This window comes from Lemur catta, chromosome 18 (assembly GCF_020740605.2).
Source record: "Lemur catta isolate mLemCat1 chromosome 18, mLemCat1.pri, whole genome shotgun sequence".
In the NCBI taxonomy this organism is placed as follows: Eukaryota; Metazoa; Chordata; class Mammalia; order Primates; family Lemuridae; genus Lemur; species Lemur catta.
Genome location: NC_059145.1, coordinates 10599947 through 11145888, shown reverse-complemented (window position 1 = coordinate 11145888; position 545942 = coordinate 10599947). Strand labels below are relative to the sequence as shown.

The following is a 545942-nucleotide window of genomic DNA, read 5'->3' as shown; positions in this document are numbered from 1 at the left end:
GTGTTTAATATACCTAAGCCACTGAACATTGTAGTTTAGCCTGGCCTGCCTTAAACATGCTCAGAACACTAGCATTAGCCTACAGTTGGGCAAAATTATCTAACACAAAGCCTACTTTATTATAATAAAGTGTTGAATATCTCATGTAATACTGTACTGTGGGTGAAAACCAGAATGGTCGTATGGGTACCCAAAGCATAGTTTTTACTGAATGTGTGTCACTTTCACGCCATCATAAATTTAACAAATCCTAAGTTGAACCATCATAAGTCAGGGACCATCTGTATTATTTAGTGCTATATTCCCAAAGATGACTAATGCCTAGAAAATACTAGGAAGTTAAGAAATATTTGAATGAATAAGTGAATCAAGTGAAGGATCTAAGTTGGATAGATAAAGAAGTAAGAACATGAGAGGTGGAGACCCACGGAGAGAAAATACAGGGGTTAAACTTCCAAAGACAGTGTGCTCTGAGCAGTGGAGGTGGTTGCCAGAAGATTGGGAGCTTGATTAAAAGCTTTAAAAAATGGTGCAATTCTGAAAACATCAAGAGCCAGGCAGAGACAGCACTGCAGCAGGTATAGATAATGTGGAATATATAGGAAAAATGCATGGAACTAAGAAGCTGTCTGTTGATGAGGTAACTCAAAGGCATGTGGAAGTCAGGCTGGAGTGAGGGCTTAAAATGGAGTATGAACCAGTTGCAAGGCGTTTGATGAATGCAGAGCTGACCAGGAGGTTAGCCAAGAGCCAAAGGAGGGAGTGAGAGGTGAGATGGGTAGAAGTAGAGAAAGATATAGCTGGTTGCAAGAGCCTTGAAGGATAATTTTGATTTTCTTTTTTTACATAAGGATCAAGGAACAATGGTTTGAGTTTGGCAGGACAGATGCACAACTCACCACTCAGGTACAAGGGGAGAGGTGAATAAAGACACAGAATGAAAGGACCCAGACAGTAAAACTTTTAAACAAGATGGTCTGGCAGCATGTATTAACTCATTACCATTATGCAGAGAGGATATTTTAGGCAAGATAATGAAATGTTTCTGTTCAGTTTATCTAGGAGACTCATCTGCATCGGCTGCTCACAGTTCAATCCCATAAAATATCTCTTTGCATTAAACTACTGCCACATTCTTCAAGGGGATAGGTAATGGCTTGAGTGCTGAGTTAAGGAATCTTAGCTAAGGAATTTGAAAGACAGCATTTGCTGCACAGAGCTGAGAGAAGTATCATCAGCTTAAACAAATGGAGGGTTTACTCCATTCCTATCCATTAGCTACCATGGCTCCACAGCCATTAGCATGGTACCCAAGAAGCTTTCCTAGCATCTTTGTCCAAAACCTTAGCGTTCCATTTGGCATACATTTGGTGTGGTGTGTCTTTGGAAGATTTGTTATCCTGAAAGTACAGCCTTAATATTACTTCAAAGAAGGAAGGAAGAAAAAAGGAAGGAAGAAAAGAGAGAGAAAGGAAAGAAAGAAAAGCAAGAAAGCAAGAAAAGAAGGAAGGAGGAAGGGAGGGAGGAATGAAAGAGAGAGAAAGAGAAAGAAAAGAAAGAAAGAAAGAAAGAAAAAGAAAAAGAAAGAAAGAAAGAAGGAAGGAAGGAAGGAAGGAAGGAAAGAAACAGAAAGAAAGAAAGAAAGAAAGAAAGAAAGAAAGAAAGAAAGAAAGAAAGAAAGAAAGAAAGAAAGAAAGAAAGAAAGAAAAAGAAGAAAGAAGGAAGGAAGGAAGGAAGGAAGGAAGGAAGGAAGGAAGGAAGGAAGGAAGGAAGGAAGGAAAGAAAGAAAGAAGGAAAAAACGCACCTGATAAACTCTAGGGAGAGCGGGGATGTGGAAGCACAGGACCAGGTGTTGCAGAAGGAATGTGTTTTTAAAAACCAAGTCAAGAACAGAAATTCCAGAAGCACCACAGATGGGATTAGAATGGAAGTTTCCTTCTAATTTAAGAGCTTGCACTCTTCAAAACTAAAGGAAATATTCAAGAAATGTAGTATAAAAGGAATATCTGAATATCTCAGCACTGAAGCTGAAACTGAGGACAAGGCTCCCACGAAAGCCTTCTGTGACGGCCCCGTTCTCTCCTGCATGCTCTGGGCATGTGATGTGAAAGAAAATGATACAGCAATAGGAACAATTACGCACATAGTGTGTGTTGGCTTTTTGAGGAATTATAGTGCTCTGTTTTGTGCCTTGTAAGTTTTAAACTGATGTTACTCTGGTGGAAGGCCAGCAGGATGAATAATTCATAAAATGGGGACTACCCAATATTAGAAATGGAAATCACTTATTACATGAAGAAGTCGCTAGCTATGATGGTGCTAAATCATGGAAAGTAATATTATCCACCAGTTCTATCCCCAGGTGAAACTGCAACTCCATAAATAAATAAATAACCAACCATCTAGATATTTATCATTGTGTTTATTACTGAAGTGTTCAGACCTCTTCGCTGGATGATATTTAGCATACATTTTAAAAGTAGATTTTTCTTCTTCATCTTTGACTAAAATACCTTGCCTTTGATTAAAATATATATGTGGTTAAACCAAGTCTTCTAAATGTCAAATGCAAAAAGCTGAATTCTGTCTACACTCCAGTAGAGTTTTGCCAACTAAAGCATGCATCCAGAACGCCAGACTGCTTGCTAAGTTTGTAGAAACAACTCTTGTACATCCTAATCAGCTTCCTGGTAGATAATACCCCCGAATGTGTGCTCTTAATAGCACCCTCTGGGATTCCGATGCAGGTGGGAAGAGAACCAGACAATGAGAAAAACTGGATCACTTAATGGCCCGTCTGGAGTTCCTGAGTGGGACTGTTATAGCCTGAAACCCTAAGTGGCAAATCCGTGATCTGGTTCTTACCAGGTGGAATAAAGTAAATCCACTACCTGTTGAGCATGAGCAGATAAGATCTATTTTGGGGATTGAATTTTATATAAACCTATTAAAAAGCACCAGCAAGTTTTCCGCATTCAAAATTAGCTTTCCGTATTCCTGGCCAAAAAAAAAAAAAAAATGTCACCCTGAAGGGAAAAAATTCTTCATTGTGGATGTCAATAAGGAACAGCTATAAAAGGAAAGAACAAGCAGAAATTCATTTTTCACTTCACATTGGATTTAATAGCACAAATTATTAATGAGGAGAGTAAAGGAGCCAGCATGTTCTCCTGACCCCGCGTGGCATTTGACAGGGCCAATCCCAGCCACCTTCATTAAAACTTTTCTACGCTTGACTTCCCTGACTCGGTGTTCCTCAGTCCCCCTCACTCCATGACTGTTTTTGGCTGGCACCACTTCTCTGCCAATTAACCGATGCAGTTCCCTCAGGCTCGGTGGCTCTTTCTTTCAACAGCGTGTTCTAATACAGAACTACACACTTCCACCAAACCACCTCCCTAGTCGTGACTTCACCAAGACCCAAATTCTACACAATTTCCTGTTGAAGTATCAGGTCGTATGTCAAGATGGAATTAATCCCCCTTCTAAATGAGGCATGGCTTTTCAAACTTCTTTTTAGTTTGTGTCATTCCCTTGAGTTTTATCCTCTCCTCTCCCCACCCCTACCCCCCGCCTTTTTCTTTTTCATTTGTCACTGAGATTTAGATCCAATCCTAGTTTTTTATTTCCACTAAATGGTAGGGAAACCGAAATATCTGCCTGGTTTCTTTGATTATTTCTCTCTCTCTCTGTCTCTCTGTCTCTGTCTCTGTCTCTGTCTCTCTCTCTCTCTCTCCTGTCTTTCTCTTTCTGTCTTGATTAATTCATTCAATACCCATCCATCCATTCATCTATCCAATAAATATTTATTAAGTGCCAGCTATGTGTCAGGCATTGTACTAATTTCCAGCAATAATGAAAAACAAACACACACAAAAAATAGAAAGAGTCCAGCCTGTATGGAACTTTGAAGATAGACATTAGGGGAATAATCACAAAAATATATGATGGCAAACTGCATTGAGCACTGAGAAAGAAATGTCCAGAGTACTGCAGGATTCATAACTAAAAAATCTGATCTCAGACAGTATATGTCTGAGAAAGGTGGTTTCCGGCAAAAAGAGAAGGAAGGCTTGCCTGGCTAAAGCTGACTGGGAACAAGAAAAAGAACAATATAAAATTTAATTTATGTTTTTATTCATTCACCCACTCATCCACTAACCAATCACCATTTATTTGTTTATTTTCTGTCTGATGCTGTACTAAAAACAATAGATTCAGTGATAAGCAATATTTTACAAAATTCAACAAACATTTATAACATGCTTATTATGTGCCCGGCACTGACAAGATACTGCATGCTGAGTTTCCATTCCTCAAGAGCGTGTGCGCACCCCTGTAAAGCCCAGGGAACAGTGATTGGGGGTAGGGGGATGTTAGGAGCATTGTAGTAGCTACAACTGTTGCTGCATGTTGCTTTGGTCTCATAAAACTTGGTTCAAAACTCATAAGTATTTGGAGACCCTTTCAGACTTTTACCACCCAGATTCTGTTCCATTTTTATATGTTTCCTTCCCCATGCTCCCATTGCACTCCAAGTAAAATACTTACTAGCTAGTTCTTTCAATCCCTTCTCAAGGAGGTGAAGACTCTACTTTATAGATACCAGCTCAATCCATCAGAAACAAAATTCTTAGACAATTCTCTTCTAGAAGACAAAGAAAAAAGGTATTGTTGTATCATCTTGATATGAAAATTGGATTTGAACAGTATTATCCTCCTCAAGGTGGATAATGATCACAGTTTTCTTTCTTTCAGACATCTAAGGAATTACGGCTCATTTATCTTATAATAAGATTATTAAGTAGTGGAATCACACAACCTCAGAGGTAGTAAGGCCTTGGAGATCACCCGCTTCAATCTCTTAATGTCACAGATAGTGTAAAAATGCAGCCCAGGGATGTTAATTGACTTGATCCTAGTTATGCAAATGCAGTACAGACCTTAATAAACGGTGTCTAAAGTTGAGTTCTCTGGGAAACAGGCTATGAGCACAGGCATACGTGCAGCAGGTTACTGGGGAGAACCTGGAGTGCACCTGTGAGGGAACGGAGGGGACAGGAAGGCAGAGGAAGGGGATGAACTTCTCTGCAGTCACTCACATGGCCCCACAGAGGATTCTGGGTCGGCTCAGCCCTTCAGTGTTGCTCTGCCTTGGGGCACATGGACAAGACCCTGGATGTGGGCTGCCCCTGGAGAGGGATCATGACCTTGGACAAGGATGATTCTAGAAGCATCACCAGCTACCAGCACTCCCAGCGGCGGGGGCATCAGGGCCTGGGTGCTGGCAACATCTGTGAAGCTCACTGTAGTGTCTGCCACATCAGAGGACAATTCCATGAAAAGTATTTCCCAGGAAAGAGGGGCAAAGCGCCTTATATTTGATTTCTTGCTGAGTCTCGCATTACTGGATGTTGTCTTAATTCCCTTATTAAAAAAAAAAAGTATTATTGGAAGAAGATCCATTCACCTGAAAAATTTCATTCAATGTTAATTTTGGATGTTCACAAAGCTCATCTATCCCAGGTAATGTTCTAAGTATTCTAGATTCAGAGAGAAACAAAACAAAAGTCCCTTTCTTTAAAGCCTGACCTCTTAGAGTTCGTTCTGTTGGTTTTCTTAACATCTTTCCCACTATATTGTGGAATTCTGGAGGAGGGAGCTATGTTTTGTTTTTCTTTATATCTCTAATATCTTGCTTCATGCCTGGTGTATAAATGTTTGTTGAATGAAAAAAGTAACAAATTCTTCTACACATACAGACGAGTACTTGAGCTTCAACCATCACACCTCTAAATATTTAATTGCTGAACAAATGTTTGTTTCATCTCTAGCCAGATTTCAGAGATCTTATAAATCTTCCTGAGGCAGACTATAAGGGAGAGGAAATTCTGGCAGGTTTGAAAAATACATACAGAGGAAAAGAATATGCTTTGCTCATCACTGGAAAAAATAATCTTGGCTTTGATTTTTTGTTCTTGTTTACTTCCCATAGTTATTCAGACACCTGCAGATATTTCCTAAGAAAGTTGCAGAGTTTGTAACATTGGATTCTTTATACACTCCAGGATTTTTCTGAGATTAGTGTTCAGAAAGTCCTAAGAACCTCATTTGCTAATAATGGCATGCCCTTTTTAAACCTCTTTTGAAGGTAGAAATTATACTTTCTTTCTATATTTCATGAAATTATATATTTGTTATGTATTTTACAAAGCGACCCCAGCAAAAATGGGTGAATGGTATAAGAAGGTGGTAGCATACTTAGTTGCATACAAACATTACATAGGGAATTTGCTAAAAATATATACTTCCTTAAAAATTATCCCCTGAGACTCTGATTTAGAAAAACCAGGGCAAGACCCTAGCATTTCTGATCATTTCAAATTGCTTAATATGTTGGAAAGAATAGAGATTGTGGAGTTAAAAGTTAAGTTTCTGTTCTAATTCTGGCACTTACTTTGTGACTCTGGGCAAATCCCATAGCTTATCTCTGCCTCCGTTTCCTCATATGAACAAAGTGATATTAAAAGTAAATTTCCTTTCTACCCTGAGAGAGTTGTTAATGGATATTAAAAAAAGTGAGTATGCATAATAATACCTTAGAAGTCTTAAAGGGTAGACAAATGTTCTTATGAATTAAATTTCTTTTTCTTTCTTCATTTTTTTTTTTTTGAGACAAGAGTCTCACTCTGTCACCTGGGCTAGAGTGCTGTGGCATCAGCCTAGCTCACTGCAACCTCAAACTCCTGGGCTCAAGCAATCCTCCTGCCTCAGCCTCCCCAAGAAGCTGGGACTACAGGCGAGCACCACCACACCCAGCTAATTTTTTCTATTTTTAGTAGAGACAGGGTTCTCACTCTTGCTAAGGCTGGTCTCGAACTCCTGACCTCAAGCGATCCTCCCACCTCAGCCTCCCAGAGTGCTAGCATTACAGGCATGAGCCACTGCGCCCAGGCTATGAATGTAATTTTTAAGAACTAAATATTATATTCCTTTCTTAGTCCCTATCTCCCACACAACCTTTTGGAAAACTGGACAAAATTCAACTTTCTCATCAAGTGAATATTGGTGTCTTCTGAGGGATTCCCATCTAGCTGTTTCTCTTTGGAAAACCTTCCTGGCAAAGATATTTCATGTCAGAGGACAGGGATAAGAATACTCAAATATTTACCACTTGAAAAACAATGTATAGGCCTATCTCTATGTAAGGGTTTTTAAATGTTCTGTTCTTTTTAAAATAATAAAGTGAATTTTATTTCCTGGCTCTGATTCTATTTTTATTTCCAAGTGGTTTTGAAAATGCCATTGAAAGTTATCTCCTTTTGCTATTTCTATCACTTCAGTAGGAATATGGCTGATTGAACATGTGGTTTATGCCTGTATTTTTGAAGTTTAGAAGCTGGGGAAAGCAAAAGAGAAGACTGTCCCATGCCTTTGTGTCATCATCATCACATGTTAGTATAATTGTGATGCCTGCACAGGTAGGTGAGGGCAGAGAGGGTTCTTGTCCTCTGCGCAGGAAGGAATTCAAGTGCTGGGACATGATTCAGGGAAAAGAATTCAGATATGAGCAAGAGCAGAGAGGTTTATTGAAAGCAAAGTACACTCTTAAGAAAAGGCAAAAGAGCAGACTGATCCAAGGAGGAATGGTGCCGCTTGTCCTTTTATGCTAATCCCTAATGATATGCTAAGCTAGGGTAAAATATTCATAGATGGATTTTCTGGCAAAGGGGTGGAGAGTTCCTAGAACCCCCAGGAATGCTCCCCTTTCTTGACCTTATAGGATAACTACTGTGAGCTGCCATGGCATTCGTGAACTGTCATGGCACTGGTGGGTGTGATTTTTACTGTTAATCAGGGTAGTTCTTTAAGGGACACTGTTGCCTTAACTGTGGACATGCCCAGATTAAAGGAATTTCCCGTTTTACCTCAGATAAAGATATTATGGTCAAAGTAAAATAATGAAATGGTCCCTATTGGTTACAGTTGTCTTAGTTAAGCATATTCACATTCTTGGGACATGCTTATCCTGTTGGCCTTCTTCTGACCCCATCCTAACGGCCTGTAGGATATCTGACTCCTGTCTCCATTACATGAGCAATGAAGAGTACTCTGCTGGTAATTGATAAAAGGCAAGTGTATATACCTCTAAGTAAATGTCTGTGTATATTTCTATATGTGTTTGTGTGTCTGTGATAGGCTTTGAGTAGAGATTTTTTAACATATTTTATAATTCTCATTTCCTCAAAATAAGTAAAGTAGTACATCTCCAAACTGATGACAGAATATTTTAATGATGATTTTCCATCGGGTGAGGAGATGACATTGTCTCAGTTCTATATAACCCATAGAATTTGAGATTGCTTTAAAGAATTATTCAAAATTTGAAAATAACACATCTTTTGTGGCCACATAGTTAAATATGTAGGTTAATAATACCACTCCCCTCACTCTCTCTAAAACTTCCCCAAATAAGCTGTTCTATATTATAATATACGTTTATTAGCAAATGTTTCTGTTGCTCGGGTTGACAGTGTTTCCTGAACACCTAAAGCCTGTTTAGGGTTTGTTTTTGTGTGTACGTTTTTGTCCTCTCTGTTGGTGTTGCTTTCATTAGGAACACAGGTGACCCAAATGATTTCTTTATGGATTGTGTTGGATACACCTACGTTAAATTCTGCCACATCAGCATGTTTTAGGGTGTCCGTGTAAGCGCAGGCATCCGTCTTTGGTATGATGTGACTCAGGCATTCCCGTAACAAGCTCAATGGAAAGTTTTCTAGTAGTTTATGCAATCACATCATTTATATTTTTCATCCTGAGGAAATAGTTTTCTTTCTTTAGGTGAGTGGCATACCTTAAAGATTATATGCCTCCTTAACTCCTTACTATTGCTGAAATTGAAAGAAGGGGAAAATAAACAAAAAGCAAAGTGCCTTTCCCAACCGAAGGGAGCTAATTTGAAAAAGGAATGAAGGGGTAGGATGTCCAGATTGAGAGAGGAGGTGACAAGACATCACAGAATTACAAATGGGCCACCGGTGATTCTGTTGGTGCTGCTCAGACGCGTTCCAACGTCGCTCCAAGCGGTGCGCGGACTGCGGTGTGCGCTGCCTGACCCGGTTCCGCTCCACCGGCGGCACACGGCGTTGTGAGAGCTTCCCTGCGACGTGCTAACGTCCTCTTCAGCTTTACTGCCCGCAATGGGTTTTCCATTCTGGCTCAGATCCTTCCTATAGATTTTTACAATGAAAATGATTATGCAAACCCAAAATCTCAAGGAAAAATAAATAAATAACCAAGGCCATTATACCTTCTATTTCCCTTAAAATACATTTCAATAATAATAAAGAAAATTGTGAAAACTGATTAACTATAATCCTTTGTTCATGTGCTGTTGTGTTTTCCTTGTTTATACACACACGTCTATAGTAATTCCAAAAGTAATGTGAACTCACTATAAAATCTTTCAAATGTCTATAAAAAGGTATCTATAAAATAAAATATAAATATTTTATGATATAAAGTATTGTATTTAATACTTATTATAATATAAAATATAATGTAAGGCATTTTAAAATCCCTAGACTCAGAGACGACCATTGTTCATATTTACGTAGGGATGTATAGATATATTTTATATATGCATGTGTGTATGTATATCTATATAACCTTTTTTAAAAATAAAATAAATCCTACATTTTATAATTTTGTGATTTTCTTTTATCACTTATAACACTGTGATTATCCTCTCATATCCTTATAATTCAAGATTTTGATTTCCTTTAAGATTGTGATTTTAGTCCGTTATAGTGTTAATTAATTATATGGCTTTGTCAAAATATATTCAGCAAATGCTTGTTAGATAACTAGGTTATATCTTATTGTGAACTTGGGATATCACTAACAATGTCATAATCAATCTTATAGCTAAGCCCCCCCCAAATCCCAGATTATTTCATTAGCTTAAATTCTTAGTTCAATTGTTCATTAAAAAGTATGAATATATTAAATATTTGACATATATTTTTAAATTAATACAACAAGCTTTTACTGACTTATAGCCTAAACTGTATAGGTCACATCTATTTATTGAATCTTATCAGTAATTTTTTAGCACTGAAAATTTCTTAGGTGATAAAGGATATTGCCTTAATTTACATTACCTTTATTTCTAGTGAAATTAAAAATGTTTTATATGTTTATTTTCAAATTGTGGGTTTTTTTGTAATTACATGTGCTTATATTTTTATTTCTAAATTTTTAATAAAAACTGCTTATGTGATTTTGTAACTAATACATATTCATCGTAGGGTGGGATCAAATGATACATAACAGTTTAAGACAAAAGATAAAATTTATCCTAATTCCCCTGCAATAGGATAATTGTATCAATATCTAGTTTCAATCCATTCACTGATATAAAGTGATATATCATTTTTAATTCCTTTTCCAGATAAATTAGGAATGTTGAGCATCTTTTCAGATGTTTATTGGCCATTTGAGTTTGCTCTTCTATTAATTGCCTATGCGTACTCTCTATATTTTTATTGTATTCTCTCTTCAGATCAATTTAGTTGTTTTATTTTAATATTGCAGATATTGATTTGTCATTTCCATTACAAATGTAATTTTTTTCCAAACTACCCTTTGTCTATTGATATCATATTGGCTATTTTTGGCTCTAAATGGAATTAATGGTGTTTATGCTACTGAATCCTCATTTTGCCATTAGTGGTATGAATTATGTTTTATTTTTATCATTAAATGTATGTATAGGGTCACACAGGTTTTTTTCCCATTTAAAGTGTTTAATCTTTCTGACATTAATTATTGCATACGATGTGAGAAGAAACTTCATTTTCTTCTTCTAGCTACTAAATTTACTGAATTTCCTATCTTAGTTAAAAAGTCTTTCCAAATCTAGATTTTTATCTCATGTTCAGTGATGTTTTCTTGGATTTTTTTTTTTTTTTTTTTTTGAGACAAAGTCTCGCTCTGTTGCCCAGGCTAGAGTGTCATGGCATCAGCCTAGCTCATAGCAACCTCAAATTCCTGGGCTCAAACAATCCTCCTGCCTCAGCCTCCTGAGTAGCTGGGATTACAGGCATGCACCACTGCACCCAGCTAATTTTTTCTATGTATAGTAGAGATAGGGTCTCGCTCTTGTTCAGGCTAGTCTTGAACTCTCCTAACCTCAAGTGATCCTCCCACCTCGGCCTCCCAGAGTGCTAGGATTACAGTTGTGAGCCACGACGCCTGGCCTTCTTTGATTTCTTTTATTCACCTATTGTTCACACATCCATATTTTCATTCAGTTATTGAACACTATAACTTGGAGATCTTTTCCAGCCAGAATTCATAAAGCTGATATAATGGCTGCATCAGGAATAGATTTATTAGTTAGTCATCTATTGATTGTTAAGTTGTTTTTGTATCTTGACTTTATAAACATTGTTACAATGAATACATTTGTACATGTGACATTTCGTACATGTCCAAGTTGGTCTGTATAAGTGAAATTTTTGAATGTGTGTTTTTATTTAAAAGACATTGCTTGCACTGTTGGAGTGGGAGGTTACAGATAAGCAAAGGGAGGAAGGTACAGGATCTATGTAATAATGGGTTGGAGTCAGAGACATTAGTATGCACTCATGTTTAGTTTAATATAGCTACATAGGTTACACATAGAAATATTTATAGACATTTATATGTAATTGGGTTAGTGTATGCAGATTTTCTTGCTGTTAGTATCAGCTGAGAGGGCCTAGACGCACATCTGACACCTAAGTCATGGTTTTTAATACCATTATCCAATAAATAGAACCAGGGCTCCTTGAAAAATGGCTGATTTTATGATTGGGGCAGGAAATATATAAGATGAGCCTGGAGCATCTTACAGTGCTGGAAAGTAAAGAAGTGCTTAAAAAAAAAAAAAAACTCCACAATGACAAGAGTATTTCAAATGGACACAGGGGCCAGCTAAAAGAGTTCTCAATGTCTGTCCAAAGCTGGAATAATTTGAGCAAGAAAATGAATGACCTAGTATTAGATTATAACCTAAAGTATAAAATAGATATCCATAAGTCCATGCTGATATAAATAAATGACTTAATAAAGAAGGAGATAATAGACAAATCTGCCATACAGATGAATTCCAAATACTTTATATACATACTCTACTCTCAAGGAGGTAGCACATCACTCCCCATTCTTTAAGTGTGAGCTATACAAAGACTTTCTTTCAAAGAGTCCAGTTCGGAAAAAGAGGGAAAAATTACTTTACAGTGCCTGACAAACACTATCTCAGTTAGGTAAAGAAAGTTAACACCAACAGTCAAAATCATGTTGATACTACATATTCTTGACATGTTGTGATGAGAGTGACACTTTACTTCTGTGGTCTTTCTTCCAAAAACACATATCTAGACTAATCATGAGAAATACCTCAGACAAATCCCAATGGAGGGACATTCTACAAAATACCTAACCAGTACTCCTCAAAACTGCCAAAGTCACCAAAAACAAAAAAATTTTGTGAAACTGTCATAGTGAAAAAGAGCCTAAGGAAACATAACTGCTAACTACAAAGGGTATTAGGTTAAAAACAAAGGGGAAATCTCAATAACGTGGACTTGACATAATAATGTATGAATATTGGTTCATTAATTGTTGACAAATGCACCATATTCATGTTAGATATTAATAACAGAGGATACTGGGTGTAAGGTCTCTGCAATTGTCTCTGAGATTTTTCTACAAACCGAAAACTACTCTAAAATAATGAAAAAACATCCCATGTTCATGGATTGGCAGGATCGATATTATAAAAATGACTATACTGTCCAAAGCAATCTACAGATTCAATGCAATTTCTATCAAAATACCAATGTCATTTTTTGCAGAATTAGGAAAACAATCCTAAAATTCATATGGAACTAAAAAAGAGCTCAAAAAACCAAAGCAAAAAGAACAAAGCTGGAAGAATCACATTACCTGACTTCAAATTATAACACAAGGTTACAGTAACCAAAACAGCGTGATGCTGGTATAAAAATAGATACACAGATCAAAGGAACTAAACAGAGAACCCAGAAATAAAGCCATATACCTATAACCAACTAATCTTTGACAAAGTAGATAAAAACATGCAGTAGGGAAAGGATATTTTATTCAATAAATGTGCTGGGAAAATTGGACAGTCAGATGCAAAAGAATGGAACTGGATCCCTATCTCTCACCATGTATACAAATTAACTCAAGGTGAACGAAAGTGTTAAATGTAGAGCCTAAAACTATAAAAATTCTAGAAGAAAGCCTAGAAAATTTTTTTTCTGGACATTAGCCTAGGGAAAGAATTTATGGCTAAGACCGCCAAAGCAAATGCAACAAAAATAAACCTAGAGAGATGAGGCTTAATTAAACTAAAAAGCTTCTGCACATCAAAAGAAATAATCAATAAATAGACAACTTACAGAATGGGAGGAAATATTCGTAAACTATTCATCTGACAAACGACTAATATCTAGACTCTATAAGGAACTCAAACAACTCAACAAGAAAAAAAATAACTTCATTAAAAGACAGACAAAGGACAAGAACATTTTTCAAAAGAACACATGCAAATAACCAACAAACATATGAGAAAATGCTCAACATTACTCATCATCAGATAAATGTAAATTAAAAGCACAATAAGATACCATCTTACTCCAGTCAGGTTGACAATTACTAAAAAGTGAAAAATTATTGGTATTGTCAAGGATGCAGAGAAAAAGGAACACTTGTATATGTATAGTGGAACATAAATTAGTACAATGCCAATGAAAACAGCATAGAGATTTCCCAAAGAACTAACAATAGATCTACCATTCCATTCAATCCAGCAATTCCACTACTGGGTACCTACCCAAAGGAAAAGAAATGATTATATTAAAAAATACCTGCATTTATATGTTTATTGCAGCACTATTCACAGTAGCAAAGATATGAAATCAACCTAAGTGTTCATCACCTAATGACTGGATTAAAAATAGTGAGATATATGTGTGTGTGTGTGTGTGTGTGTGTGTATACACCATGGAATACTACTCAGCCATAAAAAATGAAATTATGTATTTTGCAGCAACATGGATGGAACTGGACGTCATTACCTTAAGTGAAATAACTGAGAAACAGAAAGTCAAATACCACATTTCTCACGTAGAAGTGGGAGCACACATGGATATAAAGAGTGGAATAATAGACACTGGACACTCAGAATGGTGGGAGTGGAGTGTAAGATGAGAAATTACCTAATGGGTACTACGTGCACTGATTTGGTTAGTGTAACACAAAAAACCCAGACTTTACCACTATGCAACCTATCCATGTAACAAATATGTACACATACAAAGCTATAAAAATAATAATAAAAAAGGAGACTTTTCCAAATCTCCCTCCATTGAGGTTGTATGTGTCTTTACTCCCATCAGCAGTGGGAGAGGTGTTTTCTTTATCAAATATTTATCAAACATTTTGGTTTTTGCTACTCTGATGGGTTAAAGATCAAATATCAGTATCATTATTTTTCCCGTTATGAGTAAAGTTGAGTAGCTGTTCAGAGATATATATTTCTTAAATTATGTGTTTTTCTGCCAACTCTCAGTCCAGATCCTTTCCTTATTTTTCCATTGAGTCGATGTTTGTTTTCTTTTCTCTTTTGAGTAACTTGGAGAAGACGCATTCTATTTTTAAATTTCTCTTAGCCAGGTGTGGTGACATGCACCTATAGTCCCAGCTACTCGGGAGGCTGAGCCAGGAGGATCGCTTGAGCCCAGGAGTTTGAGGTTGCCGTGAGCTATGCTGATGCCATGGCACTCACTCTAGCCCGGGCAACAGAGCGAGACTCTGTCTCAAAAAATAAATTAATTAATAAATTAAATAAATAAATAAATTTATTAATAATTACTTTTAAGCCTTAAAAAAATCTTCTTTGGTGGTATATTTATGAATCACCGTCAACAGCATGGCTCTATATCTGAATGCCTCCTATGCCAGATATGGTAGACCAAATTCTCAAGATGTCACCCCGAGATTTCCTCCCCTGGTTATTCAGTCAAACAATAATCTAGGCAGTGCTGTGAAGATATTTTGCAGGCCTTATGGGATGATATTAAAATAATGTCTAGATTATCTGGGTAGGCCCCATGTAATCACAGGAGCCATTAAAAGTGGAAAAGGAAGGCGGAGGAGTTCATCAAAGAGATAGCGTTGGAGGAAGGCAAAGGAGAGATGAGACGGAAAGGAAGTCAGGGAGATTTGAAGGGTGAGCAGGACTCTGCCTGCCCTCACTGGCTTTGAAGATGGATGGAGGGTACGTGAGCCACGGAACACTGGTTCCTCCAGAAGGTGAGAATGTTCCCTGGCTGACACCAGCAAGGAAATGGAAGCCACAGTCCTACAACTACACAGAATTGAATTCTGCCAACAGCCTGATGAATTTAGAAGTGGATTCATCCCCTGTGCTGACACCTTGATCTTGGCCTTGTGAGCCTCCTCTGCAGAGAAACTATCTGAGCCCAACAACCTTCTGACCTACAGACCTGTGGGATAATAAATGGGTGTTGTTTCAAGCTGCTAAATCTCTGGTAGTTTATTGCAGCAGGAAACTATTTCAATAGGCAATAAAATTAGCTCAATCTCAGTTTCCCTCACATAGCATCCTAGATTATGGTCTTCAGATTTGCATTACATATCAAGTGTTAGTTTGGAATAATTTTATCTTTAAATCATTTCTTTTTTCAATGCCAGTCTATTCAGTTTGTTTTCCTAGCACTTGAACCTGTGAGAATGTTTGTCTCTTGCCATCAACAAAAATGGTAGCATGTCTGGATAGTTAGTTTTAAAGTCACATATTTTCTTTCTCATAATTTGATTCACATTACTAAACTAATGTAGGGAAAAAAACATATATTTTGACAATTCTACTTTTATATTTAGATTATGACTTCTTGAAATTTATATGTTGATTACCTTATATACGGGTAAGTCTTTTCTTTTGCTATTAATCTTGGCAATTGATTGGAAAAATCTTTGCATTAGTACTCAGAAAATTTTCTCATATTACATTTCAAGCATTGTTTGATTTCCTTCCATTCTTGTCTTTGAGGATCATGAATTATCTCAGTTTTGGTATTGTCTTATTATCTATACCACAATTTCATAAATCTTATTTTAGTGATCTTGGTCTTTTTTTCCCCCCTGAACACTGAAGCAGTTCTTAAGCTTCCATCCAATACTACTCCAATATAGTTTTGTTCTTCACTGTTTCTGGGGCTACTTTTAGTTTTGCAATGGCATCAGTAGATTTCACCTTCTAGTTCATCTTTCATTTAATACTTATACTTAATTTTATTGAAATCACCAGGCATTATCTCTTTAATATTGTCTTTTCCCCTAAAGAATTATTTTTCAAGGAAAACAACCTCCTCTTCTCTCTTCATTCTCCTTCCTTCCTTCCTTCCTTCCTTCCTTCCTTCCTTCCTTCCTTCCTTCCTTCCTTCCTTCCTTTCTTTATTGATAGGGTCTTGGTCTGTTGCCCAGGCTGAAGTGCAGTGGTGCCATCATAGCTCACTGTAACTGAAAATGCCTGGGCTTCTGCCTCAGCCTCTCAAGTAGCTGGGACTACAGGCATGTGGCACCATGCATGGGTAATTTCTTCTCTTTTTAGTAGAGACAGAGTCTCACTCTTGCTGGTCTCAAACTCCTGAGCTCAAGTGATCCTTCCACCTTGCCCTCCCAGAGTGCTCAGATTGCAGGTGTGGGCCACCACACCTAGTTTCCTTTCTCCTTTTGTATAGAAAGTTTTCCTTTTTTACTTTGAGTATTTTTTGTTTACTCATCAGTACATGGAGAAGTCTACTCTTGGCCTGATCTTGTCTAAACACCAGCTAATAAGAACCTCCTATGTCTATATCATTGTCACAGAGATACTCTTGGAAGATCAAATCAAAGCTGGATGACAGAAATATGTATGGCCAGCCCAGGGATTTTCCAGGTGGAAGTTGGTGAGGAGGAACCTATAGCCAGGCTGCTATGCAAAGGAAACTGTTCTGTTCACGGTTTCTTCTTTATATTGGTGAAGCTGCTCTATCATATGATTTTCTCTTCTCCTTGGCCTCTGTTTCTAATATGCAGAATGGCAATTGATGGACTATTTCCTGTTGTTTTTATCTGTTGATTGAGGGAGTATCTCAAATATCAGTTGGCACTCTCCTGGTGCCTTTCTCACCCTTGAGCATCCTAGAGAAACTACATCCAAAAACTGCTTCTTTAGAACAGGACACAGTTCCACAGTGGTGGTCCATACAGATCCCACTGCTCACCTTGGCATCCCATGTCTTATTTTCTATTTAAGAGGTAGGAGAGAAAGGAGGAGTACCATGGAGGGTGTTCACAGAGCAAACTACATTCCTTCAAATTTGTTCTCCAAACCACTGCTCCTGGCAAAATATCTTAACTTTTGGGAATAATCATGGCACACACTTCCATTGCAAACAATTATGGAGGACCTTTTCTTTCATTATATTCCTTAGATGATGTTTGTGAAGTTTTGACAGAATGGCAGATATGTGTTAGACAAGACATGTGTAGTGGAAGAGGAGTAAGGTCATACGAAGAGCTGGACACATGCACCTAAGCCACAGTTCATTCCCAAATATGAAACGTTACCATGCACAGTAGTTTTGCTTATTCTTTGTGCACCCTTGTGCCGTGCCTTGCATATTTCATATTTTATATTAAAAATTCTTGATGCTTTTCTTTAGTTTTGACAATTGTAATTTTATAGCTATTTAATATAATACAGTTTGTGCACTATAATACACTAAACTATATCCTTACTGACTCATATTTTAGTTGTTTACTGTCTTTTCTGTTACAGAAAATATTAAAATGAATGTTTTAATGTTTCCAATTTTTTATTCACATGTATTCCTAGAAGGAATAGGGTTAATGCATTAGAGAATATGAAGTTAACTTCATAATGCCTCACTCATACTTTTCAAATTACTCTTCTAAAGGGTTATACAAACTTACAATATTTTCATCAATATGTGACTATATAATTTTTACCTCAAACTTAGCAGCATTGTATGTAATTTCTTTAATACTCTAAATTAACTAGCTCAAAATGAGCATCTCTAAGTTGCCTAGGTGATTATTTTTATAGGATATTATGGTTTTCCTTGTACATTAAACAGAGTAGAATTGTTTATTTTAAAAAAATGCGTATTTTTGTCTGTCATTTACAGGTTAGTGATATCTAATAAACTATTTCAGGAAATATTCTGAGTCTTTGAAACAGAGATGCTAGTGTGCATATAGTACCTGGCATATCAACCTCATTTAATAATCCACTTGTAATGACTTTTTATCTGGGTCACTACAAGAATAACAAATCAGTTGTGAACAGTTTAAAAATTTGATATCATGCCCTCAAATATTCATAGCCTTTTTAGATATAAAGAGTATCAGTCCTTTCTGTTGGTTAGGTGGTAATAGTCTCAACTGTTGTTTAAAAAAAAATGACTTTCACTTATTTAGTCAATTAATATTTACCATATACCTACTATGTAAGAGATCCTGAGTCTCATCAAGTACTTAGCAGAATGTGAATTTCAGAGCAGAAGGTGTATAAGTTTTCTGTTTCTGCATAACAAATCACCACACAGTAACTTGAAATGAAATACATTTATTATCTCACAGTTATTATAGGTCAGAATTCAGGCAAAGCTGCGGGTCTGTAATCATGGTATCAGCCTGGGCTTGGGTCTCATCTGAGGCTTGACTGGGGAAGAATTCACATCCAGGCTCATTCAGGCTGCTGGCAGAATTTATTTCTCTGGTGTGGTGTGAGTAAGAGCCCTGGTTTCTTACTAGATGTTGGCTGCAGGTCCCCGAGACCCTAGAGGCCCCGAAGTTCCCTGCCGTGTTGCTCTTTCCGTGGTTGCTGCTTCTCAAGGCCAGCAGAAGCGTCTCCCCACCTCCAATCCGCTATGGTAGAGTGCTGTGTGATATAACGTAGTCATGAGAGACATCCGTTAACTTTGCCATATTCTATTAGTTAGAAGCAAGTTACATGTTCTATCCGCACTCCCAGGGAAGGGATTATACTGTGGTAGGTAGGACTCATTAGTTACCTTAGGTGTGTCCACCATAGAAAGTAATCAGAAAAGTCTGAATTTCCTTTGTGCAACTGTGTAAAACAAGCTTCCTTCCCTATTCCTCATTATGTGCAGTTGCTTTCCCCATTTATCTCCTTAGTTATTATGAAAGTTCTCATGCTGTGTTACACTCTATAGTCTGCTCCTGGGGAATTTGCATGATAATAAAACTCTATTTTAAGGATTTTTATTATTTCATCACAAACATTTGTTTCAGGATCAAACCATACAAAGCCTAAGAGTGGCATTGCTCTAATTTGTTCCCATAAATAAACCTCACTTAACATTAAACATATTCAAAGGGCATTCTCAAGGTCATTCTGATTTAGCTAAGACTTGCTGGAAGTTAAAGAATTATCTAGAGATTAGAAGAAAATAGATTTCAGCTGGAACATCTGCTTAGAATTTTTATTTAAATTATTTCAATATTAGTTAAGGTGTCTCTCTTGCAATATTCAGCCCGTTAAACCATAGAAGTTGTACTTTAATGCCATATAGTAATCATTTTCTACATTAGATGTAATTTCTTTTTGGATTACCTTTGGCCATTTGTAATTTCATCATTTATATGAATCAATGGGAAAATTATAAAAGGTTCATAATTCAGGCATTTAGAAAATAAGGGGCTATCCATTTATTCTAGAATAATTTGGCATCTCTACATGACATGGTTTTATTAGTGTTCTAGCAGATAGTAACTGTTCCTCTAGAGTGCATACCCTATTATGCTTGACATCTTTTATTTCCAGTTCATTCACCATGTTGTCCCATAGAAGGCAGAAACATTGAGTTCACAGAGAACTAGCATTGTACCCTGTTCCCACTTTTCTCAGTATATCTTTGGACAAATACTTAACAATTTTCTTCTTGGACTTTTTCATCTATAAAATAGAAATAATAATGCTTCCTACTTCACATGGTATTGTTGTTATTGTTGAAAGGATAAACATAACATACTTATCACTGTAAAAAAACACACAGTCAGAACTAAGTAAATGGAAGCTATCTTTTTAAAGTTACAGTTATTCTTAAAAAGAATAAAGGGGCAGCATTACCCTCATGTGTTGGTTAGCACCAGAACCAAATTGTGATAGGAGTTTTCACTGGCTATTATAATATATTGAATAAGACTTTTGGTTGCAAGTGTCAGAAATATAACCCATAAAAACGAGGGAAGAAGGCAACATATTGATGATTAGATGATTGAAATGTCCAGGAGTGGTTCCTGAATTAGGGATAGTTGGATTCTTGGGCTCAAACACTTTGTCAGAATAAAGTCTCTTCCACTGTCTTGTATCTACCTTAGTATTAATAGTCTTCACTCAGCTATTCTCCTCTCTCAAATTGACCAGAAAGCTATTCCTTTCCAATTTGTTTCAATAAAATACCTACGATTAGCTGTAATGTTATCAACTTATGTCCCATGCCGTTTGTTTAGCCTATAACTTATAGTGAGGGGAGTTTATTGCTAGGATCGCCCAACTCCCAACCGTGGCTGAAGCTAATCCAAACTGAGGCGCATGAACAGAGAATGCACAAGGGAACTGCTGACATCATAAGGGGTGGATGATGCTAAGTTTTACATCAATAAATAAAAGAGCACATTTTATGTATAGCTATGTTTAAGGTAAATTCCCATTTATTTTTTCAGTTATAGTTTATTAGTAGTAAGAAACAGATATTGATTCTGGACAGCATTAGTACAAATCAAATTTACTGGAAAGATAGAGGACTGCAAAGAAAATCTGTGAAAACAAGTAAGAGAAACAGGATTCAGGAATTTCAGAACACATCTTTAGAAATCCAAGAAGCAGAGATTCTTGGGTCCTTGCTTAAGGAACCTCTGAGAATTTGCTCTAGATCTTGTAGTGTTTGAATGAAAAACTTTATTGTAATGAAACAGTGAATGATTCGCCTGGCTTGGGTCATGCCCATATCCTTTGTATAAAGGTAGAGAGAATCTTGGGGTTATCTTGCATGGCAATCCTACTAAGAATACATCCAGTGGGATAGGAGTAGCTTCCCAGACCAAATCTGAGGAGCTGTTACCAAAGGAAGTGGAAATGGATGTTTGACAGGCAAAAATTAGGAGGGATCTACACTCATGTTGTTCATTTTTATGGTAGAGTTTCTTCCACAAGAGATTTGGGAGATTCGGAATCAAGCATTCTGGGTTTTAATTATGGCTTTGCTATTACATGTGTGATATTAGATACACTACTTAATATTTCCATTTATTTGTTTTTTCAAGGTGAATAGTATTGGTCCCTCCTTTTTAGGTGTCTAAAATGGGAAAGGATAGTAGTTTTGATGATGATGTGATGAAGATATGATCAACCACCAGTTGACTGAGTGAAGCAGTAATAGTTTTATTAAATAAATTGAGAAATATCAACATAGTAGTGAATGTATATATTTACACAAAAGGGAAAAAAATCAGGGTTTTTCTTTCAAGAACTCATAACATCATAAAGTGAAAAGAATCATGAAATAAAATAAGTAGACTTCAGTGCTTTTTCCTGATGTCCATTATAATTGTCTACACCACCACATAGAAGAGGTCACTTAATCTTCTTGACTTCAGTTATTAAGTTGAGGAGTGGGATGGGGGTAATTAATGGATTAACCTTCCAGTGTTAACCTCCATGACAATAAAACAAACAAAAGAGAGAGAACATAGTTAATTTACAGAAATATTTTTATCATAACTTTTTGAGCATTTACTGTATAATAGACACCCATTTAAACACTTCCATGAATTAATTATTTAATCTTCACAACAATCCTATGAGATAGGCTTTTTTATTATTTGCTCATGATAGCAGAGGAAATTGAGGCACAGGGGGTTAAGTAACTGGTCTCATGCCTTGTCTAGAAGTGGCAGCACCTTCAGAGATTCAAGCCCAAGCATTGTATGAGTACTGTGTTGTGTTAAACTGCCTCTTATCTACATGTGAAGACACTAGTCATTTAGCCATTCTTCCCTTTCGTAGTCTCAATAGGAGTTTGGAAAATGTTGAGACAGTTTGGATATTCTGCAAGAATAATTGAAGACTTGAGGGATTTTAGTGGGAAATACTCTCTGGAGAAGAAAAACACTAGTGGAAGAAACACAGCACACAAATGAGCTTCTTTCCTTCTCCAACTCTGCTCACTCTAGACATACTTACTTTCTGGTTGGCAGGTGTTTACTGCGTCCTTGTGCTTCTAGACTTTATGGGTCAGCAATCTCTCATCTTCTACTTTGAACTCTTATGTAGGAAAGAAATTACCTAACACGCTGATTAAATTCATAGTGAAATAAATAAATTCATGTTTCCAAACATTTTGGAATAGAAACAAACAAAATTTTATACCCAACACTTGGAAGGAGTTAAAAACTAAAATAAAATAGGCATCACGGAAATGCTTATCATTTTGTAGGAATATATATCTCAAGCACAAGCAAGGTCAGCTAGTGCTGGGTTTCATACCATCTGTCAAGGATCAACAGATTGTTATGAGGTAGAAAGTTACTTGAATTCTCGTTATCTAATTAAGAACGTGCCAGCCACTGTTCCTTAGTGTTCACCTCTGAGTGAACGCTCATTTTTTAATAAGAGAGAAATTTGGTGTAACTTTGATTCTTCTCTTGCAAATGTCCACTCGTCCTCCAAAGTCAATGAGAATAGGGTGAAAGATAAGACACTTGGGCATAGATTAGAAATTGGATATGGGCCAGTGGCTTCAAGAAGCTTTCAAAGAGATTTTGTTTATATAGAATTGGATTTTTTTTTCTGAACGGCATTTCTGAATTGACAATGATCTGGAAAGACTTAAAATCTGATGTGTTAAGACATTTTTGCAAACAGCATTAAGCATGCCTCAGGGAAGAAATAATGGAGCGAACCCGGGTTGTGAATGTAGGAGCAATTCCAGGAAGCAGCTATTGCATAAAACCCTTTCAGTGTATTTATGAATCTTGAGGGGTGGAGGCAGGACAGTAATATGGGCCATTAGCGTCTCAATCGGATCACAAAAAACAGCATTCACACCCACCCATCCATTCACTGCTTCACAGGAGCACTGGAAAACCGTCCACCCAATAGGCTTGAACTTGAAGCTAGAAGTGTGTGTGTGTGTGTGTGTGTGTGTGTGTGGTGTGTGTGTTATGGGGGGGGAGAAGTAGGGGGTAAGGAGGTAACTAGAGAAAGAGAGGAGGGCTCTGTTTGGCAGCACTGAAGGAAGAAAACTGTAGGTGACACCACTCTCTTGGCAGCTTCTATTAATAAAAATAAACCCTGCACACTGAATTAGGCATTTGCCATGTCAGGTGGCAATTCCTGGACTCGAGGAATCTTTGCACATATAATCCAGCTGAAGAACATGATTCTACAATGACTCAGTGGCCAAGTAAATGCTTTTGAATTCATGGCTTATTGCGAGGCATGCAAACATATTCAACACATACGGCAGTAATGAGAGCGAGGGGGGACTAACCACAGAGAGTAGCTTGGGAGACCAGCACTCACGGACGGATCTGGGCTAACGGAACCAGGCAGGCCGGAGCGCCTTAGAGAGGCCACCTGCAGGAGTGGGCGGGATGCTACCCTTTTCCCAGCAGAGCTTCTGGGGACTGCTGCCCATCCAGGGGAGGCCTCAGAGTTCTCCAGGTTAGAGCTTCTGCAGGCACCTCGCCCTTGGTCGGTTCCTTGCGGTTCTTGCGGCCCTCAGCAGGAGTGTTCACGGCCGTTATCTCAGCTGCCTTTTGGCTTCACTTCCCTGTCAGGTGTCAGGGGTGCCGGCCCGTCAGATGTCATCCTATCACCTCCATCCACCGTGCATGTGTTTATCACTCCGAGGGGCAGCAGTTTCACTGTGGGCTGAGTCACTTATCTCAAATGACTCCATTTTGAGACATTTAGGATCACAAAACGTTATTATATATCACATATGCCCAACAAAGATGATTTGAATAAACTCAACACCCTATGAAAAAGTGTCTTCGATAATGAGATGTCAGCATTTAAATATGTTCCTTTGAAATTTCATCAAATCGGCCATCTCCAATGTATAAACAGATGGCATTCTAAAATATTTTTATCTGAAAACTTTATTTTTAAAATTTAGAGTGTGTATATATATGTTTTTTCTCTCCAGAAACACTGTCTATATTGGTCACATTCCAAGCTAACCAATGAAAGCATCTCTGCTGGGTGTTCCTGGGCTATGACTGACAGTCGTACAGAGGCAAACCGTGTTGATCGTGGCAACAATCGGAGCATCAGCTGGTGTGCACTGACTCACTGTGTGGCAGGCACTGGTCCAAGGACCTTACATGCACTCATTTTGTCAACCCTCACAATGTTCTCTATGAGATAGGTCAGATTGCCCCTTCATTTACAGATCAGGAAAGTAAGGCATTTAGTGTTTAAGTAATCGCCTGCAGTTCCCAAAGTGGGAAGAGGCAGAGCTGGATTTAAAACCCAGTCAGTCTAGCTCTAACTCTGTTCCCTATTGCACTCCAGCTGGTCAGTGTTTCAGTTGGGCATTTATAAAGACCCAGTTAATGTTGGGCACTGCGCTAGGTGCTGGTGACACAAAGGAATCCCATTCCAGCCCACGGGGAGCTGCTGGGGGAGCCCAATGTGAACAGATAAGCACGGCAGTGCACTGAACAGAAGTGCAGAGAAGATCGATCGTCACGTGGGACATTGATGTAAGTGGTGAACTCTTGGAGAGGAAGCAGAAAATGAAAGATTTCATGGATGTGGTAACATCTGAGAAGCTTTGGATGCACGAGTAGGAGTTTCAACAATGATAGGAATATTATAGGCAGGAGAATTAGCACACATGGGGGCTAGGGGCATGAAACAGTTCCCTCCTATGTACCTGGGTGGACTCTCTTCCAACACTTTTTTTCACTCAGATCTTGTAAATAAGTTGAATTCACTATGTTGGCTCTGGATTGAATCACAATACAGATCAACTTTAGACAATACATAGGTCAATTTTTCAAAGTTGGACTGATATTTTCACCATGGAAGTTGAGATGTGACAAAAAGCAAGAGGAGAGACAAAGCATTTATCTTCCCTTTTGCCCACCAAAGACTCCTCCCCCACCCCCCCTGGACCAGGCCAGGTGAGAAAATTCCAGATGGAAGTGGGAGCCAATGGGCTGAAGTATCACACGATAGGAGGACGGATGTGAAAAGGAGGAAAAACGTTTCTTAAGGTCAGTGTGTATGACAGGGATGTAAGTTAATCAACATCCTTTTGAACTTCCTGTAATTCCTGGGCAATAGAGCAGGACTCTTGCAGTATGAGATGAAAGACTATTTCATGTTTGGGGGCATTACCATGTACCAACCACTGTGTCTAGTACTTTGCAAACTTTTTAACTTATTCATTTAGCAATCTGATTGCAACAGCTACTGCGTGTGTGTGTGTGTGTGTGTGTGTGTGTGTGTGTGTGTGTTGAACACTCAGTCAATGAGCAATGGCTACTTTTATTTGCAACATTTGGCAGATAAAGGTTACACAACTAAGTAGCAGACCCAAGATTCTAATTCAGACCGGATGGGCACAAGTTCGGGTTGCTTGAGATGAGCTTTCAGGACTGCTAACCGCCTTATCATGATCTCTTCCACACGACTTCCTTCTGTGAACCTTCCAACGCCAGTAAAGGATGGATTACAGATACTTATGGGTACCCTGAAGGAAATGCTTAGTTGGTAGAGAGCCTGTCTAAATACAGATACTTTTTTGATTTGCATGACTATATGAGGAGTGATATTAAAATAGTTCTTTGTGTTGAATAAATTTAAGGCTATTATCAAGTTTTGGTTTGGACCATTATATCAAAGGATTTTTTTTTTAACTTCAAAAACTGATTATATATTCTTGAAATAGAGAATAGAATATATATGTCCTAGTTTAGAGTTCTGGGAAACTTTGTAACTGAAGTTACAGAATTACATTTTGAATAGAGAAAGCCCAATTTATGTAATCTGCTTATTGCAGCTTTCCAAGATAAGATTTGTCAGAGGCTAAAAAGCCTTTTTGATCACTGGTGAGTTCTGCTAAATGGGCATTTTGATTAATTATGATCCTTTCACTGATTAAATATTGGTGACTAATCCTCTAATACAGTGGAAAGTGACCACTGTTATAATTGTTGGAAAGCGGAGGGATAAGAATGCAGAGACAGTTTTGAGTCATATAAAGTTGTGATTATGGTATCAGATTGTACCAGCTATTGTAACTTTGAGGTTTCTTAAAGCCTCACAGCTTATTTTATCTGAGCAGGGATAATAAAATGCTGTGACAGCTATTTTGAGAGACTACATGGTCTTTTTGTAATTGTACCAGCTATGAGTAACATAGCAATAGGCATTTATTGAATACCCATTCTGTGCAAGACACTGTGTTTAAGAGAAGAAAAGTGTCAGATGACTAGAACTGCTCTATCTCGTTCACACAATGTGACTTTTGAACAGGTAAAAATCTTTCTTTTACTAAATGACTCCAAACTGCAGTGAATAACCCCAATTTTTGGATTCTCATGGAATTTCCAGGCTGGAAAAAAGGCCATCAAATCCATTCGCTCCCCAACTGCTGCTTTAATACCTTCTAATCTGAAGTGTTCCTTCTGAGTGGCTAATTAGTCTTTTCACAAATACATCCCATAATGAGTAGTTCATTATGCCTTAAAGCAGTCCATAGCATTTTTAAATGGTATAGAACATTACAGGTTTCCTTCCTGCAACTTCTACGCATTGGTCCTAGTTGTATTGCCCTACGCTTCCATGGTTTTAATACAGCTTTAGATATCTAAAATATAAACCTTCAAAATAGCCAAAGAAGAGGAATGCTTAAGAATCTGTAATAGGATTTAAGACAACAAAATTACGTTCCATATTTACCCAGAAACAATGTTTCAATAAAATAAGTTAACTTTCAGTAATAAAAACAAAATTTGACCTTTTAACCTAGATTCTGAGGTTTACTAGAAAATGTGTACCTGTCTCTTTAGTGTGAATTATTTCCTTTATTAGGCAAAGGAGGATAGTGGTTAATCCACAGATGTGGATTCTAACTGCATGGTTTGAATTCCATTTATTTCTACCAATCATTAACATTAGCACTGCAACTTTAGAATTACTTGCCTGTTTGGGCCTCTGCTTCCTAACCAGTAATCATAGTATCTGCTTCACAGCATTGTTCTGTGGTTGTAACAAGATAATGTTCATAAAGTACTTAGTGATGAGTCCGGTCCATAAACAGCCCCCAGTAAAATCTTCATTCAACAAATAATACCTATTGATGACACATATAGCAGGTATCTTATCTAGAGATCACACTGCGTGATTAAATTTTCTCAGAAAATAAAAAAGTCATATTTTTCTACAAATTTTTCTGGTAACACCTGAAGAAAATGGTTTCTTTATGTTTTGAGAGAGTGGTCATTAGTTTACAAAACACTATTATGGAGAGATAATTTGTTAAAATTACAGTTAAGATAAGGAAAAGAGCCATGGTATTTTTCCAGAATACACTCTCCATTAGAGATGATGTTTTGCTTTACTACTTAATATTCTTGAAAGGTGCCACATCAAAGAGACCTTCATAAACTCATTAAAGTTTTTTCTTTGACCCATTTTACAGCAGGCCTCTGCAATATGATGTTCATCTCTCTTTTTGTTGCCTATAATGAGACTCACCTCTTTATATTTATGTATGTCACGCCTCTGGAGATCCATTTTGATATCTAATTATTATCTAAGTGCATCCCTCATCAGAATAAAAGGTAGTTTCCAGTCCGAAGTTAGAAAACCATGCTTTAGAGCTTTTCACAGGAAACCTACATTGCCTTATTCATTATTACTAATCAACAAGACAATGAACCGCAGGATCAACCAGTGCTTCCCTTCCTTTGTGTTTCCATGTGGATGTCCTGAGCATTTGCACTTAGCCCTTCATGCATCGTGCCTCTGCAATTTCCTACTCCTGTAAACAGCATTTTTCAGAGCTTGGTACTTATGCCAAGTAATTAACTGTACTTGGTACAGCATCTTTCCATACATGCGTAGGTACAGAGTTCTTGTTTCTTAAGTGTTTCCTAAAAGATCTGCTTATTCTAGTAACTTAGGCCACACCAATATAGAATATTCTATGGTACTGATAAGCACTCCTAGTTTCCCCCCAATGCTCAAATATTGACTGGGTTTTGTCTTCAGCCTTCAAGGAGCTACTCCAATACCTCCTGACAATTTGGCCTGAGCCACCAAGCAGATCCTTTGAAGACAGAGGTAGCACATCCCTCGTCATGCATTTCTATCTTGCTTCCCTATTTAACATGCTGCAGGAAAGACGCAAATGCATTCACAACAGAAACACATCCTATATAGACAATATTCATCATTTCTAAACTAGATGTGAAGAATATATAACATACATATAATGTGTTCTTCACCCAGAATTAAGTCTATCTGGTTTTCACTGTTTCTGTGAAAGAAAAAATCCAAATCCATGAGGAAAATGTTTGATTAAATAATAGAACAGAAATTAGATCCATACAGCAAAGGTACTGTTTTAGTTTGTTCCCGCCACTCGCTATAACAAAAGTCCTTGGGCTGGGTAATTCCTAAATAGCAGACATTTATTTCTCACAGTTCTGGAGGCTGGAGGCTGGGAAGTCCAAGCCCCCAGAACTGTAGCAGGCACAAATATGTACTGGGTGCCTGGTTCTTTTAAATATTTTGTCTTATTTTATCTCTACTACAAACCTGAAAAAAAAAGTATGGTTTTTCTCCTTTTCTGAAAAAGAAAGGTGGCAGATTGATTGTGGTGCTAATTTTTCATGCCTTCCCATATCCATGCCCTGTGTAGTGTGACTTGACAACACCTGTCATCAAAAGACGGAGTTTCCCCACTGTGTGACTGTGGGCTGCCCACGTGACTTGCCAGGCCCATAGATGTGGTGGAAGTAAACAATGTGCCAGTTTCTAATCTAGCTCTCAAGAGACCTTGCCTCATTTTACTTTCTGTCTTAGAACCCTGCTCAGAAGCCACAGCAACAAGTGTAGGCCAGCATGGTATGTGACAGCGACCCAGGACCCAGACACCACCCAGGCCACAGCCAGGAGCCAGCCAACCACAACACATGAGAGTGATCTTTCCCTAGGGTACCAGGACCCAGTCTCTGTACCAGCTAACTAGACACACGCGATCAAGCCCTAAAAGATCAACCAAACCTGATCCAAATCTGCAGAACTGCCTGTAGATTCCTGAGCGAGAGTAAGGGCTTACTGTTTCCAACCACTGAGTTTGGGGTAGTTCGTCATACAGCAATAGTTCTCAGGTACAGGAGGCTGCCTTCCTTTTGTTTACAACTCCTTCCTCAGTCACCCAGGACACTGATGCTGTTTATGGAAAGAGGAAATGAATTATTAAATACTTCAGTTCGTACAGCCCTATGATCAGTACTCGTATATGTGTAAACACATTGTGTCCCCAGTGAATTTTAGAGGAAACTATCTAATCTCCATTCACAGATGAGAAACTGAGTCTCAGAAGCAGTGCCTTCCACACGGCTCTCGCACAGGGAGCGGCAGTTCCAGAACCTGAGTGCAAGCCCGAGGACCGTGTTCTTTCTCTTTCGCCATTTCTCTTTCCTCCACCCTTTCTGATGTTACATTTTAGCCATCGCCATGAGCAACCTCTCACATTTAAGCAATCCTTATGATTAGTTGTTCTGGGAAATCCCACAGACTGTCTAGTTCATAATTATAAACTATCTAGTTTATAATTATTTCATATCCCTTGAATTCGGGCCCATCCCAGGTGGTAGAAAGAGCACCAAAGTCTATGTTTTCCCTTAAAAATCAAAGCCCAGAGCATTAAGGGATACATTTCATGCGCCACAGGATTGGATCAAAATGAGATCAGCAACGGTACTTTTCAAATTATGTGACCACCTTTCCAAATAGCACTTCTCATTGCAGCCGAAATCTTATCCACACTTCCTTGACACCCTCCCAACGTCAACCCCCACTCTGCATCCCCTGTCCGCCAAGCCCAGGCCACACTGACTTCCTTCTTGTTCCTCAGTTCTTTCTGCTTTAGGTTCATCACCCTTGCTATGCCCTCGCATGGAAATTTCTTCTCCTATGTCCTTGCAGGGGTGATGAGGTCTTGTTACTCAGGGCAAAGTCTAATCCACCTTCACAGGGAAGGTTTTTCTGTTTAAAGTGACACTCCACAGCTACTCCCCACCACTTGACACTATTTTGTTTTCTTCAAACCAATTATCGCCATCCAACATTTTCTAATGAACTTATTTAGTTATTATTTTTTTTTTTTTGTCTTCTGTCTGTAAACTCCTTTAGGGCAGGGACCTTTTCTCTTTTGTTCAAGACTTCATCCTCAGCCTTTGCATACAGAAGAAGCTAAAGGGATTGCCTAAAGCGTTTTAATGTATTCAATGGCGTGGTGGGACTTTGTTCAGCTTTGCTCACATTCCTCTTCTCCCTCACCCTCCACAACAGGCGTCCACATTTCTAAAGCACAGTCACAATGCGATGTAGCAAAAGCACCTTGGGCTTTGGGGAAAGGCACACCTGGCCCTGGCGGTCACTGTCTAGGGGGCTCTGGGAAGTTGCTCTCTTTGATGCCATAGGTTGCTCATCTATCCACTATGACTAATCCTACCTACTTTAAGGGATGATTGTGAGTGGAACAGGTATGTAGTACTGTGCTCAGCTGTGATGGTTAGTTTTGTGTGTCAACTTGACTGACCACCCAGTGCTCAGATGAAACATTATTTCTGGGTGTGTCTGGGAGGGTGTTTCCAGCTGAGAGTAGCATTTGAATCAGGTCAGGGGGATTGCTCTCCCCCACGTGGGTGGGCATCTTCCTGTTTGTTGACGGTCTGAATAAATCAAAAGGCAGAGGAAGGAAGGAATTCACCTCTTTTGCTTGTGCCTGCCTGTTTCTCCTCTCATGTTTCTTGGCCCTTGGACTGGGATTCACACGTGTGGCTCCTGATTCTCAGGCCTTCAGACTCAGACTGGATCACTCCACGGGCTTTCCTGGCCTCCAGCCTGCAGACAGGAAATCGTGGAACTTCTCAGCCTTCATGGTCACGAGAGCCAATTCCTCCTAATAAATCTTGTATATATATTATATACACACATACATCCTACTGGCTCTGTTTCTCTGGAGAACCCTGGCTAACATACCAGTGTAAAATAAGATATTAATAAAGTTAAGTTCTCTCCTATCTGCTCTCTCTCCTCCCTGTCCAAATTTCAAGCTAAAAAATTATCTAGAACAAGAGCCAGTATGGGTAAACTTTTTTTAAAGGACCATGTGACCTGTGTCACAACTCCCCAGCTCTGTTGTGACAAAAAACAGCCGTGGACTATACCTAAAAGAATGAGCATGACTATTCCAATGCAACTTTATTTACATAAAATAGCAAATCTTTGCTGAGTCTTTGAATTAGAGTCCAGCTATGTTACTTTTTTTTATATTTTATGTTATTTATTTATTTTTATCTCATTCGATTTAGGGATACAAGTGGTTTTTGGTTACATGGATGAATTGTATAGTGGGAAGTCTAGAATTTTAATGTACCAAATAGTGTACTTTGTACCCAATAGGTAATTTTTCTTCCCTCCCCCTCCTCAAGCCCTCCCCACTTCTGACTCTCCAGTGCCTACTATTCAACCGTGTGCCCCTGCGAACCCACGGCTTAGCTCCCGCTTATAAGTGAGAACATGGGGTATTTGGATTTCTTGGTCTTTTTTCAGTTTGGCTTTATTCTCTCTTCTTTTGGCTTGGGCCTGGTTTCAAAATTTTATTGGGCCCAAACAAAGCCTAGGCCTCCCTTCTCTTTCAGGTCCGGTTGTCTCTCCCTTCCTGCCCCAGGCAGTTTCTGCAGATACTCTTGTAACTGTTCCTAACTCACTTCCACTGTCTCTCCAGATCATAATTTCAGGAGCCAGACTCTGTGAGTAGAAGAAGACACTTTTGATGTGGGAAAATCTTCTAAAGATTCGTCAAAAGAAATTGCTTGTTTAGGCACCAAGATACTGTTTGTTTTGTTAAAGCAGAGACCTGGAAGTGAGAAACATAGGGGTGAAGGCTTTGTGCTCCTTCTTTCAGCATCAGAGTTTTTCTCTCCAGGCTTTAATGCACAAGTTAGTTCTGCCTATCTCCTGAAATCAGAGCATCACACACTGTACCAAGTGGTCTGGCTATAACTTTTGATCATATTTTTAATTACTTTTGGCTGCAAGCATTTCCCTGCATTTTAACAAGCCTCCTCAGAGTAAAAGCACTGTATCATTGTATCAATTAATTCTTCATACCCTACTAGAGACAATGTCCACCAATAGCAGATACCTATTCTCCTCTGTGGAATCCCCTTGTAGGAAGTGGCAGCAATCTTTTTTAGCATGTGTTCCTCCCACCCCCACCCAGTGGTTTAATTTCACTCTGGTTTGCTATCTGTTGGAGAAAGCAGAGGCTTATCTAGGTGGTGTTATTGAAAGCACAAGAGGGTTTCGGCACAGGCTCAGTTGCTCACTACACAAAGATCCAATTATTGAGAAAATGAGAATTTCCAAGGAAGAAAGGAATTTTTTTAAGATGAAAACAAGCTGCCTCAAAATCCCTCTCTGACTAATGGACTAAAGGAATCACGGGCTTTTTAAGGAAGGGCCACGTGCCTTGGGGCAGGTGGAGTGGCACGGTATTCTTGGCCTCTGGAAATCTGCCCTGGGGCCCTCAGCGTCAGAACCCTTTTGTCTTGCAGAAAATTCATCACTTCTGGGAAACAACTGAAAATTCAAGTAGTTAGTTAAGGGGGAGTATTATAAAACTCATATAGGGGTCATTGTAATTTGTTCATTGAGCCTGTTGCCCTGGGGTGGGACTTAAATAGTGTATTGGTGAGAGGCCTCTTGGAAAAGAACATACAATGTAAAATTAGGTGCAGGGCTTTGCAAGGAGTCGTGTTAGTGAGGGGACCTGAGCATAAGCTCTGTCATCTCTGCAGAGCATCCTAACCAAGTCAGGATATATTAAAAGAAGTCTATGGGTTTAGGGCTGAAGTCATGCGCTCCAGTGCCTGGAGGGACTAAGCATGTAACATGAGGAAGTGAAATGAGCTGAGTGCACGTACGTTCATGGGGTGAGTGGAGGGACCCTGAAAGCCTGGAGAGGACAGACTTTTTCTAGAGAAGGCAGCTGCTGTTCCTCCCAGGGAATGTGCTCGTGCAGGACTGAGGGCCCTGCCATGCACATCCTGCAACTTTTTAAAGCATCCAGGCATAGGGAGTTGTTTTTTATTTTTTCTTTTCATTTTTCCTCTTTTGTTCTTTTTCTTTTTTTTTTCCTGAGAATTTTTAGGAGTTTTTTTCTTTTTTTTAATGCACCAAATGAGCCTATCCATCAGGAGTAAACTCAGCCCAATGACTTACAGTTTGTGACCTCCAAAGTAGTTTTTGTCATTGGAAGATATTTAAAGTAGCTTGAAATATGGATGAGAGAATTATAAGACTACTAAGATATGGTTAGATATTGGCATGTATTGAAGACCTAGCTTGTTAGAAGAGCCATATGTCTCAATCAGCCTTCAAATCTGAAATACTCATCTCCCACTTTAACATTGATAGAGGATTAAAAAGTCTGTTTTTTTTTTCTTTCCATTGCTTTTCAGGAAGACTTGTCTTTCTCCTGACCACTTATTCCTTCACTCGCTCTCTGTCTCACGTGAAGGTAGCACAGGCCCTTAGCACATGGCCCAGCACATAAATAGGCAACCAGTCTAGTCACATGCTGCATAACTGACACGTGGGTCAACAAAGACCCATGAGATTATCACACTTCATTTTTACTGTGCATTTGCTATGTTTAGATACAGAAATACTTACCACTGTGTTACAGTTGCCTACAGTACTCAGCACAGTAACGTGCTGTACAGGTTTGCAGCCCGGGAGCCAAAGGCTATACTGCACAGCCTAGGTATATGGTGGGTTATACCGTCTAGGTCTGTGTGGGGACTCTGTGATTGCACAGTAACAGAATTGCCTAACGGCGCATTTCTCAGAACACATCCTCATTGTTAAGTGATGCATGACTGTATATGGTTTTTGACTTAATTATGTGAAGTATGACTTAGCCTAAGTTTACTTTAAAGGTGACTTTTTGCTTTACCTGAAATTTGATAGGGCCTTATTCAACATGCACAGCATAGCACATAGCTACATTTGATCAAAAGTGCCCGATTCTGATTTCTGTATGGATTGTGAATAAAGGTGTCTGTATGGATAAGTATCTGAATTGCAGTCGTAGTGGTAGTAGTCATCGTCTGCATCATCACCGTGAGATTTCATGCTTACATATGTGCCATGCACCGCTTTGAGTATTTTACACATATTAATTAATTTAATATTAATTAGCATTACTTGTTATCTGTATAGGAAATGAACTTTGTAAAATTTAAACTAGTAATTTTTTAAAAAATTATTAAATACTTGAATAAGACCATCTCATCAACCTGAGGTCAAACCAGGGAAAGTCCAACTTGAACATAAGACTATTTACTTTTGTATTAAGTATATTCAATCAAGATATATAAGTCACCACTATGTGCTAAATACCCTACTCAGTGTCAGGCTACTCACTTGGGTGAGCTAATGAGTAAAGAAGTGAACAGAAGAGAGGCTGACCGTGAATTTCCAAAACCATTACAATCTTCTAGTGGCAGGAAAAATAAGAGACTTAGGAAGCTGGCGGGGACTTCGGGTTTGCCAACCAAGTTGTGTGTTCCGCTAACCAGTTTCCTGGGGCACATCTCCAGGTTTCTATTTATGCACAGATGTGTGTGCTGGTTGGTCGAACATTTCAGAGATCTGCCAGCTTTCCAGAGTTCCAGCTTGCCCCAGGAGCAAGTTTCTCAGCAAAACTGGCATACAAAGACCATGACTACACCTGTTTTTTCCTGTATTCCCTGCTGAAATTCTTGATTTTTTACCTATGGAACTTTTTAATAGCTTCAATGAAATGGAATGGAAATGATGTCTTTATCTCTGAGGGAACTGAACAGTCACTGGTACCACCAACTGAGGTGTTAACTTATAACACCTTTTTTGTGCCAGATCTTTTTATCTGATTCCCTGCAGGATATATCTTGAGCATCAGGACAAGATTAAACAAAGATGTCAATGTAAATAATGATTCTCTGACGGGCTAGAGCTAAATGGTCCAGAGAAATAGCACATGCTGTTTACTACCCAGGGAGCCGTTAGGTTCATAATATGGGATCTTTACAGGGTGCGTACCTTAAATTAGATGGCTGTGGTTGAGGGTAATGTGGCAGAAGAACCTATTTGGTTTGTCAGAAAATGATCATATTTGGAATGGTCTTTCTCATCTTTAAAATGACGAAGTTGGACAAGAGGTTGTGTAAGATCTTTTCTAGCACAATGCACCTTGCTTTGTGATATTGGCCTGCCCACATTCAAACTGTGCTTTGTCTTATGTCTTGCTCGACAGACTGAATGTCACTGCCTTTTTTAAAACTTAGGACACTTCTGCTGCATATGTGAATGTCATTATTGAAAGTGATAGCTGTCAGTCAAGTGATGAAGACATCAATGTTACAAGAACCTCTAGGCTCACTCTTTATGCCTCTTTTCGTATATTTGGAGTGTCAAATTTAGGATTTTCTTAAAATTGGGTGATACCACAAATCATCCAGGTTTCAGATGAAGAGACCTGGTCCATTTTAGGATTAGTTTTACGCAAACTCAACGGTACTGCCTCTGTTGCGTTACAGGGCTGTGCGTTAAGTGTCCTTTCCATTTGTTTTTCAGTGTTAATGTAACCCGTTCCCTCTTATGGTTGTACAATATGGTTTTGGAATTTATTATTGTAATTCTGCAGCCAAAATTCACAATGTGGATTCATAAAATGGCATAGATTAAAAATCCCTTAAAGGTAACCTATTATAACTTTCTTATTATTCAAATGATAGAAATGAACCTCAAAACTATCAGATGGTTTGCTTAAGGCAATGCTTTCCACACACTTTCAAATTGTGGCACAGATGGAAGATGATCATATTTGTTTGACACACTAGGCTAACATTTTGAGGTTGTTAGTGGCTACAGCTGACCAGCCCAAGGGCTGCAGTGGATGTAGACCTTTTCCGGCCTTTCTGAAGGCTGAACAGTTAAGACTTAAGCGCACTTTTAACTCATGGTACATTCCATAATACACCATTTGCAAAGCTATAGCCTAAATTCAACTGATGGCAGAGCTACCAGTAGCCCGGCCATTATTAGTTTAACATAAATATGTGTTGCCTCGTACGATATAAAATTGAGGCTTGAGTAGATGGATCAGAACTTCACCTGGAACTTCATTCCTTGGCTCAGGTTGGCTCTTGTCTCCTACGGATGTTGACTCCATTCTCAGGAAGAAAATAATCTCATGATGGCAAAATGGTTTCTGCAATTCCAGACTGTTCAAACCTCTGGCTTAAAATCCTACAGCAATGAATGGGTCTTTCCCAGGGTTTCTGTAGAAATTTTTCTGACATCTCAGTGTTTCTGAATGGGACAGGAACCCATCTCTAAACCAATTACTGTGCTAAGAAGAATGTAGTTCGCTGATTGCCTTAGGCCAAGGCCACGTGCTTTACCTTTGAGTCACTCTGAGCCTAAATATACCATATCGCTTAACAACAGGGAAGCTTTCTAAGAGCTGCGTCCTTAGATGCTTTTGTCCTTGTGTGCACATCATAGAGTGCACTTACACAAACCTAGTGGTGTAGCCTAGGACACACCTAGGCTATATGGGATGGCCTATTGCTCCTAGGCTACACACCTGTACAGCATGTTACTGTACTGAATACCGTAGGCAATTATAAAAAAAAGGTGTTTATGTACCTAGACATATATAAACATCCAAAAGATACAGTAAAAACACAGTATAAAAGATGAAAAACAGTGCACCTGTATAAAGCACTTACCACAAATAGAGTTGCAGGACTGAAAGTTTCTCTGGGTGAGTCAGAGAGTGAGTGGCGAGTGAATAAGAAGGCCGAGGACAGTACGGTGCACTACTATAGACTTTACAATCACTGTACACTTAGGCTGTGCTACATTTATAAAAGAGTTTTCTTTCTTCACTAATAAATTAATTTTAGCTTACTGTAACATTTTCACTTTATGAACACCTACATTTTTAAACTTTTTGACTTTGTATATAACACTTAGTTTAAAATATAAACACATTGTACCGCTGTACAATAATATTTTCTTTCTTTATATCCTTATCTTAGCTTTTTTCTTTTTCTTTTTTTTTTTTTTTGAGACAGAGTCTCATTCTGTTGCCTGGGCTAGAGTGAGTGCCATGGCGTCAGCCTTACTCATAGCAACCTCAAACTCCTGGGCTCAAGCAATCCTCCTGCCTCAGCCTCCCAAGTAGCTGGGACTACAGGCATGAGCCACCATGCCCGGCTAATTTTTTCTATATATATTTTTAGCTGTCCAAATCATTTCTTTATATTTTTAATAGAGATGGGGTCTTGCTCTTGCTCAGGCTGGTCTTGAACTCCTGAGCTCAAACGATCCGCCTGCCTCGGCCTCCCATAGTGCTGGGATTACAGGCGTGAGCCACCGTGCCCGGCTTTTTTCTATTTTTAAATTTAAAAAAATATTTCCTACTTTTTAAACACTGTTGTTAGAAACTAAGACACACACACTAGCCTAGGCCTGCACAGCATCCGGATAATCCTTTTCACTGTCTTCCACCTCCATGGCTTGTCCCACTGGGAAGTCTTCAGGGGCAATAACAGGCATGGAGCTGTCATCTCTGATGGTAACAAAGTCTTCTTCTGGAATACCTCCTGAAGGGTTTGCCTGAGGCTGTTTTATAGTTACCTTTTTTTTTTTCTATAAGTAGCACACTCTTAAATAATGCTAAAAAGTATAGTAAAGAAAATACATAAACCAGTAACATGGTTGTTTATTATCATTCTCAAGTATTATATACTGGACATAATTATATGTGCTAGATTTTGTACAGCTGGCAGCACAGTAATTTTGTTCCCACCAGCATCACCACAAACACATGAGTAATGCATTGCAATAAGATGTGAGATGGCTGTGATGTCACTAGATGATAGGCATTGTTCAGCTCCATTACAATCTGATGGGACCACCTTTGGACAGGTGGTATGCTGTTGACCAAAATGGCCTTATGCAGTGAATGACTGTACAATGGGCAAAAGGCAGCTTCCCAAAGAAAACTACAAGTAATTACCAAAAGAAGAGAACAGATGGCAGCCAGTAAGACTGTTGTCTGCATTCTGAAACCATGGTTTCCTGATTCTTATATCATTTTGAATTTTATATTATATTAGTTATGCTATGCTATTATTTTTTTCTGTACATGTGTATTTCAAGATCTGTTATTTTTGGAGTATCATGGTTGACTTTACTAGAGCAATCAGTCTTCTTCGTTGTAACAATAATTGCTGACATTCATTGAGATCTTTATGTGTGCCAGAAATAGTTTTATGTACTTTATGTGATGAACACAATCCAAACATCAAACAAGGGGGAATTATTATCACAAGCACAGTAAGATAATAACAATCTTGGAAATATGCTCGCCAAAGATGTTTGTGCCATTTTTAAACTTTGACATTTTTTGAATTTTATTAAAAGTTCAAATATTTATTTTTTATGATTCTACATTTTAACTAATAAATCCTGTGTAGGCATTTCATAAGTGTTTGATAATGTCCAACATAGCATCCTATGATGGATGTTGTATATTTTGTTTTCCTAGGTAGATAAAATGGCCTTTGTGTAAAATTGATTGGATTAGAATTCTAGTTTCTGGTAATGATGAAAAACTTGTATGAGACTAATTAACCCACCAACAGCAAATATAAATTATGAAAAAACATTTCCAAAAAACTGGAAGGCACTGAATTCTCACCAAAGCAGAAAAAACCTGGATAGGACTCAACTGCTGAGAGAAGGAAAACAGACTGAGTGAGATCCACATCTAACTGCCTTTTCCCCTGAGAGTGCTTCTAAGTCTGTATGGTGCAAATGGAATAAAACCTAGCCAGAAAGCAATAATCTTGTGTAGATGTCTTAGCTATGAGAAGTTGGAATTTGGAGATTCTAGAGTGGCTGGAAATTAAGGGAAGGTGAAATCCTAGAAAGGAAAGAATTACAGAACATGGGGCAACAAAAATCTTTATAAATCATTAGCTGACTGCTGAAATGTATAAGTATGGGACAGGATTCTAAAGAGTGCAATAGAAAGCATCAGCTGAAAGACTGCAAAACCTTAGCAGATATTACAGCAACTGTCCTTTTTTTGGGAGACAGTGTTTAGAGTTCAAATCCTCTCAAGTTAGAAGGGTTTGGCACGCACTTTATCTTACTGTTGAAATATCAGAAGGAGTAAGCTCCACATTTTAAAATTCATATGCCCAGGGGCAAAATGAACCCCACCTAAAACCAAGCCCCTATATGATCAAGGTGATCTATTAATTACTTCACTGCTGTTAGAGTAAAACAATATTCTTCATAGAGAAATGACAGATTCGATAGCTTCTATAACATATCAACCACAATTTCCATAATCAAAAAATATTCATCATGTGCAGAAGTGAGAAAAATGTGACCCATAAACTAATCAAGAAACAGTCATTAGAAGCAAATCAAGATACATGTCAAGTATTACAATTAATACTATATGACTTAAAAATAGCCATGATAAGTATGTTTAAGAACCTATAAGAAAAAAGTATATAATGGATGAAGGGATGAAAAATTTCAGGTGATATATATTTAAAAAAACAACTTAAAAATGACTAAACAGAAATCTAGAACTGAAAAATGCAGTAATTGATGTCATGAATTTATTAGAGGCAATTAATGGCATATTGGACATAACAGATCTTTTGATCAGTGAACTCAAGGAAAAGAAAATAGAAATCCTTTTACTGAAATCCAGATTGAAAGAACTGAAAAAGCCCTCAGTACCTGTGGGATAATATCAAGTAGCATAATACATGTCTATTTGGAGTCCCAAAAGGGGAGGAGAGATAAAAAGGGACAGAAAACATTAAAACATGTAATGGCCAAATGTCTTAAAATTATGAAAAACAACCACTAGATCAGAGAAGCTTAATGAATTTCAGGCAGGATATAAAACCCATATCTAGGCACATCATAGTCAAACTACCGAAAACCTATGAAACTGACACATAGAACAAAGTCAAGTGAAGAGAGGCATTGAAAAAACAAAAAAAGGTAACAATAATATGTGATGCTTGATGCTTCACTTCTTGTCAGAAACAATGAAAGCCATAAAAGAAAGAGCATCCTTAAAATGCTGAACTGGGGGAAGAAAGAGAAATGAAAAAATAAAATAAGCCCATAGATCTAGAGTTTTCCATAGCCAGGGAAAATATCCTTCAAAACACTATCAAATATGAAAGTTGGGAGAATTAATCTAAACAAACCCGCACTAGAGGCAATGACAAAGGAAATGTGATAAGCATAAAGGGAATGATATCTAGTGGAAACTGAATCTTTGAAAAGGAATATAAGTATGTGAGCAAATAGAACTCACTAATTTTTTCTATTTTTAAATTCTTTAAATTATAATTGGATATTAAAAACAAAAACAATAGCAATGTATTTTGGGGGGTTATAACATATGAAGAAATAAAAATCATAGGGGTTGTGAGTGGAATTATTCACTTGTAAGTTTTCTTTTAAGTGCCATTTGAAATAGCATCAAAAATAATAAAATATTAATAAATTGAACAAAATAAGTACAGGATTAATATCCTAAAAATTTCAAAACACTGACAGAAATTAAATAAAGTGTAAATAACCGGAGAAATAGAACTTATTCATAGTCTGAAAAGCTTAATATAACTAATCTTTCTTTAAGCACATCTTTAACAAAATCTTTTCTCCTTCTGCATGAGAAATTGAACTTGGTCTGAAAACAGAGTGTGCTATCTGACTACAATGGAACTTCATTACAAGTGAAAAATTATTAGATTTCTACAATTCTTTTCTAGTTCTGATCCCCTGGAAATGTAAAACAAAAAGATGAAATATCAGCTATAGGGTAAATGTGACTCCACATTGGTATAGTGCATCTACCTGAGAAATATCATAATTTCCTAGTGAGTAGCCTTAACTTTTTTCTATACATTGACATGTCTCTTGCAGGAGCCGTGGAAATTATGTCTGTGAACTTTTTACAAGAGATGTTGGCTCCTGTGTGCATAGGGAGTCTAAAGAAGGTGGACTTCACATTCACAGTAGGGATCTTGTCCCCTTTCACTTTGGCTATCATCTCTTGGTAGATCAAAGATGAAAATTCCTGGATGGCTGTTAAACAGATACAAATACTACTTTGAGCAGGAACACCTGACTCTACCCTGCTGCCAAGTTCTTTCCTGATTTAAGTCCTTCTAAGTAGACTGGTCCTGAGTATATTCTATTTGGGCCTTGTATTTCTGAATTAGATGTATATAGACCTAAGTCTCCCTAGTAGACGTTACTATAGCAATTCTCCCCAAATTGACCTGTAAATTTAATTCGATCCCCAGTCAAGCTCCCAATAGGATTTTCTTGTATAGAGATTACAAAGCTGTTCCTAAAATTTATATGGAAATGCAAGTGGCCTAGAACAGCCACCAGCTGAAACAATATTAAAAAAGAATATTGTTGTAGGATTTAGAATACCAGATTTCAAAACTTATTGTTAAATTATAGTAATCAAGAGAGTATCACATTGGCATAAGGATTAAAAAATAGATTGATGCAACAGAGTCGATTCCAGAAATAGACCCACACATATCAACCGATTTTCTATGAAGGCACCAAAATTATTCAATAGGGTTAGAAAAGTCTTTCCGATCTATATTACTTTAACAATGATATATCTACATTTCTTTAAAAAATGAACCTTAACCCTTACCTCTCAACTTACGTAAACATTAATCAGAACCATAAATCTAAATTTAAAAGCTCAAACTACCAAGCTTTTAGGAAAAAAATACATAAGAGTATATATTCAATGACTTTGGGTAAGGAAAAATTTCTCAAGACACAAATAGAAGAATACATAAAAGAAAAAACTGGTGAATACTGGACTTTGCCAAAATTAATAGTTCTGGCTATCAGAAGGGCAAGTCACAAACTAGGAGGAAAAGTATATATACACACACACACACACACACACACACACACATATACCTATCCATGATCTTTTATATATAAAGTACCTACAAATCCATAATAAAAAGACAAATAATCCAGTAAGAAAATGCCAAAGACTTAACGAACACTTCACAAAAGAAAACATATAAAAAGTAAATAAGAATTTCAAAGAGTACTCAAGGAAATGACAAATAAAGTGTTAATAATATGCTACATTATACTCACTAGAATGGCTAAAAATAAAATTAAAACCAATCACAGCAGCAACTACAATAATAGCAAACTAATAATAATCAATGCTGTCCACAAATCAGAACTGTCACACGTTACTGGTGAGAGTGTAAATGGTATGGGCATTTTAGAAAAATGTTTGATAGTTTCTCATAAAATTAAACATATACCTGGCTTATAAACCAGAAATCTCCCTCCTAGTATTTATTTTTAAATAATGAAAGCATCCATTCACTTATAGACCTATGCATAGATGCTCATAACAGTTTCATTCATTATAGACAAAACTAAAAGTGATGCAAACATTTATTAAGAGAGAAAAGGATAACTAAGAATCATACTGCATTTAAATAAGGGAATACTATACAACAGTAGAAAGGAATCAACTACTAATATATGCAACAATATAGATGAATTTTAAAAATGTGTCAGATAAAGGAAGGCAGACACAGAACACAGTGAATAATTTCATTCCTGTGACATTCTTGAGCAGTCAAAGCTAGTATGTAATGATGAAAATCAGAACTATGCTTGTCTTGGGAAGGCATGGGTTAACTAAGAAAGGAGCTTTTTTGGGTGACAGAAATGCTGCTTGTCTTGATTATGTTGGTGGTTACGTATTTGACAAAGGTTATTGAAACTTATACTTAACATGTGTGTATTTTATGACATGTAAATTATTGCTCATTTTTTAAAGAAAATATTATTGGGAATAAAATTAACCCGTATGAGTTATTTTTTCCAGCATAATAAACTGGTGGGAGGTCTGGCTCTATATTAAAAAATACTAGCTTCAAATCATGGCTCTGTCACTTTCTATGAGGGTCTTTGTTGAGTGATACAAGCTCACTACCCTTCAGATGTGCCGTCTGTAAATCACCCATGTAAGTGATTTAGCTCAAAGATTACATGAGACAAAAAGTGCTCAATACCTGGGGCATAGTAGGTAATCAATATAGGTAACTGCTGCTGTGATTGCTTTTATTATCACTTTTATCATCATTCGTAAGTGAGATCAAGTAGAGAATAGAATAATTTATTAAACAGTAAACATATTAAAAATTCAGGAGAAAATATATATAGATAGATAGATAGCCATAGATATGGACATAGATGTAGATATTTATATCAATATCAGGTCTAGGTTTTTAGTCTGGAATTCACATATAGTCTTCTAGAAGTCCCTGTGAAGTGACTTCATTGAATTACATGTATATTTATATGTACATTGGAATAAAACTTGCATAGCTTTCTAGAGGATCTCTGGAGAAGAGATATACTTTTCCAGAAATTATCTGTCAAGATGGAATTTTATTCCAAGGAGTTACTCAGCTTTTGAAAACAAAAGCAAAATGACTGTATAAAGGAGTATATATGTAAATGCTAGCGTTCCATCTGTAAATGTTGTTGCATTTTTTTCTTGTATTTCCTTTATCTTTTATAGTATCTTCATTATTTCTCAGAGTGAAGGTAAATAAGGAGAAAAAGTTGAAGATCTCTTATTATTATTTTGGACAGAATAATTCTATGGGTTATCACCCACGTACCTAGAGACAATTAGGAAATGTGGATAGGAAGCATTTTGAATGCTTATCTTCAAAACAAGAGTGTTGTGTGATTTTAAAAAATTAATATGGGTTAATAACATAAACTGACTCTGACAAGGGAAATGAAATTGGATGTAGAGCTAAAAAGAGCATGACTAAACAAATCACTTAATCACTGAAATGAAAAGTATTGACATAGACAAATCATCACATTAGAATAGGGTTGCTTCCTGAATTTACCACATGAAAAAAAAAAAAATCTGTGGAAATTAACAAGGAATTAGCCATCTGTATTTGTTACAATATAGATGTAGCTGTGAGTGAGAGAGAACAAAAATAGCACAATAAATCCAAGGGAGAGGTTTATCTCTGTCTCACAAATGTTTGAATGGCTCTGTGTGCAAGGCATCAGCCCACGCCAATTCTATCTTTGCTGCCACCTCAAGGGCATCACCTTCACCTGCAAAACTCAAGATGGCACTGTACCAGGTCAGCCTCCAAACAGGAAGGAGAAAATGGGCGGGGAGAAGAATGCTCTTTTCTTTTAAAAACGTGATCAGAGGTCATGGGCATCCTTGTGCTCAGATCTCTTGGCCAGAGGTTAGTCACGCAGCCCCCCACCACGTGAGGCTAGGAAACACAGGCTTTATTCATTTTGGCCAAGTGCTTATCTAAATATTCTGCAGAGGAAGAACAGAGTGGATATTGGCAGAACAACAGATTTGAAACCAGATATCCCTAAATAATCGAAGCTGCAAACAAATAAACAAAAAAATCCCAATACCTCAGAAAATTCCTTGTCCTATGCGCAATTTCTTTCAAAGGATTGCATCATTCTTTGCAATTTATAGTGATCATTGTCAGGAGCCAGGGGTTGTAATTTTTCTTTTCTATTGTGGCAGGAAGCATTTAGATGTAGTTAAAAAAATGAGCATATTTTAAATATTATTTAACTGTAGAAATAATCTGTGATAATAAATAAGCATTCATGTAAAAACTAAACATTTACTGATACATACTTTTTAAATTTCAGACTGGTAAGAATTTTTAAAGCCATTGCACGGTAGGCACGGGGGGAAGTTGAAAGCAGGTGTAATTCATTTTTGAGTGTATTGGATAAGGTATTTGATTATAACCGAGAGAAACCAATTAGGGAAGCTTAAGGCAAGGAAGGATGGAGAGAAGGTCAATATAACTAGAATGGAAGTACAGAGTACAAGCTGCAAGATTAGAACAGTGGAGATGCTGACTTACACTGTGAAGTATCTTCTAAGGCTTGGTAAGGAGTTTGGCTGTTATTCTGTAGGCAACTGGGAGACACACGGCGAATATTACATCATTAGGCCTTCACTAATGACATACTGACAGGGATGCATCCAGCGTTGATGCAATTCAACAAGGGGCTCTTAAAAATGTGAATACCCAGGAAGAATTTTAATGCCTTCAATGTAGGGAAAAGGGGAGTGGTTTATATACTGAGAAAAGTGTACTGAGCTAGCAATGAAGATAATTAAGTTATTCTCCCAAATGCCTCACCTTCAATTGTTTACTTTCCAGGTCCTTTTCGGAAAGACAGTATGAGCATATCATGAAAATGTGTGTAAAAATACTTGAGATATACTAAATGCCATTCAAACTCCATATACATGAATCGTTGAATCAGTGCTGTGATATCGCTATAATAGAGTAGATATAGTAGACTGTGTTGAGCTGTTATTATGATCCTTGCATTTTTACTGTGATACTTGTGAGACAGATGGTGGCAGTACAAAAATATCCAAAGCACATTGATCAACATTCGGTTCAGTTCCAAGGCATGCAATCCCCTCAGTGAACTCAATCTGTTTGCCCAACCCTGTGACAGATCCTGCAAGTATAGTGACGTCCCCAAAATATTCTCTGGCAACTGGGATTTAAGGCCTTTTAGTCTTGTATGCATTAAAAATCATATGGATAACCTGACGTCAAGAGCAAATTTTTATCAAAGACAGTTATTACTATCCCATTTTTGTTGCTGGAGTGAGGCCAAAAATGGATGAATAAACTCCATTAGCCAAGGAACAGAGCCATTTTTTCAATTATCAGAAGTAATATTGAAACTGGGGATTGAGACACAGAGAATCCACTCCCTGCCTCGCTAATCTACCTTCCCCCTCCCAAAAAAAGTATCTCTGGGAGAGGGAAGATATCTGACTTACATTCACAGTAAATGATAACTTTTTCCTGGTGTGGCTTTTGATAGTGAAAAAGGTACAAGAACATCCCAAAAAGAAAGCAGACAGAGAGAACATAATCTGTTATAAAGAGGAAAGTGCTTTAACTCTAATCCCCCCTGTGTTATAAGGTGGTTTGAGACAGTTTTGGTATTAGTGATTGCAATAGTTGCCCTGAGGAGGACAAATTTTATTTCCCTATCTGTCCGTTCCCTGAATTGCCCTTGGGTGCTTCCCAATGCGGAGGCCCCCGACTGCGCAGCGACCTTCCAGAATGGATCGGTCTGCACACAGCCTGGCTCATGCTGATGATCTACTCATACTCCACACTGGGAATTCTCACCCTGTTCTGAGGCTCACACTCCTTTGAGAGTCTGATGGATGCTACAGAGCCAAGCTTATAAAATGTTTGGCCAGACGATGAAGTTAGGTATTGTTTGCCCAGCTCGCTGTATTTAAAGGAAGTTGAATTAGTTGTCAAATTTGAAAACTTGGGAGATTTCCTACAGAAATCCAGATTTCTGGCCTTTTGTGAAAAAACTGAGCGTTGACTCTGTTGGAATAGTGCTGGACATGGCAGCAACCGGCTAAAGTTGAAGGTTAAGGTCGCTCTTTGGATAAGCCATGAATGCCCCGGGTGGCACACTCTCCATCACTCGATTTTAAGATGCCCATTTCATTCATTCATATTAACCCTTTTCAGTGGACATTTACAACCTTTTCCTTATATCCCCTCCGTAGGGAATAATAAAAATAATAACTGATGAGATTCAAACCTACATAGCATTTAGCATTTGACAGATATTGTTCTAAGCCTTCTGTACATTTAAACTCACTGAATTCTTACAGCATCCCTATGACATGGGTACTATTCTTATTTCTACTTTACGGCTGAGGAAACTAAGGCACAGAGAAGTTTAGTAACTTGTCCAAACTCACAGAGCTAAGATGCGGTGGAGTAAGCATTCTGGTGCAGGCATTAGGCTGCAGAGGTGGGGCTTTTAAACTATCCTGAATGACCTCTCATGAATATATCCATGGATTTTGCCCACCATTTCAGAGTAAATTGATGGGACTCCCCTCTTCTTGGGACAGAACAAAGATTTCTTGGATCTTAGGGTAAAGGCCTCTCTGAGAATGCTTTAGAATGTTCACTTTAAGTTCGTCCTAAAATAGACATTCATGGAAACTGAAAATTGAGTGATTTCATTATGCTTTTGTATGATGATTGATTAAACCAGAATGTGAAAACTGAAATTATTCAGCATTTATATAATCCAACACATGACAGCCCATAAGAATTGCTTAAAAATGATGATGACAGGTGAGTTAGTGCAACCAAGTGTAAGGAGTACAGTCCTGCGTATTGTGAGCCCCTGTGGGATGAATCCACATGGATGTCCTCACAGCCTTCTCCCAGCAACCCAGGAGGTCACCCAGGACTGGAAGTGCAAGGAAGGGTAGTGTTCCTTTCCTGTACAGCAAGGTTACCGGGTCAGGCTCTCGTGGGCACTGTTGTTTCACAGCCTCTGTCACCATGGCCATATCAGGAGCAGGGTCAGCTTCATGGGTGTGTGACCTGTACAGTCCCACAGGGCCTCATAATTAAAAAAAGGCCCTGAACTTGGTTTAATGTTCTGCTCTTGCCATCTTGAAAGTATTCATATTTCTTTAACTAAAGGCCCCCGTTTTCACTTTGCACTGGGCCCCACAAATTTTGTACCCAGTCCAGATCAGGAGATAGCACCTCTCTGAGTCCTGCTCCAGAAAGGCAGGGAGCTTCACCTTTCTGTGTACTGAACACTCAGGGCAGTGCTTGCCACACGGTAGGCACTCAGGAAACATTTATGAAGGAAGGTTCAGGGTGCAAGGTCTAGGTCAGCAAAGTTTTCTGTAAAGGGTCAGACAGCAAATATTTTCTGCTCTGCTAGTGGGTCCCTGTTGTAATGACTCGACTCTGTCGGGTTTGTAGTAATTACCCAGCTCTGCCATTGCAGCTCAGAAGCAGCCATCGTGACAGAGAAAGGACTGAGGGTAGCTGTGTTCCAATCTCCATAGGTAATGAGCTGGATTTGGCTGGCAGGCTGTAGTTTGCTGACCTCTGCTGTAGATGCTGACGCTTCCATTCACTCTGTGAGTTTAGGCAAGTTGCTTAACCTCTCTGAGCTTCAGTGTATTTTTCTGGAAAACTGGGATAATAGGATTGCTTTCCTCACAGGGAAGTTGCGAGAATTAAATGAGGTAATGCATAAAAGACACTTAGCACTGCTCAACACATGGTAACCCCTAGAAATACTGTAGCTATAACTTCTAGAATCATTACTAAGAACTACTTGACTCTCAGAGCTCTATGCCTTCTGCAAATGATAGACATATATAAGACAATTTCATCAAATCTTTTGCTAGATCGGTCTTGAGGTATGAGCAAAGGTTTTGTTAAGTAGCCCAAGTAAATGACCTTTCCCCACCTTTCTTTGCAAATATTTCATGGTAAATAAGTAATGGTTTTCATCTTCATAGAGGATCTGTGCTCACTAGAATTAGTCCAATAGGAGGCAAAAGACCCCGTAGATTCTCTTCAAGGCATCTAACTGTCTTTGATCCTCAGCTTCTCATCTGTAAAATAGGAGGTTACTCTAGAATAATGGTCAAAATTCTTTTTAAGTTGGCGGCGCTGCAAAGCGTAAATGTTGAACTCTTGGCCTCTGGAATTAAGTTTTGTTTGTAGTTTGTCGTAAATCTCATCTGCACTAGTCCGTAGCTTTGTGATGCTCAGTGGAGACACGGGCACCTCTGCCTTTCCAGCTTCCAAGAGCAAACGGCCTACCCCACTTTCTTTTCAGTTGTTGGCTCCTTCATGCATGAAATAAGGAATGAACACATTGCCTCCACAATCCAAACATGACTTTGGGTTAAAGCTGACATGTTACGAAAGACTGCTCAGAAATGTTCCCATTTTAATTATATACTTTGGCAAGACTGTTTATTTGCTTTCGAATTTTCAGATAAGAACAAAAACCAAAATGGCCTAAAAATCATTCTGCTCCTTCAAGGTGTTTAAACCATATACCCTCTTATAAAAGGGATGAAAGAGAGAAGTTATTTGGGTGAGATTGCTAGCAATAATAGCTTGCTCTCTGCCTTGAAGACAATGCTGATGAGAACTGTGTAATTTCTTTATAATTGACGTGGGCTCTAGCTGGATTCTTCAAAGTGCACCAACCTGCAATACCATGCCATGCCCAGCTGGATTACTGTAACAGCCTCCTAAGGGGCGTCTGTGTATCTGCTCTTAGGTATCCCCTACTGTCTATTTCTCTTCAAAGCTGCACAAGCCAGCTTACAAAACCACACATCAAACCATGCCACTCTCCTGCTTAGATTGCTCCATTAGGACTTAGATAAAACACACGCCTCTCACTAGCCCACAGTCCTGATGCAGATGTCCCTGCCTGACCCCTGACAGAATCTCTGACTCCTCTGCCCCCGTTCACAATGGTGGCCTTTTCTCTGTTTCTCCCACACACCACGCTCACCCCCGTCCAGAGGCCTTGCTGGCTATTTTCTCTGATTGCAGCAAACATTCCCCAGAGCTTTGCATGCTTGTTTCCTTCTTATTCTAAAGGGCTCAGCTCAACTATCACAGAACTCGGAAATTCTCTATTTTATTCATTAGTTTATAGTTTCCCCTGCTTGAAGGAAATCACTATGAAATAGAGGAGTTTCTTTTTCTGTCCAGCACCTAGAACATTGCTTAATGCATGTTAGGTGGTCAATAAGTAAATATTTATTGAATGAATACATGAGGGAATGAAAAATACAAATGGTTTTTGTATGTAGTTTGAAGCAACATATTGAAACAAGTGACATAGCTTACCTGCTCATAATTTCATTACTTAAGTGTCTGAGAAAAAGCTGGATTCTGACTGTAGCATTTGTGTGGCTTTCTGTTATACTCCAGTAAGAAGCCAGGGAGGAGGGAACCACTAAGGGTTCTAGGGAGGGAACCACTCTGAGGCAGTAGGATGGCTATTTTATATGTGAAACTATAGACTTCCCAGAGGCCACACACACACACACACACACACAATGACACAATGACAGCAACTCCCTAAAGAAAGATGCTCAAGGCACTATTTACTGAGTACCTACTATACCCTAGACCCAGGAAATGCAAGGTGAATAACTATGGCGCTTATCCTAGAGGAATTTATCATCTTGTAGAGGGATAGAGATTGTTCAATAAATAACCTGCAACTTGATCAATTCTCTAAAAATTGTTTAAAGAATCAAGGATAGAGTGATTTAAGTTTCTCAGGGGTATTTGAAAAGGCTTGGCTAGGTAGCTAGGTCTCAAAAAATGACTAGAGGCTTGGAGTGATGGCTCACACCTGTAATCCTAGCACTCTGGGAGGCCGAGGAGGGAGGATTGCTTGAGCTCAGGAGTTCAAGACCAGCCTCAGCAAGAGTGAGACCCTGTCTCTACCAAAAATAGAAAAATTAGCTAGGTGTGGTGGTGCGTGCCTGTAGTTCCAGCTACTTGGAAGACTGAGGCAGAAGGATCGCTTGAGCCTAGGAATTTCAGGCTGCAGTGATCTATGATGATGTCACTGCACTCTAGCCAGGGTGACATAACAAGACTGTCTCAAAAAAAAAAAAAAAAAAGACTAGAATTTGCCAGGCAGAAAAGAAGAGAATGCCCTTTCCAACAAAGGGATATGCTTAAGTAAAGGCTCAGAAGTGTGTAAGTGAGTTATTAATATAGATGGATTTTTCTCTCCCATTTTCTTTCTTGAGTTCAGGCTACTGAGTAAGACAGGTCAACCTTTATTTAATACTCAAATTCTCCCTTTGTTGGGAGCCCTAACCCAGGGGGTGCTTTTCAGGTAAAAACAAGTTAAGTGAGGGACTTTATGGGAATGATGTTTTCTATGGAGAACCTCTCTGCTAGCAGGTGTGTGCTCCTAGAAGGCAGTATCCTTTTCCTTACATCATTATCTTGCCTGTTGTCTGTTACATTCTTCAACATCACCCATAAAGAAATCCTCTGGGGACACCTTGATCAGTCATGCTTTTTCAATAAAAAGCAACCTAGCGTTTCAGGCCTCATCTCTCTCAACAGCCATTCAAATTTGCTCCCCCCATACCAAATACCTTAGGAAGCTCAGTACCTCACTAGGAAGGCAGTATTCAGACACAGAAGCTGTTTTTGCTCTAATTTAGCTTCTAATCCTTTCCCTTTCTTCCTACAAGTGTACTGTAAGGACTGAGCCATAAGTGCAAATTTCTCACATCTATCACAGGAAGGAGTTTATTCACATCTACCTGGCACTGGCAGTAGCAAGCAATATTTCATTACTAACTCATAATTAATAAAAGTTATCACTGCTTTTGCTAAACCATTCCTGTGAGTCCAGATCAGAACTTCACATCTCCCTTGTCCACCTGTAGCCCCTTGCACTGTCTCCATTACAATCCTGTGAGTCTTATTTAAGTTTCATTCATTGGCCCTTGTGAGAAACTCCCAACCTGAACAGTTAATGTTTGTAAAATTTTCATTCCCTGTTTTTTCTTCTTTCCTAATTGGATGATTAGCCTTAAGAAATTGCAGAGGGTATTTTCCAGTCACTTTCATCTCACTCTTTCACCCGTAGGAGTTTTCAGGGATTGAGCCATCCATATATGGGGCACTGTGATACGCACTTTATTTAAACCTTACGTCCAAACTCTAAAAGTGGTTTGTATCGTACATATTTTTTTACAGTACAGTAGTTTGTAAATCACACCCAATGAATGACAAAGTCCGATTCCAGAGTCTATGATTGAATCACTGTACAATAGTGTTTTCTTTCTGACTTTCTTCTCTAAGTTTAAACCTTACTGTCTTTCAATCTTTCTCTGTCCTATCAAGACTGTATTTCTTAGCTAGCTCCCTTTCTTCTTATTTCATTTGTATCATGTCTTCTAGAGTGATTGGTGATTAGACAGAAGCACTCTTAAACCTAGAGTGCAGGGGACCATGGAATGGGTGATCAGGTAGAGAAAGTAAGCTTGATGCTGAGATCCCAAACCCCAAAGGCCTGGGATGTAAGGAGGTAACATGACTGCAGAAAGCAGACAGGGTATAAGAGAAGTAGGGAGTGGTAGAATTGGGGGCAACTGGAGAGGACACATCCTTGTTAAAGAGGTGGCCCTGGACAGATGGGTCCATTGTGTTTAAATCCTCTGATTCTCCAAGGGAAGCCATAACTCTTGAATCTTAGGAGAAATTTCTAATTTTTAAATGGTGGCCATGAGTTCAAATCTTTTTAAACAAAATTTAAACACAAAATTCCTGAAGGCTGAGTTTGGACCATGGGCCACTAGTTTACCCCTTTGGTTTAAAGAGTAGGCCTGGGGATGTTTTTCACAATCTTTCATCTCCTGATTTGTATCAAGGAAATCTGGGTTGTACACTCCAAGGACAGCAGTGCTACCCTAATAGATGGTGAAGGATCAGGAGAGGACGATGGCAAAAGGGTGATTGGGGGAAGATGGTGGTCTTGATCATGCAGACAGGTGCTGAGAGGTGCAGAGAGGTGCAGAGAGGACATGTAACTCTGGCAGTCCAAGGTGAGTTTGGAAAACCCCAAGGGTTCTGTAAAAATATTACAAGACTAACTTAAGGTACGTGTGACAAACAATGAGTGTTCCCTGCAGTATGTTCCAAATGAATGCACAGGAGTTGGCCTACTGCCAGGTTGGAGCCAGATGGAGTAGTTAGAGCTCGGTGTAAATGATCCGCTTGTGGTCGCAGACCTTCCTACACTCATTTGGAACTGCTTTTCTAGCTCCTTTTGCTGGAGCATTTGGCCAGCAAGCCAAACAGAAGTGAATGGCCCTCCAAAGCTCGCATTTCTTGCTTGATAAATTCTGCAATTTTTAAAGAATGTTGTTGAGATTGTGAGCTAGAGGCCTCGAAAACGCTCCATCCACACAGAATAACTGCATGCCTCATGTGATGGTGAAAAACTAAGCGGATGGAAGTTGCTGGAGGTGCTCAGCAGCGCTGTTCCCTCACGGCTGTACTTGGGAAGGCATCGGTCAGCGATTTTGATTTCTAAGCGTCATAGAAGGTCAGCTCCACAAACACAAAGGCCCCTTGAGATGCCTTCACCTCATTTTGCTAAGGAGGACTTGGGACTCAGAAACGCTGAGTTGCTATGTACAGTATGTGGGAACAAAGGCTTGATCTGGTTTTCTACCTTCCTATGTTCTCTATGCTCTGGGTAAAAGTACCGTGAGCATTCCTGTCTCAGGAACTAAAATCCAGACTGTACCAGGTACCAGGTGTTAGAGTGCTCTGCTCCTCGAGCCAAGCACTGCTGTAAGGACTGTGTGAGTGAACGAACAGCGCTTGACACCAGGTGTGTGGCAAAACATAGTAAGTTCACTCCTTTGGGTTTAGTTTCCTCATCTGTAAAGTGCAGGTGATCAAATGAGCAAATGTATTTAAAGCAGCTTGCATTAAACCTGCCTGTCGTAAGTCGAGAGTCAATGAATGCTGTATTGTTTGTATTGATTATTGCATTGATTGTTGTATTGATTATTATTAGTGAGATTTTAATAAGTTTGTTTATTTTCATTGGATTGGTATGGACTTTCTCAATGAAGATTGTTTACTGGTTGGTGGAGGGGCAAATATTCAAATTTAAATTTCAAATCACTGGTATGCACCTTAGTAGGCGCATTTTCTGGGCAAGATGGCAGCTAGATACCTGTGAATTCTCCCCGAAGGACTAGGAACACACTCAGGTGCGTGCTGTGCTCAGCAGGGTTTCAGCAACGATACAGCCCAGCGGCCTCCTTGCTTGTATCCAACGTTCCAGCTACCTCTGGACATACTGCAAATGGAAACCTTTTCAGTTCTGACTCTTAATCTGCCTTGACTTTAAATTAAGGTTAGAAATCTGGAACAAGTGTCTATTTATATAATTTACTTATTGAAAAACACATATATAATGGTTACCATATACCAGGCTCTTTTCTAAGAGCTTTATTAATCATAACTTAGAACAATCCTATGAGTTGGATATCATTATTATCCACATCTTACCCATGAGCAGTAGTGACAAAGAAATGTTAAATAACTCAGTCTTCCTGTCGTAGAGGAAAGCAAGTCAATCCCTCGTCCTCAAGAGAGGGCTATGCATGAGGCCACGATTCTCCCACCTAGAGGTATTTGGTCCCAAGAGAAAGGGTCAATGCTTAACTTAAAAGTACATGCACATGAATGCAAATAAAGGTGCCGGAGAGAATATTTTGAGCTGCAGATTCTACCACATCTGAGGCTGTGCAGAACGCTCTCTAGACGTGGGGAGTGTGGGCAGAGCTTAAGTAGTATGAGGGAGCCTGTCCTCTCATTTCCTGTCCTGTTAGAGCTGCACTTTGCTCTTCTATCACAGAACAAAAGATGCCAGCCTACCTCTCTTTCTTCCTTTCTAAGCAGCCTCAACTCTCTTCTTTTTCAATTTCCAAAGATGGCCCTGTTGAGAAGGTGCAAGTCTTTTGATGGCATTATCTCCTTAATCCTCTTAAATGCCCTGGAAGGCCAGGCAGGGTTGCAGGGAAGGGTATCTGGCCATCTGATGCATCTTTATGAATGCTCTCCGCAAGGCAGTGGTCAGGGCTGGGCAGGGCAGTGTCTTAATCCTGACTCCAGGGGAGCCGTGTGAGCCTGTGATTCTCTACCACAATGAAGTGGAAGAGTGGCTTAAAAACAAAAAACAGAAAGGAGAGAAAAGCTCTGATATTCCTCACCATGATGAGATGAACAAATGAAGGTATAATAGATATAATAACACAGTAGAAAAAAAATACCAGTCCATTGTTCAAGGGAAGAAAAAAAACAAAAAAAAACCAAAATACAGGTTCAAGCCAGTGCTGTTAACATTCACTTTTTCTGGCTAGAAATTGAAGGATTTCATATAGTAAAGTGTTACTTTTCAAAAGAAAGCATTAAGTTTGAATACACCATGCTTGACAATCACCTAAATTACTGCATGAAATTATAAGAGCTGGTCTTGAAAAATAAAACCATGTTATGGAACGCAGAGTTTCTCAGTGTAGGTAGAGGTTGCTGGAAATTGCTTTTTGCAAGGCCGCCCAAGTGACACGAGAAAGGATTGTTTGTGTGTGACCAGAGTTGTACCCAGAAATTACATGCAACAAACAAATCTCCGTGAATTAGCAGTGCTTGAACACTGTTATTACTCACCCTTGAGAACCTTATATAGGGAAAACAAAGTGCCTACTCTTTTATTTTTTTAACGAAACAAAATGTGTTTCTATTTTATTTTATTTCTCAACTCAGCAAAAGCATTTCAGCTCAGGATTTTTGATATAAATTTAATATAACCCAGAAAAACACTTATTTTGTGACAATCCAAACAGAAACTGGGCAAGGTATCAAATTTTGAGTTGCTGAATGTACTTGAACCTAAACTCAAAATCACATTCACTTTTTAAATTTGGATAATTCATATTTTCTAAGAGGTTTTTGGACATCTTCCAAGTATTCTAAAATAAGTTTTATTCTATACTGAAATGTAACTGTAACTTATTTTACACCCACTGAACTGGCCCTTTGACTGTGGGGTTGAGAGCAGACCCCTTCAGTGTTTCAATGGGCCATTTATTTTAATCTGGAACAGCAGTTGGCAGTTTTCCATCCAGAGTGGAGATATGTGCTGATACTGCTCTCTGGTGCTTTTGTATGTTGTTTCTAAGAAACTCACCATAACTATTACCATTTAGAATTTGTAGCTGTCTTTTTTTTTTTTTTTGAGTCCAAGAAAAACAAAAGAAAGTGAAAGTTGCTTCTTTGAGCAAAATTGAAATGTACTGATTGATATTGATTACAGGAACTCGAAAGCTCCAAGCTGAAAGTGTTATATATTTTGGCAACTACTGATTAGGCCCAATTCACCATGTTTGGTTGGCAAGGAGAATATAAAGCTGAAGACATGTGAATTAGGATCTCTAATAGCAAAAAAGCTAATAAGAGAAACAGAATTCTCTCTTCCCTAATGAAACCACACTGTTGTTACAAGACCCTCTTGAAACTGATTGTCATTTTACTGGACTGGGTTAAGAAGAAGGTTATACTCATTGGTATTCTGACAAGGAGTTGGGAGGCAGGGGGCTGGAATTGCGCTTTTGTGATAGCTCAGTCTGCAGACCCAGGGTAAGAATGGAGGGTGGAGTAGAAGCCAGTTTAGTGCTGTTGGAGACGTCCCTTGCTGCTCTTCCTCAGCCACAGTAGAGAGACCCTATCGAGCCTCCACATCTCAAATGCCCTCAGCACTGGTTTAGATCAAAGTTGTGTTAAAATGTAATTTTTTTCAAGAAAAATAAACCCATGACTCCCATACAGATATAAAATTAGCACATGAAAACATTCATTCAACTAATTATTGATGAAGGAACCAGAGAGATGTTACAGCCAGCTCAGAGGACAGTCCAAAGAGCAGACACATTTACAGATCGGGAATATTGAAACGAACTCGCAGTGGATATGTCAAAAGACAAAGTTACAACAAACGTACAGATCTGATTGGCTTTTATTTGCTATTCTGGAATGGGGCACACGTCATTCTGTTGTATTCCCATGAGCTGAGCAGAGGAGGTGGGCTTTGCACACAGAAAAGGGCTGAGGAAAGCAGAAACAGAGGACGAAGAGTGGATTGGTCCTTTCAAAGTGACTTTTCTACAGGACTTCTTATCATGCTGGGTAAAACTGGCTTGTTTGGGGATTTGGTTATCTGTCTCTCTTCTGATTTCTTAGAAAGTCAGATAAGCAACTTAGTTTTGTCTTAGTGACTCGAACTTCAGCCTGAGTAGCTCCATTTTAGCTTGGTCGGTTGGGCCTAGTGCAGCTCAGTCCAACCCACTGATTTCCCATAAATTTTGCATAACAGATGTACAGTTGGCTTGGGGGTGGGGTATTCAATCGACCTTCCACCAGACAGAATTTATTTGCATGTCTTTAGACAACAATTATTTTCCTTTGCTGTCAATCAATACCTTACAGAGCTGTAAAATAGCTCAAAGGCAATGAAAAGACAGAGCCCTCCAAGAATCCAAATCAGATAACCTGGAAGGGTGTGCTCTAAGCAAGGCATGGTTATCCGTCAAATCAAAGTTTTCACTATCATGGTGTGTTGGAATCCCTAGTTCATTCTGCTCATGAAGATGAATATATAATTTAACACATACCCTTTCCCTTGTGAACAGAAGGGATTTGAGCAAGAAAGCCAAGATGGACACTCTTGTGTTCATTCCCACCTTAAACATCACCAGAGAAATTCTACCAGAACGATGACTTGGCTGTCTCTTGTTTTTTCAAACTTGCATGGTGCTCAAGCAACCCTTGCTGAATATCAGAGTCTCCTAAGGAGGTTTCAAAAAATCTGATGCCTGGACCCCACCCCTGAGAGCTTGTTTAATTGCTCTGGGTTGGCCTCTTGCGTCTTATGTTTTCAGAGCTCCCTAGGTGGTTGTAATATGCAGCCGTGGTTGTGAACTATCGCTCTACAGGGCTGTGCACTACTTCCCAACCACTTCTCCTCCAATAATTTAGCAAAGATTGCAAAACCAAAGGCCTCTGGGGGCCGGGCTGGTGATGTAAATGCATGAAGATCCTGCTCCTTCTAGACTTTTAAATTAAAGTTGATTTTTCTGCTGACAAAGAAGACAGGTCTATGAGCAAACTCGGTCTCTGAGCTGCCATTTGGCTACCCTTAGTTTTGAAGTCTATGGACTATCATTTTCTTCTCCTGTATTTATCTCACTCTCTCCGACTCCCAGGCCTTCTGCATGTCTCCCTTTCCATGCTGGGGTTTTTGCTCTTGCTGTTTCTTTCCTTACCTAGAAACACTTTTCTCATTCTAACCCTCCCTCTTTTCCAATCTTTTGCATATTAACTCCTACTCTTCCTTTAGATTAATATTTCTCAAACTTTAGCATGCATCAGAATCACATGGACATGACAAGAATCACTTCTCAATACACTGATTCCTGGGTTCTACCCCCAGAGTTTCTCACTCAGTAGATGTGGGATAAGGGCAGATAATTTACATTTCTAAAAAGTTTCCATGTAGGTGGATGCTGCTGATTTGAGGAACCACACTTTGAGAACCACTGCTTTAAATCTTAGCTTATTGTCATTTCTTCTTTGAAAGACATCCGTGGCCTCCTTAGAGGTTTTTATAGCACCAGGGATCTCTGATCTATGCAATTGTCATTATCATAATGTTATAATTTATGTGCTTGATAGTTTTGTTAGGTCCAGAGCCAAGAGGGAGGCACACAAAGCCTCATGTGTAGCAAATGCTGTTTATTTTGAACATCTGGGTGGAGGTGGGTGGAGGCCGAAAAAGGTATCCATGAGAGAAAAGGGGAGAGCCTTGGGTTCTATGGAGGGTTTTCCCTCTACGGAGGGAGTGAGCAACTGGGCCAGAATAGCTGCTGTGATAAATTCTTTTCAAACAACCAGGAGGGATAAGGAAAGAAAGTTCCCCTCTTGCATTCCATTCCTTTATCTCCCTAGGGAACAACTGGGAGGGATAAGTATCTGTCCTTATCAGGAGGGATAAGGAAAGTAAGTTCTCCTCTTGCATTTCATTCCTTTATCTCCCTTGGGGTCTGCCAAAGGCTAGTACACCCTATTACACCCCTAGGAAGGGGAGAGCAGTGGGTTTTATAGGAGGTTTGGGTGGAAGTTTGGGGAGGGTAAATTCTTTAAGCCTAACAGTTTTGGTAACTGACTAGCTCTCCATTGGAGTCTAGCTAGACTGTAACCTCATTGAGAACAGAGATCAATTTTTTTTTAAATACCATAGTATCTTTAATATACGGTATTGATAATGGGCAAATAAGTATTGAATGATAGATAAACTTTTTATTATTAAGCATTCGTCTTAAAATGTAATATTTTTTCAGTGCCTCTTTTTTTTTTTTTTTTTGAGGTTTTTTTTTTTTTGTTCCCCTCAATATTCAATGTACGATGTTGCTTCCTAACCATCCAGGGGCCTTTTCTGTGATGTCTCAGACCGGCTTAAGAATGGCTCCCTCTCCCGGTCACATATTCTTTATCCTGGAAGTGTGGTTTGAGAACCAGTAGCTTCAGCATCACCTGAAGCTTATCAGAAATGCAGACCCTCAGGTCCTGCTCCAGATGCACTGCGCCAGAATCTGGGCCATAACAAGGTCCCTAGCTGATTCCTATGCACTTTAAAGTTCCGTAAACACTCTTCCCTCCATCAGCCTAAAGCGTCCTCAGTCTAGCTTAGCATGAAAAAGAAAAGAAAAAAAAAAACCAAAAACCACTTGAGATAGCTGCTTCCTGTTTTCTCAGGGCCTTCTCAGCTGAGTGACTTTTGAGTCTTATCAACACCTGTGTTGCACTCCTGACAGCTGATAACTGCTGGTGTGCACTTCCTGTGCCCTCAGTTTTTCTGTTTTAACAGGGTCTTTCTAAGCCCCATCTAAAAGAATTAAGGAAGCAGAAATCTTAAATATTGTGACAGATTCATAGAGGGGAAAGACCGATCAGGGAGCTTTAAATCATACACATATTTTATTGGAAAAAATCTATTTCTACACAGTTGAGATAGAATCATATATTCTTACACTCCATCTTCATCTCATTTCTCAGTTGCTATCTCTTTGATCCTTCTTCTCCTTCCCTTTCCTCCCTCCCCTCCATTCCTGTTCTCCTTTCTCTCATATTCTTTGACATTTTTATGGTATTATTTCATAATATATAGTATCTCATTTGGACTCTCCCCTGCCATAAAATACAGGCTAAAGAACACACATGCTCGTTTTCCACGTGAGTAACTGTTAGCCCAGGCTTCCAACACCAAATCCAGGGGTCCTCGCTGTACAAATAGTTTGATCTCTCCCCACAAATCAGAGTTGAGCATGTGTCATGAGTTAGGACTGTACAAGATTACATGTTTTAGGTTATTGTTTGCAGATTACACACCCCTCTACCATGTGAAAAATACTTCTCACTTTAACTATTAATTTTTTAATAGACTTATTTTTAAGAGCAGTTTTAGGTTCACAGCAATATTGAGCAGAAGGTAGAGAGATTTCCCATTTACCCTCTAATCTCACACATGACTAGCCTCCCCCATTATCAGTATCCCCCAGTAGTGTGGCTCATTTGTTACAATCGATGAACCTCAATTGACACCCAACTATCACCCAATGTCCATAGTTTACATTAGGGTTCATAAAATTTTTGTGCATTCTATGAAATTGAACAAATGTATAATGACATGTATCTACTGTTATAGTATCATACAAAATAGTTTCACTGCCCTAAAAACCCTCTGTGCTCTGCCTAGTTATCCCTAGCAACCCCTAGCAACCACTTATCTTTTTACTGTCCCCATAGTTATGCCTTTTCCAGAATGTCATATCATTGGAATCATATGGTATATAATCTCTTCAGATTGGCTTCTTTCACTTAGTAATATGCATTTAAGTTTCCTCCGTGTCTCGTTATGTCTTGACAGATCTTTCTTTTTAGCAATGAAAAATATTCCATTGTTGGGATGTAGCACAATTTATTTTTCCGTTCACCTACTGAAAGATATCTTGATTGCTTCTACGTTTTGGCAATCATTAATAAAACTACCATAAATATCCTTGTATATGTTTTTGTGTGAGCATAACATTTTCAATTTGTTTGGGTAAATACCAAGGAACACAATTACTGGATCTTATGGTAAAAGTATGTATTTTGTAAAAGAAACCACCAAAACGTTTGCCAAAGTGGGTCTATCATTTTGCATTTGCACCAGCAGTGAGAGAGAGTTCTTGATGCTCCACATCCTTGCCAGAATTTGGTATTGTCAGTGTTCTGAATTTTGGTCATTCTAATAGGTACTTACTGGTATTGCACTGTTATTTAAATTTGCATTTCCCTAGTGAAAATGATATGAAACATCTGTTCTTATATTTTTGCCATCTGTATATGTACTTTGGTAAGGTGTCTGTTAAGGTCTCTGGCCCACTTTTAAATTGGGTTGTTTTCTTATTGTTGAGTTTTAAGAGTTCTTTGTATAGTTTGGAATAAAGGTTCTTTATCAGATATGTCTTTTGCAAAAATTTCCTCTCAGACTATGCTTGTAATTTTATTCTCTTGACAGTGTCCTTTGCAGAGCAGAAAATTTCAATGTTAATGAAGTCCAGCTAATCAATTCTTTCTTCCATTGATCATACCTTTGGTGTTGTATCTGAAAAGTCATCATCAAACCCAAGGTCATCTAGATTTTCTCCTATGTTATAGGAGTTTTATAGTTTTGCCTTTTATACTTAGGTCTGTTATCTGTTTTGAGTTAATTCATGTGAAGGATTTAAAGTAGATCCCTAAATTCAATTTTTATACATGGATATCTAGTTGTTACAGCATTATTTGTTGAAAAGATTATCTTTGATTCATTATATTACCTTTGCTTCTTTGTCAAAATCAGTTGACTATATTTATGTGAGTCTATCTCTGCATTCTCTATTCTGTTCCATTGATCTATTAGTTTATTCTTTTGCTAATACCATACTGTCTTGATTGCTATAGCTTTATAGTAAGTCTTGAAGACAGGTGGTAACAGTCCCACTTTATTCTTGGCCTTCAATATTGTGTTGGCTGTTCTGGATCTTTTCCATCTACCTATAAACTTCAGAATTAGATTTTCAATATACTCAAAATAACTTGCTGGACTTTTGATTGAGATTGCATTGACTCTATAGATCAAGTGGAAAGAACTGGCATCTTGACACTATTGAGTTTTCCTATCTATGAATATGAGATATCTCTCCATTGATTTAATTCTTTTTTTCTTTATTTGTTTCAGCCTTATAATTTTCCTCATATACATCTTGCATATTTTTTGTTAGATTTATACCTAAGTGTTTCATTTTTGGGGTGCCAATGTAAATGATATTATGTTTTTAATTTCCAATTCCATTTGTTCATTGCTGGTATATAGGAGAGTGATTGGCTTTTGTATATTTACTAGGTTGGGGATATATTTATTATATATTTATATATATTTACAAGGTTGTGTAGTACAACCTTGTTATAATCACTTATTAGTTCTAGGGTTTTTTTGTTGTTGTTGATTCTTTTGGATTTTCTACATAGATGATTATGGCATCTGCAAACAAAGACAATTTTATTTCTTCCTTTCTGATCTTTATACCTTCCATTTTCTTTTCTTGTCTTGTTGCACAAACTAGGACTTTCAGTACAATGTTGAAACCTAGGGCTGAAGGGGATACCCTTGCCTTGTTCCTGATCTTATTGTGAGAGCTTTGAGTTTCTCACCATTAAGTATGCTGTTAGCTGTAGATTTTCTGTAGATATTTTTTTATCAAGTGAGGAAGTTTCCCTGTATTCCTAGTTTACTGAGAGTTTTTGTCATGAGTAGATGTTGGATTTTGTTAAAACCTTTTTCTGTCTATTGTATGATCACAGCCTGTTGTTGTGATGGATTACTTTAAATTGATGAATTACGTTAAATTGATTTTCAAATGTTGAGACCTCCTTGCATACCTAGGATAAATCCCACTATGTCATGGTGTATATTTCTTTCTATGCATTGCTGGATTTGATTTGCTAATATTTCAGTAAGGATTTTTATATCTATGTTCATGAGAGATACTGGTCTTCAGTTTACACTTCTTGTAATCTCTTTGTCTGCTTTTGGTATTTGGATAACGCTATTCCCATAGAATGAATTAGGGAGCATTCTTTCTACTTGTATCTTCTGAAAGAAATTATAGAGAATTGATATAATTTCTTCCTTGAATGTGTGGTAGAATTCACCAGTGAACCCACCTAGGCCTGGTGCTTTCTGTTTTGTGATATTTGTGATGGAGTTTTTGATTTCTAACATTTAAAAATTTTTTTTCTGAAAATTCTCATCTCTCTACTTACATTACCCATCTGTTCTTGCATGCTGCCTACTTTATTCATTAGAACTCTTAGCATGTTAATTATAGTTGCTCTAAATTCCCAGTCCAATCCCCACATCCATGACATCTCTGATTCTGGCTCTGATGCCTGCTCTGTGTCTTCAAACTGTGCTTTTTTTGTCTTTTAGTATGTCTTATAATTTTTTTCTGATAATAGTCAGAAATGATGTACCTAACAAAAGAAACTTGTAAATTGGCCTTTAGTAATACAGTGGTAAGTTGTTGGGGAGGGAAAGCATTCCATAACCCTGTGATTAGGTCTCAGTCTTTTAGTTAACCTGTGCCTCTGGACCATGAACTTTACAAGTGCTTCTCAACCACCCTGTACCCTTCCTTGTTAGGTAGGAGAAGGTGTCTACAGTGGGCTGCAGTTGGGTATTTCCCTCACAGAATTCTAGAGCTAGCTATTATCAGGGTTTTTCCTTTTCCCAGGTTAATTAGGTTCTAATAAAACTTTAGCAAGGTAGGCTCTGGTTAACTAGTTTCTGCTGAGAAGAGGAACATAATGCTCTCAGGTATTTCCAAATGGTTCTTTTTCCTCCCCTGAATGAAATCACAAGGGGATTTTTCTTGCAGATATTCACTGTGGGAACCTTAGAGCTCTAGGAGGTAAACTTCATAAAAGTGTTGGGGGAGCTGGAAAAAGGGTGCCTTGAGATTTTTTTCTCTCAGATTTGTCCACACTGACCCTCCAAAAATTCCTTACTTACAGTTTAGGTTTTCGGACCCCAAGGCTGGTTCCCTTGGAGGTTTCAGCTCATGGGTTCCTGCTCTGGTCAGCTGCGATTCTCTGTACTTACTTGTCAGTCTCCCCACGTTTGCAGGCAGTGGTTTGCCCTGTGACATTTCTTCTCTCATAGATCCCAGAAGAGTTGTTGATATTTCAGGATTTTCAGCTTTTTACTTGCTATTAGGACAGACTGAATGCCGGATCAGAAACCAGAGGTCTCAATCACTACTTTTTAAATGAAATATGTGTACTGAACTGTCTGTACATTGTACAGCCATTGCCTTGGTCTAAGAGAAAATAAATAACCTTTCAATTTTAGTATATCTCTTCCAAAATCATGACTTTCCTCTGAAACCTTCTTAATTTCAAAAGGCTAATTTGTTTTATTTTATCCCTTGATACCCTGCCAGGATGCACCGTGGGTGCTCAAAGAAGCACTACATGGCAGTCTCCCCTAGACTGAGGACTCTGTAAGGTACACACTGGGAGTTATTCTGCTAGCTTGTTTCCTATTCCTGGTATAGCCTAGTATTTAGTACCAGGGCATGCTCCACAGTTATCGTACATGAAAACTATTGTGGGATCAATCAATAATATAAAGGATGGTAATATAGAATATGCTCTTAGCATCCTAATTTTGACGTTCTTTGTGGGCTATTTCTCAGACCGTCCCAAACCAAGAGTGATGCCAGATGATCACTAACTCATATTTTTACCCAAGTGAAATAGAGCCTTAGCCCTTAGGCATCGGTAACTCCTTTTTTTTTTTTTTTCTTTACTGGTTATACAGTAAGAACCACATGCCAATATAACATATTAATCAGTATTGCCACTATCATTATGCTGAACAGCAATTGGTTGGTTGTGAAAGTCCAAATATTCTCCAACTTACAGGCAGGTACTGTTTCAAGGGTTGGTTGCTTTGAAATCGAACCAATTAAAGGCAATGTTATAACTAGTAGTCGAGTCAAAGAAAGCATTCTGTATTAGTCTGTTTTGTGCTGCTATAAAGGAATGCCTGAGGCTGGGTAACTTATAAAGAAAAGAGGTTTATTTGGCTCACAGTTCTGCAGGTTCTTCAAGAAGTGTGGCCCCAGCATCTGCTTCTGGTGAAGGGCTTCAGGGAGCTTCCAATCAAGGCGGAAGGCGAGGCGCGAGCAGGTGTGTCACATGGTGACAGCAGGAGAAAGAGAGGGAGGAGGAGGTGCCAGCTTTCGTTCGAATTATTAAAGCAAGAACTCACTCATTTTCCCCAGGGAGGGCACCCAGCCATTCACACAGGCTCCACCACCATGACCGAAACACCTCCCACGGGCCCCACCTCCAACACTGGGGATCAATTTCAACATGCCATTTCGAGGGGCCAAATATCCAAACCATATCACATTCTTTATGTCTTACGACCAAACTATTGCACATAACCACTGTTTAAATAGTTATTTCATGAAAGAATTTGAAGATACTCAGAAACTCATCACGGATGCTTTATTATCCGCTTTACCCTGGAGTCTAGTTTTAACCTCAGATTTCTCTCTCACAGTCTTTAATCCTTCCACTCTAAACTGGGTGATTTCTAGACTGTTGGATTTCATGAACTAGAAAATTTTCTAAGAAAACAAAAATGTATGTACTAACATAAGACTGACAATGCTTTTTTTTGCCAATTAAGATAAGTTTTTAAACAATTCATTCTACTATCCTCATTATTTCATACAAAAGGGCATCTCATATTGGCCAAACTTGATCAAAATGGCCATTTTTAACCAATCTGTAGTGACCTGGGGTACAGGTTCAGATGATACAACTCTGGTTGTCTGGAGCAACCTCAATACATTGAAAAGAAACAGTTGTTTCTGCACATTTTGAATATTTTTATTGTACTGTCTGTGCTCTTACAGGTTGTTTTTGGACTAAGATATATTAAAATGGAAGAGAAAGGTAGAGAAAAAGATGAAGATGAAAACTGGACAAGAAGGTGTATTATGGATGTGATTTACTTTTTCCATAGCTATTAGCTAAGAAAGATGGTTATGGTACCTATTTATTGTATTTTGAATCTATTTCTTTTTTAGGCCACTATGAGGTTAATAATAAATGATGATTTTTCAAGATGTTAAGAATTCTAAAGCCATATATTATTGCTGAGGACAAATATGTCCTGCTTTGATATGTTGTCTTTTCAATATTTGCTTTTGAATTGCTACGGAAGATCATATTAATTCTTACTGTAAGTCTACAGTAGCATTTCTATATTATGGGGAGTTTGATTTAATTAGCATAATGAAAGATACTCCTAGCAGTGATAAAATGTATGAAGACTATATTTAAGATATACTCAAATCTGTACGGATATGTTTAATAGAAAATGGCTTAAAGCAATTTCTGAACTGAAAATCTTAGTTTATTAAGCATTAGTATTAGACCCTCTGTTTTATTTTGTTCCCTGAGTCTAATTTTATCATGGTTAAACTGAATCTAAAATAAAAATAAAAAATCTGACAAAACCCAAACACTATAATTTGTCTTATTTTAGTAAATTCCTGCTCAGATAAAAACATATATTTTAATTAATAATTGCATAGTATACCCATATTTTAAAAAAAATAAGGTCACCATTTTATTAATTCACCTTTGTAAGCTTCTTAAGAGTAAAGATCATTTTGTTTTGTTTCTTTCTACCCTTCCTTCTTTTTTAATTTATTCATTGATCATTTAATTTGTTGATCTGACAAACATTTATTGAGTGCCTGTTTATACTCAGTATTTACTTTCTGTAAGGGAAATAATGATACATAAGATGTGATTCTTGTCACCAGGTGCTCACTATCCAGATGGTAAAACAAGTATATGAGCATGTTCAGAAATCAAGATAAGAACCTTGATAAAATATAGGGTTGAATCTGCAATGACATTAATAGGCCTGAGGACCAACGCAGTGCTTGGAATACAGGGAATTCTCAGGTCTTCACTGAGTGGGTTAGATGCAAACTGAGTAATCTGAAAGCAAAGAAACATCAAACACAATCATTATTTAGCTTTTTGGTAGGCCAGAGATTATACATTTCAATGTTATTGAAAACTCATTGCTTTGGTCTTAGGGGGAAACAGTGTCAAGTCTAATATAGTTTCTTTTCAATCCTGAGAATTTATGATTCTACTATCCACTTTAGTGCAAATATTAAATAAAACATAGGATAATGCTTTAGTTTTTCAGCAAAGATAAGAAAACACTATCTTACAGATCTACTCGCAGTTGATACAAGGGATGTGTTGAGGTTCACCAAATAAGTAGTAGAGTGATTTGTCAAGTAAAGGTGTAAAATCTTATTCTCTCAAAACCTTCAACTCTGAGCAAATCTCCATTTATTTTAAATAATAAAGGTGTGGATGTACCAGGATCAGTTTCAACATGGTGGGAGTAGGGTCATTTCTGCATGACCACACTGCTGCATTGCCCACATCTCCTCTCGCTTCATCCATAGTGCCAGCTACAGAGAGCCTGGATGGCAATGTCTGCAGCAAAGGATGTGCCTCTTTTTCCTCTTTGTGTAACTGATTGCATGAGGAGTGAGAGCACAGCAGACGTGCACAAGTAAGCAGAGGCAGGGGACCAGGCAGCCCCACAGTGCCAGTGCCAGTGAGGAGCTGCTTAAGGCCTTCATGCTTCCTCAGCTCTGCTTCTGTAAGACCCGGCTGAACTGTTTCCATGCTGTGCATGCTTTTAAAGGACCCCATACCTATCTGCTGTGTGTGTGTGTGTGTGTGTGTGTGTGTGTGTGAGAGAGAGAGAGATATTTATAGTCACCATAACCAAAAGAACTGCTATTCTGAAATGCTTGTCCAGTTGTGGTTAATATTTTTCCTGCTGGAAGCCAGCTTGAGCAAGCACGTGGTCCTATTTGGATATCTACTGGTTCTAAAAATAGCCTATTCCCTTCCCTGCAAACCCTTGCCCTGTGTACTGGGGGTCAGGAAGGGAGACTAGTGACCTCAGGGGAACTTTTCCAGCTGGTGTTACTTCCGAGACCTGGACACATTCCTCTCAGAAGCAGGCATATTTGCTTTGTGTAAATAAAAGCTAAATTATTTCTTCATTGGAAAGGTAGAAATATTTAGTATTTAACATCCTTGTTTATTTAAAAACAGCTGAACCCTCCTTTATTGTTTCAGGTAAATTTTAATCTATCTGCATTAGCAAAGTCAGTAAAAGATGACAGGCTGAGCCAGAATACCAGGACCACTTGGGAAATCCTTGGTCTCTGAAAACAGTACTGCTGAATTAAAATATGACTTCATGTCATACTTTCTGTGAAATTTGGTATATTGTGCTCCCTAGATATCAGTTTTCTCATTTGGTAAGTGCAGTTTTCTGCTTCTTGTAATTGTCATGGATAACATGTTAGATAATTGTTATGGTGAGTTCAGGAACCAGGGTCCTAGATTCAAATCCCAGCTCCCCTACTTTTTAGCTGTGTGACCACAGGCATTATATGCGGTGTATGTGACGGCTTTGTGCCTCAGCTTCCACATTTGCAAAACTGAAATAACAACAGTACCTATTTGATAGGCTGCCGTGAGAAGCAAATACCACTGAACGTTTAAAGCACTTGATACAAAGCCCGGTAGCCCCCCGCACATAGGACAAGCTCAGAAAAGTGTATTTACAGTAAGTGTTTACTGTTATAAAGTGCTTTGTAAATTCCACAGCACTGTACACATGTGATCATGTTTAAACAAAGGTTTCTTGAGACACAAAATGATATATTCCAAGTTAATTCTCAAAGTGCCTACAGTTGATAACTTGCTAATGGCTTACTCCGTAATTTCTATCTTCTTACATAAAGACCAGATAGGTAGAAATGGTCGAGAAACACGCTCTCCTGTGGGATCGAGCAGGCACATGAAAAAGCTTTTATCACCATTGCCAGACTTGCAGGTCAAGAGAATGCATGCGTTTCTAAGGATTTTAACTTGGCACCTTTCATGGACACTAACTTTACTCTGAAAAGAAAAAAAACATTAAAAGTATCTGTTCGTTTTGTGCTAGCGGAGGTAGTAGAGAATGGTTCTTTTTGGCACTCTTGAATTTTCTTAAGCCCTTTTTCCTCCTCTAGGCAGGTAAGAGGCAAGATAATTGATGAGGCTTTCTGCTTCCATGCACTCGGGTATTTCCAAAGTAAGTATGAAACATTGGAAATACAATTCATCTTAAAATATCATTGGAAAAAGAGAACAAGGCAGAAACCTCCAGATTCTTTTTTTTTTACTCAGCATATTATTTTATGTAAATCTAATTCTTTTTGCAGTGCTAAAACAGGTATTTTATATGACTTTGTGATCAAATGGAGAATATTTCATAAAACTTCCTTTTGTGCTTCACATGTCTTCTGTCTTATTAGTGAGGCAGATTTTGTCTAAATTGTTAGAGATGGGAGACCTCAATAAATTGTGGCTTTTTCATCTATCCCCTTTTCCTTAGGAATTTTTCTATGTCATCAGTACTGACGGATAGGACAATACTTACTAATCTATTTCCATTTTCATTTACCTGCAGCCAACCATTTCCTTTTTGTATCTTCATGGGATTCCTTTTACCAAAGTTTTCCTAAGAAGGCAGGGAGGTTTTCTTCTGCTATTCATTAAACTTTGCCATGCTAAATGTCAACACCAGCCCAGCAGCATCAGCATCACTTGACAGCTTGTTAGAAATGCAGAATTCTATGCCCCACCCCAGACCTCCTGAATCTGAGTCTGCACTTTTAAAATGTAGCTACACAACTGTTGTGCACATTAAAATCTTGAAAGTGCTATTTTAAAAATATTAGAATTCCATCTTCTCCAAACTTTCACAATGTGTCTCCTTAAGCCAGGATGATGGAGTAGATTAGTATGTTCCAAAATTAAATTTGACAATAGGTGTTACAAGATGAATGGTGTATTAGTTTCTTATTTGCTGCTGTAACAAATTATCTTAAACTTAGTAGCTTAAAACAATACAGGTGCATTATCTTACAGTACTAGGAGTCAAAGTCCAAAATATGTCTCAGTGATCTAAAATCAAGGTGTTGGTGGGGCTGTATTCCTTTGGCAGACTCTCAAGCACAATTTATTCCCTGCATTTTCCACGTTCTAGAGGCTTCCACCATGCCTGCACTCATGGCCCCCTTGCATTTTCAAAGCTGGCAGTGTAGCACCTTCAAATCTCTCTCTCTCTCTCTCTCCCTGACTCTTACCCACCAATTTCCCTCTTCCATTTAAAATGACCTCTGTCATTACTATTAATCCACTAGATCATGCAGAATAATCTTCCCATGACAAGGGCAGCTGATTAACAATCTTAATTCCATCTGCATTCTTAATTCTCCTTTTGCACCTAAGGTAATGTATTTGTAGAATCTGGGGAGTAAGGCTTGGGCATCACTGGGGTGTCATTATTTTGCCTACTACAAATAGGATCTGTGACTTCATAAATTTAGGTGAGGTTGATTAGACATAATTAAGAATGCACCTTTTCTGGAGAACTTCTTAAAATCTTTACTATATTAAAGTTGCATTATGAAACATCAACAGTGAGATATTCTGTGACATGTTCTCCCAATGTATTTGGCCACAGTATTCTTTTATTAACATCTTCCAGAAGAGGGGTACTCATTTGGGAAATGTGGACCAGAGAAATTTACATTCACCCTTTCCATTCTGTCAGAGGATTAACCAACATGCAATGGAGCTCTGGGGTTTGAGATTTAAAACTAAGTTTTTATCAGCAAACCTAATCTCACGTAACTTTCATTATAGGCAGATTACTCTTTATTTAAGTTCTGCTTGGTTTACTGGAAAACCTTGATTCACAGCTTGAGCCTACCACTTACTAGTTACATGGGCTTGATTTTAGTCTCTCTAACATCAGTTTCCAAGTTCTGAGTTGTGGGGCTTCATAAAGACTCTGAGTCCTAGAGTCAGACGGTCTAGGTTAGAATTCTAGCACTGGCTATTTCCTAGCTGTGTGACCGAGAGAAAGGTATTTAACCTCTTTGTGCTTTGGTTTTCACATCCATAAAATGAAGGCAAGAGTAGTTTCAACCTCATAAAATTTTTGTGAATTTAAATTAGATAATACATATAAAAACTTGATGTAAAGTGTGGCACACACTAAATGCTCAATAAAAGCTTTGATGAGTGCTTTTTTGTCTCTGTTGTTAAAAATAACTATAAACAACACAGTTCAATGCAAACAATAAATAGTATACAAGGACAAGCCCAGTTTTCTCATGGGGATGTTGATTTCATAGCTATAAAAGAGTGCTATTGAAATAGGCACTAAAAAATCATAAGTTAAGATTTACTATTATATGCAAACCAAGGAAAAGGATTTGGAAAAGCATTTGGTTGAATAAAGAAGAGTTGAGTGTAAAGACTTTGAGAACATCCTACAGCAGAAATGCTTTCATCAAGAATATCATTTTCAGATGAATCACTACACAAATATAACCTATGTGAGCCCAATTCACTAAAAGGTTCTTTAAAGTTCTACAGATGAATTTTTCTGGCAGTTAAAAAGTTCACAAAGAAGAATTATTGACACACATAAAACACTTTAGCAGGTTTTTTTAAAGAAAATAAATGGGGTTCCTGACCCGATATTTTATTTTGAAATTCTAATAAATCCAGTTTTATATGAAAGCTGATTCAAACAACATATTAATCAAACTAATTGAGAAGATTAGGTCTTTTCATTAAAAGTGCCGTCTATACCTTTGTAAAGTGATAGTTCAAATATAACTGCAACAGCAGTGTCAATATCTTTCCTGAGAGGGAAAAACATCATCAGGAATCTTAATTTGTCTCTATTGCAGCCTAATAACTCAATTAAGTTGTGATAGAAAAATGAGCTTTGAAGGAAATTGAGAGAAACACACTAATTTCCCCAGGTTTAATTAGCTAAGTAGAAATCACAATACTCATAATCACAGATACATGTAGTTACAAAATACTGATTATCCAAGTTAGGATTGTGTAATGTGTGTGTGTGTGTGTGTGTGTGTGTGTGTGTACGTATGTGAGCTGTTTCTCGGATCCGCACAGTAGCGCAGAGGACCAATGCTAACAGCTAAAATGGACAGATCAATTTAAAAATCTCAGTACGACATCACATAATTAATAGAAGGATTATGTCATCGGCTTTGAATAGGGAGATCTAGTTTGGGAAATGTTAGACCAGATGAATTTCCAAATTGTGACCCCTTCTGACTATTTATTACAATTTAGAGTTAATCAACTCTCAGTAGAGCACTGGCCAAGAAACCTAAAACTGACTTTTCATTTTTCTGACTCAGGTTTATTCCAAGGCATGGATGTTGTTATGTTTTCTTTATCATGATGGAGTGAATTATTTGTGTTAAATAATTCAACCTAGTTTTGAAATCAAGCTTAATTTACCTACTGCTTAGTCTTAGGCAAATCACTTTTCACCTTCGTATGCCCATTTATAAAGCAAAACAATTATTTACTTTAGAGGCATACTTTGAATTCAAAGTTAATCATTTTATAATTCTCTCCTCTATATCAGAAAATAATTTTCAATAATAATCATAAAATGAAAAAGTAAAAATAATGATGATCAGAAAACAGTTGTAAGCAGTGAAAATCTTATTTCATTTCATATGTATACTCAAGCTTGTAATAAATTGTAAAAAAATAGATACACAAATTAAGTATTACAGTGTAGAATAGGAAAAAAGTAAGAGATGAATTTTAAAGAAATTATCTTTTTTAAAAGGGGAGAAAATGTATGACCATACGTAGGTGCAGGTTGGCTTGTTACAGTAATAGGTAGTTTCTGTCTCGAGGCTTCCACTTCTGTCAATTTGTCAATTATTTTGTAAAAATTGATCTTCTTTGTATAAACATGTTCGATTGACAGCTTAGCCTGATTTGCTCATTTATATTCGTTCAAAGTTGATCAAAGAGTGCTTTTAATTAATTTTATTTTGAAAAGATTTTTATTCTGTAAGGAGCAACAACTATACAAACAGGAGAAGTTTTAAGGATAAGGGTAATTTTGGACAAAATTCATGAAATCCTTATTTCACAATAAATTCCAGAAATTGCCATCCCATTATGTTTTATTTTTCTGGGATTGATTTTTCAAATGTTCCCACATCTGGAAAATGCCCTTTAAAATATCTTTGTCCAAAAATTTATTATAGATTTCTATTATATTTTTAATACATTCTGAAGTGTTCTGTTTTTGCAAAATTAGAGAAGATGATGAATGACATCAAACAATGACATTGATCCATTACTTTAGAATGATTGACCAAACTGAAGTATTTCATGTTATGTGGCATCATCTTCACGATTACTGTGCTCTCATTATCTCAAATATAATATTTAAACATAAAAATATGTAATATGAGAGTTGCAGGTATTCACTAAACCCAACATGAGACTGAATGATTTCTCTTATGAACTTACTCTTTTTTTGGTAGGAAGGAAATTGGGTCTTGCTCTGTTGCCCAGGCTGGAGTGCAGTGGTGCAATCATAGCTCACCATAGCCTCAATGTCCTGGGCTCAAGCAATCCCATCTGAGCCTCCTGAGTAGCTGGTGTGCAGCCACACCGACTAATTTATTTATTTATTTTTATAAAGATGGGGTCTTGCTATGTTTCTCAGGCTGGTCTTAAACACCTGGCCTCAAGTAATCATCTGGCCGCTGAACTTAACTTTTGAAATGAACTTGAGTAACTGAATCTGCATGAGTTGGAGGCCAATTGCTTATGTGGAGTTCTCCGAGTTCAATTCTGTGTGGAATATCATGTTTCTTGAGAGATAAGCAATAAAAGTGGTGTTAATATAAAGCTTACGTATATGTTACTAAAACTCAGCAGTAACTGCAGCACTTGCTTAGAACTTAGACTAAGTGTCAGCAAACTTTGACCTGCAGCATTAACTTTGTCCAGTCACCTATTTTTAAAAATTTTTATTTATTTTTTTTTTAGTGATGGGGCTCACTCTGTTGCCCAAGCTAGAGTGTAGTGGTATGATCACAGCTCACTAAAACCTCAAACTCCTGGGCTCAAGTCATCCTCTTGCCTCAGCCTCCTAAGCAACGGGGACCACAAACACGAGCCACTACACTGAACCCAGATTTTATTTTTTTCTTTTGTGATGACCATTTGCTTTCGTGTTGTCAAGGGCAGTTGGCTGTTTTGGGCTATGACAGAGGTGATTAACAATAACAGAGACCATGTGGCCTACAAAGTCTAAAATATTTACTATCTAGCCCTTTATAAAAAAAAAAAAAAAGTTCACTGACCAAGAAAAAATTTTTAGAAGAATAGTTTTTTTTTTTCTCTGATGTTGTAGAGAATTGCTATCATAGGGTTAAGATAAAAGGCTTTCATAGTTGTTTTTTTTTAATTCCCTGCAGACAGTTCACCTCTTATTGCCTGACCATTCCCACCACCCCCTCTCAGGATGCTTCTATTATTGTGTGATTTTCCTGAGGGAAGATCATACATGAATATCAGATAGGGCCTAGTGCATAGTAAACCTTCCCTGATTATTATTAGTGTGATTTCCCTTTGAAGGGAACAAAAGCTGTACATTAAAAGGGGAGGTGGTCCAAAACGTGCAGGTCACAGAGGAATTCCAGGCTGAGGGTAAGACGTATGGTACAGTGTGCATACTCACAACAGCCATACAAACTTCTATACTCCAGAGGGCTAGGCTGGATGGTGTGCATTCTAGGGCCTGCTGAAATTTCAGATTCCTCTACTTTCCAAGTAGTACTTTGCCTTTTTGGTTGCAGTGTGATGCCAATTCCCTATTGAAAAGTCAGCTCTAACCTTGATCTGATAGAAAGAGGGGAGTCTTGATTCTTTATACCTTCCCACCCATCTATTTACCATAGTTATTTATGAAATACTCTCCTTCCCATTTATCTCTTAGAGTAATTTTTGTAGCACAAGGTGATTTCAGTGTGGGTAGATACAGCTTTTGGAATGTAAATCCACGGGGCATCTTTAGCAGGTAATGTGGCTATGCCATGTGTATATAGAAAATCACTTTAAATGTGGATTATCATATGCATTCCTTTGATTTATTTAACTCACAACATTACCAAATAAGTAGCAACCTAGCTATGATCCTACTCTGTAATAAAGATATTTTAATGAGAAGAAACATGTACTTTCCCCTCTTGGGAAGAAAATTTGCCAGAACTAGCTTAATGCTCAGAATTTACATAATCATAAAAGTGATTACTTAGTGTAACCTAAATCAAAACCCATACTCATTGTTACCAGATTATGCGTTATTTTCTTAATATTTTGTATTAAACATTTAACATCCGGTTGATTAGGCAGTATTTTGTGTAATCATATTTGAAGATGTAATTTGGCATTTGTGGGGCCAATTGAAGGTCACATGATTTCTGACTCTTATTATACTCTGGGAAGAAACTGTGTGATTCTAGAAGTATTCATCTCTCACATTCTTTCCTTGTGGGCATTGCTCTGACACTAACCTGGAACTCTTTATCAGAAGCAATTGATTTGTAGACCCAGCTGTTTCAGAAGCATTGGTTTTATTTTTATGCATGGAACATAGCCTTCTCATTAATTTTTATGTAATTTACTAAATTTCAATAACCCTTTGAATACGTAATAACAAAGGTGAAAATAATATCTTCTCTCATTCTTTTTTTTTTCTCAATTTTTTTTTGTGATCTGAAACATAAAGTCTTAAAAACTGGTCCTGTTTTATCCAATCACTCATGTCTCTCTCTAAGAGTTGAGGATATCTTCATGCACATCTCTCTCTCTTCTCTTTCAAGACTGTTGCAAATGGTTGATCAAATTTATATCGAGGACATTAAAAGTATGATTTTATTTATTTGTCTTTTGAATACAGTGTGTTTAAAAATAAAAAAAATCATTTCTATGATCAAAACAGAATAAAAATAAATATGTCACAAAAGACAAGTATATTTGCAAATACTGTAAGAAAATAAATGTTACCTTAGTCTAATACTAAGAGTTAGCACCTTCTTAGGACTGGACTTTGGCTTGATCAGGTGCAGCCTTGACTAAATCCGTTGGGAGATGGCTGCAGCTGAATCAGTCCTGATTCCTGCGTAGAGGGGACTGTTCCTCTCATCCCCAAGACCAGTATGGTTGATCCAGTGGATGGAGGTGAATAAAGCTGATTTTCAGAATAATCCTGTCAGTAAGCCCACATCTATTTTGCAACTGAGTACACTAAACTCATCTGGAGAGATTTACTGCAGGAAATTCTTCAAACTGTCAAGTGTGACCTAAGAAAGAACCTAAGTATTGAATTTCCTAGCTTGATACCCCCTTTTGTGGCTTGACTTCTTGTGGGAATTCTCTAAAGAAAACAGAAAGAGGATGAATAACACTTCTCCAAGAGCAGACCAGTAAACTGGAAGAAGGAGAAATCCGCTTCAGATGTCTTGTTCTATCCAATGCATTTGGAAAGCTCAGTGAACTCTTTGCCCTCTGCTGTTATCAGTATAATTCATCCTCTGGGACTTGGGAAGCACTCATAAAAAGCCATCTGCTTGGATCACAGAGATGACGATTGTGATGTTAACTAGCAACCTTCGTTTACCTTTTGTGCTTGAAGCATAAGCTGGGAGAAAGCTTTAAATATTGGACTCTTCAATGAGGAAGGGAAATAATTTTCTCTGAGTTTTCTGAAAAATGGTGAGGATGACACTTCTAAAGCCATTAAATGCTGGATTCATTTGTTTCTTCTTTGGTTTGGGACATGCACACTGATAAATACTAAGGTTTCTTTAACAATAATAAATGCCCAAATTTTTACAAGATGGCACTTATTGACATGTGTACTCCTGCAAGTGTTAAGAGAGGTACTAGTTTGCTGTAGGGCTGATATATCTTAGCAGAGACACTAAGCGGAAGAGAGCAGAGAGCTGCAGAAAAAGGTGCTGAAAAACAGCAGAATTCTTGATGCTCTATTTACCTTTTAGCATGCAGAGGTCACTAACTCAATGACAGCTAATCATATTACATAACTCTAATGTTGATATCCAACCTGGCAAACTGTTACCCAGATTGATAGCATAATCGTATGAAAGTAATGCTTTCTTTATATTTCCTTGCAAAGTTAAATAAATTCTCTGTATTTAAACATTTCATTTAGCATACAGAACAAGCCTGGAGATCTGAGTATAAATTATCCCCATTCCTATTGACAGGATAAAGACAATCTTTCTTCTCTGAGGATATACAAAGGGATATGCTTTTGTTTGGATGGGTTGATTTAAAATATCTGGCACTGATTCGCTAAATGAAAAGACACCAGTACAAAAGAATTAACAAAAATGTTCACCGTTAAGAAGAACTTGATAGCCTAGAAGACCACCAAGGAGTTACAAGCATCCAATTCATTCTGTTTTATTGACTCAGTGGGAGAAATGTGACGCAGGAAAGAGTGAGCGGTGGGAGGTGAAGGAAATCTCATCAGAATTCAAAAGAGCTAATAGGAAAATAGCGCTGGACTGAGGGTCAGGTGTTTTCAATTTTTGTCCTGGTACTGCCTTTAGCTATGTAGCATTGAACAAATCAACTTAATTCCCAGGCTCCAATCACCTCATCTATAAAATAGACCAATACCCCCTCTTCTGCCCATCTCTTGTATTACTTGGTGGTATTCAAATAAGAACAGAGGCCTTACAAATGCTTTGGAACCAATAACAGCTGTTATTGTGGGGGAAAGGCACAGCTTTAGTAAGACAAAAAAAACAATGAAGAATGACATGAGCCACTTAGAAATTGATTCATGGAAAATTGTAGTACATAGACGATTTTTTAAATTACTGTAGCTTAGTACTTCAAGAAATGTACATGCAAATTACTAAAAAATTTGAAAAAGTAAGAGCATCCTCAGACCCACTGCTCTAAAAGTGCAATGAAATAGTTTTTATTTATTATATGCCTGCCTTAAACTCCCACTGAATTTGAAGTTCTCCAGATGGATCTCCCACAGACATGCTATCCTCTCACCTCTTAATTGTCAAGATTTAAAATGAATGATAAAATATACCTGCTGTATTTCCCCCACACATGTATCTAGGTGAGAGTTGAATAAATGAAAACAGTAGCTCGGAAATACTATTCATGGGGTAGCCTCATGAAGTGACCTTTTTACTGTCCAGGGATGCATGGTGGGACATTCTCACGGAGGAGCTTGGAGACAAGTGACAATTGATTCTGAGTGCCAAGGCTGCTCAAGCCACAGGCAAAACCAGAGACTATAAAAAAATCAACCAATTTCTTAGTTCTTGTTCAGGGAAAGGAACAGCTTGCCTTCCAAAGGCTTCCTGAATCACAGCACATTCTTGATTAACCCACTCATGACCTGCCAAGATACCAGCTGTTGAAAAGAACCTGGTGTTTCATACTGGAATTTGGGTTGTAAGCTAAACTCAGAGCATTTGCAGAGGTCATTGCAGTCTTGAAGGAGAATTATAAAGAAAAATTGTTAGTATATATCTCCGTGTGAGTGAGATGTTTGATTTTATGTTGATTTCTATGTCCCCAGCAACTAAGAGCACCTGAAACATAGCAGTTACTTAGTAAATATTTTTTAAATGAATGCATGAATATAAAAATGGTAAAGAAAGTAACTCACAGAGCAATATCACAGACTAAAGGTGTATCAAATCAGGAATCAAACAAGCTTAATTTCAGCTTTAGCCCCGATGCTGAGTTGGTCAATCACTTCTCCTTTGTGGACCAGTTTCACCATCTGTAAAATGGGAGGGTCGTACTAAGTGTTCTTTTAGTTCTCAGGTTCTAAAGTCGAGTCAGCTAGAATATACACAGCTCTGCCCAAGATTGCTTTAATCCTCAATGTGTCCCAAAGTATGCAAATTTGTCTCCGGCAAAACAATACCAGCGAAATTCCTGACCACATTTTGCTGAGATTTGCTGTCCAACATTTCTTGGCTGAAAGATACGACAGACTAACTTCTTATTAGCATGTGCAGATAGTGCATGCATTCTGCGCAGAAGAGCAGTGTGGTCCTCACCAGCAGGGCTTAAGTAGAGAGTTCCTTGTCCAAGCATACAGTTTCTTGGGGTGTGTATTACAAAGTGTCACGTCATTTAGCCCCCACACCACCTGCCTCACCTCTGCTCTGTATTATACTTTGCTGCAGCCAAGCTCATCTCCACGCTCCCGCAGATGCTGTCTACGTTCTGGCTGCTGAGCATTTTCCTGGGGTGTTCATCTGTCCTTCCTTCCCACCTTCCTTCTTTCTTCTCTCTCCCCTTGCAATCTAGAGAGGGATGCGGTTATGTCAAAGATTATGCAGAGTTAGCGGCTAAGAAAGATCAAGAACTCTGAACTCACAACTCTCAGGCCTCCAACAAATGTGCCTCTATTGCCAAAATCTTTGCCCACTCCTCTGCCAACCCCAGGTGCTGTTTCCAATTTCCGCGTGACTTGCCCAGTCACTCCCTCTTCCTCACCTTCCCCACCGCCACAGTGCTCCCTGGGGTCTCTGCAGATTTGTAATTTTCTTGACTTTTTTTTTTTTTCACATTCAGGAATTTTGTCTGCTTTCTACACTGATCTGGAAATTCTTTGAAGGCTAAGATCATTTTGGATGACATTTAATTGCAAATAACAGAAAATGGACTGCTACTAGCCCACACAGAGGTGTTTTATTTTTCTCCCCTATCAGGAAGCACGTAGTTGCTGGCCCAGTTTGTTCCGCTCAGTTATGTGTGACATCAGAGACTGATTCCTCTGTTTTTCTAATGTTAGCGTTAGGTTTTCATCCCTTTGCTTGTGCCTAGTGGTGCCAAGAGAACAGTAATAGATAGCTACAGCCATCACAATATACACCAGGCTGAGGAAGAGCCCTATCAGTTTCTCTCTAGTTCTCTCGCTCTCTTATTTTTCCCAAGACAGCAAAAGTTTTCCCAGAACTGTCTCTCTCCAGCAAATTTCCGTCTGTTTCATGGGCTACATGGTCATTTGTACTTGAAAAGAGGCTGGGAGAGTGGGAAACAGCATTGACCCCTTTGGCTGTGAACAGCTCAAGACTGTTCACCTCACCACCCTACGCAAAACTAGCAATCTATTAGCAAAGGTGGGAGGGGGAATGGAGCATTGAACCTGCTTATTCACAGTGACCTTGACCTTTCAAATTTGACCCCTCTCTTCCCTCAAGTATCCTTCCTTCCACAAATGTGAAACATACCATCTGAGATTGAACTTCTTCCATAAAACCTTTGCTGCTTCCTCTAACAAGATGTATTATATCCATTTTATCCCCTTGTATAACATGTATCCTCCTCTCCTCTTAATTTATAAAGTATCTGAGCATAGCATGAAGTATTAAAAGAGGAAAATCTTGGTATTCTCTGCCATCACATTTGTGATTTGGGGTGAGTTCCTTCCCAATGGCTGTTTCCTCCTGCCCATAGGGTGGTGTAATCATTAAATGTATTAATAGATAAAAAGTACTTGGAATGGTATCTGACATGTAGACAGAATTCAGGGAGACCCAATCCTTCAACTGTGATTAATTTTATCTCTGTTAAACTCTTTGGGCTTCAGTTTCTCCATTTGTAATGGAGAATTGGCTGAGGTTACTCTAAGGCTCCTTCTATAGCTCATATAAATATTACTTCTTTTAAAAAACTCCTACAGAGCCTCTCTCAAAATACAGTCTCAATAAATATTTGCTAAATTAAAATTGGCATATCTAAATAATAGAGCAATCATCAGTAGAACTGTATTGTATATAAGCTCTTACAGGTTTCAAATTGCAAATTTTAAGTTGTTTTCTATTGCTTCTGCTTATTAGATGGAAAAGCATCTATAAGGATTTGGGAGAGAAAAGTATTTTATTGGAAACCATCTGTGGTCTGAGTCCTGAGGTTCCTCTTGCTGTTACAGATTGCTAGCTACCATAGGCAGACAGGAACTGACCAGTTTTCAGCTCCAAATCAAGAGGCAGATTGATAGCTGGGACTCAAATTCTTCCCAGTGTCTCAGTAGCTTGTATCTCCTCCAGCCACTGACCGTGGGTATTCTTCGTCAGAGCTGAGGTGCCACGAAGGGGGTTGTCTAGCTGTGCTCTGGCTCTTCCATTGCAACATTTATGATGAGACTGCCCCTACTATCTATATGTTTGCTCTTCACATAAGTAAAAATTAATTTGGCAATTGCAACACCAACTATCAGTTTTCTCCTGTCAGAGGAGACTGCATTGTGCTGAGTTATCAACCTCATTGAAAATTAAGCTAACTGACATGGAATCATCAGGCGTGTGTGCCTGGGGGAGTCTGTGTTTACCCTTCCATTTCTTGCTTAATAGACACAAGGGACCAGCATTATTTTCTCACAGTGACACCCTAGGTCTGAATTGAATGCTTGAGTTGAAGTCATCTACATACAGTACAAGTGAACTTTTAAACCTGCCATATTCTCTCAGGGATCCCAGACAAAGGAACTGATTATCTTTCCAGCAGGTACAACTCAAGCCTTCCAAGAGCAGAAGATCAAAACAGCATACTTATTTCTCTTTCTCTGTTTTCCAATCTTCTTTCTTTTGCACATTTTTAGTTTTATGAACAGGTTTATTTGCATTACCGCGTTAACAGCCAATCTTTTCTGCGGAGTTGTTTGATTTTGCTCACCTGCGGGCAGTATTCTGCAAGCGAAGGTGAGCATCTCAGTTGTGCAATCACGAAACCTCACACGTGGGGTCCCCCATGCTCCGGGGAGCCCTCGGTCCGCTAGTGCAGAGCGCCCCGACACTCGTCACGGTGCCTGATGGAGTTGGCTCTAGTTTGCTGAAGCACCCGGCTGTAATGGAAGCCTGATGGGAAGCTGGGTTTCCTTGCAGAATTATTCCCCTGCTCCCGTGGAGAAGGCGGTAACGTATGCATCGCTTCTTCCCGGCAGCCCGGGACAGGTCGCACACGGTTTCATCCCTCGTCCCCCACGGTGCTCTGCAGACTTGGGGGAATCTGGCGCTGAGGCCGTGGTCGCCGTCACCCAGGCACACTCCTGTTGCTCCCTCTGCGTCGTCGTGAGCTTTAGAACAAGGCGTGACGACCACTGCTTCTTTCCTTTCCCCTGTGTCACCTTCCTAAGAGCTCCCTAAGAAAGCTTGGCTAGAACATCAATGTACAAACCTACTTCTACCTGAGCGGGCTACGCCCCATCTGGACACACTCAAGGGACTGTTCTCTTACTCAAACCACCTGCAGCGACTTCACCTGGAGCAGTGCGGGCCCGAACCTGCAGCATGGGCAGCACCTGGGACTTGTCAGAATGACAGATTCACAGGCCGTACCCACGCCTGAGTCAGGAGCTCTGGAAGCGGGGAACAGAACTATGTGTTTAATAAGCTCTCTCTGTGAGTGTGAATTGTTTTCTTTTTTGCTTGCTTTTTTTATTGCTGAGTTTAAGAATTATTTACAAACTTGGGATATGGTCTTTTATCAAATATGTGATTTTATCTGAGATTCTGGCTTGTGTTTTCATTTTCTTAATGTTGTCTTTAACAGAACAAGAGTTTTACATTTTCAAAATACACAATTTATCAATTTTTTTATCTGTATGAATTGTACTTTGATGCCGTATCCAATAACTCATTGCCAAACCAAAGGTCATGCAGATTTCCCATTGGTTCTAAAAGTTCTCTAGTATTATATTTTACACTTAGGTCTTCATCCGTTTACAGTTAATTTTTGTGTAAGGTATAAGTCAGATTTATTATTTCTGCATATGGATATCCAATTGTTTCAGCATCATTTATTGAAAAGACTATCCTTTCTCCTTTGGTTGTGTCAGCACCTTTGCCAACGATCAGTTAATTGTATTTGTGTTGGTCTATTTCTGGGCTTTTATTTTGTTTCCTTGATCTAAGTGTCTATACTTTTTACTATATTATCTTGATTCCTCTAGCTAGAACTTGTGTAGTGTGAGTCTCCAATTTAGTGATTTTTTCAGAATTGTTTTGATATTTCCTTTACCTTTCTGTATAAATGTTAGAATTAGCTATTGAAATCTACCAAAAAAAAAAAAAAGCTTGTTGAGATTTTGATTTAGCTTGCATTGATAAAATTGGGGAAAATTTATTTCGATTTTTAAAAATTTCTTTTATCCATGTTTCATAGTTTTTAGCACATATTTTGTTACATAAACACTACTTTTCTGGTGGTCTCTTTAATGGCATTGTTTTTAATTTAAAAAATTTAATTAAAAAATTTAATTTAAGTTTCTTGCTGCTATATGATTGAATTTGTATATTGAATTCATATCCTGCAACCTTGCTTAAGTCACTTATTCTAGGAGATTTTTAGTAGTTTTTGTTTGGGTTGGGGGATCAATCATGTCATCTGCAAATAGAGCTGGTTTTATTTTTTCCTTTGCAACCCGTATGCCTTTTGTTTCTTTTTCTTTCCTCATTTTGACGAGGACTTCCAGTCCAATGCTCAATAGGAGGGCAACCTTGCCTTGGAGTGCTCTCTTACTATTAAGTATAGTAATAGCTGTAGGCTTTTTGTAGAGGCCTATTAGGCTAAATACTCTTCTAATTTTAGTTTGCTGAGTTTATCATTTTTATCATAAATATATATTGAATTTCACTAAGTGCTTTTTCTGCATATATTGAGGTTATCATATTTTTTCTTATTTATTCTGACAATATGGCAATTACAATGATTGATTTTCAAATTATGAGTCAGCCTTGTATTCCTTGGATGAAACACACTTGATCATGTATTATTATTTTTTTATATTGCTGGATTTGTTTTGTTAATATATTTGTAAGAACTTTTGCAAGTATATTCATAAGTAATGTTGGTCTGTATTTTCTTTTATTTTTTCTTTCTATTTTTTTTTTTCACCCTTTACCCATTTACAAAACTGTAATACAATATGGCAACCAGGATATTGACATTGATAAAGTGAAAATACAAAACGTTTCCACCACCACAAGGATTTCTCACATTGCCCCTTTAATAGCTATAAACACTTCCCTTTTCCCTTTACCTTAACCCTTGGCAACCACTAATGTTTTCCAGTTGTGTAATTTTGTCATCTCAAGACAGTCACGAGAATAAACAGACAACCTACAGAATGGGAAAAAATTTTCACATACTACACATCAGATAAAGGACTGATAACAAGAATCTATTTAGAACTCAGGAAAATCAGTAAGAAAAAATCAAACAACCCTATCAAAAAGTGGGCAAAGGACATGAATAGAAATTTTTCAAAAGAAGATATAAGAATGGCTAACAAACATATGAAAAAATGCTCAACATCTCTACTCATCAGGGAAATGCAAATCAAAACCACAATGAGATATCACTTAACTCCAGTGAGAATGGCCTTTATCAAAAAGTCCCAAAACAATACATGTTGGCGTGGATGCGGAGAGACAGGAACACTTATACATTTATACACTGCTGGTGGGACTGCAAACTAGTGCAACCCCTGTGGAAAGCAATATGGAGATACTTTAAACAGATTCAAGTAGACCTACCATTCGATCCAGCAATCCCATTATTGGGCATCTACCCAGAAGAACAAAAGATATTCTATGACAAAGACACCTGCACCCAAATGTTTATAGCAGCACAATTCACAATTGCAAAGATGTGGAAACAACCCAAGTGCCCATCAATACATGAGTGGATTAGTAAAATGTGGTATATGTATACCATAGAGTATTACTCAGCTATAAGAAATAATGGTGATATAGAATCTCTTTTGTTCTCCTGGAGAGAGTTGGAACCCATTCTATTAAGTGAAGTATCCCAAAAGAATGGAAAAACAAGCACCACATGTACTCACCACCAAATTGGTTTCCCTGATCATCACCTAAGTGCACATTTGGGAATAACATCAATTGGGCATTGGGCAGATGTGGGGGATGGTGGGAGGGGATGGGTGTATACCTACATAATGAGTGCGATGCCCACTGTCTGGGGAATAGACACTCTTGAAGCTCTGACTTGGGGGGATGGGAGGGGGATGGGCAATATACATAACCTGAACTTTTGTACCCCCATAATAAGCTGAAATAAAAAAAGAAAAAAAGAAAATGGCCCAATGACAGAACAGTGTCTTGCACTTCTTTGTGGCTGACCCACACTCCTACTATCAATTGCCTTCCCTACCCCAAGACTAGCAATGCCTAGAAATAAAAATATATTGAAGTTCAAAAAAAAAAGAATGTTATATAAATAGAGTCCTATAGTATACCACATTTTGGGAATGGCTGCTTTAACTCAGCATTATTCTCTAGAGATTAATCCAAGTGTTGTGTGTGTCAATAGTTCATTCTTTTTTATGGCAGAGTAATTTTCATGATATGGATGTGCTAGTTTGTTTAACCATTCATTCACTCTAGGATGTCTGGGTTGTTTTCAGTTTGGGGCTATTATGAATAATGCTGCTGTGAACATTCATGTACAAGTTTTTGTATGAACATAAACCTTTATTTCTCTGAGATAAATATCCGGGAGAAGTAGACATGGTGACACATGCCAGTCCCAGTTATTTAAAAGGCTGAGCCCAGCAATTTGAGGCCAACCTGGGCAACATGGTGAGACCCCCTCTCAAAAAAAAAAAAAATCCAGGAGTTGAGTTCATTCCTGGGCTTCATGGTAGTTGCATGTTTAATTTTTAAAGAACTGTCAAACTGTTTCTTAGAGTAGCTGTACCATTTTACATTTCCACCAGCAATGTATGAGTGATCCGGCTTCTCTACATCTTTGCCAGCATTTGGTATTGTCATTACTTTTTATTTCTACTATTCTGATAGGTACTTAGTGATATTTCATTGTGGTTTTAATTTGCATTTCTTAATGGCTAATGCTTTTGAGCATCTTTTTATTGATTATTTGTCATCCATATATCCTTTTCAGTGCAATTTCCTCTTTATGTCTTTTGTTCATTTTCTGATTGAATTTTTTATTGAGTTTTTGTTACTGAGAACTCTTTATATAATCTAGATAATATTACTTCATTGTGTATGAGGTTTACATGTATTTTCTCCCAATCTTTAGCTTGTATTTCCTTCCTCCTAACAAGGTCTTTTGCTAAGCAAAAGTTTTTAAACTTTAATGAAATCTAACATATCAATTTTTCTTTTTTTGATCATGCTTTTGGTATTAAGTCTAAGAACTTTTTATCTAACTCTAAACCCCAAAGATTGACTTCCAATTTTCTATAAGTTTTATAGTTTTATATTTGTCTATAATTCTTTTTGAGTTAATTTTTGTATAAAGTGTGAGACTTAAGTTGATATTTATTTTTTTGCTTATAGATGTCCAGTTACTCCAGCCTCATTTTTTGGAAAGGATATTTTTCTCCCTTGAATTCCTTTTGCTCCTTGGTCAAAAATCATATGGGCATCTTTGTGTGGGTTTATTTCTGGCTTCTCTACTCTGTTCCATTCATCTATGTGTCTATCTTTCCACTAATACCACACAATCTTGATTATTGTGGCTATTTGATAAATCTCAGAATCATATAGGCTAATACCTCCCCATTTCTTCTTCCTTTTTATTATTTTTTATAGTTTTGAGTGCCAATTGCAGATTTTTTAAATAATTTTTTATTTCAAAATATTAGGGGGGTACAAGTGTTTCTGTTTCACGGATGAATTGTGTAATGCTGAAGTCAGGGCATTTAGTGTGCCCATCACCAGGAGAGTGCACACTGCACCTGAGAAGTACGTATTTATCCCTCAGCCTCCTCCCAACCTCCCTCCTTCTTAGTCTCCAATGGACTTTGCACCACTTTATGCCCATGTGTAACCATCATTTAGCTCCAACTTATTAGTGGGAACATGTGGTGTTTGTTTTTCCATTCCTGAGATACTTCACTTTTAATGTTCTCTAGTTCTATCCAAGTTGCTGCAAATGACATTATTTTATTCCTTCTTATGACTAAGTAGTAGTACTCCATGACATCTATCTATCTATCTCACATTTTCTTTATCCACTTACCAACTGATGGGCACTTAGATTGATTCCATATATTTGCAATTGTGACTTGTGCTGCAATAATCATTTGGGTGCAGGCGTCATTTTGATATTTGGTAATATCTTTGTCTTGTTTGAGTATTAGGTAATATTCATCTCATGAGCTAAGTTCTCCTTTCTATTTTCTGAAAGATTATGTAGATTATGTTTCATTTCTTCCATCATTGCTTGGTAGAATTCATCACTGAAAACTTGTGAGCCTGTATCTTTTTTTTTTTTTTTGGAAGTTTTTAAAATGTGAATTTGGTATTTTTAATTTATATAAGACTATTCAGATCATCTAGTCTTCATTCCATTTGGTACTTTGTGTCTTTTAAGGAATTTTTCCATTTTATTTATTTGGCTGAATTTATTTGCATGAAATTGTTCATAATATCCTTACTACCTTTTAATGTCCATGAGATCATCAGTGTTAGCCTTCTTTCATTCCCGAATAGGATCATTTACTATTTCTTCCTTTTTGTCACAGTCTGCTTTGCAGATTTATCAATTTTATCTTTTATCTGCGTTTTTCTTTTCAAAACAGCATTTTTAAGAGGTGGGGTCTCGCTGCTTTGCCCAGGCTGGTCTCAAACTCTATGGCTCAAGTGATCCACTTATCTTTGCCTCCTGCATAGCTAGGACTACAGGGGTGCACTGCCATGTCCAGCTTAAAAAAGCAGCTTTTGATCTCATTGTTTTTCTCCATTATTTTTGTTTTCAAATTCATTGATTTTTTTGCTTTAACTTTTATTGTGTTCTTTCTGCTTTTGGGGGTATTCAGCACTTTTCTCTCACTTTTTAAAGTGAAAGTTTAGGTTTCTTTTTAGATGTTTCTTCTTTTCTAATATAAGCATATACCACTGTGACTTTCATCTAAATACTCTTTAGCTGTAACCTATAAATTTTGATATGTTGTAGTTTCATTTAAAATAGTTCAAAATATTTTTAAATTTACCTTGGCACTTTCTCTTTGTCCCATGGGTTATTCAGTAGAGTGTTGTTTAATTTCCAAGTGCTTGGAGATTTTCCTGTTATTTTTCTGTTATTGATTTCTACTTTCATTCTGTTATGGTCTGAGAACATACTTTGTATAATTTCTATGCTTTTAAATTTGTTATTCTTTTCTTTTATGACCCCAAATATATTCTAACTTAACAAATGTTCCATTTGCACTTGAAAAGAGTACGTGCTCTTCTGTTGTTGTGTAGATTGTTCTAGAATTGTCAGTTAGGTCAAGTTGGTGGATAGAGTTGTTAGACATCTGTATTTTGAAGAAGCACAGGTGATTTCATGCACACTGAAAGTTGAGAGCCACTTATAGACAGCTGACACTAATTGGAATTAAAGTGTAATGAAGGATCAATTTTGGATTAGAGTTTATATTTTTTTGTTTGTGGATGCTTAGTAGCATCCACGCAGTTCTCTATGTTCTAGTGTGAGCTTATTGATTACAGGTGTCTCCCAAACACATTACAAATAGAGCAAGGTTTTCCACTTGTCTCCGCCCTAGGTCTTCCACCCTCGGATAACCTTTAGGGTCTTTCCTGCAAGTATCCTCGCTACCCCTTCATCCGTACTGGCCTTTCTCTAAGTGTGTTTTGTAAAACACTAGATCCAGGAGCAACTACTGAGCAGTAAGTGGGGAAGTCGGAACCCACTGGACTCATTTCTTAGTAAACTGCATATTTCCCTGTCTTGAAATTCATAAAGTTAATTAATATAATGGTTTTGACAAGTCTGGAGTAAACAAATCTATTTTTCTATTCAATCCTTCTTTTCCCTAATCTAAAATAGGTAATATTAAGTAGTTCATAAATTTTTAATGAGGATGAGATGAGTTAACACCCATAAAACACTTAACAATGTCTTGAGCACATAGTATGTGGTCAGTTAATTTGTTACTGTGATGTGTAACAGTTATTTTTTTCTTTATTTATTATTTCACTCCACTGGAGCAGAGCTTTAAAAGTCAAGATGGGTATGAAAGGAGACAACATAAAAAAATCTGGGAAGGCAAACACCAGAAATGTCACAGAGATAAACATGAGCTTTACTTGTTCCAGTTTCTTTATTGTAGTTTACTTATTGCAGTGTTAGTGTAGCGTATTGCATTCGTTTTAAAGACTCCCTTCAACACACCCACTTTGTCTGCCAACCTAAACCTACTGCCTCAGAGTTAATGTCTTTGGTATTCCTGAGCATCACTAGACATCTATAAGTGCATTATAAAGAGAAGGAAGTTGTGCCATCCTGGGTGACACGTGCTAGGTCTGAGCATCAACGCAGGGCTCAGCGTGAGGGGTCACGCCTTCCCCACCCTGCAGCAGCTTCAAGGAAGTGCGGTGCACTCAGCGATCAAAATTCCCTCCTCCCCAACTCCCTGCCCTGCCCCCTTGGACATCTCTGTGGGAACTTTATTGACACTCTGCTTTCTTTTCTCAAACAGGTGGGCTCTGCATTGCCCAGTCCGTGAGAATCCCCCAGGAGCGCAAAGACAGGACCATTGACTTTGATAGAATTATCAAACAGCTCCTGGACACCCCCAACTCCAGGGCCGTCGTGACTTTTGCCAACGATGAGGATATAAAGTAAGGATGACTGGTGAAATTTGTTAATGTGCGCGTTGCAACTTTAGGAGCCGGAAAGACCAGGCTGCTGGCAGAGAAAGGGGGAGCCATAGCGTAGGATCACAGCTGTAATTACATAGTGGTGACGTCTGTACTTGCCTTCTGCCCCAGCACACCCAGTTATAGCGAACCATGACAGTAGCAGCATGTTGTTGTCCTGTATTTTCCCTCTTAGCAAATACATGTATTAAATTATTTGGAAAAAGAGAAAAAACAAACTACACTTTTTGAAGGTGTTTTATTAAAACATATCCAAATATAACAGACATTTATTCAAAGAATTGTTCTCTTAATGTAAAATACCTCATAATTCTGGCTTTATTGCTAGTGCCTTAAACTTAGTATATTCAAAAGAAAACTTGTCATACTTCTATATTCTCCAATACATTTTGTCTTTTCTTTTTCCTTCCTTACCTTGATCCTCCTTGGACTCAAAGCTCTGCTTGTAATCATGACTTTCCTTTTTTCCTAGTTCCTTGCATCCTTGGCCAAGCTATAGAGAGCCAACCTTTGACATGTTTTTAGAACGTAAATGCCCCCTGCTTTCTTTTCTGATTACTACCAACCTGGTCCAGAATCTTCATTTGTATCTTTTTAGAACAAACAGTAATTATATCTGATTAAAAAGTAAAAATAAATAAATAAACCTCTAAAAGGATCTAGGGTTAAAAAAAATGCTCCGTCCTGTCCCTTAGCTAACAAGTTCTCCTCCAGGTGCAAGGGGTAATCACTGGAGATGGCTGTGTATGTGCTAGAGGGATGTGCTCCCTGTTTTTATACCAATGGTAGCATCCTATGTGTACAACCTGTTCTGTACCTTGCTTATCTTACCATTTTGTCATAAAGGTCACTCAATATCAGGACCTATAGACATCTAGTCAGTCTCTTTAGTAGCCATGTGGAATTTTATTTTATACATGTACTATAAATTATCTATTATTAATTGACATTTAAGTTTGATTACAGACTATCACAGCTATAAGTAATGCTGCAATAAACTTCCTTTTCCACAAGTTTGTGTACAAATACAAATATAAATATACAAATATATAATGTTAATCTACAATGTATTATGCAATGTGTAAATACATCACATTACTGTAATACAGGTATAGAATAATATGCAAGTATCAGGTTTTATATATTTAAATCATAAGTCCTCACAAATTCCGAGAAAGCAAATTCCTAAGACAAAGATATATCCCTTCTTAAAAAATATAAATATCATCGCCTAGAGTAGTTGTGCCAATTTACACTTCTAACGTGAAAGAGCTATTTGTGGGGTGTTTTAAATCTTTTTCTATCATATGGTTCAAAATAATAATACATCATTGATCTTGAAGATGAGTATATTTTATTAATAGTAAAGTTTAAGGGCTCAGGCCATTATCACTTCTTGCTTGGATTTTTGCGCTGTCCTTGTCACCAGCCTCCCAAACCTGTGTCTCTCTTCCTCCTTTGTGTATCCTCCACACTGCTCCTGAATCTATTCATCATCCTAGTACAAAGCTTGAACTTGAACTTGTAACTGAGGTTTTTTTTTTTTTTTGCTATTTATATGATAAACACTGTCTAACGTTGGGCAAGTTCCTCCCACTGCCTCCCAGCTTCTTTAAGCCTCAATTCTCCCAGCAATACAATGAAAATCATTTGGAATTCTTTTTAGGGTGGTCTGGCCTTGTCTTGCCTTTCTAGTTTTATTTGCTTCTAAGTGCCCTCCTGTTTTATCTATTGAGGCACAGGGGCTGTTTGTATTTCCTCACTCCCAGGTCTTCGTGTGTTCTCCTCCCTCCACCTGGAATGCTTTTGCTGCTCTGCTTCATCATTTCCAATGCCATGTCTAGTGCCACTTTCTCAGGGAAGATTTCTCTGAGCAACGTGACCTTGGAAAACTCTTCATAGTCACTGAAGTTCTTAGTTTATGTCAATGGTATCCTTTTACATTGTTGGATGGTTTAGTTAGCGTGTGGATCCTTCACTAGACTGTAAGCATCATTAGGGCAGAGATGATACCTCCTTTGACTTGCTTTGTATCCTCCATAAATGATCCCAATGCTCAGGACATAGTAGATGCTCAGTACATGGCACTGAATGAATGAATGACATGAGCAGTCTAATGCCCCATATTTAACGATTTAAAAACAAGCTTCTCTTTCTGAACTTCACGTTAATTCAAAATGCCTCACTTTAACATTTTAGACCTCACCTACATGCACCCAGTTCTCCACCTAAAATTCATGACTCTCCTCTTCCAACATGTTCTACTTGCTCCTCCACTGTGGCTTTGCTCTTGGTGGTTTTTCTCTCTTTCTCTTCCTGTTCAGCTTGTGTCTATTATTCAAGGTCTTTTTCAAACATGCCCTTCTCAGGGGAACTGATTCTGATCATCCTTTACATGTATTATTTCTCTCCTTACAAAATTATCTTAGGGAATTTTCTTTCCTACTTTGTGTTTTAGTTATTTATGGAATTTTGTTTTCTTAATATTACTATTATCTTTCTGCTCCAGTGGTTTTTGTTTTTTTAAAAAAACTCTACTAATACCCTTCTTAATCATCTCATAAATCCTTTTTATACCTATTTTACACATTTGCTAAATGTGTAATGCATTGATAAGATATGGTTTCATGTTTATTTTAAAATAGGTTGTACAAGGCTCATAAAAGATTAACTGCAAGCAGCTTTGGTGACAAATCGGTTATAATACTCTTGACTTGCAGGTAGTGTGAATTTTTAATTTTGGGTGTAAAATATAACTAATCCACCCAATAATTAAAGCTCATTCTTTTTGCATTGGGTTTATTTATGTGTTGAATATTATTGTATATTTCCATTCATGGTAGTGATGGCAATAATATTTCTTAAGCACAGTAATAAAAGTCAAATGTATATGTTTCTTCCAAAACATGATCTTAAACACACTGATGTCTGAAGTATACTGATAACTCACACTGTTATTTCTCTCTTCAGAAGATTTATACTGTAGATGGGAAATTTTGTGGTTTCTTGAAACATTAACTTCAAATACTCTGTCAGAGAATTGCAGTGGGAAGACATTATCATCTAGATTTGGAGGCTAAGATCAGTGCTAAGTCAGTCATGGGTATCAATAATTTAAATTTTAGACAAGAACAGATTCTTTTCCTGAAATACTTTATTCTGATTATAAAAGGAATACATACCCGTTGTAAATCCATTGGGAAATACAGAAAATGCTTTTTATTGTTGTTCTTTAATAAAAAGAATCCTTAAATTTTACTTTGCCCCCAATTTTCTAGAAAAATTAAAGGTTAAAGAGAATAATCACAAACAATAATTTTAAAAAATCTCCTATAAAACCTGCGATTCCAACACTCAGAGATAACCACTACTAAAATTCTGGTTTAATGTTCGCAATAATTTAACTTTTACAAGTTTCCTCCAGCAGAATCAAGATCACGTAGAATATTATATGTCCTTTCTTTCTTACAAGTCACATTATAGATTAATCCTTGTCATACCATAAATAATTTTAAATGGTTTAATCATATTGGTCTTAATAAATAAACCAATACATAAATACATTAAATTGACCATACTTTTTTTGTATTTCTATCAGTTTTGTCTTCTCTTCCTGTTTCACTCGGTTTCTCCCTACCTTTTTCATCCTCTTCAAACTTTATCAGCACCTCCCCACACTTGATAATAATAAATTGTATGTTCTCCCATATTTTCTGTGCTCTATTATCATCCTATACATTTAACTATGCATATATACACATATACAGGCAATTTTTGGCCAGTTTTTATCATAGCATAATTGAATAATCTCTTTTTAAAATTTGACTTTACATTTTTAAAAATGCCTTGTGGAAATCTAAGTATATTTTTAATTGCTAAATATATTTTCATCCTTTGGGTGTACTGTCATTTTAAAAACCAATTTCCTATTGCTCTGTATTTATGTTCTTTCCAGTAGTGAATAAACATTTTTATAGCATTTTTTGATCATTTCCTTTGGTTAGATTAATAGATGTGATCTATACTCTATAGGCAAAGAGTATGGGTATTTGATTGTGTTATTTTTATGAAAATAATAAGTATATGTATTTTTTTAAAAAGCAAAACAAGACTGAAACACTTTAGATGCAGAATATTAGTCTCCTGACCCATCCCTCCATACTCTCTGGTTCTGTTCTCTTTGGGCAGCTATTTTAATTCATTAAGCTATTTCTTCTAGTCTTATCTGCATTATGTGCATACATTATTATTTTGGAATTATTAATTTTAAACATTGTCATCTACTAATACTTATGTTAGGTATAATTTAGGTCACTGATGTCTTCCTTATCACATTAACATTGTTCTATCATGTTTTCATTTAACAATAATTGTTGTTTACATTGTTATGATTATGTAAATATCTTATACTACAGCATCAAATATTTTTTCCGTAACATGATTTATTTTTTTGAAAACATTTTGGGTTTCTTTGAGTTAATATCACAGTGTTTTTACTTGCATAGTTATCTTTAATATTTTTTGTATTGATGTTACAGGTCCATCATTTTTTCCCATATGTTCATGTGCAAAATAATCTGAGTTCTGTTATTGTTCGTGAACACTTTTTTCCTGAAATCTCCATCATTATGTTTTAATGTGGATCAGTCACTACCATATTAGAAGTTTTTACCTCCCTCCCTCCCTTTCTCTCTAATTCCTTTTTGTTGGATCCTACGTGATTTTTATTCTTGGTTTATTTCCTTATTTTGCTGGAGCATATCTTCCAATAACTTTTTTAAAAAGAGTAAATTGTGCAGGGTGCAGTGGCTCACCACTGTAATCCTGACACTTTGGGAGGCTGGGGCAGGAGGATCGTTTGAGTCCAGGAGTTTGAGGTTACAGTGAGCTATGAGGATGCTACTACTCTCCAGCCTGGGCAATAGAGCGAGAACCTGTCTTAAAAACAAACAAAAAATACAAAAATAAAAAAGAGTAAATTAAACAAAACTTTTGTGTTTTATGCCTGTGATTTTTTTTTTTTTTTTTTTTTAACAGACAGGATTCCACTCTATTGCCCAGGGTGGAGTGCAGTGGCACAGTCATAGCTCACTGCAGCCTCAGTGATCCTGGGCTCAAGTGATCCTGCCATCTCAGCCTCCCAAGTAGCAGGGACTACAGGCACATTCCACCACACCCAGCTGATTTTTTAAAATATGTAGAAACAGGGTCTCACTATGTTGCCCAGGCTGGCCTGGAACTCCTGGTCTCAAGTGATCCTCTCGCCTTGGCCTCCCAAAGTGCTAGAATTACAGGTGTGAGCCACTGCACCTAGACCCTAAAAATATCCTTATTCTACCTCTGCACTTAATTAGTAGTTGGGAGTATAAGATGTGGCCTCATATTTATGTTTAAATACATATTCCCGACACATAAATTTACAGCCAATAGCTGTGGTGACTAATGAGTTATAGGATTCTTAACTTGTAGGGAGTTTGATGTTCTAATATGGGTTGGAAAAATCTATAAGATCTACTGGACAAATATGCAAATTCTGTTTCCATTGGGATTCTTTGTGTGTCAAATATTAAAATTCTACTTTAAAAAAATCATTTTTTCCTCAAAATTTTGAAGTCATTGCCTCATCATCCATCGTCTTTATTTATCTATTTATTTTTGCTCTTGGGAGGTTGATGATATTCTGCTTTTTATTTTCCTGCGTGCTTTCTGTTTTTCTCTCAAAGAGCTTTTAGAATATTCTCATTATTTCCAGAGATCTTACACCTTGTGACATGTTTAATATCTTCCCCGCTCCATTATTATGTTGGTTGAGCTTTTTAAATTTGGAAACTTATACTTTCATTTTTTCAAATTTTTCTTTATTAGAAAATATTTAAGAAAATTTATTTCACTTTCTCTTTACATTTGTTCTGCAAATGTTAGTTGGACATAGGTCTTCCCAGATTGGTTCTTAATAAGAGAAAAAATGACTCAGCATTTTTTATTTTCTAACTTTTTGCTGTTGTTTTGCTTTCTGGAGAATTTTCTTCACTTTTTTCTATACCTGCACTAAAGTAAATTTAATTTCATGTTTTTAATAATGAAGCGCTATTCCTTGTTGGTTATGTTTTCTTATTATCTTGTTCTTGATTACATATATGATAATTCTCATTTAAATGTTGTTCATATTTTGTTCTTTTCCCGACGCCACACCAGTTTTCTTTCTCTAGTTGAGTTTTCTATTTTGCATTGGAGATTTTCCTCAGTAGTGGGTGACTTCTGACAGTTCCCTTTTGCGTAAGACACTAAGAAGCCCTATGACCAGGGGCAGGGCATGTCGACTGACAGGGCTCCCAGGCGCCTGGGTGGGAATCAGGTTGGCCCTTCTGTTAGAGGATCTCTGTAGGTCAAAACCCAGGGTCTGTTTTCTGGGATGGTTCATGTTCTTCCAGAAAAGCTGTTTTCGGCCTGGGGCATTATACTCCTGGTTACCAGTATTCTGTGAGCAGAAGTTTAAGTTTCCTGAAGTGTCTTTCCATTTCAATACCTAATCCACTGACTTTTAGTTATTTTCTTATCGTGCCACTGCCAGGTTTGGAGCCATCTTTTATCTGTCTTTTACCACTTGGGTGTTCATAGTATCAGAACCTTTTATTAGCAAATTACCATTTCATTTCCTTCCTGGAAGAAAGAGGAGAGCTGGAGTTTTGCTATTTTATGTACAGTCTCTCAACCAATCCTCCTGTATTTAGCCCTACACCTCTGTGGTGCCTGGTACCGCCAAGTGCTGAGAGGCGGGCAAACCACTTCTCCTGTGGTGTTACCCACCAAAGGGGCTTCGGTTGCAGCTTTTCCTGATCTGTAAATGCAGTTACCTCTCATCCATTCCCTCTTCTTCCAAAAATACTATTGCCATAACTTTTCCATGAATAATAAATGGAGATATTAATAATTATTTTATTCCATTGATAATAAAAAATATTCTTTTTTCTTTTATTTGTCCTTGTTATCCTTGTTATGTATATAGTATTTTCATTCATAAACATGGGTTGTAAATTTTTTCATGTTTAGCGTGGAATTCTGTTTATTTTAATAAATAATTTAAGACCTTTAATTTGTAAATATATTGGCTTCCAGAAATGATATGTACCACCAGCAGTGAATGAGAATGCTCATTTCTCCAGCCTCAAGCCAAAACTCACAAAACAAAACAAATAGTTTGGCCAATGTGATAAGTGAATTTGATATCTTGTTCTAATTTGCATTCCCCTTCTTTTTAATGGAGGTAAATGTGTCTCTCCAGCTCATTAAACATTTATATTTCTCCTTTTATCTTCTAACTTGGAATGCTTTTTGCCTATTTTCCTCAAGATGCTTTGACTGTTTTCCTTATTTACAAAAATCTCTTTATATATTAGGGATATAAATCATTTAATAGATATATATTTGCAATTGATTATTTACCTTTGGAGAAGGAATAGCTTGCTTTCCTTTTGATTGACTCCCAATGTGCACACGTTCAGCTGCTGTTCTTTATCATTAATACACTTTTTATATTCCTTTTCACAGGCAGATCCTTGCGGCAGCCAAAAGGGCTGACCAAGTGGGCCATTTTCTCTGGGTGGGATCCGACAGCTGGGGATCCAAAATAAACCCACTGCACCAAAACGAAGATATCGCAGAAGGAGCCATCACCATTCAGCCCAAGAGAGCAACCGTGGAAGGTATGGGTTGTGTCAGCCGTATGATATGCTAAGAGAGTGACTGGTGCTGCCTTGAGTGGCCAAAGCACATGTCTCTCGGAGGGTTTGGCATTTTCACAAAATTTATTTAGGTTCGTTTCGAACTTGTAGCCATGAAATGCCAGTGAAACCACATACCTGGTCTGTTCTTTTGGTTGATATTCCTCTTTGGAAGAGGTTATATTATTTTCATAGTATCACAATTAGCATGTATTTTTTTTTTCTCATTCATGCCACAGGAGCATTCTGAGAGGAGAGTATTACTGTTAATAAGAAGTGAAATATATAGAAAGCACATGCAAGTTTGTGTAAGTGGGAAGCATCTTCTGAGAGAATACTTTCCATTTGTAATGTATCCACTACTTCCTTAGCAAGGTAACTACAAAGATGTTTTTCCCCCAGAACCTCTGGAGGTCCCTCCAGCCCAGGGAGGCTGTGATGACAAACACACCACCTCTCCTAACCACCATCACTCACCTTCCTAGGTAGCTTTTGTTCTCATTTTCTCTTGTCTTCCTAAATTTATTCACTTTTAGGAGAGGGTGTCTATTGGCACCCCTCTGATCTAACGAAGCTTACTTATTATATGTTCCCCTTTAATTTGAAAAGAAAAGTTATTTCTAAACAAAGACACTGTGTAAAGAAAAAGGCACTCCTCTGCCAATATCCAGCTTTGTGTTCCTTTTTCTGATGGGCCAGGTCTCCAAAGATTTCCTAAAGTCTGCTTTGCACATTAAAAAGAACTCTGTCCTCTCATTCCAAAAAGGATCAAATATTTGCATTTCTTTCCATTCTCCCTCTACCCCAATCTAATTAATTATTCTTCCCAGAAGGCTATATGGTCTATGCAGGCCTTTTTAAACAAATAAGGTTGTGGTTCTGTCACTGTTCCCTTTCTGTTATCTGGAGAAGATAAAGATCCCATGAGTCACTCATGTTTTCATTGGGAGGCTTTGAATTAATTTCATTCCTCAATACATGTCCGGAGAAGATCGCCTATCTTACAGCCCAGACCCATGCATCTGCAGATGGGTGGCAAGAATAAAAGACAACATTTTCACTATCTCCACTCCTTTCACTCAAAAGTCAGTATATCTCCTGTGTCCCTTGCTCTGTGCTAGGAGTCAGGAAAACAAAAGATGAGGACTCTAAATCCTCACTGTCAAAGCACACAGAGCTGAAGGCGGGTGTCATGACTATTTAACATGAGAAACACCGTTTAAGTGTAGAACGGAACAGGGCACAGAGGAGGTATGGTGGAAGTTTCCCTAAGGTAATGTGATTGGGGAAGACATCCTTAGATGCATGAAGTGATGACTTAGAGATCATCACTGATAATGAGGAGAACCCCCTACCCCCTGGGAGACGGGGACAGAGGAATGAAGGAGCAGGACACGTTGGGAGAAAGACAAATAATTCATTCTGCAGTACAGCCTTACACTCCAGCCATCTTGAAATTCTTCCAGTTCTTTAAGAATTTTCCTATTTATAAGACATTGGGAAGACCCTTTGCTCTTCTAGAGTTCTAGTCACTATTATACTGTACACTGGCTGATTGACTTCTATTCAGCCTTTGGTTCTCTGCTTAGATGTCAATATTTCTCAGAAGGCTTCTGTGGCCATCCCACCCAGCCAAGCCTGTGTTAGAAGCATCCCACGTATCCCCTGTCATTGTAACTACCTCTTTACTTGTCTCTATCCAGAAACGTGTCTATTATGCACCATTGTATCCCCGGCACTGGGTTCTTTGCCTGAAAGTTGCTGATGCTCAGACACATTTTTTAAGTGGTTGCCTGGATGGATGGATGGAGGAATCACAGACTACATAAGGATCTGGCACAAAATAGGCTTGAAAGTGGGCCCGGGTTGCCTTGTGAAGGGTCTTGAGAACTACACTAAGGAGTTTGTACTAAGTCTAAGGAGTATCTGAGCATGTGAAATATGATGAACGTGGTTAGAAACTCTAAGGAGAGATGAAGGGCAAGAGTTGGCTGACAATCAAGTCAAGGCAATAAATTTCAAGGCAACAAACTGAGGTCCTGTCTTTCTAAGCTTTAGATGCCACATGGACACGATGCTCTTACTACTCCATGGTTACTAACCAATGGTGCATGATATTTTAAGAAATTACGAATTATTTCAAAGGTTTTATACATTATTGAAAGGAAAGATTATTTTCATGTATATATAGGGATGTGCAAATTTGCAAAATCAGACATAAAATAGCATCATGAACTAGCAAAAATATATATATGACCCCAAATAATGAAATGGAGGAGAAATATTCATATTAATAAAAACAATATTGGAATGTGATAGAACAGCAAAATTTCATGCAAAAATTTCCATTCCCGTCCAGAGAAAGGTGAAGATTTTCTTGTGGCTGTGTAAAAAATGCTGTAGCTTCTATCTAGCTATATTGCCTAGGAGCAAAGAGCAGCCAACTTCGTTCACTTTCATAGCAAATGGAACATTAAGATTGTGTCTATGCATTGACAGTGTTACTCCTCAGAAAGTGAAAAAAGAAATGCATACATTTGTGCCAGGGATTCTGAACAAAGCTATGAAATACCTAAAATAAAACTGTAAATGGAATGTGTTCCATATGCGTGAGAAAATTTTCCTGTCCTGCCTAGAGTTGCTTGCTTGTTTTTTCCTGGTTTATTTCTTTTGATTATTTTTTTTTCTTTTTGGTGGATATTCCATACTGGATTGTGCTGAGCCCAGAACATCCTCCAAATATTCCTAATCCTGCTATATATCCCTGTATCTTTGACTGTGTTATATAATGCTCAGATGTAAATAGGAAAAAAACTGGTAATAATACGCCTTCTTCTCCTTCAGATCCATACTGTGAATGTGTTCAGTAAACATCTGGACTTTTGGCTGGCATTTTCTGTATGTGCATAAACATAATGATAAATTATTTTAAGGCCAAGATGCTAGTAAGTTTATTGTGAAAGCAGTTTTTATCTTCTATCTGTATTTATTCCTCATTTATAGAAAAAGGAGCCTCAGTGTTTCTTAGCCAAGGATGTTGTTTCTTCCCCCTTTCAATTTAATCATGATCGGAGCCAAATCCTAGAAAGGTGGGCTGTGGTCCCACCGGCTGCCCGATGTTCCTGGGAGATCTGGGGAATGTCTCCAGAACTTGGCAGGGCTCCCCCAGCTCCTGAGCCAAAGCGCTTCTGTAATTTTTAGCTTCTCTGTATTATCTGATGAGCCAAGGAATCCCTGGCATTTTCCTCACTTGTTTTTGCCCCATTAACGAGGCCTCTCAGTAATCCTCTTTGGCTCCCAACCAATCCTCAGAGCACAAAATGCCCAAGTCACCTTCAACTCTTCACCCTCCAAAACGCTCTGCTTCTCCGAGAGTAGGCTGTCCTCGGCATCCTCTAATTATAGCCAGCAAGGGTCATGGACCAGCATCTTTTCATCTCTGCCATAACCATTAACATTAGGAAGCCAGTATAATGAAGGGTAGATTTTCAAAGCTAACTGTAATGACTTTCACAATTGGTGATGATTTTCAAATGAGTCTATAGAACAGCTTGGTTCATGAATTAAATTTGCAATATATGTAGAAAGAGTCTGGACCCAGCATAAAAAAGCCGGCTCTGTTTTTTTTTTTTTTTTTTTTTTTTTTTTTTTTTTTAAGGATTTCATGATTTTTACTCGCGATTGAAGCAATTCTTTGTTTTTCCTAAAACCAGAAAGATCAAAGCTTTGAAGATCTGAATGAAAATATTTCTGGCTCTAATTTAGATGTGCCCTATTTTGACTTTCCTTGATTACCTGGAATGTTCCACCCATGTCACAGGATTTTGCTGGGTGAATGGGAGAAAATGCCAAGTAAGAAAATACTGCCTTGAACCATGGTGCTGTTTGTAAACAATGCATGCATTGCCTTTTGGACCTGTCACCCTGTTTAATAAGAGAGCAATGAGATACTGCATGTTCATTGTCACAATGTATTTCATTAAGTGTTTCTCTAAATGTTTACATTATAAGCTCCAGCAGAGTATCAGACACTGATCTTCACACGGAAACTTAGCAGATGTTAATCTAGACAAAGTCTCGCATCTAACGTGGAGGTGACAGATTATAAAGAAGCATATAAATGTCATATTAGGATAATTACTGTAAAGTACCCTTTCTTAAGGACCAGCATGTAGGCTACTAAGATGCAAAGGAAGAAGAAAGTCCAGGAAGCCAAGACACAATGCAGGTCAAAATAAAGGTTTGAAAGATGTGGGTCCGGGTCAGCAGCTTAAGCCCCTCCAGATTGTTCTAGATTCCTGGCAGATATTTATATCCCATCCTTTCACTGCCTAAAATCTCCCAGTGTTTCCCTATTTCTTATTGCTCGGGAAAATACTCTTTCCTTCAAGATCCAGATCAAATCATTAATCTTTTTTTTTCTTAAGACTTCCTTGCTTTACTCAGAATGAGTTAGCTATGCTGTCCCCCACAAAAAGCAAACTCATTGCACCCCCAGTCCAAAATGCCACATGCCCCTTTACGGCAAACCCTCATCATCCTCATCTGCTCACATGCAGCACTCACAACTAGACTCTGAACTGCCTTGAATCCAGTGCCCTCCGATTCCCTTTGTTTCTGAACCTCTGGCATCAACCAGAGGACCTAAAACATAATAAAAATATTTTTTAAAAAAAATTCTCTTTCCTATTTACTATATATGAAGGTATTCTCTGAATATACAAGGGACTACTTATTTGTATAAATTTAAAGAAAGAAAACTCTGGACAGGGAAAATGTTTATCCAAAATTGTCTTTCTCTTTGATTTTTTGTTCCTAAAGATGTTCAATAAAAAAAATGCACTTAATATTCTAATTGAACAATTCACCATGTGGTGAGTTGCACTTTTTTGTTTGTTTGTTTGTTTATTTGTTTTGCATCCCTTAGGAGTGGCTCTTGTATGCTTGGTTCATTTTGCTTTTCCTTTTAATTTTGGAGAGCCTGTCTGTGCAGGGTTGACATGATGGCTTGACTGGGTGGTTTGTTGAGATGTTGCAAACATGCATGGAAAGCCTCAGATCTGCCTCCCCAGAAAGTAGAAAGTACAAAGGAGGCAGGCTTTGCCTTGGACATTCCACTGGGAACTTCCTTTCTAGACTGCACTGTGTCTGCAGATAGACTGGCCTGAGGGCAGGAGAGTGAGCAGGGCATGAGGGTGAGACAGACATCTCTGTGCAGAATAATACCATCTTACTTTTAAGTTTGTGACATTTAAACTAGAGATTTTGGCCTTGAGTGGGTGGTAAGAAATGTAAACAGGGAAATCTGCAACCTAGATAACTAAGGAGCTCTGAGAACAATTAACTGTAAGTTGCTTTGTATGAATAGAGTCCCAGTTTTTGAGCCACTCTGTCTCTTGTCAAGTATGATAGACATTCTCCTTACTGACTTCACTTAACTGGCCACTAATCACTTCCAAACAGGCAGATATGCAAACCTACAAGAAAATACCCATCTTTTTTTTGAGACATAGTGTATGATGCCCCAGCGTACTGAACACTCACAGCTAATAGAGTGGTCTCTAGTGTGTCCCACAAGTTGGATTTTGGCTATAAAGAATTAGTTGTTTTTGTTTCTATATCAATTTATTCCCACAAAATGTGTTTCTACAATTATACGATGTAGTTAAAAATCATATTAAACCAATGAAGTTAGTGGAGGGAGGAAAAAAAGAAAAAGATGCTATTTCAAAGAAAATAAATTTTAATGCTTTGAAAACATTTGGTATGTTTATCACTATTAGTTGCAGGCAGGAAAATAGTTAAATGTTGGTAAGAAATCATAAACGCTAGAAAAAATACTGTAGTTAGGTTGCTGTGTAACTACTTTTAAGTTTTCATTTCATCTTAAATACCATAAAACTGGATTTTAGTATATTTTATTTTTTTTCCCAGATGATGACAGACAGGAGAGTCAGGTGATACATGGTCACTGTTTACAGAAAGTACCTTGATCCCACACCCAAAGATTAAATGACCCTCTGTATCTCTCTCTCTCTCTCTCTCTCTTTCTCTCTCGGCAGGGGTGTGTTTGTGTATGTTTCAAATTATAATATTTAATGTATTATGTATTTTTTATGATTAATTGCTAAGATAGACACTTTGATTAACTGAACAACTGTGAGTCTTAATTATATTTGATTATTAGGCTTCCAACATACTAAATTACTTTCATTTGGGCTTTCTCTTTCTAGCACTTAATTTTCTCACCTCTAGAACAAAGGATTTAAGCTAACCTACCCCCAAGGTCCCTTTTAGGAGGAACATTCTAAGAGTCAGGCTCAGGCAGGGATCATTTATTGTTTCTGCTTACCCGGCATCCATTCCCATTCCTGTTACAGCACTCAGGTCTTCTCCTGGGGAAGCCGGCATTCCACCGTCAGCCCACGTTGTTCAGGTGGGCTGGAGTCACACCTTTAGCTCTGGGAGGAGGCACAGAGCTTATATTACTACTGGCCACAATCGAGATTATTTCAAAGTTAGCCCAAAACTGAAGGCAGAGCAAGGTTATGTTATCTAAACCCTAAATGTTTACTGCGCTCTCAGGAAAGAAGCACTCTCTCTCTTTTCCTTAAAGTTACCAAGTTAAAAGGTTATAAACATAGAGCCGCTGGGCCTACTTACATAAAGGGAGCCTGCCCAAAATCATGGAAGAGCTGAATGCTGCAGAAGACGATACCAAATTTCAAAGGCATCCTCACGGTACCTGAGCCCTCCTGTGCCTGAGTTTGGATCTGAATTTTTACTTTTATAAACTTACAGACTCCTGCTATTGCTTCAGAGTAGGTTTCTGTCCTTGCAACCCAAACAACGTGACAAATATGGTTAAACATTATGGTGACTTTCTTCTGGGCCTTTTGTGCCACTTTTTCTCATGTCTCAATTACATCCTTTTCAAGTGCCATTTACCCCACATTGACGTCTTTCTCTTCCATTTTCTCCCTTCTTTATCCTTCTCCCATGAAATCTGTGCCTTCTTCAAGCCCCAACCTAAGTCTCAATGCTTTTCTTCCCTCATCACCTCAGCCTTGTTCCTGATCTCATCCTCTCAGGCACACTGTGTCTATATCCTGCTTACAAAACATTTGTCACAGGGAATCGGTTATTCTTCGTATATATCAAAGGTGTTAAATAGGATCTAAATGATAGATTCAGATGAACTCTCAGATCACTCTCCAGAAATCTAATTGAGAATAAAATAGACCTTGAGGGAGAACTTCCTCTAAAGGAAGAATGATGAGATGAGCCGGGCCCAGTAAGGAATGCTCGTTGTGAGAAGGAAGGGGCAAACTTCCCTCTCTCAAGGCCAGCACTCGTTGGGCACAGTCTGCACAGGCTAAGCTCCACTGTGGTGACAGATAACCGCTGGTTGGACTAACCAAACAAATATTTCTCAGCCGTGTAAGTCTGCTGTGGTTCCAGAATTCCCAGGACGGTTGTGCTCCATGTCTTTGCTCAGCATTCGAAGCTATTTCACGCTCATGGCACCTCTGTTTCAACACACTCCTCTTTCCCCACTGTGCAACCTTGGAAGAGTGGCAGGTTCACACGCTACTCATCAATGCTTCTACCTGAAAGGGATGTGCATTATTTCTCCCATTTCATTGACCCCAAAGCAAGTCACAGCAAGTTTTTTTCTTCAAGCGGACTTGTTTAGGGAAATAAAAGGGAGCTGACTGTTGATGACCCTAAGGCATGTCTGTCTCAAGCTCCACTTCACTGAAAACTTTGGTAGCTGTTAAGACGCTAATAGCAACATGTTGTAACTTTCTAAGAGAGTGAACTATATGAAGAGAAATGCATTCTCCCCCACTTTGTCACAGATCTCTGAATAGCTTTGACACCATGACCATGTCTTGGCAGCAGTGCAAAGCAGGGCATTCCAGTGTCAGTGGACAACATGGTGCTGAGCAGTGTCCTGACAGCACCACTGTGCCCAGAAAATGCCCCAAGGAAAATAGCAGTTGCTAGAAAGTGGGGAGATGTGCAGTGGGCTTGCTCAGGAGAACATGTGTGACACCCTTGGGTGGACATTCTGCAGGAGCCACATGGGGAAGTGTCACTGGGGCTTGGTAGGGCATAGATGATATTATTCCATTTATTCCTGCATACTGTGGGGCTTGGTGAAGTTCCAAATCTCTATGAGACTGTGGACTTGTCATTTGTGAATGATGCTCTTAACTGTTCACTCAACACCCTTCTTTTTGGCCAGCAGAAAGCTTCTTCCACTATGGAGGTTAAAATGCCAAATGCTTACTTACACCCCTCCCCGCACCCTCCCAGTTAGAGGATAAGCAGTTCACTTAATCCTGACCATTGGGACTCACTAAGACATTTTCTGAAGGAACTTCTTTTGGACATATTTTCTTCCCCTAGGAAAAAAAAAAGAGGCATGTTAGTAGGGCAACTATATGACTTATTATCCAAACCAGAATACCTTAGAAGTAAAAGGTTCATATTGTGATGATTCCAGACAAACCAGGGTATATAGTCCCCCTGTTCATAAACAGGGAAACCTCCACCTCCTCTTCTGTTTTTGCTATGTTGTCATGTGAGGACAGGATACTTGGAGCTACTGCAGGCATCTTAACAAAGGGAGAGAATGTCAAAGTCAGAGGAAAGTGGAGAAGACAGATAGAAAAATCACGGGCCCATGATGGCTTGCTTAAGATGGTGAACCAATCCTGGAAGCATCTATGTTAGGATTTGTTATATTAAAAACACTGCTGCTATCTTTAAACTACTTTTAAGCTAGATATTTTGTTACATGTGACCTGAAGTATCCTTAATAATATATATGTCTTACTCACTTCTGTATACCCAGCACTTCAATAATACCTGTAACTTAATAGGCTCTCACACCATGTTTGTTGAATGAATGGATTTTTCAAAATAATGCTGATTTTTTTTTTAAAAAGAGAGATGGATTATAAAGAAAGTCATATTACTGTGGAGTGAAAGTTAAGATAGCTGCAAGATAGATTGTTACCTTCACTCTATATACCTATATTTATCACCACAGGTGATATTATTTTCATAAATTTTCATTATAAAGTTACTTCACAAGCCTTTTTTATGGAAATTATGAACTACATGAAAATATCCATACAAGGATTGTCCTTAAGGGAAGGTATAAGCTGGAGAATGCTCTTACAATTGTGAAATCAGTACAGCTAATGGTTCTTGATTGGTAACAAAATTGTAAAAAAGGAAAAGAAAAAAAAGAGGGAGAAATTTAATATTTTAAACAAACACCCTTTGTGGTAAAATTAGAAATATATAAATATTGATAACCTAATTTTAATTTTGAATGAAAAAGCAGCATGCAAGTGTCTTGACAAAATGTTTTCCATGTCTAGGAAATTTGACACCAATTATATTATTTGGGGTTTTCATTGAATTAACACATTTAACACTGGGAAGATTCTCTCCTTAAAATCAATGGTGAATTTTATGTGATCCTCACCCAGCTGAGAACTGATTGTCTGTATAATGTGCACTCAGGGTTACAAGACTGTCTGTCCAACTACGTCACCAGCAACTTCCCCCCAAGTCATCATATCTACTTTATAACATACCATCCCTCTGTCTTTGTCCCTCCATCCCCCCCAAAATTGTCACTGTCATATCATAATTAATATTTCTATATATCACAGAGCTATAAATAATGGGCTGTTGGACGTGGAGGACACCTTTTATTCAGTTAACAAATATTGAGTGTTTGCTATTTGTCAGACACTAACTACAGTCAGGTGCTGGTAACCAGAAAACAAAGATCTTTGCCTTCTTAGAGATATATTCTAGAAGAGGATGAGAGATGATAAATCAATAGGCATAATAAATAAGTAAATCATATATAATAATAAGAAATGCTAAGTCCTATAATTTCTACTCTTTATTGATATTCTTATCTTGTTCATATATTGTTTTCCTGTTTGTCGCGCCCGCCTCGCCAGCAAGGAAGACGCGGCAACAGGAGTTCTTCTACAGTGCTTTATTGGGGATCCCTCTAAGCTTCAAGATGCGGAAGACCCTGAGCACAAGCTTTCACACAGTAATATACCCTCAGGGAAACAGGAAGTAACAGAGATAGGTCAAAGTCAATCACAAGCGGTCACCAATAGGCCGAGTCAGAAAACCTCATATGCATACTTATGTAACAGACCTACAGATGTACTACGCATGCGCCACACTTGTTTACCTCAGCCAAGCCACCGGAAATCGGCGCCATCTTGTAATGGCGTCCGCGCTCCCCACACCTGTTTTCATTCAATTCCTTGTGGTTTCCTTTAACTCTTTGAGATATTTAAGATAGTTGATTTAAACTGTTTGTCTAGTAAGTCCAATGTCTCGGCTTCTTACTGGACAGTTTCTGTCAATTTATTTTTTTTTCCTTTGAATAGGACATACCATCCTATTTCTTTGTATGTTTTATGAATTGGTGGTGGTTGTCAAAAACTTGGCATTTGAATGTTATAATGTGTTAGCTCTGGAAATAAGATTCCCCCTGCCCCATAGTTGAGTGTTCTTGATTGTTGGAGGCTACACTCATCTGTGTGTTGAGTGACTTTTCCCAACTATTTCTGTAAAGATTGTATTCCTTGTCATGTGTGATCATTGGAATCTGTTTCTTTGCCTTGTACTCATCTAGTGTTTTGACAGAGATTTCATTAAATGTCAGTACCTTAAAAAAGCAAACAAAACAACAGCAACAATAAAACAAACAAACAAAAAAACCCACTGCTCCCAGTCTCTGTGCATTGGCTCCATGCTGGAAAACTCCTTCAACCCCTCAGTCAGGCCCTTTATGACTCTGCCTTATGACTCACTTCCTGCTTGCACTGAGTCTAGAGGTCAGCCAACAGTGAACGCGAAAGGTCTTCTGAGGTCTTTTCTGAGCATGCACCCTGCTCTGGACATGTATGTGGATTTCTAAGTTCTCTAACATACATAGGTAACTTTGAATGTCCTCATTTCCCAAAGAAACTCTGTCTAGCTTTTTCTCCCAGGCTTTCTGCCATGTATTGCATGCCTTGAATCCAGTCTTTTACCGCAGGTGGCTGTGGATTTTTCATTCACTCACAACACTTTCTAGCCTCTTTTCCACTCTGAGCAAGTTCCAAGTTATGCAAAACAGAAACAAATGCCCCCTGTGTCAGCCCTTCAGGTAGCTCCTGGACAGGTTGAAGCAGATAAATACAATAATTTGTGAATAAGTTCTGCCTTGTTCCTTCCAGAACCCTGTGTTAGGGTCCCATGATGGGAATATTGACCTACATTCTCAAGACCACTGTTGAGCCATTGAAATATAGAAGGTGTTTAAAGAAGTGTTATAGGAAATGGAGGGGACCAAAGGCTACTTGCTGGAACATTTGATTATTAAAAGGCTGAGAAAGTAGATTGGCCAGTGAGGTTAGCATAAAAATGAGTATGATTTCTTGGGGACCAGGCAAAGTAAATGTTTTAGAGCAGAGGGGATTTGTCAGCTTCATCAACATACTGCTGTTAACCTGGGTAGAAGCACTGAGAATTGACCATTTGATTGGGCAATGTCTCCACTTCAGTGGTGGTTTTGAAAGAGAGTTGTTACATTTGAGTGATGTTGGCAAAAGCCTGGTTAAGGTAGGTATAATAGCATGGGGAGGAGTGTGTCTACAGTTAATAAACACCATACCACCAGCCTTTCCCTGATTTTATATGAGCGTATCACAGACATTGAGGAAAGAGGACTATGGTCACCTAAATCTGAGTATCTTCAAAGAATAGGTCATTGTCAATGTCAAAAGGGCATAAATATACAGGACAAATAATAACCCTGCCCTCTAGAATATCAAGTTAATTTTGCATGTGAGGTCATGTTAAGACATGTAGATAAAGCAAAGGCTTAAGAGGTACTTAATGAAGCAGGTATTTTGCTATCTTAACAACATGATGCAATTTACTTTGAGGCATGTACTCATTTATATTTTGGAATATATATGTATATATATATATATATATAGAGAGAGAGAGAGAGAGAGAGAGAGTGTGTGTAAGAGAGAGAGAATCACCACCAGTCACTGTGTATTGCTAGCGTGGCATGGCGTTAACCAGTATCAGCTCCAATGATGGTTGTGCCACCAACTAGCTGGGATGCTAAGTAGTTACAGGAAAATAGTTTTTCTGCTACTTTATTCCAGTTTTCTTTTATAGAAAATGATTGGATAGGATTAAATGATTACTGAAAACTTTTATTAGCCTTAGTGTTCTCTAATTATGTTACCAAAAAAAAAAATATGTTGTATGTGTACACAACGTAAACCAAAAAATCTTGAAAGACTACTGTCAAGAAGAACAGCGAGGGAATAAAGAGAGGGAATTATAAGTTTAGGGACGTTCTAGAGGCAAGAACAAAATTGATTAAACAACAATGAAAATAAGATTTTAAGATACTGACCTCAGTTTTATTCATGTGGAAGATAAACTACTATGACATTATTAGAGGAGAGGCTGAGGAAGAAGAAACAAGAAAGGGATCCAAGGAGAAGTGAAGTCTAAAATCTGAAGCCAGAAAAAGGAAGAAATGTACAAATTGAGTAAAGAAGAGGGAGCAAAAATTACAAACATCTTAACACTTTGAAATGTCCTATCCTTGGAATCAACTGATACCAAAACAAATTGTTCTGAAACATGTCCAAAATCTACTTTTCTTCCCTTTTCAGGACATAAGCAATTTATTTCCTTATCACAAGGACAAGGAAACAGTTTTTTTCTGTTTTTATTACTTAGAAGCATTGACTTGGTCCATTGCCTGGAGGAAGGCAGTTAAATAAAGACTGAGACTGAGACTTCCCTTTTTTGCAAGCAATGAAGGAGCCCACAAACTCACCTATAGGCTGAGAAGAAGCACACCTAGTGCAATTAAAAACAGAGTACAATTAGTTTGGATTAAGTGTGAATCATAAGACAGAAGTGTTTGGAACTATTAAATCCAGGGTGAATATGAAAGCAAAGCAGTAGTGGGAATTGAAAGGGCCATTAAGTTAGCCAAATGGATGGCCGGAAGAAAAGTCATTTATAAAAACAGGAGGTTGAAGGGGCTTCTTTAATGTTCTTTAACAAAAATTAGATGCTGGTTAATCTCTCTTCATTTGGAAAAGGGAGGAGAAAAACCTCTAAATACGAGATTTTTTTTTTCAGGCTCAGTATGTTCCTGATATTAGGTTAATTGAAATTTTAAAGTTAAAATGACCTCCTTCTAACCTTAAGTAGAAACTTTTTTTCCTTAGTCAATTGTAAAAGGGGATGTTTTGCATACCATTTCCGAAGACTAAATTTACTGTACTATTTGTAATTTGACTGAGAAAATTACTTCCCTAACCTCTTAGTACTTCATCCTCTTTAATATTGCTGCAAGGGCTGATTGCTTTTCTCTTAGAATTCACATTTCAGACAGAATATCGGTTTGTCTTCTTGGATTTTGGGAGATTTTGGCAAAAGCCATAGGGTGTTCCCAACCTGTCAAGAGTTTGTGAAGTCCGTTTATTTAATACATCTTCAACAAACCTTAGTGGACTGCAGCCTGGAAATCCTGGTAGATCCTAGGGATAAAGAAATAAGGCACCACCCCTGTTGGAAAGGATTTCTGTCCTCACCTGTTGCTAGGCTCCCGGTGGATGCATCAATAACAAAAGACAGATTAACAAGGGAAAAGCATATACATTGGTTTAACCTAAGTTTTAGGTGACACAGGAGCCTTCAGAAATGAAGACTCAAAGAAAAAGGGAAACCTGTGTGTTTTTATGCTGAATTTGATGGAGAAGTGTCTAGTAGTGTAGAAGTGTGATTGGGCAAAGGAGATATGATCTAATGGTAATAAACTGCGGGAATTTCGCAAGGCCTGTTTGTTCAGATTCTTCCCTGTGTCTTCAGAGATAATGACATTCCTGCCCTCTGGGTATAGGGAGGATCCTTGAATGAGAGTCTTAGGACCTGCTTCAGAGGAGAAGGATTGGAAAAGATCAGAGAGGAACCTTCCTGTTTCTCCTGTTGCCTCAAATGCCAAGGTGCCATATTTTGGGGTAGCATGTCCTGAACCCCATAAGTGTGTTATCAATGTGTGTGTGTGTGTGTGTGTGTGTGTGTGTGTGATTTTTCACTCAACATAATGTTTTGGAAATGGATCCACACTGTTGCATATAACTGTAATTTCTTCTTTTTTATTGCTGTATAATATTCCATCACATTATACAAATATACCACAATGTGATTATCTGTTGATATTACATAACCATTTGTCTTACCAGTGCTCTGCAGATGTAATTTCTGATACTTCTCCTATTTTAAGCTGAAAGACTATATTAAGACACTAATATCCCTGTTATCTTTTATTACTTTTTAAAGAACATGTCTTACTGGGTAAATTCATATTCTCGCACTTTTTTTCAGTGCATGTACCATTTTGATGAAGTATCCTAGTGCTTTTTCCCTCTTCTCTATGTTTCACTGTCATTGAGTCCCCCGCCCCCCGTGAGATTTTGCTGCAGTCGTAAAGGAGGGACAACAGAGGAGCAATGCATGTGGGTTGACGGCAGCAGGAAAGTCAGATGATGCAGAAAGATGGAGCTATATGATGCAGGCAGTATTGGAAAAGAATTATTTATATTCTGAGTTGTCACACAAATGTTATAGAGTTCATGAGGTTCTGATACTAATGATGATGCTAACAGGTTTTAAATTTAGATGGGATATCTACTTGTAATTCTGCCTATAAACCGAGTTGCCTCATGGCCTGTATGTATGTGGGACTGGCACTATATGTTAAATAGAGAGTTCAGTGATTTGATGAATTTGATTAATATAGGAAAAAAACCTCTGGCCAGTCCCAAAAAAGTGGAATAATTAATCACATAATTTCCCTCCTTAGGAAATAGATAATTTGTTAGCTACATAGTATCTCATCTATGTATGCTTTTCTGTCCTTATACCAAAAAAAAATCACAGTGGAACAAAATTTCTCTTTTTCTATTTTACTGCATAGTTTAACAGTCTTTGGTTTGTGGCAGTTGTTTTTTTTTTTTTTTTTTCTAGTCAAATAACAGTTTTCCAAAAGCCAATCACTCTAACATTGACATTTGGAGCACTAATTTATTCTAACCTCAGGGAATTTGCTTTTTAGGAATAAATTGAGCATTGAAAATTTCTGTCTGATGTTTTTAAAAAAGTTTTGTGGAATTTCTTACATATAAGTCAAGCAAAGCACAGCATATTGGCACTTCCTTTTGGGTAGCATGGGATTCTAAAAACTGTTTTTCCTTTAAACTGATTATTTCAACTACCAACATCATCCATGCAGGTGCTGGTGACTTATGCTCTGGCTAGGTTATGTTTGGCCTCTATATGCCTGTGTCAATGTGAGTGGCCTCTAGCAAATTGTGTGTGATTCTAAGAAAAACCCAAGAATTTTACAAACATAGTTAATAGTGAAATAGAAACAGGATGCCCTTGAAATTAGCTGTATAAGTAATAAAATGGGGAGTATATGGAGTTTTAAATTTTGTTTACTTCATGAGTAGAGTGATTAGATAATTGCATGCTATTTCCATACAATCATAATGGTGATAACAGCGATGACATTACTACTGAACTTCTGTTAGGTCCTTGTAACATGCCAGGTATTATGACATATAATCTTGGAAGTAAGAACTATCTTTATTCATATTAAAAAGATGGAAAAAAATGGATGCTTGGGTTAGGTAACTTGCCCAAAGTTACGTAAGATAATATCTGCTGAAACTGGGATTTCATCACAAAAGCTATCCGATCCCTACCACTGTTTTCTTAACTACTGCTTTCTACGTTATCTAGGGAGGGGGAGATTTACAAGTTGGTGTACAAAATGTGTCATTAGGTTTTGAAAGTGGGAGCTTCGGGAAGGACTGAAAGTGGTGCTGATTGTTAGAAATGTACCTATTTTGATGGCATCGGTGTCTCAGATTGACTTCCTTAGAGGCAGAGTCTAAGTGAAAAAAACTAAGTTTTTGTTTTTTGTTTTTTTTTTTAAAAACACAGTAGATACCAGTGCCACATCACAGCACCACCCAGAGTGCTCACCTTCCCCCCCACAACCTGGCCCCAAGGGTACACCCAAAACTGGAAAAAACAAAAGTACACCCAGATCCCTGCTCCTCCCCTGGAAGAGAGGGCCTTGGCCAGGAAGCCCCTGCCACAGTTCCCAGCAGGCAGGAGAGTGGAACCCTAGGGAGAGATTGTGGTGCATGTGTTTTATTGAGGGATTGCTCCGGGAACAAAGGAAGGAAGGGAAGGAGGACAGGGCACGGAAGGTACTAAGGAAGAACGTGGCCTCTCCTGGAGTCTAGCTTCAGCCTGAGCACAGAGATCTCTGGAGCATGAATTGCGCCAGAGAATTGGTCCCACTAAAAGGCAAGAGGGATGAATATTTGTATTCCAGGGTCAGTCATTCATTGGCCACAAGTCGCCTCTAAGGATGGGGTATAAATGACTCACAGAGTCAGTTTCTGCTCAGCCAAAGGAGAAGCGGGTAGCTGTGCATCCTTAGCAGCCTGGCGTGCATTATGCAGCTTTTTTAGGAGTAAGAGGGGCAAGACACAATAACGTTCCTTTTACTTTGAGAAATTAGTCTTGGCATGTTCCTGGCAGCCAACTGCCTGTCCCTCCCCAACAAAGAAAACAAAACTTCACTGACATAGCAGGATCCTAAATCTTTGTGATACGTGTTTCTCACCATCTGGTACACGTCTGTCTTCCTAGGGCATCCGGAGAACTTGCCGCTTGTTGCTCAACATGCCTGAGCAATATGATATCATCACTACAGTGACTCCAGTTTAGTTTTGTAGAATGTCCACAGTGTTGAACTATGCCGTGGCAGAGAGTAGGAAGATTATCATAACCCTGGGGCAAGGCTAATGCATAGTGTCTTTAATGTATACTGTTGTCCCTTCCATGTGAACGCAAACTGCTTTGCATACTCTCTCCTCTTAGGTATTAGAAAAGAAAAGACAACAAAGCCAACTTGCCAGGGCAGTGGCCACAGGGCACCCACAGGCTTTGTTAATCTGCTCTATGTGAGATATCACAGCAGAGTCAGCAGCTGCAATTTGAGCTACGACTCAGTTTAGCTTGCAGCAGTCCGCTATCATCGGCCAGAATTAATCTGGTTTTTGCAAGAATCAAGCTAGTAAAACAAACAGGGATATGACAGGTATCACTGCCCTTGCATCCTTTAAATCTGTAAGGGTGACACTAATCTCTCAGGCCCCTCCTCAGTGGTGTAATAGTTGACTCCAATCGTATATTAGGAACCAGGGAAACCACTACTGCATGGATCCATGGCCACCTGTGGGACAAATCTGGGACAGGACTCCACGTATTTCCTGGTCTGTGGCTTCCATTTCCACGTGGGTGTAGGGGGTGGTGCTTTCCATCCCTGGGTGTGAGCTTCAACTCAGACCTGTATAAAAGAGTCTTTGAAAAATCTACTCTCCTTTACCTAGGGTATAGTTTTCAAAGTAAATGGCATAGATTCCTTCGAGGAAGAAGTGAGAGGACCCACTTCTCTATTCACTGGTTACACTGCAAGGTCCTACTTCATGGGAACTTCAGTCCCTGACTTCTGAATTGAGAAACTGGGCAAACAATTGTGGCTTTTGATTGGGGCAGCTGATGTCAGCCCAGTTCTATGACAGTCACATCTATCAAAAGACAGCCTCTAGTGACCTTTTAGTGAGCACAGATTCCCCTTAGCAGCGTATTCCTGCCACCGGGGTAAAAGGTGTGCCCTCTTGGCCCCCTAGAGGGACATCGTCTATCAGTGGGTTTTCCTTTCGTATACAATAGACACATTCTAGCAATTTTTTTTTTCCTCTGAGCATTTTTGTTTCTTCTTCAACTCTCTGCTGTGGAATTTTGGCATCTCTACTTCATTTAAAGCCATTGCTTTTTTCACATTTCCAAGAGCCGTCCTAACACTGTGTAAGGATGAGCCCCCGAATCCTTGTTAGTGTGTTGAAGACAGAGTCACAGGCGAGTGTCCCCTGTCAGGAAATCTCTTGTCTCCAGCTTTGTATTCTGGCTCCCAGCACCATTAGGCTGCACTTCCAAGCATACTCTCCTGATTCCCTGCAGTACATATCAGCCAGGTCCGGTAGCTTTTCCAACATATAATTCCTCTCCTCGCCTAGCGGGACAGCCCTTCCTCAGGTGGACCATGCTGAGACTTAAACCTGGTGATTTTTCCAGTCTTCAGGATGGGAGAGGATGCAGATCCTGAGGACGCTAAGCATGGCCTTTTGGGCCACCTGCCTCATTCTGAGCTTTCTCAGAATCTTCCAGCAAGAGCCCCCCCCATCCTCAAACAATGGGATTGGTCCAGGGGATTCATGGGAACCTGGGTGTTGAAGTTTCTCACATATACCTACAAAATACCACTATGCTACGTTCTATTAGTGAGTATTAGTGAGGGGAGGGAGGTGATTACTTCCTTTGTTAGGTCCTGTTTTATCTAAAGGAAATTTTCCTTGTGCCCAAAAACAAACTGCTTGTACCAAAGGGAATTCACTGGAGCAGTGCTTTTCAGACTGTGGCATTTATCAGAATTACCTGGTGGGCTTATTAAAACACAGATTGCTGGACCTCAATCCAGAGTTTCTGATTTGGTAGGTCTGGGGTAGGGTACAAGTTTTGTATTTCAAGTTCCCAGGTGTTACTGAGATAGCTTGTTCAGTGACTACACTTTGAGAACCCTGCTCTGGAGAAGGTGGCAGGTCTGGGCCATTGGCAGCCAACACACTGGACAGCTGAGGGGTCAGTACACCAGCCTAGGGAAGGAAGCCTGGTGTGGGGCGGAGGGGACACCAACTCATCGAGTACAATTAGTGCTGCATTAATCTAAACACTGTTGAAATAATCCTGTCATCAAATGTGACTGACTTCAGAACAGCATTTCTGTAAGAGCCTCTTCATATTGAGTCTTTTAAGTATTTTTAGCAAGATGAATATGGATACTTTTATTTTTCCCCATAATGTGGCAATGAAAACTTTGGGGGGTTATGGCCTCCCCTCCCACGTCATTAGTTTACAATTTGTTTGTTTTGTTTTGTTTTCTCTCTCTTGGCAATGAGGAAATACCTGGCTACGTCAAGTCATGGCTGAGAAACTGCACTAAAGCCATAGCTGAGCATGTGTTTCATCCCAGTGAGTCATTGCTTAGGGGAATATCCCTAGTAAAAATAAACCCAACTTGTCTAGAAAAATAAAGTCCCCTCTCTGTCCTTCCCAAAGCATGAGCATTACCTGATTCTTGGCAAGGTAAAAAGAGCTTTGAAATTAGAGTTACGTGATATCCACAGTAATTAAAGGTGCCAACATCTGTTGAACAACAGTAGGCAAAAAAGAATCACTTATTTTAAGAGGAAAACATCTTAATCATGTGGTTTCATACCTGGAGGCCTACTTAAAAGTTCAAATGATAATTATTGGATAGGAGTCTCGTTTCTGTCAGTATTGGGCTAATTTTGTCTTGAGAACTCATCGGATGTAACTGTAGGTGAGTTACTGTTATGTTCTTCTTAACTGCAAATGGTGACACATCATAGTATGTGATTATAGCATTTCTTTTCTTTAAAGAGCTCAAAGTTAAAAGTGTTCCCTGGTGATATTTTTGTTAGTTCATGGCCATATCATTAGTTAATGAGGTTTAATTAAGCACTGTGTGTATGCAGAGGAAGGAACAAAGGAAACGACATTGAGGGGAAGTAAAGGCCATTTAGCGGGAGAGGTTGGAACCGGGGTCTGGGAGACGGGGAGGTTAAGGAGGGTCGAGAGAGGGAGCTGAGAGGTAGGAAGGGGGGTGGGGCCATCGGGGCAGATCGTGAGGGGGAGCTGGGGAGAGAGAGACAGACGGATGGAGACAGTAAAGACAAGCTGCAACACTGTGATCACGGGGTGGGAGGTGGGGGAGGGGAGCAGGGTGCGGGGTGTGCCCACGGATGCTTTGAAAGGAGGTGAAAGCTTTTCTACGTGAATATCCATTACACACCCAGTCACAGAGCGACGTAGTTAACGAGGACAACCTGCTCCAGTGGAGAAGGGGCAGTATTTATTTTTATCTTTAAATGTTGAATCCAGTCTCTTCTGATTAACATGAGACTTGCTTAGGGAAACTGAGCTCCTGAGAATCTCCCCTCTTACGTGATCATCTTGCCATATGGAACACTCAGTCTCGCTGTGCCTTGCTGCTTCCTGGTGATCTTGAGGAGTGACAAAGTTGCGGTCCTCCAGCCAAGAGGAGGGTCATCCCCAAATGTGAAGAGAGATTGGTTCCTCCAGGAAGCATTGCAGAAACAGCGCTGTGATCAGCTCTGCTTGAGAGAGAGGAGGGACTTGGCAAGTATTAGGTTAGCAATTTTTCTTACCTGCCTATAGTAACAACTCTCTTCATGTATCTTTTTAATTTACTGCCAGTAATCATGTGCATGTAGTTCATATATGTAAAGTGCTTAGGACAATGCCTAACATATAGTAAACACTCAGATTTTGTTTATATTGCTGTAGTCACCACCACTAGCACCAGTATTGCTACACCAATTTACCTCTGCTACCACTCAGCTACCCACCCATGCGTCCATCCCTCCCTCTAACCATCCTCTGCCTCTGTGTGTGTGCACATTTCTCTGCACATTTTCCCTTTGTCTCTCTTCTCTCTCTCTCTGGCTGGCTTCTATCATGTCCATATGCACACGTGTAACCTACAGTATTTGAAATATGCTTTATACATTCAATATTGTGAAATCTTTGCCATTTCTTTTACTTTCTCCAATGGGGAAATGTTCTTCTTCTTTTTTTTTTTTTTTTTTTTTTTTTTGAGACAGAGTCTCACTCTGTCACCCTGGGTAGAGGACAGTGGCATCATCATAGCTCACTGCAGCCTCAAACTCCTGGGCTCAAGTGATCCTCCTGCCTCAGCCTCCCGAGTAGCTGGGACTACAGGAGTGTGCTATGATACCCTACTAATTTTTCTATTTTTAGTAGAGACAGGGTGTTGCTCTTACTAAGGCTGTCCTTAAACTCCTCACCTCAAGCAATCCTCCTGTCTAAGCCTCCCAGAGTGCTAGGATTATAAGTGTGAGCCACCATGCCCGACCTATTCTTTCCTTTCTATAATTTGTATGACATTTGATCCTAGGCATGATGTCGCTGAGACAGGGGTGTCGGATTCTGCCTCCTCTCACTCTGGATTACTGAACTCCAGGTGTGCTTGCCTTCCCTGGAGGTTTCAAATTTCTTCCTGCTTCTATGACAGTACATCTTCATCAATTTATACATTTACGTTTCAGCATTTACATATGATGTCCCCTTTGCCTTAAATACTTCTCCCAGTTCCTTTTTTATCCACAATGACCCCTACCATTATAGTTCCTCAAAAACATGTATATATTTTCTTCACCACCATTATTACAGTTACGTTTACATACCTACTTACGTAAATATTTGCCTGATATCTGCCTGTGTTCCTAGAAGGTAGCTTCGTGAGAGCACAGATTCCATCTCTCTTGTTTATCACTAGCGTGGTGCCGGGCACATAATACGTACTTGAAGAAACTATTGAAGATATTAGTTAGATGTTTAATTAAAGTGCTTCTCTGTAACAGCCAGTATCTCTGGAGCTAAAACTAATCCTGAGCGTGCCTGTGAAGTCACTGTTTATTGCTCAAATTACATTTTATCCAATAAGGATAAACTCATTAAGGAAAAAATATTCTTATATTGAGTATTTTAAAGATGGGCTCAGAGTTAATATTCATGAATTTCTTCCTTCCTTGCTAGATCTCAGGGTTTGCCTGAGATCTATTATTTTACCAATCTAAAGTCCTGGTGACTTCCCTTTGCCTCCCGTGAGAAGAACGGAAGGAAGGGAAGGAGTGAGGGAGGGGGAAGAAAAGAAGTATTGTGGTCTTTTCCTCAATTTGAATTCAATGGTGTAAAATTCAATTTGTTTCTACAAGGAAAAATTAATTGTAAACTGCAAAATGACATATTGTATTTATATATTTATATTTATTTATCTATTTAACATTTTGACCTTTAGTGTTATTTAAGTGCAAAATTATCTTTCTGCATTTACTTTCAAAAATCATATTGCTATTCCTGTGTAGAAAATATTCCTACAATGCAAAGGCAGTAGGCCTTTTGATTTTTCACACCAAGCTTTGCATTTTAATTTCCAATGAAGCTTATGAAAAAATAAAGATTCCTGAGCCCTATTACTTGAAGTCTCACTGACCAGGTTCTAAGGGGTGTCATAATATTTGCAATTTTAACAAATCCCTCAGGTTACCCTGCTGTGTAATCAAAGCTGACATTAAACTCATCTAGTTTTCAAAAGCAACCATTTATTGAACATCTGCTTTGAACTGGACACTATTCTAAATAATATATAAGAACATTATAATTCCTCTAAGAAACCTACAGAAATATAAATGATATTTACTTAATTATGTAGATGAGGAAAACAAGGCTTAGAGAGGTGGTGATTTTGGACAGGGCTACTAGCTACCAATTTCCAAAGACAGGACTTGAACCTACGGCTCTCTATGCTGAAATCTCTGCTTTTTCTATCCCACCACAGAACCAAAATTGAGAAAGTGTTAACACTAAAATTCAATGACTGTGGTTTATTGCAACTCTAGAGTTAACAATTGTACATGGCTGATATATCAAGCATAACGGATTAGGAAAAGTTTTCTAATTCATTGTCAGGCTTTTGTGTCCTATACCATTTGAGTAAAAAGTTTTTGACACTGTGCATATCCTGATAACATGGCTTAGTTCCGAGTCTTTGAAGAAAGGTCTGATGTAAGAGAAACTATTGGTTTGTGTGTCCCCAAACCATTCCCAACCCTTCACTGCTAGGTCACCTCCCAGTCAGTATTTTAGCCTTTCTGCTGCTTACAGGTGGCAAGGTGACTCTGTTTTGGCCCGTGAGGTGTGAGCAACAGCACAGCCCTTTGCACCCTGACCCCTTTCCTCGCCTTTCGGTAGGTGTGATGTGAGCAGAAATTCCGGGCGCATCTGGGGCTCTAACAATTGTTGAGCCTCAGGAACAGCCTAAGATGTTTTGCTTTCAGAATACTTGGTAGGAAAGAAAAATGTAACCCTATCTGTTTACGGTCCCGTGAATCATTAATTCTATTCCTTTTAGCTAAACAAATTCCTCTCTGATATGAATTTTCCTAGATATATCAAGCTGCATTATTAACCCCTCTCAGGTCAGGTTTATTATTTACTTGCACAGTACCCAGAACTGAGTTTTGCAGATGGTAGAAATCCTGGGAAGTTTCTGTGGGGATGAGTGCACGTGACGTGGGTTCCGTGTTTCAGCACGTCTGCCTTCTTTTTTTATGGGGCCTGTTCATCTCTTTACGGGTGCTCTTCTTTCTGAACATGAATTAAAGTTCTCTGAGAATATGATTTGATAAAGAACCTTAAGTAAAAGCAGGTCCCAGGCCCCCTTATATTTACAACCTGGCCCGTGTTAAGGATGTTACCTCCATGACATTAGTATTATTCATAACCTGCTTTCTGCCACAGAAGACATCATCAAAGTATCTGAACCAAGGCCACAAAGTCACTAGGGGAACATTCGGATGACAAATTCTCTCCTAAGCTCTGTTACTTTGCTACCACTTCCACCAGGAGAGAAAGAGGTTCCCAAGGTGCTCATTCTAATGAGGACAGCTAGACTGGAAACTGCTCCATTTGTCATTTAGCAAGCAGGGTCCTTTCAACCGTGCCTCACCAGACGTTGCTTTGTCCTGCCACCCACTCGCATGGGACCTTGGAGAAGCTGCTTGATCCACTGTGGGCAAGACGGCATCGCCAGGAATTGAGAAGTTGCCTCCTGACTTATCCTTTCTGACCGGGTGTGTACAGCCACCGCTGACGAGCAGTTGTTCTATTTGCCCTGCTTTGAGGAGTTGAGACTCAGGCTTTTCAGAACAAGCTAGGTGAAGGTATTACACCGTAATTTCTGAAAGGGTGATATGTATACCAGCAATGGGGTAATTTTTAGGTGAACATAAATAAACTTTGAAAAAGTTTTTATAATCATATATTTTTAAATGTAACTTAAAAATACATCTGGCATGTCATATCCATGATTTCATGGATATTCAGTAGTGTTGTGTGTGCATACGTGTGTGTGTTTCCCTTTAACATATGTTCATATGTCTGTGAGTAGATGTATGTATACACATATATAAACATATATGCATCTATTTCCTCTTAAGATATACTTTTGAGTAAACAATGTTGTTTTAGGAGAAATATATTAATTATCCAATCATATAGATAGTATACAGATTTAGCAAACATTTTCAAGGTGGTATGCGAATGACACTTGATAGTACCATTTGCTAAACTCTTAAGAATGCCAGTGGGGGGAAGAAATGTAATTAAACAACACAGAATGTACCGTAAACGTTACCTAATCACGGAGACTGAGACATAGAGTATCCACTTCAGATAGTGGATAAATAGGAAGGGATCTTTCCTAAATGAACTCAAAAGTTCTCATAAAAAAACACTTCGCAGATAGTTTGTCAAATATGTATTGAATGCCTGCTGTTTGTAAGGCATCATCTTGATCCTATTAGAGGCCCAGACGTGTTCAAGATGCACTTGCTGTTTTCAATGATTCTGTAATGATATAAGGAGGATCTCATGAAACCCTTCAGTGACTTCCTGTCCCATCTGGAAGAAAACCCATTTCTGTGCTGGTTTACGAGGGCTGCAAGCTGACCTCCAGCCCCACCTCCCAGCTCTCTGCTGTCTGCCCTTGGCAACAGCTACGCTAGCTTCCTCCTCTTCCCTTCCCCTCCCCGTTCCTTTCCTTCAGTGCTCCATGTTTGTTCCCGCCTTCAGCCCTGGGGACTAGATGGTGTCTCTACCTGGAATCGTCTTTCCCTTTATTTCCACAGGGTTGACTTCTTCCCATGATTCTTTTTTGGCCTGAATCGTCACCCTTCAGAGAGGCCTCTATTGAATGAACATCCCATCTGAAGAGTCTCCTACCACTCTGAGCCCCCTGTAAACGCTTACTCTCTGCCTTATTTTGTTGATTCTTTACAACACTTACGGATACCTGAAAATCAAGTATATTCACTTGATAATTGCTGGTCTCTCCCAGCAGAACAAAAACTTCACAAGATCAGGGACCATGGATCTTTTAGTTAACACTGTATTCCCTCTGTACTAACATTTTTAAAATAAGGCATGGCACACAGTAGGTACTCAATAAATATTTTTTCAATGAATGAATCCAGAACAGGCATGATATTTCACAGCCAAACTATGCTACTAAACCCTCATGGAGCGGAGCGAGCATGTCTGATGGGGCAAACAGGAGAGCTCCATGATGGAGCAGGAACTTGGCAGAACCTTGACAAGCAGAGTGGGAAGAAGGGGAAATTTTCTTGAAGAGGAGAATTGAATACTAAAAAGCTCAGATGAAAGAATCAGAAAAAAATAGGGGAATATTTTAAAAATGCAGCAGACACGGGGACTCCCAAGTGGATGCACCGCTAGTTAAGTTACTGTGTGAAAAGACAAAATATTCCACTCTGCAAGCATAATCCATTTTTTCTCCTGCAGTCATCTAATCAATCTCTGTGAGACAGCAGCATGGGCTCTATAGCTCAAGCACCTACCGCCTGAGTTGTGGCTACACTGGCTTCATTGCACCTCTTTCCAGGGCTTTGGGGAGAAACTGTATCACAGAACAAGGACTCTATTATCAAGGCCCTGTCCATAATTGTCGTATGGCATAAGAGGTACCTCTTGTCTCACTGAGACTGTGTTTCCCCATACATAAAAAGTAGCTCTCTAAGGGCTCCACCAGCTATGGCATTGAAGAATTAGGGAAGAATCAAGGAATTAAATGTCAAGAATATTTTTTAAAGGTCTCCATGCAGTCCAACACTGACAAGTGGACCCACCTGAAGCACTCCCAGCGGGTGTGCCCCTAAGGATGTTGGACCTTAAAGGAGGTGAGAGATGGTGGCCATGCAGACGAAAGTGGTAGCAGAGGTAAGGATAAAATGTGGTCAGCTTGTAGATATATTTTAAGGGTGTATACAATAGGAATTCCCCTTTTGTCTTGAGTAGACATCACATCCCTGCAGCACTATGTAAAATGAAAGTGATACCACATGTGAGCAGAATGGGCAAAGATGAACATGAAGGCCAACCCAGTGTCCCATGAATTCCTGCCTCTCTGAGTTTGTACAAATGTGTGGAGCTTCCAGAACTCCTTTCCACTCATTATCTACCATGGTTCCCCAACAACTTTGTGTGGAGACAAGAGGAGAAAAGACAACTCATCTAACTTGTAGAGAAAGAAATAGAACTAAGACCGTATACCTGGTTAATTTGGTTGGACTTGAACTGCAGCCTCCTGTTTCCCAATCTCTTGAGACAGAAGGTGCTAAGCTGTGGTCAAGGACAATCCATCTTGAGACAGACAATAAACTATCTTCACTCCATCAAGCAGCCTTTCTAAGTAGCACAAGTAAACTTTGAAATCACGGAATGATGTCTTTGCTTAATTCCCCTCTGGGTAATATGTGAATCTATAATAGAATCAATAGCAACCAGGTCTTGAAAGATTTTTTTTTTCCTTCAATTAAAGATAATTTTCTTCTCAGGTGAATCTTCAAATATGGTAAGCAGTTACAGCTGAATCTCAGGGACCCAAACAGCGTTTCACAGAGCACGTTTGCCCTTTGGATTTCGCCATCATGGGTGTCCTGTGGAAATGTCTGTATGACTTGGGATCACTGGTCCACTGGTATCGAAATCGGGAAACTCTCTTCATTTGATACCATGATTTTAAAAATAAACACAACTCATTGTCTTCTGAACAAGCCTATAAAGTTGGGGTTTACTGGTGTTGAAACCAGCAAATTCTCTGCATTTGATTTCAAGTAATAGAAATAAATTTAGGCCTATAAACGGCTTTCTGCCAGTTGAACACTACATGTGCCATAATTTCATAAAGAGAGATTCCTTTCCAGGCCAGAAAAACTTTTACCTGGCCTCAGCTCCCCACAGTATCATCTTTTCACATCTGTGTTTTTCAGAAAAACATCAGACTTTAAAAACCAGAAATCCTCAAGCCACAGAGAATTGCATTTAGCAATAATTTGATAGTACAAATTGGATTATAAGGGTCATATCGCAAATCTGTGCCAGGCAGGGATGTGATTACATATTTGGAATCTCTCTGAAGGAAAGCTCTAGAGAAACCCATTTTATCCTTTATGAATTGCCAAAGTAACAGTGGCTGTTCAAAGCCTGCTTGGGTGGCATGTAGACCCGTAAGAGATTGGAAAGCAATCAAAAAGCCAAAAATCAAGGCAATTAGTTAGTAGACGCCAACTCTTTGCTCGATTTCTGGCTTCTACCCTTTCTCTTTTTCAAGTAAGCCAGTCATGGGAAATACATAATTAGTAAATACAGTAATTGGCCACAGGGTTCAAACTTTCAGCTGAAATGGGTATTCCATGTAAATTTAGTGTCTTAACTACTATAGATTTACTGGTATCTGATGGAATCTATAGTACCCAGCTGAGGAGTGAGGAGAATGCTTCTTTCCACAGGGCACTGTCACAATTTCCTGGTGGCCTGGGGGGGGGATGGGCAATAGTTAAGCAGAAGGTGACAGGAAGATCAGCAAGTCTGGTAAGCAGCTTCCCTGTTTGAAAGGAATTGCCCCAAGGGAAAAGGGGTTTCTTTATGCCAAGGAACAGAGTCAGTCATATCTCAGTGAGGATGGAAGCTTTGCTGAATGCTCTCCTGGTGTTTGAATAAATGAGCTATGGGCTTAGTTTTCCTAAATAACTGGGTGGTCAGATTTGTTCAGCGACCTCAAAGAACACATGCTACCAAGTCTGAAATGACTCCAGTGACTGCTGACTGTTTGTGTCCATTTGGATAGCAGAAGAGGAAAAATATGTACAAGCCAGGGAGCCATAAATTCTGGCTCTAAAGGCTGGAAACTTAAGGCTGGAAATAAAAGACCATACCGACAGATGCTTGTCTTTGTTCTTCAGCATTGTTAATTTTGAAACAACCCTGGCTCTGGAAAGAGAGCTCTGGAGAAGAGTGGCTTACCAAAAAGATACAAAATACTTCTGAGTGAAATTTGAAGGCCATAGTCAACTGATGATATGGAAAAGAATAATTACTCAAATATAGAGCCTCCTAGAGATTATATTGGGGTGAACATTCAACAGATACAATGTTAAGTAACAACAGGAGACTATCACCTAAAGGAGAGAAAGTGCGTGTGTGTGCATGTGCACAGGGGTTGCGTTAGACAATATTGCAAACAATGGTAAAATTCAAGTCTCTTTGTTTATTTAACTAACATTTATTAACACATACTATGAGTCAGGCTGTGTGTGCTGGGATTGCAAAGGCTCATAAAATATTGTCTCTGTCTTACAAGAGTTTGCAATCTAGTAGATAGAGGTAAACTTTTATAAGCAGTATACTCTGCATGTTGGTGAGATAAGCAAAAACAACTGTAGTCAAAAGTCTTTTTGGTATGTTTAAACCATTCCATTGAAGAGCACATGGCAGGGTACTGAAGATATGTACGATTTATCTGTTCCAGTAATGGACTCATTGTCTACTTTAGAGGACTAATATTATTAAATGCTTGCTTTTTATTTTACCTGTGTTTAATTTGTGCCCAAACCTTTTAGAGTGGACCTCTTATTGAAGAAATTAAAAATTAGAATAATTATAATAATTTGTTTAAGTTTGCATAGTAAGTTCAAAGAGGAGCTAAGGTTTGAACTCAGTCTGTCTAAGTCCAGAGCCAGTTGTCTGAACCATTAATCTATTGCCTCTGTCATTAGGAAGTCAAGGCTATACTTACAGAATAAAAATTTAACATTATAGATCATATGGACAGGAGGACCATTTAGGAAACGTAGATGATACCAGATATCAAGCTCTCCTAGAAATGAATACTCATGAGTATAAAATAGAATAACACAGCATTCCTTTAATGTATACCATTCTCTTGAATTCATAATTCCCAAGTAAATTCCCTGCTGAGTCTGTGCCCTACCTCCTGGAGGGGCATTGGAATCAACTTTTTGCTATACGTTTAGTGTAAGTTTCCAGGAAGTGATCTTTTCCCTAACTCTGTTGCATGGTGATTTTCAAAACAAACTATGAGTTTTATTCAGTCTGGCTTCAATTACCTTCCTTACATTTGCCCTCACCTCAGTTGAGACCTCAAACCCTGCCAGAAAACATCAAACGTGCCTAGGTTTTAGATTCTCTGATGTCTCTGCAGGTCTATGTACTGCCCGTCCATCCTTCCAAGCCCACATCACCAGTGGATCACAGCACTGTTTCCTGCTGGATCCAGATTTGGCCTCCGAGTTGCTCTCGGTACAATTTGTACCATTGGCATGGGAGGGGAATCTTATTTTTTATCTCCAGAGCTTGTTGAGGTCAGAACCTAGCCTACTCATGTCTATCGATGTTATACTAATGATTGTCAACAATTTGTCTGCCTTAAAATGACCCGCAGAATATTAAGTTAAAATAGGTTCCTGGGTCCACTCCAGAGTACCTAACTTAGTATTTCTGGGCTGCGGCCAAGGAATTTCTGTTTCTAACAAGTTCCCAGGTGATGCTGATGCTGCTAGGCTAGGTACCATACTTTGAGAACCACTGTTGTTTAAGGAGTGCTCTTGTGGTCGAGGTCATAGGCTCAAGGTCCAGATAGCCTGCTTAAAAGCCAACTCCACCACCTAGGAGGTCTGTGGCTTTGGACAAGTCATTCAACTTCTGGGTGCCTGCAATCACCCATCAGTAAAATGTGTAATCGTAAACCTCTCTCAGGGAGTCCTCGGGAGGGTCATATATGTTAATTACTTAAACGGGACCTGGAACTTGGAAGGTTCACCAGAAAATGTTAGCAAATATTATCTATTCATTGTGGTTATGGACTCAGTTCAGAGCTCTGTGCACAGCAGACGCTCAGCTCGGTGTGTTGGAATTCAGCATCCAGACGTGCAGTAACGCATCTGACAGACGCCCCGGAAAGCAGCAGAAGGTGTTAAGAGGTCTTACAGGAGGTGATAGAAGTTTTCAGCCCTTTTAAGAGGATTTTTTTTTTTTTTTGGTTAAAATGTTTATTTTCATACAGTGGTTTGAGTGTTTTGCTTATCAAATTGATGTGCAAACAGAGGCAGACTGCGGCACGGTCGGCTGATGCTCAGAAAAATCCCAACACTTGTCATAGGGAAGAAAGACAAACCTGCTGCCACTGCTTCAGCATAGAGCAAAATGCTTCTTTTCAAAAATACTGAAAAAACTTTGAAATAATTGTGTTGTCACCAGGCTGTGGCTCTGTTTTATAACTGGCGTTTCTCCTGGTGGTGACTGAAGTCTGTCATCTGAATTACTTCGCTCTTTTCGTCATTCCTCCGTGTGGCCGTGGCCGTGCAGTTGGCACGCTGTTCCCTCCAAGTCCCTCAGCCGGCAGCCGCGGCAGCAGGCGGGAAGGGGACACGCGGGAGCTGGGCACCCTGAGGCAGAGGCTGCAGCTAAAGGGTTGACTGAGCCCAAAATCAAATCTCTCAAATCAGCAAGAACTTTTTTTCTCTGACCTGTGAGGTTGTTTGTATAAAAAGATGTAAATATCTTTAGATCATGTTTATTGAAAATAATAAAAATGCCTGAAAAAAATAATACCTTCTTTTAAGAAATGTCTATTCAGATAATTTTCCCACTTAGCAATTAAAAAAAGAATAAAATATTATTTGTGGAAACATAGATGAGCCTGGAGGACACTATGTTAAGTGAAATAAGCCAGACACAGAGAGATAAATACCATATGTGTATTTCACTCATAGGTGAAAGGCAAAAATGTTGATCTCCTAGAAGCAGAGAGTAGAATGGTAGTGACGGGAGGCTGGGAGGTGTAGCGGGAGTCAAGGACAGGGAGAGGTTGGTTCACATGTACAAAATTACAGCTAGATCAGAGGAGTACGTTTTAGTTTACTATAGTCCTGTAGGGTGACTATAGTTAACAACAATTCATTGTATATTTTCAAAAAACTAGGAGAGAGGATTTTCAATGTTCCCAACACAAAGAAATGGTAAATGTTTGAGGTAATGCATACACTAATTACCCTGACTTGATCATTACACATTGTACACGTGTTGAGATATCACACTGTAGCCCATAAATATGTGTAATTATTATGTGTCAATTAAAAATAGTTTTTAAAATGGTCAAAAAAAAGGGAGTAATGAAAAATCCAGAATGCGTGATTGTCGTGGAAAGAAGTTGACCTAATGTAGACATGGCACTCGAATTTTCCATTATAAATATCTGAGCCTGAACTTGACCTGAACTCACGTTATATAAGGTTGCCTATAAAATAATGATAATGATTTCCACTTGTGACTTGTGGACTGTATCTCAGGTGTTAATTATTCTGACTTTCTGATGACTTGTAGGACTTTTCTGCAGCCTATTTTAGGCACAGTATCTAACACATGATAAGTACTTAAATGTCAACTGATTACAGTGTATGTCCAGTCACCATGATGGGTGAAGATCAACCTTGGTTTCAGATGCTCTCTGTGTTTCACTCCTGTAGCCCCTGGGTGAAGTTGAGAATACAGGAGGCTGAAGAAAGATGTGTTCATGCACAGAGATCCTCAAAAAATAAACCAGGATCAATTTGGAAGAAGGTGTTTTTAAACTTTAAAACTGTTGCTGTATTAATGTAAGGTAAGGTTACAGCTTTCAGAGTATCAAGACCTTATGATGAGCAATGTTCTTGCAGAGAAATAATTATAAACTATGAATCAAACTATATCTTTCTCCTCTAAATATGTCGACCACAAATTGCCAAAGCTACAAATTAATGGTTAGTCACTAATCTAGTCATTTATGTACCTAGTAGACATGTAGCAAATGTTCTCATTGTGTTTTATTTGAATCAGTTGATAGTGACCATAGTTGAAGGAGAAAATGCTTATAATATGGTTTCATCATCCCTGGGCACACATTATCTGTGTGCCTAGGTGATTTCAAGACTGTGGAAGCACTGATCCCAGATTTTAACAACATTTTTATCTGCAAGTGGTCTACACCACACCCATTCTGATGTGTTCCAGCAGCACTTCTAATAAATCACCTCAGTCTTCTGAATACTGGATTTTATGAATTGCAGGAGGTATCAGAAGGTCTCCATGTTTCCAGTCTGCATAAAAAGTAGGTGACGTGACTTTCTTCTTTAGAGCTAAGCTGATAACTGAAACCGAGGAAAACCTGATGAATCTCATGGGGATTGCTTGTTTGGTTTCTCCAGTGAATCACTTCATTGTGAGAAGAATCATAGTCCATGGGGCTGCTAAAAGGGCAATTACTCACACAGTGTCTGGATAGAACTGCAAAGGGGTGGGAGAAAAGAGAGAACTAAGTTTTCATTCATTTCTCCTCTGGAATATGGGTAACTATAAGATTCATATTTTCCTTAGACTCCCTATTCTTATGCTATTATTAAGTGAGCATAAAAGCACCCGCATGAAAATGTATTCCCAGTGAGCACAGGTCACAGAATATATTTCCTTTTAAAAAATATTTTCCCCAATTCTTTGTGATTTCATCGGTTAAATTGTATCCATTATGTCTACTATGATGCTTTCTAGTAAGATGGGAATTCTAGGTGAGCTCTGGCACCAACAAAGAACATAGGTCTAGAACACGAAATCTTCAATCTGTAACACAGCCCTTAACACCTCCTTTGGGGCTTTTGACTTAAGTTCAGATCAAGTGAGATCTCGTGCTATACCTAAACTTTCTATAAGAAACCAGACAGATAAAATGGTAAGGGAGCTCAGTCTTGGTGTGAAAACCCTGTATTTAAAATAAAGAGAACATCCACTGGGGAAAAATGCCCTTGAGGAACTTCTAGTGTTTGAAGCCTGCCCAAGTTTTCAATCAATCCAGGTCACTTAGTGAAATCAATAAAGTGTCATCTCAGTTCCAAAGAGGACTTCAAGCATGTTTAGAGAGAAGGATGGCTCTGAAATTTAAATGAACTGCTGTTGATATAGTGCCATCACAACATGCTTAAAAAATATTTCAAGTCTACCTCTTACCATGCCTTAGAATTTAAGACAACTTGCCTAGGCCTCTGTTATACTTTCCATTTTCTTGAGTAAATAGATATTTGGAGCCTGCTGTACAACCATAGATGAATCCCACAGGATCCACTTTCTGAACCCTTCTTGGGTCACCTGTGACATTTGCAGGTACACCCGTAAGATTTGTTTAGGAGTGAGTCATTGTTACTTGAAATTTAAATTCGGAGTAAACGTGATTCTTTGTCCTTCCTTGCATCTGCCTTTGACCAAATGTAAACTAAACATAAAGGAATTAAAAACAGAAACTTTATGGTCTTGCTTCGTTCTTCCCATCTTCTCCATTTTTATCTCGTATCCACTGTTTTCAGGCATGCTAGGTTAGAAATATTAATTTGAGTTCTATTTGTTCCTTCTTCACCACTTATAATTGGTCCTTAATGTGCTTTATGACATTGTCCTTTGGACTTAGTCTCTCCTCTCTATTGCCTCTGCCTCAGTTGTGATCTTTCAGCTCATAGCTATTGTGGGTTTACAGCAAAGCATTGGGATGAATGCTTTCCATACACACTTGCATGTAATTGTTCTAATAACCCTGCAAGGCCATCATTTCTGTTTTACAGAAGAGGAAACTTAGGCTCTGATTGATCAAGTTACTTGTCTCAAGTCAGCTGGTAGTAAACTCTGTACGATTCTGAGTGATGCTAATAGGCTCCTCAGTGGCCCCCTGGGCTCCTTGTCCTAAGCCTTCTTACATAAGCAATGACTTTTTATCAGCCTGGGCATCTCTTGCTTAGGAACTTCCTTTTGAGCTCAATTTTCTACTCAATCTTGTATTCCATGCCATATAACCACAGACTCCATTCTGTATCTTGAGACTCAGACCCCCATTATGTGTTAGTGCAAATCCTTTTCTCCAGCTGAGTCTGTCTCCTTATTGGCATGTCCTAAATGCACCAGGGTCCCCATTTCCATTCTCATGTCTAATTCACTCTTTCTCCTGCTTCCACTGTTCCCTACTTGTATATGGTCCTCCACACCACCAGGAACATCTCTTCTGTCTTTCCCTCAAGTACCAGTTAAATACTCATACTATCCCAGAACATTCCTTATTCATTTTGTCTCTCTGTTAATGATAGGGGCTCTAGCAAATAGACACCCAAATGTATAAAGTTCCAAATATGGTAGAAACATACATCTGTGATCACCATGCAGCATTTATCCACACAGTGATTCAAGGACCCAAACTTCCCTGACCATGTGGCTCCCCTGTCCCTCCAAGAGTGGTCTGTCCTCAGACCTGCAACATCAGCATCAGCTAGGAACTTAGTGGATAGAGATGCAAATTATAAGGCTGCATCCCAGGTCTACTAAATTAGAACCTATGGCAATAGGGCCCAGCAATCTGTTTATATAAGGCCTCCAAATGATTCCGCTGCACACTAAAGTTTGAGAGTCTATAGCCTCAGAGCCATCTATTAATACATTCAGCTTGTGGAAATGCAAAGGGAATGTGGATGACACACACAATCTTCTTTAAATCATTGTCCCAGAGAGATGCATATCACCTCCACTCATATTTTATTGGTAAGTTCTAATTAAATGCCCATCTTAATATAAGAGGGATAGGAAATGTGGTCCCTGTGGTCCTCCTTTCAATAATATATAGATAGACATATGTGAGCATTGTCCTCTTAAACTGTCTTTCATTCCCAATTTTCATAAAGTATTCTTTAGAATGCAGTCTGGCAGAAACATCTATTTCTTTGCTTCTGTCAGCTTAGTTCCTCACAATGAACATTTTTATTCCTTTTCCTCCTCGTTGTCATTTGATTTTCTTCATCATTTTACTTGGTTACAGCTTGACATAAATTTCTTTCTCTATTCATTAAGAGCCTGGCCACTGCAAACTTTTCGTTTCAGGTTGCTGGAACATGTCAGCTTATTTTCTATTAGCATAAAGTGGCCCAGCTGATGGGCTTGTCATGCAGAACTCAGGACATAATGACTAGCTGTTCCTCAAGCACAGTATGAACATTTCTAATTTGGAATTTGTCTTCTCTACATGTATTCTGCACTGATATTCTTTGGTGCTCAATGATTTCCATAGGGAGGAGGGAATATATTTTAACTCATAGCGTTGAAGTAGATGAAATGCAATGTGTCTGTGTTTCCTAGTCCTGTGCAATTTAGTAAGTCAAGTTCATTACTATGATCGGGCCCATCCCCTGGGGAACATTAGGTAGTACAGGGCATGGCCAAATCATTCTGGAACCAGGTGTATTATTTATCCCCCAGTATAAAGCAATCTTCCCTTTTCCCTATAACAAGACTCAAAAAAGTTTGTTTGGGCAATTGTATATATAACTGGTAAGGGTGTAGGTGAAATGATCAAATATCTATTCATGAAATTTAAACTATTATTTGTTCTATGTATATATTTAACTCATACATGGGATAATACACTAGGTTAAAATGCCTCCCCTTTGTCTTTTCATAAAACAATTATACTCACATGCTTCATAAGCACCTTTGAGCCTGAATCCCTTGTCATGTCTAGCACCATTTTGGAATCCTGATGTAGTTTTCCAGAGCATGTTATCTCAACCTCCACCTCCACCGTTGGCAATACAGGCCTGATTCAATCTGTTTGTGAGGTCACCACTGGAATTGTTACCCCTTGTATAAGCAGCCAATCACAAAACATAAGGAAAAGGTTGTTTTTGCATGTTTAAAGTTTTAATCATTCTTTAAGTGTTCAGAGTGCTTTCCCACAATGTAATGATGTATTAAATTGCTTTCTAAAATGACTGAGAAAAGGTTATGTTTGAGCTTGCTAATACTTAAAACATTTAGATCACACCACTAAAGTAATCTATAACTATGTGTTACCTTTTTTAGGTTCTTTTTTTTCCCTTTTAATGGAACTTGATAATACCCCAAACTAGCATTGATTGAGATTGTTTTGGGTCAAAATGTTCCCCAGTGGTGCCCTGATATTCCAAACTAAGTAAACCAGAGAGAATGCCCCAAAATATGAATAATTTTATATGGATTAAATCATAAACAAACTCCCTCTATTATGAGGCATAAGAGTACAAGACATGACCCATGATTAACTCTGAGGAGTAATCTCTGAGGTCTGTAGGAGGTCAGAATAAATTTTCCTCATTGAAGATACATAAACTTATTTATTTGCATATCAACCCCATAATAAGGACATTTATCTTCCTGTTTGTCATGAGGCTACTAAAACTCTGAAAGTTAAGTGAGATTTACAGAGTTACTAGCTAGGAAAGGTTCAAGCCAGGTCTCAGACCCAGGTTGGTCTCACTCTAAAGCCCATGATACTTCACTCTCCTCATGGAAAGGAGATCTCAGTGCAACCAGGCTCCTTGTTCCATCAGGGAAAGATGATGTTTCCTCCAGCTGCCATTGGATAGCAGAGTGGATAGAAGACATTCACCTTGTGTCCTGGAAAACACAAAACATACTGGGCACCACATGCTGGCCTCTCCCCACTCTCAGGCTCTTTTCTCCCAACATTCACCTGGCTGTGCTATTCCTGCAGGCAAAGAAATGACTTATAAACTGACCTAACCCCCTCCATATTTGGAAAAATAACATCATAATCTTGCAGCCCTTTTAAAGCTATGAACACTGTCTGTGAAGGTTAATTTTAGGTGTCAACTTGACTGGATTGAAGGATGCCTAATGTTTCCAGGAGTGTTTTTTGTGGGGGTATTTCCAGAGAAGATTGAGTCCTGAGTCAGTGGACTGAAAGGGGAAGACCTTTCTTAAATACAGGCAGGCATCACCCAGCGGGTTGGAGGCCTGCTACGATAGAGCAGCTGGAAGAAGGGGACAGCCAGCTTGCTTGGATTTCTTTTTTGAGTTCTCTTTCTCTCTCTGTTATGAAGAAGGACACCTTTTTCTCCTCCTACTCTTGGATATTATATTCCAGGTTCTTTGGCCTTTGGACTCTGGGATTTGCTCAGCAGCCTCTGCGGGTTCCCAGGCCTTCAGCCTCAGACTGGGGGCTACCCTCTCTGCTACCCTGGCTTTGAGGCTTGGAATGAGCCATGCTACCAGCCATGCTATTGCCCTCATTCTCCAGCTGGCAGATGGCCCATTGTAGGAATTTGCCTTTGTAGTCATGTGAGCCAATTCTCCCTAATAAATTTCCTCTCATTCATGTGTGTGCATATTTTGTATATGTATATATATATATATATATATATATATATATATATTTTCTTCTATCCCTTTAGAGAACGCTGACTAATGCAGATCTTATTACCAGGAATGGTTCTAGGGCAACAGAATTTTAAGAATAAGTTTCCTTAATTGGTTTTAAGGTTTTGGGAATTGTCTCTGTAATCTAATTAGACCTAAAAATGCTGAGGATTCTACTTCTAATAGTATAGAAAGTACTGATAATCCTTGGTATGAGCTGTTTATAGAGGTACACAAAATAAATGCATTCAATACTCTTCATTCACCACTTACAAGAGGCAAAGAGTTTAGTGATTCCATTCATGATACTTGTGAACATTTGTGGTTAAACCAAGGAATAGAATGAAGGTGGTTGATTGGTTCTAACATCGCTGGACAAAGTGTGGAAAGAAAAGGATGAGCTCAGGGATTCAAACTCCCAGCTCCAGAAGTACATGCATAGCCTACAAGCTTCTGAGAATGTCCTGAAGAAGAATCATCTCTGTTGTAGCCATAGGGTTGAAATTATTGAGAATCAAAACACAAGCCCTCATCACACAATTGACTGGTTTATGAGGAAGGGTGAACTGAGCCTTGCAGGGCATCTATTATTCCAGTGAGGGCATCGATGGGGAAAGAATGGCAAAGAATGAGATCCTGTAAGCTGGGATACGGGTATGTGGGAAGACCCTGATGAAGCTGGAGATCTTGAGCTCCTAAATTCTGATGAGCCCTGTTTGCCAGGGGAAGTGGCCCCCACCCATAGTGGTGTTAACCTCTCCACCCCTGTGTAAGGGCCTCACTGCATTGGCTGAGGAGACAGTAATGGTCTCCCCAGAGGCAGTGGCCGGACGGTGATGCTGATTCTCCTCTGGAACCTCCCCCACCGTCCCTTTTTTCTTTTAGATCTATAACTGACTCATGTCACAGAAGACTCCTAAAAGTGAAGTACAAATTAAGACCCATGAGGAGGTGCACCATCCTCCAAAAGAACAACTTGAGTTTTCTAATTTATATGAGCAGAACTCTGGAGAACATGTGTTGGAATGAATATTAAGGATATTAAGGATGTGGGACAATGGCGGGAGGAACATAAAGTTGAATCAGGCCAAGTTTGTTTATTTATTTATTTTTGCTTTTTTTATTTCAATAGATTTAGGGGGTACAAGTGGTTGTTTGCTATATGAATTAATTGTATAATGGTGAAGTCAGGGCTTTTAATGTACCTGTCACCTGGATAGTGTACAACGTACCTGATAGGTAAATTTTTGATCCCTCACCTCCCACCCACTTTTGAGTCTCCAAAGTCCATTACACCACTCTGTATGACCATGTATACCTATCATTTAGCTCCCACTTATAACTGAATACACCCAGTATTTGTTTTTCACTCCTGAGATATTTCACTTAGAACTATAGCTTCCAGTTCCACCCAAGATGTTGTGAGGGACATTATTTCATTTTTCTTTGTAGCTGAGTAGTATTTCATGGTATATGTATACCACATTTTCTTTATCCACTCATCTGTTGATGGTCACTTAGGTTGATTCCTATCTTTACATTTGTTAATCATGCTGCAATAAACATACACGTACAGGTATCTTTTTGATAAAATGACTTCTTTTCCGTTTGGCTACAAACCCAGTAGCAGGATTTCTGGATGCAATGGTAGCTCTACCTTTAGTTCTTGAGGAATCTCCATACTGTTTTTCATAGAGGTTGTACTAATTTACCTTCCCATCAATAGTGTATAAGCATTCCTTTTTCACCACATCTGTGCCAACATCTATTGTATTTTGACATTTTAATGGTAATTCTGACAAAGTTAAGATAGTATCTCATTTTGGTTTTAATTTGCATTTCCATGATGATTAGTAATGTTGAGAATTTTTTCATATGCTTCTTAGCCAGTTGTATATCTTCTTTTGAAAAATGTCTATTCATGCCTTTTGCCCAATTTTAATGGGGCTGTTTTTTTTTCTTGTTGAGTTTCTTGTAGATTCTGGATATTAGTCTTTTGTCAGATATATAGCTTGTGAATATTTTCTCCCTTTCTGTAGGTTGTCTATTTAATAGTTATTTCTTTTGCTGTGCAGAAGATTTTTAGTTTAATTAAGTTCCATTTATTTATTTATTGTATTTGCTTTTGGGGTCTTATAAATTTTTTGCCTAGGTCAACATCTAGAAGAGTTTTTCCTAAGTTTTTTCTAGAATTTTTATAGTGTCGGGTCTTACATTTAAGTCTTTAATCCATCTTGAGGTAATTTTTACATATGGTGAGAGATAGGGCTCCTCCTTCATTCTTCAACATTTGACTATCCAATTTTAATAGCATCATTTATTAAATAAGGTGTTCCCCAGTCTATGTTTTTGTCTGCTTTGTCAAATATCAGTTATTTGTAGCTATATGGTTTTATTTCTGGATTCTTTATTCTGTTCCATTGATCTAGGTGACCATTTTTATGCCAGTATCATGCTGCTTTGCTGACTATAGCCTTGTAGCATAATTTCAAAGCAGATAATGTGATGCCTCCAGATTTGTTGTCTTTGCTTAGGATTGCTCTGGCTATTTGGGCTCTTTTTTTTATTCCATATGAAACTTAGGATTGTTTTCTCTAATTTTATGAAAAGTGACATTGGTATTTTGATGGGAATTACACTGAATTTGCAAATTACTTTAGGCAGTATAGACATTTTAACAATATTGAATCTTCCAATCCATGAGCATCAGATGTTTTTCCATTTGTTTGTGTCGTAAATGATTTTTTTCAAACAGTGTTTTATGGTTCTCCTTGTAAGATCTTTTACCTCCTTGGTTAAGTACATTCCAGGGTATTTTATGTTATTTTCCAGCTATTGTAAATGGTACTGAGTTCTTGATTTGATTCTCAGCTGGGCTGTTATTAGTGTATGGAAATACTACTGATTTGTGTACATTAATTGTGTAGTCTGAGATGTTACTAAATTTATCAATTCTGGGAGTCTTTTTCAGGAGTCTTTAGGGTTTTCTAAATATAAGATCATATCATCAACAAAAAGGGATAGTTTGACATTTTCTTTTCCAATTTAGATGTCCTTTCTTTCTTTCTCTTACCAGATTGCTCTGCCTAGGGCTTCCAGTACTATGTTGAATAGAAATTATGAAGGTGGGCACCCTTGTCTTGTTCCAGTTCTTAGGGGGAATGCTTTCAAACTTTACCTCATTCAGTATGATGTTGACTGTGGGTTTCTCATATATGGCCTTTATTATTTTCAGATATGTTCCATCTATGTCTAGTTTGTTAAGGGTTTTTATCATGAAAGAGTGCTAGATTTTATTGGATGCTTTTTGTACATCTATTGAGATCATCATATGGTTTTTGTTTTTAATTCTGTTTATGTGGTGAATTACATTTATTGTTTTGCATATGTGGAACAATCTTATAGCCCTGCTATGAAATCCACTTGATTGTGGTGAATTATTTTTTTATATACTGTTGAATTTGGTTTGCTAGCATTTTATTGAGGCTTTTTACATCCATATTCATGACAAATATTGGTCTGTAGTTTTTTTTTTTTTTTTTTTTTTTTGTTCTTTTCTGGCTTTGGTATCAGGGTGATACTGGCTTTGTAGAGTGAGTAAAGAAGGATTCTCTCCTTCTCAATGTTATGGAATAGTTTCAGTAGGATAGCTACCAGTTCTTCTTGGTAGGTCTTGTAGAATTTGGCTGTTAATCCATCTGGTCCTGGGATTTTTTTATTCAGAAGTTTCTTATAAACTTAATCTCAGTGGTCATTATTGGTCTCTTCATGATTTCTGTTTCTTCCTAATTCAGACTTGGGAGGTTATGTGTTTCCAAAAATTTATCCATTTCCTCTAGATATTCTAGTTTGTGTGCATGGAGTTGTTTGTAATAGTCTTCTATTATCTTTTGTATATGTATGGTATCAGTTGTAATGTCTCCTTTTTCATTTCTGATTGAGCTTATTTGAATCCTTCCAATTCTTTTCTTGGTTAATCTAGCTAGTGGTATATCGATTTTGTTTATCTTTTCTAAGAAACAACTTTTTATTTCATTGATCCTTTGTATTGTTTTTTTATCATTTCAATTTCATTTAGTTTTTCTCTGATCTTTATTATTTCTTGTCTTCTGCTAGCTTTGGGTTTCCTTAGTTCTTGTTTTTCTAGTTCCCTGGGTTGTTACATTGGGTTCTTAATTTGTGATCTTTTTGTCTTTCTAATATATGCATCTAGTGCTATGAACTTCCCTCTTAGCACTGCTTTTTCTGTATCCCAGAGATTTTAGTAGCCATGTCGCCATTGTCATTATATTAATTTTTTAAATTTCTAACTTGATTTTGTCATTGATCCAAAGATCATTCAGCAGCAGGTTGTTTAATTTCCACATATTTGTATAGTTTTGGAAGTTCCTCATGAAATTGATTTCTACTTTTAATCCACTGTGTTCTTAGAAGATACAAGGTATAATTTTGAATTTTTTAAATTTGCTGAGACTTTTTTTGTTGTCTCACATATGGTCTATCTTGGAAAATGTTCTATATGTTGAGGAGAAAAATGTATATTCTGCAGTTTGTGGGTAGAGTGTCCTGTGAATGTCTGTTAAGTTCATTTACTCTGGAGTCTCACTTAAATCCAGTGTTTCTTGGTTTATTTTCTGCCCTGATGCTCTGTCTGGTTCTGTCAATGAAGTGTTGAAGTCTCCCATTATTATTATGTTGTGTTTATTTCATTTCTTAGGTCTTGTAGTATTTTTTTTTTTTAACTGGGAGCTCTGGTGTTAGGCACATGTATATTTAGGATTGTTTTATCTTCTTGTTAAATTCATCACTTTATTATTATATAATGACCATCTTTGTCTTTTTTTACTTTTAATATAAAGTCTGTTTGATCTGATATAAAAATAGCTATTCCTGCTCACTTTTGTTTCCATATGTGTGCAGTATTTTTTTTCCACCTTTTACCTTGAGTCTCTGTGACTCTTTATGAGTTAAATGGGTTTCCTGAAGACATATCATATATTAGGACTGTGTTTTTTAAATCCATTCTTTCAACCTGTATCTTTTGAGTGGGGCATTTAGGCTATTTACATTCAATGTTAATGTTGATAAGTGAGATATTGTCCTAGTCATCCTATTGATTGTTACTTAGTTGCTCTTTATTCTCCCTTGTTTTACTGTTTTTTAAGAGCTGTGAGATTTTATTTTCTAGTGTTTTTACACTAGTAAGTATTGCCTATTCATTTTGGTGTTTAGAGCACTTCTGAGCAGTTCTTGTAGGGCAGATCCAATGGTAACAAAATTCCCTTAGTATTTGCTTGCCTGGGAAAGATTTTATCTCTCCTTCATTTATGACATTTACTTTTGCAGTATACAAAATTCCTGGCTAATTGTTATTTTGTTTAAGAAGACTAATGATGGGACCCTAATCACTTCTGGCTTGTAAGGTTTCTGCTGAGAAGTCTGCTGTTAGTCTGGTGGGTTTTCCTTTGCAAGTTACTTGATGCTTTCGTCTCACAGTTTGTAGGATTTTCTTCTTCACTTTGACTTTGGCCAGACTGAGGACTGTGTGCCTTGGTGATGTTCTATTTGCAATGAATCTTCCAGAAGTTTGTTGACCTTCTTGTATCTAAATGTCTAAATCTCTAGCAATATCAGAGAAGTTTTCCTCTATTAATCCCTCAAATAGTTTGTTCATGCTTTCTGCTTTTTTGTCTTCTTTCTCAGGGATACATATTGAGCCATTTTACATAATCTCATGTTTCTGGGAGACTTTTTCATTTCTCTTGATTCTTTTTTCTTTATTTTTGATGACTTGGTTAATTCAAAAGCCTTATTTTCAGGCTCTGAAATTCTTTCTTCTGCTTAGTGTAGTCTATTCTTAAAACTTTCTACCCACTATAATTTGAAATTCCCTTAGTCACTCTTTCATTTCCAGAAGTTCTGTTATGTTTATTTTTAATATCTGTCCATTTAGTGGATTTTTCTTTCATCTTTGAAATACTTTTTTTGGTTTCTTTGTGTTGGTTTACAACTTTCTCATCAATCCCATTGTGCTTATCTGTTATCCATATTTTGAATTCCATATCTGACATTTCAAAAATTTTCTTTCGGTTAGGATCTATTTTGTTGGAAGAGGTAGTGTAACCCTTTGTGGACATTGAATGAGTCTGTTTATTCATATTGTCAGAGTTCTCATGCTGGTTCCTTCTCATTGGGAACCCCTTCCCTCAGCTCAAAACAGATAGTTTTACAGTTCAGCTGTTTTCCTTAGCCAGTAACTCTGCTGCTTACTGTAGAGAGGAGGATACACTGCCTTTCAGCTCATGCAGATAGGTACCCACTGTGGTGTTGCTGGAAATTTGGGTGGGTTGGACCTCAGATCCCTGACACAGAGTTCAGGTGCCAGCAATGGTAGACTAGGTTGGGTAATCCCCAGTTCCCAGGCCCCTGAGTTGAGTGCTAGAGTCTTGAGTGCTAGAGTCTTTTGTCCTTACTGGAAGAGACACTCTGGATATGAATTTACCTTCCCCAAATATCATGCTTTTTCCAAAGCTACCATCTGTGGACTAACAGAATGCCTTATCTACAGCATGGTATTGAATGTAGCATTCTTCTTGCCAAAGAACTCACTTCACAGGCAAAGATGTGTGGCAATGGGTCTGTGCTCATGGAGTTCACTGGTGTTACCACGTTTCTCATCATCCTGAAGTAGCTGGTTTCATAAAGCAGCCAAACTGACTGCCTTCTGAAGTCAGTTTCAATGCCAGCTAAGTGACAACACTTTGCAGGGCTAAGACAGAGTTCTTCAGAAGGTTGTATATGCTCTGAATCAGTGTCCAATATACAGTACCATTTCTACCATAGCCGGGATTCACAGGGCCAGGAACCGGGGGTGGGGGGGGTGGGGGGTGGAGATGAGAGTGGTACCACTCACCATCACCCCTAGTGACCACTAGCAAAATTGTTTCCCCCTATTCCCACAAAATTATACTCTGCTGGCCTAGAGGTCTTAGTTCTGAGGGGAGGAATGCTTCTACCAGGAGACAGAAAAATGATTTCATTGAACTGGAAAATAAGATTGCCCCTGGTCACTTTGGGCTCCTCAGGCCTCTGAGTCAACAGGCTAAGAAGGGAGTTGCAGTGCTGACTGGGGTGATTGATCTACCCAGCGGAAACTGGACCAGTGCTCCACAATGGAGGTAAGGAAGAGTATGTCTAAGATACGGGACATTTCTTAGAGTGTCTCTCAGTAATATCCTGCCCTGTGATTAAAATCAATGGGAAACTATCATACAACAACTTAATCCAGGCCAGAGCTACTAATGGCATGGACTTTTCAGGAATGAAGGTTTGGGTCATCCCACTAGGTAAAGAATTGAGGTGCTTACTGAGGGCAAAGGGAAAATAGAATGCATAGCAGAAGTAGGTAGTTATCAATACTGGCTACGACCATGTGATGAGTTTAAGAAACAAGACTGTAATTGCCATGAGACTTTCCTCCCTGTTTTGCTAAGAATACTTCAGTGTTTATGATTACACATGTATTAAGCAAATATCTTTGTTTTCTTTCCTCTCTTATTCCTTTATTATACAACATAAGATTTATTGACTTTATGTCAGCATTTAATTATTGTTAATTTTACATGATAATACTTAAGTTATGGGATATCAGAAGAAGAGTAAACATCACTCCAGGACTTGACTTCCTCTTCTGAGGAAGGGATTAGTGCATTTTTTTTGTACATGGGATAGTTGTATTATGTTAGGTGCAATTCTGACCTTGTTATGGTCTTTATTGGGAGACTAAGTGTGGTTTAAGGAGATGCACATGGATGCCAAGTCAACAAGGGGTGGACTTGTGCTGGTTAATTTTAGGTGTCAACTTGAGTAGATTGAGGGATGCCTAGATGGCTGGGGAGTCTGGGGGTGTCTGTGAGGGTGTTTCCAGAGGAGAAAGACTCCTGAGCCAGTGGACCGAGAGAGGAAGGCCTGCTCTCACTGTGGGCAGCACCATCCAGTGGGCTGTTGGGGGCTGCGGGACAAACGGGCAGGAGAAGGGGGACATTCAGCTTGCTGGGCTTTCTTTTTCTAGTGCTTTCTCTCTCTCTCTTATGGAACAGAAGGACTTTTTTCTCCTCCTGCCCTTGGAAGTCAGACTCCAGGTTCTTTGGCCTCTGGACTCTAGGACTTGTACCAGAGACCTCCCGGGGGTTCTCAGGCCTTCAGCCTCAGATTAGGGGCTGCACCCTCTGCTTCCCTGGTTTTGAGGCTTTTGAACTTGAACTGAGCCATGCTACTGGTGTCCCTGGAACCATGCTACTGGCTTCTCCCATTCTCCTGCTTGCAGACAGCCTATCAGCATATCATGGGGCTTTGCCTTTGTGATTCTGTGAGCCAATTCTCCCTAATAAATTCCCTTTCTTGCGTGTGTCTGTGTGTGTGTGTGTGTGTGTGTGTGTGTGTGTGTGTATTCTATTGGTCTGTCTCTCTGAAGAACCCTCCTCATTCACTGTCCAAACAAGCAAAAATAAGCAACAAGGAATTTTATATATTATTTTGTACCTGTCTTTAAAGAACATGCTTTAAAGGAGAAGCACTTTGGGAAGCTCTGTGACACTACTCTCCCTAAATTCTTTCCAGTTTTCTTTCACCCTAAATAATTCAGCACCTTTTAATTACAATAACATTTCTAAGAGTGTAAGAATGTCCTGTCTATGCACCATAAGACTTTCTTTTCTCCTCTTACCCCCTTCAGTGGGTGCACCTGAAGCCTCAAACTCGCAGCTCCTACAGAAATGTTTTCTTTCTGAGGTTGTTACAAAAATATTGAGACAGTATTTAAAAACAAGAAATTCCCCATAAAATATGAATAGCTGGACTATCTTAAAGTAAAATCAGAATGTCTTGCCACACTGCCTGTCTTCCTAGCTGGTGACAGTCCGAGCCGAATAGCCTCCTGAAGCAGAGAGTCCCATGTGGGCCAGAGCATAAGCTACCAGCTCATCACAGGCCAAGTCCTTTATGGTCTCTCTGATAACAGATGTGTTATAGCTGTTACATTCTCTTTTTTCCCTATAATAAGAAAACCTTTCTCTGTGTTCGTGTCTTTAACAAAAGTGAGAAATGGAAAAACTGACTAAGAGATTTGCAGGCAATAAGGAGTACTTATTTGTGGCTATGAAAAAAATATCACTTCCAATCTAATAAACCAATCCTCAGACACACGCGCTTTACTCGTGTGAGTTACCTGCCCCAGTGACTGTGAGTTCACATGCCCCAGTAGGCGCGTGAAATTATGACCTTGAACGTAGATCAACATAATGTTTTGCTACCTCCCTCCCAGCCTTCTTTTCCTCCTGGGCTCCATTCCTCCTCCTAACCCCTTCTAAGATTATGCATCACAAACAGCTCTCCTCGGGCTAGAAGTTGAAAATCAGATTAGCAATTTAGGAATTCTATATGGAAAGCTGCAGGGAGGAGGCCAGTCTCTGAAGAATCCCTGAAGAAAGAAGGAAAGATCTTGAATAATAAGAGAGATTATGATTATAGAGGCCAAGCTGTGGTAAGGCAAGAAAGAGTGGACTTCAGGTTATTACCAAAAATCTAGTTAATTAGGTCCAGCAAAAGACAATGCATAGATTGAGTTCCAGGAGCTCAACACCTGTAGTCATTTGATTAATAACAAAGATTTATAAAAGTTGAAGGAATTCAATAATCATGTGGACTACAGTTTCCTATATATGTTTCATGGAGCACTAATGTTGAAATGTTCTGAATTAGAAAGATCCCATAGCCAAATAAATTTGGAAAATGTATTTTATCATTTTTTTCCTGGAAAATTCACAATATGTTTTAATATCATAAAGGCTCTATGAAGTCCTGCAATAAAGAAACCAATTTATCTTTAACCCAGTGCTTCCAAAACGTATTTCACCATGGAACTCTTCTCTGCAAATACCAATTTTTAACTTCCTATGGAATTAATATTCCACCTAATGCCTTTTGTGATAAGCTTCTCTGTTGAAGACAGGCTATTTTCATAGGTGACTGCCCTTTTTTGTAATTTATTTTTATTTATGAGCCTATCCCTCACTCTATTGTGCAAATACTTTATAAACTTGAACTTAGAGAATTTCCTTAGGTCTATTTATTTTAAAACAATTTTGCCTTTACCATTTTATAGGGGGTGTGCATGTGTGTTTTCCCTTCTATTAGATACCCTACAAAATCAATTGAATCTTATTTCCTTAGAATGTTTCTACCTGGGGAACACAACTCTCTGACTTTCCTTTTTGCAACCCAATTTTGTAAGTTGACTTTATATTGTTGTAAATGAGCATAGCACTTGGCACACTACAGGTGTGCAGGAAATGTTTGTGGAATTACAGTGAGCAAAGTATAAACTTCACGACAATTCTATGTTTCTTGTTTTCCCATCATTGGCCATTTCATTTTCAGAATTGGGTCTCAAACAGATTCTCCTTGAGGTTTCTTCCAGTCACTGAGATATAAATTAGTCAGCAAAGCAAGTAAAGACTTTATCAGTTGCTAAGTTTTATAGCAGATGTAAATTATCAGCAAAAATCTGGCTGTTGAGAGAAAACTGTTTTACCGTGATTACTATTTCACTCTGATGTTAGGAAAACTCGTTTTTATCCTGAAATCTCAAATTTGTAGTGTTGGCAAGCATGAGGATGCCTCTGGATTTGTGTGTTTGTGTATGTATGTGTGTGTGTATGAAAATGTAGGGAGAGAGAATAGATTAATGATTAAATATAGGTCTTTGGATAAACCTAAATGTGTTTATTTTAAACAATTTTTATCAGGGAAGAGAGTGATATCAACAAATATTCAGAAAATGAAGCTGGAAATCTACACCTAAAACATCTTCATTTATTTAGACTTTTGGGGGGGAAAAAGGCAATTAAAATTAGTAAAAAGTCATAAAAATATACACTCTGGGAAATGAAACATGACAAAGAGTGGATCTTTTGAACTATAATGCATCACATAAAAATATTTGAGATTACCATGATAATTCAAATCCTGTAAGTTGTTTCCAAAGATCTACAAAGCAGTATTTTTTGGTAATAGATTCAAAATATTTTTATAGTGTGCTCCCATCAATATTTTTGTTATTCAGTTCCTTACTTTAGGAACTCTGGTCTACCTGTGACCAATAATATTCTAGCCAAATGGAGTTTGCTTAACCACTTTTCCACGTAAATGAGTAAGGTTGTCACTATATTTCAGGCTGCTTTTATCAATTTGTGAAGTTTCCTGTTGGGACACATGCCATATTCACTTTCTTGGATAGAAGGATGTAGCCTGATTATGGGCAAATAATTATCAAAACATGATAAAGAAAAATTTAAGCATAGCACACTGGTTGACTAAATCACTCATCCCCCAAAGTTTGTTCAGTCCTTTCTTTCTCTTCCCTTCTCTTCTCTCTTTCCTCTCCCCTCCTCTCCCTCCCTCCTTTTCCTCCTTTCCTTCTCCCTTCCCCCCTCCCTTCCCTCCTTTCCTTCCCTTCCCTTTCCTCCTTCTTTTCTTTTCTTCTCTTCCATTCTCTTTTCTTTTCTTTTCCTCTTCTCTTCTCTTTTCATTTCATTTTCTTTTCTCTTTTCTTTTCTTCTTTTCTTTCTTGCCCTTCCTTTCCCCCCCCTCTCTCTCTCTCTCCTTCTCTTTGTCTCTCTCTCTCTTTCCTTCCCCCATAGGATCCTATGTTTTGAAAGATCAGTCTCTTTCTCTGTATTCATATTTAAAGTGAGTCCATTCTTGGGCATGCTTTTCCAGGGATTCTGAAATTCTCTGCCTAATCTGTGTTTTTTATTTTGGTGCCTAACTCCAAAATCCCATCCTGAAAAAAATCTCTTTTCATGATTTCATTGATTGATTAGAACTTTTAAAGCCCAGAATCAAACCATGGTTACTGGTTATTTGTTTACTTACTCATTTATTAATATTTTATTTTATTTATTATCTATCTTATGACCCAAGAAGACATTTGACATTCCAAATAGCCAGTTTAGACTTACAAAGAATAAGTATATTTTTATTAGAATTGTTTTTTTTTTTTTAATTTTGAAACTAGCTTTCAGAATTTCATCAGTGAAATTTTGCCTTTCACTGGTTATCCTGAATTCTGAACACCAACCAACTGAATAACAAGAAAAGTCCAGACTCAGGTCACTCCGGGACTTCTTTTGCTCCAGTTCCTGAATATATTCTGTTGCAGACTAGTTTGCTCTTGACTCCTACTACTTACTTCCTGTGCTTAGGTTTCATTCCTGTTCTTTGTATTTGGCATCACTGTTTGGTTTTCCAGTTTCCTGAATGGTTCTGGCTAAGACTTACATCTCTGTTTTACTTGTCATTTGTTTCTTTGTTTTCCTGTAGTTTAAACGACCCCCTGTAGGCTACCTTGTCCTATTTCTGAAAGTTGGAGAACCATTCCTGCACTGATACATGATTCAGGATTCTCTGGTTGCAAGCAACACAGACCAGTGTGTGCTAATTTAAGAAAAAAAAAATATATATAGAAAATATATGGCTCACAGAATTGGGAGGAAAAAACTTCAAAAGGTCAGAAACTGGAGCATCTTTTGAATCTAGGAACTAATGGATATTTTCTTCTGGTTCCTGATACATACCTGGCTCCAAGTGGATTCTTAAAAACATCTGTTCAAGAAAGGAGAAAAGATTTAGATAGATATTACTTATACAGTGTCCTATGGGTACAGAAGTAATTCAAGATTGGGAACCATAGAATTAGGAGATCTCTGTGGAGGATTTCTGCTGATTCTAAGGGTTAAGAGGGCTCTGATCAATGTTTACTCATCAGGCACGTCTCAAACTGGGTTATTCAAGTTTTAAGTCTTAGCCTTGTTGTAGTGTCGTGCTGCAACATTTTTGTACCTCATTATGACCTGGGAGATGAATGGTTAAAACTAGAAATGGAGCGTTATATCCTACCATTGCATCTGAAATGCCTTTTAAAGTAATAATCTTTTAGCATCATTTGTAACAGAGTGATTAATGTATATGGGAAATGGAGGAGTGAGAGTTGAAACTGTGTATTATCAACACTCCAGTAGGAGGGGAGAAACAAAGTAATGACAGTTATTTTGAACATTTTTATTTTTATTTATTTTTTTGAGATTAAAAAATTTTTTGAGGTAAAAATATATATAATTTATTATCTTTACGATTTTTAAGTGTATAGATTAGTGGCAATAAATACATTTATATTCTTTTTTTTTTTTTTCCCTTTCTCTCCCCCTTCCCTCTCCCCTTCCTGGCCTCTGTTAACCACCAATCTAGTCTCCATTTTCATGAGATCCACTTTTTTTTTAGTTAATAGCTTCCACGTGAATGACAACAGGCGATGTTTGTCTTTCTGTTTTGGCTTATTTCATTTAACATAATGGCCTCCAGTTCCACCCATGTTGCTACATTTGACAAGATTTCATTCTTTTATGTAGCTTAACAATATTCCATTGTGCACATGTACCACGTTCTCTTAATGCATTCATCCATTGATGGGCACTTGGGTTGATTCCATATCTTGGCTATTGTGAATAGTGCTGCAATATACATGGGAGTGCAAGTATCTCTTTGATACACTAATTTCCTTTATTTTGGGTATATATCTAGTGGTGGAATTGCTGGGTTATACGGAAGTTCTAGTTTTCATTTTCTGAGGAACCTCCATACTGTCCTCCATAGTGGCTGTACTAATTTACATTTGCACCAACTGTGTATAAGGAATCCCCGGTCTTGCCAGCAACTGTTATTGTCATTTTGATACACGCCATTCCAACTAGAGTGAGGTAATGTCATGTTGTGGTTTCGATTTACAGTTCCCTGACGATTAGTGATGTTGAGCATTTTTTTCATATACTATTGGCCATTTGTATGTCTTCTTTTGAGAAACGTCTGTTCAGATCTTTTGTCCATTTTTTAATTGTATTATTTAATTTTGCTATTAAGTTGTTTGAGCTCTTATATATTGTGGTTATCAATCCCTTGTCAGATGAATAGTTTGCAAATATTTTCTCCTATTCTGTGGGTTGTCTATTCACTTTGCTAATTGTTTCATTTGCTGTGCAGGAGGTTTTCAGCTTTAGGGAGATTTTTTAAAAGATGTAGTGGTAGGATAAACTTCTGGAGATTTTGATTTAGCCTGGGGCCAGGGTCTGGGAATCTGTATTCCTGGAAATTTCCCAGGAGTTCCTGATGCACAGTAAGGTTTAGTAACTACTGGTGGGATGAGGGAAGGCATGGTATGTGGGTCAAGACCCCTGTGTCTGGTCTTGGCTTCACCACCAACTCCTTGGACCTCACTTTTAAAAAAAAATTTCAAAGTATTTTTTGAGTACAAATGCTTTGGTTACATGGATTGTTTTTGTACTGGACAAACTTATAAGTGTGCCCATCATGCAGATAGTGTACACTGTACCCGTTAGGTATGATTTCACCAGTCCCCTCCCCACCCCCCACCTGCACAATTTCCATTGAGTTTTACTTCCATCTATACACAGGGTCCTGATTGGTTAGGTCCAATTTTAATAGTGAGTATGTGTGGTGGGTTTTTTTTTCCCATTCTTTAGATAGTTCACTCAGGAGAATGGTCTCCAGTTCCATCCAGATTGTTGCAAAATGTATTAATTCTTTTTTGTGGCTGAGTAGTACTCCCTAGTATACATATACCACTTTTATTAATCCACGCATGAATTGATGGTCACTTGGGTTGATTCCACATCTTTGAGATCATTAATTGTGCTGCAATAAATATTCTAGTGCAGGTGACTTTTTGATAAAATGACTTTTTTTCCTTTGGGTAAATATCCAGCAGTGGGATTGCTGGATCAAATGGTAGGTCTACTTTTAGTTCTTCGAGGAATCTCCATACTATTTTCCATAGAGGTTGTATTAGTTTGCAGTATCACCGTGTTCCTTTCTCTCCACATCTACCCCAGCATCTGTTGTTTTGGGAATTTTTGATAAAAGCCATTCTCACTGGGGTTAGGTGATATCTCATCATGTTTTTGTCTGGCATTTCTCTGATGATTGGTGACATTGAGCATTTTTTTGTATCTTTATAGGTCATTAGTCTATCTTCTTTTGAAAACTCCTGTTCATATCTTTTGCCCATTTTTATGGGATTATTTGATTTTTTTCTTGTTTATTTGCTTCAGTTCTTTATAGACTCTAATTATCAGCCCTTTATCGAATGTATAGAATGCAAATATTTCCTCCCATTTTGTAGGTTGTCTATTTGCTCTGTTGATTGTTTCCTTGGCTATGCAGAAGATTTTTAATTTAATCAAGTACTATTTATTTATTTTGTTGTTGCTGTGATTGCCCTTGGGGTCTTCTTCATAAACTCTTTGCCTAGGCTAATATCTAGAAGAGTTTTCCTACATTTTCTTCTAGAATTCTTATGGTTTCATGTCTTAGAATTCAAGTCTGTGATCCATCTTGAATTGATTTCTGTGAATGGTGAGAGATATGGATCCTGTTTCAATCTTCTACATGTGGTTATCCAATTTCCCTGCACCATTTATTGAATAGGGATTCTTTTCCCCAGTGCATATTGCTATCTACTTTGTCAAAGATCAGATGGCAGTATGTGGATGGTTTTATATCTGGGTTCTCTGTTCTGTTTTATTGGTCTATGTCTCTATTTTTGTGCCAGTACCATGCTGTTATGTTTATTATAGCCTTGTAGTATAGTTTAAAGTCTAGTAAAGGGATGCCTCCAGATTTGTTCCTTTTGTTTAAAGTTACTTTGGATATTCAGACTCTTTTCTGGTTCCACATGAAGCATAGAATTATTCTTTCTAGGTCTTTGAAGTATGATGTTGGTATTTTGATGGGGATTAGATCGAATCTGTAAATCACTTTGGGTTACATAGGCATTTTAACAATGTTGATTCTACCAATCCATGAGCATGATATGTTTTTCCATTTGTTTACATCATCTGCACTTTCCTTCCTCAGTGATTTGTAATTCTCTTTGTAGAGATATTTTATCTCCTTGGTGAAATATATTCCTAGATATTTTATTTTCTTTGTAGCTATTGCGAAAGGTATTGAGTTTTTTATTTGATTCTCACCTTGACTGTTGTTGGTGTATAGGAATGCTACTGATTTGTGTACATTGATTTTGTAACCTGACACTTTGCTGAATTTATTTAGCAATTCCAGGAGTCTCTTGGTGGAATCTTTGTGGTTTTCTAGATATAAGATCGTATCATCAGCAAAGAAGAATCGTTTGACCTCCTCTTTTCCCATTTGGATGTTCTTGATTTCCTTTTCTTACCTGATTTCTCTGGCTAGGATTTCCAGCAATATGTTGAATGGAAGTGGTGAAAATGAACAGCCTTGTTGTGCTCCAGTTCTGAATGAGTGAGAATGCTTTCAACTTTTCTCCATTCAGTATGATGTGGCTGTGGGTTTGTCATATATGGCTTTTATAATTTGTAGGTATGTTTTATCTATTCCTATTTTGTTAAGAGTTATCATAAAGTGGTGCTGAATTTTGTCAAATGATTTTTCTGCTTTTATTGAGATGATCATACGATCTTTGTTTTTGCTTCTGTTTATGTGTTGAGTCACATTTGTGGATTTACTTATGTTGCACCATCCTGGCAACCCTGGCATGAAGCCCACTTGGTTGTGGTAGATTATTTTTTTGATGTGCTGCTGAATTCAGTTTGCTGGACTTTTATTGAGAATTTTTAAATGTATATTCCTGAGAGATATTGGTCTATAATTTTTTGTTATATCCTTTCCTGGCTTTGGTATTAAGGTGATACTGGCTTTGTAGAATGAGTTGGGAGGATTCCTTCCTTCTCAATGTTATAAAATAATTTCTGCAGTAATAGGTACCAATTCTTCTTTGTAGATCTGATAAAATTTGGTTGTGAAACCATTTGGTTCAGGACTTTTTTTGGTTGGAAGATTTTTTATTGCTGCTTCAATATCATTGCTCATAATTGATCTGTTTAGGAGTTCTATTTCTTCCTGATTGAGCCTTGGGAGGTTGTGTGCTTCCAGGGATTTGTCTATTTCCTCAACATTTTCAAATTTATGTGTATAGACATTTTTATAGTATTCACAGATAATATTTTGTATTTCTCTGGTATCTATTATAATATCTCCTTTTTTATTTCTGATTGAGCTTATTTGGGTCCTTTATGTTCTATTTCTGGTTAATGTGGTGAGAGGTCTATCAATTTTGTTTATCTTTTCAAAGAACCAACTTTTTGTTTCATTAATCTTCTGTATTTTTTGTTTATTTTCTATTTCATTTAATTCTGCTCTGACCTTAGTTATTTCTTTTCTTTTGCTGGGTTTAGGTTTGCTTTTCTTTTTCTAGGTCCTTGAGATTATTCACTAGATTGCTGATTTGTGATCTTTCCATTTTTTTATATAGACACATATGGCTATGAATTTTCCCCTTAGGACTGCTTTTGTTGAATCCCACAGATTTTGATACCTTGTGTCCCCTTTGTCATTTAGTTTGAAGAATCTTTTGATTTTCATCTTAATTTCATTATTGACCCAATAGTTGTTTAGTAGTAGGTTGTTTAATGTCCATGACTTTGTGTAGAATTGTTTCTTTGGAATTGGTTTCTAATTTTATTCCACTGTGGTCTGAGAAGATACATGGTATAATTTCTATTTTTTTTGAATTTGTTGAGAAATGATTTATGGCCTAAGACTGTGATCCCCAACCCCTGGCCACTGACAGGGCCACAGAACTCCTCCAACCCCCCACGTAACCTCCCTATCTGTGGAAAAATTGTGTTCCATGAAACTTAGGAACTGGGGGTTGTGCAGCAGGAGGTGAGCAGCAGATGAGCAAGTAAAGATTCATCTATAAAATTGTCTTCCATGAAACCAGTCCCTGGTGCCAAAATGTTTGGGGACCACTGGCCTAAGACATGATCTATCTTAGAGAATATTCCAAGTGCTGATGAGAAGAACATATATTCAGTAGTTTTGGGGTAGAATGTTCTGTAATTGTCTATTAGGCCCATTTACTCTAGATTCCTATTTAAGTCCTTTGTTTCTTTAGTTTCTCCTTGGAGGATCTGTCCAGTTCTGTCGGTGATGTGTTGAAGTCCCTAGCAATTATGATGTTGGTGTTTATCTCTTTGTTTAGATCTAGTAGGGTTTGAATCTGGGCACACCTATGTTAGGTGCACAAATATTTCAGATTATGATGTCTTCTTGACAAATTGCTCCCTTTGCCATTATATTATGACTGTCTTTGTCTTTCTTTACTTTTGTTGATTTGAAGTCCATGTCTTCTGATATAAGAATCGCTATACCTACTTTGTTTGATTTCCATTTGCATGGAATATTTTTTTCCATCCCTTCACCTTGAGTCTGAGTCTTTGTAGGTTAGATGTGTTTCCTGGAGACAGCAGTTACTTGACTTGTATATTTTTTTGTCTATTCAGCCAGGCTATGTCTCTTTAGTGGGGAATTCAAACCATTCACATTTATTGAAAGGATTTATAAGTGGCATGAATTTCTGTTCATCCCGTTGAATAGAATCTTGCTTTATTTTACCTCTTGAGCCATTATTTTATATGGGCTCTGAGATTTAGCTTTTGGGTAATTTTACACTGGTAGGTGTCTATTGTGATGTTTGGTGTCTAATGCTGATCTGAGTACTTCCTTCAAGGCAGGTCTGATCTTGACAAATTCCCTCAGTGTTTGCTTGTCTGAGAAAGTTTTTATTTCTCCCTCATATAAGAAATAGTTTTGCAGGATACAAACTTCTAGGCTGGCAATTAATCTGTTTAAGAAGACTGAAGACAGGGCCTCCATCTTTTCTGACTTTTAAGGTGTCAGTAGAGAAGTCTGCAGTTAGCCTGTTGCATTTTCCTTTTTAAGTTATCTGATGTTTTCACCTTATGGCTTGCAGGAGTTCCTGCTTCATGTTAACTTTGGCCAGACTGATGATTATGTGTCATGGCGATTGCCTCTTTGCAAGGAATCTCCCAGGTGTCCTTTGAGCTTCCTGTACCTGGATATCTAAATCTCTAGCAAGACCAGAGAAGTTTTTCCATATTATTCCCTCAAATAGTTTTTCCAACCCTTGTGCGATTTCTTCTTCACCCTCAGGAATGCCTATAATTCTTATGTTTGGCCTCTTTGCATAATCCCACATTCCTTGTAAGCTTTGTTCCTTCCTCTTAATTCTCTATTCTTTATCTTTGACTGACTTGTTTAATTCAAAGATGTTGTCTTCAAGCTCTGAGATTCTTTATTCTACCATAATATTCTTAAGACTTTCCACTGTGCTTTGCTTTTCTTTGAATACATTTTTCATTTCAGAAGTTTTATTTTTTTTAATAATTTGATTTTTTTGGTGAAGTTTTCATTCATTTGCTGAATTTTTTTGTGGTTTCTTTGTGTTGGTTTTCCATTTTTTCTTTTATTTCATTGAGCTTACTTATAATCCTTATTTGGAATTCTTTATCTGTCATTTCAGTATTCTGATTTTGGTTAGTACCCATTGCTGGAGAGCTGGTGTTCCTTTTTGGGGGTGACCTTTCACTTTGATTCTTTAAATTTCTAGAGTTCTTTTTCTGATTCCTTCTCAGCTGGAGCAGCTATTGGTTATTTTTTGGATTTTCTTTTGTTTAGATTATGTAACATCCAGTTTAATCTCTGAGATAGTAGGTGGTGCTTATGGGTGAGAATCAACCATACCCTCTATGATTGAATCAGAAGATGCTGTAAAGGGTGTCCAAAATGACCTCCCTGTCAGTAGGTGATACTTGCTGAGAGGAAGAAGCTGCAATATTATTTTTGGGTTCTGTGACTAGCTCTAGTCCCTCAGGAGAAGCACTTGAATGCCCCAGATGGTGGGTGGGGTCCTGGGACGTCAGGTGAGTCCTAATTCTCTGCCACCATAGAGGTTGGTGGAGGAGAGAAACTAGGTGGGGTTGGGTTTGGTGAGCTTGCCCTCAGGCTCCACAGAAGCTGGCAAGATACCTATTTCAGCAGGGGTAAAAATTCTGCTCTCAGCTTCTGGGCAAAGCTACCTGGGAGGGGCTGAAATGGCCCCACCAACCACAGAATCTGCTTTTGGATGCGGGGCCATCTGAGATTCACAATCTGTCAGTCTGGGGCAGGTCTCACTCTTCTCCACCATCCCCTGCCCCAAGATCCCCCCCTGCCCACCTACTCCCCACCCCCCACCCCACCCCTCATCATGTCTGCTGGCAGGCAGGAGCTCAAGACAGCACGCTCCCCTATGACTGTGATACTCAGGCCAGGATATACCCTTCCCAGGATCCCAGCCTGAGCTGAGAGCACAGACCTCCTATGAGGGGAGGGGTGCCCTGCCAGCATGCTGCAGCTAGGACCCACACTGTAGTCTTCCCCCTGATCAGCTCATGCTCACTCCCTTGCCTCCTGTGACCAATTCACAAATCTCCCCTCCGGGCCCCAGAGCACCATGATCCAGACCTGGGATTATGGGATCTGGCCTGTGGGTGCATCCCCAATTCCCTGAAGATCAATCTCTGACCGTGCCAGGGAGAATTTCACTGGTCCCAAGTTGCCTGTGAGGTGCACAAGTAGGTTCAAAGTCCCTTTGCATTGGGGTGTGCCCCGCTGTGATGGAGTCACCTAGCAAGCAGCACCAGGGAGAGTTGACAAGGAGCTCACAGTCTGAGGACCCCTCACTTCACTGCAGGACCCCAGGAGGAAAGGCCTGAGCCCCACTCTCTGTGGAAGCTTCAGTGTGGTGGCTCAGTTGTCTCTCTTGGCAGCTGTGGGTTGGGGAGGAGAAGGGGGGAAAAAGAGTCTGGATCATGGAAACTAGTACTCTGATCATGTCTGTCCCTCCCTCTGGGAGGCCACCTGCTCAGACTGTCCAGGCATTGGAGTCATGCAGGTCACCTGGGACCCACTGGACCCCTGTGGCTCCTGAAGTCTGGTCTAGAGTTGGAAAATGTCTGTGTGGGAACAAGCGAGAAAAAACCTGAGGAGTTGATGCCCCCTGGGGAGGACAGAGGCAATTGGTGGGTAGAGAAGAAATACGGCACCTGCTATCCTGGTTCAAGTTTGTGGTATGGGAAGTGCCCCAGGGGAGCTGGGAGCCTGGTACCTGTTCCACGATAGCTCCCAGCTCACTGGCATCAGCAGCCTCTGGGCTCATGTGGGCAGAATGTCTCTCCAGCAGCTTGGGGACCACCAACCGTCAGAGATGCGAGGCTGGGAGAAGCAATCCATTCCACCTACCCTTCTCACTGGACTCCAAGACTCCCAGGGGTTGATCTCTGCTGATACCTTACTCCTTCCTGTTCTGCTCCACAACTTCTTCAAAGAAGTCTCTGGAAGGTTCTGGCACCTTTCTCTCAGAAGTATACCCAATCTATGTTTGTTTGTTTGTTCTTTTTCATATAAAACTTTTCCTTCTTTCTGAGACGATCTAGCCACTAATGCCTCTGGTCTGCCATCTTCCGGGCCTCCTATTTTGAACATTTTTAAACACAACATAGCAGCTTCCCATCATTAAAGATGTATTCTAGTTTTTAAAGTCTATTGTCAGATGTCAAGGGATATATATATGGTATTCACACACACACAGTTTTGTCAAAAAACAGAATAGGGCAAAAGGATCATGCTGGAAAATAACTATTTGGTCAATATATTCACAGAATTTGAAAGTACTATTGATGTGAGATGTCAAATTTTTAAGAGACATTGGGAAAATATTTTTTCCCCACAGCCAATATTTTAAATTCAGTATAATCCCTATATGGCCTGCCTCTCATGTGCTAGCTCATGCATCTGTTCCACTTGGTGGGCATTGGTGACATTCCCAGCCACTGATCTATCACAACTACTGTGTAGCTGTACAACTCATTGAAAATATAGTTAATGAGTGTTTCTTTTGAAACTTCTTGGTATGTAATATGGATAATAATCCAAGACATGCACGGTGTAGTGAAAAGATGTATTAGTTCAGATATCAATTCTGCTTGATACTTGATACTTGAGTCACTTTATTACAAGTTTCAGTTTCCTGTATTTAAATGAGGAGATAGTGATAAAATATATCTTGAAGAGTCATGGTGATATTTAAATGACAGTCTGTGCAGCTCACAAAAACCATGTCTGCTATGTTGGCTTAATTCCATGACTTGTCCTGTATTAACCCTTGAGGAGGTCATGACATCACCTGACAATAGACAGTCTAGAGATCCAGACAAAACAAAGGTCAAGGAAATTGACATTATTTGTCACTGGACCACCATGATATTAATAAAAGTATCAAGCTATGCAGCATAATGAACACTATTTAATAACCAAAATCATGTTAGACATTAGGAAACTGATCGCCTGCACACTTCTTCCTTATTCATGTACTAAGCTTTCCCCATAATCCTCCCAAACCTGAGACCGAACTACATCTCATAATATTGATTTTGCTTTATATAACATTAACAGAAGGTGTATAACTAATATCTTTGCACCCCTCAACATCCACTTCCTCTTTTTTAGTGACAATACCTCTGTTTTCCCCTGGAGAACCATTTCCCTAATGTAACCAATACCATTAAATGCCATCTGGCCATATCTCTGTATTTTTAATGCATCAACATATAGAAAAATCTTACATACTTTTAAAATGTGTGGATATTTTTTTAAAACTGCATAATCTTGTGTATATTGTTTTTCTCATCCAATATTATTTGTCAAGGAAACATTGATTCATCTTGACTCATTTATTTCTATTTTATTCATTTTAATTATCACTTAAGATTATGCCAGAGTTTATTTTTCCAGCTCCTTATGGAAAGGACATTTAGCATATTCCTCAATTTTCTCTCTCACCACTAACAAAGATGATGAACACCTTTGTGTACGCATGTGAGAGCTTCTCTAGGGTAATTGACATAAAAGGGGAATTACTGAGACTTACCCAATTGAGCACCTTCACCAACATCAGCACCTTCCACTTGATTGTTATTGTCAAATGACAGCCCACAAGTAGTCAATGAAAGCTTCTCTAACTCCATATCCTCACCAGCACTTGATATTATTAGATTTTTACATTTTTACCATTCTGATAGGAAAAATTATCACCATTTTATTTTGCATTGCCCTGATTGTTAACGTGGTATTCCCCTTTATTCACCATGCTAATGTGCTCTTCTGCAAACTGACTGTTCATATTCTTTGTCAATTTTTCTGTTGATGGATTAGCTACTCATAATTAAAAAAGAAAAAGTATTGCCCAATTGTTAAAAGTTGGGTTCTACATATATTGTGGATAAATCTTGTATATTGTGCCATTCAAACCTTCTTTAGCCTTAATATATAACTCTATTTAATCTGTATGTTTCTGAGAAAGGTATGTTGAGATATCCTACCATGATTATGTTTTTTTAATTTTATTTCTCCATGAATTCCTATTATGTTTTGAGAGAAGGAGTGCAAGTGAGCATGTACCCTTGAGCCTGAAAGCATGAGATGAAAGATTTCCTTGTTCGAGGTATATCAGGTTCAGAGTTGATCTCTGTCTTCCTCGTGAGTCCCTTTCTTAATGTTTCAATGACTCCTTTACCCCCATTAAGAATTTTTGCCTTGAATTCTATTTTGTTTTATATGTAAGCTCTTTCAGTTTTTGCTTGCTACATTTTTCAATATCTTTGTTTGCTGTTATGTTTATGGTGGAGCTCCTGTAAGAAGTGTCTCTTAGGATTTCTAAAACTTTATTTGAGAATCTCTGTCCTTTCAGTAGTGAGTATAATCATGCTCTCTTTATTGTTATTATATTTAGATTTATTTATACTACTTTCTTTTGATTTTTTCCATATTTTATGATTTTTATTTGCCTTTTTAATTTTTCTTCCCCCTATTAGATTGATCATTTGTTTTCATACATTTTTCATTCTTCTATTATGAAGCTATATACTTCATTTCTTCTTCTTTACTGATAATTCTGAAATTTTAACATACACATTTGACTTAAAAATTAAAAGTTGTTTGTTGTGCTTTTCTCCTCTTAGAGAATCCTAGATTTTTTTTTTTTGAAGGCTATCACTGCTCACCTAGTTCCGTATTCTATAGTTATATATACTTTTTTAAAATGGCAATGCTTAATATTTGTCATTTTCGTGGTTAGTGTTATTTATAACCATGTGACAGTACATTTCCTTGCTCATCATTTCCTTTTGCACCCTATTCACTCACCTGGTTCACTCTCTTTTCTTATGAAGTAAAGCTTTTTCCATTAATTTCAATAAGGGCACATGTGTGGCCATTTTTGTGTACAATTGCCCTTATTTTGCCCTTACTTTTGATTGTCAGTTTAGTTAGGCCTAGAAATCCATATTAACAGTTGACAGTTTTGCCTTTCAATACCTTTGAATTCAACTATTTTATAGTTTTCTGGTTCTTCTATTGCCAATGATTGGTTTGCTGCCAAATTATTATTATTTTTAATCTTAAAGTAACTTGCTCTTTTTTTCTGACTGTTTTTAAAGGCACTCCCTATCCCCCTTTTGTTCCTTGTCTGTGATCTCAAAGTCATATCTTTCACCCCCAAGAGGACTTGAACAACTCTTACCTGTTAAAGCCTACATATGGATACTACCACCTTCTCTGACTCTCCCCTTTGTCTTCTGTAGCATTACAGGTCTTATTTAAGTTCCCTCTTTGTTTTTGACACCTGAGCACTTTTCATTTACTCTCTCAAATTCATCTATGTTTCTAAAGAACATTAATTTTTATGTTATCCATACTAAGTGTTTTTTCTTCTTATTCCAGTCGTTGGAAAGTTTGTATTTCCTCACTCCACTATGTTGCTGGAAGTAGAAGCAGTTCTTTTCAATGTCTTTATGCTTTTTGAATGAAAGACATCTTTAATTAACATTTAAGTAATAAATTTGGGAAGTAATATTTTCTTATTAATTTCTAATTCTAACTCCGGTTAGAAATTACTAAAATGATTATTTTTATTTTTCTTTAACTGCATACTGTTTAATACCCTAAATATTTCTCTGGTACTGAAAGTATTTCCATGGTCTCATATATGCCAGTTATAACATCATTTCTCGCTGTATAAAAAGAAAGAGAAGATTGAGAAAGCTACATGAGAGATGGCTACATGTGTTCTGAATCTTAGTACCTAGAATCTCTGTATAGTGGATCATATCACTCTGTCATTTAGTTTTTCTTCTAAAAGTAATATATTACCAGAGCCCTGGGTCATTGAGATTTCTATTTAATCAAAATTTTAATAGGAGCTGGTAAGATAAATTATAATGCTTGGTTATTTTATACTTTTTAATGAGTTATTTCAATGAATCTTAAAATAATCTTGAAAGTAAATTTTCATACTCTTACTATAAAATGCCCTAAGGATTCTTGTAGGAATATAATGAAGTTATGTACCAAGTGGCTTACAGGTCATCTCTGCAATTGTGCTACTTAAAGTGTCCTTGGGATTGGTCCATCAATTTTTATATCATATGGATCTCTTCACTCCAAAAGTATTGACATTTTTTTCCATATGCTTTCTAGATGAGAATCCTAAAATCTTATTGATGAAGGGTCAAGAATAAAATGTATTTCTCCTTTTCCCCTTCATGATGCTCTTTTTTAAATCCAACCAATTTATTCTGTATGTGCAACATCATTGCTATGTTTCCAGTGATGTTTGTTGCCCATAGTTTATCTTGAAAATGGTTTTGGATATCATTGTGTTCTTTTTGGAGGATATTTTGTTTGCAAGAATGGTAATGGCCTAAAACCTGAATAAATCCAACAAGAATCAATGTTCCTTATATTCTAACTTCCTTGCTAAGTAAAATAAAATAGAAATTACTGACAAGATACTAGAACGGATGTTTTCAGGTTTTTAGTAAAATATGAGTATTATTTATCCTTACTCTCTCTTTCTCTTTTGTATTTTCTTCACACCAAGTTGAACCGCTGCAGGAGAATGGAGGTGGAGGGGTGAGGCCCCTGCATAATAATCCTATCTGACCTTCTAAAAAAATCCTTTCGGTATCTGATTAAGAAACTCAAGTATGTTTTAATGCGATATGGTGTGGAGTGGTAGTTCTAAGAAAAAAGCAGGGGAACAAAAGAAAGTTAAGTTATACTCACAGTTGAAAACAATTTTTGAAAAGAGACTGGGTCGGAAAATCTCCCTGTGATCTTTCTGTCAACCATCGAGGTGGAGTCCTGTGGACAGCTGACCCAAACATCATCTGAAACTTTACCTTCTACCTTTTCCTCTTTCCGCAGAACTGGCTATTAAGGGAATAGAAATATTATTCCTAACAAAAACGGAGAAATAAAAAATAAAAAAAAATCCTCAAAAAGGAATTCTAGGGAGGCTTAAGGGAATCAAAAAATGTCCATTTGAAGAAATTAGAACAAGTGTAAAAGATGCACACAAAGTGTAAGACCATCATACCGTAACAAAACATTTCACCTGTGTGGACTTCTTATTTTCCTTGAAAATGGGTTTTTAAAGACTAAGAAGGCATTTCTGGAAGTTTTGTTCCTCAAGATACGGTGGTGAGGTTGTCAAGCTAGAATTGATAATTATGCCACTAATCAAAAAATCAAGGAGATTTGGAAAACTGGAGTGATACATGATCATCTTCCCTTACCATATCACCAAATAAGCCAGTTTCTTTTCTTTAAGCATCACTTAAATATCGGGCTTATTTTTTAAAAATTTTTGTTTGAGTAGTAAAATTCTTAGAGATTATGACTTAGCAAGAGGTAAAATGGGACCCACATAATAGTTTTGTTGATAGTAATGGATAATTTACTTTATATAATTCTTTCCTTTTTTCCTATTCAAAATGTAACTTATGTCTTTGGAATTGCTTCAGTATTTACTGTTGAAAAAAAAATGAAATTGTAAATAGAGACTATCTCTTTGATTCTTTGTTTTATGGTATTCCTCAGGGAGCAGTATGATTTAGTTGAAAGAGCATGGGCTTTAACAGCTGACAAGCCAGGTTTAGATCAAGTTCCTTAAAACTTCTCTGAGGCTTGGTCTCCTAACCTGTAAATGTACTGTGATCACAAGCACTGCAGTTTGGCAGTGGAGGTCAGATGGACGGTGCACGAGACAGAACTGTTCTCCGTGTAGTAGTCCCTTAATTTGCTAGCCATATGCCGTCAGGGACCACATCCACTCTTGATTCTTATAATATCTCTAACATCAAGCATAGTGCTTAATGTGTTGGATAAAAAATGATTAATAGTAATCCACATTCTCCATGCACACTCAGAATCCACCTATTTGATCCCATTATTTTTCAAAAATCTTACTAAGTTTCAATCATCTTTAATTCTCCTTCAGTTTGACTTGTATCCCCTACTGTTCTCCCTTCCTATTACATAACTCAACCTGCGAAATCCTTCTAAACATCATATATAATCATGTTCCATGTTGATCCTAAGATAAAGTCTAGATTTCTTATATAGCTTCAGGGTCCAGCGGCATAGTTCCTGCCTCCCTACTCTCCTCTTCCACCACAGATTTCTCTGTGTTCTATTACCCATTACATGGAATGTTCCCAGAATGTGGTGAGGTGTCCCAAGCTACATTATGTTAGTTAAGGTATATGCTAAGCTGCTGTAATAGAGACCCCAGAATGAGGTGGTTTAAAAAAGGTAAGCATTTATTTCTCTTATGTAGCTAGATAGAGGTGAATGGGCCAGGGATAGTGGGATGAATGTGTCTTCCATATCTAGGCAGTTCTCACACTCAGGAGGAAGGAGGAAAGAGGTCCAGGCAAGGAGAAGGGGTTAACACATGCATTTCTTCTCATATTCCTTTGGAGCAGAACTTTGCCAAATGGACACAACCAATTACAAGGGAAGCTAGGAAATGTAATTTTTAGCTGGGTAGCTAAAACTTTAGAGTTCTGTTATTCAAGGAGGGAAATGGCTGTTATGGACAATTAGCAATTACTGCCTACGTGTTTTCATAATTCCCTCTTGCATCACTACTTTCCCAAAAGAGTAGTTGTCAATTCATTTTATTCTGCTTTTCCCACTAAAGTCTAGTGTTGTTGAGGAATACCATGGAGTTCTACTCAGCTATAAGAAACAATGGTGATATAGCACCTCTTGTATTTTCCTGGATAGAGCTGGAACCCATTTTACCAAATGAAGTATCCCAAGAATGGAAAAATAGGCACCACATGTACTCACCATCAAATCGGTTTCACTGATCAACACCTAAGAGCACATATAGGAATAACATTAATAGGGTGTTGGGTAGATGTGGTGGTGGGGGAGGGGATGGGTGGATACATACATAATGAGTGCAATGCGCACCGTCTGGGGGATGGACGCGCTTGAAGCTCTGACTGGGGGGAGAGTGGGGGACAAACGCAATATATGTAACCTAAACTTTTATACCCCCACAATATGCTGAAATAAAAAAAAAGAGAAATACTTTTCATTCATCATTATGTCACTACTGCTGATCATGGTCTCTGACACGTAGTAGGTTCTCAGTTAATTATTGTTAAATGGACGAACAACTCCAGAATCCATTTGGATCAATTAGAGATATGCGGCAAAATAGCATTTTTAAAAATAGCATAACTATGCTCTGGTTTACAATTCCTTTTCTTTCATTTTCCTTATATTTATTCTGAACTAACTGAGAATCCTACAGATAAAAGAAATAGTCAGAAGATGTGAACATCCCTCAGAAAATTTCTCTGGAAAAAATAGTAGCAAGGCAAGTTTTGATTACAGCTGATCTGTCTAGCCCAGGCTATGGGGTGACTGCATAATGTATGAAATGAATTCTTTTGAAAGCCCCCTTTTCCAGGGTTAAAAATAAAAATTTCCAATTAGCTCTCTCAATGAAGTAAAAAGTTTTTCGCTATCTGAAGCTAAGACCTAAATAGCAGATACTGAGGATTTTTTTTTCTCCAAATCAGCCAATTAAGAGTCTTTTAATAAGTTTCCCAGTGTCCATCAGTATCAAATGTTGATGTGATGTCTCCCTAGACCCATGCCTCACACCTACATACTCCAGAGGCTTAGATGATATGGGTCCAGGTCGGACCAAAGGACAGGGATAAAGATATCTTCAGAAAGATCCAGAAACTGAAGGGCAAACAGAAGAATGTCTGAAAATAGACCAGACATGATTTCCCTCCTTCCCTGACTTCAGGCCTCACCCTCCCCATAGAATGGTGTATCAGTATTGGGGTAGACCTTCAGCTAATGTCTTTGGTGTTAAATTAAACATCAGAGCTCGTGTTTCTTCTTCCATTCCTCAGGTGGTGGAGTGCCTGAAATGTGGTAGAGGATGTTTTTAAATTAACTTTTAAAAGGGTCCTGAAATTCAGAACTCAATAAATTAATCTATGCTTGTATTTCCTCATCTTCAATTTGAGGTGAACCAGGAGCCTGGTTCATCAGTTATCTATATATGTTTCTGACTTCAACAAGCATTAAGAATTCCCAGTAAAACACTATTTTGAGTATTCTTTCTTTGTTCAGAGCCTGTGGAGTGTTCAGTGAACAGCCACCGTAGGTCAGTTCCTGGGCTACATATTCAAGGACAGCGTACTTCAAATTCTTTAGTAAACGACTATTGTTAAAATAATTTAATCCATTATGGGTGAAATAGAATAAAATAGAGTAAGATAAAATAAAAATGTTGTAGCCATGGCAATTGCTATAGTAGCTTCTGAAATATGACTCAAGTTCTGGAGTTATCTTACTATAGACACCTGCATCAAACAGTTCATGGAGCACGAATCTGGGAGATGCAAAAAGAAAAGTATTTCTCCTCTCAAGTGGCTTATAACTTGGTGAGAGACTTAGGCATAATTAATTTGTAACTCAAATAGATAATAATGGCAATGAATGGTTTATAACACTTAGGATGAAAGAAGAATGAGGATAAAAAAGGACAGCAAAATTGGAGGTTGGTTAAGCAAGATGTTATTAATAGTGATGACTAATAATTCTTGATTGTTTATGATGTGCTAGGAACTATACTAAGTGCTTTTTGCATGTATGAAGTAATTTAATTCTGAGCCATGCACAATGATATGGATACTATGAAATACAGCAACTTGCTCAAAGCCCCCCTGTCTCTTTCTCTCTATATCTCTGTCTTTTCATGGCCCCTTCTTTCCTCTCCTTCCCTTGCCCACATAGATGCATTTGTAAGTAATAGAGCTGGGATTTGCACCTGGGTCTATCTGACTCAAACACCATTAATTTAACCTCTTTCCTTACTATAATACTTTGAAGACAAAAATAAATTTCAAAATGGGAAGATTTTTCCAATGGGCTTAGCAAACAGAATGAGCAGAGGTATGAATCAGTGAGTGAGTGAGTTTGGTGGGTGTAGATCAGTGTTCTGGAACAGGGGACCTAAGAATACCGTTTGAAATAATCTTAAAGAAGTAAGAGGTGCTCAGAAGGGAGAGAGAGCGATTCAATCTTCTGGAGCAGGGGCCAATGTGCAGAGATCCCAGAGTCTGAAGGCGGAGAGCCCCAGTCAGAGGTACTGCAGCTGCAGGTGGGAGCCTCAACTATTGCTGTAGCATAAGTTATAGAAAAAGGGGGTGTGGGCATGGGCGCTTGGGAAGAAAATACTAACAGCTAGTTAAGGGATAACTTGGTAAGGAAGAGTGGTTTTGGGCAGAAGCTAGCGCTCACATTGGGATTTGTTGGGTTTCAAATGTTAACAAGGTAATCGTATAAAGATGTCTACATGGATTTGCTGGAGTCCCAAATCATATCAGACGCTGCTGGGGGCTGGCAATATCCATCTGTGTCCTCAGGTTGTGTACAATCTAATTACATTCAGGAAACCTTGGAAAATTTAGGTGTGGCATCAGGAGTGAAGTCTTATCCTAAGACATACCGATCTTTAGAACCAGAATTTTAGAGAATTTTAGAAGGAAGTCTGTGTGGATAAAAATACTCTCCCAATTAGCCTTGGGTCTACAGGTATGCAGAACACTTTGTAGCCCTTAACTGTATGCCATTCACTTTGGTCACAGTTTAAACTCTGTGATATTTCAACATCTAATCATCCCTATGATATGTAGCAGGAGGACTCAGAATAAAATAGGTAGCAGGTGTTTTAGAATTTTGTACAAAACAGATTACGGATTGATGCTTGTCATATTTGTCAAGGACAATGAGGATGTGTCATTTTATTTTAGGTCATGCTATATCTTATCACATCAGTTCTGACCTGCATCAAATTTTATATGTGGTATGTGTGAGAGGGGTGTCTCAAGGGAGAAGGCAGAGGGTAAGGAAAGAAACAACAGAAAGCCTGTTTATTTTTTAATTTTCACAGCAATCTTGTCCTTGGCAGTGGAAAACAGTTATGAGATATTTTCTCTTTTTATCTAATGTATATTTCTTGAGAAAATAAAAACCTTATACCACTAAGCCAACATAATTCAAATTACCATTTGGAAAGCATAATTAGAACAGCGTATTTGAAATCTTTCTGAAATTTGGAATTATAATCTAGCCATTGAAAATCTGAAGGCACTCAAACTGTTTTATTCCCTTTCAAGGACATTCAGCATAAAGTTTTCACAGTTCGAAGGAAAGCTGCCACTATCTGCTTAATGCCTTAATTATTTGTGGCACCTTATCTTGGTTATACCGATACACCGCTTTCTAAATCCTACTTGCCAAGCTTTTCTTTCAGAATCACAAGTTGCTTTTATGACTGATACCGTGTAGTTGGATCACTAATTTTCCAGAACTGCCTAATTTGGTTAGCCTGAGTTTATTTGAGATATTATCCCAAATTGTTTTAGTCTTGGCTAATTCTGTTTTATTTTATTTTATTTCTGTTACATGCAGGCATACAAAGAAATCAGATTATGGGGATGCTTCGACTAAGCTTTAATCTCCCTTCTGGTGCCTGTTAGGTAGAGCCGCTTTATCAGTCTTCTCCGGTTAATCTCCGTTTTCCATTCAACTGCGTTAATAAACATAGCACCAAGGAGCAGTGCTGCACAAGGAAAGCCCAGAGCATCTTGGCTTAAGCCCTTGTTTGTTATTCACTTCTCCTTCCTCCCCGCTTTAAGGTGGAACTCTTGCATCCACACACGGGTCTGGAATAGCAGCTGATGGATGAGGGGAAAGAAAACAAAATGACCACTGGCCCCCATTGTCTCTGGGTTTGTGACATAAAAGTCTGCATCCGACTTCTACTGCAAGAGTTTTGAAATGTGGCTGACACCTTTGAAATCTGATATTCTGAAGTGGCCACACTGCTCAGTAGCCCTTTCTGTGATGATGAATGGTCTGTATCCTGCTGTGACGTGTGGCAGCTACCAGCCGCGTGTGGCCACGGAACCCTGCAGATGGGGCTCCTGTGATGGAGGAACTGCAGCTTTTAATTTTAGTTTTAATTAATTTACATTGAAAAAGCCATCTGTGACTGGCGGGTGTGGTGTGGGGAAGGGCAGTTCTGAAGAGCGTTCGTCTCAGAGAGGGGCAGAATAGTCTCCGGGCTCTGAGGCACGTTGCATGCTACGTAGGTCTCTGGGCCTCAGTTTCCCCACTAGGAAAAGTCCAAGTAACAACACTTCCTTGCATGAGGCATTAAGCTCTCTGGGTCTGTTACCTCATTTATAAAACGAAGATATTGCCTGCCCTTCCTGTTTTAGGAGATTTCCAAGCTCTGAAACTGTCACCTCCTAAATGTTTCTTGAGTCTGTTTCCTTTTCTTTTCCCAGAACAATTGTCTCATCTCTCCTGTGCGTGACACAGCAGTTTCCCAACAGGCCTCCACGCTTCTCCTCAAATGTGGACTTTGCACGATGACCTGAGTTTTAATGTGTGACTGGTCTCCGTCACCTAAGGAATCAGATCCACACTCCTCAGGAGGGCAGCCAGGACAGACCGGGCCCTGGCTCTCATTTACACATCCGTTTCTTACTTATGTTTTTCCTTCTCCAGACTTAGTCTCAGGCTTCCCCAGACTTCTTGCCATTCCCCTACCACGTGCCCTGCCATGCCGTGGCTCCGCTCCATGGCTTTGCTGTCCCAGTGCCTACAGTGTTCTCGTTCTCTCCACCTCCATTCCACCCCATCTCTGGGCTAATTTTTCTTATGCCCTCTGTCTCCTTGGCTGCACCCTGGCCACGGATTCTAAATTGACTGTTCATTATTTTAGCTCAACTTAAGCAAAACAACTTCAGGAAAACTTCTCCGACCACGACTTTCCCTAGCCTCATTCCCAAAGCAGGGTATGTCCCAGCCTCAGCCATGTACACATCTTATGCTGAACGCACACTGCTGTTGGGGTTCCTACCTCCTTCTGTGTGTCTCCCCCACTAGACCAAAACCTCCTTGAAAGAAAGCACATATCTCACTTGCTTTGAAAGCCAAACACCTGGTAGTTACAGCTCAGAGCTTGTCCCAGGGATCCCATGGAATAATGTAGACGAAAGCATTTTCAACATGGCACAGTACTGCCAGCGCACAAGGTAGTAAGGTTGTAATTAAATTTTTCCACTGAAGTGGTGTCTATGCCATGCTGACCTGCTGTATGACAAGCAACGGTCTTACACCTCGTGGTTCTAGCAGTCTGCATGTTTCTCACCATGTGGGCCAGACAACTCCATCTCCGTCACGATGCTTCCTCTCCCCTCTGTATTCACACTTGCTAGTTTATGGTCTGTGGCTGCAAGCACTGTGCTGACTGTCTACTCTTATAATGCTGTAATCCTCAGACCAGGCTGTCCTCCCCATAAATGCTATGTATTGTACTCATGCCACCCTCATGCAAAGTGGCTTTGAGTCCTTTAAGGAAGTCAGCGTTGAAGCTTCAGATGAGCTAGGATCCTCTCCTTCCCAGAGACCATATGGTTACTAACCAGAAAAGAGTCTTCTGGAGAATACTTACCCTAGAGCCTTCAGCCATCCTCGGGCTGAGGTTAGGCAGCCTCAGGGATGCTCTAGACCAAGAGTTGCAATGTGTGCCTCTTGGGACAAATCTAATCCACTGCCCTATATACCTGTGTGTGTAAATAAAGTTTTATTTAAACACAGTCACGCTCCTTTGTTTATGTATTGCCCTTGGATACCTTCACCCTACACCAGTAGAGTTGATTAGTTGTACCAGAGACTGTATGGCTTGCAAGACCTAAAACATTTAGTAATTTTATTACTAAAACAATTAATGTGACTATTAACAGAAAAAAAAAAAGGCTGATCTCTGGTCTGAAGCAGGATTTCTTAACCTCAGAACTATTTTGCAATTGGGAACAGGAGAATCCGTTGATGTGGGGTGGGGGTGTTGCTGTCCTGTACGATGTGTGATATTTGGCAGCATCCCTGCCCTCTACCCTCTAGATGCCGGTAGCACCGCCTCCCCATTTTTGACAACGAGAAATTTCTCTAGACATTGCCAAATGTCCCCTAGGGAAGAAAATCGCTTCCAGGTGAGAACCACTGCTGGAGAAATGTAGTCCCAAATATATTTTCAAAGATAGCAACAGCAAGTCACTTATTAAATAACATGATGATGTCAGGTGTACCAACTACTTCTTTTCCTTTGGCAAACTCATTGCATAAATTCCACTGACCTAAGTGCAATACTATTCCTTCTGTGTGGGCAGGAGAAGGTAATATACTGAGATTTTTTTGGCTGGTTCCTATTATTCTCCTTCCCCTAGAAGTTCAAATCAAGTAGTATATGCAGAGTGGCAGTAGGGCCACAGGGGCATTGAGTGCTGCCTCAGGCATCTGGCAGAACCACGTTTAAATCTGAGCCTTGTCAACATACCAGCTCTGTAAACGTGGGCACACTACTTTGTTTCTTTGAACCTGAATTTTCTGTTTTGTAATATGTTAGGATTAAGTGAGATCATGTTCTTATAAAGGACTTAAGACAGCGTCTGTCATGTCGTGAGTGCTTATGGGGCAGCAGTGATGAGGGTGTTGGTGGTGGAGTTGGGCGGAGGAAAGAAGAAACTGGTATTCACAGCACAGGCTGTGCAGTGATAGAAAGAAGTATGAAAATCATAATGTGTTAGGATTGAAAAAACATTAAAGGGACCTCAGATGTTGAAATCCCTACCATGCCCTGAAGGGCCTGCAGGGCTTACACCCTCTGCAAGTCACGAACTAGATCTTTTGATAAAAGACACAGTCCAATTCTTTGAGAGACCAAATAAAAATATTTACATAACAGGAAATTGTATAAGAAGAGTTCAAAATGCTGAATATTAGTTGTGCTACTAGAACATAAACATCACACATTTAAAGCCTCAAAGTCATTGGAGGTTGCTGCTTAGTTTAACTAAACAGGGCTAAAATTTCTTTGCAGAAAACCTGTGATCTTTCCATGTATCTGTGGTGGCTAAAGTGACGGTTCTTAGTTATATGGGACAACTTTTGCTTTTATTTCCCAGAATCTAGTCACCTACATCTCTCTCCCCCTGGGAAATTTCCCTTCCCCATCCCAATCCATGTAGTTTTAGTGGAGCTGACTCTAATTTCAATTCTAAGCAAAAGTCCATGACCTCAGTCCTGAGCCATCCCACACAGCCTCTGCGTGACTGAGTGCAGGATGGCTGCACAGCCCAGCTAGAACCAATAGATTCTCATGGATTTCTCAAGAATGAGAATCTCTCTCTTATCATCTAGTCCTGAAACATGAGAAGTTGTAGAGGCTGGATTGGCCACCTCCATCTTCCAAAGTCAAAGGCAGAAATGAAAAACACAAGAAACACTGACCCTTCATGATACTGTGTGCCCTGAATCCACCAAAGCCTGAAAGTAATTGGACACGGAGACATGGACATTATACGAAGCAAAATTTTTCTAATTGCTTTAGCATTTGAAAGAACAAAGTCCTAAGCATTGCAGCAGTCTTGGGACTTAAGAGGGGTCCTCTGCCACCCAGGGGTGGTCAGTGCTTAAGATGAGCCTTTTACTCCCTGTACTTCTCTTTATAGAAAATGCTGAGAGAGAATTAATGCTATGTTAGAACCCTAGTTGACAAGAAAGTTTATATATTAGAGATTTAAAACTAGTTGTATATTTGGATGATGTTATATTAACAATAGGCAAATATTAATATAATAAAATATAATGTATTAACATATAATCTACATATTAACTAATAGTATCAAACCTTTTAATTTTTACTATGAAAGATTTATGCAAAGTCTAAAGTAGAATAATACAATAAACTCCCATATCTACATCAACATGCTTTTAACAGTTATGAGGATTTTGCCACATTGGATTTGTCTTTGTTTAATTCCTTAGTTAAGCATCTCAGAGAAAATCACACTTTTTCTTCCCTGAGTGTTTCAGTATGCTTCTCTCAGAATTAAGTATCTTCTGATACATGATGGACACTGCATTATCACATCTAACAGAGACAATATTCAGTCCATTATCAAATTTCCCTGATTGGCTAAAAAATAGCTCAATAGTATCAGTTTTAAATAAGGAATACATATTATGTACCAGGCATCTACATCTTCTGGGCATTTTACAAGCGATATCATAACAGCTTCTAAAGATAAGAGATGTTTGGTAACTTGCCTAAGAACTCTTATATTAACCTTAATATTCTCAGCCCTCATCTGCTAATGCCACCACCTCATTTATTCCTAAACTTTTATTAGTAAAATTTTTCTTCTTTAATTCCTTAAAAATTATGACACAGTGGGATTACTCTGTTTCATATATATATACATATATATATATATTTTTTCCTTTTTGGTGTGAAATTGACCAAATGTTTTATAAATCTGTAAAGAATGTAAGTATATTAATTTTCAGGGGAACAAATGTACCGTTGGTGGAGATTTTAAATGTAAAGCAAACTACCTTTAAGAACATGTTTTACAATATGTTCCTTCTATATCTAGGAATATGAGGTTTCCCTAAATCTTTCACTGGCTTCTTCTTGCCTGCTGTATTTTTAGTTGCACAGGGTGCAGGATTCCCGTGGAGGCTGAAGCAGATCTTTCTCCCTTACCTGCTTCCTAAGTCCAACCTCAAACTCTGCAATAATGCTTTCCTTTCTGTCATCTCCCCAAGTCTCCAAACCTCCTTCCTGCCCTTGTTTCTTTTCCACTGACAAATGACCCTCTACCAAGAGAGCTTGTACCTATTTTTGTTCTACTCTGTCTCTAAATGATATTTCAAAACCAATCAAAGCCACTGGAGAAACAAGCAGAGAAGGCTGTCATGGCTGGAAATTTAGGAGTTCCATATTCACTTGTAAAAAGGACAATGAATGCTTGTAACATTTCAGTACAAATAAAGAATTGTTCAGGGAAGTCTTGAATGCATCCCACATGAATGCATGAAATGGTTTAAATGACCTAGTTTGGACGCAGCCTTTGGAAGTTTTAGCACTCCACCTTGAAATATCTGTGTTATTAAGGGGAGGAGGTTTATTAGCAACAATAGGAAAAGAGGGAGTCTGTACCCTACACCTTCTATTCAGTTGATAATGCATCACATTCTGTTTGGAAGCTATCGTGTGTCACAAAGGCATCAACTAGAGTCAAAATACTGCATTTCCCAGTGGAAAATGAATGAGTGCATCATCAGGTTGACTTTTTGCACGTTTATTCTCAGCCTTTTTCTCTGGCTTGGGATGCAGCACACAGAGGCGGTATAAGCAGCTATTAATACTTTATAAATCAATGAATGAACTATTTGGCTCTGAGGTGTTGAACAAGAAGGAGGTGGCGAGGGCTGACCAGGAGGTGAAATGTAATTATTCAAGGCCTGCCCAATTTTGAACGTACTAACTTACCTGAAGGTGACAAAGTTGAAACCAACTAAAGGAATGTTTCCTGTCCTCTGCACAGTTCCAGCTCACGAAGATTCAGCACTAGGGGCAGAATTTCCTACACCCCACTGGAACTGCTCAGCCAGACCCATTTCTGCTCCTTCTGTTTACACTTATTCCTTCCAGCATATGACCCTGGGGAAATTGGTGATTTTCCATTGTGACATTCAAGTCTCTGTGAAAATTTTCTATTAAAGAGAATATAAAAAGAAGACTGGGTTTTAAAGTCCTAAGACAAGATGAGAAAATATAGGGGATTATAATTGGAGATACATCATGGGATGAAAAAACTCAAATTTGGAAGTGGAAGTAATTCATTGTTTTTCTCTCTTAGCTTTGGTCAGTAGAGAGCTCAGAGCCAATTTTTTTCCCCCTAAATATATTTTGCTGTTTCATCTATAAAATTCCTTGACTTCATGCTATTATTTAGTATACTTCTTTTTGATGCTCAACTTTATTACTCTTAAAATAGTTTTCATTTTTTATTTGTTTTATCCCTTCATTTACAGTCTCTGGGACTCTGAGGTCTTATAGATCTGGACAGGAATCCAAGCTTTCCTACTCAAAACTGTGCAAGTCTGCATGGATTCATTCATAATTCATTCATTCTTTCACCTATTCATTAATTTATTCTGCCAATATTTATTGAGTGATAACTAAGTCCTACATCATGTGCAAGTAATGGGGTTACATTGATGAACAAAACTCATTATTAAGGTCTCTGTTCTTGGAATTTATGGATCATTGGGGAGGCAAGCATTAATCAAACACGCATACCAAGGTGTATAAACATAAACTAAGAGAAAGAGAAAAAAATGATAAATCAATTAGTTATGTGAAAAGTTACATCCCAAGAACCTGACCACACTGAAGGATGGAATTGCTTGACCTCCCTGAGTCTCCATTTCCTCATCCATAAGGAGAGAAAAATAATAGTGACTATAATATCAGTTTGTTGTGAGGATTAAATATGATACTATAAAAAAGTGCTTAGCAGAGTGCCTGGAAAATAGTAACACCTCATCAATTTAAATATTAACTACCATTTTGATTTTAATTATATCCTACTAATACAATTTTAAAGCAATGATAATGGGATAAACATAATCTTTTTAGAGTCTGAGGCACATTTGAGGTTATGTAGTTCAGGATAGGTGGGCTTCACGGGCAGGCAAACACTCTCAAACATCACAGTGTTGTATGCATTTATTTTAATGATGATGATTTATAGGTCACACCAAAATCTTGTTTGTTTTAAAGTCTATGACTCAAAATGAGTTAAGAATCACTAACTATAAGCCCTTCACCAGACAGATAAGAAAACCAAGAGTCATTCTTCAATAATGTTTTATAAACTTCTCCATAATAATCCTTCTCTCTCTCTCTTTCTGTCTTTCTTAAATTTTTTTTTAGTTACCTTATGGCTTTTTTATTATTGTGAATTGGATCTTTTGGGGGATTTCTATAGTATTGCTGCTGATATGACTGAAAGTTGGTTTCTGTACTAAGTTGTTGTTATTTACCAAATAATCTTATCAACTCTTATTGCTTCTAGATTATAATAGGTTTTCCATATACAACAGCCTATTGGATGCAAAACATGATGATTTTGTCTCTTCCTTTCTAATCCATATATCAAATTTTACTTTTTTGTCTTGTATTGTGATAGGGAAGCTCTCCCTTATGGTGCAGAATAGAGCTGTGATGGTGTGTATCTTTGCTTTATTCCTCAAATTTACTGAGAATTCTCCTCCAACCATCAGAATTTTTTTTTATTTCAAGCAACAAAACTGATTTCTGACTCTTTAAGTTCTGCAGGGCAGAAATTTTCATGTTTTGTGCATTACTGTTTGAGTTTGTGCTAGATAATGACTGGAACATTGAAGACACTGAATAAAAGTTTGTTGAATACAAAGGGGAGATAAAAATCAAGACTGGAGATTGAAACCTAGAAGTAAGTTAGTCTGAAAGTATGTGTTTGTATATAGTTCTTAATTAGTTTGGATGTGGGCAACCTAAATGACATTTGGTGCAAGTTGGGCAGACTGACCCCTTAGTTGTATTAAGGAAGTGGACCCTGAAGATGGCAGGATTTTATGCATCTCAGTAACCAAACTAAAATGCACAATCTCAGTTCACTCAGGACTTTGGAGCAGATCATTTACATTTCACGTCATACATAGTCCACCTTAATGCGCTGGATGCCTTGCCCTCACTATCCACAAACCATGACTTCAAGGAAGGGGACTTGACTGAGATTTTTAGCCATGCAAGTGGGCAATGTGTTTGTGCTTACTTTCCTTATGCTACTTGTGAGTGATCTTGAAAATCAGTACAACCCAGGTCCACAGCTAAGGCCCTTCCCTTCAAATTTCGGAGTGAAGCTGTTGGTTACCAAGGCGTAGATCTTGCAAGAAATATTATATCCTCTTCTTCATGGGTTTCATGAAAAATGGTTTAATATGTTTCACTTACATATAATAAGAATCTGGATGCCTACAACTCCTGGTGCAGTTCCCAACACCTAAGAGGTGCCTAAACTGTTGTTGAGTGTGTGGCTGTTTCCTCTTTAACCTGGCTGTTTGGTCCATGTGTAGAACTGTGGTGGCGGAGAGGAGATAATGAAACTGAGAATGGGCATAAAAATGGTTATAGAGGGGTGGACACTGTAACATTTGTAATCTAAATGATTTTAGACCATTCCCATGTTATTAGGAAATAATACCTTGTATACATAACCATACAAAAGAGGGTACAAATTCAGTTCCTTCTTATATACATACTTCCCTATGGAAATATTGCAGAGTAATATTTACTTATCAAATAAGATGCTCTAAACACTAGCGAACTTTAGTGCAGAATTTTGAAATATGCCATCAAGAAGCAGTTCAATAGGAAATGTCATAGATTCTCCCAGAGACCACTGAGAGTAATATTTTGGTCTTCTTTACTACATTGGAAGGCAAGGATATAAAACCAGAAACATCTGTATTTAAGTCATCCAAATATTTAATATTAACACAATGAAATATACGTAAATATACCCATATATTTATACATAAATATATCCAAGATTTATTTTGTTATTTTTTTATATGTTTGCTGGCCATTATTCTGTCTTCTTTTGAAAAGTTTCTGTTCATGTCCTTTGCCCATTTATTGATGGGGTTGTTTGATTTTTTCTTGTTGATTTTTTTAAGTTCTAGGAGATTCTTGTTATCAGCCCTTTATCAGTTGTGTAGAAAGCAAATATTTTTTTCCCATTCTGTAGGCTGTCTATTCGCTCTAATGATAGTTCTAATCATTAGAGAAATGCAAATCAAAACCACAATGAGATATCACCTAACCCGAGTGAGACTGTCCTCTATCAAAAAATCCCAAAACAACAGATGCTGGTGAGGATGTGGAGAGACAGGAACATTCTTACACTGCTGGTGGGACTGCAAATTAGTGCAACCTCTGTGGAAAAGAATCTGGAGATACCTCAAACAGCTAACAATAGAAATACCACTTGATCCAGCAATAGCACTATTAGGCATCTACCCAAAAGAGCAAAAGTCATTCTATAATAAAGACGTCTGCACCCGAATGTTTATGGCAGCACAATTCACAATTGCAAGGATGTGGAAACAACCTAAGTGTCTGTCAATTCATGAGTGGATTATTAAAATTTGGTATATATATACAATGGAATATTACTCAATTATAAGAAACGACAGTGATCTAGCACCTCTTTTATTTTCCTGGATAGAGCTTGATTGAGCCCATCCTCCGAAGTGAGGTATCACAAGAACGGAAGAATAGGCTCCACAAGTACTCGCCATCAAATTGCCACTAACTGATCAACACTATGGTATTCATATGATAGTAACATGCTCCAGGTATTAGGATGGGTAAACTCACAACTAATGGACGCGGTAAGCATTGTAGGGGGGAAAACACATCCCCTAAATCATGGTTTGGGTGTGGCAAAATCATAACATGTAACCAAAATGTTTGCACCCCCATAATATCCTGAAATAAATAAATAAAAAGATTTATTTTATTTATAATTAACCTTAATGTTTACCTTTTTAAGTGGAACTATAATTCCCTTAGTTTCTCTTTAGCTTTGTGGAGTTGATTTTTTTTAAATCTAAGTACATTAATAATTTTCACTAGGCCTAAATAAATATTCCATCTAGATCTTACTTTAAGTGTAAAATAAAACTTTTATGACATTATAGGCAAATAATAATACATTTACATCCATTTGTAGAGTAACATGAAATCTAGATCATTGAAAAAAACTCTATGATTTTTTTGGAATATTTGATTTTGTTAAAGTCTATATTAATGCTGTCCAAAAGAAATATAATGCAAACATATATGCAATTTTATACAGGGTGTCCCAAAAGTTGCCATACATAGTGAAAAGGGGAAATTATAGCTAAATATACCTTTATTTACAAAATATTCATTACAAAATTTTTCCTTTGTATGGAGACTTTTGGGACACCCTGTATTTTCTAATAGCCATATTTATGTTTTAAAAGTAAACACATCAAATTAATTTAAAAAATTTATTTAACCCAGTATATTCAAAATATTATCTCAAGTATAATCAATATAAAATTATTAATGAAATATTCTACTATTTTTTTCATACTAAGTCTTCAAAATCCTGGGTATCTTTTATATTTAGAACACACGTAAGTTGCTCTAGCCACATTTCAGTTGCTTAACAGCCACACATGGCTGCCTACCAAGTTGGATAGGGCAGGTTTATGCACAGTCACAAAACAGCTTCACGGTACCTGCCCTGCAGAGTATCAGAGAGCTTTTAGAGGGGTATCTATCACTTTGCCTGGTCAAAACTTCTTTTTTTTTTTTAATTTCAGAATATCATGGGGGCAAACATTTTGATTACATTTTGCTTTTGTGCAGTTCAAGTCAAAGTTATAAGTGTGCCCATCACGGAGGTAGTGTGCATTGTACCTGTTAAGTGTAAATTTACATGCTCCCTCCTTTCCCTTCCCACCTGCCTGGTTTCCATAGAGTTTTACTACCATATGTGCACATGGGTGTTGATCAATTAGTTCCAGTTTAATAGTGAGTACATATGGTGTTTGTTTTTCCATTCTTGATACTTCATTTAGAAGAATGGTCTCTAGTTCCATCCAGGTTGTTACAAAAGGTATTAATTCACCATTTTTTTATGGCTGCATATACATATATCACATTTTATTAATCTACTCATGTATTGATGAGCACTTGGCTTGATTCCACATCTTTGCAATTGTGAACTGTGCTGCATTAAACAATTGAGTGCACATGTCTTTTTGATAAAATGACTTTTTTTCCTTTGGGTAAATACCCGATAGTGGGATTGTTGGCTCAACTGGTAGGTCTACTTTTAGTTCTTTGAGGCATCTCCATACTATATTCCATAGAGGTTGTACTATTTTGCAGTCCCAGCAACAGCATATACGTGTTCCCTTCTCTGTACATCCATGCCAGCATCTGTTGTTTTGGGATTTTTTTGATAAAAGCTATTCTCACTGGGGTTAGGTGATGTTCCCTGATGATTAGAGACTTTTAGCATTTTTTCATGTGTTTATTGGCCATTAGTCTATCTTCTTTTGAAAACCTTCTGTTCTGTGATTGCCTTCCTCAGTGTTTCATATAATACTAAGTGAAGTATCCCAAGAATGGAAAAATAAGCACCACATGTATTCACCATCAAATTGGTTTCACTGATCATCACCTAAGAGCACATTTAGGAATAACATTGATTGGGTGTCAGGCAGATGTGGGTGGGGGAGGGGATGCATATATACATACATAATGAGTGCAATGCACCTGTCTAGGGGATGGACACGTTTGAAGCTCTGACTCAGGGGGGTGGGGGGGGCAAGGACAATATATGTAACCTAAACTTTTGTACCCCCACAATATGATGAAATAAGAATAAAAAAAAAAGGAAAGAAGGATTAAAGTGAAAAAAAAAAAAGAAAAGAAAACCTTCTGTTCATGTCCTTTGCCCACTTTTTTATTATTTATTTCAGAGTATTACAGGGTACAAATGCTTTGGCTACATAAACTGTCTTTGCACTGCCTGACAAGCATGCCCATCCCCCAGATAGCACACACCTTATCCATTAAGTGTGGATTTACCCATCCCCTCCACTCCCTTCCACCTGCCTGATACCCTATGAATGTTCCTTCCCATATATGCACATTAGTGTTGATCAATTAGTACCAATTTAATGGTGAGTATATGTGGTGTTTGTTTTTCCATTTTTGTGATACTCCACTTAGAAGAATGGGCTCCAGCTCCATCCAGGATAATACCATAGGTAGTTCATCATTTTTTTTCTTTTTATGGCTGAGTAGAACTCCATGGTATACATATAAAATGTTTTGTTAATCCACTCATGTATTGATGGGCAATTGGGTTGTTTCCACCTGTATTTTTTTCCTCTGGGTAAATACCCAGTATTGAGATTGCTGGACCAAATGGCACTGCTGCTTTTAGTTCTTTGAGGTACCTCCATACTATTCATACTTTCCATAGAGCTTTTACTAGTTTGCAATCCCACCAGCAATGTATGAGTGTCCCTACCTCTCCTCATCCACATCAACATTTGTTGTTTAGGGACTTTTTGATAAAAGCAGTTCTCACTGGAGTTAAGTGATATCTCATTGTGGTTTTGACTTTCATTTTCCTGATGATTAGAGATATTGAGCATTTTTTCATGTTTTTTGGCCATTAGTCTGTCTTCTTTCGAAAAATTTCTGTTCATGTCCTTTGCCCACTTTTTTATGGGGTTATTTTCTTGCTGATTTGGTTGATTTCTGTGTAGATTCTGGTTATCAGCCCTTTATCAGATGTATAGCATGCAAATATTCTCTCTCATTGTGTAGCTTGTCTGGTCACTCTGTTGAATGTTTCCTTGTCTGTACAGAGCTTTTTAGTGTAATGAAATCCAATTTGTTAATTTTTGTTGTTGCTGTGATAGCCATTGGGGTCTTCTTCATAAATTCTTTGCCAAAGCCAGTATCTAGAAAATTTTTTCCAAAATTTTCTTCTAGAATTCTTGTAGTTACATGTCTTAGGCTTAAGTCCATTATCCATTGTGAATTAATTTTTGTGAGTCATGAGAGGCACAAATCCTGTTTCAGTCTTCTGCATGTGGCTGTCCAATTTTCCCAGAACCATTTATTGAGTAGGGATTCTTTTCCCCAGTGTATATTTTTGTCTGCTTTGTTGAAGATCAGATAGCAAAATGAGGATGGTTTTATATCTGTGTTCTCTCTTTTGATCCATAGTTCTATTTCTCTGTTTTTGTGCCAGTACCATGCTGTTTTGATGACTATAGCCTTGTAGTATAGCCTGAAGTCTGGCAAAGCGATGCCTCCTGCTTTGTACTTATTATTTTAGGTTGCTTTGGATATTTGGGGTCCTTTCTGGTTCCATATGAAGCATAGAACTATTTTTTCCAGATCTGTGAAATATGATGTTGGAACATTAGTGGGAATTGCATTGAATCTGTAGACCACTTTGGGTAATATAGACATTTTGACAATGTTGATTCTGCTGATCCATTAGCATGGTATGTTTTTCCATCTGTTTACGTCCTCTGCTATTTCCTTCCTCAGTGTTTTATAGTTCTCCTTGGAGATGTCTTCCACCTCCTTAGTTAAATGTATTCCTAAGTATTTTACTATCTTTGTTGCTATTGTGGAAGGTATTGAGTCTTTGATTTGATTCTCAGCTTGACTGTTGGCATATATGAGTGCTATTGATTTGTATACATTGATTTTGTAACCTGAAACTTTGCTGAATTTGTGTATCTATTGCAGAAGTCTCTTGGCAAAGTCTTTGGGGTTTTCTAGATATAAGATCATATTGTCAGCAAAGAACAACAGTTTGACCTCTTCTTTCTCCATTTGCATACCCTTGATTTCCTTCTCTTCTCTGATTGCTCTGGCTAGGACATCAGCACTATGTTAATAGAAGTGGTGATGATAGTGGGCAACCTTGTCTGGTTCCAGTTCTAAGCAGGAATGCTTTCAATTTTTCCCTGTGCAGTATGATGTTGGTTGTGGGTTTGTCATATATAGCTTTTATAATTTTGAGATATGTCCCATTTATGTCTATTCTGTTAAGGGTTCTTACCATAAAAGGGTGCTGGTTTTTGTCAAATGCTTTTTCTGCATCCATGAGAGGATCATATGGTTTTTGTTTTTGCTTCTATTTATGTTGTGAATTACATTTATAGATTTGCATATGTTGAACCATTCTTACATCTCTAGTGTGAAGCCTACTTGGTCATGGTGGATTATATTTTTGATGTGCAGCTGAATTTGCTTTGCTAGGATTTTATTAAGAATTTTTACATCTATATTTATAAGGGAGATTGGTCTGTAGTTTTCTTTTTTTATTACATCCTTTCCTGGATTTGATATCAAGGCTTCATAAAAGCCTTGATAATGGCTTCATAGAAAGAGTTAAGGAGGATTCCTTCCTTTGTGATGTCACAGAATAATTTCTGCAGTATAGGAACCAGTTCTTTGAAGGTCTGGTAAAATTTGGCTGTGAAACCATCTGGTCTGGGACTTTTTTGTTGGAAGACTTTTTATTGCTGCATCAATTTTGATACTTGATATTGGTCTGTTCAGGAATTCTATTTCTTCCTGATTGACCTAGGAAGGCTGTGTGTTTCTAAGAATTTCTCTATTTCCTCCACATTTTCAAGTTTATGTGTATAGAGATTTTCATAGTATTTAGAGATGATATTTTATATTTCTGTGGTATCAGTTGTGATTTCTCATTTTTCATTTCTGATTGAACTTATTAATTTTGTTTCTTTTCTGCTCTGTTTAATCTAGCAAGAGGCCTGTCAGTTTGTTTACCTTTTTAAAGAACCAACTTTTTGTTTCATTAATTTTCTGTTTAATTCTTTTGTTATCAATTCCATTTAATTCCATTCTGATCCTGGTTATTTCTTTTATTCTTCTGGGTGTGTTTCTTCTGGGATTTGTTTGCTCTTCCTTTTTCAGTTCTTTGAGATGATTTTTTAAAATGTTGATTTGTAATCTTTCTGTCTTTTGGATGTAGCAATTTATGCTGTGAATTTTCCTCTTGGGTTACTTTAGCTTTAGCTCTAGTATCCCCCAGATTTTGATGACTTTCAAACTATTGAAAGTGGACTTGTATCCCTTTTAACATTTAGTTCTAAGAATCTTTTGATTTCCATCTCCTTGACCCAGCTATCATTTAGCAGTAGTTTGTTTAGTTTGCATGGCTTTGTGTGTATATGAGTGTTTCTGTTGGAGTCAACTTATAATTTTATTCCACTATCATCTGAGAAGGTACCTGGTATAATTTCCATTTTTTCTTAATTTATTGAGTCATGTTTTGTGGCCTAGCATATGATCAGTCTTAGAGAATGCTCCATGAGCTGATGACAAGAACATATATTCAGTGGTTTTGGGGTAGAATATTCTATAAATGTCTGTTAGGACCATTTGTTCTAGTTTTCCGTTTAAGTCCATTGTTTCTTTGTTTATTTTATGTTTGGAGGATCTGTCTTGTTCTGTCAGTGGGATGTTAAAGTGCCTGGCTATTACAGTGCTATTCTTTATCATTTTGTTTTGATTAAGTAAGATTTACTTAGGAATCTTGGTGCTCCTATATTAGGTGTGTAAATATTTAGAATTGTTCTGTCTTCTTGTTGAGTTGTTCCCTTCACCGTAATAATAGCCATCTTTGTCTTTCTTTACTTTTGTTGATTTGAACTCTATGTTATCTGTTATGAGGATTTCTACATCAGCTTTCTTTTGGTTTCCATTTGCATGGAATATTGTTTTCCATCCCTTCACCTTGAGTCTGAATGAGTCCTTGTGGGTTAGATATGTTTTCTGGAGATAGCAGATACTTGGCTTGTATTTTTTTATCCAGCCAACCAGCCTATGCCTCTTGAGTGGGGAGCTCAAGTCTTTCACATATACTGAAAGGATTGATAAGTGGGCTGGATTTCTATTCTTTCTGTTGAGTAGAACTTTATTGCTCTGTTTTACTTCTTGAGCCATTGTGGTATCTGGGTTCTAAACTTTACCTTTTGGGTGAGTTTTACACTGGTGGGTGTCTATTGTGTTGATGTATGTATAATGCAGTTCTGAGTACTTCCGGCAGGCAAGTCTGGCCTTGCCAAATTCCCTTAGTGTTTGCTTATCTTAGAAGGTTTTTATTTCTTCCTTATATAAGAAACTTAGTTTTAGAGGATACAAAATTCTAGGCTGGCCAATATTCTGTTTGAGAAGACTGAGAATGGGACCCCAGTCCCTTTTGGCTTGTAAGGTCTCAGTTGAGATGTATGCGGTTAGTCTGATGGGTTTTTCCTTTGTAAGTTGCCTGATTTTTTTCACTTTGCTGTACATAGGAGTGCCTCTTTCATGTTTACCTTGTCCTGTCTGATGACTGTGTGTCCTGATATTTGCCTCTTTGCAATGAGTCTTCTTTGGGCTTCTTATATGTGAATTTCTAGCAAGGCCAGGGAAATTTTCCTTGATTAGTCCTTCAAATAGATTTTTTTCAACCCATGTGTATTTTCTTCTTTGCCCTCAGGGATGCCTATGATTCTTATGTTTGGAGTCTTTACTTAATCCCACATTTCTTGTAGGCTTTGTTCATTCCTCTTGTGTCTCTGTTCTTTCTCTTCAAATGACTTGGTTAGCTCAAAGGTGTTGCATTCAAGCTCCGAGCTTCTTTTTCCTGCCTCATTTAGTCTATTCTTAAGGCTTTCCACTGTGTTTTGTAATTCCTTGGATGGATTTTTTATTTCCAGAGGTTCTGTTTGGCTTTTCTTTAATAATTAGATTTCTTTAAAGAATTTTTCATTCATTTCCTGCATTGTTTTTGTGACTTCTTTGTGTTGGGTTTCCATTTTCTCTTGTATTTCATTGAGCTTTCTTACAATCCATATTCAAAATTCTTCATCTGTTAATTTAATCTTTTCATTTAGGTTGGTAACCATTGGTAAGGAGCTACCAGATTTTTGGGGGGGTTGTCCTTTTGCTTTGATTTTCCATTTGCCAGAGTTCCTTCTCATTTAGCCTCTCAATTAAGAGCTGACGATGCTAGCTCTTGGTGTCTTTGAGTCCCCAAAGATTGGTCCCTGGCTGTACCAGGGAGAGGAGTGCTGGTTCTGAGTTGCCTTTGGAGTGCTCTAACAGGTTTGATGAATCTCTTGTGTTATACTGCTGTGGTGGCTCTGCTTTCAGTTGTGGCCTGTGTTGGGAACACACCCCCTCTGCAATGAAACAGGTGAGCACTCAGCACCGAGCACTGTTGTGGTTGCTGTGGGGGATGAGGGGCCATGCATTCCCTGCACCATTCTCATCTCCTGGGGGCACCAAATCCTGCTTACCTGTCCATGCCACTAGGAGGCGATCTCATGAAACACCACTAGTATGGCTCTGCTCTCAGTGGCAGGCTTGGCCATGAACGTGCTCTCCCTGCAGAGAAACAGGTTTCTCAGCACCAAGCACTCTTTCGGTTGCTATGAGGGGAAGGGGCCATGGCTACAAGCCAGCTTGAGCCAAAATTACTTTCTGTGGTGCCAGGAATGGACGAGGTGCAGAGACGATGTCCAGGTGTAAGAATGCTGGCTTTCTGGTCTCTTGTGGCACTCTCAGGGGGTGAGACTTTTGTGTCCTGCTCACCAGAGTCACCCACGTGGGGGAGGGAAACCCCCTTACCCTTTTTTGGGGCTCTGGCCCTCACTGCATTCAGTACACATCACTGTCCTCTCTCCTCTCTCTTCCTCTTTATCAGCTTTGCAGCCCTTCTTGGTGGGGTCCCCGGAAGCCTCTTCTCTCTCTCCCTGTGATCCACATCTGAACTGCAACTGTTCTCCACTCTCCTCAGTCCAGCCTTGTACCCTTCAGCAGGAACAGTTTCACAAGCTGTCTCTAGTCGGCCATCTTGGCTACCTCTCTCATGGTCAGAACTTCTGATTGCCCACCCTTCCCTTCTTTCTTTCCTGCGATAAGTGTCAGAAACTTAAGGAATGTGCTATGAAGATCAAATTTCTTACAAATACATTTTAAACAACACATGTAATACTGAGAAAAGGGAAAAAAAGATACCATTGCGCCTTCCTTTGACACTGTCTTTAGGTGGAAACTATTTCATCTGAAAAACCTCCAAACAATATCCAGTGTTCACATTTCCCCTTAGGACTAAAGAAAGGAATTAAAGCCTCCTTTCAAAATATGCAAACAATATCTTGAAAAACCTTTCTCATGAAAATAAGGGAAAATGCATTTCCAGGAAATTAAATCATGCTATATGTGACCATATAGAATATGACTCTTTTATTTTAATATAATTTGTGCTTTGTTAAAGGAATGTTTTGGATATATTGATATAAAATCACTTATTTGTTTTTAAGACATATTGCTGAACCTTAATTTATATAAAATAGTTTCACCTGTTACCATTAAAGTTTCTTGAATCTTATTTCTACATAGAGTTTTAAATACAGAAGTGTCAAAATGATAGATTTAACTTTATATTAATTCAGTTATATGTGCTTGGCAATGGAATATAGAAAAATAATTTAAGTAGTAGCTTTAATATATTTTTCATAAAGATTCTTCCATGTGTGCACAAATGCACCATAAGACATGAACAAAAACATTTATAGCATCCTTGTTGGCAGAAGCAAAACATTAGCAGCAAACTATTTTTATATCAGTGATAGAAAGGACAAAGACACTGTGATACATTCATTTCCTGCAAATTATCAGCAATAAAAATCAAAGAACTATAATGGAATGCATCCATATGGATGACTCTTCACATTGAAACAAAACATTGGCCAAAAGATACAAAGCACAAAGTGCATACAGCATGACTGCATTTACATTAAGTTCAAAAATCTTACACTATTCTGTTTAGTGGTGTATGCAATGTCTTTAAACAATAAAGAAAAACATGTAGCTGATTATCATAAAAGCCACAATAATGATTGAGGCAGGGAATTTGATGGTAAAGGGATAGTTCCTGGAAGGAAATCTATTTCTGGATCTGGGCGTTAGTTATGTGGATTGCTTGCTTTAAAATTGTTCATTATATCTGCAACTAAGTTTTATGTAATTTTCTTAATATACATTATACTTCACAAAGAAAGTGGTTTTATGTTTATGTACATTTGCTCCATTAAATTTCATCTCATTGATTTTGGATTATTATGTGTCTCTGATCATACTATTAGCTTTCTTCCAAATCTTGAATTTTGTAGAAATTTGGCAAATGTATCAGTTAAGTCTTCCTTCAATAATATGTTGATTAAAATCTTGAAAAGGCCAGCACCAGGGCTGGTCCCTATAGTATACCACTAGAGATCCCCCAATAGGTTGTTTTAGTGGTACTCTTACTAGTAATAGTAGCAGTAATACTAATCAGGTGGTACAGCTTTCTCAGCATAGATACACTTTTTATATTTTACCTATATCATTTTGCATAATTTTTACCTTAGCATTATTATGTTAAGCCCTTTTAAAGTAATTATTGTTCTCTCCATCTTAGAGATAAACTGAAGTTTAGAATATTAAAATAACATGCTCAAGACCACACAGCTGCAAGAGAATAGAACCTTAATGTGAACCCAGATATGTCTGATTCCAAAAACCATGCTCTTTCCTTTCTCCTGTCCTGCCTTCTTGCTCTGTCTTGAATCATCATCCAACAGTTTTTGGTTCAGTCAGCTGTAAATCCACCTACTCACATGTCTCCAAATGGTGGATTCACACAGCAACTCCTTTGCCTATTCACAAAGATGCTGTCAAAGACTACAATGAAATAAACATTCACAGAGGACATGCAGTATTCTGGATCTTTGGTCATATCATCCAGCCTGGTCACTCAAAAAGAAACTTGATGTCACCTTGTTTTTGTAAAGACATATTAGTTCTTTCTGGGCGATCATTAAATTCTTTACTTGTGCTTACCTGCCATTTGTTGCATGAATACATAGGATTTTTTCAAAAGATGCAATAACAAATTTTCCATATTTCATCTTCTTTGGTCCTCTCCTTTTTTTAATAGGGAAAAACACTTTTCCACCTGGGATCTTACAGCCTCTCTCAAATTCTTATGATTTTCAGTGACTTCTGACTGCCTTTGCTCAGTCCTACCAGCGAGTTCATAGTACAATTGGTCTGCACCTGAACTTGAACTCATTAAGTGTATAAGATGCCCTCTTACTTACTCTATCCATATCTAGCTGGAGATTCAGTTTCCATTTTATGATTTCTTCTTTTCCATTTTAAGCATAATTTTTGAAGCAAAATATACAATCAAAATAGGCTTCAGACACCCCCATTTTCTCTGAGTCAACCATTTGTGTTACATTTCACCAAATACAATAGATATTTGTTTTCCTAATAGGTTTAAATTAGCACTTTTGCTTGACTGTTTTCCTTTCCAATTCTAATATGAAGTTCCACTTCAAATAGCATGTCTTCTCGCCATTTCTCTTCATTAAAAAATAATAATAAACTCAAGATTTCATCATTCCTTTTTATCCATGTTTCTCTTCTCTGAGAGGGTACAGTTTGGTGAAAATTATATAAAAATCATCAATGAAACCTAAGTAAGCATGGAAGGAAGTTTTAGATAAAATGTAGAATTTCCCAGTAATAACCTTTTAAAAATCTTTATAATCATATATGGAGTTTAACATAATCTGTATTTTCAAGCTGTAATGAAATGCAAGTGCAACCACAAAAACTGAATAGGTGAATCTGAAGAGAGATTTATGAGGTTGTGAAATAAAAGTATCCCTTTAACTTATTATTTTATTTTTACTTTCTTTTAAGAGATAGTTTATATAGTAAAAAAGACATTTGTTAAATTCTTACCAATTAACCTACCCTGATATTTAGTAAGTTCTCACCTTCTTCATTTTGAATTAACATATGTTGGAGACATTCTGCTTTATATTTTATATTATTGCTATTATTTTAGTTTGAATGCCTATGGAAAGCTTTGGGATATGCATAGTGTGTCATGCATTTTTTTTTTTTTTGCGTATGTGTCATCAAGACCAGAAATTAGTAGTTGTTTAGAAAACACATGTGGAGGAACAGGGAGGTGTATTGTGAGGTGACCTCAGTTCAGTGGCTTATTTCACGAGACAGGTACACACCCTCTCTGTACATGTTACCTGGTGTTATCTGGTGTCAGTGGCACCACTGTTTTTCTACCTTAGCAACAGTTGTGCTTCGTTTTGGCCACTTCATTCTAAAGCACTACCTCTGGCGTATTGTCTGTCTGTCTGTCTTTCCTGTGTGTACATAAAATAGTATTGTGTCATAAAGTAGAAGAACTTCATCTGATATTATTCCCATTTTCTATAAATCATAAGATACGGGTTCTTGAGAAAGGAAGGGAAAGAACAAAGGACCCCTGGAGCCTGTCTTGTGAATCTTGCTTGGGTGTGTCTGTACCCACAGGCTCCATGTCCCTGTCACCCACATGTTCATTATTTGATTTCACAACAAAAACAGCATTATTCTCTGATTATAAAAAATATTCATTCTAATTGATAACAACAGAAAGGGCATGGAAAGTATGAATAAGTAACTAGACCAAAAAAACCCAAAAAGAGTTATAGAGGAAATAAACTCATTTCCCAAGGAAGTCTGTCATATTGACATTTTGGTGACTCTCTTTCCAGACATGTTAACACACACACACAACTTATGGAACACCGTGTCATACAACACACACTAATTTTTACATCCATTTTTCAACATTAGAAGAGAGTTCTGTAATTCAGGGAGGCAATTATCATCCATTGACTTAAAGCCATCATGTAGAGTTGCTTTACTTCAAATCAGTGGTTCTCATTCCAGGGTGATTAGCCCCTTGGTAGACACTTGGCAATGTTTAGAGGTATTTTTGATAGTCACAGCTGGGGGTGTGTCAGTGGTACTACTAGAATCTGGTGGGTGGAGGCCAAGGCTGCTGCTAAACGTCTTACAATGCACAGGACAGGGCCCCACAACGGAGTTATCTGGCCGCTGTGTTAATAACAGTGCCAAGGTTGAGAAACCCTGCTTCAGCGGGAGCCAAAATATCTGGGACATATCCGAGCTACAATTTACCCAAGAGATGTGAAAAACCCTCACCTTAAAATTTTAGGGAAGGCTGAAAAAAAATTAAGATTCAGTGTAGGCATGACCACTGCCTTCTAAAAGTTTTCCAGGTTGCCATGTGGAAATGACTTTAAACATAAAATGACCACATATTCAGAATCCTTGAATTGGGGGTCTTAGGCCAGAAATATGTTTTTAAATATTTTCTGTCTGAAAGTGACAAACCACTTAGGATATATGATTCATAATCATTTCAGTTCATCATTATTTACTGAGTGCCTACTATATGCTAACAACATTCTTGGCAGTTGGCAGTGAACAGTTTATTGGGTCCATGGAACAAAAGGTGTGAAATCAGATAAATCACAAAAGTTACAGATAACATAGCAGCCCATACTTATTCTTTGTTTTCTTTAAGAGTGGAATCAGGATGCATGCATAGAAATTACAGAGAAACAGAGTTTAGTGTACTATAGGAGGAACTTACTAAAGTTTATATCTGTCTGAGAATGTAATGGGCTACTCCTAAGATATGGCAAGTTTCTTGTTACTGGATATATTTATAGATAAATGTTATAGCCTATGGTTAGGAAAATTTAAAGGGAATTTTAACATTGAATGGGGAATTGGAAAAGGTGATTCCCGAGTTCTTGCTAGGACTGTGGTGTTGGGGGAATGAGGGTGAGCACAAAAGAAAAGTATAAAAGAGTGAGGGTATTTGATTTGTTCAAAAATTAAGAGTTTCAACATGGTAATATAAGAGCATTAAATTTAAGTTCAGGGCCTTTCTGGACTTGAGGCCCTATGTGAGTGCTCAGGTCCCAGGCCCATGAAGCCCACTCTGGTTGTTATAGAGCCTTGAGAGTCTACCATTCTGCATCCTACCCTCTTTCTACTTCTTTAATGTTTTTTCTATCTCCATTGATGGCTCCTTTGTCTGTCTTTGACATCCTTAAATGCAGGCACTTCTCAGAGCTCATCCCTTCGTGGACCATTCTATTTCCTACATGCATTTTCCATTGACAGTTTCATCCTTTCTCTCAGTCCTAAGCATCACAGGCATTTGCTTGGCTTCTGAATCTATAGCTTTACACTCCAGACCATTTTCCTTCATGGTTCAACCAGCACCTTAAGCACAGTGATTTGAAAATCACACCATCTTTCTATTTAAAAAACAAAATAATAACAAAAAAATTTTCCTCAACTTTTCCTTGAATTCATCTATCTTTTTCCCCAAACTCTAAATTCAACCACCACATCTGTTTGTTTTCTTCTTTTTCAAGGTTGTTTTCAGCCTGTGCTTGTAAAACCTTCTATTAGACTTTAGTAGTTATGCTTCCTACTTCTTAGTCAACGACTGTTGTAATGGAGAGACTCATAGCAGAACCACGAACCCAGACTCTGGAGCCAGAAGATCTAGGATGAAATCTTATCTCCTCTGGTAATAAGCAAATGACATATGCCATCTCTGCCTCGTTTTTCTCATCTATAAAATGGGAATAATGTAGTATTTCTATGATTTAGACATGGTTTGTTTGGTTCTGCAAAGTATCATGTTGAAATTTGATCCCCAGTGTTGGAGGTGGGGCCTAATGGGAGGTGTTTGGGTCATGGTTCAGATCCCTCATGAATAGCTTAGTGCAGTCCCCGCAGTAATGAGTGTGTTCTCGCTCTATTAGCTCCTATGAGAGCTCTCCCAAGGGCTGGTTGTTAAAAAGAGCCTGGCACTTTACCCTGCTCTCTCCTGCTTCTTCTCTCGCCATGTGATCTCTGTAGGCAGGTATTCCTTCGCCTTCCACCGTGAGCGGAAGCAACCTGAAGCCCTCATTAGAAGCAGATGCTGAGGCCATGCTTCTTGTACAGCCTGCAGAAGCGTGAGCCAAAAAAGCTTCTTTTCTTATAAATTACCCAGCCTTGGGTGTTCCTTTACAGCAGCACAAAAATGGACTAAGACAAGTACCTATCTAAGTGCTGTTAGAAGATTTGAGTAAGTTATTGTGTGCAAATCACTTAGAACCCAGAAATAGTAAAGACTCAATAAATGTTTACTGTTACATTTTCATTCTAGCTTTGCAATATCTCTTTGCTTGTAGTCTTTTTCATATTGAATTGTTAAGAGTATGGGCTTTCCAGTAAACATACTAGGACTAAAATACTGTGTCCATCTTTTCCATCTGGTTCACTTGGGAGAGGTATCTTCCCTGTCAGAACCTTATTAGTTTTTTCATCCAAGTATGAACATGGTTGTTTCTACATTTCAGAGTGTTATAATGATGAACAAGAGTGCTTCTAAAGCAATCTCACTCAACAAAGATGAACCTTCCTCCCAGTCCTGTGGTGTATTCTTCCTCAAGTACTGCTGTTACTGTGGTATCCATTCTTAAGAACCAACCCTTAACAACTTCACAATGCCTCTGAGATAACATCCAAATTCTTTATACTCAAGACCCTCCACAATCTGGTTCCATTATGTCTTTATTGAGGACATCCTCTGCATCAAACATCTATTGTAGTCAGATCAGTCTATTCATCACCCAAAAACACAAACAATGGAAACACCGTGCCCTGTGCCCGCTGCCATCCTTCACTCTCTCCAGGCCTGCCTGTCCACATGAAATATGCATTTTCAAGGCTGAACTCAGATCACAGATCTTCCATAGCATAAATACATAGCATTCCAGCCTGGCATTCTTCAGCCCATGCAATCCTGTATCATTTATAAACTACATTCGAATTTTTATATGGCTTTGTTCTCTTTTTTTCTTCTTGCATCATGGTTAGGAGCTTATCCTTTGGAATCAGGCAGACTGTGTTCAGATACTATTCATTAGCCACAAGACTTTGGGAAAATTACCCTGTATAAATTTCAGTTTAGTCACTCACCAAATGGGGATAATAATAATGGCTAACTCAAAGGATGTTTCTGAGAATTGAAATAACATATTGAACATCCTTAGCCCAGCATAATCATTTAAAAAATTTCAGTAAGCACTCATTAATTAGAATTATTATTATTATTGTTGGCTCTATTTTCTTATCTCCCCCAAACAATGAAAATGTCTAGGGGGAAGGTATTGTGCGTTATATGCTTTAGAATCTCTCTACCATAGATCTTCTTGTTTTAATTAATTTCTGCTAGAATTAATTGCTCTGTCATGCCATTTTCTGATATCATCCAAGACACACTTAAAATATGTATGACAAAGCAGCAATCCCGGATAGCAAGCAAAGGCCCTGCCAGTAACTGTCACAAAACTCTCATTTGACACTTGGTGTGCTGCCTGCTCCTTAGAGGAACAGAAAGCTGTCAGTAGGTCTATAGCGCAAACAGTGTTGACCATATTTTGGTTTTGGAAACATCATGTCCAAGCCAAGACCATATTTATGATGTTGTCATATGGTTTGAATATCAAGTCCACATCATTGCTCACTCTAAAACATGGAGCACGGAGCACTGCTACCAACAGCATCCCACATTGAGAGGCAAGCAAGGATGTCTGTGCATGAGCAGATTGAATTTGTACTCCTGTAGCACCAACCACCTAGAAAAAAATCTGAAAGAAAAAGCATTGGCCATCATTTCAGATATTTCCAAATATACTGAACATCTCTGTTCCAAAAAACTTTTTAGACCCACCTTGTTCCAAGTCAAGACTGTTTGCTTCTTCCTGTGAAAACATCTATCCCACCTTTATAGCTTCTGAATCTCTCTCTCTCCAGTTAAAATTATCCGTGTATGTCCCTCTTCTTGGCCGTCTCCACAGGGTCCGTGTCTGACCTGCCCCATGTCAATATTAGTTGTGACCTTTACCGTTGCCAGTGGCAGACACACATTGAGATCTGCCTAAGGGAAAAAGAAGGAGGGATGTCGTACAGGACCCAAGGGCAAGGAATATCTCAGGGCCTTAGAACTAGATTGGAGCCAGGTAATTGAGCATTGCAGAAACTATAAGATGCTTTCTTCTCTCCCTGTCTGTTTTCTCTGGATTTCTAATTGACTCATTCTTCTCTCTCCATGCACAGTGACTTTTTTGACTTTCCGGTCTACATGGCTACTATCAGCAACTCCTGAGTTTATATCTTATCTAGTAGCGTGACCAATCCCGATTGGCAGGAGTTCATTATTTCCAGTTTCAGATCACCAAGGAAGGGGATCTGATTGACCCAGATGGGCTGAGGTGCCTCCACTCAGTCAACCCAGAACCTATTACAACCATACAAATGTGTGAGTTCCGAGAGAACAGGATGTAGTTGTCCAAAAAAGGGTAAGAATTCAGAGGTCAGGATGAGTAACCTTTCCTATTACAGCACCTAATGCAATGTCTTCCTCTCAGAAATATCTTAGTAACTCAGGTGGTGAGAAAATGAAATGATCTGAATTTTCTTCTTAAACTTGATCATACATGAGACATTAATTTATGTGGGCCATCCATTCTCAGCTTGTTTTTATATTTCTGAAAATATGGTATCTTCATCAATATGTCAGAAATACAAGGAGAAATAATATACATCAAAATAGCATGTTTTAGGAGGTGATGGAATAGGAATTAAAAAGCCAGAATGTTAGTGGTTCTCAAACCTGAAAATACCCCCAAATAAAAGTGATCTTTGGAATGAAATTTTTAAGTGACATTTTAAATATTAATTTAACATTTTCTAGGTGTCCAAACCTTTTTCTTCTTTTGATTTTTATTTTCATATGAATTCAAATACTAAATGGTCATGCATTTAGGACAGTCTTTTTTTTTTTTTTTTGAGGTTTTAAGTTTTCTTTTTTCCCTTTTCCTTTTTAGATCTGCAATGAAAAGTCCTTCCTTCAAAATGTTAATTTTTTCCCCCTCAATCTTTAGGTGGCTGAATCTGTGATTAGGAAGAAAATGAAATATCATTTTGGTAAAATTCCTTTTCGATTGTTATAGATGTTTGATTATATAAGGTTAGGTATTGAGCTCGTGGAAAACTTCTGGCTGCTGAGACATTTTTAGATCAGAGTACAAAATGAAGACAGTAACCAGGCAACATGGTTCTTGTATGGTTATTAAAAATAAAATGTGAAGCTTCCACAATGCAGAATAATTCTCTTGACAAGTTTGTCTGGCTTTTGCTCTGTTGCTGCCTGGAAAAATGTGTAAGTTCCCTTTGCAGAACTGATCAATAATTTCTATGCATTAAATTGATCATTTTGGATTATGATTGTTGGAAATTTACATATGCACATGAATGTGATCATGATAATTTGACATGATTTCTAAAAAAAATCCTCCTTAAACATTTCTGCAAAAAAAATTATATATTACAAATCCTCCTATAATCTACTATGGAAACATAAATTTGAATCCACATTCTTTAGGATGACATCAAGCTTAAATAAATATATATATACTTGGCATATACAAGAATATTATTAATTAAAATTTTGGAAAGCTTTCATGTGATAAATTACAATTTTTAAAAAAATGGCACCAAGATGCAATCAACTATGGCAAACAGACTTCAATCCTTATTTGATATTTCAGAAGACATGTGAACAAGTGATATTATCTGAGTAACTGTGAGAGATATATATTAATATATACATATAAACAAAAATAGATATGTTCAAATTAAGGGGACCTTCTCTCCTATGTTTCTGCTGTACCTTGGACAGCTCTTCTAGGGCTGTGTGTAAAATGGATATATGAGAGATCCAATTGCATAATACTCCAGAGCAGATGTTGTCAACCCTGATCGCACATGAGAATCACTTAGGAAACTAAAAATGCTGATGCTTGGGCCAACCAGCAGAAGCTTTGATTTAGCTGGTCTGGCTTGGAGTCCAGGCATAGGTCATTTTCTTTTAAAATTCCATACATAATTCCAGTGTGCAGCCAAGGGTGTGAGCTGTTCTAGACCTAGGTACTCTGCAAATTCCTCATCTGGACCAAGGAATGAGTCCCTGGAAAGAGGGGCTATACACAGATCAGTATTTGTGGGTTGTTAGAGCACAGTGCTGGGGAGATGCATTTGTAGGCATCAGGTCTAGGCGAACACTCCTCTTCTTACCTAAAGGTTATCGTCTAGGGAAGGCAGATCTCATTTGGGAAATTTGCTGGCAGATTCTTGGTGATTGTTTTTGATTTCACATGATCTTCTCCAGCTAGTTAATTGGGCTGACAGCATGTTTGGGGACTTACTGTCAGGCTGCTTCCCAGATGTCAAGAAAGAAATAGAAACTAAGATGGAGTCTTACAGTTTAGGGGACAGAGAAGAGAAATTCTGGCAGTTGACTGATATTTTTTTTAAGGAGTGGTTTTTATAAAAATGAGTTTAAAAAGAAAGAGCCTTGGAATCTATTAATCTTAAGGTGAGCATTCAACCCTTGTTAGCAACAGGAGTGCAACACCAGGATGCTTGCTCTGTGGAATTTAGCATGAGGAAATACCAAGGTGTTTTCCAGATATGCCCCCTTTCAAACCTTGCCCTTCCCTCCCACCAGGAAGCCTCTTGGTGGCCCAGTAGATCATAGAAAATTCTGAACTCTTTTGAGTCCTACAGGAAAAAAAACTGTTTTTAACACAAACAAGAAGATTAAGCCAAAGGTACTCACTAATCAATAAACAATGTTTGTAGCACACCCTACTATTCTTGGTTTTCTATAAAGACAATCTCTACCACCTACCACATTTCTTTCATGAATATACTAAACAGATTATATTTAGCTAAAGTCTCATATGTTTTTCTTTGGTATCTTCCAAAAGAGATTATTGGACTATGAGTTCTATGAGACAGAAAACTGTGTGTTTATGTCCAATATATAAAATCCATGTAAAGCATTTAGACCAAGGTGTAGCCACAGAAGTTGCATATCAAGTATTAGATTGTGTTATTATTAATTTATTTAAATATTCATGTGTTAGAATAGTACTTGATATATGGTAAATTCTCCAAAATAATTTCTTAAAAATATGTAATCATATCAAGAATGGTACATAAGTTTTATCTTTAAAAAGTGAGATCAACATTAACTTCCTAAAGCACTCAGCTGAGCAGGGGCAGGAGACCAGGTTTGTTAAGACTGATTATCATGATTGATTTTTTTTATTCTTTTTATTTTTATTTTTTTTGTAATTTACATAACACTTGTATATATTTTATAGTACATGGTGATATTTTGATACAATGTGTAGTGGTCAAATCAGTGGAATTAGCATATCTATCATCTCAAACATTTATCATGTCTTTTTGTTGGGAACATTCAAAATTGATTACTGATGTCTGCTCTGGTTGTAGATGTAAGAAATGGTGACAGGAGTATATTTACTGTACCTACTTTGAATAAAGTCACATATAATAGACTCATAGATTATATTTGTGAAAGTTAATTGTTCATGGAAATAGGAATTAACTTCTCTTGGAGGATAACTGCTCTTTCGAAAAGTTTTACTACCTGTCAAAGTGAATACTGTATTGAAATGGGCATATATTTGGTGAGATATATATGTTACATATATTTTGTTTTAAATATGTGTGTGTTTTATTTTCATGTATGTATAAAGAATTAGAAAATATGGATGATCTTAAAGTAAAATAAATATCATCTACCATCAGTAATAATCTACTATTGATATATTGATATTTGACGATTTATAAATATTATATATGTAATAATATCAAAGTATTTTTAATTTATTTAATATAACATACAGTCATGAAACCTCGGTTCTGGGGTATGCCCTTAAAAACTATACTTCCATGTCTCTCAAATTCTGAAGCCTCTACATGCTACTTCACTGATATATACTTAATGATATATACTTAATCATGTGTTTTTGGGCATTTGCAATGATTCTAAGTTTTCATTGTTTTCAACAGTGCTCAATTGGTTATATTTATAACTACTTATTAGATAATCTATTATAAAACCTATCATGCATCATAAAAGTAGGGAGAATTGTCTAATGATCTTCCATGGACCAAAAACCCAGTTTCAAATATTTTGCTAATTGTGTTTTAACTATCCCCCCAAACTTTTATTGTGACGGAACATTTCAGATTGAATCTCAGACATTATTTCTTCTTACCTAAGATATTTTAGAATGTATCTTTAACTGATGAGAACCTATTATTTACATCACCATACTACTATCACATCTTATAAAATGAATAAATTCCTTAATATTACCTAGTGCTTTATATATCCTTCAAAATACATATAGTTTTTTCATTAGGGTAAATACCTTGAAATAACATTGCTAGATCAAAAAGTATGTACATTTTTAAACGTCCTTCCATATACATTGGCAAGTGCTGATATGTAGTATAGTGACAATTGTACAAATTTAGTGCAAAAATTACATCCACTGTTACTGGGGGGGAAGATATGGAAATATGGTATATCTTTTAAATAACATACTATGGAAGGAGGAAGGGTGGGAAGACAGGAGGGTAGAAAGGCAAGAAACTGTAGCAACAACAATAAAAAGCCCAAGCCTGAAAGTGACGCTGTGGCCCGTGTGAGTGGTCAGTGCTCCTGATTAAGGCCCTTTACCAAGGTTCTGTGCAGAACATTTAACCACTAACGCAGGGGTTCAGGTTGGCATTATCATGAGGTGGGGCAGAAGGAAGGCAAGCAGGAGCCCTCCCTCCACCATGCACTGACCCCTCACCCATTCCACACCCTGCAGAAGCAGCCTGGGGCCACCAGGTAGACGTCTTTCAAGTTTCACCCCCTAAAGCATCCACCAGAGGGATGGTTATTTTATTTTTCATCTCTACTGACTTTGTGCATGCTGAGGGACCCCCAAATAACACATCTTCAGGCTCTTACGCTCACAAGGCCATACCCAGCATAGGAAAATGGTGAGGGGCAGAGACTAGTTACTTCATTGTGTCTAGAACTGATATTAAAACTGTTTACCTTAACAAGAGGAAAGGAACTTGCACTTTCTGAACAACTTTAAAATCTTAGTTGTTTATAGTAAATAGATATATTTCGAACAGATTGTCTGGGAGAGAATGCTAGGATTCACCAGCAAAGTAACAAGAAGTGCCAAAAGATATTAAGGAGAGCGTTCAAGGTAGCTCACCCAGCTGGGAACTGGCTAAGAACTGGGAGAAGCTCCTGGATGTGGGGAAACAGTAAGAGAGAAATCCCTAGGCCTTCACACTCCAAAATGGGCTTTTACAGTCTTGGCTACAGGAGAATCTCTCAGTTTACACAGGCCTTGGGCCTAACACAGGGAGCTGCCTAGAGATTGTACAGAGATGTTACTCCACAAAGGGAACCCACATGGAATCCCACATGGACTCTGAGCCTAGAGCACCTCCAGCTGGGAGTCATCCTGAGAGCCTAGATACGAGGAATCTACAGGTGCCACAGCTGCTGCTGCTGCTGTCACGCTGCTCTGAGAAGGGAGAAGGGAGGCTGGGCACTCCCACGCAACCCTGGGAAGATTCCCACCAACCTGCTGTGGACGTGAGTGGACTGCACTCTTCACAGCTTCTTGCCCATGCTGCATGCCTGAAAGGGGCCCCATCATGTCTGGTGGCAGGTCCAAGGTGCCATTCTGAGAGTTTAACACTGGGCTGCACCCCACCCTCAGGCTGAGTTTGGGCCGACACAGCTTTCAGCTGCAGCCTGGCCAAAGAGGGACCAGGAAACCAGACTTTTCTAGGCAGACCTAGTACAATACCCACTGCCTTGCAACTGCCTGCTGTGAGACCAAGACATGAGTGGACTGCACTCCCCATAGCCTTTCACCCACGAAGCTCACCTGAGTGCAACACTGCTCTCTCTGGTTGCAGGCCCATAGCCAGTACCAGTTTGAGAGTTTAACGCTGGTCTGTGCCCTGTCCTCAGGCTGAGTTCAGGCTGACATGGTTGCAGCCACTGTCCAGACGGGGATGGAAAGAGAAACCAGGCTCTTCCATGCTTACCTAGGACAATACCTACTACCCTGCAATAGGCTTCTGAGAGATCAAGACACAAGTGGACTGCACTCCCCATAGCTTCTTGCCCATGCCACCTGCCTGGGAGGAGCCCTGCCCTCCCTGGCCATAGGCCCAAGATGCCATTTTGAGAGTTTAATGCTGGGCTGCACCCAACCCTCAGTCCAATTTTTAGTGGATGCGGCAGCAGCTACCACTTGGCTGAGAAGGGACACAGAAATCAGGCTCTTCTATGCATATGTCAGACAATACGCACCACCTTCCAGTGGGATGCTGTGAGACTGAGACATGAGTGGACTGCATTTCCTACTATATCTTGCCCATGCTGCTTGACTGAGTAGAGCCCTGTCATCGCTGGTCATGGACCCACAGCTGGTGCCGTTTGAAAGTTTATTGCTGGCTGTGCCCTGCCCTCAGGCAGAGTTTAAGGTAACACAGCTGCAGCTACCATCTGGCCAGGGAGAGACAAGGAAGATCAAGCTCTCTTAATCACATTTAAGACCATACCCACCACCCTGATACAAGCAGCTGTGGGACTGCAGACTCATCTGCTCAACCTACCACAGCTCCCAATAACGTCAAAATGGACCCTTATGGTCCCAGCAGGTTGTTCCACCACCAGTACTGCCATCACCCGCTTCACACTAGCTGCCTAGTGGCCTTAGAATCTGCCCACCCACCTGGCCCACTCCTTGTACTCTCAGCTTCTGAGCAAGCCACCTGGAGGCCCTAGAATTGACCCTGAAGGACCCACTAACACTGGTGCCACCATAAGCTGCTCTGAGGCCTAAGAACAGGTGCATTCAGCCCACTGCTGTCACCACTTGAGCTCAAAGGCTGGCTCAGGTGGCACTCAAGTCCCCAGAAAGCCTACACTGCAGCATTAATTAACAACCATACCCTAAGTCACTGAGGGAATCACAGAGATCACCGACTCTCTGTACCACTGAAGAAATCATATAGATCACACTACTGCAGGCACTCAAAACCAAAGCTAAAGTGTCCTACTCAACCAACAACATATATATAACTTCAGGGAAAAAATTCTCCCCTGTGAAAGTCATTTCAAAAAATTAGAAGTGACTGGAAGAAGTAACTGCTACACCAGATATGCAGACATCAATGGTAGGAAACAGAAAATGTGAAAAAGCAAGGATATAGGACACCATCAAAGGACCAGAGCAATTGTTTAGCAACAGATCCAAGTCAAAAGGAACTCTTTGAATTGTCAGAGAATTCAAAATATTGATTTTAAAGAAGCTCAATGAGATGCAAGAGAAATCTTAAAACCAATATAAAGAAATTGGAAAATCACCACAGGATATGTATGAGAAATTTACCAAAGAGATAGATATCTTAAAAATAAACCAAACATTAATTTTGAAATTGAAAACCTGACTAAAGGAAACACAAAATACATTTGAAAACTTCAGTTATAGACTAGACCAAGTAAAGCACGAATCTCAGAACCTGAAAACAGATCTTTTTAAATAATCCAGTGAGACAAAAATGAGGGAAAAAGAATAAGAAGAATGAACAAAGCTTTCAAGACATCTGGGCCTATATGAAGTGATAAAATGTATAAATTATTGGTATTTCCAAGGGGGAAGAGAAATCAGGAAGTTTAGAAAACCCATTTAAGGAACTAATCAATGAAAATTCCCCATTTCTACTAAGAGAGATAGACATCCAGATACAGGAGGCCCAGCAATCCTCAGGCAAATACCTTGCAAAAAGAACTTCACCATGGCATATTATACTCTGTCTAAAGTTGAAAGAAAGAATTTTAAAATTAGCAAGAGAAAAGCATCTGTTTTCCTGTAAGTAAAAACTATCAGACAAACGCTGGACTTCTCATCAGTAACCTCACAGGCCAGAAGAGAATGGTATGGCATTTTCAAAGTGCTCAAAGAAAATAAAAACTGTCAGCCAAGAATTTTATATCCTGCCAGAGTAAGCTTCAGATATGAAGAGAAATAAAAATCTTTCACAGACAATCAGACACGGAGGGAAATCATCATCATTAGCCCAGCCCTACAGGAAATGCTCAAAGAGGTTTTAAACATAGAAACAAAAGTTCAATGTTCAACATCATGGGAACACGTAAAAATATAACTTGCAGCTCTTATAAAAAAATCACAAAAGTGATAGAGAAAGGAATCAAATGACAGCCTCACAAAATTTCATCAAACCACAAAGACAAAAAGAGAATAAGAAAGAATTTCTAAAACAACGAGGAAAGAAGTAACAATATGACAAGAATAAAGCCTCAAATATCAGTACTAACCTTGAACATAAATGGGTTAAATGTTCCACACAAAAAACATAGATTGGCAGAATGGATTAAAAAACACAATCCAAGGCTGGGCTGTGGCTCATGCCTGTAATCCTAGCATTTGGGAGACCGAGGCGAGCGGATTATTTGTGCTCAGGAGTTCGAGACCAGCCTGAGCAAGACCGAGACCCCATCTCTACTAAAAATAGAAAGAAATTATCTGGCCAACTAAAAATATATAGAAATAATCAGCCGGGCATGGTGGCACATGCCTGTAGTCCCAGAACTCGGGAGGCTGAGGCAGAAGGATCGCTTAAGCCCAGGAGTTTGAGGTTGCTATGAGCTAGGCTGACGCCACGGCACTCTAGCCAGGGTGACAGAGTGAGACTCTGTCTAAAAAAAAAAAAAAAAAAACCCACAATCCAACTACACACTGCTTACAAAAAACCCACCTACCCGTAAAGACACACATGAACTGAAAGTAAAGGAGTAGAAAAAACTATTCCACACAAATGGAAACAAAAGCAAGCAGGAGTAGCTGGATTTATACAACTTATAGGAGATAAAATAGACTTTAAATCAAAAACAGTAGGAAAAAAGACAAATTAGGTGATTATATAATGATAAAGGAATCAATTCAGCAAGAGGATATAACAATCCTAAACATATACACGCTTAACATCAGAACTCCCAGATTCACAAAACAATTGTCATTAGACCCAGAGAAAGAGATAGACAGCAATACAGTTATAATGGGGGACTTCAACACCACATTAATAGTACTAGAGAGGTCATCAAGGCATAAAATCAACAAAGAAACATTGGACTTAAATTGGAGTTTAAACCAGAAGGACTTATCAGACATTAATAGAACATTCTATCCCCAAAATACAGAATAAACATTCTTTTCACCAGCACATGGAACATTCTACTAGATATACCTCATTCAGGCCATAAAAAAAGTCTTAAAAAATTTTTTAAAATTGAAATTATATCAAGTATCTTCTCAAATCACAGTGGAATAATGCTATAAATCAGTACAATCAGGGACAATACAAATACATGGGAATTAAATAACGTGCTCCTGAATGATCACTGGGTCAATGAACAAATTAAGACAAAATTTTAAAAATGTTTTAAATGAATGAAAATGAAAACAGAACAATCAAAAAGCCTGTGGGTTACAGCAAAAAACAGTGCTAAGAAGGAAGTTTTTATCATTAAATGCCTACATGAAAAAAGTACAAAGATTACAAATTAACAAGCTAACAATGTGCCTCAAGGAACTAGACAAACAAGAATAAACTAAATCCACAGTTAGAAGAAGAAAAGAAATAACAAAGATCAGAGTGGAACTAAATGAAATAGAGACCAAAAAGCAATACAAAGGATCAACAAAATGAAAAGTTGTTTCTTCAAAAAGATAAACAAAATCAATAAACCACTAGCTTAACTAACCAAGAAGACAGAAAATCCAAATAAACAGATCTGGAATTGAAAAAGGAGACATTACAACTGAAATCACAGAAATACAAAAGATCATCAAAGATTATTATAATCAACTGTATGCTCACAAACTAGAAGAAATGAATAAATTTCTACAAATATACAACTTCCTGAAATTGAACCAGGAAAAAATAGACCTTTCTGAACAGACCTTTAATGAGTAGAAAGATTGAATCAATAATAAAAAAAATCTCCCAACAAAGAAAAAAGCTTAGGATCAGATAGATTCACAATTGAATTCTTCCAAACATACAAAGAAGAGCTCATACCAATCCTGAAACTGTTTCAAAACAATTGAGGGGGAGGGAATTCTCCCCAAGTCATTCTGTGAGGCCAGTGGTCACCCTGATACCAAAACCAGAGAAAGACAGAACAACAAAAGGAAATCACTGACAGATATCCTTCATAAACATAGATTCAAAAATCCTCAACAAAACACTAGCAAATCAAATTCAACAGAACATCAAAAAGATGTGTTTTATAATAGGGATGCAAGGATACTTCAACATACTCAAATCAATAAATGTGATCTATCACATCATCATATAAACAGAATTAAGGACAAAAACCATCTGATTATCTCAATAGACACAGTATTCAAAAAGTCTTCAATAAAATTCACCATTGCTTCATGATAAAAATCCTCAACAAGCTAGGCATTGAAGGAAAATACCTCAAATTAAGAAAGGCTGTATATGACAAACCCACAGCTAACATCATACTTAACAGGGAAAAATTGAAAGCCTTTCTGCCTAAAAAGAGGAACAAAACCACTCTTATTTAACATAGTACTGGAAGTCCTTGCCAGGGCAAGCAGGCAAGAGAAAAAAAAAGAAAGGCACCGAAATTGGAAGAGGAAGTCAACTTGTCTCTGTTCACTGATGATACAATTTTACATCTAGAAAACTCCTAAAGATTCCACCAAATAACTCTTAGATTTGATACTAAATACAGTAAAGTTTCAGGATACAATATGAGTGTACAGAAATCAGTACTTCTCTATACACGAACAATGATCTAGCTGAGAACCAAATCAAGAGGAAATTCCCATGTACAATAGCTGAAAAAAGAAAAAACACCTAGGAATACATTTAACCAAGGAATTGAAAGATCTCTTCAAGGAAAACTAGAAAACAGTGATGAAAGAAATTGTAGATGACACAAACAAATGGAAAACATCCCATGCTCGTGGATTGTAAGAATTAATATTGTTAAAATGACAACCCCTATCAAAATACCATCATCACTTTTCACAGAATTAGAAAAGAAAATTCTAAAGCTCATATGGAACCAACAAAGAGCCCTAATAGCTGAAGAAATCTTTGAGCAAAAAGAACAAAGCTGGAGGCATGACATTGTCTATCTTCAAATTGTACTACAAGGCTATAATAACCAAAACAGCATGGTATCAGTATGAAAATAGACACATAGATCAATGGAACAGATTAGATAAGCCCTAAATAAAGGCACATACAGCCAACTGACCTTTGACAATGTCAGCAAATTCATATACATTTCAATAGATGATGCTGGAAAAATTGGCTGTCCATATGCAGAAGAATGAAACTGCACCCCTATTGCTCACCATATACAAAAATCAACTCAAGATGGATTAAAGACTTGAATGTAAGACCTGAAACTATAAAAATACTAGAAGGGAAAAATACTAGGGAAAACTATTCTGGACATTGGTCTAGGCAAAGAATTTATGACTAAATCCTCAAAAGCACAGGCAACAAAAACAAAATTAAACAAATGAGACTTAATTAAACCACATACCTTCTTACCAGTAAAATAAATAATCAACAGAGTGAACAGACAACCTACAGAATTGGAGAAAATATTTACAACCTGTACATCTAACAGTGGACTTATATTCAGAGTTTACAAGGAATTCAACTCTACAACAGCAAGAACAAAAACAACAACAACAAAAACCCCATTGAAAAGTGGGCTAAGGACATGAATAGATATTTTTCAAAAGAAGACAAATGGCCACACAGCATATGAAAAATTATTCAATATCACTAATCATCAGAGAAACGGAAATTAAAACTACAATGAGATATCATCTTATGCCAATCAGAATGATTATCATTAGAAAGAAAAAAAATAACAGATGTTGGTGAGGATGTGGAGGAGAGAGAATTCCTATACACTGTTGGTAGGAATATAAATTAGCACATGCTCTATGGAAAACAGTATGGAGATTTGTCAAGGATCTAAAAATAGAACTACAATATGATCCAGCAATCTAACTTCCAGGTATCTACCCAAAGGAAAAGATATTGATATATCAAAAAGATACCTGTACATTTAGGTTTATATCACCTCTATTCACAATAGCTAAGATATGAAATCAACCTTAGTGTCCATCAATGGAGAAATGGATAAAGAAAATGTGGTACGTATACACAATGGAGTGCTATTCAGCTGTAAAAAAGGATGGAATCATGTCTTTTGCAGCAACATGAATGGAAGTAGAGGCCATTATCTTAATTGAAACAACTCAGACACAAAAAGACAAATATTCCATGTTCTCACTTATAAGTGGGAGGTAAATAATTTGTACATATGGAAGCAGAATGTGAAATGATGGACAGTGGAGACTCTGAGGGTCTGGGAGGGCGGGAAGGGGTGGATGATGGGAGGTTACTTGGTGGGTACAATGTGTGTTGCTTCAATGATGTATGCACCGAAGGCCCTGACTTCACCACAATGTAATATATCAGGGTAACAAAATTGCACTTGTGCCCCCATGAATATATACAAATAAAAAATGGAAAAAGGTGGAAAAAATTAGTTGGTTTAGCCTTAATATTTAAAAATTTTAAAACCATCTGTAAGGTAGGTGAGGAAATGTAGGTGCCACTTCTTTTCTTAAAAGGAGGGAATGAATAAGTTGAAAAAATATAAGCAAACAAACATGTCTTATTTGACAACAAAAGCCACAGAAACCTAAGTGAATGACTTAGCATAAGATGAGTTATTAATAAATAAAATAGCTTGTAGATGGCAGAGCCAGGATTCAAACTCAGATCCATTTTGAGTGCAAAGCCAGGGTTTTTGTTGTTGTTTGTTTATTTTTAAAGGGAGAGCTTTATTTTCTATAAAATGTAATCTGCAGATTGGGAAGACACAGCATTCAGTATAAGTGAAAATGTGCTCTCTCAAAGCCAGGATCTTGATAGCTGAGTATTTCATGCATAGTTCCTAGTATTAAAGCTTAAAAAGATTCCTAAATTTTCTCTTCTTGTTTTCTCTCTTTTTCTCATCTTATCTGTGTCCCTTTTTTATTTTCTTTTAAGTTAGCTAACACTTACTTTCTTATTATGTGACAGGCATTATTCTAAACACTGGATATATTAGCACATTCAATAGTCACAACAATCTTTTGGAGTAGATATTAGCATCACCACCGTTTTGTAGATCGAGAAACTTATACTAGTTAGGTCATTTGCTCAAAGTAATCCAACTAGCAAGTGACAAAGGTAGGACTTGAACTCCAGAATTCTAGTTCCAGAGTTTGATTTTAACCATTAAACCATCAATTTGATAGTTTGTATTGTTTATATCCATATTTATTCCCAGATAAGTATATCCAGATTACATAAATGTCCTTATGTTTCCCAGGCAGTTTAAAGAAATAAAAAAATGACAGGCCTGCTGGTATTATATATTATGCAACAACCCTTTGGAGCCATTTTGTGGAATAACATTGCAGACATTATTCCCTCTACCTCATCCATATACCCTCCCCTTGGGATTTTTGTTCTTTGTAGAATAATTTCCGTTGCAGTAATTCTTTTTGTTTCCTCAAAAACAATGGCTGATTTTCAACACTTTCATCAGTAGACACCACCAAAGAATCTGTGAGTGCATCTCCCACCAGATCAGTAATGATTTCTTGCCAAACTGATTTACATGTCTTCAACTTCAATTTATTTTAATAAATGTTTACAGGAACTCAAAATGGGAAGGGGAGGATGAGTAGTGCACAGTTTCTGACTTTTAAAGGCTTAAAGACTTGCAAGAGAGGCAGACAAGGAACCGATTGGCCGCAGCCCTGCACAAGCGCAGGCAGGACTGCCTGCAGAACATATCGCGAGAACACTCACGGCGCTAGACTCAAGGGAGCCGGACCCCCAATTCCGACAACTATGCAAAATTCATCCTCCCACAGAGACAGGAAACCCCAAATGCACTTGCTATAGGTGAATCCATGCAAGACTTCCCAATATTTCTTGTGGGTAGCTGTGTTAAATTCCTAACTGGGATCCGATGTGATCTCTTTCCAAATATCCAACCGGTTGCTGTTCATTAGATGGTTATTAAAAGGCATCATTTCTGTAGTGATCTGAAATACTACCTTTATTATTCTCTACTATATTAAATTCCCATGTGTAGTTGGGTCTAATTCTGGACTTTCTGTCCTGTCCCGATGGTCTGTTGATCTGTTTATTCAGGGGCCACGGCTACTCTTTTTTAATCATAGTGAATTTAAAATCTGCTGTTATAATACCTGATGGTGTTTGCCCTCCTGCCTTTTCACTCTCTTCCCTCAAGCTGCAAAATTCTCATGCACACTTGCTCTTCCTTTTCAGAGTTCCCATGGTTCTTATATATTTTTCCATATATAATTTAAAAGCAACTTGTCTTGCTCTAGAGGAGGAAACTTAATGTTTTTATTGAGGTCACACAAAATTTAAAAATTAACTTGGAAGGAATCAACACAAGGGAAACTTTAAACCCTTCCTGAAAGACAAATGTTGCCCTGATTAAATGGAAAGACGCTACTTGTTATTGGGTAGGTATTATTGGTTTTCTTGGTATTTATTTTAATTGTTGTCTCCTTCACATCATCTTTCAAGTGGTTATTACTTGTGCATATAAAGATGGATGATTTCTCTGTGTAAAGTTTATATCTGACTCTATGTTCTTAGTAGCTTTTTCAGGGATTATGTACTCTTAGGTTCCTGAAATTGTGGTTCTCATGTCAGTGGAGTTTATAGATCGCTCAAGTTGAAGGTTTATTACAGTAAGAGAGATACATTTCTCAGTGGTGGGAAGCTCCTTGTCTACCACGACAAACACACACATCTCAAGAAAGCCCGGGTTGGAGGCAGTCAGGGGTGGTGGGGAAATACTGTGAGCTGAAGAGCTCAGGCCCACCCAAAGGAACAGCCATTATTGAGCACCTGCTGATTGCTGCTGCATGGGAAGGGGTCTGTGTTACCAGATCTTCTAACTTTACAAGCAAAGCCAGAAGTCTGGACTTGCAAGTGAAATTTCCTGCTTTTTAAATTGGTTTTAAAAATACTCTGGGCAAAATAGAAAGAGCAAGACAAGTTTTAGGTTAAATATGTTCCACAAGCCATCAGTTTGTGACACCTGGGAACAGTGTTGTCATTTGGACCAAAGAGAAGCTATCGCACTAAGGTATAACGACAACAGGAGTTTTGACTTACTGTGGGTGCGCTAGTTTCCCAGGGCTGCCATAGGAAACGGGGTGGCTTAGAGCAAGAGGAACTTACTCTCTGTTTTGGTCACAAGTCCAAAACGAAGGTTTCAGCAGGGTCACCTCCCTCTCCCCTCTGAAGACGCTGGGGGAGGATCCTTCCTTGCCTCGTCCGGGCTCTGGTGGCTCCAGGCTTTCCTTGGCTCGTGGCTGCAACACCAGTGTCTGCCTCCGTCTTCACACGTCCTTCCTCCCTTTCCCTGTGTGTTTCTTCTCCGTATGTCCCTTATGGGGACACTTTCATTGGGTTTAGGGCCCACGTGAATAATCTAGGATGATCTTTTCTAGAGACCCTTAATTATATTTTGATATAAATTGTTACTGTACAATAGCTAAATATCTTCCAAATAAAGTAATATTTACAAGTTCAGGACATGGACATTTCTTTTTAAGGGCCACAATTCGACCCACTACCATGAATTAGATTGTAGAAATAGAAAAGGGTATAAAATACATACAGTTTAAAAATAGTTATAAAGTCACCACCCAAGTCACAAACATTAGCAGCAGGACTGATTCTCCGACACCCTGTTCCCCTTCCACCGTTATGTCTGCCTCCTCTTGTACAGCAGAAATAACCTATTTCCTGGAATACCCTATTTCCACCATAATAGCTCCATTACTTTTCTTTATATTTTAACCACCTATTTCTGCCTCATTAAATGATGTGTCTTAGTTCTTCCAGTTTTGAATTTGACATAACATGAAGGATACTGAATGCATTCTTTTGTTTCTAATTTTCTCTTTGTTATTGTGAGATTCATGCCTGTTTTCATGAACAGAATTTTTGTTTGTTTTCGCTGTGTAATTCACGGGCAGTTGGGTTGTTTCAGATTTTAATTATTGTGGAAATTTGCCATTCTAAACATTCTTGAACGTACATCCTGGTGCACAGGTGTGTAAAACTTTCCCTAGTGAATGTGATCCAGCAGAAGAATGGCTGAGATTTGAAGAGTGTGTGTATTAGCAACGTTAATAGTACATACCTGATGTTCAAAATGGTTACACTGATTTTCCCTCCGAGCAGCGGGGAACTGCCTGCTTCTCACCCTCCTCAGTGCCTCTGGGTTTCCTCCCCGCCCTCCTTCCCCTCGTCTCCCTCTCTCTTTCCCCACCCCCGTGTGTCTTTTTCTTTTTCTTTTCATCACTGCTTCATTCATCTATTCTATTTCTATCATATGCCTATGATGTGCCGGGAGCTGTGTGTTTCTGAGTCATCAGAACATCTCTCCTGAGCTGGAAGCAGTCCCCCCTTTACAAGCCAGTGCCGTAGGAGCCTTGGGTGCACCCTGCCACCCGGGCCTACAGGGATGTTCTAATCTCAGCGCATGACTAGAGGTGACAAGGCAGCCATCAGGGCTCCCAGTCAGCTTTGGATGCCACAGGAAGCGCCGTCAGCATCTGTCAGCTCCCGTCACCCCAGCAGAGCAAGCAGCTATGTCCTCTGACCCCCTCTTGACATTCTGATAGCTTCCCCTCCTACCACACACTTGTGAGAAGTTTTTTTTTTTTTTTTTTTTTTTCCTCTCGGCTGAAAAGGTCACCTCCCAAATATACCGCCTGGGACGAATTATGTCTCTATTGATTTGGACTCTTTTGTCTCAGCTACAAATTTCAGAGGGGGTTTGAGGGCAGCACCCCAGTTAAAAGAGAAAAGAACCAGGTGGGCACAATCATAATGCCCGCTGAAGCCCTGTTTGTTCTTGTGTTGTTCTAAGTTTCCTCCAAGATTATAGGAATGTTGTTCGACAGGTAACCAGTGGGGCATTTGCTTCATGAGCACCTGGAGACTAATATTTGAAATTAAACTCATCTGTCCAACAGAAGGAACAATTTTATACTAAAACTTCCATCTGGTTACTATAAAGGAATGATCTTTCTGCTTTGACATAACTCTGATTCCCTTTCCTGTGAACTGAAGCCCTGGTTTTGGTGTCATGGGTTACATTTGAAAACTCTGGTATTTTAACTAATAGTAATGGGATATGTGTCCAGATCACTTTCCTTCTGGGCTCCAGCAGGGATGGAAAGAAAGTCTCGATTCACTGTGTGAGACACACACACACACACACACAATTGGATAAGATTATCGGTGTTATTCTAATTTCTGCCTCTATCTTCGACTCTCTGCTCCACACTGGCAACTATAAATCTTGTATTGAGCATCCTGTTCCTCGTACAAGACAGGTAGAGTCCTCAGGCTGCATAAATCAGAATGACTTGGTGACTTCAGCCATCCTCCTCCTCCTCCTGCTCCTCCTCCTCCTCCTCCTCCCTGCATCAGAGGCTCCATATCTATTAATAGAGAAGAGCTATGGTGTGTACCTAAGCCCAAGACCTGCCAAGTATATTCCACGGCATTGTACATGCATGGCTATAACAAGGTCTCTTTTAAACACTTGAATATCTCACAGACAAAAAACTGTGTATTGGGAACCTGCAAGACTTAATTTATTTTTTGCCATATCTCTGGTAAAGACAAATTAATAGATGGATTGGTCCCAAAAGAAATCTGACTCCCTTAAGCATAGGTAAGTCAGTGATAATAACTAAATAGAATAATATGCACTCGACCTCTGCTTCTGCTGCTTTGAATGGTCTGAGAGGAGCCCTGTTTTCGAAACTGGCTTTTGCTCCAGCGTTGTCGGACTGTGTAGGTGGTTTTAGCATTTTGATTAACTTGCTCATTCCAGCACCTGACCACTTACTGTTTTCTTTTACCTATTGAATCACCAGTTGCCCTGTGGCCTCAGTGGCTGCTGCAGTGGGTTGGTGACAGGGTGTCTAGCAGGGAAAGAGAGGAAGTGGCACGGAAGGGGCCACAGGAAAGCTCCATTGCAGTAGTTCTCAAGCTTGGGTGTGTGCGGAAATCTCCTAGGGAACTTGAGCAAAAAACAAAAAGAGCCAGGCCCTGCCCACCTCGGTGAGCCTGGCCTCTGTGTCCTTTATCAGCTCTGCAGGTGACTGTGACACCCACCAAAATGTGACACTCACGGGTCCATATAGTGTGTGAGGCAGAAGCCAGGACCTGGAATTAGACAGACCTGGGTCCAAATTCTCCTCCAAGCCTTTGCTTCTACCTCTAAAGTATGGATCCGAGTAGTACATACTTCCTAGGGCTGATGCGACATTTAATGAGAAAATGTACATAAAAGACTGACTATTTTTGTAATTAGCATGATTACGCAATTTTTATGGCCTTAAAGATAAGGGGAAACTTTGAATAATTTAAATAATGTGAAAGTAAGCCCATCTTTTTCTATGGTTCTTGATCATAGAACTCAACCCTGTAAGTTTCCAAAGTCTTCCCACTCCCTCATGTAAGTCTCTGCCAGGGCACGGGGTGGTGGCGTCTTCATCGTTACAGAGGGAGGAAAGGCAGATCAGAAAGGATGAGCATGTACCTGCTCATGTTTCCATGACTGAGTGAGATTAGTAGAGCCGGGATTTGAACCTGGGCGTTGGGACACGAAATCCAATCTTTTTTTTCCACTTGATTCTCACGTGGTCTCACGGCCCTACTGCAACATTTAAAGTCACACTACTTATCTCCCCAAAGCTGACACAGCGAGAATGTGGCCATCAGCAAGCCAGACAGAGCACCTCACCAGGACTCAAATCTGCCAGAACCTTGGTCTTAGACTTCCCAGCCTTCAGAATTGTGAGAAATTAATTAATTAATTAATTAAAATAAAGTTGCACTATTCTAAAGAGGTGGCTAAAGCATTCCCAGGGACCTTTGCCTCCTGGGTCTCTGCTCACCTGGAGACCCTTTATAAATAGCATTGAGCTTTATGTATGACTCAGTTTACCTATGGCCTTTTCAAAAGCTTTTACTTCCCATTTGACTAGAAAGTCAATTACGTAATGGAACGTCACTAAGTGAAAGAGGCTTCTTGCAATGATATTCACAGGTCAGTAGCTAACATGGTCAGGGGTGCACAATGTGGCATAATGGTTGACTTTGTACATGTTATTATTTCTTCTAAGCCTCTGTTTTCTCATCTACAAAGTGGAATAATACTAATAATAGTTACTACCTGACAGATACACTAGGGATTTAGCCACATATTAGGTTAGTATTAGAATATTTTTTTATTCCTTTTTTTTTTTTTTTTTTTGGTTGACACAAAAAAGCATCCAGTCTACTGAAACAAAGAAAAGCCATCACTACTATTTTTATTTCTAGATGTGCCAGCAGGCCCCACAAGCACTGACCTTTTCACTTAACTCTGTTTAGGGTTTGATGCCTACTTCACGTCCCGCACGCTCGAAAACAACAGAAGAAACGTATGGTTTGCCGAGTACTGGGAGGAAAACTTCAACTGCAAGTTGACGATTAGTGGGTCAAAAAAAGAAGACACAGATCGCAAATGCACAGGTAATTTAATTCTCGTTGTCCTTCTCCTATTACTCCACGCGGCTAGCATTGCAATGGCTATGTAGCTGACAGAAGGAAGCTTGGCTGGAGACAAATTGAAAAAGTAAATTGAATTTTACTAGATTGTTCAGAAAATGGAACAGGAGCATAAGTCTTGCAGGACAAAAGAAGAACAGACAAGAATGTATTCTTTTCTGCCTGTCTATCTAGCAGTAATTGACATTTTCACTGATTCTTTGAATTCACAAGGGGTCATGTTGCTTTGAATGCTCTCGTTGATAAATATTAGTTCATGTTCCAGCTGGGAGTATGAAGTCATTTTCGCATAGACAAAAATCTCTGACAAATCCCATACGATTGCCAGATTTAACTCTTACCGTGGATACTATATTTTGTTAAGGAAACAAAGTGCTTGGGTTTGGAATGGTAAAAATTCCAAATTATTTCCATAATGTCTAGGTTAATGAATCATCTGCTACTTAAAATATGCTTAAAATATTCACTGCTCCTTATATGTAACCGTACATAGTTATTACAAAATGAAAAATGTGTGTGTGCATGTAAGTAGTCAGAAGGAAAAATTACACATTTATTCATTTATTCATTCACAAATACTTATTGAACAACTCCTTTCTGCTAAGTGCTGTGCTGGGCATTGTTGATGACCATGAGCAAACCTGGTAAAGACCCAGCTTCCATACTGCTGAGAGTCTAGTGGAGGGAATCTGACATTATTCTGGTAATCTTGCTAATGAATGCATAATTAAAAACTTCCATATGTGTTCTGGGGGTTATGAGGGCATATAATTTCACTCATGTTGAAGATGGAAGCCGTCTCAAAAGACTTTCTTTAGGGAATTATGCTTGAGTCAAGTTCCAAAAAAGGAGTAGGCATTGGCCGATTAGGGGAGGAGAAGGATGGGTTGGAGAATTTCTGATTTAACTTGGCAAAGGTCTTGTAGCAGGAGGAATTATTGTACCTCTGAGGGATGTGAAAACAGAAAAATGTGACTGAAGTACAGAGAGTAGGGAGAATGTGTGAACTAAGGCTGCAGGCACAGAGAGAAAGGCGGAGACTAAGTCATGTTGGGCCGGATGGATGTGGAATTTGGTCTCTATTCTAAGACTACTGGGTAACCATGGAAGGGTGTTATCAGGGCATGATATGATCTGCCGTCCTATCATCTAGACCTCGTTTAAACAGCATTCCCTACCTCCATACCCTAGAAGCTATCAACATTTGTGTTGATGACACTGAGTTATCACAAAACCCTAAAATGTCTTCTCTATGGCCAAGAAAGGCACATTCATGTTGGACACAGTTCCTATGTTTAGTTTATCTTTGCAATATAGCTCTTTGAATGTCGATCATCTGGATGTTGTAGGTTCGTCTGCTCAACAAGCATCTATGAATCACGGGGGTTACATGTAATGCATGGTACTAAGAATACGTTGAAGACTGTGAGGATGCTTAAGTGTAGTTTTTTTCTCAAGGAGTTTTCTGTGAAAAGAGATACAGGAATAGAGACATGAATAAAAACAATGATGCAAAATCAATATGATGCATATATTGGAGATATAATAGCAGATTGACCACGTTCTCCAGATCATGTTGTGTGACAATATGGTATTTTCAAAAATACGTTCCTTACAATGTTGGGGAAAAAATTAATTTAATGTTGAATAGACCTAGGTGACACAGAGCTTTCAAGTGGAAACTGCAAAAATTAGTTTGACATCTGGATAATTTGTCTATATGACAGGAACTGTTCAAGAGTACTGGAAGTACATAGATGATTGATGAGAGCTGGCTCGGTTCTTTCTGACATTTGGTGTTCTGCAGAGTGTCTGCAAGGTGGAATGGATTTTTTGATGGGCATTAGGATTGTTGTCTTCTAAGGATAAGCCCCTGTCTTTTCATGTGCTCTAACACAGGCGGTTCTATCTGTAGCCATGTTTTAGTGCTGATATTGAGAATTTGGGTTTATAAAAACAAATAAGGTCATAATCTAAACCATTACCTTACAAACATGGAAGTGGAATTGTTTGTGTCTTCCTACCATACTCCTCCCATGTGGATAATCTAGGATATCATTCACTAAATTACCCATGGCCCCAAATTATCCATATAGTCTCTCTTTTCCCTTTCTTTTCTCACCACTTCCACGCAGCAAGTGGTACCCTACTGAATGGAGGTAAATGCAATTACCATCATCATATCTCTTACCCTTCCAGTTATTGGATATAAGTACATGGGTGGTCATGTGTTTGTTTTTGTTTCTTGTCCTTCCTTTTGCCAAATCCGACACTGTGTCTATCTTGCTTTGGTAGTATTCCCAAAATACTATTTAACAAATCTTGGCATTTAAAAATACCTCAGTCTGGAAGTGGAGAATTGGAACAAAAGGCAAGCTGAGAACCGCTAGACTAGAGGAAAAGGAGCAGAGATGCAGAGAAGTGACGGATTCCATTGTATTAATGAGAGATCTGAACTGTGGCGAGGAAAGACGGGATGGGAGAGGGAGGCACTGATGGGCTTAGGGATGCGGATGCTATAAGGGAAAACTGCCTCAGTAACCAGATTTTGAAACATTAAAAGAATGGGCACAGTCTGAAGAGTAATCAGAGGAGGAGGCCAGTTGGGTGGTCTGGTGCTACGGATCGGCGGCAGGGAGACAAGGAATGTTTCAGTCTGAGGACTGCGGAAGACGCCCCCTTCACATCTCTTTCTGTGCCTGGGATCTGCTAAAGAATAAGAAGGTCTTAGCATCTCCCCTCCTAAGATGGGAGTACAGATAAAAATGCAAACATTTTTTCTTCTGGGATGTATAGCCTCTTCAGCCATAATGAGATACATTTGTTACATATTAGTTGCAAGTAGACCAACATTAAATCAATCATTTGTCACGTTTTTAACATAAGGAATGAGATTCACATTATTTGGAAAGAGGAAGTTCTTAGGGTCAGGGTATAAAAGTAAAACGTCATGACAGGAAGAATAACTGTTGAAAAAAATATTCATTAGGAGCCATGAGATACACTGCGCATACATCATAATGATACCTGGTGTTAGGCGTGCATGCATTTTTGTAGAGAACAACCTGAACCACTATGTGATCTTTATTCCTGTGAATTATTCATATTCATTTAAAGTCTCCTTCAAAAAAGGGATGCTATCACATATTTTTAGTATTTTAAGAACATCCCAACTTTCCTTAATTCCAATTCCAGAGTCTCCCAACTCTTGAGAGTGAGACAGTTTTCCTCATGCCTACCCTAGCAGTGGCGTCATTTTCATGGGTACAGACCAATCCTTGGCAGTGGGATTTCCTGCTCACAGGTTGTCTTGGCTGCCATCTCTCAAGGGGGCACCTAAATGAGCATGTGTATCGTGGGCCACACTCTCACAGAGAACAAACTCCATTTGACAGGTATTGAGGCCATTCACACCACTTTGTAACAGAGCTGTGTTTTCTCATAGAGACAGTGCTAGCTGTCCACACAGTAATCTCTATGAGACAGTTCACCACAGACAACTTGTCATTCACAGGCAGAATGATCAGATGTGATTTTGTTCAGGTTGTGTTTATATTCACCCACCCACTGCCCACCAGCCAAGTGTGTTCACCCTTGACACTTGCCAGTGTACCACTGAAACAAAGACACATTTAGAGTACGATCTCTGGGAATACTATGTTTCTGTGGAGAAATCCAGGCCAAGGAAAGAAGGAAAATTGCACAAATGAGTTGATGTCTCTGAAAGAAGAGATGGAGGCCACCCTGGAGTCAGGAAGACCACTGCACCAAAGCGGTGAAGACACCATAGGTTTGGGAATCAAAGAGGCCTGGGCTTGTGTTCCAGGGATGCCCACGATCACGCTTGTGAGAGCTTGGACGTTATTGAATCTTTCAGAGCCATTCCTTATTTTTGAAATGAGAATAGTAGAACTTCACATTCAAAATTGTTGTGGGGACTAAATGAGATAATTCAAGGACAAGATCTGAAATGGTCCTGACACATAGTAATAGCTCAGTCACAGCAATGGTTTTATGCTGTTTGCAGCAGCCTGTGAGGAATTCATGAGGATTCTCTTGTCTGTGTCTCTCCTGTGGGAGATCAGGACGTACGTCAAACATAATAAAGCACATAAGTATAGACAGAAGCTTTTCATTGGGGTGCATATTATAGAGTGATGTACTGAGGTGTCAAAAAGTTTGCAGACAGGCATCATATAACATTATGGTGTAAGTGAAATATGAAGCTCAAGGCTTTCTAGCACCATAATGCAGAGTGTGTATCTAAGTGTCATTGGGCCCTGGACGTGCTCCACACCTCACATGCCAAATGTTCATATCCTCCTGATGAGCTATACCCTTCTGTAGTTAGCAGCATCCCCAGTATCTTAGCTCCCAAATGCGTTCTTTAAATTCACAAGGAGGCTCTGAGAATCTGAATGTGTTTGCCTATGGCCGAGCAATACCTTATGGCTCACCTGTCATGTCTTATGGTTTTCACAGAGCATCTGTCTAACTAACATGACTACTCTGCCAAATGCCACCTGGTGAATACTGATTCATCAGAGTTACCTCCTGGCTGAAAAGAAGGAACTCAGCATTTAGAAATCCATCATCCTATGAAGGGACAATTTGACTTGCTGAGATTTGTTTTCCTTTTGAGATGACAGAGGATGAGTAAATGGTTGACTTTTTATGGGTAACAACCCTTTGTATCCCATTGCTAGAGCTCTCAAGTCACACAATAAGCATATTCAGTTTTGATTTGTGTCCCTGATCAACCAGACTGTCCCGTGGGAAGATACAGGGGGCCAAAGAGCACACTCAGGTAAATGTCACATATGGGAGGTCAGAATCCTTAAGCTGTGTTTTCTTACACCTCAATTCTCAAAGACATACTAACAGTTTAAGTAAAATTCCTCTTTTTTTTTTTGAGACAAAGTCTCACTCTGTTGACCAGGCTAGAGTGAGTGCCGTGGCTTCAGCCTAGCTCACAGCAACCTCAAACTCCTGGGCTCAAGCGATCCTCCTGCCTCAGCCTCCCAAGTAGCTGGGACTACAGGCATGTGCCACCATGCCTGGCTAATTTTTTCTATATATATATATTTAGCTGTCCATATAATTTCTTTCTATTTTTTAGTAGAGATGAGGTCTCGCTCTTGCTCAGGCTGGTCTTGAACTCCTGAGCTCAAACAATCCACCACCTTGGCCTCCCAGAGTGCTAGGATTACAGGCGTGAGCCACTGCGCCCGGCCAAAATTCCTCTTTTTTAATGGGGCTAAAAAAAGCCTGTTAACAAATGCCATTGGTGAATACACCATGTATTTCTCAAGTCTTTTATTCTCCACTGGACCAAGGCCCATTAGAGCCTGTATAATTTGTTAATAAGACTATCGAGACAAATGAATTACATTTAACAAAAGTCAAGTGCTTTGAGAATATATGTGCAGAAAGAATTTAGTACTATACTAATTAGTTTTCCCTGTCATTTTATTATTTTATTCTGAAGTAACCTTTAATTGTCATATAGATGTTGTATTGCAGCACCCAATTTACTTAGCATGATTAAGGAATCAACATTAAAATGTTATGGATGAATAATATCTAATCCTTTGGTGCTTTAAGACTTTTTGAAGCCATTTTGATGAGAAGCATCAATAAAATGCATTTTTACACCTTCATGCTTCCTTAAACAGAAGCTTGGCACAAATTAATTATGATTTAATCTCTAAGAGCATACATTATAGGATTGTGTGTTAATATTGTTCTTTGTTAAATTTTTTATTCTCTGACTCATCTCTAGATATTAGAGTCTTGATTGGCATTTTTCTTGCTACCTTCACCCTTAAATCTCCCCAATGTACCTCCTAAATGGCTGGTTTCTATATTTGCATAATGTGTAAATGTGTCAAATTGTTAAGAATTTTTATTTGTTAATTAATTCATTGATTTTAAAATGCGCATTAAATAAGTACAAAGTCATCACAGAAAGGTTATTAAGATATATAACTTTGTGCATTTAGTAAGGCATTTCGCAGCAACTCTTTGGATAAGGTCGCTAACAAAATTTAGATAAGTGGAATGCCAGTTAACATACGGTTCTCCAAATTAGAATGATCTGAATGTCACATCTGAAATACTCATTGTTTTTGGAAAACCTCTTTAAATCCATTTTTGGAACATAGGGTATTGAATAAAAGTCCTGTGTATATAAAAGGTGATTATCTTTCTAGACTGTAAGTTCCCATAAGTAATAGTCAAAAATAGACTTTAGTGTAACATTAAATCATATTAAATTTATGTTAATTCTATGGCTTTGATTTTGATTCACTTAGATATGAAAGTTTATCTTCTTGTATTATTTTGAAATTAAGAAAATAATCTTTTTTAAAAGGAATTTAAGAACAAAAAGATAACCTCTTTTTGAGAGCAGCATGTCACCAGCCATGCCAAGCCTCAGTTATTCCGCTAGATAAATTTGGAAGAAGATCAGCCAGATGATTAGACAGTGCTTGATTCTGAGGGCAATAATTAGTGTGGCCTTTCCTATGGTTGTATATTGTAATAGATATGAATCTCGAGCCACAAAATCACCAGTGGAAAAAATAGAACTTTGCTTTGTTTTTTCAATCTCCATTCCAATATTTTGTAGAAATTTAATCAGTCTTTTAAAAGTTCCTTATCCTACCTGGTCCATAGGACCGAGTCTTAGTTACAGAGGACTTTTTCAAGTCCAGGACGTGGAAATTACTTGTGAGGTACCTTTGCTCTGGGCCTTTGGCATCTATCTGTGATTTCTCACTATCTGCAAATGCATCTCCACGAATGTACCTTGTCTGTTCCTGCCCTTAGTAAGGAAGGTCTGAGGGCTTTTCTGCATGGATCCTTGGTCCTGGCCTCAGAGCCTCTCCAGGTCAACCCTGACTTTGATGACTTTTGGGGCCCTCCTGTGATGCTGGTTGGGGGAGGTGGCAGAGCCTAGGACACTCTCCATGAGCTCATGCCAGCATTTATCTTTTACACCTCCCTCAGTCTCTCCCTTCTCATCTTCCATTTTTGAATGTCTTTATCACAGACTTGGAAAAAGGCAGGGTTAACTTAGATCTAGTCATATCCTTCCAAATCTTTTGGAACTTCAGGGATCCAATTTTTGAAGCTCAAAGCCTAGTCCTGATCACGTAACATGGGCTTTTAAAACTGAAAAGTCAATCTTTTATTTATTATTATTGTTATTATTGGTATTGTTGTTATTCTAATTTATTTCTGCTATTCTCCTGTGTTCTATTATTGCCATCCTTCCCAAATGTAATGAAAAGGAGTTCTGAAGCTGCTGTGTTTAGGAAAAGAGTGGGAGAGGGGAAACGAAAGGCACATTCATTGATATGACATGTTACTATGTTAGAATATCATCATCTGGCACAAGCCAAGGTAGTTGAATGGTGGGCCAGGTCCTTGTCTTTGCTAAATAGTGCAAACATAGCACCAAACTCTTAAACCTCATCTTTCCAAATCTTGACCAGATGACCAAGGTGGGGGCTGTCCATCTTCAGCCTTAGAAAATAGATTTTTATAGATGGCCCCTGACCCTGAAGTACATAAATTCTTGCTTCTACCGCAACCCTACAAAGCATGAAAAGGGGTCTCTGCCACACAGCATTTTAATTTAGGCCACATTTCCTAAAATTTCTCTTGCCACATGGCACATCAAGGCATCCACAGAAACTGTGTTTAATTCTGCACAGAATCAAGCCAGCCAGTGGAATACCCACTTGAAAGCCCAAGAGTATCCAGGAAAACTGTTTCCATAAATGCTAGAAGCCGTAATTATTCGAGCTGTGTGTCATTTCTTTCTCAGTAACTCCAATACATAAAATCTCTAAAATTGGGAGTTATGGCCTTTCTGTATTCGGAAAGTCTGTCAGGCACGGCTCTTAATGAGGAGGAATTCCTGAACTAGAGGAATTAATGCATATGCGTCTTCTTAGCAGCAGCCCTTGTAAACAAAGTGCCTCTTATAAGCAATATAAGTATTATAAATTGGATGCTTAGAGTCATTTTAGTAGGTGTAAGAAAGGGCTGTGGAGTGACTTATCAAGTGTCATCAAGCAAGTTAGAGTAGAATAGAGCCTTCCTTAGGAAGAGTTTCTAGGAATAGAGGTTCCCCCCAGCATACCCTGTAAAGAGAAATATGGATACTAAAAGCATTTTAGGTTTTTATGGGGTGTGCAGTGTCATATTTATTTTCCTACAGAATAAAATGTGCTCATAAGATAAGTATCAACCATATATATGTAAACCCAGATAAAAACTTTCTAGAGCTAATTCTAACTTTGTCTCCTTCATTCCAACAGCAGGAGGTCCAGGTGTGTCGGGGAACACATAGGGAGGCTGCTAATTTCCTCATCCTCAACCTCAAATAGTATTTATTGTTTGCCATCCTGGGCACAGGAGGCTCTGTGTAGACTTTAAACACCGTCTCTATGATGTAGAAACGCAGTACTCAAGCTGCCTGCTTAAGTCTCACCAGCTCCCTCGTGAAAGACTTGAGCCGAATTGCCTGGGTTTGTATTCCAGTTCTTTCTGTTACAGTGTCACCTTGGGCAAACTACTTAAGTATTCTCACCCCTGTCCCCAACTCCTCATCTGTAACGTGGGGATAACAGTAGTCCCCAGCACATGGGACCATTCACAAGGATTAAATGGAACAGTGCCCGGTGGGGATCAGGGGTTAGATGCCATCCTGGTGGTTGTTCATGGTGGTGACTGATCCTACTTTGGTTTCTGTTAAAAAAACAAACAAACAAACAAAAGACAAGACTCTTCCATAGCTAAAATGGCCTGTCCTTCCTTTATTTCCATATCCAGCCTTATTCTTCCTTAACCTTAAATACCCTTTGTTTTATATTGAGCTAGGCACATAGCAAAACATTTGTGTATGTTTATATCATTCTTTTTGATCCCTGTATCAGCCTTGTGGGATAGATAAGGCAGGTATTGCCCTCGTTTTACAGATTAACACAAAAGAAAGCAACCTTGGAGAAATTCTGTGACTTATCTCAGAGTATGTAGCTGCCAATGGGAAAAATGTAATAATCTCAACAACGAATTGCCTACGTTCATTTTTTCCCGAGTTCTGTCACTCATTTAATTACTCATCAGATGTGTACTCAGCCGCACTGGGCTGGTGTCTGTGCTGGGCCAGAGAAAACAAGCAAGATCTTTGCTTTCAGGCAGCTTGTGCTCCAGCCTAGGAGACAGAGAGAAACCCAAAAGCAGGTATATAAAATAATGAAGCGTTGTGAAGAGCGCTGTGAAAGAAACAAGAAGCTGAGCTAGAAAACAATAGTGAACGATTGTTCCAGGAATATGTAGTTGGCAGAAATTATCGTAGCAGCCACGTTTGTCCATGAGAGGTTATTTATCTGTTATAGAGATGATGACAATCTGGTTCAGATGGATCAACCAAATGGCAAACACAGCTCATTTCTGCCTATGCTCTTTCTCCTCTGACGCCTAGTTGCCTCCTGAGACCTTTAGAGAATGGAGCGTGCCAATAGGTACTTCCTCATTTGGGGGTAACTTCATGGTTTTGCTTTAGCGATTTCCTTATTTTGTGACACCCAGACACATAAGGGCTCTTAGCAGAATATATTTGATAATGATCCTGTATTGGTCCCTTTTGGTCCCCACTAATAAACAGCTGTAGTGAAGAAGTAAGTTGACCTTGTTTCTTTCTTCCTTTCCTAAGCTCAAAATAGGGCAGTATTTTCCAGTTTATGTTCAAATTTTGTTATATGGATGAAAAGCTAGTAGTTTACACAAGGAGAAAAGACACAGGACTCAAACTCCTTATCTCTGAGGCCGAATACTTATACAATAAGGAATTGTAGCCCTGACTATAAAATTCTCTTTGACTATATCTCATGCCCTTGGGACTGTCTTTTTAGGGTGGGCCAAACACAGGCCAGCAGCCTTGTTGAAGCAGATGGTGGAGATTGAAATAGTGAGAAACCCAGGCGGCACAAAATAATACCTTTAAGGAAACTCATACCAGTATTGGGGTAGCAGATATAAATTGAGCTACCAAAATGGTCCGATGCTCTGGCAGAAGTGGGCAATTTGCTACGAAAGGAAAATGTCGAATTACAAGACGGTATTGCTCTCTCATTTGAGAAAAAATGCAACTGTCATGTGCAAGTCCTGGGGAAGTTTGTAACAAATGGCTACACTTTAAAATTAAATTTTTAAAAACTACAAAAAAGAATAAAAAGGAAATGATGCCAAGAGCCACGCTGAAGCAATTTCCCTTTTGTGGCTAGACGTGAACAGAAATCATTAGGACAAGTAGTTACTGGACTTCTAACAGCCTGGCTGTTGACGTGACGACATAAATCACGCCTCCTACAGAGACTGTATGTCAATAGGTTCTCTCTTCGCTTGGACAAGTTTTGAGATTGCAGACGTGTTGGTGAGTTTTACGAAGCACTCAACATCTAAATTGGTGCTACTTTTAACGTGCAAAACAAATCCTGTTACCCCCAATACTTAAAACATTTCAGTGGCCGTACATTATTCATAGGAGGAAGATTAAAACCCTCACCATGGTCTCTAGGGCCCTATCTCATATTCCTGTGACTCTGATCTTCTGGTTCTGTGAAGGCATCTGGATTCTTCCTGCCACAGGGCCTTTGCACATGCTAGTCCCTCTGCCTGGAATTCCATTTTTCCAGTACAACTTTTGAGTAGTTAACATTCACTCACCCTTCACATCGCACACTGTCACCTCTTTAAGGAAGCCCCCACCATGATTTAGAGTAGGTTCATTACTGTCTACTCTCCTGCCTTCTTTTCCTTGTGAAAGGCCCTTGCCTCTGTTTGTGATGCTGTGCTCATCAGTGGCAGTATGTGGGGAATGTCCTTCTCCTGTTCTTGGCTTCAAGCTTCATGAAACCAGCCACTCTCTCCTCTATTTATGCACATCTTCACATTCCTATCCTTAACCCAGTATTGAGCTTAAAGTAGGAATTTAACGGATAGTTGTTGAGGAATTAATTTTAATTTCCATGCTTAAAACAAACAAAAAATCTGCTTTGCATAAAATATTTCAATACAACTGATCAAATCAGAGGAGGGGCAGGTAATATGTGCCTTTGTTTTTCTGAAGGTGCCCAGCTTGCTGTGTGAACAAGCACTGAAGTGGCATCTCGCTTTGGGAGAAGCAACCTGGGCAAATGGGTTGAATCAAGGGCTTTGTGGGATTTATTGGGCTGCACAGGTTAAATGTTTCCTAAGCTCATTATGTTTTGTACAAGACACAAAATGAAAATTGCAACATCTGCATATATTTAAGTAGACAAGTATTCCATTTTAAAGAAAAATGTGAACATCCTGAAATTCAATGAACTGTAATATATTAGAAATTTCTTTCTTTAAAAAAAAAAATCACAGGAATAGAGAACTGAGGAAATGTACCAGCCTCTTAGCTTTGACCATGTCCTTCCCTAAACTGATATTTGTTATGCTCATAGTGAAGAATTGTTGCATTTTATGTGTTATGAAAAAGAAATTACAATCAGGGTTAAAACCATAATGATAAAAATAATAAAATAGTCAACACTTATTAGATACTTTCTTAAATGGCAATGTTTCTTTCTGCAAACATGTAGGTGAATACAAATCTGAATAAGAAAACAAAAATTGTATTTTTGCAAGTCTTATACTTAAGATTTTAATTTTGAGCATCTTTTAGAAAATAATTACAAGAAGCAATATTCGTCGAATACTAGCTATCTGCCAGTCCCTAACTTAAGCACTTTATATAGATGATAATGATACTTGAAATGGTCATTCCATTTTTATACACAGTTTTTAGTTGAGGAAAAGGAAACCCATTTTAATGCTTTTATGTCTCTGAGCAACTTTCTGAGATAGTGTTATTTTTTTACTGTTTTATAAAGGAGGAAATAGAAACAAGGAAGGCACAATGACTGGCCCAACGTCCCATGGCACAGAACGGCAGGTCGGATTTAGGGAGGGCAGTGACACCATGCGCTCATGTTAGCTCGGTTAGAAAGTGGCAGAGCCAGAATCCAAACCCAGGACTGGCAGACTCCAAAGCCTGGTGCTGCTATTTGTTTCTTGTGCTCCAAGCTGTCTGCCCGGGTTGAGATACCTCATAGTGAACATGCTGTACTGCCGGGTCCAAGACATGCCGGACCCAGCGCCAGCCAGGACAGCACCTAAGAAAAGAAATGGAATGAAATGAGTGACCACAGGCTTTTGTGTTTTGGGACATCTGCCTTCCTCTCAGGCTTCTGTGAAGAGCTCTCTGCTATAGGCTTGTCCTCTGTTGAGTTGGTCCACCAACGAGTGTGTATCTGCCCATTCAATGATCAACTTCCTTTTTACCCAGGAGTAGAGAAAGCATGTGGGAAAGGAAGGGCAACTGGCCTTGGTAGAGAGGTGTCACTGCTCTGATGGAGAATGAATGCATATGCCACAAACCCCAGGAGTGTGCCCGCTATGACTTGACTTTCCTTCTCCTGGTACACTTGATTTGATTGTTAACCTGTTTTTGACTTTCTTCTGATTTTAACACCATACTGTGTGTCCTTTCATTAAAATACAGAATTATATCTTATTTCCTCAGTACTATTTACTAGCATTTATGGAATCAAAGAACTTCTCATGACCTCGCTGGGGTTTGTGATCCTGGTTTTTTGATTCATGGGAAGATGCTTACATACCACTTTATGGTCCCCTGGAAACTTGCAATGCTACCATGAGCAGAACCAAAAATTCTGGTAATCCTACGACACTACCATAGTGAAAACAAGAAATCCAGATAACTTTAATTGTGGTTTTTTAAAAAAAATTTTATAAATTGTAAACACCATACAGATAGTTAGTTTTCTTGGTTACCTTAAGTGTTATGTAATAAATAGACTATGATTTCATGTATGATAATTTATTGAATTTTTCCTTACATTGTTTCCAAATTTTGCAGGTATATATTATATAAAACACATTAGGACATATCTTACCTCTTCTCCTGTTTGATTTTTTTTTTTATTGCTTCCTTGGGATAAATTTCTAAAAGTTGTTAATTGGAGTAGTAAAAACAAGTACTTTGAAGCAAAATTGCCTTGAATCAATTTCAGTTCCTGCCTCGTGCTAGCTATGAAGCCTAACACAAGTGACTTTGTATCTCTGTACTTGTTTCCTAATTTGTAAAACACTGGTGATAATAATTACCTGTATAATTACCTAGAGTTTTGCTTCGTTTGTGTTTTAAGGAAAATTAATACATATAACATCCTTATTACAATGCCTGACACACAGGAAACCTTTGGTTAATGATAATAAAATGCACATTACCTATCTTTAGCTTTATTGATTCAAAGAGTATAAGCATTTTTTGGACAATTGAAATATATTGCCAAGCCGCTCTCTGAAAACACTGTACTAATTTATTCAGCCTTTGGCAAAGCTACTAAAATGTTATTTCTATTTTGATTTGTATTTCTTGGAAAACTTGCAAGATTGAATATTATCCCATATGTTTGGGTACCGATTTATCCCTTTTATGAGATGCACTTTAGAGTCCTTAAATTGTTTTAATACCCCTGTGTCATTTGAGCATCTCTACAACTTAGCACAGTTAGCAGGGCTGATGATATTTACAACCTACTGAAAAGAAAGATAAAAGCAAATTTCTTAGAGCTTCATTAAATTTCTTGCCCAGTGTTACTTGGATAGCATCAGGGAGAGTTCAGATTTGGACCAAAGTATTTTGCTTTGCTCTTGTTAATAATGATTCATGGAAGTGGCATCTCCCTGGCATGAAAGGGTTAACCTCATACTTTAAAAAACAAAACAAAAACTGCCTAACTTTTCCTGGTAAAGTGTTTAACCCCTTAAGAGAATATGATTTAAATATCTTATAAAACTGTTTCCTTTTGCTCATTTGGAAACCACAAAAGAAAACTTATAGCCTAACTGGCTCCTTAAAATACTTATTTTATAAGAAAGAATTAGCTGCAGTTTACGACTTCGAAGTAGTTATCTGCATACAGTGGCACATGCCTGTAGTCCCAGCTACTCAGGAGGATGAGGTGGAAGAATTGCTTGAGTCCAGAAGTTCAAAGCCAACCTGGGCAACGTAGCAAGACCTTGTCACAAACAAACAAATAAACAAACAAGAAAACTTACTGGGAAGTAGTTATGGTCTTATAAAGTATAATTTAATGGTTTCAGTGAATATAATTTTTAATAAATATTAATAATTTTGACCAACAGTCAGGCATTAACCTGTCATCTCTTAGATTATTATGCTCCTGTAGGAGAAAACTTACAAAACCTGTAAATTTAGTTTCTCAATTTAGCTTCGAAAATGCAAAGGAGGGTATTAGATCTGATATGTTTAGCCAATAGGCACATGCAAGAAAATGCCTATCACCATCATTCACCAGAGACATGCGAATTAAACCACAATGGGATTCTACTCCACATGGACAAAATGAAAAGACTGATAACATCAAAGAAGACATGGAGAAGCCAGCAGTTTTGTGCATCGCTGTTAGAATGTAAAGGGCTTGACTACCTTGGAGCACTTCTTCAAAAGTTAAACACACATGACCCTGTGGTATACAACTGTACTCCTAAGCATTTATGCAAGAGAAATGAAAACATGTCCACCAAACTCTTGTGCACAAATATTCATAGCAGCTTTATTCATAATAGCCCTATTGGGGAACAATCCTCCATTAGTCTCTCTTGTTTCTACTAATCTTGAAAGCAGAGGCACTGATTATCTTTTCATGATGTTTCTGTAGAAAATATCCTTGGAAGTCGCAGATAGGTATCCCTACGGACCACAGAGAAGTTTGTTTACTGGCCATTGAAGACAGTATCTCTCTCAAGCAAAGGTTAGGTGGCTTTGCTTGAGGTCCTTTATAAAAGATTCAGTTTCCTGAAGCTCAGAGTTTGACAGCTGAGCATAAACCCACGGTGTTTTTAGCATCTATGTGGACCACTTTGCCTTACCCACATGGGACCTGAGAGGGTGGTGAGAAGGGGACCCAGGGAAAACATAATGATTGTGCTGCTTGCTGTGCCTGGTTCTGATGAGGGTCCCGCATCTTTAGCCAGCACCCATAAAACTATGAAAGGCTAACTAGTTCCATGTAGGGTAAAATTTCAGACCTCTCACGCTTCTTGACAAATGCCAAGCTGGAAATAGCCCAGATGTCCATCCAAAGGAAAATGAATAACCAAACTCTAGTATGTCCATTCACTAGAATGATACTTAATAAAAAAGGAACGAATTGTTGATACATGAAACAAAATGTATAAATCTCAAAATTTTTAGTCTAAATGAGAGAAGCCAGACCCCCAAAGCACATATTGTGTAATCTTATTTATTTGAAATTCTTGAATAGAAAAAACTGATTTATGATGCTAGATTGCAGGTCAATGGTTGCTTCTTAGTGGGAGGAGAAGTGTTGACTATGAAGGGGCACAAGAAAATTTCTGGAGGTATGAAAATGTTCTGCATATTGACATGTGTTTGCCAAAACTAGTTAAACAATTCACTTATGACCCAGCATTTCGCTGTATGCAAAATATGTTTCTATAAAAAATATTCAAGCCTTGGATTGGGAGTCCAACAGCCGGAGTTTGACAACTTTACTAGCTACTTGTTATCTGTGTAACTTTGGGTAAGCTGTTTCAATTAAACCTCAGTTCCTTTACTTGTAAAATATCAATACAAATAACAGCATGTACCTCATTGGGTGATGACTAGAATTAAATAAGAGAATTCATGTAAACTGCTTAGAATAATTTTTGGGGTATAGAAAAATATCCATGAATTTTAACATTTTTATTGTTAATTGTAGTACTCTCCGTGAACATCAGACAACTTGAACTTGGTAGTTATATGAGAAATGATGGATATATTTGGATCAAGGTATAAACCCTCCATTATAGAGAAAAGAATAAGTATTCAAATGCAAACTATTAACGTTCAAATCCCTGACACAATGCTTTTATTCTTCCCTAGTCCTGAGAAGAAGCTTCATGGGCTATAAAGCTAGTTTAGGGATTGGCTTGACTTTGAGCAGAAGCGTGGCCTGCCAGATACTCCAAAAGGCCCTGATCAAGCCTCAAGGTACAGTTGCTAAATCTGAGATCAGCATGAAGCTAGAACTGCTATAAGAGAATTAAAGTAGTAACCAGGAGGGTTTTGCCTTCTGGCTTCCAGCAAAAATCATTTTGAAGGAAAGTGTATCTTCTTTGGGCCCCAGGAGTCCAAAAAATTTAAATTAAAATTAATCAACCATTATTAGCTCATAATTGAAGCTGACAAAACACCAAGGAAAAAAATACACTATGTGTGAAAGCCAGCAGAAACAAAGATAATATGTGTAAATCCACCAAGTCTTCTAATCTTAAAAAATTATCAGAAATAATATATTTAGAATAAAATCATATATAAAATATTTAGAGGAATAAATATGGAATCCCCCAAAGTGTGCAATCAACAAAAGGGTATCACAAATGACAAAACACTCCATGGATGGGTTAAAAAGTAGATTTCGACATAGCCAAAGAGAATGTGTGAACTAGAAAGAAAATCTGATAAAAACACACACACACACACACACACATACACACACACACACACACACACACACACACACATAGCACAGGACAAAAAGGATAACAAATACTGAAGTATTTGGAGGATAAGCATGTTAATGTAGCATTAATCAGCACTGAGTCCCAGAAGAAGTGAGTAATAAGAATAGAGAAGAGGGAATTTATGAAGAGATGATAACTGAGGATTTTTCAGAGCTGAAGAAAGAAAATAATTCATAGATCAGGGAAACATAAAGTATGCAAACCACAATAAAAAAGAAAGAAAGAAAGCAGAGAATAAGAGAAGAGAGGGGGAAGAGAGAAACTTTCTGCTGGACTCAATTATGGTGAAAATGCACAATATCAAAGATAATGTCTTACAATGGCTAGGTGGCAGTCTCAATTCCAGTTCACTGGAACCAGTTTTGTGTACCCTAGTGCAAACATTCTTGTCTTAAGAATCAAGACTCTAAGCAAGCAGAGATCAAATTTGCAACCATGGGAAACACTATGTTTGCAAGCCAGTCATTTGTTGTAATAATGATGAGGCTGTTTTCACTTCCACTCCTTCTTCCAAGACCTCAGTATTCTGACATAAAAAACAACACTATATATGTGTTTCTGGTTAGCAGCATATACCTGCTTTTGTAAGATGCCATCCCTAAATTGCAATGCATTGTCTACCAGCTGGCACAGTAACTAAGTCTTCAATAAGCTATTCTGTCATTTTATTATATTAAGCCATAGTGTTTAGGTGGAAAGGTGTGTGGTAAGACCAGTGCATCCAGTCCTATTCTCTTGCTTTATTTCAGTAAAAGGGGTTATATGATGAAAAATAATGTGAGTGACGCCATGAAAGTTAATGAGGCAGAAGTAACATTATGGGTGGTGGTTCAAGTATATTTTCAAATGTCTTCAGATGAGCGCTTTTTTTTTTTCCAGGACTATTCTAGATAAAAGATATCCATGCCAAATTCATTGAAATAACTGAGATATATTCCCTAAGGAATGTTGAACATCCTTATAAGGCTTACTAGAAATTGGATTGAAAATAGAATCCTGTCTGTATAATAATGAAAATGTTCTTATCCTGTTTCATCCGTGCATTACCGAAATGAGAGAAGCCCAGAGTTTTATTTCAATTGCGTCTAATCTGTAGATCAGTTTGGATAAAATGGACATCTTAATAATATTGTCATTCAATACATGAACATCATACATATACCTCTCTATTTTAAGTCCTCTTTCATTTCATATTTTATTATTTTCATTATTTAGATTTTGTATGTATTTTTTGTTAAATTTAACCCTACGTTTTTCATGTTGCTACTATAAAATAGTATCTGTATTTTTTCCCAATTTTTAAGGCTACCATACTGAAATAATATTAACTTCTGTACATAGATCTTGAATACTACAAATTTTCTACATACATTTATTATAGTAGCTCATTTGTAGCTTTCTTAGGATTTTTATATAGATGATCATCTGAGCATCTGTGATACAACCCTTTCTAATCTCAATGCATTTTGTTTATTTTTATTGCTTTATTACACTGATTAGGACCCCCAATGCAATATTGAGTAGAAATAATAATGAGAGTAACTTACTTTGTTCCAAATCTTTGGGTAAGTCAGTCTTGCACCAATGAATATGATCATAGTCATTGAGTTTTTATAAATGTTTGTAGATGTTCTTTATAAGGTTGCAAAAGTTCCTCTCTTTTAGTTTGCTGACTTTTGTTATGAATGGATGAATTCTGTCAAAGGACATGTTTGTATCTATTGAAATGATTGTGTAATTTTTATTTTTTAGCTAATTATATTGATTTATTTTCAAATATTAAGTCAACCTTACATTCCTAGGATAAACGATGCTTGATCATGTTGGATTATTTAATTGGATAATATTTTGTTAAGGAGTTTTATGTCTACTTTCATCATGGCCATTGTTTTATAATTTTCCTCTCTTGTAGTGTCTTTTTCTGGTATGGACATCAGATTAATGTTGACCTCAAAAAATAAGTTGACAAATGTCCCCATCTCTTCTACTCTCTGGAAGAGTTTATAAAGAGTTATTAATATGTATATTGTTGAAATATTTAGTAGAATGCACAAGAGTAGTCATCTCATCCTGGAGTTTTCTTTCTGGGAAGATTTTTATATGTATATTCAATTTATTTAACATATATAAAATCATTCAGATTATGTATTTGTTCTTTAATTTTAGCATATTGTGGGGGTACAAAAGTTTAGGTTATGTATATTGCCCTTTCCCCCCCACCCCCTTGAGTCGAGCTTCAAATGTGTCCATCCCCTAGACAGTGCACATCGCACTCATTATGTATGTATACCCCATCCTCTCCCCCTCCCATATCTGCCCAACACCTGATTAATGTTATTCCTGAATGTGTCCTTAGGTGATGGTCAGTGAAACCAATTTGATGGTGAGTACATTTGGTGCTTATTTTTCCATTCTTGGAATACTTCACTTAGTAGAATGGGTTCCAAGTCTATCCAGGAGAACATAAGAGATGCTATATCCCCATTATTTCTTATAGCTGAGTAGTACTCCATGGTATACATATACCACATTTTATTAATCCACTCATGTATTGATGGGCACTTGCGTTGTTTCCACATCTTTGCAATTGTGAATTGTGCTTCTATAAACATTCGGGTGCAGGTGTCTTTTTTATAGGATGTCTTTTGTTCTTTTGGGTAGATACCCAATAATGGGATTGCTGGATTGAATGGTAGGTCTACTTGTATCTGTTTAAGGTATCTCGATATTGCTTTCCACAGAGGTAGCACTAATTTGCAGTCCCACTAGCAGTGCATGAGTGTTCCTGTCTCTCCACATCCATGCTAACATTTATTGTTATGGGACTTTTTGATAAAGGCCAGTCTGACTGGAGTTAAGTAATATCTCATTGTGGTTTTGATTTGCATTTCCCTGATGATTAGAGATGTTGAGCATTTTTTCATATGTTTGTTGGCCATTCTTCTGTCTTCTTTTCAAAAATTTCTGTTCATGTCCTTTGCCCACTTGTTGATAGGGTTGTTTGATTTTTTCTTGCTGATTTTCCTGAGTTCTAAATAGGTTCTTGTTATCAGTCCTTTATAGGATGTGTAGCATGCGAAAATTTTTTCCCACTCTGTAGGTTGTCTATTTACTCTCATGATAAAAGCCATTCTCACTGGAGTTAAGTGATGTCTCATTGTGGTTTTGACTCCATTTATTGGAATCTTTTCCCCAGAGTATGTTTTTGTCTGCTTTGTCAAAGATTAGATGGCTATATGAGGATGGTTTTATATCTGGATTCTCAGTTCTGTTCCACTGGTCTGTGTCCCTGTTCTTGTGCCAATACTAAGCAGTTTTAATAACCACAGCCTTGTAGTGTAGTTTGAAGTCTAGTAAATTAGTACCTCCCATTTTGTTTTTATTGCCTAAAATTGCTTTTGCTAAACAGGGTCTTCTCTGGTTCCATACAAAGCATAAAGTTATTTTTCTATATCTGTGAAAAATGATGTTAGTAATTTAATAGGGATTGCATTGAATCTGTAGATCAATTTGGGTAGTATAGACATTTTAACAATGTTGTTTCTTCCGATCCACTAGCACGGTATGGTTTTCCACCTGTTTACGTGCTCTGTGATTTCCTTCCTTAGTGTTTCATAGTTCTCCCTGTAGAAGTCTTTTACCTACTTAGTTAAATGTATTCCTAGGTACTTTATTTTCTTTGTTGCTATTGTGAAGGGTACTGAGTCTTTGATTTGGTTCTCAGTTTGACTGTTATTGGCATATATGAATGCCTCTGATTTGTATGTATTGATTTTATATCCTGAGACTCTACTGAATTCATTTATCAGTTCCAGGAGTCTCTTGGTTGAATCCTTGGGGTTTTCTAGATATAATATCATATCATCAGCAAAGAGTGAGAGTTTGATCTCTTCCTTCCCCATTTGGACACCCTTGATTTTGCTCTCTTGCCTGATTGCTCTTGCAAGGACTTCCAGCACTATGTTGAATAGCAGTGGGGACAGTAGGCAACCTTGTCTGGTTCCAGTTCTAAGTGGGAATGCTTTCAATTTTTCCCCATTCAGTATGATGTTGGCTGTGAGTTTGTAATATATGGCTTGTATCATTTTTAGGTAGGCCCCATCTATGCCTATTTTGTTAAGTGTTCTTATCATAAAAGAGTGTTGAGTTTTGTCAGACTTTTTTTCTGCATCTATTGGGAGACACAACCTCCCTAGGCTCAACCAGGAAGAAATAGAATTCCCGAACAGACCAATATCAAGAACTGAAATTGAAACAGCAATAAAAAACCTCCCCAAAAGAAAAGCCCAGGAACAGATGGTTTCACACCTGAATTTTATCACACCTACAAAGAAGAACTGATACCTATCCTACAAAAGTTATTCCACAATATCGAAAAAGTGGAAACCTCCTCAACACATTTTATGAAGCCAACATAACTCTAATACCAAAACCAGCAAAGGACACAACAAAAATAGAAAACTACAGACCAATATCCCTTATGAATATAGATGCAAAAATTCTCAATAAAATCCTAGCAAATCGAATCCAGGTGCTTATCAAGAAAATAATCCATCATGACCAAGTGGGCTTCATCCCAGAGATGCAGGGATGGTTCAACATATGCAAATCTATAAATGTAATACACCACATAAATAGAAGCAAAAGCAAAGACCATATGTATTTGTTCTTGAGTGATTTTGGTAGCTTATGTCTCTCAATAATTTTTTCCATTTTATCTACATTTTTAAATTTATTGGCAAAAAGTTCATAATATTAATATCTTCTAATATTTGTTTAGTATCTGTAACATCTGTGGTAATGTCTCTACCTTGATTCCTGTACTTTCTTTCTTTATCTTCTGGTTAGTTTGTCTAGAGATTTAGCTATTTCATTAATCTTAAAACAATAACTTTGTTTCCTTTATCTTTTCTATTATTTTCTATTTCATCTATTTCTGCTCCTACCTTTATTTCCTTCTTTCTTTTATTTTCTAGATTCTTAAGAAGAGGTTTAGATCAGGGTTCAGTACACTTTTTCTGTGAAGTACTGGATAGTAAATATTTTAGGATTAGAGTCATATATAGCCTTTGTCTTATATTTTTTCCTTTTTCTTTGTTTTAACCATGTTTTTAAACTTTAAAAACCACTCTTAGTTTGTGGGACATACAAAAACATGACATGGATCATACTTTGTCTATCCCTGGCTTAGCTCATTGATTTGAGGCCTTCATTTTTTCATTATATAACATTAACTGCTACAAATTTTCCTGTTTTCATTATCCAAATTTATGAAATTCTTCTAAAGCAACTCTGAATTCTGTCATTTTCTTCTGAGGAGTTTTATGTTTTCTAGTGGATAGTTAAGTTACGTAGAATCAAATTGCAAACGTACCTTTTCTGCAGTACATAGCTACTCATCATTTCCAACTTTGACTTTTTTAGCCTTGTCTTCTGTGGGTCTCCACTGTGCCTATGAACTGTGCAGTCAGTCAGGTGTTTGGACAGAGAATGAGCTCACCTTCTCTGTGGCATCCTTGCTTGTAGAGATACCCCAGATTTCCAGTTTCTCTGTTGACTTTGGACTCTGTAGTCTGGCCTCACACCTTATTATTATTATTCCAACATTTTTATATGTTATTTGCTTTGATTTCTGGGGATTGCTTTATTTTATTTCATGGCTTCATTGGACACAAAAGACACCAAGTATAAGGATATTCTTTACAACTATTATTTCCTTTTCATACCAACCAATAATTTTTATTATTTTTATTATTAATTTTTATTTTCTTCAAGAATTTATCTAGCTATGCAGCTAGTAAGTGGTAGAGCCAAGATTTGATACTAGCTCTCTAACTGCAAAGCTTTTCTCTTCTACCTTAGGTTTTTATTTACTAATTAAAAAATTGAGGTTATACAATCTATTTTATAGGACTGTGGTATAAATTAAATGAGGCCAATTTTAAAGTCCTAAATCTGATGCCTTCTCTTTGTAGATTTTAAAAAATGTCTGCACCCTTCTTCTCTCCCTTCCTTTCTTTATCTACTTCTCTCCCATATTCACTCTGTTACAAAGTCCTACTTAGTCTTCTATTTTTAAAAACTCTCACAAATCAAATATTTATTGTGCTAGACCCTGTGGAGAGCAGATCATCCTCACTGCTACCCCTGCAGTCCAAGACAGCCTCACCACATGCCTCAATTTTCCAACAGTGCTAACTAGAGTTATTGCCTCCAGCCTTAGACCCTAAATTAATTGACTGTGTCAATTTATAGTCATCTTCATTTCTAAACTCATAATGTTTATTGTCTATATGATTTGTTTCTTTCTAAAATTATATCTTGCCTGGCCTTATGTTATTACTGGCCTTATGTTATTAGCTGATTCATATCTGCCTGTCTTCAACCCTTTGCTTTCTCTTTCATTTTCTTCTTTCTCTTCCCTTTGCTTTCTCTTCCTTTTCTCTCCCCTCTCTCCTTTCGTTTCCTTTCCTTTCCTTTCCTTTCCTTACTTTCTCTCATTCTTGCTTTTTTTCTCAACAGTCATGATGTAATTATTTAATTCTTTGTGTCTTTGAATAGCCTGATTCTGGGCTAAGAGCAACTAAGGAAACTGCGCAGAGAGACCAAACATTGAGAGTCAGTAGAGGCCTCTTTAATGAAATAATGTTTAAGCTAAAACTTGAGAATAGCAGTTAGCCAGAAGGAGAGTTTTTCAAATAGAAGAGACAGGGAATTGAAAAATACTTGAAAGTTATAAAAAACAGAAAAGGTCAGTGAATTCAGAATATAATGAAAAGGAAAGTGAGTTCTAAGATCTGACTAAAGGAATTCAGATCATGCTGCGCCTCATAGACTATGTTAAAGTTCTGAATTTTAAGTAAGTGAAATGAGGAAAAAGTGATAGGTTTTATTTACTTTTTAAATTTTTATAGATTTTAGTGGAACAAGTGCAGTTTTGTTACATGCTTATAGTAGGCACCTGTGAAGTCTGGGCTTATAGGGTAACCATCACCCAAATAGTGTACATTATACCCATTAAGTAATTTTTCATCTCTCATCCCCTCCCACTCTCTCATCTTCTCACCTTTCCAAGTCTCCAATGTCTATTATTCCACTCTATGTCTACATGGACACAGTATTTAGTTCACACTTTAGTGAGAACATGAGTTACTTGACTTTCTGTTTTTGAGTTATTTCACTTATGCCTCCAGTTCCATCCATGTTAGTGCAAAAGGCATGATTTCATTCTTTTTTATGGCTGAGTAGTATTCCATGATGTATATAAACCACATTTTTTAGTCCAGTCATCCGTTGATGGACACTTAGGTTGATTCCATATTTTTGCTGTCATGAATAGTGCTGTGATAAACATAAAAATGCAAGTATCTTTTTATATAAAGATTTCTTTTCTTTTGGATACCTACCCAGTAGTGGGATTGCTGGATCAAGTGGTAGTTCTATTTTTAGTTGTTTGAGAAATCTCCAAACTGTTTTCCATAGAGGTTGTACTAATTTACATCCCCACCAACAGTGTGTAAGCATTCACTTTTCTCCACATCCTTGCCAACATCTGTTATTTTTTATTTTATAATATTAATAATAGCCATTCTGACTGGTGTAAAATGGTATCTTATTGTGCCTTTAATTTGCATTTCTCTGATAATTAGTGATACTTTACATATGCTTACAGGCCATTTTTATGTCTTCTTTTGAAAATATCTGTTCATGTCTTTGCCCACTTGTTGATAGGATTATTTTTTTCTTTGTCCTTGTTGAGTTCTTGGTATATTCTAGACATTACTCCTTTGTCAGGTGCACAGTGTGTGAATATTTTCTCTTGTTCTCTAGGTTGCCTGTTCACTTTTGATTATATTTTTTGCTATGCAAAAGCTTTGTATTTAATTAAGTCCCATTTGTCTATTTTGGTTTTTGTTCCATTTGCTTTTGAGGTTACAGTCATGAATTCTTTGCCTAGGCTCATGTCCAAAAAGTATTTTTCCTAGGCTTTCTACTAGAATTTTTATAGTTTCAGTTCTAACATTCAAGTCTTTAATCCACTTGAGGTAATTTTTGTGTAGGGTGAGAAATAGGGATCCAGTTTTGTTCTTCTGCATGTAGCTTTCCAGTTTTCCCAGCACCATTTATTGAATAGGGTGTGCTTTCCCCATTGTGTTTTTGTTGACCTTGTCTAAAATCAGTTGGATACAGGAATGTGGCTTTGTTTCTGAGTTCTCTGTTCTGTTCCTTTGATCTATGTGTCCATTTTTATACCAGTACCATGCTGTTTTGGTACTGCATAGCCTTGTGGTATAATTTGAAGTCAGGAAATATGATGCCTCCTGCTTTGTTCTCTTTGCTTAGGATTGCTTTGGCTATTTGGGCTCTTTTATGGTTCCATATGAATTTTAGGATTGTTTTTTCCTCTGTGAAAAATGATATTGGTATTTTGATAGGAATTACATTGACTCTATAGATTGCTTTGGGCAGTATGGCTATTTTAACAATATTAATTCTTCTGATCCATGAGCATGGGATGTTTTTCCATTTGTGTCATCTATAATTTCTTTCATCAGTATTTTTTAGTTTACCTTGTAGAGATCTTTTACCTCTTTGGTTACATGTGTTTCTAGTTTTTTTTTTTTTTTTTTTTTTTTTTTGTAGCTATTGTAAATGGAATTGACTTCTTGATTTGGTTTCTAGCTTGATTGTTATTGGTGTATAGAAATGCAACTGATTTTTGTATGTTAATTTTGTATCCTGAATCTTTACTGAATTCATTTATCACATCTATAAGTCTTTTGGCAGGAGTGACATGACCTGGCTTGCAGTTTAAAAACATGAATCTGACTGTTACATGAAAATTGTATTAAAGGGGAGCCAGGGTAGATATTGTGAGACCAATGAGGAGGCCACACAACAGTCCAGCTGAGGATGGTGGTGACATGGAGTAGGTGGTGGCTTCGGAGATGGAGGGAAGGAGACGGTCATGGCTGCAATGTGGTGGAGGGAGGGGGAATCATGAAACCCCCATTTCTAGCTTACACAGCTGAGTGTGTTAGTCGGAGTCCAGGCACAGAATGATGGGTCATTCAAATGGACAATTTAAAGAGAATTTCATAGAGGGACAATGTGCAAGGGTGTCAGAAGAGTTCCTTAAGAAGGCAGCAAAGGACAGTGCAGTGTCTCTGGGCTAATAACATGCGGAACCATGGTCACCTCCAGCTGGAAAGCCAAGCAGAGGGAGTGGTTAGCAGAACCCGGGGAGAACAGCTGTAAGGAGAGGTTACCTGACAGGCAAGTAGCCAGACTGAAAATTAGCAAAACCAAACCACCCACCTTCCCTCCAGTGTTCTGCCTATGGCTTCCATTGACAAAACCAATCCTATAACAAAAGGAATGAGAAGTCTTTATTTCTGTCTGTCCAAAGGTAAGAGAGCTCTTTATTTCTGTCCATAAGCTTCTCAAGATATAAAGAATAATGCCAAGTGGATCTGGGGGACACACAATAAATACAGTGTAGGAGTTACGTGTTATGTATTTAGATGGGCAAGATGGGAGGGTGGGAGTGCAGGAGTTTATTTAATTTTAGACATGTTTAGTTTGATATTCCAATTAGACCTACAACTAGAAGAATTAAGAAGGCAATTCAATGTACAGGTGTAGAACTCAGACGTCTGTACGGGAGATACAAAGTGGATGATAGTTAATATCATTAGTGGATGATAGTTAATAGCATTAGAATGAATGAGATTGCCCAGGAAGGAGTGAGTATGAGGAGAAAGGACATACAGATCCTAAACCCTGAGATTGATACTGTAATGAGGAGCCCGAACACTGTTGGAGGAAAATTTTCCACGTGTCTGTAGTGTTTCTGCACATCTTCTGAACGTAGACAATAGACAATGATTGCCTTTATTCCAGACTATCCTTGCAAGGACATTTGTGTAGCAGATGACTTTGGAAGATGAAGATAGTGTTTCCCTTCAGAGCAAAGGTCAGCCATGCTTTAGGCTGACGATCCAAAGGTCACACTCTCCAGTGTCAGGGATCAGGTTCCCTAAGCTTGGGTTCCTCTCCTGTAACATAGGCTATGGTGTCACTTGGCCCTTTTTCTGTCACCCTATGGGAATTAGGGCTCAGGGAACCAGAGTCACAAAATGCTGGTTCTCTGGCGACTACTGCTGTCATAAATAATAACAAGTCTCATGTTTTCTGCCAGCATCCAAAGCTGTGGCAGGTGAATTTGTAGGCTTGCAGGTATGGTATCTCAGACTCTTCCCGCTCTTGACAAACAAATCAAGACTTAGACTTAGAGGGGGAAAGACTCAAAGGAGAAGGAGTTTGGTTTTTTTATTTGTTTTGTTTTGTTTTTTTTAAGAAGGGTAGAGAAAAATTAGAGAAAGTAAGTGGCACTGGGGAGTAGGAAGGGCACTGAGATGCAGGGGCTGTGCAAGGGGAAAGTCACCTGTGACAGAGCCCCAGGAGGAGCCGTGTTCTCAGCAAACACCCAGGTTTTAGTTAAGGGAGTAGTTGAAAACTGGGATAAGGTTGTGTTGAGGATTGCTCCATGTGGACTAGGAGTTCCAGAGAGTACAGCCTAAGGATTTGTGAAGAGGGAAGGAGCTGGTCATTGAATAAGAGAGAAGACGGTGTATTCGGGTGAAAGCTTGGCAAATGAAGGATCAGAGAGGCTTGTCCAGTGGGCTGTGGTCAGTAAAGCTTGAATGGGAGGCATGAAGGATTTATTTCTGAAAATGTTCTGAAGGAAGGTGGTCACTTGAGCCTAAGAAGATTCAGGTGAACTTTCAAAATGAAGTTCAAGGATTAAGCTATCATTCTAGCAATGGTGAGCAAAATTTCAGCCCTAATTTGGGTCGTCTGTTTTTGACTATGGGCTTGGAGACATTGGAAGTGACACGGTGTTCCTCACAGTATCTAGCCATGCAGAGAATTGGAATGTTTCTCTTTTTGGATGACTACTATTTATAGAAGAAGAAACATGCTTAGAGAAGCTGTATAACTTGACTTTAGTCATGGAGATAATACATTCAGAATCAGAATTTCAACCCAGGTCTTTCTGATACCAAGCTGCAAGCTCCTAACTCTTTTACACTGGTTGAGTTGATTATAGGACAGATGGAAGTGCCATCACATTGATTTTAAGATATTGAGATTTTTGAGGGACATTTTCTCCATTAAACTACAGTGGTCACATGTAAGTGTTTTAAACGAAGCCTGGATTTCAAGACTCTGCTCTCAGACTGCTTTACAGAGGGTGTCCCTCCATTATCACTGAGTCACTCTCCTCCCACAGGTAGCAGGGTTGTGGCCAGTTGCTTCTCAGGCAGATTATCAAGTGTGTTCTGACTGGTTAACTGTCATTTTCAACCTTCTGGTTAGTAGTGGTTAAGAATGTTTCGTTGTCAGGTTAGCGATTCAATTTTTCTTGAGATAGGTGAATTGTGACATTCCTAAAAAGCTCAGAGCCATCGGAACCCCTGAGTTGAGAAAGATACCGTCTACTCCTCAGATATGAATGTTGTTAGGGCTCAGTACGAAGTAACCCATCTGTTTATCTGTTTTATTTTTGAATGATCATGACTAAGTGGTCAGAAGTATATGTGAAGAGGTATTTGTACATACATAATTGTTTTTAGTGTAGAATTAACCTTGACTTCAAAAAAAAAAAAACTAACAGGATATTTTTGTCATCTTGAATAAATTAATTAAAAAGTGAAAGCAGGTGTAAGTAGAGTCTTTAGCCTTATAAGAAGTCAATTCATGAAAAAGATTTCAAATATCAGGGCTTGGTGTGCTGCTATTTTCTCTCCATCTTTGTCTGAAATTATCTGGTACCCTAAATTAAACTATTCAGCTAGCCAGGGTGACAGATTGTCATCTTTCTTTTCCACCCTTTTACAGATTTTATTTCTTTTTTCAAGGTATTCATTCATTCATTCTCTTATCCTTTATTAAACACACATTTACTGGGGGTCCACTGTATTCCAGGCCCCGTTTTGAGTTCTGGACAGCAATGTGGTGTAAGACCCAGACCTGCCTCTGGGGTGTTCAGTGTGCGTGTGCGTGTGTATTTCCTTTTTATTTACAGTTACAGTTGCCAGAACTGGACAGAATTCAAATGGAGCTAAACCATGGCTTCATTTTTTTAATAAGCTTTCACCAAACTCATGATTCTGAGAAGTCCTTTCAATTTCTGCAATGGGGTGAATTCCCTTATGCCTTCTCTGTGTATCTCAGTGGGTAGAGGGGCATGGGACCAGTGACGTGCAATCATCCCATTCCCACAACATACTGGCCCTGCCTCCAGGAAGACACTTGAGACTATGGCAGTTAGATGACCTTGTCCATAATCCATAGCATCTGTAATGTGTGTGCCCCTTAATCAAATGCCTGGGCAGTAGATTAATTCAAGGGCATCCGTACGACCTAACCGGGGAGATGAAAATCCTGTGTCTCAGCAGAAACACTGGAGTAGAGTCGTGCAAGCTGACACCGTGAGAAGGTGCTGTGCTTATGTCTGCAATCCCTCGTCTCTGGTAGCGTGTCTGGCACATAGTAGGTCTCTCTTAAATGCAACTAACATCATCTCCTTTACCACCTCCCCTGCCTGTGCCCCCTTTCTTCACCCTAATGTTCTTTTTGTTCTTTCTTCCTCATTTTAGTCCCCCTTCTACTATTCTCTTTATTCTACTTCTTCCTCCTTCCCTTTCTTTTTCTTCTCTTCTCCTGCTTTGATTTTTATTTTCATGAGCATCATGCGATCTTTCAAACAAACACAAAAGCAGAGAGAAGAGTATAAGGAATCACCAAGTGCCCATCACTGAACCTCAACATCTGTCAATACATGGCCAGGTATTTTCACATATACCGCACACATATATTTCCCTCACCACCGGCCAGTTTCAAGTAAACATCTACATATTATTTTATTTTTAAGTATTCCAGTATGAACTCAAGGAGATAATTGTGCTTAAAAACATGTAGTAAATACACACACACAAAACACAACAGTTCATTATTATCCGGTAGCCAGCCTCTCACTTGTCTCATAGACGTCTTTATACACTTGGTTTGTTCACGTCAGAATCCAAATACATTCCACAGATCACATTAGCTTGATATGTTTCTTAAATCATTTTTTTGGTAATCTAAAAATGTTTCCCTCTGTTCTTTTTTACTTTTTGTCATTCATTTGTTGAAGAAAACAGCTTATGGAAATTCCTACAGATTTCTCACATTTGGGTTTTGTTTTACATCTTCCCTATTGCAAATTAGTCTATAGATCAAGAAGCTTGGTCAGGTTCAGGTCTGCTTCCTTCCCTTTCCTGCTTCATTCCTCCTTCCCTCTTTCCCTTCCTTCTTCCTTCCTTTCTTTCTGTGTTGATTTGCTTATTTATGTGAAAGAATGCTTACCAGGTGGTGCTACACATCTATTATTGCATCACACCACAAAGCACACAGAATCTGTTTTTAATTTTGTGTGCTGTTAAAATCAGAAGTGAAAATGATTATATTGGGGGGGGTATCCTGGAGGCAAAGAATAAAAGGTAACTTTTTTTTTCTATTCTGAAAATGTATGTTTTTGTGAAGTTTTTTGGTTTTACATGCACACATACACATATGTATACAATGCAAATTTCCAAATTAAAAAATAAAAACAACTTGCTAATGTGTAGAACAGAGGAGGAGGAAGAGAATGAGGAGGAAAAAGATAAGCTGTGGTTCCAGTGTTTTCAACCTGATCTGTCTATTCACTGTGAAGTTCCCATTGTCCTGTCATCTCATGGTTTTAGCAGGTGATGGTGAGTGAATGGATCCATTATTTCATTTGGTGTCTTTTTTTTTTATTTCAGCTTATTATGGGGGTACAAAAGTTCAGGTTATATATATTGCCCATGCCCCCTCATCCCCCCGAGTCAGAGCTTCAAGCGTGTCCATTCCCCAGACAGTGCGCATCGCACTCATCATGTAGGTATACACCCATCCCCTCCCCCCATCCCCCATCCCCCCGAGTCTGAGCTTCAAGCGTGTCCATTCCCCAGATAGTGCGCATTGCACTCATCATTTGGTACCTTAATGCATTTTTTTAATAAATAGATTCATGGATGTTCTTAAAGTTCAACCTGAATTCAACTTGTGGGATAAAGAGTTTCAGAGGAGCATAAACTACTTTGAAGGGGCTCTGGTTGAGGAATAGGCAAGGAGGACAGGCATCTATCACAATATTTCTCTAGTTTTCAAGTCAGTTCTAGAAAGAATACTTTGTGGATGATTCTAGGATTTGTATAAAAGGAGCAAACAAACTGTAAGTAGAAATTTGGCCTAAGAAAGCAGAGGGGAGGAAATCTATGTAAAGAATTGAAAATGAACCCATGCACTTCTTTAAGAAACTGTATCTTTTTTGTCTGTCCCTCTGTTTGTTTGTTTGTTTGGTAACAAGGTATATTAAGTTTTCTGATGTCAATTTCAGAAGCTAACAGTGTTCTGACCTTTACTGAACCTGTTGGCATTATCCACAACAAATTGCTCTTGACAGTAGAGAAGTCCTTGGTTGGGTCTCTCAGAACACTTTCCCTGTGGTGGGATGTTGCAAACATGGGGGCTGAAACACTCCTGCCTTTCAATCCCATGTCCTGTGTACATTGTATCTAAACCTACCTTCCCGTCAATCCTCCCTCTGCACACCCCCAAAACATGTTTATTCACTGCACATGTCTTTCCTTGCACTTACATGGAAATTGAAAGTGGACTTACAGAAGAAAACATAGTTTTAAGAGAAAATAAATAGCCCTCCATGAAGCATCCTGGATGGAAAATGCTTAGCAAAGCGGGTTTTGAACTAGACGGTTTTTCTCCCTTGCTGGAATTCTTTCTGAATATGTAACCGAGTATTCAGTGCTTCCACTGCAGAACATTAGGATGTTAATGGTCTTGCAGTCGGATTTTGGTCCATCTACGTTGGAGGATCAGTTGGTAAGTCATCTGGACTTTTTGCTTTGTTCTCTTGGTTCCTCTGTCAGCCTTTTGTTAATTATTCTGGTCGTTGACTTTTCTACCCAAGGAGAGGTCAGGGAAGAATATAAGGGCGATTATCAAAACAATCCATTTTCTCCTTGCAGGAAACTCTACAGAAACATCCGGTGGGCAAAAGAGGATGTAAATAAAAATCATGCCTAGCATGAACTTTGACATTACTTGTGGCTCTAAACTAATGTTGAAAATGAAAAGAATTAAAGGGTAAAAAAAACCCACGTTCATCGCTTTTCCTTGTGTGGATAAGGAAGGAACCATTTGGCTCATTGTTTGTAATGTGCAATGAGGTAGGAAACAGGCAGGAAATGGATGGCAAATGGAGAAAATAATAGCGCCTACCCCAAGAGGGTGCTGGGAGGGTTAAACGTCAAACCATGAAAAGTACTTCCATGGGGTACACAGAAAGTCTGCAATAAACACATTCTGCCGGTGGTGCTAGGACCCACTGTGAACCCGTCATTCTCTTCAGGAGTCACTCACCCCATTCAATTCTCACTTATCTTCACCTACAAATAGAGGCACAGCAACATTGCAGACTTTTTGGCTCAATCCAGACCTTCTGATTTCCCTTCTATTGATAATTCTGACAAGGCCATGAGTTTTTATTCTGGGAGCCTCTAAATGTGGTCATTATAAAAAACAGCACTGAAGTAAACTTCTATAAACACAGAATCTTATTTTCCATTAATATTCATCTCATAAAGAGAAATGCATCCCTATGAGGGGAAAAATACCCAGTCAACAGGATTATTTGTTTATTTATCTTTAAATTATAGAAGGGACTGTAACAACTTAATAAGGCTTACTGGGTCACCATAGCATTTTTAGAATCCTGCAACATTTTCTAACACTGCAGGATATCTACCCTGCTGCTCCTGCATCCTCTTTAGCCAGAATATAGCAGTTTTGTCAAAAGCAAAACACATCCTGACTCTCTTTGCAAAGCATCTATAGAATATTGATTTCCTTTATTATTGATTTCCTTTATTATTAAAGTATTTATCATTTACAGTACATCCAAACATGAATATTGAAGTTAATTATACACAGTACTACTCAGGACTTCAACCTCAAGAAATTTAAGTCTGAGGCTTTCAAGTCCGTAAAATAAATTTGTGTGCTGCAGGGCTTAAAAGCACCATCTGCACAAGCATGTGTAGCTTCAGAGAGAACTTTCCAAAGCAAATCACTAAAGTTAAATCATTAAAATTAATATTTAAAATCAAAATAAAAATTTTAGTTATTCACTCCCTTAAAAACATAGAATGAGCATCAGGCCAATTGTTGAAATCCTCTGGACCTTTCTGGTAACTGTGTGCTTCAGTCTGTGTTAGCAAACAGCATTGATGTGGGGTTTTTTCTTTACCCCCACCACAGGTTTTTTTTTTTTTTTTTTTTTTTGGTTTCTTCATTGAAACAGGATTGTTTATAGGAATAATATCAAATCCATAATTTCTTTCATTTTCCGGGTCTTTTTTGTCCTAATAATTTGCTTATACATTTTCAGTAAGGTTTGTAGTCCAAGAAAACAGTAAATTAAAATGGGCAAGTTAAACAGGTGTTTCAAAGAAAAGATTCCCCACCCCCAGCAGTATGAACATTAGAAATTCTGCTAGAGAAAGAGTTTGTGGATGATTCTTGTGTAGTGCAACTGACAGTTTATTCCACAGAAGGTTAAATGTGCCTTTTAAAGATAAATACTGGACTCTTGGGGTAAAAGTAACAGTGGAGCAGAAAATCAGGAGACTTGAAAAGGGAAGCTTCTTTGCTTGCCGGAGAAATAAAAGACACTATTTCAGAGTTCTCATTTTATCTACACCTCAGACTCTTTCTTGGGAAACACAGTAAAAAGCATGAACTTCATCCATGTTACGAATATAATAACATCTCATTAAATCAAAAAGATTGAAAGAATGAGCTGGTAACTGGGAATTACTTGAAAATGTTTTTTAAAAATCTATTTCAAGCTAAGCTATGTTGTTGAAAATATTTCTTAACGCTGCATTTCAGTCTGAGCGAGAGAATGTGTGTGTGTTTAATGCTAGTCCCTTAGAATGCTGTAAAGGGTACATGATTAAGAAGTGTATTTTCCGGTTAAATAAACCAGGAAAATATTGAGTATCAAGTTTTAGTAAGTGACTAACCCATTTAATATGTCACATGGAAAAAACAAATGTAGGGTGATTTCAGGCTTGGCTAACTCTCAGCTGGAGTTGCATTTTCATGTCCCCACCACATGTTTGTTCTATTGCCATCCTTATGCTGTGTGATTTCCTTGGGGACTACAAAATGACTAGAGTAATTTCAGGGTGTGTGGGGGGGAGTGGAGGGACTTTTGATACAATCCACCAATCTCTTTGTAAGAGCAAATACAATTTCTCAGACATTGCCCAGCAAATTCTTCACTTACATCTCTTTGGCTAGAATTGTATCCCATGCCTGTTTCTAAATCAGTCCTTGCAGAGGAAATTAGATTGGCTCAGACAAATCAGGATTGACTCAGTGAGGCTCATGAAAGGTCTGGAAATCCCCACTCCCATTGGTGGCTGCCAATATCTAAACAGAATCAGATTTCAGTTGGGGGAAGAGGAGTGAGGGTGGTAGATAAATAGCCAAATACTCTGAAGATGGCAAATAATTGTGTGTGCCTCACTAGGGAAAATAAAATTTAAGTGTTTTTTTTTCTTTTGTAATGAACTTGCCACTTCTGATTCTCTTGATAAAAGGCTATGTTTTCAAGTCCTATTAGCACCAAAGACAAATTTAACCCATAAGTCTTGTCAGAACCTTTAATATATAAACATACCTGGTGACTCTCCAAGAGAGGGATAAAAGCCAACAGTGTTTCACAAATCATATATTTCCTTATTTAAAATAATGCAATGGGCTAGTCACAGTAGCTCATGCCTATAACCCTAGCGCTTTGGGAGACTAAGGTGGGAGGATCACTTGAGGCCAGGAGTTTGAGACCAGCCTGATCAGCAGAGCGTGACCCCCATTTCTGCAAAAAATTAAAAAATTAGCCAGGTGTGGTGGTGCATGCCTGTAGTCTCAGCACGTTGGGAGGTTGAGACAGAAGGATTGCTTGAGCCCAGGAGTTGGAAGCTACAGTGAGCTATAATCATGCCACTGCACTCTAGTCCGGGCAAGAGAGTGAGACTCTGTCTCAAAAATAAATAAATAAAATAAAATAGCGCAATTATTCTTCAAGGCATTCTTTCCAGGATGATTGTCTCTATTAATGCAGTCTCGAAATTGCTCTCCTGAATTATTAGTCTGAATGTATTTCCTAGTATATATTTTATAATAGTCATAATGCCTCCAAGATTGCCTTTTCTAAGTACTATAAAAAGTAAGGACATTTATAAAGAAGCAGGTTATAAAATTAGTATTAAAAATGAACAGCCTTATAAAATAAATATAGTAAAATGATAATGTTAGAATCTAGTTGTTGGGTTCACTGTAAAGTTCTTTTAACCTTACTTTATGTTTAAAATTTTTCATAATGGAAAGTTGGAAAATAATAAAGCAGCCACAACATGACAAAGAATAGCTTTTATATACACAACTAAAAACCAGTGAGAAGAAGCATGAAAAAGAACACCATGTTTATATTAATAATAGCAAAAATAAATGAAATATCTTGGCTCACTTTGCAAAAAACACTCAAAACCTGTATGACAAAAACCTTAAACACTATTAGAGGAAGCAAAAGTAGACCTGAGCAAATGAAAAGACACAGACAGAAAGACCCAACCTAATCAAGATTTCTGTTCTAGTTAAGTTTACCTTTAAATGCAACACAAACCCAACAAATAGCCCATCAAGAATTGTTTGTTTAGCTTTTTCTGGAGATATGTAATGGTTAATAAGGTAGGTTCATTTAAGAAGATAAAATTAACCAAGAAAATCTAAAAAAGATCAATAATTATGTCAGGAGAGGGGTTAACTTTCCCAGTTATTAAAATATGCTACAAAGCCTATATACCTGAAACTGATGTTGATGAGTGAATAGAATCAATCACAGAATTTTAAAATCCTGAAGTAAACCCAATTACATGTGGATATTTAGTATCTAGTAAAAGACAGCACCCCAAGTCACTGAGAAAGGATGAATTGTTACATATTATAATAAGACAACTGGATCACTGTATGAAAAAAGATAAAATTTTGGTTCATTCCTCATACTGCACATCAAAATATATTCCAAGTGGATCAAATATTTAACTTTAAAAAATAAGATTACACAGTACTAGAAGAAAACATGGATGGAATCTTCTATATCCCAAAAGTAGAAAAACATTTTTCTAACCATGATTCAAAATCCAGAAGTAATAAAGAAGAGATCAATAAATTTTGTTATAAAAAATAAATGAACAAAATTTTACTTGGAACAAATACCTAAAGATAGTAAAAGAATAATGACAAACTGGGGAAAATATTTGCAACTTGTTCTTAAAGAGTTAATATATCTAATTGATAAAGAGCTTTTAAAATGGAAAAGGAGACTGGGCGCGGTGGCTCACGCTTATAATCCTAGCCCTCTGGGAGGCCGAGGCAGGTGAATCACTCGAGGTCAGGAGTTTGAGACCAGCCTGAGTGAGACTGCGTCTCTACTAAAAAAATGGAAAGAAATTATCTGGCCAACTAAAAATATATATGGAAAAAATTAGCCGGGCATGGTGGTGCATGCCTGTAGTCCCAGCTACTGGGGAGGCTGAGGCAGTAGGATTGCTTAAGCCCAGGAGTTTGAGGTTGCTGTGAGCTAGGCTGACGCCATGGCACTCACTCTAGCCTGGGCAACAAAGTGAGACTCTGTCTCAAAAAAAAAAAAAGTAAAATGGAAAAGGAAATGACCAATAGCTTTTTATAAAAATTGGCTAGATTATGAACAGTTTACAGAAAAAGAAAAATAAGTTGTATCTTCTCATATGCAAAGAAGTTCAATTTCCCCCATAATAAGAAAAATGTGAACAAAAATACACCACACCAGAATAGCATTTCTCATCCATCTGACTGAAGCAAATTCAAGGTTGACAACATACTCTCTTGGTACAGTTGTAGGGAAACATCCTCATCCACTGCTGGTGGGACAACAAAATGGTGCAACTCCTTTAGAGGGGAATTTTCCAGTATATGTGAATTTGCCCTTTAACAAAGCATTCCCATTTCTCAAAATATATCCCCAAAATACCCTGGCAAAAATCAAAAAACACACATACGCAATGCGCAAAGCTGTTCCATGCTTTTTAGACTATTTGTTAGACATGATTGTTATTTTAAGAATGTTTTCTGTATATTATGTGACAAAATGAATAATTACAACATATCATTAAGAACCAGCATTTTCCCCATGAGTGAAAGGAAGTAGAGATGTTAAGAGAGTCAAAGTTAAGTAAAAACCCCGTAGTCCTGAATTTGAATGGAAAGTAGCAATATGCATTCATAATGAAATTTTCTTTAAAAAGTTTCTCAGTACAAAGGATTGAATTAAATAAAAGATTCTACTCTACACACACTGAAAAACCCTGGGTACAGTGACAAGCAAGAAGCATAAGGTTGATTGCTATTTAAATGAGATACGTATAAAACACAGAAGTCTCTGGCACCTGAGACATTAATGTGTGCTCTGAGGAGGGAAAATAAAAATTCAGGTAGATTTGGGAAATTCCAAATTTCCCTCTTGGAGATTATATTTTATGTTATAATGTTGAATGCTCTGAAAAAAGTCCCTCAATAAAGAAACCTAAAACTTTGTAACACTGTGGCTCTCAAGAACCCTTTGCGTATTTTGCAGAAGGGATTGGAATTGTAGAATTCCTGTTGTTTCTTCACTACACAAATGTGCCATATAAAACAATTTGGAAGATATTGCTGTGAAAGTGAAATGCAATCTGTGGATAATTATTCTTCATAGAGGGACAAGAGGTCTGGAGAGAGCTTCTGGCATCGAGTACTTGGTGAATGCATAATTTAATACAACAAATGTTGTTTAATAACTACTAGATACCAAACGCTGTGTTCAGTGCTGGGGATCTAAGGGCAAAAAGAAAGAAAGAAAATTGTCTGGAACACTTAGTGGTAGAGCATTGAAATATAGTGCTGTCGTCGATGCTGTCATGGAGGTTTGAAATGTTTTATGGAAATGTTTAATTGTGACCCAGGGACTCAGTGTAGGAAAACTCTGGGTTGTGCCCTCAAACGAGAATTAAGTTGTGCTGGGTGAAAGCAAAGGGGAAGGACAGCCCTGGCAAAGTAAACAGCGCAGGCAAAGACAGCATAACGAAAATAATAGAAGAGAAACAGAAAAACCATGGGGAAGGGTGGGCAGGCCCAGTGTCATGAGAAGAATGTGGGTTTGGGTTCTGCCAGGCCTGAGCTGTCATCATTGCTCTGCCTGTAAATGATCTTGGGAACGTGGTTTAATCTCTATAAGGCTCAGCATCTCCATCAGTCTGATGAGGATAGAAAATATTTCACTCACGAAGTGAGGATGACATAAAAATTCTGTATCCAAAGCTTCCAACTCAGTGTGGGCACTTAATTAGTATCATTTGTTATCTCTATTAGACAGATAGGGGCAAAAGGATGAGCACCCACTGGATTTTGTTGTGTAGGCACTGGAGAGCCATTGATGGTTCTGAGCGGGGAGGTGGAGTGATGGGCTCCGTATTTGCAAAGATGAACATGGAAGAATGAATGGGTGAAGGGAGACACTGAGCATTGCACCCCGATGGAGATGAGGAAGGCATAAATAGGCCATGGGTAGAGTGTTTGAAACTGTTCAATGTTTCACAGGTAGAATTGATAGAACTTTGCTATTATTTAGACTTAACGCATGTGAGAGCGAAGAGTGAGAAAAAGAATGAAAAATGACACCAGGGTTTCTAGCTAAAGCATCTGAATCTCCAGTAATACCAACAATTTAGACAGGCAACATAGAAGGTAGAGTAGGCATGCAGAAAATAACAATATCAGGTGTAGAATTTAGGTTTTTTTTTTTTTTTTTTTTTCTCTCTCATTTTCCTTTTGGCCTTTCTAGAGTAAGTGAGCTTTGGAGATTTGGATGTGGCAACCCAGCTTCTAATCCCAAAGATCCTTTGATTCTATGGGATTATATTTTGAATAGTGTGTTGGCTTATTACAAAATCTATCATTGTGATTCGTTAAAGTCCTGCTTCTTAAGTTGATCTAATACATCAGAAAGATTAGTGTACCATGCTCCGAAGTAAAGTGCCAAAAACTGTGAAGACAACCTATCATGTTAGCCCGATGTGGCTTGCCATAGTATAGTCTTCAAAGCATTGTTTTCTTTAAGCATAGCTAAAAATAAATGCAAATTTAGACATTCTACTCAACACCAATTTTTGTATGTTTCTTGTTTTAATGTGCAGGACAGGAGAGAATTGGAAAAGATTCCAACTATGAGCAGGAGGGTAAAGTTCAGTTTGTGATTGACGCTGTCTACGCTATGGCTCATGCCCTTCATCACATGAACAAGGATCTTTGTGCTGACTACCGGGGTGTCTGCCCAGAGATGGAGCAAGCTGGAGGCAAGAAGTTGTTGAAGTATATCCGCAATGTTAATTTCAATGGTGAGTGTCCAAAAATCTGTCATTTTTGGATTCCTAAGTGTTGGCATTCTGTGTTTCATAAATTACAGAGTTGCATTGCTGTTGACTCTCAAAAATGGCTCAAAACCTGCTTGGTTATATAGCTTCAATTTGAATCAATGCATGAATAAGTGAGTGAATGAGTGGGTGAATGAATAAATGAAGATATTTTGGGGGCTTATGGTTTGGTCTCTTTTTCTTGACATGGAGAGGTTTTTGCACAAAGCCAAACTCTTGTTTGGTGAATGTAAGTGAGTGTGAGAGGGAAGAAGAGAAAGGGGAGGGAGCATTTGCTGTAGGTACCCAAGTTCATGGAAGTAGTGGTTGTGACTTGCCACACCAACCACATCTCAGGTTACAAACTTATTTTTGGAAGTGTAAAACTCTGTCATAAATCAGTATGTTACCTAAAAGAGATGGGTAGAGAGAGATGAAAAAAATGGGTAAATAAGGTAGAAGGAAAGAGAGGGGAACACCATTTCTCTGAAAGTAACTTTTTTTATAGACTTGATTCTTATAACATTTTAATGCTTCCCATACCAAAAACTAAATAAATAATTTAAATGTCTTAATACATAGCAGAAAATTCAATATAGACAGTAACAAATAATCTTAACTGTATTAGAAATAAATAACATAACCACAGTGAGCAGGGTGAGGAAGAAAAAAATGAATTCAAGTAATTTTGAAAAATAATATTTGACTATATAAGGAGGAAGACAAAAATAACTATACGCCAGATATGGTACAACAGCTAATAAATTTGTGGGATTTTTCATAGTTCGGAAGCTAGTTTATATACATAATAGGACTCAGAAGATAATTAATTGTATTTTGGATAATGAGAGCCAGGTTTTTCATTGTCAGAGATGAAAACTACTAGTAAGGGATAAGAGGAAGCTAGAATGAACGCTGTTGTGTTGGATTAGAATAGAAGATATCAGCATGAACTCCTGGCTTTTAATGTATATGCAAATGGGTAGATATAGATGTGCAGGTGTATGTGTACATACCTATATTACCTAGCTCTGCTTCCTGAGAGGGCCTGGGAGCAATGGCACCCCGGTGGAAATGAGCACATCTAGTGCCCAGATCTTATTTACAAATACCATTCTTCAATAAAAAGAACCAGAGATCCCTAAAGAAATGGTTGGATCCAAGGTCAACGTAGCAAAAGCCCAAGATAAGCCTGAGACAGGCTATGCCATAAAGGAAAGAAGTTCTCAAAAACTGAGGGGGTCATGTTGGAAGGGCACAGGAACCAACTTGGAAGAGATCCCATTATTTTAATATATCCTAATTTATCCCATTATTAGTTTTAATTCTGGTACCAAAGGGGATTGTAATTCTTAAATATCCATGAGGGGCCTACTGTACCATTCTTGCGGACTCATCTTAGGTCTGAAGTTCTGTGGGAGTTCACAGACAAGGCCAAGTTCTTCTCTCTTTTTGTCATCGTTATAATCAGACTCTGAAGTCAACATAATCTTCTTTCTCTGAGGACATCTTTTATTTTCCATATGAACATCTGGGAGACTTCTGCTTCTCGGGTGTTGCAACAGTCATTGATGGTGGGGCTCAAAGATTTTGTAAAACAAAGAAGCTGTGCTCAATTTAAGCTGTGGATCCCATGTTACTTTGAGTGAGCAACTGTCAGAGTGTAAAAAAAAAAAAAAAAAAAACTTGACATGTTTTACTCATTCAATTTCCTAATTTTTAGATGATGATATCAAATCCTAGAGAGGAAAAAATATTTGTCCAAGACTTTAAACTAACAAGTGATAGAAATAGACGTAGGTCTAGAATTCAATTCTCTTTCTAGTTCACTGTGAAGAGTTTAGTCTTTTTTTTTTTTTTTGCATGCTTTAGGAAGATTTTTATTTATTTATTTTTTGTCTCAAGCTTGAGATTGTACTTCTCTGTTACATTAGTACAAAATTTGCTGTACCTTTAGGAATTTTTTTCCAGACCAGCAGTGTATAACTTAATAACTTTGACCTTCACATTTACCAAAGCACCAATTTAGGAAATGATAATAGAGTGTCCTAAAAGTATTGCTATAGCCTCTCCAAGTACTTAACCTGCTTTTATGCAGGCTACTTTAGTCTTTATCACTTCTAACCTTTTTTCCTACATCCCAAATGAATGTAAAGTCCTGAGTCTAAATTTGTTTTAGTTATCTCTGTGTTGGCCCATCTGACCAAATGGCAATACTTGCAAATGTAAACTTAACAAAGTTGGTGTCTTAGACATAAAATCTTAAAGAATTGCTGTATAATGAAGGATTTAATATGAAGTATGTCTGTATCTAGGTTTACTAGTTTCCAGAATACAAATCTTACCCCAACTTTGGGTATATTTTGTAAAGATGGCACATCTTGCATGCTCTTCTTGCAACATGATGTTAGCTTTCCTTCATCAAGACATGAGATCTATGCTTCCTCCCTTGAAATCTGAAATGGCTTCTGCCTGGTTCTCTTTGGATGTTTGTACTATGAACACAGCTACCATGCTGTGAGGAAGTCAAGATGCCACACTGAGAGGCCACATGTGACCATATGTTCTGGCCACAACCCCAGCTGAGGTCCCACCTGACACCCCGTATCAACTGTCAGACGTGTGAGCATCAAGCTGCCCCAGGTGACATGAGGGGACTGGAGTGCCACTTTCTGCACCAGCCCTGAACAGACTGTGAGGTGCATGTGGTCATTGTTTTGGGCACTAAAATTCAGGGTGGTTTGTTGAGCAGAAAGAGATCACAGGAACACAGATCAATGCAGCATGTCTGGAATCTGTGCATGGGGTGGTAAAATGAGAACAGAAAACCTGTCAGGTACATACTTTGATCCAGAGGACTGTTTTGTCATCTTGGAAATCTGAATCCCCAATTCTTCTCTTTTTGGGAAGAAAGGAATGTCGTTCAGATACTCTCAACTGGTAGAGGAGCTTGCAGGCTTGAGTACATTCTGACGTCTATCCTGTTGCCCGTCTTGTCAAGTGGCCCTATTTCCTTTGCTTTAGTATACCTGCATTCTGGCCCTACTACCTTGCAGGTATCTCTGTGGGTGATCACTCCCCTTTGATAACTTCTTTCTCATCTCTGGACTTTTTTGATTTTTTTAAAATACAGAACTCATTGAACACAATGCCTCTTTTTATCTTTTAAGATGTTCAAGGATGCTGTTAAAAAGGAGTTGTGGGGATAAAAACCTAGAAATAATAAGCCAGTTACATTATATTAATAGAATCCATCAAAAAAGTCAAAGCCACACACTATGCTATTACAGGTCATCACTTAGATAAAGTAGTCAGCTCTTCTGCCTGAATTTTTTTTTTTTTAAACATGAGCTCTAATGAGAACAGAAAGAGCAGGACAAGAATCATTTCTCCTAACAAAGATTGTAAGATAGGAGAAAGATCAGGCAATGTGACCCGTCCTGATGAGTATTTAGCTGGGGTACTTGAGATCCTCTGGAGGCCCAGGCCTCCGATATTCTTCCTCTCTCCTTGCAAAGACTATGAAAATCTGAAGTCAAATTATTTAATGAATAGAAGCTATAGAATTATAGCAAAGCACAATATGAACCCTAGTGCCCAATGTGAAAGAGAAGAAAGGTGAGTATCCGATCTAGATTTTGTTTCTTCTCCTTATATACTTTGAAGGCTTGTGGAATGCAGAAAGCCGATATTAAAAACCTTTTGTTGTTATTGATGTTGGTTTTGTTGTTGTTGTTGTTTTCTCCTTATGCTGGAAAAACTTGTGTTGATTCTTATATACCGAGGGCTTAAGAGATCCCTATTATGATGAAAGGGGTGCCTTTGTGGGCTGTGGGGGTAATATGAAGGGAACACATAGAAAAAAGAAATTGGAATGGTGCCTTCGGCTACACACAGATCCAGCCATTGACTCAGGTTGGTGGGACCAAAGCAATAGTCATGTGGCTTATAGGAGACCAGTGTCTACTCTCAAAGTAAGATCTAGTTTGCTGTTTGGGGGAAAAAATGTTTTTAGCAATAGAGAAATTTAAATTAGATACCAGTTAGGAGAGGAACTTTGATGCACTGGAAATGACATTAGTCTTGATTACTGAAGGCATGTGTTCTGCCTGGTCTTGAGATATTAGCAAATAAAACAAAGATATAAACTATAAAAAATCATTACCGTCTATTGAGCATTTATTATGTAAAAGGCATGAAACTAAGTACTTCATATACATTATTACATTCAATTCTCACTCAGACCCTATGAGAAAGGTATTATTGTTAGTGACAATCAGAAGTGGAATGAGACTTAATAACTTGTTAAGGTCACACATGTAGTAAGTGATGGACCTGGAATTTAAACCCATTCTAGGGGATTGTGAAGCCGGTTGCTAAGTACTATGCTAGTTTCATTAGCTGAGTGACTAGGGCTAGTGCCTTTCTCTCTGTGGACTTAAGTAACCTCCTGACCCGTGAAATTAGGGAGACTGATGTTCTGTGTCCTCAAGCTCTGTATTAGTTTCCTGTTACCATCATAAAAACTACCATAAACGTAGTAGCTTAAAGAACAGAAATTCATTATCGTACAGTTCTGTAGACCAGATGTCCAACATGGGTTTCACAGGGCTTTAATTAAGGTGATGGCAGAGCTGGTCACTTCTGCAGGATCTAGGCGGAAATCCATTTCCTTGCCTTTGCTAAGCTCCTGGAGACCACCTGAGCTTATAACCCCTTCCTGCATCATTCCAACTGCTTGTTTTCATCCACTCATCTCCTCCTTCCTCCTCTGACAATCCCACTTCCCTGTTATGAAAACCACTGTGGCTGCATGGGGCCCACCTGGATATCCAGGATGGTCTTCCTCATCATGATCCTTAGTCATATCTACAAAGTCCTTTCTGCCATGTAAGGTAACATTCATAGGTCCTGGGGATTAGGACATGCACATATGTAATCATCATTTAGCCTACCACAAGCTCTGATTTTTTTTCTGTTTTTGAATATACAACAGTATCATAAAATCCTGCTACTGATAATTATAGGATGGTGCACAGTTGCTTTGCTGTTAGTGTGTCCTATCTGGTAATGTTGCTCTCCATCTTCCAGCAGGGTAACCTTCAGCACAGAATTAGTTGCAACTTTGCACACCTCTTGTGATGCAATGCATTAATGCATGGTCTCTCCTTCTGGATCCTTGTTTTAACTTCATTCTTTTTTTTTTTTTTTTTTTGAGACAGAGTCTTGCTCTGTCACCGAGGCTAGAGTGCCGTGGCGTCAGCCTAGCTCACAGCAACCTCAAACTCCTGGGCTCAAATGATCCTCCTGCCTCGGCCTCCCCAAGTGCTGGGATTACAGGTGTGAGCCACTGCATCTGGCCCTTAATTTCATCCTTTGGTTTCCTTCCGCCCAGTTAAGATGCTGTCACAGCTCTCATCCTTATAGCTGCTGCCTCCACATCCATCTTGTCCTGTTCCTTGTGTCATCGCCTTAACCTACATATTTTGAAGCAGTTTCTACTCAGTTCTGGGTTTTGTGTTGCAGAGGTAAGGCCCTATACCCTGAGCCACGTGACCACCTTACTCTTTTTTTTGAGCCAGGTGAGCCCCATAATGTAAGCCCCAAGTTCCCACCTTAGCCTCTCACTCTCTTCAAATGAGCAAATCCAATGCTGTCACAGGAAACACACCTAGGTAGTGCCCTGAACCCCAATACAGGCTTTGGCCTCCAGACCCCTTCCTCCTTCTCTTGTTCCCCACCTCCTGTTTCCGTTATCCCTGTGAGGCGTGCTGTCCTCTTATCTCAGGGATCTGTGAATAATGAACTTCCCACCGTTTCTGAGTGTCCCTCACTGTGCCACACCTGACTGCACTGAACCCAACTCACATACCTCACCTAACCAAATCACAGCACATGCCTTGTTTTTTCTTTTGTGTTTTTCTACGTCATTAATGCAAATGTTCATGTTGGCCCAAATGCCAGAGAAGCTGAAGGCTTTGCTAACCAGATGCAGAGTTCTGCTGCCATTAGTGTAACTGGGCAACTACCAGAAGCGCTTCATGCTCATTACCTAAAACTACTCCCCTGCCCTTCTAAAAACATAGTATAATGAAATTCTGTTCTTAGTGATTCTGTTTCAGCTTGTAAATGATCTATAAATTTCCTTGTACCTTAGAGGAAATAGAGTATTGTTTTCTGCTGGGAATATTGATTCAATATTAACCTAAAGACAGATACCAGCTATATACCATGATGACAATGCTATTTTTTTTGTTTCCAAGAGATCATGAAAGAAATAGCATGCAGTTACTGAACTTTTTTTTTTCCCTTTGTAACTGTTGCTGAAACTAACCAAAACCCGTATCTTGCACTCTTTGTATATGATTTGCCGGTTGTTCCATGCAGTTAATATTTAGGGTTTTTCACGCATCCAACTGTATATACTTATACACTGAATGCATTAGTATTTTCAAATTAATTCCATTATCTAATTCTGCCAGAATAATTGGTTGTGTTTTAAAGTGGACGTTTTAAGACAACCCAAAGGAGAGGCTGGGAAAGAAACCAATATTTATTGAACTGCACTACAAAGAATTTTATACTGGTTACCATATAAAGAAAATTATAAATAATCAGCAAAAAAATATTTTAAATGGAATAAGTAGACAAGTACATGTTTAAATGAACTTTTTTTCTTGTTTGCTTATTTAAATTATCTTCTCCTTTTAAAAATCAATTTATTTATGTTTTTGAAATTGTTCTTTACTGACCACAATTTAGTGTCAATGGAAACTAAAATAATAATAATCATAATAATAATTAGCAGCAGCATAATAAAACTTAAGGCTGTCTCTGAAAAATAATGCATATAGCTTTTTATTCCTCAGGAAGGGAAAAAGATTAGAATAAAATTTTAGAAATATTGAGAAATAACAAAACTGTTCAAAAGGGGAGGCAAGTTTTCTTCCCACCTCCTATAATTAATATCCACGGCCACATTGATAACTTCCAGGGACCATTTTGGGGGAACCTTGTAAACAATGAGGATACCTGCTCACTCCCTTGCTCCTCAGCAGGTCTTCAGACTGTCATCCCTACCACAGGAAATAGAAGGAATCTTATTTAACTCTGAAATCTTTCTTCTTCTTGTCTTCCCTAGGTAGCGCTGGCACTCCAGTGATGTTCAACAAGAACGGGGATGCACCCGGGCGTTACGACATCTTTCAGTACCAGATGACAAACACCAGCAACCCTGGCTACCGTCTGATTGGACAGTGGACAGATGAACTTCAGCTCAATGTGAGTTCTCCTTGCCCCTTTCTTCCCTTGTGTGATGGATGAACAGATTTTTAATTTGTTCAGTGAGACAAATGTATCTTGTTTATATGTTTTTGTGCGTACTCAAGTGAGCTTGCAACTTGTTATGGGCATCAACAGGAACTGATTTGCAGTTATAACATAACAATCATGGTGATGATGATGAAGATGGTGATGATAGGAAATGTGCACTGAGTTTTATGTATTATATTCATCACCTTATGTGAATTATCTCATTTAATCTGAGGCTCAAAAAACAAGTCATCAGCTAACCCTTTATCAAGATCTTCCTCTTGGTCAGACATTTATTTCTTCTTTTCCTCCTCCCTTCCTTTCTTCCTTCTTTGTTTGGTGGCCAATTTTTTTAATTTAATGTATTTTGGTGGAGTCACTTTGGTTTATACTGAGATTATCTGAGTAATTGCAGTGCTGGTCATTTCTATAAAATGTGACCTTAAGTAAGCAGCCACTTCCTTGTACAAGATTATGTCCAAGTCTACTAGTTGATGTCCCAGTTTGAAGATAGGCAGAGAAATAGAGAGAAAGAGAAACTCTCTCTTATTCAGCCTTTTTATTCTATTCAGGCCTTGAAAAGATGGATGAGACTCACCCACATGGGGGAAGGCAATCTGCTTTACTTAGCTACTGATTCAAATGAAACACCCTCACACACACCCAGAATGTTTGACCAAATATCTGGGCACCTCATGGTCCAATCAAATAGAACAGAAAATTAACCATTACAGTTCCTGTCCCAGAAAATTTCTTGTCTCTTCCAAAGGTGGAAATTATGCCATTAGCCTTTGTCAATCTGTACCTTAGGAGGTAGTCCAGGAATTATTGAAAACAAGACTTCTTGGGAGTAGAATGCAGAATCGACATCTTGGGCAATGTAAGTTTTATGTCATGGTTTCTAAGAAGAGAGCATGTATATACAGAGAGGGGTGAAGCCACCGTGGGCCAGTGACCTCATCTGCATATTGCCACAGCCTGGTCTGCTTATACCTGTCAAGTTCTCCCTCTCCTGAGGTCCACCATCCAAATGAGCTGACACTGAAATGAGTCCACAGGGCTGTGATCTGGCATCCAGGAATGAATGGAGCCAGATAGCAACTACCACCATGGCTGAAATGAATGCAAAGGGCCAAAACCAAAAAAGAAGCTTAAAAGTATTCTGAATCCAAGGCACACTAAACTTGCGAGTAAAAAGAGAAAATAAAAACAAAACAAACAAAAACCCAAAAGGTAAGCCCAAAAGGTAGTGGTAAAAAGGAGAATCAAAGCAGTATGACCTGGCTGATATACTCCCAAGTGTGTTTTTATTGAGTGCTGCCTGTGTGATACAAGACAGGTGAGCCGGGACTACAGGGAGAGAGTCAAGGTCTGCGGCACCTATGGGAAGTGCTTGGGGATTACTCAACACCAGTAGATTAAACTTGCTCATCAGTCTTCTCTAGCACACCCCCCTACACCAATGTGAAATTTCTGGCGTGCGTCATTTGTCCATGGACACGAGCATCCCCCACTGGCATTTACCAACTTCAGATATTACCCAGGAGTTCTTATGCACACAATTTTTAAGAACTAACATCAACACTGATTTTATTTTTCTTTGGCTTATATTTTAATCCTTCATGAGATCTGTATTTGATTGTCCATTCGACACATTTTTGCTTTTGTTTTATTTTGTTTTTAAAACACCTATCATGTTATAAGCACTGTGAGAAGCAATGGAGATCAAACAAAGGCGGTCGGTCCCTGTTCTTGCCTAATTGACCGTCCAGGATGAAGTTACAGGGTACTCAAGTAAACAGATATGGGAAATGCCAAAGGGTGATGAGAGAGAGGATAAGAGAGAGAATAAAGGAGGCGAGAGGTCGGGACCTACTGGATGAGATGCCAGCAATGTGAAAAGGTCTGAAGACTGGGCGTGTGGCTTGGGGGTGGGGTAATCAGTAAGGTAGAGGGAGGAGGGGCAGGAGGAGATGTTGGAGCAGTAGTCAGTAGGTAAGAGGCGATTCATGCAGTCACTTGTAGGCCATGACAAAATTTTAAAATTTTATTCCAAGTGCATTTAAAAGCCATTAAGAAATATTAAGCAAGGGAGTGAGGGAGTGACTGCACCAAATTTAGGGATAAAAGTTACTTTTGCTGCTGGGAGGTAATAAATTGGAGAGTCAAGAGTGGGAGCAGAAAGGCCCATTAAGAGCGGTGATAGTGGAGATGCAGCCAAATGAATGGAGTCCATACCTAGTGTGAGGAGCTGTGTGGTGACAGAAACACACACTGGAGAGGAGGAACGCTTCTGGGAATGGGAGGGGGACGTCAAGGATCCCAGTTTAAGGATGAGCTGCTTAAATATGTGAGACTTAAAACAAACAAGGGCCAAAATGAAGTGATGGAAGCCTGAAGCTCAGACGAGAGTTCCAAGCTATAGTTATAAAACAATGTAAGTTGTTATCCTATAGATAGCCTTTGAATCCATTAGGAAGACAGAAAAGAGAATAGCAGAGGGCTCGAGGCCTCTTAAACCCCATAGAAAATAATGCAGTTCCATTCCCATTACTCCAAATAGCACACAGTTTACAGTATGCACTTGGTTTAATTTGTCTGAGAGTTGGGCCAACCATATACTTTGGATTTGGGGGGTTTATGGAAGCTAGATCAGGGGTGTATGCTTGGCTTGGCATTAAGTGGGGACATCTGTGATTCTACTTTGTCATGCTGGGAGGGGTGTGTTAGGAAAAGCAGACAGGGCCCCTGAATCGGGGGGATGCAGAAGTTTACACTTGGTGCTACATGTAACCTGAAGGAATGAATGACTGAGCCCTGAGAGACTGGGTTAATTCAACCAGTGTGGCCACCGAGATAACTGGTCTTGACAAGAGGCCATCCTGTTGGCACCTTTTATTGTTAAAACGAATTTGAATAATGTTCCTGGGGTGGGGGAGGGAGAGGAAAGGAAAAAGGAGGTGACAAGTACAGTACCTAGTGGGCACCCCCACCCCTTTCACCTGGAAACGCAGAGCCACAGGTGTCCCATCCAGTGGGTGGTATCCTGTCCAACATCATCCTGCCCATGACATTCCTTTTGCTATAATTATTATGATTCAGTTAAAAGGTGTGCGACAGTGGAATTTGAGCAAATAGTTTTGTAGGTTTGCTTTTGTCTAGTCAACAGAACAAAGCAAAGTATTTCAAGTCAAGAGTATACTTCTCCTTATTTACAAAGACTCAAGACTCAGGGGTTGTCTTTCAATCCCCAGTTACATCTTCTCTAGCAAATGAAATTTTCAGGAGAGCTGTCTCTGTGGTCAGTAATTGCAAATAAGTTTCTGAGCCAAGAAATCAGAGTTTTAGGTTCTCAGAATCCCAGCTATGTAGGTCAGAGTGTTCTGCCGTTCAGTATGCAATCCTCTGGAATTTAGGTGCCTAGCAGTGTGCTGTATGCTATGAAACGTCTCATGTGCCCTCACTGTCAGCGTGGCTACACTGGTCCCTGTCTCTTCTGTGGCCTAAGAGATGACTGCATGGTTTGCTACCACAGTATTTCTGCATGAACAAGAATTCTGCGGAAGGGAATCACAACTAGCAAAGACATTTACTTTCCCAATTGTAACTCCTACAGAAATAACCCTAATTTAATTTCTTAGATTTCTATTCTATCTACAGATTTCATGAAACTTTCTTCCTGGGGAAAAGCAGAAGGGACAATGCAGCAAACATACATTGCTCATCTGCAGTGTGTCAGGCGGGATGATGGCTCATGGAGATGCTAGGATACATGCAGGGCAGATCCAGTCACTCTGAGTTCACGTACTAGGGTGAAGGCTCTGTAATAGACATACTGAATTTTAGGGCTGCAGATAGGCACTGGTTTACGGAATGCTGCCAAAAACTTATATTTGAACTGAATCTTGAAAGATAAATAGTAGTTCTCTAGATGAACTAGAGAAAAAAAATAGCTTAGACTGAATAATGCAGTAATACTTAAAAATTAGGGTAGGAGAATATGTTGGAAAAGAGGCAAGAAATGGAATGTAGATGCTTAAAAGATTCTAAATTTATGTTGTAAGTAAACTCTATTTACATTATTTGTAATAGAAACTATGGTGTTTTTTTGTTGTCACCTTTCATTTATCTGGAATTAGTAGGAAACTCAGATGTACCAAAAATATTAATTTTAAATAACTGAAATTCTCAAAAACCTTAAAGTTTACCAAAAAAAAAAAAGAAGAAGAAGCCATTCTTAAAGGGCAGCTTCCTGCAGTGAATTGCAGCCGTTTAAATAGAAGGCTGAATGCCTGTTACTTCACCCTTTCTGGATGGCTCCAGTTCTTATAAACTTCGATTGTCTGCCATTCTGTAGGACGAATCAACTTTGTGATCTTCTGAGGTTTGTGAGGCTTATTAGCTTTTTCCGTGATTTCTTCCCTGTTGAACTCACACTTCGCACCTAGACACTAAAAGCTCCTTCAAGGTAAAATCCATGTTTTAGTCATTGTTTTGTATGCCTGCGAACACAGCACCTCGCACACAGTAGGCATTTGGGCATTTTTGTAGTTGTTGTTTTTGTTAATATATAAAACTGCATATAATGAACATGTACTCTTTTTAATGATACTATCTGCAGCCATCACCCACTTTTCCTCCCCCTGGGACGAGCACCTAGAGGCGCTCTTTCCTTTTTAGCCATGTGGTTTGCCCTGAATGGTTCCCAGGGAAGGCAAATGATTCTGTCTAAGCCAATCACTGTGGCCGTAGTGATGGGGGGGCGGACCCATACTAACTAGGCCTGTCCAATCAGGATGAACCACTGGATGCGGCCGGCCATTCTAGGACCCCAACATGCTCTTCTTGGAAGGGGCTGCATGCTCGGGAGCCACGCCTCATAGGAATTCCAGGAAAGAGAAGTCAAAACTTAGAAAGAGAAACTATATCTAGGTCATATTGTTTGAGCCGTAGGGAACCCTTACTGGAAGCCACTTATAATGATTGTTCAGTTGTCAGTAAAATAAATTAAAACAACTTAGGTAAGATAGCCATTATGTACAATCTCATTCACCATAATAAACAAAAATAAAAAAAAAATATTTTTTTTTTAGCATGCCTAGGATGGAAAAGAAAAAAAAAATGTCAGCCCCCCCCCCCTTTTACAAGCAGAATTAATTTCAAAGGTTGTAATTTTTGGCCGGGCGCAGTGGCTCACACCTGTAATCCTAGCACTCTGGGAGGCCGAGGCGGGCGGATCCTTTGAGCTCAGGAGTTTGAGACCAGCCTGAGCAAGAGCAAGACCTCGTCTCTACTAAACATAGAAAGAAATTATATGGACAGCTAAAAATATATATAGAAAAATTAGCCGGGCATGGTGGTGCATGCCTGTAGTCCCAGCTACTCAGGAGGCTGAGGCAGGAGGATTGCTTGAGCCCAGGAGTCTCAGGTTGCTGTGAGCAAGGCTGACGCCACGGCACTCTAGCTCAGGCAACAGAGTGAGACTCTGTCTCAAAAAAATAAATAAATAAATAAAAAGGTTGTAATTTTTGCTGAATATTGAATCTTTCACGCTGGTTAGAATTTTGGCTCACACAGACATTTAAAGACATAAGAAAAACAGTTGATTGCCAAAATCACTGTTTAATAAAATTATATATCCCCAAATCCATACTTACTTATACCTGCCTATAAAACTGCTAATCACTCTATTGTTTCATAATTGCAACAGTAAAAATGTTTTAAAAATCTAATCATACTCATAATTTATAATGTATTAAATGACATATGTAATAGCCATCATCAAAGAGATGTTGACAAAGGGAAAAATATAAAAGTTGTCAAAATCTAGTACTTCTTCAGCTTCAATCTGAAGGATTCTTTTATGGAATCACCTTGTTGCCCATCATAATTAATAGCTTTTTTCTTATAATTTATAGCTTTATTGTTAGTAATTAGGACTGCAGGCTTTGAAGCTGAACTGATTAAATGGATCTGAGTCTCAGCTCCACCATTACTAGATGTAGAACAGGATCACAATATGACCTATTTCATTGAGTTATTGTTAGAATTAAATGTAATAATATGTGTAACATACTTAAAACAATGTGTGGAACATAGGGTATGTTCAAAAAATGTTAGACACAAAAGTAACAACAGTAACAATAATTTCACATCCTTAGCTTATTACATGATCTATAACTGCCCAAAATGTCAATTTCTAGTGTTTAGTTGGATTATTTTTCTTTATAACCCAGCACCTAGCATAATGTTTAGCATCTAGAAATGGCCCATTATATATTAAAAGGATGGGAAAATGAACAACAGTTGAATGGCATAAATTACTTATGGGGGCAGGGACTGTGTCATTTTTGACATAGCATTCCCAGTGCCTGTTGGACGGATAGGTGAGGAGATTCATCCAGAATTCTACCCCAGTCAGCAAATCTATAGGATTCAGGGATCCATTTGGGAACTTGGCTTACCAAATAGGTTCCTCAAGCATTCCCTAAGTAAGCTTGTTCAGATTGCAAAGATAGACTATTTTGGTCTTTGAATGATAAGACACGTCAGAAGGAAAGGACGAAAAAGAATAGAAGAATTGGTTTTAACTATGGTGGTCACACGGTAGTAATATTCTCCAGGGATTAGGGGGTTGGAGGGGTAAACTCACAACTAATGGACACGGTGTGCATTGTAGAGGGGAAGGGCAAGCCTCTAAACCTCACTTGGATGAGGCAAAGACATAAAATGTAACCAAAACGTTTGTACCCTCATATCTTGAAATAATAAAAAAAAAAGAATTGGTTTTAGTTTTGTTCCAATTGATGTATAATCTTTCAAGACCTGTCAGTGGCTATTTGAGAGCATGAGGTGGGATTACTGCTCTTGAGGGATCAGGTAGAGGACTCATTGGCTACTTTTACTTTAAAATGAATTAAACCACTGAAGCTGGCTGCATCTGCCAACTGCCCCTCTACCCTTTAATGCTTACATTCGAGGAAGAGTCAAAACATGAAAGGATTTAGGATCAAACGCATCTGCCACTAGATCCATGAACCAGGACCAGAAAGGTCCCTCTGAAAAGACGGCATTTAACCTGACTCCAGTGTGACAAAAGTTACTTCCATTTGTCAGCGTCTCTGAATCTATGGTATTTTACAAAAGGTGTTTATAAATCTAGTGCACGTTCAACAAATATTAACCACAAAAGCCACAACAACAATTTCACATCCTTAGTTTATCCCATGCTCTATAACTGCTCAAAATGTCAACTTCTAGCATTTAGCTGGGTATTTTTCTTTGTACCCCAGCACCTAGCATAATGCTGTTTATAAAACAGTCTGTATTGCTCTCCGTTTGTCAGCCAACTTGAGAGATCCCAAACTAAATACAGATAGCAGGTGTATTTGAAACACTCATTACTTGCCAATATTTTTAAAAATTAGGAAGTTCCATAATAGTAACTCTATTTTTGGCTTCTTTTTAAAAGATCAGATCTGGTAGTAATGATCCCCTATTCCCATGAAGCAAGAGCTGGCTAGATCAAAGAAGCAGCTTTCCACTTTATACAGGGTGTGTGCTCTCTAAGTTTCCACAGACCCCACCACTCCCTACTGCTCTATACCCAGCTAACTGCTCACTTGCATAATCTCTCTGACTGCCATGTAGACATTTTATTCCATTCACCTAATCTAGATTTAGAGTAGATTTGAACTTATTTCCACTAATTGGGTTGGAGCACATTCTTGACTTTTTATAGTCTCTGGAAATTGGTTTCCAAAAATCAACAATAATGTATAAATAGTGTTAATATCCCAAAATGGACATAGTATATAATACTACTTTCTTTAACTAGTCAATAAATGCAGCTGGAAAGAGAGGGCTGCCTTAGTAAAGAAAATGCTTTTGTTTGGAAACATATTTGTATGTAGTCTGAAACATACTAGAAATGAATGAAACAGAGATTTCCCTTGTTTGTGTCAGCATCTCTTCCAGTAATCAATGGTGTATAACTACGTTCTTTCTATGAATGTCTGGAAGATTAATAGTATTTATAATTATCAATATGGTTCTACAAACATGTGCATTAGAGAAGCCGAAACCCCCATAAATTCTTGTTTGCATTCTAGGCATTCAAGCAAATCACTTCGTGTTTATTAATATACTCCATGTTCTATGGGGAAGTTGTTGCATTTCATTACTGTCTACATTTTGAGCTTAGGATACACACACACACACACACACACACACACACACATTCTCACACACACAGAAAAAAAAAAGAAATATAATAGGATGGATGAGTTTAGAGAGCTCAACTATCACAACAGGGACTCTCACTAGTTGTTGCCAACCAAAAATTATGAAAGGAAAGAGGATGAGTTTATAGACCATCTGCTTAACTCTTTTACCGTGGGAAGCCAAAAATTCTAGAATGACCTGATTATGTTAAAATTAAAACATATGAATTAGATTTGAAGTGGTGTCAAACAACAGGGAGAAAGTCATATAAAATTGAGCATTATCTGAAGGCCCCTGTTTGAGTCCTGCCTTTTCTGCTTATTGCTTAAGAAAATCATTTAACATCCCAGGACTACAGTTCTCTTATGTAATTAAAATGAAGTAAAATAACATAAGGTCAAATCAAGCAACATAGCTACCTCTCAAGGACACTTTGAGAATGAATTGTGATAGCTTCCCTGATGTAAGAATGCAAATGAGATCTGTGGTTATTATGTTCCTTGTGTTAGTTTCATATTGCTGCAGTAAAAAAAAAAAAAAAAATACCACAGATGTAGTGGCTTAAAACAACTTTATTATCTCACAGTTCTGGAGGTCGGAAGTCCAACATGGGTCTCACTGGGCTAAATAAAATCAAGGTGTCATCAGGGCTGTGTTTCTTTCTGGAGGCTCCTAGGGAGAATCCATTTCCTGCTCATTCAGGTTGTTGGAAGAATTCAGTTCCTTGTGGTTATGGGACAGAGGGCCCTGGTTCTCTGCTGACAGCTATGAGTGGATCTCAGCTTCTAAAGGCCACCCTGACACCTAGGCCTGTGACACCTTCCTCCAACCCCAAAGCCGGCAATGGCGGGTCAGGTTCCCCTGAGCATCCAGTCTTTCCTGACCCCTCTTATGTCCACATGTTTCTTTCACTGACTCTTCTGTCTTCCTCTTCCACTTTGAAAGGCCCATGTGACTACATTGGGCCCACCCGGATAATCTAACATGATCTCTCTATTTTAAGGTCTGCAACCTTACTCCATCTGTAAAGCCCCTTTTGCCATGTAATGTAACATATTTACAGGTTCCCAAAATTAGGATGTGGACATCTTTGTGGAGGGTTAAGAGGAATGGATTATTTTGTCTTCCATAGTTCTTTATTGTGTTTAATAACTTTGTTTTTCTGAGAAGTCTATAACATCCATATTAAATTCCTACTCTTAAATAGAGAATGCTATACTGTGTGTGTTTGTCCTCTCCAAACCTTAGGTTGCAATTTAATCCCCTGTGTGTTGGTGGTGGGAGGTGGCACCTGGTGGGAGATGTTTGGGTCATGGGATGGCTGAATAGACTAATACCCTCCCTCAGGGGAGTGTGAGTTCCCACTTTATTAGACCCCGAGACAGCCAGTTGTCACACAGAGCCTGACACCTCTCCCCACCCTTTGCTTCCTCTCTCTGCGTGTGATCTCTGCACATACCAGCTCCTTTTCACCTTTGCCATGAGTGTAAGCAGCCGGAGGCCCTCCCCAGATGCCCAGTCTTGAGCTTTTACATCAGAATCCTGAGATAAATAAACCTTTTTCTTTACAAATTACCCAATTTCAGATACTCCTTTATAGCAACACAAAATGGGCTAATAGAGTTAATCTAGTTGCATAAACACATACGAGTTTTATGAAGCTTTGTATACTTAAACACCTTTGGTGTCTCATTGACCTAGTCTATTTGATTGATAAATTTCCTATTCACATTTCTGGGAAGTTTGGGAAACAATGCTGAATTAAGGGATAAGCAAATAGAATTCCCCCCTTGAGTGATGGGGCAGGAGGGAAGACTGACAGCAAATCTAAGTGGCACCAACACCATAGGAGAGTTAGATGAGCTTGAGGAGAGAGTCCTGCTGTCCTCTAAGCTTTTCTTAGACTCCCTGCAGATGGCATGGCCCAATCCACTGCAGCTGAGTGGAGCTCCCAATGGGATGTGAGACATGAGGTTACAAAGTCACCACTGCCAGGATCCTGGTCAAAATGGGAAGATAGTGACACTTCTCACTCATATCTCTCCCTGATCCCACCTTAAAGCAACTCACTTTCTTCTTTCCTTTGTAGCAAGATAATACTTTGATCATGCTAATTGATGTTTCACCATCACCCTGCCCTCAATGAAGATCTTTTATTCCTATTTTAGCCCCCAAATTCCTGAGTGTCTTGCTTTCATTGCATGAGATCTCTTTAAATGACAGAGCAGAAATGTGGAACATTTCCCTAAAAAGCTAAATGGAAAGGGACTGTGTGAACCAGCAATTCCACTTCTAGGTCTATACCTAGCTCTCACATTCTCTGGCTGTGAAAGGCAATGAAGCAATAGTCCATAGTAGTAAATAGCTTGGGATTTGGAGTATTGACTGCCAACTTCCTGAAAAACTACCAAAATAGCCTGTTGTTAAAACAAAGTCACATCCATTGCTTACTGCAGTAAGAGAGAATACCACCTTGGCAAAGTCTCAGTGGCATCTCAGGAGAGAGAGTTCAAATGGGCAGATATTTTTAAGATTTGGGGGTCAGGATTAAGGAACTTCCTTCAATGGGGGAAGCTTGACTAGAATTGGCCAAAGTGTGTGATAGTATAGTTTTGGTGGACACAGCAAGGAGGATTTGAAACAAGTTTTTTTGAGTAAACAGTCATTTGCTTAGAGGACTTGGCCCAGTTGAGTGATCAGTTGTCCTGAAAAGGGGCTATTTACCGTTATGGCAACTTTTCCCCCTGATTTATTGTTCAAATAAATGGATTTTCGGGAAGTTCCAAAACAAACTGTAAAACTATTTGTAACTTTATCTTCCTGGGCAAGAATTTCTTAGAATAGTAAAATCCCATTAGTGTAGACAGTTTCAGTTTCCTTGATCCTATTAAGCTGGGTGGTTGCAGGCAAGTTGGTCTGAGATAGAATCTTTTAGGCTATGGTGTACCAGCTGTGTGCAGGGTCAGTCTCAACAGAGTTCTGTGACACCTAGTGAGGGGCTGTTTGGTGGCATCACTTATATCCCCCATATCCCCGGGGAACTTTTGCTCATAATGTCATAGGCCATGGTAAAAAGTCAAACTCATCTGCCTTCTCCACTATCCTGTGACTTTTAGAACCAAAATAGCACAACCACTGAGCTGTATGTCATCTCAATATACTGCTATTGCTTAAGCAAGTCAACGTCATAATCGGTGCTGTCAGAGCCTTGTTCTGTTTAAATTATGGTGTCTGTGTCCTAAGTAGGGGCTTTAGTCTGAAAGGGGCCATTTTTCTGATTACTGTACCTGGAAGCCTCCACCTCCCCACCCTGTCCTCTCAGGTAGGCACTACTATACTTAGGAACGTTTTGATCAGCTCACCTTTCTTCTCAGCATCTTACGTGTATATCACATGCACAAATAGTTCCTCTAAAAAAATCTACAGTTGAGTATAGCAGCCCCCACCAAAAAAAAAAAAAACACACACATTGAAATGAGCAAAGTCCCCCTCTAGCCCCCAGTTGTCATGCACATTCATAAGTGTGTTTCCCCATCCTGGAAACAAGTTCTAGCTGATCTTTATAGAGCTGTATAGCTCATTTCCCATTGTTAAGAATAAAAGTGGTTTTGGTGAGTTTTTGAAGCGAAACCTTACACACTAGCGTTTGGCTGATTGTGGAGCCCACACGATAATCTCTGCCCTGCTTGGCAAATGGATTAGCACATACTTTTGAATGCTGTGAATCCATGTTTAGAGTGCTCTGGGGACATTGAGTAGGGGTTAATGGGGAATTAGCTGAGGTTTTACAGAGTGAGGGAAATAAGATCTGTCCCTTCAAAGATGTGTAGCCAATTGCATGCCTGAGGGAGGCAGGCAGAGACAGGACGAGTCACATACACAGAAATGACTTTGTGAGTTGTTAAAATACTAAGTGGTGACTTGGTCTTGTGTGTTAAAGGTCAGCCCAAACAGCACTCAGGCCAATAGATGTGCCTCCTTACAAGCTTTTCAATAAACACTCGTCAGACGTAGCGGCCATCTTCAATTGCTCTGCTTAACCGTGTTCCTGAGGATGACAGTGAGGAAGAAATAACAAGCTCAGAACAAGAAAGACAGAAAGAATGTGCTGGGGAAATAATAAGAAGTCTACATTTCTCATAAATAACAAATGAGTGTTTGATTTATTGTGTGGTGATACTGTAACGGAGCCTTCACAGTGACTGAATGGGATCTGAGGGCCTTTATCTTAGCGGGGAACATGATGCCATTGGAAATCACGCTCTGAAAAGAGGCTTTAACACATTGATGGATATGCATTGGAAAGGTAAGTGGCTTTTTGAAATTGTCCTGAAATCGTTTATGCTTCAGTAAGAAGCCAGCATCGAAGTAGGTAAATAGTCAGTTACATGATTTGTGTGCATATTTCTCGATGGTTAATTTTTTCCCATTAACGGTATAGATCACCTTGGCTATAAATGCCAGTTAACAGGATTCAATCAAGAGTGCCAGAATACAGTGTCAGGAGTCTGGCATGAGGGGGTGGAACCGGTGCCTCTTCTCTCTCTCATCACTGTTATTGTTACACAAATGAGTGTCATTGCCACTTGAAGTGATTGTCTATAATGAAAGGAGGTTTGAGCAGAAGACTAACTGATTTGCTTTGTAGTCATTACCTGACAGCATTGTGGCAAAACTACTGAAGATGTTCTGGATACCTTGCAAATTTCACTGTCAAGCATCTTATTAGGCATATCCAGCATTGCGAGCATTTTTGTAACGCAGTAGTCAAGATTTAGGGACTCCTATTGAAATATCTTCTTTCACTGGTGTTTAAATTTGCTTTTAAAAACATCTAGAGCTACCATCGCCTGTAGGATTATTTTAAAACAGAAACTATTACTGATTCTTCTGTGGGACCTTTGCCAAGTCAAATCTGCTTTCTCTGCCTGAATTTTTCTTCCTGAAAAATGAGGAAGAATTAGTTGGTCAATATTCACAGGTATGGGCTGTGCTCATTTGTGAAGAGGTGATGTGGCAGTGTTACAAAGTGTGGGCTGGGGGACAGGCTGTCTTGGTTTACATTCTTGGTTTCACTGCCTGAGTGGCTCACTCAGAGAACTCGCTGGGTGTCGTGATTCTGTCACCTTCTCTCTGACGTTTCCTCTCTATTAACCTCCCTAGTGGAACTCTACCTCTGGGTGTGTCAACATTATTTCTTTAACCACTTCCATGAAGCATTCCTGTAGCATTGTTCCTCCCAGGGCCTAGCAGTGGTAGCCACCAAATGAACGCTTGAGAATGAAAACATAAAGTGGAAAAAACTCAGATCTCTTCTCTGGTACCAACTTTCTTTTTGCAGAAAGCTCTGCTACTGCAGTATAGAGAGAAGGGTCACTACTGGAATTGGCAAAAGCATCTCTGCCCTAAACTCAGTAAATGCACTCAGCAGTGCAAGATATGCAGCCGCCTAGAGTGCATGTGTTCTCCGGAGCCTCACAGCTGAGTCTCAGCCCTAGGGAGGGCCAGGAGGGCACAAGGAGTCTTCTTTAGACAGAGACTGAGGAAACATTAACCACCCCCACAGCCTTCCCAATTCTAGTGTGTACTCCAGGCATCTCACCTCTTTAACCTTGATGCCAACTGGCTTCCAGAATGAATGAGTGAAGATTGGTTACTGTGCAAAATTATTATTTTCAAAAAAAAAAGCATCCACGAGAATATGTGGCCAGAGGCACCAGATTTAACCGTGTTGGGTAACTCCTTCAAGAACGAACCCTCCACTAAGGACATGGCTTTGGAGCAATTAAAAGGGCCTGCCTCTCATTTTGGTTGTTTCTTTCTGACATATGTATTTTTATTATTTTCTTTTTGTATTTGCTGTGATCAGCTCCAAGAAACATCATCATATATTCCTTTTTTAAAATATGTCTTTTGAAATCTCATTTGAAGTTTTGTGTGTATTCCTTCTTCTAGCCGTTTCTCTTGGGATTGCTAATTTCCCTCTCTCCCTGTGAAGCCTGTGTGTTCCATGTAAAAAGTTGAATCATATAAGAATATATTTAGCAGATCTTGTTCCATGTCAATTCCTAATCTAAAGCATGGTATCAAAGGGTCCTTGATGACCAGTTGTTAAGTGGCACAACCTTTGTCCTTCATTGTGACCACATTCTCCTTCCTTCCCGAAGAGCAAGTTCAAAGTGTAAGAAAAGATGACTTCATGAATGTGTAACAATACCACCCCCCACCTTGAAACTTGAACTTGGCAGCCCTGGTCTCATTGTTGTGCCTTATGCCTCCCTTACAGGCATCTTTCGTTGTTCCACTCACCAAACCTCATACTGACAGCACATACTAGGAACCGTGAATTTGCAGGTATAGTCTTTCCCAAGCCAACTGGAGGGAAATCCGGGGCGCTGCCGCCCTGTGGAAAGACCACATGTTCCTGCCATCCTAGGTGGAAGTCTTCCCTGCTAAGCACTGGCTCTGTTTCATCAGTTCTTGTGATGTGGGCAAGGTACTGGCTGGGTAATTGATCATGGCATTAAAAATTTACATTGGCTAGCGTATCAAGTAGACATTTATTTTTCAATGGAGAGATAAATGGGGGATTTTGAAAAGAAAGGGGAAAGAAAGAAGCATGGGACTTAATGATAATAGTAAATATCTTTGCAAGTGTTCTTCCTTTTGTTTGAAAGGTTATATTTCAAATATTTAATAACCAGTAAGGTCTGGGGGCCAATTAATGAGTACAGGTATCAGCTCTTGCCGGGGTGGGGTCCTGGAAGCCCCCAACTGTATTAACCCATAAGTTACTGGATCCTGGGCATTGTGGGGGAAGATTGGGGATGGCGAATGGTGGGGAACACTGGAGAGGGGGGCAGTCCATTCACCAACTCGTGTGAAGGCATTTTAGCATTTCAGCGACTCACAGAGTCACTTCTGTGTATGTGACTCATTATTAGTTCTTTCTCTGCTTGCCTCCCCGGGTGGGCAATCACATCTTTGAAGGGGCAGCTCTTATTTCACTAACTCTGCAAAACCCTCCCTAATCCCCAAACTCGTCCCTACTCAGTGTCCCCAGAGCACTGTAAACATGACTTGATGGCACTCAAGTGCATGTGCTGAGGACCAGAAGACAGTTATAGCACAGGGGAGGAAAGAGTGTGGCCTCTGAAGTCCAGCTAACCTCTCTGGACCTCAGTGTACCCATGTGTAAAGTGGGGACATGAATACTGTCCTAGTGTCCTAGTCTATACCTCCGCAAAGGCAAATTCTGAGACAAGGATTTGTGAGATGATCCCAGCAAGCCCATAGGCAAGTGAGGCAAGGAAGGGGAGGAGGCCAGCACAGAGCATGTTGATGAACAGGCTGTCACTCTCGGTGCCTGGAGCCACATCCCACCAGGGACTCATGGGGAGTGTTGAGAACAGCTTCAGAATTGTGGCAGGGAAGTTATGGGACTTATTGCTGCTTGAGGGCTGCTCCTTCTGCATTATCTGCCCGGCCCTTGTGCTTAATGGTGGCCAGAGAACAGCCTCAAGCAGGGAGACAGAGTGCCACATCAGCGTGTGTGTTAAGGAGTGTGTCGACCTGGACGGAAGGTGCCTGCCAGGTGACCGTGCCTTCTATAAATAGGTCCCTCGTAGAGTTCTGTGATGAATGTATGCACGGGAGCTGTCTCAGTGTCTAACCCATAGGGCCTTGTAAATAGATACTGATTAGTAATGAGTTGTAATAGCTTACACTTTTAATCACCTACTACATGCCAATCACTATGCTGCCTGACAGCCTACTTATTAGGTAACCCTCACAACTCACTTTTTAGGCAAGTGCTATTTTTATTCCTGTTTTACAGATGAGGAACCTGAGGTCCCCAACAATGCTATTAGTGAAGGTTTATAGGTAATGATCGGGGGTAATGAATAAATCTAGATTGTCTGGCCCCATATTCCACACCCAGAACCACTATGTATACTGCCTTTCTATAATTAAGAGAGGAGAAATTGGCTGAAAAGATCTTTAAATTCCCATAAAATTTAACCAACCCTAACCCTTATTTTTATTTTGCCTCTCAGGCAACTTCTATGACTCTAAGAACAGACCTTTTAGATAAACAACTTAACACTTTTCTTAATTTAGACTCAGCTTGTTCATTTGCAGCGCACAGTGGATACTGCGCTTGTCAGATGCAGATGCAGCCATTAGTCAAACCCAGCTGCTGAAGGTCCCCCGTGTGCAGAGCTTTGTTCCCAGAGCTGTTGGGAGACCAGAGGAGGTGAGGGAGAAGGTCCCATCCATCACGGAGTCTAACCGGGCAGGACGGGTGCTCAGAATTACCCTCCAAAGTGGCGGAAATGCGAGCTAAGCATGTGCAGCTCTGCTGGGCCCCTCAAGGCAGCAGGATTGGTTCTTTCTCTTCCCTGCAGTGAGTTTTCCAGGTGCTGGGTGGTGCAAATACTGATTTAGAGCAACATCAAAGGAAAAAGAAGTCACAAGGGGAGTGGTGTTTAGAAGGAGGATAGGACCAGCTTCCCCACTCATGGAAGAGAAAGAGGGTTATATATAAGCAAGCCTCAAAGCAATTGGGATAAAATTGGGACTTTGAATTTAAAGCTGTGTTAACAATTACTTAGCCCTCTGAGATTTACCTTCAAAGTATGGAATTGGCCCCATGATATCCACCTCACTGATGTGTTGCAAGGTTAACTGAAAAGCAAATGAGCAAAACAGTGGTTCACACGTGCTATTTTCTTCACTTTGGGAGTAGCAATTCATTGTCAGTATTGCCGAGTTAAATTGTGAGTATTGCTAGTGTTAAATATAGAACTTAGAGCTGTGAGTTTCAAACTCTGCATTCAGATCACTGGGATGCATGTTGAAATGGAAGTTACCAGGACCTACCAACACCACCAAAATTCAGATTCTATTGAAACAACTTTGTTCTGCACTAGAGGTATTTCTGATGTAGATGAGTTGTGACCACACTTTGAGAAACACTAATCCAAAAATCTATATTTACCAAGGAATCCAGATTTCAGCTGCATAAAGCTAATAAAATAATTAAGTAAATGCTTATGCAGGGAAACACAGAATGCATTAAAAAAGGAGACACATTTTAAAAATGAAAGTATATTAGAGTCCAGCATAGCTACCAAGATGAGAGGAGCACGAAAGTATGGCGTGGGTGAGTGGGCATGGCAGGGAATGCGGGCTACAGAATTGGACTGTAGATGCAAAGTCTTTATGCATCAGTCCTCATACGTTTCAAAGCAAGTTCAAATGCATCCTTTAATTTGATGCAAACGGTAGGCAGCAAAGTAAGATAAACTTGGAGTTGAATTCCGGATTAGTCAAATACTGGCTATCAGGCCTTGATTACATGATATAGCCCCTCTGGGCTTCACTTTCCTCAGTTGAGAAAGGGGAGATAATAGTGAGCCGGGTTGTTTTAAGTATTAACGATAATTCTCATCAGCGTGTAGGTGTGACCAAGCCCTCAGTACATTTGAGAATAACTTGGTGGAGGGACCCTGTCTCAGAAAGAGAAAAGGACTCATGTCTCTTAACGTGGATACTGCATGTGCGCAATCCCTACCCCTGATTCTTAGAGAGCATGAAGGAGGTATGCCAAGGGCAGCTGGGCATCTGGCCTCAGCCATGCAAACCGCCTGCTGTGGGCTAGAGAAAGTGGGGAAGGTGTGAATGCACTTCAGAGATTGAAGCATTTTGCTAATTAGAAATTAGTATTTCACATCATGGCTCGCAAGTCAGATCCTATAAACCCAGTAAGTTTGATTAAATACGTCTCAATCCCATAGACACTCTAACCCTCCTCTAGACAACCTGCCACTTTATTACGTTCAGGTAAACTCACATGACCTGAAGAAAAGTAGCCACCTCAGTTTAACTGTCGATGGGAAGAGAAATCGATATGTTGGTAACTGGTTCTTATTAAGGTGCCAGCAACTTAACTCTGCCTGGGGGACTCGGGAGGGTAAACGACAAGTCAATATGCGAGGTAGTTTCTGAAGGGAGACAGTGCCAGGAGGGACCAACGTGTCCTTAGGGGGTCATGCAGCACCCCCTGATTTGGGAGAAAACGGGTGATATGAGAGGCTGGGAGATCCAAAGGAGATAATGCTACATATAGGTCAGCTCTGGGTCCAGCTGTACAACTGTATACCAAATTTGTGAGACTGAATTCTTTTCTGAAAGAAAGTTGATCTAGGGACAGAGGCATTTGGAGGAATTTCAAGTGGGGAAGTGAGAGAATGAGCAGCCCTTACTAATGTGAGGTTAAGCAAGGATCTCTCAGTATTCTGGGAAACAGTTAAGGCTGTTTCCTCTGATTCTGAGAATGCATGTGCTGTGTTGTGTCATTTGATGAATTTTTAAATGTGTCGTTATATGAATTATACATTCCTTAGGAAGAGAAGGAAAAGAGCCAACATTTACTTTATACCTACTATGCGTCACCCTTCCTATTTAAAAATTGCTTATATCGTCTCATTCAATACTCCTGACACCTTAAGCGGCAGGTCTTTCTTGAATTCCCATTTTTCAAACAAGGAAATGAGCAACAAGAAGTTGAATAATATGAGTCTCTTTCCAGCATATCCAGTGATTCATCCATTCATCCAACAGATATTCATTGAATGACTACTCTGTGCCAAGTGGTATTCTAAATACCGAGGGTGCAGCACTGAACATGAGGGAGTAGGTTTCTGTTCATAAGGAGGATAACATTCAAGTGCAGAAAACAGCAATAAGCCAATAAATGAGCAAAGCGAAAGCCACAGGTGCCATGAGGAAAACAAAAGAGGATGGTGCGCTGCTGATGGATACCTCGGACTGGAAGTTTTGGACTGTGTTTTGGCACTTCATCTTTATCCAACCATTGTGCCAAACACTTGCAATTGTCACAAAGCATCCATTTTTCATCACACCTAACAATACGGTGTAGAAATGGTTCACCTTTATGTCATGACAGCAAAGAAAGGCAAGCTTCAAGATGATTTCTCTTCTGACACTGGTTTAATTCATGAGGAACCCATCTGTCCAGGTTCTTCACCTTGCTCATTTGTTTTGAATGGTCCAATATTGTCGGAATAGTAACGTCAGACCTTGCTGCTAATTCACACATAGGTTGAAATAGATTCACTTCCACTACAGCTTTCAGCTCATCATTATCCACCTTGGTCTCCAGTCACCCACATGGCTCATTTTCAAGATTAAAATCACCAGAATGGAACTTCTCATTCTCAAACCATCCACATACTGTGCGTTCATTAGCCACATCCTTCCCAAACACTTCATTGATATTTCAACCTGTCTATGTTTCATTGGTTCCATGACAAAACTCATATTAGAAAATAACACACAGTTTTTACTCACCTATGGTTTCACAAAAATTGCTCTAAAAAATTTTTTTGAAAGATAATCAGGCCGGGCGCGGTGGCTCACGCCTGTAATCCTAGCACTCTGGGAGGCCGAGGCGGGTGGATCGCTCAAGGTCAGGAGTTCGAGACCAGCCTGAGCGAGACCCCGTCTCTACTAAAAATAGAAATAAACTATCTGGACAACTAAAAATATATATAGAAAAAATTAGCCGGGCATGGTGGCACATGCCTGTAGTCCCAGCTACTCGGGAGGCTGAGGCAGTAGGATCGCTTAAGCCCAGGAGTTTGAGGTTGCTGTGAGCGAGGCTGACGCCACGGCACTCACTCTAGCCCGGGCAACAAAGTGACACTCTGTCTCAAAAAAAAAAAAAAAAAAAGAAAGATAATCACAAGCCAAACCATGCACTTGAAAGACTGAGGATGTACCTTCACAATAAAAATAAAATAAGAAATGCCAAAGTGAAATGTCAGAGATATCAACTGTCTAACTTAGTACTTAATGAAATCAGACATTTCATACTTAACCTAATAATATATGTACTAACATTATATATTATGTATGGGATACTATATTATTATTTGTGATGTTATAAAACATAAAATAGACATTAAAAATTATTAGCTAAAGAGAAAACACATAATCTACATAATTTATTGCATTAAAAGAAAAAGATTCACTCATACTGTGTTACTATAGAAAGTGCTATTAATATTTTAGTGAGAGTAATATAATTGAATACACTTTATTAGTTTTTTAAAAAAGCAAGCATTTGGTTTAACAGTTTTTGTACAAAGATTCAAAGATCTGATGCTAAAATTAGTTTATTTCCAGAATAGTTTTGAATAGTTGTTACAACTCAAAAAGCACCTCATAATGAAACAATATGTAAATATAAAATAAAGACTTATGGTAAGGTGTATTTCTAACAAGACTGGAACTGTCTGTATTTCTAATTGTGTTTCTAATATATTTGACTTTTTTTGTGGGTAGACTTTGTCAGATCTTGTTGGATCAGAATTTTTGATACCCTTTAATGGGGCTGGAGAAGGAATAAAAGTGGCAGCCCTGCCATTTTCTGATCATTCACTTGTGCCAATATTAATATTATTTTCTGGCTGGGCATGTTGGCTCATGCCTGTAATCCTAGCACGCTGGGAGGCCAAGGTGGGAGGATTACTTGAGGCCAGGAGTTGAGACCAGCCTGAGCAAGAATGAGACCTTGTCTCTACAAAAAAAATAGAAAAATTAGCCAGGCACTGGGGCACACACCTGTAGTCTCAGCTACTTGGGAGGCTGAGGCAGGAGGATCACTTGAGCCCAGGAGTTTGAGGTTGCAGTGAGCAACAATAACACCACTGCACTCTAGCCTGGGCAACAAAGAAAGACCCTGTCTCAAAAAAAAAAAAATTATTTTCTTCAAGTTAAGGTTCCATTGTCAGTATAGTTTAAAACCCATTTGTTCATACTGTAAGGATTAGTTTATACTGGATAAGATCGATACACCATAAGCGGAATATGTGGCAACATGTGGGTGAAACACCCATAAAGTGTGATGATTTGTCTCCTCCAGTGCTCAGAGCTGGGAGAACCAGAGAGTGGAAATCACATGCGCCAAATCCCTGCATGTGAGGATGAGCAAAGGGAAGCCCGGTCAGGGGACATGGCTTGGCACGTCCTCCGTGCATTCCTTCCTTCAGTCATGTGCCAGGCACAGTTTTTAGAACTGGGCTCCAATACTGAGCAAAGCAGAAAAAACCAATACGTCTGGTGTTAGGATGTGTACAATTTCTACCTAACTCTACTTTTCTGATTTAGTGATGTTGGGGCATTTAGCCTCTGAAATGCCCCTGAGTCTCCTACCTCTTGAATGTGTGCCCTTGGGTACCCTTCTATTTTTGTGTGGGCCAAAGCTGGCAACTCATTTCCAACAAGTGAAATAGACAATGGTAGTAGGGTGTTCATTTCTGAAATTAGGTTACAAAAAGACTGTGGCCTCTGTCTTGGGTGCTGCCTCACACTCTTCCCTGCCTGCGCTGAAAGAAGTTAGCTGCTAGGGTGTCAGTTTCTATGAAAGGCAAGGAACTGGGGCCTCTGGCTTAGAGACAGGAAGGAGCTGAGGCCCTCACTCCAACAGCCGTGGGAAACTGTATCCTGCCAACAACCAGAGAGCCTGAGAGTGAATCTTCTGCCATTTGGCCTTTGAGATGAGCCTCAGCTCCAGCGGACACCTTGACTCAACCCAGCTAAGCTGTACCCAGATTTTTAACCCACAGATATGACGAGAAAATAAATATTTGCTGTTTTAAGTCATTGAGTGTTGGGGTAATTTGTTACACAACAGTAGAAAAGTAATACACATGCTTTTCCTTACGTTAACAATGTTTAAAACTGCATACACTCTCAAGAGAGTTAGAACTTGTTATTGAAATGTTCCTTAATGACTTTCTCAAGTCACCTATTGAAAGTGCCTGGGCATATCAATTAGATCCATCTAATTGGGGAAGTATACCATGGCCACGGAATGAAGGACCTCAGTTCTAATACCACAGCCCCTAAGTTTCTGGGAGATAGATCTGTTCATAATATCTTTATTGTGTCTTTTGCTTTATGCATACGTTTGTCTGTTTCAATAAGTTGGAAAAATTGATTTCAAGACATTTAAACACAAGATATTTAAATTCAAACTCAAAGGCAAGATAAACATCACATCATCCCAAAGTATCAGAAAGAACTTAAGGAAGTTCAATAATTGATGATTCTTTCAATACGTATGTGTTGCAGTAGCCCCATTTTCCCAGAGAGTCTTTTTGCTCTCTTAATTTTTGCTTTTTCAGAGATTATAGAAAATATATTTTTTAAGGTAGTCATTTCATAGTACTTATCTTTTGGCACAATGCCAAAAGAATATTTGATACCAATGCATAGGAAGTTAATAGTGTAGATTATTAATTCATGTTCACAAACTCTGCCCACATGTAAGAGGGAACCTGAAAAGTAGAAGTACTTGAATGTTTATTTTTCTCCAGCAATTCAAGAGCAGTGACAGAACGTATAACTTAAGGTGTCTTAAATGTTAAGACATAAGTGAATGTGTAAGTAGGTGCACACACATAAACAGACATGGCAGATCCTCCAGAAACAGGCATTGAATCTTATGGAAGTTGAGCTATGCTTTAAAGTTTTTTTTAAAGGACAAGGCAAAAATGTGTATTTTAAATACTGCTTCTTGAACTGACTTTGATCTGAGCATGTTTCATATTGCTCTAAGAATAGGGAAGAACAATATCATGAGATTTTTTATAAATTTAAATTTGTTTTGATTACTTTTCTTCTGAGATTTTCCCCCTGTTTTATTTGTACTTAAGTGTTCTTGCTTTTTAAGAAATGATGATGATGATAAAAGGTAGGAAGACTGTTGTGCTTGTTTTTATGTCTGCTATGGTTTGAACATGGTTTGTCCCCACCGAAATTCACGTTGAGTCTTGGGCCCTGGTATGGCTATGTTGGGAGATGGTGCATTTAAGAGGTGTTTGAGTCATGATAGATACACTGTTATGAAGGGATCATTGGGAGTGAGTTCTCTCTCATGGGACTGGATTAGTTCCAGCGGAGCAAGTGGGTTGTTACAAGGCAACATGTTTGGTCTTTCATGTTTGGTCTCTCTGCACGGGCCTGCTTCACACTCCACTTTTCCACCGTGTGGTGAGGCAACACGATGACCCCACCCAAAGCTAAGCAGATGCTGGCACTGTGCTTCTTGGACTTCCCAACCACCAAAATCATGAGCCAAAGAACCCTCTTTTTTAGTTTTTTTTATAAATTACCCAGCCTCAGGTATTCTTTTACAGCAACATTAAATGGACTAACACAATGTTCTTGGCAAAATAAAACGTTGCTTCTTGTATTTCAGACTCCCCTCCCCATTGTTTGTCCTTACCCCACATTCTGGAAACCTCTGATCTAGAAAGGTCTTTATTTTTTCTTTTGGGAGAAGGCATTACCCGGTGGACCATAGAGTTAGAGTGTGTCTCAAGTAACACTTCTGACATAAATGGTGACAGAGTGACAGATTTCACTAATACAAACAATATCTAAGCACTACTGATAATTAATTTTTAGCCCTTTCCAATTGCTTGCCCTCTGCAGGTGTTGCTTTGAGTACTTTACCTGCTTAAAGTCATTTAACAACCACTCCATGAAGGAGGAACTACTACCATTGTTACAGTAGTAAAGTGCCTCCACAGATATCTGTTTTTAAAAACTTATCTGACTGTGGTCTATAATAAGAAATACATTTTACAACACAATCCAAATGCACACATAAACACTGTAAGAAAAGTATTTTCTATTCTTTTTCAGTTTTTAAAAAGATAATGGTTGTGAACTAGAAAATGTTACCTTTTCCCTCCCGCTCTACCACTATCACCATCTGTTGAATATCAATTATAAACCACTTTGCATAGTCTAATTTAGTTTCCACAACAAACTTTTGATGTACATGTTGTTATTCCCATTTTACAAATGTAGCTCAGAGAACTAATTTAAATCACACACTGGTACTTACTAGCTAATAGGCAGAGTCAGGATTTGGACCCTGATATGTCAGTTTTAAAACACTGGCTCTCCAACCTGACATTGTAAAGCCATGATAATCATGACATATGTCTACAAGGTTGATGCTTCAGGTGACAGTGTAGCTTGCTGTGTATTGTTCTGTGGTTCATCCAGATTCTTCACGTAGAATGCATGGATGCATGATAGTGCCAACCAGAATTGTGTGTATAATATTGCTATAATATAATATTACAAATTGATTAATTTATTAGATATTATATTATGAATGTATGCTCTTCATATATTGATATGTTGGGATCACAGCTTTCTTGGATATAAGCTTCACTTAAAGTTACAGCACAGAATATATAGGCTTTAGGGCAAAATATAGACTACACATAAGAGGTATTATGAATAATATATACAATATATAACAAACTAATTTATAATATTACATACCCTATAATATTAATGGGGCATAATACTAATATATGACCTATAATATTAGTTCATATCTATATATCCTATAATATTAATAGATAAAATATGGCAAAATATTTACTGAAATCCATCCCAACCAAAGATTCTCAAACAATTATACAATTATAACAGAAAAACGTACCAAGTGAACAAAAAAAAGTTTATATAACTAATAAACCACCATTTTAAATTCAATATATGGAAGTTATACATATGATATAATGAAAATTTAGTATATTCACTTTTTTTCTTTTTTTGTGAACCTTTTTCTTTCCCACTGTGTTTACCTTTTGGGTCACATAGTTATCTTGCACTTAAACTTCACTTAAAAATAGAGTTATAGCACAAAATACATAGGCTTTAGGGCAAAATACAGACTACACGCAGAGCACTCTGATATATATGGAAGCAGAGCAAATACGCAATGAACTGAAGAGGTGTAGAAGATTCTGCCTGTTTAACCCTCCCCCTAGACATATACATAAAATAAACAAGGCAACATTTGAATTCATCCAAAAATGTCATGCAATTCAAATTATCTCTGTGTGATAGTCTCTAACTAGAAACTGGCTTGTTGAGTAAATGGTTGCATCTGTCTTAGCCTGAAACTATAATGTTGAAATATCGCTTCTAGCATACTTATTGTGTTTTGGGTGAAAAAAAAAAAGGTGCCTCCCTTTAATACCTGTCAATATAAGAAATAGTTCAAAGTGTGCTATTAATAATTATTAAAGTTGAGTGTCTTACACTGGGGGATCCATTAGACTATCTCTCTTTTTTCTTTATGTTTGAAAACATCCTATTAAAAAGTTTTTGAAAATTGCAATAATACCCAAATTTGCTACATATATGGTAAAACTTATGTATCTTCCTGGTAGCTGTATAATGTATGGACAAACATTTTAGAAATAAATTTGGCAATATCAATATGTTTAAATGCCATAAAGATATTCATACTCTTGTAACTTTATAAACTCACTCCTTGGAGCCTAAGGTAAAGAAATAATCTAAAACAAAAGAAAAACAAGCACCAACATTTTATTATTATCTAAAATAATAAAAATATGCAAAGAATTCAAACATTTTACATTAAAAATAAGCATGCAAATTATGTTTTACCTGAATGGACTGTTTTTTGATGGTTTAAAATGATATGTAGATAAGTAGAAAGATTTCTATGATATAATAATAAAAATCAACTCATCACTATCTCAGCTTCATGAGGATAGAGGCTATTTTTCCTTTTCATTATATCTCCAAAGTCCAGCAATCTTTTGTAGCTTAATTAGGTATTCAATTAAAAAGTATCAAATGACTGAGTGAATAATTTTGTAAAAATAACATATGCAGGTAAACCAGGAATGGGAAGAAATATGTAAAAATTAAAAGGATGTCTGTTGAAACTCTGAATGGATGAATTTTTCTACATGTTTTGGTTTATCTTGCTCTTATACTTGTGTTTTTATAATAAAACAGTACAGAAAATGATTTAGATAGAATATATAATATATAGTGAAATTAATAGGACTTCAGTCTTTTAAAGTTAGAGTTTCTCTGGTTTGTAGTTTGCATAAAATGTTTGTTCATTTTGTGTTTATGGCATTGCCCGGGGCTCCCAGGAAGGATGCTATGGAACTCCTTCTACCTCTCATTGACAAGGAGAGGGAGGTGGACCTCTTAAATGCTACACGTCCTTTCAGCTTTAAAAATTACCAGATTGTGTAGTAGTCTGCTTCCAGTCACCAGGAGACACTGGGACTTGGAGTTAGACACCAGGTCCTCTACATAATAGTCGTATGACCTTTGGTAAATCATCTTCTCTTCTTTGAGTTGCTTTCTTCATTTGAAAAGTAAAGATAATAGTAAGTATTAAATAACATAAAGCACAATAACATCAGATACAGTGCTTAGCACATGATAAATATCTAGTAAATGCCTGAGTGAGAAGCAACTTTTCACAGAGACTCTAGTACATATTTAAAGGAATATGCCCCTTTTCCCGAAAGTCTCTTGAGTTGCTCTGGTTTACCTGACAAGGACCCTGGCACCAAGCAGTGACAATGGAATCATATGAGTAGTATTTGGCTTGTTGACATGGGGGATTACGTTGATTGATTTTCTGATGTTGACCTACCCTTTCATACCTAGAATAAATCCTACATGGTCATGTGATGCAATTGTTTTTATATGTTTTGGGATTTCATTTGATAGTATTTGTTGAGGATTTTACATCTTAGCTAATGAGAGATATTGGTCTGTGGTTATCATTTTATGCACTGTCTTTGCTGGGGTTTGGTATCAGAGTAATACTGGCTTCATTAAATAAAATGGAGAATGTTTCTCCCTCTTGTATTTCCTAGGTAAAATTGGTATTAATTCTTATTTATGTGTTCAGTAGAATTCTCCCATGAAGCCAACTTGGCCTGATGGCTTCTTGCAGACTTAATTTATTTGATGGTTATAGGACTACTCAGATTGTCTACTTCCTCTTGATTGAATTTAGGTAGTCTATGGTTTCCAAGGAATCAGTCTATTTTTTTTTTAAATTGCTGCATTTTTTAATATAAAGTTGTTGGTCATATCCACTTACCTTTTTAGTGAGTTCAGGATCTACAATAATATATCTTATTTAATTTCTGATGTTGGTGATTTGTGTCCTCTTTATTTTTTATCAGTTTTGCTAGAAGTTTATCAATTTCATTGATTTTGTTAAAAGTCAACTTTTTGTGTCATTGATTTTCTCTATACATTCCCTACTTTCAATTTTAATGATTTCTGCTCTTAATATTTCCTTTCTTCTGCATGCTTTGGGTTTATTCTACTCTTCTTTTTTCCATTTCTTGAGACAAAAGCTTAGGTTATTATATTGAGTACTTTTTAATGTAAGCATTTAATGCTATAAATTTCTCTCTCAGCAGTGCTTCAAGTGCATCCTGCAAATTTTGACATGTCATGTTTGTTTCACTTCTATGGTATCTTAACATTTCTTTTGAGATGCCCTCTTCAACTCATTTTTATTTAGAAGTTTGCCATTTAATTGCTACACATTTAGTGATTTTTCTTGTCTTTTTATTATTGATTTCTTGTTTCATTCCATTGCTGTTCTAGAGTACTCCATATGATTTCAGTTTTTTAAATTTGTTGAGGTTTGTTTGTGGTGGGGAATGTAGTTATCTTGGTAAATGAAAAAATGTGTACGTTTCTCTTAATTTTTTAAGGGGGGGGTCTGCCTTTCTTTAGTTCTCATCGCCCTGTGGGGCTCTTGACTTATTGGGTGGAACATTCTATATTATGTCAGATCCTGTTGGCTGACTATATTGTCCATATCTTCTATATCCTCGGTGATTTCCTGTCTAGTTATTAAACCAGTTCCTGAGCAGGGAGCATTGAATTTCTCAGCTGTAATTGTGGATTTGTCTATTACTCTTTTCAGCTCTGTCAGTTTTTGTTTCATGCATTTTGAGTGTCTGTGTTTTGGTGAGTACACATGTAAGATCATTATGTCTTACTGGTAGATTAACCCCTTTTTTCATTATTTTAACTTTTTTATTTGTCTCTAGTAATTGTCTTTATCCTCCGAAGTCTACTCTATCTGATATTATTACAGCTGATATTATGTCTAATTTTTTGTTATTGTTTAAATAATGCTTGCATGGTATATCTTTTTCTTTCCTTTTTTCTTACAACCTATCTATGTAGTTGAATTTGAAGTGAATTTCTTTTAAACAGCATAAAAGTGGGTCATTTTTTTTTATTTACAAGTCTCTATGTTTTGACTGGCATACTTAGCCCATTTATGTTTAGAATAATTGATATGTTAGTGCTGCAGTCTGGCATTTTATTATTTGTTTCTATTTGTTTTCTATGATACTTGCTCTTTTATTTCTCTTTATATATTTTCTTGGGTTACTTAAACATTTTTTAGGATTCCATCTTGATTAATTTTAGTGTTTTGAGTGTATTTATATATTTTATAGTGGTTGTTCTGGGCATCACAATATATGTATTGTAAACTTGTGAAAATCTACTAGAACTGACATTTTGCCACTTTGAGTGAAGCTTGGAAACCTTACTTCCAATTAGATCCCTTTGTCTTCTCTACTTTTAAATATCATTATCTTGGGTATCAGACAGTTATAATTCTTGTTTAATCATTAGATATGATTTATGAAACTTATGAGGACAATGATAGGCTATTTTATGTACCCATATTTCTACTCTGTTGCTCCTTCTTTCCTGATGCTTCAAGATTCCTTCTTTCATCATTACCTATTTGAAAAACTTCCTTTCACAGTCCATCTGCTAGCAACAAATTATTTTTTTGTTTTACTTCATTGGAGAAAGTTTCTATTTCCCCTTTACTCCCGAGGGGCAGTTTCGCTGTATATAGAATTCACAGTTGGCATTTCTCCTCTTGCAGCACTAGAAAGTATTGTCTTTCTGGCCTCTATGGTTTCAATGAGAAATTTACTGCTATATGAGCTGGTATTCCCTGTAGGTAATGCATCCTTTCTCCCTGCCTGCTTTCAAGATTTTTTCCTTTGTCTTTCATTTTCAGAAGTTTTATTGCTATGTGTCTGCATGTGTTTCTTTGAGTTTATCCTTTTTGGTCTTAGTTCAGCTTCTTTATCTGTTAAGTTTCCACCTTTTGTCAAATGTGGGAAGTGTTCAGCCATGATTTCTAAAGCTTTTCAGCCTCACTCTCTTTCTCCTCTCCTGCTGGGACTCTGATAATATAAATGTTGGCTCTTTTGTTATTATCACACAGGTAACTTGAGACTCTGCTCATTTATTTTTTCAACCAATAGGCTGAACTCTCATTTAAATTAGGTAAATTCTATTGATGTGTCCTAAAGTTTATTCTATTCTTTTATCAACTCCATTCTTCTCTGGAGACCATCCAGCAAGTATTTATGTTGTTTTTATTATAATTTTAAGTTCTACTCCATTTGGTTCTTTTTGATAACATTTTCTTGATGGTGCTACCTAAGGAAGCAGAAGAGCAGTTTCCCAGGCCAGGCTGCCAGGTGTCTTGGTGCAGGAGGGCTGGGATGAGGTCCTCCTACTGCTTCCCTCAGCCCTGGTTTCTCTAGGTAGGGGAGCAAGGAAGTAGAACAGTCTTGGGCTTGCAGGGACAAAGAGGCTTCCTATACCACGTAATGCCCAATTTTTCATTTATGAAGCTTATCTTGCATTCCTCTTATCAGTAGTAGAATATGGAAGCTTCTGGAACAGAGACCTTTAGGCAGATGGGGTATATGTCAGGGGTGAGGGTCTGATCCTTAATCATGTACTCAAAAGCCAGTAATACCAAAGTATCTCACAAAAGATCATGATTTACTTGAAAAGAAACAATATTATCTGTCCAGTGAAGAAATCTAACAACATCTTGACTCAGTTGTCATCAATAACATCAGTGAAGGCCACGGCACACCATGAGCCTCTGGACACGATGTGCTGAGAATACCTGTGTACCTGAATATTCAGGTCAGGGATGCTTAACCATCATCTTATCACGAGGAAACATTGGAAAAAAAGTAAAAATGAGGAACAAATATTAAAAAATTAATGAGCCTATATTTTTACAAAATGACAATGTCATAAAAACAAAAATAGGCCAGGGAACTTTTTCAGAGTAAAAGAGAATGAAGAGACATGGCATCTACAAGCAATACACAATCCTGGATTGAATCTCATAACGGGGAAAAGTGCTAAGAAGAACACTATTACATTACTGAGGCAAGTGAATTATTTGTAACAGAGAGAGTAAATTAATGTAGTATATCAGTGTTGAAGTTCCTGATTTGGTAACTTTACTGTGTTTACGTAACAGAACGTCCTTGCTTCTAGGAAACGTACACCAAAGTGTAAAGGGATAAAGAGAGGCAACTACGCTCAATTCAGAAAAAAAGTTAGAAATATATAGATATAGACACCTATAAATATGTGGGTGTTTACATACATACACAGAGATAAGGAGAATGTGTTAGAAAATGTGGCCAAATGTTACAAACTGATGAAAGAGTATATAAAGTTTTCTTTATCATTCTTGCAACTTTTATGTAAGTTTGAAAATATTTCAAAATAAAAAAGAATAAAACTATGGTCAGTACTAACCCTCACATCTGGCCTCATAGGCACTGTAGAAGAATCTAGGAATAGGAGTAGGAATTCTGGCCCTTGCTTTGCCCCTTAAGATCTACCAGCCACTAGGGGAGATCACTGGGTTCTTTAGAAATCACAGTCATGTCCAGTGTGGTCATGAAGTGGTCCTCATGGTCAGAGTCAGGCTTTGAGCAGCTCAGAGCCCTGGCTACTGGTGTGAGCTACTTTCACTCATGTGTAGACCTAGAATTTATGTCATCTCAATAAATAAATAGTGAGGTGTGTTAGAGGTGTCAAGACATAGGAAATCGCAGCCAAACTGCCACGAGGCCATGAGTCATAATGGCAAGGTTTCCTGTGGTGTATTAGAAACAACATACAATTCTCTCATGAAACATAAATGCACCTATTGGGATATGTTATACTCCATGAATCCATTCTTCTTCCCGGTTGGTTTCGATCCTAGATTTCTCTCTGTGTAGCCACTCTCTCTGTCAACACTGTAGAGTTCAGTGCTTGGTTCAATATACTTTTTTTCTATCAGATTTACATTTTTTTGCAGATTACATGGTAGCACTTTCAGTTTACAGATCATGCATGTTCTATCTCATGTAATTTTCTTTTGTGCCCTTTTAAAGAAGAAGTAGGAGACTTGAGTGTTTGGCATATACATAGACCTCCTTTGTATAATTAAAGAGAGATAATATCACTCTTGATGTCTGTAAGAAAAGAGCATAGATATGAAATCAGTCATTGAATTTTGAATTTAAGTTCTATCTCCACTGTTTATTAGCTCTGTGGCCTGGGCAAATGTTTAACTTCTCTGAGCCTCAGTTTCCTCATGTGCAAGAGCCCCTTCCTTTCTGCCTGCCTTGGCTCTTTCCTTCCACCAGCATAGCTACTGAGTCACCTGCGAAGAATCACTGTGATCTGGTTATCTATTGCTGTAGAACAAATCATGGAAAAACAGTGACTCAAAACAATAAAAGTTTTTGATTTTGCCCTGAATCTGAGGCTTGGCTAGGCTCAGTTAAGCAGTTCTTTTTTTGTGGTTTTTTTCTTTGTTTTTTTTTTTTGTTGTTGTTGAGACAGTCTCACTCTCTTGCCTGGGCTAGAGTGCCGTGGCATCAGCCTAGCTCACAGCAACCTCAAACTCCTGGGCTCAAGAGATCCTCCTGCCTCAGCCTCCTGGGTAGCTGGGACTACAGGCATGCGCCACCGTGCCCGGCTAATTTTTTTTTTCTATTTTTAGTTGTTTTGATAATTTATTTCTATTTATAGTAGAGATGGGGTCTCGCTCTTGCTCAGGCTGGTCTGGAACTCCTAAGCTCAAGCAATCCTCCCGCCTCAGCCTGCCAGAGTGCTAGGATTACAGGCGTGAGCCACCGTGCCCGGCCAGTTAAGCAGTTCTTGTCTAGAATCTGCCATGCAGTTGCAGTCAGGTGGTGGCTGGGGCTGGGGGATCTTGAAGGCTCCATGTCTGGGTCTGGGCTGAAAGACCTGGGATGTTTTGGGCATCTCTCACTTTCCATGGGGTCTCAGTGTGGGGTCTTACTACACAGTGGCCCCAAAATCACTGGGCTTCTTACATAGTACCCAAAGCCTCCCAGAGAGAAACCAGCAGAAGCTTGACCTTTTCTAACCCAGCCTCAGGAGTCACCCAGAGCTTCCACAATGTTCTGTTGCCCCAGGCAGTCACAAAGGCCTGCCCAGTGTCAAAGGGAGATGGCACAGATATGCCCCTCAATGGCCAATGAGCTTGCAGACCTTTTGTGAAACCACCAAACCTTGTAATCTAGAGAACGAACCCCCATGGAGCAAATCTGTTTACAATGTGTAATGATGATAATGCCCCTGACATCCATAAAAACTACTGTTTAATGAGAGATCGCGCTCTGGTAGGCTCTATTTTAAATGTTTTACATATTTATTCTCATAAAATCCTATATGAGTGGGTACTTATTTTCAGATGAGGAAACAGAGTCAGAGGATGAAAGTGCCCCGGATCACACAGAGTATAAGGGCAGATTTAGGCATTAAATCTCAACTCTTGACCACTCTCAAGATAAAACTGTTGAGGCTGAGAAAACAGCAATAGAATTAAAATCTGGCAGTTTAATTGTAGATCTGGGGCTAGACACCATTTTTTCTGACTTCCCTACACCATAGCATTCTTTCAACTCTATCTCTGATGTTATTCCTTATGAACTATTTTTACAAACTTGTTTTGACAAACTGGGTTAATTGTCCCCTTGAATTCTCTGTGAAGCTCATATGAGCTCTCCTCTCTTTGGTTTTAAGCTTCATTTTGGTCCACTGTATTTAAAATAGTCTATTGCATCAAATGCATTATATACATATATCAGCCCTCATCAGATTTGAAAGGAAATTTTCATTCGAGATATATTGAAGGTGTCATCTCCTTCAATGGTAATAAGAATCTGGAGTTGGCATTTGCTTCACTGTGCATTTCCCTAAGCTCTAGATTTCTTTATTTGGAATTCCAAATGCAGCCTTTCTGCCAGAGGGCTAGTTTCTTTCAACTTGGTCTGCAGGAAAAGATCTTGAGAGAGAATTGAACCTGTCCTTATCCAATCAGCCACATTCCTAAGGGTTTGTGTGTCCAGAGGCCTGGAGGGAAGTTCATTTGATATTGGATGATATTGATTAAATTGGTCTACCTAGCTCACGAACATTTGGAATCCAACTGTGACGCATTAGATTATCATTTGGCGAATCTTCACTCCCATCCCTCATCCCTTTGGGCAGATATACTTCCCTTCCCGACTGACTCTGGTTGAACCATGTGACTTGCCTAGGTCAATGGATTGTTAGTGAGCATGACTGGAGCAGAAGAATAGCCTGGCTGAAGCCTGCACTCCTGACATTCACAATGAGACAGACACGCATTGGGGAAACAAGGATGATGAGAAACACATGGAACATACTCAAGCCCAACCTACTTTCAAATTCAGCCCTCCCACTTCAGGGAGCAGTGTTGCCCAAATGAACCCAGTCTGCCAGACAAATCAGTCAAGCTACAAATCTATGAGGGTGAAAAGAAATGTTTGTCCTTGCAAGCTACTGAGGATTTTAGGCTTCTGTTTCACAGCATTAATGAAGTAAAAAGTTAACTAATGTAACAACTAACATTTATTGCCTATACAGTGTTGACTATTTTTAAATTATTACTATAATTACCTACCTACAATATGGTGCCAGGCACGATCTAAGCAGATGCCATGCCTTACCTCTTTTAATTCTAAAACAAGCCTCTAAAGTAGATAATATCATTATCCCCGTTTTAAAGCCTTAGAGAGGTTTTTTGCCTTTGATGAAAATGATTAGAATAATTCATCAAAACTTACCCTTTTGAACAAGGCACCAAAGTGGAATTTGGATATTCTTATTAAGATCAGAAAAGCAGGTGCTTTCTGAAATTCTTGGGGCATACTTACAGCTTCTGCTTTTTAGGAAATCATTTTGCTAATGTCTTTTTGGAAACCACCATTGTAGGTGTAGCTGATAAGAGCTGTGATTAAATCTGCCATTGATTGACTACTTGAGTCAGACACTATGATTTGATTATATAATTTAATGCACAATAGCAATCTGAGGTTGGTACTAATTTTATCCCCCTTTATTAAAGGATAGATACCTGATGTTCAGAGAGGTTAAACAGTGTACTTAAGGTCACACAGCTTGTAGCTTACTTGTCTAGAATTCAAACACAGGACTTGACCTCTTACCTACCACACTAAGGTACCTATTATGGTACCTATTTCTTGCTGCGTGATTTACCACAATTCTTATACCTTGTTCACAATCATTTTCTTTGCAGAAAAGATACATTTCAATTTGAGTCCTTTTAACAGCTTTTGCAATTACTTATTGAACAAATGTTTATTTAGAATATAATATAAATATGTTCAAGGTACTATGCAATGCAGTGGAAACGAAAAATTGGAAAGAGTTTGGAACTGGGTATCAGAAAACCTAGGTTCTCCAGTCGTGTGTTCATTCAACATAAGGGCATGAGGGGCCTCAAAAGAAACTTCCGGTTGGGCTTTCTGTTCTATGCTGGAACTTATTGCCTCATTTGATGGATAATGCAAATTTACAGAGTGGTTCTTTTCCACTTTGTAAAGAATTTGGCTTTGGAATCAAATAAAACTAGACTTAAATTTAGGCTCTGTTGCCTGCTGTGTATAAACGTGGGCAAGCTATGTCATTGTGCTAAGTCTCACTCTCCTTATCTATAAAATCCTAAGTGTAGAGCTGACCTCACCCTCTGGCACAGAGGGTCGAGCGTGAAATGTATTAAAGCCCTTAGCACAATGACTCTCCCAGTAGGCAGTCAATAAATCATATAACAACAGTAGCTCTTATCTTATGAGGAATTATGCCCAGTCCCTCACCCTGTTGTTCATTCACATCTGGGTATGTTCCCATTTGAAGATACTACTCTTAAAAATATCACACAGAGAATCAAATACCTTCGTCTAGTTGACTTTCAACACCAGTGGGAAGTAGACAAGACACTAATCAAATCTGATCCTTTCCCTGGGCCTCAGTTTCTTAACATTAAAAATGAGACATTTGTATTAGATCAATTTTTGATTTCTTCTAAATCTAAAACAAAACAAAACTGACTGACAAAAAAGCATGATTCAAAGATGAAAAGTCTGGCTGTTCGTGAGTAGCATTTCCTTTTTGTCCGACATCTTAATGAGGCTGCTGCAGTTGCGGCGCTTCTCCAAGCTTCGCAATGCCGCCCAAGGACGACAAGAAGAAGAAGGATGCCGGAAAGTCAGCCAAGAAAGACAAAGACCCAGTGAACAAATCTGGGGGCAAGGCCAAAAAGAAGAAGTGGTCCAAAGGCAAAGTTCGGGACAAGCTCAACAATTTAGTCTCGTTTGACAAAGCTACATATGACAAGCTCTGTAAGGAAGTTCCCAACTATAAGCTTATAACCCCAGCTGTGGTCTCTGAGAGACTGAAGATTCGAGGTTCCCTGGCCAGGGCAGCCCTTCAGGAGCTCCTTAGTAAAGGACTTATCAAGCTGGTTTCAAAGCACAGAGCTCAAGTAATTTATACCAGAAATACCAAGGGTGGAGATGCCCCAGCTGCTGGTGAACATGCGTGAAGAGGTCAAACAAACTGTATATTTGGAAAAATAAAACTTTATTAAATTAAAAAAAAAAAACAAACAAAGATGAAAAGTCTGGGTAAGTGTCAATTCCCCATGTTTCTGTGTATGTGTATGATCGGCCCTACTTAAGAAGTTAACTGTTATTTCTGTCCCACAGAATGTTCTGTGTCCTGAGAGGCTCAGAGAAAATGGGGATTGTTTGTTGGTATTTAACCAGCACACACCAAAATACTTCTCTACTGATAAGTAAATAGGTACTGTTTCCCAAGTGGATGTGAGGATGTTGGCAGTAATAAATAATGGTTTATGTTGCTGATTCTATTTGTTCTTTAAATTCTTTAAATACCATTTTACAGATGAAGATACTGAGGGTCCAGATGACTCACTAGATGATCTCTATTTAGTGTTAAATCATGACTTACGATTCTCAGTTTAGATTTCTGCCCCCTTTCTTTGCCCATACAGTAGACTTAGTAATAGCTTAGATACATAATTTGTTCCATAGGATATAACTGTTTCTGTCACCATACTGTGTCTGATTGCCATCACAGGAAGTATCTAGAAAGCAGGGTGGGGGAAAGCATGTAGGATGGTATGATTGCTTCTCAAGAAACAATAGATTCCCTGTATCAGTATTTTTTGTAAAATCACATGTCCTAAAAAATTCCAAAATTTATTAACAGATGAAGAATTTCTGAGAAAAGACAAGAGATCAAATAAAGTTTGTCTTTATTTTCCTCTGTCATATCTCTCCTACCCAGATTCTCAGCGCCAAGGGAACAAGTGACTCTTTCCTAGAAGACAATGCCCTCCCCACCAAGAGAATAAACACAAACTAATAAAATAACCAATTTCTGAGTATTCACTTGAGTCTTCCCTGCATATTAAATCAAATTCGGTTCTTTTGACTTCTAGAAATCACATACCCATTGTTTGGCACATCTTCAGTGATTTTTTAAAAATCAATTGTGATGAAAACATTATCTTACAATCATCCACTACAAAGTGGATCTCCCACTTGGTAGTATATTGCATACATCCTCTGTATACGGTGCTAATGTGGTGTATCAAAGATGATTACTTCTGTGTGTTAGAAAGGATTGGAAATGTCGGCATGTTTGTCATTGTTTGCTAAATCCTTTGAAGTCAATTGCTAATTATAAGAGCTTGTAACTTTAGGGACTTAGCTGATGACTCCAATTGAACTGTCAGCTTTTCCAGGCTAGACTAGCTGTATAAAGAATCTCCGTTCTAATTGCTTTAATTAATGAATGCAGAGATAAGGCAACCCATAGGGAGAAATGCTGCAACATCTTTATGGCATCATTGCCACACGTGGTACCAGACTGACAATAATCTGTTCTCCAGGGATGGGCACTTGGAATATCAACTGATGCACTTTTACAGGATACCTACCATGTGCATAATGTATAAGAATATAAACAGGGTTTATTTAGCTCATGGTTCTAGACAGGAAGTCCAATAGCGTGGCACCTGTGCCTGGTGAGGACCTTCTTGCTGTGTCATAACATGGTAGAGAGCATTACATGGCAGGAGGGCAAGAGCAAGAGAGCCTGAGAGAGCTCACTTTTATAACAAAGCTACTCCCAAGATTATAAACCCACTCCCATGATAACAACATTAATCCATTAATGAAGGCAGAACAATTACGTTTCAAGCACGTGAACGTTTCGAGGACACATTCAAACCATAGCACTATATTCAAAGGGACCCTCCACAGTGCCCACACCCACCATCTTTCATCAGATAGCCCTTATCACCATTTTTATAATTATTGCTGCTAGGATGTGAGCTCCTATGAGCAGAGACCTGTTGTTTACCCATCAGTGAATCACAAATGCCTGACAGATTGTGGGCATTTAAAAAGCATTAGTTGAATAAGTGATTTGTCAGATAGGGATATTTTATTCTATATAGCAGAAATTGACTCTGGTTAATTTCAGAGAAAGGGGATTAAATGGAATTTTCTCTTTTGAGACTAGAGAAATAGGCTGCAAACCAGGCAGGAAATAGTGCAGTCTAGGGGACTTGGGAGCAGGAGCCACATCTGTGGGCTCACAGCAGGGAGCTTCTGGTCAGGACATAGCCCCTGGGAAAAGTAAATGCCAACTCTGTCTGTTGTCTTTTGATGCTTATGAAATTATTTCCATGCAGATAGGAATCACACTAAATCCTGAGAAAGAGAGAAGCCACAGTATTTTGTATCTGTCCTGTAAAGAAAGTTGCAACTAGGAAAATATTTGCTATACTCCAAAGATTTGTCAGACTAAAGAATCTGTTTGGTTCTGATAAGACATACGAGCTAATTGAAGCCAATTAACCTATCAACAGATAAAAGTGGAGGTCAAATCCTCTCTTAATGCATAGTCCTATTTGAAAACTAGTGTAGTTCCACTAGATTTACATATTTAATACAGCTGAGCTGAGTATTAATTGATAGTTAATTATAATTTAGAAAGCACTAGATCATTCTATTTTGATTTTTAAAAAATTGCCAATTCTTATAATTTAGTATATTTTATTTTTCATTTAAAAAATTCATGCTGTGAAATGTAGGGATCAGTTTTATTTCAGACAAGGTAGAAGTCCTAGAATATTGATGCCTCAGTGAGGTCGGAAAAGATGTATAATTCCTGGTTAGCTTTTGTCTGCTCAACACTTACTTTCATTCTCCGGTAACCACATCTTGAGTTTTTTCACTGGGCCGTCACTCCTGTTCCCATAGCCCCAATCCAGGAATAGATTTATAGTCTCTGAGAGCAGAAAAAGACCGTGGATATTGTCACCTAGAGGATTAAAAACTAAAGTCACATTTTGAATGTCCAAGTGCTGAGAGCTCTTTTTGGACACTTGTCAGTTCATTAGTTCTGGATGACGTGGTGAATGAAGATGGTGAGGACTATCGCTGCAATGAGCATATCGCAACCATGACATGTGGGCTACGGTTTAGAGACAAAATAGCATTAAAAGTGGAAATCAGGACTTATAATTAGCCCTGTGGTAAAAATAGAAAGAAAGTAAAGATTAAACTAGGGAATAATAAATAATAGTTGAGATTTTAGAAGATACCAATCTGTGCCTTGAAACTATATTTCTTTAAATGCTACTTCAAGTGATATTTTATCTTATATTTAAAAACACAAATTCTTTGTGGTCAGCAAATATTTATACATTAAAGAATATTAGTGTATAATTATATGTATACATATATAGATATACAGGGAATGATTATAAAAATAATGGTTATGTGGTATGCTAAATACTCATAAATGATTTTTTTTACAGCTATGTACTTTCATTTGTGAGCAATGTCATAGGGAGGCTGGAATATGTTTCTAAGGATATTTTTAGCCATCTTTGGCCAGTTTGTTTTCATTTTAGAGGATTGAAAAGTTGTTTTGGGGAAAATGGTTTATATGGCATTTCCTGAAAGAGGATTAAAGGAGATAAAAATGAAATAAGAGGTTTGGAATTTATAAAAACCTTGGGAAGATATCAATAATGTCCTATTAGGGTCAGCTCAGAATATTTACATTTATTTACCATGCATTTCTTGAACTCTTTCTGTGAGTCCAACACCATCTCCATTTGATGGGATAAGCATTAGTAAACTTATCCACATTGGCATGCCAAGACCAGAAGAGGCAGAACTTTGGGACCCTCTGTTCCACATTACAGTAGTCCCTCCTTATCTGAGGTTTTGCTTTCTGAGGTTTCAATGACGCACAGTCAACTACAGTCCAAACGTATTAGGCGGAAAGTTCCAGAAATAATTCACAAGTTTTAAATTGCATGCCATTCTAAGTAGCGAGATGAAATCTCGGGCTGTACTGCTGCATCCCACCCAGGATGAGAATCATCATTTGTCCGGCGTATCCATGCTGTATATGCTACCTGCCCATTGGTCGTTTAGCAGCCGTCTCAGTTATCAGATCAACAGAGCACAGGAAAAAGTGGGTGAGTACAATCCAATGAGATATTTTGAGAGAGAGAAGAGAGAACACATTTACATAACTTTTATTACAGTATTGTTACAATTGTTCTAATTTATTATTAATTGTTGTTACTGTGCCTAATTTATAAATTAAACTTTACCATAGGTATGTATATATAGGGGAAACATATATAGGGTGGGCACTATCTACGGTTTCAGGCATCCACTGGGAGTATCCCCCACAGGTGAGGGGTGACTAGTGTAGTAAGATCCAGTCTGTGCTCCGATAAGTCACTCTATAATGGACTTTCAACATAATTCCTCTGGGAAGAAGTGCATCCTCCCAAGAGAATTAAGCAGAGAAGATGAGAGTCTTAAGGTCACCCTAGTGGCAATCTTTCTTTAGCAGCCCTTCAGAAAGGCTTGGTAGAGAAAGAAGCCACGATTCATTTCTTCTGAGTACATGGCAAGTGGGGCCAGGCTTATATTTTCAGCTAGAGAGATTTTCTTTGATATTAAGAGGGGCCTCCCAAACTAAGAATCAGGGGATAAAAAAAAAAAAAGAACAGGTGAGGGGAAGGATACTGAATCAACAATGATGACTTGACAAGCAAGAACTCTGGTTTTGCTTGTTTTATTACATGTCATGTTGGAAAAAGAGAGCTAAACCAGATCCCTTTTTTGTATTGGATTCCATTCACACCTGGCAAATTCTGAAAGTAAGCCAGTGTCATCTGTAATATTTATTGTTTCTTTTTTTAAGCAACAGAAAAAATGCTTTGAATCAAATACATCATGTGTACATCGGTTTTTGAGATTTTGATAGCTTATGCCTCTTCTTTCTCTCTAAACTAGAGCATTAAAATACCCTTCGGGTAGCCCTTACCTTTCCTCCCCTCCTCAGAAGTTCCGGGTCTCGTAAGAGCTGACTGCCCTGATCCTCCCTTTCGTGGTTGTGGTCATCCCATTATTACCATCTTGGACTTTGTGTCCCTTTTTCTTCTTCTGTAGAACGTACATGTCTTTTGAATATCCAGGCTCCCCAGAGAACATCCTGTGCAGCCAGAAGTGATTCTTTAAATACCCTCTGTTGTTTCTTATCAGGGCTGTCTGTGCCTGTTATGTAGAAAGCTCCCTCAGGAAGGCAGGGCTGTGTTAGCCTAAATTATAGCTGTATTCTCAGGGCCCATTATAGTCCCTCGAGCATAAAAGGTGCTCAACACAGATTGAATGCGTGAATGAACAAATAAGGAATGAATAGTGCTGGAGAACCTTGTAGCCAATCTCCTTTAGATACAAACAAATTCAATGCACATTATAGTCAGTTGTCTTCAGTGGCAGGCAATGAAGCCGACTCTGGTTAGATTGGGCAAAATAAGGGAAGTTGTTGGAAGGAGATGGCTTAGCTCAAGGATGAAGCTCAGGGGGTCAGATCAAATCTGTCCTGCTGCCTGTTTTTGTGCAGCCCACATGCTAAGAATAGTTCTTCCATTTACAAAAGGTTGAAACGGTAACAAAAGAATAATATGTCATGACGTGAAGATTCTATGAAATCCAAATTGCAGTGTTCATAAATAAGATTTTTTTGGAACACAGCCGTGCCCATTTTGTTTACCTTTTCTTGCCTGTGTTTGCACTACCACGGCAGAGTGGAGGAGCTCTCACTGAGAATGCACAGCCAGAACAGCCTAAAATACTCAGGACCTGGTCCTTTACAGAAAAAGTTTGCCAATCCCTAAGTTAGCTCATGGAATCCAAGCTGGGCAAGCAGACCTGAGGGTTGCCAGAATTCCTTAGGGAATTCAGATACCAGGGTAATGCCGGGAATCTGGGCAGCAGAAAGGAAGAGACTGTCATTTAGGATGTCCCCATCCTGATTTCATTTGGCTCAGTTTTCAAATTCCAGAAAAACAGACCCCGAGGAACCCGACTTAGGTTACAAGGCTGCCCCTTGACTGTAGGAGCTGGGGTGGAGGGAACATTGATTAATGTCCCCATTGTATAGAAACTTAGCAAAAGGAACAGATGTCCACTACCGTCCTTAAACAGCGATGCCAAGACACACTCATACCTGAGCCGATCCCTTCTCTCTACCAAGACAAACAGAAGCCATTTGCTACCTGGTCACGTTCAGAGGCGGCTGAGCAGTGGTGAGTGTGCACCAGACATTGTGACCTCTTGTCATTAAGATTGAGTGGACTCCTCATTACACACCATGTTCTCGTTCATCAGAAATGTCAGCTCTCATCTCTTCTGCTGCATTTTGTCCAAGATGATCACACCCAGACATGCACCATCTCGTGCCAAAGCGACTGAGCACCTGGGACACGTAGGGATTTTTTTTTTTTTTTTAAGATTTATTTTGATTTTCTCAATCTAGTTTCACAACTGCTGTAAAACACCTGTTAATAAAGTTAACATGGAGATTTCTAAGTGAAACTACGAAGGCATTAGTGCTTACCTGAAGAGGCGAAAGAAAGTAAAGCATGGGGCTTCTTTGCATCCTATCTGTGGTGTGTCTCTCATCTTTACCTTCAGGAACTATTGCTTGAAATTAAAAAGGAGCATTCAGTGACCATGGAAAGGTCTAGGAGCAAAAGGTTTCAGTCCAAAGCCTGTTTTACTTTTGTACTTGTGGGAAGCAGAATGCAGAGATACAAGTAAATTTCCAAGCTTGAAAAATGTGAGATTCAGTTATTACTCAAAAAAAAAAACAAGCCAAGTGTGATACAGAGGTAAGAAGTTGGTAAATTACCTTCCAGTGAGAGGGTCATAGTTTCTCTGCAAGAAATACAATTTCTAAAGAGCGCATACACAGTGGGCATAGAGGATGAGCTTGTGTGTGTGTGTGTGTGTGTGTATGTGATGGTGGTAAAACGATGTAATGATGTGTCATGATGGTCAAATATTTGGTAAAATTTCTTTTTTCTGGGTTCTGGAGAAAGAGAAACATCCTAAGAATCTATTTGGGGGAAGGTGGATATGTGGGGATCTTGTTTATCATTTTGTTTTTGATTTTGTTTTGTGAGCTGAGGAGAGACTTTTTGGGAATTCGAGGGATTGGCGCAAGAGTGTTTGTGGGTGTTCTTTTACCAAGTCAGACATGAAAGCAAGTCAATTTCTCTTGCAAAGCCCTCAGTCGATGCTGAGGAAAACATCTTTACCCCACCTGGAGCTCACTTGGGAAGGCGCCTAGCAGCTGCTGCTTCCAGAAGGAGAAGCTGAGACAGACCTTGCAGGGCAGGGCAGGGCAGAGGCAGGGAGAGAGGCGTGGGAGGGGCCGGTCGGGATGGGTGGGGTCCTTCCCCTTCACACGCACTTGAGGCTGTGTTTAAAAAATTCATCAATGTAGTGAAGGCTGGAATACTAATTAAGTGTTTTTAGCATAATAGAAAATCAATTTTAATTGTCCCAAATGGAACTATTGTTTACAGTTACAGATGGCTGCCAGGCAGTACCTGGAGAAAATAAATGAGTCCAGGGAGTAGGGAATTGCTCTCAACTCCTGGGAGTATTGCGGGGAAGGCATTGGAGAATTCAGCCTAAGAAGGTTGTTGCACAGAAAACAGATTAGCCATAACGGCTGACAAATGGTGTTTCCCTCCAGGACTGTGCAGTTAGTAGGGTTATCGATTTCCACCTTCTCACCTTCCTCCTGGGGTTTGCGTAAGAGGGATGGACCCTCGGAATAGTTCTTACCACATGGATTAAAGACGTCAGTGACTACAGCCAGAGACCCCCTCTCACCTGATCTTTTCGCTGGGTGTTCTCTTTGCTTCTCTGAACTTCAGCACAAGGAAAGTTTTTCTTTTATTGCACTTCACTCTATCTATAGTTTTTTGCATATGTGCCTTATGTTTCAACTTATCAAAAAATTCCTCAAGGAATTTCATTTTGGGAGGGCTGAACCCAGCTCTTCACTACTATGCCTCGAGTGAGTGAATCCATTTCCTTAGCCATGGGCTGTGGGCAGTGACAGTGTCCCGTGTACAGGCCTATGGTGAGTATTAACGAGTTAACGTAAACGAAGCTTCCAGCAAAAGCTCTGGTGTGTAGTTTGAACTCAAAGACGTCAGCTGCTTATACTGTTCTTTCATTTCCTTCTTGTTCTTTTTTTTAAAGAAATAACTGGAATACACATATGCAAAAACATATAATTCTCCTATGGATAAAACTCAGAGACAAAAATAATAAGTCCGAGATAGAGGCTCACTCTAGGTGACTTCAGCATAGATTGGCTTAAGACTTTTTGCAAGAGAACTACCTGAGTGCTTGTTAAATTGAAAATTCCCGTTGAATCAGAATCCTTGAAGTAGGACCCCCAAATATCTGTAGCTTTAATAAGCTTCCCAGGTGATTCTGAGGGAAGCTAAATTTTGAGAAGTTTGATTGAAGGAGAATGGAAAGCTCTAGATTTATTAATTGGTGAAATCCAGGTGTAGGCTCCGATATGCCAGTGTGTGATGTTTCACTTATTTTATCATCAAAGGGGACTTGGTTGGGGTGGCGATAGCCAGCTAGTGTCCCCTTCGTGTTTCTATCCACTACCGTGAGGATAACTGATTTCTCAGACAGTCTCCTCAAGCTCCCCGGCCTCCCCTGTAAGAACTGCAGGGCTATCTCATTTGCAGAATTGAATAATTAACGTAAATCATTGCATGGCACAATATAAATCCGGGGTGAGCCTGACTTTGGCCTAAGTATTTACCAAATGGAAGGCACCAGCATGACCTTCACCCACTCTCTAGCTCAGTGCGATACTTTCCATAAAGCACAAGCATTTGATTGTGTTCTCTACAGTCCTTTCCAATGAAACTTTGCTCAGATTTTAATATCTCAAACTTAATCATGTTTGGGAGTGAGTTGGACTTTTTCCCCCTGAATTCAAGGTAAGACTGTTAAGTCACAGAGGACATCTAGTGCTTCAAATAGACCTGGCTTTGAATTTTGGTTTTGTGTGGCCTTAGGTAAGTCATTCAGCCTTTCTGACCCTCAGTTTCCCCATGTGTAAAATGAGAATACTGATAGATACCTCGGAGTGTTCTGGGAATTAAGAATATGTTAATACTTGAGAGCACCTGTTACATGTGTGACACCCTCAAGACATGTTAATTTTATGTTCCTTTGAAACACAAGTGCAGTATTAAATGAAGAGGGAAAAAAAAGACAAGGCATATTTTCCCTTAACACAGAGTTTCTCAGCTTCAGGACTATTGACATTTTGAGCCAGATAATTCTTTGTTTTGGGTGTGGGGTGGGGCGAGTACCCTGTGCTTTGTAGCAGGTTTAGTTTAGCAGCATCCAGGCCTCTACTCACTAGGTACCAGAAGCACCCTCCAGTTGTGACAATCAAAAATGTCAACAGACATTGTCACTTGTTCCCTGGAAGGCAAAATCACCCCCTTGAGGACCGCTGCCCTACTTCTTTGCCTGTAATTTTAAGTCATCAAGTGATAAAGTAAAATGAAGAAATCAGACTTGCCAGGCTTTACCACACCAGTATCAAAAAGGAAAAGTAACGCATGACCTAGCTATGCTGGTTGTCCTTTTGAAAATTCCCAGCCTTGGGAAGGGGAAGTCTCGTAGTGCTGGGAGGGTGTAGCCAAGGAAGGCCAACCTCGAGGACGCACAAGAAATCCATGAATTAGCCACAACAAACACTAAATTCTCAGACTTCAAAAGGCCATAACCCCAGACTTGCTCATGTCCCAGATTTTACTAAACTAGGGCCAGATGGCTCCTGCTGCATAAACTAAGAGACAATGACTGACTCTTGCATGAGAAGCTGATATAAAAATTAAATGGTTAGTTCATTAATTCCTAAAGAGAAATGGAACTGTCAAGGGTACCCTCATTCAAGTTGGTGTGACCAGCACTTTTGGTTTCTAAAACAACTGCAGGGGAAGCCCTGTGACCAAAGGTCCTTGGTGAGGACACAGTGGGAACAAGGGAGGGGGCACGACCTGGAGCACTGATGTGTTGGATGGAATCAAGCTTTCAGAGCCTGATGCATCTACCTGCATCGGGCATGTGGACCAGCAGGGGCACACTGGCCAGTTCTTCGAAGGGGATTGCTAGCACTTTCCTCTGCAACCTGACTTTCTTTGTTACAGGGAATGACCAGGCATTACCAACACAGCATTTCAACATTTTTTCACTTGAGTTTAATTGAATCCTGTTAGACTTAGAGCCTTGCTGTTTATATTCAGATGACTTTGTGAATCACTGTAGTAATCTAACAGGTGTTGTTGGTTTTTTTTTAGGAGAACCTTAATTCTAGATTCCTAAGAGGCACCTCTCTACAGACCTCCCCCCCACCCCACGACCCCCTAGAGTATCAACCTCTCTGTTGCCAGCCTCCCTCCAGCACCCTTGATCCTTCACATGGACTCTCTCAAGCAGGGCCATGGAAGGCTGTCGCACTCTGCGCCCTTCCGAGCATGGTGGTCACCAGTTTCCAGAGAGGAGACAGTGGACAAGTCAGGGCTGCATAAATCACACTGAGACCCTAACTGTCCTGTTTTCTTTCCTCTTGCTAAAATTGAGGTGGAAGCCCAAAAGGGCTTTGTTGTTTTGTCATTTATTTTGTTTTGGTTTAATTTCACAGATGTTGCTCTGTCCTTGCTTTACACATAGTATTCAGTAAACATTTGTTGAATGGAAAATAAATGTCATTTGTGTAAATAAACACATGCTTGATACTGTAATAATAACAGTGGTCATTATTTTTGGGTACTAGCTGCTGATTATTTTTAGGGCTTTTAAAAGTCAGACAGTAACACTTTATAGGGTTTATCCTAGTTCATCTTCCTAATGGTTCAATTCAAGTCTGAACTTCTTTTATCTCCTGACTTGAACTTAGTTTTCCCAAGATCGCCCAGCTGACATGTGACAGAGGTGGGATTTCAACGGCTGCCAAAACGCACGTTTACGGTGGTTCATGACCCTCACATCTGAGCCCCACGAGAGCACAGCTGTGGTGTGACTGCTGATCCCGCAGGAGGCCTCAGTGTCTGCTACCAGGAAGGCCTTGGCTGGCATCACTGCCAGGGGGACCAGGCATTCTAACTGTGCCAGTGCAGGTTCCACAAAGTCAGGTCCAGGGTCCAGGCAGCTCCAGGTTGGTGCCATTTGATGGTTCCTGGGTAAAGTGCGGCAGAAGGCAACACAGAACAAGCTTTCCCCTTCTGTCTGGTACGGCTCGAGTGCCCACCAGTCGCCGTATTTGTCTCAGGTAGGACGGGTTTTAAACAAGAGGAAAAAAAAAGGTGCCAGTTTTGGTGTTCTTTCCTCTCTTCCTCGGGCAAGATTCCATATCTAGGTTTCTCTCCCTCATTTTACCTTACTCCTGACATTAAGCTGTCAATTCTTGGACATTAAAATACTAAGAAAAATACCTCTGAACTGACTGGGTTTTTCAAACATCAAAATTATAATACCACAGCTGCCAGCTCTGGTCTCCTGTAGCTTAGGTTTTGGCTAAAAGCCAAGCATCAGCCGATCAAACTCTAAGAAGCCGGGCAAATTTAAAGTCATAGCTGCCCAAACAGAAATTAGTGAGATGGTTATCAGTAAGTGGAAAATAAGTCTCATGTAATACCTCTAAACACAGGTTAATGAAATAAGTCCTTAATTTTCCTTACTGAAAAGTAGACCTCTGACTAATGTTAAGATTTAGCCAGCTATTTTAACATCAGTCTTTAAAAAAAAAAATTATTGAAAAAAACTCTCATTCATAATTCTCATTCATGTAGTAATTCTGTTAACTGATTTAATTAAATCTTCGTAAGAGCGGTGTGAAGGAGGCCTTATTCTTAACCCAAATTTGCATTTGAGGAAACTGAGGTCTGAGGAATTTAAATGACTTGCTCAGCTAGAAAGTGACAGTGAAAATTTCAACCCAATTTTTTTCACTATGAATTTATCACTCTTTTTGCTCAACCATGCCCCTTCTTGCTAGAACTTAAAAACTTTTACTTTCGTTATAAACTGATATTTAGCCATTATATTTCCCTTTCTTTCTGAAAATCTATACATTCATTCATAATATAGGCTGGGTCTAGAACCTTTGTTGTTGATGGGACTTCATAGTTAACTTCAATATTTGATTTAGATAATAGCATTCATTTATTTGCAACTAACTGGGGAAGAAAGGACAAGGGCCAAAGAGGTCACAGATAATTTCAAGTTACCAATGACGCAAAATTTAGAGTCACTTCTTGATTATCCAGGAATGAATTTATCATTTTGTGCATGAGTAATGTCAGGTGCCTCAGAGCTATTCCTCAGTAGCAATTAATTACCTTTAATAATGCACAAAACTGTCCTGGAACTTAGTGGCTCAAAACAAGACAAATCTATGTGGTTCATGAATCTGTAATTTGGGCAGGGTTTGGTGGGGATGGCTCTTATCTGCTCTACTTTGCACTGGAGTAGCTCAAAGGCCAAGTGCTAGAGGCATCTGAAGCCTCATTGACTCACCCGGCTGCTGGCTAGGAACTTCAGTTTCATTCCATGTGAGCCTATCTGTGTCATCTATCTGTGTGGGCTGGTTTATGCTTCCTCACAGCATGGTTGCTGGTTGCTAAGGGCAGTCATCCTAAGAATAAGAGCAAGAGACAAGTGGAAGCTGTAGCTCAAGGATTCAGCCTGGGAAAACAACATAGCATCATTTCCACTATAGTCTATTGGCTGGAATAATCCCAAGCCCCCACCCAGATCCAAGAAGAAGGTACATAGATCTTACCTGTGGATGGAGAGGAGTGTCAGTTATCTCATAAGAAAAGCATGTGGGATGGGCCATCTTTGGAATAAATCATCTTCCCAGAAGAGTTTGATAATCTGATTATCCATGGTTGCTAGAACCCTAAAGGAAAGGCAAGAAGTCAATAAGGATGCAGGCAAATTTCTGTTGAACCAATAGGTTTAAGAGCCACTTTTGTGGTCAGCCAGGTAGGTGTCTGGCTTATGCACATAAAAGTCCCATCTTGCCTTTATTAACCCTTCTGACTCTGGTCTTCCTTGCATTGTTTTCGAAAGTTCTGTATTCTTTATGTCCCAAATTCCAGTGACTCTCTGGATGTGTGGGAGGGGGGAAAATAAAAACACCATGGGTCTCGCAACCTTGTCTGTCAATATAAAATACATATAACACCTAGAATCAACTGAGACTGACCCTGATGCAAGTTCACATTTTACAAGATATTTCCTTTTATTTCTTAAGGGGACACAGAGTGGGGAAGAAAGGTTTCCTGGGGCCCAATTCATACCCTGCCCTCGTTTAAGGCTCATAATGCTGTGACATAGACAATCGAACTGTAATTGTACCACTCAGATTCCCATTTAAAATAGATTCCATTTCCCTGGGAGAAATCATGCAAATGGCCCACTTTCCTGAGTGGGGTATCAGAAATGCCCATGTCAGCTCGTGGTATACACTTAATAGTGAAGGCAACTCTACTTCTCACATATTTGCTGCACACACTGGCAATGTATTTAAAGCTTCGGGCTTTTCCTTCCTAACATATCCCAGATTCCATTTTCCTTTGACACCTATACCAGTCAAATTCTTAGTTGTAGGTGGGTTCTGGACCAGGTTTCATTGTTCTTAATGAGTCAAAAGGATCATAAGATAATTTTCCAGCTGCGGCACATGTAAGTGTCAGGCCAAAAACTCAGATGTATAAATAATTTTTTAATGAATAAACATATTTATAGTTTGAGCTCCCCACTCCACTGGGTGCTGGAACCTGGTGTCAAGCGGACCGGAGTCTCATTGCTTCCTGTCTTGCCCTAGGTTCCCAGTGGCTCGGATGGTCTCACAGCATTGGCGGAGCCACACTTCTTGGTTATTGCTATGGTCTGAATATTCGTGTCCCCTCAAAGTTCGTGTGTTAAAATTCTATTCCCCAAGGTGAAGGTATTAAGAGGTGGAGCCTTTTGGGAAGGTGATTAGGTCATGAGGGCAGATCCTTCATAAATGAGGTTAGGGCCCTTAAAAAAGAGGCCCAAGGGAGCTGCCCTGCCCCCTCCACCATGTGAGGTAACAGGGAGATGGCACCATGTAGGAACCAGAAAGCAGGGCTCTCAGCAGACACTGACTCTGCCAGCACCTTGATCTTGGACTTCTCCACCTTCAGAACTGGGAGAAATAAATTTCTGTTGTTCATAAGCTACCCAGGCTATGGTATTTTGTTATAGCAGCCCAAATGGCCTGAATTATGTCCCTACAAGATTCACATGTCAAAGTCCTAACCCCAAATAGGATGATATTTTGGAGATGAGGCTTTTAGGAAGTACTTAGTGTTAGATGAAGTCATAAAGGTGGGACCCTATGATGGGATTTGTGACTTTATAAGAAGAGATACCACAGCACATGAGCTCTCTCTCTAAATATGTATGCACATATGTACATGTGTGTGTGTGTGTGTGTGTGTGTGTATCCCTTTCTCCCTCCCTCCCAATGGGCCCTCATCAGAAACTGAATTGGCTGGCATTTTGATCTTGAACTTCCCAGCTAAGAGAACTATGAGAAATAAACTTCTATTGTTTAAGCTATCCAGTCTATGGTATTTTCATGTTTTGATATGGCAGCCTGAGCTGACTAATGCACTCATGTTTCTTTCATTTTTATTTCCAATTTATTACATTTTCTTCCTTTATTCTCCCATGACTCCAGTACAGTGCACCATCATCAGTTGTTTCCTATTCTTTCAACAAAGAAGAGGTAGATCAGAGAGGAGAAAGAGCAGCTAACACAAATGAGTTTTTTCCTATATGAAATTGCCCAACTCTCTCCTCTCCTCTATATCCTCAGTTAAACCTCAAAACCAAGCTTCCCATTTGCTTGTGACAGATGGAACCTACGAGAATGTGAGTGTTTTGCTGGTAATGTGTGCTCTGTTTTGCCGGGCTGGACTTGATACTGCAGAGTGGCAAGCACAGCACCTCTGAGCTGGTAGCAGGATGCACTCCTGCGGTTTTCCATCATGTGGATCAAAGGCCAGAAGCTAATAGCACTTAAATAATAAATGTGCCATTTTACAGTATGCACCATTGAAATTTGAGGGCAATAAGGAAATGTAGGAAAAGTACAAGGGGAGCACCTCCCCGACAATACATCAGAAAGAGACATTAGGGAAGGGGAGGAAGTCTTCAGGATCTCAACAAGGGACTGTGTTAGAAAGGCCTGTCATCGAGTTCTGCCTTGTGACTGGCAAGGTTTCTGTTTCATTAGCAGATGGGGGGATGGGGAGATATTGGGGATTCGGGACTTAGTCATGGAAATGTAGTGATGGGGAGAGGAAGGATTCTGGGAAACAAGACTTTGAGAAAAATAAAGGACTTTATAAAATTCTAAGACTCAGAGAAAAATAAAGGGTAGTTATGGGTAGTATCTCCACATCGTTGTCTGGATTTTGGTGTTGATGCTTTTTCAAGGCAATAAGCTCTGGTGTGTCTCTAGAAAAGCCCCTTTTCTTCCATCTTGCTCCCAGAGAGATCATGGACATTGTGAAGGGCTGGAATGACTTCATTGTGGGCCCTAAGTGGATTCAGATGATATTCTGAATCACTGTCCACCGGTTCTCAAGAAAGTCTACAGGCCACGTGTGTCAGAATCTTCTGGATTTAAAGATACTGTGTATCAGGTCCCAGCTGGGATGAACTGAATCAGAATCTTTGGGAATGGGGTCTGGGAAACTTCATTTTCAAGAAAAGCCTTGAAATTTTTTTATGTGCTGCAGTTAGAGAGTTCTTTATCCTGAGTATTCCAGTGTCTAGTACAGTGTCTAGCTCCCAGTAGTCACCAAATAATTATGGTGATGATTGCAATGAATAAATAGATCTCCGCTATGTATCCTAGTTTCTGAAACATGATAGGTTTCAGTAAATGTTTACTGAATGAATGTTTAGAATAGCTTCTGGTTCACAAGAGGCACTTTGAATGAAAGAGTCCATCTATCTAACCAACCAGCAAGCTGTCTTCACAATTCATCCAAATTTTGGGATTTGGCACAGGGGGGGAGGTGCTGGAAGGGGAGTAAGTTACATGAACAGGAACTGGAAAACAGGGATCTCTTGATAAGCACAGGAGCAGACATCAGGGAGGAGCAAGAAAAATGAGACAGAAACTAGAACTTCACTAGGACCCTGCATGTTAGTTCCTTGCATGAACAGCCAGAGCAGCCACGGAATCAGTAGCACATGTGTTTATAAATTTGCACTCGCATTGGGGGTGTGTGGGGAAAGGAGAGGCGAGATATGCTGGGGATGGGGCTGGTTTGTGATGATATCAAGGTAGGATCATGAGACAGATATGAAGGCCACTGAGAATGTTCACGGCAGGGCCGTCCATGAGGAGGCATGAGTGGTGGGAGTAGGTCCTATAATTGACCTTCTCTCTTCTGTCAAAGTTTATCTGACCACCCCCTCTTCCGGCTCTCCAAAGGTCTCTCCAGAAGCTTCTTATAACATGCTATGGTACAGATTCAAGTTTAAGGGCTACAGGAAAGAACGGCAAGACACTGGCAGTAAATAAGATAGCGTTACCCAACGTTGCTGGGAACTGCCTTCATTGATGCTCCTCATGTGGAACTGTGGGTGGAATAACATTGAAGACCTACTATGATCCTCAGAGAATTTATCAAGAGGCTTTACCTTGGAAGTGTATAGTTGAAAATCAAGTCAGTTTTTTTCCCCCCAATGCATTTTTCCCCATTGTAATTGTAATCCATACTTACTCTGAAAAATTTTAAAACAAAGAAGCTTTTAAAATAATCCCCAGTTCTACCTCAGTGTGCATTTTGGCATTCCCTGCCCCCCGTCCCAGTCTGCTGGCCATGTACATCCTACATGGTTATTGCCATTGTGGTTTCAAGTTCTGCCGTTATGTTTTATTTAACTTTGCATAATAATCTGCTATAATGAACTTTTGGTAACTAGGATAGCAAAGAGGTTTAAAGTGAGCTCTTTGGGAATCAGAAAAATTTAGAAGGGGATATAGGCTACCCCTAACTGCATATAGGACCTTGGATTCATTTGTTTACCCACCTAGGCTTAGTTTCCTTTTCTGTAAAATGAGACCAAATAGTCCCTAACCCTGGGAGGTTGTGAGGCTTAAATGGGATAAAGTAGATAAAACCTATCTCACTGTGCTTGGCATATGATATTCACTCAAGAATGTTTTTAATAAGAAAAATTAAGAATTTTAATGGCTGCATCATAGTTTATCTTAAGATATGCTAAAACCATGCCTCTAGTTAAACCTCTACAGCATTGTACACTTTGCTTAAAACTTCTATATGCATTTAATATATTTTTAGGCACTTACTGTGTGATTAATGCAAATAAGAGAAACTTAACTCAAAGTACCTTGAGCAAAAAGAGGCAGATTTATTGATTGGTGCCATAAAACTGTGGGACAGATAAAGCTGGGCTTTCTTCAAAATTACTAGAGTCTGGGACTACATCATCTTGAAGCTTTTACTCTTTCTTTCTGTGTGTCGTCTCTTTTCTCATTCTCTAGGCCAGCTTCTGGTCTAGAGACTGACATCATAACAACCTCACAAAAAGAGGAGAAGAAACCATTCCCCACATAGCTCCAGACTGGGGGAAGAATACAGAGGGAAATCTCTGTGTTGATGTGAGTTACATGACCACTGTGTGTGTATTTGCTATGGCCAGTGAATGGGTTACCATGACTGGTTGGCAGATGCCATGGACCCACTCCCTGCTAAGGTGGAGGGATGTTGTGATTGACAGCTCCTTCTAGGAATGATACAGCACAACCCAACCATATGATTATTTCCTTGGGACATAGTCTCCAGAGTAGAATTATTGGGTCAAGGTCATTACCATTATAGAGACTCTTAATGTAAACATATTGCTATATTTTCTTGCTCCATAGCTTTTCTGCAGACTCTCCTTGGTTCCCATAAGTTGGTACCTAGCCCACTGCCTATGTGATGGCCTGTTGCTCAGGGTTGGCCAGCCTGCCTTAAGATGTTTCTACTCTCCATCTTCAGTGTCTAATGAAACTCCTGATCCTGGAACTCCTGACAGCCCCATCCTCAGGATGTCTACTCCTGGCATGACAAGAAAAATTATAGCCATTCTCAAAAGCCTCTCCCTAGGGAATGAATAGTCTGCTTTTTTAAAAATTTCCAAATATTATGGGGGTACAAATGTTCTGGTCACATAAATTGCCTTTGCACCACTGAAGTCAAAGCTACAAGCATGCCCTTCCCCCAAATCAGGATGCCCCTGGATGTCAGGTCCTTCAGAGCAAATACAATGGCTGATTCATCCCCGTGCCCCTGACCCCAGGGAGCAAGCCAGGTTCTCCAGAAAGTCATGTAGCCTCACAAAAGGGCTCAAAAAATCCAGAGGAAGCCCCAATCCTGAAGGAAGAGCAAAGTTTCCTGGTATTTGCCAAGTTTCTGTTTAGTGATTGACTGTCATCTTCCACTCTGCCTTGTTGAAATCAATAAGAGACTTAATGAAGTGAAAATGAAATCAATATTTAATTCCCACAGGTAAGAGATACTGCCATGGCCTCCGTTCAACTGCCAACTTCCCCCAATCCCAAAGCATAATCAGAGCTGCACCACTGTAGACTCATAGCCAAGACTTACTGCCTATAATTTCTTCTTTAGTGATGGGCTGCATTCCTACTATGTCCTGGGCATCATGTGGTACACTTTTACTACACACACAGTAAGTCCAGCCAGTGATTTATTAACTAAGTATTAAATATGTGGCACAGAAAGTGTGAACTACTTTAAATATATTACCTCATTTAAGCCTCATAACCGTATTTTGAGATCTATGTTGTCACCTGATTCTACAAGTGAGACTGAGGCAGGAGAATTGAAGAAATTTGCCCTGTTAGAATATTTCAGAGTCAGCATTTGAACCCAAGTCTGCCTAATTCTATATCCTGGGTTTTTAACCACTGTTCTTTACTATCTCCCATTTCACAGATGAGGAAACCAAGGCTCAGAAACTACATTCCCAAGGCCCCATATAGGATCTGAGTACTTCATGTCACCTCCAAATCTCCTTTGAAGTATGAGTTAAAATTCAGTGCTCTTATTTGCCCCACTTATTAAGGAGCTGCAATGAACAAAGCTGTCTAATTTATCCCATAGAGAATATATGAGATGAAGACACAATTCTTGTCCTCACAGGGTTTATGGTCTCGTTGATAATAAGGCAAGTAGAAACAAAACACAATACGTGGAAATCCAGACATGGCACAGGTGGTGCCATTAAGACACCTTTGGATGTAAGCAACAGAAAAACATGACCAGATAGACTTAAATCATAAGGAAATGTGTCCCCTCATGTAATGGGAAGACCATAGGCAGGGGGGTGGGTGGTTGGAGCTTAAACGCTCTTGTTACAGGGTATTTGTGGGTGTATCAGGTGTTACATCCAGAAATGACCATGCACTACAGAACCAAACACTATCTTTTCCTATGTATCTCTCTCTCTTTTTTTTTTAACTAAGAAAACATTTCCCAAGTATTCTCTGCAGATTCAAGGGACTCTTTAGTCAGAATCCCATCACGCCAATCCCCCAAACTATTAGTGTCTCAGGAAATGAAACAATCGTACCTGACCTAGAGGACCCAGGGGACAGGAAGCACATACATTCTCGTGCCACCTCGACGGTTCAAATGACAGCTCTGCCATTTACTGTCTGGGCAGATCACTTAACCTCCATGTGCTCTAATGTATTTGCTTGCACAGTAAGATTCTCCATCAGGTATTCAAGATTTGGACTTTTCACTCAACTACGCCCAGCGAGACCAACAATAAGTATTCCTCTAACCATCCAAGAGTGCAGGAGACATCCACTGGGAATTTTTTTTCTCAATAAGGATACTGTATAAAGTTACTCAAACTATAAGGTCCAAGGGGAATTTAGATCCAGCCCATGTTTTACTCACCAGCCATGCACCTAGGCAGATACTTTTGTCTACCCCTAGGAAAGTGTCACCCAACAAGGATGTTATCCACTTTCTAAGCCCCAAATCCAGCAGTTTGCATCTTCACAGGGTGGGAAGTTCTGTTTTAAAAAATCTGCACACAACACCATGTGGTTTAGCAGGAGCCCTACTCTTCAAGATGCTCAAGGTGAGGAACTGATGTTTTTCTGCTGGGACTTCTTGGGAGACAATGGGCAAGAATGGTAAACACATGTTTCTAAATCTTTTTTGTAGTTCAGCCCTAATACCAAAAGAGTATGGTGGCTCAGAGCATGGGCTCTGGAATCAGAACACTAGGGCTTGATTCCTGAAGGCTTTTTTTTTTTTTTTTTTTTAAGTTATCTTAGCTTGGGCTTCTCAGCCAAGGGTTTGAGATCAGGGAACATTCTGTTAAATAGTCCCAGGAAGCATGGGTAGGTAGTGGGGAACAGAGGAAAGCCAATAATAGTTCGCCTGTTGGCAGCTGGGGTTTCATTCTGCCAGGATCTATCTAAAGGGCTTTGTAGGATGCAACTTGGAATTGTCTCACCAAGGAACCAAAAGCTGGGGTAGGCTATTTAATTTGATGACTCCTATTTCTCATTATATAAGAGTTAGCTCTGGGGACATGTGGTAGTCACCCATCAAGATAATCCCTTAATAATCTCTGCATCTGGGTATCTGGTATTTGTGCATTTGTGTAGTCTGTTTCTACAGTGTATAAGGATAGGTTTGTGCAACCAATAGAATATGGCAGAAGTGACAGGATGTCACTGCTGAGGCTGGGTTCTGTGTTGCTTTCTCTCTTGGCTCACTAGGCTGGGGGAAGACGGCTGCCATTGAGCAAACCAAGGGCAGAGGGTCATGCGGTTCGTATTGGCCTCCTACCGATGTGAATGAGAGAGAAGCAGACCTCCCATTCCCTGTCAAGCCTTCAGATGACTGTCACTGTGGCCAGCACCTCAAAGTAGTCTCATGAGAGATTCTGAGACAGAACCACCGCACTAAGTTTCTCCCAGACTTCTTACCCTTAGAAATAGTATGAGATGATAAATAGTCATTGTTTTAAGTTGCTAAGTTTGGGGTAATTTTGATGCAACAATAGCTAACTCATACATATGTTAACTTTCCAACACTTCTGAACAGTCTTTTGCATGGGCAAGGCACGTTCTTGTGGCCAGAGAAGTCATCAGGCAAAGGGGCCCAGATACTTGAGGAAAGACGTTTACAGCACAATCTAGAACTGCTCTTCAGAGCTGCAGGTGACGTCTGAAGGAGTGTGTGAGGACAGAGCACAGCTGTGCCAGCGGTGCAAACCTGAGCATGGCCATTCATGCCTCTGAACTTGAGTTTCCCTCTTTGTACCACTTCTCTACTTCTTGATGTTACTTCTCTCTTCTTTCCTCCCTTCTACTTATTTATCAATGGACAGATTGATTTTTGAAGGCATCATCTGCCCTTTTTAACTAAAACTAGGGTTCTCAACTCTCAGCTCAGGCTAACCCTGAAGGGCTGCTTAAGCAGAATGACAGTGAATCTTTGTTTCTACCAAGAAGGTGTTTTAGCAACAGAGGGTGTCTGATCGTGCAGCTTGGTGCAGGTAGCAGGGTCCACCACCGCAGGTTCAAGGAACTTGGCAGGAATTCTCCAAAAAATAAAATTTATCAATCAATCAATCAATGAAAAGGCAAATGAACAGGCTTAATTTCTATCCCAGTCTCAATGTAAAGGTCCATAGGCACTTGCTGTTCATGTTCTATTTTCCAAAACAATTGTCCCATGGCTCGAACTTTAGGTCGGTTCCAGGAATTGTGTTGGATGTGTGCAGGCATTGGGCTAGGAGGGGTTGTTCCACAAAGATAAGATGCATAAGCTTCCTCTCCCCTGGAACTCCAGCTGGTGGCAAAGGTGGCCCAGGGATTGGTAATTTTAATGTAAGTCTTCAACTAGATATGCAGGTGTACACCTTTAGAAGAGAAAGTCTATTGCTTCTGACAGATTCTTAGAAGCCTGAAAAAATGTAAGAGTTATTTGATCTAGGCCAGTGTGGTCTGCAGTTTGGATACGCATGGCAGAAAATAGAGCTTCAGCTGAGTTATTATTTTTTTTTTCTTTTTCTTCAGACTAGTCTTGGAAAGACGAAAATAGTATTTGGAAGGAATGTTCCCAACAGCAGTATCCAAAATTTAACCTGGTTTCAGCTTATCATCTACTCATTTATGCTGATTCCATGACTAAAACAGGAGTTTCTGCCTGTGTTGTTAATGCATTTTAGCATATGGGACTTTTCCTCTGGCCTGCTTTAGCTATCACTGCCTCTGGGCTAGGAGCAGCAAAACTCTCTCCTTCCACAAGGCTGAGAAATATCAAGGTTTCATTTAATCAACACTCTTAGTTGGTGAAAGCATATAAACAGGTTAGCAGTTTTTAAAAGTGTCAGTAAAATTGTATTCCAATCAGTAAACTTTACTGAGTGTCCGCTAGCTGTCAGATTCAGGGCTGATATACATCGAACCACAGCAATCAAAAAACAAACAAAAACAAAAAACACACGTGGTAAAAAGCATGTACAATTAAACACAGCTTAATAGGTTTTTCATGATTCAGAAGGCATATTGGCTGTTTCAGGGGCATTACTTATCACAGATCTTGTTTCTGTTTTTGTTCTTTTTGTAACAAAATCAAATGAATAAATGCCAGATAAACCTGGTTTACCAAGCAGGTAATCAGAATAGGGACTTGGGCAGATAGGATGTGATTTTATACTTGACTACAGCTAGTAAAAGAAAAACCAAATTTTTACTGCATTGTGCATTTATGTTTCTGAGAGAGACTGTCAGTAGCCTCCACCCCCAAATTAACTGTCGCTTTGCCAAATGATGCAAAATTCGGTTTCTCTTCATGGGCCTCTAAAATTAACTTTCAGATGGTTGATTCTTGTAAATGAGACTGGGATTCTAAATACCCAGAGGCCATAGACCATGTTGGTTGAGGTGATTCACTGTACCCAGATCAACAGAGAACTGTGAGACACAATGGCTTGATAGACCACACCAGTCTCCACCAAGCCTTCCTCCTAACACTTCTTCCTCAGCCTCTGGCAGGGCTTTATGTAAGTTTCTAAGAAAACATCCCTGGAACATACAATGTGCATAATTCTGTGAAAAAGAAAATGTACTCTCACCTTAGAATCAGGAAGTTCTTCTAAATGTCTTGCTGAAGTTCTCCCTGCTTTCTTTAAGGCCAGCCCCTCATCCATCACAGAAAATCTGGACAAAGCAGACCACTGGGGTGCAGAAGGAGAGGTTAAATGCTGAAACCACTAGGTGCTTTCAGCTTCAAAAGTTCATTAGAATTGTAAATGACATTGGCACTGAATTGAATTTCAAAGGTGGCTTTTCTCACTGAGTCATTAAAAGATCTTGTATATCTCTGTGGCATGCTAAAGAAATACTCTCTGTATGCTCTTTCCTTGGCTTAACAAGGCTAACTAGTAATCTAGAAAGCACTTTTATTTCTATTATCATATTTGCTCCTCTTAATAACTTTGCACAATGGGTTTTCTTATTATATACTAATGCCATTACAGAAACAAGAAAATATCTATAATCAAAAGACAGACAATACCAAGTGCTGGCAAGGATGTGGAGAAATCAGAACTCATATACATTGCTAGTAGGAATGTCAATTTGAGTAGCAGCTTTAAAAAAGAGATTTGCATTTTCTCAAAAGGTTAAAAATGAGGTAAGCATATGACCCAGCAACTCCACTCCCGATTATCTACTCAAGAGTAGATGAAAGTGTATGTCCACACAAAGACTTGTACCTGAATGTACACGACAGCATCATTCAGAATCGCCCAAAAAATGTAAGTAATCCGATTGTCCGACAACTGAGGAGTGGATACATAAACTGAAATAACCATCTTAAGAATAGTACTTGGCGACTACAAATCTCCAGTGTTGCCCTGGCTGCTCACTGACCTGCCTTCGGTCACTTAGAGTGAAATCCGGATTCCTTACTGATGTCTGCAGGGCTCTTTTAGTTTAGTTTCCTGGGGCTGCTGTAACAACGGACCACACACTGGGGAGCTTAATACAATGGAAATTTATTATTTCATATTTTCTTAAGGCTACAAGTCCCAAACTGAGGTGTCAGCAGGGCCATGATCTCTCTGAAACTCTGGGTAGAATCCTTCCCTCCTCTTCCTAGCCTTCGGGGTGGCTGGCAGTCCTTGGCATTCCTTGGCTCGCAGCTGCGTCCTTGCAGTCTCTGCTTCTGTCACCTGTGACGTTCTCTCTGTGTCTGTCTCTGTCTCTGTTTTCTCCTCTTATGAGGATTCCAGTCATATGGGATTAGAACCAACCCTAATCAAGTACGGCCTCATTCTAACTTGATTACTTTTGCAAATACCCTATTTCCAAATAAGGTCACATTCTGAAGTATGGGGGCCCATCATAAATGTCTTTTAAGACCGGGCTGGCTGTCTACCATGCAGTGCTGTCTCCTCTACGCGACTGCACTGGTCCTCTTTCAGTTCCTGGCAAGCACGCGGCTCAAGGTCTGGAGCACACTGCCTTGCCTTCAGACGGCTTGCTCCTTCTCTGTCTCTGCCTCCTGGTTTTAAATAGCACCTCCTCTATGCCATGTTTCCTATCCCACTCTCCTTTAAGCAGGCCCTTATCTCACTTTTTTATTCTCTTTCTCTTTCAGCTTTGAGTTTCCTTCATAGCAGTTTGTAGAGTTATAATTAAATTATAAATAAAAATAATCTGTAAATATTTCATTATTTACTTGCCTATTTTTTTCTTTTTGAGATAAAGTCTCACTCCATTGCCCTGAGTAGAGTGCCATGTTGTCAGCCTAGCTCACAGCAACCTCAAACTCCTGGGCTCAAGCGATCCTCTTGCCTCAGCCTCCTGAGTAGCTGCGACTACAGGCACACACCATGACAACTGGCTAATTTTTCTATTTTTAGTAGAAAACGGGGTCTTGCTCTTGCTCAGGCTGATCTAGAACTCTTGACCTCGAGCGATCCTCCCGCCTCAGCCTCCCAGAGTGTTAGGATTACAGCGTGAGCCACCACACCCAACTACTTGCCTATTTTCTGCTCTCCATCCTTGCCCGCCTACACCCTGCCATACACCCTCAAACATAAACTCTAGGAAGAGCTGGAATCTTGACTCTTTGGTTCACAGTGGCAGCATAGTGCTTGTCACACAGTAAATATCTTAAGGTTTTGTTTGAATGGATACATGAATGAACAAATGAATGAATGAATGAGTAAACCAGAAGCAATCATGGTGGGTCTGCTCTAAAACACACATCCCTGTCAGGGAGTCAGTTTTACGTAAATGGTTCAGTGCATAGAGGTTAATAGGAGACAGACTTTAAATTCCACCACTTCCCGTGTGACCTTTGGTAAGGTACTTGACTTCTCCAAGTCTTTATTGGACTGTCTGTAAAACAGGGTATCACAGTACCAAGTTGGCTCAGTAGATGAGGAGGTGGAGTAGCCAGGACTGAGTGATGGTGGAAGTGACAATGAGAGAAAAATGTGGGAAGTTATCAACAAGCAAGATGTGAGTGGGGCTGGCCAGGAAGTTCCCAAAGGACCAATCCCACTCATGCCTGTTCTGAAAACCTGGAGGATGGCATTGCCCCAAGGCCACGTTGCATGTGCTTTTCCCCTTCCCACTGCACATTCAGCTAATTGCTGTGGCAGCAATTCTGTCACCAGGCTGCAGGCCTGGACACCTGCCCATTACAGATAATAGTTCAAATCCTTGAAGTGAGAAGGTGGCAGTCCAGGAAATGGGAAAGATCCACAGTCCTGATTTTATGGAGGAAAATCTAGTAAGAGGCTACAAAGAAAGAATTACCCAGAATTTAATAGGACAAGAGAATTCTACAGATATACCTTTCAGAAGCAATAAATCAACACAAAAACCTGTAGCCATGGTGAGCACTTGCCGCAAGGGACAGAAGACAAAATACAGGTATGGGGACGGCACTGCACTTGAGTTAGCTTTAAATGAGAGGCACAGCTTCATCCCGGGCTTATGCTGACCCAGTAAAAGCTGAGTCTGAGCATACAGTTTTGGACAAGAAAGTTATATTTATCCTTTAATTAGAGCTTTTCACTATTAAAAACCAGTTGTATGGCTTTCACAATTATGTCAAGAAATCTAGATGTGAAGCTCTTGGTTGATTTACAACCAGGAGGGAGCTATTTGTTGTCTAGTGTTCAGAGAACATGGACTTGAAAAAGAATCCCAGTTCTAGCACATCTGAGAACAGAGAGCTGTTCACCCTTGGGCGTAGATTGTGTACCAGGGGCCCTGGATTTGAAGTCAGATCTGCCTCTAACTTACTGGATGGGGGCTCTTGGGTAGTTCCAGTCTGGCTAAGCCCTGTGCTCCACCTGTCAGTCAAAGATGCTGATGCTCCAAGAATCCCTTCAGGTGGCAACCTAACATCCCTTCCAAGTCCTAATTTACAGAGCACTCACAGCCACCTGTTCTCACTGGTCCTGGCACCTGTCCTAGTCTAATACTTGTGACTTATTGTTATTTTTGTCCTTCCTCCTTAATCCAGTGTTTCTCCACCTTTTGTTTTATTACGGCCCCCTAAGAAGTATTTTTGACATTTTTTTTCTCTAATTCTCTGCCCTCTCCGCATGATTTTAATGCCACAGATATTTTGTCTATCAATTTCTATAACATGGTTCTTCGGAGGGTCATAAGGCATTGTAGGATCTAAGATTGGTTTTCCCCTCTAAAAACCAGTTGTTGTCCCCTGTTGAAAATGTATGCTTTATACAGTAGGTTATGTGTCAGCAGGAAATATATGTGTCATTTATAACAGTATTCCCAGCACATAGCACATAAGAAATGCACAGTAATATTTATCGGATGGGTGGGTGGATCGCCATATGGATGAGGATGAACAGAATCCTATAAAAAATTGCCTAGTTTTATGCCTGCTACATAGCAAGGAGGAAATATATATTTGCTCCCACTTCTGAACACTTGTCTGAACCTTCTAATAGCATTGATCAAAATTATTTCAGATCTTTATTTTCATCTTTTCATCTCTAACCTGACTGTTGACACATTGAGGGCACATTGAGTAGTCAGTTGCCTACAGCTCTGTATCACATACTGCATCTGTTAACTATTTATGAATGAATAAATTAGTAAACTGTGGTATATGTATACCATGGAGTACTACTCAGCTATAAGAAATAACGATGATACAACATCTCTTTGGTTCTCCTGGAGAGAGCTGGAACCCATTATACTAAGTGAAGTATCCAAAGAATGGAAAAACAAGCATCACATGTACTCACCAGAAAACTGGTTTCCCTGATCATCACCTAAATGTACATCAGGGAAGGATACCAATTGGATATCAGACTGGGATGGGGGGGTGGGGGGAGGGGATGGGTGTATGCCTACATGACGAGTGCATTGCGCACCCTCTGGGGAATGGTCATGCTTGAAGGTGCAGACCCTGGGAGGTGGGGGGGGGGAAGGGGATGAAGGTATGACTACATGATGAGTGCCAGGCGCACTGTCTGGAGAATGAGAACGGACGCGCTTGGGACTCTGACTTGGGGGGATGGGCGGGACATGGACATGTATATGACCTGAACTTATGTACCCCCATGATGAGCTGAAATTAAAAAATAAATAAATAAATAAAAGAAGAATTAAAACATACAACTCAACTCATCTTTGGCTGGAATAATTCCAAGAGTCTAGTGATGGTTCCACTAGTAAAGGCGGTATGACACCTTTGCTCACAAACACCTTTTCTATCTCATCCAAGCGATTTCTTTCTGCTACCTGGAAGCTCTCTGTCGGCAGAGGAGAAAGCAATCTTGCACATTAGAGTAGTGGCTTATTCCACTCATTTTAGTTTATAACCAGAAAGTCTTTGGGATAAGAATGCTATTACTTTGCAAAAAGAGAACTTTGCCCCAGGCATTTGAACACAACAGGAATGAAGCCTGGCAAATTGAATCTATGGGATGAGAAGCGAGGAGAGGAAATGATTTGGGGGAAGAGGGTAGTGATTTGGAGGGAGAAGGAGGGAGCTTTGAGGTCTGGAAAGTTTCTGCTTCCTGACCTAGGGGCTGATTATATGAATGTGCTCACCTTGTGATAATTCATAGCTGTGTACTTATAATTTGTGTATTGTTCTAGATGTTCATTATACTTCAATTAAAAGAAAGAATGATGAGGCCAAGGAATAGGGTCTGAACATCCTGCGGACCGGGAGGTTAGGCAAGTCACTTTTCTTATCTGGACCTCAGTTTCCCCTTCGTAAAACATAATAATAGCACCTATTCATGGCTTTGATGCAAGGATTAAATTAATATGGTAAATAAATCACTTAATATAGTGCCTGGTTCATTGATTATTAGTAATTATTAATTAGTTCTTATTCCTTATCATTATTAACTTAGCCCAAATTTATTAAGACCATACTTAAAGTGTCAATCATTGTTAATTCATGTGCAATGAAGGTTTAAATTCAGAAATAGGGTAAGTTGAGGACTTCCCTCTATCCTCCAATATTTCATCATGAAATTTTTCAAACACACGAAAAGTTGGGAGAATGGTATAGTGAATGCTCATAACTTACCACCTGCATTCTGTACTTACCATTTTTCTAGATTTGCTTCTTCCTCACGTGTGCATCCATCTGTGCATCCCTCAGAAGGTAGCTGGGACTTTTATTACAGGGACCTCAGTGTGGCCCTGGGATGGAGTCTACTAAGGAAACTTAGTAAGAAAGACAATAGCACTAGTATCAGGAAAATATCCCAGCTGAACTTAACTGATTGGAGCTGCCTTCTGTTGAATAATTCAGGTTTTCATATTTGTACTTCTCAGAAGTCCATAAACAAAAGAACTTGCAGTGGGAGATGGGGGTAATACAGCTTCAAGGCTGCTGTGTCCTACACAGAACCAAGTGAAAAACAAAGCCTTCTCCTGACCTTGGCTTACCCAAGAGCATCTGCAGCAGATGTGAATTCTTCCCAAGAGTTTTTGAATTCATGAATTAACATTGACCTTGAATTAGTCCTATTTTCCACTGAATGGATACAGAAAAGCCTGGAGCTGTTTGTTTTGTTTTGTTTTCTTCTTACAGATGTGCTGAGTTTCTATATTCCAGTTTTTTTGTAACTATGTAGGATTTGTACAATAAGAGCATTTGTTTTAGTTCCTGCTTTAATAAATTGAGGTTCTGCTTTAATGAACAAAAACAAATAATTTGTAATTGGTCCATTAATTATTTGCATATAAATGCCTATGTTAGCGAAACTTACTAAGTCATTGAAAAACATTCTCCTTTTCCAGCTGAGTTACACCCTACTTAGTAAACATTTCTTTTTTGGGAGGTGGGATGATTTGTTTTGTTTTGTTTTGTTTTAAAGCAAGGAGGCCCTGGGAAACTAAATCATAATGCAATCTGAATCCTCCAGAACCCCTGAGGCCTAAGCGATGAATGGAGGGCTCAATGAAAATTCAATTAATTGAAGTGTTAATTAATGAACCTGTCCTATACCAGATCCAGGAGAAAGCCCCTGGCGCTGTGGCCTTCCTCATCACAGCCCCCCACAGGTTGAATTTTTAACAGCCAGGATAGTGCTTGCTAAACTTTGCTGCACATTAGAAGTACTGCAGTGCTTCAAAAAACTCCCAATGCCCAGGTCCCACATCTTACAATTAAATTAGAAAATCTGAGGGTGGGTGCCAGCCATCAGCATTTTTTAAAAAATCCCCAGATGATTCCAATGTGTAGCAGAGGTTGGTCAACACTGGCTGGAAAATAATCCTCCTCCCCATCCCACTCCCCTGTGTACCCAGAGGTAAAAATAACCGAGCAAAAGAACAAAAACAAATGAACAAATAAAACCATAAACTTTCCTCTAACCACATCTCATTGTAAGAAGTGTCATTCCTTTGTCATTTTGAAATACAATTGACCTGACATCAAGTGAATCGTTTGGCTAACTGGGGATCTTTTCCCCAAGAGTCAGTTTGGAGAAGAGAAAAGACCGACTATAGATTCTGAACAGAAGCCCAAGGAAGGGTGAGTGGTGGCCATGAAGCAGCAGAGATGACAGGGGCAGGCAAGGACAAGTTTGGATGGGCCAGCACTGTGGCACCCCGGAGTATGACTACTCTAGCTTGGATGTTTGGTCCCTCCAAGTCTCACACTGAAATTTGATCTGGAGTGTTGGAGGTGAGGCCTCAGGGGAGGTGTTTGGGTCATGGGGGCAGATCCCTCATGAATGGCTTGGTGCTGTCTTCCAGGTAATCAGCGAGTCCTCCCTCTCTCAGTTCCCAGGAGAGCTGTTTGTTAAAAAGAGCCTGGCACCTCCCCCACTCCTTCCTTTCTCACCATGTGATCTCTGCACACACCAGCTCTCTTTTGCCTTCTGCCAGGAGTGCGAGCAGCCTGGACCTCACCAAGAGCTGAGCAGATGCTGGCTACCTTGCTTCTCATACAGCCTGGGAGCCACATGCAAATAAACCTCTTTTCGTTACAAATTGCCCAGACGCAGGTATTCCTTTATAGCAACACAAACACACTAAGACAATGTCAGAAAGAAATATTTCTGAGGGAGAATCCGGACTATATTTGAATACAAAACCTAAGGTAAAAAGCGTCTTGTAGAAATAGGAAAGATGTGTTTTCTGGAGAGGGAAGCAGGACCACCTGTTACAACATCTAAAGGCTTCTTTGGTCCTTCTTCCACTCGTGACCCCCTGGAATTACCTCTCATTTATCCAACTCGATTTAAATCATCTCTTGAAAGCACTTCGGAGCAGCATTGCATGAGAGTCCAGGAACAGGTAAGCACCTGGCTTGGGTTGCAGTTCTGGGTTTGTCCCCTTTCTAAGAAGCTCAAGGCTCAGTGTCCTTATATTGTAATGGGAACCAATATTTGAAGCTTTCTAAGTGACAACTTTGAAGCTTTCAAAGTGAATGTGAAAATTAAATAAAATCATGGCAAAGTACTTTTCACAGTGTCTGGAACTTTGCAGCAGTGGTCCCCAACCTTTTTGGCACCAGGGGCTGGTTTCATGGAAGACAATTTTTCCACAGACCGGGTGGGGTGGGCGGAGGGAGGCAGAGCTCAGGTCGCGATGATGGGGAGCAGCTGGGGAGCAGCTGTAAATACAGACTAAGCCTCCCGTTCACTCACCAGCCCTCACCTCCTGCTGTGCAGCCTGGCTCCAAACAACCAGGGACTGGTACTGGCTGGGTCCGCAACCTGGACAGTGGGGACTGCAGCTTTGTAGGACTCAACACACTGCAGTACTTGTTACTATCGAGTCGACTTGCCTGGGGTGTGCTGTTCAGTGTCTCCAAAGTTCCCTTTGGAAGAAGAGTGCAGAGAGGACATGCTTCCTTGAGGAGAGCTCCGAGTCTGCCGGACAGCAGCAGGCTGGACCTGGCTTTGCCATCGCGTGTCAGCTCACGAGAGCTGGCTGTTAGATTTTTAGGGGTTTTGCCAATCAGTTCCTTAAAATAATCATTATGAAATTAAATGACAATGACTTACAATCAAATACATTAAATTAAAAGCAAAAATGATAAATACTCAAAAGTCATCACTTCCACTTATTTTGCTACATTTTACTATGATCTCTGCTCTTGAGGTCATATCTAATCTGTTGACTTTGTGTGGTGGGAATGCTGTATAACCGCATGCTACATCGCCTCCTGTCATCACGTGGGCACCTTGAAATCAGTCATAGTATTTATAACATAGAAGTCAGCAAATGTGACAAATACAACTTTGTTTTTCTCTCGGAGAGCTGGGGCCGGTGTGTAAGGACAGAGAATGAATGAGAGCAGTGGAAGCACCTTAGCTATTATCAGGAAAGATATCGACGGGTCACAATTTGGAGGAAGATTTTCCCAAAAGTTGCTTAGAAAACCAAGTGGGGAGAAAAACTTCTCTCAGTATCTTATTCAAAATAGTCAAGATGCTGAGAAAGGGAATGTAGCACCAAGCTGGAGTCCACGCTCTGTTTTCTAATGGCAAAATCAATTCTGTTTTCGCAAGTGACAATGATGCCAGAGGCTTGTGAAACTGCCTGGTGAAATCCAAGAAGACAAACTTTCCCAATCCTGAAAATTGACCTTGTAGAAAAGATAATCTTTGATCATGAATTTTTAGTGTTTGTACTTTAAAATTTAATTTTTAAAGGAAATGTATTCAAATGGTCCAAACAACCAGAAGGCATAGAAAACTATGAAATGAGTTTGCCCTCTTTCTGGTAGCCCATACCACTGGGATCACTGCTGCTCTTTTTCTGTATCCTTCCAGTTTCTTTCTGCACTTCCAAGTGTGTATAAATATGGATTTTATCACCATCATCCTCCTCCTTTTACATGAAATGTAGCATACTGTACTCACTATTCTATACTTTGCTTTTTCTCCCCTTAGTAAAGATTTTGGTTCTCTCTCCATAGGAGTGTATAGAGAGCTGCTTTATTTTTTTTTTTTAAATCAGGTGACTGCTCAGATTCCAAAGTTTACAAGGTAGAAAGCAACCTCCAAACTCTGCTCTGCACACTCCCCTGTTGTGTGTGTGGGTGCGTGTATATATGTGTATCTTTCTACCCCCACGAGAATAAGCCCTCCTCAGCTCACTTGAGCAAACTGTGATTCCCTCGCCCTCCACACCTTTGTTTGCTTTGCCTGGAATGTCCTGGGTCACCCAGCAAACTCATGTACACTGGTGTGTTGTCAATAGTTGTGGTGTGGTGGCAAGACCACCAAATCTGTAGTTGGATGTTGCAGACTCAAATCCCAGCTCCCTTGCTTACAAGCTCCGTCAGCCTTCATAGACTAAACCCTACATCCCCACCCAACAAAATGTGGAAGCAGTATTGCTTAGTGGCTGGTAATGTGAGCATTAGGGTTAGATACATCAGGATTGGAATCCGTGCTCATCTTCTTACAGGTTAATGAGGTAAATTACTTAATGATTCTGAGCTTCATTATCACATTTGTAAAATGGGAAACGATTCTCCATGGAACTCTCGCATTTCTGCATGTCTTATGAGCAAAGAAATTTATTTAGTTTTTGTTCAAAACTTTTCAATGATATTTATATAGCAATCACTGTGGAAAACAGAGGTAAGTTTTTTCTTATGGGGAAGAGGGCAGATTTGTTTTCTGCCCTGGATAATAAAAATTATGTCCGTAAAGAGTGGGCACGTTTGCATATAGAACCTCTTGTAAAATACTGGGGTTTCCAAAACTCAGGGTTCTTGTGAAACAACCCACAGCATGGATAGCATCCACCTGGCCCTTTTCCCGTCACCCTGTGGGAATTCAGCCTTGGGAAACAAGCACAAATGATGTGACTCTGGCTGTTGCTATTGCTGAGAATAGTAGACTGTCTTTTGTCTCTGACCCAGGGGTTGTGTATCTTCTGCCAGCATCTCTGAGACGGTGCAGGCTAACTCATTAGCTTGCAAGTAGGGTAAAATATCGGAAGGTTTTTGTTTATTGACATTTATTTTGCAGCTTTGTTGTAATTAATTAAATGTAATAATATAGAAAGCACGTATAACAATGCCTATGCCTAGTGCTGCATAATATTTATAGTTACATAGTAAGTGGGAGCTGCAATTACCAGTTTTTCTTATTATTTTATTCTGTGTCAGAAGATTGGGGGTTCAATAGGAATATAAACGTGAATGATATTAGCATGGTAGGTTCTCAGGCAGGAGGCTCTTTTCCTTCATTTCATGTATCAACTATGGGAAGCTATGACAGCAGGAAGGCACTATGGACCCCACTGTCGAGGCAGATTAAGTTCCCAACTTGTTTTCAAGAACTCAGCTAAAGGAGGCTGGCCCCACAGGGCAGGGGCTGGGGTCTCATGCCTCAGTGCAGCTTTTTCGGCCCCCACCCTCTGTGCAAAGCTGGGATGAAGCCCTGATCCAGGGACATAATTTGGTGCTGTCTCCCAGTTCCACACAGATACCTCTCTTAGGGAAGAATATATACCATCCTTGGACCTTAAGCTTTCATTTACGTATATGCTTGTAGAAACTGGCACTCCTAGTTCCTGAACTAAACCCTGTTCAAAGCAGCACACCTCACTAGGGAGGAAGCACTTTGTGACCAGTTGTCCCCAGTCATTTCATTGCATTGGCTCCAGGTTCCCCAATAGTCATTTATCAAATATTGCCAAGTGTGTGCTGCAGGCTGGGCTCTTGCTAGTCACTGGCTTCAGGGAGCTGACAGTCGAGCAAAGAAGACAGCATTGAATGAGTAACGTACAAGTAAAGGACGGATGTGATGTGATCAGTGCAATGGAGGAAACCAGCACTTTGGAATTAGCTAGCGTACGTCATCCACCCCCGAATCGCAGCTGTCTAGCCTAATAAAAGTTTATTTCTGGCTCATACTCACATAACAGTCCAGTATGGACAGACACCGGGGACTGGGGTTTGTGTGGGGATGGGAGGACCTGGGCTCCATCCAGTCTTTAAAGGACCCAGTCTCTTTCCAGTAGTTGCTGCTGCCATTTCTGGGGCCTCCTAGCTTCTCTTTATTCAGTGGATGGATAGAGGAAAGGCTGGGCATTGGCAGGGAAGGCCCTACGTGGGCCTGTAGTAGCCCATATCACTACTGCTTACAGCATAAATCCAGGGGGCTTTCAAACGTGGCCCAGCTATGTGCCTGAAAGGTCCTTAGTTGCTTTCTGCCCCAAGGGAAAGTGGCAGAGAATAGGGGGAAACTGACTTAGGGTGGTCAGGTAACGCATCTCCCAGGAATTGATTTAGGTTAGGAGCACAGAAAGTAGAGTCAAGCTGCCAGGGTCCCCTCCTGGCTCTGCTACTGGCCAGACAGGGGCTTTGGGCTCAGTCACCTAGTCTCTCCATGCCCCTCATTCTTCTCAATTGTAAAATGTGGATGAGAACAATAGAGCAGTTGTGAGAAATCAGATGAAATAACTGGTGCAATCCATAAACAACGTTTAGCACAGGGCCTGATCAGTTCATTCCAAGTACATCATTACTGTTAAATTATTATTGTGATTGGCATTAGTAATGATAAGGTGAGATCTGAAGGAATTTGAATTTTAAAACCGATGTGGCAGAAAACACTGTTGTTTGACTCCTTGTCGCTATTCCCCGATTCCGATCTCAATGTGAAACTTCACCTGGTCCTTTGTCAACCGGCACTGGGGAATCTCTTCCCCTACCTCCCGTGCCTAACAAGGACTCTGATGGGGTAGATGCGTGGTTTTAAATTTAACTCAGATTGTGCAAACAGCTGCTGTTGCTCTTCTCCTTTGTCAGATAATGTATTCAACTAGCTTTTCTCCAAGGTTCCTTTTAGTCCTACCAATCTACATACCTTTTAATGGAAAATTAAAACATTATTATGGCCGGGCGTGGTGGCTCATGCCTGTAATCCTAGCACTCTGGGAGCTGAGGCGGGAGGATTGCTCCAGATCAAAAGTTCGAGACCAGCCTGAGCAAGAATGAGACCCCGTCTCTACTAAAAATGAAAGAAATGATCTGGACAGCTAAAAATATATATAGAAAAAAAAATTAGCTGGACATGGTGGCGCATGCCTGTAGTCCCAGCTACTCGGGAGGCTGAGGCAGGAGGATTGCTTGAGCCCAGGAGCTGGAGGTTGCTGTGAGCTTGGCTGACGCCACGGCAATGTAGCCCAGGCTACAGAGCGAGACTCTGTTTCAAAAAAAATAAAAATAAAATAAAACATTATTATGACGGCCAGAGTTCTAGGTCTTGTGTTTGGCAGTAGGCATCATGAATTGGCAAATATTTTCACTCACTAACACTTACATTCAAGGCAGTATAGCTGAGAAGCAAAATCACTACTCCTAGGAGTGGAACACTGAGCAGCACTTCACGTCACTACTCGGCTAACTTTTCCCTTTCCCGTGTGGTAGCCCCAGCTCAAATTCCCACCACCTGTGCAGCTGCCTCGCTACAGGGTCAGAGGCCACCCGATCTACCTGCTTAAAAATCACAGTGTACTTCATTTCCAACTGAAATGTTTAAAGGGGACCCAGCATTTTAGACAATGACATAGATTAACCTCTGTCTTATTCCGTTTAGACTGCTACAACACAATACCATAAACTGGGAGGCTCATAAACAGCAGAAATTTATTTTTCACAGTTTTTCAAGTCCAAGACTAAGGTGCCAGCACATTCTGTGCCTGTGAAGGCCCACTTCCTGTCCTGGCTCGTACCTGGTGCCTTCTCACTGTGCACGCTCACAGTGGAAAGGACAACACACCTCTCTGGGGTCTCTTTTATAGGGGCACTAATCCCATTCATGAAGGCTTTGCCCTCCTGATTTAATCATCCCCGAAGGTTCTGCCTCTTAATGTCAACACATTGGTGATTAGGTTTCAACCTATGAATTTTGGGGACATATAAACATTTAGACCATAGCAACCTATATGTTTTCATTGTTTTCACCTCTATAAACTGGGGCTTAAGAGACACAGCATTACAGTTGGTGCAAAGATCCAACGTGATACTGCATGTGAAGTGCTCGAAAATGTGCCTGGCACAAAGTAAACCATGCAGCCGCTATTGTGAGTCCTTGCTACCTGCTATTGTAAATAGCCACCATTTTGGTATTTATTTGACTAATATGTATTGGCTGCCTTTTTTATGCCAGGCATTGTGCTTACTGCTGAGGACTCAATTGTTGAACCAGACCATTGTCCCTGCCCTCATTGAACTTGCCACTTCATAGAGGGGACAGATGATAGTCTAATGCTTTCTCACATACAGCATGAAACTGCATCTTTGATGATGAATGATATTATAAGACTCTATTTTATGGGAATTTCAACTGAATGACAGATTAGGAATGCTGTCCTTGCAGAGGTGACGCAGGCGCCGAGGGCTGAAGGATGGAGCAGGAACCAGCCTGGGCAAAGGGAGGAAAGGAAAGAGAGCCATTTATGAGGGGCAGAACGTGGTTGAAGGACTCATTATGGGCGAGCCTTTGAAGGAAGCGCAGGGGATCGTGGCACGTGGGATGAGACCCCAGAAAAACAGGTCTCATAGGCCACCCTGAGTGTCATGGTTTTTAACTTAAGAGCGATGAAAACTCATTGAAGGGGTTTCGAGCAGACGAGAAGGGGGTTGCTGCGACCAGATTAGATCTGCCCTTTGTAAACATCACTGTGTCTGGAGGGTGCTGGGTTCGAGCCGGCGCGCGCGGACCTCGGCGAAGAGACTTCTCAGGGTCGGGGCTACACATGCCCAGGGCTCAGTCTCTGGAGGGTAGAGGTGGGGCAGGAGCAGTGTGGGTGTCCGTGCTGGGCGCTTAGAGGATGACACTGACACGGCTTGGTGACGGCTTGGACGTGAAGGCGAGAAGAGCAAGGGTCGAGGGAGACTGAGGTTCTGATTTTCTCAAGTGCGCATGCGCCATTCACGGGGCTGGCGCCGGTCTGGGAAGAAGCTTCACGAGACAGCTTTGCAGCGTGAATATGTTTTGCAACTAATATTATTTTAAAATTATAATTAGGACAGCAATATTTGTCAAGCCAAACTGAGGAAGGAAGCAAAAGCAAATAAATAACCATGTATTCATCACCTCCTAAGATCTGAGTGCTTTTCATCCATCTGGGTTCATCCTCCTGGTAAATCTCCCAGCAGATACTGTCCTCATGGGTAGAATCCAAAAAAGGGTCTGAAAGATTTAGTGGCTGGCCTAAGAACACACGATTCACGATAAGGAGAATATATGTTTCATCACGGGTTTGTATGAAACCAAAACCTACTGCAGACTTTCCTCTGTACCTACTTTATGTGGGTTTTGTGAGGATTTTATGGGGGTCCTGCCTCGCCCCAGGGAGTTTACAGCGATCCCTTACGAAGGTGCTGGTCTAGTTCCGCAATGGAGGTTCAAACAAGATGCCCTGGGTCTTAGAGGAGGTGGCTTGGGATTACTTCATGGCTTCCACTGGGGCCAGGGATAAGGGGCCCTGTGGGAAGGACAGACTCACCAAACAGAGATGGAAGGAAGGCAGGGAGGAGAAGAAACAAGCTAAGTGAGGCCACGCTAGAACCACTAGAACTCTTTGCTGTCTTTAGAAACCTAAGTTTGCCCATGAAAACAGTAACTGAAAATCAAAGGAAATGTACTGACAACAGTAAAATCTTAAGCTCATTAACAACATTAAAATAATGTATAACTAGTATTATCAAAAATAATTCTGAATGTAGGCATGAATATGTAAAAATCTCCTTTTTGTTCCTTTAAACCAGCCATTTTCAAATAAGGCAGCTCTTTTTATCTCTGAGCGTAACCCCAGAAGGCCTTAGAGTTGAGCAAGGAGGGGAGCGACCTTTAGAAATAGGCAGGATCAATATTTCATGATTGGTGTTTTGAACCCCTTGGGGCACTTTTATTTATTTATTTTTTTCCTTTCTGTCCCTCTTGGTGGGATTGTGGGGGGGCGGGGGGAGACATTAAAATTCACCTAAGCAATGCAGTGAGTGAAGATTTTTTTTTACGAATGCATTAAAACACGCACAAGAAACTACCAACAGTGTTCGCTTCCACACAACTTGTTTGCAGGGATGGAACGGAGGCCAACTTTTCATAGAATATGATTATGCACCTCTGGAAAGTTTAGGAAATGTATAACTCAATATGTTTTTAAAGTCCATTGTTTTTGTGGCATGAAAGGCACCAACATGTAAATAGACAGACAATGGGCCCAGGTACTTAATGCTTGAGCCTGGGCTTCCTTATCTACAGAGTTCAGGGAACAATTTTTACCTCACATGGCTTTTAATGGGACATAATACATATATATATATTATATATATGATATATCCTCATTAAAGAGATAGTATACATTTAATACCTGGCATAGAGTAGGCATTCAATAATATTAATAACTGTATTATTGAAAAGTAAAAGATGTTTTTTGATAGGTGGTGGTGAGATAAAATTTTCTGGCCAAGTTTTAGTTCTGAAGAAATTTTCCAAGTAAAAATACGAACCTGTTATTCAAACAGGGAAAGAAAGGAAAGGCTGGTAGCATTGACTTACTGCTTCTAGGCCATAGAAGAATTTCGTAAGTTTAGCAAATTTATCCTAGTGGGAGGGAAGGGAACAAAATAACAATAATAATGATGATAATAATAATAAATAATGTTCCATTATTATGCCAGGAATGTTTATGTATCTGACCTAGACCCAAGCTAATTTCATTCTTGTCCATATATTTAGTAAGAGAATTAGGGGTTCATATATCTCAGTGGATTGTATTGCCTAAATGTTATTGACATAGACATTAAACTATTATCATTTCCAAGCTCTGGATTAAAAAACTAATTACAAGTCTTTAATAGTTAAATCCTAGCTGCCAAGTCTTATGAATATTGTAGCACTATCTATAAGGCTGAATAATTATTTGAACTGTTGACATGGTAACTGTTTTATAAAAGCAATCTGTATGGTTGTATTCAATCTTCAAAGCCGTTCTCAAGAATTGTGTTCAGATATGGCCATTGAAATCTGGGAAGCTTGTTATTAAAAGCATGACCAGCAAAGTGGTTAATTTTCCTGTGAGAAGATGTCAATTAACCCTAATAGAATTATTTTGGTGCTGATTTTGTTTAATCAAACATCAGAAAATAATTGAGCTCTGAAAAATGGCTTATAATAGAAATGTACCGGTTGGCAAGAAAGATTGGAAAGTGTATTTCAATAATGCGTTTATATTAACAGTTACGTATTTCATTAAAATGAGCAATTTACAGAAGGCCTAGTGCTAGGGGCATCAGTAGGCTATGTGCCCCCTAGAGAGCCGCTCGGCTTCTCATCCAACATAAAGTCAGATGCTCCAGAAGTGTGAGCACATGAGATTGAAGGGAAGGGAAACTTTGCTTCCTGTTTATCATCTATCAGGTCTGGAGAAGGAGCAAAACTGAGATGTGTGCCCCACGTTTATTTACAAAACATTACCTAATGTTGCTGCCTCCAGGGTATCCAGAAGCATCTTTAAAAGCATGGTTTAACCCACCATTTCTCATCTAGGGATGAACATGGGAATCCAATGGAACATTTTGAAAACATGCCAATGTCCAGGCCCCATCCCTGACCAATTAAATTAGAATCCCTCTTGGGGTACCTGGACATACGTATGTTTCACAGTCTCCATACATATCCTGGGCAGAGGGCCGCTGCTTTAAGCCATCAGTTACTCCACAGGCTTATTTCTCAACTCTGCTGCAAAGGTGAGTGAACACAAAAGGTGATATTGTCAAATCTGATTTGCACAAATCAGCAGTGATCTTCCCTGCATGTTGGTCTGCTAGGGATGCCTTAACAACACACCACAGACTGGATGCCTTAAACAGCAGAAATTTATGTTCCCTCAGTTCTGGAGGCTGGATGTCCAAGACTGAGGTGCCTTCAGTGCTGGTTTCTGGCAAGAGCTCTCTTCCGGGCTGCAGACGGCCACCTCCAGCCACTTCCTCTTCTTACAAAGACACCTGTCCTATTGGATGAGGGCCCCGCCCTTACGACTTCATTTAACCTTACTTTTTGCCTGTCTCCAAGCACAGTTATATTGGGGGTTAGGATTTTAACACATGACTTTTGGGAGGACAAATTAAATCCATAACTCCCACTATTAGGCTTTACCCTGAATTCCAAAGTTCATATAACTGTGAGATACAGGCTACGTAGGGAGAGGCATGGAAGTTCCCTAACATTCCCAGGTCCTTTCTTTCCCTCAGATCACCCTTCAACCCAGGATACTAAGTTAGGTCTGTAAGTATTGTATGCATCTACATACAAAAAAAGAAATTTGACCAAGCAACCTTTCCTCTTTCTTTCTGGAGGATGCTCCTATATCTTCCCTCCCTCTCATAAAGGAGGAGAATGAATTGCAAGGCTACCACCAGCCATCTGCTTCCCAATGGCACATGTGACTGTCCTGAGCTGACCTCTCTCTCCCTCTGCACTCACGTAGAGTGTTACCCTTACCACTAAGCTCTGGCCTTACTCTCCGACTTTTGTTCTTCTAACATCTTGCTATTAAAGTTTGTCCCCATGCCACCAGCAACATTGCTTGGGAGCTTGTTAAAATTGCAGAATCTGGGCCGGGCACGGTGGCTCACGCCTGTAATCCTAGCACTCTGGGACGCCGAGGCAGGAGGATCACTCCAGGTCAGGAGTTCGAGACCAGCCTGAGCAAGAACGAGACCCTGTATCTACTAAAAATAGAAACAAATGATTTGGACAGCTAAAAATATGTATAGAAAAAAATTAGCGGGGCATGGTGGCACAAGCCTGTAGTCCCAGCTACTCGGGAGGCTGAGGCAAAAGGATTGCTTAAGCCCAGGAGTCTGAGGTTGCTGTGATGCTAGGCTGACGCCACGGCACTCTAGCCAGGGCAACAGAGCGAGACTGCCTCAAAAAAAAAAAAAAAAATGCAGAGTCTCAAGCCCACCCCAGTCCCACTGAATCCAAATCTGCATTTTAATAAGATTGGCAGGGGATTTGTTTGCACATTCAAGTTTGAGAAGCACTGCTCTAATATAGGGAGACTGTGCTGCCTCAGGGCTTTTGCACATGTCCTGTTACTTCCCATGCTTGTTTCCTCACCTTTTAGGTCACAGCTTAGAAATCATCTTTTGTACCTCCAAATCTTCTGTCTAAAGCAGTTGCCTTCATATTATTCTTTCTATTAGAACATTATTTATTTCCTGCTTAACACTTGTTATAATACATGTTTTATTAATCTGTTGTATTGTTGCCTTGACTATCTTTGCTACTCTAAGCTCCTTGTGGTCGGGAGTCGTATGCAACTTGTTCAGCAGTTCTAACCTAATGGATATCACATGGTACACACTGCATGGCTGGTAAACAGTTGCTGAATGAATGATAAGCAAATTCTATGATCTGTTGCCTGCCTGTGTCTGGGTCTCCAATATTACCTTCTTTCTTCCTTCTGTGCTTGTAGTCTGTATTTCAGCTCAACTGAAACTACTTTAGACCTTCATCCATGTCCCCAATATGCAAATCTGGTGCTTTTATGCTTTCTTGCATTTGCTCAAGCTACTGGCCCCTCCTGAATGCCTTTCTGTCATCTTGTTTCACTAAATAATTCATACCTGTCCTCAGAGACTCCACTCCAATATTCTAGAAAAGGAGTCTTAAGGACCAATTGGGCCACAATTACATCTTATAGTGAATTTAGTGAGATTTACATGAAAATGTCTATCATGACACCAAGATCCTATCAAGGGGAAGGAAATAGATGTTTCTCCTATCTGTATTTCATTGTTTAATGCAGTGCATGGAACACAAGCTGCTCAGTGAATGTCCCTTGAATTATGAGACAGGAGAAATGCAAGATGAGGTTAGAAGACTGGTATAAGGACCACTCACGTGCACTTCAGAATGTTGGCTTGCAAGATCTTTTGAGGACATCACAGTCCCCATAGTACTGTATGCATTTTTTTAGCGAAAAAAGTACTTTTCATATCCGTTTGGTCCTCCAGCAATCCTGTAAGATTACGTGAATCAAATAAACACATTTGTGTCACTCTCTGATAGTTGACCTAACTTCTCAATATGAAAATAAGCAAATGTGCATATTTAGTTGAGAGGCCACCTCTCTCTGAGCTTTGTGGACTTATAAATGTGTAAGATAATAGATTCCATTTCTTAAATAGCCTAACTGGATTTTTTAATATACTTATGTGGAGATAGACATCAACATCAACTTACACCTCAACAGCCTTCTGCAAAACCCCATGAGGCATGGGGCAGGATTCAGTGGGAGGAGGTGGCTACTTACTTACATGTGATATGAGGGATGCCAAAAGCCCTCTTATCCAAATATGTCACTGCCACATCCCCTGAGCTGTCACCTGAGCCTGAAATTTTAACTATTTGAGTTGTTTCCTTTTGTTATCTGTTAAAGAACTGATTGTCCAATTTATCATTGAAAGTCACATACTATAAAACAATACTTTTTCTTATGCTCAGTTGTAGGGGGAACTAAACCATTTTCCTATAAGATGACTGTTTAGTTTGGCTTGCCAGGTGTTGATCGGGAGGAAGTATTTGGCTCAATCTTGCTAACCTGGGTGGGGGAGGGTGTGCCGGTCGTCAGGAGCTGTGTGAAAAAGGTGTAGAAGCAGTGGGTGAGAAAAAGCTAAAGCCCACGTGAAATAATAGTTTATTCTTCCTCTTATAATAAAAGGAAGAAATAAAAATACTAATTTTAATGGACTATTTACTGTTCTAAAACAGTCATTATACAATTATATAATTGTATATTCGATTTTCCTATAATTCAGTTTTACTGGTGAGGAAATTAACCTCACAGAATTTAAGTCCTGCCCAAGATGATCCAGCTAGTATTGAGAGGGTTGATAACCCAATTCCTGTTCTCTGACTTTTCTGTGATTCCACAGGGTATAAGAGCCCAAGAGGGGGAAAGAGCCTAAAGCTGGTACTAGAATCCCAAAGTATTAGTTAAGCAGTATCATTGTTTTCCACAGTGTGTTATGGAAGGAATATAGATTCTGCAGGATGCTGAGATAATAAATTTTACAGGAAGAGAAAGCATGGTTTGTTCTATACTCAAATGAATTAAAAAGCACTAGATTAAATCAAGGAGGCCTAGACTTTTCTTAATAGCAAAACCGCTCAAGGTCTTTAATAAGCTAAGATGTATCACAGCTCCCTGACAGGTCTATCTCAGATGGAGTGTTTTCTTTTTCTCAAAAGATTGTGTTGCAAGGCTAGTGTTCAGTAGAACAAAATGTGAGATAACTACCCTAAATAATCTGTATAAAAATAGTTTCTATCTTCTAGATCAAAAAAGGGAAGCAAGAGATTCAGAGGCTTAGAAAAATGGAAAGGAGGGCGGAAAAATAGAAAAAAAAATCAAAAGCGCTTTTGTCTTAGTAAACTGACTGATCAGCATTCTTCTGCTCTTACCTGGCAGAGAGCATGACTCACCCCAGGTGAGTGGGTGAAAAGCAATTTGCAAGTTGTCTCGGGTGTGAAAATCGAAGATGAATGGCGGAGCTGGTTAGAAAAGATTTAGTATCAGTGATGTGAGGACTTCTATTGTTCTTGCTTGTATAGTTTGTCATATTTAAAGCAAGTCAGATTCAGAAGGTTTGAACTCAAAGAAAGAATAAGGAGTGTTCAAGGTCATAAAATAAGACATTTTCTCTCCTGTGATTTATCCTTTTCTTTCTAATCCTGAAAGTTCTGTCTTGGGATAGAATCTGCCCCACGTTCCATGTCTCCTTTTCAGCTCTGTAGGGGATTAAAAAAAAAAAAAAGATAATGATTCCAGTTTTCAAAGTATAAGTAGAGCGGGGAGGAGAGTAACATATAAAATGCTAAGAGATTTCAAACAAAGGAGAGGCATCAGGGAAGATTTGAAACATTTAAGCTAGCTGCTAAAGAATTGGAAAAAAAGAATTACAGCTGAAAGAATAATGTGCCCTTGGCTGGAAGGGTAATGGGGGTGGAGGCAGAAGAGTCTGCAGGGGGGTTGGGGTCGCTGTGTGCGGTGACTGTGTACTAAAGTGAGATGTCTGCGCTGTCTCAGGTGGACTCTGGAGACTCATCAAAGATTTTAATCAGGGGTGCAGCAGAACTCACAGTTTCCTTCGAAGGAGGCATTCTGGCAGTTTCAGACAAACAGTCACCGTGAGCCACGGTTCTTAGGCACAGATGAACATCAGGAAACAACACAGGCACGGGCTTTGGCCTCCAGGACTATGTCTGGGCGAAGGGAGATGGACACAGAAGTAAAGACCCGGATATTTGATTGCAGACAGTCTCTGAGGACAGATATGAATTCTTTAGTGAAACAAGATGGCAGTCTCTCTATGGAGAGAAATACAGCAGAGTAAAGAAATAAGAAACAAGACAGGGAAGGCCCCAGATCAGAACAGTTAAGAGAACACAGTAATGATGACTTTAATAGATCTATGGCATTGAAAATGGGTTTATGGGGGAAAATTGAAACAAACATTGTGATTGTTACTTTTTGAGGAGAGCAAGGTATAGAAGAAAGTCAAAGATGACTGTACTGCCACTAAGAATAATTTCAGTAGACAAACTTCATTAAGATTTTACTATGTGTCAGACAATATGCTTCCATATATTTATTTTATCAATAAGTCTAAGAGGTAATCATTACTATGTCCATTTCATAGACGAAAACAAAAATAAAAAAGAGGTTCAGGGAGTTTAAATACCTTGGCCCAGGTTACCCTGCTAGGATTTGAACCTATGTCTATCTGACATAATATCTCATGTTATTAACTACTCTCATCCACCAAGACAGGTCGGAGGCTGTGTGGAACGATCTAGAGAAAGTAAAGGAAGATGTGTTTAGATGTGCAGAGTCTGAAACGACACTCTGACATTAAATCCTGGTGATGTTTGACTGGAGAATTAGAGCTCAAAAGAGAGGGGAGGACCGGGAATGTCCACCTTAAAATTCTTTGCATGAATTAAGTTGATCATTGGAGCCAAAGATAGTCTAAAAAAACTTAATAATTATTTAAGTAGTTGGTATGTCTCAGGCACCATGCTGGTTCCTTACTCATAATTATTATTTTGTCTTCCTTTAATTATTATTATTTAATCTTCTTAACTACTAAGATCAGGAAACTGAGGCTCCATATTGTCTAACTTGCCTATGGTCATTCTGTCTGGAGGTGATGGAGCCAGTCTTTGAACCCAGGACAGTCTAACTTCCTAGTTCATGCTCTTTCTATTTTGAGCTATAGCTAAGCTTACCAAAGGAGAAAGAGTGTTCAGAGAACGGTCAGGGACCTATTAAAACCAAGCTCTGTCCTTGGCTGAAGATTGCACATAACTTGTGTTTGTCCTGCTGCATAATATGCTGTTAATTGTGTTCATTTTTCCTCCACTTAGCAATTGAGTGCTCCATATTTAACTCCTTTTCTTCCCTTAAGAAAATGCCAAGGACATTTCAACTACAAACATTCGCTCTATAGATAGATGTGCATTAAGTGACCAGAAGACAGATGAGACACACATATGTAATTATGGATCCTTTCAGCACTTCTAATTATAATTAAACTCAAATTTTGACTGGGGGAAAAGGTCACTTCTAAAGGAGTGGCCAGTCTGTTCTTTCCTTCACAACATCATTTATCCGTTCAATCAACAGTGCTGCTGAGTGCCCTCCCAGATACTGAGTTTCCAATAGTGGATGAAGTGGTTGGAGGCTGGGATCTCATGGAGCTTACACATTAACTGGCAGATGGATTTTGATCAAGTCATACATTTGCATAATTACAAATTGTGTTAAGTGCTATGAGGAGGGATCTCTATGAGCTTATAAAAAGGGGAACCAACCCAATGTGTGTAGGGACTTCCTGAGCAAACAGTCTGGTGAGCTGAAGGGTTGTTGAGCAGAATATTACAGCAAAAGCCACTGTGTGGCAGGAATTTCATAGAGCTCAGATGCAGCCAGGAGAATGAAGCCAGCGGATGGATGTCCCTGCCAGATCACGCACACTCACATAGGAGGTTTCAGGGAAATGAGAACTCATTGAAGAGATTAAGCAAAAGGGTGATACAATTAGATCTGCATGTTAAAAGGATCATTCTGGTTGTCCTGCATAATGGGCTTAGGAGGAGGCCAGGAGGAAGGGAGGTGAAGAAACTGGATAGAGAACTTTGCTGAAAGGGCGTGATGGCAAAGATGAGAAAACAGGATTCAACTCTCTAAGGAACTAATTTTTCTCTGATTTGTTCCCAGCAACTAAAACAGGGTCCAGCACCCAGTAAGTACTTAATATGTATTAATCTTTTTTGATAAAATAATTAATCCAAGTGACTGCAAGACATAAAACTGACATTAAGATGTTGGTTATTTAAATATGGGGTGCTAAGGGAAAGGGAGAGTTCAAAGATGACACCTAACTTCTGGCTTATGGATGGATAAGCCTGCCTGCACGAAGATTTGATTTCTGTTTTCTTTGGATCTGAGTCAGCTGTTTGTTTTCTGTATAGGCTCAGACAGCAAATATTTTAGGCTTTTCTGGCCACGCATTCCCAACTACTCAATTCTACCATTGTTGTAGCCCACAAGGGGCCATAGATGATATGTAAATGAATGAGTGTAGAGATGTTTCAATAAAACTTTATTCCAAAACAAGTAATGGGTGGGTTTTGACCCACAGCCCATAGTTAGCCAGCCTCTGGTGCAGATCATGAGTCCAGTTTTGCACAAATTTAATTTGAGGTATTTTTGAGGCATCTTTGTGAATTATGTTTACGTTATATATTATTCTTAAATCCAGACTTTAAAAGAAACTATTTTCAAATATATTTAATAATTAGAACAGATGAAATATCTATCTTAAGTGCATCTTTTAGGAAACTGTGTCCCCAGAGGGGGAAGAAATAGGACATCATTTGTAGTTAGCATATAAATTGTTTATAAGGAGATGGCTGCTCTAGTGGCAGAATTGTTTAAGAAAGAGATCGCTAATTGTTGTCAGCAGATGCATATTGTTTGGCCATCTGAGTATATGGTATTTTTTAAAAGACATTGAAGTTGTAAAAAACTAAAAAAAACCCTACAGATTCTATGTAAGGCTGTCTTGATTCTTCTGAAAAAAAAAATATAAAAGAATTTCTGAAATCAAGTAAAATTGGCCTCTTTTAGTTAGAGGTATAGAAAGATTTCATAAAGAAAGAGAGACCTACATTTACTTTTCGGGCAGACTGTTCAATTAGTCTGGGAGCTTTGAAATTTAAAATAAGAACCCATCCCATTGTCCCTTGTTCTTCTGGGAAATGCAAGCATTGAAACAGTAAATGCAGATCATTTAGGCACAATTATAATGAAATCTGTTCTTTATGTATAATTTAGCAAACCTCTGTTTCTTTAGACTTGGTTGTTTTGTGGGGAAGAAATGTTCCTTACACTCAACCACTTCATTTGTTTACTTTATGTGCCCAGCTTTTGTAGGCATTTTAAGTTGTTTGACCGATGACATTATGAAACTTAAGTCCAGAGACCTTCCTGACTGTGCAAATTTATAATTCCATCACAACATTCTATGTTCCCATTAAATCAAGATAGAGTATAAGTAAGCATTTCGGGTAACCCATTCGGACTTTCAAGGAGAGATAGGGCATCACCAAATCAAGAGTAGAAGACCAGGGAAGTACTTTTGTAGTCACCTAAGTTCACTAAACAGCATAAAGATATTCCTCTGCATCCCAGCCCTTTGGGGAGCTTAGCTCAGTGATTACCAAATTTGCCACATACTGAAATCACCTAGGGAAATTTAAAACATACCAATGCCTATTTTCTACCCCCTAGACATTGTGATTTAATTGATCCAGACTTTGGGATTTTTAGAAGATCCCCAAGGTATTCAAATGTGCAAGCAAATTTGGAACCACTGGCTTAATTCAAAACCAATTCTTAGAAATCTTAGGGAAGTCTTAGGCATCTTGGACCCTCAGGGGCTTTGCAGAGAGATGAAGTTCTGAATCCTTCCATGAGTGCCCAGGGTCTACTGCAGTTAAAAAAAAAAAAAAATCCTGATAATACTGTATACAACACTTTCTTCCTGGAGTACATTAAAAGAAAGAAAAAAGGGATGATTGCTATAACTACAAATTTTGAGTAAGTAGAATCTGAATTAGTGAGTATTTTTACTATAATATAGAGTCCCTAAATTCTGTTCACAGTCTAGTCATGCTGTCTACTATTTAAAAATAGGGACTGAGTGAAACAAGACGTCAAGGTGCTGCAGATTCTTGGTCAAGCCCTTGCTAGTCCCTCCATTCCTCACCAGAACTGAAATCTGGCTTGCTCTTGGTATTAAAAATTCAACATTCCCGTGCATTTTTCCTAAAATGCTTTTTTTCTCCCATAAATGAGACAGGACAAATGTATTTTAATGAACAAATGGCATTTTAATAAGAAAGCTCTTTTTAAACTCGCTCATTCTATTAAGGTTCTAATAAGCAAAGATAATATTGCAAAGAATTATGCAGTAAAAGCACCAGCCAACTTGGTCTACAGAGTAAGCTTTGGAAATATGCAAATGGAATTTCACCAAGAAAAATATCCCTGGAGCAACAAAATTTTCTTTTAGATGGAAAGTGTCTGCATGGGGAAAGGAACAGATCTCTTCTAGATAAAAATGGATATACCAAACAGTGTTTATAAAAAATTCTCTGTTTGATTTTTGTGTTTGGCAGTAAGGCAGCAGCTAATTTGGTTTTATTTTAAAATTCCAGTGATTATAAGGTCTGGACGTTCCCTGTGAAGTAGCTATCTTTGGACTACAGCCAGACCCCAATTTTTAAGCTTTCCCCGCAGATGTGTGCTAGAGAACCTTAACTGATAGCTGCTTTGTCACTATGTTTGTCGGAGTCAGAAGCAATGGGGTCAAAGCTGATTTTCTGAATCCGGGGCTTTGCCACCCATTTTTTTCTGAGCATTCTCAGAATACAAAAACAAGTGTTTCTGATCACATGTGATTCTAAACATCCTTTTCCTTCTGGAATTACTTACTATCCATGAGTCCAACAGACTCACAAGGTCTGCACGTACCAACTGCAGAAGCAAGAAAGACTGTATTACTTAGAATGCTTGCTGACAGTTGGTAGACTGCCCATGAAATGCTGGTTAGCCATTAAGGAAAGTTTATCGTTTCATGTTCAAAATTCCTGGTAGAGTAATAGCGGTGTTAGTTAATTTGGTGACACAATTATGCCATCAAAGATACAAATTCTTTTTAATTGTCTTTTTTTTTTTTTCCATCCTCAGCATATGAGCTTTGTTTTTTCAGGCTCTTTTTTTTTTTTTTTTTTGATTGAAAGATGGTTGCTGCAGCTCTAAGCATCATATCTGCACCAGAGTTCAAAGACTGAGGATAGTGTGGAAGTTGACAATACAAAATGGAGTCGCATGTTAAAACCCTAGTCAAATTGGAGTCGGGGAGGGCCGTAAAGAAGAAGCTGTCACACTTGCATCCCTGAAATACCTGCATGTCTTGCTTATACCTTGTAAAGAGAGCAATGAGAGCTTATGACAGGATTTTCCCTCTGGCCTGCAGTATTTCAGATAATACCCTGGGACTAGAACAGTTGCCTACCAATGGCTATAACCCCCAATGAACTAATGTCAACTACCACAGTGAGTTCCTGAGAATAATAAGCTTTGTTTCAAAGTATTAATAGTTTGCATGGAATTCTTGTCTTTCCTTTGTCCCAATTTTCCTCCTCTGTGTGCCTGTGATTTTCACAGGATGTACACCCTGGGTTGCAACCCTTTGCTATTCCTAGTTAAACTCTTTTGTTCTAGTTAGGCTGTCTCTCTGAGTTTTGTTTTTTTAGGTTAATGATAGCATATCCCTTTTTTGTGTGTCTCTTTTTTAAGAATGAAGAACACTTTTCTAGGACTCCACAACAGGATTATTCTTGCTTTCCCTGACCAGAACTGCGTAATTTGCTCTTTCATAAACCATTGATCCCCCTTATTCATGTAATCTCTGTGCCAGGTATGGTGTTAAATTGTTGGTATTAGATGTAAAGTTCTGTTCTCTTGCCAAGAGCTAGTATCTCAACAGTTCTTCCCCATGAACCAACTACTGAGCAGACCAGGTATTAAAAAATCACGAATTTTAGGTGTCCTGGAGGAAAATGTGTCCTTATCAGGTGATATAAACTTGTATCTTCTAATGAAGAAGATGGTAAACATTTTAGCCTTTTTCCTAATCTTTCTGAACCTTACATTTGGCTTTCCAGTTCAATGAAACACAGTTTTGTTGCAGCGTTCAGAAGAAACTTGAAATTTGCATTCCTCCTAGCCTTCTGGCAAAGTAAACTGACATTATACTTGATTTTTTTCATAGCCCTAAATGATTATCCTCCTTTAAATAGATGCTTATGGGCATTTGCAGCTGATCGTTTCTTCTTATGAAATAAGCCACTGTATCTGTGTGGATGGGTACAGATATGCACAAATCACATGCGTCACTTTAATAAAATTCTCACTTACTGGAGCTTTCAAAGGCTAGTTGGTACCTTCATGGGACACAGATTGTATTTTCAATAATGTTTTTGTTGGCAAAGCAAGTAAATTAGACTTTTGTTCATCTGGAGCAAGAGGCAACTTTGTGGATTTTATATATACAATTAAATTGAGTTGAAATCTACTTTAAATGAACATTGAAAACAAATTAAGTAATCAGTCAATGTAATGTTTGTGGTTACAGCTCTTGTATATATTTGGATAAGTTGAGAAAAAAAGCTGTTCTGCATTGCCAGGCATTTTATTTTATTCCGGGGGAGGGGGCAGGGAATAGTGAGTTTGGCAACATGTGAAATTGGCTATAAAATATTATGTGTAATGATAATTTGTTTTTATATTTGTGTGAGCCCTACATTTGTTCCCATAGATCAAGTATAATCATACGGCACATCAGTATCTACTAGTGTTGGAATCAGGCAATCTCAAGTTTAACTGATGAAATTTATTTATCTTTTTTTGTTGTTGTTAATCTTTCCTATTAAACACGAATAGGACCTTTTAATTTGACATTTGAAAGCACCGGTATTAATAATAGCAATTTTTTAGTTTCCAACTTCTTGAAATTTGACATTTGTAAAGTTAATGCGTATCTTTTTCTCTTTTATTACAAATTATTCCTTTAAACTTATGACTTTGGGATGGCTTCTAGTGACTTACTGCCTCAAAAATGACAATGTTGAGAAGGAAATGATTATGTTTTATATTTAGTTAGATTTATTAGCACTGACTTGAGTTTTGTGCTTATGCAAATAAGTTCACACTAGGATCATCTGAAGATTCTTGGTTCTCTAGTAAAGTTTAAATTCAGTCATTAAGATTATGACATTTTATGAAGTTGAACTCCTGAGCCATTTTCTTTCCAAGTTAGCTACATTTGACTCAGATTTTGAATGTAGTTCCCATTCAAGTACTAATGGGAACATCACTCCCTGCTATGCATTGCATTCAGTGTACTAATACAACACTGAAATTCCAGCAGGCAGTAAATTATTGTTTTCTTTCCCTCTTACTTCTTAAAAGGCATACATCTTAAAAAGTCTCAGACTTTACAGTATCTTTCAATCTATTTTTTTATTTAATTGTATTAAAAATTCAATTAACTAGATACAGGGAAAATCAGCTATATTTACTAATTGGAATTTATTCTATAAAATAATTTTCTGACTTAGTATATATTTTGTAAATTGGGGGTACTGAAACTATTTATTTAGTGCATATATTGCTCAAGACTCTTAGTTACAAATGCCAAAAATGAAATTTAAAGTATTTTATCATAGGTGAATTTACTGGCTTACAGAATAGCATAGTCTATGGAAATTCCTGCTTCAGGCATAGCTATATCCAGGAGCTCAAATACACTCAGCAGTAATCATTCTCTCTACACCCTGCTTTTCTCTGTGTTGGCTTCTGTCTCTTTACAAATTTTAGCCATGAGCAGCCTTATATCCTGGAACTTCCAAATCCAGTGATTTTTTATCCTGTACAATCTCAGTAAAAGTCATGAAATTAAGCTCCATGACCTGGGACAAAATGAACCCATCCCTGACCCCATCTCTGTGGCTAGGAGGTTGGAATGTATCAGTGGTTGACAAAGATGGTCCCTGGACAATACCTGGCAGCATCACCTGAGATCTTCTTAGAAATGCATATGTTCAGGCCCCATCTGAGATCCAGTGAATCAGAAAATCTGGGAGAGGGCTCCAGAAAACTGTTATAATAAGTCCTCCAAGTGATTCTGATAAACACTCAAGTTTGAGAACCACTGCAAAGTACTCATTGTTGAGCCCTGGGTTATATGTGCAACCCCATATTATCCAGTGGGAGGCAGTAGAGTGCAGGTCGCTGTTTCTCAATTTATCTGCGCACAGGAATCCTCTGGGCATTTGTTATAAATACGGACCTCAAGGTTCCTTTTTAGGATATTCATATTCGGGAGGTCAGGGGTGGAACAGGGAATTTGTATTTTTCATTATTATCTAAGGGTATTTTTACGATCGGGCATGTTTGGAACACACTCTGGAATGGTGAAGAGTGAGAATTCTGGAGTCAATGGAGTGGGGTCAAACCGTGGTTGTAGCGCTTATCGGCTGGGGGTAAGCTGTTTAACTTCATCAAGCCTCAAATGTTAGCTGCCGTGATTACCGTCCTTGGTGGTTCTTTTCTCGTCTCTTGAATAATCTGCCCGTGTCACCTTCTTATTTCTTATGCTGCAGATAGAAGACATGCAGTGGGGAAAAGGAGTCAGGGAGATCCCTGCCTCGGTGTGCACACTGCCGTGCAAGCCCGGCCAAAGAAAGAAGACGCAGAAGGGGACTCCCTGCTGCTGGACCTGTGAGCCGTGTGACGGGTACCAGTACCAGTTCGATGAGATGACATGCCAGCACTGCCCCTACGACCAGCGGCCCAATGAAAATCGAACGGGCTGCCAGGATATCCCCATCATCAAACTGGAGTGGCACTCGCCCTGGGCCGTAATCCCTGTCTTCCTGGCCATGCTGGGGATCATCGCCACCATCTTTGTCATGGCCACCTTCATCCGCTACAATGACACACCCATCGTCCGAGCATCCGGGCGAGAACTCAGCTACGTTCTTTTAACAGGCATTTTTCTCTGCTACATCATCACTTTCCTGATGATAGCCAAACCTGACGTGGCAGTGTGTTCTTTCCGGCGAGTTTTCTTGGGCTTGGGTATGTGCATCAGTTACGCAGCCCTCTTGACAAAAACGAATCGGATTTATCGCATATTTGAGCAGGGTAAGAAATCAGTGACAGCTCCCAGACTCATAAGCCCGACATCACAGCTGGCAATCACTTCCAGTTTAATATCAGTTCAGCTTCTAGGTGTTTTCATTTGGTTTGGTGTCGACCCACCCAACATCATCATAGACTATGATGAGCATAAAACGATGAACCCTGAGCAGGCCAGAGGAGTTCTCAAATGTGATATTACAGATCTCCAAATCATTTGCTCCTTGGGATATAGCATTCTTCTCATGGTCACATGTACTGTGTATGCCATCAAGACTCGGGGTGTACCGGAGAATTTTAATGAGGCCAAGCCCATTGGATTCACTATGTACACGACGTGTATAGTATGGCTTGCCTTCATTCCAATTTTTTTTGGCACCGCTCAATCAGCGGAAAAGGTAAGTGAAAAATGCATGTCGCAACATACATTTCAAAAATATGTTTGTTTTTGTAAGTACTGAAAATTGGTTGTATAAAAATAAGAGGTTTTATATATGCAGAATGGTATTCCCAAGGGCAGAGAAGCCCTGGATTAATAGACATCAGTGCTGCAGGATTCTAAAACTATGTCATATTCGTTTCACTGGAAACCAACCAAAGGTAGCCTTTTTCAGGTTTATTACATTTACTATAGAACGATTCAATGTAACAAGAGATTATCTAGTATAAAATTATCTAATCTATCTAAATTAAACACTCCTATTCATTTATTCCCCACCACCCTTACACACATGTGTCTCTGGGATAGGAGAAGAGGACCACAGTACCTTATCCTCTAGATGGTCATTACTGTCACCAGAGTAAATGCTCATTCTCTTCTTAGTGTCTGTCTGGCTGTCACTATCTATCGGATCTAGCACTTGAGCTATACAACATGGCAGAGTTGCTCAATTGTACGTACATAAAACATGGCCAGATGGGTGAATGAATATAAGAGACATTTGGGCTCCCTGCAGCTAGATATATACACTAATCACAACTAGCAATTCATAGTGAGATCAGAGACTACCTTCCAGAAGAGGAAGAGACGGTATGTCATTTAGAGCAAGTTTCATCCAGCTGTCCAAGTTTGAGGTTTTCAGAATTAGTGAGCCCTACTATGTTAGTGTCCATGCTCTCCCCAGGTAGTAATAAGTTTTATGAACCTTTAATTTAGGGGACTTTATGGTGTTGATTCTAGACATGATTTTTACACATCTGATTCCTATATTCACCCATCTAGCTATAGTTTTGTGTAACATCATGCCTAATATATTGATAGTAAGAAGGAGGGTATTCTTTCCTGGATGTAGGCAGCTCTGACAGGCTGGTGCAAGTGAGGCCAGAAAGGAGACCTAGAGTTCTCTCTGACACACCGTGTAGGGAGAGCCTCCTTAGGGCTTGATTGGCTGTTAGGACACTGGAAGTCTTGTCTGATTCCCTGATACTCTGGACAACTCTCTCAAACATTCAGGGACTTCATCCCCTAAATTAGAAAAACAAAAATTGAAGAAGAAATGTCTAAAAATTTACAAAAGGCCATGTTTCCCAGAATTAGTGGAATCTGGTTTTCCATTGTTCCCTCTGTTCTCTTCATGATCATATAAAGGATTATTGGCATTTGGCTGGTTTTCCAACTGAAAAGATGTCTTTTATCTAAATTGTATGATTCAGAAGCTATAAATTTGGCCTTTATTTCTTTCAAAATTAAATATTTTATGAAAGCATGCAAAATTCCAAAACCAAAGACAGTGAATTATTCCAGATTATGATTTTTGTAATAAAGTGTCTTAGAGAAAGTTCTTGTAAAATATATGCTTAATGAGCATAGTATGTTTCCAACAGTATGTTTCAATTTCATAAGGCATGTTTACTGTCTATGAAACCAACTTGAATTTTATTTTATTTATCCTATCTGTCTGTGGGCCAAGGGGATAGTAAAATATGAGTTAGTGTAGTGAAATACAACAGAGAGAAGAAAAAAATCCCCAAATATATGCTGGTAAACTGATAATCATTGAACTTTTTATGAGGAATGATGTACATCATCAAAGCCTATGAAGATAATTATTTTACTATTAAAACAAACATAATACCCCATGCATCAGGTTACAGACATTGAAACCTTTTCCTGTGAGTTTATTCTTGAGGAATATAAAAAGGAAGAATAATTGTAGTGGTTTCATAGATGAGTCTGGTTGCAATGCCTGTTTGACAATTTATGTCTCTACCATTTCATTTTTCATTTCTGGCTTTTTCTAGTCATGACTATGGATCTTTTCAATAAGGTCACGGGAATACTTTATTCATTTAAAAACCTGAAAGTGATGTAAGGTTTCAGGAATGGCAATCTAGTTGTTCTAGAAGACATTGTGTTGGTAGAATTGGACTGTGGGAAAAATTAAGCTATCTTCAAGCAGCATGCTTTTTACCCCAGAGTTTTAGAAGGCACATAGTTTTATTTGTAGACTCTCGATGGGTTGTGATGTTTTATGTGGTTTGTTGGCACAGTTAAAGGTTCTGAACTGCCAGATGGGAACAGTGAACTATTAATATTATATGTAATGCACATACCCTAATGATAGGCCTATGGCTAGAGAGGCATGAACAACTATTTAAAAAATACAATTTTGTGTATATGAAACCATGACATTTAACTTGTGGAAAGTGGCAAATCGTCAAACGTAACAAACAGACCCCAGCAAAAGGCATTTTTGCCAAGCCAGCAACCTACAGAGTCACAGCCTTTCCATTTTTATTTGGATTTAACAGTTTAAGTGTTTTAAATGGAAGGATTCCATTCTAAGAGAGAGAGAACAAAACGATTAGGCAGTGAGTTCGGTAATAACTATTTACTGTTTCAGGAAATTGAATTCATTTTGATTATGCTAGGAATATCTTTGTAAAATTTCTGTTCAGTTGAGTTCATTAGCACAGCATAAAGATTTAGCAATGTTCTTATTTTCTTGCAAAATACCAACACCCATGAAGATTATTTTTGCTTTCGTTACAGAGGATACAGATCACTGCCACCTTGTTCTATCATTGCTAACCCTGTGACTTCTAGAATGGGGATCTTGCAACAAGGCCAGGGAGGGAAGTGGTAAACTTCAGCCACAAGAAAGTGACTCCAGGTTTCAGGAATTATATTACAGTCACATTTCAGGTGACTGTAATGATGCAAGAACACACTTCAGCTGGTAAAGCAATAGCACATTAGAAGCTGGCAGGCCTACTGTGGTGTGATAGCATCCCTTTATTATATCCTGACACTATCTGGCGAAGACTAGATTGTTTTCTATGAAAAGCAAAGGGTTGGCTTGCGGGTATGTCTGTACAGGGAGTTGTGCCTACAGAAAGAGAAGCATACTTCAGGTATGGAGGATACAGGCTACCCTGCCCAAATCTGAGAAACCCTGTAGATGTATGTTCACCCAGAGCGTGTCAGCAGCTGTCTGAAGCACTTGCTACGAAAGCCAATGTATCCTTACACAAGGTCAGGGAAACAAGCTTTGTACAATGTGACTCTGTAAGGGGAAAACAGACCTTGGTACAAAAGGAATGGGATCAGAGCTCTTCCTTTGTATGCCTATGTATTTACTTGGATAGGAGGGTGATAATAAGAGGGAAAAGAAAAAGGTTGAGGTGATTGAAGGTCATAGAAATTCACTGGCAGAGTGTAGTGCCTTGAAGAAGGGACCATGTCTTCTAAAATGGAACCCACAGGCCACTGTTCTGCATATATCAGAACAGAAGTAGGGCGCATTACAAAATCTAAATAAGAGGATGCTTTGATTTCCATTGGAGCATTATTCTTCTGAATGAAAGAATTGGGGCAACTGTAGGCAAATCTCTGAACGAGCACAGAGTCCTTAACTCAGTTGTTCTTCAAAATGTGTCCATGATCAACACCTGAGAAATTTGTCTAAAAAATCATTGCATGTCTGCCTCCCTTTCCCCACTGGTTGAACAGGGCTAATCCTAGCCTGCTGGAAAAATGCCAGTGGAAGCTAAGCATGCTTTTTAAAACTGCCTAAATACTTTCTTCCCACCTATAGGGAAAATCCTATAAATATTTTCTCGATTTCTAACTTCAGAGCCTTTGGGAATAAATTAATTCCCATCCCAAGCCCACAGATCAAGGAACCAGGAGATCAGAAAGACACTCTCCAGGGTCAAAGACAAAGTTAAGGATCAGAAGGTCCAAATGAAGGATCAACCCCAAAGTTTGGGCCACAAACCTTCAAAAGCCAGGACCAAGTCCATGGCCTTGGAACCAGAGATGTAAAACAGGCAGATGGGGTATTCCCCAGTGGTATTTCTTGAGGAGCGTGGAATACATTCCAAGATCTTTTGATCTTCCACGTGTACAAGATAGCTCCCCAGAATCTGAACACAAAGCAAAATCTGCCTAGGACCAATATATAGGGATCATCAATAGTTGGCAGGTAGATAAACATTCCTTCATCCATGCCCAAGGCAGACATCACTAATCAATCATGGCACACTTCCCTGGAACACAGGTATAGTCTTGAAATCCTTGTCAATATGGTTTTAAGACAACCACTGTTGATAAACAAATGAGAAGAAATTTGAAATCCATGAGCTATTTCCGATTTAATTCCAGGCTCTAGCAAATGACCCTGGATACCTCTTGCCATCTAGCTGTTTGCTGTCATTGTGAGAAAACCAATGAATGACTTTCATTAGGATTAATTTTTTTAAAAGTAAAGAATAGAGAAATGGGAGTGCGCTGTAATTAGTTTTTATTTTGTCTCCGATTACAGACCTCTTCTGTTCAATTCCCAAATGCCATACAGAAAAGAGCAGTTCTAGTTATCTTAGGGAGTAATATATTAGTTTATGCTTCTACACTAGCTGATTTGGTTAAAACTAGTCTTTCAGCATTTGAGCTAACACTTGTAAAGCATCCACTCTGCCCCTACTACTCTGTTAAGGGGTGTGAGGTGGAGGTAATGAAGACACCATCCTTGTCTGTTAGGAACGCGCAAGCTGGTGGGTCAACATAGGTCTTCAAACATCGGATAGTGTTTGACGTGCTACAGTTGTAGCGCAAAGAATAAGGGACGGTCACACAGAGAAGCAGCTTCCACATAAGCCCCACAGAGAATATGACAAGTGAACTGAAATTAAGAGGCAGATAAAGTGGCATGAGAATACAGAAAGAAATTATATCACATATAAAAAAGCATGAGGTAGTGTTTTCAATACATGGCACACGGAGACAGGAGACAGGTTGCACTAATGTCACTTTGACTCTTGCAAATGTAAGGGAGTGTAGTAACAAAAATTAATGAAACCTCATTTTATGGGCAAATTTTAAAATAATGTGAATCCCAACATTTCACTCTCAAACTTTTGGCAAGGATCACATTTTTTCAATGTGTTGAGGCCAAGTTGATTTTAAATATTGTAGTTTGTAAGCTGAAATACCTGTTCTCCTTCCTTAAGAGGAAATATTCTCTTCTGCACAAGTTGAATTCTGCATGGTCTGATGCAGTTCCACCGCTCTGTGGTTTTGTGGGGCTGAACTCTGCAGCAGAGGCAAGGCTGTGATAAAAAGTCATGGAAAGAAATTGGGAAGGGCTCTGTTTGGACTTTCTGTGTGAAGCTGAATGTGGAAGAGGCAACAGAATTTGTTCCATGTGGGAGAAATGTGGGCATGGGGTATGTTGGAATGGGAATTTCAGGGATAGTGCTTGAGCATGAACAAGGGTGAGAAGCAGCTAGAAATAAGAAAACTAATTAAGTATCTACTGTGATAGAGCAACAGATGATGGCACTGGTTTGAAAAGCCTGAGGGAATAGGAAACATAGGGCAGGTTTAAAAGCTACTTGGAACTTGTTGAGCATTAAAAGAATAGGTGAATAGACTATGCCTTGTTTTTTACTTTGTGATAGGTTGTTTTGTTATTTAAATAAAGATATGCCTATAGATTTTTTTTTTAAATTTTGGATTTTGCAAGTAACATCGCCCACTATTTAATCTTTTCTCAAACAGCAACTAAGTGAAGAAAGAGAAAGAATTCCCATTATCTCATCCCCTACAGACAGTTATTGTCCAACCATCTGATGACTACTTCCAGCTATGTAGCTATATAAACATACACACATTTAAACACGTACCCAAGTTTTTTGTAAAACAAACATCCTTATTTTCTCTTCTTTAATGCTTAGTAAGAACCATCACCTTGCTTCTAAACACAGTGGAGAGATGTCCCCACCCATAGTTTCTGCTGAGGCCATTTGTGTACCCCTGCTGTGATAGGCATCCATACTGGTTGTTGAGGTCTTGCTTCTGCTGCTTGTTTGTGTCTGTTTATATTCCTATCAGAAGCCTGTGAAACTGTCTCCTTTCTGTTGCCTCCTGTGACCTTGGTGATAACTGAGCTTCTCTCTCAACAGCTGTCAGAAACCAGCTGTTTGCAAGTGGCTGGGGATGGTGCAGTCCTTTCTCCTCCTGCCGTGGGGCGTCTGTTAATTTCAGATGCAGTCACCTAAGATAATTGGAGTCCTCACCATCTTAGCCCTTTCCTTTGGCCAGAATAGCTAATTCAGCAGATTGAAGCCAAGAGCCTGTATACAACTGAGCAGAGCTAGAACTAATAAGAAAATAGCTTACCACATTAAAACAAAGGCTCCAATCATTCAAGGTTTGAACACAGTGATACTCAGATAGAGAAATTCCTGAAAAAAGGAAAGATTCAACAAGAGACCTTAAGTCTACCCACTGCCCCCCCCCCCCCAGGGAGCACTCCCTGGAGCTCACTTTTCCCCTTAAGTGTCTTTCACTTTGAGACCTCAGCCACTCAGAGACCCAGCCACAGGGACCCAGGCCTCACCTTTGTAACTAAAGCCAGGATAATCTGATACATCTCTGTTCTTTGGCTTTTCTCAGAGAATCAGAGACCACTTCTCATTTTCAAAAACAAACAAACAAAAAACTTTGCTCAAAGCACAGGAAATCATAACAGAACAGGGTGTGCTGATGGGAAGCCGAAGGACTGCCAAATCCTGAGATCCATATAACATAGGTTACAATATGGGCCCACCTGTGAATTCTTTCAGGTCTCAGTTGCCTTCCTGTCTCCTTATGGTTCTGGAAGCTGTGGCCTGTTGACCACTTCCTCCTACCCCACCATCCAGGTTGCTCTGAACCTAATCAGCATATATCTTGGATGTGTCACTTAACCTTTTTGGTCCTTAGTTCTTTCAAGTCTGGGTTGAGTGTGATTATTCCTACCTCTAGGTTTGAGACAAAATGAGACCTTTAAATTGCTCAGCACAAAATCTTGTCTGATGGAATGTATAACCCATAGGCTTATGGACTTATTGCACATTAACCAATTTTGTATTTAGCCCATCAATCTATTAAATTGCCTACATATACTCAGCTTCTCAAATGATGTTAGGGCCAGTTTTTATATCTTACTGGTTCTCTAATTGATTAATGAGTTAAATAAAAATCTTTCACATTTCATTTGTTAAAAAAAATAAAACATAAAGGACTAATGACAGCAGGTGCTGGTGAGGATGCAGAGCAACTGCAACTCTCAGATGCTGCTGGTGGGAATGTGAAAGACTCTACAGTCACTTCGGAAAACCGTTTGGCAGGGTCTTAAAAAGTTAAACATGCACCTACCATACTATTTCAGCCATTTGTCTTATATATTTACCCAAAAGAAGGGAAATAATGTGTCCCGGCAAAGGCTTTTACATGCATTTTTGTGTAGCTTCATTTGTGATAGCCCAAAACTAGATATAACCTAAATACCCATCAACAGTTGAATGGGTAAACAAATTGGGGTCTATCCATAAAATGGAATACTACCCTGCAACAAAAAGCAATGAACTATTGATACATTGAACAACATAGAGCCATCACAAAATAATCATGCTGAGTAGAAGAATGCAGACATTAAAGAATATATATGAATATATATGTATGATTCCATCTATAACAATATTTTTAAATTCAAATTAATCTTTAGTGGCAGAAAGATCAGGGCCGGATGCAGTGGCTCACACTTACCTTAGCACTCTTGGAGCCCAGGCAAGAGAATCGCTTGAGCTCAGGAGTTCGAGACTAGCCTGAACAAGAGCAAGACCTCATCTGTACAAAAAATAGAAAAAAATTAGCCGGGCGTAGTGGCACATATCTGTAGTCCCAGCTACTGGGAAGGCTGAGGCAGGAGGATCACTTGAGCCCAGGAGTTGGAGGTTGCAGTGAGCTACAATGATGCCACTGCACTCTACCTGGGGGACAGAGTGAGAGTCTGCCCCATCCCCCCCAAAAAATCAGTATTGACAATAGATGAGCAGAAAGGGGCAGAAGAATCACAAAGGGGCATGAGGGAATTTTGGGGGTGATGTATGTGTTCACTCTCTTGATTGTGCTGGAGATTTCATAGATATACATGTGTGTCAACACTGATCAAATTACATATTTCAAATATGTACAGTTTATTATATATCAATTGTACCTCCATAAAACCATTAAAAAAATTGCATAAAAACTCTTCTCCCCCGCCCCTCTTCCTCCTTTTCCTTGAAACTTAATCATTAAGTGTCCTTGTACGAATTGGCCTATTTACACAGTCCTGAAACCAGAAATTCCATCTGTAATGAAATCAGAATTGTGCAAATGTGAGTATGCAGAGCTCTTCAAATACTCCCAAGCACATGGTAATTGTTCAGTAAAGGATAACTTTATCCTTTTACCCTAGGCTTTCCTTAGCAAAAATGTCTGTCTAGGCACTGGCAGGAGGGTCTGCAGAAGGCAAAATAGCCATGTATTTGGGAGAACTGTGTGTAGAGGCTGTAGTATGAGTTAAGGGAATTACAAGAACTGAGGCTTGAGTGGCAGCAGAGATAAAGTCCTGGGGACCCTGTGTGCCCTACTAAGGAGCTTGGACTTTTTTTTTACTCAAGGAGGGGGATAATATTGTTGCTTTAAAAGATTACCCATTACTTATAGAAATTTTACCCTGGGAAGACAGACAGTGGCTACCAGTCATGTTTTTCTTTTTTAATATTTTATTTTTTTTATTTCAGCATATTACGGGAGTACAAATGTTTAGGTTACATATATTGTCTTTGCCCCATCCGTGTCAGAGCTTGTCCAGAGTGTGTCCATCTCCCAGACGGTGCACACCGCACCCATTAGTTGTGAATATACCCATCTCCTCTTCCCCCTTCCCACCTGCCTGACACCAGATGCATGTTATTACTATATGTGCACTTAAGTGTTGATCAATTAATAATTAATACCAATCTGATGGTGAGTACATGTGGTGCTTGTTTTTCCATTCTTGGGATACTTCACTTAGTAGAATGGGCTCCAGCTCTATCCAGGATAATGCAAGAGGCGTTAGATCACCATTGATTTTTGTGGCTGAGTAGAACTCCATGCTATATATATATATATATATATATATATATACACATATATATATATATATTATATATATTAATAATATATATAATATATATATTAATACAATGTGGTATATATATATATATATATATATATATATATATATATATATATATACCACATTGTATTAATACACTCATGTATTAATGGGCACTTGGGTTGTTTCTACATCTTTGCAATTGTGAATTGTACTGCTATAAACACTCCAGTGCAGATGTGTTTTTTGTAGAATGTCTTTTGTTCTTTTGGGTAGATGCCCCGTAATGGGATTGCTGGATCAAATGGTAGTTCTACTTTTAGGTAGATACCTCTCTTTGAGGTATCTCCATATTACTTTCTACAGAGGTTGCACTAGTTTGCAGTCCCAGCTGTGTATGAGTGTTCCTGTCTCTCTGTATCCATGCCAACATTTATTGTTTGGGAACTTTCTGTTAAAGGCCATTCTCACTGGAGTTAAGTGATATCTCTTTGTGGTTTTGACTTGCATTTCTCTGATGATTAGAGATGTTAAGTATTTTTCAATGTTTGCTGTCCATTAGTCTGTCTTCTTTTGAAAAGTTTCTGTTCATGTCCTTTGCCTACTTTTTGATAGAGTTGTTTGATTTTTTTCTTGCTGATTTTCCTGAGTTCTATACCAGTTATGCTTAAATGGGCTTTACCTATGTTCAGATTTTTAGACCCACATTACTATATACAATCTGAGGGGTGAAGAATAATGAGAAGAGTCTTTGGAGGAAAAATGGGATCAGAGCTGGTAGCCAGCTGTAGCCGCTTCTCTGTCCTTTCAGTAAAGGGGCCAGCAAACCTCCATACCAAAAAAAGGTTAGATGAGAACTTAGTATATGCCTCTCCCCTCTTCCCTGCTGCATAGGATGTTTGGTGGAGAGGACACTTGAACACTGGCTCCAGTCTATACCCTCTCTCCTCAAGTAAAACACAGGATATTGTGATGAGACTGTAACACTATAGTAGTTGACATATATTGTTAGCAAGAGTTGTGGCTGAGGAATATCCATATACTAAAAATGCTGTCCATACACAATCTTCCTTGTTTTGCAGTATTCTCAGTATGTTGCCACAATTGTAGTTTCTTCTGAGCATAAAGGGTCTCTGAATGTTGAACTATAAGCAATTCCTAATGAATAAAGCTGTCCTCAGATGACTGGCACCTGGGTCTTGAGAGTTTGGGCCCTATGCCATCTGCTGTGGAGTTCTGCGCCTTCAGATGCCACAGCTTGTCACCTGTACTTTTGGTAACTTTCTCCCCCAGCTCAGTACTTCGTTTGGCTTTCTAGGTCTGACTGGGTTTGGACATCAAGCTTTCTGGCCATAAAACACGAGGACGTGAGTAGCCCCAAATGAATAAGTATACCATGGCAGGCTTTGCAGAGGGCTCGAGTGGAATATCTCAGCTCTGATTAGAGAAGAGTCACATTTTCTCATTGAAGTCCCACGTATACAAGGGTGTCATGGAAGACAAGGGACTACAAAATAGTCAACAATAGTCAACAGATAAATTGTAAGGCAAAGTTGAGAGTATACTACAGCAAGGAGCACAGAAGACAAGTTAATGCCACTAAACTAGCACTTCTTGGGGTTCTGAAATGTCTCTGTATATTTGAAGGAGGAACCTCACACACAAAGGCCATCACTAGAAATCTGTGGTGGACAACTGAAGGACTGACACAAAATGCCCCGTATCCTTTCCCATATTCCAGGCTCTTCCACCTTCCCTTTCAGCTTAGCTACTTCAGTGATTTATCACTCGCCAAAAGCTAATCTTGTTTCCAAAAAGGCTGGGTGTATATGTAAGGAGTCAGTTGCTCACACCTGGGAGATGCTGGCTAACAGAGCCAAAGCCCTAGATCATTTTGCAATGATTGGATTTTAGCATCCAAGACTAGACATTTTGGCTCGCTAACTCTGCCTTCCGATTCTGTCCGTCCCATTGTGTTTCTCTGGTAGCTTTCCCAGTGCCCTGTCAAAGTGACCAGGTTGGCACACCGCGGCCAGATCACATTGTTGGTGAGACTGGCTGCTGCCTGGTGCTGACCAAATGCCAGATGGATGGGGTCTTCAGTTTTAACCCAACAATCGATCATTATCTCTTTGTTTAATGTTCCCGATCTTGAGATATAAGTACCTTGTACTGTTTTCTTTTTTTAAGAAATTTAACTGAGGCCAGGAAACACATGGGTGTTTCTAATTTATACAGTGTGTTTTAATCTAAATTTAAAATTTTTTTCTAAATTCTTACTAAGTGGACAGGGGTAGGGATAAGTGTTTTCTAAGGCAGTAGCACCTTTGTATTAGTTTCTAAATTGGGACATTAGCCAGTAACAGCGTAGTAGCGAATGGGATAGAATCAAGGAGGCTTCCCGTGTTATTCCAGAGTTAAAAGCCGTGTGGATGATTGGTAAGCAAGTTCATTAAATTTTAGCTTCTAACAAAGGGCTTTGGGAAATGAAAGAGACTGTCATTTGATTTTCTCATAGAAATCCAGTTTCCCACTACAGCTGTTAGAGAAAGAAAATGTAAGGAAATGATTCCTTAATGGTGACATTGACAAGCAGCGTGCCTGACACAGGAGCAGTGGCGTCTGTAACAGGTCCTCTGGTACCTAAAACCAAAGACTGTCTCTCCACCGTGCCTGTGTGCTCCCATTCAGCTTTATGTTCCCATTGATTGCTTGGCTTATAACCAACAGTGATTTTTTTTTTTTTTTTTTTTATCCAAGGCCTCCCATCAAACAGCTCTCAAAATTCCCGGCCAGTAGATGTCCTGAAACAGCAAATATGAAAGGGTTGCTCCCCCCAGTGACACTATCTTTATTCCGCCAGTGCCTGCCACCCCTGAGCTAGGTATTCTAGGAGAGAGAGTTTTAAAATAGTTTCCTTTTCATTCAGAATGTCCCCTGTTATTTAACCATCACTTTTTAAGCACCTGTAACATGACCTGAGACCCCAAGAACAGGGATCGTATCACTGCCTTTTTAAAAAATCTTCCCTGGCTTCCCATTGTTACTATTATTAATGCCTCCCTGCCACCGTCACACAGTGAGGACACTATTGAAACTCTTCCTTAGAGCCTATGAGGCTTAGATCAAGGATCAAACACTACAGCCCACGGCCCCCCATCCAGAAGCAGCTGCTTTTGTAGATAAAGTTCATTGGAACACAGCCGCATTCATTCATCTACGTACTGCCCGTGGCTGCTTTTGGACCAAAGGACACGGAGATCATGTGGCCTGCAGAACTAAAAATATTCGTATACTGGACCTTTACAGAAAAGTTTGCTGGACCTGCCTCAGGGGATCTGCTGGCTTCCTTTCTTCCTGACTCCCACTGTTATTTTTATTTTTATTTTTTTCCTTGTTGACTCCGCTTTAGTCTTGCTGCTTCTTTCCGCCCCTGAACACACCAGAGCCATTTCCTCCCAGAACCTTTGCACAGGATGAGCCTTCTGTTGGGGACACCGTCGCCCAGAGCTTCATCTGCTGTGTCCTCTCACCAAGGTCTCAGCCTGCAGGGGCCCATGAGAGGCTTCTCTTGACTCTCCTCCAGCCCACGCTAAAGTCGTCTCCACCCCAGTCAGGTCCCGTTTCTACCTAGTATTCAACAGTCACTGATGCCAGTTCTTGTTTTGCTCCTGTTTTTTACTTGCATCTCCTCCTTACAGTGTAAGGACCTTGAATTCAAAAACTTGGTCTGTTTGGTTCTACTCTGAACCCTTAGGGCTCTGAACAATGACCGGTACGTAGGAAGTGCTCAGTATTTCCCTGCGGATGGGATGAATGCTTGAATGAATGAATCTGTTTTGGAGTAAGATACAGTCCCCACCCTCAATAAACATTTTAGAAGAGTAAAGAGCAGTGTAAATTAATATATGTGAAAAGTGCAACAATAAAACCATAAGAAAGTGGATTTATCACAAGAATAATCTGGAGAGAGATCAGTCTTGCCGGAAGAGTGTGGCCAGGAAGACTGCACAGAGGAAGCTAATCTCCAAGGGTGATCAAGCATTGTTCAACATTAAAAATTCCTTCTGAAGTGAAGCAATTGATTTGGGAAGTTATTTATCGAAATATATTACCAATGAACGTATAAAAATGTCCCATATATCATTTTCCATCTTCAGAATAAAGATGAAAACAAATACTAACAGTACACAGTGATGGTGAGGGGGTGGAAAATCGATATTCTTGTGAATTACAAATGGATTTCTGAACTGATCGAATCTTTTAAGGAGGGTGGTTTTATGTTATGCATCAAGAGCCTTTAGAATATGAATAACTCTTGACCAAGTAGCTCCATTTCTGGGAGTTTAGGAAAAGGAAGAAATTAGAAACATTTCCAAGGTTGGAGGTACCAGACAGTTTACCACAAAGTAAACGGCTAACCAAAGGGTAGTGGCTAAATGTATTATAGAACTTCCATACCATATGCCATCTAGAATTGTTCAAAATGATGGTGTAAAACATAGAGTCTGTAAACAGTCATTGAACATTCTCTGAGTATCAATCACTAGCCCAAACACTTTACATATATTATTTCATTGAAACTCCACAGCAAACTCTAAATAGAGATGAACATACCCCTGTTTACAGATGAAAAAACAGAGGCTTATGGAGGTTAGGCCACTTTCCTAAAGTCCCAGAGCCAGCAAGGGACAAGATAGTTGATCATCAAAACCTATCTCACATAATCACCATGCCCTGGGACATGGACAGTGACAATAAAAATGATCATTTCTCTTACCCTGGACAAGTTACTTGATCTTTCTGTGTCTCGGTTTTCTTATTTGTAAAATGAGACTGACAATAACATTTATCTCATAAGGTTGTCAGGAGGATTGAATGAATGAATGAATTCATTACATGCGTGTGTGTATCTATATAAAAATGTACATATATGTATGCGTGTATGTATATGTAGGTACCAGGCACTGTTGTATATTCTGAGGAAGAGGCGGCATGCAAAAGAGATTCTCTAGGCTTCCAGTGGAAGAAAGATGGGCTTTATATAAATAAATGAAAAATACAGAGAATGTCAGACTGTGGAAAATAATATGGAAAAAGTGAACAGGAGAGGAGGTACCAGGATGGGGGCAGGCAGCCTGCAGTTGTTAATAGGTGCTCGGAGAAGACAACCTGGGAAAAAAGTCACAAAGAAGCAAACCATGAGGAGGTCTAGGAGAGTATTCCAGGTAGAGGGACCAGCATGTACAAAGGTCCTGAGGAAGAAGCATATCAAGAATGTTTGAGAAATGACAAATGTGAGCAAGGAGGAGCATACCAGGAGACGAGCGGGGATGACAGGGAACAGGGCACCAGTTCTCTGCAGTCAGACTGGAGGAGATGGGGAACCTTTAGAGGATTTGTATGTAGGCACAAAATGATCCAAATTAGATTTTGGGAGAGTCAATCTGACATGCATAATTCCATTAAAGTACTCAAACCATGCCTGGTGCATAGTGCATGGTCAATGAAGATTAGATATTTCTATTTGAAGTATTAATAGCATTATCTTCTAACTTGAGTGCCTTTTCCAAAATTTCTTCAGAGATTTTATATATATATATACATATGGAGAGAGAGAGAGAGAAAATCTTCACCTTCCGTTATCCCCTTACACACTTGTGATGATGTCATTTCTCCACTGCTAGAGAGAAGCCAGTTTGTGTTGGAAAACACAGGGCAACTGAATTCTAGTTCCAACCCTGCCCTTGCACTCAGCCTGGAAACATTTAAAACCTGAGTAGAAAGCTGGGCACAGTGGCTCACGCCTGTAGTCCTAGCTACTCAGGAGGCTGAGGCAGGAGGATCACTTGAGCTCAGGAGTTTGAGACCAGCCTGGGCAACATATTGAGGTCTGACCTCAATTAAAAAGAAAACACAAAAAAAAACTAAGTGGGCAAATGGGGAATTGGAGCTTCCACATGTAATTATGCAATAATATAAATACAGCGTCTAGTAAGAGCACAGAAGCATGGAAGTGCTCTTACTAGACAGAACATCTTTTGGAATGCATGTATCTGTGCAGCTCTGATTCAACAATAGCACTTTTGCATTTAAAATATTATTTTGATGAGATCATTGCTTCAATGAGCATTGCAACTGCCTCACAAGATTTCTCCTTTGGTACTTTTAAAGTACAATTTAATCAAGTAGCAGATAGTAAAAGAATGGTCCCGTATTCATAGCCTTATTTTCCGGTAATTTTGTGGGTGTATCCAGTTTACTATTTTTGACAGTTTCCAACGTCAAACATTCATTTATCCCACTAATATTCATTGAAATCCAGCCGTGTCCCAGGTATACTTCTAGGTGCTGGGGATAAAAAGAGAACAAGGTAAATCCCTTGCCCTCATGGAGACTGCATTTTGTGGAAAAGTGAAATAATATGCAAGTGAACAAATAGAGAATGAAGGGGAGACATGGAGGAAATAGAGGAGGGCAGTCTGGAATAGACACTGCAGGGGCTCCTGTTTTACATGTGGTGGTCAGGGAGGGCTTCTTGGAGGCATTGCCTTTTGAGCAGAAACCTGCATGAAGTGAGATAGCAAAGGGAACCACAAGGGCAAAGGTACTGAGGGGAGAGTGTGATTGGTTTGAGAAGTAGAAGCTGGAATGTGGAGGATGGAGGTGGGAGACAGGATGAGGGTAGCCATGGGCTGTTCATGTGGGGCTTTGGAATCTCTTCTAAGCAAGGTGAGAAATCACAGGAGGCTTTACAGCCTGGTGTGTGTTTTAGAAAGACCGCTTGGATGGCTGGTAAGGAGGAAACCATAGAGGGGCAAGAGGAGGGTCGGAAAGGCCAGATAGAAATTTCCTAAGTACCTGCATATTTGATAGAGCTTCTGAAATTACATCCTTTACACAATACACAGAAGGGGGGAAATGAAAATGATTTACTTACAAAATAAGCATATTTATTTTGTAAGTAAATCATTTTACTTAAATTACATAAAGCAATTTGCATGTGTTCCTACTTTTGGGGAACTCATTTTACCAAATCAATTATGTAGGCAGGATTCTGCACCTTCTAGGAAGTAGGCAAATCCTGTGGGCAATGTCCCAGGGCTACAGACCCCAATTCTTCCTCCCTTCTTCTGAAAAGATGTGGCTATTTCAGGTCTCACTCTCCTGCCCAGTGGCCATCTGAGATAGTTTCCAGACAGCAAATAAGCCTCCTAGGCTCGCTTTCATTCTCATTCATTCAGCAAATTTTTTAGAGCACCTTGATGTGTCTAGATGCTGTGAACCAGGACCAAAAGGTAGGGCCGTGCCAGGGGTATCCTTCATAATGCCCAGGGCTGCAGTTCACATAGGCTGTGATGAGAATGCCACTTGTGGTGCGTGGTGTTGGACAGAATGTCGCTTGCACTCTGGGGACACAGGTGCCCAAAACATGGTATTTTCAGTTTGCCAGGCACACAGGTTATAGGGATTACACCTGTCTTGGCTTTCCAATGAGTTCGTTTGTTTAGCAGCATCTTTATGTAAATACCAAAAGTGGCTAGACTGACAGCAGGGTGCATTTCCAAAAATCCAAACCTCCAAACCTATCTCCTCCTCGACAGGCCTCCAGCAGTATTTTCTGGAAACCCATCAGAAGCATTTCAGATCAAAGCAGGTAACAGAGGTGAGCTGCAGCTAGGGCTGATTTGAGATTCCAGACCCATCTCTGAGCACCATCTGGGTCTCTGCTAAAGCCTCTGCAGGCTCTCCTCAAAGCTCGGGGCCCTCACACCGAGAGCAAGACGAGATATATGGTCGAGGAGAAGCCAGCAGATGGTGAGTTCCCTGACTTCTCACAAGGTTAAGAGTGTCAACTTACCATCACTGTGGAAGGAGGGGGAAAGCTGCTATCTAGTCCTCAATATTCGTCTTTGTGTGTGTGGCGGGGGTTGTGTGCGTATTTCTGATGTGGTCCTCATTTTCTCATCCCATGCCCTCTTGCACCTTCTATTGCAAAAAAAAAAAAGATCTGTTTGGTCAATTTTTCATTATCTCAATATGTATTTACAAATACCATCTTTGTGTATGGTACCTTCTAGGGACAGTGAACAACATTGACAAGGTTAGTGCTTTCATGAAACTTACATGTTAGTGAGAGAAAGTGATTGACAAACAATTCAGATAGTGCCATGCCCTCTGAAGACACTAAGACAGGGGACTCGGAATAGAGATGACTGGAGAGAGCAGTGCTCCTTCCAAAGGCTTCAGTGAGGAGGTGACATACCAGCAGAATTTGTGATGCGAAGGACCCAGAAAGCAGACATAATCAGTTGAACACATTGACACTGATGTGCTAGATACTTCCTTTTCCTCCCAGTTCTCTCCTTCCTTCCTTTTTTTCTGTTTCTTTTTTCATTATGTCAAATACTTGTTGAACATCTACGTTATGGGATAAAAGAGTTTAGGAACCAAATTTCCTGTTCTCACGGCACTTGCATTCTAGTGCAAGGGACAGATATTAAATAAAGTCGTAAATGAGCGTATGACATAATATCAGTCGCTTAAAAGCTGTGACGTGGCGGGAGTGGGTGTGGGGGTGGTCAGGGGAGGCCGCTGTGGGGGTGCACTTGAGCAGAGGACACAGCAAGGGAAAGAGCTGTGAAAACGGGGGTGGCAGTGGGGGTGGCAGTGGGGGTGGCAGTTGGGAAGAGTGTCCAGGGACAGACCAGCAAATGCAAGGGTGGAAGACGCTGAGGAGGGGCAGGACTGGCCCGAGGAAGAGCAAGGAGGCTCCTGTGTCTGCAGGGGACAGGCAAGCCAGAGTCTGAGAACAGGCAGGAGCCAGATCATTTGACACTCCATAGGCCATGTGGAGGAACGTCAGTTTTATCCTACATTTTGTGGGAAGTCATTGGGTAATTTTGAGTGAGGGAATGACATGATCTGACTTAACATTTTAAAAAGATCCCTGTGGTCGTGAGGAGAATGGACCCTAGGAATAAAAGTAGAAGAATGGAGATGGGTCACGGTGCTGTCCAGCAACCCAGGCAAGAGACCACGGTGGCCTGGGCTAGCGTGAGAGCCGTGGAAGTGCTGAACAGTGGTGCACGCCTGCAATGCCAGCACTCTGGGAGGCCAACGCAGTAGGATCACTTGAGCCCAGGAGTTTAACACCAGCCTGGGCAACATAGCAAGACCTCATCTCTACAAAAATGAAAAACAAATTAGCCAGCAGGATGGTGCACACCTGTAGTCCCAGCTACATGGGAGGCTGAGGCAGGAGGATCGCTTAAGCCCAGGACTTAGAGGTTACACTGAGCTGTGATCACACCACTGCACTCCGATCTGAGCAACAGAGAGAGACCCTGTCTCTACTTAAAATAAATAAATCAAAAATCTTGCAAAGAGAAAAAACTTAAAAAGTCAGAAGAGTGAGGAGATCATTATTAGAATGATATGCTTGTTTTTTGCATACTTGTTTGTTTTTTGCAAACTTTTAGAAATATAAAAGCTATTCTTAGCTTGCAGGCCATACTAAAACAGGCCATTGGGCGGATGTAGCCCGTGAGCCGTAGTTTGCTGACACCTGCAGTCCAGTAGACTGTTCAATGATCTTCCACTACCAGAACTGGATATATTGGTTTTAGTACATCAATTCCTGGAGCCATTGTGTGTATGAAGGATATGATGTTTCTGTGTATTAGATGGTGGACACAATAAGGCTTCTGATCCAGGGCTCATCTGTTTCTTCGTGTGAGTCATATTTTGTTTGTTTCCGTGAAGATGAGATCTTAAAGTATATTGTTTGCTAGAACAATGGATAGTGTTAGAAATTAGAATTGCAACTTTCAACGAATAGATCCGATAGTGCTGGCAGATACCAGAGACGCAAGAAGGTTGGCCCAGGAAGCAGCATAGTCCCCAGTTGACCAGGACAAACATAAATGAAGAAAATGGGAAGTTTGGTGATGGACAACTGACCCTTTATTATATTTGAGGCAGTAAGTCTCTCCTTTCTCTTCCCATTTCTTACTTCCCTAAACAGAGAGGAAGGGAAGGCTCCGTTCTTAGAAGACGGAAAGGACAAATTTCCATTGGCCACAGAATGCAGGTGTTTGTGTCCTGGCGAGCAGTGAAGTTTGCATGCAAATCAGAACCTTCTTTGGATCTCAGGATTCTGTTCTCCAGCCATCAATCCCTGACATATTTCAGATAATGAACACAGAGCTGGGGAGGAGCTTAGCCGGGAGGAGCAGAGACCACAAAACACTGGGGTGGATGTTGGTGTCGGGGTGTGTATTAGTCAGTGTGGGCTGCATCATGCATGGGTATGATGCAAGAAGAGAAAATTCCCACATCCCAGCGGCTGGTGACAAAGTTGGATGAAAGTCGGGCAGTCCTTTTCTATCCTCCAGCCATGCCATCCGGAACACATGGCTTCTGAGGTTGCAGGAGCAGAGGAGGGCGAGAGAGTGCTTGGGGGAGGTGGAGGAGCACATGCCTTGGTCTGCCACTGCAAATGTTGCCACTGTCACCTGTGCTTTGATAGCGTGGGCAGACGCAGCTTGCATATCCCACCCATTTGTGCAGCATTCACCCCAGCAAAGAAATATCCCCAACCCCTACAACAGCGCAAAGAAATTTTCTTTAAAGTATTTTTCATCAGTTAGCATGAAAAAGGTCTCTTGCTTGTGAGCATTGGTTTACAAGTGTCTCGAAGTTGTCCTTCATAAGACAACATAAAGTACGACTTTTTCACCCTCAGAACAATTATAAAATTATAAAAGACACATTTCCACCTTTATTTATGCTTCTGAAAATACTACTGGCAATTCTTTATTTAATGAGGTGCATTTCAAGTGGGCTAGATACAGATACTTCCTGACAGCACAGAGATTTCTCCATGATGAAAAAATAAGCATTTGTGTCAATAGTGAAATAATCAGTAATTGAATTTGGTGGATTAAAAATGAACCAGTGATGACTTGAGACATGAATTTGTCTTTCCAGAGGGCTGCTAGCTTGAATATAATGATACATAGATACCAAGATATATATAGTTAATGAGAACACAGGGCAAGGATACATAGTCATACATCTTTTCCTTAAATCTTCATATATTCCTCTTGAATTTCCACTCACACATATTTCAACTGGAAGGGACTGTAGTTATAATCTAGTCCAGACTTTTTATTCTACAGCTCTGAGAACAGAGACTCAGATTTCAGTGACCTTCTTAGAACCCATCATCAGTGGCAGCATCTGATTTCATTTAATGGGACATATGTAAATTATGTTTCCCATAATGCACTGACACCACTTGGATATCTTTACATATGAGTTTTCCCATTATTTTTAGAAGTCTTTCTTGATTTTTTTATTGTAAAATTAACGTTTGCCATACAAAATTCAACACTATGAATTTTAAACACCCTGTTGTTAGTCTCTTTCTTTTCATGAACCTAAAATACATTTATCTCACACTGGTTATTATGTGTCCCCAAAGAGGTTCAGAGAACCACTTGATGATATATCATGGACATCTTTTTAAACTTGAGTCTAGGTCTGCTGAATGAGTGGTGAGAAACCACGGTCCTCAAAATATTAGCATTCAGTTTTTGCATTAGCACCTGGTGTGTGAGTTTTAGCAGTAGGAGCTTATCTCTGCTCTTATATTCAGAGCTTGACACAGGGACATTTGTGCCTGTTTCAGTATCCGAAGAAAGATGTGGACTGTATGGCTAGCAAAACATTGCATAAAGAGGCAGTGTTCTGGTGACATATTTTACTGCCCTAAGTATTTTGCAGCCTTGTGATAGAGGAGGAATTGTCAGAAGGACAGGTAAGATTAACTGAAGTGGAATCTTAGTCTCCTGTAGTTCAGGTGGGCTAGTGACATCCTGAACCCATGCAGCCCTAAGTAAGGCTGTCACTTACTTGGTGCTGTTTCAGGAGCACAAACTTGAATGTTGGGTTTTCAGACCCTGATGTACATGGTTTGGGGGTCTCCAGAGAGGCAATAAAGATTATTGAGTCCCTTTGAAAGTCGCTCTCATTTTTAAGTGCTACAGTTGAATATTTCATTGACTTTCCTATCATCTTAGCAGCAATTCAGCCCAACAGGTCATTTAGCATCATTCATGCAAAATATCTGGGCAATTGAAGTTTGTACCAAAGCTCCTGAACTGCCCAGAAGTGTTGCCATCATAGAGATACAGTTGCTGTCTTCAGAATAGGAATTCATTTCTTGGCTAAATTGTTCAAAAGGCACACAATGGCACCATGATTTTTACGCATCTTATTTTTTTTTTCTAGTGGATACTTAAAAATCAATTTATTTTTATTCTGGTGTATACCAGGGGTATAGTGTTTGTTAGGATGAAAAAGCTATTTTAATTTAGTGGGAAATGGATTTTCTTTATCACAGAGAAATGTAGAATAAATGAGACACACCAAATAAAATTCTCATTCTTGATCCCAGGGGTCGAGGTGGCGAGATGGGGCTGGCAGGAGGACAAGTTTAGAATTTGATAATTCTATTTGAATTTCTCCTTAGAGCTCTTAGTTGTCAATAAAAGCTCTTGGTAAGCAACACAAATGACCCAGTTATGCCTGTCCTGTTGAACTGGGTATTCAGAGCACAGTGAAATGCAATTAAAGGACCAGGGCTCTGAGAGGCCCTGCAGTGGGTCCCTGTGTGCCACACGGCAATCTGCTTTTTCTCTCTGGGCATCAGTTTCCCCATCCATAAAATGGATTTTAAAATTACCTTAAGTCTATGACTTAAAAATTTAAGTTAACTATGAAAGTGTCTTATAGTTTGCCCATATCATCTCAACCAAGGTTTATTATAGCTGACCCTACAGTGTCTCTGGGAAAATTCATGTTTAACTGAATCAATGAACCGACCCATTCATTCGAAAGCCACATCTGCAATTTCTTTTGTGCAGTTATTTTACTGACATTGCATGCACTACTTCAGCCAAGGCATGTGTGATTTTCTTACTACAGTTGTTTTGGGGTGTGTGTGTGGGTGTGTGTGTCGATGGTGAGAGAGAGAACATGCACACAAGCACCAGTGTCCACCCGTGCAGCTTCATTCATGCTCCTTTTTGCCACTCTGTGATCCAGCCACACTGGCCTTAATCCTTAACACTTGCCCATGTTTTGTCCGGCCATCCAGTCTTTGCGTATGTTAAAAATCACAGGTATATTCACATCATATTACCCGTGTTGCAGCTATCTCAAAATATCATTTATGTCCATCATTACTTTAATTACACTGGTTATTAAACCTGCTGCCTTTATCTTATTATTCAAGGCATTAATAGAGAAGCATGCATACACAACAATGTCAGAATTTTTAAAAGTATTTTGATAACTGTATTTCAATAGATATGGCTTTCTATAAGATATAATACTATTATATCTTATACATCTAAAGCCATTATTCTGAGAAGGGGTCCACAGGTTTCACCAGCCTTCCAATGAGTTCTTTGGCATCTAAAACCTTAAGAGCCTCTACATCAGACTGTAAGTGGGAAAGACAGGGGTTGCTTCTGGTTCTGCTCATGGAGGTTCTTGGCAGACTTCAGGGACTAAATAAATATATGTTGAATGAATAAATTCAAAAAAGAAAGGTTGAAAAAAATAACCCTTCATTCAGAGATCTAGTTACGTGTTATAATCTGCTGAGATTTAATGCTTGGAAGAAAAGGCACATCAAATCTTGTATATATTTATAATATTTGGGGCTCCAAAGAACAGAAGCCTGACTCAGGGAGGCTTGAATACCAAGGATACGTGCGCTCTCATGCTCAGGAAGTCCACGGTTGGGGTGCTGTGTGGTTATTGTCTTCAGAGTTGTCTAGAGCCCAAGTTCTTTCCATGCCTCTGTACTGCTGTCTGCAGAGAGGCTCACAAGGTGCTGCCAGTTGCAGCTGGGGCCATGTTCTTTGTTTCTGTCCACTAGGAAGGAGAGAGACCCTCACTCCCCACCATGGGAAATACATTCTTCCCTTCAGTCTCCTTCAGCCGAATTAGAACAAAATCATTCCCTGGACTGATGGGACTTGCCAGGATAACGCCATGTGTTAATTGCTTAAGACTAATCAGCATTCATCTCTTCAGCTGAGGAGAGGAAGAGTGAAAAGTAAACAATAAACCATGCTAAAAAAAAAAAAAAAAAAAAAGGAAGAGAGACCTGTTGGGTAGGCAAGGAGCAGAGTGAATGACACGTATCTTTTCAGGAAGGCTCCTCAGAGGACACATATTAGCAGGAAAAAAATGTTATTCTGTTTGTTAAAGGCTTATCTTTGGAAAACAGGGTAAGGAGAGAGTGTAAAAATAAGAGGGTGATGTCTGCGAGCAGCCCCGCTTTGGATGCCGTTAGAAAGGGGCTGCACACCGGGCGGGCAGGGGGAGCGGCAGCATCGCGTCCCCCAGTCCTGTGACACTTTGCCCAACCAGGTGTCACACGCTGTGGAATAAAGGATGCAGAATGAACACCAGGATTTGACACAGTTCTTTTCTGTTTTGTCATGTTTTATTCTTCATATTAATTTAGCATCCATCTTTCCGATTATCATCTACAGAGCAGATGAGAAAGAAAGAACTGAAAGTCAGAGTGGTTCTCTTTGTAATTACTGACAGATTCATGTGCCTACCACCAAAAGGAGAGATGCTATCTTGCAGAGGAAACAATTCACAGCCCTCCTGTTCTCTCCCCTGTGTCCCGGCTTTCAGCATCAGGGACTACTCAGGCGTAATTAGCCTTCCATTGATTTCCTGAAAATTTAGCTCTTGGAATAGAAATCTTTATGAAGGTGTGATTGTAGTTAATTTGCCTGTGACTGTTTCATAGTAAAGCAAGTTATTTCAGAAGAAATTACTTTTTTATAAGTTAGAATTCTCTAAGGTAGGCTGGTAGTCAATGAGGAATTCTTTGAAGCTTGCAAGTTTTGTGCTTTGATGTTTCTTATATAAAATCGGGAGATCCTACCATCACTACCACCTCTTAGTCATGACTCTAGCATTTATACTACTTCTAGAGGCTTGCTGGCATATAGGGTAGGAGTTAGTGAGTTAAGGTTTTAAAAGTCATGGGTTATTCTGGTAAGCAAAGCATCTACTGTCAAAAGGAGCAGATTTTGTGAACTCACTGTATTAGAGAACTGGGACATAAAATCACAGGCATCTGGTTTCCTATAAATCTTTGATGTAGACTTTACCTGAAAAAGAAATTATGTCCAGTTAGAAACACCATTGAATATTGCACTAATGCCCAGATACATGCCTTTCAATCAAACTTGTCTATTTTTAATTGGTTCAACAGAGCTTAGATTTCTTTCCCAAAGAGCTGGACACACACGTGGTCAAGTGTAAATCTTTACTTATTTAATGAGAAAAATCAGTCTCTCAAATCAGCTCTCTAACCCACAAGCCTGAGGCTGTCTTTTGCAACCTAATAGAAGGAAGGTTATCACTAATTGATATATGTCACTTATTGAAAGTTCTTGTTGTTACTGTTATTTTCTTAGAGACCCTAGCCTCCAAATTTATGATGTGTGATCAAGACCTCTGTTAGGCCACAAATAGCAGTGGGAATTCCAAGGGTTATTGTTCTAGGTTTTATGACCTCCCGGAGACAAATGTGTCAGTTAAATTTCCAAAACAGCAGCTCACAGAGATGGTGTTTTATATTTGTTTCTACAGCACTGTCACTTTCAAATGCACTATATGACTTGTATGCTTATCTTACTAATTGTTCCTCTCCCTTCCCTAGAATACAAGATCTAGGATTATAGGCTCTTTGTTTCCCCCACTACTGTTATATTTCTCATAGGTCTCAGTCAAGTAGAGAGGTGGAACTCAAATTAATATGATACTATGGGCCGGGTGAGGTGCCTTATGCCTATAATCCTAGCACTCTGGGAGGCCGAGGTGGGAGGATTGCTCAAGGTCAGGAGTTGGAGACCAGCCTGAGCAAGAATGAGACCTGACTCTACTGAAAATAGAAAGAAATTATGTGGACAACTAAAAATATATATAGAAAAAAATTAGCCGGGCATGGTGGCACATGCCTGTAGTCCCAGCTACTTAGGAGGCTGAGGCAGAAGGATTGCTTGAGCCCAGGAGTTTGAGATTGCTGTGAGCTAGGCTGACGCCATGGTACTCTAGCCCAGGCAACAGAGCAAGACTCTGTCTCAAAAAAAAAAAAAAATATGATACCATGAAAAAAATTAAACTTTTCAAGTAATTTAAAAAATATATTTAATGAATACATGTTTAAGATTTTATTATATAATTCCTTGTTAATCACGGCATTACGAAGATGTTAAAAACCAATTCCAAGGAGAAATCGAAGAAGCACAAATTTATATGGAATAAAAAGTTGAAATGAATATACAAATAGACATAAAATTGGCTGTTGCCACAGGATGGGAGACATAGAAGTCAACTGTACATCCTATATATACTGGGCAAACTTTATCTGTTTGTAGATAAGAACTATTTTGTGTTACTGTAAGTTAGCTACAAGTTACACAGCTGTAAAATAGCTCAAAGGTAATGAAAGGCCAGATCAGATAACTTAGAAGGGTTTAATCCAAAAAAAGAATAGTTTTCCATTAGAGATACCAGTAATTATTTTGCTTGTTACCATTTTTCTTACAGTCTTCTTCCTTTGGACCAAAAATAATGTCAAAAAAGATATTTGTAATCATAAAATAAGATGGTCTCATTAGGTTTAGCCTAGTTATTTACATAGGTGCAATGATTGTTAATTTACCATCTAGGATAGTTTAAGTTTGCTTTGCTGGAAGTATTCATAAGGAATATCAGATTGGACTTTTATTTTTTATTATGTTTTTTGAGAGAGAGGATCTAGCTGTGTTGCCTAGGCTGGTCTCAGACTCCTGGGCTCAAGGATTCCTCCCACCTTAGCCTCCCAAAGTGCTGGGATTATACACATGAGCCACTGCACCTGGCCGTATTAGACTTTGAAAGGCTCTGTCATTTGCCATCCTGAGGCTAGAAGGCCAAGTCTAAGAAACTCCACCGTATTTCTCTGCATTATCTATAAATCTTGGCAAGTTTCTCCCTTGTCAAGGTTCTCAAATAACTCTAGTATTCTTGGCTTGCTAGAAAGTGGCATTCCTTACCTATAATCCTGAAACCCTATAAAGCCAGGTACTAGGTGAGTTTTTTTTTCAAGGGCTCTATAAAAGTCTTAAATGTGGTATGCCGTACCTGATTAAATGAACACCACCTTCAAATATGATATACTAGACAAAGCTTTAGTTGCATAACCCATGCTTTCTAATATATTATGGTAAAAAGGGACAGAATATTATTGAAACCATGTAAATAAATGTACTGTCATGTAAAGTGTGAGGACATAATAAAAATTTCTGAATTGTGGGTGGGAGAGTCAGTAACAAAGTAAAAATCACACCCCGATGCCCCCACATGCCGCCCAGGAAACCATGCCCCCATGCAGGACCACAGCTACAATCTGGCACTCTGCCATACACCTGCTAGACATGAACCACTGCCCTGCCACCTGCCACTATTAAACTTAGACCTGGGTGAAAGCCTACAGCCCTGACACCCACAGCCACTGGCTAGATAGCATTGCCCAGCAGCCACCGCCACCACTGTGGGGAGAAGCCGGCAGACCAATTTTCTGCAATGTCCACCTCTGTGGAGAGGGACTCACCCAGCCCCTTGCTCCAGCTTCCAACAGCAGCCTGAGAACCAACCTACAACTCCACATGAAGATCCTGTAGCACCCAGCTTGGACTGTGACAGCCACATGGGAATGAACCAATGCAGAACAGCTACATTACAGGCCTTCAGTGCATCCACCCCTCTTCTGATAGCTCAGTATTCCAGAATAGGACACAAATGCACCATCTAGGGACCTCTCCTTCTTCTCACTAAACAGGAAATTTCCCAGAAAAGGAGAACAGGTGCTCCATAAACCTCTCTGTCTAGAGCTGAGAGAAGAGGTTTCAGATGAGAAGAAACCAGCAAAAGAACTATACCAACATGAAAAAATAAGCTAGTTAGATACCCCCAAAGGATCACAGTAGATCGATAGCAACATGCCACAACAAAAAAGAAATTGTCAAAAATGTCAGAAGTGGAATTTAGAATATGGATGGCAAATAAGATGGATGAGATTGAAGAGAAAGTTGAAAACTTACACAATGAAGCAAAAAAAAAGTATTTCAGAATATGAATGAGAAAAATGAAAAAGTTGCTAAAGAGGTAGACAACATAAGAAAGGATGTAACATAACTTTAAAAAATGAAAGAGTCATTTAGAGAATTTCAAAATACAGCAGAAATCTTCAACAACAGGCTAAACCAAGCAGAAGAAAGAATTTCAGATCTTGAAGACAAGGCTTTTGAACAAACCCAGTCAGTCAAAGATGCAGAAAAAATAACAAAGAAGAATAAACACTCAGAGAAATGTGAAACTGCATTAAGAGAGCTATGATACAAATTATAGGTATCCCTGAGGGAGAAGAAGAAAAATCAAAAAGCATGGAAAACCTATTTAATCCATGAGAGATTCAGATAACCAGATACAAGATGGTCACTGAACATTGCGAAGATTCATAATATCTTGTATTCTAGGGAAGGGTGAGGAACAATTAGTAAGATAAGCATATAAGTCATATAGTGCATTTGAAAGTGACAGTGCTGTAGAAATAAATAGAATATCTTAATAACAAAAAGACATCAACTCAGCCAAGGTCAAAATGAAGGGTAAAATTATACAAGCTGCAAGATGAGAGCAAAAACTAACTTAAAAATGAAAACCCATCAGACTAACGGCAGAATTCTCAGCAGAGTCCATACAAGCCAGAAGGGATTGGGGCCCCATTTGTAATCTTCTTCAATGGAACAACTGCCAGATGAGAATTTTGTATCCTGCAAAGCTAAGTTTCACAAATGATGGAGAAATAAAAACTATTCCAGACAAGCAAACACTAAGGGAATTTGTTACTACTAGACTTGCCCTACAGGAAAAGCTCAAAAATGCACTATATATGGAATAGAACAGTAGATATCCACTAGTGTAAAAACACCCCAAAGTTAAAGCTCACAGCTGTTATAAAACCGTAGCACAATATGGAAAACAGAACAACAAGGTATCATTCGACATGATGAATAGAACAGTATCCTACATACCAATACTAATACTGAATGTGAACAGTCTTAATGCTCTAATTAAAAGATACAGACTGGCCAAATGGATGAAAAATCTCAACCCAATACATGCTATCTTGAATAAATCCATCTAACTCAAAAGGACTTGCACAGACTCCAGTAACAAGGATGGAAAAAAAATATTCCATGCAAATGGAAACCAAAAGCAAGCAAGTGTAGCCATTCTCATATCAGATAAAACAGACTTTAAATCAACAATGGTTTAAAAAAAAAGACAAAGATGATCATTATAGAATGATAAAGGGAGCAATTCATCAAGGAGGTATAATAATCCTAAATATAGATGCACCCGACACAGGAACTCTCAGATTCATTAAACAAGTTCTACTAGATTTAAGCAAAGAAATAAACAGTAGCATCATAACTGCCAGGGACTTAAACACCCTACTGACAAAACTGGACAGATAAAGCAGAAAATCAACAAAGAAATACTAGATTTAAATGCGACTCCAGAACAAATGGAACTAACAGACAATTACAAAACACTCTATTAAAAAACTCCAGAATATATATTCTTCTCATCAGCACCTGGGACATCTTCCAAGATTCATTGTATCTTAAGCCACAAAACAAGTCTCAGCAAATTTAGAAAAATCTAAATCATACTATGTGTTATATCTTCTCAGACCACAGTGGAATAAAACTAGAAATCAATTCCAGGAGAAACTCTGAAATCCACACAATATCATGGAAATTAAACAATCTGTTGCTGAACAGTTCTTGGTCAATGATGAAATTGAGATGGAAATCAAAAAATTCTTCAAACTGAGTGACAAAGGGGACACAAGCTTTCAAAATCTATGGGATACTGCAAAAGTAGTCCTAAGGGGAAAGTTTATGGCCTTAAATGCCTACATTAAAAAGACAGAAAAATTACAAATTAACAACCTAAAGTCATATTTCAAGGAATGAGAAAAGAAAGAGCAAACCAAACCCAAAACCAGTAGAAAAAAAAGAAATAACAAAGGTCAGAGCAGAACTAAATGAAATGAAAAATAAAAACACAATACAAAGGATCAATGAAACAAAAAGTTTGTTCTTTGAGAAGATTGACAAAATCAATAGAACATTAGCCAGATTAACAAATAGAAGAAAAAAGACTCAAATAACCTCAATTAGAAATGAAAAAGGAGACATTACAACTGATACCACAGAAATACAAAATATCATCCATGAATACTATGAAAACCTGTATACATACAAATTAGAAAACCTAGAGGTAATGGACAAATTCCTGGAAACGTACAACCTCCTGAGCTTGAATCAGGAAGAAATAGAAATCCTGAACAGAATAATAATGAGCAGCAAGTTTGAAGCAGTAATAATAAATCTCCCAACAAAAGAAAAAGCCCTGGACCACATGATTTACAGCCAAATTCTACCATACCTACATAGAAGAACTGGCACCTATCCTACAGACATTATTTCATAACATTGAGAAGGAAGGACTCCTCATTAACTCATTCTACAAAGTCAGTATCATCTTGATACTAAAGCCAGGAAAGGACATAACAAAAAAAAAGAAAAGAAAACTACAGATCAATACCCCTTATGAAGATAGATGTAAAAATCCATCACAAAATACTAGCAAACTGAATTCAATAGTACATCAAAAAGATAATTAACCATGATCATGCGTTTCATCCCATGGTTGCAAGGATGATTCAATATATGTAAATCAATAAATGTGATTCATCACATAAACAGAAGCAAAAACAAAGACCATATGATCATCTCAATAGATGGAGAAAAAGCATTTGATAAAATCCAGCACACTTTCATGATAAAAAACCCTCAATAAACTAGGAATAGAAGGAACATACCTCAAAATTTTAAAAGCCATATATGACAAACCCATAGCCAACATTATACTGAATGGGCAAGAGTTGAAAGCATTCCCCCTAAAAACTAGAACAAGACAATGGTGCACATTGTCACCACTTCTATTCAACATAGAACTGGAAGTCTTAGCCAGAGCATTCAGGCAAAAGAAAGAAATAAAGGGTGTCCAAATCCATAAGAAGAGATGACACTATCCATGTTTGCTGATGATATGATCTTGTATCTAGAAAACTCTAAAGATTCTTCCTCTACAATACTCCTAGAATTGATAAATTCAGCAAAGTCGCAGGTTACAAAATCAATGTACACAAATCAGTAGCATTTCTATATACTAATAGCAGTGAAAGTGAGAGTCAAATCAAGTTCTCAATACCATTTACAATAGGTATAAAGAAAATAAAATACTTGAGAATATACTTAACCAAGGTGGTGAAAGATCTCTACAAGGAGAACTACAAGACACTGATGAAAGAAATCATAGATGACACAAACGAATGGAAAAACCTCCCATGCTTATGCATTGGTAGAATCAGCATCATTAAAATGCCAAACTGCCCAAAATGATTTACAGATTCAATGCAATCCCCATCAAAATACCAACATCTTATTTCACAGATCTAGAAAAAATAATCTTAAGCTTCATTGGGAACAAAAAAAAGCCTGAATAGATAAAGCAATCTTAAGCAAAAATAATATGGAGGCATCACATTAGCTGACTTCATATTATACGACAAGGCTATAGTAACCAAAAACAGCATGGTACTGGTGTAAAAGTAGAGACATAGATCACTAGAACACAATAGAGAACCTAGAAATAAAACCATATAGCTACAACCAACTGATCTTTGACAAACCACACAAAAACATACACTGGGGAATGGAAACCACATTTAATAAATGGTGCTGTTAAAATTGGATAGTCATATGCAGAAGAATGAAAGAGGACCCCTATCTCTTACCATATATAAAAATTAATTCAAGATGGATTACAGACTTAAATGTAGTGCATAAAACCATAAAAGATCTGGAAGAAAATGTAGGAAAAACCATTCTAATTATTGGCCTAAGCAAAGAATTTATGACTAAGACTCCAAAGACAAATACAGCAACCACAAACATAAATAAATGGAAATTAATTAAATTAAAAAGCTTCTTTACAACAAGAGAAATAATCAACAGAGTAAACAGGCAACCTATAGAATAGGAGAAAATATCCATAAACTATACATTCCACAAAGGACTAATATCCAGAATCTACAGAGAACTCAAACATATCAGCAAGAAACAAACAACCTCATCAAAAAGTGGGCAAAAGACATGAACAGAGTTTTTTCAAAAGAAGATAGATAAATGGCAAATAAACACATGAAAAATATTCAACAATCATCAGGGAAATGAAAATTAAAACCACAATGAGATACAACCTTACCCTTATCAGAGTGACCATTTTTTTAAAAGTTAAAAAACAACAGATGCTGGCATGCAGAAAAAAAAGGAACACTTATACACTATTGGTGGGGCTGGAAGCTAGTACAACCTCTATGGAAAACAGTATGGAGATTCCTCAAAGAACTAAAAGTAGACTTACCATTCGATCCAGCAATCCCACGAATGGGGATCTACCCAAAGGAAAAGAAGTTATTTTCTCAAAAAGACACTTGTACTTGAATGTTTATCACAGCACAATTCACAACAAAGATATGGAATGAATTTAAGTGCCCATCAATTCATGAGTGGATGAAGAAAACATGGCATATATATACCATAGAGTACAAATCAGCCATAAAAAGGAAAGAAATAACATCTTTCACAGCAACTTGAATGGGACTGGAGACCATTATCCTAAGTGAAGTATCTCAGGAATGGAAAAACAAACACCACATGTTCTCACTAATATATGCGTGCTGACTGATAGGTACACACAGGCACAAAGAGATGTAAAGGACATTGAAAACTAAGAAGGGGCTGGATGAGGGTTAAAAACTTACCTGTTGGGTACAACGAACGCTGACCTGGTGATGGGCACCCTGAAAGCCGTGACTTTAGCAGTATACAGTGTATCCATGTGACAAAAACATTGGTACCCCTTAATATTTTGAAATAAAAAAGTAAAAATCAGGTAACATTTGCAAATTTTTCATTTCAGTTTATAAATGCAGAACCTTCCAAATTGTCATGAGTTATCAAGAGCTTAAGAAGAAAGAAAATGGCTTCCTTATCTATTCAAAAAAATAGGACATTAGGCTGACATCAATAATATTACATATAAATAATACAATAACATTTCCTTCATTAGTTCATTCAATCCTAGGTCATTAATTCTTGTTCCATTGGACTTTTGGGTAGCAGTCTCATGAAGCTGCCTGATTTTTGATTAAAAAGAATGCTGAAAATTCTGGTATGGTCTGAAAGTTGTCCAAATGATACCATCCAAGTCTGATTCAATCCTTTCCCTCAGGTCCCTGAAAGGGTCTGTAGCTGATAGCAGAACGTTTAGGGAAGAGTCAGAATAAAATAAAAGCTATCTGTAGATGACAGAGACTCAAAAAGGCTGTGGTTATTTTATTACTGGCAATTTGCAAATGTGAAAGGTCTGATGAGAGTTCATTTCAAGAATAATGCAATTGACGAGGAAATTTGGTTGTTTCTGCAGCATGCAAAACAAGACAATAAAGCCAATCAAAAAATGTTTTAGATAAAATGTCTCTGAGAATAATGATTAAGGCTATTTTCAATAAAGAAAGAGGATGCTACATGTAATTTGTAAAAATGAATGAACATAATTTTTGTGGAAGAAAACAATCTTGGTCCATAACATATAATAATCCTGAGGCATGATATACATAGCATGCCAAGAACATAGCAAGAATGTCATGTAAAGAGATTAAGTCTGCAGTAGGTTCTAAATATCTGCATTTTCATAAAACTCCAGATAACACTGATGTGCATTCCTTATTGAAATCTGTCCTAGAAAATGGTAAATTTAAATTAAAGAAGTGAGGTTGTGGCCAAGTAAGCATTTTAAATGATAACTGAAATTATGCATAACACTATACCAGATATTAGCAAACTTTTTCTATAAAAGGCCAATTAGTAAATATTTCAGGCTTGTGGGATAAAAAGTCTCTGTTATAACTACTCAACTCTGATGTTATAGTGCAAAAGCAGCCATAGATAATATGTAAACAAATGGGCTTATCTGTGTTCCAATAAAACTTTATAAAAACAGGCAGTGGGCCATATTTGACCAATGTCTGTGCTATATATTACTGTTGCCTAACATCATCAAAGTATAACCAGGACTCTGACAAATAGAAACACATCTACACAGAGAGGTCACTGACAAGATCTTCCCGGAAGGCATATAATTTCTGAATATTTATATTAAAAACATTTCTTCTATGCAAATTTTAATATCAAGAAAGCTGAGCAACTCTTCTAATTTGACTTTTCCCATGCAACTCATTAATGGTAACAGAGCAAATGAACAAAATTACTTCTAACTCCTCTCTTTTTATAAGGTGAAAAAACATATCTTTGTGATTTTCCAGGCATGTTTATGAAATTTGAAGATAGTTTTGGGTGTAAGAGATTTTGGGTTTTTTCCCCCCTACATTAAGGATCTGATTAGGGGAAGCAAAATTTTTTAAAAAATTTTCAGAGGTGATTTGGAGTTTTGATTAAGATATGAAAATAAAACACATAAATAAACATAGAAGGTCATACAATTGTGAAAAAAAATATCTTTTTTATAAGTGAGGAACTTTTGCTTGTTTTCTTAATAATTAAGGGCACCATAAAGTCAACATACAGCATAAAGGTTACTTTGGTAAGAACAGACTCTTTGTTATGTAGACTGATTGCACAGAACAAAAAGAGAAACTTCGTATTGCAGGTGGAAGCATTAACCAGTAAACAAAATAAGCCCATCTAAATTGAAGAGGCTTTGTTAATATTTTAACATATTTTAAAGGTTTCCAGATTCAGGCATTGTATAAACCAAGGCAAATAAATTTGACTGCCCAAGTTGTGTCTGTCATTATGTTCTTTTACACTCTTCACAAATTGACATTTTATTTTAGGACAGATCTCAGGGGGTCCATGAGGCCGGAACTAACTTTATCCTATTACTGAGATATTATTAATATGCAGTGCTTTCATCTTCCTTAGCTCTTCCCAAGCATCATTATATAAGCGTAGTAATAAGAGCTCACTTTCAATTTCTAACATGGTAAGTACTGATAGTTACAACCTAGAAATAAAACCTCTTTGGAGCCTTCAATAAGCTTTAAAAGTACAGGAATATAAGATATGTGAAGAATGTAAAGTGTTTAAAGAGTGTAAAGACCAAAACAAAAACAAAAACAGCAAAACAGTTCTGATTACCATTGCCTTAGGACAAAACTACTCCTTTTCCTGGAAAAAAACACAGCAGTGTATGTATAGTCTTATTTTTCTGAAACTATTGTTCCTAAGTATAAGCTCAACCACTTACATTAATTACCTCTTTTAACCAGAGTAAACAGCCATGACTGCACAGAGAAAACTCCTGGGTAACGACTGAGGACTGCCCGTCACACACCAGCATTTCAGCAGACTCACAGGGCTCACAAGCACACTGCATGTCTACCACCTTCCACCTCTCTCATAAGGCTTCTCAAAGTGGCAAGAATGAACACCTTCATTTACATGGACTGAGAACAGAGCCTCTAAATAAGAAGCAAAAGCACGTCAGTCAGTAGTTCACTGTTCTTAGTTAGAAATGATCTAGATACTCAAAAGTGCAGAGAAGCAGGGCAATGACATTGTAGATGAAGAAAGTGGGTCTGTAAATGAAATGTAACGCTGGGAAAAAAACAGTGTGTCAGCACATAGATGCGGATGATGGAGAAGAGAGCGAGACATTGATGATGCAGGGTGGGCGCTGGGATTGCTGGAAATGCGTTCCTGAGTGGGGCAGAGCAGAGGAGCTTGGACCACACGGGGAGCAGTTGACTTAACCGAGCAGGGACAGTTCACCCTGTTACCAGGAGGGAAAGCGGAGGACATGGGCACAGGGGTGGGGAGGTGGGTAAATGTGGGGTTGGGCACTGGTGGTAATATCTTTCCAATAGTTTCCATGAAATATAACGCAAAACCTTCAAATGAGCATGAAGGCCAGGGAAGGAGGTATTGGGCTTTTGAGAAGAGGGGACAACACATCAAAAAATCATCATCTAAAGAATGCGAGCATGCAGGGCTGGAAGTGTAATATGATCATAGAGTCACATCAGGAGCCCACTTGGGGTTGGTAGTGGGGAATTTAAAGTGAAACCAGCCAACTCGGAAACTGACTTTGAGAACCTCTCTCTTAAAGGAAGGAAAAATAACAAGTGATACCACGAAGGAATTAAGTTCTGGATATAGTTATCCCATTTATATGCAGATATTTATGCCAACTAGATAGATTCCCAGTCCTTTGATGCTGGTTCTTGGTTGATATGGTTTCACTTAAGTAAAACAGACACAATTACTGCCTTCCTATGCTTCATGTTTATGTTTTCACTTTTTTTTTTTTCATTTTGGAAAGAGAGGTAGTCATTCAGCAAGTATTACTGACTATACTTGCTGATCGTATTACTGATCTTATTGAAGGTAAGGCAGTTGGAGGAATTCTTGGTTAACTGACTTGAATTAAAAATTGCTTGAATTTTAATTCTAAAATAGTGTGGGATTTAATCCCTAATGGTGGAAGTTATCTCTGGGAATCATTTCTTTAAAAATGTGCAAAGCCACTCATTATTTGTCTATTGAATAAAAAATTAGCCATCATAGAGATGCTTTTCAAAGTAATTTGGAGCCCCCAACACCAATTGACATGACAGTAGTTTCATAGTGATTATTAGCACTCCTAATGGCCAGGCACTGCCAACAGCCCTTCTGACACTGATTTTAGTCTAGTTAAACAAAGTAATTACCCTGCAAAACAACCAGATAGTATTTTTTAATCTCTGCATGTCATAAGGCATTTTGATTTATGTTCTCATTTCTATTAAAATATGTGGCTATGGTCATGAACTCATATCTTAGAATTAAAGGACCTACTATGTATTTGTAGGGAATTTTTAGTTTTTCAGTGGGTAAATCACCTAACAAAAAGAAGTATACCAGGAAATAAGTCAGCTATTGCAAAGGTGACAAAATGGGTTAGGTGCAAGGTATACACAAAACAAACATCTTGGGATTTTTACTTCTTATTTTCATGATTCAGGTCATTACATCCAGCTTATTGTGTTGTTCCTGTAAAAATCTAAATTTTAGTCTTTCACAGCCTCCCAATAATCCCCAAGGCCACATGTTCTTAGGGGTGAAAGATGTTTGTTTTTGTTTTTCGATTTCCCTTGTAGCCATCACACTATGTATTGGAGTGAAAGATTATAACCAACAGGATATTGTTAGCAGAAACTTTACTTGGGCCATCCTGGGCTGACCAACTAAAAAACCAAAACAAATGACAATAACAAATATTTAATGTATATAATAATTTCTGGTTCCCTAGACATGGCTGAACCAATGGAGTACTGTCTGTTCTCAAATATTTAGATAGCATTTGTATGCAAAGCAGTCTTAGAGAATGTATAGAAAGGACTTATGCATTACCTCGTGGATCATATCCAATTTAATTCTACAAATGTATATGAGTATTCCAAACCTTGTGCACATTACTTAAGTTTTTTGAGCCTGATATTCCTCATCTATTAAGTGGAGACACTAATAGTACTTATCTTACTGTATTGTTTTAAGAGATTAAATGAATAAATGCACTTAAATTCCTTGGAACAGTGCCTGGCCAATAGTGAGTGCTAATAATCACTATAAAACTACTGTCTTATTGTATCAAGAGACCTATAATTTGGAGGAGAAGGGAGAATACTGAGCTATGATATATAGAGGAATGAATTATGGGTGGTGAGAGAGAAACAGGGAATTCAGGGAGGAAGCATGGGGTGCAGAAGACCCTTTATGGAAGAAGAAATGGCCTTTGATCACATTCCTCCTCCAGAGTATCTCTGTCGTCCCTCTGCTCTCCCGTCTCCACTTTACCACCCAGGTCCAGACTCCACCTTCCTCACACTCTGACCATCTCCATTTCCATCCTCAGTTTCATGCTCTCTTCTCCACAAAAAAGTGAGTTTTTTAAATCTAAAAGATTATGTTTTTACCTAATTAAAACTTTCCAGTGCCTTCCTGTTGCTCCCACTGCTCTGTACTAAAAGCCTAGAATTTTAACAACTGCAAGGCCCCACATGAGTTGGTCCTTCTCTCTCTTCTAAGCAAGCTCACCCAGTGTGTTGTCGCACCTTCTTTACCCCTTCTTCCCAAGCTTTCTCTTTATATTCTTGGGACACACGATGCTCATTCCCCATTGTATTAAGACTTTGGCTACCTCTGTACAACCCCCTAGTCAAATACAGAACTCTCTTTCTTCAGCACTTCCCATACTTCTAGTCTAGGCCAAAGGCCACCTCCTCAGAGAAGCCCTCCATGACTGAACTACGGAGAGTGGCTCTCCATCTCTCACATTCATTGCCCCCTAGGTCACTGTAGATCACAGTATCTTGCTTTGTCAGCTCCATAGGACTCATGCAAGGATGAAATTGCATCTGCGTATGTAAAACCCTGTGACCCCTGATTCGATTACCACCTTTGTGATAGGTCCACTTGCATTATCCAAACTCATAAGACTGATCTATAAAAACTGAAATAGCAGAGCTTTCATTTGCAGTGTGAAACAGAACTGTCCTTGGAACCAGCATAGCCATTTCAGAGTAACCAGTATGTTCTCCTTCCTATGGTCAGACAAATAGGTGAGTTAGTAACTCTCCTTCCTGAGCCAGGATGCTCTTGCTGGGAGAGCCAGACATATCAGCCTCTGGTTCTTAAATGGTGCTTTAAGTTTCGCTGGCAAACCAAACCCTCTCTGATGACTACATTCTTCCTTTAGGTCTTTTGGCCCAGCAAGCCTTTTTTGGCCTCAGTCTTCTGGTTGTGGTCCACCACCTCTTTAAGTGACTGTGCATATTCTGATCCCCTACTACTGACTTAAAGATTAAGGAGAAACCTCTTGGTTCTGAGTATCGTAGTGAAACAGGACTCTGCATGCTCCCAGTAATGATAATGAGTATGTTAGACTTTATGCAAATACTAATAACCTCAAGGCAATTTCTGAGAAGGCGGGTGATGTGATTGTGCCTGTAACCTATTTGAGAGTCGTGGTGGTGGACAGGAGATAAAAAACTAGTATCTGCTGAGTGTCTACATTGGTCCCAAGTGTAAACACTATCTTGAAGCATCCTTTCCACCACTTTGGGTGGTCAAGGGATTATTTGCATTTTGCACATAAGAAAACTGAGCCTTAGGGAGGAGGAGCTACAGAGTGGCAGAGCTGGGATTGGCAGACAGGTGTTTGGAAGGCCTTTCTCCAGCCTGATACATCTATTGTAATCACGCCTATCTACCTGGGAAGTCAGCCAAGAAGATAAATTAGAAGAGAGAGTCCAGAGAGAAACAAGTAAAATTGTCATAGACTTAATAGAGCTGAAAGGGGCCTTTGTTGAAGTGAAGCCTCCCAGTGACTGGAAATGGAAACTGGAACACAAAGAATAGCTGTGTCCTTATTCATTAGATTTGACCCATGGACCCAAAGGATCAGCATCATCTGGGAGCATTTCAGAGTCTCTGGCTACACCTAGACCTACTGAATCAGAATCTGCATCCTGGCAAGATCCCCAGGTGAGCTTATGCCCATTAAAGGTAGAAATGCACAGCTCTGTCTTGCAAAGAGAAGTCTGGAGATGTGGAACTTTGGAGATAATTCATGGTAGGAGAATACCAAAATCATAAATTAAAATAAATAACTAAGAACAAATTTGTAAAACTTCACAAATCTCATGAAGAATATTACAGGAAGAACTTTGGACTAAAAGTCAATAGCCCAGAATTTTAATACCTTGAAGTTTTTTGACCTCTCAGCCTCCTCTATCTGTGTGGTTTTGCTATGTGCCTTCCCCATACCCTTCTGAAAGTCTTGGGTGATAATTCTGTCACCATGGTATTAATAATGACAGCATGGTAGGGCGGTTAGAGCATAGTCTAGCAGTTAGGAGCGTGGACACCAGAGCCAGATTTTCAGGGCTTCTATACTAGCTCACCACTCTTGGGTTGTACGCCCTTAGTCAGGCTTAAACTACTCTGCATCTCAATTTTTTTATCTATAAGATGGGTATGACAACAATAGTAGCTACATCCTTGAGTTTGTTTTCAGAATTAAATTGAGATAACATAAAGAGCTTAAAACCATTGGAGAATATGTATTTTATATGCCAAGCCCTGGGCTATGATGCGCAGTCAAAGATGAGTCCCTGCCTTTAAGGGGGGACCTCTGGACTGAAACCCCTGGGATCTATTGGAATGAGGGTAGGTCTGGGTTTAGAGTGAGTGGCCAAGTTGAAGAGGATTGGGGAAACACAAAGCTCTGACTCAGGGAGGCAATGGGATATATTTAACTTACTTAGAGAAGATAAGACAGCCGAAGAGACATAATCGCTGTTTTCATAAATGTGCTGCGCTGACGTGAAGGCTCAGACTTCTCCGTGTGGCATCCAAGGGAAGAATTAGGATGAAGAGTAAAAGGGATTTTGGAAGGATAACTAGTGAAGATTTGGCAAATGGCCATTCAGATTTGTTAATATCTGTGAAGACTTAGATTTAGGGGAGAGAAAGTAATTTACCTGGGCACCAGGGAAGAATTGTTAAAGACAGCTTCAGTAAAACTGCATGAATTTGAATTAGTTTGTGGGGAGGACCAATTAGATTCAGTGAAAGATCCATTGCTTATCTTTAAGGACGCAACATTTAATTTCTTTTAACTATTCATAGTAACTTGAACCAATTACTCTTCCAGAGTAAACTAATGAGCTGCTTTAATGAACTGATAATATGAACATGTAATTATCAGCAACATGAATATATAATTTGTGTCTCAAAATCTTTTTTTAACATATTTATGTGATGTAAAGACATTAAAAACTATTTCCCAATGTATTTACCCTTCAGGTTTGCCTAGGAAACACTTTTCACGAGCCAAGTTAAATTCTGCCCATTTCACTGGTTCTGAATGGACATGAATTTGGAATTAGTGGCCACCGGGTTCATGAGGTTTTACTTAGATAATAAAGGTATAAATAGTAAAGGTGTTTGGTTTATTTTATCAATAAAAAATTTCCCTCCATTGCTGTCCTCAAAGTACTAGATAAGATTTAGTCTATGCATTCAAAATTCTGACCATGATATACATATGTCATGCATATTTCAACAAGATTTAATTATAGCTGACAAAACATTTGTAAAGGCAGCTAGATTTTAGCCCAGATGGTGGCTGGGCTTTTGATGAACACTCTAAATATGTGGCATTATTCATCCCTGACACTCAGAAAATAAACATAAGGCACCACTTCTCCCAGGGCAGGGATGTGTAGAAGAAAATGTCCACATCTTCCCAATATACAAACAGGTGTTTTCCCCTAGAAGTTGCAGAACATTTACATTTTGCCTCGACAACAAGGGAAAATATCTTTCAGCATTCTCCCAAATACATACAACCCATGCCTGGGAAAGTTAGATGAGACGGGACTCAGTTTCCTCTCTGCGGCCCCTTGCACATGACCATCTTGTGATAGCAGTTTCTAAACTATTTCAGAAGATGATGACAGTGAGTCCCAATTTCTGACATCAAGCCTCTAAGGTTTTGATATTTCAAATGATATGCATACTATATCTTTTAAGTCCTGGTATAGGGAAACTCTGTGAAAACTTATTTTTATACTAGAAGTTTTGATAATGCTGTTTAATTTATGGGAAGAATATTAATTAAAAAGTTAACTAGTTCATTAATGTGCCCAAACCATACAAACACTCAATGAATTTTGAAAGAATGAAAACATCCTGATAAGCAGCACCCAGGTCAATAATCAGAAGATTACTAGCACCCCAGAAGTCTGCCTTGCACCCCCAAACCTCAGCAGGTTTGGAGTAATGACAGGAGCTGAAGAGTCGAGTTCAAGTAAGAACCCAGAACCCAATCTTGGCCCCCTCATCAAATGGATTTAGTGTAGATGAGCAAGTACAAGAGGATTATCTTTTTCTATCCTTTCCCTTTCAACCTGCTATGTCCTTACCCTTAAAGCATGTAGTTATGCTTTATTTTATAATCTAATCTAGTAAATTTAATATATTACTTTGAGTTTATTTTGACTTTGTCATTCTTGATTAATCCAAAGGAAAGATAAGAAACATTAAACAAATATATGATTTGTTCATTTCCCTCTTCCACATTGGCCTGTTATACATATTTTTAGTTACTCCAACAATTAAAATTACAGGCATTCTTGAATTTTAATTAAAAATTATTACTTTCATCAATTTTCTGAGAATGCTAGTGTTTTGGAACAGTAATTTTATGAACTCCTTTCCTTATTTATATGCCACTGGGTCATGCATTTTAACCCCCAAAAGTCAGTGTTATTGTGTAATGGATTTAGGATTCATTATATCTACTCACCTAGTTATTCTTTCTGACCTTTCATTTCTTCTTGAATCTCTGAGCTGTAATATGCACTTAGTCTTCATTGTGTTTGTGCCATACCCTTTGGGCAGCACTTGTTTGGAAATTTAGTAGTTGCATTTTAAAAGTGGCATCTTGGGGTCTTTGACCACAGTATTTTTGTTGAGAAGTCAGAGTTTTTCTCTTTTGAAGGTAATATGCCTGTTTTTTTCTTTACCTGTTTTCAAGATTTCCTCTTTGGCTTTCATCAGCTTTTTGTATGGATTTATGTATATGTATGTGTACATGTGTATGCATGTGTGTATTTATGTGTATATGTCTATATACATGTATACATGTGTATATGCATGTGTATATGTATGTGTGTGTATCCCTCCTGCGTTAGGGTTTGTAACACTTTTTAAATCTTGTATCACTGTCTTTCATCAGCTTTGAAAATTCTCAGCCATTATCTATTTAAATATTACTTCTCAATTCCCACTTTCAATTTATACTGGGACTCTAAGTTTAGGTAAATTAGAATATTTTACTTTATCTCTTATATTTCCACACATTTTTCTTTTTGGTCATTTTTTCTGTTCAATCTTGAAGTTCATCTGTTTTCTCTTGCACTCTGTTATAATCTACCATTAAACCTATACACTAAATTCTGGATTTTTTGCCATTTTTTTCAATTACATTACCTTGAATAACTAATAATTAATGACTGCTGAATACTGTATAAAATAAATTGTACAGATAACTTGAGATAATGGATAATAATATTTTCTCTAGATAAGATTGACTTTTGCTTCTAAGCAAGGCTGGTCTTTATGAGGATGTATTTCTGTGTAGTACCTACTCATAGCTTATGGCCTTTTGAGGTTTCAAACCAAGGCCTGGATTGTATGAGGTTTTCCAGAATAAGCAGATGACTCTTACGGAAAAACAACATCGAAGGGATAGGGGAGAAACTGGCCAAAATATCAAACTTACCTCTCTCTGATTTTGTTTTTCTTTTGACTTGGGATATTTTCCCAGTGATACTTCCCTACCTTGTTAACTCTTCGATGCCTCCTTAGCGACAAGGTTGATCTGAAGTAGGTAGGATGCTATGAGAAGTGTCCTGAAATGCAATTTTTAATGGTGCTCTATTTAGATATTACTTTATTCGAAGATCAAATAAAATGTTTCCTTGCTAAGTGAAAATACAATGTCTTATGCTAATAGACTTTACTGCTGGCAGCATTTCACAAACATTTTCAAAGCTTCTTAAATGAAAACCTTACAGCCCTTTCAACACTAAATGTACCCTGCTACCCCTCTTCCATGCAAGTTTTCTTTACAGCTTAGAATATTTTTGAGTACATAAATCTATGTTTCATGTGTTTGTTATACCTAACACAGACTGTCTTTCTTGCAACTACAAACATCAGGATGCTAACTCAGAATACGTGTTGCATCTGCCCCAGCTAATACTTGGATGATTTCACTCACGGCTTAAAATTTTCCATGGGTTTATCAGGACCCAGTTAATTTCTCCATTCTCTGTCTACACAGCTATCCTTTATGACTCCAGTCACACTGAGCTTTGCTGCTACAACAATCTAGTGTTCATTCATTCATTCACTACTGAATCAAGCATTATTTTCTGTATTTTTGCTTTCCTTATCAAATGTGTATAGGTGGTTTCTCCTTTGTATTTACACAGTAATAAGCTTTTTAAGGAGTGGGTAAGACATATAAAAAGGCCTTAAAAATCTTTTGATCATAACAATGGAAACTCCTAAAATTACTGACTAATTAAAAGCACTGATTAATTTACAGCCTTGCCTTTTTACTTCAATTTTATTGCCAGAATTAACTACTTCAGGAAGAGAAAACTAAAAAACTTCAAGAAGAAAATTCTTGATGAATTAACAAATATGCTTTCTGGATGGAAAGATGATGATTGGTTCCAAATTAATATATAGAGTCAATGTAATTTTGATAAGAATTGTAATGGAGTTAGATAAGCTGATTCTAAAATTCATCTTGAAGAAGAAAATGGATAATAAAGGCACAGTGGTTCATGCCTGTAATTCCAGAACTCTGGGAGGTCAAGACAGAAGGAACCCTAGAGGCCAGGAGTTCAAGAACAGCCTGGGCAACATAGCAAGACCCTGTCTCTACATAAAATAGAAAAGTTAGCTGGATATAGTGGGACATGCCTGTAGTCCCATCATTCTGGGAGGCTGAGGCAATAGAATCACTTGAGCCCACGAGTTTGAGGCTGCAGTGAGCTATGATTGTACCACTGCACTTATTTCCTCTAAGGAGAGGAAATAAATGAAACAGAAAACAACTCTAAAATAGAGTGGGCAGGACTGATAAATCCTGTGGACAAAATAACATTAAAAGTAGCAAGACACTTAATATTTCACCAGAGATAGGCAAGAGTTTGGAGGGGACTTGGGGACGTCTCTATGACAAACTATTCCAAATATTGACCATTAATAAAGAGTGAGAATTTTTTTTTAAGTAAATCAGTAACATTTCAATTCAGTAATAAATAGCTCAGAACAATGTGGAGGGAAGGGCTCCAAATGTTGCAGCTGAGAGTTCTGGTCCTGGATTGTTGTGCCTAGATGCACGTTTAGACCTTGACCCTGGGCAAATCTTTTAAACCCTCTTGTGCCTTAGAGTTTTCATATAGAAAGTTAGAAAGGGGGGAGGTTAGAGATACCCATAGCACAGAATCATTGAAGATAAGAATGGGTAATGCTTAGCTCAGAGGCAAGCAAAGAAGTGTTTAATAACTGTTGGCTGAAATAATTACTTTTATTTTTTTCTTTCATTTTATTTGAAGCCCAAGAAATAAAATTTCTCTCTGCATAAAGGAGCTGGGGGTAATTTTGAGCAAATCACATCATCTTTCTGGCCTCAGTTTCTTCATCTGTAAAATAGAGAAATAATGGTAGGTGGGGTTGGCGTGATCATTACACGAGTTGATATTTACAAAGCACTTTCACCTTTGAAATTTGCATGGCATACAGTCATCGCCATCGAAGTGTTTGTTAAAAGGAAAATACTGGGACTAGCCAGCCAAAAATATTTCTAGTCCTCAAGATTATGATCTTAAGTGCCAAAACAAACATTTAGGAAATGTGTCCACAGAGAAGGATTAGTATAACTTGGTTACTTGTTTGTTTGTTTAGTTAATGGTAGTTTATTTTCTGTTGCCAACTGTGACTTTAAATAACCCAGTCATCACAAATTGAGTAACAGCAGACTGCATTAAATTGAGTCTGGATGAATATTCTCTTGACTGTAACCTAGAATCCCCGGCATGACTAGCCAAGGCAAAGCCGCATCTCTCTCCCAGGAGCTGTCAGAGGAGGGCTTGATCAGCCCCCTCCTTTAGGAGAACACACCTTAAAGGGTGCCAGTTACAGTGGGCTGGACCTGTGAACAGTTGCTTCCTGCTGATCATGCAGAAAAGCCATGTGAAAATCCAATGCTCTTGGCCTTGGGAACTGATCTGCAAGTAGAAATTGCTGACTTTTAGTCTGTTAGGAGAACGCAAATCTGTAGTGAGTGTTACTTTATAAAAGTCCTTATCATCAAAGATTTATCATCATAAAAAAGATTTAGTTCCAGAAAATGGTCATATTTTCCCCTGGAGAGCGTGTGGGTAGTTTTTCCTTTGACCAGCATGCTGCAGAGAACAAGGATAGACAGGACAGAGGCGGAAAGAACCCTGGGATGTTCAGGAAATGAGATGCACCAGGCTTATTTTAGTCGGCCTACTTTGCAAATATGTGTCACGGAATGCTGTAATACTTAATGAAGGTAATTAAGTGTAATTTAAAGACAAGTTTCTCCTCTCCAGTGGTGACACAGTGCCTGCCAACAATTTAGGTTATCAACATAATGTGAAGACTAAATTGGCCTTAACTGATGAAATTGAGGAATTGGGATATTACTCAAATGTCAGGTGTCAATAAAAGTCTAAACCGGACAGTGCGGTGGTTGTGAGTCAGCTTGCGTGCACTTACAAGTTAGGAAGAAATGGTTGGATTTCAGGAAAACACTGGCCTTTGCAGGGAATGATCTGCCTGGTCTCAGGAGATTTAGCCAAGACCAAGACATCCAAGACCTATTTACTAAACAGTATGACTTAATGCAGTCAGTTCATTTTGGGAACAAAATACAAACTTTAGAGGTGACTTCAAACGTTATAGAGAAGTGACTCCTGTAAGGAACATTGTCAACTGCCTTGTTTTCCTTGTCTTCTGAGCAAGAGCAGTAGTCATGGAGTTATCGAGAGGTTTATTTTGAAGGCAGCAAGTCTGTCTGTGGAACGTGTACCTACCTATGGTGGCCTCAGAGTGGAGGCCTACTCTAGGTAGATTTTCAAAGCTCAGCTTTTTATCAGATGCTCCCTAAGAAGAAACGCTTTCTCCAAGTCTCATTGCCAGCCCCCCTCACTTGCCTAGCCTCTGGGGAGAGCTGAGTGTTCACCACTAGCATGAAGAAGAGGAGGAGAGAGACCTTGAACACCCATGACCAGTGTTTCAGGATGGAAAGAAACATTATCTGCACAAAAATTTTGCTTCTAGAGTTGCCAGATTTAGCAAATAAAAATTCAAGATGCCCAGTTAAATTTTAATTTTAGATAAACTATGAATAACTTTTGGTATAAAATATGCACTATTCGGGGCATCCTTATACTAAAAAATGCATTTGTTGTTTCTGTGGAATTTAATTTGATGGGGTGTCCACTATTTTTTCTGGCAAGTAAAACATTTTACCTGCGTGCTCAGCTAACTACCACTCACATTGGGAAAGAGGGGGATGTTTTAAAATTTTAAAAAGATTAAATATTAAGTGACTGCTTCCGTGAATTACTGACTTAGAACCATAGTTTATTTTCAGAAGAGGAGCTATAGGAAACGAGAAGGATGGCAGTTCTCATTTTATATTTGCATCAGCCGTAATTTATATTTACAGCAACCAGGCAGCAAAGTACCAGCAGGCACCGGGGCCCAGCACCAATATTATATATGTGGTGCGTAAAAATATACATATGTGGCTTTATTTCCAAAATGACTTTTATATGCTGGTGGAGAAATGGTACATGTTACCTCTCTCTTCATTTTTATATCCAGTTATCGAGTACAGAAATTGCTTTAAAATGGCCCAAATTGTAAACTACCATTTAGCAACTCTTGTTTGGGAACACCAGACTCCATCTTCTTGCTTGTTGTATTAGAGCAGCCTTGGCCAGAATTTCAGTAGTGTCTCTCTCTTTTCTTTCCAGCGGTGGAGCAGACCCGGTGGGGAAATTACTGAAATTAATATTCTTGCCACACGGGAGTGAGGAGAAAAACCCATCTTAGAGCAGGAGGTGAATCAGTAACTTCGAGGTTGTCACAGTTTTAGCCCAACACAGATTTTTATCTTCTCCTTTTCATACTGTAGGAGAAGGCATGCATTTCCCACCCCCACAGTGAATTCATATCTATTTTTACGGACTGCAATCTCTCCCTAATTGAACATAAATATGAGGGATATGGGAGTGACTGAAACTTGGCAAACATCAGTGAATGGCAGGCTCCTTATAATGACATTCGTTTGAAATGAGGAGCTACACATCACATTCCAAAATGACCAAATCCCAATTTAGCAATAACCGTAAACGTATGCTGTGGAGAGTCGAGAATTCGATGGGCTCAAAACTAAGCCACCCTTGTTTTAGGAATTATGATGGAGCCAATGGTTTCCATGGCTACCATGTGCTCTAATTGTGATACATTAATAGCAACAAGAATTGGATGGCTCAAGTCATTTAGTTAATTAAACACAAACGTGGACTCTGCCAAAAGAATTATAGATGAAATTAGCATCCACCAGAATCACCTGTAAAATGTGAATTGCATTAGTCCTGTCAGCTGAGGGAGGGGGCAGGTGAGGGAGATGACATGCCTGTAGATTCTAAACATGTCTTTCTTACCCATATCCTGTTACAGGACTATTTTGTAATTTATTTTTAAATTGCGCTCTCAAATGAAATACAACAGCACTGATTAATGACATATGGTTTCTTTGCTGTTGTTCTGACCAGTAAAATATGTGAAATTTCACATAGAAGGAGGTGGTAGCTCACACCAATTACAGAAAATGATGAAACCACAGCGTCCCCACTCACACACTGAGATCCTGAAAATAGGAGTTTATAATGGAAAAAGCTGACACAGGCATAACCGTGGCAGCCAGCTCCGTTTTGACATGGTTGAGAGCCCGGTGCGTTTTCCATCAAGAGTAGCAAGAATATGAGAGATGGGATTGAGTTAAATGAGAGTGGGGTTGTTAAATCCTGCTTATGAATCTGGGCAAATGCTAGAACAACAATTCTCTCCTCATCAGACGTGATAAGTGTATGTCTACATAATGCTATCTCTCAATACTGCAGTCCTGGAAAGAAGATGTCATGGTCACCACTTTTCAGATGAGGGGACAGGGACTTGGAGAGGTAAAATGGTTTGCCCAAATCACCAGGCCAGGGCCATTTCTGTGCCAAAGACTGCAGAGCAGAGCTTTATACACAGCCAGCGATGGATTCTAGCATGTCACTTTGTTCAAGCATTCAATGAACTTAATATATTAAGCACCGACTCTGTGATGGGCACACGGAATAAAAACATGAGTAAAACTCGAATCACAAACCTTCCCTTCACGTTGTTCTACTTATGCCACGGTGCCCTTTCCTTTCAAATGTGACAGACCGCCTTGGCTGTGAGCAGATCTGTTCAATGCTCGAATGGTCTACAAATATTAGATGGACACACGCAACGTGGGAAGCCCACAACAAAGGGCAAAGGAGACACAGCCCTTGTTCTCAAGGAGCTGTGGTCAGATGGAGGAGGCAGCTGGTCTTTATATAATCCCACAAATAAATGGAAAATTGCAACTGTGCTATGTGTCATAAAGGAGAGGTATGTGCTGCCATGGGGAAGAGAGTAGGATGGAACTGACCTAGTTTCAAGCAGCAATGGAGCTGAAATCTCAAAGACAACTTCACCAGGGTTCAGTGAGGGAGGCAGAACCCCAGGCAGTGTGGGAGCTGGTTAAGCAGTGTGTGAAAGGCTGCTGTCTTGGCATTTGATATTGGAACTTGAAGTTCAGAAGAGAGTTATAAAGGGAAGGGGAGCAAGGATCAACCAGAGCCCGTGGGGGCAGACTGAAACCCGCATCAGTGCTTGTTGCCTCTGACCTTGATGGTGTGTCTTGGAGATAAACACACACACGCCTGCCCATGAGTCAGAGAAGCCGAAGGAAGGTCCGGGGGAAGGTGGGCAGCTGTAGGTGCAGAAAATAACCTAACTACAGGCATGAGCTAATAAGTGCTGGATGCTTTGCTTCTACCCTCTAAGTCCCATGCAGAAGTCTCTCCTGTGGCCCACCTTCAACTTGGAACACCCAGGGAAGGCGACTCTGGGAAATCTAATTCAGCCTAGCTAAGTCCACACCTTACAGAGTCACTGCCTGAGCAGCCGAGGTAATTACTTGTTCGAGGCTCCAGCATAAAAGGGTGGTTTCTGGGTGGGGAGGGACTGGAGGAGCCCAGTGTGCAGAGCTAAAGAGGGACAGGGACTGCTTGTTCTCAGAGGCGATTTCTTCTGCTAACCTGGTGTCTTTTCATTGAAGATTTGGGAGAATGAGCCCTGTTTCATGTACCTTCATTTCCGCAACTACAAACGAAATACTGCAATTTATTCAAGTACTGTCTCGGAGTCCCTTCAGGGAGATTTTCATAAAGCTAGGCCAGACTGAAATTGAATCAGAACTCATTTGAGCTGAATGGCACCAAATGCGTGTTTGCTGAATGCGCACACTGAAGGGATGAGGTTTGACTTTGGTACCAGCGAGTGTGGCTGATGAGATCATCCTGCTCACTTGGCTGACTGCAGAGCAGGCCGGCCATCTGTCTTGAAGCGTCTCCTGCACTCAGGGCGTGCCTGGGAGGGACACCGAGCGTGGCACGGGAGCTCAGCCCTCAAGGCAGTAGTTATCACTTACCAGCATGCTCAGATGTGCACTAGTAAAACCACTGAACAATCAGAGTAGGGTGTTATAACAGAATAAGGCACATGATCCACACCCAGGGGAAGGTCAGGAGTCCTACAAGATGGGCAGGATTGATTCTATAGAGAAAAGAAAGTGGAACCAAGTTACCTGGAAGGGCAACGTATCAGATTTCCTAGCTAGGTGTGTGCAGCTGCAGTCACAAACCTGGCTTGGCTGGCAGTCTGGGGAGCAGAGTGTGTTGACTTTCTCAAACTGCTGTATGGTCCAGTGGACGACATCTGTGGCCTAGTTTATCAGTTTGGGGTTAGAGTCTTGGCTTAAGTCACTAAAGCCCTTTTCACTTAAGCCCTCTATAGTATAAAGGTAATAGTTTCTATCTGATAAGGCTGTGTTGAGAATCAGGCATAAAAATGAACCAAATGAAGTCAAAAGCCTTAGCGGTTACACTCAGAGATGTAGCAGGTAAGCTGATGATGACTGTTATGAAGAAAAAGAAAGCAGCTTGGGGGATCAGAGTGGGGTTATTGCTATTTCCTAGACGGAGTGGGGAAGGCCTCTCTGAGAAGGAGCCATGGGGACATCATGGGTTAAGGTTTTGAACTAGGATTCTATATTTTAAAAAACCATAATTGTACCTGTAACATACTTAGAACCTCTAAAACTATAGATCATGTATATTTGACGTTGGATTAACTACATAATACTCAAATACCTGATAACAGAAATTTCCAACACTTGCTTACAAAACCCATATATTCCTTCCAGGCTGCACAATGCTTCTCAGACGCCACAAAATTGTAATATATGGTATGTGCTAGAACAGTCTGCGAGCTCTACAAATTTAGTTATTATCGTAATTATCTGTCATAACTCTGATAAAATCTGCCATCTCCGAGTTGTTATGGAAATTTAATGAGATAATGTTTGTAGAAGTTTCTAACTCAGAGTTCAAAGCATTTTATGGGCTCAATAAACATTCATTTATCTTAGAAATTTTACCAGAGCGGAGTTTAGTGGTAATCATCTGTCTGTCCTACTTTGTCTTTTCAAAATTTAAACTTCACCTGGCTGGCAACCTTAGGAGGTTTTGAGCAATAAAGGAAAGCAAAGTTTTAGAAAGAGTAGTTTATATACATCAATGAAAACAGTGGGCAATAAGAACAGATGCTGGGACAGAGAAACTCTTTTTGGGGGGGTTATGTCAGCATATTACAGGGGTACAAATGTTTAGATTATGTATATTTCCCTTGCCCCACTCAAGTCAGAGCTTCAAGCATGTCCATCCCCCAGACGGTGCACACTGCACCCATTAGGTGTGTGTATGCCCATCCCCTCCTCCCCCTCCCATCTGCCCGACACCTGATGAATGTTATTACTATATGTGCACTTAAATGTTGATCAGTTGATACCAATTTGACGGTGAGTACATGTGGTGCTTGTTTTTCCATTCTTGGGATACTTCACTTAGTAGAATGGGCTCCAGCTCTATCCAGGATAATACAAGAGGTGCACAAAGACCATATAATCCTCTCAATAGATGCAGAAAAAGCATTGGACAAAATTCAATACTCTTTTATGATAAGAACATTTAACAAAATAGTCATAGACGGGACTTACCTAAAAATGATACAAGCCATATATGACAAACCCACAGCCAACATCATACTGAATGGGGAAAATTTGAAAGCATTCCCACTTAGAACTGGAACCAGACAAGACTGCCCTCTATCACCACTTCTATTCAACACAGTGCTGGAAGTCCTAGCCAGAGCAATCAGACAAGAGAAGGAAATCAAGGGCATCCAAATGGGGGCAGAAGATGTCAAACTGTTGCTCTTTGCTGACAATATGATCTTATATCTAGAAAACCCAAAAGATTCTGCCAGGAGACTACTGGAACTGATAAACACATTCAGCAAAATCTCAGGTTACAAAATCAATGTACAGAAATCAGTAGCATTCCTATACACCAACAACAGTCAAATTGAGAACCAAATCAAAGACTCAATACCCTTCACAATAGCAACAAAGAAAGTAAAATACCTAGCAATATATTTAACTAAGCAGAGAAACTCTTTAAAAGCTTCTAGTAGCTGTGTTAGTGTGATGAGTCTAGCTATGAGATGGTGTATTTGGAATGTTGAGTCAAACACATGCAAGGGGCCTTTCAAAGAAACAAACAGGATTTGCTGGAGGAAATAGGAATGGGAAGAATCCAAAGTTCAAAGTCTAGAGATCAAGAAAAAAAAATTACACTCTAACAAAAAGCAAGAAACTATTATAGGAGATTGATTTAAAAAAACATCACAGAATTTTACAGCTGAGCAAGCCCTTATAAATCATTAGCTTGTTTCATAGATGGGAAAACTGAGGCTCAGTAATGGTTTGCTAAGAATTTCTCAACTCATGAGGTAAAGAAACAGGGACAGAAAAATGTCCCCTGTGTGCTTCTGTTCTGACTTCTGTACAGGCTGGGTTTTTAGGTTGAGGTGAAAGTGACATCCAAGTGGAAACGTTCCCTATGCATGCAGTTTTAATGCTCGGATTTCCAAAGCCAGGGCCCAGGCTTGAGAAGGGCATTTGTATTAAGGCACTTTGCTGAAGATATAATACCAGCAAGGGGAGAAAGTAGAGACAAGAGTAACAATGGACTTAGGGTTAAAAGCACAAGGAGTGGCCAACAAAGGAGAAGAGGGCCAGGTTGCTCATTGTCCTTCCTTACAGCTGAGAAAGGAGCTGTTGCCAAACATGGGAAGCATGTTGTTAGGCATCAGAGAACCATTTTCTAGGAAGACAGGGAGCTGTTTTAGGATATGAGTAGGTCCAGAGGCCAGGCTGCAGGAGGTAAAGGGAGCCCATATCAGGAGCTGGTTTCTCCAGGCAGCACCTCCTGCTCTAAGACTCTTCCAGACTGAGCCCTTGGTCCCTTCCTTCTAGAGCTTTACTTTGACAGTGTGGCTCAATAGTTGACACTGGGTGGAAGCCAGCCATTCTGTTTGGTAGGAGATGGCCGTTCTATGGAGTAAGGGGATAAATGGAACCCTCTAGTATGAAATGTTCAGAAGGCAGCTTAGATCATGGGCTGGGAGATTCTCTGCAAGCTCTAAAATTGCCATATAGGCAGACTCTGTAACAGAACTGTGATTCATTTTCTAGAGCTGCCATAATAAAGTACCACAAACTGGGTGAAATAAACAACAAAAATGTGTCATCTCCCAGCTCTAGATGCTAGAAGTCTGAAATTAATGTGTCAGCTGGGTTGGTTCCTTCCAAGAGCTATGGAAAAGGAACCTGTTCCATGCCTTCCCAAGCTGCTGGTGGCAATCCTTGGTGTTCCTTATGGAAGCATCATCTCAGTATCTGTCTTTGTCTTCATATACTGCTCTCCCTGCATGTGTGTCTGTGTCCCCAACCCCCTTTTCATAAGGACACTATCTGTATTAGATTAGGGGCTCACTCTAATGATCTCATCTTAACTAATTGCATCCACAATGGCCCTATATCTGAGTGAGGTCACATTTTTTAGTACTGAGGATTAGGACTTTACCATATGAATTTGAGAGGACACAATTCAACCCATAAAAAGGATCCAATACTTTGTCATGTCAGGATCTTACATTGTCAAGGTCTTGCAGTATCCTGGGTCCAAAAGCCTTTGCAAGCACTTCTTTTCCGTTTTAATTTCCTTTAAACTCTGAAATAACGACTACATTGCCTTTCTTTGGCCAACTTACAAGGGCTGACAGTTGGGTAAGAAAAAAGGATCCCACCTCAACAGCCGTCAGACTGTTGTCTTTGCTTAAGTCTTTGAGTCTCAGCTTCCTCCTCTATACATTGGAAATTCATCCTTTCAAGTCAGAGTATTGTGGTTCAAACCAAATAAAATGCAACAGGATATTGGAAGAGCTGTAAAGCAACTTTATTTTTATCACTTAGAGTTTATAAATATAAAAACAAGAACAAATTTAAGCATTTTTTTTCCTCTTATAGATCAACATATGTTTGAGATTATGCCCATGCCTTAGGAGGCAAATTATCTCAAAAATGTTACCTGGAGTACAAATTAACACTAGCTTTCTGTAGATGTAGAACAGAGATCATATCCCCTGTTTCAGAGTTTCTTGTTAGTGTATTAAAACTAAATATCTTCTTAAAGCTAGATATCTTAGAAAATAATGATTCTCATTTGGAATAGTAACATCTCATATTCATAAGGACAAGAAGAAATTTTCCTTTGTAGATGTAGAAAGGTCAGCATGACAGAGACACAGTGGTAAAACCACAAGCTCTCAACTCGTCAGAGTTAAAAGCTTGTTGTTGTAGCTCACTAGAAAACACGTAAACTTGTATCTGAAAGTATGTGTTCCCTACTGTATTAGTTTATTAGGGCTGCCTCAACGAAGTATTATACAATAGACTAAATGATGTAAACAACAGAAATCTATTTTGTCACAGATGCGGAGGCTGGAAGTCCAAGATCATGGTGTTGGCAGGGTTGGTTTCTTCTGAAGTCTCTCTCCTTGGCTTGCAGGTGTCTGTGTTCTCCCTTTGGCTTCACATGGTCTCCTTCTTGTGTGCATCTGTGTTCAAATCTCCTCTTCTTATAAGGACACCAGGCATATTTTGAGTACCTACCTTACAGTACTTTAAGTTAATTACCTTTTAAAATTTCCTATCTCCAAATATAGTCACATTCTGGTGAGGTACGAAGGGTTAGGACTTCAATATATGAATTTTGGGAGACACGATTCAGCCCATAATACCCCACGCTCTGCCACCCCTGCAAATTCATGTCCTTTTCGTTTTTGCATATAAGATGTATTTATCATTTTATTTTTGAACTCCAAAGCATAGCTCTCAAGATTTCTATAAAATCTGAGGCAATTTTTCCTTATAATATCAAGATATTCAGGGTTGTCTTTTCTTCCTCTTAAAATAGGTGGCACACACTTCAATTACATTAAATATTATAGATAGTAGCTAATTTATTCAATACACTTTCCCTGACAGCCTACTGTGTCCCCCACCTGGGTAATATAGCACTGTCTTCAGGTAAACTCCTTGTTCTAACAGCATTCACTATATTTCATGACTTGCCCAGGTCATTGCTTCAGAAAGAACTGGAACCATTTCTCCCTCATCTCTGTATCTTCAGTGCTTGTCACTTAGTTAGCCGTTATTATAAACTGGTCCCCTGCCTTGTCTCAATTATATATTAGAAACTATTTTGGATATACATATTTCAATGTGTTGAGGTAAGGAAAGTATTGGACTAAGAGTCTTGGTTCTATGCTACATTGCCAACGACCTCACTTGCCTTAGTTTCTTCATTGTCAAGTATTGTGATTTGGATCTCTAAAGTTAATTCCAATTTAATAATTCTATCCCTAACTCAGGCTTTGGGAGTCAGAGGAAGCCTTCCTGGAGGAGGAGGCATTTGAGGGTTATCTCCAAGAACAAGTGGGAGTTGGTATAGGGCATTTTGGGCAGTGGGAGGACCAGAAATGATACCAATCCTAGTGCCCTCCCAGAGATTGGCCCAGGTTCTGGCAGCCATGGTAGTATTTGAACCCAAGAATACTCACCTCCAGAATGTTCAGCGGTGGAAGTCACACTACATGATGGCTATTTAGCTGTGTGTCACTGTTGACCCCTTAGATCACTGGCCTTGGGTGGTGGCAGTTCTGTGTTTTTGTTCACTCTACTGCTATCCTGAGTAGAGTAGGATAGAGTAGACATGAGATATTATATATCTCTACCTACCGTATCCCCAAACCTTGCAATAGTCTAAAAAAACAGGACAAATCTAGTAAGGTAACATATTATTTACAAAGGCTGTGTTTAAAAAAGAGGCAACTTGACTGTCACCACTTAAAATGCATGGGCTTTGAGACAGCTGTTTTCATCATTTAATGCTGGGTTTGCCAGGGAGGTTAAATTGCCTAAGAAACGGATCTTGTAAGTGAGACTTTACTGTAATAGACAGCAATATGTGACCAAAGCAAAGAATTAGGTAGAGTTGTATAGTAGTCAGCTCAGGCTGACATAACAAAATAATGCTATAGAATGGGTGGCTTAAATAATAGATCTTTACTTTCTTAAAATTTTGGAGGCTGAGAGTTCAAGTTCAAAGTGCCAGCAGGCAAGGTTGGTTTCTGGTGAGGCCTCTGTTCCTGGCTTGCAGACAGATGCCTTCTTGCTGTGTCCTCTCATGGCTTTTCCCCTGTGCCTGCACACAGAGAAGCAGCTCTAGTGTCTCTTCCTTTTCTTGTACAGCCCTATTGCATTAAGGCTCTACTCTTATGACGTTATTTAATCCTAATCACCTCCTTAAAGGTTCTATCTTCAAATGTCTTTGCATTGGGGGTTAGGGCTCCAACACAGGAATGGGGGCACAGGAATTCAATCCATACCAAGTTGATGCAGAGCTTTAAGCATCACTTTATGCTAAGTGTCATATAGACCAGTTCACCAGAGCTTGCCATCTAAACTCTAAAATAGTATCTCAAAAGCCAGCACAATTCTGAAAATATAACCAAGTTGCTTAATTCTATTTCAAAGATGAGAAAGTTATCTCCCATTCCAATTTCTTTTTTTTTTCTCTCAGCCTAGTGCATTTTAAAATAGATTTGAAACCCAAGAAATTAGCACCTTCAATTTATTCCCAGAACAGATAGCTAATAAGTAGGGAAAATTAAAAATTTTCAGCCAACTTGCTTTCGTGTTTTATAACACATACCACTTTGGCTTTGGAGTAGTTTAAGTTGAATTAATCATTAGACTCTGTTCCGAGTTGGAAATGAGGTGGTATTTAAAGCAAGTTACATTGTTAGTATAATCCGACACCTAAAATTTAGCCAGAAGCACACAGCCATACATAGGCTTGATACTCTGCATATTTTTTTTTTAACAAAAACTTCAGATGACAAGGATGATTTCTAAGCTCAAGGCTTAGGCTGGGGATGAGGATGGGGAGCGTCACGAAAGAAAGCTCTCTAAGGAACACAGATTTCAGGGTGGGCACGTAAGGATTCTTACTCATTCTATCAAGCTAAGGAATCTGCCCTGAGATGTTTGATCAGACAAAGCAGCAGGACAGTAGAACCACTCCCGCTGCCTCAATATTTTCAGCACCTGGCAATAATGTTGTGCAAATTTACAGATGACCGTGGTTGTCAAATCAGGTGTCAGTGGTGCTCTGTGTCTCTGATAAACCCATCCCCCCTTGCTGCCTGCCCTGCGAGATGCACTTATTCCTTGATCAGGCAGATGAAAGATAAGGAGGGGAAAGGGAATCCTAATACCCAAAATGTTTTCTCTCCCACTTGGTTTTTAGAAATCCCTTGGAACTGGGAAGACAGGTTTGGCTTATCCCCTGATATTCACTAGATGGTGAATCCTGCCTCTGTTTCCAATGAGAGTATTTAACATTATCAGCAAAGCCAAGCAATCTCTCTGGAAGAGGAAAGCCTGACACTTTCTCAAGAACACTGAAGCATATGGCCCATTTCCCCGAATCATAGACATGGGAATTTGGGAGAAAACTGTTGACTTTCAGAGAGTGGCTGCATATTCAACATTGCTCAGCATTCAGAGGTAGTTGATGTATGTTACATAGTTTGGTTTTTTTTTTAATTTCTGTTTGATCATGTGTGTTGGCTGCCAAGTATCCAGTCCAATAAACAAAGAAGGGATTCTTTGTTTAATGATGACATGACTTCTGCAAAAATGCCAAATGTAATCATGTCTATAGTCCTTGGATGTCATCAAAGGGGAATAACTGTGAAGCCATCATGGCCATCCTCTTTGGATCTGTGCTCTGAGTCCTAGCAGACTGATGGCCAAATATTCTGGCTGCAGGGTCTGAGATCATTTGCTTTTTCAGCTGTGGAGACCAGACAGCAGGAGTCTGACGGCCCCTCCAGTGACATGCTGCTGCCCCGTACAATGCAGCCAGCCGTCTGGGAACCCTTGTATTATACTTTCTCTTTGTGCCCTGCAGTCCTCACCTGTGGGGGAGCATCTTTCTGCTGCAAATCTTTGGTTTTGTACATGACAAGGATTCCAACAGAGGATTGCTGCCTCAGGTGGAAGTAGCCTGGCAGTGGGAATCTAAGGGGATCCCAGACAAGGCTGTTTGTTTCAACAGAAGCCACCACAGTGGAATGGCACCGTGGTGGACTCGGAGGCCTCTAGAGAGCCTTGAGATGTCAGGGACTTTACTCACTTTCTGTTTTTCTCCTTCATGTAGTTCACTCATTCATTCAATAGGACCTCTGCTAGGTTCCAGGACCACAGTGTTTAACAAGACAGGGAGAAAACCTGCCTTCATGAAGCTTTCAGTGTAATTGCAGAACTAAACAAGGCTCTCTCCACATTGGCACTATTGACATTTTGCACCAGATAATCTGTGGGAGGGGAGGAGAACTGACCTGTGCATGGTAGGATGTGTAACAACATCCCTGGCCTTTACCCACGAGTAGTGACAACTAAAAATGTCTACAGACTTTGCCAGGTGAGGGTAGGAACAAAACTGCCCTTAGCTGAACTAGGCTAAGATATAGAGAAGCTAACAAATCCAAAATGTGTGTGTGTGTCTGGAAGTTATAGCAAGTGTCACTAAGGAAACAAACGTGGCACTAGGTGAGAAAGTCAGAGAATGGACTTAGGTTGGGTGGTTAGGGTCAATCTCTTTAAGAAGATGATATTTAAAATGAGTCCTGAAGAAAGATAACTGAATACAGGCATGTTCCAAAAAGAGCACAGAAGAGTTCACAGGCCCTGCAGGAGGACAAAGTTTGACCCATTAGAGGAACTAAAGAGGCCTGTGGAAGTGGAGGGGCCAGAGGCAGCTGAAGGTCAGATCACATAAGGCCTTAGGAGCTGTGATGGGCAGTGTGGTGGGAAAGCTTTGGAGGAGCTATGACTCGACTTACATTTTAAGAACAACAGTTTTGCCCCATAGTATAGAGAATACATTTGGCAGGGATGGAATGGAGTAGGGGTGAGTTGCCATGATTATTCTCAGTCTGTTGTGTGAAGGCATTTTGCATGTTTGACTTAGATTCTCGTGGGGGATTGACACAAAGGAAAGGAACAGAGAACGAAGGACAATGTCAAAGGACCTCATCGATATGGGAAAATTAATTTGCAGCAAAACCAAATCCTAAATTTTGTTATTTAAAAGGAAACATGGGTGGTACAAAATCAGAATGGCTAACTGGTAAAAGCCATGTGAATGTCACTTAGGGGATATTTTCCAATCTGTAAAATGGCGACCAAAATAGAATGATTAATGAACATTGAGCTCATTAACTGAAGCCTTATTGTAATGATAGGCACAAATCCCTCAAATGGTCATTATGAACATAATTATTTTAATTATTATTATCAAGAACAATAGCATGAACTTCTTAAGTGTAAATGTCACGTTAAACCTCCTCTATGTCTGCCAAATTCACCTGCTTTTCCTGCCCACCATCACCCTACAGTTGATTTCCCAGTTGGATTTTACATGAAAGTTTGCATTTAACTCATTTTAAACATTTTTTAAAAAAGATTTCTGTACAACTTTAAAAACATAATAGAGCAAGAAAACCCTTCAGTGGAATAATTTTACTACTTAATATCATGTGCAGTGTTGATAGCCTATCTTGAGTTTTACAGAATGACCCTAAAAACTATAGACTGAAAACAGGATTATGTTTTGGATAGAAACATAGTCAAAATGGAATTGTGTCCTGATTAATCACCCAGAGAAAGTAGAATCAAGCAGTCAATCATGCACAAATATGCATTGATGCCTACTCTGAGGAAGTTACATACTACTAGGTGCTGGGATATTATGGGCATTAACATCTAGAAATGGTCTAGGCCAATGCAAGAGTAGAGGAGACAAGCATTCATACAATCACCACAGGACTAAAATGTGAATTTATGGACAAAGGCGGCAAAGCTTTACTGAAGACGTTTTGCTAATGATGTTAGGGCACTCCTAAGGCACTTACCATGTGCCAAGAACTATTCATGATATTATCAATCATTTAATGCTTATAACAACAAAATGACATAGGTATTGTTATTATATTATCCTCATTTTATAGATGGGGAAACTGAGGACCTAGAGAAGTTTAGTAATTTGTCCCAAGGTACATAGATCGCAGGTGACAGAACCAGGGTTTGAAATTAGGTGCTTTTGTTCCAGAGTCTATGCCTTAACCATTAAAATATGCTGCCACAAATTAGGAGGACAGGACAGAGAAGGAGAGAGAGGAACAAACTGAGATGGAAAGAAGCCCAGAGGCTGGTGTGCACAGCAGGGTGTTCAGACAAAGAGGGGTGTTTCAGAGGAGGGAGGAGCAAAACCAGAATTACTGTAGCCCGAAATACTGAAGCCGTTCTATTTTCCACTACTCCTGACAGCTTCTAAAGATCAAGACAAACTAGTTTTATTTTGTCCGCGATGCACAATAGCCTATTAGAAAATGCGAACAAAAATTTTCAAAGTGATCACCGACGTTCTTGCCCCACAGGGCATTCCTGTTTCTTTATTTCTTTGTGTGTACCATGTGATTTATCAACAAGACCCTTTCAAGCTGACCTTTTCTTCTTAATTTTTTTTCCTTTGGTTACAGCTTATTCTCATCAACTTAATTACATCCCAATAAATACGGCTCTTTCTTAATTAGCAGTGTCCTAGTCCTTGACCTTGGGGTGTACATATAACAATAGGCTGCCAACAGCTTAAGAGAAAATATCCCAACTTATCTAACGTGTTATGCTTGCATTTTGTTCGCAGATGTTTCTATTAATTTAGTATTCAAAAAGTGTGGTAGATCTCATTTCATCTGGAGTAAAATCGCGTTTGTGGAAACTCCAACACTGTGCTTAGCCCGTGCTGTGATACCCAAACGTCCATTTCCTGCTCCCTTCTTTCCATGTGCAGAGTTACCACTTGGATGATTTGGCTGACAAAATAATAGTAATGCAAAAAAAGCAGTAGGTTTCAACTCGGTATTGTGTAACTAATCTTATCCTAGTAAGGTCACCTAAGCCAGGCAGTTTACCAAAACTCATTTGTTCACCACCAATAACTGCTTATTAATCAACTATTAAATAAATTGTCTGTATCATCTCATTCTTTCCTAGGTCAATTACAAGCCTGTTTCTTAAACAAATAACAACGAAAACATTAACAAGTCTTTTCTCCATGATTTCTCAGATATACAAAATCATATACCATTAAACATATTGTCAAATTTTCACTAAGGGAGAGAATGACTGGGATTCAATTTTGCACTTTTTTCCTCCAAAGAAATGTGCAGATCTTTCAAATTTCCTGGTACTTTGGCCAGATATTGAATATTCTATCCACAAAAGCCAATAGTTTATAGGAAATATAAAAGCTCTCTCAAAGAGTATGATACTGAGGAAAATATTCTTACGTATGAGTGGGTGGTATCAACCACAGGTGTACATGGACCAGCACTGCCCAGCAGAATGAGCTCTGATGATGGAAATGTTCTACATCCGCACTGCCCAGCACGGCAGCCTGGTGTGGACATTGAGCACTTGAACTGAGATTGGTGGGACTGAGGATTGAGCTGCTTAATTTTAATCAATTTAAATTTAAACTTAAATATCCACATGTGGCCAGTGGCTGCCACCTAGGACAGCACAGCTATAGATAGTTTCCCAGAACAAAAGTAAGAGAAAGAAGCCAGGAACTTGTAACTCCTAAGGCACCAACTGGCAGTGAGTAGGCGGGACTTGAAAATCCTGAAAAGTGGACTCAGAACACGAACATGGATTAAATTTCCCCTGTGTCTCAAGAAAACTTTGGCTGAAATCAAGCAGAACTTGAGGGATGTTAAATACTGTGTTCATTTATTTCATCAAGAACTTTGAGGCATGGGGCTGTCACACCAGCCTAACTCTTTAATAAAATGGCATCTTTAATTAACTTTTCAAGATGATATCGTCACTAGTGTTTCAGATGAAATTCTCTATTTCTGCACTGAAAGCTACAGGCTGCCCTGCTCCCTTTGCATGTAGCATCTTCGGTACATGATGACTTCGATCTTTGCTGGATGTTGTTCACACTGATCTAAGGCCCAGCATCCTCTGTATAACACTATTCTGCTCCAAAGCCAGACTTGCTGCAAATCTTTGCAGGCTAATTCATGTTGCTACAAAAAGTACATCTAATTTATTCATCACTCTGAAAATATGCCACATTATTAAAATCAGCACATTTGAGAACAAGGGTTTCTTCAAATAGGTTTATGCCAGATTTTAACTATAGGTTGTTCCTCTTGACACATACTAAACTTTTGCCTGAATTGTGTCCACTAGGCTAACTCCTTTCCAACCTTCAAGATTTAACTTGAGCCTCAATTTCTTTGTAATGTCTTTTTTTTAACCTCTCTTCTTAGGTCCCAGACTTTCCCTGAGTCATAATAAGATAGTGGAGATGCAGCAGTGGCTATTCTTGTCTCTGTCCCTTGTGAGACTTCAGCTAAATGAAGACAGAGACTCTGCCCTGTGTGTTTTCTCGAGCATCTAATGGCACCTGGACACACACTATCAATTTCCAAAGAATTAGTCCATGTTCAGTCTAAGAGTTATAAGCACAATTGGTTAAGAACAACTTGAGAACGTCATAGAAAAATTCCAAGTGTCAAGTAATACACAGAGTTCTGTTGACAGCAGAACAGCAACTAGAGAGTTAGACCACGTGGGTTCTTATAAATCTTCTTCAGGACTTTTTCTTTACGAAATATGCAGTAGACCCTTGGCATTAAAGACAGAAATGTCCAGAGGCTTTTGAGAATCTCCTAATCACAGGCACATTTTTAGTATAAAATTTCTCCCCGTAAGACAGATGTGTGTAGATGCAGAGAGAACCTTAGAGTTACGATGATGTGAGAGCTGAGTAACAGCTCAGCTCATGCACTAACTGATAGTGCCCAAACCTCGCAGTGCCCAAGATTCAACATCGCACTGAGGCAAAACTGCAAGCCCCAGCTTATGCTGCAGACCTCTCAAGGGTACTGGAAAATCCTGAAACACTGGGCATTCTATCTGTAAAATACAATCATTTCCTCAAACAGCACACCCTGAAATCGTCTTTGCCCTTGATTACGGAAACAGCCCTTCCCTTGCTGGTCATGGCATGACGGCATTCCAAATGATTTGAGGCATCCCAAACTTTTCGTCCATCTTTTTTTTCACATGGCATCTAAAGAGTGGTTAGCCAAAATGCATAGGGGGCATAGTGATTAGGAAGAAGAAAATTCGCAGATATGCTCCCTTTAAACAGGAAGGTGCGAACTCCTAAAAGTTATGTATTAGAAAGTCATTTGATCAGAATATGGTCATTACAAAAATCAATCACATTAAGTCAGCCACTGAGTCAAGGAACACGAGGCTTTCTATGGTTGTTGAGCAACTTTGAAAACAGCAAGTCTGAGGTGCCAAGTCCCACCTCCTGTTAAAAAGTCAGTCAGACATGAAGCCTCCGTAAAGTTCCAGAAGAAACCACTGGAAAACCAGAACTTGATTTTCAGAAATTCTGTCCAACCTGGCTGGGCAGGAGCTTATCTATCACCTGTACAGTGAAGAGGAGGCACAACAGTTTGAAACATGAAGTCATTTGACACAAACACACTCCCTGGGGACAGTCTCTGTGAAGACAGGTTGGTCGACCTGAAAAATGGTGTTTCCCTGTCACTGAAGTGTGTGAACCTGATGCAGAAATGACAGCAGCAGGTAGTGCAGTATTAGCAGTGAAAGTCAAAGGTACAGACTGGCGGGGAGCCTCTGGGCATTCTTTTGTAGACGTGGGTGGCAGTCACAGACCCTGATCTGACAACTCCAACATCGACCTCATCAGACTCAGAAAGCTGTGCTTGCCCACTGCAGGGACTGCAGTGTCCAGGTACCAAGTGTCCCCTTGAGCAAAGCCTAATAACTTCTCTCTGGCATATTCAAGAGAATGGAGACAGCAGATAAGAAACCAAGAGAAAGAATAACCTCCTATAAGATATTCAGTCATGAGTTTAACCATTATCTACTTCTTCCTCATTTATTTCCACACTTCCTCACCCCAATAGGCCCACACTATTTTGAGGTTGGATAAGGTCAAGTTCCAGAATCACAAATTAATCTTTGCAAAGATTAATCTGCCTTTGAAATGTCCTGGGAACACATCCAATAACGAAGCAACTAGAGGCTCCATGAAGTACAGGGACTACACCATAATGAAATGGAATAACAGCTATTCAATTTTACTCAACAATTTGCCATCTATAATGCATTTTTTGACATCAATTAATTTAGTTGTTACTCAAAATAACTCTCTGAGGTGGATATTATTATCCCATTTTTGAGAAGAAGAACTAACTCTTAGACGGTAAAAGACTGCCCAAGATCCAATTTGGAGGTAAGAAAGGATGCCCACTGGGGTGTCCAGATTCCTGCCATCAGTCACACACAACCCACCTGAGTGCCACATGCCTCCCAGTGAGAGCACCTCTTTTCTCTCTGAGCAAACAATGGACCTGGTGTTTGGATGTCTCCATTCTGCTGAGATTGGCATGCCATTACCACTGAGTTGGGGCTGTTTCCTGAATCAAGATGGAAGGCCATGGCAGGACATGCTCTTTGAAGAAATATATTTTTGCCTTGCAGAGTTTGAGAGCTGAGTCATCCTAATATCAAGAGGGACACTAGCTCAAGGAAGACAAAGTGGAAACAAAGACATGACTGTTTGCTTCCTGGATTGGTTGTCCAGGGGCTCAGTCAAAAGACATGAAGGGGAGTAGAGAGCTAATGATTTGGCAGAATCTCCCAAAAGCTTCAGGTCTGAGTTTCTCAGCTTTGCCAGCTGTTAACTGTGTATCTGAAATGTACTTTCTAGTCTTACAAGTTGTTTCCATATCTTGTAAGAAACTCTTGCCTGCTTTCATCTTTTTTTGTCCCGTCTCTTAAAAATGACCTCTTTGGGGCAGAGTTCTCAACCAATTTATCTTGCAGTCTCCCACAATATCTACTCAAGGTTTTACATATGTCCAATACATATTTGGATTAAATCGAGCAAATGATCAATTCCATTCTTGGGTCACTAGATCACTTCAGCTGGAAAGATCATATGTAAGCAGGATAGCATGTCCTATGCAAAACTACATGCCACTGGGACAAGTGTTTTATAGCAATGAGGGTTTACTGGGTATGATATGAAAAGGAAGACAGTTCAATATCTAAAGTACCTTATCCTATTCTGTGAGAGTTAATAGGCTCAGTGCTTTGTGCAGTGAAATTCTACATTTTGACATGCCCATATGCCTGAAATAGGTTACCATGCCCTGAATTCTGTGAATTTTATGACCACAAATTTTAAACTGAAATGTCAAAAAATCTACTTGTTCTCAGATAATGGAATGTGATAAAAGTTGAAGAATTCAAAATCTCAATGCCAGTCAAGCATATACTTAGAAGGAAAATATATTCCATTTGCCCTTTGAGTTTGTATATAAAGTGAATCTAAAGGGAGTCTGAGAAATATTATTTATAGCAATAGCTATAACCTGGTACTTTAAGCTTATAAAGTCTTGGGACTGGGCGCCAATCTAATGAGACTTGGAAAACTGTAAAAAAATATGAAAATGCTGCAAAGCTTTCTGCAGCGATGTCATCTGCATTTATGGGTAAAGTGCACATTGCTTTGTCTTCTAGCTGAAGCTAGGACTACATAATGCCAAGACCTCTGACTTTCAACTAAACCATAATAGTGACTACCCTCAGATGTGTCTGCCTCTGACAGCCCCTTTGTCCATTCACTACTCACTCAGTAGAAGAGTCATAATTACAGAGTAGCTGTTTAAGAGGAAAGCTTTAGAGCCTCTGGAATGATGACAGAAGGAAGTTTCCACTGCATCTCTCTGGCGATTATTGTCAAAATTGTGGTTGAGTCAATCTAAACTGAATAATTTACTCAGCCTTTCATTGACTAAATTGATTAATGATTAACTAAGATTCTAATAATGAGTGTTTGCAAATAAAGCAGTAAACCCAATTCCCTCCTACTTCTTTCTAAAACTCTCTGAGACCTTTCTAGAACTTTTTACCTTTGTGATGGTCCTTTCTGACCCTTTACCACTATAGTAGTAAGTCACCTGGAATTCAATGGTGAGATGAATTATCTGTTAGAACTAAAAGGAAAAAGATAAAAGAGGAATTATAGACAGAAAGAAGAACTGAGAGTATTATTCAAAGAGTTCAACTATGTCCTGGGCTGAATCCAAATTCATAATAAAACCATGAAACAATTAGAAGCACTTGTGGCTGAATATTATCTGATCTTGCTGTGGGGAAGGACTCTCTAGGGCAGTGGTTCTCAACCCTGGCTACACAATAGAATCACTTGGGGAACTTTCAAAAATTGTGGTGCCCATGTAGGACACCAGACTAATCAAATCAGGGTATCTGGGGGAGGGGAGGATGCGGGGAGTACAAGCATCGGTGGTTTTCAAAGCTCCCAGGTGATTCCAAAGTGCAACTAAGGTTGAAAATCACCACTGTCAACATAAAAGCAAAAGAGAAAATAATAATGTCCAATTATTTGACTACATAAAAAAATTCTGATAAACACATATAACAATGGGGAGAATAATGGAAACACCTATAAAAGATAAGGTATTAATGTCTGAAATACAGAAATAATCGTTATAAATTCATAAGAAAACATTTTCTAATTTTTTTGTTGTATTTTCTAAGTGCTTGCACTCTTCCCCCATGTTTACTTTGAAGTCAAGATTCGTGAAACATATCACTTAAAACATCCACATTTTCTGGGCAGTGCAGTGGATAGGTACCCCATTAACTCCTTCCACTTCCTACTGCCCAGCTTTTCTGCATCTAATGGTCCTTGTGATATAAATCTACAAAACAAAACAACCATATCTAGGGAACTGTTAACAAGGAACCTAATTTTTTTCAGGACTGGCTTTTCAGACTTTAATGCATGTAAGAATAATCTGGGGTTCTTGTTAAATGTACATTTGTGCCAAAGAATCTTCCCTCCTAGTAAATTCCTAGGAAGTACTGACACAGCTGATCTTGGGACCATGTTCTGAGTAGCAAGCACTTAGTCAACCTTCAAAACTTCAGAGCATGTAAGAGCTTGTTTGTGCCTTTTGTTTCCCTAAGGATCTCAAAAAATGGCAGAGGGAGATGTAAGGTGTACCCTGGGTATATGCATCTGTGCCTTCTCATAAACAAGAGTAAATATTTCAGCTATTCTCAATCTCATGCAGACAAATGACATAGTTAGAGTTAAAATCTGATGTTTTGAGTAGTTGCCTACTTTCATAATGCATTGTCTGAAAAATGAAATCCTTGAGTTGCTTTTGAAAAAGAGGACATTTAGTAAAGTAAATCTGAATATTTGATGGCCACCAGGAAAGAAATAAGGTTGTACTGGCATATTAACCATGTGACTTTCACATGGACTCTGAGTAAGACTGTGCCTACCAACATAAGTTAAATATCAAAGTACTTTTGGGGCAATTTAGGCCCATAACTCAGTCTCACCGGATTCATTAGTTGAAAAACTCAACTGAGTAGCCACTGCTTAACTGGCATGTTGATCCTCACAGCCAAACATAATGCATATCACAAGGTAGGCATTTAGTAAGTATTGATGAATGAATGAGAAGAATTTCACAATGTCCAAAATGACATACAGAAGGCAAATGTTACCAACCCACTTTATAGATAAATAAATCTAAGGTCCCCAAAAGTTACATCATCCAGGGGCAGAGAGCACAGAACTCCGTAAGTGCCCAAATACTCAAGTATTCAAAACAGAGAGGCAGGCTAGTTTAGTCAAATGACCAAAGAGACTCCTAGGTCTCCGGACTCCTTCAGACGATGCTGCTTGCATTTTATCACAGATTACAGTTTTAATCACATCACATCACATCACACCATGGGTGATTGCTCAAAATGCAGATCCCTGGATCCTATACTTGGGATTCCAGGATCCAAATTAGGTCATTCCATTTGAGAGCCATCGCCATAGAGATAGAAGCAGAGATGGGCTTGGCACCAGAGCTCTGGTTTCAATTTTTGCTTTTGCCACTTACTGGGTGCTTGATCTTAAGCATATTTCTTATCCTTCCTGAGAACTGGTTGCAAACTCCAGTTTCCACAAGGGCCAGGCAGGGAGCCTAATGCAAAAAACAGGGCAGTAGTGGGTGACAGGGCACAGTGGGACCCTGGCAAACTGAAGTACTCCTGCCCTGTTCTCAGAAAGTCATCCCTGCTCGGCTGTAAAAAAAGAGCGGCCAGGCCTTGAGATTTTTTAAAGAGAAGTTGGAAATGCAGAGTTTTACATGAAAATTTGAAACCTTTAAATGTTAGTTTTTCATTCACAATTTTTAAAACACACCATGCATATTGTTCTATAGGTCAGGAGCTGTCCACTGGCTACCAGGTTATAGACTCTTATCTTAAAGTCTTGCTTTTTTTTTTTCTTTTTAACTGTCAAATGAGGCCAATAACACTTACCATGCAGGATTGTGTGGCAGTGGTCAGAGATTTGTAAGTGAGCAGCACTTTATAAATCATAAAGCACCAAAGTAAGAGGCTACTAATATCATTATCATCAGCAGAACCATTGTACCGCAGTGCCTAAGTGTTTCACACATTGAGGAGGAGAGAAAGAAGGATATTTCTTTTTGAAGGCCATTTATTCACTGACAGTAGCAGCAGTCTCTCCCGTCCCCTGTCATCTCTTTCCTATGTGAGAAGTGAATCAATGGTCATCTAAGGGGCTGAGCTATTCATTCCATGGTCTTGCTTTTCTACACAAAGCCTTGAAGATAACATTGTCAGATTGCATATGTATTAACATATATTTCAGTTATGCCACGTGGCATGGTTCTAAAGTAGAGTTAAGTATGTGTGATGTCCAAGATGCCAAAAGACCACAAAAAAGAATGAAGATGAAACTATAGACATGCATGAATATGTTTCTATTCCCACAGACCTTCTGATAATGTAATTTTCAGAAATGGTTAGTTTTGCTAGCACAGACCCAATGCCTCAGTTATCTCCTGGTCACCATGACGTATATGATGGCAGAGAGTAACATGGCTGTCTTTATTCATTCTGTCAAGTTATTTAAATAATTCAATTCCCTTCCAGACAAGTCCTCAGAATATTAAAAGATGCAGAAACTGAGGAACAATTCTTTATCCCTAAATCTTTATTTCTCACCGTGCTTAATATTTTAACATGGTGTCTCACTTCACAATCTTTGAAAGGGCAGTTCTGGGAATGCCACCTGGGGGAAACGAGAGTGGGGACCATTGTCCTGATAATTTGCCATAGAAAGATTTTTGGCCTCAATTATCTGGATTTTCCCAGGTAGTTTTTTGAGGCCCGTGTTATCTGGAAAATTATCCCCAGGACTTTGATCATCTATATATAATAAACTATTTAATTTTGTTGATTTCCAAGGAAACCTATTTCTTTTTTCCAAGGGAATCTGCAGCACTGGCTTCACTCTCCCTTTCTGGGTCAGGTCCAGAGGGTAGAATCTCTGAGTGGCCCTGGCCGAGCCCCCACCAATCAGCCTCCTGCCTGCCTCTGCAGCCAGCCTCCCAGGGCTGCCCTCCTCGCTCCATTCTCCCCGGGAGCATCTTTCTGCAGATGTCCTTCACAGCTCATGCATTCAGCATGGAAGTTGGGGGGTTAGGAGTGAAAAAGAACTGGATTCCACATCCCAACCCCCTCTCTGGCTCACCCTGCCCATTTTCCCCAAAATGAGGCCTGCATACCATTAGACAGGAGGAATACCTCAGACCTTGCCTCAAGAACTACTTCCCTGTTACATCTTCCTAAACTGAGTTAGATCAAAGAGATCATGGGAATCAAACTCCAGAGAACCTGAATTCTCTACTGCCAACCCCCAGGAAAATGAAATAAAAATGAAAAAGCCTACATTCTCTATCTTCTTAAACCCTTGAAACCCAATTGGCAGGCCGGTCTCTACAGGGCACAGTCATAAAACAGGAAATCTTAACTGAGGTTCTGTGTGCTACTTGGCAGGGACACTGAAAATGAGCCCTTGTAGACCTGTTTATGCCTGAGCTATCAGCCTTTGCATTTAGCCTCTGCAGGTGGTCATCTTCTCCAATCTGACCTCAATTTTCCTTACCTTATCCAAAGCTTCCTGCTATTTAGGAGAACATTAAGCCAGAATTTATCACACTCAGTCCCTACATAAATTAGCTATTAATATTTTATTTTGTCATTGCCCGAGGAGCAATCTGGTTGGTTGTTTCAAATCAGAAGGTCTTTTTTCTCAGCCCTCATCAACATGTTTGAAGATCTATCAGAATATCACTTCTCTTTATTTCTCTTTCTCTCTTGGTTTTGAACTCAAATCTAATGAGCAGCTTCCCAACCTAATGCAAAAAGAAAAGTGTTGGATGGATGCAGGGTTTATGCACTATGGCTGTCACACTGTTGTTTTTTCTCTTCTTCAACTATGTTTGCTTGGATAGACCACAGTCGATTTTTCAGCCATCACGGTGCAGTTAGTCCTGTCAGATCCAATATCCAACTCCTTGATGGGCCCTGTTACTGTCATGCGGTACACGTGGGTCCAAAGACATGGTTGTAATTTTTTGTCAACAGCATTTGCCTGGTTTTCCATGTCCCAGAAAAAGCAGCCACGTATCTCCCTATGCTCCATGGTGATTTGGGGGTGGGAGAGGGATATATACACGTGCATATGTCAGAAGTGGGTAAGTGAAGTTAGAATCTTTGATGATAATGAATGGTTCTGGACTACAAACTCTTTTCTGGTCAAAAAAGACTCTTTCCTAGTCTAAAAGAAGTAATTCCACAGCTGGACTGTTTAATTAATCAGGGTGGCATTTCCTCGGGGAGTCATGTGAGGTCTGTATTCTGAGGTCATTTTCAAGGGCTGAGGCAGGAAAAGGTCTGTGTCACGAGGCTGGATTACCAGGGTATGCTCGCAGGGCTGAGCTGGGCTGAGGGCCACAGTGACATCCATTTGCATTCCTCTTTTGTCCCAATGTCCCCTTGCATTTCATCCTGCTGGCCCTTAGTTAGTGGTTCAGTAAAAGTTTGCTAAATGGATCATGGGTGGTTACACAGATGGAAAGAGAGAAGAACCTAGGTGGGTATGATGGAGTGGGTGTGAACACCTGCCCCATACAAATCAGCCTGGAAAACCTCTTCTTTTTCCTCTGGCTTCCAAGTCAAAGGGTCACAGTCTGACTATGGCTTCCCCCTTGGTCAGCTCCAAACCGCCCACCCTCCTTGCTCTTGGGAAGAATATGTGCAGACACATTCCTTTCTTTCCTGCCTGCCCACTTCTCAGTAAGCAGCTTTCTTTTTCACTTGAGCCCTCCTTGCCCGTTAACACAACACATCCACCTGAGCCTCCTCAGCCAACCAGCTCAGCCAGGAGAGAGACTGAATTGCTGGAGAAACTATAAGGAGGCCTGTGTACTGGGACAGAGCAGGTGAAAGGAAGGTACCAGAAGAGTCTGGGGACAGATCGTGCAGAAACAGTGTAGACTAGAGTGAGGAGTTTGGAATTTAATGCAAATACAATAGAAAACCAATGGAGGGTTTAAAGTGTGGGGATTACATAATTTCATTTAAAGTAAAAAACCAAAAAAAAAAAAAATCCGCTTTCTCTGGATTGTGGCAGGGACAGGAGTGATAATTGAGGCCACTTAGGAGTCTTCTAGGTGACAAACAATGGTCGGAGTGGAGTGGATTGGGAACCAACAAACAACAAATGTGCTACAGTCCGGGTGGGGAGGGACGTGGAGGGAGGAAAGGCCATCACTAAGCAGATGCCCTTGCTACTTACAGAGATGGGGTGGACCCAGGGAGAAGTGGGATTGACGGTAGCAGGAAAGGGGACAAATCAGAAGTGCCCAAGTCTACTAGGATATGACTCATTTTCATTATTAATACTATCTGTATTTTTTTATTTGGCCCTACAAATAGAGCATTTCAGCCAGAGGAGAGTTATGTGGCCTTTGAAGCTCACTAGGCCTAACCTCCCTTTCCTAATAACGATGCCCCGTTTACTCAACAGCCAACCAGACGTGAACCAGGGCACAACTTATCTGTGGGGCAGAGACCTCCAGAGCAATGTTCTGGTCTTTCTCCCTCCTTTAAGTGTTTTGGGATCTCCCAAAGGAGGTTCTAAGAAAGAAATGAGCAACTCTCTTCAGTCCTTTCTCTTAATGTGGCTATGATTTTAAATATTAGCTGTGTACTGTTTTCTTGGTTTCTGATGTTTGCAACAGGAAAAATAGATGGGCCTGGGGAGCACCTTTGGTAGAGGAAAACAGGACTTGTAGATGTGGAACACGGGAAGGATCAAGAAGAGGCCACTTTCCCCTAGTACCTGGGGCAGAGAAGTCTAATTTTGTGGAAATATCAAAAGGTCTTCAGATTCAGCTACGCCAAACGTTGTATAGTTGTGCCATCTTCCACAGTGACAGCTTTATAAGACTACAAAAATAGGTCTATGAGGACGTGGCGAAAGCCAGACTTTGTGATGTCCTCTTTGACTTGACGAGTGGCTTTTGTCAAGTAGGGTCTGCTAACACTCAGGCCAGCGTCTGCTTTGGTTAATGGAACAAGCCCAAGGAAGCGCTGATGTTTCTCCCCAGACCACATGGCACTGTATGTCTGCCTGACAGAGCCATGTTCACCCTACGAGGAAAATGACTGTCTCAGATGAAATGAAGATTTTCTTTAAATTACTATGTGTTTCATTTGTCCAGGGTGGTAAAATAAACCTTTTTGATAGAGTTTTCAAAAAAGATAAATTTCTTGCTTTCTTATCGATGGTGGGTGGTTTGGTTTGGTTTTGCTAAGTCGTTCCAGGTAGTAGAGCTACATGAATAAAGTGTGTGTGTGTATAGACGTTCCAGTATCACATGCGCCCCTTTGCTTACTTGCACAAATTGACTATTTTACACCATCACATTCTTTAACAAAGTCAGTTTTTCTTTTTCAGGAGGCATTGATGTTTAGGTATAAAATGATTATTGGCTGAATCCAACTGTTTACCATCCTCTGCCCAGAAACTATCCCTAATCATGTAATAGGGCCTATGTAATTTTCCACACAGATTTATTTCTACTACTGGTTAAAAAAGGCGGGGGGTAATGAGGGGGAGATGCACTTTTAACAAGGAGAGATGTTCCAAGCCAATATGAATTCTGTAATAATTGTTAATTTCATAGTGGTGATAATAGGTTGTTATTTTTATAATAATTACAGCACATCATTATCTAGACTTCAAATGGAAAATTTGAGGACTTAATTATAGGGTGAGTTATTTGTTTTTATGTCTTTTCTACATTATTTGTACTTGAATGCTTGTGTCTAGATATCCAGCTTATTTAGCAAAGGGAGGAAACCTTTTATCCTTCCAAAGGAAAATATGGTCATTGAAAAAATGACTTAATGATGTTTTGAGGCCAAGGCCATTAAGTGACGTTAGCGTTCCTCAAGACCTTGCTTGCTATAAGCCCACGAGCTGTGGAGTGAAGATTCTCCCAGGTGTAAATTCTGGCTCTGCTACCCCCCAGCTTTATGAACTGGAATAAGGATGGAACTTCTCTGGGCTTCCCTTTCTCATGTGAACTCTGGTGACAATAACGGCATCCCCCCGATCATCCCTTACGCTGTGCAGGGGTTCATTGAGGTGCTGTGTTTAAGCACAGAGCCCACCACTAGTTACTATACCAAAAAGATGGCAGTTCACGTCAGGCCAAGTGAAATCTGTAAATAATTCTTTCTTCTGGCAGACAAAGTGTTGTTTTTGCCTTGTAAAAGGAATTCTGTTACCTGTTGAGGCTCTGGTCCTAATTCAGTTTCAGATGTGTGTGATTATTGATTACAATAGCTCTGCCTGTGAGGTGTGGCATTCATTTCTGTCTACAAAGGGCAAGCAGAGGTCATTTTCTAGGAATAGATTGAGAACATTCAAAGTCCATAATAAGATTTATCCTCATTAAAAGAAAGAGAGAGACTGAGAGAGAGAGATAGAGTCAGAGGGTGCTTAAAACATTGCCGCAGAGGCACTAATGAAAATTCATACAGACTGTCTCCGGGTCCCACCTCCAAACCCCGAGTCTGGCTGTGATCCTTATTCTTTGAAAGAAAATTGAGGGGAAAGAAGGCGGCTTCTTTCTTATTCAACACATGAAGCTTAAACAGCACAGAGTGTTTATATAGTGCAAGTCTTCATGATAAATGACAGGATCCCACAGATCAGGGACCCAGAGGGTTTCTTTGTCCCCTCTGGAGTTCAGCTTCAGCATCTGAAAGGGAAACCAAGCCACGGACCTTAGACTGGGGAAAGAATCCAAGCTGCAGCTCACAGGTGGGAGTGAGGGAGGTGGCTTTTGGTCCTGGCGGGGAGAGGGGAGCGCTGATTTTACTTCCAAATGCACCGAGCAAGCTTCGCCCTTCAATACTTATTTGAGTTGCCTGTGAACTGTCAATTCATTTGTTTGCAGTACCAGCCTCTCCACGATCGCAAAGATGAGGGAATAAGATGATTATTTATAGGCTTCTTAATGCCTATTTTGCTGGACTGGAGAGGTGAATTTCTAGAACTCGGGCGAACTGGCAAAGCTCCTGCTCTATAATTGAGGAGGCCGATGGCAGGAAATGCAGGAGGGGGAGAGCTATTTACATACATCTCATTAGACCTCCTCAGCAAAGAGTCCTGTGTCTGGGCTCTGTGAGAAACGTTGCTGTTCAGCACCACGGAGGAAACTTCTACCAAATTTCACCATTTGTTCCAAAGAGGGGCTCACCTCCATCTTGCTGGGTCTCGCTTCCCATCTCGCTGTGGTTGAGAGTACGTTGCACCCCCCGTGGGGCTTTGAGATAACGGAGTCCCACCCTTCATTTGGCAGAAGAAACAGCAACTCTGAGGCAGGAGGAGGCTTAACAGGACGTGGTCTATGGCAAGTTCCTGGCAAAAGCCCCACGTGCAGGAGGAAGAGTGGAGGTGGGGGTGGAATCCCTCCCTCTGCGCAGCCAGGCCCTCCTGGTGGCACACCGCCCAACCTCTTGGCCCCGGCCCAAGCTTGGTAAATAGTTTAAGTATTGTGCCTTCCTTCTCCCTTTAGAATTAGACAGATTTTGATAAACTTTTTGGGGGAAAATATAGATCATCTACTGAGCAAGTGGGGGGTCTAGGCCAGGAACCCAAGTGAGAGAAGGGCTGGAGTGTCCTGAATACCACGGGAGTGCTTTATTTAGAAAGACCATAGTCTTCCAGAGGGGTACGTATTTGAGAGAGAAAGGGGAAACCAGTAATAACCAAGCCAAGATACAGGTATACACATGACCATCCCTGGCCAAAAGGTACATGTGGTCATTGCACTTTTGTCCCGTGAATCCAACTGCTCAGGCCAAGGATTGGGCCGTGGAGAAGGGAAAAGCAAGCAGGTGCTGAGAAGGAAGGACAGGGCTTTGGGCAGGTTAGCACAGCAGCTGGTGAGTAGTATCAGTTCTATTATGTAAACAAATGGTTGGCTTGAGAAAGGGCTTCTGGGTAGAAGATGTGTGTTCCAACCAGCTCTGCCTCTTTCTAGCACATCAAGTCTATGGCGATCCCTTACCCTCTCTCAGCCTCAGTTTCCTCATTTGTAAAGTGAGGAGCACAAACGCCACCCCCCTCACAAGGCTGTTTGCCATCCAGACCCCAGGTGGAATTCCCTGCAGCCTGCGCTTTGCATCCTGTGGCTCTTTTGCAGGGATACATTTTCACAAAGAATGAAGTTCACTGGATCCGCCTATTATTACACGTCGTATCAGTAGGAGTAGTCGAACCCATTTAATTGGCCTTACAGAAATTATAGGATGACCAAAATAGACAAATCATTAAGAATTAGACCTTTCTTTCTTTTTTTTGAGACCATCTATATACGTTATGTCATCTCATTCTTACTGAGTCCTTTCTACGAGCAAGAACCAGGACTAAGTATGGAGCATTTGTGATCCTATTTCATCCTCACACAGGGCGACGGAGTTCCTCACACACAGCAGGCATATTTCTGATCCAGGGCCTTTGTGGAGCTGCAAGCACTGTCTGGAATGTACCACCTGCAGTTACCCACCTGGCCGACACTCTCATGTCCATGTCAAGGCTCAAAGCTTCCCTCTGCAGTGAGCTCCTGCCCTCAGTGAATACTGCAAACTATTCTTTTGCACTCCAGTGTCTCCTTAGATTGAGTTCCTTTTTCTGATTTTCCATAGCACGTACCATTGTAACGTATTATTCACTTGTTATATATATATATATATATGCTTTACATCTGACTCCCCCACCTTACCCTACCTAATTACAAATGCCTCTAGGATAGGCACTCAATAAATGGTAGCATTTATGAGTATTTGATGAATTTGTTTAAAGGCGCTCTGCTGGTGTCCCGAAAGATGTGATTCTGACTTACCGATTCAGGTAAGAATGCTGTGTTCAAAGTACGGTCCAGGTCCAGGTTCAGAGACTTCTGAAATACCTCAGCGTAACAGATCTGAGGGCCTGCTGGATTCCTCTGATGAAGACCTATTTCTGAGGGTCATGTCCACTCTCACCTAGGGATTCAGACTGCCTCCAAGTCCTGCCCCAACCCCCGCCCATCAGGTCTTTCCATGGCCAAGGCACGTAAACAGATTAATGTGACCATATTACATGGCTGGCTGGTCTCATCAGACCAAGGGTTTTGAGTCCATGAGCTAAAATTCCTGAAGCAGCAGGACGTAGAACAAGATGAGTGTTGAATATTAAGTAGACCTTGCGTGTTCCAAAGAAAGGCATTCAGATTTAAATTTAAAGAATGTCTTGGTCAAATCAAACAGGGCTTTCACAAATATGACTTCTTTGAGCGTCACCTTGAGTCTGTGGAGCAGGCAGGGAGGGTGCACTTACACCTACTTTACAGATGTAGAAAAACAGGACAAACGACCCCCCTAAAAGATGGGGCCAGGGCTGTAAGACCAGAGCTGCCTCCGGATCCTGCCGGCTCCCCACAGCTCCACTACCCCCCTCCTTAGGCCAACTTGATGTGACATGTGACATTGCTTCTGTCTTCCTTCATTCTCTGCCAAAAAGCTCGGAATCAGCTAATAGCCACCCTACCTTAGGTTCCCCTTCAGACTATCTGTCCGTTTCCTCTATATCGCTCATTTCTGGTCTCTTTCTCTGAGCTCATACAGTTTTATGGTAAGCCCCTTAAAAACACCTTTGAAAACGACCTCTGTGCAAGTAGAGAGGATTCATAAATAAGTTGCAAGGTAATTGATACTGTGAAAATGCCACAGAACCTGGATTTGAGTTTGTCCTTTCAACCAACTTGCCTACTCAACATAATAATGACAAAGCACAGTGTAACTAGCCTCATCTTTCACTCCCACATCTGGTAGGTGACATCTTTAGCCCCTGTGCTATCTCAGTAATTAAAGCATTGAAACTCCAATTGCTATTTGTACCTTACTTTGTCTTTTATTTATGAATGAATGGCCCTAGAAACTTTTCTTAAATTAATACTGTGTCAGATGGAGGGAAACAGAAGCTGTCTGTCCTGGTTTAGTCACCACGGCTGTACTGTTTCAGACAGAACACTTCTATTTTGTTACTTTGGCTGGTTTGCAGTGCAGTGAAGAGGCTGAGACATGGGCTTTGGGATGGGGAAGCCCTGAGTTTGAAGTTCAGCTCCTCCACTAACCAACTCCGTGAACTTGGTTTTATCTTCTGAATCTGTGGGTCTATCTGAGGAAATGGGAATCACCCAAGACTCATGACCGTGGCACTGAGGTGACCCCCATTAAAAAGTACATTATGCAAAGCACAGGCCTGGCTGACAGTGAATGCTTCCACATAGCAGCCATGAGTTATTGTTCTTCTGAAATACTGTCCATGACTTTACTCTCGATTCTGTGTTAGAAAATAATGCCATGGGGTTGTCCACATTTGTGTTTAATTTGTGGTCAGTTCGACTACTAAAGATGACTAGAATTTACTTCCTTTTCTCACCTTTCCCTGTCCCCTTTCCTCTTACAGTGTAATGGGAGGTCAGTGTACTTACGTGAGGACCCTCCTAACCATGGATTCAATTGTCTCTAGTCCTGTGAATTGATCCACTGGAACAAAAGAGTTTGGCTAATGGCAAGCTCAGCTCATGCCTGGTTGCGACCCTCTAACCACAGGGACATTCGTAGTAGGTTATTTCTCAAAGGAACATAGAAAAAGAGGCAAATTAATGCTAAAATTTCATCAAAAAGGTGGATTTGCTTTGCCTTGTTGGCAAAGACCTAAATGAGAAGTGTAGTCAGATTTGAGGCAGAAGAGCAAGAATTTTTTTGCAAAATCGCCAAAGCTGGGAAGACCAGGCCTATTCCTTCAGCTTCTCTAATGAATCACCCCTGTATCTTCTGAAAGTCTTTTTCCAAAGCCTCCAAGGAGTAAATCTCACAGACCAAGGGCCGCGGTGTTGCGCTTAAGCCCAGGCCATGTTAGCTTCCTCCCCCTCGGACTCTTAAAGCCATGGCTGCTGCAGACTTACCTGGTTCATCTCTTCTGTCTGTCCTTGCAGAGGGGCATGGCCAGAGGTTGGCAAGCGAGCTGTGACAGCCAAGGGGAAAGAGAGATCGTAGGTCTCCCCTGAATAATAGTAATAGTAACAATAGTAGTAATAATAATAACTCATTATTCATTGACAATTTTTAAAATGCCAAGTGCTGTATTCAGCCTTTTCTCTGTGTTACTGCAATTAGTTATTTCTCAACTGACAATCCTATGAGGGTTATCTTCACAATGATTTTATAATGAGCAACTAAGGCTCAGGGAAATTAGATCACTCTGCCATGGTCCGTTAGCAATGGAATGGTAGAACAGAGTACAAGACTCAGGTTGTAATCCATGGAAATCAGGGGGGTGATGGGCAGAAATGGCTGCCTCTCTTTTCTGCATGCTCTGAGGATGATATCCTGAGGATGGCTGTCCCGGGCCAAAGGAAGTGGCCCTCAGTGAGTCCTGTCAGGGCATATCTATTCAGCACCCACTATCTATAAGGTAGGTTCCTTATAGAATTGCAGAAAGACCTGAGTAACAGATCAAGATTATTCCAAGTTTTTCACAGGCTATCAAAGTTAGAAGAAACCTCAGAGCATCAAGGCCAGCTTCTTTCAAAATATAATTCAAGGAGCCACCAGTCAAGAAATTATTAAAAATGCAAAATTCCAGTGTCACATCAGACCCACTGAACTAAAGAGAAGGCTAGAAGTGAATTTTAATTTGTATTTTAGCTACTAAATCTATCTTCTATGCATGCTAGATTTAAGAACCATCATCGTGGACCAACACTTTCATATTATGAATAGGAAACTGATGTCTAGGAAGGAAAAGACGTGTCACCCAGCATCCCCTATCCATGGGAATAAGAAGCTCTCTTCAAGGTTGCATTGAACACGTATGGTTCAGTTGTTCTTGGGATGACTGTAGGCAAGTGCTAATAACAGGCCCACTGACAGTACAGTAGTCCCCCTTTATCCATGCGGGATACGTTCCAAGACTCCCAGTGGATCCCTGAAACCACAGATGATACCAAACCTATATACGCTATGTACACTATGCTTTTTTCTATATATACATGCCTATAATAAAGTTTAATTTATAAAATAGGGACAATAAGAGATCAAAAACAATGATAATATAATGATTATAACCATATCCCAGCATCTCTCCTGGGGCCATTGCTAAGTAAAATAAGGGTTCCTTGAACACAAGCACTGCGATACCATGACAGTCCATCTGATAACCAGCTACCAACAGGCTGGAAGCATAGACAGCACGGATACACTGGACAAAGGGATGATTCATGTGCCTGGTGGGGTGGAGTGGGATGGTGTGAGATTTCATCATGCTGCTCAGAATAGTGCACAATTTAAAACTTATGAATTGTTTATTTCTGGAATTTTCCATTTAATATTTCCAAGGCTGAGGTTGACCGCAGATAACTGAAATCACAAAAAGCAAAACTGTAGATAAGGAGGAGACTCCTGCATGTGCAATAGTTGGGGCATCATGTTTCCTACACTGTATTGGCCACAGATAGCCATGTCTAACTCAAAGTTCAAAGTTACCAACTCTTAATCTGAGGACAAGATGAAGCATGTGGCTCTATTCTTTCGGATGGCTTGAAGGAGAATCTGTGCAAGATTAGAGGTATGAAATCTTTCCCAGATATGCAAATTAAAACCACAAAACTTAATTACATCTACAAGGACCCTTTTTCTAATAAGGTCACTTTCAAACATTCAGTGTGGGGAGCCTTATTTAATACACTGTACTGGCCAACCTCCAAATAACTTCTTGGTTTGAGAATTCGTTTTTATGCCTTGGGGGCATCATTGTAAAGTGCCATGCCCCTTGAGTTGGATCTGGGGATGAGATTTCTACCTTATTTGTCACCTGCATGTAGGTTTGCCGATTATCGTGGCTGTTAGACACTGAGCGTTTCATAACAAGAAAGAAACCACGGATGATATTCCACTTCCCCAAAGCACCATTTGGCTTCTAACTGGAGAAATGCCTTCTCACCCTAAATGGAAATCTGTTCATTCTTGCCTCTCCAGAAATTTTAGATGTGGAAAAATACAAACATAATGCATTGATTTATCATTCTGTAAGCAGATCTGGGTTCCACCACTTACACGCTATGTGATCATATCCATGTAATATAAGGAACCTACCAACCCACAATATGAGAATGATGACATCATTTCAGATGGCTAAAGTGATAATAAATGTAAGAGCACCTGGCACTGTGCTAGGCATATAATAGCAACTTGAAGAGCTATCGTTTGATGGCTCTCTACTTTAGAAGTTGTTTTTATGCTATCTATAAATTAAAACCGATGTGTTTGTAATTAAATGTGCATTCCCTAGAACATACACAATGGCATGTATCAAGTATGCTGTGGCAGACAGAGAAAAAGCAGGTAGTGTTTTTTGTACCTGGTGGCAGGGAGTTAAACGCCATGTCTCCAAACATCAGCATTCATTTATACCTGAGTCAAGCTACTTGATTCCTCCACTTAAAAGTGCAAATTACCACCTACCTCAGGGATGTCATTTGAAACGTGAAGCATTTTTAAAAAGTGGTCAAGAAGAGGTCCTAGAAAAACAAATGAAATAATTGGGGCTTTCAGACTGTGCTTTAAAATATCAGAATATTCCTATCAACTGAAATGTTAGATAACCTAAAACGGGTATAATTCCCTAGCAATTGAGCTGCTAAATGAAATCACATTGGCAATTGCCACTTGAACACTTACATGACTGAAAACAGAATAAGTGTTTACTTTGAGTGAAGTATAAAGATATTTTGAAATCGACAGAGGAAGATCTACAGTGTTTTTATGCAAACTAATGTGGTTAACCAGGTCATGAGTGCCAAGAGAAAGGCAACTCCATGCTCAGAAAAGGAAAGCCTATTTCCCACGCTTCCTGACTGCCTCAACAGAAATGATGACCAAGGTGTAGCTGCAGAGTCCAAAACCCCCTTGCTGCGGTGGTAGTGCTATCCTGGAGTTCTCCCCTTCTAATCTCACTGCAGTTCTCCAAGTGAGAAAATAAAATGTTAAGAGAGCAGAAAACAGAATTGGGGGGGGGAATAAGGAGATATTCAAGAAATGGTGATTGTTTGAGTCATACCTTTGCGATGTCAAACACTTTGGGTAGAAATCAAATAATGATATTATCAGATATAAACCCAGATGTGAACATCTGGGCAGGGTTCATTTGTAATGTACATGTGTTGCTATTTACCCAATCCAGTCCTTAGAAAAATAAAAGTATTAAAGCAGCTACAACATGCTTTTGGAGAAGGAGAAAGGGTTTCATCTTACCTTATTTACCATGGAGGAAAAGAAGAGTCATAGGCAAAGAGAAAAATATAAGAATTCTCTTCACTTATTTTTCAAGTAAGAATTCCTTTCATTTTTTTTCCAAATAAACATCGAATAAGTGTCCGACACTTTGGTAGCCATTAATGAAAGGGGTTGGGCTTTCAGAATAAATCACTTATGTTCTTGAGACCTTCACAGTACAGAGTGGTGGTGGCTGGGATTAGAGGTGTGCAGGGAGATAGTTACATAAACAATTGCAGTAATGATCATGGAGGGAAGACTGTGCTCTGACTGGGAAAGTCAGGAAAACTTGAGATTTAGCTGGTCCCTGAGAAACACTCCTGGCCAGTGAGAGCAGGAGTGCTGATCTCAAGATGCAAACCAGGCTGGCAGCTACAGAAAACTCTCCAACTAAGCAGCTAAGTAACTAAGCAAATAAGGCTTAGAGAGACCATTCTGCTCCCAGGTGTGTGTCTCCCCTCCTGTTGTATCACCAAGGACTTTAACTATAGAATAACTACTGAGCCAGAGTTGTTAAGTATGGAAAACACTATCTGTGGTGTGTTTCTCTATAATTGCCAAGTTCATGGACATCAAAAGGCATTCCTTATGGCTGTATAAAAGAAGAATGAGTATGTGTGTATATGTCCATATACTCTAAAATCTAAATGAATCTCTGAAGCATCAAGCCTTATTGGATGCCACGCTGAATTTTATAAAACAAGTTCAATAAATTTCTAACGAATTTAGAAAATACAGTATTAAGACCCCCAATAAATAAATGCTCACTATATATCTTTTGAGTAGAGAATGTTCTATAAAGTCAAGGAATGAAAATATTTGATTGTGTGAAAGGTGAATCACTTAGTTTTGGGAAACTAAAGACGGGTTCCATTGCCATTATTTGGTAGGCTTTTTCCTAGAGAAAAGTTGGCAATAATTTTGGCTTGCTTCATCTTATCTTTCCAGCTCATGCATTCTGTGACATTTAATGAAAGCTAGCTGCAGCACGAGTTCCCAAGAGTAGGGATGTATGAAATCCACTGAAATTGATCCACAGTCAATTTTTAGAGAGATAGCTGATATAAAGCAAGTTAACGATGCCCTCTGTGAAAAATGCTGCATAGGCAGTTTAAGGGGAATATTTTTTTTTTTGCGGGGGGGCAGGGGTGAGGAAGGATTCTGCAAATAGCAATAATGTATTGTTGGAAAATCCATATCATTGCTTATAGAATAGTCTACATAGCGTAAAACACCAAATAAAATGAAACCATCAAATAATTAGTACAAAATACATCACCTATAGGTTCAATTTGAGTCTTTGAACTCTTCCGACAATTTCCCATCCATTTCTTATTTAGATATATTTCAGCTTTTTACTTGTGTAATTCTTTTAATTTATAAAAAGAAAACAAGGCATGAAAGTTTTTGAAAGTGTGACACTATCATTTTACACAAATATAATGTTGAGAATATTTATGCGAAAGATTTCTTTGCATTTTTAGTGAAGATTTTCAGATATCTGCAAACAAACTTTTTAAAATAGTGAAAGCAATTCCTATTTATCAAGTCAGTAACTGAAGACCTGCTCTGATTTAAGCCAAATAAGGTAAACTATAACTTAAGGTAGCTGTAACTTACTGAATCTTGCAAATTTTCCCCATGAGCTAAAATGAATATTGCTGCATCCCTACAATTTGCAGAATAACTTGTTTATTCAGGTTTTCATGGCTGCAAAGGATGAGGAAACAATGTATAGTGAGGTACATGGTATAGCCTGCAAGTTGAAAGGCATACTATTTCATAGAAATATGCTTTACACCTATGGGAGATGAAGTACTTACAGAAAAGTGTGTCCACTGGATTACAGTAGGAGGCCCAATATTCACTTAAACGCATCTTTCATGACTCCAATAATGGCTAGACTATTTTAAAGCAATTACATAGGTAAAGTCCTGTGGCACCAAGCCCAACATAGGTGTATATATCTCAATAGATATGAATTCTCCTCACAAGGTATAAAATATAATACATCCTGTCTGGAAAGAAAGTGATCACCTATTGGAAGCACCATCTGTTCACAGGTAGCACACACCATTATGTAAGTGAGGCACCTGTTTTTGTTTAATGTTGATTGAGGACCTATAAAACAGATTGGGTTCAGAGATTATCAATCTATAAAACTGATCAAAATCTGGCTGGCTCCATAATGACAAAATCATACTGAGATCAGAACAGAATATGTATTGTCAATATGTGAGAGGTGTTGTAAAAAGAAGACGACTTTGTTTTCCCTATCCAAATCTCTTGGGAGCTCATGCCAGCTTTCCTTCAGACTAATTCCCATCACCAATTTGATTATCACTGGGCACTAGGCACTGTGGCTAGGTAAACATTTCCTACTGGAATATTATTTCAGAGGAGTGAGGGTTAGGGAAGTGATAACATTTGCTTTCTAATCTACAGAGAAAAATTGTAATTCTGTTTACCAAGAGGGAATATAGATAAAAAATGAAATATATAACAAAATCTATAGGTAAAATATATAAATATAGAATATAAGTAATAGAATAATATCAACTAAAACTTTATGATTTAACTTTCCATAATATATGTTGTCTCAGTGTATTACCCCTAGATTATTTTCCAATTACAAAGGAAAACTCTAACTTTATAATGGTGAGATCTGGCAGTCACCACCTTAACCACACAATCAAATTTAGCATCACGAGAAGTAGGACAATCAACGTTGTGCACTTTGATGCCTTCAGTACCACTTGTGAAGTACTCCTAACAAATACATTTGACCTATATTTAATTAGGAGAAACAAACAAATCCAGAAAGTGGGACATTTTATAAAACATTGGCATGGGCCTGGGATCTTCCAAAAAGTCAGATGTCTTGATTTAAATGTATATATATATATATATATATATATATATATATATATATGTATATGTATATATATATATGATAGATATGTATAAGGAAAACTATAAAATATTACTGAAAGAAATTAAAGTTGATCTAAGTAAGAAATTTGTGCCTTGTTGATGGGTTGGTAGATTCAATATTATTAAGATGTAAATTTTCCCCAATTATTCTATAAATTCAATCCAATACCAGTCAAAATCCCAACCGGGGGTTCTTCTACAAATAGACAAGCTGATTCAAAAATGTATACAAAAATACAGAGAACCTAGCTAAAACAACTCTGGGGGAAAAAAAAGAACAAAATTGGAGGGATAATACCGTTTAATTTCAAGATGCCAGGCGCACTGTCTGGGGAATGGACACGCTTGAGGCTCTGACTCAGGAGGATGGGTGAGACATGGGCAATGTATGTAACCTGAGCTTTTGTACCCCCATGATACACTGAAATTAAAAAAAAAAGAATTTTTATAGACATCAAAACAGGAAGGTATTGGTATAAAGAAAGACAAATAGATCAATGAGACTGAACAGAGTTCAGAAGTAAACCCCAAATACATGGACAACTGTTTCTGACACAGGTGCAAACGCAATGCGATGCAGAGAGGACAACCTTTTCAAGAAATGATGCTAGAACAACATTAGTATCCAAAATAAATAAATAAGCTTAGATCCATGCCTATTACCATATGTAAAAATTAATGTAAAGTGGATTATAAATATGAACATAAAACCTAAAACTATAAAACTTCCAGAATCTCTGAGACTTCGGGTTAGACAATGATGTCATAGATATCATAGTAAAAGCACAATTTGTAAAAAACCAGATTGATTGATTGGATTTCATCAAAATTAGAGATTTCTCTTCTTCAAAAGACAGTGTTAAGAGAATGAGAAAATAAGCCATAGACTAGTAGGAAAATTTTTGCAAGGTGTATATCTGATAAAGGTCCTATATCTAGAATCCAAAACCCTCAAATTTCAGCAATAGGAAAACAACCAGATAAAAACAACTGGGCAAAAAACTTGAATGGACATGTCACCAAAGAACATATAGTAATGGCAAACAGCCACATGAAATTTGCTCAATGTCACTGGTAGGAGGAAAATGAAAATTGAACCAACAATTAGATTTTACTACACATCTATTAGAATGGTTAAAGTTAAAAAAAGACTGAACACATCAAGTGTTGGAGAGGATTTGAAGGACCTGGAACTCTCACACACTGCTGATAAAGAATGTAAAATGGTACTACCATTCTGGAAAATACTTTGGCAGTTTCTTAACAAGTTAAGCATGTACCTACCATAAGATCCATCTTCTAGCTATTTACCCCCAAAATGAAAAATATGTACACACAAATTCCTGTACATGAATGCTCATAACAGTAATCACCAAAACTAAAAACAACCCACATGTTTGTCAAAAGATGAACAAATTGTAGTATATCCATGCAATGGAATACTACTCAGCAGTAAAAATGAACTATTGATATACACAACATGGTGAATCTCAAAATAACTATGCCGAATGAATTAGAGAGAAAAGTAGTAGATATTATAAGATATCATTTATATAACACTGTAGAAAATTCAAACTAATTTGTAGTGTCACGAAGCATGGGGGGAGGTGGAAAGGAGTGAGGGGAAAATTGCAAAGAGGTGCGAGGAAACTTCTGGAGGTGATATGATAACCATGCTGATTGTAGTGATGATTTCACTGTTGTACACATGTCAAAATTCATCCAGTCTTTTATGTTCCATCCATTGTTTATTGATTATACCTCAATAAATCTGTTATAAAACCACAGGTGGGAGATTCTTCTAGATTATGTGTCTAAAGAGCTATAACCAAATGCAATGCATGGACCTTGACTGGATTTTGGATTGGGGAAGAGAATCATATGAGACATTTTTGGAACAAATGGAGGAACTTGGCTTTGTGTCACACATATCATGCATGAAACAGATGTATATACTAGATAAAATGAAATTATTGTTAAATTTCTAGGTGTGATAACAATAGTATGTTTATGCAATGAAATGTCCATTTCTTTAGGCAATGCCTACAGAAATAAAAGTGTGAACTGTTATAATGTATGTGACTTTTAAATAGTTTAGCTACAAGAGAGTAAAAAAAAGGAAAGAATTATGGCAGGAAATGTGCAGGTTGTGAATCTGAGTGAGGAACATACAGATGTTCTTTGTCCTATGTCCAACTTTCTGAAAATTTGAGAGTTTTCAAAATAAAAATCTAGGGAAAACACATGCGTTGTATATATTCGCATGTATCTAGGTGCAAAAAGTAAAGGGGGGGGCCGTTTCAGTTCCCAGATAGTCATAGAAGGAGAGAAACAAGGTCTGGGGAGAGGATGCGTCTTGTTGGAGAGATGCTGACGTTGCCTAGCACACTCTGTAAACGGTGTCAGGTGCTCGGCTGATCATTGAGATAAGTGCTGGAGAAGGAATTATAGAATAAACTGTCTTTAAAAAACTCTTGATTTTGATTGGAACTGGGATGGCCATGAAGGTTCTCAGTGAGGCCCTAATTCCAGGGCTCCTAGAAAGCACACGAGCAGGGGGGTTATTCAGGAATGCCCTTGCATCAGCACCAGTGTGCAGGGGAAAGAATCGGGATTGGCTGGAGTGAGAAACTGGGCTGGGATGCAGACTCCATGGGTCTCTGCCGACCCCCCTCAGGAAGCTCGGAAGCTGCTCTACAGAGCTGTGCCCACTTGGGACAAGGGACTCGGCCTTTTATTCCAGCATCTCTCGGTCATTATTTGCAGGCAGCCCCAAAGAAGAGGGCACAACCTTAGGCAAGTCTAGGCTCGTCAGCCAAGGTAATCCCCAAAGAGGGCTGTCAGCTGAGAGCTGTCAGCCGATGACTTCACCAGTGTCTGCAGGAAGAAATCCCTCTGTCCTGAGGTGGAATCCCCTCCAGACAGTGCAACACAACATCCGTCACACACAGCTGCTGCTGTTCCTTTTATGTACTGTTCATCCTTTTCATACAAGGCATGCATAAATAATTCCTTATAAAATAATTGGCATAAAATCATTTATAAATTTTATACATTGTTATTCATTATATTATTTCAAAATTCTAATTTGCTTCCAAACATGGCTTAACTTTCCTCAATTCCTGGCATGATGTGGAGACCAGGGATTTTATCAAAAAGAAGAAAATGTGTTTGTTAGCTTGAGAAAGCAGACACACGTTTCTGAGGCTCAAAGGCAAAGTGAAGATAAGACATTGGTATGTAAGGGCTTGTGAACAGCCTTGTTCAAATTCCCACAAATATAATGTGACAGAAGGAAACCTGAATTCAGGTTTTCTGATACCTGAATCCAGTGGTTTCATCCCTTCACCATGAATATACCTGTCACCCAGGCTGGGGTACAATGGCACAATCACAGCTCACTGCAACCTCAAACTCCTGAGCTCAAGTGATCCTCCTGCCTCAACCTCCCAAGTAGCTGGGACTGCAGGTGTGCACCACCACGCCCGGCTAATTTTAAATTTTTTGTACAGATAGAGTCTCACTGTTTCCCAAGCTGGCCTCAAAATCCCAGCCTCAAGCAATCTTCCCATATCAGCTTCCCAAAATGCTGGGATTACAGGCATGAGCCACCACTGTCAGCCAGCCCTAAGTCTTAATACAAACTTAGGTCTCACAGAAGCAAGGGAAGCTTCCCCTGAAACACCTCTAATGGGTGCAAAGTTCGAGCTACAGCTTTAGAGTGGAAGGAACAGGGGGAATAGTTCATTAGACACCCTAAAATTAGCCAGCCAAACTTTCTAGGATCCAGAGGGTTGTATCAAATGGTCAGTTCTTTAAAGGGTCCGGCCACAATCCCCAACCCAAGTTGAGCGTGCTCTTTCCTGTGGAGTTGGGTATTCCTCTCTCCTGGTCAGCTCATTCCCTGTCCTTGCCAGGCAGGAGTCTCTCAATCTGAGCACATCCATGAGGCTACCTCTCGTGTTGTCACTGGAGAATAAATCCCCTTTTGTCCTCTTCCCTAATCCCATTGGCTTAACTTCCCAAGGGAGCCAGCTCCTTATCCTCATCCTCTGAGGTGAGCATGCCACGATTGAGACCCATTCTGTAGGTCTGCAAAGGCATCAGGCCTATGTCCACCGACGGCCTGGTGATCTTTGCAGTATATTTCTTTATGTGTTATTATGGGCAGAAAGTCTCTGCTTCTGAATTGCCAAATGTCCTCTATTTTTATTCTGTTCTTATGTATAAGTGAAACTACTAGAAAGTAGATGGAGAGAGAAGTCTTGTCCTACCATGCAAAGACAATAATAAAGATACTGAGACAGGCATGAAGGAATGATTACTTGAAACTCAAATAATTCCAATTTATCTTCCTGATATGGCTTAAGTTACCCCCTCCTCCTCTATGCCTAGTTTCCTTGGTCTACTCTTGACCGTCTCCAATTAGCTGCGTCCGTATAACAACCACATGTCAGCAGAACCGTCAGGCATTGCAGTCTGTTCATGCTTCAGACAATATTCACATTCCATTTGTGCATTATTTATTTTTCATCCTTTTCTTCTGCTTTCTCAAGCACACCTTTTATCATTTGGGACATCTGCCTAGGTGTAAGTGTGTGCACAAGAGGGGAGAAAGATAGCAATGATGCATTCTTTTGACAAAAAGTTGGATTTGGCAATGAAATTGGATACAGTTTCAACTACATACAGAGGATATTTGCTCATTATTCTTAGTAAGAAATATGGAATTAAATGTAAAAGACACATAAACGTGTACTTTGTGGTAAAGAATCAGAATTTTCTGTCAATTCCCTTTAGAAATATTAATACTTAGAGCTATTTGTTTTTCTAAGCACTGGCAGTTAAAGCCTTAGAGAATGAAAAATTAAACAGTTTTACAATCTACTCTTATATTAAATAGGCTTTTTAGTTGAAAGTGAATGTCAGTGCAGCAGAATGGACTATAGAATCCAAAGACCTCAACTTTCATCGTGGCTTCACCCTTGATTACTGTGTCCCTGCACAAGTCACATAACTTCTCAGGAAACTCAGGATTTTGAATTAATATTCACTATGTGTATTCATTTCAAGAACCCAAATCTACCCAACATGTATTTACATCTCAAAAAGATGGTCATATTTACTCATAAGGATTTTTACATGTGTACCTTACTGTGCAATTATTTTTTTAAAAAACTGCTCTCTTTCATTTGTCCAAAACATACTTTTTTGAAGTCTTCCTTTTTGGTAGGTGTTCCCCTGCCATCCCAAAGCTGAAATTCTACTAGGAGTGTAGGAATTGAGGTAACCGAACCTAAGACTACAATGGCAATCACCGATGGTGAGATATAGGTAAAGAGCAAGCTGCTATGAGAGAGTGTCATGCAAGGAGAAAATTCAAGTTGATGGAGTGGCGTGTGGCCATGGAAAGTTCATCAGAGAAAATGTACAGAGGTTGACTCTGAACGATGAGTTAGGAAACTGAAGCAAAACAACAACAACAACAACAAAACTCAAAACCTTCTAGGCAGAAACAATGGCATACACTAAGTCTCTGTGCTGGAAATGAGCTTGGAGCACCCAAGATAAACCATATTCAGGAAAGACTAGCCAGGAAGGTGGAAACGAAACGCAGCCAGGCTGAGTACTGTAGGGCAATGGGAAGTCTTTGAAAGATACTTTACATGGGACCACACAGTCTGATTTGCAGTTTTTACAAAGATCACTCTAGTTGCTCTGGGCAGAATTGCTTGGAGGGAGACAAAAACAGATGCAGTGAAACCAGCTGGGTTGCTACCATAACATCCCGGGCACAAGATGAGAGCGCATTAGAACAATAATGATGAAAATAATGACAATTAAAACTTTAGAACTTACAAATGGTAGCCACTCTTCTCTATGCTTTAGGAGTATTAACTGGTTAAACATATTTAAGACTAGGGCAGGGGCAGTAGCAAGAGAAGGGAATGAATTCCAGAAATATTGCAGGTACTATTAATTGTATTATTATCATATATATTATACATTATATTATTAATATTATAGGTAATATTAGCCAACTGTGTAACTGAATGGATATAAAGTGTAAAATGTGAGGAACCTGCGCGTATTAAAGAATAATCCTAAAGGTTCCAATTTGTACAACTGAGTAGATGGAGGGAACAGTTCCCAAGAAAAGAAAAATTCATGGAGAGGCACGTTTGTAGAGCGAATGCCCTATTTTTGACGTTGTCCGAAAGGCCCCTTTGATTGTCTCAGCAGCCCACTGAGGTTGGAAAAGATGAGGATCCCTACCTCCAAGATGGTAAACATCTAGTTGAACAAAAATGAAAATAACTTTCTCAGGAACTTCTGCAGGCACCCTGATAGGTGGCCTGACACCTCAGAGGAGACACTTTGTGTTTTATTCCTCTTCCTTTCCCCTCCCACTCCCCCCCACAGGGGATGGTGATTCCATGAGCCAAAACTAAATAGGGAATTTGCCTTTAAAATTTTTTTAAGATCCATTTATTTATTTTTCTTAGAATTATATCAAAATGTGATACGGTTTCATTTTAGGAGTCAGAAACAATAGACCTTTGTCTAAGAAATTTTCCCCGAATTATAAGCACTCTATACATGAGCCTAGATATTTTCTATATTGTGGGAAGACAGCAATTTATTCACATTCCTGTTCCTTAACCATTTTGTATTATCTCTTTTGCACTTTCTAAAGAAGGTGGGTTTTCAAAATATGTATTAATGATTTTTTAAAACTCCAAGAGAGATTAGCATTGCAAAAACAAAAGGCATGTAGGGTCTCAGTTAAGTCAAAGTCAGCAGCTTTATGTCACAAAAGAATACTCAATGTCTGAACTCTTCCCCCAGTTGTCATGGCAACAATTCCATTTTTTTTTTTTCCATTGTGAGGAGACAATTAGGAGCTAACCTGGGTGTTATCCCAAGCTGTTTGAAAGAAAAGCTCCCATCCTTCCAAAACATTCAGGGTTGCTGGATTTTCATTGTTGCTGCAGGCTCTATAGGAGTCATCATTGATCATTATGCTTTATTGTTTTGTGAATGTATCAAAGATGGACTGGGAAATGTAGGCGGCCACCCCCAGGCCAGCACAGTCCACTCCTCCCCGCTTGGACCAGTTTGGGAAACACTCACTAGGGGAACATGAGGGCCCTGGGAATCTCATGCTCTTTCCCATCGAGTACCTTTGGCTCTCCGTTGTCTGTGATTACTCCAGGAGCTGAAGATTGGAAATGGAATCTCTATCTTTGTCTGCCCAAGACTTCCTTCCTCAATGATAACAATTCAGTCTTTCTATTTGCCACCCACAGTGGCAGACGCTGGGGGGACAATGGTTGGGGCTAAACAGACAGGGGCTTCCTGGTGGGGGAGATAGATATTAACCAATCACTCTCTCTCTCCTTCACTGAAATATGAATGGTGGAATTTGCTTTGAGAACTTACCTAGTCTTGGTTAGAGGAGTCTTGGCTGAAGAAGAGCAGCTTAAGTGGATATCTGAAGGATGAACAAAAGATAACAAGGTTGGTGGGGTGGAAAACATTCCAGGGAAGGGGGAAAGCATAGGCAAAGGCCTGTGGCAGAAGACAGCACAGCACATTCAGGGATATGAAAGAGGCCGGTGTAGTTTGGGGGTGGGGTAGGGGACATGATGAAACATGAGATGGAAATGAATGAGCGACTTCAAATTTGCCATGGATTTATCAAATGAGTGAGGATCATCTCATTCACCAAACAAATATCGAACCGGTTCCTTGTGCCAGGCACTAAGATGCCAGATAAATTAAAGATGGCCCTTGCTTTTGATTTGCTAACTTCTAGATGCTCTTTCCCTTCCTGACTCCCATAAAAATATTCTGGTTCTGTCACCATCATATGTTATTACTTGCCTTATTGTGTAAGCATTGAAGCCCAGGCTCAGAAGGGCTGCATGAAATGCTGGAGATGCTACAGTGAGCAAGTGTCAGGGCCTGAATCCAAACCCAGCACTCCACTCCTGACTCCAAGTCTAGCACACTTTGCATATCTTTTGCTGCCCTTGGGTATGCAATATATAGAACATATGGAACATGCAATCTAGCAAGGGGATGCTTATTAAAGAAATTACATAATGAATTAATAATCTCAAGTTGTGATTAATGAAATGAAGGGAAATAATGCATTCTGTAAGCTAGTAAAGCCAGATGGGCATAATGTAGACTTGGAGGCCAGAGAAGACCTCCCCAAGGAAGTGAGGCTGAGACCTGAAAGACAAGCAGGAGGGAGCCAGGTAAAGATGGGTGGGAACAGCATCTAAGGCACAAGGAACATCATGTGCAAAGGCCAAGAGGATGGACGGAGCGTGGCTCATTCAAGGGGCTCAGAGAAGGTGAGGGGAGTCATCAGGGGCATCCCATGGAGCTGTCTGGACTGTATTAGGATTTCTACATTCATCCAAAATGTGGTGGGAAGTTGAGCTCCTGCAGCGGGACAGCTATTACCTTCAGCATCAAGTTCTAAGGAAGAAGGAGACCTGGAAAAACCTGCCTCTCAGGTTCTGGCAAGGAGTCTAGGAAGGCTGACAAGGCAGACTCAGAGTATGTGTAAGGACGGAGGCCTGTCTGGAGGCCCTCAAGTGTGAGTGGTTAGGACATAGGATCTTTAGGTCCTTGATCCAGCAACTTGGAAATAAAAGGAAAGGGAAATGGATCTTGGGAAGGCAAGATCAAAGCCAGGAACCACTCAGCCCCTACTCCTTGGCCAAGTTCACCTCCCTCTCGTTCTATCCCTCTTGGCAGGATGGGTGTCAGTTTCCTGCCCAGTCTCAGGGCCCTCGCTGTTCCATTTAGGAGCACGAACTGAGTGACTAATAGTCTACGATTTTCTCAACAGTGTCATTTCAACCATTTGTTCCTTTGGGCCTTAAACTATTACACAGCTGAGAGGCTTGATAGGGATTTAAAGTGCACAGTCGCCCCTGCACGGGCAATTGAGCTAGCCCAGGTTCCAGCTATTGTGTGGCTTGCCCATCAGCAGGGACGCCACCTGGCACGCTGATTGGCGGGTGCCACAGTGTGCCAGCCCGTCAGCACAGAGGTTGAGGGGCAGCCTCTGTACACAATCACGTGGCCACACTGGGGGGAGTGGGCAGGCAGGGAAGCAAAGTCATATACAAGGGAAAGCATGGGCTGGCGCAAGGTGGAAAAAAGGAAGTTGAAGGGGGCAGGGGGGTCACTGTCATAGCTCAGTGGCGAGATGGGAAAGATAAAGTCTAAAAGGAATGGAGGAGGATCAACAAACACAACCACTGGAACTAATAAAAGCAAAGAGAAAGCACTGATGATTATGATGATCAAAACCTGTCAGAGTTCACCAGAAAGCCCTTGTCAATGGCTTTGAAAACTGAGATAAGAACATACTTTGTATCTGTGAGAATCTGACGTTGCCTTCTTGGCAGTGACACTCATGGGTCCTGTTTGGATGAGCATGTTACGAGTCCAACGTAAAACACCTGAATATGCCCAAGAAATGCGAAGGACGTTTGCTTTTTAACTATTTGACATCAGTGTATTAACTTGATTCTTTTTATGTTCATTAGAACTATAAAGATGACTTTAAAAGTTGGAAAGATTAGACAGCTTTGCACTTGTAAAAATGGAATATTTCATGACATCTTTAGAAGCTGATTACTTTAAGCTCAGACTTTTTGTTAAAACCACTGGTTGACTTATAACATAATACGGAACATCATGGTGTGTTACCCGGGATATTCCCCAGGGAGGTACAAGCCAGCCACATTATAACGCAGAAGCTGCTGTAGCTTCCTACAGAAAGGCTGTTAAGTTCAGTCTTGATGAGTGTGGCAGAGCGTGCAAAGGGAGCCAGGGATCCTGGCAGAAGTGAGTCTCTCCAGGCTGACTGTGGGGAAAACGCTTCGCCTTTGTATGTTAAATCACTGCGAGGCAGAGATGAAACACTTCGGGGGCTCTCAAACCAGCAGGAACGGCAAATAACCTTTTAGATAACACAACAAAGCAAGCAGTGCCAGCATTGGCTATATAAAAGAGTGAAATGCCTGTCTTGCAATTGGAGGGGAGAAAATCTTGAAAATCAAAATTGAGGGTTCAGAGGGCCAGTGGGGGAGAGAAATTCTCTCTATCATTAATGTGTAGGCTATGCTTGCACATGCCCTGCAAAATCAGAAGTGACTTGTCTAGAAGCCTCCTCCATCAAGATGGGCTGAGGCTCCCTAGGATGGCACGGGGGACACACACTGAATACCAAGGATGTGGTCAGTTGGGATAACAGCACCTCTCTGATCACACTATGTGGGTATAATAGACACAGTATCAGGAGAGCAAAGTACTGACATGCAGGTGATTTCGAGCATGAACATAATCACTTATCTCATGCTCCAGAAACTGATTTGCATTCACCTGGAGTGCTTGCCTTCCGTCCACCCAAATAAAGAATGCAATTGTGTGTAGACATAATATCATGTCTGCCTGGAGATATTAAATGAGAAAAAAATCACACAGTAAAACTGGGTTTTGTCCAATAACCATCTAGTTGCCTCCATTATTTATATTAACAGTTTATGATGAGATGCCTGTCCCAGACTATTTGGTGTGTGGGTATCTCTCTATCTATGCCATCTACCTGACAGCTGTCTCTCTATCTGGCATCTGTTTGAAGATAGGAGGTCTACATGGAATGACACAAAGATCATCTGCAGAATTTGAGGCCATCTACTCCAATAACGACACTTGCATTTCATGAGCACCCACCAGATGCCAGGGACTGTGCTTCCTACTTTCCACACATGATTCCCTTTCATCTTCAAAGCAGTGAGAAAATCTTCAGGGTAGTGGTAGAGTGAGGTAGGATTTATTATCAGACAACTGTGGTAACAAACTGCTTGAGATCGAATCTTGATTCTATCACTTTCAGGAAGTGACGTAACTTGCACAAATTCACCCACCAACAATCCAAGGCTGCCATTAAAAATCAGTTCTAACAACAGGTCTTTTTCTTGCCTTTAAACCATCCTTTTAGAAGACGCAAATCCCCTCCCTACCAGGAATTTAAAAGATCAATATTTCCTCCCAATATATACTGGATCCTTCTAACAACATGTATTATTTCATACCTAAGCAAAAACCCCCAATGTGTTAATCTTCTGGATGGCGGGGAGAATCCCGTTTGCAAACATCTGCCTCATTCTCATCCATGTGGCATTGTTTATTTCCCACGTATGTGGTCACTAACTAGGAAGCAAAGGGTATAGGAAGTAAACATAGAAAACATTGGTCTTAACCTCTAGGAACTTTCATTTCAATGAAATCATATGAATGTTTCAAACATGTCTCAGATAATAATGCACCCTTCTTCTTTTTGTGACAAGAATGGCCACATTTTTCATTTTTATTACACAGACTTTGTGATGTCATGAGAGTTATAAAACTTCTCCCATCTAACCTAGAGACTTCATTAAAGCTTTCTTATCTCAATTCTCAACTGTCACCTGGGAAGATACAAAATTGGTTATTTCTCATAAAATAGTCAATGACAGATGAAATAGAAGTTTGAGTATACTTTCAAACAAAATGGAAGCAAACTTAATGAGATTTCCCCCTAAAATAGGCTGTTGTTATTCAGCGGATTTCATGAGAAAAATAATCATTTAAAAATGTATTCAGATCAAATGAAAAAGAACAGTGTAGAAAACAAGTTATTTTATGTTATAGCCAATAAATGCATGAATAATACTAACATCATTGACTGAGTAGTAGCTAGGTGATGGGCATCCTTCCACACACTTACCAAGGCATCATCTAATCCCAACAACAATCTTACAAGATAGGGATTATCATCTCCACTCTAGTAATGAAGAAAAAGAAGCACACAAATAATAGAAGAAAATGCTGTTAAAAGACTATAAGTAATAGCTTTTCTTGAAACAATGCTGCATGCCAAGGATTTTGATCATACCTAATACTTGCTTCTAGTGTAGAGCTTTTTGGTTCACCAGAATTTAATAGCTGCATCCCTGCAGCAAACATCGTGTTCATTATCCAGTCATTTCTGCTGTAACATGACATGCATGTTCCTAAAAGATCATCATGCCATGCAAAATTGTGCCGTAATACACAGCACTTACAGGGAAAATTGTGTTAAAGATACAACACTCAAAAAAGTCATCAGTGATATTTTAAAAAAAAAAAGGAACTGAAAATAGTGGCATAGTTTTACATGTTAAATGGCTAAGAAATGTGTAAGTACGACAGTTAATATGGCACTTTACCTGATAAAAAGTGACCTGAAGTTTATGAAAGTGGATGCCAGAGGGTTGCTGCGGGCGGTTGGTTGGGAAATTGTGGCAGGGGGTAGGGAGCAGGCAGTTATCGGAAGCATGGGTGTGCGTGTGCATTTTGTGTATTCCCACACAGCGGGCTTCAGCTGGATGCAGCTCACTGTGATCACCTAGTGTTCCTTGTAGAAGAAATCACGTATTTACAAACACAAATTTTGTGGTATACTCAAATTGTTCCCAAATATATCAGCCTCTTAGGGATACATTTGCGTTTTCAAAGCAACTTCATAACACAAGGTTAGAATCATCCTCTGCTCAGCCCACCAGGTTAGGTGCTCCTCTCGGCATAACAGTTCATTGCTGAACAAAATGCGAATGCATATCATGAGAGGCCATTATTGCTTTGTAAGTTGGTGCAGCACTTAGTGTTAGCAGAGTTCTTCCTTGTCTAACAATTGCTGTCATGTTAAGAAATTTGAAAACCTGTTAGTGCTCACGAGCAACTCTGAAATTTGCCAAATCTTCCATGTAAGTTTCAGAATCAGTTTCTTAGTTGAGAAAGGGGCAAAAAAAAAGGAACTGTCCTGAGCAGGGAGAAGGGGAATGCTTTATGTAGAAGGTGCCCATGGCTTGAGCATCAAATATCAGTAGGGTATCAAAGGCAGAGGGGTGAGTAAAGGGAATTCCAAGAGGAGGGAAAAACAGGAGCCAGTGGTGAGAGAAAGGATTTAGTGTGCAATTAATGCATATGTGCTCAGTAGTAGCTGAATATTGTATTTATTCATTTATTTTTAACTGACAAATGCGCATTGCATATATTTATGATGCACAACATGATGTTTTGATATATGTGTATGTTGTGGAGTGGCTAAGTCAAGCTAATTAATCATTACCTCACGTAGCTATTTTTTTGTGGTGAGGAAACTTAAATACTGCTCTCCTAACAATTTGCAAGAATACAATACATTGTTGTTAAGTATAGTCTCCATATTGTACAACAGCTCTCTTTATTGCCTTCCTCCTGCAACTAGCACATGGCTCCCATGGTGAGCACGGTGCCTGGGCCAGTCCAGACGCTTGATAGTATTGCCATAAAAATGGTGAACCCATAAGTGGGTGAACGAACAAGTAATGGAAAAGTAAGGTATCTCTCATACAGTCTATCTGGAAAATGCAGTTAACAGTGGATTCACAGCACATGGTCATAAGTTAATCATCTCCTATGCCAATGTTTTGATGCCATCAAATAGCACCATAACTCTTTTCTAATTGAATTAATTTCATAGAGATACAAGTGGTGATTCACTAGTGTAAATATATTATTAGTTCCTTTTTATTATATAATTATTAACCACATATTATAAATATTATAATAATAATATAATTATTATTAAAGACATCAGTAGTAATTTTGATGAACCCAGGAATCTGAAATTGATTTTGCCTGAAATTTCTAGTCATATATCTATCTCTGTGCCCTGTGAATTTTTCTTTACTTCCTTTTCCTTTTTGTTTTTTGAACAGTACTGAGAATCCTCTGATTTTCAAAGTTTAAGAACTGTCATTATTGTAACTATTAACAGCTTGCCTTGAAATCTCTCAGAATCGTCTCCAATTAAACTGATTCTCAAACTTACACAGAAGATTTGGCAAATTTCAGAGTTGCTCGTGAACACTAACAGGTTTTCAAATTTCTTAACGTCTTAGCAATTGGAAGTTAAACAAGGAGAACTCTGCTAACACTAAGTGCTGCACCAACTTATAAAGCAATAATGGCACCTCCTGACATGCATTCACATTTTATTCAGCAATGAACTAGTACGCCACGATGAGATAAAGCATGGAACAACTTCACCTGAGCTTTGCCTTGCATTGAGTTGACTACATACACGGGTATTCTTATAGTACACTTGCTGGTACATTTCTGTCTGACTAGACATGAATAGGTGTGGATTTTGTAGACTCCGAAATTTTTTAATCAATACCACATACATTAAAAGTTTAAAATATATGAAAGTGGTTGCAGAGGAAGCCATATCCTGAGAGCTATACCCCAGCAACCTAACCTGGGAAAATGTAAATATTAGCAGCTAACATTTCATAGGTATTTATTTTCCAGGCACTCTGCTAAGTACTTTTCATATATTTGGTAGATCTTCACAACTACCATACGAGGTAGGAATAATCATTACCTTCATTTTACAGATGAGAAAACTGAGAGACAGAGAAGATAATTATAGCCATGGATTCTGTGCATCAGACTTTAATAAGAAAACTTTTCTAGAATATTGTGCACAAGTCTTTTCTGGCTTGGCTCTGAATTCCTTACCTAAATGCTCTTTAGTTCTGTAAGCTAAATTATACATGGTGGATGTTAGAAAAGCCACATTCAACCCAGAAGCAGAAATTGGATTCTAGAAATTCATTTAGGTTGATGATAAAAATTAAAGCTTAATTATCAAAACATATGGAAATTCCAAGGCAGTCTATGTCCTTCCCACTGGCCTGGGCCATGCAGGATTGGCCAAGGTGAGGCTGGCCCTTTTGTCCACTGCGAATGCCCTCTGACAGCTCAAATGGGATTAGGCTAAATTGAAGTCAGCCCTGGGGGAGGGGCTTGATCTAAGTAAAACTGCACACAAGGACCCCTATGCTTTGACAAAAGGGACTGATAATGATCACTAACCCCTTTACATTTCTAAAAAGATTATAAAGAAAAGAAAATGGTGTGAAATACCCAAGCTTAAACAGTGTAATGTACTATACAATAAGCATCAGGTAAAACAAGAACAGCTGTGAGACCAAATATAAATCTCCTGCATTTGCTAAAAGAACGCACTAAAAGCAGATGCTGGGATAAAAACTCAGGACTTAGCAGTGAGCCTTCCACCTCACCGAGGGCCACAGACTCAGTGACTTAGTTTCCCTTCCAGAGCTTAGTGGGATCATATCCCTATGGACCAATACCTCTGGGATCTCTGTAGACTGAAGCCTTTGTAATATCTTCATATCGTATACAGTCATGCACCACATAATGATGGTTTGGTCAACGAAGGACTGCATATATAACAGTGGTCCCATAAGATTATAAGGCTGTATTTTTACTGTACCTTTTCTATGTCTAAATATGTTCATATTTAGACACATAAATACTTACCATTATGTTCCAGTTGCCTACAGTATGCACTACAGTAACATGTTGTACAAGTTTGTAGCCTAGGAACAATAAATAGGCCGTACCATATAGACTAGGTATATAGCAGACTATACCATCTAGGTTTGTGGAAGTATATTCTTTGATGTTTACACATTAACAAAATCCACTTTGATGTTTGCACACTGACAAACTCGCCTAACCATGCATTTCTCAGAACACAACCCCACTGTTAAGCAATGCATGACTGTACTTATTTAACAAATACTTACATAGTACTTACTATGTTCTAGGTCCTATCCTAAGCACTTTACAGATACTAACTTATGTAATCAACAAGACCACATTAGGAGGTAGGTGCTAGTACTATTATTATTCCCATTTCACAGATGCAGAAGAGAAGTAATTTTCCCAAGGTCACAACACCAGTAAGTGGGAATTGAACTCACACTAGCTCTAACTACTCATCCTTATCCAACATGGTGTGTAAAGAGGATTTGAGAGGCAGGGGCGTAGAAATATGGTTGGTGACATTTATCTTGGTTTTCACCTACTTCTGAAGTGTCACCAGAGACTGAAAAAGTTTCTAAACAAAATAATATCTCGATGGTCTCTAGTATGAAAATAATGACATTAAACACTCAATTAAATAAACATCATAGCTTTGGAGTCTTAAGTTTCTAAGTAGTCTTTGTTAAGAAAAAGTATATGTGTATTCAAACACACATACACGTTCAAATATATGTAAGCATACATATATAATTTATAGTTATATATAAATAATTAAACAAAAACAAACTGTGAATAATTTCTTCAACTGCAAAATGTGCTCATGAGCAGAGAAACAGAAACAAAATCTAAGATCCTGTGGAATAGCTTGTAACTCTTTTGGACTGGCTAAACTAACCACGGTTCACAAAGCCCTCCTGAGTGGGAGGACAGCACTGACCATCACAGAAAGAGGGAACACTGTCAGGTCCCTAAGCCCTGTGACCACAGTAAGCCTTTCTTGAAGACTGCAGGCTGGCAAGGTGGAATTATGCTAGAAGTCTAAAGATATGCTAATAGGAAAGATGAGTTTTAAAAATATGATCTGATTTACAACCTAAAGGATCATTAGTTCAATATTGTTTTGTCTTCCTGTTTTACATTCATCATATATTATAGAATCAGCAGCTGGCATCTCCTTTTAACCATTCAGAGACATACAAATTCAAATTCAGTGTTGGCTAGAAAAGTATATTCCTTCCAGACAAGATGGCAAAGTTACTTTGGATTTCACTGGGGCCTCAGGTTGAACAATTAAGATCAGAAATTTCCAGGCAGCCTGGTGGAAATGGTTGTGTTTAGAGATAGGCCATTTGCCCAGAGTCACAGGTGGGAAAAGGGTGTCCACTATACCAACGAGCAGACACATCTCTGTGTCCGTGGAGCACCTGCTGTTTGCCTGCACTACAGACACACCCACTCCCGTAGAGACAGGTTCTGCCTTCATGGAACTTGAGGCCTATTTGGGAAGACGGACAGTCAAAGGATCGAGGTAGTGAGAGCATAATTAAAAACTGAGACCAAGGATTGAAAGAAAACAGGTCTTTGAGAGCATGTAAGTGAAGACGCTGGACCAGGCTGGAGGCTGTGGGGTGAGGGTAGCCTGGGATGGGTGTTCTAAGAAGCAAAGGAGGAACATTCCGTACAGAAAAAATGAATGAATAAAATCAAGAAGAATGGCATGTTAAAAGTTCTGTGGTTGAAGAGGTCGGTGCACTCAAGATGTGAAGGACAACCCATACAGACGGAGCTTTGGGAAGGCAAGGCAGGGGTGGGGGGTCAGGGAGCTGGACTTGATGGACAATTAGTCTGAAAACATAGGCAAGTACAAAGCATGTGGGGTCTTGTAGACTTCATTAGGCATGAGGGTTTTATCATCAGAGCAATGAGAAGGCACAGTTGTGGAATACTGTGGTTGAATACATTGCCAAGGAACGAGGCTTTACAGTGACATGAAAAGCATTGGTACCCAGCTGTTTAATTTAAATATCCTTTGGATGTAAAACACAAACATGCCTGAACATATGGGTGGCTCTGGATCATGGTAAGGCACGTCATAAACACAACTAGACCAAGGCAAGTCTTCTGTAGCTTTCCCATTAATGATTGATCATACACCTCCCCACACCCTTCAACCATCACCTTCTCAAATTTACAACCAAGTCAATGATTTAACACATTGGACAGCAAGCAATTGGTTGATCTACTGATTTCCTGAGGAAGCAAAAGGAGACAGGGACATCTACGGGGACGCTATCCAAACTACAAATAATACAATGTTGGAAGGAGGTTTTGCATCCTATTAGTAATTTGTCAATGTACAGAGAGTGGGCAAGGCAACATCTCTAGGTCTTGGCCACTTGTCATTTGTGTTTTGTAAAACAGTATTAAGCAAGAAGGTCTTAGTTTTCATGGAAACTCCACTCACTCCTTGGTAGGGATGGTGAAGGTGTACCTTTAAAAAAAAAATAATACAAAAGAGTCATATTAACATAAAGACTTTTCCAGTAAGGGCTCAGAATTTCAGCACAGTAACAAATCATGTAGTGTATGCATGAGGAATAAAAAATAAGCACATCTTACTCAAGATTACAAATCTCTGTGATCTTCATGTCTTCATATTTAGCTGCCATTTTGATTAAAAGTCTTTCAAATCTGATTAAAGGTCTACCCTGAACTTCCATGTACGAGATTCCTCCAGGGCAAGCGTGTGCATGGATTCACCCAATGGCATGCAGTCAATTAATACATGCAGAAATCTGCAATAAGTGTGCAGAGTCATTCTGTCTTCCTTTTTATCCTAATGCCCTGAAAACTACTTTGTTTTCTCTCCTAGCCATAGTTGTTCTTGACATCGCTTTAAGTGTTCAGACTCCCTCTGCGGTCATTTTATTTGTAATAGTGCCTTGTGTGTTGTGTCTCCTAGCTCTACATACAAACTACCACGCTTACAATCTCCATGAACCTAAGTGCGTCAGTGGCGCTGGGGATGCTATACATGCCGAAAGTGTACATCATCATTTTTCACCCTGAACTCAATGTCCAGAAACGGAAGCGAAGCTTCAAGGCGGTAGTCACAGCAGCCACCATGTCATCACGGCTGTCTCACAAACCCAGTGACAGACCCAACGGTGAGGCAAAGACAGAACTCTGTGAAAACGTAGACCCAAACAGTAAGTAACTCTCCTTTCCTTCCGTCTTCCCATCCTGCATCAGGAAGCTCTAGAAAATGTGGTGTGTGCTTGCCTCTTTTTGGGAAAATATCGTGACCATTCTTATCTTAGGGACTGGGTTGCCCTGGCAAATGCTAACTTTTGCTTTTGTGAGTTTGACTCATTCCTGCCAGCACTTTCTTTTTGCTCCCTGTTAGAAAGAAGCTTTCAGAGGCTTTGCTTCAGAAGTGTAAGACCTCTCCCTTCCCTTGCTCCTTGTCCTTTGGTACTGAACCCTCCAATTGACATAAACACACTGATCAGGTTGTGAGCCACCTTTCTTGCAACCTTCCTGCTAGGGAATGACTTCCTGTTAGGAAAAGTTCCATACCTAATGAGCTGTAGCAGTAGGAATAAAATCAGAATATTTCAGAATTTCAGAAGCATAACTTCTTTCCACTGGCATATGAATATGGAGAAAGTTATATATATATATTTTTTTACTAAGTACATCTTCTAGAAGCAAAGTCACATAAAATATTGGATAAAGTTGTCAAACTTTCATACAAGTGCATAGGGCCAGACACCACCCTGCTAACAGCATCACCACATGGGAAACAGATCTACCACATCACTGCAGAAGAGGTTTTATTCTGTGAAAGACAACAGTTTAGGGATGGGATTAAGGAAGAAATATTAGATTTGAGATGCTACGTGGCATACCTGCAATACCCTGGGAGCCTTCAGTCATGCCTGCAAGTGACCCCAAATAAAACGGGCATAGAGCCATCACCCTGTAAATAACACAAGACCAGCTCAGAGGTTAAATGCATAGAATTCCCAATTGCTAATTTTATTACAAATACGATGGTAAGAGCAAATTTCAGATTAAAAATACTAATTTTAGGATTGACAATCCAGGAATATTTTGGCCAGTTGCATTTAGAATGAGATAGATCCGAGCATTCATGACACTTCCTGTTCTTAAGGAAGAAGAGATTTAAGGTTAACTGTCATTTACCACATATTATATTTCAGTTATAAGCTGATATTTTTGTAAGCAAAGGCTTAATACCAAGCAGAAAGAAGTTTCTATTTTAAATATGCTTGAGGGAATAAATCCTTTTTGCCCTGCAAGTAAGAGAAGATTCCTTTAAAAACAAAGCAGCCAAGTGGGTTTGGTCCTGGCCAATACTGTGTAAAGATCCGTGATCTTTGCCCATCTGCATTTATGAATATATGTAATTGAGTGGATATTGTGAAACACTTTGAAAATACATAGATAAAGTAACAAGGTGAATTAACATCGTGGGCTTCGCTTTGACCTTCCAATAGACGAGATCTGGGACAAAGCTAAAGGAAGGAAAAGGACCACACTGAGACAAGGGAGGCAGAATGAATGGAAAGGCTCTGCTCTATCTCCAGAGCAATGTGCCAATGGAGAGCAGGGACAATGGGTGCTGAATTGCTGTGGCATTCAGTGAGCAGGGGCTTTGGTTGCAACAGACCTGGGTTCAAATCCAGCCCACTCCATTTACCAGTTGCCGTAAGAGTCAAGCTTGTCCAAAACTCAGTGTCTTTATGTATAAAATGGAGGTAATAATATCTATGTCATAAGAGATTTGTATCACAAAATATTATGTGTCTAGCAAATAGTACATCACTTAAATGTCAATTTCCTTCCATTCCTGAAGAGGAAACAAGCTTTGCTTAAACATAAATTTCAGTGTGATTTGTTAAGTAGATATGATGGTACAATTAAAGGTAGATTGAACACCATGAGGTAGACGAAATTGATTCCCAAAAAAGTATTTTCATGAACATGTGTATCTATTTATACCTACACCTGTATTGGTAAATATACCTACATGTTTATAATTTTGTAGATTTTTATTATAGGATCTCTTGTCCATCTGGCATAAGGCTCTTGCCCTACAGATATTGCAATGACAGCTTTATATTTGTTCATAAACACACAAATTTAACTAGGTACTGCTAAAAATCAATAAGCAGAAAACATAGTTGGAAGTCTCTGTGTAATAACAAATGACCAAATTAGAAATTTTGAATTTGGACTATGAATATTAACTTTCAAAAAACATCTCTACTGTTGCTAATTTTTAATAATTAGGTCCAATCCTTGTTGAGGCTTTTTGGGGTATGACAGTGGTTGTTAAAATGCTAGCACTAACATAAATACTAATACTAGCATCAGGTACTCTTTGAAATACGCATTATGCAGAACGCTTTGTATGGAAGATCTTGTTTGTTACGACAAGTCTGTAGAGTGGGTACTATTATGTTCATTTTGCTGAAGAACCTAGGCTTCACATGATTAAGTGACATTTCCAAAGTCACACATCTAGTTGGCAGTAAAGGTTGGACTAAAACCCAGGTCTGACTGCTAAACCCATGCTTGTCCCTCTTTGCTCCTCTGCTTCTTAGAACATGAGTGCCATGTCTAAATTCCAATGCACAAACTACCCTTTTGGCTTCCCCATTTGATAATATAATTTGTATATACAAAATTTAATGATGTTTGGTGGGAGATTCCATAGTCAAACATGCTGTAAAATGTATTATTGCTTATTGTGTTGTCTACAAAGGCAGGAGTAATCTGAGCTCAAAGAAGGCTGCCCAGGTAGAGGCCTCATCTTATTAACTCAAAATTGTATTGTCTATTTTAATCATGACAATGATTCCATTTGGAATTCATTTGATGTATTTCCTTGAAAAAGTTTTGTTGGGCTTTTATTGTTGTTGTTCTAGTGTCTACATAGAGCCAAGATATATAATTCAGAAAAAAAAAAAAAAGAAATAAAACAGAGCCTTTGTCTTGCAACGAGTCTGAAAGATTTTTAAAAATGGCGTTAGCTCTTTTGGTATTATATAGACACTCCCTAAAACACTGTGAAGATGTTGACTAGATACTTGCTGAACCACAGGAGGAGATTCATGTACCTCCAAACATTGGGGTTTCTGATGGCCCAGCTCTCAAAGGTCCCAAGAGGAATCCAAAGACCTTGTCCGCACCAAAGCTGTCCAATAGAATTTTCTGCAATGAAGGCCATGTTCTATCTCTGTCTGTCTAATATAGTAAGCACTAGCACACATGGCTGTTGAACAGAACAGTTGAAATGTGGCTACTCAACTGAGCAGATACATTTTTTATTTTACTTTTTTAAAACAATTTAAATAATTTGAATTTAAATGGACATTTATAGCTGTGGCTACTGTATTGGGCAGTGCAGCTCCAGACATTGGCAAGGATTTTATTCAAGGATACTCAATCTGAGTCAACGTTGGATATAGCTCCCAGAGTGTTAGCATTGACACAGATCTGGGACCAAGTCAACTTAAAGGAATAAATGTTTGAGATGAGAAAAACATGCAAACAAATAGTCATTTAATGACCCCAAAGGGAGCCACTATGATGGGAGAAAGCGACATCATAGAGAGCAATTACCTTTGGAAAACCAGTCCTCAGCAATGCAAAAACATATGCATATAGGGAGAGAGCAGTGGTGAAAAATTCAATTAATAAAAACAGACATGACTATTCTGTGCTGGGAAACATCATCCTATTCTGTTTAATACCAAATACAACTCAAATTCTCTCCAATATTTGAATTTTGGTAACAATGAGATTATTTGCTGAATTTAAGCTATCTGATTAAAAACAAAAACACAGACTATGTACTTAATAAAGGAATGTTTCTCTCCAATGGGCAAATTCCGTACAATATTTTCTGAAGAAGGGCATCTGAGAGGAAGTCCAGTTCATAGTCCGAACTACAAAGTAAACAGTAGAATAGAAATGTCCTCTTACTCATTGTTGCTCTAAACACTTAGTCTCGATGTATTTCAATCTTCGGTGTTTTCACGTTTAACAGCTCTGCTCCGTCATTGCAGTCTGCCATCTGGTGCATGCAGCTTCCGCTCATCTAACTCCTCACTGCGGCTACATGTCTCCATGAGAATGAATTTGCTTGTTGGCTTAATAGGGGCAGATGTTAAAGCCGCCCCAACACTGCCTTATTTTTCCTCAAGAAGTTCAATTTTCCTCTTAGGTTGCTTCATTAACAAAAATTTCATTGTTTGAAATAAATTTCTCTTCTGTAAGGAATAAATAAAAAGTAAACCTGAAAGTTTTAATGTATCTGTGCACTGCTGACATTAGATGTTCAGTGGGGCCAAGGCTTGCTGGTCTCTGCATTCAGATTGAAAATAGCAAGCTCAGAGGGCATAGAGGTGTAGCTCAGTTACTTACTGAATTTTTATTTATGTAAGCAAGATGTCTGTTGCTAGAGGTTCAAAAGAGCCTGACCTCATTTGGATAACTTTAGATCAGGCCGAGATGATATCTTCTCAACATTCCTTCCTGAGAAGAAGGGTACCTCAAAAGTTCTAGTTCTCCCACCTGCATCCTGAGTTTGGCATGTTTCCCTGCAATGTCTGCAGTCCACCTGGCCCATATATGTTCATGGCAAACTTGAAGATGTCAGGTGAACAGGAGGCCGTGTTTGTGCTTGGGCTATAACTTGTTGATGGCCGCTATGGTCTTTTTCAAGTTGGATGGATAACATTACCTGAGAGGCAGCATGGCTCTATTGGGATGGGTGGATAAGAACTGCTGCCTTCTTCACCTGAACTGGTCACAGCCAGAAGATGCTCTGTGAATAATCCTCTGGTCTCATGCTCTCCTTGGGAAAGGATCACAGGGCATAATGATGAGAGGCCCTAAGTTACCTTTATTCTAAACAGCCATCCATTTTCTAAGCCAATGCCCCCCAGGCAGTGCAAAGAAACACCTCACGTATGTCACCTAGGTACAGAGAGTTTACTCTGGAAGGTCAGTAGCAACCAACTAGAGACGGCAGGCAGGTGGACAGGTAGGGACACACCCCCTTCTTGGAGTGGGGGCGTGTAACTGATAAACTGATCCTAGGATAGAGGCTGGGCATACACTGTGTAAAAGACTGGTTTAAGCCAATGAATATTGGATGGTGAAGCACATGTGAGAAGAAAATAATTTATACCTAAAATATAAAATAATGTATTTTAAATATAAGTTTGTATTCTGATGCTGTTTTTCTTTTACTACCATTTTTGCCTCTACTATAAGGAAACTATAAATAAAACCTTTTTCTGTTCTCAAAGAAATAGATTATTGCATAAAATGGAACTGTCAATGTAAGGAGGTATTTAACAACAACAACAACAGAAGGGCCTCAGACTGCTGGAAAATGGATGTGGGCACCAAACCCTACACAAAAAAATGATGCCTAGAAAGTTCTTGAACACACTTTTGTGCTGTGTTAATTTGTTATGGTTCTTGTTTTGCTTTGCTTCTTCATTTGTTTCGAGGCCTAACATACTCAACATTGTGTTACTTGTTTCATCCTCTGGACTAACCGCACGGCTGGTCAGCATGACTGAACTAGGCTGAAAAAAAAGGGATGGCGACAGAAAGAAAACAATGCTCTGACCAGATAGATAAATTATTTGGGGGCTGGTTCCCTCAGCTGCTCCAACTCAAGCAGGTAAAACCCAACTGCCTTAACCCAGGAGGCAGCAGTATTCCCATGTTGAGAGGTACCTGAACTGTGGTGAACTGCCCGACCAAAGGCTACTGGAACCCACTGAAAGAGTGGGCACAGTGTCTATGGCCTCTATTGCAGCCTTTTCTCCAAAAGAAAAAATAATAATAATAATGATGATGAAAAGGAATATTGTGTGCACATTTTATACATACCTATATATTTACTTTTCCTGTAGACTGTATACCACCAGTAAGAAAGAGTGTACAAAAGTCTGTTACTTGGTACACTATCCCACCAACAGTATAGCTTTTGACTGCTTTCTAAAAGGTAAGAAAACAATCTAATTTTTATTTGTTTATGTGTTCTTGTCTACACTAAGAATTAGAAATGTTTCTATGAAAACTGTGCATGACTGATTACCTGTCAATCTATTTATATGAAGAAATGCATTTTCAAAGATGAACTATTTGATAAGCTTAGTGCCAGAAGCTTCCATTGGTCACATTATTTTCTGGAGTGTATGTTTATGAGCGTGTTCACACTTGTTGTTCCTGAACAACTAGCCAATGTTGCAGAGAATTGGCGCTGGTCACTCTGACACCTGCTCTACTTTATAAGTACCTCTGGTGAGAAACTATTTTTCAATCTGTGTTTTCCCACTCTGGTTTTAGAAGGCAATGTGGAAAACTTAGAGGGGTTTTACAAGCTGAGTAAAAATGTTTGTTCTGATTTATTTTTATGAAATACATTCCAAGAAATGTACACATTCCCAGAAATGTATCCATTTAAAAATTAATGATTGGCCTTATCATCTTAAACCTAAGATTGTCTTGGTTCCTTCTTTGCAGCAAAGAAATAGGAAAAAAGTTTACTGCCTGGGTTTGGTAATGTGTTGGTGTTGATGCATTCTGCCTTTGAGAAACATTGAACCGACTTCAGTCATTACACAGGAGCAGAGAAAGGATCCCTGAGAGACTACAAGTCTAAAGATGAGTTTCAACATTAGTTAAACCCAGGAAATACCAATACACACCAAGGGTGTTCACACTAACAACTCAGAGAAAGTGATGGATGGTGTGATCTGTGAACTGGCCACATGAATGGGCTGGCCTAATCAAGCCACAACTGATGCTTATATATTACTTTGGGCTCTCACCAAAGAAAATATGCTCTGAAAGAATATTATTATCTCCCTGTTTCAGCCTAAGCAACATTATATTTATAATACAGTGCAAAACAACACTGGCTTTGGCAAGCATCCTCATCTAGCTGGAGTTAAGGCTTTCCAAACGGTGGGAAAATAAACAGTAGAGAGCATGGAATAAGTCGTTAAAATCACATGGTGGCTTTGAATAAGAGGTTCCCTTTTGACTTCTTCTGAACCTCCTATTGTACTTACAAAATAGAGAGACCTATCTCTAGAGAGATTCCAAGACACTAAGCAGTGAGTTCACAGCATGGGAGGGGAAAGTATTGCTTAATAATGTGGGCTGGTCTCTCTCTTCCCTGTGCCACTAACATGGGACTTTTATCAGATCATTGCTCTTTCTTCCCATCTTTGTTTTTGTAATGGTATTCTGAATGCAAATATTATCTTGCTCTCTTTTTTTTATCCATTTAGCACTGTAAGACAGGACAAGAGTACTTTCAAAGAGTAATTACATTTCCTGTTGATTTTAGATGGATGCCAGCAACTCAGTCTTTAATTTAGGATGTATTGTTCGCACAGTTATTTCCTTTTTCCATATCAACATGATCTGTCCTACTTTTTAAATAGGGCATTATTTTCTACCAGTGAATATATAACTGTATTCCAGTGAGACTTCAAGTTTTTGCAGTACAAGTGCTTGTCAAAACACTGCAGCTCATCACTTTAATAGTCTTTTTACATGAGGCTGCCTGAGAATAAATGAGAAGGAATTTTCCCTGGGTAAAAATGGTAGATTTAATCTCAGTCCATTAAAAATTCTCTTTTGCTCTTTTCCAAGTTGATGCCTTTTGGTTTAAAGGGAGTCAAATGAAAATATGAAAATATTTTTAGTCAATCTTACAGTTAAAAAGTACTCTCAGGATGTTCTGTTTAGAAATAAATTCAAACTTTTTGCTAAAATTATCTTGCTTCAAAGATTTTGATTAGACAAATTCTAAGAGAATAAGCAATAAAGTTCTATTATGGGATGGGGAAAATATTGCTTAATAATGTAGACTGGTCTTTTTAATTTTTTTCTATGCCGATATCATGGGACTTTTATCAGTTTATGTTCTGTTTCTTTCCATCTTTGTTTCTACAATGACATTCTGAATAGAAATAATATTTGTATTTGGTCTCCTTTTCCGAACAATTTAAATATGGCTTTAAAAGTTAATAATAAACATCCTATATAACTACTTAAAAATAATCAGGAATGGAAGTTGGTTTAAATTGTGTTAATTCAAAGAACATGTGATTCACGTGGTGCAGGTCTGCAGTGAGATTGGTAAATTTGGGAGATCTGTGAAAGTAGTTGCTTAATGTTGTTTGTTCAAATCCATTTCTATGTGATTGCTTAGCGAGAAATAACAGTAAAGAGAAAACTATAAATTCAAGAGTAAACTTTTGTACTACCATGCTATGAAAACCTCAATTTCAGCCACCATGTTCCAACAAAGGTACAATATATACGACAAATCAATATTTGCTTGTAGGGAGTTGAAGGAAGCAGGTTCAGATTCAGACAGAACAAAACCTAACCTGGTTTGAAAATATGTTCCATATAATACCTGTGTTTAAAAGCATTCTCCTGTGAAAAACACCGTAGGCCAGATATCAGCAGAATCAATAATTCCTGCATCTTTTATCTGAATGTTTATAAATTTTAAGATTCTTCGAAGTGTTATCAATCTAATGAACATTTATTTAAAAATGCAATTAAGAAAAAAGAAAAAGAAAGCATGTTTGCATCATCACTAGGTCAGGAAACACATTTTGTTAGAACGTCAATTTTCATACCATAAGCTGGTGTTCTGATTAAAAACAAGTAAAAGCCTTGCAAGTATGAACATATAAAAGCCCTGGGTCATGTTTGTACAAGGTTCTGTTCTCATGAACAGGTACACATAATATTATTGACATCTCACTAATTTATTAAATGGTACTTAAAAATTAATAATTTCTTGTTTCTTGTAATTACTATAATGAGATTATTTGGAAATGTTAAGCTTTTTAGAACTGTGCAATGCAAGTTTTTGTATCATGTTCAGACTCTCCCTCTTTAAAATTCCATGTGATATGTGTGCTCTAACTGCAGACCACCTCCACTTAAAATCCACTTTGAAACACTCTATAAATATAGCATAGCAAAGAATATTTGTTATCTGACCTTTGACATTGAACCACCTTGGAATGAATGTAGCTATAAATCTTTTTGGCATATTTCTCTCTGCTCAAGAGCTGTTGAAGCACCATCATTTCTCTCATCAAGGTTTGATATCTCAGCATAACTTCAAAAACCAATTAATATTTGCCATCTTTGTTCTGCAACTTGAGTTCAACTTACAGAATGGGATGAAAGCTCACATGGCTAATATTTCTACTAGTTCTTTGCATAAAAGAAACTTACACATCATGCCTCAAAGTCATGGAAACTGTATCAAGTTTTACATTTAAGTATTGTACTGCCGGATCTGGTCAAGATTTATGAACTGTAAGAGTATTCTTAAGTTGGGTCAATCAAAGAAATGTTTGCCGAGCACCTCTCCTCTGGGTCAGCCCTGAACTGATTAGAAATGGGGGACAACCGTGGACGATACCTTCAGGGAGCACAGATCCGATGGAAGATGCCAAGGTGAGCAGTGCGGATTCAGGGTGAGAGTAGCTCTTTACAGAGGTGTGTACCAAGTGCTCCCAGGCTGTATTTGGAGAGTATCACCCAGGAGGGCATGTTTGAGCTGGTCTTAAAAGATGAAGGACTCCAGGCAGCCATACAAGAAAAGGCACTCGAGGTAGGGAGAAGTATGCACAAAGCACCTGGAGCGCGGGGGAAGGTGGTATGTTCGGGACTAGACTGCAGTGCTGCGAGGCTGGTGCACTGGGTTTGCGGGACAATTTCAGGAGATGAAATGCAGGAAGCAGCCTGAGGTTGGAGGGGCTGAGTCTCCTTTATCTTTGTGCCTTTAGAACAAGGGCTGGAAAACACTAGGCTCTCAGAAAACGTGTGGAATGTGGAGAGCATTATACCTTACATACCAAAGACTCCTAGTCTTCCCTAGAACCTGGTAGGTACAGTAAATATTTATAAGTGAATAATTATTTATGAATAATAAGAAAATATCACGTGTCCAACCTCAGGAGGTAGAGTTACACGCTTTCAGATACAGCTTCTAAGGTGACAAAGACTATCCTGAAAAGGTAGTTTTTTACCCTGATGTCACAGGTTTTAAAAATTTGTTATAGTTTTTATGTGTAGCTCCTAAAACTGACATCAACGTCTGGACTTGTGTAATCAACATCTTTTTGGATGCACTAAACCCACATATAAACCCAAAGTTTATGCCTATTTCTTTTCTTTCATGGACTACAAATATCTATACCATTTATTTTTCTTTCGAAGGGCACAGAAACTTGAAAGTTTTCCTTGGAAATGGATCCTAAGCACTTGTTTTAAATAGTTCTAATTTGGTAAAAACACAAACATAAACAATGAAATTGGTGATTTTCTAATTATTGAGTGCATTTTCTCAGAGACTGCCATTAAGGACAGATTTTGTCTTTTAGGCCCCCAAGTATCATTTGTATGTATTTTAAAAAAAAAAAAAAAAAACTGTGTGTCCTGAACCAAAGTCAGTTAATCTCTGAAACCTTTCTTCCCCCTAATCATTGTGAATGAGCATCTTCTCAATATTCAAGCGATGGTGACTCTTGTTTCTGCCTGCTAAAGATGTATCTCAACTTTGCAGATTTTTTTTTTTTGGCTGTACAATGGAACTTGGATACATTGTAAATTAACTTTCTCTAGGAATCAAAGGTAATCATCATTTCTCTTTATGATCTACATGCCTATTCTCATTATTTCTTTCTTTTCAAGTTGAAGATTAGTTTTGAATTCCCTTTATATCTCTGCCCTCTTTCAGAGTAACCTCTGTGGACCTCAGCTTGCCCAAGGAGGACTGAGGAGACATCTCCAATGCTCGTTCTGCCTGAGCTGACCCAAACACTTAGAAGAATATGACATGAATCAGTAACCATATTTCCTGTGAGTGTTGGTCCATGTATTAGTTCTGACTTTGCATGTGCAATCCTTTTCTCTGGCCAAGAACAAGGAAAACTGGCCTGGGATTCATTCCTCCCTCGGCTCTGATATTGGGGTAGCATAGCTTTAGCACCTTATGGATCTGCATGTCCTATCCTCTCCAATCCTCAGTTTCCTCTTGTGGAAGATGGAAACAAGCTTATCTTGATGGGATGCCACGGCTATGGCATAGAATTCTGTAGATGAAAGCCCTCCTTTGTAAGGTCCATGCATAAGGTAACCTTGTTGGTCTCTGCTCATCTCTCTTTTTGTTAATTGGCTTTTCCTTCTCCTTTTTGTTGCGGTTACATTTTTTTGTCCATTATAAACTATCAGGGTTAGAAGGCATGATATCTAGAATGCCAGTGAAGTCAGGCAGACTTTTCTCTAGGTATAATAAGTTGCATTTTCGAGATGGGTCACTGTGGTCTTTTGATGGGTCATGGATAGTCTTTTGCCTTGGTGCAGTTGACAGAGAAAGCTGTCAGTCACTCAGCAAGGCTGCTGTGGGACAGGTGGGCTCACACCACCTGCCATATGAACCACTCCACGTGATTAACTTTGACAGGCAACTCCAGGCCGGCTGGCAAGCTGAAGAGCATTTTAAGTACAAATAATAGTTATGGGGTATGTCTCGAAAGATAGAATAATCACTGAGTGGAACAGAATCCCTTAATCTTGGCTTGTGAAAACACATTTGGTTTCTTTCTGAGGCCAGGATACTACCACAAAATCAATTAACAAAAACTCTCTGAGATCTTCCTTGATACATGCGTAATACATACCAACCTTCAAAGTATCAAATATGGACCTGCCCTGGGGGGCCAGGCTCATTCATCTAAATCTTCAAAGGGCCCATCAGGGTCCTTTGCAGCAATTATAATATAAATTATGATGATGGTAATAATTGCACCCAGTATCTCTATTGCTGCAGTTTACTAAGTACTCCACCACCCACTGAGGCAGGTCTTACTGCCCCACTTTACAGATGAGGAAACAGAGGCTTGGAGTGTGAAGTCACTTCCCAGTGATGCACACCAATGAGTGGCATAGGACACGCTTGTTACTTGGCCTTGTGGCCAGGGCCTCTCTAACGAGCTTCTCTGAAATGGAACGGAATAAGGACAAAAAGTTTGTCTACATCATGTATCTAATCTGCACTTGTTGCTCTCCTCAGTTGATTCTAGAAGGCCTTAACTTCCTAACGATTAGATAGGCCCTCCAGCATTTCCAGGGGGGGAAACATAATCTGACTTCGGGGTCATTGTGGAATGATACGTACCCTCCTTTTTTTCTTTATGGTATTGCAAATGATAAGACCACTTAGTGTAATTTTACTTCCTCTTCGATTCTTTTGCCGGTCTGAAGAATTAAAGACTATATATAGTTCCCATTTCAAAGAGCATGGTGTTTAATTCTCAGCAATTGACTGAAATCGAATCCGTGGACAAGTATACGTGGTATGTACTTGTCATTCTGAACTGAGTGCAGCCTGCTCAGAGTTAAGATCACGAGTTTTCATATACTGCTGGTTATAAGCAGACTCCACCTCTGCTAAGGTGACTGAGTTTGGCGTGGGAACATAAGCAACGGCCATTACGCTCAGAAGAGGCTACGCTGGCATAAAAAGCAGCAGTTCCCTGGCACTGAATGTGCAAAGCTCTTTCCCACCACAGCTTCATCACCAAAGAAACTGACCACCAGGGTCATTACCGTCAGTGTTAGCTGAAAATTTGATTAAGCTGCCCTCCTAGGGTTAGCATTAAAAATGCCAGATTCTTGTTCTAGGGACTTAATTCCTCTTTCCCCCACTTTTGTCATGTTTGCAAATTTCATTTGCATTTAATTTCTTGTGGTTTGCCAAAGTGCAGACTGAGACTCAAGCTGTTGTTTTTATTCAGGTGAAAAGTACAACTGCAACTGACCATCTGCGCTGGCACGTAGTCAAGCGATTGTCCCAGGCAAGTATCTTTCTGCACCCTCCTAAGTATCCTGAGGCTTGGCTCCCCAGACCACAAAAGAGTTTAACGAATGAGAGAGACTTTATCCAGTCTGTATGAGCTTCGTCAGGGCAGTCCTCATCACATATCTGCAAAGTCTTCCTAATATTCCAAAATAATTGGAGAAATGACACAAAGATGCCAGGGCTCTTTAGAATCTTACCTAGGAGCTTCCTTTAGGAAAGACATTGTGCCACCAAATCAGGGAGAGACCCCTACTGTGATCTATTGACATCTACTGTGTCATAACACCCGAGAAATCCAGTCTCTTCCTGGGTACTGGATTCTCAGTCTGTTCTGGGCCAAGTCAGCAGGAAGGGTGGTGTTAATGTGGGTTCCTGACCCATTCTGTTTATGGGAAAAGAAAATGAAATAAGAGATCAGCATGTGAAATTTTATCCTTTCTGCCAAGCAGGAAAATGCTAACTCTTTTGAAAACATTATCTCTTTCTGCCTCAGTTTTCTCATCTATAAAATATAACCCCATATGGCAGTTGTGAGAATGAAATGAAGGTAAAGCACTTAGAGCGGAGTTTGTCACTCAAATGTTAACCATCAGTGTTATTATGTCGCCTTAAGTTGACTGGATTTTCTTTCTGTTTCCTCTAGGAAAGAATTTGGGAGATTCCCATCTGATCCTCTTCTATTTGATCTCTTGTACCCATTCTCTTCCTGTACCACACACAATAAAGTTTGAGAGTGTCAAGCAATCCATCTGCATCTGATTTTTGTCTTTAAAAAACCTGCAGGATTTCCAGATTGAAATGTCAATACCCCTCCTGTCTTGTCTTCAACCTATTTAGTATTGATTATTTTTGGAACAATAGAGCCTTAAAGCCAAAATTTCACTGCACTAGCAAATGAGCTACCTGAGAAACCACATTTAAACACACTTAGCTTTCACTTAATTTCATAACACAACACATTATCTCCTGCCTCTAGGCATAAATACATTTAACATGTTCACCATCATGGTGATGTCTGTATTAAATTGTTACTACCTGTCAGAACTCAGATATTTAAGGAAATACCAAGGACCAATTTTAAAAATGCTACGTATGGCAGGAAATTTGCCAAGAAGAAATCTTCGGAAATACATTTCATTTTATACTTTAGTCTAATTTAAATCATTTATTCCTCTAACCTAGTGTTCATCAAAAGGTCTACACCTACACCTCCATTTAACAAGCTTCCCTAGTGATTCTGGTGCACATCCAGGTTTGGGAAACTTTTTTAAAAAAAATTCTGCTTGATAATTAACACATACAATATAGCACTGACGTGGTGATGATCACTCACATAGGAAAGTGTTTTCCAGGAGGTTACAATGACTGATTTTTGAAAAGTTATTTGGGTTTATCGCACAAGTGGCATGTAGCACTTCCCCAGGAAGCCATCTCTAGCTGTCTGCTGGCATTGTGAGCAGCTATTTCAAGGTCTTCTCTCTAGAGACTCTGTACACTGGTGTTACAGACTAAATAAAGCTACAGCTAATTGCTGAGCTCTATTACTGGAGCAGAAAAACATAGCACCATCTTTGTTTAAAGCTGAATCTCCATGACAACACCCAATAAGAAGCTGGGTCAGTATTTCTTTTTTTCTGCACTCAGTGGACCACAGGTCGTGGTCTTTTGTAGGCAAAGCAAGTTGATACATCTTATCCAGTCATTTCAAGGTACTCAGTAGAATGACTTTGCATTTATTTAACCCAGAAGTCCTCAGAAAGATTTGCCATTGTAAAATTTTGGCGGGTTGTGAGGTGGCTCATGCCTGTAATCCCAGCACTTTGAGACTCTGGGAGGCCGAGGCAGGGAGATCACTTGAGCCCAAGAGTTCAAGGCCAGCCTGGCCAACATAACCCAACCCTGTTTCTACAAAAACAAAAAAAATGGCCAGGCATGAATACATGTGCCTGTAGTCTCAGTTACTCAGGAGGCTGAGGCAGGAGGATCGTTTGAGCTCAGGAGGTGAAGGCTGCAGTGAGCTACGATGGCACCACTGCATTCCAGCCTGGGTGGCAAAGCGAGACCCTATCTCAAAAAATCAATCAATCAATCTTCGTTTATTCTTTACATGCTTTTCTGCCCAATCAGGTAGTAAAAAGTGATCAGGTTATTTTTCAATAACTGTTACTGTTAATAAATTAGCCATGATCTTATGGAGAGGCAGTCTAGTGCCCAGGTTAAGACTAAAGAGGCTGAAGCCTATACATCTGGATGCTAAATCCAACTTTGTCATGTTCCAGATTGTGATGTAGGCATGTTGCTTATTCTCTGTTAGTTTTCTCATCTGCAAAATGGTTATAATACTAGTAAGTACACCATGGGGTTGTTATTAAATGAGTTACTACATAAGAAACACTTAACATAGTGTTTGGCATACAATATAGTGCTAAATAATTTGTTGTTACACCTCTTCTTGTGACTGTCACCCACCAAGCTAGAGCTGCCAGTCCATACAACAGCCACCAGCTACACATGGCTATTTATATTTAAATTAATTAGAATTAAATAAAATTAAACATCCTGTTCCTCAGTTGCACCAGCCACACTTCCAGGCTCAATAGGCACACGTAGCTGGTGGCTACCGTATTGGGCAGTGAAGATAAGAAACATTCCCATTTTCACAAAAATTTGTATTAAACAGCCCTGAGCTATAGCTTAGAGGAAGTTAAAAAAATATATGAGAACTTCCTTTGTAGTAGAGATACCTTTTGTTCTTAGCAGTCCTTACCGCCTATGAGAATAGTCCACGGTCTCTCTGAGAGCGTTGGGACCCATTCCTTTTGTAGCCTCTAGTAAAAAGTGGTTTACATTGTGGAGTGTACAGTAAATACTGGGAGCTAACAAAAATAAATAGTTTACCAGAAATAATTTTCTCTCAGTTGAGAAGCCTCCCCCAATTCCTTTCGTACACTATTTACAATGCTCTGTATTTACTGATTGTACAGTGGCACATAATTCTTGAGAAGAGGCAAGACGGCAAGTTTGTTTGTAGTCAGCACGCGGAGGGTGACTGCAGTAGGATCCTGTGGCTAGTGCAGGATGACATCCTTAACCGCCATCCAGTGGAAGCGATGTGCATACTCACTTGCCGTGAGGTTTGTCCTCACAGCACAGAAGTCGGATTCAGTATCCATGGATGTGAACAGAGGCCTTCACCCAACCTTAAACAGGGCATTTCCAGACAATTGTCACCGGTGATTGGCCAGCTTGGGGATTTGGTGTCGGCTAGAAAATCTTTGGTCCTTTTCCTCAAGGAGCCAAGTTGACATGTCTTATTTATGTGATGCACAGTTTGTCCCTGGGGTCATTGTCTGGTAGCTGTTTTGTAAATGTTTGAGAGTGGGGAAAATAGAGGAAAGGGCCGATGATGGCTGTGGTTCTGAACAAGCAGTTTTATGCGAGTCATAAGCAGTTAGTAATGTCATACACTGGCTAGAGGAGTCACCCCTATCAGTTTATTGGGAGAACCTTTACTGTGAAACTAACATGGAAAGCTAAGAACAAGAGCCAGTGTAAGAGAGTTAATCCCAGGCCAGTTCCATCAAACTGATTAAGTACACTATGGCGAAAGAGCATCTCAGATGCTCATTCCAGACAGAACTCAAGCTGTAAAATCGCAGCTAAGGGACAGGGGAAGGAGGAACTAGGTTCTGTCTTTCTGCAAATTTGCATACAAGCTACACACTTTTCTCAAGGAAAAGAAAAAACACAGTTGATTGTATTGAACTCTAAATCTTGTCAATAAAACAATATCAATGAATTTATGTTCAGAAGTACAAAAGAGATTAAAAGAAAAATCTATCCAATTTTTAAAAATCATAGGACCATCAACACCATCAATTAACTGTTACAATTGACTTGCCCTTATAAAACATTGTATTGTTTTATTATCTGCTCACAGATTCAGCATCTCATTTCATCTTCAGGGCATCTCACTGCAGTCGGTGGCATTATCCTCATTTACAGAAGTACAAACTAAGGCTCAGAGAGGTTAAGAAAACCGTCCAATCTATTAGTGACAGAAGTATTTTAGAACTCATTCTGATCCCTTTATACCCCAGCATCTCTTCATTAAAGAGCTACGATATCTTTGAACTGACAAGTTAATTGTAAGCCAAGGAGAGAACACACACAAAAAAATCTTTCATTATAGAAGATTCAGATTTACATAGTGCAGTATGAAAAAATATTTTATTTTCTACTACTCATTGCTGATGATCATCAGCAATGAGTAGGCACTTGTCATTTACTAGTTCAAGCCAGAATGGAGAACCAAGACAGAGGGCTGTGGAAGGAGGAGTGCATTATTAACTCTAGACAGCAATCCTTGCTGGGTGGGTCCCCAAGGCCAGAGGCTGGCATGGCTGGGGGTGAGGGTCTCTGTCTGATGGGAGGAAACAATATTTCGCCTTGCACTTCTGTTTAGCCCTCTCCTTTCGGTGCCAACTATTTGAGAGGTCCCAACATTATGGCAGGGGTTATAAAGGCTCTGAGAATGCCCAGTTTAAAACCAGACTTCTTATTTTCAAACAAATAGCCTTGGGAGGCTTACTAAAAAGGTTATATCCAGTCTGAAAAGAAAGAGAAAAGTGCCTACTGTTCCTTTTGCCAGCTAGTCTTCTTAGTAATGGAAACCATGAAGCTATACCCTAAACCAGTCAACGTACTATATGGGATGGTGACTACTGTTAGGGACTCTGCATGTAAAGCTGAGGTAGAACAAGCCACAGCTCCTCCAACAGTTTACAATCCAAAGGAGAAGAGGGAACAAATGACATCTTCCCGGGCACTGCACAGTGACTCACACTAGAAGTAAGTGAAGAAGGCTGAAATTAGCCATTTGCAAGGGAAAATTCTATCTATGGCTTAAGGGATGGGGCAATGTGGGAGATTCCTCTGTTCTGGGCAGAGGAATCTTCCTAAATCAAAGTGCATAAAATGGTGGTGGCGGTGCCAGCAACAGTGACAGCAACAGCAGCCACAGTTGGGTAGCACACCTGGGGCACTCCCCATGCACCAGTCACTACTCTGAGTACTTCATATGTATTGACTCATTTAATTGAATAATTTTATGAGAAAGGCATCATTAGGCTCATTTTACAGATGAGGAAGCTGAGGCAAAGAGGTTTTAAGTAACTTTTCCAAAGTCACACAGCTAATAAGCAGGGGATCTTGGAGATAAGCCCAGGCTATCTGGGCCCAGAGGCCATGCTTCTAGCCAAAGGATTACCTCCCAGAGGCCTTCTCAACCATGGCACTGTTGACATTTGGCTGGACCATTCTTTGTTGCCATGGGCTGTCCTCTGCAAGGATGCTTAGCAACGTCCTTGACATCCACCCACTAGGTGTCAGTAGCACCTCCACCCTGCAGTTGTCAGCATCAGAAATATCTCCAGAATTGCCAAATGTCTTCGGAGGGCATAATTACTCCCAGTTGAGTACTACTAAGCTAGTATATGATGTATAAGCCTGGAGAAAAGCAGAAAAAATATATTAGAACTGTAAATATTCTCAAATTCTATTCTGAAGGCTATGGGAATGTACCCTATGGAGAGAAAAGTACTCTTGGGGGTTTAGTGACACAGGAGTAGCAGGAGGTAGTAGCAGGAAAGGTAGTTTGCAGAACACAGGGAAGGAGGTCTTGTGAGAGACTATGTTCACTTCTGAGTTCTCAGCTTAGGAACAGGATGGATTCTCAGACTTCGTAAAGTCTGTGTTCAAATCCTCCAGATGCAGATGGCAAAGGGTAATGCACGAGTTCAGCACCCACCTCCCTCAGTGTCCCTGGGATGTGGTCAGCCCTGACCTGAAAGCTCAGAACTCAAAGTATGATTTCAGGGAAGAAACATGCTACATCTGGGAAAAAACTGGCCACCTCGTTTGCTGAAGAAGCTCTGACAACGTCAGATCCCAGGTCATCGTGGAAGTGTCAACGCAGTCATGTAGACTTGAAAGAGGCCATCTCTGCAGAAGTCTGTACTGGACACTTGGTAACAGTGGAAATGATAGAAGTATTCTTCCCCCAAGTCTCCATATAAACAAAAATTTAAACCAAGGAGGTATGTGTTTAGAGCTTGTAAACAGAAAAAAAAAAAATCTATGCAAGTTCTATATTCTGTCTCAACACATTACTTTTATAAAACAAAATATGGTTTAAAATTTTTTAAATTTGAAATTTTATGGTTGAACTTGATCTAATGTGAACTCTATTTCTGGTGGTGCGTAGACAACACTGACCATCAATTCAATCCATTTTCAAAACTCAGCTTGCTGCTCATCTGCTGCTTGTTCTGGTGCTAATGAGCTCTTTACCATGTCACTGGAAGGATTAGTAAGAAATGTGTTCTTCGCCCTCTTTATAAGACTGCCACAACGATTTTGAATCTAGTGCAAGTCTCAGCTTCTAATCAACTTTATGGTTTCAAAGATGGATCTCTCTTAAAAGAACAATTTGATTGCCTAAGAAAAGTTATCTAACCCCAGCGGCAGCAAGCGACTCATCTTTGACTAGAGAGCCCGTCCAGGATCAAAGTGTGGGCTCTACAGTCAGACATGGCATAACTCTCAAACAAACACCACCCCCCTAAGCCACCTGCTCTGGCAACACAGGGATTGAATACCCTCTGTAAGGAAGTTATTTCGCAATCGGATGAGAAGGCACAAGCTAACGTCCCAGGAGATGATCAATGCGAGGCCGACATTCAGTCATTGATACCCCTTCCCAACTAGTATTTAAGAGAATCATTCAGGAATTCTGGGAGTTCAGCCCTATCTTGGAACATCTTAAAGATTCTCACTGTTCAAATAAGGAAACAATCTGCCTTCAATAATGGCACATCCCTGCGATTTTGTCACCATTGCTCAACTCAAGGCAGAAATCTCCCCCTGTGGCCTCTTTCCCTGTGGTCTCCATGCCAGCCAGGAGGACTGCGGAGGCTAGAGTTGCAGGATCCAAGTGTCTCAACATCAGAAGTTCTCCTGGGAACAGCACCAAGCCCTCAGCTTGCATTGTAGTGGAGAAAATATATACCAGACAAAATTGTCTTCAACAGCTTTGTTTTAAAAAAGATACTCAGATAGAGTGCTTCAGTCGAGATTAGACATTCAGCTAAGGATTTGAAATTTTAAACAGCTGGAGTTTTCTCAGCCTTGACAGTTTGTCTTTGAAGAAGATTGCTAAGCGTTTAGATTCTTCATAAATAGTAAATAGATTTAGTCATAAATATCCTGTAATATGTGCTTTGTTCCTTTTATTCGGAAGCAAGTTGTAATTTCTGATTAAACATGATAAATCATTGTACAACAGCCATTGTATGAGGATAACAGCCACCAGGAAGTGTAGTTTCTGCACTGATGAAAGGCTCTTAAAGACATCAAACCCCAAACATCTGCCATGCATTGTTGGGAAAAAAGGACACTGAGCAATGTCTTGTGGCATTTTAAGGACAGCAAACAGCTGGCATGAATGTAAATGGTTTTAAGGGGTAAGGGAGAAATTCAGATCGCAGGATTAGGTGATCAGTCCTCATCTCATAAGTGATTTCTTCCTTCCCTTCAGAAGGGAAAAATCTTTCTTCTTCAAGACAGTTGTTAACCTGACAGAAAGCAAGCATCCAGAAAGTGTGATTGATAAAATCCCACGGGGGCAGTGAGAATGAAGGCTTCTCCCCACCCCCACCCCCGCCACCTTTTCCCCAGGGAACAGAAGCATGAAATTGTCTAGCATATCTGGGGACCGCTGATATCGGATGTGGAACTGGCACCAGCAGCATCACGAGACGTGTGTGAGCGAGAGGCTTGGGCGCAGCAGTGGAGGACACTTGGCAAGCTGCCCAATCTGTCCCTAAAGGAGCTTTTCGTTCCCAGCATTCTGATGCTCCTCGCCCAGTGGAGGCCGGTTCCGGAAGGTCGCATGGACGATACATGTGGCTGCCTTTATTTCATGCCATCCATGCCGGCCTCAGTCAGAGCCGGGGCAGGAGTGTGATTAAACTCATGGTAGGAGCGTCACTCCGAAAACTCCTCTCAGCCTAAAGAGTGGCTGGGTGGTTCACAAGGATTCCTGACAGACGTTCTTCACTGGAGTTGTTTGGAAACTGAAATCTAGGTTGAACAGAACACAGCATTCTTCACACAATGCAGGCCTGCTCATCACTCCCCATCTTCAGTTAGACACCTTCAGACAGTAAGCTCCATGACAGTGGGAACTGTTTGTTTTTTGTTTTGTTTTTTTGTTTTCCCTCCTTGTCATTGTACCTTTACACCCCAGCATACTCCTTGGCACATGGTAGATGGACAGTGCTTTTTTTTTTTTTGCACTAGCATATAAAATACAGGGGAGTTGCAATGCATGTAATTTCAGCTAACATTAATTGATCCACATGATTCTATAGAAGAAAAAGGTGGGGAGAGGGGAGGAAGAGAAGGAAAAAATCCTTTTTCTTCCTGCTTTCCTCGTTCAACCTAGAGCCAGGCCTCCACTCCATTCCACTCAACAAAATGCAAAGGGAAACCAAGTAAGTAACTGTGGACTCTCCAGCTGCTAAAGTCCTAGGTCTTAGTGACTATTCAATAATTTAAGGCAGTATTTCTCAAATTTTAGTTTCATATCATCACCCAAGGATCTTGTCAAAATGCAGACGTGGGTTCAACAGGTGGCTGAGACTCTGCATTCCCAGTCCACTGGGTGGTGCCCGGGCTGGGATGCTGAAGAGAAATTTTGACTATGGCCAACTTTTGCCATGCACGGTGACTTAAAACCTAACCCTAATGAAAATGCAAGTCCACTAGACACAAGCATTTTAATCTAACCTCACAGTTACTGTGTAACTAAACTAAATATTAAATGTGAAAATTTGGCATAATTCCATTGGCTATTGTTATCTGAAGATGTTTCTGTCTTTCTCAACAGAAAACATAAGAAACATGACAAGTTATGATTTTACTTACAAGACGTTTAAGTTGTTCTTCTAAGTTCAATGGTTTAAAACACCTTAAGTACTAAGAGCATAAATAGTAAAATATTCAATCCCCGATTGCACTGTCATATATAGTGATCGTAATTACAGACTACAGATTTTCAACTAACTGCCAACGGCAAGTCAGCTCCTGAATAATTAGGAGGAGAAGGGGATGCAACTTACTGTTGGAACCGTTTCAAGTACAAAAACACCTTTGTTTTTCAAATGTCACTGTGACATTTTTAAAAAATACAAAGAAATACAAAAGAAATAATAATAATAAATGCAAAAATTAGTCCAACGTTGGCATGTAGAGCAAGATGGTCACCAGCTGAAATACGATGTTCTACCTCTGTGGGTCTCAGCACTAAGTGCCCATTTCAATTACCTGGACACCCTTCAACATGTCTGGGGCCACCACCCAGGATTTTGTGTGACTGGTTAAGGCTAAGTTTCCAGGCAGCTATAGTTAAATATCTCCCCAGGTGAATCTAATGGCACCAGAGCTGAGAGCCGTTGCTCTAATGCAGAGATTCTCAAATCTGAACCCGGGACCAGAAGCATCAGCAGTGCCTGGAAACTTAATAAGAAAGAAAATTCCTGGGTCCCACCCCAGACCTGCTGAATCGGAAACCCTGGAGTTGGGATCCATCAATCTGAGCTTTAACAAGGCCTCCAGGTGAATCTAATGCTACTGGAAGTTCTTTCCTAAGAAGGATGAGGGTCCTAGTCAGTGTTTTACCCAGGAATTCTTCAAGGAGTCTGTTGAAAAATTTCTAGAGGTGGCTCTGCTACTTCCAGTCTGGGAGTCTCAGTGATAAAAGAGATCTTAGGGTCATTTAATTAAGGATTTAACTGTAACTATGCCATCCCTAAAATGTGATCTTCCATAATATGCTTGAATACCTTGAGTGCTGGGGACCTACTACCCTTTGGCCCAGTCCTTTCCATCTTCAGATGCTTACTAGGTGCAGGCGCTGTACTAAGTGTTTAACAAAGATAACTCATTTATGCTTGAAAGTGACCCTTGAGGCGGATGTTACTGTCCACATCTGACCCTGAGGAAATAGAGGCTTGGAGAGGTTTCATAATTGGCCAAGGTAACATGGCTTCTTATAAAATTTACACCAAGTGCTGTGTCTTGAGGCCACATGGAGAATTTACTTTCAGAAATGATTACCTATGAGCTGTTGTTAAGAAACCTAAAATGTCCTTTTATATTCTCTTGTCTTCAAAATAAGTAGCGCTTGTTCCTCACAGCCAATGTCTAGGCCCTTCACCATCCCTGCTGGGTCACACCGACCAGCACACGAAAGAAAAAGACTATAATAGGTTGTCATGCACTCCACCCGTCTGCTAGTAGTGCTTTCTCACGTCTCAGTGCATGGAAACGACAATGGCATTGGTCATCACACTGAGTGAGCCCGAGAGGCTTTGGGGGATCTGCGTAAGGCTTACAGAAAAAATCTCATGCTATTGATAAGGATGATACCAAGTTCAAAAGTTTTAGAGAAAAGATCGAATATTTAATTTGTATCAAACTTCAAAACCTAATATTTTCAAAAAGTTTAATGAATACTCAGGCTTGCCTTCATGAACATACTTTATATCAACTTATATGCACAAAATGGCTATAAACAATTCCTGGTCAAGACTTTTTTTGATGATAATCTCTTCAAATTCTTTATAGTGAACATACATGGAAAACTTTGTATGAGTAAATGATAAAAAGTTTCAAAGTATTTTTTACAACCATTCAGGAAATATATAACAGTGGAATTTATATTTAAAAAATCCAGTTGCTTTTCCTTTATTGAAATATGTAATGTTAAAATTTCTTGTGAAAATGGGAATGGATTTTGAATGTAACCCGAGCTTTTCTTTTTTCCCCTCTCAAGTGTTTTAAATAATTATGTTTTAATTTGCTGAATGTACATGTGCTGTTAGAGCAGTCATCATGGAACTAGCCAGGAAGCCACCAAAAGGTGCACCAGTCACAAATGGAAAGAAGCATCTAATACATGTGTGAACACAAATATAGCTGGACCTAGACCTGCCAGAAGGCCCATCCCGCCATCTTGCCCTGCCCTCCCCCACCTTCATGGCTGTGTGGGCACATCCTGGAGCTCCCTGAGGCTCCTGTCCACCATGGGCAGTGGAACACACTCACTGAGACTCATGCCCGGTGGCTCGAGCACTTCCTTGGCCATGCTTCATGGCAGAATGGTAAGAGCTGGCTATCATTCACTGTTCCCTTCACCTATGGGAACTCTGACACTAGTCACCAGTTCCTTTGCTGTAGAGGAAACCTTCTCAGGAGTCCCAGGTCCCCCCAGAGAGTGCTCCTGGTGGCTAAACATGATTAGCATGGTTACTCTAGGCCTTGAATAGCTGCCTCAAGGTCTGGGCAGATCAGTGTCTCACATGCTCTGCATTACAGAAGCCCAAGACAGCAACACCTTGGCTAAATGTCCAACACATTTGTCCTTGGACACCAAGGCTCTTTTCCAACAAGCATGGCTCAGGACAAATCCACCATCGTAAAAAAAAAAAAAAAAAAAAAAACCTGAAAACTTCCCCTAGAAACAAATGATGATTCTGGGTGGCTGTTTATTCTAAGGTTATGCATTCCAACTAATAATCAGTCTCAAAGTGGCAGCTGCCAGCATCCTGCCCACAACCATTACCTGAACAGAGTCCCATCTGAAACCTACCTGCATCAAGATGGCATACGGCCCTTGTGAAAGGTACAGAACTGTGGATCCACCCAAATGCAAAGAGCTCATTCCAGCTGGGCACACGGGTTACCAAATGACAACAAATACAAAGGCAACTGTGAAAAATCTCTGTGAATAAAAAGTGTAAGGAATTATGAGGCATAGCCATGGAAATCAAAAGCAGCTTCTTTAGGAAGGGTTTGCGTGGACAACATGTAGGCATTAATAAGCACAAAGTGGGTGGGAAAGCTGGGTGAGGAGAAGAACAGGTGCAAAGACTCCGTTGTTGAAGTTTGGCAAATGGGAAAGACAGAAGAAAGCCCAGTGTTAAGACAGAAGAGAGCCAGAGGAAGTGTGGTTCAAGATAAAGCCTGGGAAATACAATAGCATCAAGTCACAGGGATGTTTACAGTCACTCAAGAGCACTGGGAAGCCATTTAAGAGTTTTGAGCACAAGAGGTGAGAAGATAAAGAATACTATGATCCGATATACATTTTTAAAACAAATCACCCCAGCAGCCCTGTGGAACTATAGCCAGATGCAAATGTTCAGGATTCGGCCTGGAGACATTTCATCAGTTGAGGTGTTTCATTAATTTACTACAGTGGTGGCAGTAGAGATGGAAAGAAGTGAAAGGAAACACACAATATTTCAGAGATAAAAGCAACGAGACTTGGTAAATGAGTCAACCTTCAACTCCATCTCTCTACCATGTGAAACCCCACTGACCAGGACTGCAGAGGTTATCTACACACTCAGATTGGTTTCTATGGCCCCACACGTAGAAAAACCACGTACGCTGATTGCACTTGTACCAACTTGTATTACCAAAATTCAGTTGGTTGTATTCTTGATCATTTACCTGTACTAAAGACCAGAAGGAAATTAATGTATACGGCCAATAGTTTTGGGATCTTTACAAAGATTGCTCTGTCTTTTTGTCTATATATTAATAGTATATGCATGACCCTATGCTGAAAGTCAAAACCAGTCTGTGTGTGTGTGAAGAGTTCAGGCCAGCTATACAGTTTAGAAGTAGCACTCCCTAAGAACAACTCCCCAATTCTGATACCAACTGCAAGTTTTGGGGGAGTTCCCCAAGGACTCACAAAACTCACTGAAAGCTGTTACACTCACAAAACGGTTTATTACAGGAAAGGATACAGACTAAATCAACCAAGAGAAGAAGTGCATGCATAGGACAGAGTCCAGGAGAAGTGACAAACACAGAGTCCTCTCCCCTGCAAGTCATAGATAGTTACTCTCCCACTATCTATGGGAGTGTTGCCAAACAGGGAAGTTCACTGCGCCTCAGTCAGTGTTCAGAGTGTTTCTTGGTGCGCCATTATGCTTGCATGATTGATTGATTGATTGATTGATTGCTTATGTGATTGAACTAAGTCTCCAGGTTGACCCATATTGCATGACCAAAGCCCCTGCCACAAATCACGTTGTGGGCCTTTTGGCATGACCAACCACCACCCTAAATCACACTGTTACTATCTGGCTGGCAGGAGGCACCTAAGCAAACAAAGATCATCTCCCAGGAGCCAGACTTCTTTTTGGGCCGGGTTAAATTCTTTATGTATGATATGCCGATGACATCTAAAATTGACAATGTGGCCAGCAGTAGAAATGAAGTTAAAATCAATATGCATTGAGACAGGCTCGTAGAAATATGGTGTTTTTCTTACAATAAGTAGCTTAAATTAACCAAGGCTAGACCAGAACTAGTTTTTGCACCTCTTAGAAAATTTTTTCCAAGAATTTCTCTATCCTTTCTCCCTTGCTGGCCTCAAAAATCCTACTTCCTGTGGCCAACTTAGGAGGAAAAAAATGCATTTATTTTAGAAGATTGCCAGAGAAGGAAGTTGGGCTACATTTCAGCATTTTAACCTTTCTCCGTATTTCGAGTTTCTTGGTCTAGTCATTTCTTGCCTACTGAGTCAGTTAATGGGCCAGATTCTAAGGTCTTCCCTCCCTGCATCTGAGGAAAAGTCACCAGGGAACCGAGAGGCAGGATGATTTCCTGTTTAGCGTGACTGCTGCATATGCTTTGCCATTCAATAAAACTGAGCCGTTTCCATGGAGACGGACACTTGAAATAATGCCTCCATGACAGCCCAATAATCACGAGCACCATGTTAAGTTGGCATAGTCACTGGTAGGGCATCTATCGTTTTTATAATTGAAACCATCCATTGTAGAGGAAAATGAAAATATTATTTACAAAACACCAGATGGTGGAGCCTGTAGGGTCACCAGAAATTTCCACAGTCGCTTAGGTCAGATGCCTCCAAAGCATTCCCAGGAGCTAACCTAATGCTTGCTGTCTCTGCCACAGACACTGCAGGTCCTTTCATCTTTTCTACTCCTGTGGGCTCTCTGGCCACGACAGAACCCTTGCACGTGGCTACCTACTGTGGCCTCTTGTGCTGTGCGCTCGTGGATTGCCCCACTTGTCATGTAAATTCATCCTTAGCTGAGCCCATGTTTTGTGGCACCACAATAAAACACATCGCTGCTAAGGTTTCAATTTTCCTTATTTCCCAGGCTCCATATGGCAAGCTTTTCATTGACTTTCCAATTCATAGAGCAGAGTTTTGAGGGTCTTGTAATATTAGAAATCTCATGGAGCACTCGTCTTGGTTAATTTCACATACTTATAGGATTTTGCAGGACATAGCGAGTTTCTTTTCTGTCATTTTATGTGCCTCACCAAATCTCTATTTTTATTATATTTTATTTTTTTTTACCTTCAACCTTCAATCCCAACAACATGTGTCTGTAGTTTCTGGTTTTTTGAGATTTTGTCTTGTTTTATTGATTTTCAAACACATGCTTTCATGTAAATTGTTATATAGAACCAGGTCTACTTTCTTTTAAATTTTGACTTGATTTGTGGTGAATACAGAGAAAACAGTGAAAAAGTAACATAGATAGTAAGCAAATAAAAAGGTGGGAGATTGGTTGGTTGCATAAAAAGCACAGAATGCTATAAAAACAGAGAGGAGAAAGGACCTAATTCTGGCTAAGGAAGTCAAGGCAGACTTCTCGAGAGAGGTGACACCTAGTCAGAGTCTGAAAAGGGGCTAGGAATGGACAGGGAGGAGCATGGTCTGTTGAATAAGAGAAAGGAAAAGGCGCTGTGAAAGGTATGTTTATAGGTGCAGGAAGAGGAAAGTGAGAGTTTGGAGAGCCAGCCTGAACTTCCATTCACAAGAGCAGAGGAATTTGCCTGGAAGAGGACAGTCATTAATTGGGATGGAGGGTTTGAGGGCAGTAGTGGAGGTTGGAAACCTCGTATCTGTAATAGCGCGACATCCTGACATGCTGTGCTTGGATAACATTTCCCAGCTCACTGGGCAGCCTGCTATGACCCAAGAAAGTACCTTGGGTGAGGTGCATCTAGCTTGGGATTAGGGTGGGATTTCTTTCTCAGAAAAAAATAAGAATAATCTGCATATAAATATAAATAAATATAAAATATAATTATATAAATATAGATAATATACAAATGTTCTGTGCATGTGTACATGTGTATCCAGTGTACAGACTCTGATGGAAACGGCCTGGGGTCATCCAGAAGTGGAGCGGGGAGGAATGGGGTACAGGTGGCAGACTGGGCCTCTCCCCTGTATGTCCACCACAACAACTGCCCCGTCATTCGTTGCGTATTTTTGGTTCCCAAGCAGGATTCATTTGAGTTAAGCTTCCAATCAAGGTTGAAAACTTTTGCTTTCAAAAGCGCTCAGTATTCTCCAAGCTCATGGAAAAATAAACACTGCCTCAAACTCCTTGCATTGGTTTGGAAGAACTTAGGTTGCAGGAGGTGCGGGGAGGGGCTTCCCCCCACGATTCCGGGATCCCTTTCTCCGTAACAGGGAGCCGCTCCCACAGAGGACAGCAGATCTGCCAGTGGAGATGGACCGTCCAGCTACCCGGGTCCTCCCTTCACTCCCCGTATTCCAGCCTTGGGATGCACGTTGGGCCACGTCTGACCCAAGCTCCTTTCCATGACCTGCGGGTGCTCCAAGAATTCAGACAGGCCATGGACGGCACCGGTGGAATCTAAATGCTGACCTGTTGCTTGGGATTATAACATAATATAGACATACATTATATTATATATATCAGTATATATACTATATATAACTATGCGATATACTGCTATATACACTGTAAGTATATATATACACTATATATAAACATAGTACTATACTATAAAAATATACTCTTCATATGGTATAAGAATTATATTATTGCTTTCATTCTAACTTGGGTTACATTTCTTAAGACTTTCAGCATATCTCCTCAAAAAGTACAGTATATCTATAATCAACCTGATTATTGGGGCAACAGAATGCATAATACTAAGATCTGAAGCTATTTTCATTAAAATGAAACAAAACCAAATATATATACATATATATATATATGTATATATATTTAAAACCTCACAGGACACATTTTTGCTTCAGTGAAAGATTTTGCACAAACTGCAACCCTGTCACTCACAAACACAGTAATCACTGGAGATTACCAGTCATTTCCATTATAGGTAATTTCAGGGTACCTTGTTTTGCCTTGTCACTCACGTTCCTGGGACCTTGCCAGACGTGCCACAGGAAGTAAACTGGGAAGCCACTCAGAGGATAAATCCAAGCCTTCACTGAATGCTCCAGGCCAGAGAGCCTCCACCTTAGTAACGACAGGGCGGAGGAGAGGCGGGGCTTGGTCCTGCCCAGGGAAGCTGCACATACCAGAGGGTGCCAGGCTCTTTCCTTCACTTGGCTTGGGCTTCTGTTTGTGGATGGGAAAAATCCAAACTCTGAAACAACTGAAAGAGGTTTATTCTGAGTCAAATTTGAGGACCGTGGCCCAGAGCCATGCCCAAGAAGCCTTGAGCAAGTGGACTCAATGTGATTGGGTTACAGTTTGTTTTTTATACATTTCAGGGAGGCAGGGGTTACAGGTAAAGTCATAAATCAATATGTGGAAGGCATACGTTGGTTTGGCCGGAAAAGGCAGGACATTTCAAAGTGGAGCCTTACAAGTCATAGGTGGGTTTAGGGATTCTTTAGCTGACAATTGGCTGAAAGAGTTAGGCTTTATATAAAAGACCTAAAAGGAAATGCTTAAGTCACGATAAGGGTCTGAGTACTCTGGGAGGTCCAGACAGGAGGATCTCTCCAGTTAAGATAAGGGTCTGCTAGGATGCTTGAGTTAAGGTGAGGGGGGTCTTTTATCCTGCAGGTGATGCTAATGCTGTACCTGAATCAGGTTAGGAAGTCAGCCACAGTGTATTTGGTTAAAAAAACCTGCTTAGTGAGGTTTTGTGACTCATCAGGCCCCCTCAGAAAGGAATTTTTGGGCAAAAGATCAGAGTTCAGTCCTCATGTTCCACTGGCACCCAGGTGCCCAGTCTCATCAGCCTGCGGGACAAAAGCCTGGGAAGATCCTGCCCTATTCTCATCTCTCCCCACCCCACATTGCCAGAATCTACACCCCATTCATGCTAAATAGTATTCATCCCCTCAAAACGTTCCACTCTCTCTGCCAAGAACCTTTCCCCCTTCTTTGCCTGTCTCAACCTTATGTTGACTTCAGCACTCTTCTTAGAGTCACCTTTTCTGGGCAATTCTGTTATCTCAACTGCCTAAGAATGGAATGCCCCTCCTGTTCAGTCCTGTAGCCCTGAACCTGCCTCGCACGCGTTTCTTGTGGTTGTCCTGTTTCACTTACTCACACTGTCTTTGGTGAATGATTCCTAAGCATTAGACGCAACAGCATCCACGACAAAGCAGAGTGTATGTTTTAGAGGGAAAGTCAGGCAAATAAAGGACTTGTTTGCAGAAAATCATAAGGGGAGTATATGGGGATAGCATGGCTGAGGGTTGCTATTTTAGATAAGATGTCCCCGAGCAGGTGACATTTGAGCTGAGACTGAAGGACGAGAGAGCACAAACCATGTGAAGATCTCTGGGAAGGTATTAAAGGCAGTGAGTACACAGTGCACACATAGCAAGTGCAAAGGTCCTGAGGTAGGTGCAATTAGAAGGCTAATGCAGTGAGTGAGCAGAGAGTGGAAGAGAATGAGGTCTGAGCTGTAGGTGGCAGCCAGCCCACGTGGTAGTGGGAGAAGAGCTCAGCCTGTATTCTAACGGGGGAGCCACAACCAAGAGTGTGATGTGACCTCAGCCACCTCTGACTCCCATTGCAGGATTTCTCAAAGGCTGGGACACAGAAGGCAGTCAGGAGGCAAACTCAGCGTCCCCAAGTGGGGCAAGCCTTCCTGCTTCCCGTGCCAGGGCCAGTGGAGGGGAGAGTTAGACAGAAGGGACTATGGCTTTGCCTTTTGCCATCTGGGGGGCTTTGGGCAAGTTAAACTCTCTGTACCTCAATTGTACATTGATAAAAATGAATGAAAGTAAAACACATCTTTCTCATAGTGTGTGTATTGTATGAAATAATACCCACGAAGTGTTTACCACTTACCGGCTGCACTGATGACCTGGGGGAAGCATAGGATTGTGCTGGAGTCCGGAACTGCTAGCCCTCTAGGCTGAGCTCAGCACCAAGGCCTATCGTGTTAACAAGTCGGCCTCAGCATCTCGAACTCTCAGTCTGTCTCTCTGCCTCACCCTTTCTCTGTCTTTGCGGAACCCTCCCTCTCCGCCTCACTCTACTTTTCTTTCCATCCCTCTCTCTTTCTTGAATTACAGTAGATCCCAGGGCCCTTTCACTTAATAACAGCCCTGGTTAAGTATTTGTTTGTGTTTTACTTTTTGTTTTTTAATTTTATTGTGGTAAAACACTGAACACAAGATCTACCCTCCTGACAAAATTCTAAGTGTGCGACCCTGGATTATACCGGTTTCTGAGGGACTTTAACAAAGTACAATAAATCGGTCCTAGTTCTGAAGGCTGGAAGTCTGAAATCAAGGTGGCAGCAGGGCCAAGTCCTCTCTGAAGCCTCTGGGGGACAGGCCTCCCTTGCTTCTTTCAGCTCCTGGTAGCCCCAGGTGACTCTTGGCTTGTGGCTGCATCATTCCAATCTCTGCCTCTGTCTTCACATGACCTTCTCCCTCTGTGTTTGCCTGGGTCTAAATTTTCCTTTTCTTATAAAAACACCAGCCACTAGATTAAAGGCCCACCCTCATCCAACATGATCTCATCTTAACTGGATTCTATCTGCAAAGACCTAATTTCCAAATAAGGTCATATTCGCAGATACCAAGGGTTGGAATTTCAGCATTATCTTGTAGGAGATACAACTCAACTCATAACATGGCCCCCTTAGAACTCCAGGTAGTAGTAAAAGTTTAGAGCTCTGGAGCAGATACAAGTGTAAATTCAGGCTCTATCTCTGCTTTCTACTGTCGCCTTGAATGAGTTCCCTAAACTGTAGTTTTCTCATCTATAAAATAGGAAAAATAATACCTAGCTAATAGGGTAGTTCAGAGATTAGTGCCAAATAAAGTTCTTAGAATAATGCATGTAAAATACATAAAAATTATAAAAACTGTAAAAGAAAGAAAGGTATAAAATGGAGGTTGTTCCTGGGCTGCCATCAGTAGGAAGGGCCATGGATGCTATTTCCTTAATAAAGGTTTGAGTTCCCTTTGAGCCGTCCCCCCACCCATTGCCTGGTCCCTGGGGAAACAGAAGCACACACATACTTTGTACGGAAACGGATTTGGACAAAAAGAAGGGCATTTCTATACACCATGCACAGTGTCTCTTCTTTCCTGGGAGTAAGCAGCGGGACCCCCTGCTGTCGCAATTGGAAGGTGAAACCAATGTCAGCTAAGCATGCATGTCTGTTCTCTGTTTTTGTTTTTGTTTTTTTCAATCCTGTTTCAGTGAGTATGGATTGCCAAGGTTAGCTAGTGAAAGCAGCTGGGATGGAAAAAAAAACACTGTACAGATTGGTGCCATCCAGAAGGCGTGGAGTTAACCTGAATGTTTTATTAAACAAATAAACTTGGGGAAAAGATATTAATATTTGCACAGGGTCTCCTTACGCGTAGGTAGTAGAGTAGAAAAAATTGAAGTAACCATTTCAGTATTTCAAACCAAAGAATAAAATCCAACCTGGGTCTATCTCAGTTATCTTGACTATTCGGATGTAAATAGTCTCATGGAAAGTGCCAGTTCTCCTCTGAACTGTGTGTGCCAGCAAGGCCAAGAGTGATCAACAGAATTTGACAGTGAAGTCAATTTCTAGACATGTCCCTAACACCTCTCTATAGTCACTGTTCAGTCTGTGGACCAGAAGCACCTGCGACACCAGGGCGTGTTAGAAATGCATATGCTTAGGCGCCATCCCAGATCAACTGAGTCAGAATCCACATTCTCCAAGATCCCCGGGTGATTCCTATGTACCTTAGAGTCTGAAAAGTCCCATTTGGCACTAGTCCGCTCTCCCAATCTGCCTAACGCTGACTCTGTGTGCACACTCAGCAGCCCGGTTGTGCCACCCGAGAGCCCAGCCACACATAAATTCCTCCATGGAGAAATCCTCTAGCTAAGAACAGGTTGGGTCCTCAAAGGCTGTAATCTAAGTCCAGGGAGACATCATCACAAACCAGTGGTCACAGGTGGTGACAAAGTTGAGGAGCTCTTGACCTACAATGTAGCTTGTTTCCACCTATGAAGGTTTGCAGGTGCAAAATGCTAAATCAAACTTGTTCCCAGGCCAATGGCAATGAACAGTCACCCAGCTGGTGGCTTTGCAGCCAAAGCGATGGCTGAACCTAGATTTCTTTTTTTTTTTTTTTTTTTTTTTGCCAAAAACATGGCATTCAAGGCTCTCACAGGCCCACAAACATGCCTTTCGATTTGGGAGATAAATGGCCCGTTTCTCACACCTTCTGCTTTGGTGGGCTTTCAGGGAATTCTCGCTGCATGGCCCAGTGGGGAATGATGTGCATCCTATGTCCTGCATTGTCACTGACAGAAAGAAAGCAATGGAGGACAGAGCAGGAAATGCACAAATATTAATGTTTATCAGGGACTGACATAATAACAGCAAGTCCTTACTAAATGTTTACTAAGTGCCAGTGTTTAGTAAGTACTTTACTTATATAATCCTCAGAACAACTCAGTGAGTAGGTTCTGTCATTATTGCTATTGAACAGCTAAGTAAACAAAGAACAGAGAGGTTAACCAGCCTGCCCAAGGTCACACAGCAAATGGCAGGACAGGGATTCAGACTCTCACACATGAACACTCCACTCACATACACTCTGCATACAGAGAGAAATAGGGTGCAACTTAAAGGTTGCAAATGCAGCCTTCTTTCTTTATTTTTTGAATTATTTGTCTCTTTCCTGTTCCTTCTTCACTTCCAGCTACTGTTTTTTTCCCCTTTCCCCCTTTGCTCATTTCCACCTCTTCCTACAAAGAGGCAGCAGGAAGTCAGCAGCCCCTGCCCCCAGCCACGTTCTCCTCCCCAGCATCATTTCCCCCTTCTTATCCCTGACTGGGCTCCTCCCGGCACCACCAGACCCTCCCCTTCCACGGAACCCATCGTGAATCCCGGTGCAGGGGTATCTGAGAAAACTCAAGGTCTAGTTCAAAGGTCTGGAGCTTTGGCCAACAGAGGGCTCTATGATGGTGCCGTGGGGATGTTTTCCCAGTTGGGGAGCATGTGAGACGGACACATCCTGCCACTGGCACCTAAGCTGCCTCCTTCCTACGGTCCACTCCAAAACGCCTGCCCCCCCAGCCAGCACTTCCACACTCTCATTCCTTAACCACCTCAAGGCTGGGATACTTCACTGTCCTCGTTTCCATTTCTTTCTGCCCACAAGGAAAATAATAATTTTCAGAATATGGATTAGAGTCTGTAAATTGAACATTATCCAGTACTGTTCCCAGAAAAAGTGATACCAATGTTGAGTACTTTACTTGTCGACATCTCAAAGCCTGGGGCGCGTAGTAAGAAGTGGGAAAGCGTCTGTAGGCTTTCATGAGAAAGGGAACATGGCATGGCCAGAGGGAGTCACAGGGGACGCAGAAATGGAATGAAATACACAGCCCCAGTCCAACTTGAATGCATAACACTTGGACTTCCCAATCCCCTGGGCTGAATGACGTTATTTTTATAGTTGGCTCTGTTATAGAAATTGATATTTGGGCTGTATTTGCAGGACACCAGAACAGCCAGTTGAAAAGTAAGTGGATTCATTCAAACCGATGCCAGTAACACTCTGACTAACTGGTGAGCAAAGGAAGGCGGGTGCTCGAGGTTTATTGAATTTTCTGGTTGACTTGAGGTTACCTGATAAAACCTCTCTTTGTCTCATTGCGCATGATTCAAATTCTTATTTTCAAAAATATATCACTTCACTCTGTTTACTTGGGGAAGGATGCTGAGCACTATTTAATCTTTTCCTGCTCAGGTGGGAATTCTAAAAGGGCCTCGGGTTCACTTTTCTGACCATTGGTGCTAAGTGCACAAAGCCTGTAAGTGCGGAAAGCTAGAATACTGGACATCTTCCTGGGACTGTCTTAATTTCTGGAAACTAGATCATCTCTTCCCTTTCCTCTTTTCAAAATGGTGATTTTGACTCATTTTCTTCTTTCCTGTCTAAAAATGGGTGAATTATAGATGGATCAATTTGAGTTTTCATTTTGAAATCACCAAAAAATGGACAGAAAATATTTCTAAAACTTTCATCAAAAAAATAAATAAATAAATAAAATAAATAAAGAAATCAGAGAAATTTCTTTGCCAGTAGACAGAAGAAGCACAGCACAACCCTCTTACCAACTGCAGTTTTAGAAAGGTAATATCAGGTTGACTGGAAAAATTCTACAGGCAGTTGTGGAAGGTCTAGAAACTGTAGAAACTGCTGGTACGTTACAATTCTCCGTGGAGAAAATAAAGAGTCAGCCATCCAGCCATGGGGCTTTTATATTATGCAGGTTCAATCCATCATCTCTCCAAATCGGTCTTTAGAGAGGCAATGGATATATTGTTCAAAAGCAGAAATTATAACCAACGGAAACCTGTATTCAAATTCAAAGAGGCCAAAGATAAATCACATTCCTGTCCAGGCAACAACTGCTATGTCTTTGTTTCTGGGTATCTGTTGGCAACATGTAGTTAGCAGGGACAATGGCCCATCAGCAACAGAAAGGGAGCGTCTTTGGAAGGAAATGAGACCCCATGCCCTGGTGTGAGGTCTTTCAGAGGAAGGAGAAGGAGAATACTCAAGACAGAAAACTCTACCCAGGATGCTGACTATGGACGGACTCTGTTCTCTGCTCCCCAAAGCCCATCTCTATGTTCTATCAGTGTCACTCATGGTGGCATCAGAGGGATGTGAGACCGTGCCAGCAGATAGGACCTCACGTGTCATCCAATCTGCTCGTTCAGTTTCTGCACTCTCCTGCTTTACAGCATGCCATTTTCCAAGACGAAGTGGATGAGCAAGAGCAACATCTCCCACTAAAAGAAGAGGCTCACGGTGGCTCAGACATGGGCTCTGGAGTCCCCTGGCCTGGCTCTGCCAGTTCTGTGGTGTTGGCAGTGATGCTTGACCTCTCTGTGCCTCTGTCTTCCTGTCTGCACAATGGGAGAAGGAAAGCCACTTCTAAGGGGGCTGATGAGGTGGTCTGTTTATAACACTTGGGACCACAGGAAGCACTCCATAAATGGTAACTGTTACTATTGTTCAGCAAACTCTCTTTGATCAACCGTTTCACCTGATGCCCTCTCTCTCCATTCCTAACAGCCCACCAGCCCTGCCCAAGTTCATCCCTTACTTCCCTTCTCTGCACATTTTTTTCGCAATAGATAAAAGAGCTTTATAACTAACTGATTGATCATAAGGGGGTTGAGGGTAACAAGAGAGAAGGCCTTGGATCAACGCAACACTAAAAAGAGTAGAGAAAAATTATTCCAATCCCCTGGGAGAGTTCAGACCCGAAAACATGGCCTTAATAGAATATGGCCAACAGAGAGAAAAGCATTCACATAGACACCGGGGAGCTAGAAACTGAGATAGCTCACCCACAGTGTATCAAGCATGGGATTAGACAGTAAAATGGAAATGAAAAAGCCACAAGCCACCCCAGGCAGAAGACCAGGCCTGCCCAGGGAAGAGGCTTGTCCAAAGACCATCTGCCAAGTCAACAGTCTTCACTTCCCAGTAGAGAGGTGGTTGAGAGGTCGGCATTTACATCAGTTCCAGGAAACAACGCCCTGAGCAGAAGGTCACTCACTGTCACTACTCTAGAGGAGCAGGGTGTTTGGTGATGATCTTGCTGACATTGTCATTCTTGGCATGTTCGTAAGTTTAGGTCTTCTACCAAGTTACAAGTTCTCTGGAGGCCAGGGTAATGCCTTATATGTTTGTGGATATCACAGACCTAGAACCTGGAGTGATAGTAATATCTGGCTCGTATTAGGGATTTGGTAAAATATTTATTGACTGATTACTGTTGTACCCTTCTCTGCTAATGAGATGGGTGCTTGTGGTGGTGGGAAAAGTGAGTTTTACAGTGGTTTGAGGAGGTGACGTATCCCAGGGAATAGTACCTGTTTGGAAGTACTTATCAGAAAAGAGAGTTCTGCTTTCCTTAGCAACACAACAACCTGATATTCCAGGACAGCCTTGATGTTAAGAATTGTATGTGTTGCTGTCACGGAAAACAATGGAAATTTCCCCAAAAGTAGAATATGTCTTTAGCCAAACACTATCATCTAGCGATGGATGGCTGTTCTTATTCTCTGAAGTGATAGGAAAATCTACTGTCTTACTGTGCTCCTGTGTTTTCTTTGCAAAAATATAGTCTTGTTACACACTGTAACGGTCTTGAAAAGCTCCTCCCCAAAGGCCTAAGGAATTGCAATGAAGATCAATTGCGGAGTGCAGACCTCTGTAGTATGTAACAGTAAAACTGACAGTTCTAAGTCTCACATCAATTTCATGTTGAAATGACAACATATGAAAGGAGAAACAAGAGCTGCCAGCTGAGTATTGATATGGTCATTCTTCTGAATTTCATTATTTTGTATAGATAACTGGCTTTTAATAAGGATAATTATGATGGTCGAACAGCGAAGGAAATGGAGGTGATGTGATAATGGCATCTTCTTAAGTGGCCAGCACTGTCCTAAATACTTTACATACAGCATCACACTGGGTCCTCCCCACATCACTACTCTTACAGCATGGCCAGCTTAAAGGCAAGGAAAATGAAAATTGGCAATCTCTCACAAGACCACAGCTTAGAGAACAAAGTTGAATTTAAATCCTGGCAGTTTGGCATGAGTGGCCTCACCTTAACAACTTCACATTGCCTCTCACATCAGTGACATGGGCAATACTTACTTCTTCTTTTGGGAAAAGTAAAGGCTGGACCATCTTCAGCCTTGGTTTAAAGAGTGGTTTCTTTATGTCAGATCTCCCCTCCAAGGCTAAACACACACTGCATTTCCTGCTCAAAGTGTCTGTCCTGCACTGGTCCCCTTGGGGAGAAGGAGGGTGATGCAGAGCAGTGGACTCTGACCTGCCAGGCTTTGCTGTCGGGGGTATCGCTGCCCATAAGGTGCTTCTCGGTCCCCTGGAATCTAAACGTCCAGGCTGCCATTTCAGTCACTGGGTGTTCCTGAGCACAGGATTCTCTGCTCCCTGCAGCAGGCTGAACATGCATGGCAGTTGGGCACATGGAATTTCAAGGAAAAAGTCGAGGGGTGATAGGGACTAAAGATAAAAAGAAGTGAGCAACAGAGATGTTCTCCAAGACTTCTTAGAACTTCCTGTGCAGCCCTGCCCAGAACATAGTAGACAGTTAGAAAATGTTTGCAGAATGAGAATTATCTATGGCCCCTGATATCGGCCCGTCCTCTCTTGTTTTATCAAAACCATAATTCAGAAAAAGTGGGGATATCTGAAATGACATTGAATGTATTCCTTAATCTCTCTGAACCTCAGATCTCCTTTGGTAAATAGGAATAATATTGGTACCTACCTCACAGGGCTTGCTGGAAGGATTAAAAGGCTTTGTGACTATGAAGTGCTTAGCACAGTGTCTAGCACATTTTAAGTTTTCAACAAATACTGCTACACTCAGGGCACAAGTGTCTGTACTGTTTAATGCATCATCCAGGACCCATGCTTAACTAACTGCTTAACAGTCCATTTAACTTCTTAATTTCTGGGAAACAAGAATTATCAAGATAATTTTTTTTTTCAGTTTCTAGTGTTCCATTATTTCAGCAATGTTAATTGCCTTTATAAAGATTCAACCTACACAGTTTTTGGTCCAACTGTATAAAGTAGACTCCTCTTTGGGCCGTAACAGTTGTTTTGGGTAATGGATACGTAAAAGTTTCCTAGGAAGTGAGGAATGTTGAGCAAATATTTGCTAAGTCAGTCTGATAACCAGCTTGGGTGATGTGGGCCCCTGTGCGTAGACATTAACATGCCACGGACCTGCACGCACAGCTTCACGTATAGTCTTTTTGATAGAATCAACTTGGTAGCCGTCCTGGTCTCCACTTTGCTTCATCAGTGCAGGCACAAATCAATTCTTAACTGCAAAACTGAATAGTGGAGAAAGAGGGGATAACTTACTTCAGCTAATCTAACTGACATTCTTCCAGCACTAATCAGTAGATACGCACTTTAGGAAACTAAAATGGATAAAAGTAGTATATAAATAAATGCACGTTTACAATCTCCAGCAATTGATTTTGCAAATAACATAACAGTGCTACAATGAGGGTTCCTAAAATCGATGACTACCCATTCCAGTACTGCATAAAGTTGACATGGATCACGCGCAAGAGTAGCAGCAGCCATTGATTATACGTACAGGACTATTCCTTAGTGTCATTTTTGCCATAATAGAAACCGCCAGTCCCCTGCTTTCCCCTTTGGGTCCAGTTGACTAATACAACATCCATCTCGAAGCACAAGACTTCGACAACACTCTTTCAACAGATGTAAAACGGGCCTAATGACGGCAGTGTGAGTGGATGGAAGTGGAAATGCATTGACAGTGATCTGACAGATTCCTTTTTCAGGGAATGGATGGAATGCACTAGGTGCTTTGACATCTCCTTAAACCTTCTCAAAGACAGTTGCTGGCACCCTACCGGAGTCCAAAAACCAAACAACTAATTTATAGTAGTTTCACTTTATAGGCAGGCTGACCTGCTATAGGACCGGCTTCTGTCAAGGGAAACGTATATACAGACACAATGTGTCAGTGCCATGTGTGAGAGAGAAACTCTCCAAATGCATCCAGAGAGATTAATCATAGCTAAACTATACTGAGTACAAATTTTATCAAACCCTGTCTTAATTTCTGTATATACATTAACTCCTTTAATCCTTATAACAACCTTAGAGCTTACTACTACCATTCAGGTTGGTGTAAAAGTAATTGCGGTTTTAGCACTGTTGAAATTTGCTGTTAGATATTGGAATGCATTCTTAAATAAATGTGGTTATGTTATATATCATTTTAATGAGCATATTTCACTTTCTGTTTTTTGCTAATGATTTATTACTTGCTGTTTATTTTATATTTATTTTAGACTATGGAAATGATATTAGACAAAAAGCAAATTCAAGTGATTTTCTTATTCATATTCAAAATGGGTCGTAAAGCAGCGGAGACAACTCGCAACATCAACAACGCATTTGGCCCTGGAACTGCTAACGAACATACAGTGCAGTGGTGGGTCAAGTTTTGCAAACGAGACGAGAGCCTTGAAGATGAGGAGCACAGTGGCTAGCCATCGATAGTTGCCAATGACCAACTGAGAGCAATCATCAAAACTGATCCTTTTACAACCACAGGAGAAGTTGCCAAAGAACTCAACCTCTACCATTCTACGGTTGTTTGGCATTTGAAGCAAATTGGGAAGGTGGAAAAGCTCAATCAGTGGGTAACTTGTTAGCTGACCAAAAATAAAAATAAAAAAAAATAAATCATCGTTTTTAAGTGTCGTCTACTGTACACAACCACAACGAACCATTTCTTGATTGGATTGGGACGTGTGATTTTGGATTTTACTTGACAACTAACTGGCTATGACCAGATCAGTGGTTGGACAGAGAAGAATTTCCAAAGCACTTCTCAAAGCCAAGTTTGCACCAAAAAAACATCATGGTCACTGTGTGGTGGTCTGCTGCCAGTCTGATCCACTACAGCTTTCCGAATCCCGGCAAAACCGTTACATCTGAGAAGTGTGATCAGCAAATCGATGAGATGCATGGAAAACTGCAACGCCTGCAGCTGGCATTGATCACCAGAAAGGGCCCAATTTTTCTCCACGACTATGCCCAACTGCAGGTCACACAACCAACGCTTCAAAAGTTGAATGAATTGGGCTAAAAAGTGTAGCCTCATCTGCCATATTCACCTGACCTCTCGCCAACCAACTACCACTTCTTCAAGCATCTTGACAACTTTTTGCAGGGAAAACACTTCCACAACCATCAGGATGCAGAAAATGCTTTCCAAGAGTTCATGGAATCTCATAGCACGAACTTTTATGCTACAGGAATAAACAAACTTATTTCTCATTGGCAAAAATGTGTTGATTGTAATGTTTTCTATTTTGATGAATAAAGATGTGTTTGAGCCCAGTTATAATGATTTAAAATTCACGGTCCAAAACCGCAATGACTTTTGCACCGACCTAATACTATGTCCATTTTTCAGATGAGAAAATTGAGGCAGGAAGAGATAAAGTAACTTGCCCAAGGTCACACAATGAATGGTGGAAATCCTTGTGTTTCTGTCTTTCCATCTTGTCCCACTGCTCTGCCTTCATTGTGGTGGCTATACTGACGGATCACTCTTGACTTAGGATCATCAAGGTTCTTTATCGAGCCACAAAAACTATCACACCTTGTTTTCACCTCTTCTCTGAGATGTGCAGAAGAGACTGCCTTGACAATGTTCCTTCTTGCTGGTATGTTGTGAGACAAAGGTGAGACCAGCTCCCAGAAAAGTCGAGAAGCATAAATTTTGCTTTGGAGACAGGGTGTTTCAAAACATTTTATTATGAGACTTTTCAAACATTCAGAAAAGTAGAAAGAGTAGTATATAATCCACCACCAAGATTTAACAGCTGTGAACCTTTTGCCATATTTGCTTCACTATATCTTATGTGTTTTTGTCTTGAACCATTTTAAACTACAGACACCATGATACTTTACTGCAAATTATTTAAGCTTATCACACAATAGAGCACTCCTCCAACATAACCATAATACCGCTGTCACATCTCACCAAGGTAACAGCAATGCTGTGGTGTCATTTCACACCAAGTCCAGGGTCTCATGTCTTCAGGATCTTTTTATTCCTCCTGATAGAAGGAAACCCCTCTGCTTCCTCCACCCAGTCTCTCCAGTCTCAATGCCTCCAATAGAGCTCATTTCCACAAGACCCCAGCTGAATTCCAGTGATGACAATTCCAGACTCCTGGTAGGATCCTTCAGGTTATGTCCCAAGTAGTCTGGCCCTAAGTACAGAGAGCAAGGGTCAACGTGGACAGTCCACGAGACATTGTCTCAGCAAATGCTGTATGTTTAAGGAAAGATCGTAAACCATCAATTTAAAATTAGGAATGTGATAGATATCCCTATTAAATAATCTTAAACTACTTGAACCCAATACATTTATTAAAGGGCTAATATCAATCCACTATATCCTACCTGGGTTTTAAGCTCACTTCAAAGCAACAGACCAGCAATGAGCATGAGAAGCGATGAGGACAGAAAGCGTGTCTACAGAGAACTCCAGAGATGGAGAATACAGAACCTCTGTGAGCCTAACATGGTCGGCACAGGCTGTGTTGCTCTGTTTGCACACGGGTGCCCAGAGCTGGAGAACCAAGCTTGCTAAACTGAATCACTCTGTGATGTTTCCCTATCAGTGAAAAGACAACAACGGGAGCAAAGACATATTTGGGTTAGTGAGGCCCAAGCCACGGATGCCTTCAATTTCTTCCCCCGAGTCACCAAGCTTGAAAAATCAGCGCCCATAATCAATTTCCAGGGCACCCTTCCATTTCTCCAATAGAAGCCACTCTCCCAACTCAGGCACGGAATCATTAGGGGTCTGTACCATTTACATTAAATACTTTATCAGCACACAGTTGCTTTTCTACCTCCTGCAGCAAACAGTTGTGGTCACTACTGGCCAGTCCCTGTGATGAACAAACAAGGTCTCTGTTTCCGTGACCAAGTCACTACGGGAACTGTCCAGCAGCTGGGGGTGCAGAGGCTGTTCCTACTCGAGGCAGCAGACTAGGGCAGGGCTGTCAGCTTCCTCACCACTTTGCACCTACCTCAGAAAGGAGGGGAAAATCCCTGGCCAAAGCCTAGAGTCAAAGGCAGAAGTTTTAAGGAATATCAGACAGAGACGTGAGTTGGGGACTCTTTCCTTGTCATCAGTTCCTACTAATCCCAAGGACTAATCACCTTTTACCCATTCAGTTATTTTTCTATTGCATATTAGACACCGTTATAAATCCTGCAGGTACGATGGTGATCAAGACATGAAAAGTTTACATTACAGAGGGGAGACAAGAAAATACACTAAGATATAAATAAATTAGAACACTTTAGAGAGTGTTAGTGATACATGATGAAAAATATAATAAAAAGCTGTAAGGTAAGGAGCAATTGCAGTAGGCCAGTGCTATTTTATCGAGGGGATCAAGGAAGGCCCCTATAAGGAGGTGACGTTCAAATTTAAACCTGAAGAAAGAGAAGAAGCCACCTTCGGGAATATCTGGGAGAAGAACATTCCAGAACACAGGCAACCTATAGTCAGAAGGTTTCTCTGCCCCTGCAGCCTCTTTTCCTCTCCTCTGTGTACCTGACCTGGGTTTTATGGAGCAGTAACTCTCTCTCTGTGACACTTGGAGCCTGACCTGGAATTCTTTACCGCTTCTTCCTTCCATGTCTGTGTTTTCTCAGTTGTTAGTGATGTTCCTCTGATAAGCCAACTCCTGAGACTCCACACAGGCACACACACATGTGCACACATACACACACACACACACACACAGAGTAAAGGCCTTGGTTGGAAGACACAGGAAAGGTAATGGGGGCTGATTATCCTTCTGACCCAGGCGTGGTATTTACATTTTCACTTCTACTCATCAGTGCACATCGACCACACTCCTTTGAGGGAAGCCAGACCCTCTGCAGACAGGTGTGCCCAGCCGGCCTCCACGCAGGGGTCAAGCAGGCTGCTCGGCAGCAGGGGCAAGTGTGTGCAGAGAAGTGTGGCTTGGATGTAGCAGTCATTACCCGGCAGGCACCATCCACTTCCTGCTCTCAACAGACACAGCCAACCCAGCCCCCACTTTCTCCCTCTGGAACCTGACACAATGATTTAGTTTAAAGCCAAAATCATAAAACAGCCGAATAGAGATATTTAATTTTTAACAATATTTCTACCCTAATGTTAGGGGAGAAAAAGTCTCTCGGGGCACATTCAACCCATGAATGCTTCAGAAACGTTTCAGGAGGCCATTTATTGTACGATGTAGATATACTTTCTATGGAGAAAAACGAAGGCCTAGACAAAATCCTTAGGACTTTTTCCTGTGAAAGCCCTGAAAGAAAGAGTCGTCTTATACTTTGTAATGGGTCAGAATCTATAATGGTGTTTTTAAGTTCTTGGTCATGCTAACAACAAAAAAAGAAAGAAGACGAAATGGGGGAGTGGCCATGTGTGAGGGTCACCCTGAGGGGCCTCTCTGGGGACAACTCTGCAGGAGCCAGCAGGCCACAGTCCCCAAGTAGGAGGCTCCCTCCACCCTAGAGACACCGGGAGGGACGGAAAGGGATGTGGCTACTCAGGCCTAAGAGGGGCCACTGACTTCTACCTATGTCTTGTCAAGTAGCTTGCCAAAAAAACTGTAAGTCAATTTACTTCAATATAAAAATATAACAACAGTATGGAAAATGTGGTTTAAAAAGTAAAATGACTTTAATTCAGCTACTATAAGAAAGCTTTATAAATCATTTCTTTCAATTTTTTATTTTGAAAAGTTTAAAACCTACAAATGCATTAAAATGAAGAACATCCAAGTATAATCACTATTCACTAACATTTTGCCACATTCATTTTCTCTTTCTATATATAACACCTTTTCCCCATGAACTGTTTGTAAGCAAGTTGCAGACATAATAACCCTAAATATATCAGCCTGTGTCTCCTAACAACTCTGTCCTATAAAACCTCAATATCATTCCACACCCAATAAATTTAATATTGATGTAATATTATTATTTAATAAAAAGTCAAAATGTTATTTTCCCAGTATAGCTGTTTTATTTTTTAAAATCCATGACATAATTAAGGATCATGCATTTCATTTAATGTTTCTGTTTATTTTGTTTAATCTAAAACAGTGCCACAAGTTTGTTTGTTTGTTTGTTTGTTTGTTTTTGTTCTTTTATGATGTTGACATATTTGAAAAGTCTACCAGTTTCCTTAATGGCTTTTAATAATTTGATCCATTTCCTTTTGTATTTTTGATGCAGTTTTAATCTTAGAGTACTTACACTTTTGCAACCTTTTGTACTAAACATTAGTCCTTTTGTACTAAACATTAACACTACAGCATAAGCATGTTTCATGTTGCTCCATAGTCAATAATAATCACCTTTGATAGGTTCAGAATGCCCCATCCAGAGAATGCATTAGAATTTATTTAATAACCCTCTAATGTTAGACATTCAGGTTTTTTTTTTTAAATTGTGAATAATATTGTATGTCACCACGAACATCTTTTTTTTTTTTTTTAATATTATTTTTTTTTGAGACAGAGTCTCACTTTGTTGCCCAGGCTAGAGTGAGTGCCGTGGCGTCAGGCTAGCTCACAGCAACCTCAAACTCCTGGGCTTAAGCGATCCTACTGCCTCAGCCTCCCCAGTAGCTGGGACTACAGGCATGTGCCACCATGCCCGGCTAATTTTTTCTATATATATATATATTTTTTAGTTGGCCAGATAATTTCTTTCTATTTTTAGTAGAGACGAGGTTTTGTTCTTGCTTCGGCTGGTCTCGAACTCCTGACCTCAAGCAATCCACCCGCCTCGGCCTCCCAGAGTGCTAGGATTACAAGCGTGAGCCACCGCGCCTGGCCATACATCTTAACGTATATAGCTTTGTCCACTTTATTTTTTCTAACATTCTTAATACATGGGGTTTTCCAAATATATGTTGCTTTCTTAGTAACTAAATCATAGATTTACTATTTGAATTTAAAAAATGTTTATTGTTCACTTAAAAAAACCAGAAAAATAAAGCACCCTGATATTCATTGTTATTCTATTTTAATTTCTTTTATTAAAAAGAGTTGCTATTGTTAAATAAATTATCAAATTAATATACAAATATAAGAACAAGGAAAAAGGAACTCTCCATCGTCACCAATTCTGGTGTTGACACTGACTTATTAAGTCCAAGTATGAATGTGAGCTGCTCAATTTCATATGCACAGAAGCCTGTGTAAGAGACGGGACTTAATGTTCTCAAACCTTAACTCAATGGCCAATACAGCCACAGAGGAATCTGCTCTATTAGACTGAGAGCTCCTTTAGGACGGAGACATGCCTTATTCCCTCTGTGTCCCCAGCAACCTGTGTTTAAAACTTGGTAGACATTTTCTTTATGTTGGTGGAGCACTGTCTGAGTTTTATTATCTGTACTAGATTCCAACGCTTCCATCATCCATGGTCAGATCCCAAAACATACAGTCCTTGGGACCCTCTAGCCATCTTTATTTTTGGGTGGAGCTGCAGCTCTGAAACTCTGTCTTTTGCCTGTCAGGTTAAGCTGGGTTGGATTCCAGGAAAGGAAGGAAAAGGAAGGTTCCCTTCATCTCTTCTCTTTTCCTAGGCCCGGAGGAGTCTCTGGTTTCCTTTCCTTTAAGCCCTCCTGGTCCTCTGAAAGCTGCAGTCAAAACTAGAAGCAACTGACCTGAACTTGACAGACCTTGACTGTGAGAGCACACACAGCCTTCTCAAATTAAAAATACAAAGAAATGAAAAAATAGGTCCAGCCTCAAGCATGCTTCCGTAAGAGAACATGGTGTTTGTGAAAGCAACAGCAGCCCTGTGAGATGCTTGTTCACCTAGAACCCACCGCAGCACTGACTGGGAATTCTACTTACCATGAACTTGGTCCTGATAATCCTATCAACTCCTAGTTGGTTTCCTTTCCTGTAACTGCCACCTCTTACGGGCATCCCCATTTCCAATCCATCCTCCAAGCTACTGTTGGAGAACTCTCTCCTTTCAAATATTGGTGAACTTCTCACAGTTCATTCTAATATCCAGAACCCTGGATGTGGCATAAAATCCCCTTGGCAATCTGAGGTTAACCTCCCTAGCAACCTCTTTTTAGCAGCTTTTCTCTGCATGAAACCTATACTTGCCACACTCTTCAAACTTTTTGCAATTTTATCTAAATCTTAAACTTTTTCAGAGAGTATGTCTTTGCCAATGCAGTGTCCCCCACCTGGAATGTTCCTCCATGCCTGTGCCCCCAACATGTTGGCCCCACCTGGAAAATGTCTACAGTTCACTGCTCAAGATACAGCTCAACATTCCCTCTTCTTTGAAACCTTTCCTGAGTTCCTCAGGAAAAATTTTTGTCCTTTCTTCCATGCACAAATTTATGATGGCACTGCCTCCTAGGGTTGGTATTTTTCAAGGGCACTACCCATTTCTGCTCATCCCCTCTGTCCCGGTCATTCTGGCCTTTCAGATGCCAAGCGTCAGGGCTGTGCATCTGCTGCTCACTCTATTACCTAAGTATCTGTGTGGCTTCTCTCTCACCTGCTTCAGCCTCTGCTCAGATGTCATCCTCCCTAGCCTTGACTGCCTCCCTACCTAGGATGGTAACCTCAGCTAATCCCTCTCGAGACCCTTAGGCTGCTTTTTTACATAGTGTTTGGGATTCCCGGACATCAAAATACAGTCGATTCTCATTATTCGTTGATTCCGTATTTAAGAATTTGCCTACCTGCTAAAATTGATTTCCAACTTCAAAATCAATACGTGCAGCGCTTTTGCAGACATGCGTCATTCACAGACGTGCTCAAAGGAGCAAACTACGAGTCACCCGATGCACATTCCCAGCTGACGCCAAAAAAGGAGACACTGCCTTGTTTCAGCTCTCATATGTAAACAAGTGTCCTTTTCTCAGTCTGTTTAATATCTGTGCTTTTTGTTGGTGGTTTTGCTGTTTAAACTGCTCCTAACCCCCAGCATAGTGCTGATGTGCTGGTTGGTGCTCGTAAGCACAAGAAGCTGTGATGTGCCTCATGGAGAAAGTTACACGTGTTAGAGAAGTTTTGTTCAGGCATGAATTGGCTCTCAGTTCAATGTTAGTGATCAGCAATATAAAATAAGCTTCACTGTGACTAGAGGCTCGTAGGTAGCTAACCCTGTATTTGCTCCAGGAGCAATGGTTCAGTATTCACTAATTCAGGGTTCAGACAACTTTATACAATGTAACTAGCACGAATAAAGAGAAGTGGCTGCATCTACTTTTTTTAAATGATGCAACTCCCCAAGTAGAATTTAAGCTCCATGAAAACATGTTACCTACGCTGTAATATGGCTACATCCCCACTGCCTAAAACAGCATCTGACAACCAGAAATTCTTCAAGAATAAAGGCTATTTTCCCTATCTTTGTAGAGAAAGCTGCTAGCCAAGCTACTAGCACACTGAGAGCTCTTAGTGACACTTGTGTAAAGGTATAAAGGAATGAATGAATGGTCTGTGAATCTCCTATCCCCAAACAGCAAGGCCTGGATTTAGCAAGAGCTTTTTATCCAGCAACACTAACTACTTCTCTGTTACTGTTTTATCACTCTTGCCTTATTTGTGACATTAGCCTTAAAACAGACTTTGGTGCAAAGCTTCAACCTTTGATGCATTACTGCACTGCATCTATAATGTGCTCTAGAATACTCATATCTATAATGTATTGAAATTGCAAAATGCACAAGAGTTTTTCAAATGCCCAGGCAAAGCGAATAACAAGAAAAAGTAGAAATCTCTGATGCAGTAATTTAGTACGTATCTTTTTTTCAAAGCAAAGCATATACAACCTAAATCCAACAACCCAGACTTTAACTTAGCCAAGCTTGAAGATGTTTCAACACAAAGATTTTGTCTATTTGCTTCAAATGCATCTTCTAAGAACCACGTACACTTCTGCTTGGTGCTTTACATCTTAAAGTACAAAATTAGCGTTTAAAGAAAAAGCTAGAACATTCATTGACTCTTTTCATGGTGGAATTGAAAATTGATTTCTCAATTTTAGCCAGGCTGTTTTGGCCCTGTTTAGATGCAAAAAGAGGAAAACAAGAATGCTGTGGTTTAAAGTTACAAATTAAATCTGAGGAGTTCTAATAACAGCTTTGTATACAATAACACCAAATAGGATACTGAGGGGAAGAAAAAAAAAGAATGGCAAAAACCCATGAAGTTCCCACGTATTTTTTGTTCTGTCCAACTCTCCTAAGATCCTCCAAGGACATCAGAGAGCAAAGGCCCCTCTATAATCACACATTCAATGAATATTGAGCACCAGCTGTGCATGACATACTTCCTAAGCACAAGAAAAAACTGTCTCTACCACCCTGACACTTACCGATCTAATGTTGGAGACACACATGAGAGATTCGTGTTTCTCCCTGGCTGTGCATGACGAGGGGGCAGTAGGGAGGCCATGTCAGAGGAGAGCAGGAAAGTCTCACTTTTCTGGGGGGATAGGAAAGGCCACCCGGAGCGAGTGACTTTGAAGCTAAAAGCAGAGCCATGGGAAGGTAATCAGGTGAGGGGCAAAGGCAGAGTGAGGATGTTCTTCAAAACCAAGGATGTGCCCCGGGGCTTCTCGAGCACATTGCTTTAGCTCAGCATGGAAGGCCTTTCACAAGGACCTCCACTAGGAAGCTAAATAGCCGCAGGAGCTTTGACTTGTTCATTCTTCTATTTCTAGAGCCCTGAGACTGGTATGGTGACACGCATATTTCCTGAAGCAATTTACGCGGTCCTGCCTACACTTCCAGCCTTGAGTTCCTCCACGCTCTGACCCCACGCCCCACACACCTGGTTGGAAACACAGTATGCTTTTCCACTGCCCTGCCTCCCTCTCCTTCCTGCATTCTCTCTTTCTTTCTTGGTGGCTGCACAAGGCCCAACTGCTGTAGCCAGACTCCCAGAGAGTCAATGCCCGTCTGTGTTGGGGGGAAGCTTAAGCAACTCAATTGACTTTCAGCGTTGAGAACACTGATTCCTTCTTTAATCGCACTTATGGTTTAACCACATTTTCTCATTCTTCATGGTCCAAAGCAAGTGCCTCCCTCACTGAAATGCCTTCCGAGGCTTGGTGCACTACATCCCCGTCCACGACAAAGTTCATCAGTCCTTGCGAAGTGTGTGCAAGTACTTAACGCTGGTGTGTGATCACTTTCTGCAGTATCACACAAGTTTCATAGCAACGGGGACTACATCTGACTCATGTCTGTTGCTGGTAAAAATGGGACAGGCACTTAGCAAAATTTTTCTAAGGTTTTCTATGCTCCTACTTCTCCATTCTCTCGAACTGGATTGCTATTATCTGAAAATATGGTCAACTCACCCAACAGCGTTGCTGCCGCACCATCCACTGAATTGCATCCATATCCGGGATTGCTAGGGAGTGCCAACTTGCTTTGGGGGTTTCCTGTCAAGATGAATCTGGTTTATAATTTCATGCCTTATTTTTATCACATTAAGTGGGAAAAAATAAAAAAGAAATGCCAACTCCTTGCTAATGGCACACAGCAGCTATATATGAATGTCTGTTAAATAATCTGAGTACACAATGTATAAGAAGTGGAAAAACAGCTTGCAGACTCCCGTGTCTGTTTCAAATGTTAGCATGTACTAACGTTACTGGTATTTAATAGGTGTTAAATAATATTTTGTTAGGTAGAACACTGAATAGATGGACAGAAATCCAGGTTTTGAAGTTTTTGCAACTGCATTAGAATTAATAGTGATTTGGGAACACTGAATTATTACATTTTTCTGATTGATTGCATTTTCACTCCTGCCAAGTTTCTTGTGTCCAGAAATCTAGGTAACAAATGCAAGGACAAATAGCTGAGCGTTATTCCGGGAGATTGTTGCTGGGAGCTAGGGGTGGAGGGCAGGAGAGACATAGAAGGTCTTAACTTTTTAATTTAGGGTTGAACTGGCATAATTGGAAATGCCTCATTTTTTGGTAATCATGTACTTTGTCCTTGTTTAGTTTTGTATCTTTTTGGCTGAGTAATGTGCTGCTATTAGTAGTTAGTTAAAAACAGAATTTAAGGGAAACCATTGTGAAATAAATCACTTTTTTTCTTTACAAAAGATAAGAAGTTGGCCAGGCACGGTGGCTCATGCCTGTAATCCTAGCACTCTGGGAGGCCGAGGCGGGTGGATCACTCGCGGTCAGGAGTTCAAGACCAGCCTGAGCAAGAGTGAGACCCCGTCTCTACTAAAAATAGAAAGAAATTATCTGGCCAACTAAAAATATATATATAGAAAAAATTAGCCGGGCATGGTGGCGCATGCCTGTAGTCCCAGCTACTCGGGAGGCTGAGGCAGTAGGATCGTTTAAGCCCAGGAGTTTGAGGTTGCTGTGAGCTAGGCTGACGCCATGACACTCACTCTAGCCCAGGCAACAAAGTGAGACTCTGTCTCAAAAAAAAAAAAAAAAAAGATAAGAAGTTTACTAGCTTTTTCGAAATCTTACATGAGAATTAACAATTGATGTAACAGCTACTCTTTTTCCACTAAGTGATGGACAAAAAGCAATTTACTAATGAAATGAACAGGCAGGACTCAGGCCACTGACCACAGAAATAATTACTGAAAATTATCTCTTTTGTTTTAGTAACTGCGAACCATAATATGAAGACTCCCTGCCACTTGAAATATTTATATGTAAACAGCAAGCTTGAGCCATGGTTGATAGGGAAGCAGGAGCCAGGGGTGGGGGAGGCCCAGAGAGTGTTTGGAATGGACTCACAGAAAACTTAGTTCAGACAAAGTTTCATCAAGCAACAAACCAATATTTTGGAGTTTGGTGAGCTTTACAAATGACTAAAGTGCAGGATCAAGACTTAAGAACTATCCCAATATATTTCTAAAAGTATGTTCTTGTATAATGCAAAGTGATCTGCTAAAAATGAGGCGGGAAGAGAGAGCTGTACACTCTAATAAACTTGGGGAGTTGAGTGTAGACAGTACCACAAAGTTGCAAACTCTCAGCCTGGAGACTCTCCCTACCCTTTGGCCTCTTTTCTTTTGACTTGCTAAGTTTCAATATGATTTTGAATTGTCTACTAAAAACAGAGGTATTTCTAATGTCTAGAATCAAACCCAAAAATATTCAATAAATATTTGTTAGATGGCTGAGTGAAAAAATGAACTTTTACATAAAATTATGGAAGTCAAGTTCCTCCTTCAAAAATAAAACATCTGCCTAATGAGGTAACATCTTACAATGATGATACTATTTAGATGGGGCAAGTGTTTTCTAACTCACCATATTACTAATCTTTAACATCTTACACTCAGCCCATTTTGCCCAGCAAGGGCATGAGGAGGGCTCTGACTGTGTTTTATTTCCTTTGAGTGGAAGGGGGGCCGCCTGCAGCAAAGATGTCAGTATGTTAACGAGTTATATTCAAGGCTTATATTATATTTTATTATATTTTGTTTTTACCTTCGGTGGCTGTTTTAATTACTTCATACATGCTCTTATACATATATACATCCATACACACATACAATTTTTCAAAAAGAGCTCAAGGAAACAAATGGTATATAGCTAATAAACTACAATATTTCTTATTATTTTAAAAAATAAATATGGGGGAAAAGTCCTGTTTAATTTTATTTAGTCAGTGTTTTCTCAACATAATATCCATAGAACTCTTTCTTTTACATTTTGTTTTCTGTTCTTCACTTCTTTTATTCTGGGTTATAAGTGTTTTGCAGAACACACTTTGGAAAATGAAATTTTTGTGAGACCAAAAGGCTGTCAACAAATAATGCTGAGGTTCATAAATTTGGAGAGGAGAGATTTCTTTTAAAGAGCTGCAGCTTGCAGGCTGGCCGTCCCACAGGCTGGGAAGCAGAGCCTCTGGCAGGAACCAAAAGCAGACATGTTGAAGGAGAAAGGGTGAGACGGGACTTTATGCCAGATGGGGTGGCTAAGCATACATATTCAACAGGTGATAGGAGGAGCTATGAATATTCATAAGGGGCACACACATGTGTAGTAAACAAACATGCACATTACATATGTCCCATGTTTACTTTGGGGTGGAGACTTAACACCTCAATACATTAAAGTTAAGCTGTATAATTATTTTTCTAGATCTGTAAAGAATGATGATGGTACTTTGATAGGGATTGCATTAATTCGGTAGATCACTTTAGGTAATATGGACATTTTAACGATATTGATTCTACCAATCCATGAGCAAGGTAGATTTTTCCATCTGTTTACATTTTCTACAATTTCTTTTCTTAGTATTTCGTAGTACTCCCTGTATATGTCTCCCACATCTTTCGTTACATATATTCCTAGATATTTAATTTTCTTTGAGGCTATTGTAAAAGGTATTGTATTTTTTATTTGAATTTCAGCTTGACTGTTATTAGCATATATGAGTGCCTCTGATTTATGTGTATTGACTTTGTATCCTGAGACTTCAATGAATTCATTTATCACTTCTAGGAGTCTCTTGGTTGAATCCTTGGGGTTTTCTAGATATAATATCATATCATTGGCAAAGAATGAGAGTTTGATCTCATCTGCTCCCATTTGGAAGCCCTTAATTCCCCTCTCGTGTCTAATTAGGCTGGCAAGGACTTCCAGCACTATGTTGAACAGAAGTGGAGATAGTGGGCAACCTTGTCTGGTTCTGGATCTAAGTGGGAATGGTGCTACACTGTGTATGGAACCAGAGAAGACCTCGTACAGCCAAAGCAATCTTAAGTAAAAAGAATGAACTGGGAGGTATCAGTCTACCAGACTTCAAGCTTACAGCAAGGCTATCGTAACTAAAACAGCATAGTACTGGCACAAGAACAGACACATAGACCATGGAACAGGACTAAGAATCCAGAGATGAAACCATCTGCATATGGTAATCTAATCTTTGACAAACCAGACAAAAATATACACCGGGGAAAAGAATCTCTTTTCAATAAATGGTGCTGGGAAAACTGGATAGCTACATGCAGAAGATTGAAACTGGATCCCCACCTCTCACCTCTCACAAAAATCAATTCAAAATGGATAACAGACTTAAACCTAAGGCATGAAACGTTACGAATTCTAGAAGAAGATGTTGGGAAGACCCTTTCAGACATCAGTCTAGGCAAAGAATTTTTGAAGAAGACCCCTAAAGCAATCACAGCAGCAACAAAAATAAATAAATGGGATCTGATCAAATTAAAAAGCTTTTGCACAGCCAAGGAAACTATCATTAGAGTGAATAGACAGCCTACAGAATGGGAGAAAATATTTGCTCTCTGCACATTTGATAAAGGGCTGATAACAGGAATCTATTTAGAACTTAAAAAAATCAACAAGAAAAAAATCAAACAACCCCATCAATAAATGGCCAAAAGAAATGAACAGAAACTTTTCAAAAGAAGACAGAATAATGGCCAGCAAACATATAAAACAAATATTCACCATCTCTAATCAGTAGAGAAATGCAAATAAAAACCACAATGAGATATCACCTAACCCCAGTGAGATTGGCCTCTATCAAAAAATACCAAAACAAGAAATGCTGGCGAGGATGTGGAGAGACAGGAACACTCTTACACTGCTAGTGGGACTGCAAATTAGTGCAACCTCTATGGAAAAGAATTTGGAGATATCTCAAAAAGCTAAAAATAGAAATACCATTCGAACCAGCAATAGCACTATTAGGCATCTACCCAAAAGAGCACAAGTCATTCTATAATAAAGACATCTGCACTCGAATGTTTATGGCAGCACAATTCACTATTGCAAGGATGTGGAAACAACCCAAGTGCTTGTCAATTCATGAGTGGATTATTAAAATTTGGTATATGTACACAATGGAATACTACTCAATAATAAGCAACTACAGTGATCAAGCACTTCTTATATTTTCCTGGATAGAGCTTGAGCCCCTCTTCCAAAGTGAGGTATCACAAGATCGGAAGAATAGGCTCCACATGTACTCGCCATCAAACTGGCACTGACTGATCAACACTGTGGAGCTCACATAGTAGTAATATTCTCCAGGGATTAGGGGGTTGGGGGGTAAACTCACAACTGATGGATGCAGTGAGCATTGTAGAGGGGAAGGGCATGCCTCTAATCCTTGCTTGGGTGAGGCAAAGACATAAAATGTAACAAAACTGTTTGTACCCTCATAATATCCTGAAATAAAAATGAATAAAATATTTTTTTAAAAAAATTCCTAGTAAAACTGGGAAAAAATTAAATTAAATTAAAAAAATTAAACTGTACACATCAAGAGGTGAAATGGAGGACACAGAGGCATCCCATGCACAGCCTCTGTGGACTAGCCAGAGCCGGTTCATGGTCAGTGGTCTCTCATCAGGAAGGAATGCTGGTCAGCTGTTGTACTGAAACCACAAAAAGGGAAGGGAGTCTGGAAAGTCTTTCAAAAGGGCTGGTTTCTGTTTAACCTTCAGGAAAGGAAAGAAATCTCATGGCAGTCAGTGAGGGAGGGGCTATAATGGGGCATGTCTGACCTCCCATCTGTCAGGGCTGGGAACTCGGTTTCTAAGGTTTCTCTGGGGTCCCTTTGGCCAAGAAGGGGTCCATTCAGTCAGTTGGGGGCTTAGGGTTTTATTGTTCCTTCTCAAGGCTCAGAGAAAATCAAAGAGAAAACAACTAGTTCAATGAAGTTAATGTTGAATTGAGTGTTGACTTTCACACGACATCAATAATGAGTTGGAATGTCTGACTTTTCTTAAGTAGCAAAGGTGCGTTAGTAATTCATTTCAAAACCAGTGTCCTTAACGCTATAACCTCACTATAAACATCAGCTCTTCACTCTCAAAGCAAGTGAACTTGCTTTGAGAACTACTTATGTAAATAGCTTTTAAAAAGTCAACAGGGACAATGCCACATTCTTCCTTAAAACCTATGACTTTATAGGAGAAAAACATCCGAGCTATTTTAAAATAAAAGTATATTTCTTTAACAAGTGTTTCATTGCACAACTATTTTGAGCTAAGCAATTTTCTTCCCTGGATCACAAACGATATTGCTATTCAAATAAATGGAATTAATAGAAGCCATAGGCACTTATTTTATTTACACATACGGCCAGAATGGTTTAAAAAGAAATGTTATAATAAGTTGGACATTGCTCTGAAATGTATACAAATTGCCCTTCTAGGACTTGCACAAACTTCCTTATAATTTTGGGGCCGTGTTCCTAAGCAATTCTGCAAAGAAAGCAGGTATTGAGGCTTATCATTTATATAGAATTTTGTAATTTAAAAATGCATTTATACAATTATACTCCCAAATGAAAAACTGGGATATTTCATACAGTGGTGCTATCAACAGCTCACAGGGTGACAATTACTCTCTCCATTTTACAAAGGCTCTTAGAAGTTCAGCATGACGACACTGGACTAGGTCACACCCCAGTGAGTGATGGAGCTGAATCAGAACCAGGTCCGGAGAGGCCACCTGCAATGTGGTGTTCCCATTAGAGCACGGAGAGCAAAGTGCAGATTCAAACAACGGACAGCGCACTTTTAGAATGTTGGTCCCTCTGAGTCTCGGACCCTCCTATGTAAAATGGGAGGCGTAACTAGTACCGGTCTCAAGGCCATGTGAGAACGCGTGACGATAACCCACGCAAAGCATCAGTGAGATGCCATTATTATCATTCCTAATTTTTTAAAACATAACCTCATCTTGATTTTAATTTAATCTAAACCTATGCTTGGCTTTACCATGCAGGGTATTATTTTCTAACGTACTTATTCTTTCAGTAAAAACTCTTCCTGAGTAATTGGCATTTGACAGTAACCAATTTGATGAGATTCAATTCTTTCACTAGACAGTTATGCTTATATAAAAAACAGTCTTAATTAATCACACAGCAGAGGTGGTCTCAGATCTTGAGGTCAGTACAAGCTTCTGTTTTTGTTTGTTTCTGTTTTTACCTTTTGTCCTGAGGATAATTAGTGTGTTGGCATTTGACAAGGCATGCTGTGACTATTACTTGCAATTGTCAGCCGAAGTTTTATACCTATGACACTGTAAATAAACTTCAGAGTCAAGAAACATCTTTAGAAAGTTTTCCTTCTTATACCCAAACTAAGTATCTTGTTGAAGATGGTGAATCAATAGTGTGACAACAATGGGAAACTTCTTGGAAGACTTGGGCATTATTGAAGCCATGTGTTTATCAAGTGAGGATACATCATGACTAAGTTCTCATAACCAGATTTTCCAGGACACCCTGAATTTCATATATTAATAATTCTATTTTTTCTATAATTTTAGTTAATAAATGCAATATGATTTAATAGAGAAATGAATCTTCAAATCAAAATTCATCAGAGGGAGAGTCCTAATTTTTAATCCAGAAAATAAGATCAGTATTCTTGTATTATGCACAGTATTTTGTACAATGTCCATGATCATATGTGCATCTATACCATGCTGGATGTATTATTCAAAGTTCAAATAAACTCTCTCTCAGTCTGTTAATGTGTCTTCTCAATTTCTCTAAAATCACACATGCATCCTTATTCAAGAGTTCTGAGAAAATTTTTGCTAATTCTGTGTCGAATGAACAATTCTATTTAGAACCTAAGAACAGTAAGCAAAATAAGCCATGAGTAAATACTACATGACAGTTACTTTGTGTCCAACAGAAGCTGATGCAAAACTATTACAACTGAATGAATAAAGAACTTATCACATCACTTCAAACCTATTACTTGGTACTGAGGACAAGAACCTAAAGCAGAGCCATGCTTTGGGACGTTGGTGTCTTTGTTTCTAGCATGAGGACAGGAAAACATCTGCTGTGCTCACTGGCTAGTCACAGTGCCTAGCCCTGTGTCTGTCATGTCGTGGGCAACTGACACATATTTACTGACTCAGTGTCTGAGGGAAGGTGAGTCCTGAAATCACTGCACTGAAAGAAAAAACAAATTACTACATTTTAAAGAAAACAAACGCAGACTGTGCACGTTGAGACACCTGGCAGATTTAGGTGAGTTTCAAATCTTAACAGAAATAGTTCCACAAATTACCGTTTACAACTTACTGATGATAACATTACCCAAGTCAGTCTAGAGTCATTTGATTGCGTGCATCAGCCCTGGAGAAGACACTCTGGTTGACCTAATCTGCAGTCAAATTCGATGACCCAGAACAGACCTTTCCCAAGCAAAGGCCATTTCTAATGAAAAGGTCTTAGAGAAGATCACACAGTAAATTGTAAACTACACTGTAACATGGATGGGTTCTTTAAGTTTAGGATTGGCTAATTAGAAAGCTGAGAACCACTGACAAATTTACTAACCTTAAAGACCATAAACAGGGAGGCTAGAGATATCTCAGAAAAGAGGACACAGATGGTTTGAGAATCACTGGGACCTGCGGGTTTTAGTGAACAAAACTTTAGAAATAGTCAGAGGATCCAAAGTTGTGTGCGTGTTCCTCAAAGCCATGTCATCCTACCTTGACCTTACATCTCAAGTGCAAAGTTCTAATTCTATTTCTACCTGTGCACACAGGGTTATTGCTGCAACTGACCCTTTCAAATTTTCTTTCAGGCCCTGCTGCAAAAAAGAAGTATGTCAGTTATAATAACCTGGTTATCTAACCTGTTCCATTCCATGGAGCCATGGAGGAGGACAACCCTCAGTTATTCCGTCACCTAACCTGGCACAGGACTCCTTTGGTCCTACTCGCTTCCCGTCACCGGAAGAACTTCCCCACCGGAAGACCAATGTTAGAGGATCCAAGTATCCTAAACAGCTGCTTTATGAAATATCCTTACTCTATCTTGGCCTAATAAGTCACTGGCATCAGCACTGCCAACTCGGCTGCAATTTTGGACCTTCCCTACCAAAGGGAGTGTCGAGACTCAAGTCCCACCCAGGCTCTTGAGGACGAACCACTGAGAGCCACAGGACCGTTTTGGGGCTGACCTGTCTTTCTATGTATGCACTTCCAGGTTGCAAGGTTTTGAAATTTTCTGTACAGTTTGTGAGAACTTTCGCACTTTGCCATCTGATGTCGTACCTTGGTTCACTGTTTGTTTTTGAATGCCCTGTTTTCATAGAGCCCTATTCTCTCAGACAGCGGAATATTTGGGAAAATGTTACAACAATTAAAATATTAAAAAGATCTCGGCAGACAGAAAAAAAAAAAAAAACTACAGACATCTGTACATGACTGTGTAATTATGATTATAGTACCACTGCAAATTATGTTTTTTTTCCAAACAAAAAAGATATTTAAAGACCAAAAACTGTGCTGAGAAAGTGTACCCCACCTATCTTTGGTATAGGATAGGTTACCTGAAAGGAAGGTATTGGCTGAACTGAGTAGAGGTCTTGATTTTTGGAATGCATGCCAGTAATGTATTTTACAGTACATGTTTATTATGTTCAATATTTGTATTTGTGTTCTCTTTGGTTATTTTAATTAGGGTATACGGATTTTTGCAATAATTTTAATAATTATTAAGCTGTTTGAAGGAAAGAATATGGATTTTTCATGTCTTGAGGTTTTGTTCATGCCCCTCTTTGACTGACCAGTGTGATAAGGACTTTAAAAAAAAAGCATGTATGTTTTTTACTGTTTGTAATAAGTATTTTCGTTAATCTTGCTGCTTATGTGCCAATTTAGTGGAAAAACAAAAAGCCCTTGCTGAAAAGTTCCCTCTTTCCATTCTCTTTCAATTCTGTGATATTGTCCAAGAATGTATCAATAAAATACTTTGGTTAACTTTTTTATTTTCTGCAATAAATATTTTTAGTTGTTTTTCCCCCTTTAGTTACAGTTTCTTTCATAGAGTCCTAAGTTAGAGAAAGACGTAGACAACCCAAGTTGTTAAAGTAACATGCTCTAGTTCACAACTGTGGCCACATCTGACATGCATATTAAAAACCCAGTGGTATTATGTTGTCTCATAGAAAAAGAACTGTCATAGTACTCGCACTTTTTTTCCCTTCATAATTAAAGTTGAGACCTGATAATTCTCAGGAATTTACTCAGTAAGTTATCTGTCAAAAACAGCAAAGTTGAGAAAGGAAGGAGAAAATAAAGAATAAATATTTGCTTAAATAAAGAGTAGTCTGGGGATAATTTACTGAAAAGATAAACATCTTTGCAAAATTTAACCAAAGGACACAAGTAAAGATAACTACTAATTAGTGCATTTGTCAGCAAGTATGGTGCTCATGCTGCCAATGGCAAGATAAAGACGGGATTCTCAAAACCCAACAGTAGCAAATATCCTCATTGATCAATTCACAGCACCTTGAGCAACAGGAACACAAAAGATGGTCTATTTGCAGAGGGGAACACTGGTCTTAGCACTCAAAGCTGAGCCCCCAAACCCAAAATGTATTTAAGTGATCCACGGGAGATCTGACTAATTTTCTGCTGTAACTAATAAAACCCACACGTGCTTCCCACCTTCGGTGTCTGTTGAACTCTTCCTGCTGTCCCTCAGCTCCCTTGGCTCAAGCAATGTGTTTACCAAGACTAGAAGACTCATTTCAACATCAGCCTAAAGAAAATCAAATGTATTTCCTAGTTTTCCCTATCCCTTAAACACCCTCCAACCAACAGACCATGAGGAATGCAAATCGAAGCAGAAACGAGCTCTGGGTTATCCATGTTTTGAAGTTGCAGAGCCACACAAAGCAGCATAAAACCTGGCTCCCCTCCTCATAACTGGTGCTGGGGCAGTTACATGAATATTCTGAGTCCTCCATTTCCTTAGCCAGAAAATGAGTTAATGTTAATACTTCTGCCTACCTGGTAGGGTTAAGAGAGAAAACCCACGCAAAGGACTTGCAGCAAATGGTTAACTCCTTGCACACGATCGCTGTTAGGACCACCACTGCCACTGCCATGAGCATCAGCATCATCGTGGTTGTTATACTTTGTTTTAAAAATAAAGTTGTGTTCTGTGCTTTCATGTTCCAGACATGGAGACAAAATCCATAAAATAGTACATGAGCAAGCCAGGCTGTGTTCTGGTCACATGGCAGAAGTCATTTCTTTCACAAAGAAATTACTTAGGAGCCTTTCCCAGTTATTCAAATGTGCACCCTGGCGTGGGGAGCAGTGGAAGCAATTCCATGTAGAATCGGAAAGAGCTACTGCCGAGGGCCTTTGCTCTGCCTTGGGTGCCCAGGTAATGATCACCATAATCACAGTGATAAAAATTAAAACTTCTATAGCACTATGTATAAGGAACTGTTATTTACATATATACTTTATGCATATTGTATACATTACAATGCATACTTTAGATAAATATATATTGATTTATGTGGTCCTCAAAATGCAGTTGTAATCATCTCTAACCCTAATCTCCACCGCAGTGGTTGAGGCGCCCTGTGTCTGCAGCCACAGAGCAGGTGCCATCAACACCAGGCAGCGCAGTGAACGCCCACTGCCCTCCGGTGACGCAGGTCTGCGTGGCCCACTGGCCCTCGGCCACACCAGGCGGACCCACCTCAAAGCCTTGGCATGTGGCAACTCACTTGCCCAGGACACTCTTCCCACAAATACTCACGTCACTCAATTTCTTCATTTACTTCCAGTTTCTTCTGAAACACCATCATGCCTGAGGTCTTTCCTGTTTCTAAAAGGACAGTCACCACCGAGCAGCCCAGTGACTCCACGAACCTGCTTTATTTTCCTTCACAGCACTTACCAGGACCCGATGGTTTAGATCTGCTCTCTCGTGTTTGTCGGTGCCCTTATGCAGTGCCATCCCGGGGGTCAGAGACGGTCTGCTTTGCTGGCTGTGACATCCCAGCGCTTACAACGCTTGACAAGCAGGAGGCACCCAGTGAATACCTGAGTGCGTCAGTGCCACGGCACGAACAGGTGAAGGGACCGAGCTTGGGGGGGTCCAAGGAGGGCCGGGGCGCCTGTTCCGCTGAGTGGATGCAGCGACTGCCTCTCAAGAGGGACTGGAGCTGGGACGTCGGGGACAAACAAGACCCAGGTAACCAAGAGGAAGAGGACTGCGCGGTGCACATTTTACACTCAGCCTCAGCAGTAATGGGGCTACTTCTATCCGACGGGGTTTCTTTTCATCAGAAGATGAACAGTCTTCTTGGAAAGTGAAGTGCGAACTTGAGACAGACAGCCCGGTGCCCTGAACCAGAATCGCCTCCGCCCGAAGGCGGGAGAGGACGGGGTGGGAGAGGGGAGGCCGGGCCGAGTGACGCCCGAGCTGCACACTCAGGGCCCCCTGGCATCTCTGAGCCTCCGACTTTGAGGCGGGGATAGGACGCGAACTCCTGTCTTTTCCTTAACCAGCTGACTCTACATGAACTTGTAACTGGATATCACCTTCACTCTCCAAATGTGCTAATCAAGATCGACTGAGCAAAATAATTTAAAACAGCGTGGGAAGTGGGGGCTGGGGTCCCGCGGTGCACTTGGCAGCCCCATAACGAAACCATTAGCTCCACGCGCTGAAATCCCACCATCCCTCGCCCTGGCACTGCTGCTGTACTACTTCCTATCCGACGCTTCTTCTCTATAATTCATCCTCCTGGAAAATTTGCCTTATCACGCCCTGTCTTTGGTGTCTGTTTATTTTTATTTTTTATTTTATTTATTTATTTTTTTTTTGAGACAGAGTCTCACTTTGTTGCCTGGGCTAGAGTGAGTGCCGTGGCGTCAGCCTAGCTCACAGCAACCTCAAACTCCTGGGCTTAAGCGATCCTACTGCCTCAGTCTCCCGAGTAGCTGGGACTACAGGCATGCGCCACCATGCCCGGCTAATTTTTTTTCTATATATATTTTTTAGTTGGCCAGATAATTTCTATTTTTTTTTAGTAGAGACGGGGTCTCGCTCTTGCTCGGGCTGGTCTAGAACTCCTGACCTCGAGCGATCCACCCGCCTCGGCCTCCCAGAGTGCTAGGATTACAGGCGTGAGCCACCGCGCCCGGCCCGGTGTCTGTTTAGATACTGATACTCATACCTGTTCCCTACTCCTCCAACCTGTGTGCTGGTGATAAGCCTGCTTTGCCAATCCTCAAGGTACTGATAGTGTTCTAGAAGATTATGGAGCCTACTTTAGGGCCCTGGAGGCTTCTACTAGAGACCAGTGACTTTAGTGCATTCATCGGCATTAATGGGTATGTGTGGTCACTTAGCCACTTAGAATCCCCAAAACACCACAGAAACAATTAGTCTCTGCTATTTCCTCTGGCACATAATGAACACACCAAAACAAGGGACATCTGTCATGCCTTATAAAAATCAAGACACTTGTATCTACCACATTTCTCCACCCTCCATCACAAAAGGTAAGAAATCAGATGAATAATCTCATCACTTCATTAACTTTGAATGGCTTCCAGGGCTTTTTTTCTGTCCAAGTGTTGATGAGATATCAGCCTGACAGTCTTCAGTGGAATCCTGCCAGGGAGTCAAATCAAGTTCATACCTTATTCCCAAGGTCTTTCCCTTTTGAAGTTTTGGAGATTTCACACCCACCTCCAGACACTGACCACTGCTCCCATTCTCCAAGACTTCTCAAGGGGAGAGGCAGGGTATGTCTCTCTACTTACAGGCAGACCTATCTTCCTGCTCGCCAACTCGTCACCAAGGCCTGAGATCACAAATTGGTTGCTGGCCCTGAATTTGACCTGGTGGACCTATTTTGTCTGGCCATTTTGCTGGGCCGACCAGTAATGTGTGTGAGTAATGTTCAAAGAGATACGGGCAACCCCGGCACCTAAGTCGCGTGGAGCACACAGTTCTCACTCCCGGGGCCTGCCTGGAGCCTTCTTTGACCTTGAATCTTAACTGCTTCATGATTCACACATGGTTGAGTTTATCCTACCTTTCCCTGTATCACACTTTTCTTCTTTAAAGGAAGTCAGTAAATTAATCAACAAATGGTGGAGGGAAAGTACAAATTCTGATTTCTTTCCTATAACCTTTATCTTATACAAATGCTTCTCAAATGGTAATGTGCCTGTGAATCACATGGGGATCTTGGTAAAATGCAAATTCTGATGTAGGTAAGGAGGGCCCAGTATTCTGCATTTCTATTCAGCTCCCTGGGGATGGTCACACTTCTGCACCCTATACCCAAGTTTGGTGATTGGCCCTGTTTGTATATTAGATCCACCTAGAGGCTTAAAATACACCCATGGCAGGCCTCAACCCAGAGAATGTTTTCATTGGTCTGGGGTAAGACCTGGACATCTTTTTCTCTGCAAGCTTCCCAGATGACTTTAATGCATGGAGGGTTGAGGATTAATATTCCAATCTAGTGGATCTCTAAATTTTGTGAGTGCCAGAATTTCCTAGAGGGTTTATAAAACATACAATGCTGGCCCCACCCCGAGCTTTAACTCAATAGGCCTGGAACGGGGCTGATAATTTGCATTCCTAACAGTTTCCCAGGTAGTCACTGCTGCTGGCACATAGACCACACTTTGGTCAAATCCAAGCAACCAAACTGCTCTTCCCACGTCTGCCTTTGCATATAACAAAAGATTAAAATGAACTAGCAAAAAAAAACTTGTATTGGCTACCACACATTTTGCAAACCTCCACTCCTTCTGACATCAGGCCTCCTGACACTACCCTTGTGGTCCTTGCCACTGTTTCACAGTTATCTGCATTTCCCGCCTCCCAGCTTCTGTAGGAATTAGTTGAAACCTGGATTCCTGGAAACTTTGCTACGTACCCACATTTATCTCTTTAAATCACTTCTCTGCTCTTCTCCCCTGGGGTCATGACTAGAGATTCAGAATTCTACTCCTAAGTGTCTCCCCTCACCTTGGGTCTGCCATCTTCCTGCTTCTGGCCCCAAGTTCATTACCATGGTTATGTTTGCCTTTTTGAAATCTGCTCTTCTAAGCCTCATCTGTCCATTTGGCTATGTCCAGGCTGCTACTCTCAGAGCTCAGGAGTTCTGGACATTGGTCCTTTCTCCAAGATTCCTCCTCACTAGGTCCTCCTTGCTGGTCCAATTAGATTCAGAAAAGCAATTCTTTTAACTGTCCCTTGGGTGTGATAACAGACAATAGAAGAAAATCTATACCACAGGTGTTCTGAGCACTTGCAATATACCAGGCACCATTCTAAAGTCTTGGAGACACAGCAGTTAGGTATGAAGCCAAACCCACTGCCTGTGAGGAGCCGCCCATCTACAGGACATGTCCAGCACTTCTCAGATGCTCCGCTTCTATCCAGAGGGAACCTCTGCAAGATGCACAATTGGAATCTGTGTGGAACACTCGACTCAGAGCAGCACTTTACTTCCTGTGTTTCTTTTGTCCCTCTGTTGTCCCCTCACTGCTTTCTCTTAAAAAAATGTAGCCATGCCAGTGCTTTACTTCGTTTGCTGTTACTTTATGCTTTACCACCTTGTGGGCTCCAAAAGGACGTGGAGATCAAGCAGGCAGGTTGCCAGCTGTCCACACACCTGGTCCCATAGTTGAGAAATTGCTTTGCCTCTCAACTGCAGAAAACTATTCACTAGGCGAAAGGGAAGCAATGTCTTCCTAGGGAGCAATGATTCCAACTTTGAGTCAGCCAGCCAGCTAGTGGCATCCATCGTTAGAGTAATTGGCATATTTTCTTTTTATCTTCTCCTTCTAAAACACAAAGCTTTCCCTCAAATTCTGCTCAGTTTGGCAACTGAGCTGAACAATGACAGAGTCCATCTTAGAAACTGCCATCCTCGCAGTGAACATTTACAACTAAGAGAAACCCGGACAGGAAAATCACACTGGACCTTGAGCCAAGGGGGCAGAACAGCCTTTGGTACTACCCAGACGTTTGGTGCATAGAGACAGCACAGAGAGAAATGCAGGGTCACTTGTGTACTCAGGACTGTGCTAAACCATTCGCATGCATCACCCCATTTAAACCTGACATCAGCTCTGTGTGGGAAGGACTAATATACCCTCATTTAAAGAGTAGTGAAAGGAACGACAGAGTGGTATGATAATTTTCCTAATGTCACACACGTTGTTAAGTGGCAGAGTTGGGTTTTGAACTCACAGCTTACAGGCTTTGGACGCTATACTATTTTTTTTTTTTTTTTGAGACAGAGTCTCACTTTGTTGCCCAGGCTAGAGTGCCGTGGTGTCAGCCTAGTTCACAGCAACCTTGAACTCCTGGGCTCAAGCAATCCACCCACCTTGGCCTCCCGAGTAGCTGGGACTACAGGCATGCACCACCATGCCAGGCTAATTTTTCTATATATATTTTTAGCTGTCCATATAATTTCTTTCTATGTTTAGTAGAGACGGGGTCTTGCTCTTGCTCAGGCTGGTCTCGAACTCCTGAGCTCAAACGATCCGCCCGCCTCGGCCTCCTGGAGTGCTAGGATTACAGGCGTGAGCCACCACACCTGGCCTGACCCTACACTATTAAACACCAAATTATTAATACAATGCCCAGAATATGATTTCTTATTTGCCCAAGCATAACAATCACAATCATCACATAATAAATCCCTAACCAGAATGAAATAAGATTTTTACAAGACAAGTTTATGTACGGACAGTACATAATAATAATTATACTGAGATAGACCATTCAATAGCATTGAAAGTGATTCAGAAGAATGACTACTGTAGAGAAATGCTCACACAGTTGTTTTCAAGATGATCTCAATGACATAAATACACATTAAATATGCCAAGAAAAAGCTTGAAAGAAATATACATAATGAGTTATGCAAGTATGAATTATTATTTACTCTTAATTTTTACCCTATGCTTTCCATTTCCTTTGCATTGAGGATGTGCTATATTTATACTCAGAGGAAAAAAGTTAGTTTTAAAATCATCCTATGGATTTCTGCTAAGATGGCAAGTAGCACAGGATGCTGGCTTCCACATCAAAGTCTCCTCTGGACATAACCTTAAGAGCAGCTGCTCTGGACCCAGCAGCTACATGAAAATCTCCTCAGGGCTTTTGACAAGCTCTGATGCACGGGGTCCACACCAGATAAACTAAAGCAGAAACTCTGGGGGAAGACCTAGGCCTTGGTATATTTCAAAATTTACCCAGGGTATTCTTGAGAGATACGTGGTCACCAGGGACTAAGAACTGCATGAACACTGGGAACTATGGACAAGAACCACTCCTACCCGCCAGAGGCCCAGCTTCCACCTGTCCCCAGCCCTGTCTGCCAGGCAGAAATGCCAATCCCCCAGCAGGCTAGAATGAGACCCGGGAGATGGAATTATGCACACGAACGTTTGCAACAGAACAGACATTTAAGCAAGCACATAATCATGTTCCAAAATAAATTTGTAATACTTGCTCATGTTACACACAAACTCATCAATTGCACATGGATTAAGAATATAAATGTCAAAAGAGGGGAAAAAAAAGGACTTTAAAAAAATTAGGGCGAGTATCTTTCTGACCTTGAATGTAGGGGATGGTTTCTTAAAGAAGGTATAAAGAGGGCTAATCATAAAGTAACAGGTGATAATTTTGATTACATTAAAATCAACACTACTCTTTGTCCAAAAATACTTTAACAAAAGTGGAAATAAAGCCGGACAACCTGTGAGAAGATATTTGCAAAACACATAACAATAAAGGAATAATACTAGGAACATATATTAAGAATAAATATATATTATATATACATATACATTGGGAGTGTTTCTGTATACGTTAGGAACTAACTGAATGTGTGTGTTCCCCTAAAATTCATATGCTGACACGCTGCCCCCCAGTGTGATGGTATTAAGAGGTGGGTCCGCTGGGAGACAGTTAGGATGAGATGCGGTGATGAGGTGGAGCCCTTGTGAGTGGGACTAGTGTCTTCTGATGTCAGAGAGCTTGCTTGCTCTGCTCTCTGAGGGCACAACAAGAAGTCGCAATCTGTAAGTGGGACAAGGGCCCTCACCAGAGCCCTGCCACGCTGGCACCTTGATCTTGGACTTCCAGCCTACAGAACCGTGAGAAATAAATTTCTGTTGTTTACAAGCTGCCTGGTTTATGGCATCTTGTTACAGCAGGCTAAGACGCCTGTGTGTGTGGAAAACACACACACATGTAAGTATTAGAAATATTTATATCTATATATAGATAGATAGATAGATAGATACCCTACAAATTAAGATAAAGAAAAACAGAGAAAAGAACAGGTACTTCACAGAACAGGAAAACATATGACTAATAAACATGTGAAGAGATGCTCAACTTCATTAGTACTCAGGGAAAAGTAAATCAAGACCACAGTGAGAGAGCATTTCACACCCTTCCAAGTTCAACTGGCAATGTCAAAAAAAATATGAGTAGAAGGAATCTCATATGTTGCTGATCCAAGTGTTACTTGGTGCCACCACTGGACAACCCATTGCAACCTCATGAACTTGAACATCACATTTCCTATGACCCCGCAGCTCTCCTGCTCAGCATGGACCCAACAGGCACTTTCCTAAGTGCCCCAGAAGACATGTATTGGGGTGTCTATAGTAGTAACTGCACCCAGTGATAAAAACCTGGAAACAGCCCAACATTCACTGACCAGAAAATGGACAAATAAACTGTAGTGCTGCCCTACAGTGGAATATTATATACCAGGGAAAGCAAAAAAGTCAGTTGAATTCATCTTAGTAACATAATATTGGGTGAAAGAAAACAAGTCCTACAAGACTATGTATAAAATTCACGACCACCGTTACCTCCTGGGGGAAACAGGGAGACAGGATAAGGAAGAAGTCCATAGACAGATGTGAATTAATTATTGATACTTTTGTAGTTCTTGGGCTGGGTATAGGTTAGCAAGTGCCCATTATATTGTTAAAATATAAATAAAGAAGGGTACACATGGACCAATAATGATGGTACTTCATGGAACAAATATGACAACTACCTCACATGTCCTGAAGGCCACACCACACACAAAATACATACATGATCACTGCAACTATGATCCCAGTCTTCTTTCCATGCATCTAAAATGATGCCATTATTGTGCTGCTTAGCTTAGTGAGCCACACTCTTTTTATAGGAGACTTCAGAGTCAGCAAAGCACCGTGACACGCAGTGTCACTGTCTCACTGAATCAATTCTGTTGGATGGGTGGTTCTACTCCCATTTGACAGAGGAAGAGGAAACTGAGGAGCCATAGAGTTCATGAAGCCAATTGCCCTGGTCTTACAGCCGGGAAGTGGTAGAGCCACAACTTAGATCTAAGACTTGCAAATCAAAATAAAGCTGCCTTTTAAAAGGCATCCTAGAAGGGGCTGGAAGGGATCTATGGGTATTTACGAAACAGAGCCACCAGGTCAGCCATACGCAAGTCACCTGCGCCCATCTGCCTCCAGCATTGTTTTCACGCTTACGGTCAGGAAGCCAAGAACAGGGAAGGCCACAGCTTTTCTCCATGGAAGGGACAAAGTTATGGCCCTTCACAAGCCTCAGTCCTTTGTTTCCTCAGCCTAATGTTCTGCTATGTCCCACTTAGAAACACCTGTGCTCCTGTCTGATGATGCCTAGAAGATTAAGCTCAGATATCCTGGCTAATGGGGGACCTCACGTTTGAGAACCCATTATAGAGAAATAAAAGATCTAGGAAACACTCATTTTCATGCAGATCAAGCTGCTCATCTGACCCTCACCAACATCCCAGTTTTTCCTGGGACCATCCTGGTTTTAGCAAGTCCTAAAAGAATATCTATAAAACTCTAGCTCTTTAGAAATCCTCCAATCCCTGGCAAATTGAGATCGTTGATCCCACTAACCTTGACTCGCTCAGTCATCCCACTGTGACAATATAGGCTTCCTTCTTCTCCCATGATTGGAAGAAATCTAGGATAGGTCAAAATAAAGCCCAGGAGTTTCAGATGGGACCAAGTCCATGTCGATCTCCTGAAGGCAACTTGGTAGTTCTGGGCATAGATCTTTCTCACAGACTCCCTGACACTTCTCACCCCCTCTCTCATCTGTATGTTCTCCTTCTAAAGATGCTCCTTCCGCCTTAACAAAGACGTGGATGACTCTCTGGGGTGCACATACACTTACTTTGAGCAAAAAGCTTCTAGACCAAGGTTTCTGACAGCAGAAGAATTAGATTATAATGTTACTGATTCCTAGAATTAAATACATTTCTTCACTATCTTTGGGCAGGGGCTCAAAACTGAAAAAGACAAATGAAAATGATATGTAAGCAAGAATCCCCCTACATGATCCCATCAGGAAAGGAAGGCGACACCTGTCCCCAGCTCACTCACAATTTAGAGGGAACAGTTTAAATATTAACTTGCCAAGTCTGTTGCTTTGCATTTTATCTAGACAGATCAATCACACTAATGAAAGTAATCAACATCTATGACGAGCTGACAGTAGGGGTGTACCTGGTCTACAAAGGACACGGGCAGAGAAGCCACTGGTACAATCAGAACTACACTCTTTTTTAATATCTGATAACAAACTGCCTTTCATTATGATGCCTTTAGGGGAAAAATTGTGTGTGGCATAATTCAAAGAATATAAATTATAAGAAGAAATGTGCAATGTAATATAAGCCATCTAACTCCACCACCTGACACTGTGCAGATTTCTCTAGAATATTGGTTCTCGGATTTTAAGGAACATCAGAATCCCCTTGGAAGTTGCTATGGTCTGGATCTTTGTGCCCCCCCACCCACCCAAAAATGTGTATGTTGACATCCTAGCTCCAAGGTGATGGTATTAAGGACATGGGGCCTTTTGGGAAGTAATTAGGTCATGAGGGCTGAGCCCTCATGACTGGGATTAGTGTCCTTATAAAAGAAACCCAGAGACCAGTGTTGTCCCTTCCATCACTTGAGGGAACAACCAGAAGGTGCCTTCTACGAACCAAGAAACAGTCCTTTACTAGACATGGATCTTCTCACAACTTGATCCTTGACTTGACTTCCCAGCCTGCAGAACTGTGACAAGTTTCTATTGTTTATAAGCTACCGGTGTCTGGTATTTTGTTACAGCAGCACAAATGGACTAAGATAGGAGACTTGTTAAAAGTCAGGTTGCTGGGCCCACACCAAGCATCTTTGATTTAGTAGCACAGGAATGGAACCCGAGGATGTGAGTTTCCAGCAAGTTGTCATTGCAGATGCTGTTCAGGAAGGATCACATCAAAACAGTGCTCTAGAAGGGGTAGGAAAGTAATGTCCTTCCCCAAGCTTAGGAGTCTCACATCCAAACAAGACCAAGTCTATCTCTGTGGAGGGAACATGGCAGAGCTACAAATATATTCATCCCTTTCTTAAAGATTCCTGAACACTTACTAACATGGAAATCTACCCATCTATTAAGAGTGCTACTAGATGATCACAACTCTCAAGTGGTGACAGAGTGAGAGTCATGTGGTAACACAAATACAGTGAAATGTCAACTCTTGGTGGTAATGTATGAGTTTTCACAATTTTTCCACTTTTATATGCCTCAAAATTTTATATGAAAATTTTATGAGAAAAATCCAATTTCCAGTGTGTTAATTTTTAGTCATATTTGGGATTACACAGAAACTCCTTCATTTTTTAATGAATTATACTTTTCCTCCAGTATTTTTAAAGGATTTATGTAATTTAAATTATATATTATATATATATATATATATATATATATATATATGCTGACACAAACATGTTAAACGTTTTCAAACGCTGGGGTGTTACAAGGATGGGAGGGGTTGCCCGTGGGTCAGTGTGGCAATGGGAGGTAGTACGTGTAGGGAAAGGGGGGTGCGGGGCTATCTCATTGAGGGAGTATGCGCATGACAGAACAACAATCTGAAACAAAAAATAAGGTAAAAATATTCAACAAAGTGTATCAAATAGGATAACATTTGGCTGTATACAACAGAAAACTCAACTGACATACAGCGATTGACTTTTCTTAAGAAATAAGACAAAGTCTGTAGGCAAAGAGTTGAGGTCTGTTGCTGCTGGCCAAGGATGATGACAAGAACCTGGATTCTTTTTCTTTTCCTGCTTTGCTCCCTTTGATGTGTGACTTTCATCCTCACCTTCATGAAATGGCTGCTGCACTTCCAGACATCACACCCATGTTCCAACCAATAAAAATGAAAAAGCTACAGACCTCTTCCCGAGGCTTTGCATTTATATTTATGAAGGGCAACACTTTTCTCAGAGTTCTTACAATTTTTTGGCCCCAAACCTGCCACTTAGCCTCTTCTGAAAGTTGGCTGCTTCCAAATATAGAGTATAGAAGTAGGTTAGGGTGATGCATCTTGGCTGAGAAAACTCTCTCTCAAACTAATGTCCCAGGACATGTCATATAAACTGTTCTCACTACCAGCAACTTCTTTTTAGCTGGCAGGCAACAACTATTTAGCACACAATTCCTAATGCCAATAAGACAAGTCAAGATCTCCAAACAACTTACTAAATTCTGGAAAACCTGCCCCACGTGTTCGAACTGTGCGTGAACAGAGGCTCACGTGTGGACTCGGAGGGAAGCTCCCACTGAGAATTCCACAGAGCAGAGGCTCTGGGCAGGCCGTATTCCACAGAGCGGTCTTTGGAAGGCTACTTAAATGTTTACCATTCCCAGAGTTGCTTAACTAAAACTCACCACAGGAAATATCAGGGTTGGCGAGGGCCGCTCTGATCCATTTTGCACAGATCATTAGGCAGTTTCCGAAGTCTGTCTGCTCTCTGGGTAGCAGCAACTGTGCCCACACTCACTCCCATCCCGGACTGTATTTTAGGACAAATTGTCTATTCAGCCTCTATTGCTCGCACACAAGGAATCACAATGAGATGCTCCATTTCAGGCTGTGATTTCTGTGCCAAACTGTCTTGGAACAAAACTGAGCTCGGATCTAATTCTGCGCCTCCTTGCTGTAGTCCACTCCCATCTACTTTACAACCACAATTAAAATCAGGTATGACTCTAAATTGTGGCAATATGACTCTAAATTGTGGCAATATCCAAAATGAAGGCAGCACTAATTGACAATAGGATAAAGAAAGTGTATTTTCATCCTTATCCAACCAGATGCCTGTATCTTATCAGTCTGCACAGATCATTCACTGATGGAAATATTTTTAAATTTCTTTTACTGATCTGTGTTCTTTATTCTCATTTGTTAATCACCTCACTAGACTTTCTGACAGTCCTTCAAAATCAAAACAGAAGCCATGCAATCATGTCCCTAGTTCAGCCCAGTCTGTGAACTACTGAAGTGTTAATATTACAAAAATATAAAGGTATCACAGTGCTTACGTTTATCTATTGCCAAGTTCAACTCCTGGGATCATATGCATCCACGTGGGCCCCCCAGCTGCACTCTGTTCTGAAAAGCCTATAAACACACAGTGTGACTCATGCTGTGTGACAGTAACAGGACAAAGTGGGAGAAGCCACCACACTGTGAGCTCGCCATGTGCATTGTACACTGTGGAATGCCTCTCTCCCCAGCCTTTCATTTTTCTTCTACACGGCGGGGCGGAACAGCAGTGTGATGCGCTGCCCCCAGGCCTTTGCAGCCAAGATTCTGGCTGCAAATTAGTTGTCATGATGTAAAAGCACACATACGGAACTTAGGGAAGTGTGGTGGATAATAAAAACATTCTATTCATTCAAAAGAAAGCAAGACATCTGAGAGGGGGGACAAAACATAAAATGGTAGGACAAATAGAAAACAATTAGTAAGATGGTTGGTTTAAAGCTAAGTAAATTAGTAATTTTGGTAAATGTAAGAGAGTTAAGTATGCTGATTAAAATATAAAGACTGCCAGATTCTTTAAAAAAAAGAAAAACGACTTTAATTCGCTTACAAGAGACACTCCTTAAAAACAGGACACAGAAAGGCTGCTAGTGAAAGAACAGTGCAGTGGGCGAGCGAGGGCTCCGAAGATGCCAAGCCCTAATCCTAGAACCGGTAAACACGACCTTATTGGGAAAAGGTGTCTGCAGATGTGAGTAAATTAAATCTCTTAAAATGGGGAGATTCTCCGGGATTACCTGGGTGGGCCGTAAGCGCCATCACCTGTATCTGGGTAAGACGGTGGCTGAGGGACATTCACTGTGCACAGTCAAGAAGGTAGCAAGGTCACCACGGAGACAGAGACTGGAGTGACGCAGCCTCGTGTCTAGGAATGCCAGCGGCCACCAGGAGCCGGAAGAAACAAGGAACGGACCCTCCCCTAGAGCCTCTGAAGGCAGCATGGCCCTGCCAGCACCTTGATTTTTCCACCCTGCGATTTCGGACTTCCTGACTCCAGAACTGAGAGGAGGGATAACTCTGTCGTGTGAAGCCACCAAGTGTGTAGTAATGGTCCCAGCTGCCCTAGGAAACTCACACAAACAGATCAAGATGTATCTTGCAAAACCCACCAAAAGAAAGCTGGCCCAGCGATACACTAACACCTCCAGCATTGCTTCCTGCTTCAGAGGGGGACGTTTCATAGCGATAAAAGGAAAAGAACGTGGAGCCATCTTTCCACTCTGTTTGCGTTTTCTCCTAGGAAGCAAGGTCATAAGGTCACAAAGTTTTCTTTAAACAGCTTTTCAGAGTCCACTCTTCTCCTTCCTGGGGGCTAAGAGCCAGTCTTAACAGCGACAGAGGACACTGCCCGGTCTGCCAAGTTCAGTTCTGCATCCTAGTTATTGTGGGGGAGGATCTTAGACTCCTAACTCCAGTTACGGCTCCGGAGACAGTGGCAAGGTGACTGGCTCTTTCTTGTCCTGGGAGCAGGGCCAACCCACACTTTGCTGGGTCCATGCTTACTTTTATGATTCAGAGGGCTCTTTAAGCAAAGGAATATACACTGTCAAGACGAAATTGCTAGGGGTCCTCCCAGAGCCTAGGAAGGGGCCCATGGACGTGAGGGGCCCCTCACCCACAGCTCACACTAAAGGCGCCGTTCCTGCCGCGCAGCCCAGAACCCCTGCTCCAGCTCGGCAGGCACATGAGTTTGTAAGCACCGCAGCCCTTGCACTGAATCTTTTCCTACTAAAATACCTGGAGGGATTTTTGCATGAAAGCCTGACAAATGCACCTTTAAAAAGCCATTTCCCCTCCCCAGGCCACAGCCTCTCTTTCTTCTAGTCAAGGATCATGGCCATTTTTATATTCTAGAAACCTAAAGATTAACTATTTGATTGTGTTTCGCTTACCTGAGACAAAGAGGATACTTTCCGTCTGGGTTTGTTATTTCTCCTCACCGCACTCCCTTACTACGAAATACTCCAACACCTTCTGGGAATCCTGTGGCCAGTGGGCTGCATGTGCCATGTTTCTAGGGAGAGGAGAAGGGGTTTCTGTCCAAGGCACTTTGTCACTTTCTACTCCATTAACGTGTTTGTAAGTCCTGACCCATACGACAGTGTCGACACTCTCAAGCTGTGAGCCTGTGAATGTGAATATGACTGATAATGATAAAATCCGGTGCATGATCACTGAACCACCACAGAGCGCAGTACAGAGAAGATACCGGACATCGAGAAATCTTAGCCAGTGTGGTCTTAATCCTGTGTCCCATCAGGAAGGGAGGGAGTCTGGACATGCATGTCTATGATGAACAACGCCTGAAGTCACGTACACCTGGCTCCTTCCATGGAGTAAGTTTCTTGCCCACCAAATACTCACCACGGGTCTTTCTGAAAGACCCGCCTGAATTTCTCCTGCCCAATATGGTGATATGTCACTTCCATGAGGACAGTTTGTCATCTTGTTTTAATCTATAGCATTCCCAGAACTATAAAAGGCACACAGGGAGGCTCAACAAATACCTGCGGAGTGAATCATTGAAATGGCCATAACAGCAGCCTCCACCAACTTGCTTTATGGCCCACACAGAGCAGTCATCAGCCACTCACAACTCAGCGCTAATTAGCGAATGACAGTAGGTCAGAGCTAAAAGGGCCATTTAGGAGACTCCCCAGGTCCCATCCTATGACAGAAGTCTGAAGCACGACTACCAGATTCCAGGCGGCTGGTCCTCCAGACGAGGTACAAGCATTTCCCCTTGGTCCTAGGTTGAGGAGCTGGAACTTCCTAACTCAGTTTCTCTCAGTCCCACAGAATTCACCCCGTGAATGTCCTGGGTCCAACAGGGCTGGCACCGGAGATCCTGGCAGGGAGGTAGCCATCCACGCAGGCAAACCCTGGCAAGCCCCTCACCGGAGGAAGAGCTGGGACAGCGGTTGGTGGGAAACAAGACAAGACACAGCCAACATCTCCACATGCAAGAGAGGGACAGGGCGGAGGGCAGGCAGGGGAGGGAGGACTGCCGAGCACCCAGGTGCAGTGCTGGGCCCTGACTGCCGGACGAAGGAATAGTTAGAAACAGGATGTACAGCACTGGACTTTATGTATCTTTTCTTAAATTCTGTGATTTCAGTATCTTCATCTCTCCGGGTCCTCAATAAAGCCTTTTATGAGCACAACACCTTGTATATGAATTATCTGGGTCCAGGCAAGAGGGAGTCTACACGTTCCAGGAGAACATTACATTTCCACCGGCCAAGGAACAGATTTCTGTCAAACCAAATGGGCAGGAAACTCTCAGTTGATATACAAGTGCCATTTAAAATTACCTTGTAAACTAAAATCTACATTTTTACACCATCCATGAGTGGTCCTACTTCTTCCCTATGGACCCAGCCAAGTCAGACTGCACCCCCTGCCCAGTGACCACCCCCAGATGGCCTTTCAGTCTGTACCCAAGCCGCCCTCACTCAGCACAGACTCAGTCCTGTCCCTGCCACTCAGCATGCTCGCCCCTAAACAAGCCCCACTTTGCAAATGTTTCTCTTCAAGTGCAACAGAGACAATTGAAAAAAATATTCCAGAAGCAGCTGGTCCTTTCCATGAGACCAAGGACGGCTCAGATTGTGCTGCATCGGGCTAACCAAGGGGCATCAGTGCACCAAGAGCTAAAGGAAACCTTGTCGTTGTTCTGGGGGCTGATTCCAAATGATGTCTTCTACCCTCATTCTTGGATGTGGCAGCTAGAACTTTCCCTGGGCTTGTACTCAAGAACTTATTACTCATCTCTCTTCAATTTAATCTTCTTAGATTAGACCCATTCTTCAGCCAGTTGAAATCATTTTAGAACCCGATTCTAGTATCTTACAATTCCTTCAAAATTTGTGTCAGCCATAAATTCATGATTCATGAAGTCTCTGGCTTTACCTGAGACCCCGTGGCACAAAGCTAAAGAATGTCCCTGCAAGGTGAATGTTGAAGTTTAGGTAGAATGGTGTACCTGACCTCAATATTTGCCTGTGACCTCACGTTGCTCTGAGCAAGTTCTGAAGGTGGCACATGCAGGAGGCTCGGAAATCTCACTGTGCTCACCAGGATGCGCCAGTGTGCAAAGCCTCTGGACCGCCTCAGTGGCTGGCATGGCGCCGTGGGTGGAGAAAATACGCCAACAGCCACCGAACTGAGGCTCCACAGATGCCTTTACCGCAGCCTCCTGGCAGGTGAGCAGGACTGACACGTGACTCCAGCTGGCTGTGACCTCCAGCCAGGATAAGTCCCTACCGTGTGTGAGGAGACAAGCGTGACTCTCCCCAACACGTCCTTTCCTTCTGCTGACACAAGCTGCTTGTGCACTTCGCCTCGTCTGTTTCTCACCACCCGGAACTTTGGTGGTGACACCACTCAGGGCTCTGTCACCATCAGGCCGGGGTCTGAGATGTGGAGTCTGAAGAGTGAACAGAACTGATGACACTGGAGAGGCTGGGGAGGGACAGGGGCATGGGCCAGCCCCTGGGGAGGAGGTAATGTGGGGTTTAGGAGAGAAGGAACAAGGGCCTGAGGCATGAGGGAGATGAGTAGGAAGTGTGAGCAGATTCTAAGCAATAACACAACGGACTATTTCCCTCCTTCCTGGAGACTGAGAAACTCAGGAGAAGAACGGATGTTGAATGTCATCTTGGTGCTGGACCATGTCCCCTTGGCCATGGCCTCCCACTTCAACTGGGTCCTGCGTGTCCCTGGTGGTTACATATCCCCCTTGCTGGGATGCCCACATTTCTATTCCATCATGTGGTAGAAGGCAAGTTGTTTGTTCACATCCTTGTTTTTCCCCTTTTTAACTTTCCAAAGAGAATTGGTGAAGAAGACAGAAAGAAATGGGCCTGCAGTTCGTTTGTTCCACTGTCTTGAACTCATCAAATGAAAGAGAGACCAAACAGATCCAGTCTTCCTGGTGCAATTACATTTTAAAAGGATCCAAAAGACTCCATGTCTAAAAATGTTTCCCTGCTGGCCAGCCATTTTGCCTCCAATTCCTACCTCTTGAATAAATTTTAGATTAAGGCATTATCTCCTACAAGTATCTTATTGGCAAATTAGCATTTCCTGGGGGCTGCTACCTGCCAGACACTTTACACTCGTTATTCCATTTCTTCCTCATGACAACCCTGCAGGCGTTTGTTTCAAGAGGCTGTAACTATAATAAATGCTACGGGTTGAATTGTGCCCCCCAAAAGTATATGCTGAAATCCTAAGTCCCAGTACCTCAGAATGAGACCTAATTTGGAAATAGGGTTGTTGCAGATAAAATTAGGTAAAATGAAGTTATACTGGAGTAGAGATGGCCCTTAATCCAATTGGACTCAGACACAGGGAGAACATGGACATGTAGCAATGGTGTCACAGACAGGAGTGACGTGTTTACAACCCAAGGGACCCAGTGACTGCCTGCAAACCCCAGCCACGAGGAGAGAGGACCGAGGATCTTCCCATACGTATTTCAAAGGGGGCATGGCCCCACCAATATCTTGATTTTGGACTTCTCGCCTCCAGAAGTCTAACATGACACATTTCAGCCACTGAGTTTGTGGCACTTTGTTAAGGAAGCCCTAGGAAACTCACAGAACCACCAAGAGCTCAGACTGAGTTGAGTTTCAATCCTTGCTTTGCCATTACTTGGGCAACTTTCTGTAAATTACTTCAAGTTTAGTCAACCTTAAGCTTTCGCACTTGTAAGATGCAGATAATGGTGTCTACTACTGTGTGGGTTAAAAAAAAAAAGAAATGGACACCTCTGTCCTCTCCTTCCCACACTTCCTTGCGCCAAGTGAGCCTCACCAAATGGAGCCTTCTGCTGTGATCATCTTCACGACCATCGTTTCTGCCTCCCTGTGAACGAGGCAGCAGAACAGGTTAAAAACTGTGCCCAGAGGTGCGGTAGCGCTGGAGCTTCAAAGTGAGGTCTGCCTGACTCCAAACAGATTGTCGGATTCCACTACAGCCAGTAGGAGAGAGATGATGTTCGCTCAAGTACTTGGGGTGTTCTGAGAAGCTGGATGGCAGGAGGTAACATCTCGAACACGAGGGAAGAGAAGAAACGGATTATGTTACAGTGCACAAGGTGATGCCTGGGTGGGAGCCTCCATAAGGCAGCGGGGGAAGCAGGATGCCGAGGTCACAGCTTTGTCCACCCAGCTCCAGCTCCCTGCTCAGACCCCCGTTCGTGTTGACAGCCGCCATTGCTTTCACGAGATGAAATTTCATCCTTTTGGTAGGACCAATTTCTTTGAAGGTATCCACCTGGCAAAAGCCTTCCAGGTCCTTGGGAAGTCCAATGGGCTGGCTCCTTTTCATCCATGTGCACGTGGTCCCTGCCTGTGGCAGTGGCCTGGACAGTGTGAGAGGAGACCCACACGGCCACGAGAATCTGCAGTTCCAGACCTGCTCTCCTGATCTGTGACCAGCTCCGCCTCACACACAAAGGCTGTCTTGGTGCCTGAGCCCGAAGCACCAGTAACACCGGGGCCATAACAGAAGTTGGATACGCTTTAAAGACCTTGCTGAAAGCTAGATGATAGAGTTTCACAAATACCAGCTCATAGATTTGGATGTATTACATTTATTTTGAAGATGAGATGGATTAAAAGAGGAGGAAGCTAAAACAGGGAAATAAAATATTGTTACAGTAGGTATTCGAGACCTCTGGGTTGTTCCAACCCCAACATCTTATGCATTTTCCATATAAGGAAAGTGAGGCTCAGACAGAACCTAATCGTGGTTCTGTCACTAACAAGCTGCGTGCTCCAGGCCCTACACAAGTAGTTAGGGACAAACCAGATCTAAGACTCAGTCTCCTGCCTCCCCGGTCGTGTACTCATGATCTTCCATGGTGGAGGGCTACATACAAAAAGGAACGTATGCAGCAAAAAGAAAAGTTAGCAATTCATCAGTCAGCACCAAATTTATCAACTCCTGGTCCCTGTTCTCTCTAATCCCAGTGAGGTCAATGGCATGTTGTGTTTACCCGGAGGCGGCTTTGCTCTCCTGAATACCACTTCCCTCTCCATGCACTGGCTGCACAGTTATGCACACAGGATTTTTAAAAAAATGGAACAATTTAATCTCTCCCTTTTATGCCATAAATACCAACTAATGTAGTTTTTGAGGCGATTTCTAAGTGTTATGTCCCACATAGCTTGACATGAGAAGTACCAATAGGCTGTGAGAGAGACAGAGACTACACGGTGTGGCATTGGCACGTCCCCAGACGGGTGACAGGTGCCCCACAGATCAAAAAATCCCATGAAGATACAGTAAACTATGTAGATGACTCAGTTGGCACATAAGTTCAAGGACAATTTAACAACATTTTTAAAATATAGCTTTTAAAAAAACTAAAAATTTGTTACTTATGTTTAAAAGTTAAAAAACAAACAAACAAAAAACAAAACACAAACAAAAACCTTTCCAAAGTTGCCTATTATAAAGAAGGTTTAGAATTTAAATGAGAATAACTCTTTTACGACAGACCTCTCCTTCCAGACTCAAACGGGCTGCTGCTGCCGCAGGTCTTAGGCAAAGTCTGCTCCTTCTCTGTTTTTGTTCTTTCCCTTTTCCCTCTCCCTGGAACCTTCCTTTCTGCACACAGACTGCTCTGGTCACACCCCGGGCTTCTCTGGGGAGACCTGGCGGCCTCCATTTGGATCGTGTGCGCCTCACACTTCCGGGTAACTGTGCCCTGACATGTGAGATTCGTCACACATCGCGTGGAAACCGGTCTGGTGTGCTGAGGTGCAGGGACCGCAGTAACCAGACAGATCTGAACGTCCCCGCTGGGGTGAAGGAACTAGAACCTGAGTCAGTGAACCCAGGAGTCGTGAGGCGCCACAGAGGAGGACCAGGAACATCTCTGAGCTGCACACTTGCCTGACAGTGACAAAGATGACAGGAGACATGTCTGTGGGGCCTCTGGGGGCAGGGAGAATGACGTGAAAAGAATACCAGTTGAGGCAGCACAGAGGGAAAAAGGAGCCATGGACCCCGAAAACTGGAGCCTAGATTCCGAGAGCCCACCTTCCCACCCGCGTGGTCAGAGCTCAAACAGCCCCTTCCTCTCTCCATACCCAAAGTCCCTATCTAAAATGGGGAGGGGTGTCCGTACCCACTGTAAGAGGTTGCTGGAAGGATTAAATAAAACTCCCAAGGGAAAGACAGGCACAGCTTACTCAACAGGGGTTTGCAGATCCTGATTCTCTGCCGCGGGACACAGGGAGTCTGGGGTGGAAGGAGACACCAGGCTGAATAAAACCCACGATGGAAACTCAGGACCCAGATCCATGTCCCCTGTGAGGGGGAACAGAGGCACTGTCACACTGGAGTCGTGGGAAGGAAGGAGACAGAAAAGACAGGGCACATTGGGAAGAGGAAGAGGTAAGAGGTTGTTGAAATAGGATATTCTAGAATATAGGCTGCATCAGTGGAATGAACCGAGTGCGCCTGCAACGTGCCAGGGTCACGGTTAGCAGCGGAGAGGTGCAGACAAGTGAGTCGCCGTCTCTGTCCTCGGAACATCTATGGCCCTGTGACAGGGGCAAATGCACCCATGGTAATGACACACGTGGTGACCTGAAAGTGTGGCTGCGGAAACACAGACAGGGAGCAACTGGCTCTTCCTGGGGGTGAGGACAGCAGTGGGACGTGCAGAGGGGAGATGACACTGGTGCGGGGACTTGAAGGCCGAGTAGGCGCACGCAGGGGAGGAAGAGGAACACAGGCAGCTACGGAGGTGGAATAATCCCCCCCAGGCCCACGCCCTGACCACAGCACCTGCAGATGGCACCCACCCTGGGAAAAGGAACGTAAATTTAATTAAAGCTACAGATGTTCGGACAGATTATTTTAGATTATCTGAGTTGATTCAATTTAATCACAAGAGCCCTTAAAAGCAGAGAACTTTTCTCTGGCTGGGCGCTAAGAGATGTGGGAGAGGCGGAAGTTGGACAGATCTGAACCTGGGGGGATTCAAGCTGCCACTTCTGGTGGGGGTGGGGCCATGGGAAGCACGAGAAGGAACGAGGACAGCCTCTAGGAGCAGAGACCGGTCCCTGCTGAAAGCCAGCGAGAAACTGAAGATCTGTCTTGCAACTGCAAGCGACTTGAATTTGCCAGTTGCGAGGAGTTAGCTACGCTGCCAGCAAAGAGTTTTTTTCTTCCAATCGGGTCTCTCAGGCAGGGATCATCGCAAAGGATGAAAAAATAGTAGGAAACAGAAATAATAATAATAGTATGCAGAGCCAAAGATATAGTTTATAAAGTAAAGGTTTATGAAAATAGATAAAAGGAGGGTATCCAGGTGGGAATATTTCCTCCTGCCAGAAATATATCCAGAACTGAAAATCCATACAGGTATTATATAGGGTAGGTACAAGCTCCCGTTGCATACCAACAGGCAGTTTGCTTTAGGGTCAAAGTCTTCTAAAAGGCTACTACAGATCCTTTAACTAACTCTATCTAGGGGAACAACGAGTTGTAAAATCTTCTTGGGGCAAACTTCTAAGTTTTCTGATAAGGCTATTACTTTAGCAAAAAACAGAGACATCTTGGCTCCGGTGATTGTGTTCTTGGGGACAGAGATGATTTCAGAAGTCAACATGAGCTGTGCTTTGTGTTAATTACTTTAACCGCATGGCTCCTTCTGGGCCCGGCTTGGGCATTAGCATATCTCTCTGATCAGCTCTCATCTCCAGGGTCCTTGCCAGCTCCGGCAACCCATGGCTCTAGGAAGAGGCCTGTCTTGTCTTTCAAAGCAGGTGAGAACCATAGGCCCAGTTTACAGCTGTCTCTTTGAAGTGCAGCTTTTACTGACCAAGCAGACGCCCTCCTGAGACGAGGCAGCTTTTGAACCAACACATTTCTTTTTTCTTTAAGGCAAAGCCTTATGTGACTTCTGAAATCAAATCTTGTCTCCAGAAATACAGGGGGCATTTCTATAACTCAGTATTCTTAGGCTCAACAGCCAGTGACCGGAACGAGCGTGGAAGTGAGTCACTAAAGACACGGATCCTTCCCAACACCCGGGTTTCAGCCTGTGACGGTCTCACCTGAAGACCTGGCTGTGCGCAGTGTATCTGGGCTTCTGAGCTACGGGACTGTGAGATGACAAACGTGTGTGGCCTTAGGCACTAATCTATGGCCTGTGTTACAGCAGCGCTGCAGAAGCTGCTGCACAGCCTCACAGAAGGGAAGGAAGAGCCAGTGCAGGGAGTCGGGAGAGAGTGGGGGTGGCTCCGCGCACCCTGGGGACCCAGGCAGCTACTGGGGCTAAGGCAGGAAAGGGACAGCAGCTGCAGAAACCGTCTACAATGTACCGTGCTGTGAGCAAAGGGTGCCGTGGGAGGCTTCTGTGCAGAGGAATGACCAGCACGATTTGGGAATGTTGTCATTCCCATGACAACTAACATATTCCTGTGTGCACCAGAACTCTTGAACAACAAAGGCTTCCTGCCTCCAAAACAATCACAGTAGTTTACAATCTGATTGAAATGGTGCTGCCAGGATGTAACTATCCAGGCAATTTCCCTGTGGGATCTGATTTTAGAGCCAGTTTTAGAACTTCAGGAGTTGACCTACACAGACATCGAAGCTCGGGGTTTTCCATTCACCTCCTCAGACGACCTTGCGTAGCTGATGGAAGCCTTCCATACCACTAGGGTATCTCTGAGGCTCTGACTGGGCTTCTTGGTGACGTTCATCAGTACTTGCCAGTCCTTTATTGTCAAAATACTCTATTCTTTTAGTTTCTGTGATCCAGTAGTCTCCTGGAGTTCCTCCGACCCCTCTCCTTGACCCTTCTCTAATTTTTTGTAAATTCATTTTCCTCCACTCAGACAATAAATGTGAGATTGCATCAAGACCTTGTATAAAGGTCTCTGCTCTCCTCATTCTTACATACTATATTTCGTAATTATCACATCCATTATCACCTATTTGCAGATGATTTACAAATTTCTCACTCCAGTTGAGACCTCTCCTCTGAAGTTTAGAACTAATATATCCAAATACATATGTCATATTTTTTCTTAGCTCTCTCAGAGATATATCTCAAAGCCAACACATCCAAAGCCAAACTTGTCAATGTCATGCCTGAGCTTGGTCCTCCTTCAGTGTTCTCTCTTCCTGTGAATGGTTCCACCATCCGCACGCTAGAAGCCCAGCGTCATCCTTGGCATCTTGCACTCCTCACTTGGAGCCACACTTAAGGGAAATTGAGGATGGGTGGGTCTGTTCAGAGGTCTCTGGCAGAAATGACTCATGAGCAAGTCACCTAACTAGGACCATGAAGTGCAGCTGAAGACTAGTGGGTGTGTTTCTAGGAAAGCAGATTAAACAGGGTATAGCTGAAGGGTGGAGCTGCCTTGGGGGTCTCTTTTGTAGGATTTTAAGTAGTAGAATTAGGATGACTGAACTGAAGGACTGGAGGGCAGAAGGAAGGGTTGCCAGCTGAGATCTGTGACATGGAGAGGACTGTCCTGGAAGAGAGCCATCTCTCAATTATGAGCTGCATTCGCACTTGTCAGAAGGACACTTAATTAATTCAAATAGACACTCGGAGGCTATTCACTGATTACCTGCCATGTGACAGTACATCAGAGAGGGATGGAGGTATGAGATGGAGCTTTGGGCTAGAGATCCTCAAGGTCCCTCGTAAAACTGAGTTTCTGTAATTCCATGTCCCTACTTTTAGGTTCAAATACAAAATGCAAGTTAAGGTTCTTTAACTTTCTCCACTAGTGGGCATGTGGTCTCTTCAAAAGGCGTTTGGTACACATTCTTTCTACAACCACATGTACCTTGGGAAATGAAGAGGGACAAGGAAGGATGTACCAGCCATGGGCTCCCTCTGAGCCTTCTTAGTGCTGGGAAGGAAGCACCCTGCCCTCCCCACTCCCAACTGCAGGGACCACGAAAGATCTGGGAGATTTATAGGCTGAGACCAGACCCTAAAGAGGAAGCCATCTGCAAGGTGCTCCATGGGAGCAGTTCCACAAACCGTCTCTTCCTTGGAAGTGGATGTGTTTGCATATATTGGGACCATTAGTCCAAGTTCCTGAATTTCTTCTTAAAGTTGGTATTTTAGTCACTTCATCTTTAGTAACGTCACTCAACTGCTTTGGATTATGGGGTCTCTTTCAAGACACATGGGCTCTTAGACATAATTTGTCACTGAGCACGCCTTGGTTTGGCTTCCCTCAGAGGCAGACCAAGAGAAAATAAATAATACGAGGACGAGTAGTTTACTTGGGAGAGAATCTCATAAAACACCCACAGCAGATGGAGAAGGAGACAGAACAGCAGACAACGGAGGTGTCACCAAGAAAGTCACCACTGGGAGTAACTGGAGCGTAATCTCACTAGGAATCTCTGAGAGCCGGTGCAGAATTGCGCCTCAAAATTGTCCCTTCAGAGGCAGGGGGCTCCCCATCACTCATTTGTTGGGGGCTGGTCTCAAGAGGCATTAATTTTTTGGTACTTCTGTCTGCCACGCACAGAAGCAGAATGGGCATGGCCATTAGAAAAATCCCATCTGCAGAGAAGCACGTGCTGGCGGCTGCAGTCAGTCAAAACACACTATGGGGGCAGCACCCAGAGAATGTGGGCCGAGCGCCAATCTCTTCTGCTACAGGGTGTTCCGGTTAGAGTTAACACTCTTTGCTGACATCACCTTAGCTTGTTTGTGGAGGTGAATGTGTGCTGTAACTGTATGTGTTCTACCACTGTGAATAACATCCTGCTTTATGATGTATACATTCAACAATCCATATTGATACATTATTGTTCCAGCATCACAGAAATTGAAGACAATGTAATAGTCATGGATGGACAGTAAGAATAAAAAGGAAAGAAAATGGGAGCGAGGACTTCAAAGATCTGGATTTTTTTCCTTCCAACTCCATGTCCATTGCACCTACCCTTTGTGCTATGTGCTCCCTGTTGAGCTATGAACTACTAAAATTCTCATTTTATTCTTCTATGTACAAGCCAGTTGGAATATGATTTTTATGATGTGTGTTTATAAGATCAGACTATTAGAAACTTGCTTACTTTGAATTTATGGATACAAATGGTAGAGTGCAACAATAAGAACAGAAATTCATTTGGAGACAGGCAGGATTGTCCAATGAGTGACCCCAGGTTCTTTCTCTCAGTTGCTTGGCAACAAGCTCTGTGGGATGTTGGTTCCCCCACCCAGCCTGGGGCCCATGGCCAAGGTCACCTTCCCAAGGGACTACAGCCCCTCAATAGCCTTCCTGCTTTAACAGGGCTCCCTGCTGCAGGATATTCGGCACATGTTTCCTGGTGGTTTGCAGTTGGTATCTCCCAGCATCCCTTACACATCTGCCTCCTAAGCTTAGGCTGCCTGGAGTCCAAATAGTTTGGTTGTCTCTGGCCCAATGAAGGGATGACCAGGGGAAAAAAAGCAGGGAGCAGGTCCTTCAGGTTTTGCACAGCCGCGTGACTCCCCCAGCTGCACTCTGGCCCAGCCACCACTCTCTGCACGATGCTGAGGGACCAGAAGGCTCGTGCACATTACCTATCTTCTGCCCACAGAGTCAACTCATACCAAGTGACTCTCGTGGGGGTGTTCACACCAAGTCGTTTTGTAAGACAGTAAATAACACAATGCCATAAATAAAACCTCAGCTGAGTGCACAATAAATTACATCAAGAAAAAAGACATAGCACTTCCACATCAATCAGCAGGGAGGCAAGAACATCTAAATGAGGCTGAACGTCGGTCTATTGTTGCAACACAGACCATGTCGGTGGGGGTTACAGAACAAGAAAGGCTAAATCGCAGTGAAGATTGTTCAGACACCTGCAGACACTGTGAGTCCAGTATGTTCTCACTGTTCCTCTCACTGCAAGGCACACACTGAGTAATTTGGGGGAGCAACTGGGACTGGGCCCGGATTTGTCTTTGGCCCTCCACCAGGAACACGTAACTCACAGAAGAAAGGGCTTTGTTCGTGGTTGCCTCCAGCAGGGACAGACAAATGACCACATCTACCATGGTGTTTTCTCCACGTTATAATGTCCCAAAATTTAAAGGAGGACTTTTTGCAACTGTGTTTCCTTTCTGTTTAAATATTTTCCCCCACAGGTGCCTGGCGTCCTGATTAGAAACGGGAACGAGTCGGGATGAGTCAGCAGACTGGGAAGAAGCACATATGCCATAGCGGCCTGCCAGGCACGTGGCCTGTGCGAGGCACCGGGGCCAGGACAGTGACAGAGGTGTCCCGCCTGCCCCTGAGCAGTGCAGAATGTGACAGAGGAGGTGGGGAAGGGGAAACCGTCTGCCATAAATGGAAAGTGAAGATAGCAAAGATTTATCTGGAAGATAGATTGTGAGCAAATGTGGTAAATGCCGTAACAGAGGTATAACCAAGGCACACATGCCCTCACACTCCCCCTAGATGAGTCTGAAAGACTTACCAGAAGAAACGAAGGAGTTGGAGGTGCGCCATGGTGACAAGACATGGAGTAGGTGGAAAAACAGGGACATGAATGCAAGGGAAAGGGACTAGCGTGGCAAAGCCATGGAGTTGTGAGAGGGCATGGTGCATTCCAGGAACAATGAAAAATTCAACGACGTTAAGTTTCAGGCAGCAGATGGGGAGATAAGCTAGCTGGGGCTGGGCTGTGGACGGGCACGTGTGCACAGCTGCAGAAATGAGCGGTTCCTAGACAGTGGGGATGCTAAAGATTGTAGTCAGGAGTGTGACAAGCTAAAGCAAGCCATCGGGGTACCCTATTGCTTACACACAACTTATGTGGCAGAATCATCAACAAATGGGAGAAAATATCAGCCATCTAGGAGTGAAGGAATGATGCCCCCCTGAATTTGAAATTAACATCCACATGGTACTATCACTGAGCATCTGCTACGTGCTGGGCTTTGGTGCATATGTAGAGATCTTTTTCTTATGCTGTTGTGATCTCATAACCCTCTAAAGAGATTTTACTACAGCCAGATAGCAGAGTTTAGCTTTTTGAAATCCTCTACTCCTAGGAACAGGAGTACAGGGTGGAGATATGAGATTAAGGGGCTCAGGGGTGTGGGCTGCTATCTTATTTCTGCAGATGTGTTATACCTGACATAGTCCCTTACATATGATGGTAAATGACTATTACTAGGTTAAACTTCACTAATTTAGACCATTTGCTGTATAATCTTTGTAAATTAATAAAAACACTAAGTTGTCACCATAGCATTACACTTTGAAAATCAGGTGTCCTCAGCACATGCCGTGGGACACCATCCCTGGAAAGTATCTGCAAAGTGACAGTGAAGACATAATACACCGAGCCTGAGGAGTGTTCTGATTATCCACTGCTGTGTAACAAACTACCCCAACTTAGTAGCTTAAACTAGCAACGATTTTATTATACCACGTGCTCATGGAGGTCTGTTCAACGGACCAGCTGGGTGACAACTGTTGGCATCTGTGCTTGTCTTAAAGGTCTCTGCTAGTTCCACTAACATAGCTGGTGCCTTGATGGGAACGGCTAGAAGGCTGGGCTCCACTCAGCCACTGTCCCTCTCCAAGTAGTCTTTTTTTTTTTTTAATAAATTTTATTTTGTATACGAGGACTGTCCGGAAAAGTATCCAGCCATGTAAACATTCTCGTTATATTAACAATGGATACTTTTCAGACAGCCCTCTTATTTGAAGTTCATGACATGATGTTCTGGGATACATATTGATAGTAAAATGGTTACTATAGTGAAACAGATTAACAGAGCCATCATCTCATGCAGTTACTTTTTTTGTGACAATAGTATAAAAAAGAGCTCAAACACTCAGAGAACGAAACAGTGGTTCCCATGGGTGGTGAGGCAAGGAGAGGAAACAGGGAGTTGTAGGTTAAAAGATACAAATAGCAAACACGTAGAAGGAACACGTCTAGAGATCTAATGCACAACATAAGAACTACAGTCAATGAAATTGTATCATATCGGGGATTTTTGTTAAGCAGGTGGGTTTTAGTTGCTCTCCTCCAAGGAGTCTCAAGGGCGATGTGTGAGATCGCTCCAGCAGGGTGGTTGGACATTTTACCTGGTGACTCAGAGTTACAAGAGACCATGGTAAAGACTGCGGTGTCTTCATGGTGAGGTTCCAAACTGCCAGTGTCACTCTCGCCATATTTTGCCAGTCAAAGAACTTACAGCCGCCCAGACCCAAGAGGTGGAAGGATAGACACGACCTCAGGATGGCAGATTCACGTGCACGTGTAAGAGAAGGAATTGATGACAGTCCTTGTGGAGCCAGGCTGGCACCATGGTGGCAACGGTAATGATGGTACTGTCCTTCCAGCACAGGGTTTTGCATCTACAAACTTTTTCAATGAAAGGTCATGTAGTAAATATTTTAGGCTTTGTGGACCACATGCAGTCTGTTGCATATTCTTTGTTTTTAACAACCCATCAGATAATAATGTCCATTTATTTTATTTAGCTCACAAGCGAAACAAAAATAGGCCACAGGCTGGCTTTGGCCCACAGGTTGGCATTTGCCAATCCATGTTCCAGGGGGTTCAATGGTCTAATAGACTTGTGAGTCTGTGTGTTCTTTTTCTTTTCAGAGCTTCTTAGCACATGTTAACATACATAGTAAAGGGTCTGAAACGTTCTAAGTAAAGAAATCTATTTAATATTGTATCTTTAAAAGTTATTGATCAGTTTTTTCTATGTAAAGCTTGTGTTAACCAGTCTTTGAGAAAGCATGGCTGTGTAGTGTATGAAACTAGACTGTGACCAAGAAGTAGACTTAGGACCTAGTGAAAGACTTTGTTTAATTAAGAGATTTTAATAATTTATGTCTATTAAATGTTATAGACAATGAGTTCTCTAAAGTATCAAAAATATTTTGTCCTTCTCAGTAGGTTAAATCTCCCCTTTAGAGTGATATTTTAAGCCTATGTGCATTTTAAGAATGTCTGTTGTCCTAAATTATAAAATTCTATTTCAGCACATGCTCCTAATCTCACAAATTGAAAGTTACAGAAATTCAAATTAAAAAGCCAGTGGTAGTGTATCATCAGAGTATTGTCAAAAGAGGGTAGGGCCTGGATTTGGGGCCTCCAGATTACGTGAAAGTGCTGTTTCTTAATAGCTGGGGAATTTAAAGCAAGCGACTGAGTCTCTCACTCTGGGTTCCGTGTATATTGTAGATGTGGAGCCACTTACCGTCCAAGGTTGATGCAAGGACAGAAATGGATGAGATTGCACATGTGTCAGCATCTTACAAACTGCAAAGTCCTGTGCAAAGGTAAGTTGCCAGCATTCTGCAGAAACAGTCTCTTGTATTCAGTGACGTCTACCTTATTACATTTTATTTCCTTTGTGGGTGTCAGAGGTAGAACTTGGCGGTGTGCTGGGTCGGACTGCCTAGGTTGCAATCCTGACTGACCGTCTGCATGACCTTGGGCAAGATGCTTAACTCATCTGAGCCCCGATTGTCTTATATGTCAGAGGACAATATCCCTGCCTGCCTCATGGGACTGTGACAAGGATTAAGTAGGAAGGAATACAAAGTGTTTTAGCACTCAGTCTATGACAGGGGAAGCAGTCAGCAAATGTAATTATCATCTCTATTAAAATTAATAATTATTAATGACCCTACTATAGGCATCTGATAATCAACTTTAGATTCTAAGATTAATTTTCCAATTTTGCCCAAAATTATTCTCCAGGAAAAAGACTGATAATTACTGCCAATAAAAATAATATCACCAGTTAATACTTATATGGTATTTACTATATTCCCAGTCACTAGTCCAGGGGATTTACATTTATTAGATTGTTTATGCTTATAGCAGCCCTACAAGGTAGGTGCTGTCATTACCTCAGCGGAGCACAGAAATGCCGAGTGATCTGCCTGAGGTCACACGGACGGCTGTTGGCAGTAGAGCGCCTATGCCAACTCTGAAGTCTGCTTCCAAGGCGCAGTTTCTCGAACACTATACTTTCTCATTCTGGAAGAAGAAAAATCGGGAAGAGAAGGTGAGAGAGTCATATATTCCAAAGAAGAGACGCACCGTCAGGCACATTTAGCCAGCAGAAGAGAGCTGAATAAGTCCCAGGATTTAATGTTTGTGCCTAGGATGAGCCAGACCATAGGATTTTCTTCTCCTTGCACAGGAAACAAATGGCATAACCTGTGGCCATGGCATCACTGACAATGGGTTCCATGGAATATTTGAAGCCCTGTCTGGAAAGATTTAATCTCTCTCAAACATTTTCCTAACCTCCCGATAGTTAATAATAATAGGAGCTGATGCAGCAGAAAGGACTTGGGATTAAAACAAAATGTGGCATGACCCACTTGGGATACTACATATGCATGTTTTAGTTATCAAAATGGGCTTTGTGCACCTAGAGTAGCCTATTCAATCTCCCACACTGGCATTTCTCAGCAACCCACTATACACCCTAGATAACAACCTCCCATTAGCTCCCATTATAGACCCCATATAAGGCAATTTAACATAAGCCTTAGGAAAATAAAATTAGGAAGCTGAATCTGCCAGGGATGCCTGTATTAAATGCATTGATTCTATAAATATTTGCTGAGTGTCTGCTATCAGTCAGGCACTGCTCTAGGCACTAGAAGTTCATCAGCAAATAAGACAGAAAGAGACTTTACCTCAATGCATTTACATTCTTATAAAGTCAGGCAAAAACAAAATTATTTCAGATAATGAAAGGGAAGTAGAAGGCTATATACAAAATGGTGATGCAATGAGGTGAGGCCTTTTGAAAAGATAGTTGTATCAGTTAGCTATTGCTGTGTAACAAAGCATTCCAAAATATAGTGGCTTAAAATAGCAACTCTTATTTCTCATTACTCCAGGGGTAAACTAAGCAATTCTGCTGCTCTGGGCCAGGCATGCCCAGATCAGTTGGGCTCACTCATGAATTTGCAGTCAGGTGAGTAATCAAGTGGTGGCTGGCCTCAACTCATGTGTCTGGAAGTTGGCTGTCAAATGGGATATTGAGATGTCTAAATGTGTGTCTCTCATCGTCCAGTTAGCTAGCCTGGGCTTCTTTATGTGGCAAACACCTGGGCTTCCATGAGATTAAGAGAAGCATATACAGCCTTTTGAGATTGTAGCTAATATACTGGAACTTTGCTTGCTTAATATTGGTTAGACTAAGTTTATGTGGCTAACCCAGATTAAAGGGGAGGGGAAAGAGACTTCACCTCTTGATGGAGGAACCTGAGAAGTCACATTCTAAAAGACACAGACACAAGGAGGAGTGAAGATCAGGGACATGTTTGCAAAAAATCTACTACAATAGTCAAGATAAACCTTTCTGAGGAGTGGTAATTGAGTTGAAACTTGAATGACGAGAAGAGTCAGATATAGGTAGAAGAAGGTAAAGTGCATATGTGTGAGCACTTGTGCTTGACCACATGAAATAGACTTATGTGTGTGCATGCACATGTATGTGTAAGTAATGTGTACACACATGTACATAACACATGGTACATATGAATGGAACATTCTTCCAGCTGAATATAACCACGTGCCTCTTTCTCCTACCTTCTCTCTTTCAACATAGGAATATTCACACAGCAATAGCTATGACTTCATATATTCCTTTCTCACAACCTAGTGTGCATAGGAACCACCTTTACAGCATTTAAAAAATGCGGATCCCTGCCCCCAACCCCTGTAGAAATTCAAGTTCAGTAGGCCTGGAGCCAGCCCAGGAACTTGCAATTTAGCAAGGGCCCCTAGTGATTTGGAATCAACTGTTCTGTATCTAATAAATTAAGAAACAATGCTTTAACTTTTCTTGGGTTTTGGATTATTCACACCTTCTCCCTTCCCAGATAACTGGTTGTGTCCAGTTTACATTCCCAATCTATACCTTGTGCTTTTCCCTAAAGATAATCAAGGGAAGAGGGACCAGCTGATAGGGGAAAATAGCAATGGGTGCACAGGACAAGGAAAAAAAAACGCGAGGTAACACGTGCGAGTCCCTTGCTGCTCTAACTTTGCCTGCTGCCAAGGGGACCAGAACCCAGGGGC

General features: G+C 39.6%; 2 protein-coding genes and 1 long non-coding RNA gene across 4 annotated transcripts; all 3 read left to right on the top strand.

Moving 5' to 3' along the window:
* Positions 1-89701: 89701 nt before the first annotated feature.
* On the top strand, positions 89702-452852 carry GRM7 (glutamate metabotropic receptor 7; the record flags this gene model as incomplete). Its single annotated transcript, XM_045530458.1, has 7 exons — positions 89702-89865; positions 97453-97607; positions 212560-212700; positions 251850-252050; positions 259207-259346; positions 348560-349495; positions 452598-452852. Coding segments are annotated over 7 exons (1992 nt in total), but the record flags the coding sequence as incomplete, so codon positions are not given.
* LOC123623022 (40S ribosomal protein S25-like) lies at positions 294837-295329 on the top strand. Its single transcript, XM_045529667.1, has one exon. The coding sequence runs from the start codon at positions 294889-294891 to the stop codon at positions 295264-295266; it is 378 nt and encodes a 125-aa protein (XP_045385623.1). The 5' UTR covers positions 294837-294888; the 3' UTR covers positions 295267-295329.
* Positions 452853-461557: 8705 nt separating the features above from the next.
* On the top strand, positions 461558-465599 carry LOC123623023. 2 transcript variants are annotated; one of them, XR_006729735.1, is made up of 4 exons: positions 461558-462620; positions 463302-463369; positions 463476-463597; positions 465535-465599. It is a non-coding gene; the product is annotated as an uncharacterized LOC123623023 (long non-coding RNA). The 2 variants fall into 2 exon arrangements; XR_006729734.1 differs by having other exon boundaries at positions 461558-463369.
* The last annotated feature ends 80343 nt before the right edge of the window (positions 465600-545942 follow it).

What these genes read in the sequence shown, in the direction of transcription:
- LOC123623022 (XM_045529667.1), top strand. Translation starts at nt 294,889, where the DNA reads ATGCCGCCCAAGGACGACAAGAAGAAGAAGGATGCCGGAAAGTCAGCC.